The sequence below is a fragment of the Salminus brasiliensis genome, chromosome 17, assembly GCF_030463535.1.
Source record: "Salminus brasiliensis chromosome 17, fSalBra1.hap2, whole genome shotgun sequence".
Classification (NCBI taxonomy): domain Eukaryota; kingdom Metazoa; phylum Chordata; class Actinopteri; order Characiformes; family Bryconidae; genus Salminus; species Salminus brasiliensis.
The window spans coordinates 28,688,624-29,265,339 of NC_132894.1; the positions used below are offsets into that span (position 1 = coordinate 28,688,624).

Here is a 576,716-nt window from a genome sequence, read left to right on the forward strand (position 1 = left end):
GCTACATGATCCAGGCCTTGTAACACCAGCTTTTCCTGTGCCTGTGTCCACAGAAGGACTCGACAAAGAAGCGAAAGCCAGAGAAGCAAGAAGGTATTTGTGCTAGACTCAAAGCTAGGAATATATGTCAAACAATATCTTCAACATTACGAAGTAAGGAAACGGCTAGCTATGTAAGCATAGGCACATAAGTTAACCTTACGTCTGATGAAGTAGCCACTGCACACAAGCTTTATTCAACTCTCTCCTGCAGATGAAGACTTGCAAGGCAACGTTTGCTTCTTAATAAAAGCTCCTCGTGGTCAAACCATTTGTGACAGAGCTTCCTAGGAAGAAAATCACTTCCTGCCCTCCATCTGCAGTTCACATCATACGCACATAGGCTATAACTAGGTCTTTATGACACAAAAAATAAACAGTTCATTCAAAATTACCTGTAGTGCTTAGTTTACATATATGAAGTGTGTGGCCTGTGTTACATACAACATCAAAGACCTAATTTTTTCCAAGGTATGGGCCCTTTAAAGGCTGGAGGAAGGGCTTGCAAGTTTCAGCATGTATGTTTTTAACACATAGTTCAACAGCCCCACACTCAGTTGCAGGAAGCATCTCCTCCAGCGACACTCTGGTTCCTGGGCTTTATCGGTGCTGTGGGGGACGTGAACCCAGCCTGTGACACAAATCTGTGACAGCCTCTTATGCCAGACTCTGTGGCAGGGGTCAAAACGCAGTATGGCTCCTCTGGACAATGGAAAGAATGTTCATTCTGTGCACCGACTCTCAACATAGCACAAGGCATCAGTGCTACATATAGCGTAAATAGCTTTCCATTCCTACATCGTCTTACAATACAGTGAATAACAAACATTACATTTACCAAAACGACAGAGGAACTTCTAAGCAATATAAATTCTTGTGACATTTATTAGATGCATGGCTTAGATACAGGAAATACAGTTGATTTTCTTTCATACAGTTTTACAACATGTCTGGGAGAAATGTGCTAAACTAAAAGTCTCCTTAAGTAACACTGAACCCTGTTTTAAAAGAGGCAATCGAGAGCTCTGGATGGGTTTCGGTAACGTAAGCAGCTCTGAAACAGAGAAGAATAAATAATAGGTACAGAGAAGACGGTCGGTGAGGAAACTCCCACAGGAGAAAAGAGTTAAAGACGTTTTACAGGAACATTCCTGTTAGTCATGACATCTACTGCCATGCATATGTGAGAATCGAAAGCAGAGAGGGAGTGTCTTCCAGGCATTCCTTTCCCTCAGCACTGTAACACGTCAAATGGAGCTTCATACACAATCCTGTCCGCTGCTGTACAAACAGTGATACACTGTGAAAACAGCAGCGCAGCTAAAGTCCAAGGGAATGCAGTGTCCTCTGTTCGTGTTTAATTTTGTTGAGTGACAATAAGTGAACAATGCGGGTTAAAACGTGGAGAATTGCGCTGATGTGCGCTTACTTTCACTCAGAAAATTAACAAAAACATGCCATGTAAACAGGGGTGCCCAAATTGACCTACATCAGTATGATAAACTTTTGTGTAGTCTGAATGCTATATTAACATTCTGAACTAAATTAATTCTTCTGTTAATAATACTAATGCAAAAACAACAGCATATATTGTAAGGACATACTAAGTCCCACAAGGTTCTATTTTAAGGCCTATGTAACTTTTTGGTTTGTGCTCTTTTCTGTTTCAATGGGATCGGCAAGGTCAGCCAAGCTGGCTGTCTTATATAATTACTGTCTAACAAATAGCTACAGTGTGGCATGGCCAAATGACCTTTTGCAAGCTTCAACAATGATTATAACTGTTAAATTTACATTGGAAGTGAAGACATTCTGAAGTATTTGTAGGCATTCACCAAATATTCATAAGATCACAGTTGTCAGGTTCCCTGGAGCTTTAGATCAACCCTTTCAGGCTTAAAACCCCTTTTGTTAAAAGTGATTCCGTTTAGCAAAAGGAGTTCAAGTATGACGTACATCCAAAAGTATCCAGACACCCCTTCTATTTAGGGATGCTTCCACTGCTGAAGGTGTTCAAAGACATTGCTAATAGAATGGGACTTGAGCCTATGTTCAGCATGCCTAAAGCTTAGCATTACTAGAGGGGTATAAACCCAACAGCACTGGGCTGTAGAGCAGTGGAACTGTCATTGGGATGAGTTGGAGTTGAGTTTGTGACCAAGCTGTAACTGCAACAAAAGGGGGACAAATTCCCTTACTGGTACCCTCCGATTCGGGAGAAGTGTTGAGGAGCAGGTGTCTACAGACTTTTGGACATATAGTGCAGCTCTGTTCAGTTTGCCATGCAGGTAAAATCTGCTACACTGTGGACAGAGTAGTGAAATTGTATGAAAGGATGCCGGTGCTGAGCAATGTATCATGCGACCATGCAGGTGATCACCTTGAGTCTGTCGTGACTCAGAGCATATCAGGAGAGGACACAGCAGACAGGTCGTGAAAGACTATAAGCGAATAACAGAAAAGAGAAGAACAGTGAATGTGAGCGTGTACACAGTATATTGATATATATGTGAGTGTGAGCCATAAATTACGCAGCAAATGGTCCAGCAACAAGAGCTCCATAGTGTACATGCATTTTGTGCATCTCACGTCATTGTCTGTATTTTTCTGGTATAGTTTAACATGAAAAACTGTTAATTTGATCAAATTATACAAAGTTACACAACTGAACATTTGTGAGGAAGAGAACAGTACAAAATAAACCTTCCAGTGTATAATTTTTTTTTCTTTTAATAAAACCAACCATGCAACTGCCTCACTGATCTCCTTGAGGAATTTGAAAAATGGAGGAATTGAAAAAATGTTCAGTGCTTGTAGACTGTACACTGTTGTTGCACTTTAAGGCAGAACTGTAACACTGTGATTTAATGTAGGTAGATTTGTTTCTGAAATCTATTCCTTTATCAGGCACAGATGAAGTTCCAGTGACTTGAAGGCATGTATTCCACTCTGCACTGATTGTATTGCTTTCATTATAGTGTTCCTAATAAGAGTACAAGGTATTTATCATGATAAACCATTTTCCTGGCTTGACCATGTAATTGCACATGCCCACTTTTGAGACAATGAGACAAATAAATCACTAGTTCTGCACAATGTGATACTTTCATTTCATTTCTACACACTCTCTGAACCTCAAGTCTGTAAATTATAAAGTATTGTAAACAGACGGCATAACAGTTCTGTGAATTGCAATGTGCATGACACTGAGTAGAAGGGCTTGACAACACACTGGTTGGCCAATAATATCAGCCGATATTGACCTGTTTTTTTATCAGTATCAGCCAAACCTTCGCTGATAATACTGCAATAATTACTCAGTTTATTTGTTGTGGTGTCACAATCATCCAAGACTATCACAAAATCTTTAAGAATCCACTGGTAAAGCCAATATGAGGCTCCCCTGAGTCACTATTTGACAGTAATACAGGCTGAATTGGTGACTTTGAACACCATAACGTTAAGTGATAAACATGCTAAAGCGCTAAAGAGTGCAGATGAAGACTTGCAAGACTACGTTTGCTTAACTAACAAAAGAAAAAGAAGTAATAAATTATGGGTAAATTCACCCTCAGTGCTACAATATGTATATTATCTAAGAGTTTAAAAACTGTGGCAACTGAGAACTGATAAGCATGTCAGTCGGTGAATGAGTGAGTAATGAAAAAAGCTATTGAAGCCTAAAATTCAAATAAAAAATACAAATATGGAAGGATCTTGACTGATATTATTGGTTGTCGTAATTTGTAGCCCCTCTAAAATCATATAAATCCTTTTTTATCCTTGTATTCTACAGAGTAAGTGTGTTTCTTTTAATAAACAACACTGTATTTATTGTTATAATTTATTGTTAGAATTATGTGAAATTCAATGTTGGCCCAATAAAATCTGGCAAATACCTTAAAAAAATTATTGAGACTAACCAAAGAACGAGAGATAACAAGAGCGTAAACCACCTCTACTGCACATCTGATTCTCCAAGAATGTGTAAACTTTTGATTTCAGTGAGCGGAATGTGAGATTGGCTTAGATGACAACATTCTGTTTGGTTTGGCAGTTTCATTGCACGTGACCGTAAGCAGAGCAGACAAAGCTGTTTGTGACTAGCTCAGTCTGGTTTAGTAAACTTGCAGTGTCCACACAAAAAATCATTAATAATTACCAACAAAACATGCTAACTGCCCGCATCTCGTACTGGCAAAAGTCCAGACAGCTCACTCACTAAAGTGCTTTAGGTTTGGTTCTCTGAAATTTTCCTCTCCCTTTTTTGATATTTAGAAACTTAAACTACTTTAACTACTGAAGAGAAGTGATGAAAAATGGCTGGAATGGTTCCAAGACCAATTGTTCAGCTTTCAGACTCCCGGGCAATGAAAACAAGTGAGGAGATGGAGTCACCTCAAGTTCACGCAGCACATCACATGATCACTTTTCATTGTGAAAAAAAGAGTTCATATTCTGGTCAAGAATACAGCTGTTCTCTGCTGACCCTTGTCAGCTATCTGTGATTTGTGGACTTTTTTGTACTGTTGGAAGCCAAAAGAGAATGATAAAATTGATAAGGCAGAACATAAGCCGTTTGCATGGGCAGAGCCTGAAGAGATCTAAAGGAACCTTCTGAGGGCCTACGTGAACAGCCAGGGGCCCAGGTGCTGCTCCAGCCACTCCTGCAAGGCCTGCAGTTGGAGAGGTCCAGCCTCAGCCTCAGGCTCAGCCTGCAGCTGCAGCAGGAGCTCGTGCAGGGCCGCCAGCAGAGGCAGGCCCACGCTCAGCAGCTCGTACAGGAAGACATAGTTCTCCGCATTGTCCCTGATGTGTAGGCCCACGTCCCGCGTTTTCCCACCCAGCCAGCTAGCCACGCGCCGGGGCACGGCACACACAGACCGGCTTACGTGCAGGGGCCAGTGCAGACTTCTCTTCAACAGAGAGGACAGGGTACCTGGAGACTGGCTTGGAGAGCTCTCAACTCTAACAGGACTGGGCATGGTGCTGGGGTGGATGGTGTCGTCAGGTGGCTAAGGAGGGGAAAAAAGTAATAAAAAGGCTGTCAGGCTAACAGTTTTTTTTTGTGTGTATTTTAATGAAAAGTACACATGAACTAGGAGCAGAGTGACCAATAAGGTGAATGCTTACCATATGTGGATCAAATATCTCTCCACGCTTTCCCAAATTACGTTGAGAGAAATGGAGTTTGCAGTAGAGCTTCCCTATGACAGTGAAAACAGACCCATTATAGAGGACAGAAGAGTGTCTGATGTAATAGGAGTATAACAAGTATATAATAGGAGTATAACAAGAGTATATAAGTCAATAGGCACAAGCATTAAGCAAAAAAACTGAAGCAAAAAAATACTTGTTTTAATAGCTATTATACTAAAAATACAAAACATGATTATATACTAATTATACTAAAATATAATTGAAAATAAAACAAGCCTATAGTTCATCACACCTGAAAATGTTGAACTTCCACTTGATAATAGGGCTAAAACATAGTAAGCCACAAGATATATTATCATATCATCCCCCAAAGCTAATTTAGACTGTTGATCAGAGACAGAGTTCATAAGTAAGAGATAGCTTACCCTGTTCTGAGTCGAAGGCATGCCCACCCTGGCTTAGGGGAGCACTACAGGTATCACAGCGGAAACACTCTCTGTGGAAAAAGAGCCCCTCGGCACGAAGACGCTCTGCCACGTACACACGCTTTTTACACGCATGACACACATCACCCAGGCTCTGGTGGAACTCCCTCCGAAAGGAACCCTGAAAAGCAGATTACAAAACCTCAGTTAGAATGATAAGATCCAGACCACAGACGAGTGGGAGCGCGCAGGGGTATTTGTACAGAGCCAGGGAATGGTATCCATGCTCTAAACTACTATTAAACAGACGAGGTTGAAGAGGCTATGTTAACACAGATTTAACACAGTGGCTCAGCGGTCTTATGCACTACTGCTATGACCTGTAGAGAAGTTTGAATCCCAGGCAAAGCCACTTTGCCATCAGCTGCCTTGTAATGCCACATCGGCGGCAGTTTGTAATGTAATGTTTGCATGTATCGAAAAAAACAAGTTCTTACCCTCCAAACTAGTGCTAGGTGGAACTATGAACGGGTGGGTTAATTGGCAGTACCAAATTGTCCGAAAAAGGGAGGAAAATTCAGCAAATTAGAAGTCGGCAAACTGAAGAATTGAAATACCCACATATGTTAAAATCATGAGCCAATTTGAAATGAGAAGGCGACTCACTGACAGAAACACAAAAATCCACAAGTTCCAGAGCACAGAAAACCTCATATTTAGCCTATTTCATACTTAATCTCAGAACCTTAAACCTTAAACAATTCCTCACAGTGTGATTAACAAGTGATTCTGGTAGCAAGTCAGAAACTCTTTTCTATATTGGGGTGGAAAAAAACTTTAAAACTTAGACTGTTTGATAGGAAATGACCTAAAACATATATTTAACACAGACAACTGGTCATTTACTTGCAACTACTGCTGTTAAATGTTAACGACTGATAAATTATTAATGCTCTTAACGTATTTTCCTAGCTTGACCTTTCAAACTATTCATTGGTTAAGGTTGAAGCCAATGATTGTGTGCTGTGTGCTGCTGTAACAGAATCCATTAGTGACCTTTTTCATGAAATAACAATTTCTATAGCACAACAGTTTATGTCTAATAAAAAGCCATTTATATTCAGCCATATGTTCCAAGAATTTTTATCATGACCTTTTTCATGTCATGAAAATCTTTAGGGGGTGAAGAAAAATTATGATTGTTATTGGTTTCATATTTCAGGATATCATTAAAACCAATGTTCTGAAATAATTTCAGAGTGCCTTTTAACATTTTCAGCATGACTCATTAAAGATAGAGTGGGTACAAGTTTTTTATGATATACTGCAATATAAAACCAATGATTTTCTTTGATGATGATATTGCGCTATATCATTAACACTGGTAACCGTTCCATCTTTAATGAGTCATACTTAATAAAAGTCAGACAAGCACATAGGAGCACATAGGAGCAGGTAGCCCACATCTGCTTACTGTGGCTTACCGGCGAGTCTGAGTAGGCGGCCTTAGGCCTGTGATCGTTCTCATAGAGGGTGAGCAGTGTCTCAGCCCGTGCTCCTACCACCAGAGACACCTTCCCCACAGTGCGCTATAGACCACAGCCCACAGGAAAGGGCAAGAGGAGGAAAAAGAGTGGAAAGAGAGGAGCAGAGAGATTTATGACAGCATGAAAAACTGGAGAATGTGAGAGAAGACAGGACAGAGCCAAATAAGATACCTCATTTGCTCTGCCTTTTCACCATGCAGTGGAGTTGAAATGATTCTTATTTGTCTGGTACATGCTTTGAAAAAACATGCTGTGTGTTTCTCACATCTAAAAAACACAACAGTGTGTTCTTCAGAAGTGTTGTGGTACTTTCTCAGGGTAGACAGGGCAGACTAGACTGTTTTCTTTATTGAGGGACAGTTATGCAATGATCAAGTCATTCTGTAAAGCACATGAAGCTCACAGCAGGGCTGAAAAATAAAACGGGTTCCTTCAGCAAAAGGAAAAGTGTTTCAGGTCAGACATCTGGCAGGGGAGGAGAGGACCGTGAGGAATGCATGATCGGTGCGGTCAGTGGAGACGGCTGAATGTTTCAGGGCCTACAGTGTGCTCCTTTGGCTTTGTTCGATTATGAATCAACCGCTAAAGGCGTAGCGGTCTGACCCGCAAGAGAGCACCACTAGGGCCAGCCCACTGGAAGTCATCTCAGAAACATGGGAGCATGCCAGCAATCCAAACCAAGGATATAGCACAGCCAAATGCACCAGTGACTAACACACACATGGAACTGTGAGTAATGGATCAAGTACGTTTCAGCAGGCATCTTCAGATACCTCCTTGGGGCCATTCGAGCCTTTCTTAGATTGAAGGACTTCTGTTAGTTTTCTTAAAGTGAAAGAGGTAGTGCTGCTGCTGATGCTACACTGAAAGTATAAATTAAATTGTTTTAGTGTCTCAAAAAAGCCTTTATTTATTTATTTAAAATATTTATGTAGGGGTAAGATACAAATACAAAGATACTAACATACTGAAATCCCACAATACAACTTTCAACCTAATGGCCAAAATCCTTTCAAGGGAAACTCACCACATGTGAGTTTTTCTGCATTTCTCCTTGAGTTTCCGTTTTAGAAAGCAGCATTCCTAGCTGCTTGGGCTGGCTATTTTTAGACAGAAGAACATTAGGACAAGCAGGAATGCATAAAATGTATGGTTAATAAAAGCATACTATTTAACTGTTAATGACAGGCATGAAAAATGACACAAGAGGAAACAGAGACATTAAAGGATAAAGGTTAATACCTGGATGGGAATGAAGATGGCGAGGTAGCAGTAAATTGGGGAGGGTGTAGCAGGGGTAGGGCAGAGCTAAAATGAGGAAAGCTTGCAGCAGAAGGGCAAGTCTGTTCCGAGCAGACAGACAGGTTAGAAGAGCAAGCAGAGACTTCAGCTTAGAGATGGGTATTTAACCCCTTTGATTCAAATTCTGAGATGCTGTTTAGTACATTGTTTAATACAATCTTGCTAAGAAGCCATTAGGGCTGAACAATACTGGAAAAAGTCATACTGCAATAAAATACTAAATTTAGAATTATAACCACTGAAAGACAAATAAAGGAGTCCAGGGGGATTCAGAGCTATTCCATTCCAAATTCCATAATTTGGATCTAAATATTAGATTAGGGTCTGTCTTGGAGGTTAAGGTTGACCCAAATCATTGATGTTTGTTGGAAATGTGCATGTAGATGACGTTTCTGATCTAGTCAGGAAACACACATCACACAATAAAACGCTCGAGCTATTGGTTAGAGCAGGGGTGTCAAGCATCTTATGGGCCTGAAATTACCCTACAAAGGTTCTAATTCAGACCACCACAGTCCATGTGTGTGAGGGGATCTAGTCCATGTTCGCATTCCTGTTGGCTCGATGGGTAGAGCATTTCACCCACCATCAAGCACTGACATTGGTAAAGTTCAAACACATTTTGGTTCAGGATGTTTATTTACCAAAATAATCAAATAAATGAATTCTGCTGTGTCTGAATGCACACACTGGCATACAGGCACACACAGAAAGTCAGTCGAACTCAGGAGCTGAACCAACCTGAAGGGTTGGTTTATTACTTCAAAACGTTTGAGACCCCTGGAAAGAGGCACACTTCTGTGATAGCACTATTAAAAAGACTAATATATTGGATATTATGTTATAATATATTGTGCAGCCTTAAAAGCCATTTCATGAGGAGCTTAGTCGTTAGCAAATCCCACATGAAGCTCACACAGGAAGAACAGGATTACCTTCTTGGGCTTCTGACTGTTTTTATCACTGCTGCATTGCGTCAACTCCTGTTCCTTTTGATGATTAAAACTGGATGTGCTTCTGGTACTATTTAGCTGAAACCACAAATTAAAAGGCTGTTCAGTGTGTAAACAACTACCTATCCTAAAAATCGCATCTGCAACCTAGCTTGAATGTAATTATAATGTGTCTCGCCAAAGCAATTGATGTAAGGATGGATACATCATATGGAAAATGAGTGAATGCTCCTCTATGGATAAATAATAGTTGTTTGTATCCGTTGCACACTGTAATTGTGTTGCCAAGTATATCTGTGCTTCACTTATGGGACACTCACCACATGTGACCCATTCACTGTGTCTTTTAGCATCTCCTTTTCACAACGGGGAACATCAGGGTGCAGAAATGCATTAGTCTTGTTTAAGACAAGAGGACAAAAACGGTCAAGACAGGACAGTCAGAAAGATAAAAGATACTGGATTTCCAGAAGGTATATATATATATATATATATATATATATATATATATATATATATACATACATATAGTGTCTATATAGTGTCTATATGACCCCATTGGATGTTTTTCACTTGCTTTTATAAATGGAATCATGGTCATGGGGGTGGTGATGTGCAGTGTTTGGTGTTAGCCAAACAAAGCATCTAGTCTCATCAGACCAAAGTACTTTTTTCCAGTTGACCTTGGAGTCTTAGTGTGTCTTTGACACTCTCCCATTATGCTTTGACTGGTGAAGCACCTGGACAACAGTTGCCCATCCCAGTTGCTAAAGCTTTTAACTTTTAGTTAACTCTTAGTCACTAGTCTCTTTTTTTGCAAGGTCACTCAGTTTGCAAGGACAGCCAGTTCTTGAGACACTGCACTCAGAATCTGAATATTTATGCAATCATTTATTTTACATTATATATTTTCTATTTCATTGACATTATTTTGTAGTAAAAATCATTACTAGACATTAAATAGATGTTTTGTAAATTCTTGCAAAAAAAACGTTTAAAAAGCAATTATAAGAAAATAGTAGGCTTAAAAGCTGTTGCATGTAGCTTGTTTTCATTTATGGTCTCTCAGATATAAGTGGAAACAGTGAACTGTAACCACTTCCTTACTTAATAAGAATGCCCAGAATATTAATGTGTGGCTCATCTTGCATGCACTAAAATGAGGAGTTGAATATAGGTTGGAAACAGTGCTTGGAATCTGACAAGGGATGATACCTGCTTTAGAGAGGATGAGGAGTGGAGAGAGGGCTTAGAAGCAGGAGTGGTAGTGCATTCTTGGTGAGAGTGTGGAGGGCTTAAGATTGATCTGGAATGAGGGGGATGTACAATCTGTCCAGAGCAGAGTTGTGGAAGGACAGAAAGATCAGGAAAAATGCAGTAAGGATATACAATTCACAGAAAAGGCTTTTTTCTAGGCTTTACACGAACAGGTCAAACAAGGACCCTGATAATACCAGACACATTACAGGCTTGTCAGTGCTGTAGCTTTTATACTAATAGTAGGTTGGACTTTACAGATAGGAATAAGCAGGCAAATGGGGTGGCAGCTGATAATCAGAAAAGAATGATAACATTGATTAAATATCTGTACTTTATCCTCATTAGATTAAGGTACAATAGGCATGACACTATTATTCTACATATATTAACCAAGTGTTTAAATACACATTAACCAACTATTGATCAAGCATTATTAGAATGGAAGTTTGGAATACCTGACTGAATAATTTGGTGGGGAACTTCACAATTTTGTACCCCTTTTGCACAGGCACCTTAAAATCACTTTGAAGAGAAAAACTGGGCCTCTTGCCCTCGCTAATCTGAAACCAGTGGTGGGTAACCAATCATTCTCACTACATCTGGCTGTAGCGATTCTTCAGTCACATATTAAAATTTGCATTTAGAAATGTCCTTATGATTCTCCTTTACAAATGTTTATATTTAATGACCATTTGTGGGGGGTGGATACATGCAGACTTTACCTGTTGCACCAGCAGAGAGGATGATGATGATAAGGGATGAGATGAAGGAGAAGTAAAGGCAGTTTGTGGTGAGGTTAATTTAGGACTGGAATGAAGGGTGAGGTTTAGAGCACAGGGATCAGTCTGTTTGCAGGAGAATCACACAAAAGTATAGCAGGGCAGGAGCGAGACACCACAGCTTATCAGAGAATTCCATTTCTGCAAGTTGTTAATGAACTGTACATGAAGGTCAACTGGGTAAATTTGTGTCTTTTTTCTAATTCTTTTAATCTTCTAATTTATTGCTTCTTCTAGGTCTTTCCTGGATTTGTGTGGAACCTTCTAAGCTTTCTGGCTCTTACTTCGAACCTTTTAGCTTAATCCTGTTTCATTCTGAGAGCTTTTGGTCTTTTCTGAGACCTCTTATCACCTACACTATATGGACAAAAGTACTGGGGCACCTATACATTACACCTACAGAAGATTTTATGGCATCCCATTCTAAATCCATAAGCATTAATATGGGGTTGGTCCCCCCTTTGCAGCTATAACAGCAGGTTTGGATCTCTGTAGTTAATGAGTCAAAAGAGTGTTGGAGACTTTTATGCACTACGCTCCTCAGTACTCCCTCTGCAAGTATTGCTGTGCTTCCACTTTTCAATAATACCATTTACAGTTGATGGTTGACTATCTAGGAGGGAGGAAATTTCAATTGACTTGTTGCAACAGTGGCATCCTGTTACAAGACCATATTCCACACCATATTCACCATTCGCCAACCCATCCATGCAGTGAACACACACATACACACCAGTGAGCAAACACACAGAGTGACAGTGAGCACACATGTCCGGAACGGTGGGAAGCCATTACTGCGGCGCCCAGGGAGCAGAGAGGGTGAAGAGCTTTACTCAAGGACCCAACCGTGGCGAGCTTGCAGAGCCCAGGTATGACAGAACCACACTGAAATTTATTGAGCTCTTTAGAACCACCTATTCTTTCTCTAATGTGTGTAAAGGCAGACTGCATGGCTATGGGCTTGATATTATTCACCTGTGGCAATGGGACTGAATGAATCACAAATTTAATGATTACGAGGTGTGTCTCAGTGCTTTTGTCCATATAATGCATTTCACCTGTGTCTGGTTGTCAACCCCTTCCTCTGTACACACAGGTCTTGCTGTGCTTGTGTCTTTGCAATAGTTTGCATGTTTAGGCCATGTTTCATGTTTCCTTGTTCCAATTCCCTAAAGCAGTTTCTTCATTCCTGGTCTTACCCCAAATTCAACATAAATGACACTGCCTCTGTCTTCAGCAGAATGTACAAGGGGAAGCACATTAATACTGGAAAGGTATGGAAGGTTTTGGCTGAAATTGAGTCCATTACCTGCTGCAGAAGCAGAGATTGTGAGGATGAAAGAGGAGGGGAGGGAGAAGAAGTGGCAGTGCTTTGTAGAGGAGGATGTGGTGGAGATAATGTTGAAGTGGAATGAGAAGAGGAACTGCTAGACTGTGCAGGGCAGAGAGAACCACAGATAGGGAAGGATATTAGTCCTAAGTAAAGAAGCAGAACATTAGGCAGCAATACTGTAGAAAGCAGCTGATGTTCCTTATAAACTGTTTGAATCATATATATAAAAATAGACTATAGGCAACATTTATGGGCCAGAACACATCAATGCCAATCAACTCTAGTGCAGTCAAATGTCTCTAAAATTTACAAGCAAGCAAAATAGTACAATTATGGTCAAATACAGCAAAGAAACATTTTATGAAACTGTAAATCATGGCAAATATAGAAGCAAGAATAATTTTACAAGAATCAGAATAAATAAAATGCATGAAAAACTACGGTGGATCTCTACAGTCAACTGAAGCAAGTAAAAGGTAGAGAAACTATACGAGATACATACGCTTGACCTAATTTAAAAAAATTATCTACATGTGTCGAACAGTAATTTATAGAGCCATAAAGGACTGCTTAAAATAGCTTGATAGCTGGGACATACTCTAGTGTAGTATTATAGTGTATGTTATTGTCCACTGTTTTGTTTGTTTTTAGTTTCATTTTGTTATTTTAAGTGCTTTGTTTGGTCTTGCACAGTATGTCTATCGGACCCCAGGAAAAACAGTGGCTATTAAGATAACAGCTAATGGGGATACTACTAATAAAACAATAATACAAAACAATGCATGCAAAGGAACCATGTTTATGGAGTTTTTTCAGCTAGATCAAGTACAAGGCTCGGTTTCCCGAAAGAATCTTAGTGTTATGATCCTCATAACTGTTAAAGAGAGTGATCAGTGATGCTTTCTGGACTTTAACCATCATCTTTGTGCTAAGATGTTTTCAGGAAACTCAAGCCTTATCATTAGCAGTTTCCATATGCACTGGTTTAAATAATAGTGTTGCCTGACTGAAACCACAGAGCAGAAAGTAAACAACCAGAGGTTTCACGGTCTTCAAACAAGATCAGGAACATTTAGGCCACATGATCATTTCCGTATAACTGTATTCATAATAACTTTCCTTTTTAACCTGAAGTAAATGAACACACATACACTACTCCTAGGTATATTATATCAACACACTCATTGCCAAAACTAAGTAAACTGAAAGACAAGACTGTGTTGATGAAATATATTTTATGCTTGCAGTCGTAATGTACACATTTAAAAACTGTACAAGAAAAAGCAGTTAGGTCTGATGTTGACTTTTGAAGTTGAACTTTTTGCAGTAATGACATGTTTTAACACAGAGGTTCCCAGAGAGAATGTACAGTGTCACTGTTTCCCATTGCTCAACACTGCAGTTTCTGATAAGAGTTGTTTATAGGAGTCCAAAGGCTGCATAAAGGTTGTGTCTGTTTGCAAATAAGAAGGAACAGATAAAAAATAGTAGCCTATGTACTCAAAAACAGGTGAATGTAAGACTATTTAAATATTACAACCTATAGTGTAAATACATTTGGGCACCCTATTAAATATGTATTTCTTTATTATGATGATAACTTATTTATTTCTTTATCATCCTTCAAACAATATATATAGATAAAGGTGATGTAACTGCATGATCGTTGCAAAAATAATAAAAAATACTTTATCATTTATTTTACAAAATAATGTATAATTAAAAATAAATGCAAAAATATGCCAATTCTAACATTCGGAAACTATATGGACTAATAAATGATATTTCCCCCTTTGGCTAAAATAACCTCACTTTCCAAAAACCATCTACCAGTCTTTGTTTCCCACTTCTCCATGCAGAGGGGTTTCTTGCAGGCACAGCCCGTTTCAAATCACACCACATCATCTCAATAGGATTAAGGTCCAGGCTTTGACTTGGTCATTCCACAACTCATCATTTTCTTTTTTTTGAGCCATTCCTCGGTTGATCACTTGAATATTTTAGTCATTGTCACTTTGCATGCTCCCACTAAATGTCTGATGTTTAAATAAGTATGGCTTCTTCAAAATCCTCTCTACTGATCTTCTAGTCATCTGCAGGTAATGTGGTGCGCTTGAATTTTTAGACATTTTATTTAGTAATAAACCTAACTTTTTCCTCACAAGAAAATTGCATTTCTAATTACATTTTACTCATGGTTTTTAGACATTTCCCACCCTTTAGGTAAACATTTAGACATGAGACATTTCTTCAGTTTTATTATTTAGAACGTCTAGTTAGATATTACCATCTCTTAATAAAATTTAAATTAGCATCAAATATCCATGTTTACCTATAGACAAGGGTACAATTTTTAACATGACTATATTGACTATAATGACTATCTTCCTGTAAGATCCTCTTTCTAATCCAGCAATGGACACACCTGGCCTGATGGGTTTTCCTGGTGTGTGTAATAAAATAGTAAGTCCAATAGCAGAGGCAATGGAACCTGTATTTTTTTTTTATCCTCAGAGCAGAACCCTCCCTTAGCTGAAAGGGCATCTGAGAGTTCAGACTGGAGCACTTTATGGCACCCAGATTGCTGAGAGAACTTCAGCCACTTTCTCCTGACGTCTCTCTCTGGGCCAAATAAACCACGTAATGGAACAAGCAGAACGCATTTACTTTAATGGCTTCTTTTAAAAAGAACTAAGGCCTAATGTATTTTTACTGCACGCAATGCTGTCACAACGATGAGCTGAGACATATATGAACATTTTATTTATTTATTCAATCTATCTAAAATGCATTTGCTGATTATTACTAAGTATTAAACATTACATCTATAGATGGCCAACATACAAAGTTAGACTATGAACAGGATGGAGGGAGTGAGAAGAAAGAATGACTCAGTGTTTGAGTTACAACACTGTGAAGGCTGTAGGTACACGTGGTAATGGTCAATGACCTGAGAGGGGACTTGAAAAAATAGGAGTGTACTCCAACATCACAGCTAATTAGAAAGAGTGAAAAAGGTGAGAAGTTCAGAAATCATTCCCCTGCTGTGATGTCCAGAGGATTTTATGGGCTTTGAGACTAAAACTGACTAAAATGCATGGGTAACTGCTGTGAAATTATTAAGTATATTGAGATAACCACAATGCAAATACTAGTCATGTCCACGAATTGAACTGTTTTTGTATGTTGACTTCCATATCTGTTGCAGATATCTGTTTTTGAGACTCCACATATATAATAAACATAGGCAATTCTAGAAGTGTCTATCATTTGGGTTGGACAGGCTCCATAATGGTGTAAACCCCAATGACCTCCACAGAAATCAGGGTTCTACATCAATTTTAGGTAAAAATTAAATGGATGCATTTAAAATGGCGACTCTCATAGAAATGCAAGAAGTTTACATGTACACTCCCCAAGCAATTTATAAGGAACAGATGCACAGTCATTCCTTTGATTATCTAATCAGCCAATTGTGTTGCAGCAGTGCAGTGCATAACATCATGCAAATAAAAACCAGCAGCTTCAGGGATATTATTATATCGCATCACCCCTCAGAAGGGGTAAATATGTGCTCTTCAGTGATTTTGAGAGTGATGAGGCACATGGGCAGAATTTGATGCTAAAAGCACAAATCCAGTGAACCCAACCTGCCATGTGTCAACAGTACAGGCTGACAGGGGTGGTATAATGGCCAATTCCAGCAAGATAGTGTACCCAGTAAAACCACACACTTAAAGAAATGTTTCCAACATGTTGCGGAATCCAAGTGAGTGTTTGGTGAGCGGATGTAATTATCTCAACCAAACAATAATACTAATAAAAAAACAATGGCATGACAGTGCATGCAGTGATTCAGTGAGCATGCCATGCCAAACCATATCAAATAGTCACCTGAGGCAGAGAGATGCCATCACCAGAGAACAGCGAGCTCAAGTGGACCGCTTTCTCCTTTATGCTTTTTTTATGGAATTCTCTAGCGTTTTGAGTCTGGGTTTTCCTCTATAGCAGGCAAGAGGACAGAAAAACAGAGCAAGTGTGAAAAAGAAAACAAGGACTGAATTCATGATGAATGTGATCGAACCCTTAACCTTAACCCTGTGGAGTCTGCAAACGGGCCAGTGTGTCAATTGTTTCTTTTAATATATTTTTCTATTAATATATTTGCAATAATACAGTGCAGAAATATGAAGACAAGTCTCCATACTCTTCTCTGCCTTTTGCCCTGTCTAACTGGCACCAAAACAATTTGTCCAGATTAGTAAAGGTGTGTTTTTACAGGGCAATTTCTAAGACCAGACATCAATTTTAGAACAAATGCAAAAATTGAGAAAATACCATTAGATTCCAGAGGATTAAATACCAACATTTGTTTTCATCTTTAAATGTTGCTGCAAGATCTGCAGCTGTGCTTCCTCTAGAAAATGTTTGTTTGTGGGTGGCATTTGTTGTTGGGGAAGGCAGGGGAGTTCTACAAGCTAACTTTATGTGGCTATCAGTAACCTACCCTTTATGACCCTGCTACTACAGTAGGACTAAAGGTTGAAATACAGAATACAAAAGTTTAAATGGTCTCTGCAGTGTCAACTGTGACTCACCATTAGATACTGTTAATTCTAGGCTTAGCCTACATTTGAGAAACTGGCTCCAAATGTGCTCTGGATATTCATTGACATGTCTTTGTGTTTTGTCTATTTAAACAAAGAACTGAATGTACTGAAAGCTAGAGCATCAAACTGGTGGTCATGTTTCAGCAGTGCATCACCCACTAATTTCAACAATAGGGGAAATACTGTGTTGAGTCAATATAAATGGACTGACAGAGAAAGTACAGAGATAGAGCAAAATAACAGGATGGGAAAGGCCACAGGAATAGAGGGAGGAAAGGGAAGGGAGAAAGTGGATAGATGAAAGTGGAGGTGATCACCTGACTGATCTTTTCCTCCACCTTCTGCAGGCGCTGGAGCATTGCTGTCATGGCCAGAACAGCAGAGTGACAGGCTCCACTAGAGTTGGCCTCTGTGCCTGGACTCTCTAAAGCAGGCTGTGTGTTTGGCCGTGTGTGTGTACCGGCAGACTGCTTTTGTGATGAAGGAGCTAGAATCCTAGAGGCCTCTATGTGTGACCGTGTATGTATGTCAGGGGGTTCTGTGCGTGACCGGGTGCGTGGGTGAGTGGGCCGGATGGGCTTGAGGGAAACACACAGAGGGTTGGAAAAGGGCACGGTGAGCAGAGCAGCTGGGCACTCCTCTGTAAGTCTGATGCTGGGGGCGGCCTGGAACTGCAAACACATTGCACGTGAGCAGGGCTGGGGCTCAGACTTTGAGCTGCTCAGCTGAGTGGTTTACATTGCAGTCTGCTATATTGCATTACACAAACTTCCAGAGCTTTAAGGACTGACTGTAGTTACACTTTGGAGTTACACTATGTGCACTACAGAAATGTGTGCACACATTCCTCATGAATATAATACATTACATCAACCACATCACTTTTGGCACTGCTTGTGTTGGTGTAATATCTATTTTCATTTGAATGAATGTGCAAATAAAGCACACATTTCAGTACATTCATCGCCAATTGTTTCAGTATGCCTTTCAAGTATGTACCTGCTTTTTAGAGGGTGGAGGTGGTGGGGTTTTCTTCTTGGCTTTGTTGAAGGGTGGAGTGTCTGTCATATCGAGTGATGGAGGCCTTGGAGACCTCTCAACACTCGAGTCAGACTGAGATGATTAAGCCAGCAGCAGTTAAAGAGAGAAAAGGCCAATAGGGTTAGCAGAACAGCAGGAAAAAGGAGAATTACTGGAAAGAAGTCACTAGAGAAGGAAGCAAGGTATCACAGTTCAGCAGAGCTATAACAAAGACAAAATGATTTTCCAGGGCCAGTGCTGGAAACAGTTACTTAGAAGTTATAGTTAGGATTTCATAAAGGATTTTAAGGCTAGTGGATTTTTACCTGCCTACGGAGAGTGCAGCTTGGGGTGCTCTCCTCAAACTTTGCCAGTAGTTGAGAGGCCATGAACTTGACCTTGTTCTCCTTCAGCTCTCGGCCTTCGGATGTTAACGATGAACTTTGACTGCTGAAGTTTGTTGCCTGGCAAATATAATTAAACAACAATGAACTCTGGTTATAAATAAGAAGCTTAGGTTAGTCACATCACTATGAAACACAAGGGTGCATGGATAATCGTTGTCCATTATATAAAGTCACTTTAATGGTATTGCTCTTACCTCTTCCAAATAACTGCATACCTTCCGTCTTCTTTTGTAAAAAGAATCATTGTCATCCACCTTTTTATCATCCTAAAAGGTAAAAAAGGGGGGGGGGGACAAATAATGCTTTAATAACTTCAAAGCATTAGTGTACATAATAGAGATAGAAAATGTGGTGAAATTCTATACCAAAGTAAACACATCTTCAAACAGAATGTGGTTGAAAAAAGATATAGCTGATCTACGGACACCACTCCATACCTTTGGGATCCGTTTTCGAGGTTGTGTTAAGCTCAGCGATCTATAAACAGGTCGGGATGATCTTGAGGCAGATTCATCATTATTTTCATCAGTCTTTCTTCTTAAATCTGCAACAAAAACAAATAACTGAAACATGTGGCAAATCAAAGGCAATGTTCATTGTATTGCTATAATCAAATGCAAGTAAACCATATGCTACAACATGGAAAGAATATGAAGGACCATCTGTGTTTTTTAAGAACTGTCCAAGTGAAGTTTTTTCATGGCAACTTTTACTGAAAGCACTTAAGGACACCACGGATGTATACAATTAGCATTACATGCCATACCACTTATATTTAGGTGGCCAGTGTTACTGTGAATGTAGCTATATGCATACCCTCTCTATAGGTACTATATCCACTCTATACTAGTATTCAGTGGTGTAGGGAGAGCTGGGGAATATGTGCATTCCTCTCATTCCAGAGTACATGACTGATGGAACTGCTTAACAAAGTTTTGTTCCAGTACAGCAAGGCCAAATTATGTGTTACTGCATCTCCATTTACAAATGCTTCATCTTCGCAACCTCCATAGGGAAGACATTCCTCAGGCCAACATTAAATGGGTCAACAGAAGATTCAATAGAAATATTGTACAGCGGTTTGTGATGGTGTCGGACAAGTGCGACAACTTCATGACAAAGGTAAGACATATTAATGTATTCCGCCCATTGTAGGATGAAGATCACAGCTTTATCTGGTACCTGCACTTCCGTCTTTGTACATAAAAAAGAGAAAGACTTTGACAGACCACTCTATACTGGAAAAATTGTAAAAATTAAACACTGAAAATAAATATAAAAATATAATGTAATATTGTATAATAATATAAATAATATATAATAATGGCTTTATGGGCTAAGAACCAACTGAGATCAGCTATTTTATACTATGCAGCTGATAAAAAAAACATTGGTTATTGTTTAATGTTTCTATATTAATAACCTAAATACACAAAGTTGTTTAGTGTTATACTCTATACTGCTTTGTGACGTTATCTGTCATGATGACAATGTCATTACATTGTCCCCATAAGAATTCAGTGACAGCATGTCGCTTACCTGATGGTGGCAGAGGAGTTCCCCTGAAGAGCTCGTAGAATTTGGAGAGGTATGTTACCATGCTGTTCTTGTCTGGGTCCTGGCCTGATGCTATCTCTTTGCCTGTGGTAAACGGCTTTATGCCAAACTCCTTCTCAGCCACATCAAACGCAAGCTGAGCATTCTTAGCAGCATCCTCCTCATTCAGTGCATCATAATCTCTATAGGACAAGAAGAGTATAGTCAAATGAAAAACAGAAGATGTATAGAACATGTGACAGCCCTCAAACTAAACAGTTATCAAACTGGTTTGTGTTATGTGTAGCACCTCTTGACAACATGGTCCATGAAAAGGGGTGTGAACTCTAGCACATAGTAACATTGTTACTAGTAACAAACTGTTCTTAGTTCACCATATCATGGTCAGGATGAGAGGTGGAGTGTAAAAAAGCTGTCTTTGCAGAGGCCAAACCACTTTTCACATCTTCTGCTCGTGTTTGGATTTGCACAATTGCAAACTGTGCTGGAACAAGTGCTCAAAAAGAGAAATCAGAGACACCCAGAACAGCTGCCAGGATCCAACAACGCACAGCAAGATTTATGACCATGTGTTTAGACAGGCCACTCTAGGTTAATATTTGTAAGCTGTTTACAGCTATATGCCACTGAAACTTTGATAACCCTGCTGATCCACTGTGACATACAACTACTGTTTCACATAAAAACAATAGATTTTCTATTGTAATTAAATAATGTAATCTACAAGGTCACATATAATTATTTTTTAAATGTGACTTAAGACCAGTTGTATATGAGATTCTTATCTAAAATTATGCCTCAGTTATACTCTCAAAGAGTAATGTATATGGCATGTGAGAGAGCAAAATCAGGGTCTTTATGGCAGAGACCATTGTTGGTTTGTCATTTAGTTACTTATCTTAAAGACTTATTTAGTAATTATTACTAAATAGTCTGTGACTACTATGAAACTAATGTAGGTTATGTAGTTATTGAAGTGAGGGGCTGAATTATGAATCAGGGATTAAACTGTTTGTGGTCTTACATGAGATGTGCTCTGAAGCGGTGGATGAGGGCACAGAAGGCTAGGCCACTGCTCCATGATGAGACCAGATCAGTCACACTCACGCCTTTATAGCCCTCTGTCTGCTTCTGACACCAAGTCAGCAACCTGCTGGGTCTGACCTCAGACTCTATAACAAAAATCCAGACACATCCACACAAACACAAAGAGTTGTGAAGCCATTTGCCATTAGGTGATGAAAGACCAGGCTTACTTTTTAGTCAAATTATAGCAATATCCTATGCAGCAATTTCAATAACATAACAAAGCTCATGTCAGCCAATTGTGCAATCGATCCACAGTTCGAATTGAATTCTTTTGTGTGAAGGTGATAATGAGCCCCTCCACCAAACAAGCCCAGAATCAGCCTTGGGTACCGACTCATGTGTTCGGTTCTAAAAAATGCCCTTAATATCTGTATTGGTGGACTTTTTCACACATAAGTGTTGGTTCTTAAAGATTAATAAACTAACCACCTACACCACCTGGTTCACCACAGATCACCACAATAATCTGGTTGTTCCAGTTCCACATGAACAAACATTTTGGGTAGCTTTATTTGTGTACATTGAGGCCACTGACTATGAGGGGAATCTTCTGAAAAGGCAATCCTCTCAATGTGACTCCTCTTGTGAAAACAATCTTTATACTCCCACACACCTGAAATCCACACCCATAATGCTATTTTGGGACTATTTTAGAGTTGGAATGAGCTGGGAAAAGGAATGCCCCAAACATCTAACGAAGCTTGGAGATTCCTCCTGTCTCTACAATCTTTGTGAAATATTTCCTAGTTTGCATGGGATACATGCATGGAGCGAGTTCACAATGTAAATAATGATTAAGCTGACCTCGACGTGCCAGGTTCACTGGGCGCCGTATAGTAGCAGCTCGCTCCAAAGAGCAGGACTTCATTTCTCCACTTATGTAGTAGTTACGGACCTGTGCAGAACAGATATAAATGGTGAAATAATAAAATTGTACATGGTTTCGCCAAGACCCAAAGGTAATAATTATTAAAATGAAAGGTAATTTCACCTGGTGTGGTCGGACACAGTTGGAGTTGAGGTTTGGATAACGTGTTCCAGGGTCGATGGTGTACTGATCAAAGTTCTTGGCAATGTTTTCAGGTGTTGTCTGAGGTAACAATCGGTAAAGACTCTCCCTGACGCAGAAAATCATGGCATCATAAACAGAACTTTTCGGGCACTGACAATGTCAATGTCATAGGCAATAATGCAACTATATGGTGTAGCTGATAAAATGAATGTGGGTACAAGGTAACTGTCAAAGGTAAACTAGAAAATTGTGTGTGTATTTATATTCTTTAAACTATACCAACCTCTCTGCCAACACATCCAGTGGTATTCTATGCTGTGACCAGCTCTTGATCATCCAAGCTGTGTCAAAGGCCGCCAAGAAGCCACGGGCACACCCTGTGCCCATCGGCCAAAAAGGCTACAGACAAGGTTTCCAAAGTTAGCATTATATTTAATGCTCAAAACCAATAACCAAGCAAAATGATTTAAAAGAAAGTCCTCAAGTTGAATATTCACTGATTTACCTCAAGCAGACTGTCTCCCACCAATGCCACCAGCAGGTGATGGCCAAACCTCTCTCTGACCAGAGCAGCGTTCTCTGAGGCGTACATGCAAGTGAAGTCGAACATGGCTACATCTGGCTGGTCGAGGTGGTTCATGGCGTAGTCCAGTGTGGGCAGCTGGTAATGAGTGGCGTAGTCGGCAGCCTCCCGAGCATAGCTTAGAAGAGCCTCCTGGTTTACATTCTCACTGCTTAGCAGAGCATCTGTGTCTATATAGTCCTGTAACAGACACAACACACCATAACATCATGCTGCTGTTTTCACTTTAGGGGAATGTTGCTTTTTTAGGAGCTTCCCATGAGAACATTTCGAGTGAAGCCAAACAAGCCGTCAGTGATCTTTCAAAAAAGGAACTCCTCCTTGCGTCACTCTTTCTAAGAGACTATGACTACCAGATTTTTGGCTTTGCTCAAAGACGTTCCTGCATGTGCAGACACAGATTTGGTTGAATGACTTTTCTAAACTGACCACCCTTGCTGAGGGCTTTATGACATTTGCTCTTCTCTAGGTTCTTTTATGAATCAGCACAGTCTGTCAAATCTGTGAGTCAAGACTGTCAGTTCCAGTATAAACTCTGCATCAGTGGTGAGACCTAAATACCACTAAGTATGAGTGCTTATGTTTGTGTGTGTGTCTGAATAAAAAAAAAACACACACAGAGAATGAGAGATCATAAGATGGTGAAATATGTTCTCCTTATAAATGTTTATGCCCTCTTTGCTGTGTTTATGCGTGTGTGTGTTCACAGCCTATTACACTGGCAGGCTACAATAACAAAAGAGTCATCGTACCCTATGCCACACCTTCCGTAAACCACTTCCTCTTGGACGTTTGGCAAGCTAGAGCCACTACTCACATGAATGATGACTCCTTTATCCAGAAGGCTCTGCTTCTTAGCCGTCATCACAAAGTAGTGTGTGTTGTCTTTATAATACACTATGTTCTCCAAATCGATGCCTGCATCAGAGACACAACCACCAGAAGATGAGTCATTCAGAAGAAACCGGACATCACAAACGTCTGTAATGCAACACTTTTACTGTGGAAATCAGGAGTTTAATGAATGATTTAGTAAGGAATTCTTCTGTAATGGAGGCTAGCCATAACAGGTACACAAACTTAACATGTACCTGCACAAAATGCTGGCAAAAGATAAAAAAAAACAGAGAGAAGGAGAAAGAGAAAGAGAAAAGAGAACTGAAACCTAGCTCAGCTTAGAACAAGATAATTACACCATCCTATGCTGATAGTTTTTTTTTCACACTTCAAATCTGATTTGACTTTTTGAATTTTGGACTAGTTTTTGAGTGTTCAGAAGTTACAAATGACAAAGTTGCATTTGCTTGCATATCTATATTAGTTGCCATAGTGACTAAGAAGAGAGGTACAACCTTAGTTGTTCATGTGTACCTTTACATAAAGACAATAACTACTGAATAGAACAATCACACTATAGTCCACAACAGTGCTGCACATTTTATCAAGTAGAACAGAACAGGACATCAGTGTAAGCTGACATGGTCAGGAGATAAGATTAGCTAACAAATAGATTCTACTGGTAATATTCAGAGAGACATCAGCAGTCATGATAAAGCTACAACATACAAATAACAAATATTTATATATGTTATAGAAAAGGTTAAACTTTCCAGATTTAAACTCTATATAAACATCTATATAAACAACATATTTAAAATATATAAACATCCAATGTTATTGTAGCACACTCTGCTGTCAAGGACCACCGTAGCATACACGTATCAAACATAAAAGATTTACTTTTCTCAGATATTGGCTTTTAAGAGTTCTTAAGGAACTGGGAGCTGAATGGTCAGGTAGGTCAGTCAGACCGAACTGTAAGATATTAAACACTTTTAAAACAGTCATTTAAAATGTTGCTTCTAGGCAAAGTTAATGAGTTTAGAATGTCTGATTATAGACTAAAGTAATTTTACTGGTGTTTACTATTGTGTATTAGCACAACTTACATAAGATCTGGGGTTAGATTATTTTTAAAAACAAAAAGAGTTGGTCAGATCAGCATTGGATGATAGTCAGCATTAGGAGACTCGGATCGCACTTTAGCCATCTTGTTTTTACATGTGTTTTTGTTCTCTCACCTGTCTCCTGCTTGAGGTCCTGAAAGAACTTCTGGTTGAAGATAAAGGCCACCCCACTGATCTCTTCCACTTTGGCCTCCGCTGTCGTATTTCTGTTAATGAAGTTAGCCGTGATGGCGATGGCCAGTTTCCCACGGAACTCTTTCCGCCGAAACCCTAAGAGACAGGATTGAGACAAAAGGGGTTAACGCAGGAGGACATGGCTGATTCATGATGGAGGACCCCAAAGTCAAATGCAGCCTTTGGGGAAGTTCCAGACAGAGTGAGACTTAAAGAGAGAGAAAAGAGAAAGTAAGAGTAACTTTGAGACTGCAGGTATGCAAGACACTTTAGAGCCGGAAAGAGAAAGAGAGGGGTAGACAGAGAAATGGACAGAGAAGAGAGAGACAGAATGAAAGTGTGTGATGTGGCATTTTTCTCTTCCTGCCAGGCAGAGGCATGCTAATCCTGGGGAAATCTGCTGCTGCCTAAATCACAGGCTGGTTATTTTAGGCTCAGACGAGCTTGGCTTCACCACAAAGGTATGAGTAGTTTAAAGCCACGGGTCCTGGAGCTCCATGCTGCCTGCAGCTATCTAATTAGTTCTATCAGAACTTTGGGGGTGGAAAAAACACATATTTACTGCTTAACTGAAAAAACAGGTACAGAACTGTCTGTTCAATTGCGCAGCGTTTCAGGCTTCAGGACAGGATTTAACAGCGCTAAGATGAAAGTGTGTGTCGTTACCCTGCAGGTGTGGGCCTGTGGTGCAGAACAGTGAGGAGGACAAACCGTCTCTGGTCTCCTGTCCTGCAGAATAATGTATGAGGTTCTGCAAAGTGCCTCTCAGGCCAGGCTTGCAGCTGATTACTGGCCAGAGCTGTTCCATTACTGTCACGTTAATTCATCGAGACGTCACCCCGCCCGCGCACTCACCCACATCCCGGCGCTCCCCTCACACGACCGCGCACCCTGAGAGGGGGATATATTTAACTTCCACCAGACGGCCCCAAACAGGCCAGTTACTGCACAGGACGAACTGCTAAAGCATTCCCCCTTCAAAGTTACTCATAATTGTGCAATGAGCTAAACGACTCATCATTTGGAGCGGCCCGATAATTCCCTTATTTGGAATAAGCATCTGTTTGGGGATAGGTACAAAGATGACGGGTATAGGGGGAAGGAGTCCAACAGGCAAGCATCAACAGCTGAGCAGCAGCCAGCAAGACTCAGCCCATGGCGCTATTTAGGAACGCACACTGATCCTCTGATTTCATATGTAACCTCGCACTTGGCGAGGGCCTGATGACATCATGGGCTATCGTTTTACAGAGCAGGGCTTGATTTTATGGCTTTCCAGCTTTCTTGGATGAAACAATCCAGTCGAAATGGTATGGAAGTGCAGCCAAGAGCAACAGCCAAGTTTCTCTCAGTCATAGTCATTTAAGCTCCACTACTGATAAGGAGTATAGGGTAGACGTCTGTCCTGGATTTTGTCTGAAGACTTTATTTTGTAATGGTTGGTCTTACAAAACGTTCTGGAGTTACTTTATATGGAGTGCCATGGCTTGTTACGAATACAGAGTCAACAAAAACATACTCTAGTGAAAGAGCATGTGACGGGCTATTTGTGTTACCAAGCTACCATATCATATTCTGAGCTGTTTTAGTTACCCTGGAACGTTTCATCTGTATTTATAGAGCAACAATAATTATAGCGACTTTGTTACTGTGTAAAAACATAGGATCCCATAAGTGTATTTAGTGTATTATGAGTAATTTTTTTTTGGTGAATTTTTGGACTTTTGGTGACTTACTATGTAAATTTAGAACTGCATCACAGGCATTGGTGTACAAACCTTCAAGGGTGTTCCGTCTTCCATCAGCCCCCACCACTACATCAAAATCAAAGTCAGCCACAGGGTGATCTGCTGGACGAATCTCTGCTCTCCAACCAGGCCCTATTGCACACGCACACACACAAACATACATGTGCATGCTTATCTGTGCCTATAATTCATCAAGCTGATGTTATATGGACAGACAGTTGAAATGATCGTTGCAACATATTTATAGCTGTATTTACATCTTTAATAGCATGTTTAATTACACAGTACTCTTAAACATAAAGGTGCTACAAATGGTTCCTTGAGTGAGGCCACAGAGGAACCATAAGAAACAATGTCTGTAATAGTGATGTGTAAGTGTGATGAACCTTTCCATCAAGTGATAGTTCTTTAAAGGTTCTTCACACTTCTCTATTACAAACATGGTGTCAGAAGTGTTTCTTCCATTTGTAGCACCTTTATTTTTATGAGTGTACCTTTACGAGTGTACTTAAACTTTAAAATAAGAGGAGGTTGTGGCACATTACGCAAGTCAGCTTAGCACCTTACATAGTTTTCAAATTCCGTAAGTGATACATGAGAATCATTAAGGCAAAACAGAGCCTCATTATATGATGACGTGATAGCACTGGACTGCACCATTGGAAACATGCATCTCTTCTCAAGGCCAAGGTCACAGTGGCAAAAGGTTCTTAATTTAGAAAGCCCTCTTGTTTTTTATCAGCTCACTGACATCTTTGCTGGGGAGAGAGAGGAAGAGATATCTAATGTCCTTAGTGTGGGAGTCCAATCATCTGAAGTCCCTGGGAAACAGTCTTGTGTTGTGAAGCCGCTCCTTAAAAGAGCCGTTTGCACATGAAAGCATAACCACATCTGGTGGCAAATTACAAGTGGACCTAGGAGACATGTTTCTAATTATACTGATCAGCTTATAACCATCAGTTCTTCATTTAGCTGATGTAATGATCTCTCCTTCTCCTAAAAGGGGGAAAAAAACCTTGCCATGTGTACTGAGACTGTGCATGCTCTGCAGCCATAAAATAACAACAGAACTGGGAGGAGACCCCTGGCTAAAAACAGAGAATTTTTCCATGGGCATTAAAAAAATGTTTTACCAGCAGGGCTGCTGTTGGTTGGTTGTCATAATAAAAGTTTTAGCAGTACGTAAGGGAGGAAGTCCTCTGTACGGAGCTACCATTGTCTTACAGATAGCGTGAGGCAGAGGTGAAGGAGATTTAGGCGCTAATGGGAATCTGATCACTTTGTTGACTCTCAAATGCAGCACACAAAAAAGCCCAATCCTTTTACGCTAAATCACCATCCTGCTGACAAACGATTTTTAGTAATGCATCATGGCTAAACTGGAAATGACAGCCACTGAGGTTAATAATAGTAGATGAACAGACAAACAAGGCTGGTAGGTTAACATATGATGAACTAATCAGACCTGATCGTCAGCTAGTCAGGTTTTATTGTGGTTTGGCACATGCACAGACAGACTCACCCTCATTCTCCTGGTCCTCTGGAGGCTCCAGGAGCTTTACAAACTCCACGTTGATATGGAACTCGACCCCTAAAAGCAGAGCGATCTTGAGGAGCATGAGCTGGAGCTGCCGAATACCTGACAAACACAGCCGGGACAAGAACCATTACACCCTCTAAAGCATTGTTAACAGTACATAGTAACACATAGCCTAGAATAACAAAACACTTGATGGATCCATTCCTATTTCCAAGAAACTAGGTGCTGTCTTGGTTCTGACACATGACTTACCTTAAATCTAAAACTAATAATTTGCAGTATGTGTGAATGGACAAGAAGACTTTTAATATAAACCTCAGACAGAGGAACGATTAACAATACAATCAAATACAGAAGTGAGGAAAAACACTTCCCGATTAACTTTTGTTGTGTTACGAAATATCATTTACTGAACACACTTAATTGCAGGACAACAGCTAAAGTCCTGTGTGTTTAGAGTACTCACTGATGTGGTCTATGGCCCCTGCACAGAACTTCCCATAAAACTTCTTTGCCCCCAGGCCTCTGAGATCATGGATGGTGAAGGGCCAGAGGTGCAGAACATTGTTCCTGGAAAACGTGTCTCTCTTCTCAATCACTACTGCTTTGGCCCCGAGGAAAGCCAGTTCTATAGCAGTCCGCAATCCACAGGGGCCTCCGCCAATTATTAGACACTGGACACATAAACAGTAAATACTGAAGTTAGGGTATCAGTGTGCAAGAAAAAAAACTGTGTCCTAATAAGGCAAAAATGTATGCATGAGCCACAGTAAACAGTTTAAAGATGAAGAGTTCAAGAACATTCCCGGGACATGCTGCCTGCCATTAGCAGCCAGAGCCCAGGAGAGCACAGTTGACCTTGTTCTCTCTGGGTTGGTAGATGGCTCTTTCTCTTTCCACATCACTTCAGTGTGCGATGCTGGCTGGCATCTGCTAGCCAATGCGTCAGAGTTTGGTACCCGACGTGTCCTCCAAACACGTTGGTTGCCTACTGACGTTGCATCAACAGCACTATGGTTACGCATGTCAGTCCTCACCCTCCCAGTGTCAGTAGCATTACAAGTGATAGAGGAAAAGCACTAAGAAGTGGGTTGGGTAATTGGCTATTTAAAAATTAGGAGGAAAATTGGGGGGAAAGGTGTTTGGATATGGCAGTAGGTCTACAAGGCGGCAATATTTTTTACTGCACTTAAACAGTGTTTGCATTTTTACTGCGTGGCTGTGAAAAGCCACACAGTAAAACCAAGAAAAAAACTGTCAACTATTTGATTTGATGGCATGTGGAAAGTCCTAATCCAATTTTGTACAAGCCTAAGCTGCAATGTGAAAAGACCAGCTCTAAAGAAACTTATAGTGAGACTTATAGTGATTGTTTACCACACCGTGAAGCTACACTGCCCAAAACGCCAGAGGCGCACGTATGATCACTTGCACATTAAATCCTAATTACAGTCCTGTCATATCAAAGTCATGCTTGGTGCATCATGACCAGAAGAATGTATGAAGTCAGGTTTTCAGGTTACAGAACATGTCTGAGAATGCCTGTTGCGGGGATGACTTCATTCCCTCTGGTGCAGGGATGAAAGACCAGAGGGGGGTTATTGCACATCTTGCCCTCTGTTCACTAATCTAGTCTTGAGTCAATTAGACGATTCTGCTGATGAAGCCTTTTTCCTGTCATCCAAACCCGGGTGCTCTGTTACCTCAGCTTCTGACTCAAAAGTTCTAACGGCCTGGCTTGACGTTTCATTTCCTTCCTTCCCATGATATTATGCCCATGGTATGTAAGGTACGGTTAACTGAACTCAACCAAAGCAATCCTGCTGTAGACAGGGATGCCAGTATATTTGAACAGTGTTGCACACTTCCTGTTGCAATGTATGCATGCCTCCAGGACAGTAGGGACTCCCAGACACAATCACTGGGATCAATATTGTGCTTCAGTCCCTGTGGACCACAGGCTTTTATCATGTTTGCGTAGGTCAGTGTGGAGCCTGTTCACTCGGGCTGTCCCTCAAGTCTCTCTCCAGTGGCTAAGGATGTTCAAGCTGCCAAGACCATCCTAAAAAGGCCTGCTGACTGCCTTCAGAAAGAGACAGGGCAAAGAGGGAAGAGTGTAAGCAACTGAGGAGAGAGAGAAAAGAAGAGAGAGAGAGGAATAGTAACAGAAAAAGGGACACAGGTAGCTAAGTGGCTTTGCCTGCACATGCCTGTTTAAGGGCTACAAGGCTGAAAACTAAAGGACCTGTTACCACCAACAGACTAGCACTTAGAGCAGCCCAAATGTGCTTTTTCTCACATTTTTCTCACTGTACATAACATTATCTATAAAAATACAAGGACAATGTCACTCTTTACCATCTACAGTATCAGAACTATAGCCTGTATGAAATGTCTAATGAAAAGTTCTACCAGTCAGTGCAGATACTATCATTGTGAGAGCTCTTTTGTTTTGGCTAATCCCCTCTCTGGCTCTGAATTCAGTTCACAGTGTCAGGGAGCAGAGGTGTGGCATTTCCTTCTTTAATCAGTGCTGATCTGTTTCCTGCCTGATCTAGTATGTCGATCAGTTTAGGGGTTCCTAATGCATTGAGGTTAAGATGCAAGATGGGTTGTGGAGGTGTGGAGATCAGTGCAAATGAACAGGCACAGTAATTCATGTCAGTCCTTTTTGTTTGTCACCTGGGAGCCATAAAGATAAGGACAGGACACTGGCCTCATCATTAGAGAGCTTTATGAAGGGTGCAGCTGGCGCTCCATATGGCTTAGGTCAGCGGCAGTCAGACAGCATCCCACCTCAGGGCAGACTGATGACTCTTATCACTTGAAAAAGTCTGCAGAACAGGAATTGGCATGCTGACCTGCCTGACGACACTTCCTGATGAAAGCTGTGGCGCCTACTGGACCCACAGTGACTTACACTGGTAAGCTTCCAATGACAGGAACCCATTTGACTTTTAGTTAATACAGCGGTAAAAGACAAACATTTAGCCATGTCCAATTCCCAACCAATAGCTAGGTGTGAGTGAGGAGAGGGAAAGCTAGTACATCTTTCTCCAAGACAAAAAAATAAAAAGGTCCACCATATCTTTTTAAACTGCCACTGATGCAATGTAATTGGACAGATCAACATGCTTGGAGAAATACTTAACTGTCAGCAAACCTAAATACTTGACTTAGCTACTGAACTAAAAGCAATAGAGACAGTACATTTTATACTGTTAAAATATTTGTGATATCAGACATACTGACATATCTCTGCACAGTTTCCACCATTCTACTCCAAATCTCCATTATTTTCTAACTCCTAAACACACATACATACACAGACACACTTAACCTGGCTTTATGCTTCCAAACAAATGGACCTGCCTGTAGACATGATGTGATCCCAGCTTTCTTGACTGATTGCAGCAGGCAGATTGCTTTGGATCACACTGTTATAAAAAGATACTCAATCAAGTGCGACAGACCACCGGGAGAGCAACAACAGCATGAGCTGGCGGTCCAGACGGACATGCATTCAGCTCTGAGTAGAATTAACAAGGCAGAGAGGCAAGAAAAATGCAGGCAACCTGTCTGAGACTATAAAGGGTCTGACTGTGGAATGAAAGTAAACTGTGCAGACACATCCATTATGAAAAAATGAAGTCACGAAGTCACAGCTGTCAGCGTATTCAGAGCACATACTGTACGCATGTGAAAATTAAGAAACTACTTTCCTCATATGGAAAATAATGCTGTTTCACATGTGCTGACAAAGCTGTCTTGGTAAAATGCTTGGTAACTCCAAACTGGCACTTTTACCAACAAATTCTGGCACTAGCAGTTGGTCTTCAGAAAGTTCACTTGGTCTTAAGACGTCCTTCACTCTTACGGAAGTGATTTTTTGTCTGGCATACTCGAAGTAAGATTCTAATAAAAAAGCCAATGGAGGTAAAATTCCCTAAGCACAAAAACTATTTTACCATACTTGGTATTTGTAGCGGCTGCTATGTAATAAAGCCTGATTGGGAGTCATAGCAACAGTAACACTAACAAGGGCAGCAAAAAAGCATCACTAAAGCATTCAGTCCTGCTGGGAAGATTGAAAGTGTGAGTGAGTATGACCTCATATCCTGAGCAGATTGGGATTGAGCACACATTTGGAGGCAGAGTGAGGAATGATATCATGTCAGTCTTTGCAAGCCCCCCTTTACATTTCACGGCAAACCATCACTTACGTCATGCCCTCCTTCTGAAAGAACAAGTCACGACAGTATAAGAGAGGCAGGCAGATGGCTCACTATTCATCAAGACTGACATGTTTCATCAGGTGCCTTTGTGGACTCTTGGTCCAACATTCATCATTGCTTTCTCAATGGGCATTGCATGCAAAGACCTCATAAATCATACATGTAAATCATATACTGTGCATATTGATCACATTCTGCTTTCGAACTATCGTTGTTCCTAATAAAACCTCTCCATATCACCAAGTAAATAAAAAAAAAGTAAAGTTCTGGTCTGTTTGTGTCAAAGTGTCATTAAAGTATGCTGTGCTGCATGTCATTAAAGTGAAAAAGGCTTGAAAAAAGGGCTACCGTGTAATTACCATCTTTATAGCATTGTGAGGTAAATTACAACCTCAAAAGCGCTGCATAATTGCTCTTTTTCACATCAAGAAAGTCAGTGAGGCATTTATGGCTGGTATTAAATGAGACTTGTTAAATTCTAGGCATTCTGAAACGCTTCAGACTCACTTTAATAATACTCCGGGCACTGGTCCATGCCGGCTTTTAGTGTGGAGGGAGCCTCATAAAGAGCCAGCTTGCAGTGGGACCACCTCAAATAATCATATCTGCTGAGTGAAGCTGTCTTTGTGGCAGTATGAAGCCATTATTGCGACTGTCTATAAGAGCTGAGAGGCCTTGAATATCAATAAACTTACTCTGAGATAAGCAAACGAATCTGTGAGAAACTAATAGGACTAGGAGTCCAAGCATGTGCAGGTGCATGTGTGTGTGAGTATGTGTGTGCGTTCACCCTAATAGATGTGGAAGACTGAATGCTGCCCATCTGTTGCACTGTGTTTATATGCTGCACTGTGCTCATATTACATTATTATATACAACTAAAATACATTTTTGTGTTGTCTCTTCCTTATATTCCTTGCATTAGTAATTCAGAAAATTTTAACAGAAAACAGTAACTCCTGCGTCAGTTGGAATTTGCGATGGAGTCATATTGGTATCAGCAGAAAATTGTTTTAAAAAAATATCAACACCAGATTGTTGACATTTGATGATGCATTTATTATTTTTTTTTTCTTTCTGTGTAATGTCAGTACATTTAGGTAAATGCCAATTTATACATTTTATATAATCAATGTCATGCAAAAATCTTTTATCAAAATCTTTGCACATTTTGACATTGTTTTACACTTTTTAAAAATGTTCCCTTAAAACAGCTTTAGAATAATTTTAATGGTAAACTGAGTGTAGTAGAGAAAATGTCATTGTTATTTCCAGAATGCTACTACACTATGGAGCTGGTGCTGGAGATGAAGCTACACTAGACCTCTTGCAAGAATTGTGTAATACTGAGTCCTTTTTGTTGATAATCCTGTAATTTAACTCTGACTACTGTGTCAGTCCACATCTTTCCTTCACTTTAGATGTCAGACTGCCTGGCAGTCTGTATCTCTCAGCTTGTCAAGAAATGCATGTGTAAAGTATGTGCTCCAGGAAGGTCTTGAAGTGTGATTTGCTGCTCTACTGTAGTGGAGTAAAAGTGTATTACACTTCGCGACTGTATAATGCATGATGCTGCTTTAAATCTATCACAGGATGGCACCACACGCATATCTAGACAAGCGTCCAGGTTCTTTTCTGTCCTGGCACCAAAGTGGTGGAACGAGCTGCCCCTGGGTGTCCGAACGGCCGAGTCACTCGCTGTCTTCAAACGCAAACTGAAGACCCACCTCTTCAGAGAGTATTTGGACGAATAGTTCTATGGTCGCCTTATTGTATTATGTTTAGCAAAGCTTAGAGGTATCTTTTGAATTATTAGTCTATTCTAACTAGCTAAGGCTTTTCTTGGGTAAATAGCAAAGCACTTTGTAAGTCGCTCTGGATAAGAGCGTCTGCTAAATGCCATAAATGTAAATGTAATGTAAATCTAGATTAGCTACAGGGAGAATGCGCTTTGTTGCGTTGGGCTAACGCGTTATCAAGCAGTTGTGTTTTCTGTCACTACATGACAGACGCAGCAGGATGACTCATATGTTGACTGAACACAGTTTTCATCCGAAAGAGAGTGTGACTTCATTCAGAGCACTGTTTGGAATGTATTATTGTTTTTTAAATCAGAGTAATGATTAAGTGCGACTGACGCTTGAAGCCTACTGCTGTCCATACATTGCATTTTCATAAATTCTTGGCAAATTTTTCAGCATTCTTAGATCAAGTTTAGAGCAAAGGCACTGTGAAATCAGGTTATTAAAGGGAATTAAAGGTTGATTATATTCGGAAATAGCTGCAATCTTTACATATTGCGTTTTCAAGTGGTTATGAAGTGACAGTGACAATATGCAGATCTGTCCACAAAAATGTGGATGTATTTCTCAATTTACAGTAAAACTACGAAGCCTATGCTAAAGAGTCATAACTAAGATAGACCAAAACAGAACTTCTGTTGTAATGGCATTCCCTCAGGATGAGGAAAAGTGGGTGCATAAAAGTGATGACAGGCCTGAAATGTACCAAGCGTTGGTGTAACAAACTACATCTGCTGTGAATGTCATTCAAATAATTATGTCATTCTATACGACACTCTGAACATCAAAATGAAAACAGAATGCTTTGGAGCCTGAGTGAGAAGTACTGTGTTCTTTTAATGGCTAATACGTGACAACTAACCTCTCCAATTATGAAAGTGTCTAACTATTCCATAAGTTTCATCATCTCATGACGCCCATCCTGTGTTTAAAGTCACAGACTCTAAAAAGCAGAAGCAATGACAACTCTTTGCAGTCTTACCTTCGTGTCTGTGCAGGCTTTGCCTTTCTTGTACTCCTTGTGGCTGGCTCTCTTGTCCAACTTGATCCATAGGGCTTTGGCTTTCCAGCAGGTGAGCTTGCTCTTCAGGCTGCTGTAGAAGGTGCTGTGCTCTAGAGGATCCAGCTCCAGGTAGCTGCACAGAATGTTAAAAGCCTGCAGGGTGCTCTTACAAGTAGATGCCTGGACAAAGTTCTCAAAAAGCTTCCCTGCTTGGCTCTTCTCATCCTCTGTCTCCCCCATCTTTCTTTATGTGGGAGTGAGAACGTCAGGCTGGTGATAGCTCTCCCTTTTTCTTCTCCTGTTCTCTGGTAGAATGTGGTGGAGGAGCTTAGCCCACGCCCTGGACCCTTAGTCCTGCCCTATCTGAAGAGAGGAGAGAGCACGGTCAGTCTGATCTCACAGTATAGGAATTTAAGGCAATTTTAACAGATAAAATGGCACTAAAGTAACAGAATTAGCACCATTTTTGGCAAGGAAGAACCACTATTTTAGAAGAGGGCAAAATGATAGAACCCAAAATGATAGAACCCAATCACATTGAGTCAAATTCCAGGTATTTATTATTTTAGATTTATATACCAAAACAGACATATGGTGTAATTTGTAAGGGAACTTAAATACAGCAACAGAAACTCAGTAAGTAGAAAAACAGCTGAACGACAAATGGGAAAGTCCCTTAAACATCTAAAATCTCAAGACAAACAGAGGGAAAGAGACCAGACTTCTTTGTGGCCTGTGCCAGAAAGCTCCACGTTTTCAATCCCACTAAACAGTATAATAACAGCAGATTTGCTTAGTCCATCCCCCTTTGACTGGTTCCCACTTCACTAGAAAGCACCTGATTTACCAAGAGAGCCAGCCCTGCACGTTCTGCAGACTATGCAGAAAAAAACTGTTTGTCTTGCGGCTTTTCCCCACTGCATGAGAACAGAACAGGGGTGCATTTTTTGGGCAGACAAGGACAGCTTGCTGCTCTGGTAACACACCCTGCCGCAGTGTATTTTTAGTTCAATCCCTTCTACGATTTCAAAGTCTCACCGCTTCCTAAAGATAATACACACGTTCAAAAGGGAGACACGACATAGTTGAAATACTGAAGCAAGGACAGCTTGATAAATGGAGTGTTTGTAGAGACTTAGGTTGTTAACCGCACATTGGAGGATATGGAAGCCCTGCAGAGTGTGAATGACACTGCCAGTGTGATTATGCAAATCAGCACCAGATTCCAACTGCTTCATTACTTGCAGAATCATGCAGGAGTTCAACTCTGACTAAATCATATTGGCAAACAACAAAATCACCTAACTCTCATTTGAATATCAAAAAAAAGGAGTGTCCAAATAATGGGAGCACATCAAAGCAGATGTGGAAAGTCTGTGGAAATGCTGACCTTACTTTTGCAGGAGAATACATTTTCTCCAAGCTCTAAAAACCAGATCTCTTTGCTTCTGTGGTGAGGAGCATCCAAAAAGCTTGGATATGAACAGTGTAAACTTTTGGTCATTAGGGTCGTTTCATGTCTCTGACATATGTTAATATTGCTCATTCCTCATGGAATCATGGAAAAGCTGAGCCAAGAATCCTGGGGCCAGGGAAACCGTGACAGTATTTCATCATCCTCAGTGTATAGTAACTGCACTGACGCAATTTTGATGAGTTGCAGAATGACAAAGATTCTCCCACATCAATGATTTTTTGTTGTCACTACAAACTAAAATGGGTGAGCGCATGGCAGTGAGCAGCAGTCTAACATCTAACCTAGCTTGCTTTTAATTGCATTGTTACATGATTATTGTTTAGCAAAACTACAAGCATCCACATGTGGGGAGTCAGCTTCTCAGAAAAGGTCTTCTATTCAGGTCCCTCACAAGGATGTGTTTGTGTTATTCTTATAAAAACTTATAAAACTTATAAAACACGCTGCTTTGTTAAGAATAACTGAGTAGCAAAATAACTGTCAGATGTTTGCAAATATTCCCACCAAACTAATTAAACCTTGTTTTCCAAGTAGTGCCTTGTTTTCCAAGCAACGGTTAAGAAGTTATAGATAGAAGTAATGATAGCATATGCAGTTAATTCAACAACTAGTTGCAACTAGTTGTTATGCTCTAGCAGATGCTATGATGTTATATGATGACAGGGTTCAATACCCAGGCAGTCAAGCTGCCACTGTTGGGCCCTTGAGCAAGGCCCTAACCCTCTTTTTTTAGACGCTGCAGCGATGGCACCCCAATGCTCCGGGTACTGTGTATGTATGTGTGTGCTCAGTAGTGTGTATGTGTATGTTCACTGCAATGATGGGTTTAAGGCAGAGGCCAAATTCCATCTGTGTTCCACAACAATGCTGAATATGGTTGTCTTGTCTTGTCTTGTCTTGCTGGGCTGTTCCAAGTGGTTGCTACACTGCTGCTAAGCGATAACTATGGTGTCCTAAATCAGGGGTGCGGAACTGGGGGCTGGAGACCAGAAGTTTGCTGATTTCCCTGCTCTAACAGACCTAAACATGGCAGTTAACAGATAAGTAAAATCAGATGAGGGTTTGGGCAGAAAAAACACAAAACTGTGAAGGAATCCAGCGCGCCTAGACTGGAGTTCCCCACCACTGTCCTAGATGGTTACTTTGCTGTTCCAAGTGCTTGCTATGCTGTTACAAGCAGTTACAATAGTGTTCCAGGCAGTTGCTATGTGGTTGCTGTGGTGTCCCACATTACCCGGATGTTACTATATGTTTATTTTATTATGGTTGAAAGGGTGTTGCTAGTGTACTAAAATCATGAAAGCACAACAGGGGCGCACAAAATTTAGCCAATCAAAAATCTTTATACAAGTACACTATTCCTGATCACACCAAACTTTCTGGATATGTAATGGTGTCAATATCTAACTACGGGATGAGTGGCAAAAATTAAGCAGTGAATTGAAACAGAAACACTAATTACTATTTCAGATAAACTTAGTTAAAAGTATCCCAAACTGTACTTTCCATAGTTGGCCGCATGAATATGTTACAAATAAAACATTGTGTGCTGTTCTATCATATTTATTTTTATTTATTTTCATCATCACTGGATGAGGTAGATTTGCAGCCACCGCAGCAGCAGCAGAGAGTTCATGCTGGAGCTGGTTTCCGCTCATCTTTTCAGCGCACTGTTTTGCAGCCCGTGGCCTCTGAGCGGGGACGTGTCAGCTCATGTGGCATGGGTGTTAGATGAACTCCCCAGAGAGACAGACAAGCTAACACTCACCCAGACTGCATTCCAGCGCACAGATGCCTGACATAGCTTAGCAGCAGACACACCCTCCCTCGGCTCTCACTGGCTGCGACTCAAAGACACAGGTGTCAATCATGAGATGCACCTACCCCTGAAGGGTCTCATTCCTACGTTAAGGGAGCGTGTTATTATGACAAAGCGAGGATGTGCTTCCACGGTGACTGATAGAAGGTTTAACAGAACAGGGTCACAGTTACTTAAATTAGCCTGTTATGCAATGTGTGAAAACATTAACACCTGAACAGGGCTGACTACTTTGCATTACACAAACAGCAGTATTTGTGCAGTCCATTTGAATATCTCTAAAAGAATTGGGGTTAAAAATAAACTGATTGACAAACAGCCACCAAAAACATGCAATTGGTTTACCACAAACATGACCAATGGTTTAAAACTAAAACTCTAGGAACCAGTTTGAATGTGCAGCTATGTCATATCATTTACCACAACCCCAGGGTTTTCATTTCTGGCTTCATAGATGGTACCAAATAGCTATTAGATCCATCTGAGGGGCAGCCCTCATGGATTAATGAAAAGGTAGCACACGCTGTCCTCATAGTTTGCTCTTAGGGCTGAGGCTGCATTGTGCTGGCTTAAATGCCATGACTTCACCATCTGACAGAATGGAAAGCGCCTTTGTGGGCAGGCGGCAGTAGCCCACAGGACACCAGTAAAACACACGTTTGCACATACGCACACACACACACAAGCTCAGATACTCACACACAGAGGAATGAACATCAAAGTAAATGTTGGCTACACAGTGGAAAGTGGCTGTGATAACCTTAGACTTATAAATGGAAAGAATGGTGGTGGGATCACTTTAAGAGCTCTGATTAAATACTGATTATGCCTGCTCATATCATCGGTGGTTAAAACAAGCCTCTCAATCTTTCTAGCATACAGCATATAACAATATAGATTTTAGAATAACTTGCAATAAATACTAGACTACTGAGAAAAGATACTTTAGAAAGGATAAAGATATTTACCAAAGTAGGCCTACTTACTTTTCAACATTATCTGTCAAGTTCAGTGGTTCTATGGAATGGTAACAACAGACCATCCTGGGCAGTATACCATATCTATCAAAGAACACACTATCAGTTTTCTTCAGAGTGTAAGAATTCCAAGCATTTGAAATATGTACATGTAAAATATGCACAGCAACAAAGCTTTGTTTAGTCATCTTGATGGCGTCTTGATGATCCCATTCGTCTTACGTGACTCAAAAAGGAAAAAAACAGATGGCAAAGATTGTGGTGCAGGGTTCTGTATGACCCAAAAGTAAAACAAATTACAGATACACTTTACATTAACTATCTTTAAAAGATTTGCAGCATGATGTGGAAAACCAAGTCCTGTGTTGCAGCAAGAACACTTACAGCAAAACCATGACGAAACCACCTCGGAGTCGCGTGTTCCAATCCTTTGCCATCAGAGGGCAGAGTCTGTGTGAGCACAATTGGCTATGCGCTTTCTGGGTGGGTAGGCAGCGCACTCTCCTTTCATCACTCTTAAAGTGATGTTGGGTGGCACAGGCATCTATTATCTGGTGGGGATGAGCATGGAAGCCCACGCTTTCTTCCAAGCATTGCTAGGGGACTAATTTGCAGTACAAAATTGAGAGAAAAAGTGGATAAATTTGACAAATTATTACAAAAAAAAGAAACAAGGCGAAACTTTAGCATGGTGTGAAACTGCTAAAACTGCTAGTAGCCTTCTTTTATACTCTGTTTTAGTTTAGATAGCCAGCTGTTTTCTGTTACTCCCAACACCAGGTATGAGTTTTTATTGTACTTAGCCAAGCTAACTATGCAAAGACTAGCTAGAGGGGCTGAGCTCGAAGACTGTCAGGCGTATCGTAGAGACACTGATAGCGTTGAATTGTGTCATGACCAATTAGAAGAGCCTGCTCTGCTGGGTACCTTTCCCACTAATCATTTCAGTTTTGTTTTTGGTCATTCTTTCATACTAGGTAATACAAAAGGCCAATAAATCTATATATTTTTGTAACACAAAAAATATAATTACTGGCATAAAACAAAAAAATTCAAGAGCATTCAAAGAGCGCTGAAACTAATTACGCTCACACAAACAATTTACATAGGAAGTCTTTTGTGAAAAATGAAAGCATATGGCTCTGCTTAAAAGCAATTTAGCTCTGCTTTCACTTTTGGCAAGTAAAGGACGCACCTCAGTTTTTGGCATGAATGAAGTAATGGCAAGGAATTAACAAGGCCACACTCCACTCAAACTGACACTCCACACGCCATAGGAGCACAACAAGCCTTGCACTGTTTTTACAGTGGCACGAAACCCACCATCAGCAGGCCAACAGCTGGGAGAAAACAGCTTGTGGATACACAGTCCTTCTGCTGTTGCTGGAGAGCGCTTCCGACTATCAGCCCAAACAAAAGGAAGCTGATGTCAGTGGGGAAGCAGAGAGAGCTGGGAGTTACACGTAATGTGCTTAATTGCTGAGAGCGATGAAGAAAACCAGGAAGGAACCCCTCGGCCCCCACCCCCTCCCGATATGCAAGGTTCGCACATGTGAGCGGCACGACAAGGCACTGAAAACATTGTTTCCCAGCGTCCTTCTGGACACAGCCCTGTCCTGCAAACTCTCTCCTGTGTCTTAGTGTAAACTGGCCACTTCTTCTCAGCCTGGTGCCAAAACAAAGGGAAGTCATCTTGGACAAGAGAGCAAACATTGTGTTATCTGGCCCAGCCAATATCATCGCTCTAGCAGGGAGAAAATCGTTAATTCACACAGAAGCGAGAGCTCAAGATGAGAAGCAGCTGTGTGCTGTCTGAGAGGCTGTCTGACCTTCTCAGTCGGTGAAGCACACACTCTCCTCTTAGAGTCCTCTTAGAACCCAGATTTGGACAGAGCCACTTAGGAAGGAATACAACTGTCCAATTCTTTAAAGGTTAAGTTTAAGGACTCTTGGGAGGTCTAAACTATCTATTTGCAGAAAACAAATGTGCAAATGGTCCATAAAAGTAATGAACCTCATTCACTGCAGTGTTCTATGAAATGTCACACAGGTGGTTGTCCTAAGACTAATGAGGCCTACATGCTCTCACATGACATCTTTATAAGCCTAATGTGTGACCTAAAATCCAAGCACTGCCTTCTGACAAAACGTCCTGAGAGATACAATAAACCATACAAAAGGGGTACCAACTGTATTGTCGCTTAGTGTAGTGCAGAAGATGAAATGAAATCCTGTTCTAGTTACACACCTTCTGCTAAGGGCGCTATGGATCAGCTTGCATTACTGCTGCTGGGCAGAACTAGAGGGCCAGCAGAATGGGTAAAGGAGATGACATGCTCAGAATAGACAGGTTTCATGTTCTGGGAAGAAAAACATATGATCCCAAAGATCTCTTTAAAACCTTGTTAAGCGAAATGTTCATCACAACATTTTAGGCTCCAGGGAAGATTTTGGTGAATTCTTACAACATAAGTGATTTGGACATAAATCTCTTCAACACCTGAAAGAATACTGCAACACCCATGTGCTATGTACATGACAATACAACCAAAACTAACCAAAACCTAAACTGGCACACTGTGTTCAGTGGCCATGCCTCAAGCCAAGTGTGGTGGATGTGCAGGTCTTCTTTGCCAAATATGTTTTTAGGAAATAATCGCAGTTTAAATCAGAAAGATCATTCAGTCCTAGTTTGGCCCAATCCTATACTGCCTAGGCTGGTAACCCAGTCTGCCAAGCAGAACCCCTGACCTTCGTCTTCCTCTTCCGGACCCTTTGCCAAGCTGACAGACAGGAAATATAGACTCACTTCCAGAAACAAAGTCTGAGGAAATGCCCCAGCTGAGGAAAATCAAAGTGCGTGAGTCCCATCTAAAACACTCAAACACTCCTACACAGAATTGTGCTGTGTTTAATTGTTTTAATCCCAAATTTAATCCCCAAGTACATGGTTTAAGACTCAGACAGGAATAGTTTTACATAAGAGGGTGGGGCAATGTAATTACTTATGGTATATCCCAATTGGAATTGTAGCTATAGCAGTCATTTACGGACTGTCCACTTCAGGCATCAGTAAAGATTTTGACACCCTTAATGACCCGTAACAATAATTCCAGGTTTTATTAAACCTGTGTGCATTGACAACTGGTAAATGTTTCTTTGCATCCTGTGGAAAACAAATACATGTGGAGGAGTGAAAGCAGGCGCAATGACACAATTCAAGCTGATCATACAAGTTTGTGGTAATTGTGAAAAAAACCTCAAGCATTGAACAAAGCAACATTTAAATCCTGAAGATTTTTAAGGATTTCTTGGAGGAGCATTGCTTTTAACAGCTTTGGTGATTTTTTTCCCCCTACATTGAGCCTATCCCTCCCATCTGTCATTCTTATTCTGTGTGAATCAGTAATTAGCATAACAGGCGTTCTGTGGAATTAAACTTCCTACGTAAAACTAATCCAGTTCAAATAGAGATTTACAGACTCATAAATACTTTGCTGACTACTGTATATTACTATGTTGGGTAATTGTGTGCTCATGGTGAGAAATATGGTGCTTCAATTCAAGGATAATGGTTTTTATGTGTGCCAAGTGTCTGAGCTTGATAAAGCTGGCTGCAGAATACTATGAGTCTGTTTTCTCCACAAACCATGTGTTTAAATCAAAGTATGGTTAAACCACTAATTACAGGCTGGGACGCTGGTACTCAATGCTGTTTTTTCACTCAAAAGTTGACTGAGACAAAAAAAGGCAATCAAAGTTGCATCAGAAAAAATTACTGAATTCATAAGGAAAAGTGAAAAAACATAGAATCATTACTTCAGTCTGACTAGAATCACATCTTTCCGCACATCTAACAAATACAAACCAACTTTACCAAGTATGTATTTTGACTGGGTTTTTGTGAGGAACCCAAATGAGGAGAGAACACATTCATAGTCATTATTCACAAGCAGAGTCTTTGAATCAGGCAGATAGACTTTCAAAGGGTCCGGCCATGAAAGTAAACCTCTACAATGACAAATAACTGCTGCCTGCCTTATTGACATATAGCCTATGTATGTACGAAAAGTTTCATCTCTTGCCAAAAGTCATTCCCAATGATAATACAACCGTGCTTGTATCAACATGGCAGTGCTCCTGAACAGAAATTCCTCTGTCAATAGAAACACATGGACTAACGTCTGAAGAATGAAGACACTGGAGCATAAACTGTAAAGAACTATGAAGCAGACTGTAAACAGAGGTGCCTGGTCTAAAATACGCCTTAAGACTGATGCTACTCTACAGCAAAGAGGCTAAATGCACTGAGAATTCCTGATGAAATTTCAAATGGAAAAAATAATTTAACGTGATTTTTAGGAGAACAGAATTTGAGCGTGTAAACCAGAGTGAACTTTTGAGGAAAGAATCTAAATGCAGCCTCTGAACTGATGAACTGGGTATGTCTGAGGTGGTAAGTTAGTAATATGTGCTTTCAGCCCACTCTCTGCAATAAAGCAAAGCTTTGAACCATCTGGGGAAAAATGGAAAGAGGTGGTGGTGGAAAGAGAGAGAGAGAGAGAGCAAGAGAGAGAGAGAGCAAGAGAGAGAAGAGAGATGCCATGTCGCAGAATGCACTAGTCATTCCTTATTCAGAAGTGGGTGGAAAACGGCACAGTTTCTGAGACTGACTCTGATTCCCAGACCTTTCCAAACTGCAAGTTTCCAATAAGACAGCCATTCAATTTCCAATTAATGGGTCTAGAGATGGCATAACTCTATGCCAGACATAGAGTAACATAACATATAACGTAACCACTTTTGATACAGAATTCTTCTATATAAAGGTAAAGGTGCACGTATTTGTCACTGTACAGTGTGGACTGTACAGCGAAATGTGTCCTCCGCATTTAACCCATCTGGTAGTGAACACACACTCACACACACACGTGTTAGGGGCAGTGAGTACACACACACACCCAGAGCGGTGGGCAGCCAACTCCAGCGCCCGGGGAGCAGAGAGGGTAAAGGGCCTTGCTCAAGGACCCAACAGTGGCAGCTTGCCGAGCCCAGGAATCGAACCCACAACCCTGTTATCGACAGCCCGTAGCTCTAACCGCTGAGCCACCACTGCCATATTAACCAACATAGATACTTACATAGAACTTTGAAGTGGGAAGTCTCTGCTAGTTTGTCTACTTCCCTCTAAAAAAAAAAACAGGTGATTCTACAGGCTTTTCTGCTCGATTCTGCACCACATTCACCAAGTGTCCCACCCACCAAAGACTACTGAATGTTAATACGGAACCAAATTTCACAAACACAAGTTCCACCCAGAAACCTTAAGCTGTAAGCCCTTAGCAAGTGGATTTGCATGGTACTATTGTAACCGTAGTTTTGTAGTCACTCCCCTGGCCCTCGTCCTCCCTATTTTCCCCTCTCTCTCTTCACTGCAAGTAGAGAGAATGGCATTTTACAGACATTCTGGCCTTTTTCCATCTTGCTCCAAAACATGAAGTTATGGTGGATTGGATGGGGATGGTGTGGGACTATATCATTCTATGTGAATCACACTGTAAGCTGCATGACTGTCTGTTTAAATACAATTTTGTTGCTTTAATCCAGTTGTTCTAAACTATGAGCTCCAAACCACCATGTGATCCATGACTTTTGTATACCATTACACCCTTACTCAGTAATTAAGTTGGTCATTTAGCTAAGTTAACAGGCTCCAGCAATATCAAGAGACAGGCCCAAGTGAAGAATATTTAAATGTCTGGAGAGCTGCTATGAAATGACAAATCTCCCACCATTAGCTTGATGTTAATGTTACAGGCAAATCCCTGTTTCTCTGTTGAAGGCCAGTATTATCCTAGTGGGTCTAACACACTCAGAAGCTACTCTTGAAGTGAATTACATGGTTTCTGTGTTAAACACTGCCATGCAGTGACATGCTTGCCTGGCTCATGCCCACAATTCAGTCACTGTATGTGGTCTGTCTATACTAGCTCTAAGATTTTTAGTGGCATGAGAGTGAGGTGACAGGCCTCAAATATTTTGGAGTGATGTCTCTGTTCAAACTAAATTAGAAGGCATACATCAACTGCTCTGTATTTGAAGAAATTTCGAAAAAAAATAGCCACAGGAGGGCGCTACTGTAGTGTCAAAAGAAAGTTACGTTTAACCCCTTAACGCAGTAAGGCTTATTACACACTAATAAGCATAATTTTCATAATTTTCGGGCCGCCAGAAGGCTATAGGCTGTTTAAGGGGTTAAAGCAAATCAGAAGCAAATCAAGGAAGTGGTCGTGGCCAACATAACTGTGCCCTTTTTACAGCAAGTTTGAATGTGTTTTTACTGCTAAGCCCAGCTGTCAGCCACTGGAACTCCCTGATTGCTCCTGCAATGCTGGCGAAGATGAAACCAGAAAGTTCATGTGAATTGCTTTTTTGCACATCAGTTTAGGAGCATGAACTGTTAGATGAATGTCGTATATAGGTCACATTTAAAATACAGTGTTAACAGCCTAAAATTGGATTCGGTGAGAAAATTGGATTTGGGCCAGTTGCCTTAGATTTACTTTTTCTTTGATGAGATCCAATGCCATATCTGATCCAATATTTGCTGATGGAACATCTATTCTCTATTATCTTTTTATCTCTGTTGATATCGGCACTGAATGCCTGTGCTGACATCTTTAAAGACTTGAGAATGTAAGGCTTCAACAAGTACATTTCACAAAAAGTGCAGTGTCCCTTTAAAAGTCCAGAGAGTAACCCATGGTGTTATCCATTTTCTCCTCTCTTCACTGGTTAACATCTGATTCGGTTTCCCAGCAGAAACAAAGTTTCCTGCCGAGCAATCCTTATGAAGACCATTTCTCTTCAGTAGGACTCTGAGGACTGGACTGGGCTGGACTCAGAGACCGCACTCTAGTACTTCCTATTTCCAGCTTCAGTCCATCATTCATTCCCCTACTCCGGTATTTCACAACACCTAAATACACCTGTGGCACAGTTACGACCCATGACTGCAGTGCTGAAGGCATTTAGGTTGTGCAACTCTGTCCTTAATAACAGTCAGTGAGGGAGAGGCAAAAAACCCTGCCTTTGGCTTTTATGATTATGATCACCACAACACAAACAGACTTTGACATGTAAAACAGGAAGAAAAATCAAGACTATAACAACATTATTGCTGTGAAACTTAAAGCAGTATGTTTTTAATGTCTCAAACCTTAATAGAAAAGCCTGTCTACAACCATGTAGTCTATTAGGTTGGTAGTAGAAGCAAAGTATACCAATCTAAGTGTCAATAAACATAGAGACGCTCCGATACCACTTTTTCCATTCCGATACCGATACTGATACCAACTCAAACTTAGATACTCAATAGGTGGCTGTAATCCCTGATATTTATAGTGTTGCACTTTTTTATATTTTGTCCCAAATAATAAATAAGCTTGAAAGAACAGCATTTACTGGTTGAGTATCTGCACATTTGAAAAGTTTCTCTAGTTATGTAAAAAGATACTAAACTTCAGTGTCTGGCCTTTAAACAAGTTGCTGAAACTCAGACTTTGGTTTCAGGACCAAAGAAATAGCTACAAGTGCTAATGTAGAAGTTTAATTAAAGGTCTGTTTAATTTTACTGGTTGTTTAAACGTTTGGTTTTACAAACACAAACAAAAATGTTCTATGTAAAAAATGTAGCAGATAGGCCTTCAGTAAGCTTCATGGAATCGGTGCTCTCTATTGCAGATACCCATACTGTGTGTAAGTGGCAGTATCAGCAGCTATATAGCGCTACATAGACTTGAGCTACACTACTCTACATTATGGGCTGTTCTCTGTTACCATATAACCTCGTATCTCCAAAAGAGCGACTCGAGGAGGAGGAAAAAGATTGATTCCAAGTCATATTGGAGCATTTCTATTGGTCCATTTATCGCTACCTACGTCGAAATGTAAAATTAAAGCGGATTAAAATGGAAATATATGTTACGTTTTTTTTTTAAATAAATCGATATAGCTATAAGTTACACAAAGTTTTCAGACAAATTAGTCACGGGTAAAGTTAACGCTACTGAACCTGCTGAGACAAGAACACTACGGCTAAGTGAGATGGGGTAAAGACAGAGAGTGATGGGTATAGCTATTTTAGCTAGCTAGCTTGGTAATATTCTGTAAAGGTTAGCTAGCTAATTAGGACCGGCGTTAAAGTAAAGTCAAGGCAAAGCAACCTGCCGTGCTGACCGGCATCAGTGAGTCCACACTCTCGGTACGGAATTCGTAGCTAACTATCTTGTCTTAAACAAAATAATGAATAAACCGTTTCTGAATCCGCTTTACTCACCGTATAAACAGCCGTTAACGTCCGTTGGTTCACCGAATTCAAACCGTCGGGTGTTTCACAGCGCGAGCCTCGAGCCACCGGCTCGCGCGCGGAGGCTACTGGGTTTCTGAACGAGCCTCAGCGCGCGCGTGGAGAAGCTCTTGCTGCCAGGAGTCATGAGGTGTTCGATTCAGTTTGACAGAGCCGATTGCTTCGAACTGCAAGCTTCGTTGAACTGAAATTCTGATTCAGTGATTCACTGATTCATGAGTCAAGTCAAGTTTATTCTCATCTGCTCTGCTGTACAGGCTGCAGTGAGTTTGTCAAAGAGATTAAGCGTAGAGGTTGTTGTTGTTGAGAGGTTAGGCTTTGTCACTAAGTTGTTTTCTAAATACGTATAAACAGCAAGAAAGAGAAAGAATTTTTAGAAGTCTTCAGCTTATAACGCGGTCGTAAACATTGCACATTGTACAGTTTGATTCACTGTATTGATCCAGTTCTAAAGAACGACTCGTTCACCAGCCAGACAGATAAATCTTCTAGATATGATGTTCAACCTAAGAAGGTATGATTATATTCAGGAGAACGGTTTATCTAATATCTGAAAAATAGACTTCTACATCAGTTCCACAGATTTACAGGTATGTTTATCTGCCATCGGAATTTCTCTTGAGTCAAAAAGTAAAAGTACAAATCCTTTGGAATTGCCCTTAAGTAGTCTCTAACTGCGAAAATAGTTACAACCCTTCTGTCCTTCTGTGGTAGTCACACAAAAACCGTCCCTGCCCTCTCCCAGTCATAAAATACACAGCAGCCAACGGTCGTTGAGGATTTATTACCAGACTTGCCCACAACCCCATCTCAAAAAACAGAGGCGTGCAGCTTAAATCCTACCGCACTTATAAATCATTATTTTCCACAAACGAATGTTTTTCCATTTCCAAGTGCTCAGTAATCTGTCCTGGCTCATTTGGACATTTTTTATGTGGAAATGGCGCCACCTGGTGTTTCACAGGCAAAAAGCGGCACACCGCCGTGTAAAGCCACTGTTTATGAACTGGGTCTGGGAACACTTCAGCTATTTCAGAATGTGAACCATCTAAACCGAAGTCTAAAAACGACTGCATGTTCTGTACCCTGTTACAGACTTATGCCACACATACAGAATGATATTTGTAATGATTAATAAAAAAATACCCATGCTAATATAAACTCCATCCATCTCTGGAGCGGAATTATAAAACTGAGGGAGCGTCTTAAATATAGGGAAAAAGACCAGAGAACATACAGATCATCTTTTTTCTTTTTTCCCCTAAATATGTCAGGATCTTTTCACCACTGATCCTGGAGGACCACTGCATAACACATTTAGTGTTTTTCTGCTTAGAAAGTGGGACAGAAGGAAACAGAGGAACAGAATGAGACAAAAAGTGATATAAGAGGAAGTGGAACAGGATAGAAGGTGGGATGGATTGGAACAGGAGGTTGGATGGAGTGGAAAAAAAAACTTGAGCCAGGACAGTGGTCGGAAAGAGAAAAGAGGAGGTGGGATGGAGAGGGGAAATGGTGTGGCAGATTAGAACAGGAGGTGCAATGGGGTGGGACAGGAGGTGGGATGTAAAGTAACAGGAGTTGGCCCATGAACTTGGACAGAGAGTAACAAGGAGGTAGAATGGAGTGGGGGAATAGATGGGACGGATTGGGGGGGCAGAAGACGGAATTGGGTGGGACAGGAGGTGGGATGAAGAGCGAAGTTGAACAGAGTGAAAAAAGCAGATGGAATGGAGAGGGAAAAGAGGTAGGGCGGATTAAGGCATGAGGCGGAATGGGGTGGGACAGGAGGTGGGATGAAGAGCGACAGGAGTTGGGACAAAGTAGAACATGAAATTAGACAGAGTGAAAAAGAAGGAGGAATGGTGTGGGACAGGAGGAAGGATAGAGAGGAAAAGGAGGCGGGATGGAGAGTGATAGGAGTTGGGACGAAGTTGAACATAAAGACAATTAGACAGAGTATAAAAAAGGGACAGATTGGGGTATGAGGCAGAATGGGGTGGGACAGAAGGTGGGTTGAAGAGTGTTAGAAGTTAGGACAGAGTAGAATAGGAGTTGGGCCGAGAAGTTGAACAGAGTGAAACAAGCAGGTGGAACGGAGAGGGAAAAGAGGTAGGGCGGATTATGGCATGAGGCAGAATTTGGTGGGACAGAGTAGAACAGGAGTTGGGCCAAAAGTTGGACAGAGTCAGTTGGACAGGTGCATTGGAGAGGGAAAAGAGATGGATTGAGGCAAGAGGCGGAACAGGAGGGTGGTGGGACAGGAGGTGGGATTAGGAGTGACAGGAGTTGGGACAGAGTAGAACAGGAGTTGGTCTGAAAGTTGGACAGAGTCAGTTGGACAGGTGGATCGAAGTGAGGAAAGAGGCGGATTGAGGCAAGAGGCGGAGTGGGGTGGGACAGGAGGTGGGATTAGGAGTGACAGGAGTTGGGACAGAGTAGAACAGGAGTTGGTCTGAAAGTTGGACAGAGTCAGTTGGACAGGTGGATCGAAGTGAGGAAAGAGGCGGATTGAGGCAAGAGGCGGAATGGGGTGGAAAAAGGTTGGAACGGAGAAGGACAGAAGACTGGACAGAGTGGGAGAAGATGTTGGATGGATGGGACGGGACACGGAACATGATGAGACAGAGTGAAGGGCTCTGCATGACTGTCTGATAATATTCTAATCTGTATGATAATACTCAATGGTCCTGCCCCAGTTTATTTCTATCAGGTAAGCCGGTAATGGACTGATGAATTATTGAGTAATAATAATAATAATAATAATAATAATAATAATATCAAGAAGAAGAAGAAAACATCACAAATGAAACATCTGGTCTATATAGGCGGACCAGCCTTTGCGTGAGAGCGAACGTGCGTCTATGTGTGTGTGCGTGTGCGCGCGCGCAGACACTCCTCCGCGTCGCGCCCATATTCGTCCGGTGCCCTCGTGGCTCAGAGCCCCGAGGGCGCAGCTCTATTCATCACATCGTCACCGAGTCGCGCACGCAGGAAGATGCATGTGCTCGAGCTGAGCGTGTTCGTGGCGATTGCCGGAGCCATTGCACCTCCGCAGACGGTGCACGAGGAGCTCAACGCCACTGTGGAAGCGGATGGAGCGCAAGGACAAACGGCGCTGGGCGACATGTTCAGGGAGGTGGAGGAGCTGATGGAGGACACGCAGCTCAGGCTGGAGGACGCAGCACACCAGGTGCAGTATGCATTGCACTCGTTACTTTCCATGGTTGCACAGGATGCTTCTCGTGAATTGCATTGGGGGATTTACCTGTGTTACTTTGACTGCTTTTTAAGCGTTGCACACGCTGGAACCCACAGGTCAGTTTTTTTGTGGCTTCGGACTAATGGAGAAATAATGCTTTAAATGTATGTAGGCAAATTTAATTAGATGTACATCACACCTAAAGGAGAAATCAGATGTGTGTCCTGTATAGATAACATTGATATTTGTGCTATTGTAATAAATTGTAATAAATCCAGTGCATTGGTACTGTCAGCACTGTGCCCATAAGTTTAATGAGATGCAAATTAGGCTATGTAAATTACATTAAAGGAATATTTCACTAGACATTTCAATGTACACAGTTTACCAATGCCCCAAAATATAGGCAGGTAGCTTAGACACTTTTATTGCCTGAAGTTTGCTTCTTTAGTTTTGCACTGAAGCAGTGAGGCTAACACGGCGTAAAAGTAATGAAAGTCTTTGTCACTGAAAAATCCTAAATTGTATAAATTGCTCTGTGAATCAAACGTCTCTTAAAAAGCCGCCTTGACTAAACACTTCATTTTAGGAGTCTATTCAAGATTCCAGGTGGTAAGGTCATCCTGCCTCGCTCATCAGTAAGAGATGGAGCATGAGCATTGACTTCCTGAGAGCTGATATGCCACACAACACTTTTCAGCATGAGGGTTTTTTGGTGTTGGTTTCTGTGATCTATGAGCAGTGGGTGATCATGGGGGCGGAGCTTCTTCTGCTGAGCTTCTTTTTTTCCCCCCAGATGGACAATGAGAGTGCAAAATCCAGCCAGCATGCCCTGAACCTCACCTCGAATTACAGCAACGAGAGCGGTTCAGACATTGTGCTGGGAAATCAATCCGCTCCTGCTGAGGAGAAGATCGATAAGGTAGGTTGGCAAGGAGGTCACCTGGAAGATTCTTGACATGATTGCTTCTAGTCCTGCAGCTTACAGCTGCTTTCAGCACAGTACAGGAACACTAAACAGCTGCGCAACCACAACCACCAACGACTTTTACTGTATTAAAAATATTAGCCACCCATTCAAGATGATGTACACACAAAATGGGGTCAGAAGACCACTAGCTCTCATTTTGTATTGGTTCAGAACATATTTCCATGTGTACTTGCAGATAACAGAGAATAGAACCGAAGAGATCCGCATCACCAGAACCATAGCCCAATCGAACGGCAAGGAAAATGAAACTGATCATGTGAGTAACATGAGCTATTGTAATTTATATTTTTTTAGAAGCATGTTATTAAAAAAACAAACAGCATTGTCAATGCTGAAACATATTTCCAATGGGAAACCAAATCTATTTTTATTTGTACCAATGACACCTTCAGATCTTTGGCTGTCACTCAGGGTTGTTTCTTTACCTCATTGATGAGTCTCCGTTGTGCTCTTGGGGTCATTTTGACTGGGTGCCCAAATTGTCTCAATTTGTATCACTTTGTAACCCTTTCCAGCTTTATGAAAATTTTTGATCGTAGCTTCTCTGAAAACTCTTTTTAGCAAGGCATGGCTCACATACGCCTATCCTTCTGATTCGGAGCAAACTTAAAAAACTTGAGTGGGTTTTATCAGTCAGAAGCTCTAGTCCAGACCTCCCAACTCATTTCTTAAGAAGACTCCAGGTATACTAACACCTGACTCCAGTTAGCTTTTTTGAGATCATTAACTTAAGGGTTCACATACATATATCCACTAGCACTAGGCTTTTTTGGTTGTTCTCAATGAAGACATGACATTAATATTTTCTCTCTTATTATTTTAGGCACATTATATTTGTCAACACACTTGACTTAGATGAGGATCAAATCACATTTTATGACAAATGCAGAAAAATTAAAACATAAAATTCCAAGGGGTTTATATTAATTTTTCTTTCCACTGTATTAGGTTGGTGGTCATCATATTCTGATATGACTGTGGATTTCAAAATAAGACATTGCAAAGTAGTGGGTGAGGTGGCACATTTTCACATTGCACAAAATTCACAATATGCCACAATATTTATTTCTTCTCTTATTTTATTGAAATAGATAAAAATAACTAGGACCTAAATACCTTTAGCCCACATCTGTCAGGATCAGGAGTATATCCATTTATTCACATAGTGACATCCAACCAGAGGACGAATGACAAAAATGAGCATTAGCATCTTTGTGACCGTGAAAGATTATTTACCACTTAAAGATATCACTCTATTTACCTGGTTCTAATATTTTATGCATTTCTATATTTTACATATTAATGATGAATGATTTTACAGATTAATACCAAGACAAATAACAACTGTGTATTTTCTTTCAGTTAAAATATGTAACTACCTATCCTTTTCTTATAGACATATCAGCTGTTAGCCAAGATTTTAAAAGTGTTTAATTCATTTGCACTTTTGTCATGTCTGTATCTTAGTGTGTTCAGTTTCAAATTACCCAATTAAACAGTAAACCACTTCTTTCTATCCTGCAGAAGAGAAATTGAGCCAAGTCTCTTGTATCAGTGAAATCTTGATGTGGTAAAAGCTCAAAAGGAGAAAAATGCAATGTTTACCTTAGCATTTAGGGATGAAAAGCTTTTTGTCCTTTGCTTCAGTGTCTGGGTCACCTCCTCTCGTAAAGATAAATATTGCACAGATCGTGTGTCAATCTCACATCCTTCAGGATTCTCTTTGAACTTTCCACAAACTCGCCTGTACCAACCCTCTGCTGTTCATTATAATGTGCTTAAATACATGTTTCTCAGATTTCTGTTTTATAAAACATAAACATTTTGACTACACTCCTACATGCATTTATGACAAAAGCACTATGATAGCATTATGGTTACAATATAAAGGCTTATTATGGAATCAATCCTTTAGCATTAGTCAATCGTGTCACATATGTAACATTTTCTCAAGCTTTTAGCTCAAATATTACTCCAATTTCTAACCAATGACCAAAATCCATGATCTAGTAAACTGCCCCTATCGCTGGCAACACTAGAATACTAGCACATCTCCTCTGACACATGTGAAGTCAGCCACCGCCTCTTTTCGAACTGCTGGCGATGCAGCATCACATCACCAGATAGCCTAGCGCACTCAGAGGAGACATCAGAGCTAACAGACGTCTCTGCTGACCAATATCACACTAGGAGTGACGTGGGGAGCAAGTGCCATCAAACCGCTCCTGAGGGAGCAAGGGTTGTGCTCTCTCTGATTCTGGCTGCTAATGGCAAGCAGTGTGACCCAGGATTCGAATCAGCATTACTTGAATCATAGTGGCCTCGGATGACACTGGACTACTCAGCGACAGTGTAATCAGTTGGCCCACCTAGCCAATATTTTTTAATGACCCAAATTTGTTTCATCCTGAATCCAAGTATGGAGGTGGAGCTCAGTAAATAGGGCTTATTCCTCATTTTAAAGCACTTATAAATAGGGCTTATTCCTCTCCCGCACTCTCTCTTTCAGGAGTGCATCATTGATGAGGACTGTGAGAGGGGCAGATACTGTCTCTATGAAGCGCAGCACTCTAAATGTCTGGCCTGCAAAGAAGTGGATGCGGTAAGAACTTTTAAGAACATCTGACCTTTACAGTGCAGCCCACAGCTTCCCTCACTTACACACAAGGTCTGGTATTTCACATTGTTTCCCCACCCAGACCTAGATATCCTGAAAGTGCTGAAGAAAACCTGTACACTAGAAAGCCCTCAGCTTCCTGCTCTCCAGCAGCATGATGCAAGCGAGCCTGCATTATAACTGCATTGCAGTACCGCCACAAGTGCATCTGGAACGTGATATGAGGGAGTTTTTCCTCTCCTTTGGGCTTCACTTCAAAGTGCACTGCTGGCTAAATAAAAGCCACCTCCTCTGCTCATCTCCCCTTACGCAGGACACAGAGAGGCGAACAGAGAGCAGTGCGGTGAAGGACAGTTGAGATCACCAGCTAGAATACTGATGCGCACTTGGCAGCAAAGCTGAATTCCGTTCAGTTGCATACGCTGGCCTGTGGCCAGCCTTTACCGTGCATTCAGCCCGCAGTTGATTTATTTATCATTTGTGGGCTAAAAGAGGAAGAACAGACATGAACTAAGTTGAATTTTTTAATGAATTCAGGAGGCTACAGCTTCCCAATTTGGTGCATATCACCATTACATGTATGATATCTTGAAATCTGTTGGTTGTCAAAATACTTTGGACTACCCCAGAATTGGTTCACAAATTCTTCCTCATACATGCTGTGTATCATTATTATTAGAAGGGTTGTTAGAAGGGCTGTAGTCAAGACCACCTTTGTTAAGTCCAGGACCAAGTCTAGGCTGAAACCTTTTTTAAGGCCAAGCCTTAACTATTGCTAGTCTTTTGCTAGTTCCAACCTTGATGATTTGGGAGAAAACTACTCTACTTTGTGGTAGGAAGCCAGTCACCCCTCTGATAAGTGAACCCAGAAATGATAGATGACTGGGCTAAAAGGGAGGAAATGGGGTGGTAAAAGTGAGAAGACTTATGTCGTAAACACATGAACAAGGTGCAGATGGAATTTATAGGGTGTTAGACTTTGGAGGAGGGGCTTCATGCACGTTCCTCATCCCAAAATGTAGTTATTGCATAACACCACTTAACGTCTTCCAGTCCAAAGTTCTTGGTATTATATATCGTCTAAGGCAGTGTTTTTTTATGTGTTTTTCTATACCCAGGGTTCCCGAGCATCCTTGAAAATCTGAAACAGCTCAAAATATATAGAAAGTCTTTTCAGTCATGGAAACTCCTTGAAAATGAGACATTTGCCAGAATCACCCTGGAAATATTAGTGAGATACTGGAGAAGTTGAGCTATTGAGCCACTGAGGTTGCAAATTTTAGCTACTGCTGCGCTATTTACTGAAGTAGTTTGTGATGCTGCACTGACATGTCAATAGATACGACACATGTGCAAGCTTTCGCTGTGTTCATGACTTCTAATCTAACTTGCAACTTGACTTACTTTTTACACAGTCATATCAGAATATTACGACCACCTACCTAATAGTGGGAATAATCACTCTTGGCCCTGAAGACTCCAGCGAGACGTTGTGGCATGGACTGTATTAGGTGATGGAAGGTGTTCCTTTTAGAGGTTAACTGGTCCACAGTGGTGCACGATTGCTCTTTATTACTTGCAGGAGTTGTCATCTCCCTTTGGCATCAATGGCTCCTGGGTCACCACAGTTGGGAGTGCCCGTGGGAGGCACTAAATGTACTAGATGTAATTGATAGCTATACATAACATACTTGTCTGATAAAAAAAACAAACAAACATTATGTCTGATTCAATGAATATATGATGCATCGGATCAGAAGATTCTCACTTTTTGCATTTGGATCGTAGATCTGCGCTAAAGATGAGGAGTGCTGTGAGGGACAGCTGTGTGTGTGGGGTCAGTGCACCAAGAACATCACCAAAGGCGAGGCGGGCACCATCTGTGAATACCAAAGTGACTGCAGCAGCAATCTGTGCTGTGCTTTCCACAAAGGTACTACTAGACTTGTAAGGGAAATAAAACTCTGAATCTTATTTCCCTCAAGTAAATGTGTTTGGAATAAGAATGATTCCTGGAGGAAATTACAGTAATTTAGGCCTAGGAGATTTCAGTCATAGCAGAGCTCTACCTCCATCATTTTATTACCACAATGGCCTCTCTCAGCGATATTGCCTCCTGTAATAGACCAGACATAAAAGCTATGAGAGCTGCAATGCAGTTTGAAAGCACTGAGAGTGAGATTTAAGAAATCATCCTGAATATGTTCTCCCCGTTACAGCTTTTTACCTCTCACTTACCCACACGCCTCTCTCAGCTCTGCTCTTTCCAGTGTGCATCTCTAAGCCAGCAGAGCGCGAGCGCTGCATGATCTCGGCCAATCATCTAATGGAGCTGCTATCATGGGATTTGGAGGGCGAGGGGCCAAGAGAGCACTGCCCTTGTGCCGGGGAACTACAGTGCCAACATTTGGGGTAAGACACTGCGAACAAGTTCAGGATTATGTTCACTTTCCAGGATGGCGGTTAACTCTCTGTAAGATAAACAAGAAGACAGCCACCACCAAATAAAGTTAAAGCATGTTTCTACTCTTACTTTAATAAACAAGTGCCTGGATAGAAAGCCTGTCCTGCTCTGAGCACTCGGTGCTTGTTTTTAGAACAAACTGAACTTGCAGATACTACAGTCAGTATCTGTGAAGCTACAGTGATTTACAGTTTGTTAGGTTGCACAAACCTGAGAAATTGCCTAAAGAGTGCTACACAACCCACTAGTTAAGCCTCTCCCAGTCACATAGTGCTACCAGTAAAGTTATATCAATAGGACTCTCTGGAGCAGATAAACCTACTGGCATCATGCCTAATACCAGAGGTAAGCTAAAGGGGTGTAATGCCCCCCAGCATTAAGCTGTAGAGCAGTAGATCAGTGTTCTCTGCGATGATGGTGGTGATCAATCCATACTTTTGGGATAAGTTGGGGATGAAGTGTGGTGGCAATTATCCAACAATCAAATCCTCACAGCCCTGCTCCAAAATTCAGTAGAAAGGCTTTATTGTAAAGATGCAGGATAAACTCTTTTTAATACCTCTAATTTCAGAAGGAACCATGAAAAAAGCAAGTGTCCCAATACTTTGGTCCATATATCGTATTTAATAAAAGGTCAAGTCCTTTCTAGTCATCTGTCTCAAGTCTAAGTCTCAAGTCATGAAAACCAAGTCAAAATCAAGTTGAGTCTTAACTCAAGTCATGGGACTCAGGTCCGCCACCTCTGGCTACCAGAACTGGGAAGGTGAAGCTAGCATGTGCTACCTCTGAGAAGCACATTAAGCCAGCCAGTCATCTTCTCAGACTGTAACGAATACAACACAGCACTGTCCAGTTATGCCTGTGGCATTCCCGAGGCTCAAGCTGCCAGTGATGGGGCCAACACTTAGACAGCTGCCAGCAGCCAATGGACAATTTCAAAAACAAACCTTAGCTAGAATTATTTTGCTATGGTGTAGCAAAACAGACCTCACTTATATTGAGTTGGTAACTCACAGAGACACCTCAAACAGACAAAACCTTCAAAAGGTAAACATCGATAAATGTCCTACTAAAACAAATTCAAATAGGATAATGGTGAAGGTATAACTGTGAGGCTCCCTTTACATCCAAAACAACAAATATATAGTGGTATTAACCTGACATGACACAAGTATTACAAAGTGTTATAAAGGTTATGGCTAACTAGTTCAGCAATGAGCTCTAAACTGAAAGAAGACTTGCCATATCCAACATGCCCTATAAAAAGGGCAGAATGCTTCATGACTGTGATCTTAGAAGATCTTAGAAATAAAACTGGAAAAACTGAGAAATGTCACACTTTAATATTTACAATATTAAATATTACACGTTTATACAAAAAGGCTACATTGACACTGTATCTCCAGTGCAAAACATCTTCTTCAGTGTCTTGAGCATGTGTGCTGAAATTCATCTTGTCTCTCTCTCTCTCTTCATTAGCCGTGGCTCCTTGTGCTTGAAAGGCCAGAGCTCTAGCGAAGAAGACCTGACAGACGCTCTGTACTCCGAGATCGACTACATCGTCTAGGCTGGAAGCAGAATCTTCAAGGTTGAAGAATCGATGACCCCATCTGCGGGTTAATAGTGATCCTCTAGTTACCTTTAAAGTCTGCACTGAACTTGAATACTTCATTGCTCTTAGTCTTAGCGGTGAGCTGTGCACTCTCTAGAAAACCACTACTCAAACCCAGTTCAGCCACCATAAATGTACAAGCTACAGTCTGATCTCCATGTCGCGCTTCAATGCTGCAGTGTTCAACTTATGCGCAAGACCATGGCTAAAGCAGTAGATCTTAGCATGGCTTGTGCCCATGTGTTGAAACCCACGTAGGGCAGAGGGAGAGCAGTGTAAGCGGTTGTGTAAAGATGTATATATGAATAAGGCTATAAGGCTGAATGGGTACCATACTTAATCTTCCTATTTATGACCGCAGACTAGCCTGAATCCAGCTCTGCAAAGCAGAACACTCAAACAGATATGCGGTCTTATAGCTGTGAACTTGGGAACTTTCGAAAGTGAATAAAACATTGGGAAGTGTTTCAAGACTTGTGGCTCATTTTCAGGGGCAAAATTTCCTTAGTGAGGTAACAAAGGCTGGCGCTAAACAGGTGGGTATATGTACTGTGAACGTGTTGTTTTCTGCGGATATCGACTCAATACCCACTAATCCAGATATGCCACCTCTAGCTATAACAGAATGGGAATGCAGAAGTTCATATCCACTTCCAGTGCTGTTAGAAAATAATAACAAACATTAAGGAACAACCCTCCACCACCCATCATCTACCTTTAACTCTGTTAAATCTCTCTTTCCTAGCTCCACTTATCATAGATGCACCGGGCTCCCTACCTACCAAGCAGAAGCTACCTGAACTCCAGCCCAAACTTCTCTGGAGGTTCTCTCCTCTCTCTTCAGTCTCCTCCCAAATCAGCGTATGCCGCTGCCATGGTCCGAACCTTAAAACTGTGATCCAAGTAGACATTTCTGCACAATTAAAATCCAACTGCGTAATATAATTGCTGACAGCTTCATCATATTACTTGGAATAGGCTCTCATTTTACATTGACGTCTATTCAAAGTTGCCCATTTTGGAGACTTTCATTGACAGCAAATATAAATATATATGTGTGTGTGTGTACTGTATATATATACACTTAAGTTAAAAATAGCCGCATTGCTATTGATCAGTATTAGGTGGTGTCAAGCCATCTCATCCATTGTAGTCATCAGTACAAATACGTATTTTGTGACAAAAAATGTTAGTTGATTTAAGATCATATATATATATATAATTTCATATACAGTAGTTAGGGCAATATTAGAAACAAAATTCCAGACACAATCAAAAAGACACCATGATATCTGTAGCGACCTACCCATTTAACTTTCTGTGCAAACAACAGGTGGTAAAACACCATTAGCTTGTGTCCAGCTTTAAGCACTACAGATTGTTTGTCATACTGGCATAATCCCCTAAAATGTTTGACACATTTTCAGCTCTAATTTGTGTCATAACTTTTGAACCGTTGGTTTTCTCTGACTTGCACATAAAATTACTGATTACATTCAATTCTTATTTTAATAATGTTTCCCCATCAGAAATCACATGATCTTTTCTTTCCATTCTTAAAGGCTGCAGCCTTCTCAGGACACCTTTCTGTTAGATCTGAAATGTTAGCAAAGACAATACTGTACCTGAGATGGGTTAGCTTTTTTCTTCAAATGATTAAATATTTGTTTTCTTAGATTCAGGAAGGTTAGGGAAAAAAAAACATCAACAACAGCCATTGTAGGTTTCTGCAGATGTTTAGGCACAGAAAGGCATCTGCTAGAGCTCACCAGGGAAGAGAGGTCATTCATAAAATAAGACAATATCTAATTCTATAACCTAAACCCAACACTTTTTGACCCAAAATAAGTATTTGTACTGATGACTACAATGGATGAGAAATGGCTTGACAACACTTAATACTCTTAATACATAAATATATTGAGCATTCATAATGTCCGATGTTTGCTAATCAAGCTTTAGCAGATATTCAAATATTGAGCATCAGCTGATCAATAGCAATGTGGCTATTTTTAACTTAAGAAGTATCCAAAAGTACAGCTCAATCCTGCTCAGACTACTCAAACACTTTACGACTCCAAAGGAAGGAACACACAGCTAATGCCACACAATTGTGCAAGTGTGTGCTACTGCAGGCTAGATTCACTAAGATTAATTCTGATTTCACCGCAATGTGGAGATCTATAATTTTAAGACACAAACCAATACATACAAAATTTAACCCCTATTGCAAATTTGTTTTATCAGTGAAATCTACAAACTTTCATCTGTTTGCACTAAACCAATCAAACCAACTGAAATATCAACACAATTAATAGAACAAGTGTTTCCCCAAATTCAACACAAAACGCAGTTTTTAATGATGACTGCAGTCTCAGTCTTTAGTACTTAGTAGAGACCACTTATGCGGTTATGACCTGCTGTGAATGGGACGCATCGCCAGACAACAGCTTTTGGCTGCATTCCAGAATATGAGCGAATTGGAGCCCACTGTCCATGAGTACTGAAGAAGCTCGTCATTAAGGGGCTGAATGAGCCTGAGACTGCAGTCGTCATTAAAAGTGGCGATTTGTGTTGAACCACTTGTACTTAGTTTGAGTGATCTATTATTAACAGCTGAAAGTTTGTACTTTAGCCTAATAAATTTAACTTGCACTGAGGGTTGAAATATTTCAACTGTATACCCCCTCAGCTGTATACCACCCCCTAGCCACAACAGAATGGGAAAGTCTACTCTCTGCTTCAGAAGCATGATAGAATTCAAACCAGGAAGTCCCTCAACCTGAACCAAAGGTGCTTTTTAAAATACCACAGTAGCTTCATATCCATACAAAAGCCAGCTGAAAAACACACTGTGACAACTTCACAGTAAAAAACAGACAAACAAAAACTGATTATTTTTTTATTTCCATATTGGCATGTCTACTGTGAACAGCTTGTGGCAGCTTTAGGGAGCCATGGGGACCCACGGCATTTCGGCCTGGCTCGGCGGTGCTGCGGCCCAGATTGCTGCGCCTCCAGTGTGGCTCTAGAGCCTCCGCCCTCAGGCTATGCAAAACAGCAGCATCTCTCCCCACACACACATACACACTCATTCACACACAGACAGAGACCAGGCCCAAACCCACACAGGCTCCGTTCACATTGTGCAGAAATAAAAACCAACAAAACAAAAACAAACAAAAAAAAGGCTGAATATAGCCCCCCCCCCCCCCCCCCCCCCAAAAAAAAAAAAAATTATTAAAAAATGTGTGCCAGAGGTCACTCGCAAGACCTAATATAATCCTTAAGTCTGGGGTGAAAATAATTTACAAGGGAAAAACAAACAAACAAAAAAAGTAAACAGATAAATGAAGCGCTCTACTTGATTTGTATCGCTCTAGTCTTATAGGCTTGCAGACTAAAATGTACCAGTGTCAATAGCCCCACTAAAAAGAGGAGGAGTTGTGAGTGGAGCTTCATCAGTCAGTGGGGTGGCACAGAGTGACTGCCACTGTCACACCCACACATGCAGGGAAGCACTCTGGGGGGAAAAAGCCAGGGCGGAGCCTCATCAGCCAGAATAGAAAGCGTTTAATTCACACCCAGTACGCTTCCATTAAATGAACAGGAGAGAGCCCAGTATTTTTTAAATGAGAACAATTAGACCACACCCGGATTTAGTGGAGGACCTCAAAAAACGTGGAAGATGATTGGACTGAGGCTGGCTTCGCCCTTACAGTTGCGTGGACTGAGGAGAACTTGGATCATGTGCACATAACTTGGTGAGCTCAACCTTACTCATGATCAAAGAGCAAGTGATGAAGACTGACAGTAAACGAGAGGGGGACAACTGAGAACAATGGAGAGAATTGAGGATAGAGACAGCCCAGAGAAAGATACAAATCACTCCCAAATAGTCTTCGCCACTCTATTCCACAAGTGCATCCATCTGCAGGATCATGTTAGATTGATTTGTCTGAATGGTATCGATTTTGTGTTGTTTTTCTCATTTGAAATAGCTTTTGCACTTCCCTTTAAACTTTACAGTACAATAAACTATAGTGCACAATAGTAATCTGAGCCTCGCAATGCCCCCCCACGGAGCTCAGAGAAGAAGGGCGTCAGCCGCACAGCACTGGTGACGTTGGATTCGACGTGGGCCCCGACGTCAGACGAGGGTCCCTGGCGAGGCAGCGCTACACTGCAGCGGGCAGGCCAGCTATTAAAAATTTCTTTGTCAGGGTGGTTTTGGGCCACCTTCAGTCCTGTCCCGAGTCTTTGGTAGGCCCTCCGTCTAGATAGATCTTAAGAGCTTTCTCTTTACGGGGAGAATAGCTGACCCGGTGGCCTGTCTTCAGCAGGCGGCTGCTCTCTTTCTTCATCAGTTCACTGCGCTCCTCTTCTGAGAGCTCCATGGGCTCTTCAGTGCTGTCCCTACAGGGAAAGATGCAGTTTGCGTAAGGACAGCATATTCCTAAATATATGTATTATTTCACCCCCCCCCTTTCTGCAGTCAGTGACTGCCTGAAGTCTGGAACCCATGGCCATCACTAAATACTGGATTTCCAGTATCTGACTCAAGGTCAGCATAGACATAAAGCTCTATACACTTCAGAATGAACCCCACTACTTCTATCAGCATCAATACACAAAAACATCTATTGGCACCCATACATGCCCAAGCCATAACAGTGGCTTCACCATGTTTGACAGAAGGTATAAAAAAAAAAAAAAAAAAAAAAAAAAAAAAAAAAAAAATCAGCAGAAACGACCTGAAATGTTCACACTGGTTCTTAAGTGGAAGTGTAAAAGGTGCATTACCTGTAGAAGACCACTGCGCCATCATCACAGATGTAGAGGGGCCAGACATTGAGCGTGGAAACTTTGGGATTCCAGTCCAAATCCTGATGAATCTCCAACACAGATATGTCACAAGGAAATGTTCCTCGCCCCTATTGGAACAGGATGGAGACAATTAAAGAACTTTCTAGTGCAGTAGCATTTGAAACAGATTAGCAACCTTTGCTTCTGGAGTGCTGCAGCTACTACTATAACTACTCCACAAATAATCAAGACCATAATAAACTGGTCAGTTAGGGTGTATGCAGGATGAAAGATTGCTGTGGAACTACAGGACTAGAGTTTGGGAAATAAGCAAGCTGCCATACCTTGGCAAACTCCAAGTTCTCAAGAGGAATTCCACTCATTTCACTGAGCTGCAAGGGAAGAAACAATACTTCAGCATTAGGAATAATCACCATAACTGACCATCCCGGAAAACTAAAACAGTATTAGCAAGGCTCCAAATAGCCTTAAGGCTTCCCCCAATCACCTTTTCCTTAAGCTCATCCACACTGCTGCTTTCCAGTACCACTTCCCGAAAAGGCTCTAGCTTCATCTGGGCTGGACACCAGCGCCGTGTCAGCACAGCCAGCTGGGACATGGACTTCATCCGCTCCGGTTCTGCACAAGATTTACAACGGTGCCAAAGACGGCACAAAAAGGGACACATTTTCAGACATGCACAATTTCTTAATCTGACAAGTCACAGCCACATAGCCAACTAGCCAAATGTCCCATTTATAGTACACAAAGTAAAGGTCCTGCTAATTATTTAGGTGTATCTAACAAGGTTAGAATAAATCAGAACCCCCCCTCCAGTTAACCCTCTAGTTAACCCTCCAGTTCGTAACTCCCCCTAGCATTACCAATGCTGCCAACAATAGGAGGATAAGGACACTGCCGTCCAGCAGCGATTAGGGGAGAGCGCTCGCCATCTACCCCACTGCGCTCTCTGGGTGCTGATGGCAAGCACATATTCAACATAGAGAAGGAAGCTGATCTTTACCTTCAAGAACTTCAAGAAACACCTCCCAGTTACTGGAGATATTAATGTCCTCTTCGTAGACGTGATAGTCAAGAAACACAGTGCCTGGGTTTTTCCAGGTCTTCTTCCTGAGTCGAAACCTGGAAAAGCACATACACAAGCATGCGATTTGCATTCTGTGTGGGTTCAGCTGCATTGCTAAAGTCCAGCAGTGAGTCAGGCTATTGAAAATGTCAGATGCTGCAGTGACTCACTCCTTGCGCAGTCACAGGTACAGGTTCAGCCCATGGCATATTCCACCACAAAACTGTAAACTTTTTAACCTACACCCTTGCCATTTTAGTTAGTTATTCATCCATTTTTGAATTTAAGAAGTTGTGTGTCATGTTTGTGCTCACCTGTCTATGCTGAGGTCCAGCTTGCACTGGTCTTTGAGCTGGGGCAGTAACTCCTCCTTAGACTGCCTCACTGTCATGCCCTTAGCGAATACAGTATCCAACAGGAACTTACAGGGCTGGGGGGGGGGGTGGGGGTGGAAGAGAAACCATAAATCAGCCATGAATCTTCTCCAGTTACGCACAACTCTTAAGCTACTACAGCAGAAATATTAGCTACCTTCCAACCTGGCCTGCCTACCTCAGGATCATTGACTAGCAGCTGGTACACCTTCACCCTGTATTCCCCTTTCTTTAGTGCTCTTCCTAACCGGATGGTGATCTGTTGAAGTAAGAAGATGATCACAAGATGTCATAAAACATGCTGAATACCTGCTAAAAAAACTCCTAGGGACAGAGCCATTACATCCTACAGGTCAAGAAAAACTACAGACCTTGTTGTCATCTGAAAAAGAGGAGAGCGTCTCGTTGAGTCGCACGCTCTCAAACTCCTGGTTGTTGGCGTAAACCCGGAAGACCTTGAACTGGGTGGAAGTGACTCCAACAAACGGCTCCAGGTTCTGTTTGAATGCCGCAAGTGTGATCCTCTTATCGACATGGACAAGTAAATCTGAAAAGAGGGAGGTGGGTGAATGCAATTAGAATTCACAACTTTTCTTTAGGAGCAGTCACAAAAACTACTTTATTTAAATTTGCTTCATTTGGTAGTTTTACCAATATTATAAATCAATAACCGATTTGAAATCTGTATTTAGTGCTATTCCAGGTGAATGGGAGCTCAATTTCTACATTTTATAATTGTGTGAATGTCTGCAGATGGCAATACACACAAAAAGATAGCAGATAAGCCAACAATTCCCATAGCAGCACACCCATGGTAATTTCAATAGGCAGTGTTCAGGAGAGACTGGACTGGTTTCAATCTGGCAGTCAACTTTGAGTTCAGATGCATTTAATCCATATTCAGTTGAATATTAGTTAAATGTCAGGTGAGCATCTATAAGGCACCTATCCAAATAAAGCAATTCACAATCACACTTACATTTCTGGTTATCCCCAGCAGTATCCTCTTGCGAGTATGGCTCCGCTCTGAAGTACAAATACTGTGCCTCTCCTTTACTCTTGCCATGCTCATCATACTCGCTGTCTGTGCCCGAATCCTCCTCAGCCGTGTCCCACGTCTCCTTTTTGCCCTCATGTGCTTTAGACCGACGGCTGCTGGTGATGCTATGCGAGTCGAGGCCGTTGGCCAGTGGCAGTGGGCCACTGTCAGCGTTGCAGAGAGTGTCGCTACTGTGGCTGGAGCTCAGGATGTCAGAGTCTACAGAGCTGGTGCTGCGATCGTTGTTCACGTCCGAGTCAGAGCGCTCCTCAGAGGGAAACTGGTTTTCTGGGTCAGAGACAGTTCCTCCGGTGCTGGCCCCACTAGTCACCTGTGGAGCAGGCTGGGCTGCATTGTCCGACTCGGCTGCCGGGGATTCAATGTGTTCAAAGTCGCTGTGGTCTGAACTTTTCTGGCTGTCGCTGGTGCTGGAGGTCTGCTGCTGCTGCTGCTGTTGTTGTTGAAGCGACAGATTTTTGAGCTTCTCTGTGCTCTCCTCCAGAATGGCCTCAACAGACTGGCCGCTGCCCTTAGCTCCATCAAACGAGTCCTCAGAGTCACCGCTCACTTTGGGGCAACTAGTTCTATGGGCCAGAGAGCCTGGCGACTGCTCTGGAAGCGACACAAACAGTCTGATTGTGTTCCCGTGGCGATCCAGGAGCTTCCACAAGAGGGAGTCTGTGAAAGTGACCTGGTGGTCTGGCGAATCGGAGCTCTCTACAAAAACCTGAGGAAAAACAGGAGAGCATCAGGATTTAACAGCAGGAATCAAAACGACATTTACCTGCTACTAAAGCTCAACAGCTTAAATAAGTACAAATAAATGCAATTAGGTTAAAAGGTGAACCTTGTTACTCCTGAAGAAACCCTCTGCTTTCAGTGTCTTGTTGGGCACGTAGAGAAGCCGAAGGTCATTATAGCAGCGCTCCAGGACAACACGCATGGTTTCTGCAGATAGTCCAGTGGCCTGAGGAAAGCAATCATATGAGGGACATGCCTGGCAGTTTGGTAGCATTTTACTTGTTGTCTTTTTCGCAGATAACCAGAACATAATGTAGTAGAAGAAGAAGAGCTGATCTCTGACCTACAATATCAGATGGTCAGATGGAACTAATCCTATATCAGCACGATTTTGGGAAAAACAGACACTGCAGTACAATTTTCTTTTTGTGGTATACATATGCAGAGATGTTTAAAAATACAGCACATTTCACCAAATGTCAACAATCCAACATGTCACAATGATATACTCTGTGTATCATTGCGATTACCATGAAGAAACATTATATTGTGCATTCCTACTCGGCTGATGAAAGCAACCTGATGTTCCGATGCATGTGATCAGTCAGTGAGAAATGCAAAGAGAACTCACCTGTGCAATGAGTTGCTTAAACTCTGTAATGGTCTGGTTCAGATATGCCCGGACACTGACAGGAGGAGCGATGGTCTCGCTTTTCAAATCCACTGCATGGACCTTCACCATCACCTCTGCAGGTACACATACACAGTGGATATTCATATATACATTTATAGGAATGCATAATTCCAGAAGACATGGAAGAGCAAAAGCAGTCTCAAATGCAACACAAAAACGGATCTAATGCCAGTAAACAACACTGCCATCAAGTGGACATATGGAGCTATTTTATAGTAATCCAGATTTCATTTTGGTGGCTTTATAAAAGGTTTCTGGTCATCAAGATCATATTTCTTCACCTGCTCTAGAAGGACTAATCAAAACAAACCCCAAAAAGACAAGATGTAGTACAGCCTCCATCAAACCAATGCAGTAGTGCAAGAGTTTTAGTGGGTAGTGGTTTTGGTGCAGGTACCTCCTGGTTTGTAGGGCTGGAACACTTGGTCAGGTCTGCGGGTCTCCAGCAACAAGTCAAACATATAGGAGGATTTGACCCCACCAAGGAGCAGTCCCATGGGCATGTCCTCTTCTCCCTCATATGAACGCTCCAAGTACTCATGGAACTCGTCATACTTCACCAGCCGACAGCAGCTCAGAGGAACCGTGCCCTCAAGATCCATCAGCTAGGGACCCAAACAAAGGCATAAAACACATTCAGAAGAGGCTTTGATGTTTATGGTTTTATTGTATTTGCTACTGATCTAGACACTGATCAAAAAGTGTCTCGTTGTGCTAACCCAACATTACAACAGACTATTTAATATTTTTAGAGACATTTAGAGCAGAGCTTTCCAACGCTACAAAAAGATCAGATTTATTTGGAGAACCATAACCAAAAAAAGAGGACCTGCAACCATGGCTAAAGGCGCTAAATGTACAACATCCACATGTCTGCTCTTACCAGTTTATGGAGGGCACCAGAACACCCTTCCCCAGACAAATGGCTTGGTTATATAGCTCCAGTGAAGCTTATTGGTCATGTGCTTGTGAGGCTATCAGGTAAGACCTTTAGCCTGACGTATCTGCTTCACAAGCGCTTCATAACCAAGCTATGTGTCCAGCTAAGGATGTTCTGGTGTTCTAATTGTGACACCCTTTAACTGATGCAGCATAACATGCTCAACAATTCACTGCTAGCAGAGCCCTTATTATAGATTGTAAAACCACTGTGATGATAAACATGCACAGTACGCATTCTTCACAAAATGATATATAATTATATATATATAAAATTATAATAAAAAAAAAAAAAAAAAAAAAAAAATTATATATATATATATATATATATATATATATATATATATATATATATATATATATATATATATATATATATATATATATATATATATATGATGAGGATCCAAGTCTAGAAGACCAAAATGAAAACTATCAGGCTGTCCTCCTAATTTTGTCTCCATGTGCTGAATCAAAAAAGAAAGAGAAAAATCGAACACCACTTATATACTATCCACTATTTTCACAGAAAAAGCGCAGGTCAGGTTTACCTTGTATGCTATTTCTGTAGCCTCTCTGAGGGTTTTGTCCTTGTGAACCTCCAGCTTGTTCTCCATCATAATCATCTTGAACGGATGCATGCAGAAAAGCTTGATCTAGTTGAACAGAAAGAGAAATTTAGTACATGGTAATCCCATAGAGTGACATCACAGTACAGGTTTAAGGGGGTACCTTGCATGTGTTGCGCTCAATCTCTCTCTGCCTCTTCTCTTGCTCCTCAGATTCCTTCTCTCTCTGGACGAGGCGCTTTATGTGCTCTGGGAAGTCCTCTACATCAAGGTACTCTGCATAAACAAGTCTGATTAATTTTGTGTTAAAAAAAAAACAAAAAAAATTAAAATAATCAACCATTTAATTCTCATTTATTTAAAAACTACAAAAGCAGGCTCATAACTGTTCTCTTACTTGCATTCCTTGAGGGATCTTTCAGCCTGTATATAAGCATGTACGCATTTGTGGAGCTGTTGAAACATAAAAGACCATTAGTCTCAGATAAACATAGAGGGTATTCCAATCCAAATGTTATTAGTGATGTAAAAATGTTCTTTTCTGGACCACTCTGGCATATAAAAAGCCGCAAGTGCAGGAAGAGAAGGGTAGCCATAAATGGGGCTTTGTTCATAGTCAAATAAAGGGCCTGTTGTCTTCGTCTTAGAGAGACGTCATTTAGTTGTTGGATGAATAAAGTTCATGGTGATTATGTCGCCAATTTAATACCAGGCCCTGTGCGCACGCTCTTCTCTTTGAAGGCAAAAGCCAGAGGGGGGATGTGTGAAGAAGCAAGGCGATGAAAGGGTCTACTAACCTGGCAAAGGCACTGGAGTAATAGCCTCTGCTCCCTGAGGACCCGCCATACGTCTTTCTGATGTCATCCTGTGTGATCTATAGCACATAACACCATCAAACCCTTCAGAATGATGCACTGTGCTAAATTTATGCCAGCATTCTCAGTCCGCAAGATACGATACCACATCTAACTGGATTAAACCGTTCACTTTCATCATTAAACACATTTGTTCAGATCATTCAAAACAAGAAACCAGACAGCTCAGATCTGACAGACCTTGCTGACATGCTGGTCGTTGAAGCTGTACCACTGGCCGTCGCTGAAAGACTTGATGCAGGCGTAGTAGTGCCCACCTGCGGCGCTCCCAGAATGAACCATTACCGAGAAAAGTTCAAAGGTTAGCGAGCTCTGCAGAAGAAAAAGAAAGACAGAGACTCAGGTTAAGCATTAGTTATCCATTATGCGGAATAGGACCACTGAAGAGAGCCTGATATTGTAACATTCAGCATATAGCCTCATCATTCTGCCCTGGGAGTGTTTGAGTGTGTCTGTCCTACTCTACAGGACCATGTTTTGAAATTAAATCTGGTTGGCTTGGAGGAATTCATTAGGAACAAGTCAGTTAGTCATGACTAAGGTAAACGCTAAACAAGGAGCAAAAACCTTGTCTCCAAAACAGCACCTTCACATATAAAATTTCATTATTTTTTAAGTTTTCTGCCAAACAATGACGCAAAGCAAAGGACCACACAACAATTTAAGAAGAGCCCAACTGTTCCTTTTTGTCACAATATATAAAGCTGGGAAAGTTTCACTTTACTCCCTCATGGAGGTTAAACGCCAGGACTGTCATCCCATGGACTGATTAGTGGTGATTTTCTTCACTTAGAGTGACCAAAAAGGACTGGATTCTCTGTAAAATTACTTTCATACTCTTTTTCTATATATTTTTTGTCAGATTCATCTCTGGACTACATATTTAAAAACGCCAGAAAAACACCAAAAACAAACAAACATCTAGCTAAACCAAATGTAACCACCATAAACAGAATAAAACATTCCCAAAAACATCTTCCAAAGAACTTACCAACAACGGTATTGTGGACCTCAGAATCAATTCCACAAGTCACTCCAATGTGCCAAATTAAACATGGTTTACGGTAGCAGACACACCCAACAAATCTAAAACTATCTAAATACAAGCCACATTCCATTAAATATAGGAGAGGTGAGAATTGGACACAAAATTAGAACCTAAATAAAACAATGATTGATAAACAATGCCTGAACCCGACCTGCCGTGAGCAGTCAGGCCCCATCGGGTTGCTGTAGGGTGCTGGAGGGAGCGGCGGAGGTACCTTTGGCTTCAGGACTCTCTCAGTGGCACTCGTGCTATCCAGGCAAATACCCTCATCCACACCATCGTCAGTGGAGAAGTCGTTGCTCATCTGGTCGCTGTGGCAACTGCCCTCATTCTCTGCCCCGCTGTCAGTACAGCTCTCTGTCTGAGGAGACTTCTGTGGTGTGCAGAATGTGGTAAATCACAAGGCAGTTAAAAAGAGATGCTCATCAACCTCAACCATGCATTATTGATGCCCTTATTCCAGAGCGAACAGAGAGGAGTGATCGAGAGTGCTGTTTAAGTAGAAGCATTAAACATCTCTGTCTACAGCAATCATGGATACATTAAGACTTGTTTCTACCTCATCCTCGAGGTCAATGAAGGGGCTCATATCGAGCTCCTCAGGGAAGGTCATGCGGTCGTTGAGCTTGATGCGGTGCATAGTGGTGTAGTCAAAGTCGAAGCGTTTCAGCTGCAGGGTCAGAAGATAAGGAAAGTGCAGGAATCTCAGGCCCTGTAGAGCAAAACAAGGCAAAGGCAAAAATTAGAACATGGGGTGGTAAGAGACGTAGACAGAACAGCCTGCAGACGACTGCAGCAGCTCACCTTGCGGGCATCACATTTCTTCTTGCAGCGCTCACAGAAGTACTGGTTGGGTCCATCCAGCGTCTCAGGTTGGATGAAGGCCTGCAATGCCTCCTCCTGTTGGAAAAAAATAAGACACCTCTAAACAGTCACAGCAGCAGTGTTTGCATAGTGAATGTGCAAATAAAAAAAATAAAATCTCCAAAAAGAATCTAGGCTCTAAGGCTACTTTTCAGACCTACAAATCCAAAAACAAGAAACTTGGTGTAGATGCTTTAGAATGTATCAATTTTGATACATCAGCATCAAGATAATCAAATGAAATCATAAAATAAGACACCATGATGCATTTAATCATCTCCTAAAGACTAAAGGTTTTAAGGTTGAATATGAAGGAGACGCACCACACTCCCAAAAGCCTGGCTGGCTCCAAAGGGCCTGATAACCAGAGGAATGTCCAGGTATGTATCGATCCTCCAGCTCTCATAGCCGCACTCCAGGCAGCGCACATAGTCCTTCAGTTTACCCTGGTACAGCTGGTTTATAAGGTCAGCCTGACGAGCCACAAGAAAAAATACATTCAGGACCAAAAATATGCAGCAGATGGGTACAGGATTAAGACAAAGAAATCCTACACTTACAGCCAGACAACCTGAATGAAATTTATTCTATTTTTATTGAAATTCATTCTTACTTTTTAAACACAAAGCACCAAAGTTAGATTGTAGAGAAATCCCGACTCATAAATAAAAGCCACACTGATCACTTGACATCAAGCAATAAAGCACTTGTTTACTGTAACACAGAAGTGGGACGCCGCACAGCAACAACGGTAAACCACTCAACTGCTTGTTTAGCACGCTCTACCTTGTACCACCTTTCAGCAACTAAAGTTAATGAAAACTAAAGTGTGAAATGTCCAAAATATCAGATCAGACTCCGCATCAGCAATAATAAAAAAAAGTTCTGTATCTTGGATTAAAGCAGTATATTGTATATAAGCAATTGTATGTTTCTGCTTGTGGGCTCCCAATCCAGTTGGAGAGTGTAATTTAGATTTACTCCACTGCGGTAAACCAAATAACGTTATTAGCTCTCCTCATGAACAGCTGTACACATGCATTTGTGGACAAGCTGAGAAATTAAGAAGCATGTGAACTGAAGCGGCAGACTAACATTACAAAATTTTACTTGAATATGACGAATATTACACAGCGGTACGATGTCTTGTGCTGCTCCAACAAAGTTACATAGTGTAGTTAAAGCAGTGTTCTGGCCTGGACTGGCAATGACAGACGCCACCCCGCACCCCATTACAAGTCAGTGGAGCATCAGTTTTGAACCTATTATTTTAAGGGGAAATTGCTTTAGAAGTAGGATATAGGATGTAATGATGGATATAGTAATCTGTAATAATCTGTAAGATATGCAATGTAATATGTAATGTCTACATGTAAGGACTTCCAGGACATGCTGGGGAGGTAAAAACTGAGTCACTGAAGGTCCTGGGACTGTTAAGACACCTCTGAACCAGCAAGCCCCATGTAAAGCCAGACCCTGCCCGTGTTTACACACATACACAGCACTTTCAGAAGCTGCTAACCCTGGGACTTTTCCCACCCACACTAGACCCTTTGTTCCCACTAGCTTTGGATTAGTGTCATGTCTGAAGTCCGGGTGGGCTGTACCTGTTCAGTCTGCTTCCACTTCTGCTCCAAGGCGTCGAACATGACCCGGCATAGTTCCTGGACGTCATGTTGCTGCCACGCTGTAGAATGAACACACACACAAACACAGTCGAATGATTTCTAGCAAGGAAACAAAGACCCACATTCTGAGACAGTCTAGTGATGTCAGCGGTAACGTGGCTTGGATTTCGCTCGGGGACCTGAGCCCAGAACATTAGAGCAGGAAGGAGCTCACCTTCACTGCTATCCCAGCCGAAGCTGCGCGTCACGTCTGTGGTTTCTATGGCACGCTTCTTGCTGGTCTGCAGGAGCACAAACAGCCTCTGCAGCTGGTAAGGGATACTGGTGACTGGGTCTTCCTCTGACTCCTCAAACTCCCACCTAAAAAGGGGAGCACAAAGCCAACCAGAATGCTTACACTCACCATTTGTACACAAACATTGGAATTAGACTGTCAAACTCAAGTACAAAAAAAAGGAACCATGAATTATAAAGCATATATTTTTAAAATAAAAAAATAAAAATTGGGGACCGCCGAGGCCAGCATCAGAAACTGTAAACCTTGGGGTTTGATCAAGTCAGGGGTGGCCAATCTCATCCGCAAACCTGCAGCCACACCTGATTTTACTTGTTCAAATCAACTCATCAAACAACTGATCACGTGTTTCTACTCGGCTGGAATGAAAACCACACAGGCCCTTTGCGGATATGATTGGACAGCCCTGGGTTAATTGACACATCAGGTTAATTGGATTTGTTAACTTAATGCCAAACTATTCCATTTGTTCATTTTAAGAGAAAAATGCAACACACTTCATAGCTTAAATTCAGCAGATCATTTTGATCATTCAGAAGTTTCTAATATCCCATAGTCATAGATCATTGTGAGGGGATTTGTCTAGTACCATGCCAAGTATGGCATTACGAATGAGTGGTACAGATGACCAATCTAGAATCTTTTTCTTATTTGTTGCAGCTCAACACCTTCACTTTGTACTTCTCCAGCACCACAGTCTTGGGGTAGGATGAAGGTCAGATGGAGCTACCGTGACCTGGCACCCATCAGGAGGAGCTACCAACGAAGGGCATGGCTGAAGGCACAATAGCAGCATTTTCATTTTGATCACATGTGTTTCTACTCGGCTGGAATGAAAACCACACAGGCCCTTTGCGGATATGATTGGACAGCCCTGGGTTAATTGAAACATCAGGTTAATTGGATTTGTTAACTTAATGCCAAACTATTCCATTAAAAGCTGGCGACGAACACATAGAGGTCACTTACTTGTACAGTGCGTTTCTGAACTCTGGAGTCATGAACAGGGTCTGCAGTAAACTGTTCAGGTAACAGGTCATGGCCTGATTCACCAAACCCACGTATCCTGGATGCACACAAGGTTCATACAGAGGGAGGAAAAGTAAAAGTAAAAGTCAGATATGTTCTGAAAGGAAGATTCTGCAATGGACATGGAATGCAACTTACCATAACCCTGGCATTAAATCTATCCTTACCATTAAATCCTTACTATGTTGAGTTTACGGTTTAAAACTCCACACAATTGAGCAGTGCCATTTTATCCTGGCTAATCGTAACTACATGGGTGGAAAGAATCTGCTATTACATACCACAAAACCTACACCTGATCTATCCTGAGAGTTTGACCTTTCCACAACTTCAGTTGTGTGCAATGTTTTGTTAGGCTGAATGTTCTGCAAGCCCTGCTAACGCACACAACAGCAGTAACGCAAATAAATAATAAAGCAAACACACTCAGCCCACGGAGCAGTGTATGTACAGGTCAATTAAAAGGCCTGAGGGAGGCTACCTGTCTCTGACTTGTTGAGTATGGAAGAGTAGGAGTAGCTGGGGCTGCTGTAATCACTGCTGCAGCCCACAGTGCCATCCCGTGGCAAGGGCCCGATGAAGCGGTCTTGAGAGCTGTCATCCAGTCCACTGCTGTCTGCCGTGCCTGACTCATCCTGTACACAGATAAACAAAGCAATTATAAACATTGAAAATCTGAAAGGTGACGAGCTGTAGTGCCTACTACTTTTAAAGTCCACACACACACACACACACACACACACACACACACACACACACACACACACACACACACACACACACACTTTGTGAGCTTGAGCACACAAACCAAACACTTTGTTTTCTATCCCTCATTTAAAAAGTCCATTCCCTGTGGCTATTGTCACTTAGGAAACAGCTGTTGGGACAGATAACCTTACTGACTGAGACATCAGAGACCCATGCTCGTCACGAGCACACACAGCGATATCTGCAATTCTCCAGCATTAAGCAACCCTTTCTCAGCTGATCTGACCACTCACAGAAGCTATCTGGGGCTGCTCTCCATCCTTGTCTGTGAGTTGCAGGAAGTTCCTCTTCCCTGGCTCAAACCCAGACTCCACCAAAGACATCTCACTGGCCTGGTCCAGAGGAGCCTGTGGAAAAGGAAGAAGAAAGCGAGTGAGAAGAGAATGATATGGGCCAGACATGCTTTATTTCAACAGAAAATTTGCTCATGATGGCTTGCCTAGCTTCTCTATTTAGCCAAACAGAGTAAGTAAGTAAATAAATAAACAAACAAAAACATACATACATACATTTGGGGGTGATTTGTTCATTTTAAGAGAAAAATGCAACACACTTCATAGCTTACATTCAGCAGATCATTTTGATCATTCAGAAGTCTCTAATATCCCATAGTCATAGATCATTGAGAGGGGATTTGTTTAGTACCATGCCAAGTGAAGTATGGCATTATGAATGAGTGGTACAGATGACCAATCTAGAATCTTTTTCTTATTTGTTGCAGCTCCCAACACCTTCACTTTGTACTTCTCCAGCACCACAGTCTTGGGGTAGGATGAAGGTCAGATGGAGCTACCGTGACCTGGCACCCATCAGGAGGAGCTACCAACGAAGGGCATGGCTGAAGGCACAATAGCAGCATTTTCATTTTAGAAGGGCCAAGAAGGCACATGCATTCATGTGCAACAACTTATTAGCTATTTAAGATGGTCATTGGTGCAATGGCATGGCCTGGATCAAACCCACGGGCTTAATCCAGTGACCTACTCAGAGAGCTAACTCCAGCTCCAGCACCTGTGCTCTGGGTCAGCTGCAGGATTAGCACCCCAGCCAGGTTCACAGAACACACACACACACACACACACACACACACACACACACACACACACACAATTCTCATGGCCCAAAACAAACCTCTACATTCATCCTAACAATTTCTATAAACGGACTAGAGCGCAGATATAGTAAGCTTCAGTGTCGAGCTGAGAAAGTCCAAAATGCTAACTTAACAGAACAGTTGACTTTGAACATCTGCTACAATTCTATTCCAAAACAGAAGAGAAGAGTAGATGCTCACCGTGTCCACCACATTGCCCCATGCCAGTTCAAAGGTGCCATTCACATAGCCAGCCTTGTGAGCGACGTCTTCATAGAGCTTGACGATGGACGTGGAAGCCGGGAGGTTGAGGGTCAGTCTCTCATTGACGGTCTTGGCGTTGGTGGTGTCCTGGACTATGCACAGCACTCTGGGCTCCTCGGCAGCACTCTCTATCTGTAGCACAGAGAACAACACTTTCACTTCAGTTGTCAACACACCACAGCTAAGGATAAAGTCGAGTCACTCCGCATGCTGCTAAACAGGCAGTCAACATAAGTCATTTTAAGTTAGGCTGCTGGAAGGGGGGGGGGCTGGCTCAGGCAACAGCCAGCCTTCGAGAAATTTCCTGGGTCCAAGCCATGACATGACAAGGAGGCGCATACGGCAGGGTGAAAGTGGAGCAGTGGTCGGTTACGCAACAGAGTATTGATATGACCTACTGTAGCCCTGGTTACATTAAGCGCTTTGAAGACACAGCTTACAAGGTAAGCCTGGGAGCACGACTAGCACACCAAGAAATATGGACCGAAGCTCAAATTCTTAATCTAGCAAACATTGGGAAGCCTCCCATGAAGTTGTAAAGAGCTGGACTGATCTCAAGGATAGACAAAACAAATACAAGGGGCTGGGCTAAAACATGCACAAGAGAGCAGGCCTTTCAGTGATCCAGTCAAACGTCTCATCAAGCCACAACTACTAGTTATGTAAGAGGGAAAACACTGCCTAATCACGGAAAATAAATTGAACACTGAAAACGCAACAGCAAGCATAATGTCTGCTCGGTGACGACATTGTGGAAATCATAGACTCTGTTTACAAAGCCAGAGCCATTTTCTTCTCACACAGCGTCTCTGTTCCCTCAGACTGCTCTCCACTGCCAATCTGTTCATGTTACCACAAATGCCAGGGCCTCCAAGTATGACGCAAATAAAATATTTCTCTGCCATTTTTCAGCACAGGGGGGTCAGCACAATGTTTACAGGCGAGTATGGAGAAACAACTCACTCGCAGCAGAAATAGGTCCACTGGCATTTTACAATGATCACTGTAATAAAGCCTCAGTGCTGTCATTCAGAAGCAAATGGCACAGGTTCTTTTCCTTACCCTGACATTTTAGACTTACTCGTTAGCTCACAGTTAGTAACTACTTGCTTAATTAATGTGTCCATGCAAATGTAGACACCATGCTGTTAACACACGCAAACCAAACACAAGCAAAATGCTCATGCCAACGCTACCTGAGAGAACCTCTTCTTCATCTCCTCAAAAATACTTTGCCTGCAACTCCAAAATACACCCTGATGACAAAGCACAGAAGACAAAACACTGAATAACATCTGGTCCAGAAGGACACGGCTGCCTGAAGAACAAAGCAGATGACTAAAAGCTAAAGCGCTAACTGGAGTCAGACTGCCCACACTGACCGTATTGGTTTTTATTTTTTATAGTATTATACATATAAGCCAGGTCACCCTGGAGAAACTACTAGGGATCTTGCTTTGCTGAGAGAGAAAAATGAAAGAATGCTACTCTAAAAGTCCCACTGATGTCAACACATCCAGGGGTATTATCAGATTAAGGGGTATTTTTATCGCGGATAATATCGCTAGGTGCTGACATGAAGCAGGCTAGGCTGGGCTCTGCCACCACAGAACCTAGCAGACGGGAAGCCTCCTGAGAAAGAGAGAGCCCCATTAGTAATCGGTCCTGCAATTACAATGACCTATTTCCTTCCATCAATGTTAAACAACATATGAATTGCAAAGATCAAAATCAGCAGTCACTCGTGTCACGGTTTGCTTGTGTCAAGTCTTGTGGGGGAGACCAAACCCAAAAGGTGGGACACTTTTGGGTTTGGTAAGGAAGTACTGAACCAAGATTCACACTTGGCGTGGAGCCGGAGGATCCTCATATCCTGCTTAGCATTTTTCAAAGCCTTTGAACATAATGAGAGCAACAGAATCAAAAGCCTCTCTGAACCAACAACTGCATGGACGTAGCATGTGGTGTGGCACGCAGATGTAACAGGAGACCACGCCAAAGACCACATTGCTAACTCATTCACATGAGTTATGCACATAATTTGTTCTCTGGTGTTTAGAGTGAAAGAGGATGAAAGATAACCACAATAGTTTTAGTCACACAGTACAACCACAACCAGTATATTTAGGCACGCAGCTCGCATAAAATGAGTGGGTACAAGCTTTCATTATCTGTTAGCTACATTATCCAAGGCGAAATGAAAGACCTAGTCTTCAGACACCAAGACCTTGCTTTGATTTCATTTCACGGCACTATCCACTTTGGCCTGGCCTTATTTTAAGGATAAAGGTAAATAATAAAGCAATTTGTTAAATCAACATTATGCAGCATTTTAGGCTCATAGGTTCATGCTTATCAGCTTCGGAGAGTCCTATTCTATTGGCAGTACATCTCTATAGGGACTAGACAGGCTGTGTCAGCAATGGGTGCAACTTACAGTAGCTGAATGCAGTCATTAGAAGTGTCCACAAACATTTGGACATATAGTGTATATTAACCTTCTGGTCATGTCCTGCAGCTTCCTCAATTATACTGTACTGTACTGTACTGACGCAGCATTCCCAGATCTATCGTACCCTGTTCTCAGCTCTTTCTCTCTCACTGCACAGACCAGCTGTCTCACTCACTCCTGGAATTTACAGTACCTCCAACTGTCAACTACAACTGCAAACACCATTTCAGCAGCGTTACTATTTTGAGTAGCGCACTCCTCATAGATCTAACCTGACAAGTAGGGATGCACCCATCCAATACTAGGATATCGGTCCCGATACTGACAAAATTAGCTGGATCGGGTATTGGATAATCAGGCCGATTGAGTCAGTCAGTGAACACGATTAGATATACACATTCTACAAGTATCAATATGCGTTTCAAACCGATACAATAAAAAGACGTAGTACAACACTGGCTCTAACAGGCTTCTTCAGCCGTGCAAGACCTTACAACTTTATGAAAGACAGTCTACGCTAACACGCAATATCATGGTTGTTTTTATATAACCATTTCGTCATTTGCCTTACATTTTCTTCTAACAACTTAAATATTAAGATGATCAGGTTTCGTGCTAAAGAGTACTCAGGATCTCAATCAAGAATCAGTAATAAGGAACGACAACCGCGCCAAAGTCAGAGAAAGACTCTGCATTTTGAGACTGGACAGGGTCTGTTTACGTTTCTGAACGTTGAAAATCCCACATCTGATAAATTGTGGTGTAAGGGCCAAGCAAAAGCACTGCAATTTGGATAGTTTATATCAAGGGAGCTCAAAGCTTAGCTTTTAATGGAAAGAGGCACATTGGAGAACAGGACAGATGGTGTATGAGAATTTCGGCCTCTAGTAGCAGCGACTGCATCCAAGGTGTCAGCTGGGTTGCACAGCACTCCACGCTTTCAAACACTCAGCCTTCTTACTTTTGAGTTCTAGTCTGAAGAGGTAAAAAGGTTTCTGCTTTCAGCAGGACGCTGCTTAATAGTGATCCGGTGAATATGAAATAGACGCTGAGCGGTTTGTCACATTCTCATTCAGTCTATTGAAATATTAATAATCAATTTGCAGGGTAAGTACTGGCGTTCCTAAAAATGCAAGCTAAACAATACGTCCTACAACCTGTCTGGCTTTCTCGCTCTCTCCGTCTCACACACATGTGTGTGCAACAATTAAGTTCCTGGGAAGCTTGTGACCACTTCCACTAATCTGAAAAATAAAGTGCTCCCACCCTGCTGACTCACCCTTCAACACAAGCCCTCTGTCAAACTGCTTAAACGCTGGTAGCAGGTGGCCCTTTCAGTCAAGCTGCAGAACCCTCTCACTCTCTCTCTCCCTCCCTCTCCCCATCTCATGCGCACACACACACTAACACAGGGATCTCACAACCTGTCTCTGGTCTAAAACACCCTCAATTTCAATCAGTTTCAGGCTGGGAGTTTAGATCACAGTCGTCTTCAACACGAATACAGAGAGGTGTGCTGGGCGAACGTCCGCATTCCTCTGTGGGACTTGAAGAGGAACAGGCACGAAGCTGCAGGACAGGCCGGGCTTTGTCAGAGTCAAACGTGACAGAAGGGTAGAGGATAGACGAGGAGCCACGTGCAGCTGCTGAGCAGAAACAGGAACTATGTTTATATGTACACTGGCGGTTCAATATTAGCACGACCGAAACTTCTACAGTATAACTATGCGACACTCATGTAAACAGCACAGCCCAAACGTCATAGTCTAAGATCTTAGTCCGGTTAGGCTAAACCTGAATTTAACATGCAGTCCAGCAGAATATTTACAGGAATGTGTGAGGCAGATTTAAACATTTGAACTCACCAGGGTTTAGGTCTTCTGTGGCACTGTGGATCAGTTTTGTTTGGTTTCACACTACAACAATGGATCTGCATCACTGCAATACACTAATTCACTCTTAAATATAAAGGTGCTTCTAACCACTACTTCTGGCTCCATCAAAAACCATGTTTATAATATAGATATGACTGAAAAATCTTTAAATTGCTAAAAAGCCTGGTATCAAGTGCAGATTTTCTCTCTCTCTATTACATTTTCATTAGATTTGGTTTTTACAAAATCATTTGAAAAAAGTCCCACTAGCAGCAAACTGAACCACAGTTCCCCCGAAAGCAGTCAGAAACTCACGATTTCCGGTCGACCACAGTCCTCTCGTTTGGTGCACACCCAATACAACATTTACCCAGTTCCAACTCAAACCAGGTAGTACCAGGTAGTCTCAGGACTATAAACTGACTTGTTTTTTGTTATACAGCTCTTGCAAACAATGTGGTTCACCTCAATTTTTAGATGAACTAGATGGAGTTATTCCTAAGTGTGCAGCTGGGCATGCCAACTTCCAGAATTATTTCAATATTTAACCTTTAAAAGTGCACCATAGCTGTACTTTAATAACTACTCAGGTATTAGCTCTACCACAGGAAAACCAGGCCAGCAGGTCAGTGAAGTCACGATTTTAAAATGTGAACTCATCCGAAGAGGCAGCCTCCACTAGCTTTCACTAAATGCTTTCATTATCATTCTGGCATTAGGCTGCTTTTACACTGCTTACACAGGGTATCGGTTCCACCCAGGGAAGGCGGTGGGGCAAAAAAGTTGAGTCAAGAAGAACTTAATACAAAAGAATCTGGCCAACGTGACGCATCCATCCAATCAGAATCAGAATCAGAAGACAGCTGTAGTGTGATAGGTGTCCACAATACAACGGATAAAACGTTTGGAGAAAAAGCTCATTACTGCAGTTCCAGGGCTATATGTTTTTTGATCCATCCTGACCTAATAACAGGGACTGGGATCATTGCCAGACCGGCCAAAATTCAAAAACCAAGCGGGGAAAAAAATCTGGCTGCACGTAGCTAAATATCCTATAAAATATCTGATGTTAGATGCAATCGCTAATCATCCTGTCCTGTGCTGTCCTGTCCAATCATACTGCCCACAGTTTAAATACATATAAAATTAGGTTTCGGATAATTAGAATATAAACACATTTATTGTTTTAAAATGTACTTAGCAGGACAGGATTTTAGACGCCGCAGGGAACACCATTGTTAACACCCATATGGAGCAAGCTGTATCAGTGTAACAGCAGCATTCTTCCTGTGATGGGTCGTAACTATTTCCCTTTGGTCACTTTTGAATTATAAAACAACGCATTTCCCGCAGTCCCGCAATTCCAGTACTGGAGGGCCAGATTCCTGCACAAGCACATCTGATTTAACTCACTTGTTAATTGCCAGGTTTAGTATATCTGTTCAAGCAGGGAAATGTGCAAACTGTGCTGGACTGTTGCCCACCCCTGCTCTATGTGCTACTAAATTGCAGTGCCAGTGCAATGACCTAAACATAAGCCCACAGGCCCACATTAACTTTGCCTGTAATCCTTCTTCTACAGTTTACCCCCAACCCCCCCTACATTAGCCTCAAAACTCAACACAAAACTGAGTAAGCAATCTTCAGACACTAAAATGGTTTTAAGCACTTGTGTAGCAGCTCAAATAATCAGTGCTCAGTGATGTTTACTGCTAGCTACTACGGCCTTGGCTGATCAACTGCACTGAGGCAAAAAGGAAAACTGCATTTGATGTTTTTTGGTAAAACAAGGATCCGAGCTGAAAGCTAATCAGATCCCACTGTCACTGAACAGACCTGATTACGGAGTCTATCCAGGGCAGATTAAAACTTAAGTCGGAGTAATGTAGAGAGAAATTGTTACCGGGATAAGCAGAAGGCTGCCTCTGTCCGTGGAGTGCAACAAACAACCACAGCAGGACGAAACGCAAGTGCATTACAAATGTTTCAGGTTCTTCCATTTCCACTGAAAAGGACCGGGAGTCTGAAAGCAGTGCAGCTCATGTTCAGTTCAGTTAAACAGAAACAACCTTTACAGTTTACTTTTTCAGACTGACGTTTACTTTCCACAGGCCGGCTAGTCCTGCCCTTTCATCTGGGCAAACAATCTTGAGAAAAGGCTACCCAGTATAAAAGGGTGCTGACACTAGCAAAGGTTATTCAAGCCACCAAAGAGCACAATAGCTCAATTCTTATGCTAATTAGGGGAACAACTGTTTACTGAATGTGTGTTGGAAAACACGGCCTCATATCAGACTACACATTCCTAAAAATATAACAAGTGATTCTTCGGGCCATGTCCGAGGAACCTTGTTTGTAAGAGATGCACAAAAGCGAACTACATAATATAAGGTCTAAAGAACCTCTATTGCAAAAGTGGTGGTTCTTTAGCATCTCCCAAGTGACCGTTTGTTGCACCTTTATTTTGAGGTGTGCAGGATCGCAAATATGACCACGATTATGTGAGACTGTGGCTAAAGGGGATGTTACACTGTTTGCCCAAAGGTTCGGACAACAAAAACCATGAGGGGCCAAACGGGAGGCCAAAAGACTGCACATCTGACTTCACTTCAGCCACCATGGTTCATTTTCCATGCAAAAGCTAACACCCAGAAAGTATAAAATGCTATATGGAGTAATGTAATTTAAGCTGACATTCTCACACACATTTTTTCCAAATCTCCTCAGACTTGTCATCTACCTGAAAAGGTTATCTGACCCAGTCTTCACAGTCACACAACCAGGAAAAGATCCGGCTTAGGCATCTCTGCTTCAGGGCATGTAGCTACACCATGTTTATTCATAGCATGTAGCTACATTATTCAATCTAATGGTGTAAATTACTGAAACACACACAGCCTTAACAGGCAATTTAACAAAGGGACTTCAGCAACACAGGACACACGGTGGCATTTCATTTACATTAGGTGCACGTATTTGTCACTGTACAGCGAAATGTGTCCTCCGCATTTAACCCATCTGGTAGTGAACACACACACACACACACACACACACACACACACACACACACACACACACACACACACACACCCAGAGTGGTGGGCAGACAACTCCAGCGCCCGGGGAGCAGAGAGGGTAAAGGGCCTTGCTCAAGGGCCCAACAGTGGCAGCTTGCCGAGCCCGGGAATCGAACCCACAACCCTGTTATCGCTGAGCCACCACTGCCCCTATTCTGGTAACAGGTTCCCAGAGCAGGCTTACTTAGATCCCAGTTTGTTTGTTTTTTAACATCCTAAAGGAAACACGGTACGATCCCATTCAGTGGGAATACTGTGCAAACTGCCATGGGGCACATGGGGAGATTCCTGCGAATTATTTAGGGATGCGAGTACAGTGTATTTGGAGAGTTAGCTAGATGCTTTAAAATGGGACTTCATCGTTAAATTAATTAACTTGATGAATATAAATATCTGGCAAAGCAAACAGAATAACAAAAACATGTAAGTTGGCTGGCTAGCAGCTGCGTACCAAACAAATAAACGCCATAACCAGCCAGCTAATCCTTTCTAAGCACTCTTACACTCTCCGCTTCTCAAAGTTTATCAGCTAGTAGCTACTTCCAGTCACTTCCCGTAGATAAATGCGTTTACGTTCCTTAACTCACAAACATCTAGCTAACGTTCAAGTTTAACCGGGCTTGCCTGCTAGCTAACTACATTTACTCCAGTTTTGACGTTTAAGTTTCACCTAAAATGACACCGACAGGCTGATCTGCTGATCGGATATGAGCACTTGCGCTCGGAGGCTCCTCTAGCTATCCTAGCTGGCCATAGTAGCTAGGTTAGCTAGCTAGCGCTAGCTATGCAGCTAGCTAGCTAACTAGCGCAGAGTAACGTTTACGCAGTGAACAAGTTCACTAGCAAAACATCGTTTGCATTTTAATATAAACAGAACATACAGAAATACACTGAATCCGCACATGCTAGACGTGTTTACACGAAATGTCGTCCTCAAAACTAAAGGTAAACTAGCCAGCTAGCGTCAGTTTCCTCGACGCGAAGCCCAGGCTGAGTTCGCTAGCTAGCTTAGAGTAAACAGAAAACGCACAACAGACAATTAGCTAGCTAGCCAACTCCCGTTCAAGTCGAAACGGTTAATCAAATACTCAAATACATCCTTTAAGTTGCTATTAATAAAAGTATTCCACAATTAAATATCTAGCTGATTCACAAAAGATGCCTTCATCCTAGCTAGCGTTAGCCAGCCAGTTAGCTACAGCTAGTGCTAGCGACATATGACGTTAACGAGGAAGTCCGTTAGCACACCTGCTAACAAACACCAAGGCTGTGTCCCAAACCACACACCTCTACGCTTGACGCGCTGCACTAATGAAAGCACGTGTAATCGCTGTGCACTATTTTTAAACACACTATCTAGTGTGGTAGTGTGCAGTTTGAGGCACAGTCTGAGGCTAACTTAGCCGCTAACGTTAGCCGGCTGACGAGTCCTTGTCAGCAGGAAACGACCCATCGTTTTCGTGTGTTTTACGCCGTTTAGCTCACAGACAGCCACACAGACTGAGGTTCAGCCGTACAGCGGGCTTTAAAGAGGGGTGCCGGTCCTGCCATTGCGGAAACCCAGTCTCTCTCCCCCGACTCTCTCTCTCTCTCTCCATCTGTCTCCCTGTAAGTGTTTCTCTCACCTCTTTGGGTACAAGCTGGTTCTCTTCGCTGGGCACCATTTCCATTTGGGCGACAGTTAAGCGGACATCTACCCGGGCTCTGATGTCAACAGCAGCTCTCTACGGCGGTGTGGATGAACATTATCTGCGCTTCAGCCAAACTCCAGACAGCTGCGGAAGCCAAACCGCGCCGCTAAAACTTGTTATCAAAGTAATCGCAGATACTTTCTTTCTGTGCTGCGACCACAAACAGCAATCAATGGGGCTAAAAATGGCCGTCTCCCAGTTTCGCGAGATTTCAGCTGAGTCTCTGCGTCACTTCCCAAAACACTCACACTAATTATTTTGATAAGATGATGATGATGACGACGACGATCGTGATCATGATGTGGGGAGGTTAGTCTGAGTTCTCATAAATGCACCTTTCTTCTCGTTTATTGCACCAAACAGTGGCAGTATCCACCTTCATACACATTCCTCAGCTCCGCTGTATTAGACCTGTGCTGATACTCAACAGGCAGCCGGGCTGTATTGCGATATTCAGCAGTACGGTTCTGTTACCGTGTTACTTCTTAAAGATTGTCACTATATTTGATGCTGCCTTCAAGTCCTGTCAGAAATATTGTATTCGCACATGAGCACCAACATAAAGTTGTTTTTAGTGGGGAAACTATTTTTCGATGAGCCCCAACTTTCAAACTTCTGCAACGCTGGTTATTGTATTGAATAAGCCCCTAACAGCCCCTCTGTTTAATAAATCCTCCCCTTAGTTTAACTAAAGCGTCCCAGAAGGACAGGTTATTCATCAGAGAGCAGATTTATCAATCAAGGGAACAATTTATTAAGTTAAGGTAATGAATGTTAAGTTGAGGGAATGATTTATTCAACTGAGAAAACAGAGATTTATGCCTCTAAATATAATTTTTCTACCATGATACTATATGATCATTTTTTCCATTAGTTGTATTTTATTTGTTCAGCAGCAACACCTGAATACTTAATTTTTGAAGTTAAGTGCATGCTTCTAATGCTTCTTACTGATACCATATGATCATTTTTCCATTAGTTGTATTTTATTTGTTCAGCAGCAACACCTGAATACTTAATTTTTGAAGTTAAGTGCATGCTTCTAATGCTTCTTACTGGAGAAAAATACTGCTGTGGTTAACGAGTTAAAAACCCGGTTGGTTCGTTGGGGGTCAATACAGAATTTTGTAACTATACATTGGTTAACTGTAACTTAGCTTAACTGTGTTAAGGTTAGTTATTTAGCAGCAAGATATAAACACTGAATTTTGTAAAGGTCTGATCAACACATGGTACTGATACGTTTCACTGGCTAAAAATATAGCTCACTCAATGCTCATACTTTGCTCGCTGTTTGTTTGTTTTTTGTTTGCAATAATTGTAGCTAAACATCCTTGATCACTGTTAGCAACAGAAAACTAAGCATTAAAAAAGCATTTTCCCAGGGTGTTAGTGTTGTTTCCAACCAAAACCATTTGAACAGAACCAAATCGTACTTACAAGCTCCCATATCATAAGAAAAATCATATATATACCAACCTCCATGGTGGACTTGAAGGCAGCATTGGTTTTGTTTCAGTAATGTCAGATATACAAATAATACAAAAGTAAACAATTTTTTTTAAATAAGCATTTTCCCCCAGAGCGTTTCTGTTGTTTTTGAACAAAACCACTTGAACAGAAATCACAACACAATAAAAACGGAACGGAAACATGCTTCAGAGAAAAAAGTAGGTAATTTTGTTTTTACAAATATCCAGATACATGTGAACGGGGCCTTAGAAAATAGAGTAAAATCTCACAATTTTTTTTTTGAGCTGCTCTGGTTTCACAAGGTCCCAAGACACTGCTACATACAGTGTGATGATTTTAGTACAGCAGTTTTAGTGAGTTACTTGGACTTTCATTCTAAGTGTGGTGCTGTGATCTACAGTAGCAAGAGTCTACCACCTGGCCCAAAAAGAAATCTAGAAGAAACCAAATGCATGATGCCCATTATCACAGTCAAAAAAACACAGGATTCCAAAGCTAATGAAGACGACTGTGCGCCAGCCATGGATGACTGTAGCATCACTGGGGATCAATCGATTTTATTCATATTTAAAAAAATCTATGGTTGGCACAGAGGTACATGCAGGGCATTGGGAAAATAATGTGTCACTATTTTACCATCATCCACATTACATATAAAACTCAGAAGACCTGTATAGGTTAGATTAGACACCATTAACAGCCAGTGTCAGCATTCAGCCATGGAGTACGTACTGTACATAATGCATATTAAGGAATGAGGTATTCACAGATGTACTTGTTTTGCGTGCGGCAGACCTCATCGTGCCATTTGCCCTGTGCAGAGAGGGAGAGCACTACGCAGCTCTCTCGCTTGCCTCCTGTCGGTTCCTTCTTGGCACGATCCCAGTTTAAGTAGGTGACAGGCGTGCTATTGACATCGACGTATTGGCCTTCTTTCACTATGTCAGTCACACCTATCCAAAATTCTTTGGATTCAGGGAAGCCGTATTTGACATAGTCTCTTATGTCGTTGTTCTCCTTCAGGTTTCGTGGCGTGGCCAACGTCCCACCCTGGGCAATGCAGTCCTCGTTGGCCTCATGGTAGTGCTTGGGCTCCTCCACGGCCAGGTAACACTTCTTATGGACTTTGATGCCACGGAGACAAACTGAAAGCACACAGTTTGAGTTCAGTTACTTCCTGAAGGGACTTTACATAATTACAGTGTAAATAATTAAGTGTGTGAAATGCTATGAACTAGTAAAACCAGACGTCTAAAGAGTTTAATAATTCTAAAAGGTGCATCACAGAAAGATTATACACCAAATGGTCATGAACATACTGCCAGATAAACATTTGGCCTAAAAGATACTTTCAATAAGACACTGCAACTTCAGGCTCCTACAGATGGTGCTGCACTGTGATGCTCAGGTTATGAACACCTGCAGGGTGTGCAATGAGCCTCATAGATTGAGAAGCGGTGGGACAGTGCAGTGAATGCCTTGTTCGATGTGTGGAAAATGGGCCCCAAGCAGATGTTAATGATTGGCAAATAGGAGTGATTGCATTTGGGGCGTGCCGAAGGACATAGTGTGAAAGAAGTAGCTGAATTTGCAGGTGCAGCGAAGTGTGTAGTCATACAGGTCTACCAGCAATGGCAGAAATCCCAGTCTACAGGAAATTCTTTTTAGAGTTGTGGCTGAAAGATAAAGCTGACGGCCAGGGACAGCCGCTGGGTTTCACAGCTTGTGAATGAAAATGCAGTTTTCTGCGGAGTGTTCTTTCAGAAATCAGTGGTGAAGGTCCTGCGTGGACTTCTAGAAGCAAATCTCACCTGGAAGCGAAGTGATTTACATTCACAAGCCATGAAACGTCAGCCCTTTACACTACAGTGTTTGACATGCCCAAATGCAATCACTTCTTTTTCACTAATCATTAACATCTGCTTTGTGACCTATTTTCCACACATCGAATGAGACTGCACTGTACCACCTCTTCTTAGACAATGAATCCTGTCACACACCCCACAGGTTTTTATAGCCTAATCATCTTAATGCAATGCCATCTGCAAGAAGGTACTACCATGTTACACATGCAAGGTGATTAATTTATATATATATATATATATATATATATATATGTGTGTGTGTGTGTATATATATATATATATATATATATATATATATATATTATAATTAATATATATATATATATATATATATATATATATTTTATTTTTATTTTTTTATTTCCAGATTTAACACTATTTTACACAACACAACCATATTCACCATTAGTGTTGGACACAGATGGAATTTGGCCCCCGCCTTTAACCCATCCGGGCAGTGAACACACTTGCCGAGCCTTGTTATCAATAGCCCAGTGCTCTAGACACTGAGCCACCACTGACCATTATCATTACATTGCAAGTCAGTCTTGGGAACCCAATGCTACCAACCTTTTTTGGTCTTCCCTATTCTAACACACCTGACCCACCTCTAATAATTAGGGAATTAGTTGAATTAGCAGTGCTAGATAAGAATAAACACAACAACGTGCACAGTGTGAGTTCCCTAGAACTAAGATTTGTACTTAAGATTTGATTGAGAGCATGAACAACTGCATGAAGGATGTGGGTGTACAGATGATCTTGCCATGCCAGGACAATCCCAGAGCACTACTGGGTATGTCTGCCATGTTTCTAGCATGCAATTCGTAAAGTGAGATCCCAGAGGGTATTGAATTTTGAGGGCACTGCAATCTCCCGCAGTCCACTGGTAACTTCTAGGAAACATTGTGGGTCAACTGAATCTGAACCAAAGTGCATTGTGAGTTCCTAGTTCTTAGTTCTGCAATTTAGAGTAATTTGGTGTAAAATGGATCATTTTAGAGAAACGGATTTGTGAAGGTAAAGGCGATAGGAACCAGGGGTCACAATGTTTACAAGACAAATACTGCCTTTCTATTTACTGTCCAAAACCACCAGTAAACCGAGACAAGGCAGTGTTATGCTATTATTGTATCATACATTTTAGGCCAAAATCTCAACTCTCAATCTCTACCAGAACTACCAGAACTACCATGAAACACTGTCTCAAACATCAGGCAGCGTATTCGTAAATATTTTAGAGGCTTTAATCTCCTCAGACGTCCAGTTCCTATTACCACCATTGTAAACAGTTCTGACTCTGCAGGTTTCTCTACAATGGCACATTTCATATCAAACTACTCTGAATGACTTTGTGCACATCTTAACCAGTTAGTTATGCAGATAATGTGGATGATTGGAGGAATTGCCCTTTAATTAATTAAAAATGGGTAAAATGCACATCTCAGGTCTTCCACAGCAGCACACTGTGTGAATGTGTAAAAATCCTCAATGGGGTCTCTATATAACACTGCTCCTAATTCTAAAGGAGTTCTCCTTACTCATATATTCCTGAGACTGAATTTGTTCTCCTGGAGGCCTGTTGGCCTTTGCTGCCCTCTGTTGAAGGACAGAAACACTGCATCGTAGGAACACTTGCAGGCTTGAGGCAATAAAGGTGTCCTGTTTTCCAGCATCAATCTTAATCCTAATAATATAATACAACACTATCAATATGCTACAATCATGCATACACACATGCAAGGCCCCAAACCAATTGCTTCAGTCTGCTACCTGTTTGCAATGCTTGCATCTCTTTCAAGGAGTTCACCTCCTGCCATAGCTTCTCGATTTGCGCCTTCATGTCGTCATCTTCTGCTACTGCGTCTCGGTTGAAGAATGGGTTCATAGGGAGAAGAGAGTCAAAATGATAAATGATTCTCCACCAAATCAAAGGTTCTTCCAAATGACTTGAATATGTGTTATTAATGGTATAGTCCATTGTTTCCCAACTTAATCTCTATCTGCTGCATCTGTTCACCTGAATCTCACTTATAACAGGAGCCAGTGTGCTAAAAGCATCTCTGTTGGCTACTATTTAAGTGTGTTTTGAGTCCCTGGGTTTTCTGTTCTTGTAATAAGCACAGGGAGATGAATCTATCTGGTAATCAACCATATGCCACAGACACAGCAGAGAGAGATGACCGATAATAACACACACATTTTTAACCCATTTTCTTCTCATTCAGGTTCTAAGAAATGTTACCTCTCTGTCGAGATGGAACTGCTTTTCTGGAGCGGGATGGAAGACCAAAACCAAGGTGGAGCAGGATGCAGCCAAGCAGCAAGAGAAGAAGGTGACGTGGAAAAGCCATGGAGCTGGAGTGGAGAGAGCCCAGCACACACAGGGGCAACTTTTGTACGAGTGGCAGAAGCCTCTTTACCAAATCCAGCCCAACGCTTTGCCTGCACGCTCTTAGCTCATTGGCTAAAAATGCAGAGACTGTGCAGTCCAAGGTTATGGGCTGGGATACTGAGGGTACGTTCAACAACAACCAGTCCCCTGTTCCCACCCATTCATAAATATTTACCTGGCCCAGCATGCAGCTCTTTTAGTAGATTTATTAGTCAACCAGACAGAAATTCATTGACTGGTACATTGACACATTGGTACATTCTGTAGCAAGTAGTTTTTTGTTATTTATTGATTTTTTGGACCATTTTGTCCAAGCCTAAGTGAACAATCTGGATTGAGGAGCATTTCAGTTGGATCATTTTGCAACACTTTTTATGCAGAATCAAAACCAGAAATCCAACCTAGAAGGCAAGGTGTGCATCTAGACCGTAGCTTGGTTGAGGTCAAGGACAAGTTTGTGCATAACTGGTCAGAATTTCTGTTACTATGAGTAGCTCGGTAAAAGCTGATTTCCAAAAGGGAAACATTTCTTTAAAATTTAAAGCAAGACTAAATTTCATTTCCCTTTTTTACATCAGGGGCCAGAGTCCAGCACATATCACTAATTTCCTCTGCTCCAACACATCCGCTAAACCTGCCAATTAACAGGTGAGTTGAATCAGGTGTTGAATCAGTTCCCCACCACTGTTTCATACAGTTTCAAAATAACAAAAAATGTAAAGGCCCTAATGCAAAGGTTTGGTCACCCTGAATGGTCAGTACTTAATAACTCCCATTTTGGCCAGCATCACAGCTTATAAGCACTTTGTGTAGCCAGCTAAGAGTTTTCCAGTTCTTGTTTAGGGCATTTCTGCCCATTATGCCTTGCAAAAGCCTTTTAGATTATTGGGCCATCTTGAAAGCACTGCTCTTTAGAAGTCTATTCACAGATTGTTTTGTGAAGTTTTAGGTTAGATACCTGTCAGGGTCTTGGGAAACCCTCAGCTGTAGATTTTGAGGTGTGTTTAGGATCATTATCCATCATCTTCCACTTTTTCACAGACAGTATTTAATAAAATCCATTCCCATGTTCCCACATACCATTGGCTACAACACAAGCCCAAAGAAATATCAACCCACCCCTGATCTTAACAGTTGGCAAGGTGATCTTCTCATGATATTCTGAACCTCTTTTCTCCAAACATATCTTTCCTCAAAAGCTTCTTGGCTTGTCTAGATGCTCCTTCTAAAAATCTGATGTTTTGTGGAAGAGTTACCTGTTCAAAAGGTCAGTTTTTAAAGCCGCTTCAAATGTGGCACTGCTGCCACATGGGCACATTGTCTGCATTCTTAATGGTGCCATATTTTTGCCATATTGTCCACCCATAAGCTTGTATAATTCTTTGACTCAAACTAATTCATTTCAAAACCACTTATAAAACAGTAAAATTACTGAGTGCACTCAGATTTTAGACACAAACCCATGCAGTACCCTATGTAGGCCCTGTTGTTTGTGCTTAGGGAATGTGTTAATATGCAGCCTTGCTGCAGGCAGCTCAGAAGCAAACAGTGCACATTTGTGTTTGTTTGGGTATAGGGGAGTCAGAGAGGCTGGCGGTGGCGAGCTGAGGAAGTCCAGTTCAGTGCTGTGTGTTCAGACAGGTCTAATTTTAGCCTGCGATGCTGTGAGATGGACAGAGGGGAGGGAAAAGTGCAGTTGAGAGAGTTCTCATGGGCAGTCTCTCGGTGCCCCATTTCCCTGTGAAAGCACCGGCTGTAAATCCTACACGTCCTCAAAAGGACTCTTTTTAAAATTTTGATTGCTTTACATTTGCAAGTAATTTACACAAAACATCAACGTTGTGCCTTGAGCACCATCTATGAAACATTCTGCCATTTCTAAACAATTCAGCCGAAAGCTCTGTGAGTGACAGTGCTCCAGTTTACCCATAAGCGGGTTAACTGTAACAGGGGGGCAAAAAGTCTTATAGAATGCAGAAGTAATAAATTCAATCCAGTTCTACGTTGTTTGAATGAAACAAGCTTTACAACCTTCCATCCATCCACCCACCTTCCTATCTGCTGATCCTGGTCATGGTTGTTGTAGGTCCAGAGCCTACCCGGAATTTTTGGGAGCAAGAGAGGGGCGCCAGTCCATTGGAGGCTCTACAACTTAAATACATAAAAAATATCTGCATTCTAACAAATATTAGTGAAAAATGGGGAAGATTTTATTTTTTATCAATTTTAGAACGATAATTTTGTGATGAACATAAAAATACCATATCACTAACTGTTTAAGTTTATTTAGGGGGATATGGAGTCCTCTCATGGCTTACCTTAGAAAAGCTGTCTGTTTACTCTGCCGCCATCACACAACACCGGCGGCCTTTATTTCCAGTCATACGAGGCCAGGCTTCTATGTCTATGACCAAAACACTCAAAACTCAGATTACCGTTTTAAAAACATATTTTAAATCACTGATATAATCTGATGAGTAGTTTATAGCATTTGGCTCAATGATGCCCAGACAAAAAAAGCATGATTTCTTGGCTTGTTCTAGCTGGATCTTTCTGTGAGAAAAAGAATGTGAGGTTTGGAAATGAACATTACTGCACCATGTGGTAAAGAAAAGTGCTCCAAATCTGATGTTCTACTTTTTTTCTTTTAATGCGACTGATTAATTTATTACGAGGTTATCAAGGGAGTTGAAAGATGAATTTTGCTACATGCTAGCTAACTGAGCTGACATCGTAAGACAAGCCCTAAACCCTGTAAAATACCCCAAACAAATACATAAGCAGTGTCAAATGAGGTTAGTTAGGTGGGCCTGTAATAAGAGTACAGTTTTGAGTAGCTGCTGTTGTTTGAGCACTGTTTTATATATTTAGCAGTTGTTAGTGATACTCTGCTTGGCTGCTAGCATTATCTATATTTACACTCACACTTACAAACTTGTAATTTCAAAGATCCTGTGTCTTCTGTAAGGAACATTTAAACAGGACAAAACATCTTAGATTTGGAACATTTTTGTTTTTATATATTAATATAAAAAAAAATTTCTTGCTCGGCTCCAGATGTCTATGAGATTTTAAGAAGATGATTCTATACTTGAATTAACTACAAAAAAAGTGTTACATTTCACCCCATATTAGGATGTGCCCCAAAACACATTTACTATGGAAGCCAATAGATAGATGCTGGTAATGGCAGTTTATTATCAGGTTAATGCTTTTTCTCTTCTGTCTTATTTTAAATGTATGCTAAAGAAGCCACAAATAGAGAACAGATTCATTCCTTCTTTCATTTTGTTATCTGCTTCTTCTTGGTGAGGGTCACGGTGTGTCCGAAGCTTACCTGGAATCATTGGGCATGAGGCAGGAATCTAAATCCTATTGACATCCTGTTGACAAACGTCACCATAAGAACATCAACAGTGAGGCCAAAGAAGAGACAGCCCAGTTTCAGCATGTACTAGTGAAAGTAGTAAGCAGTAATAGAGCTCAGTACTTCTGGAGCTCCGATCCTGTGCTCAGACTCATTTACAAATGAATTACTCCTGAAAGATATTGGGCAAGCTGAATTTGTAACATAAAATGGTAACGGGAATATTCATATTCACCAGGCTTCAAAAGGCTGAAAGGCTGTTTGACTTGTCCAGAGATAGTGTTGCATGCCGAAGGAAAAGGTCAGGCATGTCCCTTACCTTCACTTTGAGTTGCTTATCTTCATATAGATGCTGCAAAAAAGCCACTGGCTAATGGGTCTCTTGTTTTTTTTTTTATATAACAGATGGTGCTGTCATCTCTCAGCACAGCCATTGGACGCATTGAAGAGGGGAAGAAAAATCAATTCCAGTTTTACAACTTCTCAATCATGGCTTCAATCAAATGTCATTTTTTCTCAGCATTGAGAACGATCAGATAAGAGGTCCATAAAATGATATTTTGGCCTGTGGATACACATCACATTAATCCGACCCGATAACAAAAACAGCACACGCCACAACGATGCTCTGCAGATCTATTTATTCATGTAATTGAACTGAATTTCTACACACAACATAGCAAAAGCGCTAATCACCGGCTACTACACCTAAACAATACGCACTTCTCTGCCCATGATGTTTGACACACTGATGTTGGACTGAGCATGTGGTGTTTTTCTTTTTAAGGCAAGTTGATGACCTTCCGCACACATTAGGATCATCGGCACACCAGATCATAGGAATTAAAAAAAGAAGATCCTTTTAGATGCAGATTGTGTGAATTTATATATTCCAGATATTCCACTTCCAAAATGTCACACGGAAAGAGGAAAGTGCACATTACTGTTTGGCATGTCAGTGAACTCTGTGAGCAAACTTTCTCTCCCATGTTAGTTTTAAATGTCCTACTGACACATCAAAGTCACCATAAGAACATCAACAGCGAGGCCAAAGAAGAGACAGCCCAGTATCAGCATGTACTAGTGAAAGTAGTAAGCAGTAATAGAGCTCAGTACTCATGTCTATCCTTCAACCACATAAGACATAACCTTGTATTATCAGACAAGGAACAGCATAGTAAAAGAGGCTGCAGTACGGGCACAGGAGAATGCGAGAAAAGGGCCTGTTTGTGCAATGTGGAGCAGTCGTGTTTGCATTGAAAGGGGAAATTCCTCAATTCTCCTTAATTAAACAGTTTAAATGAAGGCAAAGTCATTCAGAGTGTACTGCTGTGAAATGCATTGTTCTAGAAACCAACAGAGCCAGAATTCTTCATACAGGTGGTGATGGGAACCAGGTGTTTACTACCTGATGCCTGAGACCTTGTTCTGCAGTAGTTTCATTAAAAGATCTAGCATCTACTGTTGATAATGCAATGCAATTCAAGCTCTACCCATGTTTTTGATTGGTGTTTGGTGAAATCCCAACATTAGTTTGATCATTATTAAAATTCTGACCCAGGTTCTATTGATTACGGGTAAGTGTAGATAGGATGAACACCCAAAGACTAGTTTACTCACTGTTCGTTTTAACCTTAGAAATGCACTTTGCAGGTACACAGCTACCATCTGTAGGCACAGTTACAATCTGTGCTGCACAGCCTTTCAACCACCCTCTACCACATCCATTAATGGACAAGGACCACCATTAGACCCTGCATGGCACTGGTGTGTTAGTGTGTATGGTGCTGGTATGAGTCTATCAGAGACATCAGCATTGCTAAGCTTATTCAGCAATGTCTGCTCTTCCTGTATCGGCTCACAAAACATCATAGTATCATTTTTAGAAAACTAGAACTGCTATAGTATTCAAACTGCTATGGTACTAAAACAGTACCATAAGGTAAGGCAAGGTAAGCAGCATTAGCTTTGTGCTAACATAACACAAAAATCTCACTGAAGCACTAATGCAAATTAGCATTAGCGAACCAATGAATGTGCATGTTTGCGATTATATAACAAAAAAACGGTTTAAACGGGTAGAGTATGGACACTCCCAAGTGGCACAACTGTCTAAATGTTGGCCTTATCAACAGCAGACAATGAGTTCAGTCCGAGTTCATTTGTGGCCGGGAGAGAATAATTAGACTCACTCTCGCTGGATTGGGTAGGATGGCCCTATTTCTAGCAAATGTGGATATCTGAAAAGTGACAGAACTGGCAGTTAGTGTTCCGGCCTGTTGACCTGTTCAATGATGTTGAATTAAGTGGCTGGATATTTTTAGTAGCCGGACACCTCAACAGCTGTCCAGTAGTGACTCTGGGTGTGTAAAAAAAAAAAAAAGCTCAGCCACACTGAAATATTTGCACCAGTACCACGGAGATATCACTGCTGTGTCAGCAATGGTCCACAAACCAATTCATATCTGGTCAAAGGTGGTCCTATAGTGGTCCCTTTCTACTGATGGACATGGAAGAACACCAGATGGAATATAATCAGTGATTATAGACCTACGAAATGTACGTACATAATGTACATGACATACTGGCAGTAACTCAACACAGGTCCTGCAAGAAAAACGTAATACTCCCATCACACGTTCAGAATCACAGAAAGCAAAAAATCGTCAGCTTGACTCTGAAAGTCGGTTCTGTTGCGCTTCCCCAGGTTTTGAATCTGTTCGGAATCGGCTTTAATAATGCCGGCTCAACAATGTTTACCGCAATACCTTGCATCAATTATTAAATACATACAAAATGGAAAGATAAGGGCCTTTTCTGTGCTCCTGGTACTACTTGCTGCATGCCAAAGACAAAGACAAAAATCTCTCTTTGAAGGAACACAGAAGAAGACAGAGCTGTTAATTAACTACGGCAGACCAAAGAGCTCAAGAGCCAGAGACTGGCTATTCTGAAACTGAATAATGTGTGGCCACTGGAATAGCGTGCCCAGTACCAGCTAATAACCCTGTCTGAAGGTCTAACCCTGTCTATTTCCTGAACATCTACGTATACACACTACTGTATGCAGTTTCTGCCTTTCTTTCCTTGCTAACACAACAACGTAACAACTAACGAACATACTGTTGCCCTGTCCATCTCAGAAGATTCCCATCATAGAACATCCAAGACCATAAACCCTCAAATGATACTTCTGAAAGAAAAAAAAAACATGAACAAAACACTAACATTTTAATACTGCGCTAGGTATGGCACTTGAGTCAGACAACTGGCAAGAAGTGTTTTTTTTTTTTCGACTTTCAAACACAGCACAGGTCAGACGGACGACGGACACACATTCACACACTTCACAACAGCATGGGGTCACGTGGACAGCCCTGGTCCAGTGACAGTCTCTTGTTCCACGGTGAGCGTCCATGCCTGGACTGAGGCAGGAAGGCCTACTGGATGAAGGGCATTCGCTCCTTGTTGTCGTTGTCCCCCTCGTGCTCCTCCTCTTCCTCACCTGCCTCACTGGTCTCCGTGCTGTCACTGGCCATCTGGGGCACACAGCAGGCGTACTCGTTATTGCGTTTACTTTACACAAATTGAGAACAAGCTTCGCATCCCTTTGAGAAGGTACAGCTGGACACATAATGACCTCTTAATGAAAGGTCTATTTTTTGTATTTTCTACTCTACTAAAGGATTCTTTTTAACATTGCACTCAAAAGGTGTTCTTTAAAGGTTTGGTAAAGGCAGTGGTTCTATAAAGAACTCACAATGACAACTCACAAAATGAAAACTGCCATAGATTAGAAGAACCAGTTTTGGACTCTCAGCATGTTTTCAAGTTGGTTAAAGGTTTTTACTCAGCTCCCCCATGAGGCTCGTTTTACAAATTCTACCACAGCTTTGGGTCAGATTTGAATACGGTAACAAACTGACTGACATCCTGCTTTCTATGGGAACATAAGCCAACAGCTGACGCAACACACACACACGTCGACACACGCATTGAATCAATGAGGTCAAATTCTTCCAGAGGCTGTTTTGGAGGGGAGCAAGGGGTCAATTAGAAATGTGTGAGAAATGACAAGTGTGGCATGAGTGTGAGATAAGCGCTAATTGCGTTGAGTCTCACAGACAATGCATGAGTTGGCAGCCCAGTGTACACTATATTAAAAAGGGCTGTTTTACCACCAGCAGTTATTTAAATATGAATATTTCGTTAAATGAATATGAATATGTAATATAGTAAAGCATATCTTTCTTTTGCTAAAAATGCCATTTGAGCTGCGAACGATGGCTTAATAAAGACATTTTTATCCATTCTTTACTAATAACTGACATCAATTTTGCACATTTTGACTCAGCTAACTGTGATGTATACTCATTGTTCTACATGGCTTAATCCCATGAATGGCAGCTGTATTTTAGAGGTCCATACATGCTAATTTCTTCCCTTTCAGGTAACTTCAGTGCTAATAGCTATTTAATGAACCCTTCCCTACCAAATAGCACTGTGCAGACTGCAAGATTACACCGGTCAGCCATAACGGTAGCACCACTGACATGGGATGTGAAAAACATTGATTATCTTCATCTGCAGTAGCATCTATCAGAGGGTGACTATACAGTATTAGGCAGCAAGTGAATAGTCAGTTCTTGTGAATGTGAAATTTCATGGGTTGGAAACAGAAAAATAGGCAAATGTAAGGATCTGAGCCACTTTTTCACAGGTTTTCCAAACTCTCCAAAACATCAGGCAGGTCTTATGGGGTGTTCTGGAGGCACAGTGGATTGGTGGTTAGCACATTTTCCTCTTAACAGTGGGGCCTTGGGTTTCCTGGTTTCCTCTCACAGTCTAAAAGCATGGAGATCAGGTCTGTATGCACAGATATGGACTAGCACTCCTAGTGGTCATCTAGGTGGACGGGTGTTTCCGGTTGAGGGTATGCTGTGTACTTAGGTATTAAGTATGTGTGGACAACCAGTGAACCGACAGGGGCATCTAAGGCTCATCAATGCAATCCATGGAGGTCCCACCACTTACAGGATAACATCTTGGGATAGGATGCTAACATTTTGATGCCAGATACCACAGGACACCCTCAGAGGTCTTGGACTTGTGGAGTCCATGCCTTGACAGGTCAGACCTGCTGTGCTGTGGCACATTATGAGTACTAATGTTATGGCTGATCTGTGTGATCACAAACTTGCCTCAAACCATGTTGAGTTATAAAGAGTAACTCTGGAGCTGTGAAGGCTAAGCTGAGTGGCCTTGGTTTGCTCTGTGATGTTCCTTTTTTTTGGAACTTACAATTCTCTTCACATAATAAGAACAGGCCACCGAGTTCAGCCTCAACTCTGAATTGCATCTGAGACTATGGTAACCTGTCTCTTAAGGCAACAGTTCAGAAAAAAATCTAATTTTTTCAACTTTTCTGTTACCCCAAATGTCATTAATCAGTTAACAAATCTTTTACGTATCTTTTTTCTAAAGGTTTGGTTTGTAGCTATCCAGCTAATGTTACCAACTAGTAATGGAAACTTCCACACTATTAACGAGCAAAGCCTTTTTTATTTTTTATTTAGTTTTTATTTGGACTATGTGAGACTAACAACTTACTTACTAACAAACCTAGGTTTGGGATGTGTGATAACTTGGGCATGCAGTTTGCACAATGCTAATCTGTGGGCTAGGAGCTTTAGTTTACAGGCTAGCTAGATGTCAATTGTGGCTTCTGGCTGACTGGCTACATTTAAGGTAAGGGGAAATGCCAGCTTCCTTGTATATCTCCATGCTACTGTGTTGTCCTGTCTCCCTCTGTCTTTCCAGGAAGGATATATGAGTTGTGATTATGAAAGCTGCTGGAACAGCACACCATACAACAAAGCACACGACCTACGAGGGTGGCAATGCTATCTTCTGTCAGTCTAATGACATGTCATTCCAATGACATTGGAAGTCTAATGACTGTCATTCCAAAAGTCTGCTTTATCCACCCTTTATGTGCATTTGGGGTCACTGTCCTGTTGCAAAACCCAACTGTGTCCAACAGTTGTGTGTTTCAACCGTCTAGCTGATGACTATAATGCATTCTGAAGCACTTCTCCTTCTTTATTATTTCGTCCACTTTGTGCATTGTACTAGTTCTACTAGAAGAAAAAGAACCCCAGAGCATGATGCTACCACCATCATGCTTAACAGTTGGTACAGTGTTCTTAGGGTCGAATGCTTTACCTTTACTCCTCCAAACATACCTCTGATACCTCAGTAAATATACAATCATCCTTCTCAGGTCTGCACTGAGCTCCTTGGACTTTCCCATTAGTCAATCCAACGAATTCCAAGTGCAGCTGTTGTTTTTATGACTGCTGAGCTACTGACACAAGCGTTAACCTTGTGTCTGAGCGGGAAGTCGAGCAACTAGTGTTAGGAGGAACAGAAAGGCGGAAATAGAGGCCAGTTCTGCTGTGCTTGGACACATCCGATCTAGGCTTAGATAAGTTAGCAAGCAGGCTTAACATCAACAGAACAGACCATGTTCCAGCTACCTGAAGCACAAATCACACACGTTTAGAGGAAAAGGCCTAATGTCTGAGAGCACAAGTCAAGTGAATGGTCTTAGGAGTGTTTTGGACTGTCTGCTGTGTTTGGACACATCTTTTCTAGGTTTAAAGAAGTTAGCAAGCAGGCTCAACATCAACAGAACAGATCATGTTTCAGCTTAAGCCTCATGTCTGAGAGCAGAGTCGACCAGAGCAGAGTCGAACTCAGCATGGCTAAACTTGCAACCATAGTGGGCTTAGATTTTTTCCACCTGTTTTCAGAGTGTGGCATTACCAATTAGTGAGCACCCACATAGCCCTCACCCTGTGGCTCTCTTAAATTGCACATGGGGCAATAAGCCTATTTAGCCATGTACTAGATAGACACAGAAATTTGACACATCAGTCACGTCACAATTTTGAAATACTGTCTTCATTTTGAGATTCTGTCAACATTTGTAAATACTGCGGTATCCATATGCTATTACTGTTATACTAGCCAAGCCTAATACACACTAGGTAAGTGTAAAATATATATTTTTTGTGTTAGTGTAGGAGGTTCATTTGTTTTCCTTGATAACCATAGCTTGAAAATCCATGGCACAGCATAGCTTGCTTTTGTTTTAGTATTTATTTTCCATTTGCACTGTCCAATGAGTTCTTCTCCCTCAGGAACTTGCTCTGCCGTATTTAGTAACATAAATATTGACTGTATCATAGCAAACATTAAATCATCAGCTACCTAACCTTCAATTCATGGGTGTTTGTGTCTTCTCCACTTGTTTATCCAGCTCACAAGCTTTCTCTCCACATATTTTTACTCCCATGTTACCTTCCAACAGCCCTACTGTAAAAAATCCAGAGGAGTGAAAAATATCCTTAATGTAATTTCTCCTCGACAACAAAGAGATCAAATGGAGAGAGAGACTTTAGTATAAGTCTCCTGCTGCTCATGTGTGTTCCCTAATATAAGGATCTCATGTCTCCTCATGGGTTTTAGTACAGATCTCAATAGTCTCAGAATATGCTCAGATCTGCCAAAATAATAACACTATGCACTAAAAAGAGGGGTCCCAAAATATGAGCTCAACTCTTTCTCATTTAGGACAAAGAGCCTTCTCAGCTCTGATGCTGTGAATTACAATACAATACAAAAATATTGTTTCTTCTGAAATCAAGGGTATTAAAAGGGTATTTTGTTGGAGTAACTGTCCAGTGTAGTGTCTCTACAGTCAGTAGGTGGTGCTCTCTTGCCCCGTCACTCTGAAAGCGATGTTGGCTGGCACAGGCGTCTTGTAGCTAGTGTGTAGTGGAGCTGGGGACCCGGCGCTTTTCTCTAAGCGCGTCCACTGCCATGTGATGCCGCATCGGTGGCAGTTCAAAAGAGGATGGTGACTGGCTTTGCATGTATGGGAGGAGACATGTGTTAAGTACTTACCCTCCTAGTGTTGGGAGCACTGCTAGTGCTAAGGGGAGAGTACTAATGAGTGGCTTGGGAAATTGGCTATCTACAAAACGGAGGCGGAAAATTGGGTAAAAAATGAGATTAAATTAAAGAAAAGAGATTAAATCAAGACTCAAGTCTCATGTTTCATTTTGTCTAATGCTGTTTCTCCTAAGCAATTTTAGGAGAAACATCTGTGACAAAACTGAGCTCCAAATGTAATGTCAAAGATCAACATTTCAGCAATTACATTTTCATCTGGGAAGAGAAAACCTAAAAGTTACTTTGAGCAACTTAAGCCTTGAAACATCGCTTCATTCAAAGTAATTATTTCACTTGAATAAATCTAGTTCAATTGCTTACTAATGCATGAATATTTTGTTTTTGAGGTGGAACTAATGAACCATTTTTACACTGCTATTTCATTTTGGTTTGGCTGTTCCTCTAGTACACAATCTTAATTAGTATTGGGGCAGAGAACTGTAGTAGATGTCCTGGAAGGATGCTTCCATAAAACCACTATTTCTGCAAATTCCCTCAGCATCATACTGTCAGGTCACCATGGAAACGCTATCCTGTGATTCTCCGATCACTGTCACAAAGCTTTTTCTTTTTTTGGTGCTCTGTAAACAGGTGTGCTAAGTGCTCCCTTATGGTTTGCTCTTAGCCAGTTGTTGTTTTTTTTACTCTTCTGGTACAGTATTTTCTGGTTCCATGGTTCGGCGGTTAAAAATAGACATGCAAAAGTGTTAAAAGCAGCAGCTCCAGAGATGACAAATACATTTTGATGTAATTTTGAATATTTTGGACGTCAACAGTTGATGCTCAAAGCTCAAATACAGGACCAGTGACTTACTCACCAAAGGAGTGGGAGACTTTTCCACATCCAGAATCAACTTTCCTATGTTGCCTCGGTCATGGATTCTCTGCATGGCCTCCTTCACCTAAAATAAAAAAGCAGATGCACATATCTCTGCATCTAATCTATCCCTGTGTCTTAAAATATGCTTATATTTTTGTCATGCAGTAAACATCTTCATTGTTTTCTGTGCTCCCATAATCAAGACATGACTGGACTTTTGCATTCTGCAGTTCTACAAAGTCCACAGAAGGTGGCAGTAAAGTTCAGCATAAAGGAAATGCACATGTTTTTTTTTAATTATTGCAGATTTTTTTTTTTATTTAAACTGGCCTGTCAGTCAAGATGTCTCTCAAAAACAACATAATTGCCAAATCAAGCTGAACATTTTTAGTCACAGCTGCATGAAAAGTGTGATCAAGGTGAACATGCTTTTGTGGCTGAGGAAAGACAACAAATACTGCTGAAGAACACGAAGAACCATCACGCCACGTTTGATGGAAAATAATGAGTGCACTGACAGAGACGTGCTAAATCACTCTCCGAAGCACTGCCTTTCACACACAGCGCACTTTTCACAGCCACAGACAATACAAATTTGGCCTGACTGCTGCTCTTAGCCCAGACTGGAGGTATGAGGTCAGAATGACTCCAGCCTCAGACACTTGTGCGAGACCGTATCTGACAGCAAGCTGCGGCAGGAGCAGAACACGCTCGACTGCTTTATGTTCGTGGAGACGCAGGCACAGTTTTCATGTGTAAAATTCCCAAAGTCTTACAATGGATTCTCTGAGTGATGCCATAGCAGGACCATTTCTGTAAAAGAGATGCGAGTGCGAAGAACCTTCACACTCAACCTACATCGACTTATTTAAAGCTTTAAAAGGTTCTTCACACACACACACACCATCTCTGTAAGACATGGTTCTTTATGGACCAAAAAGTGGTTCCTCTATGGTATCTCTCAAAGAACCATTTGTAGCACCTCTAATTCACATGTATCGGAGGAGACTTCTAGCATTGCTAGTGCCGGGGGGGGCTACGGACAGGTTAATTGAGTAGTACCAAATTGGGAGAAACAGGTTGAAAAAGACATGGTCATGTGGTTTCTGACACTGTATGACAGATCTACAGTTATCTACTGTGGAAAAAAATGCCATAAAACAATGACATAATTAAGGCTTCAAGTTCAAGACTGCTGCTGTTTTAATCTTCATAATAGCAAAAAACATATAAACGAGTCTTTTTGAGATTGTTTAACAACTTAATACAAATTAGTTAAAGTGTGTGATGTGTCAAAGTGTGTGATGATTTAGACAACCTCAAGCTCATCTGTGCAAAGTAGCTGAGAGACATATTTGGGCATATATTGACAGATATGAGATTGGTGACTGAGTCTGAGTCCAGTGTTTGTTAGCAACCTTAGCCTCACATCTCATGTCTTGTTCCAAACTAAAGAAGCAAAACTTACATACAAGCCGTGTTTTAGCTGAATGACTGCATGTTCATCTGCATATTCATTTGACTATTGGCTGATCTATTCCTTTAAGACAGAACCAGCAGTGTGATTGCTTCTTCATAATTTCACTCATTCAGATTTTTCAGGAATCAATTTCCAGCCATTAATCAAACATGGCAAGGTAGCTCATCTCGTTATCTTGAAGATGACCTTCTGAAACACAAAAGGTTAGTCAGGTAAACTCTTGTCTTGTCTTGATCACCATATGCGACTTTAAACATCTGACTGGATGCGAGGGCTTTAAAGATCAGTGTGCAGTGAGCTGGTGGGGCTTCTTCCTTTTATTGAAAGTAATAAAACCTGATATAAGACCTGGGAGAGGCCACAGTCGTTTCTGCCGATTCCACTGGTGGAAGTGAAAACGTCTCGCACCGTTAAGGCGTCCTTGAGAGGCCGGGTCAGTAAAGGGCTGTCATAACAAGGTCCTTTGACCAAGGAAATGCATTCTATACTGGGGTTGGCATCTTTAGCTGAGACTGATTCTGAGGCATATAGTGATCAGGACATCTGATTTCTCGATGTGTAAGTCAACAAACCACTGCTAATACCTGCTGCAATATCAGTAATATCAGCACAATGCAATGCAGTTCCCCAGAAAATGTGTGAACAAAATAGCTACTTCTGCTGCGTTCCATTTACCTTGGAAGTTGGATGTCGGAGCTGGGAATAACGGTACACCCGAGTTGACCCCACGGTCCAGTTAAATGTTCCGATAACTGTACACTATTTTAACATTTTAAAATAACAGTTAGCTAAAGACTTCAGAGACAAACCAGTGTTGTGTGGCGAATCTAACCAACATGTCCCACTTTTTATGTCCCAGGTTAGAATTGTTAGCATTGACCCAGGTTAGCGCAGTTGGTGATACCAATTAATAACATTTTGTGCATCCAAACACCATGGAAGCACGTCCACAGATAGAAGTTGAACAGCCTTATGACTGTACGACTGATGTATTGAGACACAGACAGATAGCAGAGCTAATAATCTGTATAATACTGTTGCTTTTACTAGTGCTGCTGTACAGTGTGAACATCCTGGATTTTGAACTTGGGGTTGTTGACCCTCTCCTGACTTTCCGAGTAAGAAACTTGAGGGGGCGTTCCAGGTGAAATTTCCTACTCGGAACTCGGACATTCTGACTGTCAGATGATTCATGTAACGCGCACATGCAAGTGAGATTTGCCTCCTCACTACTTCTGCATGCAGAATTCTTGAAAATGTATTTTAATGGGCTCATAACAAGCATAACCAATTGCTCTTCCCCTTTTGTTAATTTTATGAAAAATAATCTCCAAAATGGTGACTTTACAGGAGAAGGCAAACATTTTAACTGTACATGGAAGTTAATGTAAAATAAGATGTTTAATTCAAGTAATTTAGAGCATTTCTATTGGTCTATATGGTCTAGAATTATTGACACATGGTACAGAGCAGCTACAGCGTTCAACTGTTGGAGAAAACTAACAACGGACAAAAACTGATACATGTTTTTTATTAAACAGCAGCAGTATATTGAAATAAACTGCAAAAACCTCTCCGTTTCAATTTACCTTGCATCCTTTTAGGGTACATCTTTAGTACATTTAATCAGGAAATATAATTGTATCATTATTCATTTGCATTTTTTTCAGTTTGCCTTTAACGTAATTTTCTACTTAGGTTATAAAATGTACAAATTTGCACTGTTCTCATGGGAAGCTAAATGCCTTAAGGTAAAAATGTACTCTATTGGTCCAGGTCAGGACCACACTGTACCTTTGAGGGTACATTGGTACATTGTTCTTATCTTCAGGGGCAAAAATGTACCTGTGCAGTACCAGGATTTTCCATTCAAGTACTGAATACATTTTCATAAAATCTTCTGTACAGTACAGTATTTGTTTTTTATCCAATGTTTTCTTACAGTGTGCAGCAACTGGGTCTTATGCTTCTCACCACCAGAAAAACATCAACATGAGCTCCATCAGAGTCTATCCACTGCTGATCAGCATGCCTTTAGAGTAACATTTGCCTCATAAACCACCAACAGCCATTTCTCCAGCTCCCCCGGCTCAACTTCAGCCTCATCTCAGAGGTACTACAAATATGTGGAGGGGGTTTGATTGCCTCTGAATGAGTCTGCTGCAGCAGCCCCAGAAGAATGAAGAGCAATAAAACGCATAAGAGAGAAAGCTCTTCGTGACAACACTGCTCCAGTACTCCTTATCCACAGAGACACAGCGCTGACCCTTCAACAGGTTTCAATGTCATTTCTCATTTTTAAGGCTCAGGTAATTACTCTACAGCAGGGGCGCACTAAATATACAAAAACAGGAGGGTCCTGAGAGTGGCAAAAACACATTATATGGACTAAAGTATTGGGACAGCTGCTCAGTCATTTTTCTTCCGAAATCAAGAAGTCTATCCTGCTTTTGTTGAAGTAACGGTCTCTTCTGTCCAGGGAAGAAGGCTTCCCACTAGATTTAAATTTGATTGCATTCAGCAACAATAACATTAGTGAATTTACCTCATTCCCAACTCATTTCAACAGTAATGGACGGAGCACCAACCACCATTCCAGAGAACACAGTTCTGCTGTTCCACAGCTCAGTGCTGGGGGGCTTTATAGCCCTTTAGCCCATGGTATTAGGTCTTAAGTATGGTGTTAATAGGTTCATGTCTATCTGCTCCAGAGAGTCCTATTCTATTGGCAATATTTCTCTACAGGGACTACACAAGCAGCATGTGTGTCAGCAATGGGTGCAACTAAAAGTAAGGTTGTCCGTAAATATTTGGGCATTAAGTGTAGCAGCAGAAAGCGTCAATGAGAGCTGCTCATAAAGTAACGTGTGGAGGGGTGTGTAGCAGCATGGCACTCATGTACAGTGTTTAGGTGTTTTTTTTTTTGTTTGTTACTGTACAATAAAATGTATTTAGTGACCGTATGACACTGTTCATAGTAGTGACATGATGTATAATGCTGGACTATTCAATATTACTATATGCAATTACATATTTAAACGTGTATTGGGTTTTCACAATCAATGGCCTTTACATTCTATTTGAATGCTGAATGAAAAGAATCTTCCAATTTAGTTGAAATGTGAAAAACATAATACATGTTTTTATTTATTAAAAAATAAAATTTTTAATTAAACCCAAATCCTAATTAAATATTAAATATTTGGCATCAACTGAAAGTGGAAAACCATTATTAACCGCAACTTCTAAGGGTTAAGAAAGAAAGAAAAAAACACTGAGTCATATTTGCTCTAGGCGTCTGAGAGGCTGATTTTCAGATTTGTGACTCATCGTATGAATCTGAATCATTCTTCGTGACCAAAGTTTAATATGATGCGTTTTTGCACTCATGTACATACTGTAAATCAGGACACAAGGTGCTTCTCATATATAAGCGCACTTGCTGGAGATATTCTGGACATACTGGATAAGCTGGAAATGAAGAATTTGCAATACTGCCCATAGAACAGCCTCACCTCACCTCATTTGCAATGGAAAACCTGCCTTTTTTTTGTGTCAGCTCTCTTTCTCATAGAGCTTTTCTCAAAGCTCTTTGAAAATGAGTAATGGAATCAGATTGAACGCTTTTGTAGTGGCACTGAAAGGGGCTGTGGATCACTCAGTAGCTCTTATGGCTTGGATGAATCATCTGTGTTTATGTGTTCATATCTTTCAAATATTCATTTTTAAACGAAACACGCTTATGCATAATAGTTTTTCATTAGGAATATGGCATTTGACTTCGTAATCAGCCATGAAAAATGCACTCAAAACATTTATTCGAAACGCCAATGCAGTGGCTGCTGCAACATGAGCTCACTGCAAAAATGTATGAAATATAAACTTAATGTTAGCGAGTGTGTTCATGTATGTAATACAGATGATGGAAGCGGCTAATGGAGAAATGCTGTGGTAGACATCAATAGCCCATATCATAAGAAACATGTCTTGCTTTGTAAAAATGTAGATGGATGGATGGATGCACAGATTATTACTTTCACAAAAGAAATGAACAGGCTTGATTTAGGGTGCAAACTTTGCTGAAGTTCTCAAATGTACCATTCTCTCCATCTGAGTGCTGGAGCATCTGGTCAGGGTCAGGGACGTAAACAGGGCCAGGCACAAAAATCACACACACTCACCCATCGCTAATGCAATGTTAAGGCCACTTTGGCCCAGTATTGCTATCGTGGTGCTAGCATCACTATTGTGGCTTAAGCATCGGTACTGCAATGACTGCCAGCTCGCCAGCATCATTACTGGAGCATTAGCATTGCTATTGCAGAATTAGCATCGCTATGGCAGCATTCGCATCGTTATCACAGCATTAGCATCGCTACTGTGCCAGTCCCTGGCCTTGCCCAGCATCACTAAAACATTGCTATCGCCGTGGTAGCATTGAAACCGCATCGCCTGCCAGCCTCGCCCTGCATCACTGCTGCGCTGTTAGTCACAAGCCATGTTCATGTCCTGAGCCCTTCACATCTAAAAACTAGTAAATATGAGATTCTGAAGGCTCTGAGGGCAAGGCTAGAGTCATTTTATGCCACACAACCTTTTTCTAAAGAGAGATTTGGGCCTCTAACTCCCCATTGTAAAAACCACATAGACGATTTCATGCAGCAAATAGCAGTCCGGCCAAACCAGGCTTACCTTGTTTTTCTCGTTTCTAAGTGATAAAGAGAGCTTGATTACAATAGTGTGCTGCGTAAACCCACACAAACATGAGTAAACCCTAAAGAAAAACATGTAAAATACCCGAGGAATGTTAAAAAGAAGTCACCAGTCTGGCAGTATTCTGAAGCACAACCTCTTCAGCACGGATCTCTTCAGTTGCTAATCTCTCATTAAAGTAGATTTGGGCTTCGAGTCTTTTCAAAAGCCACCGAGAGCAGCACAGACAGCTCATGCATTAGGCAAGTTTATTATCCAGATCAAGTCCAACCACTACTTATACATGAACCAAACTTTGACCACTCTGTAACCACTATGGACAGACAGGACCCTCTTATTGCCAAGATCGTGAAGAACAGCGAGTGGTTGTGGCTGCGTATCACTACCTAATTAACTCTAAACAAAACTGAATGTACACCATTGTGTGCCTTCTATTCAAATGCACTGTTTCAGACTTGAGGCAATCAGTGTGTCAAAGTAGGGCGAATCCCACTAAATATGCAGTAATGGGAAAGATGGCATGAGACCTCTACTGTGTTAGTAGCTGAGAATGTGCAGCCATGCACATTCCTGTCTGTTTTATATATGAAAAGCGACAAACCTTTTTTCTTTTTTTTTCACATATAAAATGAATAAAATATAGAAATACAGAAGATCAAGCAAAGCTGCACAGTAGAACTTCATGCAGGTCCTTTCCTGCCATATGGGAATTTGCTTTGACTTAGGAGCAGGTCTATATATAAAGGTCCTCTAGGTCTTGCACTGACTTCCACAATTCCCCTTAACTGTCCTTTCTTAAAGACAGTGGACATTGAGAACTGGACGTGATCTTTTTATAGCCTTTCCCTGCTTTTGTAGCCATTAGTTGGCTTTATTTTCATCTCTTCAGCCAGCTGAATAAAGTTTTAAAGACTTAAAAAATGAGGGCCCTGACTGGTCCAGCGAAATATGGCAAAGTCACTGTGACGAGAGCATTGTTCAAATCCCAGGTATGCTGCTAGCCATCTGCAGCTGGGGCCCAGAAAGAGCACAATTGGCCTTGCTCTATTCAGGCTCTGTAAATTGCACTGCCATTTGCCATGTCTGAGGAGGCGTGTGACGATCTTCACCCTACCAGTGTCGGAAGAATTGCATGTGATAGGGATAGAATATGTATGGTTTGGGTAATTGGTGTTCCAAATTGGGGAGAAAATGGATAATAAATCAAGTTTTTGAGCTGCCTAATTCGGTTGCAAGGAGTAAATTAAGGACTAATGGGAGAGTGAAAGAGTGTGAGAGTGTCCAACCCTTTACACATGCCACCATTACTATTATTTTTGTTCAGTTATAAAGTACTTTGTAAAGTGCCACAGACACAGACCATCAGCTGCACTCACACCTTGTTAAATCTCCATAGATAATCACTGCCAACAGAATGGCATGCTCTGAATCAGAGGCACATGAGCCTAAGGTCACCGTACCCAATGCCAAGCAATGACTAAAGGGGTCTAAAGCCTTCCAGCACTAAGTTTTTCGAGCAGTGGAACTTTGCGCTCTCTTTGTGATCCAGAACTAATCATCCAACATCAGTAGCTGACCTCACCAATGCTCTTCGGGATGAATGCACCCAAATCCTCATAGCAATGTTCCAAAATCTGGTGTAAAGCCCTTCTAAAAGTGTAGAGGCAGTTACTGCAGCAAATGAAAAACAACCTCCTGGTTAATACCCTTGATTACGGAAGGGGACGTTGGTGGATCAGAAGCCACAGCTGTCCGTCCAACTGGCCTGTGAGCCCTCTAAGCATGATAAACAGAAAGACACTGGTTTTTCACACCGGGTTAAGATCAACAACAGCAACTGTTCTGTACATATCAATTACAGCTACTATGTGAAACTACATTTCTAATCATAATCAGTAAAGAAAAAGCAATACTGTGCAGTGATGAGACCAGTTTTGCTCATGGTTGAGTGAAGGGTCAGTGCTGTCTCACCCTACATACTCTGAAATAGTCTTCCCACACACTCGCACCAATGAGGACCAGGCCCCAGGCATGCAACTCAGCCTCCAAAGAAATCTCCACACAGTCTGGCCTACAGAATACTGCACCAGGCCAAAGACAAACCATGATAACTAGATATTGAGCAAAGCTTTCATAGAGATAATTTGCTTTACTTTGCAGAGCAGTGCAACAGAGACTAGTACACTAGAAAAGTGGGCACACAGAGAGCCACTTCCTCTGCCCCTACGTCCTGCTGGTCCAGGGGGTCGATATTTTCCAATGACTGCCACACAACCCCAAAGCAGCAACAGGTCCACCTCCATGTGATGAGGTCGCAGGTAAAAAGGCTGATGCCCTTTTTAAGCAGATCATTATACCAACAGTAGTACCGTGTAACTTGCTGTCATATGAGGGTTTGCTCAGTTTTTCTGGTCGGCATAGAAGCAGGCCTATCCGACAGCTTTCATGGTCCTCTAGATCTTGCTTCTCTGTTGCTGTTCCCTTTCTCCCCATGCCCTGACTTTTCGCTGGTCCTGGGGACCAAACCGTCAACTTTCCTGTCCTTTATCAGCTGTATTTATTATTATTGTCAATAAATTTGTATTTAAAATAAATTTATATTCCCATGACTGAAGGATTTGTGAAAAACACACAGCCTGCATAAACAGGGAAATGCACTGAAATGACTGTGTCTGTGGTATTCAGCCATATGTGTCAGACAGAGATTAGGATGACATACACAGCAGTATTCCTTTAAATCCGCAGCATAAAAAGGTGAAGTATGTAATATTTCATTTTTAAAAGAAAAGGTATATCCCCTCCATGAAACACATTATACAGCCAGCATGACTTCTGCAAAAGCACATTAAGAAAAATGAACACGTCGTTAGAGCTAAATGGCTGGCCTTTGGACGCACGTTTGGTAACCAAAGAAACTGCTTCCAAATATTCTATTTCCGACACCAAACTGGGAGACCCTGCATTAACGTGCTCCCTGGTGCGATGTAACGGCTTGCGCCAGGCTTTTCCGACAGCTTGTGAGGATCATTAGCTTCTTGTGAGACACATCACAGGGCCTGATACATCCTCCGACATTTCTTGGCAACGTGCACTGATGTGAGTTTTCAATGAGCTGCTCGGTCTTTGGGATAACAGCGAAGAGCAAATAGCTTCATTTCCTTTGCATGATTTCATTACGGACAGTAAATTCTGTAATATGCAAAGCTCTGAGGGAGCTAATATTTAATGACTGGGTGAGTTACGTTCAAAGCCTGTATCAGAGCACAGCGATCACAGAAATAACAGCAGAATCAGATCGCCATTTTCAGATATAGCAAGCTTCCATTCTGTACAATATGCTGCTGTTTTGAAGCTTGTCAATCACACAATGCAGATGCACAATACCTTTACAACTAGAAATTTGTAAAGATACGTATACGCATTGAGACGATATCAGCAGAAAATGATATTAATGAGAATGAACATTGGAAAAAAATAATCCGATCTAATCAAAAAATGCACAACCAGATTTACCATGACCAAAGAAAAAAGCATCATGTCTGCCCAGTAAACTTTTCATTTGTATGCACCCATTAACAATAAACCACACTGTCATGCAAATACATACATTTATTCATCTATAAGTTTGGTCTCACAGGCTAATCTTTTTTTATGAATGAATTTCTAATTTTACCTCATTCACCACCCAATTTGGAAGATGTGGGGAGGAAGTGCAATAAAACCCATCCCTGAGAGAGCAATGCCAATTGTGCTCTCTCAGGCTCTGGCTTCTAATGAAATCCACCTAAACAAGTCTGTCTTCAATGAGGTGTGAGCCAGGTGTGTGATGTCTACGGCATGCAGTTAGCGTATTATGCTACAGTCCTGACAAAAAAGACGTTATACTGTCAGAACATCATGAACATAGCCCAGTACAGCTATTAATCATCAACTTTTAAACCCTTTTAGGTGTTTACCTTAGCTAACCGTGCTGAGAAAACCAGGCTCAGCCTGGTTTGTAAGCGCTTCATGCCGAACTGTGTCCGTTAGGAACATCCACATTAATGGTTGACATCCCTACTTATATTTGTTCGGCCCTGCGGTGGAAAAGCGGCCAATGAAATGATTAAATAGTGGAAATCAGTAAGTTTTTTATGGCTGGTTCTGTCTTGAAGCAGCATCATGCTAGAATTAGTATTCCATGCTCTAGGGCTCCCCCTACAGTCTGGAAATGTCATTTGCGCTTACAGCCACCACTACAAAAGGGCATGCTTTTTACAAGCATTTCTGGACAAGCTGAGAGACACAGAACTGATATCTGAAGTGAAGGAAGCAAGTGGACTGTCAGGGTAGAGTGAAAATACAAGATTTCACATTTTACAAATATGACTAAAAGAGTTTCACAGTTTTCTTGAGTGTTGACCAGCCTGTTTCCTCAAAGTTACACGATGAAACTGGAGTAGCATCTGCAGAGGCACTTTTCTTATTATTATTATCAGGGGAGCATCAGAATGATTTTATTTATCTGTTATTGTAAGGTAAACATGCTGCATAATGTACACAATGTAGCCTCTATAGGCTTGGGTGATAATATGAATTTAGATAAACGTGTGCAAGCTGCAGAATTATCACAATAAACAATATTGTCCTGATAATACCCCTTGTGAACGCCAGGCTGGCGGTAGTGCACTTTCTCAGCGCCAGACAAAAAGAGCTGAGGTTGAACTCAATGACCTGTCCTTATTGTGTGAGATCACCACAGAAGTGCATGAGTAAAACAATGCCTCAGAGAGAAAGCTGAAAAACACTGAAGTGTGCAGAGGTCCCCAAGACTCAGAACTACAACATACCTTTAATCTATTTATGGTGAAAACACTGGATGTGCTCCTTCGAGGCCACTGTCCCAAAGCAACAAAAGGAGGTTTTCACTGAGCTTGGCATGCTTTTACCCAGCTTTTAGTCAGGGGACAAAGCCAGTGTCCCTGAAAAATGGACTGTTGACTGTTGAGAGCTTACAGCACACTGTAATTAGAGACTGCTAAGAAAATTGACTGAAGCAGTGGCTGTGACTTGAATGCTGGAGTGTTTGGGTTTATGTACAATATTGTATGCTATAAATGAACGTACAATTACAGGAGAGCTCTAATTGCCTGACACAGGCGCACCCAATCAGGAACCCTACCAAACCTCCTTCACAACGAGAGCACAATTAATTGCCTGCTTGCAGACTCCCAGCCATGAACAGCAAATGACCTATCTGTGAGGTGGAGTTCAGCCCTGAACCTTTGTAATGGATGTGTTTCTCACTATTAATTAGACTGCAGTAACGGAGAAATGTAAATGAAACATATTAGGCATTTTTCTTTTCTTTTTTTTTACATTTATTTACTTAAGTTATGTCCCACAAACAGGCAAATTCATTTACCATACCCACTCCCAGCTCTTCTACATCCCCTAAAATCTTATCTTATTTTACAATAATGCATTTGGTGGCTGTTACATGTGAACCTTTCCAGATAACATGATAACCAGAAAGTTTTGTCCATGGGTTCCACGTTGGTCACATATATGGGTGCCCACCAGGGTCAGTGATGAGACCAAGATGGATTAAACATGGACCCCATCTAGGTTGTACACTGCATAACTACGTACACTGTAAACTGCGGGGCCAATTTAGAAAGTCCAACTAGATCCCAGTAACAACAAATGTACAAACCCACTCAGAGCCCATGCTCACCTGGAACCCACCTAGCCCACATGTCATCCATGTGAGCGCCACATGAGCGTGATGGCTGGGGTTATATTATATTAAGTTAACTTAATGGGAGAAGGAAAAATAAATTCTTAAATGGAAATCAATGTAAAAAGATTTTATTCAAAGTTAGTTTGGAGCATTACTATTGGTCCATTTGTCTTACCGCTTTTTTGTTGCAATTTAAAGAACATACAAGGTTTTAGCATGATAAGTGATGCGCTTCCCGACAGCCAGGAGCAGCACAATGCTTAACGCTTCCCTCATCATCTTCCACTCCAATAACTCTCCAACAGACAGTAGAATCAACATGGATGGGTGAACGTAGCCATTGCAGGCTGAATGGGTGGCGATATATAATTGTGGTCACAGTTGCGGCATCCCTCTCCATTTCCCATATAAAAGGTCAGAACTAGGCACAGGGTTTCACAGCTAAAGAAGGAGGGAAATGCTTGGGTCTCTTGCATGGTAACCATGGTGACTGCTAAAATAGGAATTGCAAAAAAAACCATTGGAATGATAATACATCTAAAGTCTAAAGCAGAGGGCCAGCAACTCAAGAATGAGGCACTTTGTCATTTTCCCTTTAGCAAAAAATGCAATTTCATAGACGGACAGCTGTGTGATCGTTGCATCACGCCCACAAAGGTGAACATTTTTCAACTCGGAAGCATGCAGGCAGGAGGGCACAATGGTTTCTCTGGCTTTTTTTTAACCACCTGCTGTTACGCCTGTGCCGTTTTCCCTGTGCGTCCACCTCGTATTAAAAATTAACAGGGGAATCGTCCTTCTGTCATGTGGAAATCTCTTTACACAGTATAATTACAAAAATGCGAGCAGCATTCAAAATAAGAATAATTAGAAGTAAAGGAAATTCTGCTTTGCAAGAATAAATCCCTGTAAAGGTGCTGTAAAAGGCGCTAAGTTTGAGGTCTACATATTAATTATGTGACTGGAGTGAAAAATGCTCAGCTGTGGTTTTACAAGCCTGCAATGGCTACTACTGAATAGTGCGACTGTCCTCTGTGAGTCCTCTTACTGTCTCACTGGGACGGTGTACAGTTAGCTGGCCCAAGAGAGTAGTAGTGGGGTTTGTTAGTGTCAGTGCTTCACACAGTTGGTTAATGCAAGCTTCCAGCCTCTTTAGCCTTCCTCCCATGTTCTCCCAAAGTAGCCGTTGCACTTAGAGAAATGTCAGTAGTGGGTTCGATGTATGGAATTTCAGGGCGGGGTAGGGGTCTAAATACAACGGAAAAGGCTGTTGCATAACAGATTGGGGGTTTGGGAATTGGCTTTTTTTTATATATCTTGAAAGAGGACACAACAGTATTTGGTTCACTGCATGTTAGTTCCATGTAGCGATTTCTCATCATTCAACTATGCCAAGGTACACTATATGGACAAAAGTATTGGGACACTTGCTCATTCATTGCTTCTCCTTAAATCAAGGGTATTTAAAAAAAGAGTTTATCCTGCTTTTGTTGGAGTAACTGTCTCTGCCGTCCAGGGAAGGCTTTCTTATAAATTTAGGAACATTGCTGTAAGGATTGTTGGATGATCATCACCCCAGCCCCCCACCCTACTTTATTCACAACGCTGCAACTTATCCCAAAAGTACTAGATGGAGCACTAACCATCATTCCAGAGAACACAGTTGCACTGCTCCACAGCTCTCAGTGCTGGGGGCTTTATACTCCTCTAGCCCACGCCTGACATATAGTCTACTTGCAGTTTTCCATTTTAGGGCACCTTTAACACGAAGACAAGAATGTTGCTATACAGACGGATAAAGGATAAACAACAAAAGGATAATCAACAAATGCCTAAACATATAATCCCACACATCATCTATCCAAGAAATTTGCTTTGAGACTTTATAAAGTGATACATAATCTTCTTAAATTCCACACTTCACGCCCCCCCCCCCCTCTCTCTTTCTCCTCTCGCATAAAAACCTACCGTTTTACAGACACAAAAAAACAGCATAGCAACATCACCATGGTTACACACTGTATTTATTAGAAAGATCTCAGTGGTTACTTGCCCGTTTGACCTGTAACAGCTTTGTTTCCAGAATCTGGAATAGTGGAATGAGATTAAAGGGAAACGCAATTCTGACATAACTCAATTTTATGAATTGTAGATAATGGCGGCGATGTCATATCTAATAGAGCTGTGGAGTGAGAAGACGTCAGTGAAAAACAAATCGAAATGAAGATGTCCGCAGCATCAACTGTCATCACGACTGCCATGATGATGCCTCAGGGGCTACTGCTTATTGAAGGAAAAAAGAAAGACCCACAACAAAACCAAATTACTCCTGCAGCGCTGACAGCTTCAACCAGACTGCGTGGAAGGGAGTCCTTGAAATACAAAAGCCACAATTCAGCCAATGCTCAGCCATACAACAACAATGTCACTAATGCACCTCGTGGCAAAACACTAGACGGTACCATATTTGCTAATGCTTCACACCATGGGGTTATGTTGATGTCGTGCCTTTGCCAGGTTTACCAGGTGGGGAGGAATTAAATGGGCAAGCGAAGCTGTGGCCAAGTTGGGCAGCGTTCATTTAGAGGTGCAAAGTTGACTACACACCAGCAAAAAGGAAGGGAAACGGGGAAGAAGATTATGTACACAAAACACACATCACATGGCAGCTACAGTATTATTTAAAAAGGACATAATTGGCCCCGGGTGGTCCAGCGGACTAAGGCGCTGTCACTGTGATCGGAGGACGCCATTGGCAGCTGAGGGTATGTGGCGCTTCCCTCCAGGTGCATGGGTTGATCTTGCATCAGCGGCAGTTCGAAAAATGAGCAACTGCGCACAGAGGGGGACATGTGCTAGTCCGCCCTCACTGGTGTTGAGGGTGTTGAGGGCATTGTGTGCGATGTGGGGGGAGATTACGTGCAGGTTAAGTAATAGGCAGTGCAAATTGGGGACGAAATGTGTGAAAATCGAATAAAAATGTAAAAAATAAATAAAAAAGGACATCATTACATCTGAAAGAAACGAGGAGTTTAAACTTTGTGAACATCTAAATTTGCTCTGCATTATATGATATATATTTTATAAGGAAACATATATATAACAATGAACAATGAATAAGCAGGTGTCTGAATACTTTTGTCCATACATTCAGCATATATATATATATATATATATATATATATATATATATATATATATATATATATATATGAGAGAATTGCAAAGCAAGAGTGTAAGTGTAGTCAGGATGTTGGATGATCATCACCCCCCCACCCAGTTCTATTGCTCCAGCTCAATGCTGAGGGGGAGAGGCTCTCTTTACAAGGACTACACAAGCTGCCTGTGTGAATTTGCAGATCTGTGTCAGCAATGCTTGCAAATTAAGTGCATTAATGCATTCAATAGAAGGGGTGTCCGAATATAACGTATATACTTATACACATGTGAATTATATATATGTGTGTATATATAATTTTATATCATTTGTATGCCCTGTGCCTGTGTCAGGTTAATTATCCATTCTGCCCAGGTGCAAACCAATTAGCTTAAGAACAAACTGGTGCTTTTCTCCCGTTCACAGATTTGCAGAAGCTTCTCGCTCTCACAGTCTCTGAATCAGAACTGATCTAATCTCTGGATGTCTGACTAAGAGTGACTGTCCTACCAGGTCACCAGACACAGCGTCAGAGCTGCTCTTGGGTTAGCATGGCAACTGCTGGGGCTGCTGCACACACAGCCACGTAGCAGTCACTGACGTGGAATTACACATCAGGGGCCTGACAGGATCAACTACAGACTAATGAGAAACAGGACCCTCCGTGTGCCACAGGAATCAGTGCAAACATATACTACAGAAATTTTTCTATGTAATGCTGCTGTCACATCACAACTGTATAACCCTGTAATGTATTTTTATTTCTTTAAACCATCTGAAAATGCTAAAAAGCTGCCAACTGCATTATGTGAATGTTCTATGATAAATAAACCAATATGAATTTTGAATAGTAAACCTTTTTAAGTGTCTTTTTATTAAATGTTTATATCCTTTTTCTTCAATAATTTGATTATTTAAACTTCTCTAGCACCATCATGCCAGAACTGGTATTTTTTGCTCCTGGGCTACGCCTACAGTTGCAGAGTATCGTTTACTTTTACATCTTTGCTATACATACGAAGCGCGCTATGAGCTCAGCCTCGTAGACAGCTGTATACATGCATTGGCCGACAAGCTTAAGGAAACCGAACCGTAAAAGAAGCATGTGGACTGACATGGAGTAATATTACACAAATATGGCTCAGGCTGTGCAGTACTTAGATAAATTAATTTAATAACTGGATGCATTTATAAACATAAGGCCAGTTAAATAAAATATGTCAAATATGACACTGTAGTTAAAGCAACATTATGTAGAATTTTTACAGCTTCAAAATCATTGTGATGATCCACTCTCTTGTAATAGTGCTAAGCGCTAACTGCACTATGTAACCCTGAAGAAGCGGGCAGCGTAACGTTTGTGAGAACACTGCGTAACGCTGCGTAACCCGAGTAATATTTGTGCCAAATCTTGCTATGTTACTCTATTGCATTAGTCAACATGCTTCTTTCACTTTCAGTACCAGTTCTGTATCTTTCAGCTCGTCCGGAGGTGGACTGTAAAGCTAGTTGTTTAGAGGTCCCAGTTGTTTTAGAAGTCCAGGAACAAGAAGCACCAATTCTCTACCAATCCTGCTTTAAATCCTATTCATAGAGTTACAGGGGTCTTGCTTGACTTTGGTAACAGACAATCAAAACCAACATGAATTCATTCATTTTGTGTTACCTCAACACTGTCTGAACAACAGGTGCATTTGATGAAGGTTTTCTTACGAACAACCTGCGACGGCCTGCAAGACGTGGAAATGCAGGCAAGCCCAAAACCTCAGAGAAAGTCTGCAAATGTGTAATTCCAAGAGATAAATCACTGTGGAGTTCCCTTCAAGGAGTACTTCAGCATTTTGACACCTAATCTTCTGTATATGTATTCAGCATATGGTCAATTACTACGGACAGTAATTTCAGCATGTTTCCTTTACAAAAACTCTGTTAACTGCTCAACATAAACCCTTTGCTTCAGCATCCACCCATTGGCATCTGCCCTAAGCATGTTTTGAGTCCATTTTTTCATTCTTTTACCAAGTACAGGAAAGTGCGCTAAAATATGTGACTGTAGTAACGAACTGTACGATAAAAAAGGTTAAATCTGTAAACGCTGGGTATTCCGTCAAAAGCTCTGTCAGGAACCATTGCTTAACACTGTCGCAAAACACTGAACTACTACTGAATGTTGAGATAAAGGTTTAGGGCCAGGCTAATGTTCCATTTAGCATCCAGATAGACATCTTCATCTAATGCCACAAGGAGAAGAGCGAGCGAGAGCAGCTGGACTGCACACAGGTAATGAAATTGCAGCCTCAACCGCTGAGGACATTGCTGTCTGCAGTCTTGCTGGCACCTCAGGCCACTTATTTATTTCCCTTTCCTTTTCTTCCTTCTTCACTCTCATTCTTACAAGTAAGACTTCTTCCTCCCTCTGCTTTCTGGTAACAGTGAGACTGGGGAAAGTGTTGTAACGGTAAGGTTATTATATAGCCCACACATGCTGTGTCTTCTAAGCATGCTCAGCAGATCTTTCTAACAAGCTGAAAACGTCTGAACAGATTACTAAGGATGTGATCTGATCGTTATCTAAGACATACTTATATACAAACACAATCTAACTAATCTAAAGCAAGCAGACAGTGGTACTGTTCATGTTTTTTCTTGACAATGAGCAAATATCCACGGTGCAGGTTAAAAAAAGTAAGTGAAAGTGTAAGTGAGATGTTTTGACTGTTCTTACAATTCTTAAATTATACAGGAATAATGAAAGACCACCCAACGGACCTATCAAACATGACTTCAGGTTTCAGCCATGCAGTTTTTGGGCCTGAGTTTTTATAGTGCTTTTAATTTTTTACAAAATAAATCAAAATGTATGAATTTCATGCTAATCATGCTTTAATACAGACAAGTCATTCTACCAAAAAGTAGTTCCACAAGTTTTTTTGCTGTGCAATGGTAACAAGTTCTGCCAGAGACGTTACAAATGACACCATTTACTGGTTGAAATACATATGGGAAGGCTCAACATGGCACCTAAATCCAGCCCCTTAACAAAAAAAGCCAATCAGCTTGCTGGTTACACCGCTAGTGAAGGAGGGTCGACTTGCTAGTGTGGAAAGCCCCCCTTGATGTGGAGATCAGTAGCCAGAACAAGTCGGAAAAAAATCATTTTTTTGTGCATTATTGAGCCAAACGCTAATAACTATTCTTGAGGGTTCTGTCAGATTTTATCAGTGATTTAAAGTCTGATTTTGATATATATGTTAATCTGACCTTCAGTTTCCAGTATTTTGATCTCTCCTCATTCATAGTGATGGGAGTCTGGTCTTGTGAGACAGGAATGTACTGCACGGCGGTGTTGCAAAGATGGACAGCGACTTGGAAAACAGACTTGCCTGTGAATTGTTGTCAACGTGTCAGCAGAGTAATGCAATTTCAGTGTGGAAAAGCTGTGCTTTCATCACAAATATCAACACAGTTACAACACAGGATGTATGGACGAGTCTTGGCTCGGTAGCATGTTCAAACGCTTAAATCTCAGGGGGACATTTTGCTTCCTATGGTTAAATTCAAACACATCATCCAACAGTTTCTTATCGATGGGCAAACACTCCTTCTCATCTAAGCATAAAAGATGCCCAGTGAGTGTTTCAGGCACTATTGGGCATTTGCTGACTCACAGAACTGTGTCAACACTGTAAAAGCCTTTATGTCAATAAAGCCAATAACAGAGCTGTGCTTGTGACAGATTTTGCTCAGCTGAACCATATTGGACTGTGATGTAGATTTAATTGTTGTTACTACAGAACAGCAGACCACTAATCTCTCAAGGCTTTTTCCAACATCTACCATAATACAACATATCTGACCCCTTTAACTACATGCAACACACTACTAACACACCACCACCGGGTCAATGTCACTGCAGTGCTGGGATTGACCCACCATACACATAATAGCTGCTCTGTGGTGGTCCTGTGAGCTCACTGAAGAACAGGTGGTGGGCATCTCTGCGGCGCCCTGGGTGCAGAGAGGGTAAGGGGCCTTGTTCAAGGGCCTAACGATGGCAGTATCGAACCCACAACACTGTCATCAATAGCCCGGTGCTCCTCCTTGTTTCTACTCTTGTTTCTCATTGTCTATCTCTCTCTCTCTCTCTCTATATATATATATATATATATATACAGTGGGGAAAAAAGTATTTAGTCAGTCACCAATTGTGCAAGTTCTCCCACTTACAAAAATGAGAGAGGCCTGTAATTGACATCATAGGTAGACCTCATGAGAGACAAAATGAGAAAATAAATTCTGAAAATCACATTGTCTGATTTTTAAAGAATTTATTTGCAAATAATGGTGGAAAATAAGTATTTGGTCACCTACAAACAAGCAAGATTTCTGGCTGTCACAGACCTGTAACGTCTTCTTTAAGAGGCTTCTCTAAAAGACACCCTAAGGTGTCAACTGAACCCTATTCAATTGTTATGCCAAAACCTAAAACACACAGTTTATGCACAGTTGAAGCAGTTCAGCATGAAGCAGTGGGCCAAAATTCCACCAGTGTTGTGAGACAACTACAGAAAGCGTTTGGTTGCAGTCATTCTTCTTGTTAAGGGGGGTGTAACCAGCTATTAAAAGGAAGGGACAATCACTTTTTACACAGGGAGTGTTATATAAATATATTCTTATAAAAAAATAAATAAAATGTCTATCACATTTATGTTGTGTGTTTGCTGTTAGGACTGTTATCACTGTTAAAAGTGTAAGATCCTTGAAGAACATTTGGAGGTTCTTCAGTTTGCAACTGTGGAGTAGCCTCTTAAGGTGCTTTGAGGAACCATCAAGTAAACTTTTTCTTCTACAAACCTTTTCTTCAAGGTTTCTCAAAGCACCTAAAGTGGTTTCTCCACAGTTTCAAACTAAAAAAACCTCCAAAAGTCTTGCATACACTGGCATACAGACTTATACAGTAAACAAGATTGTTAGTAATATCTAAGTACGAGGTCAGAGGCAGCAATGCAGGGTCTGCAGTCAGGTCGTTTGGATCAATGTTGTTAACAGATGATAATTTATCCAAATAACAGTACCAGAGTTTGCCTCTATATGGTATCCTCTCATGTTGCTTCTGCTTCTCCAGTTTTATTGCTTTTAATGCTACCAAAGAATGTAAGGTCATTGCTTTTACTGAACCATTCACAATAACAATACCTCCAAAATGGCGCTTTGGTAATGGCAAAAAGAAAAAACGCACATGAATGACGAAGACAGAAGGTGAATATATGTAAATATGCTGGTTTTCCTGACATCTCCAAAACAATGAATTCAGAACAGGCTTGTTTGGCAGCCTAGTTTCTATACGGACTGTCTTGAAACTGTGTAGAGAAACCACATAATAGCTGCTTGTCCATATAGCCCAGACAGACTACACACTGTTCTTCAGGACAGACTGGGGGTCTTTGAAAAAAAAAAAGAATAATCATGTAAAAAAAAAACAATTTAGCATGAAACAGAAACAGATACTGGAAATGGAACTATGTCACAACCCTTACATATACAGGTGCAACTGTGTTATTCAGTCATCCCTTGCTGCACCAGGTCTGACGGCTCCTTCTCCCGAACACACGGAAATGAAACAAAAATAAGAAACGTGAGGCTTGTGTTGGCAGCAGCTGTCTGTTGAAATGCAGCATAAACACAGACACCGACTTCAACTGAGTGCTTCCAGTTCACAGCTGATATCGCGACACTCACATCCTCACCACTTTCACACATATTCACAGTTGATGCAATAAAGCAGTGGGAGATCGGCGAGCAGAGAGCTGCGAGGGCATGCGTGAATGCAAGACAAAAATGACCTAATGCACAGGATTAAGCATAAAATAACAGCTCAACAGGTCACACACAAAAAGGACAGAACTGTATCTGCCATCATATTATTTAGCGTTATCAGTCAACACCTGGCTTGGCGTCCTGGAGAACTCTGGAACCAAGCTTTACACTTCAGCCTAGCTCATGAGATCTCAACTACTGTTCACTTGCATCTGTTCTAATATGGTCTTGTGCTTTTAGAAGTAAAAGCAGCTTTATTGTCACAATAAATGCCTTTAATAAACATGATTAGGTGCCTCTGCAACCTCTGCAAAGTCCTGTATAGTCACAAACATCCAGCAGAAGGGATCTTGCAGAGTTTTTTTCGTCAGTATAACTACAGAGATGATTTATTTAACACTTCTCATTTTATTTGTGTCCTCTATTCAGGAGTATGATTAACAAACAATATAGGCCTAAGAAGCAACGCTTCTGACAAAAGTAAACCTCAACAATCAATCTGTGCAGACATCAAGGCTACATTACCCATTTACAGCTGACAAACGCCAGAATGCAAGAAACAACAAATGACACATAGCCAGTTCTTTAAAACATAATTAGTCCTGGACTACCGCTCCACAGCCAGTGTGGCTCTGTTATCCCTAATAGAGAGTGATGGAGGGCTGGCTGGCTAGAGGGTGCGTAGGAGGTAAATAACATAAACAGCATTTATCAAAGAGGCTGAGGGAACAGGGCTGGACAGCCCACCTGTCACTGGATGAGGAGGGCTTCTGGTGACAGCTCCTTAATGCACTGAGCAACAGCTGAGTTTAAACGCTTCCTCCTAAAATACCTCCACTGCTCACCTTTCAGCTGATAACAGGTGGGCTCCAGGGCCACAGTTGTCTGAGTTCCTTGCTTGGACTGACAGTGGGTCTCTGAATGACAAAGTCGTCAGCTCGCAAGGAAAACCACCATGTCGCAAGTATCAATTGTGTGCGGTGGATTGGCCAGGGCCACTTTGCCACTTTTCAGGTGTGCAGGTGCAACTTCCGAGCAGAAACATGTGGCAATTCTAGGCTGATACCAGTGTCCGTTTACTATGCCCATCTAAAAACATGTGAGGACATCCCATTTACTGTCTAACTGCTTCAAACAAAGCTCACATGAATAATACTAGAAAGTTAAAGATACCATCATAATAGCCATGGCACTCAAGTTTGCATGTTTATATATAGAATTACACAGAACAAAAATAAACAATACAATACGTAACAGGAATTGTCAGGAACACAGATGTAAGAATGTTATTGTTTTATTTTGATTTATTCATGTATTTATTTATTTATAACTAACTAATAAAATGATGCACACTGTAAACCTGGAGCTGGATAAATTGGGCCTAAATCTATTTGAATTAGCATTACAGTGAAATATAATTTTTTTTCTGTGTTAGAGGGTGATTATAGACCAAAGTCTAGGATTCGATCAGTTTCATGAATAGACTGACGATTTAATGTTCTTGTGTAATTTTGAACAAAACACAAATTATGAATGTGTCTATATATTTTTGTATATGATGCCTTGTTACACCTTACAGTTGTCAGTTTGAAATATTGTTTGTAAAAGTGTGTATAGGCAGAGTGCATGGTTAGGTGCTTGTTTTTATGCACCTGTGGGACTGAAAAAAAAATCACTTATTAAGAGGGGGTTCTTACCTCCTCCAGGGCCCACAGAGAATCCACCAGAGGTCTGATCTTCTTTTCACTGTAGAGGGAAAGTAGTTTCTGTACGGCACTCTTCACTTGGCTGCAGCCCCCCTGTTTGAAGAGCAGGTTAAGCAGCGAGAATCCAGCCATGACTTTGTTTTCTTCATAGAGTTTGATGGGATTAACCTTCTCCACCTGCCACCACTGGAGATGAAGAGACAAACTGTCTACAAAGCACTTTAAAGCAGCAGCAGACACTAAATAAGCATAGTTTAATTTAGAAAAATGCCCTAGAGAACTGACCAATAGCCTTAACCCTTTCGCAAGTGAGTTCTGGTTATCTGGAATGAGCCACCCAGAGTGAGTTCTTTAAGCATATATATATATATATATATATATATATATATATATATATATATAGGCTGATACCAGTCACATTCTAGACCTGCAAATATGCACATGCTTAAAGAACTCACTCTGGGGGGCAACTATATGATAACTATAGGTGTCACCATGTTTTGGCTGTATTTTAGGGATGCGCTATGTGTTGTGGGAAGACAAATCAGCAGATGGATGTAATTAATAAGTAGAACAAAAGCTGATTTTATATCATATTCTATACTGGATGTTTAAATCCCATTTCTGGGACTGTACTTGCAAATGGGTGCAGGTAGTTGGTCAGCACAAGTAATTGAAGACAGACTGTATTGCTTACAGATTTGGCAAAGCTGAAGAAACTTTTTGTCTCGCCAGTCACCATGTTCGACGAACCTGTAAGCATGTAAGTTCAATAACAAAGTCTTAGCTTCATTTACAACTTTTCTTTAAAGATTAGGTACTGACCAATACATACACTAGCCTATAATATCGGCTGATATTGAGGACCTGTCCATTAAGGTAAATGAGGTACTCTGTATAGGCTCAACTGGTGAGTTTGAACCCAAAACACCATCATTTAACTAAAACTACTTGAGTACAAAAATAAACATACAATAAAATATAAACAAATTTATCATATTTATTCATCAGCTCATGTGAAATTGTTTTAGAATTTACTTTTTCACCCAATCTCACATCTGATCTTAAAAATTTTAAGACCTCTGTTTTTCTTCACCAGTAGCTGTTTTGCTAAATAAATTACTAATGAAAAAACTGGTGGATTAACCTCTATATGTACACTAGGTTAAATGGTCATCATCAGTTTTATCCAAACATAACTTTCAGAACCATTAAGTGCTAAATAAACATAAACCTATAAGTTTGTTGGGCCCTTGAGCAAGACCCTTTACCCTCTCTGCTCCCGGGTGCTGGAGTTGGCTGCCCACCGCTCTGGGAGTGTGTGTACTTATTGCCCCTAGTTCACTAGTGTGTGTGTGTGTTCACTACCACAGATGGGTTAAATGCGGAGGACACATTTCGCTGTACAGTGTACAGTGACAAATACGTGCACCTTTACCTTTTTTTTACCTTTGTTTCTCAGTAACATTATTAACCATTTCACAAGTACAGTCCCGTAAGTGTACTAATTAGTCTTCCCACAAAATACAGCGCATCCATAAAATGCAGGAATTTTCTGTTCCACCTTAAATGGTGGTGAAGTTACAGTGGACCATTGCAGTTAGCCAGAACTTACTTGTGAAAGGGTTAAATTATTTAATAGCCAAGTTATTGTTTGTGGTTTATCTGAGTTTGTAAGCTTGTTACAGTACCTCCAGCACTCTTTCTGGAGTTCTGTCAGTTTTCTTTTTGTTGATTTAGCTTTTCTACCTGATGTAACAAGGCTCAAATCAATTTGATATAACCTTGCCAGTGCCATTAAACTTGCCCATGAAATCACTGAATTAAGAATTACAGCATGTTTCCAAGGAAGAAATGACTTTTATGAACACTAGTGTTAACAAAGTCATTACGTAGAACAATTGTCTCAATGCCAGCTGAGGCATGTGTGTAATATGAGTACAATGTGTGTAATATGAGTAATATGTTTTTGACAATGTGTTCTATGAAGAGAGTGGGAATGTCGTTGTATTTGGAGTTTGGAAGTTTAACATCTGTCATTCTAAGGTGCCTAAAAATGCATAAGGTGAATTTCCTCTTCAAGGATCTGATGAAAAAAATTGCACACTGACCTTTTGTACGCAACCTGAAACTACAAAAATGTGTGAATCAATTTATGTGCGGAAATATGTGTTCAAACTGATTAATTTTGTAGCCATATGTGGTTAAACTTAATTATTATTATACTTTTTATTAATTATACCTTATCTCAGCCCTGAGAGATTCCTCCCCAATTAAAAATACTGCCTAGAAACTAAGGAATTACAAGCTATTAAAGCATGAACACATTTAATATGAATTAACCTCTATTTTGTCCCTACGTGCTGAATGTGGCTGATTTCAAATGAGGGCCAAGAGGTCATACATTCAAATTCGCCCTCAGTAACATTAGCCAAGTATGCAAGAGTACCCGTTAGCATCTTTCTTTATTCATGAACTCTATGTTTCTGTAGGTTTCTGTCACAGTCCGCCCTGCCTAATGGACCCTTTCATTTGCCTGGAAGTAAAAACCGTCAATGTGCTTTCTATCATCTTTTAATGCTGGATGTAATTCTTCACTTCTACCTAGAGTTGTAAAACCATTAGCACTTCTGTCATGCACACTATCACATTTGCAAAGAGCTGTCTTCAGGCACAGGAGGAAAACGACCAACCATAGAGGATGTAGGCGCCCAGGGGCTTCAATAGACCCAAGCCTTTCCCCGTGTTCTCACCACAAAGACAGTCCAGAACAATGTCAACTCCATCTGGAGAGATCCTACAACAGATGAGAAATGCTGTCAGCCATTGTCCTCTGTAGTCTCTAAAAGTTCCTGATTGACTGAAATTTAGAGACTGATACTAATTTCAAGGAGGTAAACGTTCTGATAAAAGATAATATTAGAAAATACAACTTGATTATAATGTGACAGAAAATGAATCATACTATGTTTTCATTTAACAGTCATGTTATGGCTAAACTGATTGTCAGCTTTCAACCATGGCCAGTAATAAACATAGCTGTCATATACAGTAGTAGTAACAGATGTGAGCAACCGCTAATGATCAGCTTCATAGTTTCTACAAAACTTAATGTGAAACTATTCAATCCTTCAAATAAATCATATCAGAAGTGTGTGTTTGTTACAATATAAAACAAGCCACTAAATATCACTCAAATTTACTTTCAGCAGAGGTATTTTCATTGGGATCTCAATAAAGCACTGGTCACTGAAACTGAGTGGATTTTGTTGGAGTTCGAATAAAATAGCTGTTGATTATGTTTACTAAAATATCACAGAAAAAAAGAGAAGACATCGGAGGAGAAGCAAACCGAGGCAGAAGGAGGCTATGTGTAAGCCACAGCCTAGATGCCGCGCAGAAACATACACTGGTCTTAAAGTGGTGCAACAGTCTAACAGCCTGTTTGTGAAGAGACAGGAGATCACAAGTTCAAATCCTGTCAACACCACAACCCTCCATGTCAGAAGTCTGAGAATAGGAAGGCCTCCAGCCATGTAATGAGGGTAAAATCAGCAGTCCTAATCAGCAGATGGGAATAAACAGTATACAAACAGTGGAGGAGGAATACAGACTGACTGAGATGCAGAGTAGAACTTACAACTTTTGTTTTGTCAAATCTACAAAAAAATATATAAAACACTAGAAAACACTACAATAAATGCAAATGAATCTACATACAGTAAGAAAAATAATAAGATGCAAGAACAACAATTAAAGTTTGTTTGATTTTTTTTCTTTTTGATACCAGCACAGCTGGTTCGACCTGAGGAGCACCGACTACCCAAACCAGTCATTCGATGACAACTACAATTAATACTGGTCATCCTTGAGGAGATGTTTGGAACATCTGGTACAACAAACACATTTACACATGTAAAAACACTGCTTACCGTATTCATATTATCTGTATATGAAGGGCTCATACTGCGGAATACAGCTTTGAATACATTGTGGTTATTGCTCATGATCCTTACTTACTGGTCAAGCGACAACACATAAGGCTCAGAAACGGTGCTTGATTAATGCTAAGTGTGTTTTCAATGGTGTGCTGCGCAAACAAGAAGAACCGAAAAGGAATGAGAACCATGTCATTAAGATCAAGTGGTCCTAATGCCTTCTGTTCTGTTTGCTGCTCAGACCGCCTGCGCAGCGGTCTTGTGATGCCCAGAGCTGCTATTGTAAAAGGACCAACTCGAGAGCAATTTAATTTTGCTTTTCTCCTGATCCTGAGAGGAATGTGGGGCCATGGAGATGAAAGCAGTATTAATCTCCCCTCTGCTACTCATTTTACTTCGATTTATTAGCACACTAATATGCACCGGGGCTGCATTTGGGCTGTATCAATCAGCACTATGGAGCTACCCAAGCTTAGCTTGTATCTCTGAGGTTTTTAATATTAATTGTAAGAAGCACCGTCACTGAGTGGAATCTTACTGGAGCTGCTGGAGAACCGCTCAGGTAGTCGGACTGTAAAATAAGCTGAAAGCCACTGACAACGCAGTGCATTCTGTTAATAAGAACTATAAGACTATTTAGCAGAAGATCCATCGATACGGTAATGATTTTTTCCTCCAGTGTGAAATCACATTAAGTAATGTCCTAGGGGAAGTCCACTGCAAGCCAGCCACTCCACATCTCCATCCCTCTAGCCTCCGTGTGTGTGTGTGTGTGTGTTTGCTTGAGAGAGCCTTCTGGTTTCCCTCCTTACATTAAGCCGCTAGTTTTGCAGCCAAGCGGAGTGTTGCCATGGGGACCATAGCCGCACCACTCCAGAGAAGGTAACTGGTGACGTGTCTGCCTCCTCAGACCAGCACCGGCCTCCGAGCATGACTCACATTATCATATCCTCATCATCCACTCGTTCCATAGCCGCGTGAGCTGGCCATCTCTCAGATCATCTCTTACAGTACCAGCCCAGAGCAAAACCTACACAGCCCCATCTGAACTCTGAAAAAACACTAAAGGAATGGAAATGGTCTACTTTTGTTTCCGATGTTCCTGTACATACAGTAACCACAGCAACACGACTCAAACCATATATATATACACACACACACACACACACACACACATATATATATATATATACGGTACTTTGACTAATCTATAAAGTGCTAATAATATTTGTGGCTTGTTTTATACTGTAACAAACAGACAAGGTGTGAAGAAATCCATAAAAGTTCAAGGATTTAAAGCAACATTATGCATTAGCAATTGTCCCTCTCATTGCCACTGCCACTCTGGGCTGGAACGCTGCTACTGCACTATGTGTGTTTAGTGGAACAGCACGAGAACTCTTACAAGAACTGCTCCTTTCATGGTTTCTCTATCCTTAAGCTTGTCAACAAATGCACATGTACAGCTGTCTATAACAGGGGGCTTCAAGGTGCGACCTGTGTTCACAACAATGCTGTAAAGGTTAACTGCACTCCACGGCTGCAGGGGGTGCACAGGAGCAAATAAATGCCAATTCTTGCATCTATTTGCATAGCATGGTAGCATGGTGGCTCAGGTGGGAAAACAAACCCCAATCTGCCTTATTAAGGGCAGCTGTGTTAACCATTTTGCTAAACCAGCTAGACACGGTTGAGCTGATGGTTACCATCTGCTCACTTCTATTACACCAACAGAAGCTGAACTGGTCAAACATAAAGCACCACCATGGCACCAAGAAGTCTTTCAAAAGGAAAAGCCTTCTATCTATCATAATCTATCTATGTGTTCATCTATATATCTATCTATCTGTTTATTTGTCCATCTATCTATATGTTTATTTGTCTATCTATCTATCTGTTTATTTGTCCATCTATCTATATGTTTATTTGTCTATCTATCTATCTGTTTATTTGTCTATCTATCTATTTATCTATCTATCTGTTTATTTGTCTATCTATTTATTCTATCTATTCTATAATATTAGCAATTGAGGCAAAGTTACAGACGCAGCAAAAGTGATTTTTCAACCTTTCGGGGGTGCACTAGCCAGGTTTGGAACAGCAAAAGTATAATTAATTGCCATAACATGGCCATTGTTGGACAAGTCACTTGTTTTAACAAAATGCTATAAGGTGCAGGTCTGTAAAAATGTTTGTAGATAAAAGAAAAGTAGTAGAGTTAATTTGCACTTTCAGATATTAGACAACTGACAATCATCTGATCTGTTATAATTTACGTTTGGCAACTGACAATAAGAACACTCATGTATAGCACTGATTAACTAAATCTGTTAGTATCGGGTATCAGCCTAAATGATCTTGAGTGTTTAGCTCCTTAAAACTGGTATCATCATCAGCCATAAATAATTCATATCGTCACTGACAGAGCAACACGAATCCACTATTGGAAGGCAACACAAAGACTATTCATATTGAAACTAGACCAGTTGAGTCCTTACTTTCTAACTTCTGCTACATAGTCCACATTTCTGTCAAACAGATGAGTGACGGAGTGTCGGATGGCTTCGTGTTTGAAGGTAGAGGCCGTGCCGAAAACGGTGACATTGGGAATGGTGGAACACAGCTGAGCAACAGCTTGACCCTGGAGGACAAAAAGAACAGACAAGAGCTTGGATGTAAAAAAAATAGACAACAGCAGTGCTGAGGAATGAAGTGCGTCAGTGAAGCAGCTTGAAACATTACCGCAATGTCTGTTTTTCAGAATGGAAATCTTGGTGGTAAAACAAGTGATAATACAAAGGCCACAGGTTTATGTGAGTAATACACCAGAACCATGACAGCAATCTCAGTTTCTTCAAAGATAGGCTGACTCAGCATTTAATTAGCATAAACTACCATTTACTGAACAAGAAGAGTGCCAGCAAATATCAATAATACCCACACACACACACACACACGAGACCACATTTACAGTCACGACCAAAACAGCTGCATGTAATACACCTGAACTTAACATTAAATGAACTGAACATAAGATTGAACTTAATTAACTGCCTCCTAACTTTGCTATGACAAGGGATGTGGGAAAATATAGATATTTGCAAATATTGGTGGCAGTTAGTGGGTCATTTTGTGTTGTGTTTAAACCCCAACCACTAAATAGCAGTGTTGAACTCTGTGTTCAACTAGGCGTTATGGCGGTTCATTGTGTACACTGTTTAAAATTCGTTCTACAATCAAAATACGAAGTACGAAGGAAATTTAGCAGCGTGATTTATACGCATCACAAACAGCTCAAACTCTTAGCATTGTGTTGCTATTGACAGTAGGCTAGTACACAAATGCTCCTGAGCGACCCATTCACATCTACCTCATTTCAAGTAAGCCCTGCTTGGAGGTCTTACAGGATATTTAGGAGAGGTCGTCAGTCAGCGGAGTCTTTGAGACAAGCAGCTACAATTGCAGTAAATTACATAACTCTCTCTCTCTCTCTCACTCTCTATCTCTCTCTCTCTCTCTCTCTTTCTCTTTACACACACTTACTTGCGGGGTGCCAAGCATTTTCTGAACACACTACGATAATTTGAGAAACGAAAGGCTTTCTAGGGTAAAACTGAACTTTAAGCATGGTTTATTTATATATTTTGTAAATATTTAAATCTTTATTATTTAGCTTTATCATTTTATTATATAATTATATATGTATAAATCATTTATAATTTAGCTTTATTATTTAGTACAAATATCTGATATACACTTTTGTTGTTAAATACGTGTATATAAGTAGTGAAGTAAGCCACTGTTACCCTATAAATACAGGCCTACTGTTTCTCATTTTTATTGACAAAAAATAATTAATATATGAATTAATTAAAGTACAGTGATATACCGTAAAAACAGTGATATGCCACTAAATACAACCAAAAATGTACCGCTCAGTCCTAGTATTGCAATTTGTAGTGCTTTATTGAATCGTAACCCCTGTGTCATGACATGTACAGATTGTATTGCCTTGTTCCTGCCAATACACCAATGCTGCCAGGCCTAGCTGTACAGGACTTAAAAGGTACAGATGAGCCGTATGAGAAAATTCCATACATTGTACCACGGAATTTGCTCTGCTCTACAGAACTATGGAATTTCTTTAGATCGCTCATAAAAGAGCAACCACTCTAGGTTGCCCAACTCGCAACTCAGGATCACATGCCTTTATAACAGCTGTATACCAGCTAAAGGCAGGTCTTAGTGCATTATCAATGGTTAGGGCAGAGTCCTGTTTCAGCTAGGAATCAGTGTGAACTGGGACCACACATCACTCTTACATAACTCCTCTTTGTGCCTTTCACACTAAACCTAGTTCAGTCAAACACTCCAGCAGATTCCATCTTCTCTCAGTAGGCACTTTTCTCTGGTCCAAGACCTGCAGACCATAGCAGACTATGGTTAAGGTTTGAGTACAACATAGACTGAATTAGACTGGAGCTAGATTGGTCCATACCAAACAAAGTAGGTATGAAAGCACCCTAGACTGAGACTGCTTTATGAGACTGAGTATGTATCCTTGCTAAGGACAGGCCTCTGGGCCTCATCAATGGTTAGGACAGAGGGCTTTTTCAGCTAGTAATCAGTGTGAACTGGGACCACACACTAGTCTTACATAACTCCTCTTCGTGCCCTAGCTCAGCCAAACACTGCAGCTGACACCATCCTCTCTCTCAGGAAGTATTTTTCTTCATGTCTTTATGAGGATGCTCCGCTGTAGCAAAGTTCTGGACCTGTAAGTGAATTGATTTCTGAGCTAAGGTTGCTGATGTGTCCAGCTCTCCTGGTATTATTTGATGACTCTGCTATTGGGCTATGGCTGGTTCAATGGCCACTACGAAAACAATTGTGAAACCAAACTGAGGGTCTAATATTCCACTGAAGAATACCTGTTAGACAAAGTAGTAATTCTTGCCTAGACAACTTGAGCCAATCGATTCTTCCCCAATATTTTAAACGTCTGGTTGTCATGCTTTCATATGCAATCACACACGTTTTAATCATATCTTAAACTGGATTAACTGGAGAAAGCCTTTAACCACCCTCATGAAAGGTGGACCTTCATCCACCTTTGTCAGGAACCCTGTCTAAAGCCCTACTCGGACAGGATTAGTTGTACATAGGGAGGTGGGGTGACGTAATTATTACCAGAGTTTCTCAGTGATTTTAGAGCTGTTCGGCTTCGCCATGTCAGCCATTTAACGGACGGCACATCTTCTGCCTTATATAAAACAAGTTGTGAAGCTAACCTTAGGTTATAATAGGTCAGTCCCATGCAAATTAACATGTGGGTAAATTTCCCGTCATACCCTGTGGAAAGGAGTTTTTCATGCTTTCCCTTCAGTATGGTGGTGCCTGAGGATTGAGCTTTTATCTTGCCTGGTACAAATACCTCAGGTTATGAACATGTAGCTGCTGATTTTCAAACAAAAATGTCATTATTACTATAAGCGAGTTATACGATTGGTTTTTGTGACGGCACTGCGCCAGTCGAGTAGCCACTCCCATCTTGGTCATTTACACCGAGATTTCTTATCACGTGCTTCCTGCAGTAAAATTACATTACTCCACCTCCCCATGTACAACTAATCCCATCCAAATAGAGCTTAAGGCTCTTGTCACACTAGTTCATTTACTAAAATCTGACATGCCCTGTTTCGGCTGTCTGCTTCAGTGCTGCCCTAACCCTGTAATCCAGTTCCATGCTGTCCTGCTTCATATATTGGCTTTGTATTTGTTCACAGCAAGATGACGCTGCATACCTGTGCACGTGACTGTTTCACTGAGCATGTGTTCTGGATTTACTCCCATTCTCATACTCCCATGATTTTGAACATTTTGAACAAGTTTTTGCTTAAACCATTTCCCACTACTTGACTTCCTAGTCCTTGTATTTCTTGTTGGTTGACCAAGGGAGTCTTGGTTCCTCTCAAGGTTTTTCCTCTCACTCTGAGAGAATTTATCCTTGCCACTGTCGCCACTGTCTGCTGTAAAGCTGCTTTGTGACAGTGTTTGTTGTACAAATACATTCTGAATTACACCGAATTGAATTGTCTTGCATTGCTGACATGCTATCTTTTTCATTTGGTGAAGTTAGCTTCACATTCCATTCATTATGTCCTTTGTTTGGCCAGATATCTGTCAGAAATACCAGCGCCCTGTTACATATACCTTCTGTATTTTAGCTTTCCCAAGAATCTCACAGTATAAAATCCAGACATCTCCTTCACATACAGAACATTTTTGATGAAACATACTATCTGCCCCTGATGTTGCATAAAAATAGGGACTTGTTAGGGTGAATTTAACCAATCTAACTAAAACATTCTGTAGTCCATGTGACAAAATCTGCTGCAAGAACAATATGAGAGCCTGTTAAAGGTCTGATTTTAACAGGCAGACGTGGACAGCACAGCACTGATGTGCACTGGGAAAAGCTTGTTCGGCATGGACTGTTGTAAAAATGTGTTCCCACCAGCTGTAAACTTCACCACAGCTTACTTGGATCTGGTCCAAGATCTGCTGACCACAGCAGACAATGGTCCAGATGTTTGTTGAACACTCAAGCACAACGTTTGATTGGTCCGTGCCAAACAAGGTAAGTGTGAAAGCACCCTGGTAACAATACCCTGGCTACATAACACAACTACAAGTATTTGTGAGTACTTGTTTGTGAAAAATCTCATCTGAAAGTTTCCTAACCCCTCTCTTTTGCCCCTCTCCAACCTAAGAGGTGTATTTTTTATGGTAGATTCTGTTACCCTGAAGTGTTTATTTTTCTATTTCAAAAACCAATCCAACCAAATCCACTTATCTCCCTTCAAAAGCACATGCGTAAGGTAGAAAAATGCATTCACCATCATAAACTATGCATTTAGGCTGCCACGCAAGCAGAATGCTCAGTACATCTGATCCTCATAGTCTGCTTTTCTAACACAAGTCAAATAACATTTGGGGCCACAAGGACTTAGCAGGCTACTCTACTGAAGCTTTACATTAACTTACTGTTATTTACACTGGCTTAGCTGAACCTCAAGGTTTCCATTATTAAAGAAATGTCTAAAACAATCCTAAAATACTTGAGTGGAGGAATCCTAATATCAGATTTTTTGCTTTTGCCAGGTGCTCCTTCGGTGTCCCCAAAGCCACCCTGAGGCAAACAGGCTTACCACTCCACCTCCAGCTGAGTGAACCAATACAGACATCCCCTCCCGGAGATTGGCCACTTCAAACAGCATCATGTAGGCAGCCACAAAGTTCATGCAGAAGGCTGCCGCCTCGGGGAAAGTCATCTCATCAGGGATCTTATAAACCCAGTCCAGCGGTGTACACACCACCTCAGCCCAGGCGTTATAGTTCACGAAGGCCATCACGCGGTCACCAATCTAAAAGCAGGCAAAGACACAGATCAGATACTGTGAGAGGGGTAAAGAGAAGCTAGTGGGGTTAGGGTAGTGTTTTCTCATTTGCAGAACATCCATATTAGCATATTCAGTTTCCATGTTATATTAGCATATGTAAGTGAAGTATGTCTGTTCCCTTTCACTGTTCAAAAATGTGCACAAAATCATAAAGACATTACCCGTAAAACATCTGTGCTCTGAGAATATACTGTAACCATGTATTAACCATTTATTTAGATAGTCCACACATTTTCACAGGCTTAAAAAGTAATTGGACACTCTAACTCTAAACATAAGGATTATTTTTAATACTACAATGCACATCCTTTGCAGACAATGTCAGCCTGAAGCCTAAAAACCCATGGACATCTTTAAATGCTGAGTTTCCTCCCTTGAGATGCTTTGCTAGGTTTTTTCTACTTCAGCTGTCTTCAGCTGCTGCCTGTTAATGGGTTTTTCTTCCTTTAGTTTTGACTTTAGTAAGTGAAAAACAGTTGGGTTGAGGTTAGGAGGCTGACTCGTCATTTAAGGACTCTGGCATTTTATTTCTTTGCCTTAAGAAGCTTTTAATAGTCATATCATCAGTAATCACCACTGACCTGGTCCACTGCCAGCCATACAGTGCCTCCACCATGTTTAACAGACAATGTGATATGCTTCGCGTCATGTACTTTATGTATACATCATGTATTATAGTTTTACATTTAACTCACTGAGAAACATTATCATAACAAATATAACAAAATAATATATATAATCATATTTATTTAACAGGGTAATTGAAGTGTTTGAGAAAAAAAGGTTGGCTGTGTCTGAAAGGTAATAAATGCTGCCTACTCAGGCAGTATTCAAAGGCAGGAAGGTATCAAGTCATCAAGTCCAAATCAAATGTTTGTATAAATTCCTGCCGCTAAGATACCTTCAGCTTGCCTATTTGTGAGAGAAACATTAAAGTATCCTTTGCAGCCCTGTCCCAGGATCCTCTGATCCTAGCGCCAGTTTGTCTTGAGAGAAAAAGCAACATGGTGTACAAGCAGAAATCTGTACAAATGTAAGTCATAAATGTTAATATAAAAAAATATTCTTTTATGACGAGAAATTGAAAAGTGTAATCCGGATTTTGGCTTTTTATGTTTCAAGAACATAAACTTGGGTCTTCATCCACACCGGTTTATGAAAAGCGTTGAACTAAGCTTAACTATAAATAGGCCATGAAGCTACAAAGCTAGCACTACAAATAAATAGTAAAAGAAGGAGAAACCCAACATTTGGAAATGACCTCTACAGAAATACTGTAGAGGGTCCTGACGCAGCAATAGGCCAAATACCCTTCAATCTGTTTGCAAAACTGATCATCAGTTAGTGGACAAGTCTGTTATTTCTGCCCAAGGGTGTCACCAATTACTGGAGGTTTTTTCTGACAGATATTTAATGCATTATTTTCCTCAATAAATAAATGTACTCCAATGTTTTTTTTATTTATTTATGTGGGTTCTCTATATTAACCGTTAAATGAAAATCTGATCATATCAGATCATATGTATGCAGACATACAGAAAACTGTGAATGGCTCAGAATCATCCTAACAGCACTGTATCCTATTCAGTCAGCAGCTGTTTAACTGCACTTAAGAAAGAGTGCTTCAGCTCAGACAGCTTTCTGAATGAGGCACAATACATCAGAACAAGCAGCTAACCAACACTTTCATTTACATATACAGGTCATTTACATATATCAGTCATATACTTTTATTGGTTAGCAACCGTGTGCATTAAAAATGTAATTTCTAGGGCTGACCAATATAAAGATTTTGTTATTAGTACCATTATCAGAAAATGCTGATAACTAAAAATCAACAGAAATTTATATGTGTGTTTTCATTTTGGTTAAACAATCTTTAAGGGACCATATCTTCCAACAATCTTTAAACAAACTACATACATAAAGTATCAAACATCTAAAAATATAAGCAAATGCTTGACTTCTGAATCAAAAATGATGCTGTGTGTATTGTTACACCCATATTAATCAACAGAGTGTAATATTTGTATTTTAGCATTTTATAATTTTGGTTAAACAGTCTTTAGGGGACCATATCTTCAACAATATTTAAAATTGTTTTTAAAAATCACTTACAACATTTTTGTGACTTTATTCTCAACGTTATTCTCAACTTCTTTTCATCATATACAATCAAAAAAATCTGTTTTTGGTACTGTGAGTGTATGAGTGTGCTACAATGTCTACGTACCTCAAAGCCTGTAGTGTTTTCTCCCATAGCCTCCACTATTCCAGAACATTCAAATCCAGGCACAAGAGGTGTTTTAGGAGGATTATCGATATTCCCTTGACGTACCATAAGGTCGAGGAAATTCAACCCGCTGAAAAAATGAAATGTCAGGGTCACAATCCCACAATCACAGTCCTCTGCATTAGTACCATTTCACCTGTTCATGATTTTCACATTCTGATTTTTTTTTGGCAAACAAAGATGTACTTTTCATGACATTATTCATTTTAATCCAATATATATTATTTTAATTTCTGAAATGATATCCTTGTATGTTATACATTATATAACACTACTTGTATAAACAGAACTGAATACACCTTTAAATATCCAGCATGAATCTACAGAAGAATTCTATAGAAACCTAATGACTAGGATCTGTGTTACTGTGTTGGTGATAAGAACCAGGGTTCACAACGCCTTCACCTAAGGTTTCATCAGACCAGAATCTGCATGTTATATGACTTGCTAATAATGGTAGAACTGAGTTATGTCTAAAATAATTATAATAATTCAGAAACCATCTTCTGGGAGGAAGCTGGTTCCTATCACCACCTACCTTTTTTCTAGAACAGAGCCTTTTCCATTAAACCACTTACTCACAATAACTTTGTTGACATTTTAAATGTTTAATAGAAAAAGTAAAAAAGTAAACTTGTACTATGACTATAAACGTTCAAAATCTCAAAATCTCTAAAATTAGGACACTTTGAACACAAAATCTAAACATTTAACACTTGCTTGATTTTAGAATTGAAAATGCCATGCAATGTTACACCCATATGAACTTGCAAGGTATTGGGCTCTGGTTCGCCACACCATTGAGAACATGGGTCGAGCCGCGTTCAAGAGCTCAACATAAACTGCAGGAGAATAATAAATATATATAATATATAATATAATAAATGAATATTAAATGAGCTAAAAGAGCAAATCCAACACGCTGCACTGTCCTATTCAGATCTTGTGAAAACGTAATTAAAAAAAAAAAAAGCAATGTTATTTAAACAGGGTTTTTTTGTTTTTAACTTTATGTGATTTCTGCTCAATTTAAAATATATAATAATAAAAAAATACACTAAATCACATTTACTGATTATTGAACACCTGATGGTTATGGCCGCTTTTGCCAATCACGCCGCTGCAACGTGTTGCTACTCCTGAGACACACACAGCACCTACTGCACCCGCCTCCAGACAAAACACATCAAATGAAATGCACGCGGAAAACAAAAGCCTGCAATATTTAGCTAGTTAACTACCATGCTTTCACTCGGATTTTCACTTCTCCCTCTTGGGGCTCAGGCATGGGCTTCTTGGTTACTTTGAGTTTGTTTAGACCCCCGAATCCTGTCAGCAGCACAGCCCGCATTTCTTTTGAATCCGCTGCACAGACGACGCTCTCCGGCTCCTTCGCCCCATTTTTCTCTATCATGTGTTCAGTCTCTTCTGTCGTCTCCGGTCCTTCCTTTGCCATCGCTGCTGGGATCGTATGCTGGCCAGAGGAGAGCCGCAGTCTAACGGTCTTCCCGATGCTTCTCCAGCAAGTCAGGCGTTACTTGCCTAGTGATGGGCGATTCGCGACGAATCGTTCTTTTTGAACGACTCTTTTACACGAATCGAATGAAACGATTCGTGGTGTTGCCGACACACGCGTGCAACCTTACGCCATCAAAATGTACTGCTATAACTCGGGAAACTGACCGTATGAATGCACAAGGTAGGTCACCGTAAGGTGTATACAAAAACAATGTCCACGCGTGTGGTGTGTGGTTAATCAAACCTGGCACTGTTCGATTCACTTAAACGGCTAGTTCGAAAGAATCGACTCAGTAAATTGCGTCGTAATGCTCATCAGTGCTGCTCTTGGCTGAAGTGTCTGCCCGCAGAATGAAACGTGGGAAGATTCGCTTCTACAGGACTTACGGTAAACTGACCGAACAGCGAAACCTGAGTCAAAGCGCAGCGATTTTCATGCAAGGTCCGACCGTTTTCTTTCAACGGCCTTTAAAATCGTTTCGTAGACAAAAAAGTCCCCAAAACGACAACTTTAGCTTAAATGATCCTTCCATAGCACCATCTATACCAGTTGAATACTGTACATACTGTGTATTTGCCCCTCTTCAGTTCTACTCTTATTTTTGTGTATTTGCTGTCTAGTTGTTTTTTTAGATAACATACTATTTGAGACAAAATTCAACAATCAAATTTTATTTCTTTATATATTTATTTTATTGACATTTAATTGTTGCTTTTATGTAAACACCTTGTATCTCCAAAATGTCAGGCCTGCAGAGGGTGAATATGTCCATAATTTTTAAAGTATTTATTTATTTATTTATTTTTAATGAACTAATTAATTTGTCGTGTTATATCTGAGCTGTATTGTGCTGTGTTGTAGATGAAAAATGGAATAAAATATTTTTTTAAATATTCAAAGTAAATATATATATATATAATATATTTCTTTTGATCTATTCATCAGTTGTACACAATGTGAAAAATACATTAAGCCAAAAATGAAAAACAGCAAAAGTTTTTTTGCATGATAGCAATAACAAATCCACATAGCTCTTTTCACTTTCACTATATGTGCTATTTATTATTTACTTTATCTTCTCTTAGTTAACATCTTCTTCTATTGGAAATCTGTCAACAACTGTGTACTTGTCTAGTCCTTTAGTTTTATAGGTCATACATGTGCACACTCGTCAGGACAAATCTCTAATGTGTGTAACAGACATGTTGAATTAAAGTGATACTTATTCTGAACTGTCCTTTTAAGACTTAGGTTAAGCTTTTATGGTCATTCTGATCAACACCAACTACATTAGCATGAATGTCAGAACGTCACATGACACTTCTCATGCTGAATAGGTACAGAGGTGTAATTTAAATTCAGTGGTTTGCAATGTATTTGCAAATCACCTAGTGTCTGAATAAGGGCCTTCACTTCTGTCCATCGCTCGTAACCATGTAACGTACCTATTATTTTCATTGTAGTTACCGAATAATAGGGCTGTCTCTTGCCAGAACTGCATAACACTCAACAAGCAACCCAATCATATGTGTGAAACCCTCTAATATTACTCTACAGTCTATATGCTTCTTTCACTTCAGAGGCCGGTTCTGTATCTCTCAGCTTGTCATCAAATGCATGTGTACAGCTGTCCTTACAGCAGTGGTCCAAAGTGAACTACCAATGCCAATTCTTGCACAGTTCTTTTTTGAGCTTAAACTTAAGTTAATTTTTCTGCCAAGAGCTGAAGCATGACACTATGACTTTGACATATTTTTCTCATTCCTTTATGTTAAACACTAGCAAATTTTTGGGTCCAAGTTCCTGTGTGCCCCTTTTTTCTTGTATCAGATTAGTACCCTCTATGCCTCAATGTGGACTTTACAGCTGCCTCTTAACTAAATTTCTTTATGATGTCCATTATAAATTCACAGTGAAAGAGTTTGTTTATTGTTGTCTGGCCAATGTGATGGAGAAGAGGATATTCGGGTTGGATATTTACTTTATTTATGTCTTTAAACTGCTAGATTGAACGCCTGTAGGGCCGTCCTAAATGCAAGCATTTAAACCTCAAAGTTTGTGCTCTACATGAACTGATGACACCTGATCTTAGTCACCCATCTTCTTGTGGGCCACTGCAGACACCTTTTACCTTTGCTTTTTCAAAGTTAAATACTATAGACTATGAAAACAAGGAAAACCTGCCACCTGGTGGTTAAAAACATAATTCAAGCAGGTCTGTTTGTAGCAACATTGACAGATATTTTATTTTATTTTATCTCCTGAGACCTTATAGAAGAAGAATGACTGCTAGCAACTCGTTGTGTGGTTTACCGGCTTTTATTTCCTAATTACAAATCACAACACAGATGAAATACACATCTCAGCAATAAAAATAATAGTAGTTGTAGGTCTCTTTTAAAGTAGAAACAAAACTATTACATCTGTTGAATACCTCTGGCATTACAGACAACATGTAAAGCCTCCATATTCAGCTTCTTGCTAGGTCCTCTTTCTTAGGCTACAACAATGAGCCTTAGTGACCAGTGCTACACTGCATCATTCTTGTGCGTAGTACAGCATTGAAAAAACATATGTTGTGCGTACTGAAGCAGACTTAAGCCACTTACCAGAATGCAGACTGTTAAAAAGGGAATTCCACATATTTAGCAAATTACAGCTCACAGTGTCGGTGATAAGCCGCTAACAGAAGACATCTCATGCTTCTTACTTTTATAAGTAAGACAGTTACAGATACACTGTGTGATGCCAGAGATGTTTTTACAATACTTTGAAATGATTTTGGCTTAAAAACTGTATTTATTTATTTAAATCAATTCTTGTCAGAAAGGTAAATACAGGACATTGCATGGTGAAATTGTTTCCAAAGAAAAGACATTTTTCCAGTCTAACCACTATTTTACCTTCATCAAGACCCCTGGTTTCTATCGCCACCACTGTAAAAAAATCTGAGATGGCAACGTTCTTTACAATTAACCAATTCACATCATACCTGAATGACCTTGTTTACATCTCAAGCACTAAATTGCGCAGAAATTTGGTGGAATTCCCCTTTAAATCTAACAGGAATATTGTACATGTTCCTGACTACTTTAAATAGCATGTAATAATTTACTTGAAACATTTAAAGGAAGCAACGAGATGATGTAATATAATCTGGCGCAACAGTTTTTATAGCATAAAACAGATCTTTATATAGTGAAAAGGTGTAGTTTCTACTTTCTTGGGACCTCAGTGAATATTCGCAGCCCATGCATTGCTTGAATCTCCTCCTTGAGTGCCTGTAAAAGCACAATTCAGATTAATTTACAACAGCGGAAAAAGCTTTACCAGCATGTCCTGGGACCAAAACTCTTAAAACAACAGCAGGCCCTACATGCAAAAAACAATCATAATAGTCAAGCAATAATAAGTGTTAATAGAAAGTAACCATTCTAACTAAAAAGCAAATATTAGGTAAATTTCTCTATATTCTTCTACAATATGCCTTTTGAATGACTAGGGCTCTCACTAGGACTAGGCTCTCACATTATCTTATAATATCCGACCTCATGTCCCTGTTTAATATCATATATGTGTGTAAAGAGAAAACCAAGTGCATCGGATGTGTCTTTAAAGAGCTCTTCCAATGCGGTCTGAATCAAAGTTTCATTTCAATAATAAAGCCTGATTTAATACTGATTTAATATAAAACGCTTCAATCACAAAACTCAGCATTTAAATACTGTATGTCTGGATTACGGCCGATAGCAGTTTGTTCCAAAGCCTAGGCTGCAGCTGAGGTGGAGCGGGTAGGATGCGATAGGACTGTCCATTAAGACTCCTTCTTAGTAGCCTTAGTAGTCTAACCAGGCTTTTGAGGTGATGTCAATTGCTTTGCGAAACGCACATTTTTTTACAGTTGGAGTTATAATTTTTTACAGTTATAAAAACTAAGCTTTTAAAAGGATCTCTGCTACAGAGGCTTTGTTTTTCACCATTTCCATTGTGCTGTTTGTTTTTCTCTTCGTGTTATATGTGCACAGAGAACTGTGGGTACCCGAGGGCTGGGTGGGATACATTAGTTGTGTCCTTGAAATCGCTCTGAATGTGGCTGCATTTCTAGTGGTCCTTCAAAGGGTCCTTTACTTCGGAATAGTCTTCTGTGACGCAGCGACTGAGGAATGCAGCCTAGGCTTTGGAAACGCAGCTAGTGTGTTTCAATCTGGGATACTTTTTAAATGAGATACAGTACAGGGCAGCCAATCAGAACAGAGGTCATTTACATACATCCACCTGTTGATGTATACTATAGTAAAATCCACCTAGAGTGACCTGATCACGGGTCAGAGTTATGAGTCAAGAGTTCTAAATCTTCTTGGCTCATAAAACTTTACACATTTCATAAGTAGCCCTCAGGGGAATATAAAACACAGGTTATGGGACTTTTTTGTGTTATTCTGTTAAAATGTCTCGCGAATCTGAAAATGTCCTCTGACGTACCTGATTCACTAACTGGTGTTGCTGCACTGTTCTTTTCCCTCTGAATTCATCTGACTCGATGTGTATTTCATACATGGCACCACAGCCTCCTGAAACCAACAGATACAGCTGAGGACAGACAGAAGCCAAGAAGTACCACAGTAAGCAGGGGGGCAGGGGGGCAGGGGACCAGTCTGGGCATTAAGCAAGCAAAAGCTCACCTGATATGTCCACAACTTTTAGCGAGGAAGCGAGTGGAAACTTCTCCTTGAGTATTTTTGTGATCCGGACCTCTCCGTCCGTTTTAGTCGAAAAGCTCCTCAGCACGGGTCGACACGGTACCAGCAGAGTCTGGACAGTACAAGAGGAGCAGCAGCAGAAAAGTCGTAAACACAGCAGCCCCCACATCTAAATATCTACACATTAGGCTACCTTTACAGAAAGCCTCCGTGTTCCCAATGCCACTGTCCTTCGCTGGAAACACACCATATACATAACAGACAGTATACAGGCAAAGTGAACTAGAGACAGACAGGCTCCTTGTTATCTAATAGTGGCTGGCTAACCCTGCTAGCTAGCTAGCATAGCACTAACAACACTAAACTTAAAGGTCGTGTAAATAAACAGGTTGTAAGGGAGTTACTTTGCATCTTAGTAGACTTGGGAAAGACATCGTGGGAATGAATCGCTTTTGCCAATTGTAAATATTTTACAAGCCGGTGGGAAAAGTCATGTCCCTGCACTTGGTGTCGCAGTAATACTACGCAATCGACAGCGTCCCTGCCGGCCAGCCCCTCAGCTGGTTTATGCTGCCCCCTGCAGCACATTAAGATTATTACATCTTTATTAAACGTCATAAATTGTGTTCAAAACATTTTTGATTTTTTTCCCGGCCTGTGTTTAACAACACTGGGAAATATGTCTGTAGAAATAAGTAAATTAATTTAATTCTTATATGTAGGAGCCGAACATTTTAATAATAGAATAAAAAGAAAATAAACTCGCATTGGACTGGTATGACATTGCAATATTTTCCATATTTCAAAATGTTATTATGTGTGAAAACTCATACCAGTAAAAACTATTCCTCCTATTAAAATAAATTGGGGAAGTCATCCATTCTTACAGAGCCCCTAAGGTGACATGGTGGTTGTTCTTAATAAGGCGTGACCACAGTGGAACTGATCATTTTGTGTATTACTGACCTCAAAATGTGTCCTCCGCATTTAACCCATCTGTGGTAGTGAACACACACACACACACTAGTGAACTAGGGGCAGTGAGTACACACACACCCAGAGCGGTGGGCAGCCAACTCCAGCGCCCAGGGAGCAGAAAGGGTAAAGGGCCCAACAGTGGCACCTTGCCAAGCCCGGGGCAACCCTGTTATTGATAGCCTAATGCTCTAACCGCTGAGCCACCACTGCCCACAAGTAGGTAATAAGGTGCAGGGGCACTACCAGGGATTTTGAGCCCCCTGAAAAGATATTACACTGGGCCCAACAACTCTAATAATTCTGACAGAATACTTTTTAGGGCCCCTGTCAGTCACAGGCCCAACCCATGCACCCCCAACCCATACATCCCCCTGAGAAGAGAGTGCCCCTTGTATTACACCAAATAAACATATCCATTGTCCAGACATGTCACTAAGTATACAGGTGCCCCTTTTGAGAAGTGAGAAAGAGGGGTTTGTCCCTTTTCCTAGTCAAGCAAAACACCAGGGTAGCCATTAGACTGTTTTACTGATGATTTTTAGTTTATTCATTTCCTTTCTTTTACAGCATAATTTAATTTCCTTTGCACTGTAATTTTTTCCTGCCATATCTCTTATCTCTTAAGCTTGTTTTAATGTTGTATTACAGAGCTTACAGAGCTCTTGGCCAAGACCTGCCGTGTTATTGGCCTGGTCTTGTCACTCCTGGTTATCTCTGTCTGTGTTGTATTCTCGGCCTTATCAGTCACTGTGGGTTGAATTATACATCCTAAAACTCCACTATGGTTTATACACCTCAAAACTCAATTTTTTAGGCTGCTCATGTAAATGAAATGTGGTAGCGTAATAGTGGTAATAGACAAGGCGTCACACAAACATGAATTCAAGATTTATTAATTTTTTCTTACACACAATTTTAGATTTGGATTTTAACATAATGCTTCCACTGTCTGATGACAAATCTACAGTGCAAATCTCCCCTTTCTCTTTCTTGCACACACACTCACATGCTGAAGAGTTGCATTTATCTATTTGTTATACACATGTACAGTACATGAAAATCAATTAAGTTTAGTAATCATAATAGGAGGTGTATAATTTTAGAGAGCGTGTTTTTGATACATGTGAAAGATGTAATATCACAATACCTGAAGACATTTTCATGACACATGATATGCATCACAGTATTTCGTTTTTAAATATATCATTTGTTTTTAAATACTTGGTTATGTGTGTCTTTGCCTTAATGGCAAAGTCAAACCTGTCAGCTAAGATTGATTTCAGCTACAGTTCATGTTTGCCTATTTCAGCATTTCACCTGCTGTTCCATACTGAGAACTGGAGCTGAGGTCTTGTCGTTTTGCTGTTTGGTCATATTTGTTGAACTGGTAACACTCAGATTTTGACCTATGCACCCTACAGTTGTCATCCAGTAATGTGGATAATGTGGAAAGTGATAACGCTGCATTCTGCTTGAACATGAAGCACAGAGTTCATTGAAGAGTGAGGTAAAATGGATAAGAACGGTCTCTAAGGCCAGTTTCACATCTATAGTTAATTTGCTCTGATCCGAATCAGCTTAAGAGTTTGTAAACCTGTAGCGTTTCCCTTTGGTTTGATTTTTTTTTCACACAGGAAAAAATCCAAGCGCACCAACATGCGTCACAACAAACCACACGATAACGCTCTCTCTGCTCATTGGTCAGACCTGTCTGGGACGGGATCAAGTAAATCAATACAGGATGATGGTCCTGTGTTCTGGACTAGTGCATATTTCTGTGCAGTTTAACAGGGAGCAACAGCAGAATATTATCTGGGAAACATACCATGTTAGCACCTGGCCATTTAATTCAAACTTGTAGAGTATACCTGATAAGTGGGTCAAGACAAGACTGAGACCACTTCATCTAATTTTTTTGTCTGCATCCATATGCAATTACGGTATGCACACCTGCCCAAGAGAATCGCACCAAGAGTGAAAACAAACTCGATTTAGATTTAAATGGACTCAAAAATACAGGTGTGACAGTTGTAGAGAATCGCAACCAAGTATTAAATAAGGTTTGCATAAATATGTTTCTGCTCAGGGACAAAACCTGGTCTTGGTCAGTCGGCCTAACCACAGCTAACAAATTAGCCTTCAGTTAAACAAGCAGAAATGAACCATTCCTATATGAAAATAAAGAAGTAGCATGACCCCCAAAAAAACAATAACTACTTGTAGGATATAATCTTGCAAATCATCCATTAATAACTTCAGAAGTACTTTATAGTATCTGATTTCCCAACAATGCCAAGTGATCTAATGATGAATCAAATGAGTGAAATTCAGATGATTCCACAGAAGGCCACATGAAAAAGTACAAAGTAGGGAAGAGACCACATATATAAAGCAGTTAGTATATATAGTGTAAACTAAAAATGTCACTGTCCACATTGTTCAATACAAAATATGCTGCAAAACAAAATAACTATCCAAACATAATGTGGAAATACACTGATATGGCAAAATAGGATATTACTGACTTATTGAGAACTGGTCTGTAGTGCTGTAGGGCATGCATCCCCTGCTCTGCACGTCTGCCTTTGCTTAGAGATAAGCCCTTCGATAAGGCCCCAGTGATTTCAGGGTTGCAAACTGTAAACAGTGTGTGTAAGTTTGTGAGTTCACAGTGACCACCTTGATCCATTTCCATCTAGACCAGATCACATCTTCCACAGCTAGGAGCTCATTCTTTAGGCCCAAGGCTTAATCGCTTTGTGGCATGAAGTAGCCATGCATGTCTATGTGCAGCTCTGCGTTCACGTATACTCGCGCTACTTCTTTGAAGGATTTCCCTTCAAGCACCAGAAGAAAGTCAGACTCCCCAGGGTTGCTGTTGATGACCGACGTTAGGATTATACCTGAGCACAAAGAGCAGACAAATTCAGGTTATTCAAATCTGACCAGGTTAGATTTGACTGGAAACCTGAAGACTAAACATGGACAACAAACTTTCCGCATTCTGAATAGCTCACCATCATCCTCTTCACTTGCACCCGGCCTGGGGATGAACACAGGCTCGGAGGGAAAGCAGTTCTCTGCCGTCCACTCAAGCCGCTGCTTCGTCTCAACGTCAAGCTTTGTGATCTGCTCGAAGATTAGAGCATTCAACACTGTAAAAAGTGCAATTTTGGACTAAAATAACAAAAGCAGCCTTATAGTGCCTCAATCAAAGGCTTCATCCACAATATTAAGTTATACAACATGATTTGATGTGATTTAACACAAATATATGAGCTGTATACACACTAAAGAATTCATTGTTTCTTGTTAAACGAGTTTATAACTGTCTCTACTGTCCAGGGAAGAAGGCTTTCTACTAGATTTTGCAGCATTGCTGGAGCATTGAGCTGTGAGTGATAATAAGGTCTGGATGTTGGGTGATCACCACCCCCAACTCATCTCAAAAGTATCGTTTGGGGCATCATCATTCCAGGGAGCACAGTTCCACTGCGTTCCACAAATATATATATATATATATATATATATATATATATATATATATATATATATATATTGGCCCCTGGTCAAAATTTACTGTGACTAGCTAAAGAAGCATAAGATGACCTGATTTCTAAAAGGCATGAATTAGAAATCCCCCAAACAAGAACAGAAAGACTGTCAGCTGCTACAAAAAGCATTAACCGGCTGTGGGACTAGCCAAAGGGGGTGTTACTAAGTAAAATGAAACAAATATGTTATCTTTAACTTTATGCCTTTTGGAAATAAGGTCATGTTTCACTTGCTTAACCCCACCGTTCATATGCAAATACCTAATGAAAAAATAATTCAATAAATACTTGTGGAAAAAAACCTTAACCAATAACCATAGCTGGATGGGCTTGGTTTTTTAATAACTATGTCTAATAACAGTATTACTATAATAGTGGACACTGTTTTCCAATGCACAAAAGTGTAAGTCCCTGCAGGAACACTCCTAACCCTAGACCTACAGTTGGAAAAGGCTTTTTGGACACAGAGGACACTTTATATTCTTGAAAGTTTAACTTTCAAATTTGGAACGTTACTTAATGCAGTTTCAAAATTATTTTAGTAAAGACTATTTAGGAAAGCATGTTGCTTAACGTAAAGGCTATTTTTCTCACTGATGTAGAGTCGGTCATCTCCGCAACAGTCAGGTAAACATATTTGTACTTCTGTCCATTGTAGTTGTAATTGATTCTGGGAAGTTCCACACCTGGCAATTTCAGAACAGAATCAGACAAGATTACATTGAGACTACTTTATTTGAAGATTTCATAAAATAAGTAGAAAAATGCATTTCCTGAAGGAAAAACAGAATGGTTGCGCAACTAAACGGACACTCTAGGCAGTAGCTAGGCTGTTGCTAAGTGGTTGCTATGATTTTCCAGCAGGCTCCATGGTGTAGATAGCTGGTTGCTATGGTGTTTCTGTGGTATCCTAGGTGGTTGCGATTGTGTTGTAGATGCTGGCTCTGCTGTTGTTAAGTGGTTGCTATAGTATTGCTAGGTGGTTGCCAAGATGTCCCAGCTGGTTGCTATGATGTTGCTAAGTGTTTGCAATGATGTTGCTAGGTGGTCACTATGCTATCCCAAATGGTTGCTACGGTATTGCTAAGTGAACGCTAGATGGGTGTATGGTGTGGCAATGTGATTGCTTTGGGTATTTTATTGGGGGTATATATGCCATAATGTTGCTTAGTGGTTACTAGGTGGTTGCTATGCAGTTGCTGCTAGCTTAATGCTTGTTGTTGTATGTTGATGGTTGGGTGTTTTTGAGGTGTATAGTGGAGTGTGTGATTATTTGGATATCTTTAATAAACAAGTTACCTTCAGTGAGCACCTCCGGCTGGCAGAGTAGCCTCCCCTCCTTTTCTTTCACAGCACTTGCATTTGTGTATTTCAGCTTAACCAGGTCTTCTCCAGTCTCACCCTACAGATAAAACCCAAACATGTTACAGTTTGCGAAATTTAACTCTAGGTTTCTCGTTACGGTAGTAGGAATATGACGAGGCAGAAACGAATTACCTTGTCAGAAAGTGGCAGAACAAATCGTTTGCACTTAGGTTTGCTAAAGGCTTTGCTTGCACTTTGCTTTGCTTCTTCATCTTTTAGCTTGTCCAGGTAAAACATGTCATACAGGCTGTTGTCATCATAGGCAATGACATCAAACACCACATGATCATCCTCCTCAAAAGCATTGATGTGATGGTAAACCACCATTGCACCTGTGAGGTACTTCATGGCGACTTCTTTCTTTGTCTTTCGATCAATGAGGTGAATCAGGGTCTAATATAGGGATAAAAAGGATTGAACACAAAGGTAGAAGACAGTGACTTACAACTTGCTTATACTATAAAACAACAAAAAAAACAAGGTGCCATAAAGAGCTCTTTGGAATGCCCTAGAAGAACCACTCATGGTTCCTTAAAGAGCCTTTTAATTGAGTGATTTTAAGCCAGTTCTTTAGAGGAGCTATACGCTATATATTTATTATGTTGTAATTTCCCCCAGGGGGCTACTTTTGATGTTTGTGTGGGTTTATCTACCAAAAACACTTTTAAAGTTATTCATTTTAACCTTTTCCAACCTCTCTTTATACCTTAGAAACAAACAGGCAAGTTTTCTCACTGTTCCTTTAAGACTGATGTAAATGACCTCTGATCTGATTGTATCTTGCGCCATTCAAAAAGTAGGCCACACTGAAAAACTCCATATACACTCCAGTGGACTAACATTTATGTCGGCAGACATACCGTATGTACAAGGTCTGTTTTTGCTGGTTACTTTCCATATAAGCCTTAAGGAATAAGGATAATTTATGTGATATTGGCCCCTTTAAAGAACCACAAAATTAAAAGGTCCATTGGGCAACCAAACGTGTTTCTATGCCCTCCTCCAAAATACAATTTGTGGCACCTTTATTTTTAACAGTCAGACATAAAGCTTACATCATCCTCATGGTGATATTTCAGGCAGCTGGCCCAGTTGACCCCTCTCAGGTAAGCTGTGGCCATTTTGAGAATGTCCAGCTTTAAGGGCTGCTCAATAAAAATGAAGTAGTTCTCAGTCATGCCGAAGCTGTGGTAATAACTCGGGGTCAGGAGTGAGCGGCAAGGCACTGTGCAGATGGTCTCAACGTTCTTCAAGGCTTGAGACCCTTCAGAGCCACCTAAAGGGTCAGAGTACAGGGAATACTCCAGCAATTGCCTACAGGCTGCAAACAACAGATGAAGGAGTAACTGATTCTGACAATTTCAGTGGAATATCCACTATTTGCTTACCTTTCCCCACTGCAGGAACCTTGAATATCATGTATTTTGTCTTGCCCTTGTCTGCAATTGAGGTTCCCATGTTGTAGCTGCTTCCTTCTTTATCATAATGTGGGTGGGACGTGACAAGGTTCACCGCAAGGAATTTCTGGTAGTCCACCTGAAGATAAAGAACAAATATTCTTAAAGGAATAGTCTAATGTTACCCCTCAAAATATATGCTGCAACTAATACTATTACTACTAATAATAATAATAATAATAAGCTTTATTTGTAGAGTACTTGTCATACATTTAGCAGCTCAAAGACCTTAACGTAGTAAAGTAATATATTTTGGTAAGAATACAAATATATATAAAATAGACTGATGAACAGTTGACAATGAACTTTAATGGGGACATTTTATGACATCTCGATATCAGGAGTGCCTACCAATCCACAAAATGTGAAATAAGACAACCCTGCCTGCTTTTTGTGGGCTGCCTAAGTCAACATGGCATTCAACATGTCATTCAGATTTGACTTAGCTTCTTATGTCACAAGCCATCTCATTAGAGTTAGAGATTGGAGTTATCCCCCAATCTGAATTTGCTTAACCCACTACCTTTGCGAAGGCGCAGTTTTAATGGACAGCCGACAGGCAAAATTGTCAGGTTGTGTTAAAGGGTGCAAGAAAGCAGAGATGTGAACTCAAGGTAAAGTAAATGTTAGCTAGCTAGTGCAACAAGGAATAAGGAAAATAAATGTAGAAGTAAAGTCTAAGAATTTGTGTAGCTGGAAAGAGAAACAGTAAAAAATAGTGAGCGAGAGGTAATCCACAAACCAACCCATAGACCTTTTGCTTTTCCCAGAAACCTGCTGCAATTCGAAGTACTGTGAAAGTTTTGGTTGGTATTATTGCACATAATAATAATAATACTACAGAATCTGTTTTAGAACGATGGGGGCAAAAGCTGGTGTTTTACATGATTGCATATTGTAGGAAAAAAATTCTACCAAGAGGAACTGGTTTACCTTGTCCTGTGTCTCCAGGGTTACAGGGTCAATTTTGCGAATATAGTTGGTTTCAGATGTGGCATAATAATCGTTTCCATATTTTATGATGTTGCCAGCACAGTTGTCTGTAAAGTCTGGAACGGTGTGGTTGAGAAAGGTGATCACCCTGCAATCGAAAAGGCCATGGCTGTGTTAGCATTCTGTGAGAAGTGCCTGACCATTTTGAACATCAGCCATGCCACTTACTTGGAAAATATGTTTTTAGATGGATCTGGATAGGCCATTGTCCCCATCTCTGACACTACTATCCTGTTGGCTTGCATGTTGCTGTTGTAAGTATCACCTCGGAGATATCTGCTTCTATAGGTGACTTCTCCTGGAAATGAAAAAAATCTCATTTGAAAACAAATGATGTGCTTAACAGCAAGCTAACGCAGAACAAAGAATATATGGCATCTTCCTGTCAGCGTAGCCCATTGAAAACTAGACTTATTACGCAGTTATTAGTCTAGTAACTTATTATTTAGTAACTACTATAAAACTGATGTGTAATTAAGGATGTTATGAGCATTAGGAACTGAAGTGTGTAGAGCCCACATATAGGCTCCTACTGTTTAAGCAGTTACATTTACATTAGTGGTACTTGGCTAATGACCTTTTTCAGAGCATGGTGTCCTTGCCTGGCAAAGGAATATAACCGTAGTCTGCCGAAGGCTTAACTCCCAAGTGGGATTAAAGACTAGTTAGGAACTACATTTATCTTTCAGTCTCTGTTCCAGATGCTATGTGTCGTCCAGGACTAGGCTTAATCATAATGGGGTTACTAAGACCTGTAGTGAGCTTTTAGATGACAATAATAAAAGCTAAACCCTTAGTCTGTCATGGAAAGTAAGTGGAAAGATACTTACCGTGCTTGATTGTGAAGCTATGCATGAGAGCCATTCCGTCAAACCAGTGGTTGTAAGAAGTTTCTCCAACTGAGAAGAGGCCTGGGCCATTTCGGATAAGAGTCCCCTGCAGCCAGTCGGGAATGGAGCCTGGAGACAAATCAGAGGCTTAATTCAAATTACTTAGTTACTGCACTTTTAAAAGTATATGTACTTTATTTATTTATTTTTGTCAATTCATATTTTTTAACTTTAGGTAGGATGTCCTTTACTGAAATATATATATATATATATATATATATATATATATATATATATATATATAAAATAATAAAAAACAAATTATATATATATATATATATATATATATATATATATATATATATATATATATATATATATATATATATAGGAATAATAAAAATATGACACAAAAAAATTCAGCAAAACTGTGTTTATTGGGATATGTTGGCTGGCAAAGGATCCACCCATCAGATTCTTCGTTACCATGAAAAAGAAGGACACATTTTCTCAGCCGCAAACGAGGAGCCTTTAAAATGGGACAGCCTAGTCGCGCTGCTGTGACACAATCCTCCAAAGGATGCAGCCCCTTAACTGGGATACACTAACTAACAGTGAGCACACGCGCCCGGAGTGGTGGGCAGTTCATTACTACAAAAGTAGCTAAAAAAGGTTAGATTAGCATTTTATTTGCTTTTTGTTCTTTTCGTGCTGTTTTATTTATGCATTGTTTTAAATATATCATTTTTATCATTATATCGTTTTTATTTTTTATTTCAATTTAATTTTAGTGCCCTTTTATTTTGAAGCTACGTTTGCAGTGTACTGCATTGCCTACCCTGTTTTACAGTTTTATTTAATTATGTTGTATTGATGTTTTCTTTCATTTTTACCTGTATTTTAATGTATGAAAGGAGCTGTAGTATAAAAATCCTTATTTTTCAGTCCGCTCTGAGGAAAGCTTGCCAGTGCAGAAGTCAACCGTGTAGCTTTACAGTACAGTGTAGAGAGTTATGGGTGTCTTCCTCTTACCTGTCACCTCTGTGTTTATAGGCTCTGGGTGTTCACTCCTGTTTTTTCCATAATCGTAGCCCATTTCTATTCGTGTTTACTAGACGTCCGGTCTCCCTCTCAGTGAAAAACGCGTCCGGTGGGCAGTGGACGTTGATTTCTGGTTATATGGGTTCAGCGTTTGCTCCGCCTCTAGACTGCAACTGTCTTTTTCCCACCCGTATTCCGGCGTCTCCCCGCTGTTGCGCAACAATGCCCTGGCAGATTTGATTTGCTAGCAGCAAACATCTCGCTTCCTATTGGTGGACTGCTGTTGAGTGTGAACTTTCGGCCAATCGTAGCGCAGGAGGCAGGGCGTCGCGGAAAGCGGGTGGGAAAACAACACGAGTGGTTTAGCATAGCTCGCTGTGTTTATCTCCATAATGTTGCCTTATCTCAGGCCCAGCTTAACGTGGCTGTTGTAGTCAGAGCTGACTCACAGATTTTCTTGCATTTTAACGTATGTCAGTGTTAAGATACTGTATTGCCATGGTTTATTTCATTAATCTAGGTCAATTGCCTAGAAGACAACTTCTCGTTATGTACGTCTGATCTCAGTGCAGAGCACACATCAGACAAGAGACTGGAAGCAATACAAGTAGAACTGTTGAGTAGAGGCTGGACAGGTCTTCATATTTCTGTTATCAGCCTTCCATCATCAGTCATTTATGTCTGCTCTTCTGGTTCTCTGGGTCATATTGCCCTTCTTTACATATTGTAATTTGATTAAATGATGATACACCTCCACCTTCCCTGCCTGGGCTGCAGATAAGGGCTCTGAATAGATAGCTGGCAAATGCTCCTAATGTTGAGTCATGCTGCGTCTTTGTGCTGAGATGTATTTACACCCCTTTTGTAATCTTTATGGAGTCACTCTGTATGTTGGTGGACAGGTAGTTGGATAATTTACACAATAGTAAGATAAAAGCTTTAAAGTGAAATGACACACATTTGCAAATAATAGTAGGGAGGTCAATTACATTATAAGCCCGAAGATTGTGGACTTGTTCATCCAATGCTTCTTCCCTAATTAAGAAGAGTGATAAAAGGAGTTTATAGATATTTTATATACATTCATACATTCAATACATGATTTTTTGTTCGATAGGGCATTTTATCACACCAGCTTGGTTTGCGTTTTATGTTGTTTACTTGCTTACATTACTCAATTTCATGGAATGAATTCATCTGCCAGTTACTTTGACCCTGTCGGATAGAAGATCGTTCCACCATCTCTGCCATTGTCACATATAACCAAGCATAAAGTTCTTCATGACCCTTATCATCAGAAGTACAGTGCCAGAAACATCTGGGAATTTCAGAAAACATCATTATTTCAATTGGCAGAGCCTGTCCTGAGGCATTTGCTGTTTTTAAGGGTTCTTGGAATAGCTTGTACACCAGGGATATTCCGCTGGGACTTTCAGCAACAATTAGTCATAGATAGCATGAATAATGTAGCCCCCATTTCTTCAACAAAAGCAGGGATACAGTTCACACAAAGGTTTCTATGAGCTTACTCTGGAAAACCCATGTTTTGTGTTGCTCTTTCAGCCTTTAAATGTGTTGTGAGGATACAACTGAAGTGACTATAGCAGCTGTCCATTGATTACCATCCTACACGTAGCATGAATATGGGCAGCAAAGTCGAGTAGAACTGCATGCAGTAGAACAAAATGCCTAGTTCTTTGTCCAGTATGGTATCACAAGAAAAGATCTTAATAAGAGATTAGATCAATGACGGATGATTTGTGTTTTATAGGTTTTTATTGCCATTCGTTTATTACAGGAATTTTAGGTCACAATGCCACCATATAATGTCGGCAAAAACAACGTACCTTTCTTCTTAACCCCTTAACACTCCAAGGTTTATTACACACTAATGCATATTACTCAGTAACTACAGATACTTCTGCACAAGCTGGTGGGGCTGTTCTTTGGTAATAGAAGTTGGTAATAACCCTTTGGCCCACTGACAGGCCATTGGCTGGAGAAGACAGATAGAGGTGCTGGTTAACCAACCAGCACCTCTATCTGTCTTCTCCAAACTTAACATCAATTTCAAACTGTTACTTTTCAGATTGCTATTTGTACAGAGTGCACATGACCAAGAAAATAAAGCATAGTGCCACAGAAGAGACTTGTCAGCCCGACATGTCAAGGTCTGTTGCCCACGTATCATCGCAGTGGTGATTTAGGGATTATAGGACAGGGTTGTCCTAGAAACTGCCACGGTTGGGCCCTAGTGCAAGGTCCTTAACCCTCTCTGCTTCCTGGGCACCACAGCAATGTCTGCCTGGCGCTCCAGGCACGTGTGCTCACTGTCACTGTGTGTTTGTGCTTATTACTGTGTATGTGTATGCTCACTGCATGGATGTGTTAAAGGCATTTGTGTCTAACACAAATGGTAAATAAGGCTGTCTCAGATTGGGCCTCCGATCAGGAACTGTCTAACACAGAATCAGACCCAACAACTGACATGTGCACAGATCGTAATCATAACTTTTTATTCTGTAGTATGTCTTATGTCTTATTAAAGGCCTTTGTTGTTGCAGTATTAAATACATGCCTTACAAATACATTTACAAATACCCTAACAAAACATAATGCTATCCTTACAAAACACTTTCCTTCAATGCAAACAATAAATATAAAATTAAAATCCACCTGTATGATAATGCAAATTTCTGATGGCTCCACATAAACTATTATAATAGTATGTAAGCAGCAAGTCATCAGGGATGCAGTTTTAGGTTAAAGATGAATCTTTGATGTCTCTTTGAATCTTGTGAATGACATCCTATGTTTGATTTGAAGCATACATGTTACCCTGTGTGCAGTTTTACAGTGAGCCTTTCAACAATGCTGCAGCCTCAGCTTTCTGTTCTAGACTGATGTGGTCTTTCACTGTTGTAGCCAATCCACCTCAAGGTTCAACATGTTGAGCATTTCATTCAAAGTTGTGAGCAATTACAATTTTAGGTAACCTTCTCTAGTGCCTTATATGGCCTGCTAAAACATGAGTTTGAGGTCATGAGTGGGCAACCATATCCAATCTATAGGACTGAGTATGTGTGTGTCCACACAATGGTAAACCTCCTTCTTTGTATTCCTCTTCGGCATCACCCATAGGGAATTTTACCTTGGAAACCTACATTTTTATGGTAACAAGAGTGATTGATAGCCCAGCATGATTTGGAAAGGGGTCATAACTGAGGAGGACTGGCATATAGAGTTCTGGACATACTCAGCCTATGGCAGGAATGGGCCCATTCCTGAAGGTGGGCATGACAGTAGGTTTGTAAGAATCCTCCCAGCTCCTGATTCAGCTACTCCACTTGTCTGTTAGACTGGGGATAAAAGTTCCCAGGTTAGGCTTACAGTAATACCTAGACACTTAATAAACGGTTTCCACAACACTGACAGAAACTGAGAGCCATGATTAGACTCAATGTTCTAGGGAATTCTCAAAAAGAAGTGGAATACTCAGATAAAAAGGGCGCCTGAAATGAACTAGGAAGTTTAGGGAAGGGAACAAGTTTAGAGGCTTTGGCCATGAGGATGGTGGTGGAACCTCTGGGAGGGTCAGGGGTCTTTATAGGACAGTAACTGCCATTATCTTGCCAGCAGTTGCTGTTTTGTGATTTTTCCTGGTGGGACTTGAGGGTGGTGGAAGCATGTCCAGATGCTTAGGGTTGCCTTTCATGGTTGCATGAACATGAGTGGGTAAGGCAGTAGTGTTAAACTTGCATATAAACCTCTAATAAAAGTTGGTGAACCCTTGTAAGTGCTTCCTTCACAGTTCATGGCAAATTCCCTCTGCACTGAATAAGATGGTTCTATGATGAGGCGTCTTTGCTATCATTAATGAATGACAGAGATAGACAGACCAAATAGCATACCTAAATACTCAAAGTGCCCCCTGGTGGTAGAAAATGATGTTTTCCATTTGTCCTCTCTAATACAGACCAAGTTGTATGCACTACGGAGATTGTGTCTATTAAAATTCTGAGCCCCTCAGTGTTTTGCTGCAAAGGGCAAAAGAGGAAGGGATGGTGGTATTTAATAGTTATTTCATTTAGGTCTTTAATCATCATTGTTGTTAAGAAGGACCCAGCTGAAGGTGTCTTTGACATACTCCTCTGTAGCTTGTGTTTTACCAGCAGAAAGGACATAAAGGTTGGCTTTTGGGGCATGGCACCATAGATTAGCTGAATAGCACAATCAGCAGAATAATGTGCTACGAATTGTGTAGCCCTGTCTTTGATAAATACCCTTTTGAGGTTTTTGAGGAGTGGGGGCTTTCCACTAGAACTAGTCGAAGCAGTGTAGAACTTTAACAGATGCCTCTGCAGACAGAGGACCAAGCTATAATTTCATTGTCATTTCAGGAGATTGGGGAATTGCCCAATTTTAACAATAGGAATCTTTAAATGTTTTTGTAAATGCTTGTGTGAGTTTTTAGCAGGTACATGCCTTCTTGGTAAATAGGTCCTACAGTCAGTAATAAGGGCTGCATATCATAAGTGACTCTTCTGCTTACATCTGGTTGGTTGTAAATGGCTCTTGGGTTGATGGGATGTGGACAGTTACTTGGTAAGTTTGCTAGGGCAGCTATCAATGAGACCTTTCCTGCAGTCTATGCTGTGACATAGAGCAGGTAAGTGAGTGATTCCCATCAGTTTGGGCTCAGGAGCTGAATGTTCTTAGCAGGAACACTGGAAAGCTTAGGATGACTGTGCGCTTGAATATTATCTAACCTAATAGCCACATTCATAAGCTTGTCCAAAAAGACTATTATCTCTGCAGGCTAGCTTGGTTTGGATTTCCCCTCATAAGCCTTTATGGAATAATGGAATCAGGGCTGAGTCATTCAACACACTAGCTACTGCAATGTTACATTTAAAGTTCTGTGGCTAAGTCAAAAGTCTTTTACCCCCTTCATGCCCTCTACAGGGTGGTCAAATACTGCTTTAAATAGAAATAAATCAATCATTTGTCACAATCTACTTCCCTTCCTTCTACCACACAGCAGTAGCCCATTCTAGAGCCTCGCAAATGAGAAGCGACATGGTCGGAAATGAAATGGTGAGCAAAACAGAGAAACAGCAGAAACCATTTGCACTTGGTAGCAGTCCCATCTAATGTCTCAGGTATAGCCTAAGTCAGGAAGTGAACGGCATGCTGCTCATCCAGAAACTGCCCCTGTTTGGCAACTGCTGTAGCCACTTCTCTTGGTTGGCCAGAATCTGAAGTTCCTGGGTGATTTCCTCTGCTGTATCCGTAAGTGGCAAAGTTTCTGGAACGACTAAAAGACTGAAAGCACCTTCAAGACAGTTTATTAAACAGAAGACAGTCTAAGTAAAAAAAATGGCAAACAGTGCAATACTCTGCAGAGCTCTTAGTCCAATCAACAGGAAAACAGGTCAAAATACAGACAAATACCAAACAGAGAAAATAAAAAAACAGCTTGGATTCTAGTAGATAATCAGAGACTGTGTGAAGACAGACTGAAAGTAAGAGACTTAAGTAGTAAATAGATAAAAAATCGGATGAGAAGGGTGAGAAAAGCATAATTCATCATAGAATTTCATTCATTTGACAACTTGTTAACTTAAAAAAACATTTTTTCACCCTAAATCTCACTTTTTAGAATCATATCATTTATTGTTATTGTTATTATTATTGTTGTTGAGTTGTTAAGTATTTGTTTGTCAAGGCTAGATTTACAACACACAGTTATTCAGAGGAGCAACCCTTTTATAGCCCATTTATGAACCTTGTGACCTTATTTTTATGACATTGTTTTCAGACATACATGTCAGTTATTGTTTACTGTATTCAATTCGAAATAAACTCTTGCAAATGTTCAGACCATAAATAAAAGGAGCTATGTTCTGTGAGTCCTATAAAAGCTTTCTTGTCCACTTAAAAATGATCTGTGTTTAAATTAATGCATGAAGGGCTGTACAATTACATGGCTCTTATCCAATTTTAGATGCCCAGAGAAGGCATAAGCAGGGTTATAAATAGTAAACCTTGCTCTTAGACTTTGCTCAGCATACTGCTTTACACTACAGCCTTAATTCATTGATAGTAAACAGGGAAATGATTGGCCGATTGGCCTCCTTTGAGTGGACTGTGATGATAATTTGATTGATTAATTTTAACCTGGACCAAAAACATGATAGTGCCTTATATGATGTCAGTAACCATGATAGTAGAAGCTTCGATTCCAGAACAATGACCCTTGAAATGCTGCACTATCAAACAGTGGACATAAATACAGCTCAGAGATCAGTAACACTCAGCATCCCCCTCTCAGTTGCAGGAGATGGGGATCTGAGATGGGGATCATTGTGCTCCTCCGTTCATACAGGTGAGTACGGACTGCTGCAGTTGAAGACGATGATCCAGGTAGTTCAGTTTAGATTCAGGTGCAATATTTGAAGTCAACCGGACAAACTGCTATATTTCTATGTGCATCTCTTTGGCTATATTAAGCTCAGTTCTTCGCAGCAGATCTTCCAACAACATGCAATGACTGTCAATTACAGTCATTAAAGGCTTGAAAGCTTCAAAAGGACTGAAGGTTCAAATTGGATTTCTTGATGTGGGATTTATTTTGACCAGCCCGATTTATCATTCAGGACTTATCATTCAAGAAATGCTGGTTCTTGACTTCAGATTGTGTTTACAGACAAACAAAAGCACTACTTTAGCATATTTTTACTTATTTAATACCCAGGTGCATGGCCTTGTAATGGGACGCTTTGATCCGCTGCACTGCCTAAGATCACCAAGCGTCATGCAAGCATTCGTAAGTAAGGTTCCCTGGAATCGGGAAATCTGCTTCCTCTTCACACACATACACTTGCATCATGTAATTTATTCTGTTTTGAGCTAGAAGGGATTCTTATGTGGGGTATTCTCTTATTCTTGCAATTCTCGCACATTCTGTTGTATACAACAGTACAAGTACTGTACAAGTCAGTAATGTTAATGCATCTTGCGCAATTGTTGTTGTGATTCAATATATTCAACAATAAGAGAATCATACAAGATGGCAAATTTATTTATATCAACATTAAAACGTGTTTACAAAGTCAGTACGGACACAAATCCACAATCAACACTGAAAAAAACATGAACAAGACTGTACACAATCTCATCTGATATCAAGAATTGCAAAATACTCCCACTGACATAACCGACAGATGTCATTCATATGCTGACAGACAGATTATATCTGTTAATACGACGATGTTACATTTCCATTATCGTTAATTGGCGTGAATAAAGCTCAAATTAAAAAAAAAAAAAAAGCTATTTTAAAACCATTCAGCATTGTAGCACAGTTATCAGAACAGCTGCCGGCAGTGATAACCTGACTCTTATATATTGCTAGATAGAATTTGTCAATGGTATGTAGCAGGGTTTAAGTACAGTATTACCCAAAATACATACAGTATTTAAGAGTCTGAGAACTCTTTTGTATTTAATTATCATAAAGTATTTGCATTCGTTGTTTTTTCCCATAAAATCTTCTTTTTTTATTATTTATTACATTTTTGTATTAAAAATAGATAGTTTGACATTTTGTCACCAAATAACAGCTTGTTATTACTTATACTTTTAACATTAATAAACTACAGAGATTGAATTTTGTAGTTTTTTGTAGTTATCAAGCACTATAAATAATATTCTTCACATAGTAGCTTATTGTCGAAGCACAGTCTCAAAGTCCTCCACCTGCACCCAATAACAAGAACCTTCTTCTCCAGCCTGTTCACATTTACCACCCCAAAAATGGTTCATTAGGTCTACTGTACTACCAAGCTGTTACCTTTAACCCCACTTGCATTATGTTACGCTGCCATTAAAGATTCTAAATAATCTGCTCTGTTTTTATTTTTATTAGGTTTTTTAGTATGTCATTTTCTTTGGCAATGTTTTAATATTTTTAAGCACATTACTAGTGTTTTGCACTGTAGAGAAGCTTTTGCAGTTTCCTCACCAACAAGCAAAGTGTAAACATAGTGTTTTTGAGTTGTTTGGTTAGAGGGCGCCTTCTTGTGGCTGTTTGAGTTAAGACTTGTCATGGATGAAAAGCCCATGCAGGTCCAGGTGAACAGAGGCATTAATGGAAGCACGAGCAATCTCTTTAAAAGTCTTTGCATCAAGAACCAACATAAAGGGAGGCTTCTTGGGGTTGAGCGAGACAACAGACGACAGAATCACACCTGGAGAAGAAAATGACAACAGCATAAAATGACATGTAGCTTTTGGAACGCTTCTGTTGGCTCACTCATCATGAAATGTTTATGAATGAATTATGGATAATATGGATTATGGATTTACAAGGTTTTGATATGGTATAGACACCGTGCTACTATGATGTGTATAATGTGTATTAGCACTGAATTGAAGGTGTTTACCATCGTCCTCATCCACAGCACCAGGCGACGCCACAAACACCGGTTCAGATGGGTAACACTCCTCTTCGGTCCATTCCAAGTATGTCCTGGTGACAGTGTCCACTTTGGTAACCTGCAGAGGTTATAGCACCAAGATGTATTCACATATTAAGGGGTGATATGAGCTATAAAGGAATCAAGAGAGATTTGTAAGGTTAAGGGCTATTCACACTGGGTCGGACTTGTATGGCTGAGTAAAACACATGTCGAGTTTTGCAAACAAACACACGTATATTAACATACTGACAGATTAGACAGACTGCAAGGCTGCATAGGTTTTTCAGTCAGAGTCTGCTCTGTCTTTTCTGTGTCTTACAGACGCGTTAAAATCAGGTTGACCAATCGAAGCTCCATTGTCATGGATGCAGACCAGACAAATGAGCATCAAGATGGCAGAAGAACAGCTACACGTTGATTATAAAAATGTGGAGGTTAAAGAAAAGATATGGCATAGCGGAGCTAAAAACTAGGAAATTAGGTACTGAGAACTTTACAGCCACTTTATGTAGCCGTTTAGGTGCAGCCTAGTCTGTTCATGTCCACAAAGAACTGTGAATTTTAGGTTCCCTCGCTAATAAACACTCGTGTGGAGGAGGGAAATTAAAGAGAGCAAAAGCAGAAAAAGAGTGGACATTTTTCAGAGCTATGGAGTTTCTAACCCCATTTACAGAGCACTGAAGGCAAAAACACATCAGACTTGGTGTGAAAGCTCCACTATGTTAAAAACCATGTTGTTGTTGTTTTTTAGGTCCTAAACATTGTACTTGGTATGAACAGCTATCCGTTATTCAACATAACTTTAAAAAATAAAGTCATATAAGGCATTTAAAAATTAAGCCATTTTAATCACAGCTTTAATATGTATAATATTTTAATATATATATATATATAATATTTTAAATGTAAATTTGATTGAAATGTATGAATACTGTGGAAAACTGCATGTATGTATGTATATTGTTGTTTATTTATATGTATTATTATTTTTGTGCAGAAAGAAAGTACTGCTCAAAGAAATACAGTACAATATCTAATGTGTACCAGGTGAAATAAATAAAAACAATGTCCAAGGCTGCCTAAGACTTTTAAGACTCTTAAGACATTGTTGTACTTCACACATTCCTTCACATACCATCCACTGCTGCTGTGAGGATTCAAAATGAAGACGAATTTGCTGTATTAAAGCCAGAGATTAGGGGGGTTATGTAGGGTGCACTGTACTTTTGTTTTTTTTGGGTTCCACTCCACCCTTGAGCCATAGAAGTATCTGTATTTCTTTGTGTTGAATTTGTAGTTCACTCCAGGTAACTCCACACCTGCAAATAAGTCAGATTCAATACACTGTACTGTTGTCCTTATTTCTGTATAAACAAAAGTCCACTGCAAGCATTCCTGACAGAGCTGCTGTGACAGTCTGAGTGTGTACTGATGAGGATATTGAAGAAGTTGAGTGTCCGATTCTAACCCTCAAACAATTTGTCGGGGGTGAGGTACAAGGAGCCGTCCTGCTGCAGCACAGCTGTAGCTGATGTGTCCTCCAGCTTCACAAGGTTGGTGCCTTTTGGAGCTGCCTGAACACATAAGACAGTAAACAGCCAAAAACAGATGAGTTAAAAGCATTTCTCAAACACAGTTCAGTTAAGAAAATGAAAAGACTTGTTATCTCACACAAGCAGTGTGATTAGATTTGCTGTACACTGTGGACAAGAATTATGGACAAAAATACTTAAAGAGCCTATATCCTAAATGTATTTTACTTGACTCTTAAGGTCCATTCCTGACATTTACGTGGGTTTATTTGCTAAAAACAGTCCTAATTTATTTTACATGCCTTTCTATTCTCCAACCTGTCCATAGCTCATCAAAATAAAACAGTTTTTTATTGGTGCTGTGGCTTAAAGACTGATTTATGTAAATTATATAAATCTGTTTTGGTTGGCTGGTATATGTTTTAACTCCACTGAAAAGCAGCCCAGGAAATCTTAGGCAAGGACACCCTTTTAATGGGAAATAAGCGGGACCAAAACAACCACAATTGTCAAAACAAAATATGCATAAGGGTAGCTCCTGTTCTGGTGTCCAAATAAGGACCCTATATAAGCCACAGGCAGAATTTGACATATTCAGACTGCTTTGGGGAATATTGGCTGTCTCAGGCTAACGCATTTTACAGTACTGCTTTAGTCTACCTAGTTTTGTATCTTGCACCATTTCTTTAAGAGTTTATTGATTGTTTGGATAATATAGACTATATAGAAGTTCTGACAAAGGTGTTTCCTTTTACTTTGTAGAGGCTGTAAACATAAAACCCTCAGAAGACAGGTTTAGGTTCTCTGGTGGTTCTGAGTCAGCAATAAAATGACTCCTTCGACTCATTTGAATAATGGTGGGTTCATTTAAGTACTATAAAAAATATCTGCAATATATGCCAATATGTAGTTATAGGAGTCAGAAACTGAAGTGTAGGCCTACAACAAACATAAAAATCATACAAATCTCAAAAATTACTGAATTACTGAATTACTGAATGCAGCAGAGGCACATTTGTTTCCTCACCACTAACCTTGAGGTCAGCATTCACAGGGATGACAAATCGCTGGGAGATTGGAGAGGGAATGTTCTTACTGGCGTCTTCCTCAAAGTCCTGCTTAAGGTTTGCCATGTAGAATGTGTCATACAGGCCGCTGTCTTCGTACGTGATCAGGTCAAACACTACATGGCCGTTCTCCTCGTAGGCGTTGATGTGATGGAACACCACAAAAGCGTCGCCATAGAACTTAGTGTTCACAGCCCTCCCTGTCTTTCTGTTGATCAGGTGGAACAGCGTCTATGAGGCAGTAGATAAAAAGGGATCATTTGCTAACGTTGAGCGGCTGAAAGCGGACCGAACACATAGGCAGGCCAAAGAGGCTAAGCAAACTTTGCTTACGACATCGTCTTTGTCATATATGAGGCACTTGCCCCAGGTTTCTCCTCTGTAGTAAGCTGTGGCCAGCCGGATCATGTCCAGCTTGAAGGCCTGTTCAACAAAGATGATGTAGTTTTCGGTCATCCCGAAGCTGTGGAAGTAGCTGGGGTATAGTGTAGAGCGGACAGGAATGGAGCAAACCTGCTCCAGCTTCTGCAGCACAGGCCTCTTCTTCCCTTTTTGATCTGCAAAGAGTGCAAATTTAGCCAATATTTCACAGGCTGTCATAATAGACCTCCTTTACTCCCTTAAAGTAAAAAGTAAAGTAAAAATGCAGTTTTCATTTTTGCTTTAATTTATGCAATAATGCAACTGAATGTATGCATGAAATGCATGTAAATAAACTCACCTTGCTTTGCATTTTAAGTGTAAGCCTATTTTTGCTTTGCACTAGAGCTACACAGCTTATAATCAGCAGTTAAGCTGATGCCTAAATCATACCACCATAATGAACTCAAATCATGTCATGTTGTTAATGAGACAAAGTAAAAAATTGGTCAAGCCAGTTGTCAAACATATAAATTAACATAGACATGTTGAAATTATTGAATACTTATAATAATTGTAATAATTATAATAATGATTATTAATACTAATTAATACAATACTATTATAACATAATAATAACATATAATAAGTTCTAATAAATGTATTATTACTGAAAAAAATAAGGTGATCATTTCTTCTGTCCTTTATACCTGTTGCACTGGCTGGAACCTTGAAGATTACATATTTTGGTCCGGTCAATGTCATGATAGATGTGCCCATGTTATACGTGTTCCCCTCATCATCATAGTGGGGGTGTGCTGTTGCCAAGTTCACTGCGATGTGGTTTCTCAAATTGACCTGAAACAGGAATTCCAAACATACCAAGCCAGAATGGTCATCAACATACATGATCAAATACTGCTTTTAAAAACATCCACAACAGTTTGAATGGTCTGAACTCACTCTTCCTACAGTATCGAGAGTTGAAGGGCTGATTTGGTTGATGAAGTTAATTTCTGAGGCCGCATAATAATCTTCTCCATATCGTATGATGTTCACAAGATTGTTGTCAGTGAATTGTGGGACGGTATTGAGCAGGTAGGTGAATGCCCTGAAAGTGTGTTAGGCACTTTTACTTAAATAAAAATTCACACACACAAAAAAAAACAGAAGACGCATCTGCAAAGAAGCTGTCATTACTTTGAGAAAATGTTCTTGCAGGGATCGGGATAGGCCAAGGTCCCAAATTCTGTGACCACAATCCGGTTGGCAGCAATGTTCTTTTTGTACGTTTCACTCTTCAGGAATTTGCTTCTGTAGTACACTTCACCTGGAACAAATGAAAGGGCTGTCACTCTTTTGCAAAGGTGTTGAATGGCTTGTTAGTGTATATCAGCTAGCATCTAAACCAGTACAACAGAACAAAATTAACCTCATAACAAGAGAATTAGGAAGTACACACATCCTGACAAATATTGGTGTTTTACACTGACAGTCACTTTTGTTTTTCCACATTTGTAAAAAATTTGAAATCTGAAAAAATAAGTATTTCACAGTGTGTAATTCACTTAATGAATAAACTCAATTACATATAATTAAAATATTGAACTTAATTGAACTTTCTTTAAAATAAATAATCTGATTTTTGAGTCTTTACAGTGGATTTAATTTAAAGTTTTTAAGGTAAAGTTTTTACAGTTATTACAGGCAATCTGAATGGAATTGACTATAACTGAATTTGTATTTAATGTAAATTTAATATTAATTAAATTGGTATTTCCAGGGATTTTTATCTGAATTAAATTTGTATTTACAATGAACTTTAGTGTATTGATTTTTTAGTTTTTACAGTGAATTTAACTATAACTGAATTTATATTTACAGTATAAGAGTCTTTACAGTAAATTTAATCTGTACAGTGAATTTGTCCCAAAAAAAACCCTACTGTCAGTATAAACAGCAAACAGCGTGGCCTGTTCTATAGTTTGACATATAATCTTTAATGTGATTGAATACTAAAATATTTAAATGTCTGAAAATACAGCTGAATATGGTGAACATGAAAATAGGTTATCTACTATACACTTAAATTTAAGGACCAGAAAATGTAAACATGTTTAATGTAATACTTTTATAATATTATATGGTATTGTATTCTGTACCATTAAACCCATACTTAAGTTCATGTCATTCGCTAACTTAATATACATTTCTGCTCTTTTGGCCTAGAACAGCACCTCCAGCATGAAACCAACAGGTGGAGCTAAATTGCTTAGCAGAAAACTAATGATGCCATTCGGAGAGCTACACAGGGCTCATCATTCCTCTCATGGGACAACTTGCTAACTAGCTGACACAAGTGTGTTACAGCAATAAAAAATGAAACTTATATTTAGTTACATAGAGTACATACAGAGAGTACTGCATGCTTTTCATACCGTACCTACCGTCCTTGAAGGTAAAACTGTGAATGAGGGACAGTCCATCAAACCAGTGGTTGTAGGACGTGTCTCCTATTGAGAAAAGACCAGGTCCATTGCGCAGAAGTGTGCCCTGAAGCCACAGGGGGATGGTGCCTAGAAAGAGGCAGGTTTAGTGTCACTGAATAGAGTAATAAGAAAAAACACATATGCACAGGGATGGTACATGGATACACGTCCACACAAGGAACAGCAAATGTGTCAAAAGGGTGTAGAACATACACAGAAAGTGTACTTAAGTGAAATTATGGATATAACATTGATAATTTGCTCAAGTAAAATAAATATGGAGACAGTGATGAAAATAGTATCTATTACAGGTGGGCAATATGACAATATTTTATCGTATCGTGATGAATTCTGTTATCGTGATACACAATATGCTTTTCTACACATATTGACAATATTGAAAAGTGATCAGATGCACATTTTATTACAAACAGTGTAATTAGACTGGTTTAATTAGATAAGGAGATGTTGAGTAAAAAACACTGTATTCAGTACAGGAGAGTATCTGAATAGTAGTTTTTAAGAATCTGTCGCTACTGATGTTTCGCTACTGATATTGTGTATCGCAAAAAAAGTCTTTAAATATTGTGATATAGCATTTTTACCATATTGCCCAGCCCTAGTATCTATATTTAAAAAATTTCAAGCATACATTCATTCAAAGCGGTACTAATGCAGTACTGCTCATTGGTACTGCATTATTTCAAGCATATAAAGCAGTACTAATGCAATACCAATGAGCAGTATTGGACCAAACACGAGGATAAGTTAATGTTATTGGGGATAGTTTCATTTTACACTCGATATGAATTTGGTTAGTTAACAGATAGTATCCAGTCTCAGTCACACTCAAGGAAATACAGAACTATCAAAGACCATCCTTCTAAAAACTCTACACAGAACTAGCACTACAATGCAACATAACAGATAGGACCAGGAGGGGGAGCCACTGTCACAAAAAGCTAGATATACTTGCAGAAAAAAGAGAGGGCTGGGGGCAGCCATAACAAGTGGGCCCTGCCAGGGATTTTGGGCCCCATGAAAATATGATAACATTGGGCCCCACAACTCTTCTACAACTATTCTGCCAATTTTTTACTCTACTTCTTATAGGGCATTTTCTTTCTAGTCACAAGCCCTTAGAATTGCCCTAACCCCCCACACCCCAGGGGGCATTATGATGCCCACGAGTATGTTACATGTTGTACCACATTAATAGTACTGCATACATTTAAAACATAAATGATTGATTGAGGACACTAATATTTCTAGTAAGCGGTAGTTCTTTGAGGAGGGATTTTTGGCACACATATGACTAACAGGATCATTGCTTAAACAAGAAAAGCTAATTAATGAATGAATTAATATTCATAATATTATAATTATTATTATCATTATTATTAAAAGTTATCTTCATAAGAAACTGTGTGATGTGATTTACACGTTATGTCTTCATTTATTCAAGTGTCTCTTTTTAATGTCACGAAATATTACGGCTCATAATCGCAAAACGCCAGAACGCATTCAATCATTTATTTTTTTTTATTTCTTTTGTAATTAAATGAATATAAAATATTAATGAAAATGAATTGTTTATATATGTATTTAACATAATATAAAATAATATAAATAAATGTAATTAATTAATATTGCACCGTGTGACTCCTCATATACATGCATGCGAGTATAGCGTGAACGCGCATTAGAGAAACCGAAAGTTATGCGTGTCTTTGAGAGGAGAACTCAGGTGCGCTCCAGAAAAGTCCATTTTTGGTGCACATGATAACATCTGTAAAGCAACAAGCTCAGTCAGACTGCACCTCTACATCTCCCCTACCTTTCACATCAGCTCTGACCGGCTCCGGGCTCTCCTGGCTGTTCCGCCAGAAGGCAGATTCGATGTTTTCCGCTGTCTCTGCCATGCCTGCCTGTAAACAGATGAGAGCTCCGTCTCAATGCATCTCCTCCACACGTTTAGGCGTCAGCTACCTCAGTGACCCTGCGGCTGTGCGCAGTCGCACGCATGCGTTACGTAACTGCACCCCAGCACAATGCCATGTATCAGAGAGCCAGAATGAGGGGAAGGGGTCTCATTAATAAAAATAGTGCAGGTGTAAGTCAACCAGACACCTGTTGATTGGGAGGCCAAAACAACAGAAACCCCAATTACAAAAGAGGAGTCCTTTAAAATAAAGAAAGAACTCACTCACCTGCACAGGTAGGTCAAATCAGATCAAGGGTATTGGAAAAAGGGTAGGGACGGTACACGGGACATGTCCCCACCACTACTGATTTGTCCCTAGTAATAATTTGGCTCATAGATTAAAACACAATGGACCCTCAGTGTCCAGTTAGTGTATTTGGCAACAGATCTCGGTCTCTACTACGAGCCCCACCCCCCTGACCCACATCGCTTACAGGATTGGCTCTGCCGTTTCGTGCTAACATGTGAGAGACTGTGGCTGTAAGAGGCCATAGCCAAAGCTCTGTCAACAAGACATGCTCGTAGGCCCGAATGAGGGACGCGAGCCAGCAGCTGTGTGCACAAACACCACGTCAAAAAACATGTCATTATTGTAATAATAATAATAATAATAACAATAATAATAATAACATTTCTAGGGGGGCTGTGAAGAGCACTCCTGAACAGGTGCATTATGGTGCACCTGGTTTGAGAATTGCAGTGCCTTTACGGGTGCAAATAGCGAGGACAGCTAAAAGGATCATTGGGGTGTCTCTCCCCTCTGTCACAGACATTCACACCACACGCTGTACCAGTGAGGCTATCAGGACCCCACTCATCCCTGCTGCCGTCTGGCAGAAGGTACAGGAGCACTGCAGGGTTCTGCAATAGCTTTGTCCCACAAGCAGTCAGACTTTTAAACTCACAGGGACTGAACTAAACCCCCCACCCCCACGACCCACATGTAACAGCATGTTAATCTGCCTGCAGCTTATTACATATATTCTATACTTTTCTACCTCAGTACCTGCTGGGTATATATATATATATATATATATATATATATATATATATATATATATATATATATATATACATATATATACATATATATATATATGTGTGTGTGTGTGTGTGTGTGTGTGTGTTTTAAGCTGTCTGAATATAATGTCATGGCATGTTAAATATCTATGCACTTCATACTCCCTACCTCAACTCAGAAATGAGTATTTATTTATTGTATTATTGTATTGTTTTTTCTAGTTTAATGTTACACCCACATCTGCATGTTGCACTTTCTGCAGTCTGATCATACTCAAGAAACCCATAAATGCTTTTGTTGCATTTAACTTGTAACATTACTAACTCCATTCATTGACATATTCTTGAATTCAGACTAAAATTCTAAATATCAGTTATTTAATACTGTTGTCTTTTCAGTTATATGTATTTACATGTTTAGATGTTCTGTCCTGTCTGCTACCTGAGATGCTGTTGGTTCACATGATTAACACAATTATTGGGACAGGAACATCCTGCCAGAAAAAAGAGTCCCTTTATGAGTGTGCTGGCTACCATACCTATAAATAAAGGCTCTAGATGACATGAAATTGCAGTCAGAAATCTATCATAAATGCAAAAGCCTCAGCTTCCAGAGTGTTCCTTGTGGACCACTCTCATGTCCCCACCAATGTCAAAATCAGACCTACGCCCTTGTATTAGATACAACATTTCTCAGAAGCTGAATGTGGAATCGAATCAACAATAGTCCAAAACTAGGTTTGCAATCTACTTTGCATGCTGGGTTGTGTCCCCTGGTCCAAGTATTATTGTCCTGCCCCCAAGTCTGGTGGTTGGTGTGGTGCAACAGATAACACCCCTACCTGCCACTGAACTACCACACCATGTGGGAGACTGGGGTTCGATTCCTGGTCTGGGTGACTATGCTGCGCTACACCAATAAGAGTCCTTGGGCAAGACTCCTAACACTACACTGACCCTCCTCTGTAATACGAGTTACCTTGTAAGTCGCTCTGGATAAGAGCGTCTGCTAAATGCCATAAATGTAAATGTAAATGTAAGTCTGCTACTGGTTGTTCTTTGCTCCTCGTTATTTCCCCTTATTTCTGACTATTTATATATCCATCCCTCTGTAGGTATTTTCAGTGTCTTGCCTTGTTTCTAATATTTGCTTAGGAGATCAAATACATCATACCATTTTTAAACAAAATTTGTTGCAGGCTGCATTTTTTAGGTTTCTCATAGTAGAGACAGTAAAAATTACAATATTTTCTGACTGAATACCTGGCAGATAAATATTTATAAAGGCATTGATTCGGATTACCTACTTACAATTGGGTTATTGGATAAGAAATACTACAGTAAATTGACATTATTCCATGTTTTGTAATGGGGAAATTCCTGTATTTGGATATTACTATATAATTACAATTCCTGTATAATTAAAAAAAGAAAAGAATATAATATAATGATAGATCCCATTGCCCTTATAAATAAAACAATATGCAAACAGTAAACGATTGGTGAATGAGGCCCAATATTTGAAAATGTTACAAATAAAAATGCAAATACATGAGAAAGATAGCAACTGAAGAAACAGAATTACATAAATACTCACCACATGTATTAACAACAATCCAAATAATCCACCACAGGACAATAATCCAAAGTTCATTGCTAGAGCAACACAGGATTGACTCTGGGAGGAAAAATATGCACCTTCTAAACCATTCATTGGCCTTAAAATGCTTTCAATGTTGCAATATTTTGCTGATTGCCAAGAATGCAGGCCTACGTTAATACAAGAGATGAAAACATTCCCACACAAGGTCAGTTTATATTTGCATTTTCTGTACAGAAATGTCATAATTACACAAATATTGATTCACGTTTGTCAGGAAAAAATGTTCAGAAAGCATTCTTAGCAAGTATGCACTTTGAAACTAATGCATTTACTCACCATTCATGTAAGACTGACCTCGTACTTACCCTGAATGACCACTTCATAAGGTCTACTTACTTTAAAGGTCCATTATATAGGTGTACTGTTGCAGACAGTGGCCCAACTGTTTGTCAGACACCCTCTGTGCCATTCATCATTGGTCAGTTTCTCTGCACAAACGATGATTGGTACTGGGTAATGGGCTGTGGTCTTCAACTGCACATCAGCAAGAGTGACCTACAAACTAGAGGATTTAATAATCTAATAAGGTGGCCAGTGCAGAAGGTACATGCCAGAAGGTTTGCAATCATGTTCATTTATGATACAATTGAGCAAATTAGGCAAAATTAGAAAGACACAGTCAGCTCATCTGTTACATTTAGGAAACTACAAGGTTAATGACTGATGTTCGAATAGATAAAGACTGTAAGGGTAAAAGGTTGAAGGGGAAGATAAAAAAACAAGTAAACATTATTCTATGCAGTTTTATCTTCTATACTGTTTTTTTTTTCATTCAAACACTGCTTATGTCCATTAACACCACCTACCTTGTGCTGTTTGTAGGCAATTGCAATACCCAGTGACTGATAGGCAGAAATTGCAAGAAAATGCATGGCCACAACATCATCTTTTCATTAGGGCAAATTTTAGGGGGTTGCTTTTTCCATCACGTAATATAACATCGTCCACAGGATAAATGTGGAAGAAGGTTATCTCTTCGTTAATGCTATGCAAACAATTCGCATAATTGTCTTAACAAGGATATCAGGTGTTGAGATAAGAAGAGTTTATGAAACTCCAAACACCACCAAACACATTTTGTTGTATGCAGAGAGATTATGAAACGATTGTCCCTTACAAAACACATCATATCTCATATTCTTTCTCAGGTATTATCTGAATCAGACACCTGACCCACTATCACATATAATGGTAAAGGTTGAATAAGAGATCAGATACAATATACAGGCGGAATCATGTTCTTATAATACATAATCTAATTCAGTATCCTCCATATAGAAAGCATTCATGTATATATTTGAATTCATACTTATATAATTCTGCTTTGCGGCTCATTCTGCTTGAGTAAGCCTTTACACTAGACTTCGAACCGGATTTTGAACATGCTATCTATCTGCCATATGTTTTATCTAAAGGTGATTAAGATGTAGTTCGTTAGTCAGTCATTAACACTGACAATTATGTAAATTTATTTCATGCTGCTATTACACCGCTTCTACAGCTTCTGGGTGGAGATTTTGCCAGTGACCAGGCCCTGGACCTTTTTATTTCCTTCACCTTCCTTATGGTTATTTGGTTATTTGATTGTTTTCTTTTTTTAATTTAAGGGTAAATGTTTGACCTACAAACTTCTTCAGTACTACACTCAGACGAAATGGTATCTTGGCAAGTGAAATCACCTTACCTATAATCAGGATATCAAATTTTTCACATTGTGAGATTTCTTTCATTCAAATTTGGTGATTTACAGACAAAGGCAAAACTTTTAGTTAAACATTGAAGGGGTTGAACATGACCTTCTGTGGGCAACCAGGGACATACAGCAACAAAAAAGAAAAGGTTAATAAAAAATATAGTGATGGAATCTATTTAATGAGTAAATATGTAGTAACTATGAGTAATTTTCTGGTATATAACTTTGTTAATAGCAATTAGCAGGCAAACTCAGCAGTACTTGCTATAATGCTATAATTACTCCTATAACTGAATAGGTGATCATGTAGCCCTTACAAGTATTATATTTTGTGAAACACTTTGCAAGCTCACTGTGTAAATACAGAGCGACTAATGTGAGAAACACCAGGAATGTTTTAATATTTAATTGTAAGAAGTAAGGAGTTGTATAATGGTGATAAGTAATAGCAAAACAACTTTAGTAAATCCATGCACATGCACACCCTACAAGTAGGGCACTTACCACTAAATACTCATTAAGTAGCCTACATTGTTTTCCAGTGTAGTAATTAACTCAATATTGACAGGAACAGTTGTGGTCGGACGTTTACATGAACATGACATGAATGCCGTGGCTGAACGAGTTAACCAGTTAAGTTAACCAGACACTTTTTGTATTCATCAAAATGTTCCATAAAATGCCAGTTTCCTGGCACAGACTTGTATTTTCAACATATTTTCTATAGTGTGCTTTATGCAACGTACCAGTTCCACTGGCAGCAAAACAGCCCCGAGCATGATGCCAACTTCACCATGCTTAACAACTGGTACAGTGTTCTTGGGCTTGAATACCTCACCCTACTCCTTTTAACATACCTTAGTTCATTGTGGCCAAAGAACTCAACTTTGTCTCATCTGAGCAGAAAACTTTAATCTAGAGGACATTTTTGTGTCAATGTGTTCAACTCCGAACTTTAGTTGAGCTTGAAGGTGTAAATTTTTAAACAGGGGCTTCTTTCTTGGACAGCAGATGTTCTACATCCATGGCGATGTAAAACTCACTTGACTGTAGACAGTGACATTGGTGTCCCAGCAGCTTCCAGTTCATGGCAGGCCTGTGCCTTAGTGGCACTTGGATTGTTCCTGATCCTCTCATCAGCTGAGGGTGACAGTTCTTTCAGATTGTGGCAAAGTGGCCACACCTCCCAATAGCTTTAACCTACTTACAGTTGTTTAAACCTTTAAACAACCTATGGCCTACAAACCTCTATTACCAAGGAACACCCCTCCCCCCAGTTTGTACAGAATCATGTAGTTATTGAATAATACATCTTATTAAGGTGTTATAGGGGTTTATACTGGTGATCTTGGAATCTGCAGTTGTTTAGAAATGGCTTTAAGAGACAGTCTTGACATGGGAAATTCTATGATCACCCTTCTTAGATCTGCACAGAGAAGCTCCCAGCTGTAGTCAATCATGATCACTAACAGGAGGCCTTGGCAATAAAAATGACATAGTTTGAAACTTTTAGCACCTATGCATTAATAAGCAAGTAATATCAATTATCAGTTAATAAAGTGAGTGTATGTATTTTTGACCCAGGCTGAATATGTTGATTTGTGTTGATTTTAGAGGCCCTCCCCTCAAAAATTAAAACTTGTCCACCAGTTTTTTGTTTTTTCTATTATGCTATCAGTGTGTTATAACTCATTATACCCCAGAAAAAAGTTATTAAAATCCCAATAGTCCCATAACATCCATGCCTATGATAAGTGTATTGCAAATTTCCGACCAAAACACATGTCTGTACAACATTACTTACAAGTATGGGTTTTAATATCCATGGTAAATTAATAAATTATCTTATGTCAAGACTATAACGCTTTCAACAAGCATTGTCTGTCAATATAATATTTAGCATTATATATATAATATGTTTGCATAATATATTGCAATTTGCATTATTTTACAAGCATGTTGTCTCTACATCTTATTGTTTTATTCCTGACATGATAGGAATTAATAAAACACAGAAGGCTCAACCTTACTTTGTGATTGATCATCAGATGTCACAGAGCTGTCCTTCATGCATGGTCACCAGCTTATCTCTGCTTTTGCAGGCTGTGTATTGAGACATTAACAGCTGCCTTGCACAGGGAGAAGAATGGCCCTGAGTTATTTACACATGGGGCCCTTATTACACTGCATAGCCTGATGCTCGGGGATAATACCCCTAATGGAACAGCACAAAGCCCAACTAGCCAGCAGTTGAGGCTTTGTTGTGGAGCAAACAACCAATTGGTGTGACCAGAGACTGACGTCAGTGCCCTTTAAGTATGGACGGACAGACGGAAGGACTCCCCAGAACAGCAAGCAGGTAAGCAGAAGAAGATGGCCACACATGTTCTGTCCGCTCTGCTACTTATGGTGGTCTTCTCTGTCACTGCAGTCGATGGTGAAGTGGACGCCGAAGCTCTGACCTGTCCGGAGCAGCAGCAGGCCTTTGAAGGCTCATGCTTTGAGTTTGTGACCCTGCAGCGCAGCTTCCTCAGTGCTCAGGGCTGGTGTGAGCGTGGCGGTGGACACCTGGCCTTCATTCAGAATGATGAAACTCAGCAGTTTCTTCAGAAACATCTGCAGCCACAGCTGGACTGGTGGTTGGGGCTGGCACCAGCCTCTTTCAACCTCAGCTTGGACTCTGCTGTCACTGAAGGTAAGTGGTTTGGACTTCAGGATGGACTGTGTTAGACAATGCTCTGCTTTGTCTCTATCTGTTACATCTGTAGCATATCATCAGTTAACAGAGACAATCATGTTGTGCTATTTCGTGTCCATAAATGTGTGGACATCACTTCTAATTGGTAAGAAGCTATTCAGGCCAAGTTAAAATGATAAAGTAACTGATTACAGGGTATTTCTATGAGTTAGCTCAATTTAGTTCTCCTAACTCACATTTTGTAGTTCTGCAGCTCAGTTTGGTCAACAATACAGATTAAGTTGAGCCTCAAAAAAATATTAGGAAAGGAGCTGCAGCTGAAATAGCTTAAATATTTTGTAAGAAATTTACTCTGTGTTCCTCCTCCCCTTATGACATGACATGCCAAGACTGGGGGCTTCTGTCAGAGTGCTGTAGCCCTATATAGCTATATAGCCACTATATATCTACGAAACTATACTACATAACCTATGTACATTCTTTCACAGCTCAAGAGTGGCGCAATTGTGACGCGCAGGAGATCATACGTTTGAATCCCAGCAAGACCTCAGTGCTCTATGGTCAAGAGTTGTCCTGCCTTTAAAGTTTTCATAGTGTTGAATGGGAAGCTCTGGAGCAGCTACACATGAGCTTAAGGTTATCAGTGCCCATTGCCAACTTTAAAGCCCCAGGCATTGAGCTGTGAAGCAGTGGAACTGCTTTCTCTCCATACATTTAGGATGAGCTGGAGTGTGGAAAAGAACGTACAAGTCCAGTAAAAAAAAGCATGCATTGTGTATGCATGACTTTCACATTAATAATATAGATTTTATTTTTGCAATGAAATTAAATTAAATAATGTTTAATGCATTTTTATGTAAACACCATCTGCACAGCTGACCTTTTTTGGCCTTATCAGTCCAGATTTGTCCTGGAATAACATCAACAAGGCACAAAGTCAGTGAACTTGTACATTCCGTCCCATCAGCTTGTTTGTTCGTTGATAACCTAATTCATTATTGGCGTAAAGTTACTGTCAGTAGATATCTCTAGTGGGCAGCGACCTGTTGAGGGGTCTGAGGTTTCTTTTATTTACACAGGCCATAAAATGGTTGCCATGCCAATTTCTCTCTGTTTTACTGAGTACCTTTTGTGGACATGCACAAATGAGCTGGCTTTATCATTTGGACACCAGCACAGCTCCTATTGTGTTGGGTCCTTTCACCTGCTACTGCTTTCCATTCTATAGGATCATATTCTATAGAATGAAAAGCAGTGGGGGTTAAAGGAAACATTCTATACTTTACATTTAATTATATAATTTTCTTCAGGGATAGATTCTAGGTTCTGTTTTCCCCTTCATTTTGACACTCAAAATTGTTTTTTATGGTGCTAAAATGAGTTATTTTGGAGCAGTGCTATAGAGGAATCACCTATGCGTCCTATCAGGTGATGGTTCTTTTATGGGCCCTTTTTTATAAATGAGATGAGCATGTGTGAAGAACCTTCATAAAGTTGATGTAAACCACAGCCTGTCACACCTGTTATAAATGTTTTTTGAGTTATAATGGTTCTTGAAGAATTTCTTTTTCAAGATGTTTCTGGCTATAGATCTGCAGATTTCCATTCAATGCATTATCTAAGAGATCCCATAGGTATGAACATGGTTACCAAATGAGCTGTTGAAACCCTGGTGATTAAGGTTAGGATTTGGAACATGGCTGGGTTTAGAAGTGGTGAGTTATGGGAAGGCTTAGGATGAGATTTAGACTTAAGGGAAATTAAAGTGAATTTCAGTGTTCAGTTGAATGTAAGTTATAGGTACATTAGGTACTACAGAGCATCTGAAGTGCACTATCCACATTTTACTGGCTCTTCATAACAATGGCAACCTAATTGGTCTTGGGACTTCCTCCTCTGATGCATGTTCAACCAGCCACCGCCTTCAATGCAATGTCACTGGGAAAGAGCCCGCATCACACTGAAGTAATGTGGGGAGAAAGAAAGCACCACCTACCCACCTGGAAAGAGCAAGGCCAGTTGTGGTATATTGGGCTCAAGCTGCTGCTGTTGTTATTCCAACAATACTGGCAGCATTTTAGTCAGCTGGACCACTCAGAGGCTGGTCTCGGGAGTTCTAATAAGACTTCTAACAACTTTGAATTTATCACACAATCTGAATTCAGCTTCCGAAATGTACAGTAGAACCAGAAGGCCAAGAGGTCTTGGTTGACCTAAGCTTACCTGCACTTAAGCCCTCTGATTGTTTGGAACATGTCTGCAACCATAATGATGTATGTTCTGCATGCACAGGTCCCCTGTCCTGGCTGGATGGCTCTGATGTAAGTTACTCTAACTGGTTTGGTGAGCCCATGCCGGAAGCAGGCTGTGGCTACATAGCAAAAGATTCCGGGTTCCAGTGGGGAACAACAGCTAACTGCAGCCAGGAACTCTACTTCATCTGCGAGTTTGGTTAGTTCTGCTTTCTAAATTGAGTATTGCTAGACTTCACAGGTCATAGTATTCACTTGAATGAACATGAAGGTACTGGAAGTTGTTGGAATGTCAATAGAGTACACCAGTTCTAGTCTCCACGTTCATGGTTGTGCAGTTACTACATATACAGCTCATGCTCTTGTTTCAGAGTCAAGACGCTCTCTGGCCTGTGCGGACCACAACGCTACACTGCAGTGTGGCTCTGGTCAGGTGATAGAGATTGATGACAGCTTCTACGGCAGGAGGACGCTGCACTACTGCAGGACCAGTCGATCTCCCTCTCAAACGTCTCTACAGAAGGAGTGCAGCTGGATGGACGTGATGGACATGGTTTCAGGTGTGCTTTGTCTTTTCAATGACAACCAGCAAGTCTTGTGATAACAAGCCATTAACTATTTCACTTGCGAGTAGAACTTCACAGCTATCTGAAGATTTCAGTTGCAGCGAAAAGTCTCTGTCCAATGCTTAATGTGCAGTCAAAAGTCCAAAAGTGACCCCACAAACTAAAAGCCAGCTTGAAAATTCAGAGAAGTAAACTTCAAGACCCCTGCCTGTCTCCGCTGCGCTCCAGCCCTTACCCTAAATTCCCTTCCCACTAACATACACATTGTGAAAGTGGCCACAGCCACATTAGCATTGAAAAATGTCAGCATTGCTGGCCAACAAACAAGCAGAAATAAATATTTTTATAAAATCATTAAAAATTAATCTAAAGCAATAACTCTTAAGTCACACATATTAGTGTTTAGATGTTTGATAATTAACAGAAACTGCTGTTATTGTGCTAAATAAGCAGTAAACCACTTATGAGAATATTTATCTGTGAGAGCAAAGGCACTCATAAATATCAGGACAAACCAAATTGATGCCACTGTCTGGATACCATACAAAGATATTGTCAGCAACCTTCAAAAAATACAACGCTAACCAATAGCGTTGAGAAAATGAGAAATGTGCTCGGAGTGTGTAAACTTTACCATCTTAGCATCAGAAGAATGTGCTTTTTTTTAGCTTGTCTGTCAGCTATCTAAGATGTTGTTTTTTTCTTGCAGCGATGTGGTGTAGAGGATAAGAAAATGCTCAGTTGACTCTAAAAAGTTTATTACAAAAAAGTACAGACTCTCTCGAGAGAGAGCATGAGCCAATTCGCATCTCTTCTATCTCTCCCGAACATCTCTAGGTCCGCTGTTTAAATAGAAAGATCGCAACATATAGATTACACACATATGTTTTTTATAATAAAGGTAAAGGTGCACGTATTGTACACTGTACATATACATATTGTACACTGTACAGCGAAATGAGTCCTCTGCATTTAACCCATCTGGTAGTGAACACACACTCACACACACACACACATGTGTTAGGGGCAGTGAGTACACACACACACACCCAGAGCGGTGGGCAGCCAACTCCAGCGCCCGGGGAGCAGAGAGGGTAAAGGGCCTTGCTCAAGGGCCCAACAGTGGCAGCTTGCCGAGCCCGGGAATCGAACCCACAACCCTGTTATCGATATCCCGGAGCTCTAACCGCTGAGTCACCACTGCCCCTTTACATTATCATCATTCTGGTAATGTAAAGAAAGGATGTCAGGAGAAGAGACTTAACCGGTCTTAACTTTTGCTGTTGTTTGTCCGCCATTGGGTATGCTATGCGTCCGAAGCTGCTCACTGATTGTGCTTGAGGGAGTGAGAGTATGCACTAGCAGTCATTGACACTCCATTAGACACTCCTCCTGGCTCTGACTGGTTGTTTTGCTTTGGGTGCTGTACTACAAAATGTACTGTCTGTATCCCAAAGTCATATATAAGATTACATCCCACTGGGTTGCTTTGGTCACCAGACTAGATTATTGTATAACATGTAAACCTGAAGAAAATCAATGTTCTAGGGAGACAAATGAAGGTTATTACATGAGTTTGTGATTCTTGATACTTTTGCAACTCAAAACTAAGCAGTGTACTACACTGCACACAGCTGACATAACACCGGTTGAATTCCAGAAACAAATGTGTGAGAGGTTGTCATTGCACTAAGTGTCTTGACTTTGAACCCTGACTCAGGACACTAAAAATACACTCATTTTCATTCTCCGCAAAATAGCCAAACTAGGCTCTTTCTAAAAGGCTGAAAATGAATCAGTCACTTTTCAGCGCATTTCTGCAGGCTGTACTCTCTGCTTTCACAAATAAGTAAACAAAGATTCAGTAAACAAAGATTCCACAGCGATTTCTCTCCTGCACTGATGTGAATCCAGATGAACGGCCTCTGTTCCACTTGCAAATGTTTTTCCCCAATTTTTTGTCATTTGGAAAATCTATATGTGTTGAGATTCCCTCCCACATCTGTTGGACCTTGTTATGCATGCATGTCTAAATGTTTTCCTACCGCTCTCTTATTTCTCAATGTCTCCCACATCTTCCATCTATCTTTTTTCTATTACTTCCCCTTCACTTGCTTTCTGTTGTGGTATGTGGAAATCTGTGGATGAAATGCACAGATAATAACACTGATTTGTACTTTGATTTTAAAACAGATTGAACACAAATCAAATGTTTACAGGGGAATACAAAGACTGATTTGAGCTAAGATGAAAATACTATGTGGTTAAAGGTCTAAAAGGGGAACATTTAAAATATTTTAAATTCTAAATCAAGAAACTAAAATACAACATAGAATTCTATACAAATGTAGAATGTGGTTCATTCAGCAGATTTTTTTTTGCCAAATTTTTTGCCAATATACAATACTGGGTTGGTTAAAGGGAAATTCCACCTGTTTTTTAAATCTCTGCATTATTCAGTTGTTTAGATCAGGGGTGTAATTTTCACCCTATGATAATCATTTCAGAAAAATCACAGTTTTACGATATAACAGTATTCTGTCTTTATCTTGTTTTTGTTGTTGTTGTTGTTGTTGTTGTTCTTCTTCTTCTTCTTCTTATTATTATTATTATTATTATTATTATTCACTGACCTGTAAAGCAATTTTTGGGTTAAATGAAATATTTGCTGTAGTTATTTATTAATTATATGTCAAATATGTCAAATGAAAAGAAATAAATATAAAAGCTGCAAATGAGGTGGAACTCTTTGGAACTATTTCCTGCTAATGATTATTTTCATTATGGATTAATCTCCTAATTATTTTCTCGATCAGATCAGATCGACTGTTTGGTTTTTAAAACTCTACACAGTATAATAACCATTGAAATTGAGATTTGATTCAAATGTTGTGAAACTGTGTATTGTAATTTGTGTAAGCATTTCTCAAAATATCTCAGTCCACACAAAATGGCCCCACAACGCTCACATGAGCATGCCAGCCCAGCAGGGGGCATTAACACCAATTTAATGTGAAATTCATCAAAAAGCAGCAAAACGAAGCAAATCAGACCTAAGCAATTATTAATTAAGCTGAACCAACAACAACAAAGAATTTGCCAGTGTGTTTAAATAGCAGATCTCCAAAACTCAATGTCACACACACACAGGCTCAAAACCCTAAAGTCAAAAAAGCTCAAAATTGGGAAAACAAACCCACTGTCTACCATAGTATTTAAACACTTCTGTGGCTCTGTCTCTGAATCTCTCTGAATCACCCATACACTAATAATTAGCCAAATAAGGACAGCTGTTGTAGCTTTTTCTAAATCAGTGCAGTGTGCTTTGTTACGGTGTAATAAAAATGGAAACCCAGACATTAGTTAGACCGTGCGCAAGTTAACATCATGATGTCACCCTGGTTAAAACACTCAAGAGGCAGAGAAAAGGCTGGATACTGGTGGAAGGGGTCTTAGACGGGTCAGGCACCTATCACCAGCACTATGGACAATTCAGACACCTCCGATTTCCCATAGTGGCTCACATAGGATCACATGTGGCTACTGGCACATTCGTCCCTCAAGAGCACTACAAATACAACAACAGCAATGCACAAATGTTTTCTGTTTGATGAGACACTAAAAATTGACAGAACTGTGTTGATTAGACAGTTGTTGTTTGGGTATTAATATGTACATTAACATAACATTTACATCTCACTATCACTGTCACCTTCCTCTCTCAAGAGCACTGCCATGGCCTGCAGGTTTGCCAGGCCACAGCAGACGTAGCCTCCTTTGGTGAGCCATGCCCAGGACTGGGAAGTTACCTGTCGGTGGAGTATCACTGCAAAGACGGTCAGAACTCTTTCTTTTTATACACTGTAATTGCTCTACATCACATCATCAATCAAATTTATTACAGTGTAAATACATCACAGCATTCAGATTAAATTAGGGTCAAATACAAGTAAAGTATCATGAATGGAGTACAGTACTGACCAATCCGTTCACTCTTAATCTTCTCATGGTACAAGGCGAGTCATAGCCATTAACCACCGCAGTTATGACTATGTTACGTGCTGTACAGCACCTCTTTAGTGTGGTCTTATCTGTTGCGTAATCCAATGTTTTAGTCTAGCTGGCACAAGACTATAGGGCCACGACTTGGCAGAGCCAAGACTATAGGTCATCAGGTCATGCTTATGTCATAATGATTGATGTAAAAGCTTATCAATACAAGTGCCATAGCAAAATATTTTACAGTAAGAAACAGAGTCTGGTTGCCATGACAGCCTGTCATGACTGTCATGGCAACATGTTTCATAATGTAAAGCCATAATGTAATATGGCAGTTGTAAAGTTTTATGACATACCTGGTCGTTTTGTGAACAGGTCTTCATCTACTGATGGACAAACTGGCTGCTGTTTTTGAAAACGTCACCTTGACAGTCAAGTGGCTTCTACATCCTTTTCAAGGCAATCTCACCTGCACTTTGAGTACCGGTGATGGGCACACTATCGACCCCTATAGGCCTGACGGGTAAAATACTCATCTGTCATTCATTTCTTGATTCAGCGATTCTGTGCGGTGGCTGTGCGATCGAATACAAGCAGAGGTCTTAATTACTCAAGTGAGAGTCAATTAATACAATACTTTAGAAACTACTTTGAGTTACCGTGAGTTATAAGTTAGATTTATCTGAACACTGATTTTTATGATGAGTTCAGAAATAATTGTATGAGCTCTGCTACGATTGGCTGATTTACATCATTGCATAAATATAGCACATTATTTTAACATAGCACAGCTTTGTTTTTAGAACTGTAACAAAATCATTGCAATTATTTTTTTTATTATTCCTGAGTCCTGCCCAATAGTGTTGCTTTTGGTGTGCTTTTAGCTAAGGTCACCATTTGTCATTTTTTTCTTAAACATGTCCTTATTTGGGGATGTAAAAAGATGTGTCTGGATGGGTTTTCCAAACCTACTGTCCAAAGTCATGCAAAGAGCTTCAAGGCAATAATCAAATAAATATCACACACAGTTGAGCCTGTCAGACAAGATTTGTTTATGGCAACTTTCTTTTATTATTATTATTATTATTGGCAGAAAATGTGAATATATGTATTTATACATATTTTTTTATTTTACTTGTAAAAGTTGTAAAGTGTCAAGTAGTAAATGTTTATTAACTGATCTTAGAGATACTTAACTCCCTCCCACCCTCAAACATACACAATGCCATGGTCCCCCAACCACAATAACCTAACCTTGACGAACACTTGTGTTTCTACAGTGTCATCCCTAGTGAAAACCAAAATCACTCTGTGCTAGCTTTAGAAATAGTAGTTAGTCAGCTAGGGTTAGCTTTCAGCCTACCACGGATACCCACAGCGGCCCACAATGCTTCGCTTGGTTGCATAGGGTTCGTTTTTAGCTGCAGATGTCACAGCTGCCCTTATGAGAGTGGTGCTTTCCCCTCTTTCGGCTAGGGTAAGACTGAATCCTGAAGTGACTGCTGTATGTTGCCATGTTGCAGCTTTGAACAGGCCTCGAAAAACGTTTTCAAGTGGTTTTCCATGTTAGTTTTGGGGGTGTAAAAAAAGTGACCCAAGAATGTTCCATAAAAATTCACAGCCCTGCTTTGTTAATACAGGACTTTCTTCATCAAAATAAAATAATACAATTAGGAGAAAATATAAAGTTGTTTGTTTAATTATTTAAACTAAAAACTAGTTAATAAATGTAGGTAAATAAAATTATTATGGTTTAATTATACACAAAAAATCTATTGCAAAGTGGGAGTAGTTATAAATTGTTTGATCTGTGGTTCTACGTTATGCCTTTAGCATGATTTATGTTGATACTGAAGTTGACGTGAAAATATCTTATATAAGTGTACATTTTCAGGGTACAGGGTATCGTGGTGCATAGGTACCAGCATGCTGGAGTCTACACTGTTATAGTGGAGTGTAGCACCAGTGAGTGGCATGTGACAGCTCAGAAAACCATCACCATTCAGGAGCCACTTGGTGAATTTGAGACAGTAAGATGTCACAGCTCAAATCAAACCACCAACAGTGAAAACTGCAAAGGCCTCTACCAACATGCACTGAGAATCCAAGTGGAGCTGAAATCAGGTAATATACCACATTGGCAATCATGTTTTCTTTAATTAACCCAAATTTACTTACAATTAGTGCCAAAAATAATTACTGTGTTGTAACTTAATTACAGTATGTTTGGATAATTATAGTATATTATTTTTTAACTAATACTTTTTTGTTGTTCCGAAAAATCTTGAAATATTGAATAAAACATCTTGGTGTCTTATTTATGATACTATGATTTTAAACATGACAAACTGCTGATAATATAGATTAAAATGGAAAGACCTCCCGTTTTCCATCAGGAACCAATGTCACCTACAAACTACAATATGAAGGGACAGAAATCGCCCGCTCGTCTGCAGATAGAGGAATTATTCCCCACAACATCACCTTACCCCCAGAAGCCCTGCAGCTCCTGGGCCCAGGATGCCATCAAGTGACTCTTTTGGCTTCCAACAGGGTGGCAACTGTAGATGTATCGGCTGCTCTGGAGCTGTGTGTGGTGGAACCAGTGGAGGGCCTGTCGGCCTCTATAGCACCAGTTCAAGATTTTTGCTCAGGATCATATCTGTACGTTAATGTTTCTGTGGGTAATGGCGCTCCACTGGAGCTGCTCTTTATGGTCACAGGAGCCAATGACAGCTTCTCTGAGACCCATCAGATGCTGAATGGCAGCCTGCAGGTCTTCCATATCTCCAGCACATTAAAAGGTAGTAGACATGCTTGAAAAGAGTAAAGCTTCACATTTTTGTGTTAAATTTTTAGATGATTGTGCCAAAAAAAACAGGTTTACACAGTTACTCACTTAGCCAAGGATTGCTTGTTGTTTTGCTTGACGTTTGCTTAGTTCTGCATTGGAGCTACAAGGGTAGTTTAGCCAACAAGCAATGGAAACTAATTGAATTAAAAATGAGGGATTAATTGTTGTGTATGCAGTTTATTAATACAAAACTGTCACAGTTATGCTTTCACTTCTTATTAGCAACATTGAGCTAGTTTCAAAGCTCCTGTACAAGAAGCAAACACCAGCCAACAAACATGTCTGACTCACTACATTTGGCATTAAAAAAAAATTGTATATATTTGGCTGAACCTCTACTTTCACCCTTTTCTTTCTTTTAGGCACCCTGCGTGTGCTGGTCAGGGCATGGAACTTGTTTTCAGTGATGGAGGTGGATGCCGGAAATGTAACAGCAGATTGCCAGGATGACCCAGTGAACAGACAGGGTGGAATCTCAGTATGTAAAACCTAGGTTTCTTCATTAGGAGTTCAATATCAGTTTATGTTCTTTAAATATATGAAATGCCATTTTTCACTAATTAATTGCTCATATGGCTCTGAGTGGTCCAGCAGACTCTACCGCTATGACCCAGGGACCACTGGTTCAAATCCTGGCTCCTGCTGCTTGCCATCAGCAGCCGCAGCCCGAGAGAGCACAATTGGCCGTGCTCGCTCCAGCTCTGTAGATGGCTCTCTCTTTTTCCCCCATATCACTTCAGTGTGATGCTGGCCAGGCGTCTGCTAGCCGATGCATCAGAGCTGGGTGATTTGGTAGCAGTTTGAAAAGAGGCGATGGCTGGTTGCCATCTCGGAGGAGGAGGCATGTGTCAGTCTTCACTTCACCTTCCCAGTGTTGGGAGCATTATGTGTGATAGGGGGAGAGTACGTGGGTTTAGGGAGAAAAATTGGTAAATAGGTTTCTTTTTTGCAGACAGAAGAATTTGTTAGACTCCCGAGAGACAGCAATCTGGAGATCACTGCAAACCCAGATAACCCAGTCATCGGCACAACCAGTGTCATGCTGGATGTGAATGGCCTGCAAGATTATTCTAGATTTTATACATTTGCCTGGAGCTGCAGTAAGTTCTTTTTTTTGTTGTTTGTTTGTTTGTAAGGATTGTGGGAAGGGTTTGCATGCGTTTCCTCCTTTTGGTCATTAAAGCTGCAGAATGGTCTTTGGTTCATTTCCCATTTTACTTTTTGTTGCAGGTGGAATTTGTCCATGTGAAGTTAATACTGAGACTCAAAAGCATGAGATAAGTGCGGCTTGTCTCCCTCCGCCCTACAGTTTTTCAGTCTACTCTGTGACTGCTACAAAAAGAACATGGGATACAACGTCACACACAGCAAGCAAATGCATCTCTGTCAGCCCAGGGACTGATTTCAAACCAGTCATCACGTAAGTGCATTGTGTATTCTGTCATTGCAAGGCCACAGTCAAATTAAGTAATGCTAATACTAGAACTAATACTAGCCAACTTGATGAGATTGATTTGTGTAAAATCCTGTAATACTATTCTACCGCCTCAGTCCACATGCTTATTTCACTCCCAGTGATGGTTCTTTATCTCTCAGCTCTCCAGAAATGCATGTGTAAAGCAAGTCCTTCAGGGGGTCGCAAATTGCAAATCACACTCGCCCTTGACTGTAGGGCGAGCCCACGAGCAAGTAAAGCCTATTCTTGCATAATGCTGCTTAAAGTTAGTAAAAGAACACGTCTCATGCCCCTCCTCCTTCCAATCTAAGGTCCTATAAATTCCATCTCTGGCAAAGTTTCCACACCCCCCACCACCCCGTGCTCACTAGCTCAGTCACATCTCTCAGTCCTTGCTCCACTTTTTATAGGGGGGTCTGGTCTTCTAGCTCCAAGCAGATGCCGTCCTATGCCGTTTTCTATGTCCTATCCCTTTTACAGTCTCCTCCCACATTATCATAAGACAGTGACAAGGTTCAAACCTGCAAAATAATATGACATGATGAATCATGCTAAATATGGGCCAGGGATATAAGTTAACAAGGACATAACAATATAACTTAATAAAGACCCAGGTGTCAACCACAGAGTTCCTGTGAAGCCTTAAGGGCTTTTCTGCCTTCAGTCACCAAAGTGTTAATTTTCATTATTTCTAATATGGGTGACTTCTATCACCCTGACAACCTCGTTTCCACTTTCTTTCAGATGTTCCAACTGCAGTCCACTGAATGTCAGAGTCGGTGTAAATTTGCAGTTGCAGTGTGAAGGTTGTCAGCAAATGGTTTGGTACTTTGAGGACACAAACCCTGTATCTGTAAGTCTACCTTCTGTAACAGATCCAACATTGATTCACTTTTATTCTCCATGTTTGTATAAACTGCATCTAATCTCCGATACTTTGCGTTTAGGGTATTTTAAGTGCCTGCTATTCTAACAGTAGGCAGAAACCCCTGATAAAGAAGATGGAAGGTGTCCGCTCTCTCACAGTTGACAGTCTAACTCTGATTAATGCACAGCAGAATATCAATGTTGTGGCTTATGGTAGGTATAGTTTGCTTTTGGTTTGTTCTTCTCTGGTTTGGGGAAACAATCAAGAAGAATCTAAGTCTGATGGGAAGAAGCTGTGGTCAGAGCGAACGTTATCACTGGTGATAACAAAAGAATCTATGTTTCTAATTTGATATCAGTTATTGTACGCTCACTGAGGAAAAGCATTTCTGTCAGAAACTTGGATATAAAATTTAGAGCCCTTAATGATGCTTAAACTGCCTTTCTGCCTGTTTTTGTTATTGGTTGACATCTGAAACCTGTCAACACAGAATGGAAACTGAATGGACGCAATCCAGATGCAATCCAGTTTATACATGTTTAAATGTGTAATGTACTAATTATGCAATTATTCATATAATTTAAACATTTTCAGAAAGACACACTAGGTGAATAGCTATATAGATCTCAATAAATCTTTGCTATTGGATTACTGGTATTTTCACCAGAATAATACATATTGGATGTTTACCCTGCTACTTGAACTTTCAATACAGAACTTGAATTTTGAGTCCTCTTCTGATTATAAGGAGATTCAGTGTATTGCTAATGTTAGTGGGATAACTAACATTTTTAAGTCAACAAATATTTTTACATTGCAGAAACAAAAGCCAAAAAAGGTTTCTGGAAAACCTGTGGGATTTAAACTGCGGCTGTTTAGACAGATGTTTAGACAGCTGTTTTTTGCGATCAGGCTTCAGAAGTTTATTACCTAGTGAGATCACTGAAACATACAGAATGAGGACTGTCAAATGGAGAGAATTTAAGGCCTTTTTCAACTTAGCTAACTGTTGGAAAATAAAAAAGAAGAAATGTTGTAGATGTAATTTACCCATATATTTTTTATAATTTTAATTAACTATATATATATATATATATATATATATATATATATATATATATATATATATATATATATATATTATTATTATTATTAAATAGCAACTCTGCAGAAAACACAGGTGCTCCACTGACTGAAAACAACCTAGGCAGCCGTCAACAGTCAAACTTTCATTGCTATCTTGGCAGTGACTTGTCAACATAGGTGCGTTCCCAATGCGTGTACACCTCCACTTTGACCTAGCAATCCGCCGAAGTCAGACTGCACCTGGCTCTTAAAAGGAATGGCAAGTGAAACACTGATTGGTTTATTGCACATCACGCCCAAACACACCCATGCTTAATTAAGAAACTATGTGCTATTTGCGTGTTTCAAGCTGCACAAGGCATACTTTTCCCGTCATTAAGATAGCAAAGACAATACGCCAAAAGATCGCTGAAATAGAGCCAAGAGTTCTTTCAATAGTGAGCCTTTTTAGTTTAATTAATGAAAAGGCCATTGTTGCTAATAAAACTATATTTCTGCCCTTAGGTATAAAGGATAGAAAGTCTGGATCTGCTAAGTTCACCATTCCAATCTTCTCCATTTCCTCGACATCACAACCTGCTACTGATGCTCCAACAAGGCAGCAAGCTTCAGAGCCCAGTGTGCCCACTACATCAAGACCCCATATCCAGGCCTCAACGATGTCCACCATGGCCACATCCAGCACTCCTTTTACTTCTACTACCTCAAATACTGCATCGACATCTGTTACCTCTACAGGCCTTCCCAGCCCACCCTCCTGTCGCATTAACCCCACTGTTGGAGACATTCTCTCTCCTTTCAATATTACTTGCACAGTGGAGCCCTCGTTCTGCAAAGGCACTCCCTGCACATACTGTTTCAGAACCTCCACTGGTGAGCATTTTTCCCTTGTGTACATGCTTCTCTTACCATTTTCTTCATAAGGGAATGTTCCACCATTTGTGTGCCATTTCATTGCAGGTGACTACCTTCACTGTGGCAATGAGGAGGTGGTACAGTCACTCTTCCTCCCTCTAGGAGCTGGTAGGAACAATAGTGTGGTTGTGGTCATCATGGTTGAGAATGGAGCTGAACAGAAGATTAACACGACTTTGACGGTCCAGGTTTGTCTTCGGGTCCTCACAACTGTGTAATGAAAATTAAGTTTGAAAATGTTAAGAGTAGTATATCCCTGCTTTTTTCAGGTAAATGACGTTAGCACTGGGTCTACAGTGCCGGATCTGGAGGCCCTTGTGTCCAAACAAGTGGATCAACTACAGCAGCAGGGCAATCTTAAAGGGACAGCGCTGGCACATATGTACCAGTCTGTGTGCAAGAGGCTGAATAGGAGCTCAGTTGATGGTCAAGAGCAGACTGCCAGGAAGAAGGTAGAAAAATATAGAAACATAAGAAGATACAATTTAGCCATATGTATTTCATATAGATCTTATTCGACAGTCTAGCAGAATCAATGTGTTCAAATAAAAATGTGTTGCAGATACATGTTTAAAAAGATAACACGATAAACATAATGATTGTCTGGAAGTTTATTAAGTCTGAAATGATGAGCCAAGCTGTGGATTATTTAAATAGTAATTAAGAACTTGAGAAATAAGAATGTAGTAATGTTTGATCAGAAAAAAATGAGATATAAAGCTTATCTATCTTGGCAGTAAACATTTAGATATATAAAAAAAACAGTAATATTACAATAAATGCTAAATACATATACAACAATTTAGTTCCTAATCATACATAAATCATAAGTATCAAAAGTATTTAGTTGTATGTATTTTACATGTATTTATTTGTTATCAATGTATTTATTTATTTATAGTAGTAGTAGTAAGACTTGTCACCTTCCTACCTTGAACAATAAATAATTATTGTTAATAAGACATGCTGTTGTTATTATTAACTGACAAACAGATTAAACAAACTATTAATTATTGTTTACATTTATTAAATTAAATTAATTTAATAAAAAAATATATTATATATATAATTTAATATCATTATTATTCCATATTTATTTGTCATTATTCATTATTTTGTCCAGAATTATATGATTTTGTACAATACAAATAATATGTTGATTGGAATCTGCAAACGGGTTAAGAATGAATATTCAAGTGGTGATCAAACCTCAAGGCAGATAACTTGACAAGTAAAGTACAGTATATTATTTGTAATTTAATAACCTTCTTATATCTTAGTCTTCTATCAACAAATTATTAATAAAATATAAAATATTCTCAGGAAGAGTACAGGACACTATTAGCAATACCGGTTATTATAAATACTAATGATGTATGAGTGTATTATGGTAGTGTACATACTTTGTATTCTGATAAAAGTGCCAACAATACAAAAAACTCATCAGGGGGTATAAAACTAAGTCTTATTAATTTAACATAAATTATTTGTTCATTTATTTATTTATCTATCCGCAATAAAGCTACGTGAGCAGATGCTGTTACACCTGGACACAGCTGTGAATGCTGCCCCCCTCAGGAACCCTTCGGAAGTACAGATGGTTGCTGGAGCAATGGTGAGCCTCACCGCACAGGGTGACGAGCTGACCTCTACAGCCCAGGTACCTGTCCCAGTGCAATTTGAGGTAGAGCGTCCATCATCTAGTTTTTCAGTCTAATGCGACTTTCTCTCCTGCAGTTACATGCCAGCTCTCTTCTGTCAAACCTCAGTAAGTCCCTGGTGTCTCTGGCCTACTCAAACGAAACTGTCAAAGATGTAATGATGCAGGCCGCCACACCCCTCCTTCAGACGGCTAGTAACATCCTCAAAGTTTCTGTCAGCGCAGAGAACCAGGTACTGCTCTCCAGCTAAACCTTGGTTTGATCTTTTCAGCCAACATGTTGTTGTCTGTTTCACTGGATAGTCTTTATATTGCTTCAGGAGAAGACCACCAAGCTTTTACTGAATGCAGCTGACAGCATACAAAGTGCCATGCTGGCTGGGAAAAAGGCAAACCAAGACCCAGTCATCATTAGCACTGCCCAGATCAGTATGTATGTTAACAGGTAAGCTAAGCTAAAGCTAATGTCACTCGTGAACAATGACTGTTAAACCCAGACCTTCGGTGCAGGACGGAAAAATCAAAGTTGACTGTAAGATATGGGTTGAGGCAGGCTGCATGTGCAGAAACAGGCAGGCAGGAATAACACAGGCAAATGCATAATTCAGGTCACAGTACAAAGCTAAAGGTCAAAACCAGAAGGTTGCATGCTGCAGAGTAACACCTCCTTATTACAGACTGTCTTCATTATTGTCTTAATCACAATTGTTTTAATTACGTCTTTTTCAGAAGAACTATACTGAGGGCCTCACAGACATGACATTTATTTGACCATGTGTGTTGCAATTTCACAGTGACCTTGATTAGGTTAGGACATATGGAGGACTATATAGGACATATTTTCTCACAAAACTGGCCCCACGCACAAAATTGGCCTTACATCAAAATGTCAGTAAATTGGATGTGTAACCCAGCTCCTAAAGTTCTAACCAAAGCAAGAGCATTTGGGACACACTGGATTCTCTAAATCCATTTACTACAGTACCTCTTTCCATCAGAATGTCTCCGGACAAACTTCAGAAACAGTCCTTCAGCATTGAGAACAGCACCTCAGCCAGCTTCATGCTCCCATCTTTGGGTTCTGATGTGCTTCCTTCAGAGGAACCGGTGGATGTGAGGGTGAGAACTTCAAATTATCAGTTCCTGATTATTATTTATCAGTGGTGCAGATTTGAGAAACACAAAAACAGGCCATATTATTATCAGGAATAGTCAATTCATTTATTTTCTGCATTTAGTTTTTTTAGAGATTTAGTTTTATGGCATTTTCCCATCAGCTGACAATAGAATTCTTAGTGACAGATATGAATATTGTAGCCAAATACTTCAGTAATGAAAATGAGATCATAAAAAGCCATCCCTCACCCCCTCAAAATGATCTAGCATAAAAATGTCAATCAAAAAGTAAGGTGGACAAAAAAAGGGCTTATTACACACTTGGTATGTGTATTATTCAGGAACTACAGGGACTTCTGTACAAACTGGTGGGGCTATTCTTTGGTAATAGAAGTGTGTAAAAACACTTTCGGCCCACTGGTGGTCCATAGGATGTGTAAGGGGTTAAATCTATGCACGAAAAATGCATTTGGTCTCTATAGCTTAATATAATATACTTTATGTGAAGACTGCGTTATATTGTATTACTTCAGTCTTACTATGCCTGTTTTATATATTAACATTAGAAACTCAAGAGCCTTTCAGAGCTTAAACTGTTAAACTTTATTGGTTGTTTTACTTAATTTTTATCTATATAAATATAATGTTATCATAACACCCCAAGGCTTGTTACACGCTAAGGTGTATTACTCAGTAACTACACTTTCGGTCCACTGGCGGTCCATAGGCTTTTAGAGGGTTAAATGTTATATTTAACTGTTATTTAATGCCTTTGTTAAATTATGTTCATTATTTATACTATGTATATTACATAAAGACATAGATAGGTAAACATACAGTTTACATACAGTATGCAAAAAATAATTTTGTTAATTTTGTCAAAGGGAAAAGAAGTTCATATAAAATGTGGCACATTGTTTATTATTTTTTATGCAAATTTTAGCATATAGATACATTTGTAGTTGGAGTTGGAGTTGGAGTTATTCCCAAATAGAAAATACACACAATTATCCATACGTTATTGATCCACATATAATGACTCTTGTAAATCACATTGTCATTAAATGTATAACAGGTATCTAAATAATATGATTATTTATCATTTACTAAATGCAGATACTGAGTTTTAGGATGAACCCTTTCACCTGGAGTAAAGCTGATGCCATAAGTGGAACAGTGGGGGGTCTGACCCTCACCAGAGAGAATGGCTCTGTCATCCCTGTCACAAACCTTGATGAGGAGATTGAGGTAAGAAGTATGTGTATGTATAATATTACAGTGACATATATGTTAATATGCAGTCAACATATAGATACCATCTGCATATGTCTGATTTCCAGATTCTCTTACCAAGAGCAGAGGGGGCAGAGGTAAACAGCACATTTCTAGACTTGGGAAACTACAGTACTCTAGTCATCAATGTGACCACGCCCGACATATCCCTGGTCTTGAAATTGGACCCCATAGAGGAGACACCTTTACAGTTACTCTTGGGCTTTCAGCAATACCCAAATAACACCAACTACACAGCTAAAATCCAGCTCCCACGACCAGGAGTTTCAACAGGTAATTGAGGAACGTTAGGGCTGTCATTGTTACACTGGATTATATTACTAGTCTAATAATCAGCTGATTGTTTTGATTATTAATCAATATTTATTATTATTTATGTTTACTACTGTTTATGTTTTTGATTGAGTAATCGTGGCAGGTATTAGCTATAGTAGAACAAATGACCATTCAAATTTAAATGAAATGTATTTGCTGTATTTGTGTGGTACAGAGGAGAGGTACACCTGGGTGCTGGGCCCAAGGGATATGGCAGTTAAAGCGGGAGTTTACTATCTCCTAGTGAGGCCCATTGTAGAAGCAGGTGTGAACTCCTCAAATGCATCAGTGTTCATTACGTCCATTGCTGCTCAGTGCAAGTACTGGGATGAGACTAAAACCAACTGGAGCGACTATGGCTGTAGGGTGAGTGAACAGTTCTCAAATGCAGTGATGCCATTCCTAATCTAATGCAGAGCCGCCTACTCATTCCCTTCTTACTCACGCTGCTGTCTTCACAGGTTGGCCCCCGAACAACGAATCTGGTCACTCAGTGCCTGTGCACTCACCTGACATTTTTTGGGAGCTCCTTTTTTGTCATGCCCAACCTAGTGGACGTGTCTCGCACTGCTGAGCTTTTTTCCACGTTTGTCAACAACCCTGTTGTGGTGTGTTTTGTGGGCGCCATCTTCCTGGCATACCTTTTGGTAGTGATATGGGCACGAAGAAAGGACATCCAGGACACAGCAAAGGTCTGGATGGTTATTATAGTAGACACCCTCCCTCTCCTACTTAGCGTGATGTGGGCCAGCACAGCATGTTAGCCCCACATCAGCATGTTAGCCCCACATTAGCATGTTGGCTTGGAGACAGGCTCCTCCAAAATCCTGTCCAATGATGTTCTAATCTTCTAATCTGATGTGATTCTAAGTTTAGGCTTTTTAAGCAGAAATAAATGAAGGGGGGGTTACTTTTGCATTTGTCCTAATTACAAATACATATAAAGTATATTATAAAAAGACATTTCTTCAGTTGTATGTGTTTAATTATATTACCTTCATCTCTCACAAGGGTTTTCATGGGGTTTCCTAATGCTTTTACATGACTGTGTATGAATTAAGACTAAAAACTTGCTTTATCTTTGCATTAATGGAATCCAAAAGGTGAAAGTAACAGTGCTGGAAGACAATGATCCATTGGCCGAATATCGCTACTTAGTAACCGTCACCACTGGCCATCGCCGGGGAGCCTCCACCTCCTCTCAGGTCAGTATGTATAGGTCAGTCAGCAGTAGTTTCAACGTGCTTTTTTTTTTATTAACCACTGCAATCACTGCTACTGCTACCACAGGTTACAGTGACTGTATTGGGCTCTGAGGGGGAGAGTGAGCCCCATCATCTGACTGACCCAGACAAGCCGGTCTTTGAGAGGGGAGGGGTGGACATGTTCCTGCTGACCACTCCATTCTCTTTAGGAGAGCTGCAGAGTATCAGGCTGTGGCACGATAACTCTGGGAAACATCCTGCTTGGTAAGGCAAATAATTTTTTTGCAGTTCCACAGCATGTAGCTTAAACTGTCCTGTGTTCATCATGAAGCACATTTTAAGTTTTTTTTTTAACGATATGGATGATCAGTGTATAATGTTCCTATCACTACTATAAAGAAGTCTCAAAGTTTCTCTACAATACACCCTTTCACATCAAACTATCACCATGACTTACATGCTTACATGCTAACCATTGAATGCACTGAATGAAATGTGGACCCCACAGGTACATTAACAAGGTGATGGTTCAAGACTTAGAGACAGGCCAGAAGTGGCATTTCCTGTGCGGCTCATGGCTGGCCATTGATATGGGAGAGTGCACCTTGGATAAAGTTTTCCCTGTAGCCACAGAGATGGACTTAAAAAGGTTTAGGTGGGTGACTGGCATTTTAAAGATCTGCAGTTAATGCTAGCTTGACTATTCTGTTATAGTTTCAGTCATAGTTTTCCTCTAACTCTAATCCAAGTCATGATGAAATATCTACCTTCTTAGTACAGTGAAATATTCCCATGAAGCTGCATTAGATAACCTCACCGATAATTAATGTGAATAAATTGCCATTTTGTTGGCAATGTGTCTGGCTAGGTCTTACCGCCCTGCCTTTCTGTTTTCTACAGCAATCTGTTCTTCACGAAGACTGCAAAAGATTTTAGAGATGGTCATATATGGTTCTCTGTGATCAGCCGGCCGCCCAGTAGTAACTTCACTCGCGTGCAGCGTGTCTCCTGCTGTTTCTCCCTGCTGCTGTGTACAATGCTGACCAGCATCATGTTCTGGGGAATTCCCACTGACCCCTCTGAGCAGACCATGGACCTGGGTAAAGCAGATGTTCCTTTGCACATGCACTTTTATTTTCACTACTTAACTACTACCTTGACCTCCACAAGACCTTTGAAGGTATCTTGGGTATCTTGTGGTATCTGGCACCAAGACGTTAGCAGCAGGCCCTTTATGTCCTGTGGGCATATTATTGAGCTTACTTGGAGCACGTTTAGTAGGTACTGACCACTGCATTCCGGGACCTAATATATTCCACACCCTGACAAGTGCCACTGTAACATGATAATCAATGTTATTTATGTCACCTCTCAGTAGTATTAACGTTATGGCTTGAGTAGTCACCACACTATCACTTTAAACCAGCTTATTCTTCTTCATTAATTCCGATTATTAACCTCTGGCTAAAGGTAAGATCGAGTTTACGTGGCAGCAAGTGATGATTGGCATCCAGAGCTCCATCATCATGTTCCCCATCAATCTCCTCATTGTGAGCATCTTCAGAAACACCCGCCCAAGAGAGCGAAAGCCGGAAGGAGCTCCCAAACAGCAGTCCAAGATGGATTCTACTAAGCAAGGAAAAACAGGACGGGTGTCACCAACTGAGCCTCCCTCTCCACAGAGTGAAAAAGAGATCACACCAGATGCTGTGGTCAAGGTATAAGAGACTGGGTGGAGCATTATTTCCTGGCACAAGTTTTTTTCTGATGTTCTAGAATGAGATATTTATAATATTTGTGATATTTTAGGACATCAAAAGGATAGCTCAGTCACTCTCCAAAGTTTTGAGGAGCCCCATGCCAAGGATAGACTTTGGTAACATGGATATCAATGCTCTGCTGGCGCTGGTTGAAGATATTATTCGGCAGCAGAACCGTGCCGGTGGCGAGTTTTACTCTAAAGACTGCAAGAAAGAGCTTTCTCTCTCTCTGAGAGCTGTGAACCTGCAAGGTTTGTACTCAACATTTAAACACACACATACAGGCTGTTCTGAAGTTCTTTCATGCTTCTGTCAGCCAGGATGGATTAACAAATCCTGAGCCTTGGGCACAAACTTCTGAAAGGCCTGCTTTTTCTCCCAGTACACTTCATTTTTAGGGCAGAATTATATTAATTTTACATCCTTTGTAACCCCACAGCTGTATATATCGGCATTAGCAGATATATACAGCTGTGGGCACCCCAAAAATAAGAGGTACATTACTTGCAATTGTGTTAATGCCCAATCACTGTTTACTTTCCAAGTCATTATTTTAATAATTTTATTTTTCGAGATATTAGGTAATTTTGAGACACCATTTCATTACTCTGAGATGCATAATGAAGTCATTATTTTGACATACTATGTCAATATTTTGAGATACTTTCTGATTATTTTAAGATACTAAGTCATTATTATGTAGATGTACTAAGTCAATATTTTGAGATACTGTCTCATTATTTTGAGATACTGTCATTATTTTGAGATACTGTCATTATTATGATCCTTTCACTAGATGTCCTTTCACTAGATTTCACTAGAAACCCTTTTCATTATTTTGAGGTATTTTATTTTGTTTAGAGTGTTAAGTTTAGAGTGAGATGCTTTCACTATTTTATTTTGAGAGTCTAAGTCATTAATTTGAGATCCTTTCACATTATTTTAAGATACTAAGTCATTTTTAAGATATTTTTAAAAACATTTTCATTATTTTGAGAATTTATTTCAGAATTAAAAAGTATAGTTTTTATTGTAAATGGCAGAAATGAGCTTCCATATCTTGCTAATGTGTTGGTATGTTGTGTTTAAAAGATAAATTGATTCAAGCTGTTATAAATCTTTGCTAGCTGAATGCAACTAGTGGCATGGGCCACTAGGCGGATGTGCCCAAGCCTGGTTGGTAATCTATTCCTCACCTTGTTTGCAATGCTATTTTGTTGTTTTATCCATTTGACCACTTTGACAGAGGGAAGTCCTGAACGCATGCCAAACGAGAAACGCCATGTCTACAGACAGTATCTCTATAAGCAAATCCAGAATGTGGAGAAAGAGCTGAGACTACTCGGTCCTTCACGGTTCTCCAAGCCAGACAGCTACAGTCAGGCTGTTCTGCAGGTGCAGAGCATGAAGGGAATGCTAGAACCCCATCTTTTCTCCAGCTCCATCGGGGATCGATTTGCCTGCAGCTCTAGCCCTGTAGAAGGCAGCAGTGGAGGCAGCAAGAAGGCCTGTCAGAAAGGCCTGCCATGGTGGTTCGTGTTTGTGGGCTGGTTTCTTGTGGCGGCCACAAGTGGAGTGTCAGCGTACTTCACCATGATGTATGGACTGACCTATGGAAAAGAGCGCTCCATTAGTTGGCTCATTTCAATGGTTGTGTCTTTTTTTGAGAGTCTCTTCATTACCCAGCCAATAAAGGTAAGAGACACTTTTTCATTCAAGGCTTTATCTTCAGCTGAGGCTTTGGACAACACTCTGTTCTCACTTGTTCCTCAATCGTTGTTCCTGTACAGGTCCTTGGATTTGCTGTCTTCTTTGCCCTGGTGCTAAAGAGAGTTGATCAGGAGGAATATGGGGATGTTCCGATTGATGGGACTCTTCCAAATTCAGGTAAACTGAGGTTTTAGAGGTTGTTGTCTCTGTTGGCACATCAAGTCGTTTTTTGAGATTCTTCTCCAGAAAAGAAGGGGTAAAACCTTTTTGTTGAACTTTGTTGAACACTGATCAGTCGTAACATGAAAACCACCTGCCTTATATTGTGTAGGGAACACCTCACAAGACCTGGCCAGGTTTTGGAGAGGATCCCTGGCTGTTCTCTCTAGTGAACATTTTCCTTTATAACGAAGAACCTGTTTACCTGACACAGTACTATTTAAACCTTCAAGGACTGTTTGACTAATCATGTTTCTACCTAGAATTCTCCATTACTAAAGAACCCTTTAAGATAATGTATCGATTTGTCCAGTAATTTGGGCAGTTACTTTTGACGGCCAGTGTAGTATATTAACCCCTCATGCCCTGTGACTTTTATTACACCCTATGGATTACTAATCGATAATTACATGCAAAGCAATGTTAATTGGCTGAGTTGCTTCTGAGATACAACGAGGGGAGAAGTTACAGGTGGTTCCGAGGAGTTTAAGAGGTTAAGGCACAAGAATCATTGAGCCTACATAATGTCTTTGCAAACATGAACTCACTGTATTTAATGCTGCTGTCTGCAGATGATCCTGATGCTGTACACCTTGCCAGAAGGGACAGCACATGCAGCTTCTATCAGCCCCCTCCTCCCTCTGATATTGAGAAGATGAGGAACAACATGATCAAAGAACAGAAAGTCTTTGCACTTATCAGAGAGATTCTCAGTAAGTAGGATTTACCCATCTTCACAAATCCTCCCCGACACTGAGAAGCTTTGTGGCATGTGGGAAATACAGACGCTTGTTTCTTTTGCAGTCTATGTGGGTTTCCTCTGGATGCTGCTCTTGGTAGCTTATGGTCAGCGTGATCCAAACGCTTACTTCCTCACTCAGCACATTCAGCAGAGCTTCAGCAATGGGATCGCCGACAGTATGAACCACAAAGATGTGTTTCAATGGGCAAACACCACTCTCTTATCCAACCTCTTTGGACGACAACCAGGTATTTTTTACACTCGAAGTGGTAGACATTCAGCCAGGGTGTCTGAAGTTTTCTAGACTACTGGGAAAAGGGGAAAATTGTATGAAGTAGAGCTTTTCACTGAACTATTCCTTTAATATTAATGTCTGATGTGCAATGGCTGCTCTTTTAGGGTTCATCACAGATGGAAACTCGAAGCTCGTAGGTAACGCTCGTCTTCGTCAGGTACGAGTGCAGGAGGGCTCCTGCAGGACGGACAGTTCCATGCGCCCTTCTGTTCCTGACTGCCACGCTCTGTACTCTTGGGAAGTGGAGGACTTGGGCTCCTATGGTCCAGGCTGGAACCGCTCTGTTGATTTCAACACGTCTAAGACCCTGCTCACACCCTGGCAGTACCAGACTCAATCTAGCCTCAGGGCGCACCCAGTCTGGGGTGGTGTGGCTCTGTATAGAGGTGGAGGCTTTGTAGTGGATCTGGGCCCCAACCAGCAAAATGCCAGCAGGTAACAGTCTACTTAACATTTTGTGGAGAGTATCATGTACATATACTGATGATTTTTTGACACAATTGAGCTTGGTAGTATCATTAGGGTTTTGTCAGTTGGTGAGCAAACCCTGTATAGTCAGCATCCATTAGATAAGAAGTGCTGTAATTAGCTATCCCTATCTACTGTATACTCCTTTTGGTGTGTTGTGATACATTGACGCAGAATTTCCACTCAATGGTGGTGATAGGAAGTAGTAGTCCAGATTCTCAATAACGGCATAACCCACTAGGATCAGATCTTCTAAACCTTGGTCATAGCTGTCAGATTCCCAAACATTTCTGGTGCCATATTGTCACTTCGTAGGTCATATCTGAGAACCCTCCAACTTAACACAAACGAGTAACCAACCAAAAGGACCCCTTAGATGTCTATGTGTATGTTTCATACGTTCCTAACCATTGCTTTACCCTTCCACAGTTTGCTTCAGCACCTTTTTGACAACACCTGGTTGGATGTGTACACCAGGGCTATCTTCGTCGAGTTCACAGTGTACAATGCGAATGTCAACCTCTTCTGCATTGTCACCTTGATGTTTGAGACCACAGCAGTGGGTGAGGCCTGTTCTCCGGACATCTCCTAGTTTAATCAAATGAAGGTCCAGCACATTCTTAAGCATCTTTGTTTCTACAGGAGCATTCCAGTATCGCAGTGAGCTGCAGAGCGTCCGTCTTTACCAGTCCACTGGTGGTCTTCATATTTTTGTCATGGCCTCTGAGGTCATCTACTTTATTTTCATTTTTTATTACATGTTCCAGCAGGTCAGTGCATTCACAATAGAGCTTTCACTCATTTTAGGGTGGCTTTAGCATGGAACAACAAAAATGTGGACAAATAGATGCATATGCTGGTTTTCACAGGGCAAGCTCATGAAACAGCAGAAATGGGAGTACTTCAAGAGCAAGTGGAATCTTTTAGAGCTAGCCATCATTATTTTAAGCTGGAGTGCGTTATCAGTTTTTGTCAAGAGGACACTGTTGGGTAACCAGAGCATTGCGTACTACCAAAACCACAAAGATGAGTAAGTTAACATTCAGACTAATCTTTTCCACCATTAAGTACAACATGTAAACAAATCAGTTGTCAGGTGACAGGGGTGTAACTAGACATTGGATAGGGGGACTAATACTTTACTAATAAGTATTAGGAGCATGCTCCTCCAGGATAAAGGCCTCAAAAACCATGTTTTAAAATAGCATAAGAGTTCAGTTGGGACACTGTATGTCCATCTCATCAAAGTTAGCATTATGCATTGATCTCATTTGGCACTGTGCAGAGGTTAAGGTACCATAGGCCCAATTTTTAAAACCACTTATCTCAGCAACAAGAGAGTTTTTACTGGATTTCCAGATCACATTAGAACAGATTTATGTAAAAATAATACAGTAAAAAGAAGAATTTTGTTAAGAATAGTTGAGATCTTGTGAACTAGTCTGAAGAACAAAGTTTGCTTACTAATTTCTTCCGGATGCCTCCAGCCAACGTGCTTCAGGTCAACAGGAAAGCCAAAAGTGTGAAAGTCAAGCAATGTTTTCTCCTCTTACTTTGATACAGTACAGGTCCGGCAAAGCTATTCAAATATACTCTGGTATATGACTGGTACCTGACAGCCCTGACAGTCTCTTTTAGCTTCTTCTAACCTCACTGGCTACATTTTTAACTTAACATAAATGTAGCATAAAACTAAAAAGCAGGTAATAACAGGGTAAATACTCCATTAGAAGCTACATCGGCCATAATTTGCCACAAATTCATATTTTAGATTGGTACATGTCCTATTAGCTACATGTCCTAATGTTTTTGACACCCCTTCTAATGAATGTTTTCAGCTACTTTAGGTTGCACCCACTGCTGACACAGGTGTGCAAATGCACACAGCTTGTTGTTAAGTCCCTGAAGAGAGGTATTGGAGCAGATAAACATGAACCTATTGGCACCATGTCTAGGCATGGTCCAGACCCCCCAGCATTAAGCTGTAAAGCAGTGGGACTGTGTTTTCTGGAATGATGGTTAGTACTAGTTGAGGAGTTGGAGATGAGGTGGGGTGATGATTATCCAACATTCTGACTTTACTAACGCTCTTGTCACTGAATGCAATCAAATCCTCACAGCCATGCTCCAAAATCTAGTAGAAAGCTTTTCCTGGACAGAAGAGACAGTTACTCCAACAAAAGCAGGATAAACTCTTTTTAATGCCCCTGATTTAATAGGAAACAATTAATGAGCTGGTGTCCCAAAACTTCTGTATGCACACTAAACTTTAAGCCAACATCCTGTTACTGTCTGTTTCTCCAATCTCTCTCAGCTGCCGAGACAGCTTTTAAGCAGTGGGTCCCTCAGGTCCCAGGGCCCAGCTGTCTCTGCATATTGTGAATTTGGAGAAGGAATGGCGCAGCTAAGTAAAGAGAAAATGTGCTGATGCCCTCCCTTTCAAAAACTGTCCAAACGACACCCCTCTCAGTTGATAATTGACTGCCATAGCTACATAAGTATGTAAGTACTAAGTATGTGCTTCTTTGTCAGGTATGCTGGTTTCAATGAAACTGCCACAGCTGACGCGGTTCTCGGATACATTATCGCATTCCTGGTTCTGCTGGCTACAGTAAAGCTGTGGCACCTGTTGCGCCTCAACCCTAAGCTTCACATGATCACCTCCACACTGCAGCGGGCATGGAACGACATCTCTGGCTTCATTGTGGTCATGACAATCATGTTCTTGGCCTACTCCATTGCTGTGAGAAATTAATAATGAAATACAGCCGGAATTAAACACTGATCCCTCAAATTTGACAGTGGTTCTTAATTCTAGTCCTGAGGACACCTCCCACTACACCAGTGGTCTTCAACACCCTTCTTGGAGAATCAATAAAAGACTTCTGGAGCAGTAATTTTGGGGTAGATTAGGGTTGGATCCAAAGTCTGCAAGAAGGTAGCTCTCTAGGAGCAGGGTTGGAGACCACTGCACTATACATTACCAGTCAAAAGTTTGCATACATTTGATTGAATGTGTGCTGATCATATTGTTACAAACATTTGATCCAATTGCTGGGGGGTTGAAGTAGGCCAAAGTTGTAAGACTCAATGTGTGTGTGTGTGTGTGTGTGTGTGAGGGTGGAAATACCTCTATCACGCAGCTGCCGTGTAAATACACCCAATAGCCTTTCACTTCAACGTACAACCCCCCCAAGCAATGACATCCAACAACGGTGGAAATCCATCTTTCCCCCTAGCATTTGGATCGTATGTTTTTAAGATGATGATCAGCACAGATCAGTTCAGATTTTTGGACCCCACTGAACAGACAGTAACTATTGATGCTGATACTCAAACACAGAAATATATATATATATATATATATATATATAATGTAGAAATAGGAACTACACCCATCTCAATTAGCATTTCAGAGAATTATAACATTCATTTCTGTAGTTTTACGAATGCAGTAAAATGGGCAAAATACAGGTATCATCTTATCTAGTAGACCAACATTCTGATCTTCTGGAGTTCAGTAAACACATCATCAGTTTGAGATATTAGTCTAGTTTTTAAGCATTTATCTGCCAGGACCAATATGATTCCTATGTCAATGTTCACTTCATTTGTCTTCCTTCAGTGTAATTTGATGTATGGTTGGAAGCTTTACTCATACCGGACCCTCCTTCATGCTGCCCAGACAATAGTCAGCTTACAACTGGGAATCTTCAACTATGAAGAAGTACGTAAGATGTAATGTTAAAATCACGTACAGCCACGTTTCTTCCATTATGACAAGCAATGCAACCTCTAGAACAACTTCTGTCTTTTCTTAAAATCCAGGTTTTGGATTATAACCCTGTCCTCGGTGCGTTCGTCATTGGGTCCTGCATCATCTTCATGACGTTCGTGGTGCTGAACCTGTTTATATCCGTCATCCTGGTGGCATTCAGTGAAGAGCAGTTACACCATAAGGTACAGATGCTTCCCTGAACGTCTAGCATTTGAGCAATGTTAAACCCACCTTTCGACTTTCACTGACACCTTATTATTAAACTAATCCACCTCTCTTGTTCCTCAGCCATCTGAAGAGGAAGAAATTGTGGACCTGATGCTGATGAAGATCTGTAGCCTTTTTGGAATCAAGGTGAAGAACCAGCAGCTGAAGGATGCCACCATCTCCAATTCAGCACCCTCTGCCATATCATAGGCGTACCATTTGTTATCTGCTTTATGTGATATGGAAAATGAAAACGTTGGTTTATTTCATGCTGTATCTTTGTAAATAGCGCTGTGTCTACATTGTCTTGTGGAGCTTCATAGTGTGTCTGTAACTGCTTGATGTCTTAGACATGTCCTTGAATACAGTAGTGAGTAAATCTGCAACTCTGTGTCTGATGGATCAGTTTAATCTCGAACATTCCTTTGCATAATGAAAAGTAAAGGGGGTGCCATCAGGGCAGGGCGTGATCTTGCTTTTCAGCTTTACATTTTTGCAATTTATTTGATATGTAATAAGCTTTTTATCTATGAAGTATTCCCCACGAAATGGTGATGTCCGTTGTGCATTAATAGAGTGAGCATCACATTGAACATGCTCTTTTTGATAGTTTGATAGTCAAACACCACATTTTAATGTGATCTCAGAGTTGACCTTGCATAGTGAAAAGTGATGGGTGTGTCACTAAGACTGGGCAAAATCAGAGGCGGTATAAATGAAAGTCCTCAGTTGTGTCCTATTCACCATACAGTTTCACCGCTTTCTAGTGGTGTCTAAAAAAAACGTAGTGCCGTATGATCAGTATACGGTCACAGTCCCACAATGCACCACAATACGTAGTGAATAAACAATGAACGTGAAACGGGTAAGGAATACCCATAATCCATCATGTTGTTTGGTTCAAAGATTCACACACTGAGGACGTTCCTATAATATAGCTCTATACAGAGATCTGGATTTTCGCATGTAGGCATAATGCAAAATTTTGGACACAGCTCTTATAGCCAAGTCTCTTCTTCCCTCTGCGTCCATCTTTGCAGCGCCGCAACGCAGTTATTTCCAGTCACATGAAAGTCAAATATAGACCGAAACACTGGAAACTGTCGGTCAGATTTACATATCAAAAACATAAAAAGAAAATCACTGATAAAATCCGATTAAGGTTTATAGCATTTGGCTAAATAATGCAGAAAAAACATGAGCTTTCTTGGCTTATTCTGACTACTGCTGACTACTACTGACCAGTGGCCAGCCTTTTAACCCTTTGGTCTGTACCTGTGTACCATGATACAGCTTTTCATTCCAGTGCAAAATTATTATACTACTGTTCTTAGGCTTTTAGAAAACTGGGTCCAGTTTGTTTTAGCCTTTTTATATTCCGTTTAGTGCACTTTGCTCGTGACACTGGGAAATGCATGTTATTTAGTGGGTGATCCAGCTTGTTTTGACAGGATAGTTAAAACCATCTAAATGTAATAAAAATAAAAGTGCTTTCTCTCCAGTACCCTTTAGCATTATTTAAAGAGAATATTTAAAAGAAAAATAAATTAACAGTCAAAAGAAGCTGTGTCCGGTTTCTACAGCATTCAATTAACATCACTTGGGAAGCATGAGTTTGCCAACTGAACTTGCTAATGTGGTTATCACCTAAATCTGATCGGACACAATTATTAATGTCAGCTGCCCTGTTTACTCATTAACACACAAATCTCTTTTCACTTCCAGTAATCAGAACACATGTTTATCCACTGGGGCAACAAGTTCTTGACAAATTAGACCATCCACACAACTGCCAAACACTAGCCAAATAATTCAAGAGCAGTGCTTTATGCTTGCCAAGTTCTAACCGTTTCCATTTGAACCATCAGTTAGTCTCGCTGGTAACATCACTGAAAGCCAGCATTCATGAGTAGCTACGAAGAAGCGACACAGGAAGCTTTTAATGCAAACTGACCAATCTACATAATCTATAAAGGCTGCTTCTAAATAGGACTGTAACAGTACGTGTTTTCATATCAAACCAGAGTAACTGGAGAAATCATGGCACTCAATATTAAGGAAAATAGGATAATTTTACAAGCACTTGTGCGACCCGAAAATCTTAAGTCGTAAGTCGCTGGATTTGCTAGGTATTGAGAACTTAGTATTGCTATAACTGTAGTCTTGTTTGCCTCCCCCAGCCACTCCACCTCCTCTCACCGACACATGTAGATGCACTCAAACCCGGATTTTAAAATGACTGAAAAACAAGTTTTTCACCAAAACTCTGGCTACTCACATCTTCTCAACTCATGGTGGATTGGACGAGGACACAGTGTGTGAGCGCGTATGTGTGGAAACACCCCAAGTATGCTAAAATGAACACCCTAGCCAACCGCTTACTTTTCACACTGCATTATGTATTGACTACTTCTGTGGGATAAACTGACTTGCAAGACTGTCCATTGAAGTTAATACGCAAAGAAACCTGGGTTAGTTTTGTGCTTTCCACTTTTGCTATGACTTGTGTATTGTTTCACCCCCAATTCTAATGAGTACCAGTTGCCAAAAAAAATAAATAAAAAATTATTTTTGAAGCTTGTTCACGTGTTGCAACAACTGATGCTTGTTGGAATTGGCATTTATAAGTTATAAAAGTGAACATACGTATATAATTTGTCACTTATGCCCTATGAACACTGCCCTTCTGTACTGCAACCATGGTCATTTATTCATTAGTAAAGCTTAAAGCATAAAGCTAAAAATGTGTCTGGAGTCCCTGCAGAAGGGTTTCAGAACCACAGATTTAGCCAGCGAGTCAGCTCCCCTGATCCCAGTACGGCAGTGATGCGGTCACAAAAAAATGCCAATGAACTAATTTTTCCTTTTTATTGTCATATATAGATGGTTCATCCGTACATCAACCAAATGCTTGAGACCTTCACAAATCCAGCCCAATTGTACATGCTCCAATGAATTATTCGAACAGCTTTCAGGGCTTGCAACAAATGTTCCGTGTCCAGACTGAACACAGAGAGCATCTTTTTGGAACCTTAAACATTCCCATTTCAAGTGGCAATGGGATTGCCACTTACTTTACCGTAAGCAAATTTATCTGACAACTAGACAGTATGGGACAAGTCGCCTGCCAAGTAACAAAGTTACAGTTACTCTGTTTTTAAATAGCTTCAATTGAGTTTTAAAAAAATTTGCAGTCTGATACAGAAGGCTAAGAGACCTGAACAATATGAAAGTGCTAGTCATTAATTTACAGATTTCAGGCATCACATAGTGCTATGACAAGTATCCAATATGCTACATTTGAATACACGTTTGACACCTTACAAATGCCTCTGGATGCTCGGCCAGGCTGCTTAAAAATCAAGAGCCTCAGCTTGTATATACATTATCATGAGATCTTTTTTTTGTTTATGCAGAAAAAAGGTTGAGACACTACTGCCAGAGGTATAATCTTATAGAGGCCCTTTGGCCAGAACAGTGAAAGTGATTTGAGATTCAGTCCCATTATCAATTTCGATTATTTATAGCCCCCGATGAATGCGAGTGGGAGGGGAAAAAAGAGCTGCCATCATGGTATCCCTCGTTTTTTTTTTTGTTGGTGTTGTATGTGTGTTTGTTTTTTTTTTTGGATTCCATAAGACAACATTGTCCAGAGCTTCTTTTTTTCCACTTGCAAGTCCTTGGTTTGTTTTCCCAGCCATTGGTTGCATTTGGTCGCCTTCCCACGTTTACTGGTGCTGTCCAGTTTGATAGTCAGATTGAAGAGTGAGTGAGAAGAACCAGTTCTGGAACCACTACTTGAGGGAACAACACAAGCTTTTTTTCACTTCACTACAATCAGTCACAGAGTAAGAAAGGGGGAAGAAAGGACTCAATTCATTCCAGGGGCGCTGCCTCCAAAGTTGAAATTGCTTGGCACCACTGGAGCAGTGAACTTGTATCCCCCGTGTTTCTCAATCATCTTTGATTCTGGAGTAAGAGGCAAGAGAGCAAACAAATCAGAGAGGAAAATCAATGACTTAGCCTATTAATATTCATCTCTCAAAAAAGAGTAACAAAAGGGGCCATCATAAGGAAACCCAGGCTATTTGTGCATACCATGTGCTGCTCGTCTCTGATCTGCGAGTGTGCCAATGTCCTGAAGCTGTTTTCCCTGCTCTTCATCCAGAGCCTGGGTGAGTGCCTGGTACCATGTGGGATCACGGGTCTGGATATCTATACAGAAAAAAAGCTTGTCATGTCAACATGGTGTCCTCAATAAAAACCAAAGAAGCAATTCCTTGTCCTTCTAAAAGGCTCTTACTCTGTAATATGGCTTTGAAGATCTGGTACTCATCCACTGGGTTTTCCTCATCATCAACTGAGGTGGTGTAGCCCTCCAGCGCAGTCTCTTCAGCATCATCTTCTTCCCAGTCCTCGTCGTCACCATCCTCTCCTGCCTGCTTAGCTAGCATCTCAAGGTATTCCTGGCCTTCCTCATCAATGTCATCCTCATCACTACCAAGCTCAGCTAGAAACAAACAGAAAAGACAAAACCTCCTCAGGCATGGACTTTTACTTTGTTCCACCAGGTTCACCATGTCAACCTTTCATAACACTCCTTAATGAATGCCCATATTACATACCATTGTCATCCTCTTCTTCTCCATCTTCGTCATCATCATCTTCATCATTCTCATGCTCAGCCCTGCAGGCATAGGCCCTTTTCAGACCGCTGAAGAGAAGAATGGCAGCTGGGAGGAGCTGACCAGCAACTTGATTGACCGCCTGTGGCCTTTGGTCAAGATCCATAAGAGCACAAAGTCCTAACACGCACATCTTTCTGTCGTGGAGCCTACCAAAGACAACAGTATTGCTGTTATAGAAAATTGCAGGGGGCAAATAAAATCCATTATATGTACAATGTACCATAGGGAGCAGGGGCAAATTTCAAACACAGAAACGGGGAGAACATACCCAAGGAAGCAGTCGATGTCTTTGAGCCACTGGGAAATGAAGTGGTTGGTGATTGGCTCTGTGTTGTTGGGGAAGCGCAGGTTCTCCAGAGTGTTGAGCAACAGAGGAGGGCTGTAGTAAAGGGCAGCAATTGCTACCTGTAGACACATGGTCCTCAGTTCACTGGTCTTCACTTCCCGTGTCAGACGCTCTAGTGCTGTGGTTACGAACAAGGGCACCACCTGCAGGGACAGCAAGCAACATTTACGGCATTTAGCAGACCCTCTTATCCAGAGCGACTTACAAAAGTGCTTCACTATTTACTCAAGAATAACATTAAGCTTGAAGGTGAATTTTTAGTCTATTCAAACTAACTAGACAACTAAATACAAGTCAATAAGAAAACCATAACACTACTCTTCGTAAGCCTTTGGTAATGTTCACAGTAACCAGCAGAATTTCTTCATAAGAAATGTCAACAAAGAATGGCCAGACTGTTTGGAGTGGAACAGAAATGTTACAATAACTCAACCACTCTGTACAATTGTGATGCGCAGAAAACCTCCCAGAATGCACATTATGTTGAACCTAGTGGTGGATGGGCTACAAAGGCAGAAGGTCGTGGTTTCACTTTGACAGCTAGCTTGGAACAGAAAGCTGAGGCTGCAACAGGCACAGACTCACAAAAACCAGACAACTGAAGACTAGAAAAATGTAGCCTGGTCTAATAAATTTTTGCTGAGGCACATTAGAATTTGCCACCAACAGCATGAATCCAGGATGCAACCTGCCTTGCTGCATTTCTCTGAGACGCTCAGAGAAATGTTTTTGGGTTTTTTTTAACATCTTGTGAAAAACCATCCTGTTTTGAGAGCACAGCGGAAGGCCCTACCAAGAACCGAAATAGTGTTCCTAATAAAGTGCTCCCTGAACCCAAACCCCCCCCCACATTTTTTTATATGAGAGAGTTACCATCACAGAAACAAAAGTAAAAGACAGAGGTACCTGGTCAATACCACGCCCTTTGCACTGGAGAATGATAACTTCCAACAACTTGGCAGCATGGCACTCGGGATCCTCTCCTGGATCACCTGTTAAAATCTGAAAGGAGAATACACTAGCTTAGAAAAACACAAACTCTCAAACCTACAAAGCATCTAATGAGCACCCTTACCTTTTTGCACATGCTGTAGATTATTTCAAGGTACTTCGTGTCAGACAGAAGAGTGTCTGTGTCAACTGTAACATAGTTGTGGAGGAGTGGCATCATATCTGCAATAAATAAAAAAAAACCCAGCAAAACTCAACAATTTGGGCAGGACTTGAGGATTTCAATTAAAGATTCCCTTACAAAAGCTGCTTAATTTCTGGTAAACTCTACATTTTGCCCAGTTCTTACTAGCTTCTGTGCTAACAGGGGAATCAGGACTACAGTGTCTGTTGCAATCAACTTCACAGAATGGTTGTAAATGATGCAGCATCACCACAAATAACCAAAAGTACCTGTGAAGTAGTCGAAACCATCCTGCTGGAAGACCTCAAACACCAGAGGGAGGAGCTGCCACATCTGTGGAGACACCTGCTGACACGTCAGACTGTGGGCCAGGGACAGGATCTCTTCGTAGAACTCTGTGGAACACAGACACAGTAAGGCACCTGACCTGGATAAATATAGGAGCATTTCAAAATGTCAGCCACGGTTGGAATGTTGAACTGAACTGAAAGGCCAATGCTCACCTAGGACATGCTGCTGCAGCACCGTTCCGATCACCTGCAGACAAATCCCCTCCAACTGTTGCGTGATCTAAAACGAGACAGGAAACACTCCAGTATTCAGTCAATTGAGCGCTGGCTAGTTGTCTCCCAACAAAGCAGTCACTTAGTCTGGCAAGGGATTCCCAGAAGCAAACAAATGTGTCCAGAAGGTGCAAAATTAGATCTTTTAATAAATCTCAGACAGCCTCAAGCATAATCCCAAGTTAGAAACAAATCAGATGGCTGTGTGGTTGCTTGCTAGCTATACTGTACTGGCCAAAAAGCTACATTTCTGGAGCCTGCCTATGAGGCGCATTAAAAGAGACCTGAAGAACAGTATGCGTTCCCTAGAGCTTGTGGGTGGCTGGGAAGTACGTCAGCACGGATTCGAAAAGAATGGATAGTGGGTGTAGTCAACACTGCCATGTACAGGGCTGTACATCACCAACTATTAAGACAAATATTTAACATTACACTATATAAAATCAATAAAACTATCCCGTAACCCAGTGAGTTGCATTGCAAAATATTGCATAACCTACATAAACAGTAGTTTTAGATTCAAAACATCCCTTATGTCTGGATAATTCAAGGAAATCACAAGAATAAAACAGTAATTAAGGTGGTTACATCGAAGACTGCAACTAATACGATACATAAAGCATATCGAAATCTCAACATCATAATTGCAATACGGAATTTTATTATGCAAAGGAGCGTGGGCTGCACCGACCTCTTTGTGGTCCTCCACCACGCTGAGGAGTGTGTCGATGGTGTTAAGTATGCCCATGGCCGTTACTGCCTTGTCATCGCCCCCTTCCTCATCAGGGCCAGTCTGGATCACTTGGTTGAAGGTCATAGCCTGGGAGAATGCCATACATGAGAGGTGCATGGGCAGACACAGCTCTGAATACTGGACTCATTCTTCTGAATGAATCATTAAAAACTACCTTCATGGGCAGTGACTAAACCACCAGATTGAGGGCCTTACCAGATGCTGGGTCATCTCCACAGCAATGGGGGTCACCTCCTCGCTGTACTCGCAAATCATCTTTTGGATTACATTGGTGAGATCATCATTCTCAGTCTCACGCACAATGTGAAGAAGAGCCTGCATCACTGGCCGAATGAAGGGGGTGATGTATTCTTTGGCTAGAGGGAAAGAAAGGTAGGATGTCTTAACCTCTTTCTGCACAGAAAGCAGTAGTTAAAAGAATGCACTGAGAAGGCAAGAGAGGAGAATGCTTTATACCTTTCTCTTGATTGCTGATTAGGACCTGTAGAGCGATGGCTGCCTCCACTTTGACTGGCATTTCATTGTCATTGATGAGACAGAGGCGAGTCAGCTCTAGGGCTGTCTGCAGGTTCTGGTCACTCTTAAACTTCACCTCACAGAAGTAATGCAGGACCCAACAGGCCTAGAGTCAGGAGGATAAAGGAACAGAAATTTAGTATCGCCAGCCATACTCATCTATGTATTTCATAACTTCCAAACACTCAAGAAATTTTAATCTTAATATTTCAACTTCAACCCGGCTTATGGGATAAGATCCTTTTTTAGAGACGGTTTAATTAATAATGTTGCTTCCTACCCTTGCTCTCATGTAGCCAAGCTCACTGCGGAATAGGGGGAAGACATGGTTCTGCAGCATAAACTCCATCTGGTCTTTGTAGATCTTTTTCTGTAAGGCAGAGAGGGGGGAAATAATAATAAAAATAAATCAGTACATAATTGGGGTGAACAAAGTATCTCCAGAAATTGAGCAAGGGAGCGTAACTCACTACTCTTTAGGAAAAACACAAACCTTAAGCAGAATCTCAGCCAGAGATCCAATCATGTGAAGAGCACCATCCTTCTTGCGAGGGTCAGAGGTGGGTTCAGTTAGGATCTGATAACAGAAGCCCATGGTCTTCTGCAAAACCTGTAAGGTACACAACTCTTAAGAACTGAAAAAAATAAAAATCATGCCTTCACACTTCTTTCTTGGGGTTTTGTTGGAGAGATTGGAGGCTGGCCAGTGATAGACAGTCACTAGACCAGTACTATGATCTCCAGAGGCTCTGTGGCTGCAGGTGTGGTGTGAGCACAGCCACACAGCCTGTAAAACACAGACCGGAGGTAGCGCTAAATGCAGACAGACACCACACACACCGTTCACCAACAGCCAGGGTTTTAAGCTTACTGTTATTACATAAATAACAAACCTTTTTAATGGTCTATAAAAGTTTTTTTCAAACCTTTCTAGACAATAGGATCCAGTTAAAGGAGCTATAATAGATGGCATCAGCTGATATTCATGCCACTTGCAAAATCCAATCGTTATGGTTCAACAATGCTTTTATTTTCAACCGTATTATGTTATTTGTAAGCATTTTAAGTCTGCTACTTGCACTATAATTGTGCTCCGTGTTTGAACTTGAAAAACCTGTGATTGCCCTAAACACCATTTGTCATCAGTGCATTATTGACAGTATTTTTGCAGATACCATCTGCAGGTCCTTAATATTTTCCAATACTCAATTAACATTAGTTTGGCTGCAAAATGCTTTATTAAAAAAAAAATATATAGAATGAGAATAAACAACTCATTCACTCTCCCCTTCAAGGCAGCCTCGGAAGATGCCCAATAATGACGCTACATGAGCAGCGGGGTGCTGATGGGATACATCAGCATGTTGGCAATAAGACCTATACACTTGGAAGTGTGGCCAGGCAGTAGCATTCCAGGCCTCTTTATGCCAGATGGTGCCTTGCAAGCACTCACTTCTTTCCTTTTGTTACAGGCGGTGTAGAGCAGGGTCTGAGCGGCTGTGGTTGGCGAAATGAAGTCCTCAAACACATCTAACAGAGTGACAAGGAGCGAGATTAGTAATTAGTAACTTGGTGTAACAGTCGAGTGTCGCATAAAACGAGACTGCTTGCTGCTGTAGAGTGAGGAATAACCAGTGCTCTTACCAAACTTCATGCGGATGTACTCATAGGGATCCTCCTGCCACAGCTCCTCATCACTGTCGGTGTAGCACATGAGTGGAAAGACCACGTCCTGAATGATGCCCTGCAATCAGACAAGATAAAGACACACCATATAAACTCTGGAAATAGAGACGACTGAAAACATCAGACTTCAGACTGAAATGCACTTGCCAGCGCCAAATAGGATTAACATACAGCCAGATTTACATGAGGTAACTTTCACCAAGCTTTAGCTGGTCACAACAAAATGACACTTTCCTGCATAAAGCCTGCTTACCTGGATGTGTGGTTTTAGATTTTTCCAGGTGACTGCATGGGCAATACCCTGGTTAATGTAGTTCAGGGTCTGTTGTAGGACTCTGGGTGCTACGTACTGCGTCTCTTTGTACTGATACAAGACCTTCAGCAGCACCTGTGAAGACACGAAGGTAGAACATTTTAGTATAAACATATCAAGGACTCACAATGAGAATGCTTTCATTCAGGTCCTACTCACCTGCTGAGCAGCCACGGCATAACCCTTGAGGAAAAGTTCAGCAAACTCTGTGTACTCTTTGGTTGTGTTGCCAGGGCTGCCATATCTAAGAGACAAACAGTAATGGTTGGGCATTATGTCACATTACACTTTCAAATACACAAAAGACAACTAAAAATAACCCAGTCCAGTATTTCCAACTGTTCGGCGTGGGCTGGTAATTCAGCAGTGAGTCATCAGCGAGAGCTCAACCTCCGGTTTCCCAGAGTGGAACTGAATCGCTGGGCTCCGAGAGCGAGGGTGTGCTGTACCTCTCAAAAAGCCGGGCCAGGATGTGGAGGGCCCACTTCTTACACTTCCACCAAGGAAGTTCAGGTCGCTCATCCTCATCTACCTGCAGGGTCTCCTGGGGAGCAGCACAAGTGGGTATGGTCAGTCAATGCTCAACACTTCAAGAACTGACTATGTAACAGAACACATTTATTCATGTTTATGCCCCTTTTGGGGCTCTTCCAGTTTTGCTATGCACATAAAATGTCACAGGCAAGTTATCCAGCTTCAGATTTATTGCCTCCGAGGACGTTGTAGGAGAGATTGGAGGCTGGCAAGTGGTATAGAGTCACAGAGACATCACTAAGCCAGTACTATGATCTCCGATGGCTCTGTGGCTGCAGGTGTGGTATGAGCACAGCCACACAGCCTGTAAAACACAGACTGGAGACTGTACTGAACGCAGACAAACACCACGCACACCGCCCACCTGCAGCCAGCAATATACTTAAATAAACCTAAACTCCAATATCCCCACCTAAACTTGAACAGAATCACATAGCTAGCTGATGGGCCCTTACCGGAGGTACATCTCTGTCCACTACTGTCTTCAGAATCTCCATCCACTCTGTCAGGTTCTGCCTGTTAATCAGCTCCAGTGGGAGGTTATACTGGAACAGCATTAAAATCAACCATTACAAGAACGCTTCAAACAAATACTTTCAAGTAAAATATTAGTTAAGTTCCGAGTAAAACATAATGGGAATGGGAGTACCTGAAATAGGGCATAGAGGATTTTGAAGATTTGTTTCTGCACCAGCACTGAGTCACTGGAAGGGTCTGGGAGCAGCTGAATGAATCGGTCTTTCAGCATCGGCATAAAGATTTGCATGGCAGCAATCAAGGGCTGACGCTCATCAGGCTTCTTGTACCTGCAACCAACCAACCAGCATGAATTGTGATGAACTGCAAGGGAATGCGTGACAGTTACTTAAGTTTCTCTTTTCAGCATCTATGGCTACTGAATTCAAATTTTGAATTGATACTATTCAAAGCAGGTACAGAAATTTCTGCATGCACTGGTAGCCAAAATCTCTCTTACTCATAGTTCTTCACCAGCTGGTAGAGGCACAGCAGGATGCCCAGCCAGCAGGCACTGTTGTCAGACTGCAGGTAGAAACCAATCTTGTCCACGATGGCTGTCCACTTGCTGGGGTAATCATGCTTAATCATGTGGTGAATGCAGGTGGTGAGTTGCACTCTGGGAGCAGAGAGTAAAGAGGAAAGTAGGTAAGTGACAAACAGGAACAATCTGTTCCCTGCTACAGTGTGTTCATCGGCGTGTGAAGGCTCACTTATCAGCGAAGACAGCGTTACCTGATGCGCTCTGGGGAGTGGATGATGGCCTCCACTATGTTGTCTCGGATGAACTGGCGGTCCTCATCAGGGATGTTGCTGGCAGGCGCTTCATTGTTTGTGTTGTCGCCTTCACTCCAGAACTGCGTGACCATGTTCTTCAAATAGATCACTCCTGCATGAGCAAAGCAAATACCACTGTTGTAAGAAAACCTCATATTTGAAGCACTAACTGGTTAGGCAAATGTCAATCGTAAGAACCAACACTACATGACTTGTGCAAGGCACCTGTGCATTAGATAGAAGATCGATACATTCACGTCATAATGGAAGTACTAAAAAACATGGATACAAAGCCAGTGCCATGGTGTGTTCTCCTAAGCTATAGGAACATTCGGCAAGCACTGTGCCGAGCTTGTGCTCAATAAGACCAGCAGGTGTGCTTTTTAACCACATTCAGGGTGCCTCTATTCATCTCCACACATACAGTCAGAGTCCATCACAACCCCCACCCACTCATGTATTCATCTCCTGTCATTTGACAACAGCCTGTGGTACAGTCTCTATTTAATATGGAAAACAGTCACATGGCAAAGATCCAGATGACGTTCATGTAGAACGATCAGGGCATGGTGTCAGAGGGCTTGCCCTCGGTATGTGTAAAATGTGGAAAGGCCATGCGAGATGCAAGTTCTGGGTGCTACTAAACAGCCCCAGCCCTCACTCCACACTCTAGTCCTTGAGTTAAAAGGTACAGGATTGTTTCAATGGAACTGAACTGGATAACAGACTGCTGACACGGATGTGCCTGTGCAGCCGGATGAGGTTAATCCTTTCAGCTGCTGAATCAGCAGCTCCCTTAGTGCCCTTTTTCAGGCAGTCCCAAAATGAGACGGGCGCACCACAGCACTGCGTCTGATGAAGTACACCAATAAATGCCACCTGAGGGGAGCTTAACCTGCTCCCTGGTCTGAAAGTACTCAGCCACTGTGTTTAATTTCAATGGGACGAATCTACCAATTAACATCAGTTGACTCAATTACAGTTGATTAAAAAGTACTCAACTAAGGGAGATCATTAATATTGGCCCAGATCAACTCCACCCCTGCAACACTTCAACACCATCTCTAATAAACCTCACTTGATGATGCATCTAATTACCGCCTTCAGAATTCAGAAGTGTTGGAGTTGAATCCAGTAAAAAGGCAGCTCTCCAGGAGGGTAGGGATGATCAGGAATGATGTTTTTTATTTTCATGAAACTTCTGCAGTTCTGAAAATAACCATGCCAAAAAGGATACTCAATTCCCATCTAGCGATGTGAGCATGAATAACCTCTAAACTTGAAAGAACCATAAAGGTCTTTCACAGAACCATACATTCCAGCCAATTTAGAGACCTTTTTCTGACACTTCTGAATCATCCCAAAATGTGAGCTTATGATGCTCCAGGTTTTTAAATACATCACAACTCCATGTCCCAAGCTGATGAAAACGAAAGCAGTGATACCAGGAAGAGCTCAGATAGCTCAGAAGTGCTCATGCCGTGACCACGGCCAGCTCCTCCTCCAGTGGCTCATCTTACCGTGACGGCAACTCATTAAGGGACTACACAGGAGGCATGCTACATTACAAAAAAAAAAAAAAAAAAGGGGGGGGGGTGTCAGCCAGCTTATAGAGCTCTAGCCACTGAGCACACTGCGCTGATACTGCTTGCCACCACCACTACAGCAATGACAAGTCAAATTGAATCTGGTCAAATTGAAGTCAGATGCAGTGGCTCAGTGGCTAACTGGCTGCCTGATCATGAGACTGGTGTGGGCCATTTTTATTCAGAGGCTATAAAATTAACATTGGCTTAAAAACAAAAAAAGGCTTTAAATAAATCATTTTCTGCCCCCCATGAGCAGTAAAACATTACACAGTGAGTTGTAAGACAGCAGATGTAACAATTACTCATGGGTGATAACGTGGTGATAAATGGAGAAAGCTGTGAGAAAAATATGAAATATATATTTATTATATATTTATTCAGGTTAAATATGTCAAGTGCTTCAAAACAGTAGACAGATTCAGCGTCCTCTAGAGAAACACAAACCGACAAGGTCTTTTTAAGGCACTCAAGACAAACCATCTGAGGAATGTAGTCTGCGAATCTCCTCCTAACCTTGCAATGAAGCTTCAGACAATGGCACTGGTGAAGAATACACTCATTGGAAAGTAATGCTACGTTTATTAAAGTAATAAACTAACAACTAATTATTTAACATTACATTTTAAACACTGCACTGTATAAAGCGCAGTTAAAAGGGACATTATCCACTCACTCACCTTTTTTGTTGTTTTTAACATACTATTAACATCCTGTTATCGCAATAGCACATTCCATTATAATAACACCATTATATTATTATATTATCATTCCATTATAAACACACCAACAGTCATATGTTCATATCATCATGTCTGGGGCTCTCTCTAGGACAGTGTAAATAAAGCATCAAAAATGTCAAAAATATTCATACCTGCTTGCCGGACAGGCAAATCCAACTGTTCAGACATGGTCACCTGCAGCAGCGTGGATGTGAAGTTTACCTGGGTATGGCCCTGTGAGAAAAATAATAATAATTAAAAAAAACACATCTGTCATGCCTGGCCTTCAAGAAAGATGATGTAGCACTCCATTAATATACATTTTAAAGCACCTGCCACTCAGACAGGAAAGCCACAACCTTGAATAAACAAACAACCTTCGTGGAATTGACTATGAACCTGAATTCCAACAACACAGGGTAAACATTGGGTCAGCAGAAGAATGACGTTCAGGGCTGGAACCACAGGACAAACCCAAATGAGGATTTAGTGCTGATCAGTTGGAGTTTTTCAACGCAAAAATATAGGAATATAACTAAATTTGCTTCCTTGTTTCATTGATAAAGTCCTTTGTGCGCCCCCAAACTACTACTACAACGTAAGGGGGACACAAAACTGCTACAGACGCTGGGGGCTGAAGCCTGGAGAACTTCATTCAGAAGAACGAGAAACAAGAAACATCTGTTGTCCTTGAATAGGCCCCACCATCTGTTGGCTACTCCAATTTTTGATCCAGAGGACCCTCTTAGGAAAGCTCTAGACAATGCTGTTGAAAAGTGACTGATCCACAACAGCAACAAAAAATAAACAAAGTGAAAAGGAATTGAACTGAATTGCCATGTCACTGGTGCTGCATGTTCTCACCCTCCCTTGCTTGCTCGCTCCCTCTACTGAATGTGTCAGCACCCAGGAATCTAAGCCTGTCGGCCACATGGGCTGCCTGGAGCCTGGCCAGCATGGTGGCTCTGTCACTGGAGACTGCAGCAGGCATCAATCCATTCTCCTTATTCAAAGTGAGCCCGTGTTCATTCGCTAAGTATCTCCCTTTTAACAACCAAAAACTGCCCATTAGGCGGCCACAACCAAGATGAGGAACAGTACCAGTACCAACTGCGGCTGCTGTTTGACTACTAGCGCTGAACCACTACATTCACTGCACGGAGAAGACTAAAGCTAAATGGGCCTCCCTCCCTCCCTCACTGCCTGCAGTGACAAATGCACTTTCTAACCTCTCCCTGGATATCACACAACATGACTCACCTAATGCCTAAGACTTCCACCATTTATCCTTCAGTACTGACTAAACCTTATAGGGAACTGCTCATTTGAGCAGAGAGGAAAACCACCACATTAGTGGGCTTTGGGTTTTCATTCCACACCAAAAAAAATGAAACCACGAAGGAGCAGAAGTTCAACTCCAAAGGAGTTTACGTTTCACTTCGGCAGCTATCTGGTCCTAATTTTAGGTAGTTAGAACTGAATTATACAGATTCTTAGCTAAATGTTGCCACCTTATACGTTACACATCCAAGATTTAACAACATGTCACTGAAAAGGTGGAAACTTTCTGGACCACTATTTCGCAGTACAGCTATAGGAGCTAGCTAGCTAAATGCTAGCGCTAAAAAGTAGCTAGCACTAGCTAGCTAATCACACGACGTTGCCACGCACCGCAAACCAGCGAACATAACATTAGCTAGCTAGCTTAGCCACATTTTTGCTAAACGGGTTTTACTCAAAATGATGGGATTAAATAGACACTAGCCCGGTTTTATCTGGATTAATGGTAATAGTTCATATCCAAACTGACGCAGCTAAGTGAGTAATCGTTGGCCAGTCCCGTAGTGGGGAATTCAGTCAGCTAGCTAGTGCTAGCTAGTTAAACTCCGCTAAATATCGGCCCAAACATTCGGAGTCAGCTAACGTTAAAGCATTTAGCTAGATAAACAAACTGCGGTTTTATTTTTCACACGCTGACCAAGACCTAGTTGGCCTTGTTTTAGTTTGTCTTTAAGTTCGTAAACTCCTCGTCGGCCACGACGAACGGCAACAGCGACTGCTGCCACCATGACACGTGAGTGTGCTAGCTATAGCCAAGTTAGCCCGCAAGCTAGCTAGCTAGTTAGCGGTACATCGTCAATGCAAGTCAATATTAGCATCATACGTAGCTGCGTGTTAATGAAGCACATCAGCTTAAAAAGGCCCCATCAAGTCGATTACGATCACGATCACGTAATTATTCAGTCCACCGTCAAACTCAACCCCATCTCTGAATGACAGTTTAGAGGATCATTGAGAAATTAGCACGCTAGCTAGCCTCACTAGGCTAGCTCACGTTCCGCTCCATCCGCCTCAAAAACCCGGCCACCGAGAAGCGGGACGGGGAGCGGCAGCGGCGGCGGCGGCGGCGGCGGCCTGCCTCCTAAAACTCCCCTCCTGTCAGCTAAACACGCTGCTGCTCAGCGCGAGAAGACACAAAGGACAGTTCTGCAATACGCCAGGAAACACCGCGGCACCGCTGCTGGCCACACGTAGATGAAGACTCCATGCTGTCCTGCTGAGTAAAGGCCCAAAGCGCTGCCGCTGCCGCCGCCGCCACCATCATTATCATCATCATCATCATCATCATCATCACTACCACCAACACCATCTCAGCAGCGCTCTTTACCTCATTCAGCTGTCTCTCTGCGGCCTCGCGCAAATTCGGGTCCATGGTGCCCCGAAGGGCCTCGATCAGAGAGTTAGGATCCATATCGAGGTTCTAGGTCTGGCTCGGATTTGGAAGGGTTCAACGATCTATCAAGTCCGAGGCGATGCGCACATGGACGCGCGGCTCTCCGGCTACCGGCGCGAAAGGAAGAGGAGTCTGGACGGGCCGGATAGATCAGCGCCAAAATTTCCACAGCGAACTTCCGCCTGTCGCAAGGTGCATTGTTGGGGATGTAGTTCTTTTTTTTTTTTTTTTTTTTTTGACAATCGAAAATCATAAAGGAAATGTAATTTAATAATTAATCTTTTTACATTTTTAAATTAATATTTATTTATTTTTTTAGTAATATGATATTTTTGACCGTGCCAGTCGACGAATAAGGCACGGCTATAATACGTTTAAAAACATATAGATTTATAGCTATCCTAATAAACATGAAAAATACAAAAATAGTAATACTACAAGAAGTTCTGATTTCTACACGATCTCTGTCGAAATGTGTTTTGGTAATTTTTGCAGTTATCAAAATGCTAAATTAACAATTAACATAGTTTACTGTAGTATCACTACTACTAAGAAAAATCAATAGGAAATGTTTATAAACACGAGTACTGCAGAAATCCAAAATATTGATATATAAGTATCACTGTGTATTTTTTATAAGCGGAGATAGATTTTAAATAAATTTAGCAGTTATTAAATTGTAAAATAGACAGTTAGACCACAGTTTAGCATAATATCACTACTATTAAGATTTTCTAGATTAGCTTTTATAGACATAGTGTACTATATATACATCCTATAGATTAATATAGCGTTACTATTAATTTTGGTAAGAGTTGAGAGATAAACAGACAGACAGACAGACAGACAGACAGACAGACAGACAGCTATACTCGGGCGCACAGCGGTCCAGTAGGGGCGCTCTTCGTCATTTCTCGTCTTCTGCGCGGCGCCGGAATTAGCATAAGGTAAAAGGTCACTACCGCTGTGTTGTATTAACCGGGTGATTTTCCAGCTCACCTCTCGATGAGCCGCAGCTGAGGAGACGTCGGGCCGTTTTTAAAGTCACTGTAAGAATTTTAAATAAGTCAAAATGGCCAAGAAGAGAAGCGGAGTCCGCGAAGCAGAAGCCGCCCCCCTGCTGGAGGAAGCGGAGTCCATCAAAGGTAGCCAGCAGAGCTGCTGGGGAATACGGCCAGACCGCGATTACTCAGCGAAGATAATGGAGCTAGATAGCAGCTCAGTGTCAGAAAAAAGCTCAGTTTGACCGCTTTTGTCACCAAGTGTTAAAACCAGCTCAGTGAGCTTTCGAAAACTAAAGCTGACATTAACGTTAAGCACTGGCGGCTAGCTGAGAGGGGTTTATGTGGATCCCCCCGGTTTGATGGACACTGTGAACCTGTTCAGCACTTTCTCTCTCTCTCTCTCTCTGTGTGTATATATATATAAATACACAACAACGACTCAAGTGTCGGAGTTAAATAAGGGACTTTTACAAGGCAGACTTTCTCAGAAAATTTCTAGTTAAGTGTATTCTGTGTATTTCTCTGGCTGAGGTGTTTAAAATGTCTATTACAGTCAGGCGGTTTGGGGAAATCGCGACATATTGGGTTTCAGTGGCTGTCCGGGGACTGTGTGTGTGTGTGTGTGTGTGTGTGTGTGTGTGTGTGTGTGTGTGAGAGTCTCTGGGGGTTTTGAAACAGCTGACGCAAAGTTGAGCAACCCATTGCTCTTGAACCCAGGCGGAGTCTGCTCCTGACACACTAGCTGCTGCTCTGGGGTGTTCACTTGTGAGCAGAAGGGCTGAAGATGGTCTGTTTTCCCTTCACAGGAGACCAGCAGTACTCTGGCGGAGGCTCTGCCCGCATGTCCCTCCTGATCCTCATCTCCATCTTCGCATGTTCTGCCTCAGTTATGTATCTGGTTTATAGAAATTTCCCTGAACTGAGCGAGTGAGTAACCTGTTCCTTCCCTCAGCTCCATGTTTATCCCTCAGCCTTTTTTTTCTTTTTCTTTTCTTATAATCATTATAATCCAAATAGGATATTAATGATCATAACAATGACTGGTTGTTTTAAGTACCGTTTAAATGGTGGCTGTAATAATCTACTTTGGCACCCCATGTTAGAGCTGGGCGATATGAGTATTTTATCATATTATATTTGATAGTGCTTAATAAACACTCATCAACTGCACACAACCAACAAAACAAACAGTGTAATTAGTCTGGATTCATTAGACAACGTGCAGCAGCTGTTGAGTAGAAATCACTGTTCTCAGTACAGGAGAGTATCTGAATAGTAGTTTTTAAGAAGCTGTCACTACTGATGTATTTAGTCTGTGATTTACATGTATTGTTTTATTCAGATCAAATTGATCTGATTTTATGTTGTTTTGATTTTGTAGGTGACACTAAGTTCACACACTATGAAGAACTTCTTTGTTTAAAAATATATAAACGTTAGCTAAGGTGCATAAATATTGCGACAATTTTTGAATGTTAAAGTTTGTTTCCGATAGAGAATTTAGTCACGTATGTTCACTTTTAAAATCAAGAAAATAATGTTTTTGACAAGGTTTGTCCAAATTGTGGCATAAGGATGTCTTTTATCTGCTTTGAGATTTAAATTCTGTTTCTGAATTCTTATGACGTCTCAATATGACATTGTTATAACTTAATTCTCAATGCTATATGCTTTCTTAGTCACTTTAGATTCATGTACAGCTCTGTGCATCATTACACTGGACACGCCTAACATTTTTCTTTTTATTTAGCTTCCTAGTGCCCTACTAATCGCTTGAAATGGGAACGTGCACAGAACTCGTATATTATCGTGTTTTACTTTTATCTGCAACTAAATTGGTCTAATAACGTTGAAAATGTTTTTTCAATTGAACAGGTCTAACTTTTGTACACTGTTGTAAGTCTAATTTTTACACTTTACACATGTTTGAATCATCATATAATATCATGCCACTAATATTTCTTTGTTTTCTTTCAGAGATGAGAGGGACAAGATAAAAATCCCTAAAGACATGGAGGATGCTAAGGCACTGGGTACAGTGCTCTCCAAATATAAGGACACCTACTATACCCAAGTGCTCTTAGCCTATTTTGCTACATATATCTTGTATCCTTTTGTACCATTGGTTCAAGTGTGTTTGCACTTGTTTGTTTGTTTTTTGCTAAAACAATGGTGGTGGCGTAGGGCGTGAGTAAACATTGAGTTGTTGAAATGGGTTGAAATGTACATTTGTTTCTTAGTAGCCAGTCCTGTAGTAAAACTTTTGAGTTCGCTTTCTCCTCATTAGCTTTTCTTCGGTAGCTTTCTAACGATTCATAGAAAAAGGTTAATTTGAGTAAATGGCCGTTGTATGCAACCATGACCCCCATTTGGTTTTTTTTTTTTTTGTATGAAATTGATGTAGAACATGTTGAGTTCGAGAGGCAAACATTGGAGTCCAAGCACTATGCATTGTAATAGAGCCAGTACAGCAGAAGTGATGGGTGACATTCTTAAATGGCCCCCAATTAGAAATTAAATAAGCACAGAATCTCATATTTCACTGCTCATGAGTTTTCCACTGCCAATATATATTTTAAAAAAATGTACGTTATTGCAGTTATATGCTCCCAATTCTATCTGAGTATCCAAAAGAAAGCATGCTTTAATCAAGTGTCATTTGATTTGAATAATTCAATGATATAAAGCGAAAGTTTGAAATTTGAGGAACATGGTTCCTCCCGTGTGCTTCACAGGATATGGACTGGCATGCATGAGGGTTGAACTGAGCCAGATGGAGATTTGCCAAGTGAACCTTATTTAATGTCATAGCCCAGGAAAGACCCTTGAGACTCAGAGAGGCAGTTGGCACATGACTCATAGACAGATCACATTATGAGCTCTAGTGTTGCCCAACTCATGCTACTGAATTTTCTTCTCTGAAATCTGAGACTTTTAATTCTTTTGATGTATTGCATCATGAATTATGTGAATTTATATTTTTAAAACTGTTCTCTTCTTTTTGGTTGATTAGAAATTTACTTGAATATAATTTGTCTAGACTAAATCTGTTAAGAGCCTTGACTATGATGCCTCAGCCTCCAGACGTTTGCCATTCCAGGTTCCATTTTCCTCAGTATACTGTCTGGATATCTGTATCCATTCCCCTTAGCATTGTTCCTGGTCTGTCTGGTAGGTGTGAAATGGTCTTTTTCTTTGTGAAAATTCATTTGTACATATTGATAATGTGTGTAATTGCCACTTAGTACATTCAGGTGGGAGGTTGTACATGTGCAGGGTAATGTTCACGAACATCCGATTTGTTTCCTTCTCAGTGTTCAGGCCTCGGAGCCTCCTTCTGCTATATGTTGTCTTATTTAGTTGGCAGACCTGTGGTTTACAAATACCTCACAGAGCGAGCCCAGAAATGGTCTCAGCAGGTAAAAGACTCTAGTTTGGCCATTGCAGTATTGCAGTTGTAATACATACATGTAAAGTCATTCCACTGTGGACTGACTGGTTGCTCTCAATGTATCTGCAGGTAGATAAGCACAGAGAACACCTCATCAATTACATAATTTTTCTGAGAATCACCCCCTTCCTCCCCAACTGGTTTATCAACATTACTTCCCCAGTCATCAATGTGCCTCTGGGAGTCTTCTTCCTTGGTACATTTCTTGGTAAGTCACAGTTAGATTTGTTGTATTGTTTTCTGTATAGATTTATATGCCATTTTTATCCAGTACTTTACAGCAGTTTAAGCGATGCCTCACCGCTTTTTGATTGAGTTCAGGCCACTTATTATGGCTAAAATTTAGACACAAGTGGACAGAGAATCAAATTATTCCAGTGAAAATGTCAGTTTCATTTGGGTTGGGTGGGACACAGAATGTTTAGTTCAGTGAGGAGACACTAAACCCAAGCAGGGCACTAATTTGTTAAATGCAATACATAAGTAATATTTCTCAGTTTCAATTAAAGCAACAGTATGGGAGAATTAATTTTCATCTCTGAACACCACTAAAGGACAAACTTTACACAAATTTTGCTTCTTGACAAGCTGAGAGATACTGAACTGTCACTGAAGGTGAAAGAAGCATGTGGACTGATGCCTACAGGATTTGCAGAAATATGGCTTGCGTTTTGCAGTTCTCACAAGTGTTGTCCTGCAGTAATGTGCAAAGTGTAGAGTAGTAATGATTGACACCAATGTTCTCCCAATAAGAAGTCAATTGTGCAAGATTTTGAAGCTGTCATATATATTTTAGTGTTTCCCACAGTGTCAAAACAAACTAATAGCTTAAATAGCAAAGTTAAATAGCTAAAGTAGAACATCCTTAAAAATTAAAAAAAAAAAAGTGTTAAGACTTGCCATCTCTGCAGAATATAATTCAGTCTGAATGATTACCAACTGGGCAAGCTTCTAAAACTTAATTAGTTATACAGTTATATGCTAACTATTCAATACCATCAGGGAAAATAAAAGGTATAAGGTACAATGCAACGTTGACGTGGTACTTTTTGTTACTACATTTGCTTACACCTCTGCTCATGGCAGTAATTGTGCTTGTTAGTTGTTTTCTAAATTTACATTGTCATGCAGCTTATTACCTGTATGGAATGTAATGCTGAAACTACATTTGTGTGTACTATAGAGAGTGAGCCAGTATTTGTATGATGACTCGCTGCTGTTTTATTTGTTCCTTTATTTATTTTTGTGTATTTGTGTATTTTAAACTGTAGATTAAAGCCGGACACATGACATTTCATTAGTCATTATATCAACTAAACATGCTCTCTCATCTCTCTGACAGGGGTAGCTCCTCCATCTTTCGTAGCAATTAATGCTGGAACAACGCTATACAAACTGACCACAGCAGGGGAAGCGGTGTCCTGGAACTCTCTGGCTATTTTGGGCATACTGGCAGGGCTGTCCATTCTTCCAGTGTGCTTTCAGAAGAAGCTGCAGCAGAAGATGGAGTAATGACACACCCCCCCCCCCCCCCCCTTTTTTTTTTTTTTTTTTTTGGTCTGTCTAACCCTGGCTTTTAGTTGGGGAGCGATTTGTAGGCCTCATTCACTTCAGCCGCCTTCTCCTCGTCCTTATACACTGCAAGCCCAAAACGGGTGAAATGGGCCCAAAACTGTCTCTGACTGGCCCCTTTTCTTCCCTTGCATTTGCTTTTCTCCCTGCCACAGATTGAAGATTTGTTACCTTGTTGAAGATTTATTTGACTTTGCAAAGATATTTTTAATGACCCTCAGTACTAATGAATGGTTCTTTATTAACTTTAGTAGTTTTTAATCTTTCATCATTTCCCAGATTCTTCTCATAACTGTAAAGCAATACTTTGGATTTGTTTTTAGGGTGTGTAACCTTAACACAAAAAAGTACACTTTATTTTCTTTATTCTGTGTAAGTACAACAGAAACTATAAATACAGTCTGGTAAGACAGTAGAATCTGTTCTGAACCCATGTGCCGTCAGCATGCTCTTCCACGCTGCAGTCTGGTTGGTAGAAATGTAGATTCATTCTGGAGCCTTATTGTGATATAATGGGCATTATGGGACTCCTGAAGCCTTCAGGGCGATGTTGGGTTTTGGGACAAGATTATGATGAAGCTTCAAACACATTGATGCTATGCCAGCTTAGTGCCCTATGTACTGCTGCCAACTACATGTAGGAGGTGCTAGTGCTCCTGGCTCTCGTATCCTAGGTTTTTCGTCGCTGCCGTTGCATGTGGTCAGAAGGGATCTGACTTCAGACAAAGATGAGTTGTATTTCTGATGATGCCTCGTATGTATTGTAAGAGTTGATTCCAGAGTTGATGGTTATGGTTTTTCTTTTTTTTAAAGGAGTGGTTCAGCAAAGCATCTAATTCACATAATTACCCTTTACTCCAGATGCAGTAATTCTGACAACACTTAAGTTGTCCAAATTTGACTTTGTTAGTTTAGCACTGCAGCTATGCCTCTGCAGTGCTAGTCAATGTCAGTAGTCAAATTAGTTGTTTCTGTAAATGCAGGCGCACTCAAAACATGTCTGGGTTGTCTTTAAGGGGCTGAAGACTTGTCTCTGTGCTTTAGGAATAAACCTTAATAGCTTTTAAATTTTCATTCATAAATAACTATTGGCTTCTAGTGTTGGCTACTTTAGCCTCATTGCTCCAGGGCACAACTAAAGAAGCAAAATATGGACACCAAACCTGTCTTAGCTGATTGACATAATCTGAGGTATGATGGTAAACTATGTACATTTGATTCTTTACTGAACCATTCCTTTAAACAGCCCTAACCTAAAAAGAAGGATGAGAAGAGATGATGGATCCTCTAGTCTTAACTAATTCAGTACTAAAGACTGAAAACTAGCTCTGTTTGTTTGTAAACCAATGTAACCCATTAGCTTTGTGTGTGAGAAACTTAGTTTGTCCCAAGTCAAATTGTCCATGGTTTCAAAGACATTAAGGGGAAAAAAAAAATCAGTAGTGTCAATCTAATAAGCAGTCTTATTTGCACTGATGTTCTGCCTGTAAAGGGTGTGCTATAAAGGAGGATTGCTATGCCAGATAGGTGGAAGGTAGATACCTCATTTGGTGTGGTTTCTTACCACATAGTTGTGTCTTACTTTTTTTTTGGGTTTGTTCTTGCATCAGGGTTTTTAGTCGTCCTGGGCCCAGTTTCTTAAAAGCATCATGCCCATACTGTTGAAGTAGGTGTTCCCTGTAATGCTCATTCAGCCATTTAGGAACAGTCTTTTGGAAAACTCAACACATCCACCGCTTGGAGGCTTAATGTGTCACCCGTGCCGTGTGATCCTGAATGCTGTAAAGGCTGAAAAACCTGGATTGAGCGCTAATAAAATGATAAACGGTGATTATACAGGTTCACTATAACAGTTCATCTGACTGGTGTAAGTTGGCATATCAGTTGCGACATGGCTATGGTACATGTTCTTATGTTCCTGATTTCATTTTCTCTAAAAATCATGATTTGGGTTCTCTCCACAATCACAGTATTACATTGAATTGGTGTATTGCAGTATGTTGCTCATATGGAAATGCTATGAATTGACAACTTTTTCTTTTGAATGTCTTGACAAAATGTTTAATGAAGATATTTATTATGAAATGATTAAAAACAAATGTTTCCTTCATGTTTAATGATTCCATGATGATGGGGTGTGAGTGGTGTTTTTGGCTCTATATTCCAGCCTGCTGGACTTGAAAATAAACTTCTGTATGTGAAAACTATTATCACAACATGATTGCAGACAAAATGCATCAGTACTGACAGATTCTTAAAAACTACTATTCAAATATTGTCCCGTAATTAATACAGTTAATGTAATCTAAAACATGCTGCTCTATCCAATTAAACCAGACTTCTTACACTGTACTGAAACATGCAGTTGATCAGTGTCTGTAAAGCCCCGTCAATATCCTCGATAGGCTTAGAAAAGCATACTGTGTATCACAATAACAAAACTGATCACAATACAATAAAAAAAAAATTGTCAAATTGCCCAGCTCTACTTCGTGACAAGAATGTTCTGTTTAACTCTAGGATATGTCTATACTGCATCAGCAAACTTCCTTCCTGCAATTTCCTTTGAGATCAATAAAGTACTTTTACTCTGAACACACACCTTTCATTAGTCGTGCAGGATCTTTGATCAGCCAAATCATTGTTCTCATTTTAGCCAGTGTGTTTTGTTATTTTGGTGAGGTAAATAATGTGAAGCAGGAAGTGGGGTCACTATCCTGAAAGTAAATGCTTATATCAGTATCCAAAGGTAGGGGTACCCCGGTTTCCTGGAAAACCATGACTTCCTAGTTATGGAAACTCCTGGAAAATTAGACTTAGTGGTATTAGTGGTAATGAAATGACACAAGGGCCTCACACGTATTAGCAAACTTTCCTTATAGCAACTAGCTAATCAGTTATATTGAGCTATACAGTGGCAGATAGAAAGCACAGGAGGCATGCTAGTGTAGAATGAGAGTGAGGTTCATGAAGCTGAATGCAGATGCTTTTCTTTTTTCAAGGCACAAGAGGGCAGTATGTCAACACATCTCACTAAGCTAGGGCTGTGTTTTTGAAAGTGGAGGTAGGTTGCTGACCTGATGCCTTGCTGTCCACACTGTCTCAATAGGCAGTGTAGTGATGAAGGTCTCTTTAACTGAACCACAAAGGTCAGAATAACGTCCTGACGGCTCACTGCTAGATATGAGTGTTTAGCTGTGTTGTCATTAGCATTAGTCTTTTGTCCAGTAAACCAGAGTGACCAGAATACATGAATAAGGTTCCAGTGGTAATGAAAACACGTGTAAACAAAAAATGACCGGTATTGGTGTTGGTAGTGTTCAGCTCACACATGGCCCAGGGATAGAAGCTGTTCTTAACTCCTTAACTCCCTGTACATAGACCCACACTTCACCCTCATAACTGCAGCACTCTCAAAATTAACATCAGTTTCATAGACCCTATAACAGAACCCTGTGGGACTCCACTCAATATGCCTAACTGTTACCAAATAAATCATAGTAGATTAATAGCATAGTAATAAACATAGGGTTCAAAAGGTTAGGTGATGTCCAGGACAAGATGAGTCTTTGAGTCACACTGCGGCTGATGCAATGTCACCAACTGCAGTGTGTACCAGGCTCCGATGCATCGGCCAGCAGTCTGGAGTGATGTAAGGAGAAAGTGCCACCTACCCATCCTGGAAGGAGCAATGACAACTGTGCTCTTCTGGGGCCCCGGCTGCCAATGCATGCCTAGCAGCATGACTGGGATTCAGACTAGCGATCCTCTGGTCATAGTCAAGTCAAGTCAAGTCAGATTTATTTGTATAGCGCTTTTTACAACTGTTGTCGTCACAAAGCAGCTTTACATAATTAGTACTTAATAAAGGACAGAGACAGAGAAGAAAGAAGAAATAACATGAAGGATCAAAGACCCCAGTGAGCAAGCCAACGGCGACAGTGGCAAGGAAAAACTCCCTCAGAGCTGGAGGAAGAAACCTTGGGAGGAACCAAGACTCACAAGGGGGACCCATCGTCCTCTGGCCAGACTATTTAAACATTAATGATAAAAATTACCAAAGCAGGTACAACAGAAAGTTAATAGTGGTGATATTAATAGTGTCAGACAGACACGAGTCCATCTAGGTTTCAGCACGGCCACCAAACAGGCAGCAGCGGAAGGCGGCAGGCAGTGACTGCTCCTTATTCTGATGAACCACTCTGGGCCCAGCAGGGACCCTTTCTACCCGTTGATATACAGTGGATCAGGGTCTACATGGTTCCTGGTTTTGTTTTAGAACAGTTCAGGATGCGATTGTTCTTTAAGCACCAACCAGTCTGCCTGGTCTTACTGTGTTAAAGGCAGAGCTGAAGTCTATAAAGGGCATCCTCACATAGCTCCCCTGGTGTTCAGGGTGGGAGAAAGCAGTATGAAGAACAGTGGCAATGGCATCATTTGTAGACCTATTTGCTCTGAAGGCAAACCTGGGTGTGGGTCGAAGGTGGGTGGGAGGCTGGTTTTGATGTTCTGCAGCACCAGCCTCTAAAAGCTTTTATGGTGACTGGAGTGAGTGCTACCGTACGGTAATCATCAAGGCTGCTAATGGCATTCTTTTTTTGGCAGTGGTCATTTTTGGCAGTAAAATATTGAGTAAATTGATCAGAGGGTTGTCGGTCTGATACCCATGTCCAGTACTTAGCACTGAACCCTGTCTGCTCCAGAGGTCCTGCAGCATGGCTAACCCTGTGCTGTGACCCCATGCATGAGCAGACGAGGAAACTTAAGGACACAAAACTGGGTAAATGGAACTAGCTTCTACTCTGTCCTGGTCCTGAAGTGGACTTTTCCACTGCCCTGTTCCCAACACACAAATTCTCAAGCCTTTAAACAGGATGTGCTGGGGCAGGGAAGACACATCAGGCTAGTGGTCCTCAAGGACCAGAACTGAGAGCCATTCTACTGGACAATAAACACATTGCACATTTTAATAACACAGTCTATAGGTGTATTCTGGGCTCCGGGTGTCTCTCTTGTTCTCCCTCAGAACATTAAACGCTGATTTAAGGCTTCAGTGAAGCTCTGCACCCCTCTGCACACGCAGACCTCCGCAAGCTACGACACATCAGCCAATCACTGAGAGGCTAATCGCATAACGTCATCGTCGACCAGAGCCACGCACGCGCACGCGCACCCGCGGCTCGAGCTCGAGGCGGCTTCTCGAACGGAGATGATTCACTTTTGTCGAACCGAATCGTTCGAGTCAGTAAACCAAAGAACCTTTTAGGAAACGGTTCTATGTAGTGCCAAGACAGGGTTCTCGATTAAGAGTCAAAGAACCCTGTTTTTCTTCAAGTGTGCACTGTATTTGGTTTTTTTTAACCATTAATAATATGAACCTTTTCATTATATATAAAACAGATTTAATTCCCATGTCCTCCGTTGTTATTTGAGTACACAAGAATTTATTGTTAAATATAACCTACTTTAAAAAAAGAAAAAAAGCAACTTGATCACAAAAGTGATTTGATCAAATTTTAATAAACTGAATCAAACGTTTCTATGCTGTAAATTTTATGATAATGTTCAACTAATGGAGGTACTAATGGAGGTAGAAGAAGGAACACAAGTCATGTGTTTGAGATTGAGCTGCAAAATTAAGTTGTAGAACCTGGCTAACATAAACATGTGTTTCTAATAAAGTGGCCAGTTAGTAAAAGCACAAGGCAGGTGTTTCTAATAAGTGGCCAGTAAGTGGAGGCACAAAAAATGACCCTCTGTTCATGCTTTTTGTAATTGCTTACACTTAAGTCTGGTTAGGGTTAGGGTTAGGGTTAGGGTTAGTGGAGGTGTGTGTGTGTGTGTGTGTGTGGGGGGGGGGGGGGGGGTTAGGGTGATTCTAAGGGTCCGTGACTGACAGGTGCCCTAAAGGATGTATTAATTAAGTATTTGTAATGGCAGAATTGTTAGAGTTGTGGAACCTACGTATCCCCAATATCCCTGGTTGTGCCCCTGGGCCTATATTATGCCCCCCATCATTAATACTGGTGTTAATCAGAATCAGAATCAGAATCAGAATCTCTTTATTTCACCAAGTATGTTACCCATACAAGGAATTTGTCTTGGTGAGAGCAACACGTATGACAAGTAACAAAGAAACACAGAACACAGTCTTAAACTAAAGGAAAATGACACTAAACAATAAATAGGGTAGGGGATAAATAAAAAAAAAAGTAGAAAGTACTAAAGGTAATAAAGGTAATAAAGAGCTGAAAGATGTATTTACAGAAAAGAAAAGAACATCTGTACAGGTGTGCAAATAGTCATAGTGCAAAATAGGCAGAGTGCAAATAACTGTTCAGTCCGGTTTGGTACAGTTCAGTTGTAAGTTTAGAGGTTTACAGTGGGAGGTGACCACTGTGATTGAGGAGCGCTACAGCTCTGGGGAAGAAGCTGTTAGCATGACGTGTTGTGCTGGTTTTGATGGACCGCAGTCTTCTACCCGAGGGGAGTGTCTGGAAGAGGAGGTGTCCAGGATGTGAGGGGTCAGATGTAATCTTGCCAGCCCGCTTCCTCATCCTGCTGGAGTAGATCTGCTGAAGTGATGGCAGGTTACATCCTATGATCCTCTCTGCTGTCCTGATGATGCGCTGGAGTTTGGTTCTTTCTTGTGAGGTGGAGGAACCAAACCAGATAGTTATGGAGGCTGTGATAATGGACTCGATGATCGCTGTGTAGAACTGGATCATCAGGGTCTGTGGCAGGTTGAATTTCTTGAGCTGTCTCAAGAAGTACATTCTTTGTTGAGCTTTCTTGATGATGGAGATGGTGTTTTTCTCCCATTTCAAGTCTCTGGAAATGGTGGTGCCCAGGAACTTGAGTGACTCCACCATTGATACTGCAGTGTTGTTGATGTGGAGGGGGGGAAGGGTGGGTGGATTGCGTCGGAAGTCCACCACCATCTCTACAGTCTTTTCTGTGTTTAGCAGCAGGTGGTTGTTGCTGCACCAGGACACCAGCTGCTCAATTTCCTTTCTGTAAGCAGACTCATCACCGTTGGCTATGAGGCCCACCACAGTGGAGTCATCTGCAAATTTCAGGATCTTTACAGCTGGATCTTTGAATCATAAACAGTAGCTGCAGCAATACAGTAAGTCTTTGGTTGCATTATAAGGACAATTGTGTTCATTACAACACACTGTGGTTTATCATCGAAACACCACAAATGACTATTGGTCAATTTAATATAAAGCACAAAGCAATGGGATACACCTCAAATAACTATGATAGAGCCTATTATGTGTATGATAATACACTATAAGGACAAAAGTATTGGGACATCTGCTTGTTCATTATTTCTCCTGAAATCAAGAATATATAAAAAAAGAGTTTATCCTGCTTTTGTTGGAGTGACCCTGTCCACTGTCCTGGAAAGGCTCTGTTCTAGATTTTGGAGCGTCTCCATGAGGATCCCATTGCATTCAGCGACATGAGCGTTGGTGAGGTCAGGATATACACAGTACTACTGCTCCAAAGCTCAATGCTGGGGGGCTTTGTACCCCTCTAGCCCACACCCGCCATTAGGAGGCATGGTGCCATTAGGTGCATGCTTATCTGCTCCAGAAAGTCCTATTCTATTCTTGGCAGTCCTTCGCTACAGGGACAGACAGACAGTGTTGTGTGTGCATTTGCATGGGTATGGGTGCAGCTTAAAGTCTCTGAATGCATTCATTAAAAGGGATGTCCATAAACATTTGGACAGATAATGGAGCAATGTTGCTGCTCCGACTGAGTTGAATCGGTTTTCTTAAAGAATCGATTCACGAGTCGGTAACGTAACGTCGCCAATAGAAAAAAATCCACAGCTGTGCGAGAGCCCATAATGCACCGCGACGCGTTCACGGAGTCGGTGCTGTGATTATGAAGCGCTCCGCAATGGCTGCGCGAAACGACCCTCAGCTCCGGTACTATGCCCCTCAGTAGGACGGCGGAGAGAGGAGCACAACCGGACCAGTCTCAAAATGAGCACCGGATTCAGCTCGAGCTCCTGTCGGTTCGCGGATTACTTCGTCATCTGCGGGCTGGACACGGACAGCGGGCTGGAGCCAGACGAGCTCTCCGGTAAGGCGTGAGATGATTTGGGGGGCTGTTTTTTTTAATTTTTTTAAGGCTTGAGCAGTTTTAACAGTTTGTCCCGTTCTGTGTTTATAACGGGAACCACGGTTCTGGCATGTCAGCAGCGTGCGCGTGGTGATTTATTATGCTGTGTTTATGGAGAAAATGCACGGCTGCTGTTCTGCTCGTTGCGATGTCGCGCGCCCTTTTAGAACCGTTAGAACGAATTCGGTTTTTAAAAATTCGATATGACCGTTTCACACGCGTGACGTATTAGGGTTCGGTGGCGATAGCGCGTGAAGGTTCCGGGGCTCGTGCTTCAGAAAAAGTCCAGGCTGGATAGCGGGGGCTAGTGGGGTTGTCGTTTTCTCGCGGAGGGATGTAAAGACCCTCTCTACCGTGAATACGTGCTTGCTTAAGTAGCTACCACTGACACTGCATGAAACTGAGTCCTTTTTTAGCTGCATGTCTAAACTGTGCTAACGGAGGTCTCTAAAAGGGGCTACAGCTTTACCCCTCGATTCCAGCCATCCTTTTCAGTCCCTCCCTGTTGAAGGTATTTGGAACCGATTCTGCTTCTGTTTACTTGACATAACTTGACATAAAGGAAAAAAGGTCAGATACATAAATAATGGGTCATTATTAAAAGGCAAAAAGCACCAAATATCTGAGAAATTCAGTTGTACAAAATCTTTGCCCTCTCGTCTGCTTGTACCAGATGTAGCACTAGCTAAAAAAAGCAGAGAGAGAGAGAGCGAGAGCCCATATTTCCTGTGGTTAAGCACTTCCTCTTTTTACAGTGAAACTAGCTAAGTACTCCTTTTGTGAGGTTCCTCAACCCCCCACTTTCTCTGAGGTACCTCATATCTGTGGCAAAAGGGGGTTGTTTTGCAGTGGTTTGCCCATTGCCTCTGATTGAATCAGTTGCCCCAGTGAGTCGGTTCGTCAATTAGTGACTCCTGTTAATTTGGGAGTAGCATTGCTCTGCTCTGTGAAAACAACTACTCTTAAAGTCCTATTCGCAGTGTTCGTTTGTTATGATACTGTAACTACACTGTCTTAACAAGATATGCAAGAATTCCTCCTGCTTTTGCTTATTTCGGTCACATTTAGGTTCAGTCACATGTTCTAGGTTCTGTATGCAGGCCACCACAGAGAAGGACATATATGGTATGACATTATGACATTGATCAGCTTATAGGAGTTATAGGTTTCTCTACTAGGCTTTATGTTTTTGACTTGGTACCCAACCTTTCAAGCAGTGGTTCCCAACCCTGGTCCTGAAGGACCCCCTTGCCCTGCACATTTCAGTGGTGCATTTCAGTTAATTGTCTGCTCTACCTACCAACCCACATTCATCTCAGGAAAGGCTTGTTAATTATCTAATTAGCTGGATGCAGTGTGTTGGGAGCAGGGTAACGTCTAAGACTGGGGGTCCAGGGCTCCAGGACCAGGGGTTGGAAGCATAACCCCAAAAAATCCTTTTTGTTTTGATGATGTTTGTTTGGATTTATGTATTAAAATAGGTGACATTCGCTTTCACCTCACTGTTTTCCACTAAACGAAATGCATTGGTTTTTATGACATCACAAAACCCAGTCATGTTTCCATTCGGTTTTCAGTTTTCCATGAAATTGGCCCTTTAAATAACATTACAGATACTGTCATTACAGTGACCGGCAAATTACAGCAAACGACTATGAAGGGAGAGCATTTATGCCAAATTATACATGACAGTTCTTGGCTTGTAGGTGGAGTGGGGTTGATGGCTATAATAATATCATCCGGCAAGTCCTTTTTAGAGAGTGTCTAAGGTCTCCACACCTTTGCAGCAGAAGCTTCCAAAAAGGCAGACCATTTCTTTGGGTTGGTCGGTAGATGTACGAGTCAACATTTTTATCTCCTGACTCCTTGCCTCAGAGAACACACAGACTAGCATGTGACCACAGTTTACAGCATACTATTCCGAGAAAAACATTCTCCCAACATCACGCCTTTGCTTTGTCAAAGTAAGGGAGGATTGTTCAGTTCTGTTGCAGTTAGGCCTAAAGGAAAGGCTGCAGGGAGAGCCTCTTGAGAGATCATTAGCCGCTCTGTTGCTCCACAGGGTATTTTCAGGAGACGAGTTCTTCTTGGTAGTCGTTGCCTGTCTCTTACACATCGCATTGTTAAAGCTAGAAAATGTGGTTCAGGAATATATATATATATATATATATATATATATATATATATATATATATATATATATACATATATACATATATATGTTTATTTTTAATGACACCCCATGTATGAGCTGTGCTGTTCATTAATATAAATTAACCACAGAATGCTCTGTTCTATAGCTTCATGATTATGTAAAGAAGTTAGTTAGCTTAGCCAAGTTTTGTACTGAGAAAATGTTAGTTTACTAAAGGTCTTCTGTAAGTGTGTGTAAGTTTCCTGTTAGTACAGTGTTTACATTCTGAAGGATAGTGCATCTGGTTTTCACTGATTTTCTGTAGTGCCAAACCTGACACCAGAAGATATATATGCAAACAGATCAGGTCTCATGAAAATAAGCCGGCCACTTCCTCTTCATGAGGCTGCTGTTGTTCTGGGGTTTCATGGTAAAATTGGTAAAGCAGATCATGTGGTGTTGCATGCTCCTCTGTGGTGGTGATGATAACGACACACATTTCCCTTAGCTTTGCAAGTTCTTTTTGCATGTCGCACGTTATCTCTCAGAGTGGATCCTATGGTCTTTGGCTGCCCAGCCATTCAAAACACCTGATTTATTCTGCAAATGACTTTGCGTGACTGGCCATGTTAACCTTTTGACCCATGGCATTTTATTAAGTTACGGATCTTAAGACTTACTATTCTACAACTACTGTGTCAATGCTATAAAATATCTGTAGTTATGAAATTGACTATTACTGCAACATTATAAAGTTAAGTACAAGTTACAAGTTGCTGTTGCTCATTGTTTAGTACGCTTGGTAAAAAAGGTACCAAGCCACTGAGGTTGTGCCTTGCCTGTCCCTGTTGGGGACCGTCAGTATCTTTTTTGGGGAGCATAATCAACACAATTTATCACCTAGCTGAGATGTAGTTGATCAGATCTCCTTATCCTTACCTTATCTCTGTAAATATATGCCAAAACTTTTATTATTTGTAATAAAAAAAACTATCTGTCAAGCAAAAAGATGCTATGCAGTCCAGTTAGAAAAACAAATGGTTCCAGGAACTTCAAATCACTGTCACCATTCAGCTATATGAGCAATTTTTTAAAGATTGAAGTAAGTCAGACCATGTTCTGAACCACTTTAGTTGGTTTGTTCAAAACAAATAAAGTTCTGGTTGCATTTTGAGCAGATTGAGAGATATTTTTGGGTGTGTGGTTACAGGGATGGGATTGGTGACAGTCCAGTGTTTGTGAGCAATATTAGCCTAGCTTCTCCAATTCTAAGCTAAAAAAGCAAACATCAGATGCCAAACCTGTGTAGGCTGATTGACTGCACCTGGGGTCCAGATTGTTATTTTTTTAAACGCTGTGTTGCACCGCTGAGGGTACGTTCACTTTGTTTGTATCTTGGGGAACAAATATGTACCTTCACAGTTCTTTTTTTAATGATAAACATATCACTATGAAAATAATGGGCTATAGTATATAAAATATAGTTCTGTAGGAAGTTCTGTTATGAGAAAGTAAGTAAGAGAGTGAGGAACATAAGAATGGGTCTGTATGGACCCTTGCGGCAAATTTGCCAGTGTTAACTGGTTTCTGTGTCATTTTCAATACGCTGACTGTATTTTCCTGTCAATACATTGTGGTAACGCAAAGCATGCAGTCTGAATCTGGGTCACTTGTGCTGTAAGATGAAAAAAGGAATCAGTAAACATTGCTATGTTTTGGAAAGGTGGCATGTGCTTACTTTTCACTAATAGTGGCCAGATTCATCCAGCATATCCCGTGACTGACTTGGAGCTTGTAGAGTATAGCAGTTTATAAAAGTCATATTGAGTGTGAGATAAGGCAGAGGTAAACCTCTTTCACTGTATACTCAAAATATTTTACAATTACTTTATCATGACCGTCCAGATAGTTTACTAATTTAACCTACTGTTGTATATGTAAGAATACAAATATATGTAAAATAGATGGAAAAATACCAAAAGCCTGTTTGTAATGTTTTTAGGGTTACCTTTAGGGCTTCAACAACTAATCTAAGTATACTACTTATAATAATAATAACCAAACAAGAAATCATGTTACCATTTGCGTCACATGATCAAAAGATGGTAAACTTTGTATACAGAAAGGCGTGAGAGGGTAGCTTTCCTCCTGAGTGGCACAGCTGTCAAAGTGTTGGCCTCCATCAGGAGACGTCTGTTCAATATACAATATCCGGGAGTCCCAGAAAGCATGATTGGCCTTGTGGTCTCTTGATGGGAAGGAATGGTCTTTTTTTAGCCCCATCACTCAGTTGGATGCTAGTCAGTGTAGAAGTCTGATGTAGCACTACCTGTAGTTAGTGTTCTTCTATAAGCAAGGCCTATATGGACCCTGACAGCAACTACCGGTTCTGCTATATTAGATTTATTAAGTTTTTTCATTAGCGGCAATAGAAGAAAATGCAGTGGTGCGAATGCAGCACATGGTAGCCTGCATTCTCCCAGCACTGTTAGTATTGGTTGATGGGGGGAGTCCTAGCTACTTGGTGAGAATTGGATATGACTAAACTGGGGAGAATATTGGGGAGGGTGTGAGATAAACACATAGAACACAGCAGATGCTCAGCAGAGTAGGATTGTATGTTTCCAGAGCTAAAACCCTTTGGTGTGAAGAAAACACTAATGTTTAAACACGCTTCAAAAAACTGACATCATGCACCTGGTTACTGGTGTCACATATGGTGAGCCACTTTACACGGCTGATGACTGGAATGCTTCATTGTGGGTTGGTAACATCTTGTGGAAGCAGCCAACCTCCAGAACATAACAATGCTTGGTCTGTAATAAGCATTGCTTGTTTGGTTCCTTTATTGTTTCTGCTATTTTCACGCTGAGTAAAACAAGGTTCTTTTCAGAGGGACAGTGTTGCTCATTAAAAAGTATAGATGAATTTCCAGGCTTCTTTATTAAATCCTGATGTCAGAGGATTCTGGAGTCCCAGAACTGCATTTTCTCCACACCCTCCCAGACTTACCGACATATGCACAGACTAATATACTCATGCATACCCAAATGGCCGAGCTGTTTAGAGTAGCAAGAGTCGATAAACAGACTTAATGTGTCTGAGCTTTCAAGTTCAAGCCCATATGCATCTCAGGAGTTGGTGGAAGCCTCATGTCAAGCATCAAGCCCGGCTTATTTCAGGTCCCTTTTGCATCTACAAAATGATGTTAGTAGTCTGTAAAGCTGGCTCGCTTACAGTGCCTAAAGATGAGATGCTGCGCACGGCTGTTCTGACCTTAGCTGCAGTGCTAAAACTGCTAAATGACAAAACTGACCAGAAACATGACACCCAGTAGGAGAGATGAACTATAAATATTGGCCTTGGTTTAGCCTCCTCTTTTTAATTCACTGTATTGCGCAACTCCACTTCCTGTCTCCTCCACCTTGTTCATTGTGTTCAGTGTGTGCTGCCTCAGTGAGGCCTGTGACGTTGGAAAGCTCTTTGAGAGCCACTCTCCCTCTCTTTTTTTTTACACAGTGTACGGGCAAGAAAGTACAGTCTCCTACTGTTAGCCAGCTCTGTGGGTGCAGGTCTGTCTCTATGGTATAGCTGTTGGGTTTGAGCGCGGCATGCCTGTAATGATCACTGGCAAGTTACACACACAGAGTGGTCTGATGTGAAATGATGCATTATGCACAGCTTACCAACTGGAATTTCTTTTGAATGGTTGAAACAGGACCCGCTGAAAAAACATTCAAATGTCAACTAACAGCGTTATTAGCATTATTATGGATTATGGATCCTGTAGCAGTATGTTCAATAAAATTACATCTAATATATTACCTAATTTGTTAGAGTCGTGCTAAACGTCCCAATTAAATTTTTTTTGGAATATTTACATTTCCTTCCTCAGGCACTTGGTATTGCTCTTTCTTAAGCCTTGAATACACGACAGGACTTTCTAAGTCCTAGCAGATTCTAAAAAGACAGGGTATCTTACACTTCCTCATTGAGTTTAAATAAAAAAAAAACATCCATCGCACACTAAACGACTAGGGATAATAAAATACATGCTTCCAACCTGTTGCTGAACCAAACCAAACACGCATGCTTCATATTACCTAGGAGACGCAGATTCGTAAGAAAGGTGAAAACACCCTTGGGTGAGGTTGTGGGTGGGAAGACAGGTAGCATGGGCTTTACAGTACAGCACATATTGAAGACTATGCTACATGCATGAATTGATGCTGCTGTATCTGACATGTACTACCCCCAAATTGTAGCTGCTTTATCATTTAAGGTGGAACAGAAAACTAAAACAACTGCCTAAAACGTTTTGTGCTCAGTTTTCATTGGCTGTTGATGGGACCATTTCAGATTGAGCCGCTGACCAGTATACACTACTAGGTTATGCTCAGAGCGTGAGATATCCTTCAACAGGCCTGAAACCCAATTGGAAGGCCAAAACTCTGAGTGGGAGCCCCTCACACACTACTTGATTCTCTCTCCAACTGTCGAGTCCAGCTGGACTCAGCTAGACTGAAGACAGGGCTAAAATCGGGGGTAGTTGCCAGTTCTGCATTGTAGTAACCCAGGTGGGCAAAGCAATCCAACAGTGTTTAGCACACATGAACAGGTTCTTGTACTCTGTAGCTGGGATATTGAAATTAGAAATAAACCCTATGCAGCTCTTCTGTTCTCTGAGGATGGCCAACAACAGAGAAGTACCCATGCTTCGCTCTTAGGGTTAATAATGTTAGCTTGTGAGAATAACATGCCGTACCTTTGCTAAGGTACTTCTCAAGTTTTGATATGGGTTTCGGGTTTATTGAAGACCCTGTTTTTCCACAGTTTGTGGGTTAGTAGGCACTCCAGATACCCTTCAGTATGTACACACGCACAAACACTGGAAAAAGAGTGTTTTTCATCATAAGTCCACTTTACAATACGTTTTAGGCCAGGGCTAAAAAAGGCGCAACCATCAGGCATCATATTTTTTGCCATTTCATGTAATAGCTTACTGTGATGTAGGGATGTTTACAGGTTAACACATCTGGTTCTTATAATGATTGTAGTGAACTCAGTAAGTTGATCTAGAATTGAGTATGTCACGTCAAACCACGTTGAATAACAGCTCATATTTTAACCACTTAATTTAGCAGAAATTCTGAAAAAATCCCCTTTAATGTGTGGAACTGCATTTCAGTTTCTTACTCATAGTGGTTACTGAACTATTTACAGCCATTACTGAATTCAAGTCCTAATACTGTAGTATAATCTTATTAAAGAAATAATAAGCCTATACTTTTACAGTGTAATTCTGAAGTGGACATATGGATTCATTTCACAGAGCCATGACATTGTTAAGTTTTTGTGTGTGAATAAAATACCTGCAGCTGAAATGTCTTGTACTCCTAGTTTGAGCGGTTATCTTATGAGATCTCTGCTTCCTGCTGCTTTTTTGTTCAGGAAAACCTCTTCTCAGTCTCTCATCTGCTGGGAGCAGGGCAGCAGGGATGGTCACGTTTCCATTTCTGTCTGCCTCAGTAGTCGAGAGAACTTGCAGCGAGTGAGCAGACCTCCTAATGGAAGCTGACTCTCTCCACAAATTGGAGGAGAACGCTAGGGACACGTGCTGAATGAGTCCATGCAGCCTCGAGCTAGAGCCACATCTGTGTATACTGTCTGAATGGGAGTATGTGTTTGTACAGCCTGGTATAAAGAGGTGTTTTTGGCTTTCTCTGCCTCATTATTTTATTTGTTTGGGGAATACTGGTGTTGTGCATTGGGTAGACTCTGGTGGAGGTTGTGCAGAACCATTGTAGCATCAGCTTTTGAGGGTACTGAGGGTTGGTTGGACTGGGTTATGTCAGCACTGTACAACATGACCATGAACCCCAATCAATGGCAATAATCTACATCTACTGTGGAATATGTTCAAAATTATTAGGTTATGTCGGGTGTCGAATCGAATATTTAAAAAATGATTTAAAGTTTAAATGGTTGAACCAGCATCAAATCCAGACTGAAGCTCTTTCTGTAGACTGTGTAGTAGGTTGTTTTTTAATCACAGGGAAGTTCACAGGGAACCCAACATCACATCTGGTCCCTGTTGGATATGTTTTGGATGTTTTCTAGATGTATCAAGCAGTTTTTATCTCAATACATGCAGTTTCAATATTTCTGGGGATTTTCACCAGTAATTCCTTGGCAAAATCATTTTTAGACTTTCTTATTGTAATAATAATAATAAAACATAATTTTGTAAAACACAAAACACAAACACATAGACCTACTTTTCTTTCCAAATGTCTATTTATTAAGCTAATGAGACTGGTCCTATCCCTGCATGGTACTTATGTATCATTGACATAGCTGTGATCACTGATTCCATGCTTAGTGTTTATTGTAACCTAATAAAAACCCAGGGATCTGATTTCAAACCTCTCTGGAATTAAGAAATACGGTCTCTTGTTCATTTGAGGTTTGAAATCTAAATCTAAAATGACATAAAACTGGTGAATATTGATAGGGTTTCGTCAATAGAGACCTAAATATGGCGACTGTAAGAGCATCCAATAATATGCCTGTTTCTGTTGAACAGTTTATAATGTCTAAAACACTAAAAACTTGGAAATGTTCACCAGAGCATATTGTGACATAATGCAGTGCTATTATGATAAATATTGTCATATTTCATATTTCATTGTCATATTTCCCTGGTTTAAAGACGTTTAGCTAATGAATGTGGGTTGGTGGACCATGCATACCAAGCCAATGCATTGTTTTTGAGAGGCTAGGAAAACGTCTAAGTTTTTTTTTTTTTTTTTTTGCTTTTATTATTAAAATGGATTTTGCTTTCAAACCCCTTGCATTACGCAGCACCTTCTCACATGAAAAAAATAGCCACACCATACTTTCCCTTTTAACTTGTGGCTTTCATAACGACTCGAGGGGCAGTTGCTGATTTTAATGTCACTAAGATGTGGGTTCTGCTTTTTAGTTTACAGCCTTTTGGATCAGAGGCGTTTTTATTTTCTGATTCATCTTGGAGTTTCCTCAGAAGGCCTGCTGATGTTAATAGGAGACTGCCTGTTGATGAGTTCTTTGGCAGGAACATAAATGTCATTTCTGATTCATAGTTTTGGTGATGGGTCGGGTTTTTTGGGCTGCAGTAAAAAGTCGGGCTCCCCGCGGTTGAGTAGTTAACATGCACAGGCTTTGATTATTAGCGTATTATGGAGATTAGGAGTTTGGATGGAGTTCTAGTCTTCATCTCCCCTCCCTTTCTGGCTGTTTCCTCTGGTCTTTGTTCTGTAGTGCAGTGCGTTTCCTTTTGTCCGCAACACAAAGCTGACAGATTATCATTCCTCAGCTGTCATATTTCCTTGGGTTTTTAATTAATTTTCTTGTCAAAGCTGTCTGAGTTGTGCTCTTTCAATGTGTTCGTCCTCAGCCCTGTAATAGTCATCTGAACGCAACAAGAACGTGAAGTCCTTCCCCCAGGCTCGGACAGCAGGTCTCAAACTGTGGCTGTGTGGGTAATGCAAACGTTCATATGGGCACGGGTTTTAGGCCGTGCCTTGGGCTACCTTTCATGTAAATTTAGGTAGGCTAAACCCTGGACTTACACAACTGAGCTTCCTTTTTAATGATGTGTAATTTATTGTCCATTAAATGGCAGCTGGAGCCCGAATGTTTCAAACTTAGTGACAAAACCTCCTTTTATCCCCAATGACAGGGCACAGGGTGAGGGCTTAATTAGCATATGTATGAGGGGATGGGCCTCCTGCCAGGAGGCTGTGATTGGCTGGCTCATGGCCTGTTTGCACCACCAGGCCCTTAGTACACTGGGGACAGGCAGCTGGGATCTAGACCTGCACGCACACACACATTTAAATGCTAACCCCCCTGGAGTTTCCCATGCACCCCCGCACTCCTAATCTTTTTCTCAATGACATCACTTTTGAAAGAGCTCTCGTTTGAGTGCATCTCCTCACTCTGCATGCTGGTCAATTATTCATGCACACGCTGAAGAACCTCCAGCCTTCCGGAAGTTCTTAACGCAGCTATATGCTCTTTTTGGTTTACAATGGTTTATCAAAGAGATTAAGCTTCTTTTCTTTTTAACAAAGTCATTGTGGTGCACCCCCTCGCCCTTCCACAATAAAACTTATTTCATGTCATTTGTAGACAAAAATCTTAATTGATCCGTTTGGAGTGTGTACCACTATACACACACATTACACAGTGTTTTAAAGGAGCTGGGAGCTGAATGGTCAGGGAGGTGAGTCAGACTGGATTATAAGATATTAAACAGATATTAAAACATATTAAACACTATAAAACAGATGTTTAAAACTAAATAGATCAGTTATAGAAATAAGTAAAAAGTGATTACACTTGAGTATTAATTAGCACCACATTGTAACTAAACTATGTGACTGTATTTATTATACAAACACAAAGATTGGATCGGTATCGGCCTATGCTCTGTATTAAGGTACTTGGATTCAGATCAGGGAGCCAAAGAAGTAGACTGGGACATCCCTAATTCTTATGTTGGTTGTTGAGGACTGGCTAGTTTTTCAGCTGTGTGTATTCATTATTTTATGTGTGCTTTGTAATCGACTTGCTTTAGCTCCAAGCAGAGTAACGTTAGCTTCTAATGGTACTTTCTGCCAATTCAACTGTCACTCTGATGTTGCACGTGATGTAATTTGACCTATTTTGTCATCACAGGCCTAATCGATCTTTGCACTGACAATAGAAATATCATTTATAGTGAAGCTGTACACTGAATTAGCTTTAGTTTGATATGAATTTTCTCAACTTCTACTTTGCTCGCCTCATCCCTTCGCTTTGTGATTCTATCCCTACGCACTATACATGCACTATACTATGCAGCTTCCATTTACAGCAAACAAACAGGTTTCAGGCACGCCAAATGGAGCTGTGGCAAGAACCTGGCAATGCGATATGTATCCCGATACAGAAGTTGGGTTTTAAAACCTAACCACAACCATTAGGTTCATGACTGAGGGAATTGCATTGTGGCGACTCAACACAGCACCCTGGGATCTTACCCTGCCGTCAGGAGAAAGCAGGAACAGCAGGTATTTAGGTTGGAGACGAAGACTGCAGCATTTTTATGAAGCTGCAAACTGATGCCTCATTACTTTACAGCTTATCCGCTCCAGCACTTCCCTCCCTTTCCCTCACCCTGCACGGGCCTAAGCTATGGAGACAAGCAAAGTAAGCAAAACCACATAGAGCCGTTACTTCAGTACAATAAAGCAAGCTGCATTCACTCTTGCAGGAATTCCACATATGACGTTAATCCTCTCCGGATTTGATGTTGTTGCTTGCAGCAGCTCAGCTCGGAAGCAACTTGTGGCGCACAGCTGAATGATAATAGTTGCCTGGTTCTAGGAGGGCTGTCATGTTTGCTTCATTACACTCAATGAATTACTCAATAATTACAGTAGAGTGATGAACTGGCAGTCTATATGTTTACACACAAAATATCGACAAAAGTATTTGGACACACCTCCTAATTATTGAATTTAGAGGTTTCATTTAGTCCCAATCCAATGCCACAGGTGTATAATGTCAAGCACCTAGCCATCCTTTAACCTAATCAACCTTAAGCATAATCAATCTGTTCCTATGCTTAATAGTTTGAGAGATGCTTTTTCATACAACAAAAACTTTAGCCGGACAAATAAACAGATCACTAGAATAATCAACAGCAATCGCCTCACACTCTTGCAAAAAAAGGCAGTCGTCACCCCGTTCTGCTCTTTGCTCTAATCAGTTGTGAATAATGAGCTGACTGAAAGTTGATTGCGTTTCCCTGAGAGAAATGAGCCTCTTGAGCTTCTCTTAGCTCTAAGCCTTCTCTCTCTCTGTGCCATGAGATCAGGGACACAAAAAAGCTCTTCTTCTTCAAATGGGTGCCTCTTTCGAGCTCATTCCATCCCTGTCACCTCCGCTTATGCTGTGAGTACATCTCCCAGGAGCTCACTGTGTACCGGCACCTCCGCAAAAAAGAGGCCTCTCTCACTCTTGGTTTTTTAAATCACTTCCACTGTCAAAATCGGAGTGTACGATTGGACTTAGCCTTTACACATTCAGCACTATTTTTAATGTCACAGACCGAGTAAATTGTACGTTTTCAGTCCGTACTATTTATAAATAGTGCTTTTGGACTTAATAATAGTCAGGTGCCAGTTTGAACAATGTATTTCAGTTGTGTGTTGTTCATTTTTGTAATTCCACCATGTTATTTATGTAACAAAAATGCCAAAATAAAAATTACATGTGTGAAAAACAAAAGAACCATGAATCAGTAACTTGTAAAACCATCTTTAGCAGCAATAACTTGAAGTAGTAATTTTTTTTTGTATGACTTCATCAGTATCTCACATTGTTCTGGAGGAATCTTGCCCTACTAATTTTTACAATGTTGCTTCAGTTCACTGTGCGCATTTGTTTATGCACATACATCTTAAAGTCCCGCCACAGCATTTCACTTGGGTTTGAGATCTGGACTTTGACAGGACCATTGCAACACTTTGATTCTTTTCTTTCAGCCATTTTGTTGTAGATTTGCTGGCATACTTGGGATCATTGTCCTGTTGCATGACCCAATTTCGGGCCAAGCTTTAGCCGTTGGATAGATGGTCTCACATTTGAGTCTGGAAAATGTTGGTATACAGAGTAGTTCATTGGTCCTGTGGCTGCAGAAAAAAAAAATATTTACAAGATTCTTCCTTTACCATAATCTTTAAGATAATCTTTAGATTTTTTTTAACTTTTGCTAAGTCTATTAGAGTAATGTACCTGAACAATAAATGTTGTAGTGATATTGGTTCTATTTTAATTAATTTACCTTTACATTTATGACATTTAGCATTTTTATCTAAAGCAACTTAAATAACTGCTTAGCTATCCACTCTCAAGAATATATCCCTAGCTTATTTGAACAGACAAAAGTCCAAATGCAAATATAGTATAGATACCTATACATAGATATATAATAATTAACCACCAGATACAAACACTAAACTGTGCTTGCCAGTCAAATGAAATAACTAAACCTAGGAAGATTGAAGACACTTCACTATGTTCTGGATCAGTTAAAGGATCTGATATATTGCATAGGAAGACAGGCCAGCAGGGAGTTGCAGTAGTCATGCCCTGAGGTGATGAGGGACTGAATGAGCACATGGATGACATCCCTAGACAAAAGGGGTTGAATTCTCCAGATGTTGCAGAGCAGAAATCTGCATGGCCGAGTCAGTTTTGAAACATGAGTCGAGGACGATAACTGGTCATCCACAACCATGCAAAGGCTTCTTGCTCTGCAGCTGGAGTGAACAGGGAATTCTTAAGGGAAATGACTACCAGTGCTAAACTAAAGAAGCCAAGATGCCAAACATGACTTGGGCGATTGACTATGTTTGGTTGTAAGGGGGGTTGGGGGGTATGTAAATCAGATTTTTCATAAGCATTCCTTTGAGGCAGACATACTTTGAGTACTTTGTGTGTGTTCACTGTATAGAGTGAACCAACCGAAACCTGTTGATTCAGAAGTATGTGTTGGAGAGGGTTGGGTTTTTCACAAGGGGACATTTCACAGCTGTTTGCATATGTTTGGCAACGTAACCCATTTTCACAGGAAACCATTAGGAATGTGCTTTGTGCTTTCTCACTGTCTCTCTCAGTCTTTCTCTTTATGAAACTCCATAGTCATCTGGATCTGTTGTGCCATTACATCAGCTCTAATCCCATCTTTGGCAGGATCATATTGCAAAAGTGATTTCATACATAATTTGTCTGTCCTCATTTGCTCTTTATACAATGGTAGTATGAAACATTGGTTCAGCACATTCCCCTCAGCTATCTAAATGACTTATCTGCATGTTTTCACTGTTGCTTCACTCTGTACTTTAGCAAAGCAGAGTTTTTGGAGATGCAGCTAAAATATTATTGGGGAAGTTCAGTAGCAGGATTGGAAAGGCTAAAAGTCTGGCTCTGAGCATGAGTCTCTGTTTGACAAGTCTGCATCATCTGCCCTTTCACGCATTCCAGTCAGGCTTGTGGTCTCCATGCAGTCTCTATATCAAACAGCAGCATAGTTTTCATTTGTCACCTGGAGCTGCTCATTCTCGATAAGACCAGAAATATAGAGTCTATCTTCTGTACAATAGAACTGCAGTGGGAGTGCTTTTTTTTGGTTCTCAGATTGCAAATGAATGGCCTTCCATATAGGCATGATGAATTTTACTGCATTCTCTTTTTAACAAGCGTTGATTTAAGAAAGGAATGCAGTGTTTTGTTGGCAGATCATTTTATACCTAGTTTGAACAGGATTTTGCTTTAAATGGATTTTAAAAAATGTAAAACAACCTTTCTGCATTCTGGACCAAAATATTGTATACAGCTTTTATGTAATTACTGGTTCTGTTCATTTCAGAGATAAGCACCCTCAGTACTTAAGGACCTGCTAGACAAATACTCTTTTTTAAAGTTTTATAAATTTCTGTAAAATGTTTTTACAGAAATTATCAATTTTGTATAATTCTGTAACTGCACTGCAAATAATAATCATTACACATTTAGAGTAGTGTACATAAACCCCACTAAACTTCTGAAATAGATATGTGATATTTACTGTCTTTAATTTAAACTTGTACTACTACTTCTTCTACTTAATATGTATAAGATTTACATATGCCCCGCCCACTGCTTCAGTTCGATGAGGTGTTAAAGGTCACCATCAATGTAGCAGTCCTACACAACAACCCTAACATCTCTGAGACCCTTTCACCATCAGGAAAATTTGCTCTTTTAGTATTTGTCTAGCAGGCTTTCAAAAAAGGAAAAGCCACATATCTGGTTCAAATATTAAAACATTTATAGGGTATGTTAGTGAAAATGACAGTTAGTTTATTAGCAGTTTTATTGAGTAGTTGTGTGTCTAATTTGTTTTTGTGGTCCATGTTTACAATTTATATACACTTGTGCCCCACCCACAACTTCATTTAGGTGAGGTGGTCACCATCAATGTAACAGCCCTGCACAACAACCCCAACTACACTGAGACCCTTTTACTGTCAGGAAAAATTTGCTCTTTTAGTATTTGTCTAGCAGGCTTTCAAAAAACATGAAAGCCCACTTGTTTGGTTCAAAAAATAAAACATTCTTAGGGTATGTTGGTGAAAAAATGCAATTAGTTCGTTAGCAGTTTTATTGAGTAGTTTTGTGTCTAATTTGTTTTTATAGTGCATGTTTACAATTATGTACACTTGTGACTATTCTAGGTTATATGGAAGATAATTACAAGTAGTTTATTAGCATAATTATTGAATACTAATGTGTGTAATTTGTTCAAATTGTAAACGTTCAGTCAATGAGAATTTGTAGTATTTCTGTTTTACAAAATGAACATTTTTGTATCATTCTGTAACAGTACAGCAAATAATAGTCACAATAGACACACTATTATTCAGTAAATATGTCTTCTACTTAATGTTTGCAGCAATTTTGTCAATAGAACTGTATATAATTTGCATATGCCCCACCCACAACTTCATTTTGGTGAGGTGGTCACCATCAACGTAACAGCCCTGCGCAACAACCCCAACTACACTGAGACCCTTTCACCAATAGGAAAATTTGCTCTTTTAGTATTTGTGTAGCAGGCTTTCAAGAAATGAAAGCCCACATATCTGGTTCAAAAAATAAAATAATCTTATTAAGAAAGAGGGGCGTGTGGTTAGTTTAGGTTGTATGTGAGTATTTGAGTATAAGTTAGTGAAAATGACAATTAGTTTATTCGCAATTGTGTTGAATACTAGTGTGTGTAATTTTTTTAGTGCATATTGTAGGTTATATTAAAAATAATGACAATTAATTTATTAGCGGTTTTATTGAATGCTAGTGTGTGTCATATGTTGTTGTAGTGCAAGTTCAGTCAATGAGAATTTGTAGGATTTTTTTTTTTTACAAAATTACATTTTTGTATCATTCTGTAACAGTACAGCAAATAATAGTCACAATAGACACACTAGTATTCAATAAATATGTCTTCTACTTAATGTTTGTAGCAATTTTGTCAATAGAACTGTATATAATTTGCATATGCCCCACCCATAACTTCATTTAGGTGAGGTGGTCACCATCAACGTAACAGCCCTGCACAACAACCCCAACTACACTGAGACCTTTTCACCAATAGGAAAATTTGCTCTTTTAGTATTTGTCTAGCAGGCTTTCAAAAAAGCGTGAAAGCCCACATATCAGGTTAAAAAAAAAACGTTCTTGCGATATGTTGGTGAAAAAATACAATTAGTTGGTTAGCAGATTTATTGAGTAGTTGTGTGTTTAATTTGTTTTTATAGTGCATGTTTACAATTATGTACACTTGTGACTATTCTAGGTTATATGGAAGATAATTGCAAGTAGTTTATTAGCATAATTATTGAATACTAATGTGTGTAATTTGTTCAATTTGTAAACGTTCAGTCAATGAGAATTTGTAGTATTTCTGTTTTACAAAATGAACATTTTTGTATAATTCTGTAACAGTACAGCAAATAATAGTCACAATAGACACACTAGTATTCAGTAAATATGTCTTCTACTTAATGTTTGCAGCAATTTTGTCAATAGAACTGTATATAATTTGCATATGCCCCACCCACAACTTCATTTTGGTGAGGTGGTCACCATCAACGTAACAGCCCTGCGCAACAACCCCAACTACACTGAGACCCTTTCACCAATAGGAAAATTTGCTCTTTTAGTATTTGTCTAGCAGGCTTTCAAAAAAACATGAAAGCCCACTTGTTTGGTTCAAAAACTAAAACATTCTTAGGGTATGTTGGTGAAAAAATGCAATTAGTTTGTTAGCAGTTTTATTGAGTAGTTGTGTGTTTAATTTGTTTTTATAGTGCATGTTTACAATTATGTACACTTGTGACTATTCTAGGTTATATGGAAGATAATTAAAAGTAGTTTATTAGCATAATTATTGAATACTAATGTGTGTAATTTGTTCAAATTGTAAACGTTCAGTCAATGAGAATTTGTAGTATTTCTGTTTTACAAAATGAACATTTTTGTATCATTCTGTAACAGTACAGCAAATAATAGTCACAATAGACACACTATTATTCAGTAAATATGTCTTCTACTTAATGTTTGCAGCAATTTTGTCAATAGAACTGTATATAATTTGCATATGCCCCACCCACAACTTCATTTTGGTTAGGTGGTCACCATCAACGTAACAGCCCTGCGCAACAACCCCAACTACACTGAGACCCTTTCACCAATAGGAAAATTTGCTCTTTTAGTATTTGTCTAGCAGGCTTTCAAGAAATGAAAGCCCACATATCTGGTTCAAAAAATAAAATAATCTTATTAAGAAAGAGGGGCGTGTGGTTAGTTTAGGTTGTATGTGAGTATTTGAGTATAAGTTAGTGAAAATGACAATTAGTTTATTAGCAATTGTGTTGAATACTAGTGTGTGTAATTTTTTTAGTGCATATTGTAGGTTATATTAAAAATAATGACAATTAATTTATTAGCAGTTTCATTGAATGCTAGTGTGTGTCATATGTTGTTGTAGTGCAAGTTCAGTCAATGAGAATTTGTAGGATTTTTTTTTTTACAAAATTACATTTTTGTATCATTCTGTAACAGTACAGCAAATAATAGTCACAATAGACACACTAGTATTTAGTGAATGTCTTCTACTTAATGTTTGCAGCAATTTTGTCAATAGAACTGTATGTAATTTGCATATGCCCCACCCGCAACTTCATTTTGGTGAGGTGGTCGCCATCAACGTAACAGCCCTGCACAACAACCCCAACTACACTGAGACCCTTTCACTAACAGGAAAATTTGCTCTTTTAGTATTTGTCTAGCAGGCTTTCAAGAAATGAAAGCCCACATATCTGGTTCAAAAAATAAAACATTCTTAGGGTATGTTGGTGAAAAAACGCAATTAGTTCATTAGCAGTTTATTGAGTAGTTGTGTGTTTGATTTGTTTTTATAGTGCATGTTTACAATTATGTGCACTTGTGACTATTCTAGGTTATATGGAAGATAATTACAAGTAGTTTATTAGCATAATTATTGAATACTAATGTGTGTAATTTGTTCAAATTGTAAACGTTCAGTCAATGAGAATTTGTAGTATTTCTGTTTTACAAAATGAACATTTTTGTATCATTCTGTAACGGTACAGCAAATAATAGTCACAATAGACACACTATTATTCAATAAATATGTCTTCTACTTAATGTTTGTAGCAATTTTGTCAATAGAACTGTATATAATTTGCATATGCCCCACCCATAACTTCATTTTGGTGAGGTGGTCACCATCAACGTAACAGCCCTGCACAACAACCCCAACTACACTGAGACCTTTTCACCAATAGGAAAATTTGCTCTTTTAGTGTTTGTCTAGCAGGCTTTCAAAAACGCATGAAAGCCCACTTGTTTGGTTCAAAAAAGAAAACATTCTTAGGGTATGTTGGTGAAAAAATGCAATTAGTTTGTTAGCAGTTTTATTGAGTAGTTGTGTGTTTAATTTGTTTTTATAGTGCATGTTTACAATTATGTACACTTGTGACTATTCTAGGTTATATGGAAGATAATTACAAGTAGTTTATTAGCATAATTATTGAATACTAATGTGTGTAATTTGTTCAAATTGTAAACGTTCAGTCAATGAGAATTTGTAGTATTTCTGTTTTACAAAATGAACATTTTTGTATCATTCTGTAACAGTACAGCAAATAATAGTCACAATAGACACACTATTATTCAGTAAATATGTCTTCTACTTAATGTTTGCAGCAATTTTGTCAATAGAACTGTATATAATTTGCATATGCCCCACCCACAACTTCATTTTGGTGAGGTGGTCACCATCAACGTAACAGCCCTGCGCAACAACCCCAACTACACTGAGACCCTTTCACCAATAGGAAAATTTGCTCTTTTAGTATTTGTCTAGCAGGCTTTCAAGAAATGAAAGCCCACATATCTGGTTCAAAAAATAAAATAATCTTATTAAGAAAGAAGGGTGTGTGGTTAGTTTAGGTTGTATGTGAGTATTTGAGTGTAAGTTAGTGAAAATGACAATTAGTTTATTCGCAATTGTGTTGAATACTAGTGTGTGTAATTTTTTTAGTGCATATTGTAGGTTATATTAAAAATAATGACAATTAATTTATTAGCGGTTTTATTGAATGCTAGTGTGTGTCATATGTTGTTGTAGTGCAAGTTCAGTCAATGAGAATTTGTAGGATTTTTTTTTTTTACAAAATTACATTTTTGTATCATTCTGTAACAGTACAGCAAATAATAGTCACAATAGACACACTAGTATTCAATAAATATGTCTTCTACTTAATGTTTGTAGCAATTTTGTCAATAGAACTGTATATAATTTGCATATGCCCCACCCATAACTTCATTTTGGTGAGGTGGTCACCATCAACGTAACAGCCCTGCACAACAACCCCAACTACACTGAGACCTTTTCACCAATAGGAAAATTTGCTCTTTTAGTGTTTGTCTAGCAGGCTTTCAAAAAAACATGAAAGCCCACATATCAGGTTCAAAAAATTAAATATTCTTATTAAGAAGAATAGGCATGTGGTTAGTTTAGGTTGTATGTGAGTATTTGAGTATAAGTTAGTGAAAATGTTAGTAAGTTAGAAAATAGATAAGTTAGTGATGACTATTTTTTGGGTAGCAATTCTGTCAAATAATTGTGTGTATTTTGTTTTTGTTGTGCAAATGAATGCATTTATATGCTTAAAATACAAAATGGTTTAACTAATTAAAAGAAAAGTCCAGTGTGTTCAGTTTTTTTTAACAATTAAAAGAAACTTTTAGTACAGAAAGACCTACCGGAAAATTACTAAAAAAGCATATAGAGTTTTTGTGAATAGAGAAAACTTGTATTGGGAATTGTGGTGCACATGAATTAGGCTGTGGATGTGTCATATGTAAATTACTCTGCTTCTATTGGATTACTATGTGTCATTCTTTTTAAATATAGTACCAATGTTTTGAGTATGTACTTAATGTACCCCTCAGTGCCTAAACTGTGAGTGTATCATATGCAAATATTTCTTGATGTTCCACAGAACCTCATATGTTTACCACATTTCCCTACACCGAACTGTAGTGTAGTTCCAGTGTGCAGTGTAGCCATGTCCGTCTGACGTAGTTGATACTTAAAAGTTAATTGTTGACCCTGTCATTAGAACATCACAAATTTGATCCCCGGCTAAGATCCCTAGAAAGGTCAGAGCTCTGAGATCAGAGGAAAACGCTAGATAAATTTAACAGACTTGATTGTAGGCACTCCCTGGAAAGAGCAATTGAATATAAGAAGTAATGATGACTGTGTCAAAACGTAAGATTTAATACTTATTCAGTTGATGTGACGCACAACCTTTGAACATGCTGCTTTGGAGACTATATCAAAACAAAAACAACACTACTAACCGTCCCTAGAAACATTATACTGTTTAAGAATGCTTTAGGAAGTGTCATTATACATGGATAGAAAAATGACATGTGGCACATCTAGTATCAGACTGTGGTGATCCCAATTACAAAAGTATGAAACGTCTGGAAAACCCTTTCTGTGCTTTCTGAACAATCAATCAATTAAAGGATCTCACTGTACACCTTTGGGCGTGTCTTATGCAGATAAGGCATGATTTTTGTGTAGAATTGCCACATGTCACATTAAGTAAACTAATATTTAGAAAAAAAATGAAAACCCTGATACAGTATTTAATTATAACTCAATTAAATAAAATGTGTGACACTTGTTTCTTAAAACTTTGTTTCAGATCAGAACAACTGTATAACATTGCTGGTAGGAAGCATAAACGGAAATCTCTTTTTCTTCCATGTTTATATGTTCTCATGTCACCTTGGACTGTGGTAACCATTGCCAGTTTCTATTCCTGTGTTCTATTTTAAGCGACCATTTTTCTATGTATCCTATGTTCAACTTCTAGGTCATGTGCTAAAAGATTAGCAGCATTGACTGTGCTTTACAGTTTATCTGTCTCTCCACTAATCAGAACTAATCTGTATCTGGAGACCATAATTCAGTGACTAAATGTAAGAGCAGTAGCACATGGGAGCCAGGAGGCTAAGTTGGAGGCACATCCTGGCACACATGAGGGGAAAGTGGGAAGTGTAGAAAGAGACAATGTGACACTCCCTCTCCCACATTCCATATGCGCTCAGACATCACTGAGGGCATCATTGTATTGTCAGTCTACCAGTCTGGTAGCCGGTGTGTGCTGTCATATGCTGGAGATGGTATCCATATTCATTTTTATGTTAGTTTTTTTATATTGGAAATGACATGAATGTTAATACAAATCTAACTATACTTTAATTATAATTAATAAAAACAATAATACAGTCAAGCACATACGATTAAATGTGTGTGGGGGGGTCCTATATACTTCAGGACCGTTCTAGACAAATACTAAAAGAGCATAGTTTTTCATAATTTTTCAGAATTTCCTGCTGGTGAAGGGATCTCATTAAAGTAGGGGTTGTTCTGCAGGGCTGCTACATTGATGGTGACTTTGAACATGCTGTTGCTAATTGAATTGTTGCCTTAAAAAAAAGGTATGCTTTGTTGAACAAATTAAACAGTTTAAAATACAGATACCAAGAAACTTACACATTTCAGAAAAAATCAAATACATTAGGTTACAGTGTACATACATAAGCATGTAGCCTTGGGGGAACGACTGATACTCAATATGCAAATAGTGATGCCAGTAGCCAATGGAAAAACCCACTCAGTATTACTGAAATAGCACAGCTGCACACAGCACAGTTACAGTTGAGAAACATCAATATGAGATAACTGAGTAAATCTACTATTAGTGCAGTTTCTGGTTTTGTGTGTGTGCTGTTTTTAAGCTTGAATGGGCCAATCACTGTCCATTTACTATTGGCAACAGACTGAACTCATCTTATAAGTTGATTTAAAGTTAATCAAAAATAATAATATGTGAGATCCAGTTTTAAATATGCCAGACTTTATTTGTGTGGGTGAAAACAATGTGTGGGATTACAGTGTAGAATTGCTATGACATGAAGAATCTCAGACCCCATTTACACCTGGCCACTTCATGTCATGTATCTGGATTGTATCCTGATAAAATTTTAGCCACATGCATTTACACTGAATAGTCAAATGCGTCAGAGCTAAATCTGTATGTGTGGGATGAAATATGCAAATTTGCCTGTCATGCGGCACTAATTACTAGTGTTTTTGTTGTACTGGGAGGAGTTTTGGGTGTCATATGTGTCTTGGAGAGATGGACGTGTTTAAAGTGCTACAGCGTGAATCAAATGCGTCTCAGACCACCTCCTGAAGTGGTTTAAGTGATTGGATTTGTGCTTCAAATGTGGATCTTGCGTTCACACTTGCATTTGTATGTGGCTCAGCCTGATCCAGATATAATCCTGATACTCAAGACGCATGAAGTGACCAGGTGTGAACAGGGTCTCAGAAACACAGCAGTACTGCGGTGGTGTGTATATATATATATATATATATATATATATATATATATATATATATATATATATATGTAAACATACTTATTGAAGGATATGCATTAACATTCACTGAATTTGAATATTATTCCTTCTTCTATTAAGTTAAACATTCTGGTTATATGCTTTGCTATTGATCTGATTAAAAACCTATTATAAAAAATGTTTATTAAAACACTTTTAAATACATTTTCCTTCACTTTATGGCACTGGCACTGAATCCTAGTTGTATTTCACTGTGTGCTGTTTTAGGCTGTGGTGTAGATGGATGCTCTTTCCTTTCTGTAGCCTTTTCAAAACCATCTTGCAAAGGGTTTTTGTTTGCCGTTCCAGTACGTATGCCTCCGGCCTCATTGAGCCATTTGCAAGTCATGATATCTAGAAGTTGATTGCTACTGAGAAAATGAGAGAGGATTTTTTTTCCCCAGCCACAGACTGACTCATCCCCCCACATGATCCGAGGAAGAATTAGAAGACAGTCTCAGCCTTGCGAGGCTCATGACTGGGACTAATCGGGTGTGTGGTATTGGCACAGAATTAGCGAAGCAGATGAACTGTGACGAGACCTTTTCAACACCACACAAACACTCGTCAGAGCTGGGTGTTAATTGATCTCTGTGCTCCAGACCTCGCCTGCTTCTGTCAGAGGCTCTGCCCGCTGAATGCAGGGGTAATTAGAGCAAAGAGGAAAACTCCCCTTACACAGAGAGCAGCGGACAACAACGCTGTCCCATTGTATGATGACTGTTGAGTGATTATGAAGATACATGTTGACTGACAGACAGCCATTGTTGCCATTCTTTTTATGAGAGTCCCACGTCTCTCCGGCATATGCAGTCACTTCCATTTATTCCAAACCATAAAATCTATTCAGGCAGAGGCGAGTAATTGTTTGACTTCAACCCATTTTATGCGTAGGCATAGATAACTAGTGAAGGAATAGTGATGGCTGTATTTTTAGACTTTAGTTTTTTTGCTTTTGTATATAATATTAAGGTATGTATTATTGTTATTCACTAAGTAGATCTTTAGATTGTTAACAATGTTATTATAGTGTTGTACCAAGTGCTTTATTAGTTCTTGTTTTTTTGCTAAATATATCTACAATAGTAGCTGCACTGAATAAAATGAGGAAAATGCAAAACTTCATATCACGTTAGAGCGCCGGGATATCGATAACAGGGTTGTGGGTTCGATTCCCGGGCTCGGCAAGCTGCCACTGTTGGGTCCTTGAGCAAAGCCCTTTACCCTCTCTGCTCCCCGGGCACTGGAGTTGGCTGCCCATCGCTCTGGGTGTGTGTGTGTACTCACTGCCCCTAACACGTGTGTGTGTGTGTGTGTGTGTGTGAGAGTGTGTGTTCACTACCAGATGGGTTAAATGCGGAGGACACATTTCGCTGTACAGTGCACACTGTACAGTGACAAATACGTGCACCTTTACCTTTACCTTTACCTTTATCTGATTCTTATTCTGTAAATATTCAAATAAAACCTTGTAAATGCTTTAGTAAATCTATTTTTGTAGGTGAACAGTGGCTTGTTGTTTTGGAATGTCTGTTCAGTCATTATTACATTATTATGTAGACAAATATTTAAAACAGTACTCTACAATATGTCAATAACCAAGATTTTTATGTATAAACACGTATAAACTTCTCAGGACGCAGCAAAAATAGGGCTAAATGTTTTTTCACGTACTAATTTATCCACTCAATCATTCATGTTCTCAGTACCAGCAGTTGTTTATTGTGAGGTCCAGCCCCTGAAACCATTTGGCAAGCAGGCTGGTGTCCAAACTAGGCTGAAGGCTAACCTTAAGAGACTGGACGTTCCTTATGAGCTGGACAAACATTACCTCAGACTGCACAGCAGGAGAGGAGAAACTGCTACGTTTACAATTTTTCTGCATCCTTGACTCAGCCGTTCAGTTACATAGAGTAACAGTGTGGTTATTTATGGCATACTGGTATAACAGTTATGCCGAAATTAAAACATCATTGTATTGTCGGTCTACTGTCAGTCTCTGTTGGAGCCGGTAGCTGTCATGTGCTGTTATATGTAGGTCAAAGTAGATCAACCTTTAGGTAAATGCTTATTTTAAAACAAGTTGAGTGACTGATACAAATATGAATGAAAAAAAACATTTTTTGTTATGTGGAAGTTTTGATACAACAGTGTTTTTTTTTTATAATTTGTCAAATTTCCCTTTTTTTCTCCCAATTTTGTACTGCTAATTAACCCACCCGTTCATAGCTCCCCCAGCACTAGCAATTCTCCCATTAGACACTAGTAGGGTAAGGACTTAACACTGCTGGGCAGCCGATATGCTCTGAGGAATGCACCAGCTAACAGCCGCCCGTGCCGGACAACATTGCTTTATAAGTAATGAGGAGAGAGAGCGCCTTCTACCCACCCGGAGAGAGCATGACCTTTTGTGCTCTCTCTGAGTCTGGCCACTGATGGCAAATTGGCCACACTATCTTTGTGCTTTCATTACTCTTAAGCAATGTTGGTTAGCACAGGTGTCTGTTAGCTGGCACAGTGGGGCAAGGGGGCCCAGCTCTTTCCTCCGTGTCGGCTGCCCAGCAACTATTTTAAGGGGACAGTTCGAATATTGATATGTTTTTAATTTTGAGAACATATGGGGTCCTCCATACTTCAGAACCCTACTAGACAAATACTAAAATAGCAAGGTGATATAGGGGTCTTATTGTGGTAGGGGTTGTTATGTAAGGCTGCAACATTGACAGCATGTCTTAAATGTGGGCGTGCCATATGCAAATTTGTGTAATTCTTCTACAAAATTACTACAGATCCCACTAAATAGTACTTGAGACCTTGAAGTGATGATCAGAACGATCAGTGAACTGAATGAACTGGTGCATTACATCTTCACTACATTTTGCCACCACTTTAAAATGACGGTAAATTTGTAGCTGTCCAGTTTCCCCTTCCACAGTGTATGAAGAAACCATCATGTCATGACAGATCTGGTGACTGCAGTGCCTTATCTGTGCAAAGACATGGAGCCAACGGTATTTTTCCATGTCACATATCTTTGGTCTTAGTCATGATGTTGCATAGTTGACCCTGTAGTTGTCGTGTTGTCTAAAGGGGACCATTGGCTTTGTCTATGTTTAGACTTGTCCACAACCTCTCCTTTGGGCTGTCCAATTCCACACATTCCTGACCTAGATTCTGAACTCAGCTTAAAAAAAACAGATTGGGCATTTGAGAATAACATACAGCCTACTTAGAATCCATGACTTCCAACAAGTTCACCTTTCCCACATATGTCCCAAAACACACCAGCTTTCAGTGTGACCTAACACCTGAGCAGCCCTACGGATCAGCCCCGTGTGGATGGCCTTGTCAGCAGATTTGGAAAGAAATGCCACATAAGCAAGTCAGTGTTTTGTTGACTTGCTTGGTTCATACACTTCACTTTAATTGTGGGCTGCCATGGTAGATTGGCACTGTAGTCGTTATCTTACCTTATGCTGAGTTTGTCAGGACTCGCCTCAAATTGATGGCCTACAGTTTTATCAGCATCAGCAGTGGAAATAGCACTGATAACATGTCGATAATTAGCAGCACTGGGATTTGAACTCACACTCTCTTAATGATAAGGCAAAATTAGATACAGTCGTGCCACTGGGGAACACAAAATGAGTTTGTTTTGTTTATCTGTATCGTAGTAATCCAGGCTAAACTGGGGATGTAGGGCACAAAACCAAAAATGTAGCCAAACCTAACTATCATAAAACAAAAAATTACGACAATGGAGAATTCATAATCGAATCTGTCAGGAAAGCAGGGTTTTACTAAAACTATTGATGTAGAAAATGAAGAGACATCTAAATCTAAGATAATCATCTGATATTATCAGTTATTTGTATCAGCATTTGTAGCCCATTAAAATTAGTATTGGTTTCAGCCACAGACATTTCATAGCATTTGGGTCATACTTCCTAGATGTACTGTATTATATACATTCCTAACTGGTTGTTAGCCATGGCCAGATCGGTGGTATAGAACCTTTACAATATTCTTCCCACTCGTTCATTAAAGAACCTTTTGCTGAAAGGTTCTGCAGATTACCAAAATTGGTTCTTTGGCAAAGCTCCACCGAAACCCTTTCTGGAGTGTAGAGCTTCTTCTGTGCACCTTGTCTAAAGTGTGTGGCAGACATGCATCGCCTCATTAGTTGAATCAGAATTACTCAGGATGATTCAGAATCCCTGTGGACTAGAAACAAAGACATCCCCCCAGCCTGGAACAGGTGTGCTAGAAGGTCCTCGGGGACTCAGACAGACGGGACTTAAGAGGGAACAGATCCAACCATCTTGAAGATAATCAACTCATTAAATATCCATCACAGCGTGTTGGTTGATGTCATGCTTGTGTTTGTTTTCGATGGTCATTGGGGCAGCTTTGCTGTTTGTAAAGGACCAAAGCTTTTCTGACCGCTGCAATGAGTGCTGGGTGTTTGGTCACATGCCTTTCTTGCTAATGGTGCCTGTTCATCAATGTAAGGCCCAGCGGAAATGCAACCAACCTTATTTGTGCTCTCTGTTTTCCTGTGTGTCTTAGGTGTTACTTACAAGGCGAATGAACTAGCCTCCTCATTTTCAGACCACCTTAAACCAACCACCTCTGCGCAGGTGGTCGAACATGCCAAATGTCTGCCTATCATAAAACACAAACTGGACTCGATATCTTTTTTAAGGGTAATGCACATGTTGTTTTATGAGCCTGCCATTCATATCTTTAGATGTTAGCCCTTTGACTTATATATAATAATGCAATTTTTGTGTTTCCAAAATAGGTACATTTTGGATATTAAAGCAACAGTATGTAGTATTTTTACTTAATAATAATAACAGCTACAAAATCATGTTGCTGCTCCACTCACTGTAACAAGTAGAACAGCGTCTGTCATTGACAATTTGTTTGGCACTCATGCTACGTCACTATGTAACTTTGGTGGAGGTGTATGAGACCTCACGCAAGAGTCCTTCTCCTGTAATATTACTGTACAACCTCAGTCCACATGTGTTTCACTTCAAATGACGGTTCTATATTTTACAGCTTAACAAGAAAGGTGCTCCAAAAGGTGGGGCTCAAAAAGTGATTTCTTTTCGCTGCAGTGAATTACATTCCCCGCCTGTAGGGGGAGCCCAAGAACAAAAGACACCAATTTTCTCATAATACTGCTTTAAACATCAGGTGTTTACATCTGTTTATTGTGTGTAATAGAGACAACATTGATTTAAAAGCCTTGAAATGTTCAACATTTCACTTTTTTATTAAGGGTGGATGAATGGACTTTTTAAGTGTGAATGGGTAGGACTTAATTAACTGCCATGGGCTGAATAGGTAGATGTTAAGGTGTTGTTTTTTTTGTGACACAAACACAATGAATTTTAAAAGGGACTGAAACATACAGTGGTTTTAAAAATCTTATCAGTGTTACTAATGTAATGTATTACTTCATAAACTCTTTTATTAAAAAAATGTGTATATATATATATATATATATGGACAATTTGTTTTTCTCTTATATAGGCCCTTTAACTGCAGTACTGCAGTTTTCTTGGCACATCTATTACATCTTATCATAACCTGCAAAAAAAGACACAAAAATATTGTGATGTGTATTGTGTATTATAAACATTGTGATGTTTTTTTTTTTATAACCCCACCAAGTGACCTGTCTTTTATTTCTCCTTTTGTGGTTAAATGTGAAGCTAAATGTGATTTTAGGAGGAGCCCATCATCCATCTCTGTAGCATTATGGCAGTGTGTCTGTAGTTCTGTCCTCCCTGTAGCCTGTGATTAATTGTACTGTTTTGTATCTGTTGTGTAGCTTTATGCCAATATATACAGGCTACTAAATTCAGAGATGGTGCCGGAGGAAAGTTGGCGAGTGCACGTGAAGGTAACCCCCTCCCTCCCTCTCCTGTTTTGACCCCCTCCACCTCGGACGATGCTCCTGTCCCTTTTTCACAAATGACTCCGGCTATGCTTGTGCCCTCTAACCGTTAATCTTTGACCTTAGAAGCACTTCTTTCACAGCAATCCATTTCTTCGCTCAGCTGCGTTGCGGGTGAAGGGAATTCTGAAACGTTCACTTTTCTCCTTGCCCCTGTCCTTGTCCCTGTCCACTCCGCTCTGCCCTCCTACATCCCCCACCCCCCACACCTCTTGTGCCTACAGCAGCTACTGATCGACAGGCTGATCTGTTTGACTCTCACTGCCTCCTCCTGTCATACTGACTTTGGGCCTATGCCACGGGCCCTGATGTCTGCTTGGTCATTGTGTGAGCTGTTTTGTACTGTCCTGTACTCTTTCACTCGGAATGGGTTTGCCAGCCACGTCTACTTGCTGTGTCACGTCACTTCTGCTTCACTTTACTTTTGATATGGTTTGATTTCTGTCGATTGTTTTCTTTGTCCAATCATTACGCGGGATTGCTATGCCTGTTCTGCTGTCCCTTTTCAAAGTTCTTGGCAAGCAGGAATGCTAAAAAAGTAAATAAGCCAAAAAAAGTCAAATTCTCTAGATCATAGATCTATGAAAAGATTAATTCTGAGATCAAGATTTAATTATTTATTTATTTTTTTAAATTAATCCTTGTTATTTTTTATTCTGAAATTGCCAAGAGCACAGTGAAGTGACAGCTTCCTATGATGCAATACTGTTTTTTCCACTAGACTTTATAACAAGCTGTCATGTGTTTTCCATTCTTCTGCTTTCCCCCTTTCCTGATCCTGTCTTTCTCCATTCTCTGTGTGTTTTCTTGCTTTCAGGTGAGAATTTTGAGCAGAGTCCACTGCGGAGAACTTTTAAATCCAAAGTTCTAGCGCACTACCCTGAAAATGTGGAGTGGAATCCGTTTGACCAGGATGCAGTGGGCATGGTAAGAGATGCGAGGTTGGCCGGATATTTCGGATCCAATGCATCGTTTTCACTCAAAATTACTGTTTGAATTTTTAAATGAAATTATGAACAAAAATATGAAATCATTGTTTTTTAGTAAAAGATTTAGTAATAGTTTACCCCAGTACTGTTAACCATTGCAGTTCAGGACTTTTTAGCTGTGACTGCGCGTGAAGAACTGTGCTCTTATATACTATATAAATAAATGGTTGACATGTTAGCTAAATTTAGCGTTCTAAAAGCACCTAAATGGAGGACTTTTTGAAAACCTGGCTTCCGCCCAGCCCCAGTCAGTGCAAGGCAACAGGAACTGCAAATGCCTTAATGGTTCATGTTTTAGGTGCATTAGGTGAACATATTACCTGTTAACCCATAGAACAATAATGCACCCTCCAGTGAGCACTTTTAAAGACAATATGGATGCCAGTTAGTCTGTGCTGCCTTTTTAAAAAAAGGTCTTTGCACAAAGATCATTCCTAAAGCAACAGCATGTAGCATTTATACCTTAAAATAACCTCTTCAAAATCATGGTTATCCTCCGCTGACTTTTAACAGGGAAAATAGCATTGCTTTTGTAGCTATGCCGCTTTCGCTTCTTTATTTTGCTTTCTGTAACGATTCTGTATTACTCAGGTAGTCCAGAAAACCGTGTAGCTCAAAGCGCAAATTACAGTTCACTTCTGTAGGGGGAGCTCAGGAGCCAGAAATACCAATTCTCCATAGTGCTGCTTTAAATAGTTGAGCAAAACACCCTTGTATGTAGTATCATTATGATGACAAGACATTATGAAGACCGCGGAAGACAAGCGTCCAGGCTCTTTTCTGTCCTGGCACCAAAGTGGTGGAACGAGCTTCCCTTGGGTGTCCGAATGGCCGAGTCACTCGCTGTCTTTAAACGCAGACTGAAGACCCTCCTCTTCAGAGAGTACTTGGACGAATATGGTCACCTTACTGACTTGTGTTTAGTAGTGTCTAAACTTAGAGGTATCTTAACTATTAGTCTATTCTAACTAGCTAAGGTTTTTCTTGGGTAAATAGCAAAGCACTTTTGTAAGTCGCTCTGTATAAGAGCGTCTGCTAAATGCTTTAAATGTAAATGTAAATTATGATGTCTTTAATTTAACTTCATTAAATTTATGCTCAATCCAAACTGTTTTTTAAAAGTAACACAATAATACTTTTTTTTTTTTATATTTTATATTTTTTATTTCAAACATAGTTGCCTCATTTGAATACCTGATTAGGCAACTAAATACTAAGACAAATTTGGATATCCATATATTTTGACAACCACATCCATCCCTGAACCCATGGAATGAAAACCCTGTGGCATGTGATAAGTGTCTAATAGTGTCTTGTGTCCGCCTTATCCCGCAGCTCTGCATGCCCAAGGGCCTGTCCTTCCGCACTCAGGCGGACTCGCGTGAGCCCCAGTTCCACTCCTTCATCATCACGCGTGAGGACGGCTCGCGCACCTACGGCTTCGCCCTCACCTTCTTTGAGGAGGTGACCAGCAAGCAGATCTGCAGCGCCATGCAGACACTTTACCACATGCACAATGCCGAGCAGTACGACATCCTGCACACGCCGGGGACCGAGGAGGCCCGGCCGTCTCACGGTGCCCAGCTGCATGCTGCTCCCGCCATCTCACGCCTGCAGCGCTTCAACTCCTATGACATCAGCCGTGACACGCTCTACGTGTCCAAGTGCATCTGCCTGATCACACCCATGGCCTTCGCCCAGGCCTGCCGGAAGGTCCTGGAGCAGCTGCACCGGGCCGTCACCTCGCCACAGCCGCCACCACTGCCGCTGGAGAGCTACGTCTACAACTTCCTGTACGAGGTGCCACTGCCGCCCGCTGGCCGCTCGCTCAAATTCTCAGGCGTGTATGGGGCCGTGGTGTGTCAGAGGCCCAGCACCTCCGAGCTGCCGCTCTTTGACTTCCCCATGCGTGAGATGTTCGAGCTACTGGGCGTGGAGAACGTGCTGCAGCTGTTCACCTGCGCCCTGCTGGAGATCCAGATCCTGCTCTACTCCCAACGTGAGTCCAGTGATATGCCGCTGCACCTGGCTGTTTTTTCACTGTCTTACCTGCTACTCCTATATACTTCCGTAGCTGTGGGATTAGAGTCATTGATTAGTATAGTAGTTCCGGTCATGGAGATCCTAAAGTGCCGTGTTTACCTTTTAATGGGACCAAAAGTTCCTCTTCTTCGATGACCTCGCCCAGAGAACCTTTTGTGGCATATTTGTTTTTAAGAATGTAGTGCTCTCCTCCAAGTGTGTTCAACAGCATTTGTAACCCTCTACATGTAAATGTTGTAATTATCTGTAATGCAAATCCAGAGAGATTAAGTTCTACACTCCCATGTTCTACCCTCTATTAGATTTTTGTCCTACATTCCACAGAAATCGACATTCGCCCACAACTCCCATGTTGCCGCATCCCTAGTTTTAACCCCCTGAGACATGTTTTAACCCTCTTACGTCCTGAGCTATAGCTCACTGCTTATATATGGCAGACAAGCGAATGGTATTTATAGCAGGTAAATCCAGGTTAACACTGAATTACGAGTGACTAGGCTGCAGAACACTCAGTGATAGTTCAAGATACGAATGATTACATAAGCCGCGGTGATGTCAGCCTCTATAATGTCAGAGCATGTTATAATTGATTCTTCTAGACAGCATCTGCAGAGTGATGTCAGAGTCTTCAGTCAGAAAGCCATTTTCATTTTTCATCTTCTCACACTGAGCCGTAGTAGCTTCTAATAGTCCATCTGTAGATTTAGGGGAAATGAGTGTGAAGAGCAGAGTAACTCAGCAAGCAGCTGAATTCTTTCCTTCCCTGAGGGATTATATAACGTATTGACTTGTTGCATGAAAGCATGCTGTGCAAATGTTAGTTTCTGCTAATGGCCCAGGTTCTAGCCCAGCCTGTGGGGGCTGATGTAAGCTAAAGGGGTAAACAGACTGATTTAGCAGTGTACTGTGAAGAGTTCTCTCTCTCTCTCTGTCTCCCTGTGTATGTGTGTGCCTTGTTCTCTTCCAGTCTTGGAAGCCCTCACTTCATGTTCAGCCACTTAAAATACATTAAATGACACAGTCTCTTTATTAGATCTCTACACTAATCCCTGCATTAATCTATTTAATGTGCAACTCATGTATAACTTCTACTTGTGAGGAATGAAATGAGCCTAAATCCTGCTGTGATGTTCCTTTAGGTCATAATAATTATTAGAAACAACACAGATTTGAAATTTGTTATCTTTGTAGGACACATGGTTTATACTATCCATATTTAGACATTCTAGTCAATTTAGTTGTGGGTAATATGACAATATTTATTTTTTTTGTGAGAATTTACTTTACACAATATCTTTTTGTAATAACAAACATGTCATTTCATCTGTAAAAACTGTCTACATTTTAGAATTTCAATATTTTGCTATTTATTTTGAATATTTCACACACCACACAAAATAGAACCCCCCCCCTCCCAAAACCATCCCTACAACCTACAGTCTGTCACCAGGGCTTAGCCTGAGCATTTGGTGTGTTTAAAAGGTAAAAAAAGGTGCACATATTTGTCACTGTACAGTGTGCACTGTACAGCGAAATGTGTCCTCTGCATTTAACCCATCTGTGGTAGTGAACATACACATACACACACACTAGTGAACTAGGGGCAGTGAGTACACACACCCAGGGTGGGCGGCCAACTCCAGCGCCCAGGGAGCAAAGAGGGTAAAGGGCCTTGCTCAGGGGCCCAACAGTGGCAGCTTGCAGAGCCCGGGAATTGAACCCACAACCCTGTTATCGATAGTCTGGTGCTCTAACCGCTGAGCCACCTCAGAAAGCATTTTCTCCGCTTATTCTCAGGTCAGACCTGTCAGGAGAAGGTCCTGTGTTCTGAACTAGTGCAGATTTCTGTGCAGTTTAACTTGGAGTAACGGCAGATATGGCATTTGTTCATAGTTGTAATAATTATTTGGGAAACATACCAGGTTGATCTTCACCCTCAGAGCTGTTTAGCACCAACTTGCGGAGTACACCCAATAGCTGGGTCGGATTGAGGTCAGATCATGTTCTGACCACAAACCGCATCTGAATGCAACAGCTGTATTCACACTTGGCCAAACAAATCACACCAGGGTCTGATTAAACCAGACTATAAAGTGCAGGTGTAAAAACTTAAACAACTTAAACTTAAACAAAATCATTTAAATAAATAGCACTATTAAAAAAAAAATGTAAGCCACTTTAATAAATCAACAAAAATAAATACCATAAAACATATTGTGTTAAAAATGTTACGACTAAAAAAGTGTTCATATCACAGTTTTTATCACAGTTAGGACTGTAAAAGTGTTTTCACGGTTTTTCACGGTGTGTGATCAGACAGTTACCTCACCGTCAACTTTTCCTAAATACAGATTCAAATCCGTTTCCTTTCTGTCCTAAGTTAAAGTCCCTTAAACGGTTACCCAGTTTAAGCAAGGTGAAACAAACTAGAGCAACCAGCCTTGCATTTCGTCCAGCACACCTAGATGTGGGCTTCGCCGTGCTGGTACACCAATGTGCAGTACAAGTCTGTTGTAAGTACATTCTACATTGCTAGTTAGCAATATTACACACGATAACTACCAAACATGAAAATCAGGATAATGCCGGCCACAAACAAACCACATCAGTTTCACAAACATCTGACAGATTTTGGTCAGTTGCTTTGTTCTGAATGAAGTTATGTATATACGTTCTGTCACCAATGTTAGCAGCTAATCATCAGACAGTGTGTGATGAACGGAGCTGTGAACTGTATGCCTCAGAGCTGCACTGGCTGGTGTTTGTTTATTTATTTTTTTAACTCTGTAAGCACCTTCACAAACACAGTTCACTCACTGACAATGACAACGGGATATCATTGGGAGGTGAGATTTAGTAAGAGGTGAGATTGGGAGGTGAGATTTAATTTAAAAAATAATTTGACCTACTGTTTATTCAAACAATTTAATTGTATCCAATGAAATTTCTTGTTTTGGTATTTCAGTACTTCACACTCACCAAAAACGTGCAAATGTTGGTGTTTATATTTCATATTAATGTGTAGACACCTATTTGTGTGTTTGTAGAGCGTTTCTGATTCACCCTGAATCGCTATATAATATTTTTGCCACATTGTCCATGCCAGTTGTGGGCTTGACATGTCTTATAAACACATTATGTTGAAGTACAGTATGACCTGATACCAAAAGTTTTCAGAAGACTCTTTGAGATCATTAAAGCTCCTATGACAGGAAAACTTTAAAAAACATGAAAAAATTTAAAAATTAAAAAACATGAAGATTGTTGGGGTTAAGAATGCTAGAACAGAAATGCAGTTTCTTGAACACAGTAGTATTTTGTTAAATTAGTAACTTGATTTAATTCACTGTTTTCTTAACTGTTATTTGAGTACTGTTACCTTTAATTTAGTAACATTTTTACAGTGTAGGGGTGGACACCACCCCTTCTCCAGTATGGGACCCTAGGGTCAGCAAATGTCTCCTGCACATTCTAACGTCTGTGACCATAAGAACACATCCTAGTGTTGTTTGTAAGGCGCTGCATTTCAGGAAATCATCCATCTGTCTGGATGTTGTGCACTAATGGAGCATTGTTTTATGGCCAGATCAGTAAAGAGACATTTCGTTTTTTTCTTCTCAAATCTGCTGTTAGCTTATTCTCTTAAAATATAATGGGTTTTTCAAATGGTTATTTGAGCCATGCCAAAGAAGACCCATTTTTGGTTCAATAAGGAACCAGTGTGAAGAAAAACCTTAATATTGCTAATATAAACCCCTTTACATCCAGTGAAGGTTCGTTAGACCTTTAAAAGGTTCTTTTATTACAAACATGCTTCTTAATGCAACCAAAATAGCTTCTTTGATGGCTCATTCGCTCAAAGAATCGTTTGAAGCACCTTTATTTGAAGTGTACTGCATTTGAACACCTTTCTTTCAGATGTTCCCTGAGACTCGGTACAGTCTATTATAAATAGGTGTAGTTTGTTATATTCGTCTTGCATAATACCTCATGAAATAGGCTGGCACTTGTTTGGTTCAGCTGTCAGCTTTCTGACTATTCACGTTTGATGGAGGACAAAAAAGTCCTCCGATGATGGTTGTAGGCGCAATAGGAAAGTGCACCGGATGCCAGTTGACGAATTCATCAGCAGATGTGGTGGTCATATCTATTACAGCAACAAGGAAGGGCAAGAGCTCGACAAAACGTCAGGAGGCTGCTTGGGTGCTTCGGTGGGGTGTTGCCTAGCAACCTACCCCTAATCGAGGAGGACGGTGGTGATGCAGCAGAAATATGATTGGCTAGAAATGACATCATCTTTTTTTTTTTTCAGAAGGCTTATCGGCACAGCAGAATGTGCGAGGAGTGTGAGATTCCAAGCGAAAAGCGTGTCATTAGATGGAGATTCACGCACACACATACACAAACACACGACCAGGCTAAGGGATGGTCTCTACAAAAAAGGAGATGGCTCTTAGGGTTGGTCTATAAATAGTAAGCTAATTCATAGCTTAGATTCAGAAGGCCCTGGCAAATGTCTCTCCCACATACACCCGTCCTTTAGACAAGCATCTCTCAGCGTTGCTCTTGCCCTGCAGTTAAAACAAATGGAAATATGGCATCTATCAGTTTGCATCTGCCTCTTGTCAGTGTTCTGTACTGTAGCTGACCTTCCTATTCAAAGCACTGAGAAGGATTATCTTTATATCTTGGATGAAGTTCGCTATACAAGATGTGGAAAATAGCGGAGGCCTCAAATTAATTTACTTCAGTTATTGGATGATGAAGAGACAAGTGATCTGATTAAGGTGTGTTATTTCCATAAATTGCCACAGATAAGAAGTGTATATGACAGGAAGAGTATGTGTGTGTATGTGTGTGTGTGAATAGGTCTATTGTTGGACCTCAGGGTCAGAGCCCAGTGGATAGATTAGTATTCCTGACACTGGCCTTTTTTGTCCTGGGAAAAATCCCCTAAGGGGAGTACAGCGTAAAGAGCAGCAACAACTGAAATAGATGTTTCCAAAAAATGTACGAGAAAGGGTTCTCTAGTAAAAGCAGGGCTTATATATAGAACCATCACAACTCAAGAGACTGTTTAAAGCCTAAATGATTCTTTGTAGTGCAGAAAAAACTTATTTTAGGTGCTACAGTTGATGCCACACTTTATGATGGTTAGTTATAGTTATTTAGTTATAGTCCTCATTCTGTAGTCAGTTGCATGTAGAAGTGGGCGATATGGCAGAAAAAATATTGTATCATTGTACAAGTGGAGCTATGAAATAACAAAAAGGCTTGAAGATCTTCCTCCCTAATCTAATGTCCTATAAATACCATCTATACCCTGTTCATGTGTTTACGATAGGTCAGCGCAACCCTCCACCACCCCATCTCCTCTCTTTTAACCCAGTCATCTGTTCTTCCTGGCTCTACTTATTAGAGGGGTCTGGCTTTCTACCACAAAGCAGAACCAAAGCCACCCGGAGTGCAGCTTAAAGTCCTCCGAGTTCTCTCCCGTCTCTTACAGTCTTCTCCCAAATCATCATAAGCTGAGAACAGTGTGTATAGTGATTTTTGATGCAGGATAATGCATTAGATTCATTAGAAGCAAGATTTTAAAGACTTAAGCTTTGAAGCTATTGCTTATTACAATAACAAAGTTTATTACTACAATAGTATTTTTGCCAAACTCTTGCCCACCTCAAGTGTCATGCCCATATTACAAGGTTTAGTTTTTTTTCTCTATGGGGAAAATGAATGCTGTTTTTGAAAATCACTGCCTTCATGCCCTGTGGTAAACAAAAAAAATCTATATTAATCATTTTGCCACATCAATTTCATCACTTTTCCTTCCAACGTAACTGGATCCTCTGACTCTCAAGGTTGTTAAGTAAGCTAACACTGCTGCACATTGAACTGACTTCATAAGACATGAGGCAACTTCATCAGAATACCCCAAACAAACCAGCAATCTTTACTGAATGTGATAGTTAAGCTGCTTTGGGAGTAGTAGAGTACAGTTTGTGTAGTTGATGTTAGTTGTGAATTTTAATAGTAGACTTACTTTCTTACGACGTTGTTTCAGTGTGCAGGAGTGTTGGCTCGCTTTTAGCATACTTGTAGCAGTATTTCAGTTTTGACTGATAACATAAAGGCACTGTAAAAGAGAAGACCAGCCAACAGTTGAAATATGAATGGCAGTTCTCGTAACACATCTGTTTACACATCAAGTTATTCATGAGATTTTTGTCAGATTTTGTATGTGGTTTAAATATTTGTTAAAATGGTAATCTGACCTCCTATTGCAGTTATTATTATTACTACATTTACATTTATGGCATTTAGCAGACACTCTTATCCAGAGCGACTTACAAGGTCACTCGTATTACAGAGGAGGGCCAACGTAGTGTTAGGAGTCTTGCCCAAGGACTCTTATTGGTGTAGCGCAGCATAGTCACCCAGACCGGGAATCGAACCCTGGTCTCCCACATGGTGTTGTTGTAACTCAATGGCAGGTGGTGGTGTTATCTGTTGCGCCACACCAACCACTATTACTATTATTATTATTATTACTATTATTATTAGTGTAGTACTAATAGTAGTAAGCCAATTACCATTGTATATAGTTCGACAGTGGTAGGTTATCGCTCACAGTGTTGTGGGTTCAATACCCAGGTCTACTACATTGCCACTGTTGGGCCGTTAAGCAAGGCACCCAACCCCTCTCTGCTCCAGGGGTGGTGTAGCATGGTTGACCCTGGCTTTCTAAGTTGGGATATGTGAAGAAATTAATTTTGTTCTGCACAAATGTATAAGTAAAGTAAAATAACAATAAAAGCACCCTCTTCTTTCAGAACCTTCTTAAAGTCTCTGTACAGCACCTAAAAGGTATCCACTACTGTTACAAGTCATAGAACATTTTACTGGTACTGGGGCATTTTTTGTTAAGTGCATCTTGAATTCATAATTCCTATTGTTTTGGGAACATTTATTAGAGTACACAGCTTGGAAATAAATGTACACTGCCGTTAGTCCACTTGTTCCACTGTCTATAAAAATAGAACACCCACTTGAAGTGTAGTATTTTACACCTTCCCTCATGTATTCACATGGGCACTATCAGTGCATTTTTACCAAGCGTGGTTATTAAGCATGGTGTATGCTTTCAGTATGTGGAAATCTAGAAGGCCAGTCTCATTCAAACTACATAGCTGTGCAGAAGCTTGTTAAAAAGCCTTGATTCTCAGAAAGAAAAGTAGGGATTATGGAATGTTTTTCAGCATAAATAAAATAACACTCAAAATCTATTGCTGAGATTCTTGTTTTTTTTTGTTTTTAAAAAACAGATTTCAACAAAGAAGTGGAAACAGGAAACAACCAAATGCTATGCTTAGTACTTAATGGTATTTTTATTTTGGGTTAGTCTTGAAATGTACTAAATGTCAAATTTACTTTCTTCCTTACTCAAGAGCTACATTACTAGTGTATGTATTGCTATTGTTGCTTATACCCACCAATAGGTGTGTAAGAAATATTGATGTATCAGAGTGTCATGATTTCTTTTTTTAATTTTTTAATCTTCATGCAGAGGTTCGTGGCAGACAGTTATGCATTTTGGTTTATGTTGAAACCTCAACCACTAGATAGCAAAGACTACATAAAAAGGAAACATAAAAAGTTTTATATGGCCAGGTTGCAAAGATCACAATATATAGCTTTGCTTATACACTGAGAAAAATGTCACTGTACCGTTAAACTTTCAGACATTCAAATATATCACAATATATTTAATTGTAACCCGTCTCGTTACATATAGTCTACATATAGTCTACAGTTAGCATCAGTTATAGTATGTGCCTAAATATTCAAACACCTGCTGCAAAAGATTTGAGTTATTAAGCAATCCCAAATAGACTTGCTTAAGTGGGTTCTAATAAAAATGGTGACACTTTGCTTAAGTAATATTTTTCTGGAAGTGGTCTTACTCTGGTGGCTTTCTGTGTGTGTTGTGCAGATTACCAGCGGCTGATGACTGTGGCCGAGAGCATCACGGCCTTAATGTTCCCGTTCCAGTGGCAGCATGTCTATGTGCCCATCCTGCCTGCCTCACTGCTGCACTTTCTGGACGCGCCTGTGCCCTACCTCATGGGCCTTCACTCCAACGGTCAGGACGACCGCACCAAACTGGAGCTGCCTCAGGAGGTCAGTGGAGTGCACACACAAACACAGGGAATAATTAAGGTGAAGAGTGTTATAAAAGGTCAATAATTCCAGCACAGGGAGGATAGCACAGAGCTGGAATGGTCACTCTTATTTGTCCTAGTAAGAATCCAAAAGGAATTATGAAATCATAGTCCAGTGTTTTGATCTACAGGGCCAGGGAAGTTACAAAGAGTTGCAAGGTCGGCAGACTACTGGCGTACTTACTAAAGGAGATGTGGTCACATATGTCATCTAGGTATGGTGTCAGTTAGACTTACAAGACGTTATCCACAATACATATTCCCTGTATAGGGGCAGTTTTGTGTACATATGGGCTGCACCAGGCCTGTACTGTTCTGTTTGGAATGATTTATGCTTGGATCTGAGTTCTGGCCACAGAGCACACTGCATATGATAAAAAGATCCAATTTCCAATTGAGGCTATTTTGCATATTACAGCCTTTTGCATTGCAGGGATAGCAATATTGCCGACAACAGATAACCCATATATTGTGTAGCCTAGGTTTAGCCGCTGCTAAGAGTAAAACCATGCTCCACCTGCATGCTGAAACGTTCTCTCATCTGCTGTCTTCTGTAAGGCAGTTGAATTTTGTTCAAATCATTAGTCTTGGTTTTAAAAAAGTGCCTGTCAGAAGCAATATCCTGCCCCTCTAATTCAGAGGCATGTGCTTTCTCTCTGTGAACTGGACTTGCAAGATATTCCCCCTAGAAGCACATCTTATCGGTCTCTCATCTCCCGCCTTATATTTGGACCACAGTAATGGGCTAAAGTGGTCTAATCTGAGAAGAAAATCACTGAGGCTTAACTAACAGATTAGATATCATCTTTTGTCTAGACTCATTTTGTCCTTGAGCTCCATAATTGCTGCTCTGAAAATCCCTGGAAAAGCAGCTATATATGACTTTTGTGATTCTAAGTAGACCTGACCTGAATAAGTGGAGCATTGTATTTATTTTACCTTTTAGGTTTTTTCAAAGTTTAATCAAACCAGAATTAATAGGAGATTTTAAAGACTCACCCTCAAGATACATCTCATACTGTACAGGGTGATGGGTGATGTAGGTAATTTCCTGGGTTTATATGTGTGGAAGCAAAGAGAGAATCAAATTCTGTCATATCCAAAAGCTCTTTTTCATATAGAGTGTGTGCTTGTACTTGTGCCAGTTTTGCTCTTACACACTCGGAGCATATCCAGCAAGAGATGCCATTATATGTGACGGTGGTGAATTTGTGAATGATGATTTTATTAAATCATCTTATAGCTTCATTCATCAGTGAGTGCTTTTCTTCACCTACTCAGACCACATTCTCATTATGAAATTATTGCTGTGATGCGAAAAGCTATTTGCCCGACAGTTTTATGTAACAGGACTATGAACACAAAGTACAGTCATAAGTGCCGTTCAGTTAAAGGGTTTTTAGATGAACATCTTTTTCTGAATACGAGTCTCAGTTGCAGTAATGTGCCATTGCTGTTGACATTCATCTCCTTTATCTATAATTATGCACTTTCAAAGTTCAGGTCAGCACTGGAATGTTGTTTGTATATCATGTATGGCCACCTAGTGGACAGGCCCAGCATCCCATGTTTAATGTCATGAAGAAGACCAGCAGCATGTTGCTTGATTCTTTCAGTTTTACCTGCTTCAACATTCATTAAATGTTTTTTCTATCTCAGGCCAATCTGTGCTTTGTCGACATTGACAACCATTTCATCGAGCTTCCTGAGGACTTGCCCCAGTTCCCCAACAAGCTGGAATTCATCCAGGAGATATCTGAGGTTCTAATGTTGTTTGGGGTGTCCCCAGAAGGCAATGTGCACTGTACTGAGGGTCCCGCCAAACTGAAGGGATTCCGCTCGGCTGACATGGCGTCCGACAAGCGCAACGGCAACCTGGCCAGCTCCCCGCTAAACTCCTACCTGCTTAAAGAGAACCAGACCATCGCCCGTCTGCAGGCGCTGGTGAAGAGGACCGGAGTTAGCCTGGAGAAGGTAAGCCTTCAGAACGGCTGTCCTGGAATAGTCTGGGGAAATGATTTCCTAAAAAAAAAGTGTGAACCCTAAAAATCATGCAAAAACCTTGCATCTCCAAAATTGTACCTTTACAGGATAAGAATAAAACCTTCCTAACATTCAGTGGAAGTCAATGTAAAAATATTTGAAGCCACCATTTTTATTGGTCCATTCATTAGGAAAATGGGACGCATTGTAAAGTACAACTGTCTGCAGTCCTTTATTCCCTACCAGTGAGCACTAATGATAACAAACTGATGATAACTGGTGTCGCTTAACAAGCAACACATGAGTCACCACAAAGCCTAATTGTTTTTCTGATGTAAATCCAGATGTGGAGATGTGATCTTATTATATGGCAGTCCTAGTTTTTAGATACTGTAGTTAACACATGAACCAGACAGATTCTTAGGAAGTAGTGGTCCTAACTCTCTGCAGGGTAAGCTGCTTAAAACCACGCTGTTTCTGAAGGGAAAGGATTGACCTGATAGTCTGAAAATAGTCTGGTCAGACAGTTAGTAAGAGTTTCTCAGTTGAACTTGCTTTCACAGACTGTGCCGTTCTTCAGCTTGCTAGTGCAGACCATGCCTTCAGCATGATGATTTGGAGGCAACAGTAAAAGAGGGGAGAGAACTCTGTTGGTAGTGGCTTCTGCTTGGTGATTTCCAGAACTGTAAACCCTATCTATACTACAGTTTTTGTGCTAATGTAACTAGTTAGAGTTTAGGAAGACCCACAACCAGTAGCACAATATGCATGGAGTGAGGTTTACAGTGCTAATGATCCTTTGGATTCTCCCTAGGAGAACCCTAACCCTAAAGAATGGGGGTTTATTTAAAAGCTAATTTTGTTATGTTGAGTTACAGAGCCTTTTAAAAGTTTAAAGACCCTAAATAGTGCAAAGACTGTACCAAAGTTGAGGGTTATTTTTAGAAGCATTGAAGAACAGTTTTCTTTAAGGGTGTATTTGTGTTTCTGTCTTTCTGCCTCTCCCCAGTGGGATGAGAAGGCTTGTGAGGAGACTTGTGTATGTTTTTACTGCTTTCTCCTCCAGTGTGCCCCTCCCATAGCCGGAGCACAGAGTCTCTAGGGAACCCACCCCGTTGGCCACAGAGATCAAAACAAATTCACACACTTCCTTTCCCAGGCTCCTATCGCCCCAGGCAGCGTGTTACCAAGGAGATAAGATAACTGGCTCGCTGACTTTGAATCAGCCTTGTCTTTCACACCCTTTCTGTCCTTCTTTCCTGTCATCTCACTCTACCTGGGTGTACCTGGGTTCTGAAAGACAGTGTGTTAGAGAACTTGACAGTGATAGCAGTGCTTTGTTATCTTCACTCTTCTTCTCAGCAACTTGAAGTCAGGAATAGATGTGGTTATTTAAAAATATGAATATCTAATCCTATTAGTTAGTTTGCTTAAAAAATGAGATAGGAAAGGAAGATAAGAAAGGGATAGCAAGACACAGATGCAAAAACGTAGATAAATTAACCACTATATACACAATATAAATAATAGAAGTAAAAAAGCAATAACAGTATTATTTACAGATGTAACAATAATTATCTTGCAACTTTGAATGAATGTGGATGTGTTTGTGAACATGCTGTATCTAATGCTCTTTGTCTCTCTCTCTTTCTCTCTCTCTCTCTGTGAATATATCAGCTGGATGTGAAGGAGAACGCTAGCAGTAATAAGGATCTAAAGGTACAGTGTGATGAGGAGGAGCTGAAGATGCACCAGCTGAACATTCAGGTGCGGGAGGTCTTCGCTAACCGCTTCACGCAGATGTTCGCTGACTACGAGGTCTTCGTCATCCAGCCCAGCCAGGACAAAGAGTCCTGGTTCAGCAACCGTGACCAGATGCAGAACTTTGACAAGGTGAACATCTGCTTTAATTCTACAAACTGTTTTCTGCCTCAGACAGTGACAGTGATGCATAGGCAGTGCTACCTAATTTTGTTGTCCACTGCTAACTAACTGTGAACAATGAAAAGAGTGATGCTATAGAAGAATCTTTTTTAGTTCCATAAGATACAATACTTGTACAAAAAAGTTCCATTTTTGTACAAGTATGTCTGAAGAACCGTGTGTGAAGAAAAGTGTGAAACCGAGAGTGGTTCTTCTGTGGCACTGCTTAAAATCCCTTTGGCAAACCTAGTTCTGGAAGATGACTTCAAATAAATTTTTTTGTCCATTACAGGCCTCCTTCCTGTCTGACCAGCCGGAGCCCTACCTGCCCTTCCTCTCCCGTTTCCTGGAGACGCAGATGTTCGCCTCCTTCATCGACAGCAAGATCCTGTATCACGACGACGAGGACAAAGAGCACACGCTGCGAGTATTTGATGTCCGCGTGGACAAGATCCGGCTGCTGAACGTCAGAACGCCAACGCTGCGCACCTCCATGTACCAGAAGTGCACCAACATCGATGAAGCAGGTGAGAGGAGGCACATTTCAGACCAGTTTGGTTTGCTGTATACATGTTGTCACTGTTAAGATGTTAACTATATTATTTTTTCAGCTTTTGAAAGGGTGAGCTACCTTTACATTCTGTGAACATTTTAATGGTATTTGGCCTGATATTAGTGGTTTTACTCTACACTATTTACACAACATCAGCTTAATTAAGGGCCTATATCCCGGAAAGTCTCATCTTCCTAAGTAAGTAAATTTGCTTTATGTGGTATGCACACATTGTTAAAGTTTCAGCATGTACTGTTCACTCTGTACAGTCCATATCTTGAAACTAAACCACACAAAAAGTTTTCATTCAGTGTTTTTGTGATGTCATGAAATATACATTTGTACATGTATATAGTTACAGTACTGTGCACAAATTGTATGTACCTGTAAAAAATCAGATTACAAAGCTTCTTATCTGTGCGGTAAGTGATAATTTTCTCTGTGTATTTATTAGAATAAATACAAATAACATTCTTACAAACATTCATGCAAAAAACACAGTTTTTACATCACTGTGTTCATTATATCTTTGACACATTCATGAACCATGAATTCGCATCTGGAACCAAGCTCTATTTTTCAAACTAATTCACAAGAATTACAAAGTCACAAAAATTCTTGTTACTCCTTTTACTGTATTTATGTTTACCTGCATCAGTTCTAATGGGATCTGAAGTGTATACAGTAAGAACAAAAGAAAAAACTTACTGCTGAGAGAAATGGTTCGGAATAATGTGCCTATAATCTCTGCACAGTACTGTATGTATATAAACATAGATTTTGTATCGTTATATGTGTATATAGCCTGGGCTGACACACTCCATATGAAAATGTGTCACCCCAGGAAAAAGAAAGAAACTCCTGTTTTGTGCACGTATCATATAAGGAAGTGTGAGATACTGAGAGAATTTGCCTGATGCTTATGACTTATCTCATTTTCAGAGACATTCCTTAAAAAGCTCTATCAGAAAGTTGATCTGGTGGCCCCTCCGCCCCGTCCTATTTATCAGGAGAACAAGACACACCTTAGTGATTCAGGTCTCTCCTTCCATTTAGCCTGTATTCCTGGGTGGTGGCTGAATAGACTGAAACCCGCAATGCATTATGGAAATTATTTTGATTATGTAGTGTCATTAACCTTGCTGTGTCCTCCATTAGCCTTGTTTAGGCAAGGGCGGCGAAACACGGTAGTGTTCTGTCTCAAATGTAGTCCTAAAGGTTAAGTACATCATTATGGAAGGAAAGCAGCATTCTAGCCCTGAGCTCTAATTTGCCGTGGTGTCTCACTAAATATTCTTACAGGTATCGCTGTGTCTCTGTCAGTACATGGCACCTGATTTGCCAGATTTAAACGGATATGAATAATGCATTGTGGGAGTTTCATGTACTAACCATTGATGAAAACCCACAACATTAACAAGCTACAACTACACAGTCGTGATGTCTGTAAAGAGCCTTTGATCAGTGGTGAGAGGAGGCAGAGGGTTGTGTAATGTGCTTACTCACAGCATGCTGTGTGGGTGAGAATCAGTGGCTAAATGCCCTTTTTTCACTTTCTCACTCTCCCTGACTCGCACACTGCACAGTAGGCCCACAGGTGACGTAACACTCTAATGTTGACCACGAGCACTTCTCATTTCTTCATGTTATTAAAGGTCCTCTTGCTCTCTGTCCCCTCAGAGAAAGCCATAGAGATGCGGATGTGTAAGATCGACCACACGGCCCTCCATCCGCACCTGCTGGACATGAAGATCGGCCAGGGCCGCTATGAACAGGGCTTTTTCCCCCGACTGCAGTCTGATGTGCTGTCCACTGGACCCACCAGTAACAAGTGAGACTAGTCAGCCAGAACCATTTAGACAGGAGGGATTCTTTCAGCTAGCTAGTTTTATTTCGTTCCATAGGGTGGGAGTTATCGGTATACACTATTTGGACAATAGTATTGGGACACAAACACTTTAACTGACAGAAGCTTCCATAGGCATTAATATAAAGTTGTTCGCGTTTGGAACTCCAAAATGACTTGGATTAAAATCATTTTACATTTTCTTGTATGCATGAGCTAGTTTCTTATCTATTGATCTATTGGTCTTGTCTTAGATGGGCTAAGCGAAGTGCTCCTGCACAGTGGAGAAGGAGAGACAGACAGAAACAGCATGCTGAGCATCTCTACCTGGACAACGATCAGAGAGAGGCAAGCTGATAACCTTCTAGCCTTAAGCATGTGCTCTATTGGTTATACTTCACTTTAGCTTGTTTCTGCATGTTTCTGTCTCACTCTTTGTGTCCTTCTCTATGATTTCTGTCCTTTCTACCATTTGCTTTAGTTTACTGTTAGTTTTCACCTTTTCCGGGTAGCAAGACTGTATTAATTGTTTTGTTTTGTTTCTTCACTTTTATTGCCCGAACCTCTTTTCCTCCTCCCTTCTTTTTCTTTCTTTTATGACCCTGATGTTCTGCTCTGTCCTTTCTTACTCTCACCCATGCACACACACACATATACACTGTTAGCATCTGGAGTGTCTGTTTCCTGAGCTCCAGCTGCTTGTGGCTCTGGACTACTACTGGTTCTCACAGTCCTTCAGACCATGTATAAAGTCTGTCAAGGTGGACGCGGTATGTGCTGGTCAGCCTGTTAGATGTTGTAAATACCATTTCACCCTGATCCTGAAATGGCATTAGCAGGGGTATTCAACTCCAATGTGGTCCAGTCTTCAGCACAGTTTTGTTGTTTTTCTGCTCAAACATACCTGCTAAACCTGTCCACTAAATTTGAGCAGGTAAATCACCAAACTGTGTTGGGCTCCAGCCCTCCAGGACTGAAGAACTGAATATCCTTGCAATAGGGCTTTCCCTGCTTTAGCCCCTACACTGTTACTGGCGAGCAGTTTCACATTTGTAAACAAGCATCTGTTTAAGCTTAACAGTTTGCCCTATTCACTTCACACCTTAGTCACCTTTGACAATGAACAACCTGGAGACAATGAACATAGAGTAGACATGCTGTTTGCATTAATTGGATTTGATCACTTTCAGATTTCTTTTTGACCAGGTGTAACACACGCAAGATGCATAGTGATCGAAATAGCAAAAGATGTCTAATGGTGATTCGAGACCACATTTAACACAAGCATATACAGAATGTCAATCAGGCAAGCAGAAATACATCTATCAAAGAAGTTAATGATTACTGTTATGGATGCTGGTTATGGGAATATATGGGAATGGGCCATAACCATCTGCCAATTTCCATCTCCCCGTTAATGTGAAAATTAGATAAAGAGACAGTGACAGTTTGCATGCCTTGTTTACATCTGTGAAATCAGAAGCTAGTTGTAGTGGATATGCACATTGTGGTGAAGTCGCTTCATTCCCCATACATTGAATTCACCTGACTGCAGTTTGAGCTGCTTTGCAGTTTTAAACGCCCTGTGTGTGTGTTTACTTAAAAGACTGTAAAAGGAATAATTTGAATTGATTTATTATTTTTTTTAAATAAGAAATATCCTAGCCACCCAGTATGGTGGTCTTTTGTGCTCTTGTAGATCCTTATCCTTGTGGATGTGATTGCCTCTCCTACACTATTTATAGGCAGCATCTTGTGCCTTCTAACATATCATTCTGTGATTTGCAGAAGTACATCCAGGAGGCCAGAAACCTGGGCACCACCATCCGCCAGCCCAAGCTTTCCAATTTGTCTCCATCAGTTATCGCACAAACCAACTGGAAGTTCGTGGAGGGCTTGCTGAAGGAGTGCAGGAATAAGGTATAATTACAGATTTTCCACTGTAAAGTGTATATAGTGCCTTGGTTTTATCATAGACATAAAATCTAAAAGCAACATTTACTTTTTATGCAATCAGAACAGTAGGGTCTGATGTCAGAGTATATCATTGCTATCTAGGGGTTTGAACACAACACAAATAAACCACTGTCTGCCACCAATCTTTATATCTAACAATTGATTAAAATCAATACTGAGTTTTTGAGAATCAATACAGTATTACAAAACATAACATCACAATACTTTGATATATCAATATGTTCTAAAGTCCCTAATATCAATATAATTCCAATGTCATTGTGCTTCCCTAGTATTAATTATGCTATTCAGTATACTTTAAATGCATGCAGTCTGACTATGTAGTCTGTATCCCACTCAGACCAAGCGTATGCTGGTGGAGAAGATGGGCAGGGAGGCGGTGGAACTGGGCCATGGGGAGGTTAGTATCACCGGCGTGGAGGAGAACACACTCATCGCCAGCCTTTGTGACCTACTGGAGAGGATCTGGAGCCACGGCCTGCAGGTCAAACAGGTATACCAGCAACACGTTTCAACTTGTTTGTAGTCCTGGATGGACTGACAGTATCATCGCTGTGGTGTCAACAGATAAAAATATTATTTTTATTATTTGAGACCAGCTTTAATGCTTGGTGTAAGCTTGTGTCATCTCCTTTTTTCCTCAGGGAAAATCAGCTTTGTGGTCGCACCTGTTACATTATCAGGAGAGCAAAGAGAAGAGGGACGCAACACCGGCTAGTTTAGGCCCTCCTGGTAAGATTTTGATCTTCTTGCTTTAGCAGAGCTTAATGTTTTCCTTAATGGTGACTGGAAATGATTGCATTGGGTATTCTGATATATGTTGGAGTCTATCACCACATTCCTCTGTCTGTCTGTTTCTTAGGTATCATCCACGACACAGAGAGGCGGAAGTCAGATGCTGGCTGCGCTATGCCCCCTCTCAAAATATCCCTCATTCAGGACATGAGGTCAGTCTCAGAAAGCTTATGGTTGTCTTAATTACTGCAGTATACAAATGCTGAATCTAGGATCTTGGTAGCAGCATGTTGTTTTGTGGCAGTGGAGATTCTGGAACTTGTAAGATTACTGCCATCTAGTGGCCAGTAGTTGAACAACAAGCAAAGTTTTTAAATCGTTTTCACTTGGTTAAAGGTGGACGTAATAATGCAGTTTATGTGTAGACTTTCTTAATTAGAACCAACCGCTTTTTGTTACTATATTGGTTACTATATTCAAGTGCTTAAATTTTATGTGCATTACAAAAACACTAGAAAAATTGTACTGTTACCAAATCTGATTATTGAGCTGTCAATGAACCTTTAAGTACAAAAGCATCTCTGCATGTATAACAATACTCTTCTTTTTGATGTGTTGGTGTATAAAATTATATTGTATGCAGACTTTTGCTAGATTAGGAGTATATACTGGGGCAGTCTGAGGAAAAGTCGTCTTCGTGCATTGCGTGAAGACGACGGAAAGAAAGGAGAGTGGTGTGTATGTGTGTATGTGCGTGTCGGCACATTACTTCCAGTCTAATTAGCAGAAGCCCCCCTGCAGAGCCCTCTGGTGAGACTGCAGAGAGCAGGAAGCCCTTAGCGTGCAGCTGTGCCCTGAGTTTACCCCGTCCGCAGTCACACTAAGTATACACACAAAACACCTTAACCTTGGGCTGGCTCAGCAGCTCACTCTGAACATCCAAGTACTAGAAATTGCTTCTTATTTACCTGGGTGAGTTACTGATAGATGTCTATCAGTATCTATCAGATAGAGGGTGTATGAAAAGCATATAGTACTCATTCAGGATGTGCGATATAGCAGGAATATGCATCATGATATTTGTTGATCTGTTTAGTTGTTCTCTGTACTTGCTGTTTAGCTGTCTGTTTTGATATCATTGCGGTAACAAGGTTGCATGCACTCATTATGGACGTGAATGTCATGGTTATACATGGACAAAGAAAAAGCCTGGAAACCTTCTGGAAGTAGGTTTAATGGTCTGGTGAAACAAAAATGTTTGGAAGAGTAAAAGTGAGACATTCAACCCCAAGAACACTGTACCAGCTGTGGCGGTGGTAGCAGCATCATGCTCTCAGGCTGTTGGCTGCCAGTGGAACTTGTACATTGCACAAGGTGAATGGAATAATAAAGAAGTAGGACTATCTGAAACCATCAGCTAGACAGTTGAAACATGGACACAATTGCATGTATTAACGGAAGAATGACTCCAAACACACATCAAAGTGGTTTGTACAAATGGCCATGGACATGGAATGTGCTTAAATATCAGGTCCTTGCCAAGAAACCAAACAATTTAAATGCTCTGTACATGATTTCACTCACAGTTCGTTAGCTCTCTAGTTTGGTGTTTGTACTCAGTCCTGGCTCTGTAAATGGGACACAGAGTGGCATTCATGCACTGGATGGGTGAGCAGGGGACACTGTCAAGAAGAGAGGGTCAGAACTTGGCTTGTTCATGGCTACCAGTATTGTCTGGTGATGGTGCAATTTGCTAAGGGACATTTAACCATCTATTAACTTGATAACACTGTCATCAAACTGCCCACCCCATTAGGTCAACTGCTGGTCAAACACCACCCAGTTCTGCCTGATGAACAAGCTTATGTAGTGTGTGAGGAGAGGATCTATACATGTTAAAACCTTGAAGGATGTTTTGGTTCTGCATGCACCATGCACTCCCTCATCACCCCTTCATGGTGGTTATTTCTGTGTTGTAGCTGTGAGGGTAGAAAAGGTGGTGGTGTGTGGGGGGGATGGCAGGGTTGTCTGTGGAGAAATGGGGTTATTTTGTGAGAGCCTCGGGGGGAGGGGCAGCACTTACGAACGGGAGCAGACAGCTCTCAGTGGCAGAGCTGGAGTGGAAGGGAATGTGTCTGGACAGGGCTGCCATGATAGTGGCTCCGAGCGATGACAGCAGGCTGGCTGATGATGCAGGGAGTCTGGGCCCAGAGCTGCTCCTCCTGCTGCCCTCCTTTTCTCTCCTGGAGCTTCTCTTCCAACGGTCAGCCCACTAGAGGAATGCATGACGAGACTCAAGAGATGCTTCTAGCATGTGTTTACGTAGCCCCGCTTATTTAGACAGCGTTGTTATCTGCTGAGTGTTTGTATCTGTACTGGTTATTAGGACTGACATCTATTATCTATTAAAATTGACATTTTGGAACAGGCAATGATTCATATCTGTAACCATGCAGAGAATATACCATGAAGCAAACTTAATGATATATTCTCTGTATGGTTACAGATGGTGTGTCAATGAGACGGACAGGGTCAGATTTAAGCATTAGCTCCACAGTGTTTCCACTGAAAGCTACAGTATGAAATATCGCCTTCGTCCCACATCCAGCTTTTTGATCAGGCAAACAATACCACAGCAACCACTTGGCAGCATGCAGGCCACCATAGAAACCACCTGAGATACCGTAGCAACCACCTAGAAACACCATAACAATCACTTAGCAATCACCTAACAACCCCACAGCAACTACCTGGGAAACAATAACAGCTGCCTACCATGAACCTAACAATCACAAAACAACTCCTAGAAACCACCTAGCAACACTTTAGCAACCACCTAGCAGTGCCAGAACAGTCACTTAGCAACCATCTAGCAGCCACCTAATAACACCCACACAACCACAAAACAACCCCCTAGAAACCACTTAAGCAACACTACTTAGCAGCTGTCTAGCAACCACTTAGAAACACCATAGCAATCCCCTGGTATACAACAGCAACTTTCAGCAAAAAATACTCTCGTCCTAGTGATCAGCCTAGCAACCACCTGGAAGTGGGATCCACTTATGCTGTGCAACAAATGCATTTTTTTTACAGTTGTGAACGGCTACGTTTTCCAAGATCATCCCAGTGCCCTCCTTCCAGGGACAAAGCCCCACTGAACACAACACACACATCGCCTTTCTCTAATAATGACGGACAATCATCACCTACCACTGTTGATTGCGTCTATAAAGATCAGTTGAATGCTGGATATGAAATCAGACATTTGGCAACACAGTTGACCTCCCTTGTTCTTCTTTCAGGCACATTCAAAACATCAGTGAGATTAAGACGGACGTGGGGAAGGCCAGAGCCTGGGTGCGACTCTCCATGGAGAAGAAACTGCTGTCCAGACACCTGAAGCAGCTTCTGTCTGACCATGAGCTCACCAAGTAAGACGCAATTTCACAGATTTCATTTTTTTCTGATCTGGCACAAGCTTGTTTCTTTTGTGATCGTAGCAAAGTCTGGCGGTGACCTCCTTCCATTCCTTTGACATGATGTTTTAATACAAATCCCATTTTCATTTAAATAAGGCGACCGAGACGCATATCTATAATAAATGAACATATTGGAGGTATTATCTCGGAATGCAGCAATCTACCATTAAAAATGAAAAGTGCTTTATTATTGATGAGCGCTGCAGACTGAACTAGGTCACATGCGTAGTAGCATTCTTTTGAGGGGTTCTTTCACAACTTGAAAGATTGTCTGCAGCTCTACTGTTTTCAGGATGAACTCAAAACGTACTTTGCACTTCCAATGTTGTTGGGGTGCGTTTAAGATATCATCTTCCGTTTTGTTTCCTGCAGGAAACTTTATAAGCGCTACGCTTTTCTGCGCTGTGACGATGAGAAGGAGCAGTTTCTCTATCATCTCCTGTCTTTCAATGCTGTCGACTACTTCTGTTTTACCAACGTCTTCACCACAATCAGTGAGTGACAACACAAAGCAGCTCACAAACATCAGATACAGGTCTTCTGAGGAAGCATATAAAGGAGCACATTCCAGCTTACGTCTCGTTACACCTCTCTCTTTTGATTATTGCAGTGATTCCATACCACGTTGTCATCATTCCCAGTAAGAAGTTGGGGGGCTCCATGTTCACAGCCAACCCGTGGGTCTGCGTCTCTGGAGAGCTGGCCGAGACCGGAGTTCTCCAAGTGCCTAAAAACACTTTGGAGATTACCTTTGAAGTAAGCAACAGTTCTGTTATATTCACAAAATTTTTACTGTGTTTATGTGTTTATTTTCATCTGCTGGGCTTATTATTGTATTATTAATTGAAATTTTCCCTAAAAGCATAATATATTCGTTGTCAGTCTAAAGCAATGTGAATTGCTTTTATTTAGAATGATAAACTATGAGCTTAAGGCTACTAGTATTAGCTTCAGCCTGAAAACTATCAAGGGTAATATAATAGGGTCCTATTACTTCGTCATTTAGGTTCCATAATTTATTAACTAAACATTTGTTAATTTTTATGAACATGCAATTTAGTAATTTTGCACAGAACAAGCATAGCATGGTTGTCAAGCAAAAAAACTTATAAATAGAGTTTTTTTCATAATTGCAGCTTCAGAAGAAATACATTCAATGGAATTCATTTCTATTTGTCCATTCATCATGACTTTATAACTTTTTTTACACAATGTAAAGAACAACTCACTGATTCAAATCATGTAAAAAAAAAAGCCAAAAATGGAGATAAAAGGTTTTTGCATGACAGCAAAGATATGTTGGAGTGACCAAAATGTCCTTGTTATTACAGACCCCTGATTTTGAACAGAGGTCTGATAACTGGACTGAGGATTTATTGATTGGTGCAGGTTCAATTTGAGCCTAATAGTTGTTTATTGTGCCCTCTCCCCAGTGCCAGAACCTGGGCAAACTGACCACAGTCCAGATGGGCCACGATAACTCAGGACTGTATGCCAAGTGGCTGGTTGAGTGTGTCATAGTCCGGAATGGAATCACAGGGCACACTTACAAGTAAGTATGGTGAAACAAGTTTGCCAGTCGTCCCAACAATCTATCCATGCTCTGCCACTTTCTTTTGTGAATGAATTGAGGTTGTTCAGTTTCGTTTACAGCCCCTCTATGCTGACGTTAGCTTGATTACACACCGGTAACATTCTGTAAAGCTTCAATCCTATTAACGGTGGCTACGCATAAAGGCATTCAAATGCGGCACATGGGTTAGACCATTGTTATTGGACACTGGATATGGAAAACTACATACCGTGTGCACTTGTTTAGGTTTCCATGCGGCCGCTGGCTGGGAAAAGGGGTAGATGACGGAAGCTTAGAGAGGATTTTGGTGGGAGAGCTGGTGACTGCCAGCACGGAGAACGAGGACAGAATGTGCCGCACTCCCCCCATGCAGCAGTCCCCCGGGATGATGCGGCGATTCGTCACCATTTCACCAAACAGCAAACCAAGTAAGTTATCTGAGCAATGGACCAAACTGGTAAGACAGCTGCATCATAGTGGAAGCACAATGAATTATAAGTTGTACCATTTGATATGACACACATGCCACACAAAGAATGTCTATTAAAGACATGTTTGGTATTTTGTCTTTAACAGAGCTGAACACAGGTCAGATCCAGGAGGGAGTTGGGGAGGCAATCAACGGCATTGTGAAACATTTTCATAAGCCTGAGAAAGAGGTAAGGGCCCAGAAATTCCAGGAGAGCCAGTGTCCAGCACACTTGATCTACCTGGACATTAGTTGTGTTTGAGCAGGCAAATAATCAGACAGAATGGTTCACAGGCACTGCAATAGACATGGTCTGTCTTGTTTCAGAGGGGTAGTCTAACGCTGCTGCTCTGTGGAGAGTACGGTCTGGTCTGGGCTTTGGAGCAGGTGTTCCAGCATGGCTTCAAATCACCACGCCTCTTCAAGAATGTCTTCATCTGGGATTTTCTAGGTAATAAACATTTCGCTGAATTTGACCCGACTTTGTGACAGTATTTTTCAAGAGTGGTACATGATATGTTTCCATGCTTGTCTTCGCAGAGAAAGCGCAGGTCTACTTTGAGAGTGCCGAGCAGAGTCAGGTGACCCAGGACGAGAACTATCAGACGAGGGTGCGCCACTTTTGCCGCTTCATGCGTGCCATCAGCAGCACACCCCGAAACATTGGCAAAGATGGAAAGTTCCAGATGCTTGTGTGCCTCGGAGCCAGGTAGGCCTGTGATTCACAAAGAGTGCTTCAGATCTCAATCTAATGTCTACTTTCCACATCTGAAGGATACTGTCAGTGATTATATACAGTAATCGGAACACATATTCTTAACCTAGAAGGACAGGAACCTAGCCAACATGCTCATGTAGAGCTCAGTTGGGCTTCCCAAATGGGCCCCATCGATGTGCAGTGCACAACCCAGATGGAGCCCATGTTTAACCCCTCTTGGTCCCATCACTGACTCTGGTGGGACCCTGGTGGGCATCCATATGTGGGGCCAACATGGAACCCATGGACAAAACTAGTTGGGCTAACCATACAGGTCTCACATGGGCATGTTATCTGGCAAACTAGCTGACGTGAATTTAGAGATGATTTTTTTTCTTTTCCAATTCCAATAGCAATATGAACATTTTATATAAAATAAATAGAATCCAATCATGCCCAGAGTACTTACTCTACTACCTTATAGATTATTTTTCTTTTGTCCGATATTAGATCTAGCCTTTTCAGAGCTATGCCACCTCTACTTGAAAAACACTTGAATGAGAACCCAGTCCCCACAAATGAGTGCCAACATTTTCTCTTGTCGAGCCAATTGACTGTTTGCTAGACAGAAAGCATATATATATATATATATATATATATATATATATATATATATATATATATATATATAAAGAGAGAGAGAGAAGAATTGTTTATAAATCATTGTATTGTGTTAACTTATTTTAATGTACCAATGACTACAAAAAAATGCTTTTATTTTTCATTGCTTTTATACGGTCAATGGAACATGCATAATAAGCCACTCAGTTTCTGTTCTTGCTAGAAATGTTAATATTTGATTAAGGTGAAGAATATGTTTAGTGTTCAATTTACTTATTTAACTGCTTTGTAACCTTAAAAATACACTTTTCATTACTCTTTAATGATAACTCAGGTGCAACTCATTTTGGTGCAGTGTCTACATTGTACATATCAGCATTAGCAGATATGTAGATAAAAATCATAGATATCAGCCAAGAATACCCCATACCGGCGCATCCCTATGTTAGAGTGTATTTAGAGTTTCAGATCCCACAAACCATTCCGATACCTGTGTTTTGATTAGAAAGCAGAGCATGTTGTTTCCATCCATTAGACACAGTGTAAGCCCCTATGTTTCTCTACACCTCCTGCAGAGATCACCTGCTCCATCACTGGATAGCCCTGCTGGCTGACTGTCCAATCACTGCACAGATGTATGAGGACACGGCACTACTAAAAGACCATTCTTTGGTGAACTCTTTGATCAGAGTGTTACAGACTTTGCAAGAATTTAACATCACTCTGGAGGCCTCTCTAGTCAAAGGGATCGGAATCTAAAACCTCCCCCACCGAAGAAGGACGAAGGCCCTAACCCAGGCAGAGCAGCGGGGACCATGGACTTTTATTGCTTTTTTACGTGGAGAGACTTGAACAAAAGGACTAAACCTGGCTTACATTAAAGCTACTGTCATGTTTGCCATATATTAAGTGCAATGAGCCTTTTCAAAACGTGTCATTATTTTTATCCTTGACGATGTTGCTGTTAGACATTTAAGATATGTTTTGTATTATGATCCATACTTTTCACAAGAGGTTAAAAAAAAAGAAAATCAAAAACAAAAAAACACCCACCTGTGCTATACCGTTTTATTGAAAGCTCAATATTTTCATTGTTATTGTGAACTGCTGACAATGGCTATATTTAAAAGGAGAACAAAGAAGGAAAACTGGTAATATATTTTCAAAGAAGAACAGTATTATTTTGATATGTTTGTCAAGTTGCTTGCTCTGTGGTCTATCTAATCCATACTGTCACAGTGCAGAGTTTAAAGCAAATGATGTAGAAGTATGCTTTATAAGTATAACTCATGGGAACTTCATGTTTTAATTAAAAAAACAAACAAAAAAACAAGAAATAAGCTCTTGTTTTTAAAATGTTGGCAGGGGACCTTTCCCCAAGAGTAGTATGCAAATCTCCATTAGCACATACTGAGGTTGGAATACGATCCACTAGAATGGGTGATGATAGGTCTTGATATAATGATGCACAAATGTATTTTATGATAAAGGAATCACATAATTCACATTGCTCTCTAGAACTATTTTAAATAACTTTGCATTATTGCCCACACACTTTAATGGCCAGATTTTTTTTTCTTTAAACCCCTTTAAATACCTCTAAACAATTTATTCCTCCTAGCTCTAAAGCAACGCTACATTCCTCATCTGTTTTTATCCCTCAGGTCTGCACACTGGCCTTTGCTAATAGCCCAGGAACATTACAAAGCAGCGCTGAGTGTTTGTTGGCCTTCATGAAGCCCCCAGATCAACCCATCTGTTTCTGCTATGCAATATGTACATGTCTAAAACCCCACCACTTATTTAGATGATTTAGAATATGCTGATGAAAGCAGAGATTTCCTCCAACTGTTCTAAAGTGTAGCATATATTGTAGTTTGGATGACAAAAGCTCATTGGAGGTTGTCATTCATGTGCCAATACCATTCAGATTTGTGGAAGCCTACGCAACCACTCTAGACACAGTTGGCATGAGCATTGTTTGTTTCTTGATACATTTATAGACAGAACCGTGTAATGTAGTGCTAAATAAGTGAGCAACAGTGTACAGTGTATAAAATGTATTAAAAGTGATAATTCCATGCCGGTGTCACGCGTCGTCTTTAATGTACAGGGCACTGATAGAGCTGTCTAAAGGAATGAGAAATGTGAAATTCAGGGCTCAGTTAGGCATTTCATTAAAGGACTTACTGCAGCCTTTATTGATCACTGATGGCTGCACTAATTTATTCATGCTTATTGGTTCATTCTTAACCATGTGCACCTCATATTTATGCCAGAATATGTCTAGAAAAACTGTTTCAGTACACTGTGATTCTGTTTAAAAAGCAATGCAAAACAACTGACTTGGTACATCCAGCAAGGCCATGTGTTAATTCTATTTTGTTGATGGTACGTTATTTTTTGTGTGATCCCAGAATTTGAAGTGGATTTATCAGGATAACAAATTTGTTTTCTCCAGAAAAAAAAATTGTGATCTTAAGAAAACATGATTTATCTTGAAATCACAAGTAAATATAAATATGGTTATTAATTATTTCACAGCCTTTCTGGACTTTCTTTGTGTCAATGCATTAATGATAATGATAAGATTTTTTTGTCATTCATTTTAAGCGTCACTCTGCCACACAACCTTCCCCTCAATTGTTTTACAGAGCCATTAAAGGTAGAAAAATCATATTTAGAAACATTTACTAAATGTAATAAATCATTCCCTCAGTTTAATACATTTACCAATTCGTTCCCTCAATTTAATAAACAGTTCTAGCGTGAGGGATTGTTTATTCAGTTTTGGGAACAGTTTATGTCTCTAAATATTATTTTTCTACCTTGATGACTGGAGGGCTCTCTAGTTTTTACAGTAAACAGCTGTGTTAACCCTCATTTCTGTACAAAGGCTCTCAGCAACCGACTGGCTGCAGTCTGCTCCTCGGTTCGCGCTCTTTGCAGTGCACTACAAAACAAACAGCGACTCCCCGCACTGCACTCTGGGAAAACGAGTCCTGCCTCTTCTACTCCGGCTGTAACAACTCTGTTTTGTTCAGGTCGGATCCGTGTTTTAGGCGCTTTTTACCAAAGCAAATACAAGACGGCACTAATATACCAGCAGCTGTGTTCATACTAAAAGAGTCAGACAACAAATAACATACACAGTCAGAATCGTTTTGATTCGCATGTTCCTACAAATCCCAAGATGCGACTTTCTTAAAAGGAAAAAAGAGGCTTTGCTGATTGGTTGAAGTTCTGTTCAAACCGCGGCGCTCCGCTCCTTATATGGAGTTCCTGCGGAGCGACGCTCCTTATATGGAGTTCCTGCGGAGCGACGCTCCATTTTGCTCCGGTATTTGTGCGCTAATGCTGCTCCACCATTCATCTGCGTGTGGCTCGAGTAAGACATGCGCAGTGCGGAGGAATAAAGCGAACGGAATTCAAAGTTTCCGACGGTAAGAGCTTTGTTATTGTTGCTCCTAACTCCGATTTAAACTACGCGACATTTTGTGCAACACGCTCGGGCTGCTCGTCTGCAGTTTAGTGGAGGTTTGTGTGAGAAACGTGCGTTTGCCCTGCCCGCGCGCTGGGGTTATTTACATCCAACAATGGAGCGTGGATGTGGAGCGTGGCATGGCAGCATGCTAGCTAGCATGCTGGCTAGCAGGCTATTCCCTAACAATAGCCAACTCCGTCCGAGAAGGCGATTTGGCGCTCTCCACGGGCGAAAGTTTGAATAAATGGAAACGGACTTCGCCCGTCTGAACGTTTTAATCAAACGCGTTGAATTCGAGGTGTCGGGAAAGTACGGCGGAATCCCGCCGGACGACGGATTTCGTTTAAACGTTAGTTTAGGAAACACGACCTCCCACCCCTTTTTGTCTGGGGTTCATCAGCGCACAAAACACGCTAGCGATAAAGTCGCTCTTTCGCTTTTGTTTTCCGTCGCTGTTGCTGTAAACGAAGTTGCGTGTAGTTTGGCTGTGTTTCTGGATGTAACCTGAGGTCTTTCGGCCGTAGTTAACGTTGACTTCGTCCGTAGTAACGGAGACGGAGCGACGGCTCCATAGTAACGAACACGTTTGCACGGAAGATGCGCGCGCTTTAACCCGACCTTCCCTCAGAAAGTTAAAGACCGTGATCGGACGCCACGTTTGGGTCGGTTCGCATTTTTAAGGCTCAAACTTCGCTATTATGGCTGTAAAAGTCACTTGCCTTCGATTTTACACAACTTCGGCTGCAGTAAACACCTTTTATTTGCCCGTATAAACCCGTGTTTGCGGGTCGTCGTGGCTCCTCGGCTGAACTAGCTAACGTTAATGAGCTCAGTTTGTCTGAGTATCCCTTCAACACACGACCAAGACGAGTCAACAAGCCGCTCTGGTTTTAAAGTTAATATTGATTTATTATTATTATTATTATTATTATTATTATTATCTAGGCAGCTGTTGTGAAATATAGAAAGTAGGTCAGTGCAGCTGACTCGTGCCGTTTTGCCAGAAAAGCAAGTCTGAACATTAATTTTTCTGGAATAAAGTCTGTCCAAATACAGCCGTGTTTGTTTTGGGCTCATAATTCGCATAAAATACCGAAATCTGGCTGAATGTTTGACAAGTGTCCTCGCAGAGCGCCGTGACCGCCCCCTCCATCACCCGCCTAAATTGTAGCCTGATGCTAGCAGAAGGGTTCGGCTGCTCTAACGCTGGTTTACGTTCACTTACAGAAGCAACCAGAGATGTTCGGGTTTCACAAATCCAAGATTTACCGCAGTCATGACGGCTGCTGTATCTGCAAGACCAAGTCGTCCAGCTCCAGGTTTACAGACAGCAGCAGATACGAGGAAAACTTCCGACTCTGCTTTGGGTGAGAACCGCTTTAACTCTTTGTTAGCCATTTCTTCAAGGAGCACATGCTAATGGTGCTGTTAAAGCCATTCTCCCAGATAAATAACCCCCCCCCCCCACACACACACACACACTTTACTATATATGCATTTATTCAGTGTTGGACTGGATCTAATTTTTTTGTAATTGTAATTTTTTCTTTTTTGTCAGGTTATCTGAGGACAGAGTTGGAGATATCTGCAATGCCTGTGTTCTGCTGGTGAAAAGATGGAAAAAATTACCGCTCGGATCCAAGAAGAACTGGAACCATGTAGGTTGACCTTAACCGTAACAAAATGAGCAGATGAGATGAGCATAGCTGCCCTTCCTCCTTTCATTAGATATTTATTTTGCTGTCTTTCAGGTTGTGGACGCGAGAGCTGGACCGGGCTTCAAGCTGACCAAACCCAAAAAAGTGAAAAATATTGATGGAAAGAAGAAAAGCAAGCTGAAGAAGCTGCATAAATTTAAACGACAGAGTAGGTCACCCAACTTATTATTATTATTATTATTTTTGTTTTTAGATGTTATTTTTTTCAGTAGTAAAAACGGTAGTCGGTAGTCCCCTCACAACCTTCCCCAAGATCAGCCACTTCTGAGTAGTACATATTTTTGCTCTCTTTGCCAGTTGCTTGTGTGAATAAAAACAAAGCTATAGTCTTTGAGGCATTTAAACTTTTCTTGCAAAAAAAAAAATCATGTCTAACAAAGTTGTAATCTTGTGCATCTAGAGTGAAAATGCGCACTGCACAAAAGTGGTCGATGTTTGGGGAGAAGTTTGGACAACTTTTATTTCAGCAGCAAAATTAAATGGTGCTTAAGTTTGTTTAGTGACTATTTACTGTTCTCCCCCACACTTTAAAAAAAAAAAAAAAAAAAAAAATGTGGCAGACAGTATTTATTAACCTTGTGTCTAAATGAAGGTTGTATTCAGATGTATGTCTTGTATCGTCAGATTCTGATGCCCACAGCACTACATCCAGCCTGTCCCCCTCTCAGTCTCCCAGCCACAGTCAGTCTGATGATGGCTCAGACATTGAGACCAAGCAAAGGCGTCCGACGCCTGCTGGCTTCTCATTCCTTGATCTGTCCTACTGGAAAAGGTAATGCACTGTGAGTGTTGAAGTAATGCTGTTTGTGATGTAAATTACATTTACATTCATAATTTTGGCTTTTTGTGTTTGCAGGCAGAAAGTGTGCTGTGGGATCGTCTATAAAGGGCGTTTTGGCGAAGTCATTATCGATCCACGCCTTTTCAAGCCCTGCTGCAGCACCAAGGACCGAGCAGCGTTGGCGCCCACTTCAGACTCTCAGAACTCTGAAACACTGCCCTCTCCTCTCCCAGAGGACTTGAAGGAGACTTGGTGATTTACAGCACCTCCTCCAGTGTCTCATTGAGGCTCCCTAGCTTTGTCTCCAGTGGCAGACTCAAATATCATTCCCATGTTAGCTCACTGTGTATGAATGCTGTTGACTTTTTTTTTTTCTCCCCCCCTGCTTTTTTATGTTTAACGTTTTGAGATTTTTGTATAATTTGTTTTTCTTTAAGAAAATGAGTGGGAGTAAAGACAAAAAAAAATGAATGGGCATTATTAGTACATATTCATAGGATCAAAATCGGGTTGAAACGGCTTAAGACGTGTAATACAGGTATTTTTTATTTTATTTTTTATACTTTTTTTTTTTTTTTTTGGCACTGTAAAGTATGTTTGACATTGACTTCTGTAGTGTTTTTGTAAATATCTTTATTTTCAATACCAGTGCATCAAAAGCCTCCTCTGGCTCCTAGTTTCCTATGTGTAAATTTGAGTTATTATAAATGTTCTTGAAATGCCATATTCGTCTGTGTCAAACAGGACTGTGTTAATGAAATGGTTCGAATCTTAAGCAATTTAGTTAAACCGTGCCTACCAGTTTCTCCTTGATCTGCATGTGTTAGCAGTGCAGTGAACAGGTTCATGGATATTCATAATGTGAATACAGCTCTATTTTTGTTCGTTACATGCACGTGCGTCAGTTCGACTCCCAAGTTGCTGGTTCCATGAGCGACGTTAGGTACCTTAAAGCGTTCTTTGAGTTCTTGCTTGGATACAAGCTACAGTTCTAAAATTCTTTTAAAATAAACTAAACTGCTCGCCATTGTTTTGCGAGTCTATCAAGGAATAAAAATACATACTTTAATATTGCTGTTTAAAATTCTATTTATGAAAGTATTCTGAATAAGCATGTGTTTCAGTGTGTAATCGCTGGTTAGAATTGCTCATCATTTACAAATGCTGGTGTGCCTATTACTACTGTAGGTTTTTATTATTGTTTTTGTGATTATGCTTATTTAGTTGGGTTTAATTATGGCCACCAGCAGTTATTTCACTACACAGACTTTAGCAACGCTTGATGTCACGATGCAGTTGCTAAACGTTCATGTATTTTGGCATCTGCTTATGATCTGTTTCTCACTTGGCGCAAATGTGTATTTATGTACAAAAAGTCCTCAAAACTTCAGCTGTATAACCTGTCTTGGCATCATGATACAGACTAGCTTTCTCTTTGTAACACAAATGGGGAAGAGCCGTTCGTCACATTTGTTGCTATGCTGTTCAGGTAACTTGTCATTCAGAGTGATGGTACAATGAGTGGTTAAAGAGCCATTGTAGGGCTGAGTAGTCTTTCATTGTATTATTGGAATGAATGTTTGATCTCACCAGCAATACTGAGTCAATAGTGATGCTAACCAAACTAAACTCTGGTTTTCAGAATCTGAGAAAGCTAATATTACATGATGTCAGTATAAGGTTCAGGGAAACTATTTACATGGTACATTTTCAGTCAATGTTAATGTGCCTTATGAGAGATTTAACTGATATCAGAACATGAATTTGTCTTTTCTAATTTATACTATTTATTCAAATCTGTCTGTACAATTGATGCTGTAAAGAGGTTTTTGTGCACTTTTTATACTTTTATAATTTTTGTATCTTAATTTTGATCACATTTGTATTTTAATAAAACTTTGTATGTAAATTGGTTTCAAGTAGTGGTTTCTTGTTGCCAAAACTGACACTCATAAAAATCTAGTCAAGCAAATAAACAAGAACTCTATAAGGATATTTGCTAAATGCTGGAAATGGTCAGCTCACATGGTCTATTTAGTTGACGTACCAAAGAAATCTTTGCTTGTAGAAGATTTTACAGTCTTAGAAACACCAGAGGGAGCCAAAGACAACTGCAAGAATGTCCTCCACTACTGTTTCTGGCAGTGACCCTGTAATACCTCAAGGACCAGATTCCTCAATGTGGATTAAGCCTTATCTTGGGCTGAACTGCAGTGCAGGTGGTCAATCAGCATTAAAACTAACCCTATGAGTTTACACTTTGATTAAGAAATGAAAAAATATTTCAAAAGGAAATTGAAAATAATAATATAAATTTTATATATATATATATATATATATATATATATATAATATTAAAAATAATAAGGCTTTTCTCTTAATCTGGCTTTCCTAAAAATAATACATGATGAAGGCTCCTAGGACAAACCCTCAGAAGTTCATAGGAATGTTCTTTAAAAATCTGAAGAGGTTCTAAAATATTCTCTTATGAAAGTCTTCATTATTTTCCTAAGATTTTTTTTAACACACTCATGATTGGTTGCTTTTTTTAGGACAAATGGAGGAAAAACTAAGCCTTCAAAACCTTTCAGTAAACAAGAGCTAGATGTGTTTTCCTATTGTAAACAATTATCAGTACTTTAAAACAACCTGCACTTTCAATCCAGTTCATTAGACACTTTTTCGAGTAATTCAACAATTTTAATGGATTATTTTAAAGGCAGACTTTCTTAACTCATAGGGTTGGTTTCCCAGACAGGGATTAAGCCTGGTGGTGGATTTTATGTTCCTTTTAATGGAAAAACTCCATTCAAATGCTGTGTAGTTCAGGATTAGGATTAACCCATGTCTGTGAAACTGGCCCATAGAGTTTAAGACTAGTGTGCTGCTATCGTAAGGTCAAGAAAATAGTTAAGAACTTATATTTAAGATTGCTAAGATACAAAAACATCTAAGAAGAATTTCTTTCTTAGGACACTTTTGTGAATCCGGCCCCAGGACTGGAAACTGGATTCAAAGTCCAGATTTGAAAACTTGGGAGCTAGACGGTTCTCAACCCTATTAAAAATATGTGAACTGTGCTTAAAAGTCGGGTCAACACATTTAATTTAACTCTACCAACCAATTCTGCCAAGAGATATGCAGAATATGATATGCAGAATGCAGATATCAGATATGCAGAATTCTGACAGAAGCTTGATAGTCATTTTGCTAACCATGAGGATATCCGTTGGCTTCTGAGGCTGAGAATGAGATGGTGTAAATTCAGACATACAATGAAAGGGCTGAAGCTTGCAGTTAGAAGAGATGACAACGATATGGCATTAGTGATATACTGATGTACAGACACTGTTAAGTCCTGACTTTATGGATCCGCCCCAAACCACACACTCCTGTACTTTACATGTGACGCTAAGGATTACACAAATGGTGCGTTTTTATTTTTTTTGTAGTTTGAGGTGTTCACAGTTTCCTGTTGCATGCTGCCTGTGAGCAGCAGTGGAGAGGCTTCAGCACACAGATGTTTAGAAACAGAAGAAAAAAAAGAGGAAATGCGTAACCAGATGAATGGTAGATGTCATTCTTATCTCAATATGTACAGTTTGTGCCCCTGGTCAAATGACGTGCAAAGAAGTTGTACTCTACTCTACAGAGACAGACTTTGTACAGAGAGCACATTCTGAAGTATAGGTACGTTTGGTAGATTCATTTAACATTGGGCAAAAGACAGGAAAACACTAAATGTGAATGGGAAATTAATAGAAAGTGTAATAGAGACTATTTACAGAACAAAAGCCACGTAAAATTGTATTTCCTGTAGAGGATTACTTAGAAAACCAACAAAACCACCAGCACCCAAATATTAACATACTAACCCATTTTCTACTAACAGATGAAGAATTCGATGAAGCATTGCTATGCCAACCTATGTCCCTGCAAGTTCTCCAGCTCTTGGAGAACTGCTGTTTTTTTCACCATTTTTTATAATAACTTGTCCAGAGTCAAGTGAGTTGCTCCAGAGAACTTGTAGAATAACTGGTTAAAACCGTTAAATCCAGCTCTGGTAGCTCATTCCTTTTTTGTGGGTTAACTGTCTATTGTAACCAAACTTAAAAACCAAACAGTCTGTGTCCTTTTCCTGTGGCCTCGTTTCCGGTGGTACTGCGTTCTATTTTGTATATGTCACAAGTGAATTTCTTATGAAGCAAGCAGGGTCTCTATAGCAACATCCATTGTGATAGAAAGCTAGCGTCACATTCGGCGGGAATTCTCAATACAAAGTACGGCAAGTGCGGACTGGTGTATTTGGTAGAACTGAATTGGCCTGCGAGTGCAAACTCCTGAGGACGGGAGGACGCTGTACAGTAATTTTGCAATTGGAAAAGCAGCATAGTTCGTAAAGCATTCTGGGATATTTGTCATGTCCAGATGCATTCTCGAAAACACAGGCGGAACAAGAACACATCCAGCCATGGCTAAATGGAGCAGTACTTTGGCTGTAACTCATGATGTTTCACAAGTCCACAGGAACACAAGGACATCTTGGGTTCCTGTGTGTACATCGATCTTTGACAGAGGATGGAAAACTGACTACTGACTCTACTTTAGACTATACCACCATCGTTGTAATTTTAATATCTTGCTCTTAATGGGAGGATAAGTAAAGGCTGCTAGGCTACGCACAAGTTTCTTTAACCTCGCCCAACATACTTTGCTGTTAAGACTGTGAAATGTAAACAACTCCTGCATGCAGACTTTATAGCCTAGTTTGGGAAATGTTTACAGATATAGACATACAGTATATGCTGTAAAAATATATTGCACATGACGCTCTAATACATGCAAAGCCAGTCACCAAATATATGACCGCTAGATAACCCACGCGATTGTAGCCTTCCCCTAACACTAGCAATGCTCATGGCGCTCTAATACATGCAAAGCCAGCCACCGCCTCTTTTCGACCTGACATGCTCAGAGAAAAAGCGACAGGTCCTTCTCAGCTCCCCAGCACCAAACTACAAACTCCTGTGCTGGCCAACATCGCTGAAGAGAGGAGAGAGGAGAAAGCGTTATCTAAACACCCAGAGAGGGCAAAGCCATTTGTGCTCTCTCAGACTCATGGCAAAGCGGCATGGCTCGGGATTTGAACTCACGACCCCCAGGTGTGTGTGGAAGTTTGAACGCAAACATATTACTTTGTGTCTACAAGAAATAATGATGTATCACAACCAGTCTGTTTATTTAATGGAACAAAATATTAATTCCTTAGTCTGATTCTGCCATTATTGTAGGTCATTATGGGAATACTGATTGGGATGCAGACCTCAAGATGATCAAGCTGTGGTATAAACCATAGAAACAGTGTCCTCTATTTAACATTTTGTGTACACTTATAGTCCAGTGGCTATATGGATGTGATGTAATGACAATGAGCACTTCAGTAAGCATCACAGAAGATCTAAGGTCCAAAGTCCCTGAGACTGGAGTCCACAGGTTTGGTATCCAGGGATTCAGATACAGGGCAATACAGCAAGCATCCAGGGATCAAAGCAAATTAAGTTGTATAGTACTGATCTGTTATGTCTCGTCTAGTATGCAGCCCTCTCAGTCCAAAACGATGTGCATTGTAGTTCAGTTCTAATATCATGAGCCGAGGTTGCTCATGGAGAGGTCCTTTGTTGATTGCTGGTCCTCACGATTGGATTTCAAGGTTATGGTTAAAAACCACAGGAACATCAAGACACCTGGAGTATGCAACACATAGGACAATTTATTTTAAATTTCTTCCCATGTATGCTTTTAACTACAGCCAACATTAAAACTAACGGTGCTACATGGTTCTTTGAGCAATGACGTGGACTTGATTCCATAGAGAGCTATGTTTGTAAGAGAGATTCATTTGGTAAAGAACTTTTACATCAGCAAAGACCTTTAATCTTTAGACCTTTAAGAGATTCTTCACTCTCTCATTCTCATGCTCTGTGGAACCAAAAGTAATTCTTCCATGGCCAAAGTTATTCAAATCTGAATCTGGACCTTGAATCAAGTTTCCAGTCCTGGATTTCATTCTCGCTGAAAGTTAAGTGAACAGTTAATGTAACTGATTGGCCACATAGTGTCACACCTGCTATGGATTACAAAGTGCAGGATCTGAACCCAGATTTGAAGACCGCTGTTCTATGGCATTGCTCAAAGAAACATTTTTAGCACCTTAATTAAATTATTAATTAATTCATTTAGATTTTTATGAATATTGTTTGTCAAATATTTCCTTTTTTCCCCCTATTTGGTGCTGCCAATTAACCCACCCGTTTGTAGCCCCCCCTAGCACTGGGAGGGATCCCAACACTAAGAGGGTAAGGGCTTAACACAGGTCTCCCCCGATACATTTGACGCCAGCCACTGCCTCTTTTTAAGAGGTTTTCTTTTTTCTTTTTTGACCGCAGAGTCATTCACCAAGAAACCTTAGTGGGAAGCATATTCGAGATCATCCAACAACCAATGTGTCTATGGCCAAGGTGTGATGATAAGTTTTCATCTCTTGTTGTTATATTGATATACGTTAGCATTCCGGACCCAGAGCTAAACTACAGAAATACATTCCAGAAGCCCAACATGTCTTAGCGGAAGGTGAACATTGTGTGAATGAGATCTTCCACCAACCTTTTGCTGTAAAATTAAGCTTAGGCTATTGCCTCTATGAACCAACACTTACCTTGAAAGCCATTGAGTATGGTGAAGAGGTAAATTCCTGGTAGACTGATAGACTGTGGTCCATGTGTGCTGAATGCGAGCCCCCAAGGAAGCCCTAAAACGCAGCTAAGTCCCAGGACAGTGACCCAGTCCTTCCATATCCTCCTCACTCTATCTCCAGCCTGGACGCTCCGTACTCTCAGCTGCCGCATCTTCACCAGCATCACTGCCAGGATAGCTATGTTGAAGAGCAGCACCAACCCCAGATAACCATTCACTGTTATGTATCTCACGGTTTTAGTAGTGACCCAGCAGCTGCAGGTTGGAGAAGAAAAGCAGATGTGGTCATTGTGGACATAACACAAACAGAGATGAGAGCAGTTCCAATGTGTGTCCAATCTTATCCAACCAAGCAGGGGCACATCTGATTTGGCTTGTTTAACTCGTTGTTCTAAAAGCCTATAAGCAGTTGAGAAGGTAGGCTTCTGCTTGTTTGGAGTGAAAACCCTGAAGCAACACTAGCTTTTAGTGGATAAGATTGGATAACTTTGGATCAGGGACAAAGGCATGTTTTGGAACTGTTGGATGGGGCTTACAGGTCCATGGCTACTGTGGTATTGCTGGCACCTTCCATTAGGGTGAACCTTCCATGTGCACCAGCTATTCCGCAGATTGTTACTATAAGTGTAGGAACACCTGCAGCAAAGCAAAAACGAATGAAATTTCGTGACCCTATTCTTCATGAAACAAAATAAAGGAAAATTATGGTTAATATGGTCCATCAAAGTCGTATACTAAGATAGGCTGGTTTTTACCATGAAAGCAGGAACACAAACCTGTATATGCTTGACAGAGAGGTTTGGACTTTTATTAACCCAAATAAAATACCTATTTGTGATAATATGTAATATAATGTAATTCCTTTGCGTTTAAACTTTCGCACCCTATGTATATTCTTGCATGGTTACTCCTGCAACAGATTTCATTGTCCACTGATGGTTTGGGATTTGAGAGAGAATTTGCAGGCTTGGTGATGAATTTTCGTGCCTTATGTATCTTTTTTGTCATCTTTCTCAGTCTAAATCATTTTAGTTAATATTTACCATATGAGTGTCTCTGGCATTAGCCATTCTAGCAGCTAGCAACACACAAAATATAAGATATTACCCTTTGTCAACTCACCCCAGCCCACCAAGCTCAGTTTGAGTAGGTATCTCCTGATGTAGATGTTAAAGACCCGCACTAGCAGCAGGTACAAGTGGAAGCCTTCAATAGCTGTCCAGGTGAAAGTGACCTGCAGGGCCCAGTGCAGCATAATTCCCAGGGACTTGCAGACTGCATCATTTTCTGGAGACCAAAAGGTACTAGTCAGGAAGAAGAGGTGCAGTAGAAACAGCGAGCCTGTAAGCTGTAAATGGATGACGACAGAGTGTTCTGTCTTTAAAGTCCTGGAGAGAGAGAGAGAGAGAGAGAGAGAGAGAGAGAGACGTGTGATATTGTTGGTTTCTTCTTGAGTTTAGTTTGTTGGAGTTTCCCCTTGTTTTTAGTTTCTTTCACTTTCCTCTTTGTCTGCCGCTGGTCTTTTCTCACACCTAGTCTTATCTCTGAAACAGCTTCTTGTAGTCTACCATTTCTGTCATGAGTGCCAGCACTATCCTTGCCAGGGCCCTAAGCAAAACCTGACTTTGGCCCTCTTACCTAAAGGCACATTAACAGTGCCTATAAACAATATACACTCTCTTGGATGTTCTCCTTTGTCCTTCTTTTATTGCTTTTCTAAACGGAGCCATGGTCAATATGACAAAAGAAATCTTCAAAGTAATGCCCATGCAATAAAAATAAATAATGCTAAATAAGTGACTGCATAAATATTCACCCCCTCTACAGTGACTAACCTAATTTAACAACAGAGGTCCAGGCAATTGGCGCTAGTAAAGGTAAAGGTAAAGGTGCATGTATTTGTCACTTTACTATGTACAGCAAAATGTGTCCTCCGCATTTGTTCCATCTGTAGTAGTGAACACGAACACACACACACACACACACACACACACACACTAGCGAACTAGTAACTAATCGGTACCTACATGCAAAGCAGTGTAAACTGGCTGAGTTGTTCTTAAGTCATAACAGTGGGGAAAGAATGGTGGTTCCAAAGAGTTTAGGAGGTTCATCTATTAGCTCGCTTTATTACTTTTAAGTGTGATTAGGATGTTGGATTACTTTGCTCCTCAAACAAATCTAATATTAATGGAAATTGATTTTTTTGTGTTACATTCCGACCTGAAGACATTCTCTGATAAATATGCTATACCAGAGACAAGCAGAAAGGGGCAAACCCTTTATCACAGCCCTGAAGGATATTCGTATCTAATAAATATCTCTCAAACACAGTTCAGATGTGTGGAACCACTACCCATGATTAAGTTCGTCTAAAGGGTTTATTTTTGGGGTGTGGTTGAGTTGCTGTTGGATGTAGTGTTGGAATGGAAAAAATGAGCATCCTCAGTGTTTTCCCAGGCTCCTCATGGAAAACGGAAAGTACTTTTTTAATTGTGATTATACTTGTACAGAACTATGAAACTGTTCTTCACATGTTCCAGCTTGGAAACAACTGGAGCAGCCCAGCTAAATGTTGGTTAGTAGAATGTAAGGTAAGGTAAGGTGCATGTATTTGTCACTGTACAGCGAAATGTGTCCTTCGCATTTAACCCATCTGTGGTAGTGAACACACACACACACACACACACTAGTGAACTAGTGGCAGTGAGTACACACACACCCAGAGCGGTGGGCAGCCAACTCCAGCGCCTGGGGAGCAGAGAGGGTAAAGGGCCTTGCTCAAGGGCCCAACAGTGGCAGCTTGCCAAGCCCGGGACAACCCTGTTATCGATAGCCCGGCACTCTAACCGCTGAACCACCACCGCCCCAGTTGTAAACATTGCAACTTTTAGTTCTTAGAAGGTTTAATCTGTCAGGTTTTCTAGACATTGCTAGAAAATGTAACCTTTTTATGATAACGTTTATTTATTGTTTTTATGTTTAAAGTTTTTTTTTCTGATTTTACCTATTTTTGTCTGGATTTTACCCAATTTGGATCGCCCAACCCATACATCTTCTCCCCCATCACATGCTTCTTACACATGTGCATGCCAGCCACCACCTCTTTTTCCAAACTGCTGTCAATGCAGAAGTAAACCCTTTGACCCTGTATGATGGGCATATCTAATAAATTACTATAAAACATAGGTTGTAATTTGTGCTATGGGGAGGCCTATGGAGATTGCATATATCTAGGAAGGAACTGCACTGTCTACCTCCGCTGACAGGATAAATGTTGAGATTGATCTTGATTTGGCTGATAAACATCTAACACAACCCACAAACCCCAAATATAACATATCATTTTCTTTTCTTAATTTGACATATCCTTGGTTTGGTGGAGGTATATTGGAACCACTGCAGTGGATTCATTTTAAACTAGTGAAACATTGAGATCACCACCGGGTTTCCTCATGTTCTATATTCAAAAGCCAGTTTAGAAAAGACAACCAATACACTGAGCTTGTGAAGATCTCCTGCCACATACATACATACAGCTAAATTAGAAGGTCAGCTGGTTACGCATGGGTTTTATCTCACTATCAAGAATGTACTGAAGCAGCCCTCTTACCTCTTGCACAGAAACAGGATGATGATGACAGCTGTGCAAACGACGGAAAAAGATGATCCAAAGTATGAGATGTACACAAGACGCTGAACCTCAACAGGGTCTGGCACATCAGGGCTCTGTGAGGGATCGACACGGTGAATGAGAGTCATATCAGAACTCAGAATAACATAGAGAGGATTCAGCTTAGGGCAAGACACTACAGGAGATGATGGTCATGTTTAAAAAAGTTAAGAAATAAAATATTAATATTTTATATAAAAAACTAAAAAGAACTATTTGAAGCACCTTCATTTTTTAAAACAGTGTATTCTGTCACTGACTGTAGTCTGGTATTGTTCGCACTACACTGTGTCTGCTAATTTTTATAAATTAATATACTGCAATAAAAACAAAAGTATTACGGCATGTGCAAAAGTAATGGCACATTAAATATGTATTAAATATCTTTTTTCCAATATGAATAATTAACAAAATTAACACAATTTTACTCGACATCCAGATTTTATATATTAAGAAATTCCTTCCCTTACGTTTGGAATAGGATGACAAGAACTTTCCTTCAAAATTTTTGGTTGTGAATGTAGGTAATAGCAGATTTTTGAGAAAGAAATGGGCGAGACTGTCATCCCCTCGGTATCGCGCCCTCCCCTGGGATGATTCCGAGCCGCCGCCCACAGACCCAAATATGGACTTCTGCCTCGTTCGGTTCATGTGTTTGGTTCTTTTCATGTTTCGGTTCATGATTCAGGTTCATTTGTGTTCATGTTTGATTTAGAGTGTCTCATTTCATGTTGATCCTGTTCATGTGTTTCACCTGGGATCTAGAGGTACTTAAGGAGCCTCGACGCTTAGTTTGAGGCCGAGAATTGCATGTTTGGAGTCTTGAGGTTCCTGTTATCGCTCACGGTGTGATAAGGCCATCCTTACTCAACACTTTTTCTGCTGTGTTTTGACTTTTGGTTGAACTTTATGAGAAGATTATAACCTTGCTATGTTGCCTCTTGCTGATTTGCCATCATGGTTCTAGATCCTCATCCAAAAAGTAACAGGAAACATGGAAAACATGACATGGCAAATGTGATCCAGTCCTTCATATTTCTCTTGGTTGCCAGTGGTTTTGGCCTTGCAGCCTTCCTATAGCTACCATCTCTTTCTAAAGGTGGAATTATTCACGCTGACCTTATCTGGTGCTGAAGAGGCCTGCAGTCCCTTAAATTCTTGTCTGGGTTTGTTTATTAATTATTTTCATTAATGGAACCAAACTCAACATTTTGTCTGTAGTGTCTTGCCATAACAAGTGTTCTTTGGGAAAACCAGATCAAACAGTCCACTTACTATTAGCACTGCAAAAAAACTGAGGTGATTGCATTTACAGGTTATGTTCGTATAGTTTTGGCTGGTTTCACAGCCCTCTGTGCTCCAGTTTCCTAAAAAGCAAGAAAACACACACAAAATGAAACAAGCCCACCAGCCCACTTATCCTGCAGTCTTTTGCACATCAACAGTAAACATCATTCAGTCTCATAGGACTGTCACTTTTTACAGTAGGCCTACATTCTTATTTTCAGGGGAACTGAAGATTATTTTATTAGTGTTTGCTTCCGGACCTTTGTCACTATTGTTTGGCAGCTTCCAGTAGACACATTTTCTATTGCCAGTCTGAAACATAGGCATGATATAGGAAATAAATGCAAATGAGAAATTAAGTCTGCAATACATTTTATTACATTGTATTATTATTATTACAGTATATTTTTTCTTACCTGATTCACATTCATGAACTCCACCCTAACAGGATCAGAAAGGTTGTGGACATCTTGTTCCCCAAGCCATACTCCTATAACCTGCTTATGTGTAGATTCTTGAGCTGAAGGTACCTGGGCCACAACACATGTACAGAACATCTGTATAACTCACTGCTGCTGTAGATGTACTGCATAAGATACACTACAATATCCGAGGTTAAGCAATGTATAATATACTGTATAATAAAGATCTCATTTTTGCATAGATGCAAAGGTCCCATTGAACACATGACAATAATGAACGGCTGAATTTGTTCTTTTAAGGTGAACTAGTTCTGAGCATGAAGGTAAAATCCTGGGACAATTAAGAATTACGGCTGTAGATCAGTCCAAAACCTAGAATCTGGGGATAGATTTGCAAAAACGTTCCTATAAACAAACCTGAAAATAGAAATTAAGGCCTCATTCACCAAACGTTTTTGAGAAGAAATTTCTTCTTAACCCCCCCTCATGCAGTTTTTATTTGGGATTTGTTAACAAAGCAAATGAGATCCATTAAACACCTTGAATCTGATGTAGACTTTTTAGGACTTTTCTCAAGAACAAATTGAAGAAATCTCTTAAGAAGATAGTGGTAAATGAGGCCCAGTGATCCTAAATGCAAGTCTACTTAAGAAAATTGTAATTATTAATTTATTTTCTTAATTCTTAAGAGTTTTTTTAGACTGGGATAGCATGCAGCCATTTGTAACTTATTCTTATTTTATTATTATGCCTTCTATTCTGCATTTTACAGCTTATAAATAACACATTGTCTTATATTTCTTTATTTAGTTTCATTAATGAGGGGGGGGGGGGAAATAGAGGGGAAACAGAATCAAACAGAACTTCTAAAAATAAAGAAGTTCTGTTTGGAAGGAAGGACTTTTATGTTAAAGGAAGGACTTTTATGTTGAAAGGTACTTTTGGGTTGATGCCCCTTATCACCATTTTGACTAATCTTTGGTTAATGTGTATCACCTGTGGGCTGGTGTATTTAAGTGGGGCTAGTGCCAGCTGCTGTTAGCTAAGGTCTTCCTTATGACAGTGTGGTGACAGACAGCCTGTAATTCTAACGTGACCTTCACCCTCCAACTTTAATTTAATTTGGCATTCATTCTAGAAAAAAAAAAATCTAATAAAATCAATTGTTAAGATGACCCATGGTTCTTAATAAAAAAAAATAAAGAAAAAAAATTTAACAGCATTTTTTTTATTTATCCCCAGACTTCAGGTTGGCATGGGCAGCAAGGTAGAATGCAATGTTTCCACATCTAGTGAAATGTATGAAGGCCATAGTAAGTGAGTATTAGTTTTGCAGACATGATAAGTATTAAATTGAATATCCTTTTATGTATTTAGATTCATTTATATATAATTATTTATATATTTATATATTTATATATATGTAATGATTGGTTGGTGCTCTGGCAAACTCATTGTAACCAACATTTATAAGCAATTTGTCCTTTAAATCTGACTGCATTCTCTAGCGTAAGATCAACCCGTCAAGAAACTGCTGCGGCCCTCCGGCATTACAGTCCAACATCACCTGACAAATAAAATCAGACACTGACCGTGAAAAGACTGTGGTTGAGTACAGATACAGTTAAGGGTGCTTCATCCTTCTCCAGCTGTCCCCCCATGCTTCTCTGGACAGCTTCTGGTGGAATATAGATTACATGTCCATGTTCTGTTTCCAATCTGCCCTGGAAAAACAACGCAGTAGATGTTCAGTGTACATGTGCATCTTGATGCTCTTTGCAATTCTGCTTTTCACTATTGTGTGCCCACTTGGGGTCTTTAAATCATAGAGAATTAAAAATCTACCATTTGTAAGCCTTTACCATTGATGTGCCATTTAGCAAGAGGTTATTTATTGCAAATATCGCACATAGCGAGCTGTGAAAGCAACTGAATGTCTCTTTGCTGTAAAACTAATTGTGGCTGTAAATTAATTGCTGCCTTAGATGGTCAGATGTACATACACTCTTTTACACAAATTGGGGTTTCCATGATTTTCTGAACTGTTCTGGTTTTGTGAGTTATTGTTTATATGTTTTTTTTTTTTGGGGGGGTCAAAGGTATACATATATGATCAAAAATATACTTAGACCCACTTAGCTTATTAATTAAGTGGTGTTGAAAGTTCCAAAATGTCTTAACTTGCAAAGCTCAAACTTCCTGCTAATGATCATGACGGACATACAGTTGGTAGCTTTTCTGTCACCATAGAAAGCATTTGTTTGACAGCACTCGTTGGATTGACCGACACTGTCGGTCAGTACAATAGGGGAAGCAGTGCAGAAGTCAGGAATGTCTCCATTTCTATGTTTAGCCATTTCTAAGCAACAGCAGATGCCAAGATCATCAGTTTAAACAACTGTACATAAGAACAAGTTATTCAGAGGTGTAGCCACTTCCCTAAGGTCTGGAAGATGATCCAAACTGTCACCCTCAGCTGAGAGGAAATGGTTCAAAAAGTCATGAACAACCCAGGAACCACCAAGGCACAGACCTTCCATGATTCCACACTGATGTGCACTAATAGACATTGAATGGTAGGATATGTATGTGGAGATATTAATTTCAGTACCAAACAAATCAAAATCACATAATGACAGTACATCCAAAATAGGTGTTTCATTACCAAACCCATGATTATAAGAAGTGTGTATTCAGCATATCAGAAACTGTTAGATCATTCCACAATGTACAAATATTGTTATTGAGGCAAAGGGGACCTACGAATATTGCAATAAAGGCATGCTTAACTATGAATTAAAAAACCTTTAGCTAGATAATATGTACTAATGTCTTGTAAATGTATTTGTGCAGCAGCAGTTAAGTGTTGTGATTTGCAGCGGGAGTAGCTCTGTGAATGTCATAACAGTGGTCTTACCTCCCTCTTGGATGTCACAGTCGCAAAGTACAAGTCTGGGGTTTTGAACCGGACCCTTGATGGTGGTCTTGTACAGTTTCTCATCATTTTTTCAACACACCTGTACAAAGAATTAAGCCAGTCATGTGTGTGTATGTGTATACACACACACACACACACACACACACACATATATATATATATATATATATATATATATATATATATATATATATATATATATACACACGTATATGTTCTTATGCAACATCAACCTCAAACTGCCTTGCAAGAAACAGGAGCCTCTTGTGGGATATGAACTGTGTTAAAAATTCCATTGACTACACTCAGATTACCCCTAAACCGCACAGCGTAGAAGTCTTCCTCATCGTCTGTCTGCTGGTGTGGGCTTCTGTCATGTATAATTCTCAGGCAGCGTGCACCCAGCGCTCCAGAATTTACATCTGTGGCTTGTTTCACCGCTCAATATCAGACTGCATATAAGCCACACTCCCACAGACTTTCACACATGTGTCTGACTTACTGCCTCTCTCTTGCCTCATAGCTGTAGTGATTGTATATCTTGTCTCAGCACTGCTCAGTACCAGCATTAGTTGTTTCTTATTAGCCTTTAGAATAACTTAGTCTAGCCTAACCTAGCCTTTCTTATCATTGTTAAAGACTTTACTTCTTTGTTTTCTTGCTTTCTCTGCCTTTTTTTTTTTTGTTTTTTGTTTTTTTGAGGTATTCAGTTTATTTGTTATTGTGCTGGTAATAAACCTGTCCTCTGTACTAATAAACTCCCCCAGTCTGGTGATTCATCTTCTGGTGTTCAGACCTGGGGCTGTATTCACAAAAGCTTTGCTACAAAACCGTCTCGAGATGTTTTGAAAATTCTTCTTTTTTTTCTTTTTTTTTTCTTCTACAGGAATCTGGGGGTTAGAATCACTGATGAACTACAAATAACTGATTCTGTTCAGAATTATTGATTCAATTTCATCAAAGACATATGCTGATACAAATGGACATTTACACATATTTAATACACATATGTTTAATGCACATTTCATTGGTGTGTAAGACTAAATATTAAAATCTTTAAACCCCAAAACTCACCTAGGGACTTTCAGGGGATGGTTTTTCTGACAGTCATAGAGAACTCCTGAACAAAAACTGGAAACATTGTGGAACGTCGCGGAATCACCTGTATATGTAAATGTGACATCAGGGAAGACCAGTTTCTCCTTAATTTTACAAATATGTTCTAACAGCATGTATAAGAATGCATAATGGTAGGGACAAAGACCGTTCCGAGTTTCATTTGCTTCAATAATCCAACTCGTCAATGGCCTAGTGAACATTTATTATGTTAATATCCTGAAACTTAACACAGCTTTTAAATGTGTAACATGATGGGAAAATGACTGGTGACTCTTTCATTTTAATTAAAGTTACACATTTACTTCACTAATACACTATTATTTACAGAATTTAATCACCCCTAAATATCCCATTACCTATTTAATAACTTCGTATGACAACATAGTGCTCCACAAAACACTTCATGAACCTTAAATCTTTAGTTTTTAGCTTAAACAACTGTTTAAATCTGAAGAATCATATCAGATCTTTTTATGAAGCCAAAACCTACTTTCAGTAAAGCTGAAATAACAGATATTTTGTGTCCTACCTTCCTCGGCTGTTGCCTTGGAGGAAAAAGAAAATACAAAAACGATAAGATAACATGCTGCCCTCATTTCTCGAAAATTACAGTTCCTCGCTGTCTGTCTGCTGCCACCTTCAACTCTTGGTTCCTCATAGTGAGCTCTGACTCTTGTCGCATTTGTGGTTATCTGCTGAATCAGAAAGCAAGTGGTTGTCACACAGCAACATCAGGTTACACATATGATCAATCGCAAGATGTGACCAACACACCAAAACGTTCACAGTGTACCATTTTATTAACAAAATGGGACAGATTCAAATATTCAGTTGTACAGAAGATCTTGACACTCTTGAGAACTATACTTGAGGTAATTACAGAAAGGAAGAAGCAGTGAGGGTGAAAGAAATCTTCTTGGTTGTAAACTTAAAAAAATGGACTTTACTCATAATACAGAAAGTTATAGTCATAAAATATTAAATCACAGTTGAGTGGTTTAGGCTGCATAAATTAAACAATCCGCTGTTCATAGGGATCAGCAGCTGGGCATATGCATGAGTCCAAACAGCAGGTCAGTGAGGTTTAATGTACATTCAAATAAAAATCAAAAACAACAAACTAATTCTTAAGCAGCCGAAAACATAGTGGCACATTATACATACATCTTAAACAACATGGGATTTCTCAACAGTGTGAATTAACCCCCAAAAAAGTGAGTTATCACCTGTGATAACAGACGCATTGTGTAATTTGTTAAGAATCATTTCTCATCCATGGCTCGTTGTCACAAGTGCAGAAATCAACATCGCATATGCATTCATGAGCAGAAAAAGAGACATTTACTATTTACTATATGAGGATTAGAACTGAATGATAACTTATTTATTTAAGTTTTGCCATGTTCTGGTCATTGCTGGACATCAAAACAGATAGCCAAAAACTGGAAGTGCTGTGTCAAATCTGTCTAGACAGAATCACATAAATATACTAAACACTACAGCAAACTAAAACCATACAACCTGAAAACTCCAAACTCTGTAAAGGTTAAACATGTTGTAAGGTCAGCAATGAGGAACTAAATGGAGAAATGCAGACTGTACAGCTGATTATGAAAGTGGTGATGGCTCGTTTGAGTTGTGAGAACTCTCTGTCTTGTTATCCACTGCTTTGTGAAGTAAAGTTGGAAAGGCTTCTCTTTGGCAACTGCTGCCTGTAACGTCTGTTATGAAGGATTGGAAATGTCAGAGAGGGTGGTTTCCCTTGTTTTGGCTGCGGTTCCACTGTGGGAACTGTGATCAGATGGAGTGAAGTTCTGCGTTGCCAGCCGCCTGTTCTTCCTCACTGTCCCGTAAACCCACAGGAACATAAATAATCCTAGTCGTGAACAGAATAAAGTGTGATGTTATTCACCCACACAGTGCTCAGTTCCCCATTCACAGCGAAACAAAGAAGTCTCAAGACAGCTTCTGTGCTTCACACCATTCTACGTAACTGCTGTTTGTAAAACATTACTTCTCGTTATTGTCCAACAGACTGGTTCCTTACATTGCTCTTTTTTCAAAGACTAGGCACACATATGTACAACTAGTACAAAACAATAGATGTCTTAAAAAACACTGTCTAATGTGGTTTAGTGAGTCAAACAGGAAACAATACTGAGGTGTGAGAACTCAACAGTGTTCAGCAAAGAGGTTTCTGTCCACCATGTTCTGAAAAAACACACCAGTCATCACTATATGTTTCCATCCACACCACTGCTGACGTCCATCACAGACACTTCTTAGCTTTATAGCCTAAGTTATTTTATGAGGTTCTCTTTCTGCTGGTCTCTGCTTCATTATAATCACGCTCACTGTGTCCTGTCCACAATTTTACATGGATGTGAATCAAGCCAATTTACAGTCAAAGTGTGCACAATTATTAGGCAAGTAAGTATTTTGACACATTATCATTCTCAGGCATATTTTCTAAATCCAAGCTGAATACACTTGAATGCTTAATGGTTTTAAAAACAGCAGGTGATGTGTGTCTGTGTAATGAGGGAGGGTGAGACCTAAGGAGGTCAACACCTTTATCAAGGTGTGCACAATTATTAGGTAGCTTTTATCCTTTATGGGCCAAAAAAAGAGACTTAAATGACTCTGAAAAGTCGTGTTGAGAAAAAAAGACGCAACTTAACTGCCAAGGATTTGAGAAGAATCAAGCGTGAAACGTCCAGGAACCCATTATCGTCCAGTTCTGTCATATTCCAGAACTGCAACCTACCTGGAGTACCAAGAAGTACAAGATGTTCAGTGCTCAGAGACATGGCCAAGGTAAGAAAGGCTGAAACCTGACCACCACTGAACAAGACACATAAGCCGAAGCATCTAGACTGGTTCTATGGACTGATGAAATGAGAGTGACTCTTGACGGACCAGATGGATGGTCTTGTGGCTGGTTTGGAAAGGGCAACGAGCTCCATTTCAAGTCAGGCACCAGCAAGGTGCAGGTGGGGTACTGGTATGGGCTGGTATTATTAAAGATGAGCTGGCTGGACCTTTTCGGGTCGAAGAAGGGCTCAAAATCAACTCCCAAGTCTACTGCCAGTTTTTAGAATACACTTTCTTTAAGGCAATGCTCCATCACATGCATCCAAGTACTCTTCTGCATGGCTAGCCAGTAAAGGCATTAAAGATGGAAAAACATGACCCCCTTCCTCACCTGACCTGAACCCAATTGAGAACTTCTTAATTCTTAAACGGAACATTTACAGTGAAGAAAAAAACCTCTCTGAAGGGAGGCTGGGAGGCTGTGGCACAAAACGTTGATTGTCAACAGATCAAGAAACTGACAGACTTCATGTATGCTTATCCTTGTTATTGAAAGAAAGGGGGGCTATATCGCTGATTTTATTTATATGTCAGAGATGTTTATTGGAAAGTTTCGAGTTGTTTGTTTATGATTCTCACTTGAACAGATAAAATAAAGAAGTAAGATGGGAAAATGTTTTTCATTTAGCTGTGTAATAATTCTGCACAACATAGATATTCTCATAAGAAAGCCAAAACCTCACTTTTACTTTTCTAAACATTCATGTCATCAACATTTTCGATTAACTGAGAGCACTGTAGTTGGTGATTAATAAACAATAACCCTCAAAAATAAGACTTGACTAATAATTGTGCACACAGTGTATTTATAAATGTTTTTATGCAGCTTCAGATTCAGTCTCTTGTTTTGCAACTACATCAGGCCTGCAACCTTCAGAAAAACACAAGAAAGATGTTCTAGGCCCCCTGGTGGCTTAATGAGCATCTGTTTGCACTAGTAAGAAGTACCAGTAAGTACTAGTAAGAAACAACCCAAATCAGAGTACCTTGTAGGGTGTTGCAGATGCAGAAGAGGTAGAGTATGATGTAATTTGTGAATCCAGAGGTGAGGAAGGCCAAGCCCCATGTAATTCCCAGGAGGCAAGACAGGCCCAGCACAGTGCCTATATCTTTGCAAGAAGGCAGTATACTCGTTTTGGGGCCCAAGTGCCGTAGTTTACAGATCTGACAGGTCACTGTCGAAAGAATGGCTATGTTTACCAGGAACGTGAAGGTGAAGTAGGTGAGGTTCACTCCATAGAAAAAGTTGTCATCAATGATCCAGCAGCTGCATAATATAAAAGTAGATATTTAATCAGTTGGACAATGTGTAATATGCATAACACCACTATTACCACTACCACCAAAAAATAAACTCATGAAACTGGCCTGGACAAAAATGGTACCCATAACTTAATATTTTGTTGCACAACCTTTTGAGGCAATCACGGCAACGATTCCTGTAACTGTCAATGAGACTTTCGCACCGCTCAGCAGGAATTTTGGCCCACTCCTCATGAGCAAACTGCTCCAGTTGTCTCAGGTTTGTAGGGTGCCTTTTCCAGACGGCATGTTTCAGCTCCTTCCAAAGATGCTCAATAGGATTTAGGTCAGGGCTCATAGAAGGCCACTTCAGAATAGTCCAATGTTTTTCTCTTACCCATTCTTGGGTGTTTTTAGCTGTGTGTTTTGGGTCAGTATCCTATTGCAAGTCCCATGACCTGCGACTGAGAACAAGCTTTCTGACACTGGGCAGCACATTTCTCTCTAGAATCCCTTGATAGTCTTGAGATTTCATTGTACCCTGCACAGATTCAAGACACCCTGTGCCAGATGCAGCAAAGCAGCCCCAGAACATAACAGAGCCTCCTTCATGTTTCACAGTAGGGACAGTGTTCTTTTCTTGATATGCTTAATTTTTCTGTCTGTGAACATAGAGCTGATGTGCCTTGGCAAAAAGTTCTATTTTTGTCTCATCTGTCCGTAGGGCATTCTCCCAGAAGCTTTGGGGCTTGTCAACATGTAGTTTGGCAAATTTTAGTCTGGCTTTTTTATGATTTGTTTTCAACAATGTGTTGTCTTGGTCGTCTCCCATGAAGTCCACTTTGGCTCAAACAATGACGAATGGTGCAATCTGACACTGATGTTCCTTGAGCTTGAAGTTCACCTTTAATCTCTTTAGTTAAGTTTTTCTAGGCTCTTTTGTTGCCATTCGCATTATCCGTCTCTTTGATTTGTCATCAATTTTCCTCCTGCGGCCACGTCCAAGGAGGTTGGCTACAGTCCCATGGATCTTAAATTTCTGAATAACATGTGCAACTGTAGTCACAGGAACATCAAGTTGCTTGGAAATGGTCTTATAACCTTTACCTTTAACATGCTTGCTTAATTTGCTTCCTCTGGTCCATGTTGAGTATGGTACACACTATGTCACCAAACAGCACAGTGACTACCTGTAGCCCTATATATAGGCCCACTCACTGATTACAAGATTTTTTGTCCATGCCTGTTTAATGAGTTTACTTTTTTTAATAATTCTTTTGAAGCATGGTTCAAAATCAATGTCGGATTAATTATTTTTATTTATTATTACTTTTGTCAGATTCAAATTATTTTTGTGACCATTGTGGGTTTTTCTTTCATTAACCGAGGGTAACCAACAATTTTGTCCACGTGTGTATACATAAACATCTTGGAATTTTGGTTTTTATATTTGGTATTTTTTATAATAAAATATTTAATAATAACTGCACACCACACAGTTATGACGTGATGTATTCTGTCAGACAATCACAAACAGTCATTTGCAGCATAAAAACTAAAAGCCTCATTTTAGGGTATTCACTCACATGCCTGCCACTTCATTGGTGTCTGTCATATTCTTGGTTTTGATGCCATAGAAAGGTTTAATGTTATACACGCTTAGAGATAATCCAACGATAACAGCAGGAACTCCTGAAGGAAAGATGTCAGAATAAACAACAAAAAGTTACTTTTTTGGGTACCCATCATGCAACTGCTTTACTGTAATACCACCCAAATATCCCTATTCCTCACCCCAGCTGAACAGGGACAGCTTGATCATGTAGTGTCGGATGTAGGTGTTAAACACCCTCACTAGAAGAAGGTACAAGTGCAGTGCTTCAATGACCATCCAGGAGAAGCAGCATAGCAGGCTGTAATGTATTGTTGCTGCCACAAACACACAGGCGCCGATAGGCCAGGTGACAGCCAACTCATTAAACAGAAAGCTGACGTTGAGAAGGAATAGGGCGGCACTCAGAGACACATGGATACTGTTGGAGAGGTCTGTACTTAGGGTCCTTTTTGAAAACAAACACAAAAAGAATATAAGCCCCTATTCTTTGCAGTGGTGGTGATGGAAACCAGCAGTTGTGACGTCTTCAATGCAAATTTAGTGATTTTACTGGCTATCTTCCTGTCCTGCATGTATCTCTTTATTCCAAAATTATTTTACAAACTACAGTTTAGATCAAAGACCAAATAAAATTCCCTTTTCTCCCCCCAATTAAGTACTGCCAATTAACCCACACGTTCATAGCTCCCCCTAGCACTAGCAATGCTTCTGACACTAGGAGGGTAAGGACTTAACACATCTTTTCCGATACATGTAGCGCCTCTTATCCAACTTAATGCAACATTGTCGGGCAGCTGACACACTCAAAGAGTAATGCGGGGAGAGAGTGCCATCTACCCACCTGGAGAGAGCACAGCCAATTGTGCTCTCTCTGACTAGCTGCTGATGGCAAAGCGGTAAGGCTCAGGATTCAAACTTGCAATCCCCAGGTCGTAGTGGCAGGGAATGAGACCACTGAGCAACTCAGAGCACTTAGGCCACATATTTGTAAACATTTTGTTTAATAACTTTCTGTGAAGGAGCTTTTAGAGGTATCAAATGCTTCAGACGTCTGGTTTCCATCATCACTGCTGTAAACTGTTATCTCTAGAATTTCACATTCCTCCCCAAACCACTCTGAATGAATTTGTTTACATATTAACTGTTTAATTATGCAGATTTACCAAAACTAATGATAAATAATTATGCATATTCTAATCATTTAAAGGATTACACCTTAACCAGGTTTTCTTTCATATATTCCAATTAATATGAAAAAAAAGTGTTTAGTAACACAGTGGTTCTTACAGACAGCCATGGAAAAAATGTTCTGCATATATTTGTGTTTTCCCTACTCTAACACACCTGACCCAGTGCATGTTATTAGTTTGTAGTTATTAAGAAAAACACACAAAAACATACTATTGGGTTCCTAAGACTAAAATGATAGAAACATTAAGTACAAATCAAATAATAGAGTAAAGAGGTTATTGTACTTGATTTAGTAGATACTGGCAGTACCACTGAACAAGAACTGTGTACTCACTTCTTGAACACGTAGATGGCAATGGAGGCTGCAGAGAATAGCGCTGAAAGACTGCACCCAACGTAAGTCAAATATGACAATATCTTCCAGTGCTGAGCATCGATTTCCAAGTCAACCTAATATGACAGAGAGAGAGAGAGAAAGAGAGAGAGAGAAGCAAAAAGAACCTTTAAATGACAACTTTATGGCAGATGACAATGAAATAATAATGAAATTATGACAAATACAGGGCCTACCAGTAGAATAGCAAAGGGAGTCATGTGATTATAAGAGCATTTCAAATAACTGCTTTGATTATATTTGAAGCGTGGTTTTTGTTCTTTCCACATGTATTCTGTTTGAGACATAACATTTAAGAAAGAGCTGTTATTAGATCTACCAGGTACAGGTATGTGTATATTCTCAACACACTATTAAAAATAAAGGTGCTTAAGGTTCCTTAAAGATTCTGTCATAGGTTCCATAAAGAACCATAGGTCTCATTCATCAATATATTGTTTTAAGCTGCAGAATTGTTTGTTTTTTACAAAACATTCTCAAAATGACTGAATCTTAAGTAACTTAAGTAACTTAAGTCACTTAAGATCCCAAAACTAAAAATACAGTACAATAAAACATTAACACTAAAAATCATGCACTGAAAAATCTGGATCATGTAAACAGCATACGCCAGTTTCTTAAGATGGGACTAAGGTCTAGAAATCTGATTAAGGAATCAGATAAAGAGAGCTGGATTTTAGCTCAGTGATCCGATTTCTTATTCTTATTTCTTATTCATCCTGAGAAAAGAAAAAATACAGTAATATCCTGTATATCTGAACTATAGTGATGTATATAATGAATTTCAGTGTCTGTATGGGAAAGGTACAGCACTAATCTGGAGATCAGTAATTAGAAATTTCTGTGCTGATGCTCACATCAGTTTGTTACAACCTTACACCAGTAATTTGTTGTTTATTCATGCTGTAGTAGTAATTTACAAAAATTAGATTTTCAACGATGCCCTAAAAAAATTAAAATGAAGTTCTTTAAAAGGTTCTTCCCCCTCACACATCTCTTTTATTAAACTGTGTTTCCAATGCCTTAGCATGGTGGGGGTCTCATGACTAGTCCTATAATAAAACAGCCTTTACTACAACTTTTACTTGAGAAAGTCGTACATACCTTTGTCGTCATAGTGCTGACAAGACAGACCAAAGTTTCCCTAGGAAAATCAACATAAGGACTGAAAGAGCATTCAGAGAGTAAGCAACTCTTGCATCTTGGACAGGAATGTAAGAGACATGCCATTCTGGATAACTTACATATACTGGTACTCTGTCACTGAGAGTGAAGTTGATACTAAGCAGTTTGGTCAAGTCCTTAATGTCACGTCCAACAACTTCAATGCGAATGACTGGAGACAAAATGGTTACATTCTGGTCGATCTGTAAATATTTTCAGAGGAAATAAAAGTAAATCCGCAGTCAGTTTTGTTCTTGATCAAACTGTGATAACAGTGTACTTCTCTACATTCTGCAAGTTTTAAGCCTGGTTTCATTTTTTTAACAAACTGAAAAGTAAATATACATTGAAATGAGATTTAAGATTACTTTAAGAAGTTCATAGACTTAACTTCAAAATCAGTTCATTATTTTCCCAAAAACAATAATATCAAAAAAATGCAATTGGTTTATTAGCCTTTCTTTAATGTAACAGAAACAGACATGGCATAAAAGGGGCTATGAGGTCTTTACTTACCATAAACTGCCAGTCAGAGAGGTAGGATACAATACCCACTTTGCTCTGCACCTCTGAAACATTTAGAAAAGGGTCCACAGGGATCCATGTATCCACAGACAGCTCAAGACCTATGATCTTTTAGAAATAGAGGAGGTAGATATTTATTTGTCTTCCCTTTTTTGCATCACAGTGCAGCAGAACAGAGACAGAACAGATGAGCTTTTGTTAAGGTACTATTGTACTAGTATTCTGTCACTGTCACACAAAAAATGTAGAAAATCCAGAATCTAAAAACCTAATATAAAAAAGAAAAGGAAAACATTTTGATGGAAGTCTATGTTATTTTAATGCATTATTATTCTTATTATTAATATGATCAAATAATAAAAAAAAACCCAAATGTAATGAAAAAAACAGCTGCCAGATTCCCATTTGTTCAGAAAGTTAAAAACGTAAAAAATGGATTTACAGGGTTTTTGTGTGACAGCGATGCCTTGTTTTCACTCCCAAGCTTTATATGTGAGCTGAGCATTACCTGTGGAGCTGCAACATGTACCAGACCACTATAATTAAAGATGTTGTCCATCCTGACCACAGTCATGGTGATGCTCCCAAGGTCATAGTCTTTGCTTGTCCCTTTAAAAGGTATGCTGATGATTTCATGTATGAGCTGCCTCTCTTCACTGTGTTGCATGACAACAAAGACAACTGTCAGAAAGCTACTGACCGCAGTTGACCTGAATATGTGGTTCAAAGTTTTTGGTTTGCTTACCTAATAAATATTTCTGTTACTTTAAACATACTAAACAAAGTCCCACACATGTCTTTAACATACAGCAGTTTTTTCAACTTCTTTGGAGCAGGACTGTCATATTTTGCCTTCATTAGCTGCAGTATGAGATGTTTTGTGCAGTATGTGACATTGCATGTGACAGGCTGGATTTGTTGTGAAGTATCTTGTCAAAAAAAACAACAAAAGAATTGATGATGATTAATGATTAATACAGCAAATATTGAATCATTTCACTTTTTAATTTCCATTAAGACATTAGAAATGTATGTATGAGGGTGAACTGCGGTTGCTTACTTAACATAAAGGCAAGCTGGGTGCTGGTGTTGTTTAGTATGCATATGCTCTTGTTTGCTAGGCTGCTTAAGCTTGTGCTGTTACTAAGACTGTCGCATTGTATGTGGCATGGCCATGTGTCCCAGCTACACTCCAATGCAGTTACATTTTCAGAAATGGTAATGTTCACTGAGGAGGAGACCGGGATGTTCATGTAGATGCTCAAATTGGTGTTCTGGATTACTGCAAAAACAGAAGAAATAAGGAAACAAACAAAATCTTACCAGACACTCCTGTAGATACCAAAACAAAAGTCTGTCACTTCACTACACTACACTGCAAATTTATTAAAGGTGGTAATTGCTACATATCCATAAAACACAGTAGTGATACTCTACATCTTTTATTTGCACTGGGTTCATTTCAGTAGTTTCAGTACATTTCAAATGTAGTACAATTGCTTACATTTTAAAAACAAAACGAAAAACCTCCAACTGAGAACCTGCTTGTCTAACTTCTAAACATCTCTTTGATTGATGTAAAACAGACATTTTTAAAGTCAACATTCAAAAAACATTGTCCTTCAATATTTTATTCACAACAATCTACACTGGCGTTAGGAGTTCGATTTGTACATTATAGTGGTAACTTTTGATTAGAAATCTTTGCACTTTCCAACAGTTCCTACCTATGAAAACCAAATATAGAAACCTTGGTCTCACCTAAAGTGAGAGAAATTAAATAGCACTACCTTGTGGGTTAAGACAGAAGGGCATTAAGGTAATCTCTAAGTCAAACAAGGGATTTAACACATGCTAATGATTCACTACAAAAAAAAAAAAAAATCAGACCAACAGAATTTGTAACTTTTTAAGTCAGAGCAACTTAAAATGTAAATTAACTAATTAGAGTTTTTTGGTTTAACATAAAAACTTATGTAATTGTTATGACCCTGTGTGTGTCCTCAGCTGGCTGCTAGTGAAATAGGTATGGCAAGCAGGTGGGAGGTACATTGATTAGGGGATGCTTTTGGGGTAAATGTGGACATGCCAATTTTGGTAATTGAGACAGGTAGGGGTGGGATTGCTCAGATCCAGAGTAGACTCCCAAGGGAGATGATAGATCCTGGATCCCAGGATGGAACTTGGATTGTTGTAATCTTGACCATCAGACCACCTTTATTGTACTTTTTCCTCTCTTCTCTATTGTGTCTACTGTAGATTCTGGAGAGTCTGGATGACCTCGGATCAGGAGTGGTGATCCTTATTCGCCCTAGACATAGCTTATTGTATCTATATCTACTCATTTCTGGTTTTCCCTTTTATATGTTGTGATCTTCTACTAACTGAGCTGCAGCTGAAAAAATAATTATGTTTTTTACAAAGTGCCTGCTCATCAAGAGACAGGAAATCCCCACCCAATAGGAAGGCCTCCCCCCATGTGATAGAGGGAGTTCTAGCCTGGAGATACAGTAGCCACATTGAGCGGGACAAACACAGATGAACCATTTTACATTTTTTAAGAATTTCAATTGCAGCTCATTTACTAATGTTTACTAATGTACTGATGTCTCAATAAAATGCATTGTTGACCAAACTGAGATAAGAAGTAGACAATTGAGTTAGAGATTTCTGAGAACTCTGATTCAGTTCTGTAATCAATTAATTTATCATTTGAAGTTTAACTCTTTTTACAGTGATATTAATGAAATAATAAAGTATTTATATATTTCTAACTGAGGCTCTACCACATGTTTTCACACTGCCACTAACGCAACACAATTGGACGAGAAGGTTAATAGATAACTCGGTTACTTAGCTACCTAATCATGAGAGATTGAGGGCAAAATTTCACTCTCTTGGTATCCCAGTGTTGGGATGTACTGTACTGTTTCTCCCAAGCCTACAATTCATAATGGAAATATTATAAAAAGCATCACTTGGTCTTCATTGCCAAAACAACAGATTAATAAGTTAAGTTACCGCTCATTTAGTGTAGGCTGTTTAAAATGAATTGAAATTATTTGATTGTACCTTGTATCCATGATGAACTGTTATCACAACCAGCACTGATATCTGTGACCAACAGAATTGTGAGGACAAAAAAGAGGAGACTCATTTCAGCAACTGCCTGTTTACCTTCGTTCCTTTAAGAGCTGTGAAAACTGTGGTGAAAAAAAGAATGCCTGGGTTAATCTCTACCTGTCATGGCCTATATTTAACACTATTTAACTAATTATATATGTATTGGATTTGAAACACTTCTCTGGAGAACAACCTAGAGAACATTCGACTGTATCATCAAATAAACATAGTTTTTAAACAAGACAGCTCTCATTGATATGTTTTAGGGACTGAACTTTTCTGATGTTAGAGCCAATGCTCCCCAATGCTTTACTAACCTAAAAAGTGTCACAGGCACGTGTTTAAACCACAAACATTTTTTTAACAGTGATATAAATGTGCTTTGTGTCCTTTATGGTCGCTCTCTCCGAATGTACTTTTTGTCTCCAAATGCGAACAATCAGCCTAAAAAGCTCAGCCTCATATCACGTTATTTTCCAAGAACCTAGAGTAGCACTTTCCTCCCAAACACAAAATGAGTATTCTGACCCAAAGAAAGGCCCAGACTTACCAAAAACTTCAGGTTGAAGACACATCTGAGCTCTCACGCTGTCTAGTACTGCGAAACTTCCAAGCAGGTCTACTGGAAAGGAATCATTGATGTCACCCATTCTTCTTTACTGTATGTTGTTCCTGCCATTCATTTGACTAGGCAAATTACACCACATCATGAGTTCAATTTAATCACTTCAGATGCGTAATGGACAAGACAGCTCTTATTTAACTGTTTACTTTATTTAAATCGACTATTGCAGTTTTTTGGAAACTCCATGGGCATTTTGGGCTCCATGAAACAATATTGCACTGCGCCACATTTACTCTAACAATTCTGCCAAAATACTCAATTAACACTTCTGTCAGTCCCAGGCCCTTAGAACTGCCCTAACTTTCCTCCTCTACAGCACCCCTGAATTTAGGTATTACGAGGACAATTTGAAATGCCACAATAACATGGCTCCTGAAAATAGCCTTCTTCTTTTATACATGCAAATAACACAAATGCAGATGAAAAGCATGCCAATGACTCCCATGGGATCCCCTAATCACACAACAATCCAGGAAGAAAATCTGCTTAAGGAAACATGCTAATGCCCATTTTTTGATTCAGTTGACGGGACAAAGGACGCTTTGTGTTGGTAAAGCATAGACCTAAACCAGAGGAACAGAGACCACTTTCTATACAATACAAACTGATCTAATATGCTTATCAGTAAATTGTCTCTTAGCGTTCTGAATTCACCTAATAATAACATGAGCTTTTTACTGTCAATAACTCCTGAAGTGCCTGTTTTACTTATTTAATTTACACACACACACACACACACACACACACATCACTGCATATGTATTGCATTTTACTATTAATATAGTAACTTCTGGACCTTAATAACCAAGTCTTCTTGCACACATTTGTATGTGTATATTTGTTGTATTTATGGTCTTTGTACTTGTTACTTTTGTTAGTTAATTAATTGTTCTTGCACTATTGACTTATGTCCTACCTATTCTGCACTGGACATTTAGCCTAACAGTGGTTGGTTGTACTGCACAAGCCTGCATTTGTATAAGGACATTAAAGTTAAAGTTGAAAGTTAAGTTGTAAAAGGGAGGGGACTATGGGTTGGAGTTAAGGTGGCTTCTGCTTTGAGCAAGACGGCCAGATGCCTCCTTTTTATTGTTGAGTTAAAGTGAGGTGATGGGAGGTGGTAGGAGCATAATCTTTGTCATGGAACAAAGAAGAAAAAGTTTGAAATTAATAGACTGTTTGACTGGGAGAGATTTGTTTTGTTGTTTTCTCTTTCATGTCCAAAAATCAGTGGCACTGATGATTGCAAAAAATGGTCACAGCAACTGTCATCATTAAAAAAAAAAACAACAAAAAACATTGCATATACTGTATGTCTTTTAATTTACCAGCATATTTAATACATCAGAAATGTATTTATTCAGTTTGTTTTGGGTAGCTATTGAGTAGAACTCAAGTAGAGTAGAGTTTTTTATTTAAATAATTTCAAATTTATCTGAATGTATTTTGTATGTATTTTTCTGATGCATGCAGTACTCAGATACTCCACGAGGGGAGCAGAAAACATGTACCTAAATGTATTTTCTTTTTATATGCCATATATATAATGATGCATTTGGCTATGAAGGACATAGTTTAGTTTAGCTTTTGGTAATTAATGTTTCTTAGATAAGGGCTGCAGGTCCAGGGGTTCGCGGACCCAGGGAATTGTAGTACACTGAGATGCTGGAGCTGTCGTCTCGCTGCTTACACGCGATCACTCAGGTTTGTTGACGGTGGAGCAGATAGATGCTGGTGTTCTCAGGGTACGCCCGTGTCCGTGTTACCTTCTGGCTCTCTCCTTTTAATTATGCTGTGATAATCACACCTGCCGGAGTCGTCAGACATACCCAGATGCTGATTCTCAACATTCTCTGCACTCCATAAAAATTCTCTTAGAACTAACTTTTCTCTCTTTACCTTCTTCGAGTAAATGGCTACCCAGCCCGACCTGCAGGAAGATTGCCCGCTGAGGTCCCCTCTACCTGCATCTAACCAGCTGCCACCTACCAGTCCGGCCAGCGGGTCCCCCCCAACCCGCCACCACCCATGGCTCACCCGCCTGCCGCTGCTGCCTGTTTGGTGGCCGTGCTGAAACCTAGATGGACTCGTGCCTGTCTGACACTATTAATATCACCACTATCAAATTTCTGTTGTATCTGCTTTGGTAATTTTTATCATTAATGTTTAAATAGTCTGGCCAGAGGACGATGGGTCCCCCTTGTGAGTCTTGGTTCCTCCCAAGGTTTCTTCCTCCAGCTCTGAGGGAGTTTTTCCTTGCCACTGTCGCCGTTGGCTTGCTCACTGGGGTCTTTGACCCTTCATGTTATTCCTCTGTCCTTTATTAAGTACTAATTATGTAAAGCTGCTTTGTGACGACAACAGTTGTAAAAAGCGCTATACAAATAAATTTGACTTGACTTGACTTGACATTACATTTCCTGGGCTTCTCAGCATGTTGATTAGACATTAACTAACACAGTGTCAGCTACATGTACCGAGATTTGTATATATTGTTAAAGGCCTTTGCATATTGCAAGCACCCATTCAGCTGTCAACTGTCAACAGGCCAGCCATCTATCTGATAAAGAAGGCATTAGCCTCTGGAGCTGGGGCTATGGGTTTGAGTCCTACCTGGAAGAGCATTAGGGCATGGCTACTGCTCATTATTGCATGTTTCTTAGAAAGAATCACTGATAATTGAGCATCACAGTTTTAAATTAATTCATTAAACCATCTCATTTGGCACTAACAGGGTAAAGCTTTCATACAGGCTGCACCAGTAGTGCCTCCCAGAAGCAACACTAAAGCTATACCTCATTTCTATCATATAATATAGTTCAACACAGCAGACAACAGTGTCATTATACACACAGTACAGTGACCAAAACCAAAAAATGCAAATATCCCTGGTACTAAACCTACGATGGATCTCTGTTAGATGATTTGGCTGTGAGACAAAGGGAAGCACACAAGCATGTTTTGCTCAAACCTGTTTAACTGCATTAAAAACGTGGTATTTCACCCAGCCATACACTTCTGCAAGAGGCTACAACAAAAATGTGTGTCAGACCTCTGAACTAAATTCCAATCAAAAAGAAATACCCTGAACTTCCACATTAGAGTGAACACTTTATTTTACAGCACAGATCAAAACTCTGAAACTGTACAAATCTTACAGTAAATAACAGTGTAGTAAGTACTATCAGACCCACTGCACCAGTGTTGCTTACAGCCATGGAATCATTCACAGCCAGAGCGCCCTCTATTGGTTAAGGGAAAAGCTGGACAGTGAACGAAAATAATCAAATGTAGTAATTGTATTTTAGAAGTTTTTGTATTTAAATGCACTTTTATCATCAGTCATTTCTAAAAATGTATTTTCTCATTGATATTTGGTTTATATGTGGAGCTAGAAATGTATAAACCAGGTCGGATAGACGCTTCTTTTCCATCATAAATAAAGCTATAAATAACGAAATTCCGTTATTCACATTGAATAATCTAGGGTGCTCTAATGGATAAGGTACAATTTGTACTTAAACGTACTGAAACACACAGCACAGCTGACAGAGAGAGAAACACACGAGTGCTGTATCAGAAAACTAAGGGTCTGAGGGTCCTAAGCATGTTCTTCAGTTCTTATTCCACTGCTTTCAGTACTGACTCCAGCGCCTCCACCATGAAGCTAAAGGGTGGTAAAGGGTGATGGTTTTAGAGTGTTAGTTTATCAGTGAAAGGAAGCGTTCACTGTAGTCTAAAAGTTTAAGGTATTTTATAATATAATTTTATTCGAATTGCAATTACAATCATAATTCAGTTGTTAGATCTTACACACCCCTGTTTCGTGGAGGTGTGGGAGTGCAGACCACACTGTATCAAACTGTAAAATACAACATTTTAACATAGTTTAACAGGCTTAGTACCAGTGATATTTGCATTACTCTTTGGGTTCGTGTACTGTGTCTAAGAAAGAAAGGCCTGCATGAACACCCTCAGCTCCCGTCACACGAACAACACGTCAGTGAGGCTCCTCAGGTGGGGCTCCAAGACACAGTACCCAGCTTTAGAGGCTGATGCAGATCAAATTAGACCACTGAGCCACACAAACCAGCATCTTCCAAGTCTACAGATTTACTGCTGACACAGTTATTCTGTTGCCTTATTTATTAGAACACTGGACAACACAGCACACACAGAAATTATTCTCAAACCTTTGGTCATATTGCTACTTACAGCAGAAATGTAAAATCTTCAATATCCGGGTGTAATCCATGTTACTGGGAGGCTGAGGCTGGTGGAGTGCGTGAGCTCAGGGTTTCTGGGCTGTGGTGGTCTGTGCTGATCGGGTGTCCGATCGGGTGTCCGAAGTCCAGTATCGATATGGTGGTCCTGAGGGAGCTCTGGACTAGCAGGTCGTCTAAGGAGGGGTGCACCGGCCCAGGCCGGAAACGGAGCAGGTCAAAACCCCCGTGCTGATCAGTAGTGGGGTCGCACCTGTGAGCGGACTCTGCAGGGCAGCCTGAGCAATACAGTGGGACCCAGTCTTTTACTCTGTAGCTACACGGGAGAGCTGCATCTGATCATCTTGTCATTTGTCATTTGTGTGCGCTTAACTCAACTGATCTGAGGAAAAAAGGGGAAAAGAGTAAATATTAAATAAAAGTCAAACACAACTTGAACCAGAATGGAGCACAAAGTAAGATGAGCTAAAATGATGTATTTAGAGAGAATTGCTGGAGCTTTAAAATGAGCTAGAGTACATTAAACAAGACTTTAATCTTAATCTGGATCTGGAAATATCAGTAACATCATCTTTTATTGTCTTAAAAACAGAAAAGTTTATTCTTCATGAACTTTGGTGAAAGATTAATGTGAATCTGTGTGCACTTCTACAAACACAACTTTAACAATGGATCAACAACTGTTGATAATCAGTGAATTTCCTGATAAAACATCTGCAGTCTGTGTCCCACTGTCTCCCTCAGGCTGCACTACAGCGTCCTTTCTGAGGTGCGATCCCACTAATGACCAGCATGGGGGGCCCTGACCTGCTCCGTTTCTGGCCTGGGTGGGTTCACCCCTACTTAGACAACCGGATAGTCCGGAGCACCCTCAGAACCACCATGTTCATACTGAACTGATCTGTATGAGGAGCTATACACGTATGAACTAGGCCATAAAGACACTACTTTTCAATTACGAATAACAGAAACACACGAAAGAACTAGTCAGACTGAATAATCTGGTCAACAGCACCTTCACAGACTTAGAAGACAGGGCTTCATGTGGTCCAGTGGCCTAATGGATAAGACCTCAGCCTCCAGAGCTTGGGCTTGTGGGTTCGAGTCCCACCTGGGTCGCTCTGAAAAGCACACTGGTTAAGAGAAGCTGCGAGTTGTTGTCACGTTCTAGATAAAATTCCCTTTACATTTCAGTCATTTAATGTAAATCATTATAGATTGAAGTCTTTCTGCACTTCGTAAACTACTGTCCAAAACATACTGTTATAATAATAATATAGCTCATAATGTAACTGTTTATGATTAGACTGGAAGTGGAATTAAAAAAAGCTTACCTGTAGTTGAGCTCACCTGCTTCTTTACACATTCCACTGCTTCCGAGACTCCAGTTATGAGAAATGACAATATGATTATGATATAACCCAGAAATATAGAATATAAGACATATTCTGATTCATTTTCATATGTAATTTAACACCCCTAAACAGCGCAACACTCATTTTCAACACCACGAGCTGAAGCACTCATTTACAAGCTACTGCAGCACTAGGATATGCTAGTATCATTTAAACCCCCCAAAAAGACCTCAAGGGGGCTCAAACCACCAACAAATACTGAGAGATAATCAGAAGTGGCGAGTATGGAAGTATAAATACTTCATTACAGTACTTAAGTAGATTTTTGACGTATCTGTACTTGAGTATTTCTGTCACTTAATACTTAATACTTTTTACTTCTACTCCCTACATTTCACAAAAATTAATGGCCCACGCTGCTGTTAGTGAATCTGAATCTGTGAAAGCTTCGGTTCGTGTGAAAAATGAAAGAGCTGAGCTTCGGTTCTGTAATAATGTGATGAACCGCACCGACAGATAACCTCCAACTGACACACTGGTGTAGCCTAGACCCTCTGCCCCCATCACACCCGATTTATTGGTTTTGCCCTCCTACGTGCTGAAGCAGATATCTGAATAAAGAGCTATAAAAGTAAGAACCAGGTCGTGAAGACGCTTCTTTTCAATCATAAATAACAGAAACCACTATTCACACTGAATAATCTAGTGAACAGCACACCCACAGACTTAGCAGAGAGGGCTTAGTGTGGCCCAGTGGCCTAATGGGTAAGGCATCAGCCTCTTGAGATGGGAATTTTAGGTTCAAGTCCCACCTGGGCCAAAAAAGGGTGAGCTTTCCTTTCTTAAACTTGTTAATTATGGTGGCATAGTAGCCAATCCCATCAAATCACTGACATTTCTCAGGACTGATCACCTGTAAATGAAGCAATTACAGCTCCGTATCTCATCTTATTTTGGACCTCATGTTAACAGGGTACAGTGTTCACACATGCTGCACTAACCGAGCCTCCCAGAAGCTACAGAGTAAAAGACTGGGTCCCACTGTATCGCTCAGGCTGCCCTGCAGAGCCCGCTCACAGGTGCGACCCCACTACTGATCAGCACGGGGGTTTTGACCTGCTCCGTTTCCGGCCTGGGCCGGTGCACCCCTCCTTAGACGACCTGCTAGTCCAGAGCTCCCTCAGGACCACCATATCGATACTGAACTTAGTCAGGACACCCGATCAGCACAGATCACCACAGCCCAGAAACCCTGAGCTCACGCGCTCCACCAGCCTCAGCCTCCCAGACACGTGGATTATGGTTGTCGTACCATGCACATTTATTTCTGATTATTTTAAAATCAATTAAAATCATGAGTTAAAATCAATGATTAATGGAAATAAAATCAGCAGATTAATCAATAATGAAAATAATCATTATCTGGAAACAAAATATTTAAAAAGTATTTTAAAATATTTATTATTTAAAAGTGAGACGTTTCACATACACTTTCATTAATCAATATTTTTTTATTTTATTTTTAATTTAAGTTTTATAATTTGTTTTAATATTTTTTTGTTCAGCAAAAAAATCTTTTAATTTCTTTAAGGGTCGACGTATAATCATAAATATAATAATTAAAACATCAACAACAAGAGGAAGAATTGTGAAATACTGTATACTGTGATACCGTAAAATCGTGATATTTTGTGAGGAGATTAGCATACCTTAAAAATCTCACAGCTAAATCCAATAAGTAACTAAAGCTGTATCTGAAAATAAAAATAAAATAAATAAAAAATAAATTCAGTCATTAAAAAAAACCCTCGTCTTAAATTCTTTAAGGATTTAGATAAATACAGGAATAACGGGTTTAAACGTCCTAATGTAGCTGTTCAATAAAGCTGTGGTAATATGAAAGACGCAGTGACTACACATTACCACTAGAGGGAAGCACGACCTTACAAACTGCAGCTTACTGATGGGGTGATTATCCTGATGTGGGATATTTCTCGCACTGGGGTGCGTCCCCTTTGAAGATTACTCCACCCTAATCTAAAAATTGACTTTTTAGAGACGTCATGTGATTTTGATGACACGTCTTGACAGCTCGCCTTTTATTTTATTCAGGAAGACCCACATCAAATTAAATGTAGGTGTCGCACAATTGGCAGTGAGAGTGTTTAGATATCTCTCAACACAAATAACATGTACATCTAGTGAACAGCACCTTCACAGACTTAAAACAGATAGGTCTGTGTGGCCCAGTGGCCTGATGGATAAGATATCAGCCACCAGAGCTGGGAATTACACACAGTAAAATACGCACAGTATAAACTGCGCATGTGATGTCTGAAGGTCAACTGACATCAGTTGCAGTGCTGGTTGCTTGTCTGTCCATTCTTGATTGGTTCTCGCTGCATTTACATTTGGATATGCTAAACCAAATAAAGATGAAAAAAGAAGAGGAAATATCTATAAAAAATAACATTAATATCCTGCAAGTTCCCTTCAAAGAGGTTTAGTAACAGAGTACTTCTCCCTTAGAAAGGTTTTATGGCATTTTCTTTCAATGCTGATAAGATATCTTTGATGCTTTATGACGACTTAACTATCCCCCTGCATTCACCACAAGGTATTACAGAGGGTGGTACACTGTACACCATACTAAAGCTGGGAATTGTGGGTTTAAATCCAACTTGGGTTGCTGTGGCAGGTCCACTGGGATTAAGACAGTGGCTGCAGGTTGTTGTACTTCATAAACCATTGGTGCCCAAAACTGTTTGTGCAGTTCATGAATATTCATGTGGCTCTCTCCTCCAGCACATAGGATGGACTAGCAGGTAGTCTGTGGAGGGGTGATTTGTAGATATCCATTTACATTATTACATTACATTATTATTACAGACTAATAGAGCCACGCCATCCACTTCCTGCCATTTTTCTACTGATATTTTGTCACTTCCTGGCTCAGAAGGAAGTTAAGAAACCTTTTAAACTTTCAATGCCACAAGGTGGCGCTAAACATTAATCACCAAGTCAAATCTAGCCCAAAACAGGTTGCTGTTAGAGTTTATCAGAGCCCGAGCACAACCTGATGCCAAACCCAAACACGGGCCGGGTCGGGCTGAGGTTTCCTACTACTTTCCTCGGGCCCTGACGGGTCAAGCTCAATAAAATGGTCTGTGACGTAGGCCTATGTTTTTGCATACTATTTTTGAATTTGATATAAAGCTATGGCGTGATAATCACAATATAGCAAAGCAAACGTTGCCATGGTCGTAATTTATTTTTTAGACCTTAATGTCTAATAGCTTTTTAAAATTTGTTTTAATTAGTCTACAGTTTGTTAGATAGGCTATTAAAGACCTTTATTATCTTAACAATATCCAATGTTATCTAGGTTTCTTTTGCATGTAAATTATGATATCATTGTTGGCCTATTGCATTTTTGCATTTTGCACCTAGGCTTAATAAAAAAAAAAAAAAATATATATATATATATATATATATATATTCAGACATCATTCTTGTAGCCTATTCTGCCAATATTTAGGCCTGTTGATCATTGTTCGTATTGTTGGTGGTTTAATCATTTGGAGTTCCATTCTTAATAAACAGTTTTCTTAAATAATAGGCATTGCACTGTCCATTAACGTCATTCTAGACAGATTTCGGTCATTCAAACAACTAAAAAGGTCTGTTTAACAGTCTACTTACTAAAAAAACATCGGGTTTGAATCCACTTTGGCTCATAACGACAGTTTATGGGGCGGGCTAAACTCGGACAGAACGTGCACAGACAGCGTTGGGCCTGATTTTTTGGGCCCAATCTAAGCTCTAGTTGTTACACACAGGTTTTGGGCCACTGTTTGCAAACATCGAAAAGGCACCACTATACCACACCACCAGTGACCAGTGACCCATATTATTTGGGTCGTGAGTCATGTTCAGCACAGCAGTGATAGTGATGTAGGTATCAGGTATGGTTACACTGCTGGTGTTTCTGAACACTCTGTACAGTTTTGTTTAAGTAGTTGATACGTTCTGTAGCAACAGATGCCCTAGAGTATAATACCTGTATACCTAAAGTGCACCTGTATGGTAGGTGTTCCAGATTAAATGGTCAAATATGGTAGGTTAACAGAGTAAGGATTTCAGGTGAAGACTGGGCAAAGAAGCACAAAAGATCTAGTGCTTAGTAACAAGATATAGGCAACCGCAAACAAGGTACAACCAAGTGCTAGATGCTAGAAAGAGCAAAAAAACACACAGTATAAACTGCGCATGTGATGTCTGAAGGTCAACTGACATCAGCTGACCGCAGTTGCAGTGCTGGTTGCATGTCTATCCGTACTTGATAGGCTCTGGCGGCGTTTACATTTGGATATGCAAAACCACAGGAAGATGAAAAACCCTGCGGGGAAAAAAAGAAGAGGAAATATCTGTAAATAAATAACATTAATATCCTGCCAAAAGGTTTAGTAACAGAGTACTTCTCCCTTAGAAAGGTTTTATGGCATTTTCTTTCAATGCTGATAAGATATCTTTGATGCTTTATGACGACTTAACTATCCCCCTGCATTCACCACAAGGTATTACAGAGGGTGGTACACTGTACACCATACTTAAAAAGTGCAATATAATGCATGTATCCAGTACAATGACAGCTGCCTTAAAGTCCTTTTATGTCTCTACCAGCTTTGTGCATCTAGAGACTAAGATTTTTGCCCAATCTTCTTTACAAACTAACTCAAGCTCAGCCAGGTTGGATGAAGAGCGTCTGTGAACAGCAATTCTCTTTGATCTATGTCATTCCACTGTGGCTCTGGCTGTATGTTTAGGGTCATTATAATGCTAGGGGTGAATCTCTTTCCCAATTTCAAGTCTTTTGGAACCTCCAACAGATTTTCTTCCAGGATTGCCCTGTATATAGCTCTATCCATCTTCCCATCAACTCTGTCCAGCTTCCCTGTCCCTGCTGAAGAAAAGCATCCCTACAGCATGATGCTGCCACCATGCTGTTTCACAGTGAGGATGGTGTGTTTAGGGTGATGAACAGAGTTACTGTTTACCACCATACATAATGCTTTGCATTAAGGCCAAAAAGTTCAACTCTGGTCTCATCTGACCACAGAACCTTCTTCCACATGTTTACTGTGTCTCCTATATGGCTTGTGGCAAACTGCAAACTGCACTTCTTATGTCTTTCTTTCAACAATGGTTTTCTTTTCTTATGTCACATATTTCAGATTTGATTACAATTGTGAGAACTATGTATCATTTTCATTCCACTTCATAATTATGTGCTACTTTTGTTGGTCTATCACTTAAAATCTCAATAAAATACATTTAAGTTTGAGGTTGTAAGCTGAGAAAATGTGAAAATGTTCAATAATATAATGAATAATTTGCAGAACCTAGCATAGCTTAAAACATTGTAATTACAGTTGCAGTCAAAATTATTCAATCCCCACTGCAAGTCAGGTTTATTAGCAAAATAAACAAACTATATATATATGTATATATCATTTTAAGAAAGTACTAGTTTTAGTACAAAAAAGAACAGCATTACTCAAAATATTCAAAAAAGACAAGTAAACAAATGTTATTTTGGACTGTAAAACTTGCTCTAGCGTTCCTCTGGGAAGTGACTTGAATTTTACATTGTTGAATTTATTTTGTAAGATTGTTAAATGTGTTGCACTTTATTTCTTTTACGTAAATTATTTCATTTCTTGTGGTGGAAATGTTATGTTTGACTGTTAAGCTGTTAGCACTAAAGAATTTTCTGTTACAGAATAGTGCCCTTACTGCATTCTATGTGTTTAAGAAAAGATGATTAAAGAAAATACTGCAATATAAAATAATTCTTTTTTTCATTATTTTGGAGAAATTCTTTTCATTTCTAATACACTCACATTAGAGTAATCTAAAAATTAGTTGTTAGATGAATCGACTAATCGAAAAAGAATTATTAGATTAATCACAAAAAAAAAGAATCATTAGGTGCAGCCCTACAATTCAAGTCACTAATTTTACTAATTACTGATTATGTAAAGCTGCTATACAAATAAATTTGACTTGACTTGACTTGACTACTTTTTGGTTTGCTGCTGCAACCACCTCCTTCAAATCCCTCCAAAGATTTTTAATGGTGTTCAGTCAGGTGACATTGACAAACACTCCAGAATCTTCCTGGAGTTCTTCTGAAACCAAGCCTCGGTGGACTTTGAGTCTGGTGGACTGAGACACAGTCCTGTTGGAAGGTCCAATGACACCCAAGCTTCAGCTTCCTCACAGAAGGCATGAAAGACTGGCATTAGCCAGTCCACATTTTTGATGTTTTATCTGAAGCACACCTGACACAAATAATGAAGCCATTGATGTGAGCTCTAAAAAGGGATTCTATTCAGGGGGCTGAATTATCCTGATTCTGCATTCTGTGTTGGATTTGGAAAGAGGAATTGCTCTTGTTTGATTGGTTTATTGCATACTGCTGGAAGTTTGTACTTGTATTTTGCTAATACACCTAATTTGTAATGGGTGTTGAATAATTCTGATTGCAACTGTATTATCTAACCAGATAGTGTTGCTGGATAGTCCTATCACCCACCTCCTTTTTCTGGCTAACCCAACGTCAGGAGTAAATGGAAGTGATTCTAAAAACACTACAAGCTAACGCTAGACTGAGAGGGTAATCTCCACCTGATTGTCCAGGCTTCCAGGCTTAAAAAGCTAGTGGGCTGGGTGTAAAATTGCCAAATATGGGGGCATTAATAAAATCATATGTAGAATTTTTTGTTAAATGAAGAAACAACATTGTTTGAGGTTTACGGTTTGTTTATGGTATTAAACTCCTTTATACAACTATGCCAAGAAAACCCCTTTAGTCTTACGTAGGGCACCCTAAATCTGCACCACTGCCTTTGTATGATCACACTTTAGCCTATCGTCCTGTTTTGCATGTGATTTTGTATGTTGTCTTGAATACAGCCACGTCATCATTCCAGTTGAATAAGATGGCTCAGAAAAGTGATGTAATATTCTTAAAATAAAGCACTGTATCACCAAACAAACAATGTGCTTTTGCTCACCCTGCAGTGGGTTTAATATGCAGAAGAGGTAGAGGAAGACTGTGATAACTGTGTTATAAGCGAAGAACCCCACACTCCAGCAGATGCCTAGTAGACAGGTGATGCCTAGAACTGTGCACATGCTCTTGGCCCAAGGTTTCATTTGTTGGCCTGGGGGCACAGAGTGCCGGCAGAAGATAGTCCGTGCAAGAACCACCAACAAGCTCAAGTTAAAGGCAAAAACCACACAGAAGAAGCCAAGAACTGTGATGTTTCGTACAACGTCATTGGAGATGTGGCATCTTTATGTGGTATAAAAGAGAGAGAGAGAGAGAGAGAGAGAGAGAGAGAGAGAGAGTGATGTCAATAAAAGCAGTGACAGTTTCTCCCCCAATGTTCTCCTCAATTTATTCATATATATTTAATTATGATTATGACATGGTTTTACTATGTTTAAAGGAGAGTTGCTGTAGGCTTACCCTTGATAGGATGTGCTGTTCATTAAAGATGAGCCCACATTCAGATAAATGTTTCGGTCAATGATGAAGATCAAAGTCACAACAACAGCAGGGACACCTAAATAAAATATGATAGTATTAATACGAACAATTTAATAGCTATGACGAAATAAATAGCGCCTGGATTCATCTAACTTGTTTTAAAGTCACAATATAAATGCAAAAGTTTGGGCACCCTTGGTCACAATTTCCATCACTTTGAACTGTTAAGTGAGTGGCTGATGAACTGATCTCCAAAAGGCGTGAAGTTAAAGAGGAAACATTCTCTTCAACATTTTAAGAAGATCAGTGTTTTATTTGTCCAGTTTTAGAGTAAAATGCACGTTTTGTCCGAGCCCACCCCGCCCCGCCCCATAAACAAGATAACATTGGATATTCTTTAAATAATGAAGGCCTACAACTGTAGTCTAATCAAAATGAATTAAATAGGCTATAATCTGGTGCAAATGCTTAGGTTGCTGCAAACGAATAACACTATTGCACACATTCATCTTGCCTTAAGGTTACAGCATAAGATAAAAAATAAACTACAAATAAAGCAACATTTAGCAGGCTACACACAGCACTTCACATCAAGAGTAACGCTGACAAGTGGAGGAGCTCATGTGTGCACAATGTGTAGGCCAGTGGTGCGTGAGTATAACAGTCTTGTGCAACCTGTGCAATCTTTAAGATCACAGTGTAATTAGTTACTTTGCTATATAGTCATTATCACCCCATATATGTTTTTATATGTTAAAAATAGCATTAAAAAACAATAGTCCCATGTCACACACCATTTGCTTGAGGCTGACCCGACAGGGCCCGAGGAAAAGGAAAAGCAAGGTGATACAAATTTCAATCCTTTTTTAATGAGTGATACTAACGAAGCAGGAGAAAAGTATTTTCAGGTAGCCATTTGGGCTGTAATTAAGAAAAGTCAGTTAACAAGATGGACAAGGTAGAAGTCAAGTTGAGGTCTGGAAGACCAAGAAGGTTTTCAAGAGAGCTGCTTGTAGGATTGCTGAAAAGACAAAGGCCTTCAGGAATATTTAGCAAACTCTGGAGTGATGCTGCCCTGACACCAGCATAAATATGACCTTCATGAAAGAAGATTCATCAGGAGAAAAACATTTCTGTGTCCTCCCCACAGCATTTAACATCAGGTTTTTTAAAAGGAACATCTAAACAAGCCTGATGCATTTTGGAAACAAGTTGTGTGGTCTGATGATGTTAAAATAGGACCTGATGTTAAGCAGTGAGGATGTTAAATGCTGTGGGGAGGAGAAGCAGAAATGGTTTTCTCCTGATGAATCTTCTTTCATGAAGGTCATATTTATGCTGGTGTCAGGGCAGCATCACTAACAGGGAACATTTTCCTTCTTCTTCAGCAGGATATTAATCCTAAACATACCTTAAAAACACAATGGGAAATCTCATTGGGGAGCTAGCTAATAAAACTTTCCATGATCCTCACAGCCCCCAACCTAGACATCATGAGAAATCTGCAGATACACCTCATAAAAGTAAAAGATTGAAAAATCCCCAAAGTAGAATTAAATCAGTGTTTAGAATCTAGGATACCTACAAAAGGGGGAGTGTTACCTAAGAACTAACTGGAATTAGGTCATATTCATTTCATGAGATGATGTTAAACTCACCCCAGCCCACCAGGCTCAGTTTGAGTACATATCTCCTGATGTGGATGTTGAAGACCCGCACCAACAGCAAGTAGAGGTGGAAGCCTTCAATAGCCATCCAGGTGAAAGTAGCCAGCAGAAAATAATGAAGTAGGACTGCCACGTAGATGCAAAAGACTTTATTTTTAATGTAATTTTGAACTATAAAATGTAAATTTAAAAATATAAGAGCCACAGCCAGACAAATATGGATCCGCTGAGACTGATCTGCTCCTGCACGCCTTTGAGAAAAAAAAGAGATGGTCAGGGCATGGTGGTTTTAATGTAATGCTAACTTTGTCTGCCTTTAAAGTTTACCTTTTCAAATGACTGTCAGATGCACAGAAGCGTGGAAGTTGCTGCTCTATGCAAGAAGTAGCTCTATAGAGAACATGAGTAGAAGCCGCTTACCATTTTATGAAGTAGAGGAGAACGGTGATCACCAGAAACAGCAAAGACAGACTGCATCCAGTTAGAGAGATGTAGGTCAAATTTAGTTGATCTTCCTTGGAAACATTATTGCCTGGTACCTGAAAATAATATTGGGGAATGTTTAACATGTGTATCACCGTTGCAAGTACTGCAATTTCTGTGTGTGAATACATGTGTGTGTTTGCAAGTGTATGTGCATGAAATGAATGAGATTGTACCATCAATATTGCAAAATAGGTTAGGTGATTACATAAGCAGTGAACCCAGTCTTCTTCTATACTCCTGATTGTGGAACAACCAGTGTCTTCAAATTCTGTTAGACAGAAAATAAACTTAAAATGGAATTTTTTAAATAACAAAATCGAATAATATTTTTATAGCAAGATGCCACGGTGCAAGCCGTTTCTCTCCCATGCTTTTAAGAGATAATCTTGCCACAAATGGGAGATACTAGATGTGCGGCTGCAGGGGAGCTACCAGGGATTTTGGGCCCCATGAAAAGATATCACACTGGGCCCCACAATTCTAACAATTCTGCCAAAATACTCAATTAATCCATTTTTAGGGCCCCTTTCAGTCACTGGCTCTTCATCCTAACCCCCATACCATGGCCATGTGTGGTTGATTGGATATTTCGCTTGATTTAGTAAAGAAGTGTTTTAAATAAGCCCTAGTTTGTCAGACTGTATGTAGATAAATAATGAGGAAACATCCTCGAACATTGTTGGTGGACCTGCCATTACCAAACCAAGACTGGAACACAGGCCAATTCCAAAAGCCTAACACATACCCAACCCACTAGCAACAGCCCTTGTCATAAATGGTGAAACGGGGATGGTAACTTCAGGAGAACATGATGCTGTTGTGATACATTGGGAAAATAAGTGTAATGTAGAGTATCAACTTACCACTGGATGTGTAGTTGTAAAATACACACTGTAGAGTTTTGTTTTCCTACAATAGAAATAATTGGAACTGCAATAAAAAAGTAGACGAGTGAGGGATTAAAGTTTGTGTTGTACGATCGGAAAGAGCATACTTACGACATTTACAGTCGGCCCCACACGGACTGAGATTCTCACACGAGACGTCAGCCCTGAGACCTTCTTCCCACTGACACTCACGCCAATAATTCTGTTATTGATGATGTTCTGTGAATGCAGGAACATAAAATGAAATGTAAGACGTGTCCAAAATGATGACCAGAGCATGTTTTTTTCCGCACTCGAACAGAGGTTAAAAACCTCAAATCAATTAACTTAACGAGGATATGAATAAATGGACACATAATCAAATTGATATATACAATATTATATAGCATTTCGTAACTTCATGTCCCTAAAACCTCTAATCAATATTCAATACAATAATAATAATATTCAACCACAAACCTTAAAATACATTCTGATGTCTGTTTTACAGTATTTCAGGCTACAGTGATGAATTTCAACTTTATTTGATATGGTAGTGCAATTGCTTAGAGGCTGCATTGTATAAATGGATTTTTATTATTGATAGCTACATTCAAGTACACACTACTACTACCGCAAATATTACTCCTCATAAGAAATAAATAAATACATAAATAAATAAATAATACTATACATATTAAAACATCTAACATATTTTTAAATAACAATATTTAAATTATACCATATTATTATTACTCTTTAGCTCTTTCCATAAACTTGTATGTAAACTTGGATGTAAATACATTATTCACATTAATTACATTATCCTCTTGAGACCCTGAGTCCTCATATTGGGACATTGCATTTCTTTGACCCTTTGGCCTCACATGAGGACATTGTTTTTTGCAAAAATGACTTCCGGTACAAAGACTAAGTTTATTTTTTAAAACTGGTTAGGTCCTACTAATCCCGAATAGGAGAAATTAAATAAGACAAATTAAAAATTCACACCAAACATCCTAAAATATTAAAATATAAAATATGAAACATTTACTGTTTGCTGTAAAGCCTGTTGGGTTTATAACAACTTATTTGACAGTACCTTAAATTGTTCAGGTGAGGTTATCAGACAGAAGACTATTCTATTCTCAGGTTTCGCAACAATCTCCTCTGGTAAGAAGATCTCCACTGTTCTGTTCGGAACATCTGAGGAAACTGGGGCTGCCTGTCACACATAAACAGCATGACTTTACACATCAACTTTACAGACCATTGATAAGATGGATAAGGTGTTTCTAATGTAAAACTCATTTCTGGAAAAGCAGAAAGATATTTCTGTAAAATGTAAATTAAATAAATAAATAAAAATCTGTAACATTAATTTCCCTCTACCTATATTTCACTTATTTACTTAGTTTTACTGTTTTGGCTAACCAACATACTTGTATTTTTTTGTCAATAAAAACAAGATAGAGCAGCCATAGGAAACAAATAAAATATGAGTGAAATATACTGAAGTCAAGTCATTCTGGATCAGTTGCAAGAAAGACCAGCTAGGAGGGAGTGGCAGTAGGTCTTGAGGAACTGATGAGGAACTGAGCAAGTATCTCGGTGACCTCCCAAGAGACAGAGGGTCAAATTTTCCAGATATTGTTGAGGTGAAATCTGCTTGACCGAGACTGAGTTTAGAATGATAACTGGACATCCACAACTACGCCAAGGCTTTGTGCTTCTGTAGATGGAGTTTCCAGGGAGTTCTCAAAGGGCATGGCAAGATCGTGGTATCAGCATTTCATTGGTAGGAGAACCCATGAGGGTAAAAAAGCACAGGACCAAGCATCTAGCCTTGTGGCACAGTCGTGGAGTCTGTAGGATATGTGCTTGCTTGTTTATTTGTATATTCATTATTCATTATCATATATTGTGATAACTAGTAAATAGTACATTAAATAATAATATTCATGTATTTTTAATGGCTGTCATTGAATTAATATTAATTCCAATATTTATTAAACATAGTTTTTCAGTGTACATTAGCAAAGCAATTAGACAATGATTGGAAGTTGTCTTTCACTCAAGTGCAGTTCAGTAACCTGAGAAATATAAATGCAGATCATGTTAACAAAAAATTATCATCACAAATGAATAAATGCATAATAGTGGAATAGTTTAATTATGCAAACAGTGTCTTACCATGGTGTCATTGGCATGAACAGTAATATTTCCAGACTGTTCAGCTGTTTTGTGTAGGTATACAGTGAGGTTTCTTGAATTCAGGGATTGTGACAGTGACTCTTGAGTGTTTTCGAGATTCTTTTCTAAATCCATGATAGACCTGCATGGAGAAGCATAAAAAGTAGAAACATGTTCTACATATTTTAACTGTTTAGTGTCCTCTGTGAAGTGACTGTTGATGTTGCAATCCTAACCTCATAATTTCTTTCAGGTCAAAACCTTCCAAATGTTTATCCATTTGTAGCATTGAGTTGAGAATGTTGATACTACTGTAAGCATCTGTCAATTTGCCACACTCTGTAAAAGATCACAAATAAGAAAATTCACAGCATACAAACACATAGCACACATTATAAAAATGTGAGTCAGCTAGCACAATCACACATTAGCTGAGCAAAACTCTGGTTTTCGTCATCAAACACATAATTAAGGCTCTATAAGGTTACGTGAATATTTTACTAAATCAGCTAATCAATGTTACTCATCACGCTGAGAATACAGTGGATGGCATTTACAGTTTACTAGCTACTTATATTAGACCATTCTCAGACAAATGTGACAGACGTTCTAATACCCTGCTGAATAATCCAGCTCAGGACCATATTTTGCTAGTAGGTGGTGTCAGCTGATCTAAGCTGGTCCAAGATGGTCTTTGATCTTTCCCCTGTGGAGAATCAAGCCTGTGTTTCAAAACTTAACATTACTGTAATGTTAAATACTTTACTGTCCAATGTAAACTAGGCCTACACTCTCATTTAAAGGTAATATAGTTAGTATTGAATCCATGCAGCTGACTGCTGTATGACTAGCTGGCGGCTAGATGCCGTGGTGTCCACAATTCCCTTTCTTTTTGTTGCTAAATGAGTGCCCAGGTGTGTTTTTCTGTGTGATATTTAAGTCCTAAAAGTGCTATTTATTACAGTAACATTTGCGCTAAATCATACATATCGTCACTAATGAGACCACTGCCCTGCCTTACACATTTATAGCTGGTCACCAGCAAAAGCTTTGCATGAACTAAATTGCATTTGTATTAATTACATTTTACAAATTATTTTTAGAAGATATTTGTTTAGTTGTATGTGTTTAGTTATATTACGTCTGTCTCTTAAAGTTGCATAAATGATGATGATGATGATGATGTGTGTGTGTGTGTGTGTGTGTGTGTGTGTGTGTGTGTGTGTGTGTGTGTGTGTGTGTGTGTATCCCTGGGTGTTACTGAGGTAAGTTTCAAAAATAGGTCACATTTTCTGCAAGTTTTTAAGGACATATCAAATGCATTCACAATTTTCCAAAGTACACTAAATAACCTTGCTTCTAAATTTATCCAGGGTGCAGTAACAGCATAACTGATGACATTCCTTGGACTGAATCAGAAACTGAAGCAAAAAAACTGTTAAAATATCTAAAAATATATATTTAAAAAAAATATATATTTTTTATTAAAACAGTTTACTCAGTCAAAAATCTGGATCTATAGTTTTTAAGATACACAGATAAAGAAGAAAGTCATAAGGGATTGCCAAATTGTTAAAGTAACGTCTGGTTTTGTCTGGTTTAGCACTATCAAACAAACCTCAAGTGTGCATCAACTCCAGTAGTTAAGACCTGAAGTACTGTTATTCCTGGTAATCTCAATGTAAATTATATACAGGACGTCAAAATTGTTTCTCTGTGATCTCCAATTCAAATCAGTTCATCCGTGGTTGTGTTGTTTTAAAATAGGTCACAAACACGTCTTTTCAAGGTAACGACAGGGTGAAGAACAGGGCTATTGTAGGACTGGCCCTTTTTTTGGAATATGTATTGGGAATACAGCAATTCAGTCAGGTTTTTCAGAAGACACGGTTACTTTTAAAAGCACATTTAAAAATGTTTACCACTAAATTATACAAAATCTTTTAAAAATCTTTAAAAAACTCTTGGTTTGATTACCTTCACTGAAAACCAGTAGAAAAAGAATCACTCGAGAAACGTCCTCCTTTCTCATTCTGGATTCAAACTGAAACAAGCTAAATAAAAAATAAGTCAATATATCATGAGATTTCACCGTTTAATGATCTTTAGATTGACCTTTTATATAATTACTTCATGTATACATACATCTTTCTTTTCTTTTCCGTTCTTCTAAGTCAAAAGTGTTGTTGTTTGGGTAATCACTTAATTAACTTGCTTAATTAACACATGATCTTTGAGTATTATGACAGAATCATTATTCATTCAAGGTAAAAATAGTAAGTACAAAAAATGCTCATGATCAGACATCAGTCCTATTCTATTTACTTTACTTGTGTCAAGGCATAATGAAGATGCCACGCAAAAACGTTGTATTCACATTTTTGCTACGCTTTGAGGATTTGAATTTTTCTTTATTGTTTTAAAAGAATTTCTAATGAATGGACCAATAGAAACACTCCAAAAAGACTTGGAATAAAATCTTTTTACATCGACTTCCACTGAAAGTAAGAAAGGTTTTTCCTGCTCCCGTAAAGTTACTTTTTTGGATGCGTGACTGCAACTATAAACAAAATTATATGGCACCTGAAATAGACAGCTATCAGATGACCCTGTTGTTAATGTAGAGAAAGTGATGTTTTGGTATTTAAAGGTTGCTTAGCTAGACATTTCAAATATAAACAACATCCTATGGTGCCCACAGTTAAAAAATCTGAATCTACTGGTTTAAATAGAAATGGCACCTGGGCAAACTCTCAGACTAGATATAGTAAAACTATAATTGGATTCAGTAGAGGTTTTACATGCTTCTAAGCAAAATACTGCTATAAAGTCTCTTATTCAATAATGCAAGTAGCAATGCAAATGTTCAGTTAAAATGTAGCTACACTCAACAACCCTGAACTAGACAGTGTACCTGTACACATACTCTGATGTCCTTGTTAGCTATCTTGATCCAACAAGAAAATGAATGCAGAAACATAATAATTAAACTCAATAATCAACTTACCTTCGTGAGTTTCAGAAGTTGTACATCTATGAGGGCATATTTTCAGGACGTGTAAGTAGAGACGTGTGACAAGTCTAGAAAACACACTGCAATATTACTAGTATTTCTCCTTTCATTTTCTGCTCTGCAATTCAAATGATGCATTATTCAAATTCTGCATATCAGATGATTCCAAAAATATATATATATATATGCAAAATAAGAAAACCATGAAAAGAGAATTAAATATAGAAGGACAGGTTATAATGCACTGAGATCAGTATTTAATACAAAGTATCGCTGAAGACGTAAAAACAACAAAGAATCAGCTATATTTCACAGTTGCCTCAAGCATATCTGACTACCTTTATAGAGAGTTTAACTAGAGAGCTTCAACACAACCATGAGGGGGGCTCTGTCACCAGCACTGGTAGGTTAAAAAAACAATCAATGGGTTTCAGTAGAGGGCACTCACACACAACTGCAGATTATGAATGGTCCTATGGATTAGAAACATGTGTATCTACATAGATAGTCTCATTTGCAAAACACATACGTATGTCAATATTTGTCCTGACACTGTCCTGACACTGACATTCTAAAATATATTAATCTATACTGTAAACATGTTGTCTTTGTATCTGAATGGCACATTTGATATAAATAAATATTATAAGTCATTTTAGTCCTTTCTTAGCCAGATGCAGTTGATGCCACAAGTTATTATGTGAACTTCTGTGATTTACTAAACGACTGGAGTTTAAGATGAGACACCTTGGCAGTAGTTTGGCATGGTCAGTACTTGTACTGACACAGCTTGTACACACTTTCTGTTCCCAGCTAAGAGTCACTTTAGGTCTTGTTTGAGGCGTTTTCATCGATTCATCGAAATGCTGATGTTGATGCCACCGTCCTTCCATCTTCAGCTTTTCTACAGATGGTGTGATGGTGTGGTACATCCAGAATTTGCTGGTATTTAATTAAATAAATTCTGGAATGTTCTGGTGTCACTGGCTGCAACACAAGCCAATGATCAATCCACCCCTAGTGCTTAGAGAGAGACAGTTGGAGAGAAGTTCATGAAATGTCATGAAATTCTGTATCTTTTTCTCCATACCTAACATACCTTTACCTATCATAGCTCACTATGGCCAAAAATATTGTATATTAACTATTTTAAACATCTAAAGCATTTCTTTTCAGACTACACCAGGCAGTTAGATGTTCCTTTGAAAATGCCTGATGCTAAATTCTGTGGTTAGGAAGAAGGAAAGGTTTTCTTCTGATAACTGTCCCATGATGGTTGCACGGTGCACCACCACTCCAGAGCCTGATTAATCTCCGGTTTCTGTTAGGTGCAATTTTGAATTACATTATGAACTGATAAAACAACTACATTAATATGCGTTCCTGCTTTCTTATAGCCTTCTTCTGCTTTGTGGACATAGATTATTTTAATATGGCCAGCTGCTTAGAGGAGCCCATGGCCGCTGTTGGGACAAGGTTTGAGGAGTCAGGTGGCCCTATCTTACACCCTGTGCAAGGCAGGTTGCGTTGCTTATTGCTATCTTACACCCAGTCAACAGTCGATTTTCATGCCTTCTGCCTGTGTTGTTTAAATAGCAACAGTGCTTGCGAATATACGTGCGCAGATGGGCGTGGTGGTCTTGAAATGAGGTGAGTTCACGTCATTTTCTGGCGCATTGCTATCTTGGCAATGGAAAACACAAGTGCGCCACTGACTGAAAACAACCTAGGCAGATGTCAATTGTCATTGCAGAAGTTCATTGCTGTGAATTGGCAGTGAATTGTCAACACAGGCATGTGCCCAATGCACCTACACCCCCACTTTGCACCATTGCAATAGCAATCCGCCAAAATCAGACCGCACCTGACTCTTAAAGGGAATTGCGAGTGACATGCTGATTGGTTTATTGCACGTTACACCCAAAACCCAGCCATGAAAAATTAAAAGACTTGCCTTTTGCATGTTTCGAGCTGTGCAAGGCGTACTTTTCCCATCGTTACGATAGCAAAGACACACTGACATGCCCTAAATCAAGCTGTGCGATTGACGGGTTGCCAAAAGATCGCCTAAATAGGGCCCAGAGTGTTTATCATGCTTTATAAGCATGATAAAGCTTTGGCCAAGCTAATTTGGCCAAGCTAATTTGCATGGAGCTCCTATACTTTTTGTTCCCACATGTATCCTTAATGTGATGCCTTCTAGAGATCAGTTCATCTTCTACTCAGTTACCTACACACAGTAACAGACTGGGGTGCCTAAGGATATGGGCCTATATACTGAGTACATATGCACATATGTGTAGTAATGAGTATTATGTCAATATGTCAAAATATACAAAGCTAACTCAATTTCAAAATTATATTTATATTAATTTATGGTTTAAATTTGTGTTCCTTTCTTCTTTCTAGTTCTGACCAGAGGAGGATGGGTCCCCCTTGTGAGTCTTGGTTCCTCCCAAGGTTTCTTCCTCCAGCTCTGAGGGAGTTTTTCCTTGCCACTGTCGCCATTGGCTTGCTCACTGGGGGTCTTTGATCCTTCATGTCTTACGCTATTTCTTCTTTTTGTCTCTGTATTTTATTAACTACTAATTATGTAAAGCTGCTTTGTGATGACAACAGTGTAAAAAGCGCTATACAAAGAAATCTGACTTTACTTGACTTGACTTATATGCATACAGGTCCCTGTTTTGTGGGGCACTAACTGATAATATATATATATTAGAGTGCTTCACAAAACAGGGACCTGTATGATCAGGAAGAGTCAGCATATATACATTTCTGTGAGTGTGTGTGTGTGTGCCTGCCTGCTTGGGTCAATATTTAAGAAAGGACTTAACACATTCAGGCTGACATCCATTAGGCTTCTCCTAATCTTTCAACACACTCTTCTCCTGTTTTCACAAAAAAACTGTCAACAGCCTGAGTGCCTGACCCCCCACCCCTCACCTGGCCAGTTAAAACCAAGGTAAACTATTCTCAAATAACTCTTTAGGCCTTCCTCTCTGATAAATAGCATCTTTTTATTGAATCTCTAACTTGACCCCAAAGCATCATTTAAGTTTTACTATACCTTTCTTTTTACAGCTGATCTGAACATGAAACGGTTGGTTGGTGTAGCATCATGGCTAACACCACCACCCTCCCTGCGGCACACAAGGGTTTGATTTCCCAGTCAGGCAAGCCCACCACACTACACCACTAAGAGCTCATGGTCAAGACTCCTTACACTATAATCACCTACTTTAAATTGATGGATTTACGCTGGATAAGAGCGTCAGCCAAATACCATAAATGTAAATGTAATGAAAGATATGTCCTTTCCAGGTTGCTTGATTTTGGCTATCAATAAATTAATCTTCATCAGTGGTCCATTGGGTGGTCTAAACACAAACTCAACACAAGTAAAAAATAATGTTACTATATAAAATAATGATACACGAAACCAGCTTGTGTAAAAGTACAGTATTGGCTGCTTGAAAGACTATAGGGACTGAACCTACAGAACTGCAGGAGAGCATCTTAGTAGGCCTACATCCACCATCTACCAGTGAAATAAAGCTGTAGGGCCTTTTTCTTTATGGGATCATTTTGGTCTAAGATGAAATAATACACCTCATACAAAATTGTACGTAACTACACTACCAGTTAAATATTTTCTCCAGTTTATATTGACATTTAAGCAGCTCAAGTCCAGGTAATGGCCTAGAATGGTACATGATCCATTGATGTCAAACGGTTCAAAGGTAAATTACCAAAGTAAATTGCCAGGAATTTTGAAGAAAACAATTAAGCTGAAAAGTGATGTAAATTGTTTAAAAAATAGCCTTTTTAAATTAAGCTTTAAAAATGAATGCAAACAATTTACAAACCTGACTGTATGAAATCAGTGTTGAAACAGACTGTTACTCACATTGGGATTGCACTCATTATGCATAGAAAAAGGCCAATAGCATGGAAACACGGATGGAGCATTCTAACTCTTAAAAGTGTAGATCTTTCTTTTGGAGATATTACAAATAAAGTTTCCCCACACCAACAGAAGTTTCTTGGTGTGACAGACTCAAATCCAGAACAGTATCAGAGGTTTCTGAGATTCAACAGCTTTTGTGATAGACGTTGTCTTTTGTGATAGATAATGTTTTGTAGCAAAGCTTTACGCTGGTTCAAGTTTCTGTTTCAACTGTGAGGAGAAGACTTGGAGAATTAAGGCTTTGGAGAAAGTCTGTAACTGAGTAACTGTAACAGAACAACCAACTGAATAACTACAAATGAATAACTGTAACAAAGTCACTGTTATGGACTAACTGTAAGTAAGTAACTGTAACAGAATACCTGTAAATGACTGGAACAGAGTAACTGTAGTTGGGTAACTGTAACTGAACAATTAAGGGAATAAATCTAAATGAATAACTGTAACCGACTGTAAGCGAGTAACTATTAGTAACTGAGTAACTGCAACTGAATAACTGTAACTGACTGTAAGCGAGTAACTATTAGTAACTGTAACTGAGTACCTGTAACTGAATATCTGTAACTGACTGTTACTGAGTAACTGTAACTAATTGAATAACTGAGTAAATATGAGTAACTGTTGCTCAGTAACTGAGTAACTAACTAAATGATTAACTAACTGAATGAGCAACTGTAACTAAGTAACTGTAACAGAATACCTGTAACTGAGTAACTATAACTAAGTAACTAACTGAATAACTAAGTAAATGTGAGTAACTAACAGAATACGTGTAACTGTTACTGAGTAACTGTAACTAACTGAATAACTGAGTAAATATGAGTAACTGTAACTGAGTAACTAACTAAATTACTAACTGTAGTAACTAACTGAATGAGCAACTGTAACTGAGTAACTGTAACAAAATACCTGTAACTGAGTAACTGTAACATAATAGCTGTAACTGTTACTGAGTAATGGTAATGGTCACTAAGTAACTAACTAAATAACTAAGTAAATGTGAGTAACTAACAGAATACCTGTAACTGGGTAACTGTAACTAAGTAACTAACTGAATAACTAAGTAAATGTGAGTAACTAACATAATACATGTAACTGTTACTGAGTAACTGTATCTAACTGAATAACCGAGTAAAAATGAGCAACTGTAACTGAGTAACTGTAACAGAATACCTGTAACTAACTGTTACTGAGTAACTAAGTGACTAACTGAATAAATGAGTAAATGTGAGTAACTGTAACTGAGTAACTAACTAAATATCTAACTGTAGTAACTAACTGAATGAGCAACTGTAACTGAGTAACTGTACCAGAATACCTGTAACTAAGTAACTATAACTAAGTAACTAACTGAATAACTAAGCAAATGTGAGTAACTAACAGAATACATGTAACTGTTACTGAGTAACTGTATCTAACTGAATAACCGAGTAAAAATTAGCAACTGTAACTGAGTAACTGTAACAGAATACCTGTAACTAACTGTTACTGAGTAACTGAGTAAATATGAGTAACTGTAACTGAATAACTAAATAACTAACTGTAGTAACTGCAAGTAAGTGTAACAGAATACCTGTAACTAACTGTTACTGAGTAACTAGATGACTAATTGAATAAATGAGTAAATATGAGTAACTGTAACTTAATAACTAACTAAATATCTAACTGTAGTAACTGTAGTAACTGTAACTGAGTAACTGTTAAATGTAACTTTAGTCACCAGCTGCTTATAAGTTGAAAAAGACAAGCCCTGGTTCCTCTGTCAGCCCTTGGTTTGTTCATTAGATATATATCGACTACGCTTTCTGAGAAGCTCTAAAGCTGTATGAGCAGGGTCCGCGCGTGGTCTGAGCACAGTGGTGGGGGTTGGTGGGGTTATTTTCCTGACCCACATCCGCGCTGCCCCTCCTCCACACGTCTTTGCGACAGGGGCGCTGGGAGCGGAGCGCAGCGCTACTTTTTACGCACAAGCTCGTGAGAAGGAGAGGAAAGCGCCGGCTGTTCCTCGTCCTGCCATGCGCTGCATATGACACCGGGCACGAGCTGTGGGCTAGGAGGAAAGCAGGAAGGAGAGCGTGACTTCTAAACGGCCGAGAAAAAGGGTCAGGGGAAACCCAAGACGCGCGAGCAGCTGAGATCTGTCGATCCGGTCCGGTGGGCAGTGGGAGGGGTGGCGACTGATGTCAGCAGGAAGCACGAGCACGCTCTGAAAGCGCTTTAAGTGCACTGTGCTGCGCGAGCGCGTAGTACCAGTAAGGTAACCCCTCGCGTCGTTGTTTGCAGTTTCTTATAGGTTCCTCGTGGCCGTGGCGTAACTTCCTGCGCAATTTCCAAATCGCACGGTACGTTTGGACGGTCCCGTGGAGTAGGTTGTCGCTCGTTGGCCCTCCGCGCGCCTTTCGTGAAGGTGGGAGGGGAGGGGAGTCATAAACACAGCGTAGACACACCCGTGGGCTATGATACCCAACAGCAAGCAAACTTGGACCTCGTTGAGTTTTGGTACAACCCCCCAGAACTTTGGCTCCAACCCATTACACGCGGCCACTGAAGCATTGTGAGTGACAGCTCGCATGGAAGAAGGACCTTGGAGAGCAGGTCGCTTAAAAGGACTTGAGGCAATGAGACGGTTCTACTTTTGAAGATACTGAAGATCCTGCTGGCTGCTGGTGCTCTGGTGCGCTGAGATTTGGTTGCAGCTGTGCTCGAAGCCACCTGCAAGGAGTTCCAAAGGAGCTTCCTCGGGAGTTGAACACAGGGGGTTTCTTGCGTCCTCCAAGGTGGAAGATGGCATCGTCCTGGGATGACTGGCTCACCGGGCTGTGGAGATGGACTCTCCTCCCCTCGCTTCTGGTGCTCTTTCTTGGTGGGACGAAGACTCTGGGAGATGGAGACAGCTTCAACGCAGAGGTAACTTGCCTCTCTCGAGTTTCAGACACAGGACCACCACACATAATGCAGCTTTATCTTTTCCTTTCCTATTTTCAGCATATTTGAAGACTTTTCTTTGATGGTTTGATGCTTTTATTATGAATGATCTACACCCCCAGCTTGGGTTTGAGCTCAGAGTGTGCTAACACAGCTCAACAAATGGTAATAGGGATTGGCTACCTGGAATCAAATGGTACAACAATTGTGGGTTGTGTGTTTGTGTGTGTGTGAGATAGAGAGAGATAGGTAATGGACTTTGTCCCCAGCTGCACCCACTTGAGTCTATGCTGTTGACCATAGTGTATTTTACCTGTGAAGTTTGGGTGTAAATCAGAGGTCAGCTATATTCACTGTTTGTGCCTCGTGATCAGTTTAATCAGGTGCTTCTCAATTTTGTGTTCACTCCTTTTAAAACCAGAGGGACCCCCCTTTACCACACACTCCATGCTTTATCTCTGTTACCATACACTCTTAAAAACAAGAGCTTCAAATGGTTCTTCAAGCACTGCCACTTTCATCCTTAAAGAACCATGTGTGTAATAGAGGTGTGTGAGTGCAAAGAGAAATCCCTTCTCTTGGGATTTTAGTTCTTTATAGAACCAAATGTGGTTCTTCTATGACATTGCTCAAAGAATCACTGGAAGCACTTGTATTTTATAAGAGTGTAGAAAAGCCATGCCTGGGATTCTGGAGGATTATGACATTACAGAGTGGACTTAGATTACAGAGTAGTACAATACTGTAATCAAATGCTTACAGTTTTAATAGCTCCACAAACAGAATTATAACATACTCAGACTGTTTATTGTCCTCCTACAGTCGAAAAATGCTGTCTCAGTGACCCTTTAGTAAAGAAAGTGGGTACATATAGATCCATGATCAAAAACAGTTGGGATATTTGAAAGTTTTTTTTATTTTTATGCATGCCATTCTAATTTTGCTGGCACCAAAAAGTTATGATAGGGTGATATAAGCATGTATTATAAATGTTATTATGTAGACAAGTCCATATACAATATAAAAAAATAATATCACTTTCACTCCCATACCCTGTTGTGTGGTTTAAGGTACCATCATGATAATGCATTTTAGTTTTTTGTCATTGTTAATATCAGTAAAGTGTTGGTGGTTGACCTTTTTGGGGATTTCTATCTACCCTTAAAGCCCAAAGTTTCTGAAATCCTGTATTATGCCAGGGCCAATATTGTATATATTTATCTCATTTTGTCCATGACCATTTTGCATGACCTACTCTTAATCAGTTTAACCTTTAACTGACTGAAACATGGGAAGGATCTCTGGTCTGATTAGCTGTACTGTATTGGGCACCCGTCAGAAAGCTCTGCAGGTAGAACAACCCCTTGTAACATCAAGGAACAGTTTGTGTTTTTCATTTTGTGCTCTGTTTAATGGACATTTTGACCTTGTTTTTTTCTGTAGATTCGACTACAGACCTGATGGTAGAGCATTTAGTACTCTAGCTAGTGTGAAATGATAACCCTGTGGCCTGTACTGTGAGCTGCGAAGTTGCTTAGACCAGTAACACACTAAAACTGCTGTACGAACATCAAATAAAGCATAGGATTGCAGTACAACAGCGTAACAAGAGCTTGTGAAACCAGAGCTACTTGTCTTCTCGAAAACATCTCAGTTATTATACATTATATGTTCATAATACATACTTGACAACTCCATAACAGCATGTGTCTAGTATAGTATCTATTGTATGTAGTTTTTAAAACCTGTTTAGAAGCGTAGTGTGAACAGGATTCAAATCAGGATCCAAATTCAGAAAAACCCTCTGAATTTCTGATTCACTCAAGAGGTTACTTTTCCACTGTAGCACATCTTCAAAGGATGCGTATTTCTCCCTTTTTGAAGCTCTCATAGTGACCGCATGCTGACCACAGGAAGGTTAGGAGGCTGTAGGTGTGCGTTCCTCATGGTGTGGGTGTGTGAAGCATGGGTTTGTTCATGGTATACCACCCTGGGCATAAGAGGCCTACTGTGGTTGGCTCCCTGTCATTAGTGGCCTGACGCAACCGACAAGAATACACAACCCAGTCTCTCCAAACTCCCACGAGTGTGTAGACTTCACAGGCGAAAAGGGTTCAGTCAGGAATTGCAGAAAAACTCTCCAACTCTCAAAAAGGTCGCAAGGTCTTTTTTGCATGATGTCAAAAGTACTGTTTTGGTTCATCCTAAATATTTTTTTCTGAGGGACAGGTTCCCCTTAAGCTGAGGAAGATGATGAAACATGACCCAAATAGTAGTTTCCATTATCTTGCGCTGGACATTTGTAATTTCCCCCTACTCAGGACATGCCTTATATGGGCATACTTCCTGCAGCCTAGAGGCTAAATAATGTATGTAGTGTGGTTGGGGGTTTTTTGTTGTCTTTGGAGGAAGTGATAGATTTGCTCTCAGCCATGTGGGTGCATCTCTTTGTGTGGAGATTTGTATAAAACTTCAAGATGTCTGGGCTGCTTCCACGCTTGACTTGACCACTGCATCCGCTAGCCTGCCTACTACCCATTGTAGGTGATGCTTGAGTCATACTAGACTTGCACTTATATGCCATCTTTGGTGTTCATTTAGATGGCTACAATTACATGTTAAGTATTGCACTGAGAATGCATTTTGGGCGCCCTCTATTTTCAGCACCTGTGTCTCTGCTGTTGACTGTGGAAGCCTTTGACGGTGCTATGAAGAAACAATATATATATATATATATATATATATATATATATATATATATATATATATATATATATATATATATTCCACAATATGCTGTACATGTTGCAGTTTGCCCTAGCAATGCTAAAGGTCAGCAGTGTTAAATGAGACAAGCCCATGCACGCCTCTGTGTTTAATTGCATTGTGAAGTGTGTTGTTGTGGAGAAGCATACCCATCTGTAGCATTGTGTTTCAGGGAGTGGAGGATTAGCTCTTGTCACTGGGGGTCCATACAGGAGTGCCTGTTTACTAAAGCAGTCTATTAACAGCCATTTGGCTCTGCTTACTAAACAAACACCCTGCTGAGCCTGACTGGTTCTCCTGACAATGCCGGACAGGTTAGGCTTTCAGACTTTGCTGAAATCCCCAACAGGTTAAGCTCTTCCACCTTGTCACCTTGGCTCCGACAAGGCTTTGGATTAGACGAATAAATAGGTGTGGTTGGACTGCTCTTTTGTAAGGCTGTGAATCAGTTCAGTTCAGTTTTGATTCCTTAATAAATGATTCAGTGCATTCACGATTGATATATATATATATATATATATATATATATATATATATATATATATATATATATAAACTGCTCAGATGTCATTTTACATGCTTAATTACGACCTTGTCCCACTGTTTTTTCTTTTAAGGTGGAAAAAATTATGAGCTCTGCTCTGATTGGCTGGTTTACGTCACTGCGGCGGTTCACAGGAGCTGCATAGCACAGTGTAGCATTGCCCTGTAACAAGTACATTGTAATGACCTTTTGTGATTATTGCTGAGTCTTACCAGACTCCGTCCTCTCTGTGTCCTCTTAGTGTCTCATTGGCTCTGTGGTTAGCTAGCTGAAAAGAGTGTAGCCAGTTGACTGGGTTAGCTTGTAACCTTGCACCCGCTTGCTTCACTGGCTTCCCCTCGTGCCTCGCCTGTCCCCCGCCTGTCTTACCGGGTTATGTAATGTTTTGGAATTGACCTGTTTTTCAGCTCCATTTTACTTTCTTGGGTTTTCCTTTCGAAGGTGGACACAATAGTGTTTGAGTTTTCCATTTTAGGGCAGTTTTAAACAAACACTGAATATACAGAACCTGGAACTACTTACATGGAGAAGTTGAGATTTTCACATTAGAGAATATTGCTATAAAGTAAGGTATTAAACTGAAATAGAAATCTGAAAGGAGGAAACATGCTTTAGGTCAGGTTGCAAAGCATCTCCTCTGTCCAATTGAATGTCCTATTAATATCGATCTCTAACTTTTGTGTCCCGTGACAAAATGTTAGGGGGGTTGGGGATCAGGCCTTCTAGCTCAAAGCATGAAACTCCTCAGTTCTCAGAGTTCTTTGTACTACTTTCCCTCATACAGTCATGCAGTCTCTTCCCACACTTCAACTGCATGTTGATGACTTGGTCTGAATTTGCACATTGATTATAATCACTTGCAATATTTGAACATCACTGCAGTTGAAGCACTGCATCACTTTATTTTACTCTAAAAATTATGCAAGAAGAATGCATGAAGTGTGCATTTCAACACGTTTCTTTGCCGTTCTCACACCAGCTCCTCTTAAGCTCAGCTTCTGGCTTTTGGCCTAACTCTTACCATTCGTTGCTTTCTGGAGAACCATTCCTTTTCTTGGCGTGCTGTGGTGTGAGGTAGGGTGAGTGAGGGTGACGGAGACAGAAGTAGAGATGGCAAGCTACAGGACTGCTCGTTTGTGCTGCATGTGATTAGTGAATGCAACAGCTGTTTTCCAAATGGGCCACAAACAGGGTGAGGGAGAGAGAGAGAGAGAGAGAGAGAGAGAGTGTTTGGGCTGCAGGGCTCCAAGGCAGCTGAGGAGCAACAATGACAGGTTTTGTCTTCGGTCCACTGTATCTAAGAGAGGGAGCAGAAAGTGGTGTAGGTGGGGGGGAGGGTTTATGAGCTCGGCTGGACACAGGGAGCTGACTGTATCACTTCCTGAAGGCCAGTCTCTGTCCAGCCTTTAACCCCTGCAGTGCCATTCTCAACCATCCGTCAGGCCCCGCTGCACACTTAAAAATGAAGATTGATAATTTATTCTTGACTTGGACAGGAAACGATACTTCGTATGAGACCTTTACATTATGTCGAGGCTTAGTATTTGGACCATCCCAACCTGGATTGTGCTGCGATTCCTTTGTGCTGGCTTTTACAAGGCTGTTTATGATTCTGTGGGAGATAAGGAGTTGATGGAAGAGGGAAATGCCATTGACCTCTAACTGGTTCTGTGTGACCAGTGGGTGTTTCTTATATCCCAGTTCCACATGTTTTATGTAACTTCTGCATACAAAACTTCTTGTAATCTGGCCAGAAATACAGAAAAATGAAAAGAAAAAAAAATCAAAAATGAGGTGGTAAAGTAGGTTTATCATAGATTTGAAATGTGAAAAACACTGATGGCGACGTGGGAACGAAACTCTAGTGATTGACACCATGTCCTTTCAGAACTGTCTGCTGCAGGGCTGTTCACAGAAGTTCAGTGGGTAATGGTGAAGTGATCCACTGCCCACTCTGCAAGGCATTGCTAAAGGCTTAGGGCTAAAGCTATGTACAGCTGAAAGAACAGCTTTACTGAGGGCTAACAAAATGTCAAATTCCTCCGTTGTATACGTTGTATCATACATCGAAAGGGTCTCTTATCTTGTGCAGTAAAGCACAAGAATGTGATGTCATCTTTAGGAATTTGTGTGGAACAGTAGTTGATGAAAAAAAAACGATATTTAACATTTTCCTTTTCTGACTTTTTGGAAATCTGCTGGTTGTATGGAAACCAATGTAGATGTTTGTCATTGACAAACATCTACATTGTCTAACGTGGGTCCATGCCTCAAAGCGAATTAAACGACCAGAGAAGAATAACTGATGCCTGTGGTTCGAGAGTTTCAGTTGACCATTTTTTATTGACATTGCCAATGTCAGCAAATCTTCAAATGAGAAACCAAATTTCAATATTAATTTAATCCCAAACCCTTTTAGCAAAGATTTTTCACTACTGGAAAAAAATTAATTGCTGAACTGCTGATTGGCCTACTTAGGCCTTTGACCTCATGGCAGCGTCTCCTTTTCAATTAAACAAACATCTGCCTTCCATCTCCCTATAGAAATTCTTAAGAAACTGTTTGACAGTCCCAGCACAGTGCATTGAAGCAGGCCACACTCTTTCTGGCTCTGTTGGCTGGAGATGAGGTTTAGTAGAACTGAGAGCAGGCATCAGAACAAGCCAAGGCCCACACTGATTGCAATGTCAAAACCAAGTATGCTTTTGACTCCTCTTCCTCTTTCGGTCTCTCTCAATCTGTCTTTCGCCATGTTTTCCCATCTTCCACTTGCTTTTTCGCTTGATCTTGATTGCCCCCCCTCCACTTGCTTAATGACCAGAAAGATGGCATGCGCCCAAGCTCCAGGAATAAAAGCGCTCTCCAGTCGTTAGAGTCTTGGCTGACATTGCGCTGGACACACACACACGCTTTCGCACACACTGATTCAGAGTCGTTTTACAGCTCCCTGCGAATTGTTGGCTCGTAGAGAATCTGGTGATGGCATTGACTCTCAAGGTCCTTTTGAAGGACCGTCTGGCTTTTGGGTCTTCTCCACCCAGACTTTGCTTTTGTATGCATGGCTGAGGATGCTGTAATGGCGCAATGCACATTGAAATGCTTTCTGTTTTTAAAAGGGAACCTTCATATGTCTAATGCCTAGAGCTGGAGCTCTGCCCTTGTTTCAACTCCCTTCAGTAAATACTTCACCAGAAATGATTCCAGGTGCCCTTGAGAGAGCCAGAAAAAAGAGATGTTTGCTGAACAAGATCAGGAAGGTTGCAGTCTTTTATGAGCCTCAGTTACTATCACTGGTTTCACAGTGAGCATTGGAGGACCCCCTCCTCCAGCTCCACCAAAAGCCCTAGGGCCTCTGTGGGACTGACAGGAACACAGGAACGCCTTATCTGTGGAGTAAGGTGTGCCCCACACAGCTCGACCATTCATCACTTCCCCCACTCCATTTCCACTATCACATACTCCATAATAGAAGCAAGGATGGCAGCTTTAAAGGGAGTAAAGCTCCCAAGACATAGATGAAGCTAAGCTATGGAGGGAATGATGGGAATTTGGAAATCTTGGAAAAGCTTGGAGATGTATGGTATTTCATCTGGATTTAAGCATTTTATATATATATATATAAAAAAGCTAAACCAGACCAGAAGGGTTTAATCTATAGTTCTGCAATAAAAATCATGTGTCAGACAATAAGGAAATCCATATAAGGAAGTCAGTGCGAAATTCATTTGCAGGGGTAGTTATTCTTTTTTTATCCAATTTAGCTTAGCCAGTTAACCCACCCAATTACTAGGACTTCCCCAATTAATTTCAATGCTTCTGACTCAAGGAGGGTGAGGACAAGCACATGCCTCCTTCGATATATGGGAAGTCAGCTGCCGCCTCTTTTTGTATTGCTGCCATTAAAGCATCACTTGGCAAAGTGCCGGATCCTGAGCTCTGATACATCAGCCAACAGACGCCTGTGCCGGCTAGCATCATCAATACCATTAGCACAGAGGAATGCATTTGATAACATTTTAGTGATCAAAAATAGCCATTGAAAATTGTAGCTGAATAAGTAATGGGGGTTGCCCTTTGAGATGAGCTAAGGGGTACAGCTTTGGATTCTGATGAGGACTCTTCACGTCGACATGAGCTCTATTGTCCTCGGTGGATGATTAAGCATGTATTTCCTTTACTTGTTGGCTACATTGGCCTTACTGCTTTTGTGCAAAAACAAAGAAGCAAACTTTGGCCTCCAAACACCTTGGCCGATAGGCTGCATGTAGAGTAACGGGGAAAGTGTGTAAATTAGATTTTTGATGCACTGTGGCTTTCAGGTTACAAGGGAGCTAACCAAATAAGATATCTAGCTTTAAAGGTTGAAGAGCAACAAGGCAGACAGAAGCAATTCCACCATACTGTGTCCAGGCCAGTGTTGTTTCAGTCAGAGGTGCTCTGTGCTTTAGATGGTGACTATGGGGGGTTTCCCTACTGGCCATGCCCAGAAACAGGGCCATCTATTCAGTGGCCTTCACAGCACACATAGGGGGGCACAAAGGCCTGCCTCTTCTGCAGGCTGAAGGGAGAGGGGGGTGTCCAGGCTAGACAACAGTGCAGCAGCCCTGCTCCCAGTGCAGGAAAATAGGGAGCATTATAGAGTCACTGACCCCGAAACCTCACGAGTCCAGTGGGACATCTCCATTAACCCTCCGATAATTAAGGCCAGCTCAGTTAGAGGTGGGGTGCAACCCTGTAAAATCACAAACTCATTTTGAAGCAATGCACCTTTGTTGCCAGGTCACTTGCTGTTCTGGTTGGGTCGAATAGAGGAAAGGTTGTGTTTTAGAGGCCACTTTACTACACAGACATCAGGAATAAATCCATTAACTTTACAAAAAAGGCAATACTTGTTTGTAGAAAGCTACCAATACAGTCAAATAAATAGTATTTCACTGCAGTAACCCAGCTTTACCTAAACGCTCTGCATGTAGAGTTAATGTAACATGTAGGTTAATGCATATTTTCCCTCCTAGTAACCATACATTTATTATACTATGACTTTAATTCATCAGTAGTTCACATGTCCTGATTCAGTGTCTGATGCATATTTAACACTAACAACAAGATAGTTGCTTAACTCTGAGTAATGAAATCCAGAGATGGGTAAAGTAAACTCTGCAGTTTATTAGTAGAGTTGCCGGGTTCTTCCTGGCCTCTGTGATGTGCCAGACATGGTGTGGAGGCGGAGTCAGAGGTCCTGATTACAGTGACCACAGGGCAGGCATAATAATGGGGTAGTTTAATTATGTAATTTGCACTAATTCACCTAATTAAGAATGTTGAGGAGTGGGCATAGCCACCTACGCTCAACTACAGAGCCAAATGAAACCCCAATTCCTCCCTCATTTCCCCCTTACACTGATCACAAGACCCTCTGGCCTTAGGGAGTTCCCCTCCCACACAACTGACTGGCTGCACCACTTGGCTGCTACCACGCCATGCTAATGCTTGTTTTTGCCATGGGGATTGAAGCCCCTAATGACCACAACATAATGTTCGTTTTCGGGCAATATTACAATGACAGTTTGGCCCAACATGTACAGTGTGTTAGTATATTAGGCTTGCACTGAGCTATGAGGCTAATGTAGCAAGAATTCTATGCTTATGTGGTTATTGACACTGAATAGTACTATGTACACTAATGGACAAATGCATGGGCAATGTGGTGTATTTTATATGTTTAGGCATGCTGTTACCACAGTGCTAATTGGCGAGGTACAGGCATCCATTATTAGTGTTACTTGTTAGCGTTAGCCTTAAATTTCCTGAATTAAGTGAACAATACATATGCAGTTTATGGGTCAAATGAACCCTTTGTGCAATTCATTTTCATTCCAAACTGAGACAATGTTCAGATATGAAGAAGATCAATAACCATATGTCCAGATTCTACAGAGAAATCTTAGTCATGTGTTATGGGACACTGCAGGCTTTCCCTCACTCAGGGCCAGTAATTTGACCTATCCAGTTGGTGGTGCCTTCCCTTAATCTGTAGCTACATATGCCAGGACTTCAGTCCAATATGGGGCTGTATTAAGTATCTCACTAGCCATGACAGGTGTGGCACACTTCTGACTCCATGTCCTCGCATGCAGTCCAGCAGTACTGCAGCTCACCAGGCTAATAACAGGCCATGACCGGCAATCTCAATAATCTATGTGATATTATATTTCTCTCCCTGTCTCAGTCCTGGCTCCGGATGTATGGCTACCTCCCTCAGGCCAGTAGGCAGATGTCCACCATGCGCTCGGCTCAAATCCTGTCCAACGCCGTAAGTGACATGCAGAGATTCTACGGCCTGGAGATCTCGGGAAAGATGGATTTATCTACTATAGAGTAAGATCCTTGCTGTATTTTGTCACTATCACACAAAATCAAGTCTTCTTTTTTATAGGTTCATAAAAGTATTCATTATAAACTAATTCCAGTTACTGTTTGCCATGTTTTAAAGCTTCATGATTAATGGACCAACACAAATGGTCCAAAATTCTTGAAAATTCCTTTCACATGGTTCACGAGGTTTTTGCTTCGTAACTATTTTGGAGATACAAGTTTTGATTCCACAGCAGTGCATTGTGGTTGGGCAATACTGGGCACAGTTCTTGTTGCTAATAGCCACAGATTCTCCTTTTTTTCTGCGTCCTGTCATTTAATAAAAGTGATTTTTGTAATTATTTTATAGTTTATTGCTAAATTAGTAATTTATTCAATTATATAATATATAATATAATATATAATAATCATAATAATTAATAATAATAATTAAATTAATATTATTACTTATTATTATTGTACCTTAATGTGGCTATATTGTGAATAGCATGTCAGCTTGTTGTTAGAGCATTAGACTGGAGTAAATTTGTAAATAAGTTTTTTTTAATACTGTAAATTTTTTATGCAGAATGTATTAATAATACATAATATATTACGTATTAATACGTGGTGTATTTTCCACCACTTTGCTGTATTAAACAACATACTGAAGTGAGACACTTCTACATTGTATCAAGTCGATTTCAAAATTTTATGAGTCACCATACTAGTGACCAGTTTCTCCCAACCTTCTCAATTATTAATAAACACATCACATCAAAATATTTGATTATTATTATTATTATTATAATATGCTATCAGTGCAATGATTGAATAAAAAAGCCTTTAGGGGTGAAAACAAAAACCTGATTGGTTCGTTGTAGTTGCTCACCTTTTTGCAGGTGGCTTTTTCATTACATTACAACACTGAGTAGCACTAAGGTCACCTTTTGAGGGCTATTATATTATTAGGCTTGAAACGCTACAGGGTGCACACTGATGGCTGTGAGAAAAGGGAGTTCATCTAGTTCAGGATACTTCATGGTTCTCATGGTTCTTCATTCTATGCATGCTTGTTAAGCTCTTGTAAATGCAAACTTCTCTCATGTTCCTCTTCTTTTAGAGCCATGAAGAGGCCCCGCTGTGGGGTTCCGGATAAGTTTGGGGGTCAAATCAAGACTAATGTTCGCAGGAAACGTTATGCTCTCACTGGCCACAAGTGGGACAAAACCCACTTGACCTTCAGGTAGATATGAAGAAGATCACTCTACATGACTAGACTCGGAAACCTTAGTGTTAGTGATTAAATTCTGGCACATTCTCATCCATTCATATATTTATTTGATATAGACAATCTACATCAACAGTAATACATGGAAAAGTAACAGATACAATATGATGAAAGTGAGTTAAGCTGCAGCCTCTGTTTATGTTGTTCTACTGTTGAATTAAAACGCTGAATTTCTTCCTTTCACAGCATACAGAACTATACTCCAAAGATTGGGGAGTACAATTCATACGAGGCCATCCGTAAGGCCTTCAAAGTGTGGGAGAAGGTCACACCGCTGACCTTCGAAGAAATTCCTTACATGGAGGTCAAATACGGCCGTCGGAAGGAACCTGACATCATGATCTTTTTCGCCTCTGGCTTCCATGGCGACAGCTCCCCATTTGATGGAGAAGGTGGCTTTCTGGCTCATGCCTACTTCCCTGGCCCGGGGATGGGAGGAGACACGCACTTTGACTCAGATGAGCCGTGGACAATTGGCAACCAGAATTTGCAAGGTGAGTCAGCACAGTTTAAATGTGAAAATGGGTCAGCATAGACGGCTTTAAGAGGCTGTCACAGAGATATAGGGGTTTACAGTGACCTTTGTAGGCCCGTGACCTTTCAAAATCCCCTCATTTCCCCCCTTTATAGTGACGCAATCCACAGTTTAACAATGTGCTGAATTGGCATGCCCAGTTTACAGCTCACAAAGCTTTAGTTTGGCTCTTCACTATAATCATGGCTATAAATGTACAAAAAGAACTGAATGACATCATAGCTCTTCCCACTACCGACTTCCATATGCTGTGAGTGGGAGAACAGTTGTGTTTAATGAGCGCTCTCTCTGTTTACTCTTGAGGTCTAATGATTTGTTGTCTTCTCATTAGGCAGTACTATTCTTTGTGCTGCTCCAAGCACTGGAGATGACCAGAGGTTTCCATAGACTGGTGTTGGCAGGCGCTGCAGGATTACAGGGCGTATTGTATTTGCTGAAGATATAGGCTTGGGCATAGCAATAATAATAATAATAACAACAACAACAACTTGGTGATATGTTATACTGGTATCAATGAATAGGCTTTCAGCATCTCTACAAAAAAACCCTCAATGTAATAAATACTCATAACAGTAAACCACTTAAACAACTTGTATAAAGCAATTGCTTCTACTGCTTGTAGTTTAAGCTTCTACAGGAGATGCACAATATCTTTGTGGACACCCCTTCTAATGAATGCATTCAGCTACTGTAAGTTGCACCCATTGCTGACACAGATGTGCAAATCCACACACAATCAACTTGTCTAGTCCCTGTAAAGACATATTGCCAATAGAATAGAAATTTCTTGAGCAGATAAACATGAACCTATTGGCACCATGCCTAATGATTAGAAGGGTATAAAGCCCCACAGAGTTGTGGAGCAGTGGAAATGTGTTCTCTGGAATGAAGGTGCTCATTGGGGAGCTGGGGACAAGGGAGGCAAGGTGGTGATCATCCAACATGCTGACTTCACTAGCGCTCTTATCACTGAATGCTATCAAATCCTCACAACAATGCTACAAAATCTAGTAGAAAATCTTCTTCCTTGGACATTAGAGACAGTTAGTCCAACACAAGCAGGACAAACTTTTTTTAATAGCCTTAATTCCCGAAGAAACATTAAATGATCATGTGTCTCAATACTTTTGTACAATAAGTGTATGTTTTTTTCCAATTTTCCAGCATTCGTCTGGAAGAAAATGTTGTTTCTCTGATGTCAAATGTGTTTTTAAAAGTCATGTTTGAATGTCTGCTATATGAGCGAATATGTTCTCAAAATGAAATCATAGCAGGGTGGGAAGATTTCTAAAGCCAGATTTCAGATTTCAGCCTGGACTGCTGGATGGTATATTTGATCATCTGATTGACTGCCAAAAATACTGCAAACAAAACATAGAAAAAAAGATGGTTATCGATCTGTATACACTGTGATCCAATGGGTGGGCAGTGCAGATGACTCTGCATGTGCAGTGTGGATCAGGCCCGGGATTTCTCAGGGAAATGCAAGACGCACTACCACATATGGCATATTGTTGGAAAGATCAGCTTCTCTTAAGTGGAATTTGAAGTTGTTATGAAGTTGATATGAAGTTGTTGATATCTCAGACGGCTGTAGGGGTATTTATGTTTGAACATGTTGCGTCCTTATTGTTTCTTTCATTGTTTATTGCTCTTTTCGTTTAGATTCGTTTTATCACTTAAAGAACTGTAAATAATGAAGAAACGCAGTGTCAAATGTCTGTGTTTTTTTCTGATTCTTTTTAAAAGGACTCCAAGGATACCAGTACTTCTAAATTTGGCAGGGAGAAAATTCAAGGGCTCGGGCCTCAGTGACTAAAAACTTCACTTGCACTTGGACCAGGAAAGCTCTATTTGATGATTATATTTACACTGCATTACAGTAGACGAGGAAACGATCCTAAAAGAGAAAGATCATTTATTTGAACTGGATAGGGGCTAAGAGAAGATTGTTTACAGCGAAGGTAAAAGTAGCAGTGATTCTGTGAAACTGTCTGATGAAGCTTTGTTTTTTTTTGCTGTTGCTAGGAACTGCAAAGTCTCATTAGAAATGCTGCCAGGTCCGCCATTGAGGCTGATTTGAAAGGAGAGCTGTTCAGCACTGGATCTGTTTAAGCCTGCCTGTTTTATGTGTTACCATGAAGCACTGCTCAATGTCTGTGGCTTTCGAAATAGAGAAAGTTGATGACTGCCATGTTTATGAGACGTTTTTTTAGTTGACTATGCTGACATAAACCTAGTTCCAATATCATGTTGCTTACACGCTTAAAAATAAAGATGCCCTAAGAGTTTTTTTAAAGTAGTTGCATTTTAGCAAATCAGATGTGTGAGTGTGAAGAACCCTTTTTAACCCCCAGTGGTGCAAAATGTTTCTGACTAAATATGACTAAATCTCCCATCAGTTCACACTGTGAACTGTATCACACCGTCACCTGCGGTGAAAAGTTTTATTATTATTATTATTATTTTATAGCACTATTACCCTTTTCTCTATTATAAAGGGTAAAGGGGCATGTATTTGTCACTGCACAGTGTACAGCGAAATGTGTCCTCTGCATTTAACCCATCTGTGGCAGTGAGTACACACACCCAGAGCGGTGGGCAGCCAACTCTAGCGCCCGGGGAGCAAAGAGGGTAAAGGGCCTTGCTCAAGGGCCCAACAGTGGCAGCTTGCCGAGCCCGGGAATCAAACCCACAACCCTGTTATCGGCAGCCCGGAGCTCTAATCACTGAGCCACCACTGCTCCGTATTATAATCTATGGACACAACTCTAGACCCCCTACTGCACACATATTCATAACTATTTTCACCTCATCATCAACACATCATTTTGCCCTTTGTGCAGGCTTCTGTATTCATTAAATGGCATATAAATTTATACTCAATTTTTTAAATATGTTACAGTTTTGCTGTTCAGATAAAAAAATGGAATTTGTATATAGTATTTGGGTTATAAACCCATTAATATTAGACCAAATGTGACTTTTGCAAAAATCTCAAGGAGCAAATTTTGTAACCTTACAAATGCTGGATTGTAATATTAAAAACAAACAAACATTAGACAAAAGAAAAGTCAGCTCGGGTTTTTAAAGGGCTATAGTTTAAAGAATCCCCACAAAATGGAGATATACCATTATATTGGTGTAGACGCCCAGGCCAAGAACCATTTAGCGACCTTTATTTTTAAGAGAGTACTTGAGGTTTAGTATCCCTCCAGTAGTATTTGGTATGAAATGGCGGTTGGGGTTATGTCACAGAGCCGCTCTGTCTTTCTTTATCACCCCCCTTCTTTATTTGGAGTCACATGAAGAAGATAAAGGCCAGCTTCAGCTGTGCCTGCTCACAAACGACTTTCGAAACATGCTGGCTTTGAGTGCAGTCAATGGACTGCATCACTGTCATGATGTCACTACATTCCTGCTCAGCACCCAGCAGGTTGGAAGTGCAGAATAGAGTTAATAGATGATAACGAGAGGCGCCGTGGTGCTGCCGGATTTTCGAATTAGCCAGATAGATCTTTCCGGGGTGAATCTGAATTGACACAGCATAATGCACCATTCACAGGGAAGCACTGTGTCACGATATTACTTGAACAGAGCTTCAAAAGGAATGTGCTTTATGGGATATGCTGATTAATGCAAGGTCAGCTTCCATTGGCGTTAGATGTCTGAAGTGCCTACAGGGTTTCCTTTGTGGCCTGTGGTTGAAGTCTTGGTCACTGTGTCGCAGCTGCATGCCGACATGCATCCATATTGAGCCATAATCGTACGTTGCTGTCATTCATGCCACTTCGGACAAGGGGTAGCTTTCAGTGGCAAGTCGTGCACATACATCTGTGCCCATCTGAGCCTCGGCTTGTGAAAGGCATCATTGATTTAGCTGCCCGAGGCCATTAGAACAACCGTTTAGCGCTCCTCCTATCTGCCGAGAGCAATTAACTCTAATATGGTGGTGTCTCTGGAAAAACCCTGAACAAGCAACATTAATCTCCAGTGACCTCATAAGTCGTGCAGAGATGGTTAACATTGTCCACAGCGATGAGCAGAAGATACCATCAGTGGAGGATGCAGTCAATCATTTTTCTTTTTTGCTCAGAGCCATTTGCACTGCATTAGGGCCACAAATCAACCTGACAGCTGGAAAGAAAAGTGTGTGAAAGAGTGTGTCGCAAAGCAGTGTGACTCAGCTGACCACTGACGAAGAACTAGAGGATGACATTATGCCTTAAACACTTCGAGGCTTAGTCAGGGCTGGACTGTGAACTGAATGTTTGGCCCTGGACTTTTGTCTGGACTAGCTGATCCATAGTTACAACACTTGGCACTGGTTATTTAATTGGACATAAGAAGAGTGAACAAGTTAAACGGTACTGTAGTTTGGTTGAGAATTGGGAGACTGCTAATTAGCTAGCTACCAAGTTTATTTAAGCTGGATTTATGCTGCTTTCAAGTCATGTTGGAAATATTGGATTTCAGAGATAAGTGGACATGAACGCCACTACAAACTCGTATTTACAAGTGGGAAGCAAAGGATTTTCCAGGCGAGCCCTGACACTCCGAGCCGAAAACGCTGATGACTGTATTTTAAATTGGTTACTTGTTGGTTATTTAGCAACATAAATACTACAGTCTGTTTTTTTAATGGTTTACTGTCATCCACATGTGAAAAATAGCAGATAAGTACATGCTGGATAAAAAGACAGTACATTTAGCTGGTCGTTTAGCTAGACTGTATAAACTGGCTAACACACTAGCTTGCCTGTTAACTAAGCAAAGGTCTCCCAGGCTCTGACCTTAACCCTTCTGAACTTTAGCTCTGCTGTTACTTGATATCCAAACAAACTTCAAACAGTATGACACATTTTGTTCAAGTATTTTCCTGATTTTTTGATTTTTTTTCTTTTCTCTCTTATAGCTTTAACAACGTATTAGCTTTTCTGGTTTTCTTCATTAAGCATTGTCATTCAAGTGGCAGCATTTGTGTGATTGCCCACTTTCTGTGCACTAAGGATACAGTGGTCGTATGTCAGTAACATGCATATGTCGTTGGTCTTGGGTGGTCTCTGTTCATTTTACATGAGATTAATAGGCAGTCTCTCTTTCTCACTCTCTCAGAAGCCCACACACATAGGGGCCCACTGGGAAGTGTCCCCATCCCTCTCGATGACCAGTCCGTCCCCGGCAATAGCCTTTAACTGTACACCTTCAAGGTGCACCAACAAAATGGGGGTTTCCAACTTAAAACACTCAGTGCTGTGGTCAGCATGGTCCCATGATGGTCACTTTTAGTGGCTGGAGGGGGTGGAGGGAGCAATAAAGTGTACATAGCAACAGCTGGGCTACAGTCAACAATATCTCCAAAGTGCACATTCAAATGTAGCCATGTGGTAAGCATACAAGCTACCGGTAGGCTTGTTCAAACCTCTGAAGATCTAAAGAAACCAGGAGACTCTCTCCTGTCCGTTACCTCTTCCTCTCCACCTCGCCCCAGCATCGTGCCTGCTGACCTGAGGTGACTAAGATGACTGAGGTTTCAAACAAAGCGCAGATTGAGTGCCCGCTTTCTTCCAACACCAATCCGGAACTAACAGGCGAACACTGGCCCCAGCACACCCACAAATCTCCTGTTTCTAACCTCTTGGGCTAGGCCTATTTATCCAGCCCCCCTATTTATAGACCCCTACCATATTTCTAAGCTAAGACAAGGCCCGTGGAGGGGTTGGATTTACCATACTTCTCTTTCCTGTGACCAGTGTTACATATACTGACAATGCAGCAGTGGTGTAAGTGAAAGATGTATGTGTCTTTAGGTTGATTGCAGAGGATATTATGTGTATAATGCTTAACTTGTTTCCAGGTTACAATAAATCAGCCTTTTCCTCATTCCTCATTTCTGTCTATTAGCTTCTGCTGAGCCTCGATTGAATTTGCTTTGTCATTAAATTTCTCTGGCTCTCTGTCTTTCTCTTTCTGTCTCGCTCACTCCACCTCTCAATCTCTAGGCAATGATCTGTTTCTGGTAGCAGTGCATGAGCTGGGTCATGCTTTGGGTCTAGAACACTCCAATAACCCCATGGCTATCATGGCACCCTTCTACCAGTGGATGGACACGGATGACTTCCAGCTTCCAGAGGATGATCTCAGGGGGATCCAGCAGATCTATGGTAATCTACACTCTTTAGAGGTTCTTTAAAGAACAACTAACATGTTTTACGTGTTCTATGGATTGTACTAGAGATGCATAGCAGGATTGATATTGGCAGAGGACAACACTTCTGCAGGCAAAACTACTGAACCAAAATGTCTGCATTCAATTATTTTATTGGAGTTTGAACCTGATATGTACATCAGAAATAATGGATATTGGCATCTGCCTGCAATTCCCATATCAATTCCCAAAACACATTTTAAAGTTGGTTCCTGTGTATCTGTGCATAATAGGGCTTCTATAGGCCCTCTCATCTCAGTCTAAGCTAGTACTACCACCACAAAAAGTATTGCTAATTATTTTCAACTACTAGATTGTTGCTAGGTTTAACATTTATTGAGTGAACAACTAAATTATGGGTAAACTATAGTTTGCCTATAGATATAAATTTTAAAAATCTTATAATCTGACATAGCTGTTCCAGTAGGACACTATAGCTATTACAATAAAACAGCCCATTGGTTACAAAGCATTCCCTGTAGGTCATGTTATACTAGGCCTTAGGCATTTGGAATGCTGACTCAGCATCATTCCAAGCTAAGCTCTAAGCTCTTCATGCTGTTTTAGGAATGTTCATTTTTGTCGGGCTTGCTTTACCATTGGTTTGTCTTGGTGGTATTTGTGCTGTGTGTAAAACTGATCATGTTTAGCTTTCGTGGTAATTTGGTCTGCCTTACAGTCCGGATGGTTTTGCATTTGGGTCACTGTGGTCTAGTTGGCCGCTTGCACTGTTTACTTTAGTGTTATTTCTGAGTAAGTAGAAGAGGACTTTCCACTGCGGGTGAGCAGGCTTTATGCCCAGTGTGTTGCCAAAGAACTCTAGGCCTGCCACCCCATAGCATGCATTAGATACAAGACGCAGCTCCCTGATATTAATAGCCACCACTGTTCAGCACTGGCTACCAGGACACAGTTAGGCTTATACAGGATTGCACATGAATCTCAAACCTTTTAAATTAGTATGCAGGTTGTGCTGTATCGAGAAAGAGGAAGAGAAGTGTAGGTTCACATACAAACCCTTAGGGTTTAGGGGTTATTAATATTACCCTTACTCTATGTTCTCTTATCGCTGTCTTTTAGGGCCTCCTGTCAGTAGTCCTACTCAGGCTCTTCCAACTGTGACCCCTCGTCGTCCCAGCCACCCTAAAGACCCTCCAAGAGCCCCTCCCCGCCGCCCAGACAGGCCGCGCACCACTGACCGCCCAGATCAGTATGGACCCAACATCTGCGAGGGCAACTTCGACACAGTCACCATGCTCAGGGGAGAGATGTTTGTTTTCAAGGTGAGCTGTAGTTTTTCCTTTTATGCTTTAGATTATGCATATGCTGCTTCTTAAATGTTTGAGTACACCCCAAACTTTTGAACAGCAGTGTAGAAGTGCCAGTGGTATATCCAGTTGTGTTGCTGGTCTAGTAATGTGGGATAATCAGGCAGATGGTACTGTTAGCTGGTTAAGCAGGCCTGGAATTGAGTGGAAGTGAGTGAATGATGGTCGCAGTGCACTGCGGTCAGGTGCGGCTTGGCCAATAAAAGAGCAGAAGCAGTTCTGAGTTCCAGCTGCAGCACCTGAGGGCCAGGCAGAGGCTTCAGGCCCTGCTGCTGCAGACCTGCTCTCAATCAGCCTCCATGGGCCTGAGGCCTGTAAAACTCAGCACTGGGCTCTTTTATGGGTTAGCGCTCTGTAAGGGGCAGCACCCAGTCCTTGGTCTTGAGTTCATTGAGAGATCAATAGGAGATTGGGGTTAGACTAGAGGATAGAAGTAAAGGCCTCTGGGTTTGATACTTCTGAATGTTACATACTGGAATAAACACTAAAAACATACACTATATGTCCAAATGTTTGTGGACACTCCTTCAAATTACTGCATTCAGCTTCTTTCAGTTGCACCCTTTGTTAACACAGATGTGCAAATGCACATCACAGCTTGTCTAGCCCCCTTAGTGAAGTATTGGCAGATAAACATGAATTTATTGTAACCCTGCCTAATGTCAGGTGTGGACTAAAGGGGTATAAAGCCCCCCAGCATTTAGCTGTGGAGCAGTGGAACTGTGTTCTCAGGAATGGTGGTGCTCCAACCAGCACTTTTGAGATAAGTTGGGGAGTTGGGAATGACATGAGGTGGGGATCATCATGACCTCACTAACACTCTTGTCACTGAATGCAATCAGATCCTCACAGCAATGTTCCAAAATCTAGTAGAAAGCCTTCTTCCCTGGACAGTAGAGACTGTCCAACAAAACGCAGGATAAACTCTTTTTTAATACCCTTGATTTTGGAGGAAACAATGGATAAACAGGTGGAACTGGTGGAATAATAGCAAAAAAGGGTCTAAAATTTCTTTGAAAGTCAATGGAAAGTTTTTTTGTTCATAAATTTTTACCAAATTTTAGGTTTTTGGGATCAAATTTATAAACTTTCTATTGACTTTCAAAGAAATTTTAGACCCTTTTTTGCTGTTTACCAGACACAAGGTTTCTGTGTGACAGCGACAGTTTTCCACCAGTTATTGTTAAATACATGTTTGCACATATATGATGCGTATATACTGGAAATATATTTGAAAATGACCAGTATGGCAAATATGTCAAATATATTTCAGTATGTGACAAATATATATTGGATATAAGAGAATATATAAGTCATATATTTGAAATATTATTGGGACAAAATTAAATATATAAAAATATATTCATACTAAATATATACTACAAAAAATAGATATATTCCTTTTAGAAATTAAACTATAAATATTCAAATATACAGAAATATATAAAGACAAGTACAAGGTATGACAACAGTGTTGTTATCTCTAATTAAGTGACCGGTAACTGCACATAAAACTGAATGTGCTAATGTTTCCGTAGTCAAGTGACAGAAATATGGTATTTATATTACAGTAGAAAAATATACAAGTATTAGACACACCATTGTAGAAGCAGCAGCATCAATTAAAGTGTAGGAAGTACATTAAGTTATATGTATTACCATTTTGCGATGTTGATGTTCAACGGTTCAGAAAAATGTTTGTGTGTCTGTGTATGTGTGTGTTGTGAAGCTGACAATTAAAGGGAATTATTGGAGACCTGTTGAGCAATGGCCCTTGGGGAAAGCAGCAGTTTCTCTCTTCTTCTGGCTTTGCACTTAAACTGAGACTTTACCCATTGTCAGATGGAGCTGCCTTAACCCTAAGGGCCTGGATTAGGGCCCACATTCTAATTTCTCACTACATACATAGTTGTACAGTAGCTGCTGAATAATTTGTAGTAGTTGCTTAATAATAAATCTTACGATTAATAGTGGAATAGTGAGCCAGCAGTGTAAAGGGTTACATGTCCTTGAGTCATGTCATGTCATCATGTGATTTCTCCTCTACATGAAAGAAGCCACTTCTTTGTGCCGGTGTCTCCCTCATTCCCTTCCCTTTTTATCAGAATGACACGGACCGGATCATATGATCCTCTCTTTTCATTCGATGAAAGGAGTTCTCTCTCTGCCTTTTTTGTCCTCCTTGCTGTCTTGCTGTGGAAGAGGTGAGGAAGAGTGCATAAAGCAGCACGATAGGATTTCTTTTGCAGCCTTGTTTTATGTAACACCAGCATTTTCAAGACCTCACACAATTATCTTTTTGAATAACTGCTACATAATTACAGTTACTCCTGAAGAGGCACATTAGACTTTGTATGACTCTGCAGGAGTGAATTGAGTACTTACAGCAATTTCCAGGGCAATTACTCAGTCTGTTAGTCTGTAATGGTTAACCCTTAGATGTCGCAGGTACAGTGGACTTAATATTAGCACTAACATCATCTAATATGACTGAGGGAACTAAATACACACAGATTTTTTTTAGTTTTTTTAGTACTTAATTAAGTCAAAAGTTCTCCTTACCTCCTTACCGACTGAAATTGCTTACCTCTTATTGTTGGGTTTTTACTCAGTGTTGTCATTTCCTTAATCTATGCTTTACAAGGACTTCTCTATCACATGATGCTTCCAGGCTTGGGGGGAGATTGCATCCTACACTCTCAGACTCCTGACTATGGAAGGTTGCAGCACTGCTAGGATTTGAACTCATGATCTCCAGATGATTGCACGGTTAGACAGTTGCACCACTCCCGAGCTGTGAACAAATTCCCATTTGCTGGTTAGGATTTCCCCATGACCTCACTCATGACCATGAAGCACTGTGGTTTTGCTGGGATTCGAACTCATGATCTTCTGTTTCCTGACAACCAGTCAGTTCAACAGTTGCACCACCCTCACCCTCACCTTGTGAGATTTCTTGGACAGAAAAATATACATGAGTTTACAGTTTTAGAGTGGCACAACTGTCTAACCGCATCATCAGGAGATCATTCTCAAATCCAGGAGATCAGGAGATTCAAATCCTGGTCATGCTGCAACCCTCTATGGACAGAATAGGAGCCATCCAAATCCTGGACACCTGGAAGTAGTTGATGTGGTGCAACAGATAACACCACTACTGGGGTTCAATTCCCAGTCTGGGTGACTATGCTGCGCTACACCAATAAGCCAATAAGAGTCCTTGGGCGAGACTCCTAACACTACCTTGGCCCACCTCTGTAATATGAGTAACCTTGTAAGTCGCTCTGGATAAGAGCATCAGCTAAATATCGTAAGTGTAAATGTAAATGAAATCATGTGACAGGGGAACCTGAATCTGCAGACTGAAATAATTAATTTACTGAGGGAGGAGAGGACACTGAGTAGAGATCCAACAAAAAATGCAAAATGTTCAGCTGCAGAACAATTACTGTTGTTGTTGTTCCACCAAGGTTATATAGTGCAGTAGCTGGCATTCCAGCCCAAAGTGGGAATGACAGAGACCCCATTCTCCCTGTTACAAGTCAGCAGAGCATCACAATAATTAATCCATACTGATGTGTATTTTATCATTTTAAATTGCTTCTATGTTATTGTTGTGCGCTACAGCACCACATCCGCCCGTGGCTGTTCCCTAAAAAGCGTTTTTTAAAGAACTGAAATTAAGACATTCTTTAGGGAACCGAAAGCATTTGTGCCAAAAATAATCAATGATCAACAGCTTAGGAACTGATTAATATGTTGAGGGGGTCATTCGAGGGTTAACACATGACATAATTTTTTTCTGGTTAAGGAACTCAAAGAGCTCAAACTGCTCAAACTGATTAGGCTGGTCAACTTCTTAAGTTGGTCAACCAGTTTAGCTCTCAACTAAATGTTGCTGTTGACCAAGCTTGCTAGTCTACCAGCTAGCCAACCTGACCAAGCTTGTCAACCTGCATAACCTAGCTGGCGGACCAGCATGACCAAGCTGACCAAATTGGTTCCACCAGTATGACTTGCTTTACCAAGCTAGTCAATCAGTGCGACCAGCTTGATGGCCAGCTTGGTCAAAATTATGATGCTGATAGATCAGGTAGTCCATTGATCTCTAAGAAGGACCTACGCTATGCTGGTCAAGAGCTAAACTGCTTACCAGCTTGCTGACCAGCATAGGGTAAGTTTGTTCACCTGGATGAATAAAATCTTAGACCTCCAGAGCAGCTTAGACCTTCTGAAACCAGCTACCAGCAAAAGCTTGAGCTTGAGCGTGAGTTTTCATCAGGGAAGTAACAGTGTTTACTGCCTTGTGGTCTTGCTGTATGTTTCAAGTGGAGCTTTTTCTCTCTTTTTCATGTCACGTGAAGGTTTACGTGATTTCCTGTGGCCCAGTCGCTAACATGTTTGTCACGTTACATGTATAATCCGCATTTTATTAAAGCCAATAACACAAAAGGAAAAAGTTGGCCTGCAACATGTGGTGAGCCAAACCCAGATCTAATTAGACACGCAATATGCCTGTAAGATTCACGGGCAGATATTAATAGCAGTGTTGTGCAAGTGTTGTTATTTTATTGCACTTTTTTTGTGACCACCCATTAGCTGGCTGTGTCTGCGCCATTCGAAAGGGTCCTCGAGGGTTGGCAAAATAATTTGTGCAGGTGGGTCATTGGCCATATTAAGCTTAATAGAACGTGGACCCCTGCTTTCCACAAGCATGGAACAGTGACTGAATTTTATGTGTCTTGTCGGTGAATTGCAGTGAATTGGACGTGCATAGGTCTTGTGGAGAGACACTGCTGGAGCGGATGGGTTAAATTTAGAGCCTGCTGGCTGCAGGCTTGGCACTGGCTTTAATTTGGGTCAGGTTTGAAGTAATCTAAAGGTCTTGGCACAGTGCCCAAGAAACTAAGGAGAAATGTGAAGGACTTGCTTGTGGGCCCTGCACGCAGTGGGTAAGAACATGCGGCCTGTGTTCATTTAGGAGTGTGTTTTACACAGCATGCTCTGTGCAAAATTTAACATAGCCTAAAAATAAAGGTGCTAGAAAGAGGGAATTTGGAGCAATGCCACTGAAAAAGCGATAGTTTTGTACAATGCCATGAAAAAAACGTATTTATCTCTCTCCTGATTTCTACTATTTCTAACGTCAACCTCCACTCTTAAAGGTTCTATATCAGTGTCTGCATTTACACCTAGTCACTTCATGTGATAAGATTTTAGCCACATGCATTTAGACTTGATTAGTCAGGCTGAAATTCGATTGCTGTGTGGGACAGAATATGCAAACTTGTTCGTTGCGCGACAGTTATTACTGGTGTTTCGGTTGTACTGGGAGGAGTTTGATTGTTAAATTGTGTCCCACTTTACTGGGTTCTGGGCCTATGAAACTGATGGTAATTATGAAAGTAATGTAATTATGAAAGGAAAGAAGTGTGGGCTACAGGGTCTAAGGGGTTAATATGGGCAAGCTATGTATGATTTTGTTCCACACCATTTGCATAACAACGTTGTACCATGGAACAATAATCTGTAGTTTGCAGGTTTCAATTATTGGTCAACCAGAACTTTTCAAACAGATGTTCTACTATAGTTTCTTGGTCAGATTTGTGGCTGCTTAGTTTAAATTCATTTGAACATAGAAACATGCTGTATTCCCTGAGTGTCCCTAAGAGCACAGTCCATAAAGAACACTGTGGCTTGGCAGAGACGATTTACAGACCGGCCTGGTTTCGACCTCGGTCTGGAGGAGAACCAGCAGCTCTGAGCCTTCAAAACTCTGAGCCTCGCTGACAGCAGCTAGAGACCTGAAATGTGTGCTGTGGCCAAAAAGACCACTAATAGTCATGGCCATCCTTATTAGAGAACAACCTCAAAAGGGTTTCGTCACTTTCTAACACTCTTGCTTTGCCTCCGCAGGGTCGCTGGTTCTGGAGGGTCAGGAGAAACCGAGTGTTGGACAACTACCCCATGCCCATTGGCCACTTTTGGAGGGGCTTACCAGGAGACATCGATGCAGCGTACGAGAGACATGATGGCAGATTTGTGTTTTTCAAAGGTGACTATCTACCTCCTTATCCACAGAAGTGTCCGAAAAAGTTGAATACACTGATGATGGTTTAAAGACAAATCAAAAATTGGTGACAGGGCACACCCAAGGCACATTGACGTGGGGCAACAAAGGCGGTTCTATGTGGGTGGAACCAACAGACGACACTGTAGTACACGTCTCAAAAATGTTTAATGAAGGTTATAAGAGGAATACATCACAATATACAGTGCATCACACCCAGCAAACCAGTCAGAGTGCCCATTCTAACGCCTGTCCACCATCAAAAGTGCCTAAAATGAGCACACAAGTGTCTGGAATGGACCTTGGAGCAATTGAAGACGGTCGCTTGGTCTGATGTGTCCTGCTTTCTCAAGTCAAGTCAAGTCAAGTCAAGTGGGTTTATTGTCATTTCAACTACATACAGAGTACACAGTGAAACGAAACAACGTTCCTCCAGGACCATGGTGCAACATAGACAGTGCATACAAAACACAAGTGCAACACAAACAAACAAGTGCGGACAGACAACACAGTACAGACAGAGGATTCTCTTACATTCTCTTACATCATTGGATGGCCACATACATGTATACCATTAACCTGTGGGATACGATGCTTCTGCATGAGATCCGTAGCAGATCCACCTTGCAACTGACATGAGTTAAAGGATTCCATGTACTTCAGAGCAACTTCCTCGTTCCTATTTTGGTGGCATGCGGATATCCATCGGCATATTAGGGATAAGTCTTAATGTTTTGGCTCATCTGTGCATATCCAGTACATAGGTTTGTAAAAAGCCCTCCAAGCTGTGGAAACGATTACATATGCCAGTTCCACTTTACGTCAGTTTGCCATGCCCAGTGCATGACTAATTCCTGTCTTTAGCATTGGGACCAATTGATTTTGATTTCTGTCATTGAGCATAGGAAGTATCTTGGGTCTTGGATTTCCCATATGTAACTATTAGCTTAAGGCTGATGCATTTTACAGGTAGACTTAGTAAAAGGATGTGAGGTTCTTTCAATTGCGGAGCTTTAGTTGCACACAGTAGGGATTTTATGGCAGAGCAACTTATAGGTTGGTACTAAAACCCTTATGAGGCTGCTTTAGCTATTGCTCCATACCTTTTAGGTACGCCCCTCAGTTGCCTGGGCAGCAAAGCACAGGTACATAAAAATAGTGAAGGGCTCAACTTACATTAGCATTGTGTTCTTTATTACTTCATTAAGCTGAAATCGAAAACCTTCCAGGCGGCAGTGAGCGTTTCCCTAACTGATTGTTCCCGTAGTCATCTCCCACTGAAATCTTAATAACTTCCTGCATAATCATATCTGTGGGGCTTTTTCTTATTCCTCCATTACGAAACACTGTTGCAGTAAAAGGTGGGGGTGGGTGGGTGGGTCAGAAGGTATTGTTCTGAGAATAAATGAGTGAGAAAGAGCAGTGGAGAGAGAAGGGGGAAGGGGGTTGGAACGTGTTTTTTTATGCTGAAAATTTTGAAAAAACGTCTGTAGGGCTAGTGATGTCATTGGCGAGGTCTTCTTAAACTTGGACGCCCGCCATCAGAAAGAAACCAGGGGACCGAAAAGTCTTGGACGGCAACATCTGTTATATTTGAGGCGAGGCCTTAGTGTTGCATCAGCCATTGGTTCCCCCAGATGCTGAGTGCAGAGGTTGCATTTTTTCTCAGGATGAGAATATAGGCCAGTAGAGTCAAACTGGAACCATGCTGATGGTGCCACCATGTCTACCATGCTGTAAAATCATAACAATGATTTAAAAAGCCCTATCGTAACCCCTACGCATGTGTTATGGTGTTGTGTACTGCTCTGTTACTGGTAACCACAAGGAATGTTGGACTGGAACCAAACCCAAACTGTTACTGCATCTTTTGCAACGCTGTCATCCACAGCAGTTATTTATGTTTACAAGTGAGCAGCAAAACATGTCTTTAAAGAGGTAGGGCAGTTTCTACTAATTTCTATGACTACCTTTGGGAAAGTCCCCATTATGCACCATAAAAGCCTATTAAGCGTGCAGCCTTACTGCCCTTCCTGACTCCCTCCCTTTTTTTTCTCTATTAGCTCATCGTTTTCAACACTGACTGTAAATTCTACTAACTAGTGTTCTGCATTGCACCTAACATCTCCCTCTCCGATCCTGTCCTGTGCAGGGAATCAGTTCTGGCTGTTCCGGGAGGCCAACTTGGAATCAGGCTACCCTCAAGAGCTGATGGATTACGGCAGAGATATCCCCTACGACAAGATAGACACCGCTATCTGGTGGGAGCCATCTGGCTACACTTACTTCTTTAAGGGAGACAGGTGAGCAGATGGCCCGGCCTGTTGCATTACCCAAATTTCCAAGCTTGGCATCTTACATTGCTAACTTATGTAATCTGTGTAGTCTCTTTATGAACTAACCAGTGTTCGGTTTCTTCACACAGTTTCTTTTTAGCCCAAATCCAAATACAGCACAACTTTACTGCCCAAATGTTAGCTCTTTAGTCTTGAACTGGAGCTATGATGCTAATGTAGTTAACATGTAATGGGTGTTTACACCCCACCATTCAACGCTGTGCCAACAGCTAAATTATCATCACATGTGATTCAAACTGTGTGATGTTGTTTAGTATTTTCAAAAAGATTTGAAGTGTTGTAAGCTAGATAAGAGCATCTGCTAAATGCCTTCAATGAAAATGTATGTATGAAACCGTCAGTGAGTCAGTGTATGGGGAAATATGCATATAATCTCAGTGTACTACACATTTCTAGTGCACATCTAAACAGCTTTTTTTCCTCTTCTGTCTGCAGATACTGGCGCTTTAACGAACAGTCGCGCGCAGTGGATCGAGACTACCCTAAGCCCATCAGCGTGTGGGGTTCATCTGTGCCTGTGTCTCCCAAGGGGGCCTTCCTCAGCGATGATGGAGGTGAGTGGGGGGCAGGGCCAGCCAGGAAACTGTCTGAAAACTCAATCCATTGAAGAGAAAGGGAGGGTCAATCAGCAAGAGAGGGATAGAGAAAGAGAGAGAGAAAGTGAGTGAGAGCAGTGGGGCAGAAATGGGATCAGGGAATTGAAGTTGAGGGTAGAGGAAAGAATGACATCACTGAGAGTAACAGGGTTTTTCTCCCTTTGTCCTGTGCTGGTCTCCTCAGCGTTATGAGAAATGCTTGCCCCCGAGAAAAGCTTCCACTCTTAACCTCAGTACTATTGATTAGGGCCAAAGTGTCATTCTCATCGGGCACTCTGGTATAATTGTCTCAAAGTATGATTGAGTTTCTGCTGCATTTGTCTGTCCTCTTCCATTTGCCATTTGCATAAGTACGGGACATTATGCAAGTGAAGTGCATTTCCATTGCTGTCGCACACACACACACACACACACACACACAAACACACACAAATATACCTGCTTGGTTCAACATCCTGTCTTTTTCCCCTGCAGCCTACACATACTTCTACAAAGGCTCTAAATACTGGAAGTTTGACAACCATCGCATGAAGAGTGAGCCTGGCTATCCTAAGTCCATTCTGAGGGACTTCATGGGCTGCAGCGTGGACCTGGACCCGGACAGAGACACAGATGTAGACCCAGGCCGCAAGTGGCCCGACCGCCCACCCTTCAACCCAGACGCTGGCCGGGACAAGGATAAGGATAAGGAGAAGGAGAAGGAGCGAGACCGCACCAACGACGTGGACTACAAGGAGGACAAAGAGGAAGAGACGAATGAAGTGGACGTGGTGCTCAAGATTGACGAGACGGAGCGTACCATGAACATCATCATGGTGGCTGTGCCCCTGGTCCTGGTGCTGTGCATCCTGGGCTTGATCTACGCCATCATCAACACGCTGCAGAGAAAAGGGGCTCCCAAATACTTGGTCCACTGCAAGCGCTCCTTACAGGAGTGGGTTTAACTTTAACTCTTCAACTCCTCTGACCTCTGATCTCCACTACCCTCAGCCCATGCCCTTTTTCATCCTCCCCCCAGTATATGTACATGACAAATGTGTGCACACTTACACATACACTCACACAAACACACACTCACACTCTCACACACACAAACAACACACAATAATTATACTCTTTTATCCCATGGTGCTCTTCTAAAGAGTTGACTGTAGTCTATTTATTTCAGGACATTTGCACATTGTTTTTGTTGTTATCCTTTCTTTCATCGTGGGCTTTCTCCCACGTCCCCCTTTTTGGTTTGTTGTATTGTGTGCACATTTTTTTTCGTTTCTAAACGAGGAAGTTTCTCTGTTCTGTCGCAGAGAACGATAACAAACTGCCATCTGGCTCAGGCAGTCGTACTCCGGACAAGGAGAAATGCAAGAGTGCAAGACAACAGAAAATTGCTAAGCGTGTGCAGTACGTTAAAAAAAAAAAAAAAAAAGGGAAGGAAAGATGTAAATCTCTCTCCATCTCTGAGATTGCTCTCTAATTGCTCCCTTTACTCAGGACTTAGCTGTCACCTGCCCGCTGACCGGGCAGGTCAGAGTTCAACAGGAAAAAAAGGCCTGGTGTAGAATGGTGAGGGCTATAACCCTCGCCTCCCTTTCAGTGCGACTGTGCATTCTGGATCTCTGCCTTTACCCGTGCTTGCCTATGACGAGGAACAAAAATCACACTTGTTTTATTGCCTTAGTCGAACCACTCACGCTATTGTTTTAACAATGGTGCCTTGGTCTTGCCAGCCAAAAGCCTTCCTGTGGTTTCGCCCCTATAGGAGGAGCCCTCTGACCTCCCCCATGCTGCCTGGCGTGTTGCTTTCTCTCTGCGGCCCTGTGATACTGTGTTGACTATAATCTTTTATTGTCAGAGGAGCATAGCTCACATGGTGCTTTTTTCATTTAGGACAAAGGCGGCGTACTGTGAAAACACTCTGCAGGGGACGGGAGGGAACATTTGAGGTACTAGAGGACAGAGGGAGGGCTTTTAGCAAATGTTGGTGTAGGAGCTATTAGCCAAGTATAGGCTTGCTTTAAACAATTACAATCAAGCGCACACATGAAAAAAGGCCATAAAACATACCACTTGCACATACCACTAGTTCATACCACTTAAACATACTAATTGAAAAACTCCTAGTCAAACGTTTTGCATCTTGAGGCCCAGTTATTAATAAGAGCCCTGCTGGGCCTCCTTTGTTAGAGACTGTTAGATAATCCTGAGCAGGTGGGTGAAAACATCACTAACCTCCAGCCACCCCGATGTAAACTCCCTCAGCACCAAAGAAATCCTTCTCTCATTTGCCAAAAGGTGAGAGGGAAAGAGCGAGGGGCATGAGCAAGCAAGGGAGGAGAGCTTTAGTGTGTGTGTGTATGTGTGTGAGAGAGAGAGAGAGACATCTGTGTAAGTTCAAAGGGAGGAGGAGTCCAGCTGTAGAAACCTTATCTGGTAAGTCCTCTGGAAGAGGCTTACAGTCTGTTATTCCAAAGCCAAGACAGGGTTATTTTACACAGATGAGGCTGATTGAAGGGTGGGGGAGGTACAGAGGGGGCCTGGTTCTAACCTAAGTAAAATGTTCCATCAGTTGGTCCCTGATTACAAGTAAAAACCTCCGAAACAGCATTGTCTGTCTCGTCACTGATCCTTTCTTCATGAGCTACCAGAATTATCGTAAATACATTTACAAGTAGCCAGTCTGTAAGCAATACATGCATAAGCTTTCCTTCAAGTTGCAATTCAAGTGAAAGATAGGGACATCTGAGGAGCCCAGCAAGGAGGCAGCAAGGAAAGCACAGGACAGGAGAGGATTTTAGATGTGGGCTGAAGCTCAGTCCCCATATGGGAGCATGCTGGCATGCGGTCACGGTGGCCACTCTGCCATGGGTTATTTTAGAAACACATTCTTTGAATGGGAGCGGAAACAGGATCTGTGGCTGGCATCCGTTCTCCTTCCATTCAGGAGCTCCATGCTGGATTTCGTACGTTTGCCCGCATTCATCAGGCTTCCACAGAGCAGACTAGGCCAGTAACTCGGCTTTGCAAGACGGAGCTGCCGTTCTTGTTTGGAATATAATTGCTCTCTGAGGCGCTTTGCTTAGTCTACAGCAACCCTGGTCCTGGAGTACCTCTGCCTTGCATAGTTTAGTCTTTCTTTAGCCTCAAACACACCCGCTTCGACTCAGGAAACTTCTCCTCTGTTGATTTGTTGTTATGATCCCGTATGTTAGACTAGGGGAGACCCACTGGGTGTCCTCTGCCCTATGCAGTTCCAAGCATACCCTGCTTCCAAACGCAATTATAGACCTAACGAGGGAGGTGATAATTCGCTGATGGGCTGGTCAACTATGTTGGAGAAGGGAATTTAGGGGGTACGCAGGGCTAGATTCCAAGAAGGCAAGGCAGTTGGTCCTCATGACTATTTGAGTCAGGCAATGCAGTCTGTCCCCATGACTGGAGTTTGGTCAGGCTATACATTGGGTATCCAGGACTGAAGTAGAGGCAGGCAAGGTAGTGGGTCCTCATGACTATTTGAGTCAGGCAATGCAGTCTGTCCCCATGACTGGAGTTTGGTCAGGCTAGACATTGGGTATCCAGGACTGAAGTATAGGCAGGCAAGGTAGTGGGTCCTCATGACTATTTGAGGCTGGCAAGGCAGTCTCTCTCCAGGACTGGAGTTGAGGCAGGCATGGCAGTGGGTCTGCAGGATTGGATCTGGGGCGGACACTGCATTCTGTCCTCAGAATTGAAGTAAAGGCAGGCAAGGCAGTGGGTACTCAGTGCTGGATTTGAGGCAGGCAAGGCAGTCTATGTCCAAGACTTGATTTGAGGCAGGCAAGACAGTAGACAGGTATGGCAGTCTATTCCCAGAACTGGAGTTGAGGCAGGTTAGGCATTGGACCTCCAGGAGTTAGGCAATGCAATGAGTCCCGAGGACTGGAATTGAGAACCTCTGTTAGAGCAGGTAACGCACCACAATATGCAAAGGATCCTTCAGGATCAGAGGATGGAAACCTTGCGTCTACAGTGTTAACCTCATGACACTATGCAGAATTCAGGAAAGTGCCAAGAAATGGTCTCCACCTCACTGGAGATGTGTCTCGATAGATACCACTTATTCACCCTCCACCAGCAGAGAAAAGTTGCTCTCTTTGGAAAGGCAGAGAGGACAGTGTAGAGGAGAGACTGAACCAGAGCGGTATTATAAATATTGCCTTGCTGGGCGAGGTTGAGTTGAAAGTGCTTTCATAAATATTATTGAGAAGGTAGAGGAGACGGAGGACGGTCATGATTGGCATGCTACCGCTGATGGAGGCTGTTCAGAGCGGTTGCCAGGCAGCGCTTCCCCCCTCCCTTGTCTCACTGGGCTCGCCATCATCCTGGGAGATGTGGAGGAGAGTTAATCAGAGATAAAAGCTCTTCCGCCTCTCCCGCCCCTCCTGCCCAGATCAATGAGGAATACACAAACAGGCCTGAAGGGTACCTGGAAGGGAAAGGAGACTCATTCACTCATCAAGACAGCCTTGAATCCCATGCTATAGCTCATATATAGCATGTGCCCATGTGAGCAGCCTTTTACCTTGATCCACACCTTTATGGCCTTGCTTTTAGAGATCTTGTGGTGTTCTCTCTATGTTTGCTCATGCAATCGAAACCAAATGCCATGTCAAGGCCTGCTAGTGAGCTGCGAGTGTTCTTGGGAACAGTTCACAGAAGAAAGCCTTGCTCATCCAAGACTGTTTTGTGTCATGTCTGTCGCTATTTCTTGGTGATATTTTTCATCACAGAGGTGAAACATGAGAAAATTTAAGATCAGAACTGAGAATGGCTGTTCGGTACTGAAAGCTGCAAGCTGAAAGTGTAGCAGATATAGGATCCAGCTTTTTTGTTTGCCAAGCTTCAGTCTAGGCCCTAAAGCCACTCCTTGACTTTGCATCTGGACTAGCTCTCATAACAATGGCCCCACTCACTCTGGGCATTATGGTCCTGCATATTTTGTCTTCTGGCCAACAGGAAGAAAGGCTGGGCTTTTGGCCAAAGCCAGGAAGTGTCCTCCCACAATCGCTTACACTCCAGCATAGCGATCTTAAAGGCATTGTGTGTGGGTGACCTTGGCGGGAGTTTAGTAACATACTTCCTCGAGATGCAGCTCAATGACCAGTGCGTTGTTTTTAGCAGCACTGTCATTACGCAGGCCCAAACCTCACGAAAAGACACATTCGGATGTGAGACCTGCTATTGTTGACCTTTTCAGAGACCTTTTCATGACGTTTCTCATTTAGACATGTTTTGTAATTATGTTTGAAGTAAGAAGTGGTGGCTTTCCATTTCCTAAGCAGATGTCTCTCACCCATATGTCCTACGTAATATGCACTTGTCCATGAACATAGATCTCATGATGACTTGAAAAATGTGTCATGTTTCAGTGTTATGTCTAACCATGTGGAATCAGATGGGTAGGTAGAGTCAGGAGGATGTCTGGCAGCATTGTGCGTGAGTGGGTGAGTGAGTGCCGTGTCAGTACGATCTCACTCAATGTTAAGCAGACTGGAAGTACGTCTGGGCCTACATCCCTGTCTCAGAAGCCACTGTCACCTTAAACCTAGAGCCAACCACAGCACCACCACGCTTTTAATACTAGATGTGGCAATCCATTCAGAGTACCATGTCAGGTGAGGAAGTAAAGGATCACTAATATTAAGTCGATGGCAACTTGTGTTGCGCTGCAATTAATTTTTTAAAAACCTCATCTTTATTAATAATGATTACATGTATAATTATATTTTGGTTGTTTTGATTCATTTGTTTTTCTGATCTTATCTGATCTTAATTGTTTTTTTGTTTAAATTGTAAATATTGTAGGACTTTTTACAGTTTTTTTTGTTTAGATTTTTACTTTGTTAATAACATTCCGGTCTCGTGTTTTGATTTTGTTTTCTGATGTAGAAGCTGAAGATTTTATACATTTGTGTTGTTTGTTGATCACATCTGTTGAGTGTCTTTAACGATCCATGCTGGACATGTAAACAATAATAAATAAATGCTCTGAAGATGAAATATTGGCAGTGTATTGGCAGTGCTGGGCGATATGACCTCAAATCAATATCATGATTAATTGAACATTTTACATTGATTACAATTAATGAATGATTATATAAGCTGCTGTATGTTTTTAAGGGGGCGGTACATGAACATACGCAGTGGGAAAAGTATTAACAGATTAAACAGATTTAAAAAAAACATTTATTAATAGAATTCAAAAATATTGAAATAATCGACGGCATTACATTGATTCTGAATTGGTTCTAAGTCTTGGTTTCAATTATTTTTTAAATACAAAATCATTAACTCATAATTGTTAAAGAAGAAAAACAATATATGCATATATGTATACATATTTTTCCCCCTTTGTTCATATGTAACAATTATGATTTAAGCTGATAGTAGGGTAGTAGTAGCTGATATATATATATATATATATATATATATATATATGACCTGGATGAAGCAGAAAGGAAGATTGATGGCCGGATATAAAAATCATTAAAGTCCAGAAAAGGATGTAATGAAACTGACCAAGTAGAGAGTCCTGCATGACACCACATTGAAAATCTTATATAATATATACTCATATAATATATACTAATATATAATAAATACTCACTCATAAACATAATAAGTAGTCACATCAACATAGAATTCAATGACTTAGAATTAGTTTTTTACTAATTAATATTAATTCTCAGTGTTTCTCAGAATTTGTGTACAATATCTGCAGTTAACTTTAAACATCCATTTGCCCTCAGTATCATTCAGTAAGCATAGTTCTCACATAATGCCATGGTTCCGTACAGTACTGAAATGAGCGTCACTGTAAACAAAACTCATCGTCCATGATTCTCAACCCCCCACTGAAGCCATCTTCTCCCTAAGGAAAGAGCAGGGCCATGTGAGCCATGGGAGAGTGGGTGGGATATTTATAGAGGCCTGCTGAAGGACAAAGGACGGGAGAGGGGGGGAAGCCTGACATGCAGCCCCAAAAAGAGCAGGTGCCATAGCCTCCATGGATACTAACATGACCACATTCTAAGACATCTTGTTGTTTGCAACATTCATATTGCAATAACTTGTCATTTGTGACTTTAGTTTAACTCCTTCAACAGCCTATGTCCCGCTAGTGGGCCATAAGTGTTATTACAAACCTCTATTACCAAAAGAATAGCCCCACCAGTTTGTACAGAGGTCCCTGTAGTTATTAAGTAATACACCTTAGTGTGTAATAAGCCTAGCTGCATTAAGGGGCTAAGATCCTTTTGTGTAGTTTTCTTCAAAATACATCTAATAGCATCTTGAGATGCTATTAGATTAGGCATAAGCTGTTCATAAATTCGGTAAGTATATAAGTATGCCTTTAAATATATATATATATATATATATATATATATATATATATACATATATATATATATATAGTATATGTTATCCAATGCTTAAAAATGTTGCTCAAAAAATGTTGCTCAAAAAAGTCAAAAAAAAAAAACAACCCCCTATATTAAGCAATATTTTACTTTTTACAATATTAACTTAGTATTTTTTTTATTTTACTATATCAATATATTTGAATGAAGCCTATGTCTCTGTTTACATAGGCCTTTCAGTGTATAGGTTAACCCACACTGACCCTTTATACATCAAAACCTCTATGTTTTTCTCCTAAGAAATACACCGGTTACATCAGGCCCTTCACATTACACGTACTGTCACTTCACATCGCCATCTACGGCTCATATCCCGTCTACGCTGCATAAACACTTTTCTTGGCAGATAATGCCAGTGGGACATCTGGGGCCCTGGCAATGGTCTTGATCTAAAAACACCTTTCAGTGCTGTTTTTGTGGGGGTCTGCGGCTGTGTTTTAATTGCTCTCTGAACTCCACCTGGATTCTGTTAAACAAACCCACTTAGCACCTGCCCATCCCCGGGGAGCCGGCTAACTGCTAAGGGCTAACCGCAGCAAGCGAAACACCTGTGCACCCTGGCATTTTCGCTGGCATTCCCCGGTTGGTCTTGTCACACGATGCTTCATTTAGTTGATTTTTCTCCTTCTCCTTTTCCTCTGGAGAATGAGGTCACTGTGTAAAACATGTGGTTTCAGAGTGTTTGTTTGAGTATTAGAGGAGGATAGTTAGGGGGAGGGCGGGCAGTGACTCTGTACATGTCGCGACCCACCCATTGCTAACACACTATTACCCTTCTCCATAAAACGGATAATGTTCTAACAAAACAGAGTGAGCACATTCTTTGTTAGGATTTGTATGCTTTCCCTGACCAACCTGTTTTTAACGCTAACAGCTCATAACGTAACGCTTCTAAATTAGAGCACACCGACCTGATGCTGAGACTGGGCCCTATTTGGACGCAATCTGCAGAACTGAAAGGCACTGGATGCGATTCTGGCAAAACAACAGGGCTCAACAGCAAAACAAATACACCTCTACTTTCAGGGCTCCTTCCGAAGCTCCGCTCCATAAATTTATGCATGCATGCACAAGTAACAACACTGGGATTGTAGACCAAAACACTGCAAACACAAACACGGCATCCACTACACACTGGCTAGCAGCCTCATCACTATTGCACTGTTAGCACACTGACTAACAACCTTGTCCAAGATCACTCCCACAGTGTTAGCATGCTGGCTGTCGGCCTTGTCCTACTAATGTTACCTAGCATAGCATTTCGAATTTTGCATGAATCCAAATAATCACAATGTGCTAGCATACCTTTTTTTTTTTAGATCTTCATGGCCATAACACCCTTTACAAATGTTGTACGATTAAATATATGTTCATGGTTTAATGGTAGAGAGAATAGCGTTGGCAAACTATATCTATAAGCAAACCAGTTGTGATCTATCACAAACATTTGCAAACGGGACAATACAATACTGAGCTATTTCTGTTTAGGTATAGGTATAACTCTACCTGTCATGCCTGCCCCTGTTGTCATGTCTGCCTTTGTGTGGTTTTGCCATGTACTCCCAAACACATGGCTCTGTTTGTGTCGTGTCTGTTCTAGCCACGCCTGTCCATTAGTGTTTCCACCAGTGTCTCCTTTGTAGCCACGCCCCCTTGTTAGTCCCAGGTGTTCCTCGTGAGTCTTTTGTTAGTGTCTGTATAAGTACCCCTTTGTTTCAGTCGCCCCTGGTCTGGTCTTGTGCATGTTGTGCATGTGTGTGGTTCCTGCTTTATGTTCATGCCAGTTCACAGTTTGTTGATTTGGCCTGTTTATGTGAGTCTTGTGTTCTTTATTTTGCTAAACTTTGTGCTTGTTTGGTTTCTGTTTTCTCATCTTATATTAAAAACATTATCCCGCGAGTACGTCCGCCGCTGTCTTCTGACAAACCGTGACACTACCCATCAATCCTCTGAGGTCTCTCCACAGTTCAAGTGCCTCACCACTGTCTTCAAACGTCTTTACCCTCACCTAATCTAATAACTTTTTGATCAGGTTCTGTTTATCCTGGGCCGGGGCTGAGTATGAACACTCAAACAGATAGGAAAGCTAGTGAACCATTAGGAAGCACTCATTGAATTTTACAATGTTTTCTTCTTATTAGGGCAAAATATGGATAAAACGGCACATTGAAATTATGCAACTGCAGTAAGCCTTCCAAGCCCACCAGGATTTAACTTTTCGGCCTTGCAGGCCCACCAGGATTTCACTACTTTTTGTGACTGTTATTGCTACTACAATGCCTGATTTGACTCCTGACTAACCTTGTCTCAACAATCAGCAGTCAATGGCTCCTCTCAGAAACTGCCTAGCCAATTGCAAAATTAAAATATTTGATGCCCACAAAGCAGGAGATGTTTGTAAGAAGATATCAGAGTTTCAGGTAGCTGTTTCCTCAGTTTGTGCTTACACTGAGCATCAAATCGAGGTCTGGAAGACCATGAATCGCTTTTAGGATTGCTAGACAAATCAAAACCCCTGTTTGACAGCAAAAGTGACATTAGAGTAGATGTAGTATACTCTGGAGTGGAGGTACAAATATGACCTTCATGGAAGTGCCATCAGAAAAGTGAAGGAACAATAAGGAACAATATGGAATACAAGATAAAAAGAAGGCTAGAAGGTAGACACACTCGCTTTGCCCATAACATGGCATATACACCTGCAAATCTATACACTGAGGCTCATAGGTGTTACCTTTAAAACAGTCCCTCTGAGACCATGCCTGTGTTTTCCTTTTGCCTGACCTGGCGACAGCAGCTAAACTAACGTGTGTATCCTGGCAGAGTTCCTATATGACCACACACACATATGTAACGACACACACAGAGATCAACATGGATGCCTAGTCAGCATTTTTCGGCTAAGGCGAACTGAAGGACATCATTGGCATTTCAAAAGATAATAAAGATACTGAAGATACAACGCTGCTGTCTCTAATTCCATCCAGACTGGCAACTCAATGAAAACCCCTCATATTCCTTCAAACAGTTACCAGCTGACACACAAAGCAAAACACAAACAGATGAGAAGAGCCACAGGAAGAGGAAGGATGAGGTTAAAGAAGAATTCAGGCCAGTTTCACAAGTAATGTTTTTTTTATCAAACCTGAGTGGACCTTGCATAAATAAGAAGCAGGAGAGAGTTCTTCCTATGAAATAGTCCATCTGGGAAACCTGCGTCACGATGTGATGAAAACACAGACTCACTGGTAGTAATGAGAGAGCGAAATGCGACAACTTTATTAGTCTTGGTTAATATTGTGATTATCTGCACATCTGACGCAGGATACAAAGAACAGCAGCAGTAGTAGTTTGTTTGTATGCTTGTTCGTGTGTTTGTGTGTGCGTGCCAAGAGGCTACTCTGGAAATGACTGATCGCTTTCCTGGTAATCAGCTGATTCTGATGTCTTATGAGGTAATCCATGTGGCCTGTGAGTCATCATCACTATTGCGACAATTTCTATCTATCTATCTATCTATCTATCTATCTATCTATCTATCTATCTATCTATCTATCTATCTGTCTGTCTGTCTGTCTGTCTATCTGTCTGTCTGCCTGTCTGTCTGTCTATCTATCTATCTATCTATCTATCTATCTGTCTGCCTGTCTTTCTATCTATCTATCTATCTATCTATCTATCTATCTATCTATCTATCTGTCTGTCTGCCTGTCTGTCTGTCTGTCTGCCTGCATGCCTGTCTGTCTGTCTGTCTATCTATCTATCTATCATGTAGATATATACACATATATAAGTGTATATGACTGTTCATATATATATATACAGGATGCTGCTTACAGGACACTGCTGACTGGATTTCTGTTTGGTCTCTTTTTTTCAGTTCAGCAGTGATGCTGAGGTGCACTCCAGCAGCAAAAGTATCAGGACACACCTCTTAATCACTGATTTCAGGTGCTTTATTCAGTCCACTGCCACAGGTGTATAAAATCAAGCCCCTAGCCATGCAGTCTGCCTTTACACACATTAGTAAAATAATGGGTGGTTCTAAAGAGCTCACTGGTTCTAAAGAGCTCACTCTAGCGTGGGTCAGTAAAAGGAGCAACAGTCAGTTGGGGAACTTTCTTCCCTCCTAGATATTCCACCATTAACCACAGCAACTCAGCAAAGCCTAGAAGTGTCAGACCACGTAAAACTACAGAGCATGGTCATCAAGCACTACTGAGCATAGTGCATGAAAGTCAATAACGCTCTGTTGACAAAGTAACTGCAGAGTTCCACACCTGTTAGAGCTGCAATAGGGATCCAACTCCATATCCATTGAATCTGAACTGAATTCTGTGCACTGAACCACAGAAGTCAGACATTGTCACACAGTATCGTTAAATTAGCCACTACAGGAAAGGACTTATCCTTATCACATGACAGCTTCTCTTATTCTGTGAGAATGAAGCTGCATGGGTCCATCACATGGCTCTGGCTATAAAGCTTCTCTTATAGTATCAAAATCTTTATTAGTGAAGAATGATTTCATGTGGTTTTCTGTGGTCTGCTCTGTATTGGAGTAAAGGTCAGAGGAAGTGCTTGTTGGGGTTAAGTGGTGCATCCGGGTCACTCTGATTCCTGAGAGAAAGTCCCGTCCTCTTTTCTTTTTGGCCTGAGCCAACAGAGCTGTCTCTCCAGTTCCCATAACCTCACTGAGTTGGCGAGTGTAGTCCACAGCACTCTGGAGATGCTGCACGGCAGGATGCACGCACAAGCTGCCACACTATGGAAAACCACACACCATGCGGCTGAATAATCAGTGATATGAATCTCTGACCACAGACCTCAACAGTTTCAACCTCAAAAATCTGATGGTTGGAAAGCATGGTGATAGCAGCATACTCATCTTTACCATACCTGTTTCATTCTGCTGACCTTTCCCCAGAATCAGTGGTTGTTTTATTCAAATCTTTCTAGCATTCAAACACATTTTGTTCATTCAGATGTTCATTTAGAAAGTATCTCAAAAATAACTCGTCTGTCAGGCCCTCATTATCGTGCCCTTCCTTGGGGTGATCCCGAGCCGCTGCCCACAGGCTCAAATAAGGACTTCATGTTTATTTATGCTCATGTGTGTCTAATTCAGTGAATCGGTTCATGTTCATTTCCGTTCATGTGTGTTTGGTTCAGTTCATTTGTGTTCATGTGTGGTTTGGTTACGTTGTTCTCGTTCTTTATCTGGATTATGAGTTTCACCTGGGACTGGGGGTACTTAAGGAGCCTCGACAGCGCCATTCGGTGCTGAGAATTTAAGCTATTGGAACCTTCAGGACGCCCTGCGGTTCCTATTTGGTCTCAGGTGTGTCTAGGCCAGCTCAGGCGATTCACCTGCGTTCAGGAGTAGGTTTTCCCGGCTACTCACGCGTCAAGCGAAGCTCGCTTGCTTCCGGTCCGGATACTGAAGTCTCCAAGACCCAGCAAGGCGATCCACGCTCACAAAAGCTGCTTCAGGTTTGGTCGGCCTTGCCGTTTGGTCTAGCGGCTGGTTCCCCAGCTCCCCTCATTTTGTTATTATAGTTATGCTTTCCTTATACCCCTCTCACACCCAGACGCTGCCTGTAGAGTTTTGTTCCAACCCCTTTTTGGTTTCTCTCTGGTTAGTCTCCCTTTTACCCCTGCTCTGCTCACGACTCCTCCCAGTCCCAGGTTTTGTGTTGTTTGCCATTTCATTTGTCACGTTTCGGTTTGTTTGATCACCATTGCTCACTGTTTGCTGATTGATCTGACTCACTTGCCCCTTTCTGTTTGTCCTGGTTTTGTTAATAAATTTGCTTGCTTTGCTACCATCTCTGTGAGTGTTCGTCCCATCTTGGTCTGGCCTAACACGCCATGACATCGGCCTGCACTCGTGCCTGCATGTGCACCAAATTTAGTGGGAAGGCCGGGGAAAGAACCAGTGAGTGAAGCATATGTTTGCCAGTGAAAACAGTGCAAGGTATTGTAATTCTGCTGCTGAAATTTGTCCATAAACTTTTAACCAAAAATTCAAACTTCTTCTGGTCTGCTGCCTTATATTTGTATCCTGCCGTATAAGATTGATGGGGATTACTTTGGGGATTAGTTCTAAATGCACAGAGTGAATTTTCTCCTGGAAATCTAGCAGAGCAGCTCTTTCACACACACAGAAACAGTCTATAGACACAGTGAATCTAAACGATCATATTCACAGCTCGGATTTATTAGTGGACTCTTTATGGCCATGGGGTAGAGCAGCTGAAATGTCAGTGTTATAGAGCCTTTTGACTTTTTCAATATGGGGAATATAAAGAGCAATCGCTTTAGCAGACGCTCCTATCATTCTATAAGCTTACATCAGCAAAACGGCACATTGTCCAAGTTAGGCCGAAGGGGCAGGAGCGTATTAATCCAGCTCCATATGGAAGGATAAAGTTGAGTGAAAAGGGTGTGGGTGTAAGGGTGTTCAGTATAGCAGATCACATTTCCGTCATTAAACACTACACACGCAAACCTGTGAGTGCGATGTCACACATGTAAGTGCCCTTTTCAAGGCCCTGGGCCAACCTGTTGAGAAGCAGGATAGCACTGTCTTTGGTTGGTGTAACATAGAGGGTAACAGCACCGCCATCCCTGTGGCAAGCTAGGGTTCGATTCCTCAGCTGGGTAAGCCTACCATACTGCACCAGTGTGTATTGTATATAGATAGCACTGTTCACTGTTTACTACAAACTCCCTCAGGCAGGAAAAACTTCCTTACACTGAGAAGAAGAAACCTTGACTGGTTGGGAGGACCCAGACTCAAAAGGGGAACCCATCCTCATCTGGTTGACACTGGACAGCACAACAAATAACAGAACAAAAGGAGTAACTGGGCAGACAGAGTGAGCTAATGAAGAGCTATGGCTAATGTGAGAGCAGGTCATGAGTTATGAGAATGTGAGGGAGTGAATGTAGGACACAGGCTCAGTGTTAATGTGAAAGTCTTGGCAAGTTAAACAGTCCTATGCACTGCTGTGTAGTATCTAGAGTGGTGTGAAGGCATCAATGCAAGGATCCAAAGCGGGCAGCAGGGTAGTGGAGAGCTGAATCAGCTGGTACAGGGACAGACCAGTTGGAGAAGGGTATCTCTAAACATGGGAAGGAGAGAGGGAAGGATCGAGACAAATATGACACTCATTCCTCAGGACCGTGCAAACTACATGCATGGATCATTGATCTAATAGCGTAGTTTTGTGCTTTATGCTTTATTAACCCATATGTGGACACAGGAACGGATACTGGACACAGCTCTGTTGGCCAAACATTTCAGGCAAGCATTTGGACAAACATTTTGCCACCCCACATTTTGACCAAAAGTTCATGAATACAGCTCTATTAGTTAATCGTATTGGAGGAGCTTTTGGGCAAACATTTTGGCACCTTACATTTTGGCCAAAAGTTTGTGGCCACACGTCTATTAGCAAATCGCATTTGGATGAGCACTTGAGGAAACATTTGCCACCCCACATTTTGGCCAAAGGTTGACCCAGCTTATAGACACAGCTTTACTAGCCAATCATATTGGAGGAGTTTTTGGACAAACTTTTTAGGCAAAGGTTTTGGCACCCTATCTTTTGGCCAAACATTTGTGGACACAGTTCTGTTATCCAAAGTACTGAATGAGATTCTGGGCACACGTTTGTGGACATAGCTCTGTTAGCCAAACGTACTAAATGAGCTTTTGGACCAACCATCTTTTGGGCAAATGTTCTGGCACCCCACATTTTACTACACACTTGTAGCATAGCAACTCCTTAGCAACCACTTAGCAATGGCTTAGCGACCAACGGCTATACCATAGCAACACCTTAGCAACCACCTAGCAACGGCTTAGTGACCAAAAGATACCATAACAACCAGATAGCTGCACAACCATCCTGCGTTTTCTTCAGGAAATGCACTTTTATAGTTATTATGATTATTATTAGTAGTAGTAGTCGTATTACATTTGCTTTATATATCATTTCTCAAACTCAATGTTGCTTTACACTAGAGAATAGTTCTTTTTCTGAGCCAACGCTTTAAAACATGGCCATGCTTGCGTGTGTGATGGAGAAAGTGGGCTGTTTAGGATTTTTTTGTTCGAGGAAGAATCCACATCTGGTGCTTCACAGGATGTTTTGTTTACGTTGTGGGTTTGGGTCAGCCCCAGGCTGCCCGTAAATGGTACAGGTGTCCATCTCAGGCTGTGCAGCACCAGGCCAAACCCACTGGTGCTAAACTCATTACCATAATAAGAGGAGGTTGTAAAATAGCAGGTCATAATTATATTAGCTAGCTAATTTTACCTACAGTCACGCTGTTTGACACGGTATGGCATGGAAAGCAGATCTGGGCAAAAGTTAACTACATGAGCTAGAGGTGAATGACACATAGGACAATACGGTCATTTTTGCTGTGATTTGTTGGCTAGCTTCCCTCACAATGCTCCAGTTACAGAAAGTCAATGGACAAGTCAGCTGGTCAGTTTGTTGTGGGAGGTTTTGTGTAATCCAGGGGGGTTTATGTTTAATATTTTACAAGAAGAAGCTATGGCAACCAATTCCATGCTCAGAACTGTGAAATGTGACCAAAGCTCCTATGAGTGCATGCGGGAGCACAAGTGCGTGAATGTAGATGCGTCCAGCATTACCGACTCAGCACATCTGCTCACACTCCTGTTAAGGCGATTACTCAGACATTCCCTGCTCATGATGTGTTTTGGTCCTGCAGCTGGAAGCTAGTAGAGACCCTCACCAGGGGGCTAAGCATCTGGCCTTCACAGCTCAGTTCCAGGGTGTGATTGTGGGTCAAACTGGAAAGAGAGAGTCCTGGGAAGGTGTTTTTGTTCTGTACTTTGGAATCCATCAGATTGTCCCATTTGGCTAAAACTGGATGCTGTAGGCATCAAATTTGAAGGATTTGTTGGATGCATGGAGAATCTGCTAAGACACTTACATCCATTAATGTTCCATATGCCATCATGATCACTCCACCCATGGATGATTATAATGATTGTAGGGTGATAATTTGTTCCAACCCTATTCTGATCCTTGTTCTCCTCATCCTCCACCTCTTCCATCATTCCTGCAGCCTATTCATCATGCTGGCTATTGACAATTTGACTGACAAGACTGACAGATTATACTACACCACAAAATTGTTCCTGCACCTCTAGCCACTTCTGCAAATTTATGAATGTAAAGTATAGGCCTACACAAAGGCCTACTGAAGATTTGCCAAAGAAGAGCTTTCAGTCCGTAGTATAGCTTAAGTAGGCTGCCGCCTGTGCTACAGTGTGTGCTAATCCATCATTATTTGGTCCAATTTGGTCTGTCACTTGTACGCTAACTGTATTTTAAAAGTTTTTGCTAAATTTGGCCATACATTATTATAGTCTTGAATGCTTCCAAAAAGCACTGAGCAATCCCAACCTCTGTGGAAAAGTGCATTAAAGTCTATGAAATCTAAACAACACCGTGTGCAGTCCCCCCTTACAGTTATCAGTCTCTGACAGACATTACAGGGTTTAATAAACAAATCTAAAGGATACTCACCTGACTAACCAAGGTTAAACTAGCATCCGCTCCAAGCATACAGCAATGCCATGGACTCTCATTCTGCCAGACAGCTGTGTCATCTTCAGCATTACTGGCTGAATGTCCAGCGCTTATCTCACTGGGTCTGAATAATAAAGGCCTTCATCTGTTGGGTCCTGGTCCAATTCTCACCCTAACAGCACTCCACTGTCTATTCCTATGCAGTCATGAAGACTGAATGGTATCATTGTGCTCCAGTAGATGCTTCTGGTACGTTGAACTACCCTGTTAGCAGGGCTTGTTACCCTCTTATTTTAAGGGTCCTGGAAGTGGGTGAATCATGATCATTTTTACTTACAGCATCCTAGAGTCCAGATTATTTCAAATATGTGAATAAGTTTCATATGTTTTTAACATATAGGAAATATTTTATACATTTTCTGTAACAAGATCAGTTTTATATTGTTGAAAATATTGATTCTAGACTTAACCCTAACAGCTAGGGTATGCTTAATGACTTCAATCATTCAAACAGTCAAGAACAGCCTGGTCTCAAGAGGAATTTGTACATACAACTATAAAACCATTTCAGGATTTGTACACAAATTACTGACGCAACCCAGAAAAGCAGAAATCAAACTATTTGAGCAGAGAATGTTACAAAGCAACCTGTGACATTTAATTACCTCAACCTCAACATCAACCTAAACGTAACCTAACCCTTACCCTAACCCTAAACTTAGCCATAGTATAATGGTAAATTTCTTACCATTTCTGCAATAGTTTCCATTCATTACTACCTTTTTAAGAAGCTCCATAACAGAGAAAAGTAGCACTGACAACTTAAAGTTAGGCCTGATCCTCCATAGGACTGTTGTAAGAAAACTCCATCTTAACAGCCTGTTGATTACACCAATAGTCAGTCTAACCGGACTGCGTGGTGATGTCACCGGAAAGGAAAACTTGTGTGCTTTTTATTTTTTGTTCATGAAAATGTATTATAATTAATTATACACACCATTTTTTATCTTTTTATCCAATCAGAGTAGTGGCATCTGAAGACAGTACAACACAGTACCACTGTCTGTCAACAATCTTTACTAGTAAAATATTAATTAAAATTCAATTCATCCAATGTCAGTATTATAATTATTTTGTAGCATTAAAAACTCTATTAAAATAGCCTTTGCCTACCCATTTATACAGTCCAGGAATAAAAAAGTTCTTAATCTTCACACTGAGTTTGTTTTTTCTTTCTGTGTGCTCAGGAGCAGCAGTGTTCCTTGGCAAAAAAGATGACCATAGAACCCTGGTTTGTGGGAACGGACTGTAGTTTATGTCATTGTCGCCTGTGTAAGGTGCGATTCACAAGGGAACATGCCTGTATGGGAAAGCAGAGTTCTATCCCCGAAAGAGGATTGTAGTCCAGTATCTTCACCACACTACAGCCTTTTCAAGGAGAGGATTGAGATGAAAGGGGCTTTTGTAGGCCAGATATATCTATTGTGCCTTACTCAGCTGATGCTACACAGACGGAGCAGAAGAAAGTGAGAGGAGAGAAGCTGATTAGATAGAATGGGTTGGCACTTTCCTCAGATCAGCCGCCTTAGCTAGTATGAGATTACTAGAAGATTAGGTTGCTCTATGGCAAATCTCAAAGGACCATTTGAAGCACCTTTATTTCGAATGAGTGTACAAGCTTTTTCTCTAGTGGTCACAGATTTTTGGGGCCTACTTTATGGCTTCATGGCTTTTCTTCCTTTACGTTAAGAGTAGATTTTTTTCTGTAGACAAGCACTGACAGAGCAACGTCTCTCAAAAGTGAAGAAATCACAAGTCTAGCACCTCCGCTGGCTGATTGTGGTATGATTTTCCATCTCATTTTCGCCTCTAGGCTCCAGTTTTCCCATTCTCTAATGGGTGTCTAATTCCAACAGTAAGTTTTCCCTATGCTAATAGGTTCTAAAACCTTATTCATCATGAGGTTACACATATGAATGGAGTCATTGACAGGAAGAAATCATCTGCAGGACCTGCATCACACTCTTTCTGTTCATTATACGGAGTAGCTGAGTTGTAGTCGAACTTGCATGATCTGCACTTTTACCGTTAAAACATGCCACATACTGGACAAACACTTACGGGAAAAATCTGCTGTAAGCTCAGTGAAGGCGGTCTGAGACGCACTTTGTGTGAGAGAAAGGGGCGGGTCCACCAAATGAGTAGGCAAGCCTTGCTCCACCTCTGCATAGCAAAGAAATATTGTATAGCTGTTTAGCTTACTAGATTTTGTAGAGTTCGCATAGGGTTCTATTTTAGGGCCTACAACACTCACAACAAGTGTGGGCTTACACTACAGAGTTAAAGGGTTATATGGGGTTTAAGGGGTTAAACATCTGGAATGCTTCAGAGCTTCTGAGTGCATCCGCCCGCTGAGATGGCTATGTCTTACTGAACAAATTATGTGTAATATGGAGGCCATGTTTTCCTGCCTTGTGCACATTCTGGACCCACTACAACCCTCACCTGGGAGAAGCAGGTAAGAAGATAAATGCGTGAATGAATAAACTGAGGTTTTAATGAGGCACAAAATTCTAGGGTTCCTTATATATAAATATCATGTTTACTGTGATGTCTACTTGGTGGTTTTACTCTATGGTAAAGTGTCTCTAAACCTTTGGCACACAATGTACATAATGACCCTGGTGCATCATCCCTATCATAGACGTGTACGTCATGACAACTGAAATAGCCACTGCAAATACAGCAGTGTTTGCTTACTGTTCTCTTAAGTCAACTCCTCTTCCTCACTCTACTTTTATCTCTTGTTGCCTACCAGCATTTATGGCACATATTCTTCTGTCTGTACCCTCCCAATGCTTGGCTCTGTGGCTCCCAATCTGAGAGATATGACATTCCTGTGGGTCAGCATGGTGTCATCTTTAGCTCGCTCTTCACTGCCCTTTAGTGCCCTCCCTATGCCCGCTGGCATGGAGGACATTGTTTGTGCAGCTCAGGAATGCAGATAAATACATGCAAAACACCTCTTCCTACAACAAATATACACAGACAGACACATGCCGCTGAGAGCCGAGACGCCTATTCCCCAGCAAACATCCCTCCGCCCCCCTCTGCTTTAAGTCTCCGGTCCATTTTATAGGCCTGTTTATTTTCATCCAGCCTGCTAATGCACTCTTGTCATGCACAGTGTAGGTGAGGCCAAACCTTCTGTCCAAGCATTACGCAACCTGGGCACTGCAATGCCAGAAAAAAACAAAAGCCCTAGAACGCCCAGGTTCTTTGATATTTCAAGGCTGTTCCGTGTTAAAGCTTCAAACCTGCCTCAAGGGAAGCCATCATCAAGCAGACATCACATTAAACATGCTATTCATGTTTGATATAGTGCTGTCCAAGCCGACTGCTACAGAAATTCTGGGACACAATGTTCGTAGTGCTGCGTCCATACGCCAACTTAATATATTTAAAATGCGCAACCAATACATCATTAAAGTGTAGATTTACACCTTAAATGTAAGGGTTTCAACAAAAATACACAGGCCCAAAATAAATTAAACATAATAATAAATATAAGGACTATTTCCTATGTCTGTGTTACCTTCTGTTTCTCTCCTTTTAGCTAGACTGTTATAGTCAGATCTGCTGGAAGTTTGACCGTTACCCACCATAGACCAGCTGCACACCATCTAACTACTGCTACCTGTCCGGGACTAGTTGTCCACCTTCTATTAGCGACCACATTGGACTCCAGTTTATTCTCTATTCTAAACCACTACTGTGACTATGAAAGTACACCTGAGTATAACAACAGTCTTATGTGGTGGTACGGTGACTTTTTAGCAATGATTTATGAATGTCATCTTTGGCTTGCTCACTGCGGGGTTTTATATTTTATGTGTTGTTGATCTTTCATCCTATCATCAGATTCCTGTAAAGCTGCTTTGTGACATCAGTTGTAAAAAGCGCTACACAAATACATTTCATTTGATTTCATATTTTAAGTACTTTAGGTACTTTAAGTCAATGACTATGTGAAATCAGCATCACCAAATGCTTGAAAATGATTATCCTTCCTTGAGATGCCTTGCTTGCTGCTTTTTTGTGGGTCTTCCTGCTTCAATTTTGTTGCTCAATTGGGTCGAGATCTATTTATTGTATTTATTTACATTAAGAAGCTCTTGGGTCACTTTGGCTGTATGTTTTGGATCATTGTCCATCTGTACTCTGAAGCTCCCTCCTCTCAGTTTTGTGGTTTACAGTTTTGAAAGAATGGCTCTATACACTTTATGGTTCTATACACCATCAACAGTCACATCATCCATAAATTACCGCTGATCCAGTTCCAACAGCAGTCATACATGCCCATGCCATAACAGTGCCTCCGCCATGTTTGACAGATAATGTGCTATGCTGCGGATTATAAACCCTACTTTTCCTTCTCCATTCCCCAATGAATCCTGATTTCATCTGTCCAAAGAATCTTGAAATATTCAATGCTCTATCAGTCTAATCTGGCCTTTCTGTTCTCGAGCATTATCAGCAAATTATATCTTGAAGCAAGCCCTCTGTATTTAAATTCATGAAGGCGTTTTTGTGCTGTTTCTGGCAGAAGAAATATATATAAATAAACAATTGTGTTTGCTGCAACCAGAAGAATCCAGGCATCCATAAGAAATGGCTCTTTAAGTGCTCCCACTATGGTCAAGAAGACCATTAACATTCAGGCGATCTGTTTCTATTAAAGATAGATGGTGAACAGCCTCTATCAGAGTGATGTTCTTCTGTAGAGCTCTGCACCATGTCACGGACAAGTCAGTGCTGACCCCAGATAGCCCAGAGGTGGCCATGGGTTTAACGCTGTTTGTGTTCACTGGGGCCACACAGCCTCTGCTTTCAGCTCACCCAGCTAGGTCAGCTATGTACCTCTGCTTGAGTTTCAAGCGCTATGAAATGACAGCACTTTCAGGATGCATCTCTCTGTCTATCTCTGTCTATCTCTGCTTAGTGTCAGGGTGAACTTATGAACCTCCAGCACTGGAGCTAGTACACACATTTGCACGCACATGGCCAACTTTTTAACACCCCCCCAACCGACTGTATTCATATCTTTACTGTGTGTTTATGTGTTTATCTGAACATGTAATATCCCGTTGGGCTTACCTTGCCTTTCTGACTTCACTGAAGTGCTGCTTGGTTTTCAGGTGAAATATTATAACACTAATTATGCCTATTTATACGCATGTCCTTTCCTCGACCCTTCTCTGCAACAACAGTGTGATCTGTGGGTAGTTTCTGTAGCCCTCCATTTGTTGCTCAAGCTCTTGAGAACAGCAAACAAGACGTGCATGACGAAGCATGCTCGCTATTAATACACACCATTCATACACTCCTTTTCTGTTCTCCCCTAGCTGACTGTGCACCTCTGTTTTGGACCACAATTTGACAACGTGTGCTGTTTTGCTCTTTTCATCTTTCAAAGGCCTGTTAATTTTTTTCTTTTTCCTGGAGGAATCATCAGCAGGTGCCGACATCAAAAGGTCCACCCTTAATGGCAGGAATCCATCACGGTTGCAGTAAAATGGGAACTCAGTTCTGTTGCGTGCCCTGAGGAGCATGTTTGTACTGTTTATCTGTAGCGTTATCTGACACACAGAGCCCGGGGGGTGGGGGCTGAGAAGGACTCATCTGTCTGCGATTGTGATGACCTGGCTGACCTTAAATCATTTGGCTGCTACTGAACTGAATCACTTATTGTATTAATGGATGGTGTCATTTTATTCAATATGACCATGGAACTATAAAGTGTAGACTGAAAAATAGACCAAAATATGGGATTTGATTTGATCACTATTTTAGCTACTAGACATAGATAGATAGATAGATAGATAGATAGATAGACAAACATGGAGATAGATAGATACATGTAGATAGATGATAGATGGGTAGATGGCTATGTAGATAGATGGGTAGGTAGGTAGGCAGACTGACAGAAAGGTAGGTAATAGCTAATCTGACTAAAAATTAGGTAAATGTAGGGTTGTCTCTGACTTTTGCACAGAACTGTAGATATTTTAAAACGTTGTTAAAACTGAAGAGATTGCAGATGGGAAATGGTTATGGAATTATAACGGGATCTCTCATACACTTCCTCATTTTTAACAGCTTTCTACAGTTGATTTGAAATCAATGAAGCTGTAGAGCACTCACATCACATCACATTACAGTCACTTTCTCTGCAACAAAATGGGGTTTAATTGTGCAGAATGGTGATTTTTGAATGGTAGTGTATCCTGTGCTAGTGTATAGGCCATTCCTCTTTGTCTTCTTTACCAGAAGTTGTGGACAGCTCATGGGACTTTACCATCAAGCCAAAAGTTCAAAACTGAAGGCTCTCCACCATCGTGGTTTGTTTGTATAATTGAGTTGCTGGGAGAGTGCCGGTAAAGGGAGCATTGTGAAAGCTGCTGATGAACCATTCACATTTACTCGCAAAAGACAGGAATGAATCTTGGGAGTCACTAAGGACATGAGACAATGGGGTATGTGTGTATGTGTGTTTAATCATCAGACACTTGAAGAGGAGAGGAGGAGAGACCAGTAACTCCTCTATTAGAGGTATGCATTATATTGCTTGGTAAAAACGTGGGGGTGGCAGTAAAAAGGTGAGGAGAGGTCAAACGTTGTCCATCATATGGCGGTAAGAAAAAAAATGATCTGAACTTGATGGCAAAATCCCAAGTCTCTGCGTAAAAGCAGAGAAAGAAGCATGCGAGACACTCTCTGCTATCAGCAGGCAGACTGAATATTGAACCTTCAAAGAGTCTACAGTTCGTACCTCTAAAAGTTAACCTGCTGCCACACTTGTAAATGAAACTGTAAATTAAATTCCAGTCCATTTGTCTGAGAAGTTTCCTGTTTGTCAATTTCTAGTCCCTTTCCTAGTCCTATTCTACAATTAAGGCCTTCATTCGAAATCCATTTGTCTCCTGATTAAAGTATGGAAGCAGAAACCAGTCCGCAAGCCAGACTTCTGCGTATTGTCATGGAGTATCATGATTTACATTGCTTAACATGGCCAAGAACTGCCCTCTTTGACACGAAGAGGCTTCGTTTGACATGCGAAACAACCAATCATAGCCCAAAAACCACCAAAAAGCCCACTAAGCGTAACAAGAAATGAGGAATCAAGTTATTTTGATAGCCAATTTACCTGGTAACTATGAACACTGACTTTATTATGCTCCACCCACAACTGTATTCTTTCATAGATAATGGAAGAACAAACAATAACAATCGTATTGAGTATGGAGTTCGTTACTCAATTTTAAGAGGAGGAACAAATCTGAAACCCCTCGTCCTCCCAATGCAACATCCTATAAATTTGCTATACCTTGTGCACATGTTCACAACAAAGTTTTCGCAACACACCAACTACCACCCAGTAACCCTCTTTAAAGCAGTCATATCTCCCAGTCCTAGCTGCACTTATTAGAGGGGGGGCTGCTGACGTTCCAGCAGAAAGCGAAACTGCAGCTTGCTTTATCACAAAAGTTTGAGAGCTACAGTGCAACTGTCTACAAAGCTGCAAGGTACAATTTGCATGCTAGCTGCTGGTTAGCTTGCTAATGTTAATGCTAAATCCAGGGATCCACTGCATTGTTTTTTACCCCATTCTTAACTACAATATACCCCTTGGTATTTCACATCAGCAGCTCAATCAGAAGCGGCCGGCAGTCGTGATGATAGCAGTATTAGAGGGAAGGTCCCCAGTATGACCCAACCTGGTCAACCTGCTCCACCAATTGTCCAACCAGTATGCCTAGCTTGACAACCAGCAGGGACAAGTTGGCCCATCAAACTCAAATGATACATACGCTGAACCAGCTGACTCACCAGCATTGGGTATGGCTTCGCCTGGATGACCAGCTTTTCAATCACCTTGACCATTAAAGACCAGCTAAGATCACCTGAAACCAGCTTCCAGCAAATGTTGGTCTTGAAATGGATTCATCAGCAGGTGAGTCCAGTCCAGTTTCAACTTTGGTAACGTAATATAGGGTTATATAGGTATAAATAGGCACTGAAACTCGTTATACACAATATGCCCAATTGTTTGTGGACATCCCTTCTAACGAATGCATTCAGCTACTTTAAGTTTACCCATTGCTGACACAGATGTGCAAATGCACACACACACAAACAGCCTGCCTATTCCATGTAGAAAAGTATTGCCAATAGAATAGGACTCTCTTGAGCAGATAAACATGAACCTATTGGCACCATGCCTAAGGCCAGGCATGGGCTAGAGGGGTATTAACCCCCCAGCATTGAGCTGTGGAGCAGTGGGACTGTGTTCTCTGGAATGATTGTTGGTGCTCCATCCAATACATTTCGGATAAGGGAGTTGGGGATGTTATGGGGTGGTGATTGATCATCCAACATCCTGACCTCACTAATGCTCTTGTCGCTGAATGCAATCATATTCTCACAGCAATGCTCCAAAATCTAGTAGAAAGCCTTCTTCCTTGGGCAGTAGAGACAGTTGCTCCAACAAAAGCAGGATAAACTCTTTTTTTAAACTCTGGCCTTGATTTCAGAAGAAACAATAAATCACCAGGTGTCCCAATACTTTTGTCCATGTAGTGAATGTGTGATTCCCTACCTAACAGAGCATTGCTTTGAGTCTGCACAGAACTGCGGACTGCACAGCTGTGTAAAGAAGCGAGGTTATGATTTATGTATATTACATGAAACTTGCAGACACACTTCTACATCAATTATGCCTGGTAATGATGATGAGGTTGATGATGATGATGATGATGCTTAGCAAATCCACACCAGGACCCGAATCACAGCGCACATGCGTGCACACACACATAGACCCACTGGAAAAAAATATATTTCATAAGTCTGTTTGTACACCAATCGCACATAGGCTTATGCATGCAGTCTAAACAGACATGCCGTCGGGGTGTAATGTATTGTGAAGGGGAAAAACCCAGTGGAGGTTAGATCATTCAGCTGTTCGTTCTCTCCATGTAGTCTGCGAGCTCTGTGTAGTCTCTGCTGCAGGTCTTGCTGTGGTTAGCATGTGGGTGGAGGGCGCGCAAAGATGATATCATCAAACCACATGGCAGCCGAGCGCCTTCTGACAATATTTAGCAAGGTTGTAAAGCTAAGAGACCTGGCACCAGAGAATGACCTCAGGGGAGGGCAACAGGCAGGCAAATGACATCACCATAATACAGTGCTGTACAAGGTCTAGAGTAGTATTAGCAAAGATCTGTACCAGTCGACCTATCCATGCTCTGGCCACACTAGCATTAATTTTTTTTAGCAATCATTGTTAGTAAGTAACCACTGTTAGCTCTTTCATGAAATTAGCTATTGAAATTAGGTGATTACATACGGGTTGGGTAATTGGTGGTCTAATGAATGGGTGAAAAAAAAATTGCATTAGCATTAGCATGTGTGCTCGAATGTCACTGTGTGTGTTTGGTGTGGTGCAACAGATAACACCACTACCTGCCACTGAGCTACCACAACATGTGGGAGGCTGGGGTTCAATTCTCGGTCTGGGTGACTATGCTGCGCTACATCAATAAGAGTCCTTGGGCAAGACTCCTAACACTACACTGACCCTCCTCTGTAATACGAGTAACCTTGTAAGTCGCTCTGGATAAGAGCGTCAGCTAAATGCCATAAATGTAAATGATCACTAGTGTGTATGTGTGTGTTCACTGCACGGATGGATTGAAGGCAGAGGCCAAATTCCATCTGTGTCCGACACAACTTGCGAATATGGTCTTGTCTTGTCTTATTTAAAACCAGCACCCACACAGACTGGATTGCCACCAGTCCGCTTGTTGTTGACATCATCAAAGTGCTGACCTGAAAGAGGCCTGCAGGTCTTTGGGCACCAAATAGGCCCCAACTGGCCATCTCTGAGGAGTGTTTCCAAGTCAGCAGTAAAATCACCAGAGATTAGAGTTGTGTGTGTGGAGACAGGCCTCGTTAAGAACAACCCCAGGGGTACAAATTGAGCTACTTCAGTTCTGGCGAAAAAGGGGCTTGCGTCAGTATTGACATCGCAACTGGATACCATGACCCAGAGTGTTAATACTGGTAATGGTTGCTGAATCAGTACAATAAAACACACGTCCATTCAGTCATACACACAAACGCATACTGTAGGTGGTAAAAGACAGAGAACATGAAATTACACGGTCCTGACCTCGGCCCTGTAATGGCCTATTATCGTCATCACTGCCATCATCATCATTACTGAGTATGATGACTGGTATTAGTTTTCCAGAATTTCGGAAGTGCAAGCCAGTCTCCCTCTATTCAGAACATGTGGTTCTTGAGCAAGCGCACAAACCGCAGCAGGACCAGCTGGGCTCACGGCCCGCTAATAGGAACAAACCGGCAGGGCCGCAGAGCCCAAAGCATTATTAAAATGAATGAAAGAAGGAACCGGCCCCAGTTGAATCACATCTTTGCCAGTAATGCTCTGTAAACATCTACATACGGTACCAGCCGATTGCTTGGATGCATATTCGGACAGGACTAAATTAGCTAACAGAAGAAACTATACCTGGTCAGCCCTTCTTCCTTCTCTGGTCAGCCTAGTGTTAGCTTTTATCTTTTATCCGCTCTGTCTGGAAGGCAACGCAGTTCCTCTGACCTTGACACAGTCCCTCATCCTCCCTGCACGTATACTCGCTCGGACACCCTACCCCCTTCTCTGGTCAGCTTATCATTACCTTTTAGCATTGCTTCCATATTGTCCTGAAGTAGGCACTTGTTGTACCCTCGAAAGGCTTTGCTAGGGGGCTGGGTGGATGTACATTTTGGGGAGTAAATAACATGAGAAAAGTTACAAATTGGATGTGAAATGTTGTAAGATTTTGAAGAAGGAGACAATAGTGTTTGGGATTCATGATTTGTCACTTCTATGTACCGAACACTATGCCAAGACAAATACAGCTTAATAGGCATTTATAGAGACTTCTGTGAATTAGAAGGTAATTCGGCCGGTAATTTTCTCAGAGGAGGAGAGAGAGAAACACAGATATGGCTGATCTGGACGAAAATAAAAATGCGGAGGAGCCCCTGTGAAAGAGAATTACCCCAGGACACCATGGTAAATATACATATATCCACATTTTATAATAACAGCAAAAACATTAAAATTAAATGAAACTAGTGAATCCAAGTGGCTCAGCTGTCTATTGTGTTGCCTCTATGACCAGGGGGTTACAATGTTCCTTTGCCATTAGCGGCCGTAGTCTGAGAAAGCACAATTAGCCAAATGCCAAGCCATGTCACTTTGCCATCAGCGACCAGAGTCAGAGAGAGCACAATTAGTGTGCTTTTAAAAAGAAAAAACCTACGAAATAACGCACATGAACGCATCAAATTCAGACATATTAGTCTACTGCTGGCATCGTAGTAGGGAAAAAATTACGACAGCTGCAGTGTTTATGTATCTAATTTTTTTTACCATTTTGTTTGTTGGTGGATTGATTGGAGCCCATTTTGACGAGGGCTTCTCTTTCAGAATTACAAACTGGTGTTTTCATACATTTGAAGGGTAATTCGTGCTTCTATGCAACCTTACAGCAACACATATAGACACTCACATACACACTAACTCTCTCTCCCTGTCCTCGCTCACCTCTCTAGCATCCGCACTGTGGGGTGGGCTTCCTGCAATTATCCTTGATAATATCTGAAGACTCTTCTGAAACAAGACACAAGCATAACCTCTCACCCGAATTCCACCAATCATGGAAATGACTAACATTGCAAATGAGAGGGAATGCCCAGCGAGCGCAGGCTCTCCTCAAGCAGTTTCTGATTGTAGCCATGGCAAACAAAAGTGCAATTTCGCTGTCATGTTTGGCCACATATAGATGAGGTCAGCCATTAGCGCTGAGAGTGGGTTTTGATGCTGGCCTGCGGAGGAGTGCAGCTTCTGCAGATAATGGATGTCAGTGTGGCAGAGGTTTCGGTTCATAAAGAGGTCACCATATACCCTGTGTTCATCTCACACTCGTTCATATAGATTCCGTGGTTTCTGTCCTAGCTTCATTTATGCCTCAGCCAGAAAGAAAGGCTGCGTGAAGCTGTCAAACACTGTTCTCCTCAGCGTCTTCCAAGGAAATTTAATTAACTCTTAAAGCTGATGGCACACAATTGGTCCTGTCTCTGCATGTGACCTCATGCTTAACTTTAAAGAAAGGCATTTCCGAATCAAGGTCAAAGATGCCAAGCTACACAGAGACATGCTGGGCAATGTGTCAGACGTAGCTCTGGCTTTTGTTTCGGAGTCACACTGACACTGTCCTGGTGTTTTCTACGAAAGCAGAGTGTGATCCATCTCTGAAATAATGGAAGTGTCATTTTGTGGCTGTGTAATTCAGCATAGTAGTGGGTAGGCATTTTAAGTGCAGTTTATCAGGGCTATTTCCTGATCTGGCCGACTAATCGGTCATAGCATTCTATAGAATAACTGCGGTCCCAAGAACTGGGCATATGGTTCTAAATATATATATACACATTCATTTCTATGTATCTTCACATTTCCAGATTTCACATTTTGACATAACCTGAATCTGACAGTTGTTTGTTACATTGCTTCAACATTCCATGACGAATGGACCAATAGAAATGCTCCAGAATGACTTGGAATAAAATCTATTTACACAGACTTCCATTGGAAGTTGAGAAGGATTTTTCCTTCTCCTGTAAAGTTACCATTTTGGAGATGCAAAGTTTGAGGGTATGACAACATGCACAGTCATGAAGCATCCCATGTTTTGAGGCATTGGTGGCTCAGTGGTTAGAGCTTTAGGTTATTGATCACAGTGTTGTGGGTTTGATACCTGTGTTTGCTGAGCTGCTACTGTTGGGCCCTTAAGGAAGGCCCTTAACCCCCTCTGTTCCAAGGGAACTGCAGTATGGCAGACCCTGCACTCTGAACCTGGTTTTCCATGTTGGAATATGCCAGGTACTATACTGTACAAGATGACAATAAAAAGCACATATGTGACAATATGTCAAATATATTGATCATTCATATATATATATATATATATATATATATATATATATATATATATATATATATATATATACAGTGAGTCCAAGAAGTATTTGATCCCTTGCTGATTTTCTTTGTTTACCCACTAATAAAGACACTATCCTTCTGCACTTTTAATGGTAGATATATTCTAACATGGAGAGACAGAATATCAAGACAAAAATCCAGAATATAATTTTAAAGAATATATTTTAATTAATTTGTATTTCAATGAGGAAAATAAGTATTTGATCCCTCTTGCCAAACACACTCAATACTTAGTGGCAAAGCCTTTGTTTGCAAGCACAGCGGTGAGACGTTTGTTGTAGTTAACCACAAGTTTAGCACACACACCAGGGGGAATTTTGGCCCACTCTTCTTTGCAGATCCTCTCTAAATCATGAAGGTTGGTGGGCTGTCGCTTGGCAACTCTGACCTTCAGCTCCCTCCATAGATTTTCGATCGGATTGAGGTCTGGCGACTGGCTGGGCCACTCCATGACCTTAATGTGATTTTTCTTGAGCCAATCCTTTGTTGCCTTTGCTGTATGTTTAGGGTCGTTATCATGTTGGAAGACCCAACCACGGCCCATTTTCAGATCCCTGGCAGAGGGGAGGAGGTTGTCCCTCAGGATTGTGCGGTACATGGCTCCATCCATCTTCCCAGTGATGCGGTGAAGTAGCCCTGTACCCTTGGCAGAGAAACACCCCCAAAACATTATGCTTCCACCTCCATGCTTGACGGTGGGCACAGTGTTCTTGGGGTCATAGGCAGCATTTTTCTTCCTCCACACATGGCGGGTGGAGTTGAGGCCAAAAAGTTCAATTTTGGTCTCGTCTGACCACAAAACCTTCTCCCAATAACTTGGTTCATCTTTCAAATGATCATTGGCATACTTGAGGCGCGCCTCCACATGTGCTCTCTTCAGCAGGGGTACCTTTCGGGCACTGCAGGATGTGAATCCATTGTTGCGCAAAGTGTTGCCAATTGTTTCCTTGCAAACTGTGGTCCCAGCTGCCTTCAGGTCATTTGCTAACTCCTGCCGAGTGGTTGCAGGACGATTTCTGACTGTTCTCAGCATCATTGCCACCCCACGAGGCGAAATCTTCTTTGGAGCACCGGGCCGAGGTCTGTTGATTGTCATGTTATACTCTTTAAACTTTCTGATAATTGCACCAATAGTTGTTACTTTCACATCCAACACCTTACTAATCTTTTTGTAGCCCATTCCAGCTTTGTGAAGGTCAACAATTCTGACTCTGAGGTCCTGTGACAGCTCTTTGGTTTTACCCATGTTGGAGACTTGAAATCTGTGTGATCTGTCTGATTCTGTGGACAGGTGTTTTTCACACAAGTGATTAGTGAGAACAGGTGGCTTCAGGTCAGGTAACAAGTTGATTGGGAGTGTCTAACTGGTCTGTAAAAGCCAGAACTGCTAATGAATACTAAGGGATCAAATACTTATTTCACTCCATGAAATACAAATCAATTAATATATATTCCTTAGATTTATTTTCTGGATTTTCTTTTTAATATTCTGTCTCTCCATGTAAGAATACATCTACCATTAAAAGTATAGAATGATCATGTCTTTATTAGTGGGCCAACGAAGAAAATCAGCAAGGGATCAAATACTTCTTGGACTCACTGTATGTACATATACTGTATTTTTAACACATGCCAAATTCTTCATGTGTATGTGCATGTATGTATATATCAGATTTATGTATAGGACATGTACAGCACTGTGCAAAAGCTCATAACAGCATTGTCTCATGAGGCCTGATTCGCATATCTACAAACGACTACAAAGCCCATTTGAGTGAGTAACCTGAGGTTTCCTATAATTCACCATGTTTTTCTACACATCGGTCAGTCAGGCTGACTTCACTGCTGGAGTTGGCGTATTATGTAGAGGTATTATGGTTTGGGTTATGGCCTCAACCACCACACAGGCTGCAACTCTAATGAATTCCATTAATTCTACCAACTCCTACACCCACTCTCAGTCTCCATACACATACATGCTGCGTGGTGAGGGGGAAATATACGGTGTTAATATATTCTCAACTGCTGCCCAATATATTTTTATGTGCTGCAATATATTTCACCAATTAGGCTGTTGCCTGACTGGGACACACAAATAGTCCAGGTCACACAGAGCACATACAAGCCTGGGCATAAACCTTGAGCTGTCCCTGAATTCTTAGTTAAGGGGGATCAACATTACACAGCTATGGACTGTAATGTGGCAAGACAGCATGCAAGAGAGGAAGGCAGCGAGAGACAGAGAGAGAGCTCCAACTGAGCCCAAGCGAGGTCTTTCGTCAGATCCCATTACGTTCTTGTATATACACAGATCAGCCATAAAATTAGTACCACCTACATAATATTGAGTAGGTCCACCTTGTGCCACCACAACGGATCTGACCATTTGAGGCATGGACTTAACAAGACCTCTGAAAGCATCCTGAGGTATCTGGCGCCAAGATGTTAGTAGCAGATCCTTTCAGTTTTGGAAGTTCTGAAGGGGGCCTTAATGAGCCTTAAGTGCCCATGACGCTGTCACTGGTTCACCAGTTGTCCTTTCTTGGACCACCTTTGTTAGGTACTGACCACTGCATACTAGGAACACTCCACAAGACCTGCCTGATGTTTTAGAGATGTCTGACCCTCCAGTCATCTAACCATCACTTTTTGGCTTAGGTTCTTATGCATGCCTATTTCCCTGCTTTTAACACATCACCTTGCTGCTTAGTATATCCATCCCTTCACAGATGCCACTGTAGAAGATAACCAATGTTTTTCACTTTACCTGCGAGTGGTGCTTATATTGTGGCTGATCGGTGTATGTAATTTTTGTTTTCATAAGGTAACCATAAGTCATTTCTATTGGTCCATTAATCATGACATTTTAACACAATGTAAAGAACAGCTGCCAGATTCACATGACTTACACATTTATATGCACAATTCCGTGGACCAGTGACAATATGTGTCATACATACATTATATATATGTACCATAATCAATATTTACTACATAAATGCACATCGATGTCGAAATCAGAAGCATATATATATATACAGTGAGTCCAAGAAGTATTTGATCCCTTGCTGATTTTCTTCGTTGGCCCACTAATAAAGACATGATCATTCTATACTTTTAATGGTAGATGTATTCTTACATGGAGAGACAGAATATTAAAAAGAAAATCCAGAAAATAAATCTAAGGAATATATATTAATTGATTTGTATTTCATGGAGTGAAATAAGTATTTGATCCCTTAGTATTCATTAGCAGTTCTGGCTTTTACAGACCAGTTAGACACTCCCAATCAACTTGTTACCTGACCTGAAGCCACCTGTTCTCACTAATCACTTGTGTGAAAAACACCTGTCCACAGAATCAGACAGATCACACAGATTTCAAGTCTCCAACATGGGTAAAACCAAAGAGCTGTCACAGGACCTCAGAGTCAGAATTGTTGACCTTCACAAAGCTGGAATGGGCTACAAAAAGATTAGTAAGGTGTTGGATGTGAAAGTAACAACTATTGGTGCAATTATCAGAAAGTTTAAAGAGTATAACATGACAATCAACAGACCTCGGCCCGGTGCTCCAAAGAAGATTTCGCCTCGTGGGGTGGCAATGATGCTGAGAACAGTCAGAAATCGTCCTGCAACCACTCGGCAGGAGTTAGCAAATGACCTGAAGGCAGCTGGGACCACAGTTTGCAAGGAAACAATTGGCAACACTTTGCGCAACAATGGATTCACATCCTGCAGTGCCCGAAAGGTACCCCTGCTGAAGAGAGCACATGTGGAGGCGCGCCTCAAGTATGCCAATGATCATTTGAAAGATGAACCAAGTTATTGGGAGAAGGTTTTGTGGTCAGACGAGACCAAAATTGAACTTTTTGGCCTCAACTCCACCCGCCATGTGTGGAGGAAGAAAAATGCTGCCTATGACCCCAAGAACACTGTGCCCACCGTCAAGCATGGAGGTGGAAGCATAATGTTTTGGGGGTGTTTCTCTGCCAAGGGTACAGGGCTACTTCACCGCATCACTGGGAAGATGGATGGAGCCATGTACCGCACAATCCTGAGGGACAACCTCCTCCCCTCTGCCAGGGATCTGAAAATGGGCCGTGGTTGGGTCTTCCAACATGATAACGACCCTAAACATACAGCAAAGGCAACAAAGGATTGGCTCAAGAAAAATCACATTAAGGTCATGGAGTGGCCCAGCCAGTCGCCAGACCTCAATCCGATCGAAAATCTATGGAGGGAGCTGAAGGTCAGAGTTGCCAAGCGACAGCCCACCAACCTTCATGATTTAGAGAGGATCTGCAAAGAAGAGTGGGCCAAAATTCCCCCTGGTGTGTGTGCTAAACTTGTGGTTAACTACAACAAACGTCTCACCGCTGTGCTTGCAAACAAAGGCTTTGCCACTAAGTATTGAGTGTGTTTGGCAAGAGGGATCAAATACTTATTTTCCTCATTGAAATACAAATTAATTAAAATATATTCTTTAAAATTATATTCTGGATTTTTGTCTTGATATTCTGTCTCTCCATGTTAGAATATATCTACCATTAAAAGTGCAGAAGGATAGTGTCTTTATTAGTGGGCAAACAAAGAAAATCAGCAAGGGATCAAATACTTCTTGGACTCACTGTATATATTGCAAACATATGTGCAAGTATCATCTATTGGATATCACGCAGAATTGCAACTTTACAGTAGAAGTCAATGTAAAAAGATTTTATACCTTTATTTTATTTATATTTATATATTTATTTTATTATTACGTCATTTTGGAGCATTTCTATTGGTCCATTCATCATGCCATTATGAAACAATATTAACAACATCTGCCAGATTTACATTATGTCAAAAAGTTTAAATATTTTTGCTTGTTGCACTACGTGACCCCCCCCCTCTTCTAATGAATGCATTCAGCTATTTTAAGTTGCACCCATTGCTGACACAGATGTGCAAATGCACACACACAGCTTGCCTATTCCCTGTAGAGAAGCACTGCCAGCAGAACAGGACTCTCTAGAGCAGATAAAAGTGAACCTATTGCCATCAAGCCTAATGCCATGCATGGGCAAGAGAGGTATAAGGCTCACTAGCATGGCGTTGTGGAGCAGTGGAACTGTGCTCACTGGAATGATGGTACTCCATCCTATACATTTTGGGGTGAGTTGCGAATCCTCAGGGCAGTGCTTCTAAATCTAGTAGAGATAAACTCTTCTCAACACCCTTGATTTCGGAAGAAACAATGAATGAGCAGGTGTCCAAATACTTTTGTCCATATAGTGTATGTACGTGCATGTATGTGCACACATGCAATGGTTGTATGATGCATAGCATATACTGTAAAATATTACGCATATATTTACCAAATGAGCTATATATGTTTGAATATATTGATATATGGTCCCATATTTAAAAATGGCCTGTTGTAAATAAGTTGGCATATGTGTCACCTATATTTTAATATGTGACAAATATATTCAAAATACAGGAATTTCATGTGAAATATTACAGAAGCATGACAGAATCATGTACCTAAAAACCTGGTTACAGATTTGGCCCAGCCCACCCCTTTCCATCATATGTTCTAATATGTACAATATGTCATATATATAAAATTCATATACTGCCATATATCACATTTGCATATATATACAGTATATATATATATATATATAGAGAGAGAGAGAGAGAGATTTTACAGTTCTGCAAATTGACCCAAAAAACTAGGAGAAAAGCTGAACCTTAATTGCACAAAACCTTTAACACACCAAATACATAGAACCTTTTCATTTGTCATGAGGCCACGTGGAGCCATGTTTCTCAGTAACATCCAGTCTAGTCCAGCCCGCAGGGCAATGAGGCCTATCCAACCTCTGTTGTAACAGACATGACCAGCCTGAGCTTTTCTGTCCTTGTGCTGATTTCCTCCGCATTGTGCTCTAGATGAGCTAAATTACTTTGAATGAGTGATGCCAGTTTTCCTTCTCTAGTGTATTAAACCGTTATTCCATACAGTCACTTGTTAGAGCGCCGCTCACTTTCCTCTTACTTCTATTACGACGTGCTTGAGTTTATCACAGCATTTCCTCTGTGGTCGTGTTCCTGTTGGTGGGCCATTTTAGCTTAACTGCTGAGGGATTTTCCCTCCTGGCAGGCGTACGTAAACACAGGCACTATTTGATGAATAGTGGTGAGAAGGACAAAGGTCATATCACTATTCTCGTGACTGTGGTCATGCATGACCACTTCTGTACTGTACTACACTGTAACACAGGCACACAAAGACTGACACGCCACACAGCAAGGATGGCCTGGCTGCCTGCTTTAGTAGCTAGTCATAAGAAATATCTTACCTGCTTGGCAAGAAAAAGAACTTAGCATCAACTCTGAACCGCGGCTGCCGATGGCTTGCAGCATGACCGGGATTCGAGCCAGTGATCCTCTAGTGCATTAGTGCGCTAGACTACCCGGGGCCCTGTAACTACTGTTTGTTGCACTGTCCCAGCAGTGGGGTGTAGGGGTTGCAGCATCACATTGTTAGGGATGCAGTTTAGACGTTAAGAGCTTATTGGTTTGTAAGTCCTGCTGGACTAATCTGTATAAATATAAATAAACTGTTACAAATCTGATGACGTTCAATGGAGATGAGGCATGACTTCTGCAGGGCACTGTATATCCATCACAGCAAGAAGAAAGCCTGTTTTATTCTCAGAAATAAAGAGAGGCAGTTTTCATACTGAAAGAGCTCTACAAACTGCTGACTATAGCTCAGACGTAGTGACTTAGATGAAGTATACTGAAGATCTAAAGGCAGAATGATTAACTAGTCTGATTCCTATCATAGCTAATGCCAACACGCTTACATCAACACTCCGGTTACCAGGATGGTGCGACCGGGGCGTGTGAAGTGGGAGCAACACCAAAAGCCCCCAGAACAATAGGCTTCCTGTTCCTGTCCCAGCAGCATCTCCTCTCATGCCCTGAAGGAAGGCAGTAAAGCGAGCGAGGGAGGAAAGGGGGTCACACTCGACAGATCAGACTATCCGGTCTTGGGTGACATCACTTCTGGTTTTTCGGGATGGGTGCAGGTGGCAATGGGCCAGAAAGAGGGAGGGGTCCTGAATGAGAAGGTGTGCGGTAAACTGCATTACGTCAAAAAAACACCAAATCTCGCCAGTTCACACACTTGAGAATAGACTTGTGTCCAGTAATGGTGATGTGTGAGTTGACTCACGACTATTGCTTTCCTGTCAGGCAGAGTTGGGCTGACCGGGTCAAAGAGGCACAGGAAGATTTCTAAAGTTGCTGATTGTAACAGGTGGAGGTCTCTTTTTCAGGGCTTATCAAGAAGCTGACCAGGGGAGACCTATTCAGAAAAATCGTCTCGCAAGATTGCCCCAATTCAAATCAGGTTTTTTAACCCTTTCGAAAATGAGAAAATGTATTATTTAGAAAACAATAAAACTCTTAGAATCACTGATGTCCCCCCCTGCCTATACTCCTACCACCAGTCAGTTTCTACATAGGGCTCCAGTTCCAGAAGAAACTACCACAGGTCATGTCAGCAATCACTTAAAGGTACCATAGAATGCATTTATTGTGTATTTTAAGGTGTTCTTATGTGTGTCTTTTTTGTGGTGAATTTCTATGGAAATTTATCATGAATTTACAAGCCTTTTATTATTACAACCCTGTTATTTTGCCTCAGAAGGAAACATAGGGTGCGTCCCAATTGTGTACTAATTAGTCATACTAACTAGCTTTCGAATAAGTAGTTTGTAATATAGATAAAAGTATCAAAGTTGAGTATATTCAAATATCAATAATACATACTTTGAACTGGTGTTTGTTTAGTGTGGTTTTGATGGACACTATTATCCCACAATGCAATGCAAAGCAAAAAGGGAGTCTGTCGAAACAACAGGCATCCAAAAAATGAGAAAAAATGGGGAATGTCTTGCAGCAACACTTCATCACTTCATGTTAGTGCCACAGATTAGTAAATTAACATTTTGTGTACTGACCTGCCAAACCCACACTATTAAGATTAGCATTTGTTCTATACCTCAAAGGATCACAGGAGCCACGTAGTATAGCATAGCCTTGCCTAGCATAGCCTAGCATAGCTAAGATCAAAGGAATTTTCAGTCTACAGTCTCAATTGTTTTTTTGTCCACTCAGTGTCCTCTCAGTGCTGTGATTGTAGCTGGTTTGGCACAGTTTGGCACAGCTTTTAGCCTAGCACCCGTTCGCTTTACTGACTCCATACAGGATGTTGTGGTCATCTGCCTTCCTCTGGACAATCTTTCTTACTTCTGCCTAGCGTTTTTACCATTTTACCCTTTTTGCGTTACTGTTTTGGGATTTTGTTATTGCCCCATTTTACAGCCCTGTTTTGGTAATCCCGGATTTTCTTTTGACTAAAAAGACAACAGTGTTTGAGGTTCACAGAGGTTCTCTAAGTTCTGAACTCAACTCTGGAAGGTAAATACAGTTCCATGCTAGTTCCACCTTTAAATGATAGTACTAGTCTATTCGTTTTCCCATCACCTCTATCTCACCCCCCAAAAAGACATGCAAATGCATACACTTAAGAGAAGTGGTAAGCAATAAAGACAGAGGTGGGGAGAATGCGGTGCTTTTGATGCTTCTTTGCGTGCATTTGACCTTTGCCCCGTTCTCAATAACAGCCTGCACGTGAGTCTTGGCTCTGTGTAATGGAGCGATAACACACTTGCCATGCTTTGCCTGTGAGGTCACGGCCAATGTAATGGATCTTAATGCCTCCACTAAGGCCTATGGAGCCTGTCTCTCTCTGATCCTGCTTTCAAAGGCTCCAGTCCCTTCAACCTCCCCACCCCCTTTGCAGTGAGCTGAAGTTCACTGACCCTCTGTAAAGAAAAAAAAAAGGAATACAGAGAGAAGCCGTGTCCAATTGCAAAGTTCACTCGATTACTAACCCTGCAGTCCCTTCCCACGTTGGCATATTTACCATGGCATATGGCTGAATGTCTCTGGTACTGTGTATGCTCTGCTGCACTTTGGACCATCCCTAGTTGACCACAAAAAAGGGTAGGCTCTGCTATTGTGTAGTGGTCATAATAAAGATCAGAGAAAAAGATCAGAAAGAAGCAGGAAAGAGCTCCTAAAAGCTCAGTCCACATAAATTATGCTAATATTTAATAACACTTCACATGAGTTAGCTGTGGAGCCTACGATGTAGAAACAAATGACGTCAGCTTGTCTGCAGAGATCATTTCATTGACCACTTCGCTTTGTTGACCTCTAGATCGTCCTGAGATTTAATAGCTGGAAGGGATGGGACGTAACCTGCAGACAGACAGTAAGTGAGCAATCAGAATGGATGTGTCAGCGTGCTAATGCTCACTTACAGAGAAGATAGCCACGAGAATATTAAATAATATCAGGTTGGACTTTGACTGATTGCATTCCATTCCACCAGAGTTGCTTTTAAATCTGGTTAATAGTACACAAGATAGCAAACAGCGCACACGATAGAGGTACGCGATGATGGAGCATATCATCAACAGGCGTTAGCTTGTCGAGTCTCGCCTGTTTGGTGTATAATTCTTCGTGAACTGAGAGAACTAGTGTGTGCCTAGCATTTCACTGTCTGTGTCGGTCACCCCTTTTAGGAGGAATGCTGGCCTCAAACAAGCCCCCCAGAGCAAGCCACAGACGCCAGCATTAGACTGTTTGCTAGCAAGGCTGTCATTATTACCCTCTTTGCAACCCTGTCTAGTGTTGCTCTGTTGTTTGTCCTTGTTTTAATTGAGCAAGGCAGTGTCGCTCGCTGAGTCTCAAAGATGCTGCCTTCCATTCTGGAAATTACACATACGCAGACATTGTCTGTACTGATAATGATACATTCCAGTGTTATTGTGTTCCGTGACTTGTCTGCTTGCCTCTCTCTCTCTCTCTCTCTCTCTCTCTGCGCTCCTCACTCTAATCCAACTACCCAGGTTCTTTTATTGTGATCTAAGGATAATCATTTCCTTTGCTGCATTATCTCCTCTCAGTCTCTGGACAACTCATTATCCGTCAGATGTCCCTGTTCTGCTCCCTCAGGTTTCATTAGATCCAGTCTCTCAGCTGGCTGTCTCTTCCAGCCCTAAGCCGGTAAATGAGCTCGAGCGTGCTGCCTCCTTGGCTACCCATTACAGTGAAAATCAGTGGAGTACCTTTTTATCCCACCATAAATGTTTGCATGCACAGAACATTAAGATGCTGTTTATTGTCCATGCACAACGACATTTAATTCAGCAGCTTATCAATTACAATATTTTTTGCAGCAGTTAGCCAAATGGAACATGAAGCAAGATGCTAGCTAAGATTAAAAAAAACCCACAACCTCTAATAACCCAGGAACAAATTTTGCAAAAGCACCAATATTGATTGAATAAAAATATAAACGATAATAAATAAATAAATAAATAGGCTTTAAAGAGGCCATCAGACTACATAGGGCCCTAACTTACACCCTGCACAAGGCGCGGCGCGATGCTCATTGCTATATTACACCGCGCCAACAGTCTATTTTACACCTTCTGCCTGCATCGTTTAAATAGCAACGCTTTTAGGGAATCTATGCGTGATGGTCTTGAAATGAGGTGTGTTCAGGTAAATTTCTGGTGTATTGCTGTCTTGGCAACGAAAAAACAAACAAACAGGTGCACCACTGACTGAAAGCAACCTAGGCAGACGTCAACAATCAGACGTTCATTGCTATCTTCTCAGTTAATTGTCAACACAGGTGCGGGCCCGGCACATCTACACCCCGCTTTGCACAATTGACATAGCAATCTGCCAAAGTCAGACCGCACCTGGCTTTTAAGGGAAATGGCAAGTGATACGTTGATTTTTGCATTTATTGCATGTTACGCCCAAAACACAGCCATGAATTAATTATGAGACTTACTACATGCCTTTTGCGTGTTTCGAGCCTCGCAAGGACACACTGATGCTCTAAATTAAACTGCGCTGTGCGATAGCTCGCCAAAAGAGTGCTAAAATAGGGCCCTTGATCATAAATAACACTTAATTGTAATCATATTTTATTCAATAATGGGGTAAAAAATGTATGTTCAGAGCTCCGCAGCAAGCTTTTATTTTCTGGCAGAAGTTAGCCTTTAAATCTATGTTACATATTGGACTACACAGCTAATGTAATGTCCAATCAGGAGTGACTATTTCTAGTGGTGAGCCTTGGTGGCTAACTCAAGTACAAATGAGGTCAACCATAGGGCGACCAGACGTCCTCTTTTTCCTGGACATAACATCTTTTCAGGATTTAAAAAATGCGCCTGGAATTCTAAATTGTATAAAATGTCTGGGAGTTGATTTTATGCCAGCATTCACATCTACGGTCGCCAAATGTTCAGTTTACAGATTTTTACATCATTAAACACTTTATCTTTAACTTGTACCACCTTCCCTCCACCATAACAGCGCTATATGTACCTGCATCAACACAACCCTTGGTCAAACTGCTTGTGTGAGAGAGAGGAAGAGCAGGAGATGACGACTGTTGAGTGGAAGTCAATGTTAAAAGATTTTATGTCAAGCCATTGTGGAGAATTTCTATTGGTCCATTCATCAGGAACGTCTACCACAATGTAAAGAACTACTCAAATAATTCAAATAATGTCAAAAAGTTAAATAAAAAAGACAAGGTTTTATGACAGCAACAAAATATACAAATTAGCCATAAAATCAAGTGGACCAAATATCCTGAAATGTCCAAATCAATAATCAGATCAATGTCACAGACAGTTATGGTGTTCAGTGCTTTTTCTTTTAAGGTTCGCTGACTTTTACAGAGTCCTGCTGGTGACGTCTTACATAAATAAAACCATGGCCATGACTAAGTTTGCATAAGAACGAGATAATTATATTGTGAGCACTACTTAGTAGGACGCATATTTGTTTTTTTTTAGATTGTTATGAAAATAATATGGCCATGTAGGCTCCTTGAAGCACCACTGGCCACAACATCCTAATCATGTTGGACACCCGTGTGTCCCCATTGTCCTCTTTTTAAAAAACGAAAATATGGTCACCCTAGTCAAACATGCAAACACTGTTTGCATTGGCTACCATACAGTATAGCATTATGGTAAGTTGGCTATGATATATGACAAATCATTCAAGTAACATTAGTGTGTGTTGATTAGGTTATGAATGACCAACAGTAGACTTTATTTCACAGTTGATAGTGTGTCCATGATGAAACCTTCGGCAAAAAAAACCAAAACAAATCAAAGATTAGTTCATATTATCATGGCTAATGTCATTAGCATGCTAATTCATTCATCCATTCTCATGCTCACTTGCTGTCTACAGTTTACATTCCACCTGTCACCTGATCAATCTCATCCCTTTGTAAGATTGTCTATAGATCCACAAGGAATGTGGTCAATGAAATGATCTGAGAAAAGGAGGTGAGGTCATCTGTGAGGTCATCTGCTAACTCATGTGTGGTCTGTATATAAATAAGCTTATATATGGTTTTTATGGCTGATTCTTCAATGTTTACCATCTCAAGGTACTCTCAACAATAATTATCAACATTTTATTTTAATTATGACAGAACGATGTGTACATTCTTTTAAAGACTTAATATAGGCCAAGACTGAGCGAATCTAGAAATAAAATATTTTATATTAGGGCCCGAGTGGTCCTGCGAAATAAGACACTGTCACTATGACCAGAGGATCACTGGTTCGCCTCCCGGTCATGCTGCTAGCCATCGGCAGCCAGCGCCCAGAGAGAGCACAATTGGCCTTGCTCTCTCCAGGGTGGGTAGATCACACTTTCTCCCCACATCACTTTAGTGCGGTGCTGGCCGCCACTGGCGTCTGCTGGTCAATGCTTTGGAGCTGTGTATACAGCGCTTACCTCCAGGTGCGGTGGTTGCCCAGTGAAATTGCATCGGCAGCAGTTCGAAAAAGAGGCGTTGGGTGGCTGCACACTTGCCAGAGGGGGCATGTGTTGGTCTTCACCGTCACTAGTTTTACTAGTGTCGGGAGCATTGCATGCCATAGGGGTACGGGCTGGGTAATTGGTGATCCAAATTGGGGAGAAAATGGGTAAACAAAATCTGAAATACATGCATTTATAAGTGGCACAGTGCAGAAATACGGGGTTCACTTACTTATTTGCCCTTTACTTATATATATATATATATATATATTCTCTAGAGCTCTACTGATATCTTGCAGCCATACTGTCTGAAAAGCAGCAAAGTACTGCCTTTAACTTCAAACAGTTAAAAGAAATCATATAGTTTTTTTAACAGTATGAATGGTAATGACTCTGAATAAATCTACCCCACGATCAGGAGGAATACATGAATAAATTACTCACTTTTCCAGAAATCAAAACTCCAATCTTCACTCAGGGCACTCATGTGCTCCCCTGTCAGTCTTGTTTAGTTTCCATGGTTACGACTTAAAGAAGTCTATACTTTAAAACAAGCCTCACAGAAATCTGTAATGTATAGGAAGCTACTGCGGTAATATGTGGCAGATATAGCATATAGATATACGCATAAATAAAGCACTATTAAGTTATTATAGAAACACACATTGTGACTTTTGGAGTCTGAATTGGGGACAAGACTGTACTGATGAAACAAACTATAAAAATAAGGAAATCATGATTTTAGTTGGCCATTTTTGTGGTGGTGTAATATTAATTGATTCATATTAATTAATATTATTTTCAACATGAATTTATTACCTGGGGACATAAATATATATTACTCCATATATAGAAAAAGATGATTTATTGGTGAAGTGTCCCTCCACCTATGCAGCCAGATTAACACACACACGCCGACAACAACACGGGGTTCGAAACACACGCAACCAATTTAGAAATTTCTTTTGGCAGCGAGCAAGCGGTAGCATGCTGTCACTCCACCTCATGGCGACAAATTGCCACTCTTGCCACCCGCCGCCCCCACCTCTTTGTTCTCATCTCCACTATGTGCCCCTATTTATGAGCCTGTGTCTTTTCCTGACGATAAAGGATAATGACCCTCCCTCCGGCTTGCCTTTACAAATGAGATAAGGACAAATGTAATTGAGTCTCTCTCCCCAGATCCCCCCCCCTCCTCCTCCTCGCGTCTCTCTCTCCATTTCTTTCATTCTTCCTCACCCTGGTGAAGGAGGAGTCATCCATAGAATGCCTGGGCTTATTTAATAAAAACTCCATCAGCCTAATGGAGCCAGGGCATGTAGACTGACCAGACCCGTCCCTTCCCTTCCCTTCCCCCTCCCTCTGCTCCAATCCACTCTACTGGAGCACCATGGGAACCTATTGACATTCATCAGCATGTGCTCCCCACTCGCTTACTCAATGCCAGTGCCAAACGGAGAGAAAGAGGAGGAGAAAGAAGGATGGAGAAGATGAAAAGTAGAAGAAAGTCAGAGGGGAAAGCATGATGTGACAAAAAAAAAAGCCATGGCATGTGATCTGAACAGTATAAAAATGGCTTTTTGGAGAAACCCTTTCAGTGGATGGTTGTTTACAGAACCATTGTAAATGAGATAGATGAGAAAAAACAGAACAGCCTTAGTTTTCTCACTGGAGGAAAAGGTGATGAAGTGTGAGGTGTTTCGCCTTACACAGAAGCCTCAAAAACTAAATAAAGCATTATTTCTTCAGTATGTACTGCGTCCACCCTTTACCTTTCCTACAGCTGCCATTTATTCCCAGAAGACTTGTTTTAGCTTTTGCTTTTAGTGCAAAAATCTACATAATCCACAGCAGCAATGTTCAGACTTAGCAGAATAGGAGATTTTTCTTTGCTTTCATCAGCCAAGTTATCCAGACACTTTCGATGATGCTGAGGTCTGGACTCTGGGTGGTCATTCCATTGTTTTAAGAACATCAGCAGTTGAAAGCAGTAAGAGCTTATTGATCATCCTCTCATCCTTTCAGACCTTTCAGTGTGGAGTCGTCTTCTCACCAGATGCGACTAAAAGAAAATATTTGGATTTTTACAATGTGCACTAAATATAGATTGACTCTCTTACATATGGATGAAGTACCGCAACGCCACCCATGAAAACAATGTTAGCTACAAAGCAAACAGTGAAAACATATTACCTGGACCTACACCTCAACATAAATTTAAACTTAACCTAAACCTCAGTCTAACCTTAACCTGACCTAACCCTTACTCTAACCTTAGCCTTAACCTAACCCTTGTAATTTTATTACCTGAACCTACACCTCAACCTAAACTTAACCTATAACACCTAATCCTAAGTCTAACCTTAACCTTAACCCAACTTAACACTTACCCTAACCCTAACCTTTACCATAGCCTAAACCTAACCAAACATTTTATTGCCTTAACTTATAACTCAACCTAAACTTAACCTAAAACAACCGAAACCTATGTCTAACCTAAACCTAAACTTCAGCTAATTTTATGACCTGAACCTACACCTTAACCTAAACTTACTTAACAAAGCTTTACTCTTACCCTAACCCTAACCAAATCTACACCTCAACCTTAAACCTAACCTAACCTAACCTGAACTTAACCTAATCCTAACCATAAAGCTATAAAGCCATATTAGAATGTGAAATTCGTACTGTTTCTGCAGGTGTTTATCTCTTTGAATTCCTTTTTAGGAGCTCCATAATGACGAAAAGTGGTATGACTGAAGCTGTAGCTGTAACTGAAGCTGTTTTCTCAATTCCTCTGCAGGTACATGTTATTGTAATTGGCAAAACAGCGCCACCAGTGGACGGGAGCTGAAGTGTGAGTCATTAAATATACAGGAAATATCTTACCTTTATCTATCTGTGCAAATGTTCCATCTTACTGTGGACGTCTGGATACAAACCAGACTTGTGGAAACCTTTATACACTGTTTATCTGATGGGGGCAGGTTTGGTGGTCCACCAGGTCTTGCACAGTTGTTAGGAGTCCCATTTTCTCTGTATCTTTGAATCATTTTTGAACTCCAGTTTTGGACACGCCTGTTTTCCTTTTGACTTTCCTGTTCCTAGTGCAGTTCTATTACATATAGTACCCTTTAGAAACACACTTTATGGACAAAAGTATTGGGACACCTATTTATTCATTGTTTCTTCCAAAATCAAGGGTATTAAAAAAGAGCTTTTATCCTGCTGTAGTCTGAGTCTCTATTGTCCAGGGAAGGTTTTCTACTTTCTACTAGATTCTGGAGCATTGCTGTGAGGATTTGATTGCATTCAGCAACAAGAGTGTTAGTGATGTCAGGATGTTGGATGACTCACCCTAATGCCTTCCTGTAGGTCTGTCTTGCATCATGTGATAAACTGTCAGTTAATAAACGTGCATGCACACACACACACACACACACACACACACACACATACTCCTTACTGTTGATGATGACTTGCATCTAGGCCCACATTAAAACCTGAATGTTGAATGGTTCCTTAATAACACTTTTCCTCCTTCTTCCGTCTTTCTGCACCTTTCTTGTTTTGCTGAGAATAATTTGTCATTTACACAAATTTATGCACGCCGTCGTTCTTACATAAGCTCTTATCCTGAAGAGAATGGGCTGTATGAGGAAAGCTCTCAGCAAGTAATGTAAAGTGATTTACTCACTATTAGTCTGTAATTGTGGTGTGAATAATGTAGGTTTTTCATGCCCAGCGTTTGAGCCACTGAGAACAGGAATGAATTGTCGCATAGGCCCTTTTTTGTTGGGCTCTATTGTCTTTATCTCAATAACCAATATTATCATGATCCAAATTCAGTTCCGAAGTACCACAAGTAACATAGTAATATAAGTAAGTATTATAACTGTTAGTTAATATCAGAAATCAAAGCAGGATTATGCGAGAATTGCTATTTTCCGTTCCTGGGCTCCCCCTACAGCAGGTTTTTGCACTGTCACTTTTCACAAAGGACACACTTTACACAGTGTGGCGCAACCCTGGGAAAAGCGGCATGGCTACCATGACCTGGTAGGGAGGAAAGCTCAGAGACAACACAAACAAGTTTTATTTTTGCTCTCCCTTCACTTCACCCAAACGAAAACTCGTGTAAGGCTGTGCAGGCCCTTTTATACAGGCACCTGGGCTCATTAGACTGAAAAGCCACAGGTGCAAGGCATCAGGGCGGTGTAGGGTGGTGCCATGGGCGGTCCAATGGCTATCCCGCTTCCCTGTAGGCCGAGGCGGTAGAGTAATATTACAAGATTTTACACAGTTTTCGCAAACGTTTTCCTGCCCACTTTCCTGAGTTACCAGCCAGGTCCCATATGTGATCGAAAGATCATTTCAGTTATAGGATTAACTTAACTAAACCTTTACCCTATCCCCAACCCTAACCCTAAACTTAAGCATTCTGTGGCACCGCTGTTTTCTGTATTCGTCTTCGAGTACATGACAGGCTGGGTTGTGTGGACCAAATACACCAAATGTCTTTGTCAGGGGCGCTGTATGTTGGTTTGGACTATTCTAAGGGCCTGCGACTGTCAGGGGCTCCAAAAAATGTATTCACTGAGCATTTTGGCAGAGTTGTTAGAGTTGTGGGGCCCAGTGGAATATCTTAACATGGGGCCCAAAATCCCTGGCAGCATCTATGGTCTTTGTGCAAATGTTATGAATTTCTTGGGGCACTTTAGTGGTCTATGTATACACTTTATGAGATCTTAAGTGAGCGCAGTTAGCATAGTGCAGTTAACAGTGTGCCGAACCCAAAGTTGCAGCAGCAGAGCCACAATTCTCTCTATTATAAGTCACTGGATCATCAACAGGACTGAAGTTGTTATTTTAAAGTACAGATGCTACATAATGTGGCTTGATGATTATATTATGACATTAATATAAATGACTGTAATATCCGATAATATTCATTACCATCTCAACTCAACTGTACATTCTCACACCAAGGTCTGGAAGAGTACTTAGTATTAAACTAATTTCAGAAGCTTGTTAAGGATTAGGAAACAAGCTTTGCTACAAAGAAGATTTGAGAAAAAAAAACAGAAAACACAGAAGAACATTCCACTGAAAATGAAAGGAAACACATGGAGAGGTAGACGGAGCTAAAAACCCTTAATAATGTTGGAACCCTAAATAATGTTATTGAGCTCTTTTCCAATATGTCTCAATGATTTTTCTCAATTTCACAGCATCTGTGATGACTCTCAATAGGGTTTTTTCCAGAGGAAATGATTAGAAATCTGTATTAGGCACTGCTGGAAACCCCAGCAATAAGCAATCCACAGCAATAAGCTGCCCCATCAGTCTCGATTTGTTCAGGAGATGCAATTTATTTTCTGTGAAACCGGAGATACTGAATTGTCCATATCCAGTGTGTAAAGTAGGGAGAACTGATAGCTGGTTCTTCTGCATTTAGGAGGTTGTTTCCTCAGTTGTTCAAGGGGATCATTTCACATGGATGGTACTCCATCCAATACATTTGGGATGTGTGTGTGCAATGCAAAAAAAAGCCATTTTACCCCTACTTTTTACCCCTACTTCGCTTTAAAGCTTCAAGTTCACTTAAAACGTGATGGACCATCAACACTCAAGAGGCACAGCATTTCTGCATGTTAATCTCCCTGGACAAGCTCTGGTGAGTTTCAGCATGCTAGAGAGCTCATTTCCCCCTAGCAATTCCCGATGCACTGTGGGAGGACCGAGGTCAGTGCTGGTGACCTCTGTCTGGTTGAGGGACGAGGACACACATGGAGACCACAGGCTCCTGGAGACGGAGGTGACAGACAGAAAGCCTGCATCACTGGAGTCAGGGAGCTGGCCTGCTTCAACTTGCCAGGGGCAAACCCCGTTGCCTTCGCGTTGCTCTTCTGCAGAGTCAGCTGGGGAATGTCATGCAGTGGCTTGGAAAAGCTCCGGAAAAGCTCTCTGCCGCATAACTCCGGCACTAATCTGTTTGTTAGGTCGTGGGTGACCCTGGTAACGAAATGCTGCTCTGTTCCTCTTCATGAGGCAGTCCTTCCAATCAGCATGCAGCCAAGTTTAGAGCATCAGAGCGGTACGCCAAGAGACCCATATATACTCACAGGCACACATGCGAGAAATCTCCCTCTGTTATTTGCCACTAGGTTACAGTTGTTAATGACGGCAATGGTGACCTCGACAAACAAACACAGTGGTATTTCTATTGACAACTGATAGAGTCACTGGAGACCGAGATTATATTTGGGGGCAATAAAATGGCTCTGTTGGAATCCAACGGACGGAGCATAAAGCACATGAAAGCTCCCTCCCCCCTGACACCAGAGCTGGCAGCCACGCAAAGCTCGCTGATGAAGAGACAGAGGGATTGATGGGGGAATTATTTGATGAGGGAACGAGTATGGAAAGAGAAGAGAGGGAGAGAGTGACTCAGGGAGGGGGGGAGAGTGTCACTTTGCTGTGGTGAGTGATATATTACGCAGTGACACTAAATACCACCACTAGACCCTTTTTGTGCTCTTACCCTGAAGTGGCACTCCATCCTGTACAAATGGCACTTGATCTGAATTTCATGCAAGAATACAGGCAATCCTTCAAAATGCAGGGTTGAAGTGATGCAAATTCAATTTGCTGAAATCTGAAACATGTCTAGGTGACAGGGTGATGCAGCAGGTAGTGTGAGTGCCACACAGTTCAGGGGCTTGGAGTTGTGGGTGGTAGTATCACAGCATTATACTGCCACCACCATACTTCACAGTTAGGATACTGTTCGTTGTGGAAAGTCCAGTGTCAGGTTTGTGCCACATATAGCATTTTGAATATTGGCCAAAGAGCTACATTTCATCTTACCTGACCATAAAAATGGGCTCCAAACATGGTTTGATGTGTTTTTACCAGACCACTTAGCGGGCCGGCCTAGTAGAGGCAAATGCCTGAAAGACATTTTCTGGTCTGATGGTCTGAGGACTACATTTCGCCAAAAAGCTAACACGTATTTGTTCAGTCGAGAGAAGATGTAACCATAGGTAAGCTGAGGTTGTGTCTCCTTGCTTGAAATATTATTGTAAGAGAAAGTTTTGCAAAGACATACTGTGGCATTAATGTGTTTGTCAAAGTCTTTAGCAATTAGCATCATTAGCAGCACTAGCATCGCTACTGTGGCATTACAATCACTACCACAGCGACCGCAGGCCTTGCCCAACATCGTTATCGCATTATTAGCAATGCTGCCGTGGTGTAAGCATTGATATTGTACTGTTAGCCTATTTACCGTGCTAGGTGCTGGCCTCATCCAGCATTGCTATCACAGTGTTATCATCGCTAGTGTGGCAACCGCCTCTTCTGCCGGTCTCGCCCAGCATCACTACTGCTGCATTAGTCACAACCCATGCTTAGGAGTTTCTGGACCCTTCACAATTATCTGAAAACTAGTAAATATGTGGTTATTTTATGCCACAGAACCTTTTTTAAAATAAAGAGCAGCGATTTTTGTCCCAAACTCCCCATTGTTGAAATGCACATTGTTGATTCTATGCAGCCAATGGCGGTCTGGCAAAACGAGGCTTGCCTGTTTTTATTCTTGTTTTTCTACAGTAGTGGCTTCTTTTAGCCATCTTCCCATACAGGCCTATTAGAGACAGAGCTCATAGTATCACTCACTGCTGCACCACTGAACTCCTGTAGCTCCTTCAAAGTGATTGTTGGACTCTCTGGCTTCCCTTATGGTCAGAATTTTGGGCCACGTATCCAGTGTCACTGTCCATTGTAACAGTGGTTAACTTGACTCTAAATTCTTTCAGGTATTTTCACACAGATATGGATCTGGTGGTCTTTAAAGTCCTAGAAGACCTAATTCATCAATATATTTCTGAAACACACATTCTCTGTGGCACACAAGGTAGAATAATCTTTCCATGTCATACTGAGGAGTCATCCAGGAGCCTGTTTGTTGGTCATCCTTAGTCAGAGACAGCAGCATACAATTGGATACCAAAGGTGCATGGAGGCAGTCAGTCCATTCCTCTACCATGTCAGCACCTTTATTCTCCATAAGAACACACACACAGACACACACACACAGATGTTTTTCTTCTTTTAGCATCTGCTAATTCAGTGACTGATAATTGTATTAACGGCTATAAATCAGGACTGCAAAGAGGTGACACACTGAGTGTGAAGCTGAAGATTTCTGCACCTGGGCCTGTAATTAAAGTTGCTGTTCCACTTTGCAGGAGCATTAGAGACCACACCACCTACTTGAACGGTTCACTAAAAGACTGCTTAGTCATTTTAAAAGGCCAAAATACAGGAATGTGAGCTTTTATGAGGTATACTGCTTTAAAATAATAGCACTTCCAGGTTTTGCCATACTGAGTGAGTGTGAGCGAGGGTGTAGTTCTGTTCTCAGAAGTTGGAGAATGCTGTGCAAAGACTGAGCTCCATCCCCTTTACCTCGATTCTACAGAGAAAAGGAAAAGGGAACATTTTCGGATTCTGACAGTAAACTTAACCTACTACACCTAAACCTGATTCTAAACTAAATGTAGGCTAAAACTAACCAACCCCAAAACCTACCCCTAATCTAAAGTTAACTATTAACTAAACTTAACCTACTCCTTAACCTCCCCCTACTCTAAACTTAACTATCAACTAAACTTAACCTACTCCTTAACCTCCCCTACTCTAAACTTAACTATAACCTAAACTTAACCTACTCCTTGACCTACCCCTACTCTAAACTTAACTATTAACTAAACTTAACCTACTCCTTAACCTCCCCCTACTCTAAACTTAACTATCAACTAAACTTAACCTACTCCTTAACCTCCCCTACTCTAAACTTAACTATAACCTAAACTTAACCTACTCCTTGACCTACCCTTCTTTAAACTTAACTATAACCTAAACTTAACCTACTCCTTAACCTCCCTCTACTCTAAACTTAACTATTAACTAAACTTAACCTACTCCTTAAACTCCCCCTACTCTAAACTTAACTATCAACTAAACTTAACCTACTCCTTAACCTCCCCTACTCTAAACTTAACTATAACCTAAACTTAACCTACTCCTTGACCTACCCCTTCTTTAAACTTAACTATAACCTAAACTTAACCTACTCCTTAACCTCCCTCTACTCTAAACTTAACTATTAACTAAACTTAACCTACTCCTTAAACTCCCCCTACTCTAAACTTAACTATCAACTAAACTTAACCTACTCCTTAACCTCCCCTACTCTAAACTTAACTATAACCTAAACTTAACCTACTCCTTGACCTACCCCTTCTTTAAACTTAACTATAACCTAAACTTAACCTACTCCTTAACCTCCCTCTACTCTAAACTTAACTATAACCTAAACATTACCTACTCCTTAAACTCCCCCTACTTTAAACTTAACTATAACCTAAACTTAACCTACCCCTTTACCTACCCCTACTTTAAACTTAACTATAACCTAAACTTAACCTAACCCAGACACTATGCCTAAACCTAAGCACAGAACATGAAATTCTTACTATTTCTGCAGGACTTTTCTATTATGGAGCAGAAGCTCCTTGTGACTCGTACAATACGCATATGCAAATGTTACGGATTTCTCAGGGTGCACCTGAGTGTGTAAATTTAATACGATCTTGTTGGTCAATTTAGCTAGCGTTAGCACCACATATTCAATCAGCAGTCAATATGCTAAGATTCTTCAACATCCATACCATAGTAAATCATGTGCTTAATTAATGCTGTTTTTTTGGTTTGACAGATAATAGGGTCTTAATTAGGGGGTGGGAATTGAAAATGACTAAATTAGCGAGAAAGTAAGTAGGATCGAAGGCAAGGCAGGGGGTGGGGGGTGGAGGTGGCTTTAGTGATGGTGTTCAAGCCCAGGATGTTTTTTCCAAAAGCCCTGAAATTCTTTCAGATTAAAGTTTTTAAAAAATAATTGTGTCACTGCCCCAAAGGTTCTGGGGAAATATCGCCTTCTATGGATCTGTCCTGTCATGAGAGTGTTATAAATGAGGACGCAGGACTAAGTGTAGTATTGCAACTTGGCACAACCCTGCTGGTAGACTGGAAATGACTTTTTTTGATGTGTGTGAATGTGAAGATGTCATTAGCTTTATATATCGTAATTAAAAGCAGAATTGTGAAGCCAAACCATCCCGATGCAAGCATGGTCCTGGACATAAGCTGGACAATGAAAATTCCAAAAACGTAAACTTGAAAGGAGCTCAGAGCGAGATTTACTCACCAAGCATTTTGTTCCCCTGCCAAGCTCCTCATTTACCTCTCCTTCACAGCTCACTTTTGTCCAAAACAGTTCTGTTTATGGAAACATGCTGCTCTGCATGGAGCCTCGGCCAGGCACCACTGACACCAGGACAAATCTGCTGTCTGAACTAACAGCAACATCACACTTCATCAATGGGGATTAGCCCTGTCATCAGAAAAGAGGCTTTGGAGGTGTATGTGGGGGAATTCAAAGGCCAACACAAATTTACTTGCATTCCTGTTCTTATTGGGTGAGATATTATAGGGGTATAATCGACTTCTGTCTAAATACTACTTTATTAAATTTCTTTTCCCTGGAATTTTATTTATTAATTTGCAAATGTTTTTAAGGGCCTATATCAGGGAAATAGCTTATTAATTTCTCTAAATACAAAACTGTGTAGAATTTCACATTGTATGGATGTTAACATTCTAAAGTTAAACAGACGTTGGGTTTTGGTCGCCATATTTTACAACTAAATGTTGGTACTGTACATGAATATATCAAATACATTGGCATCTGACTTTTGGAAGCTGTTGGATTTTTGTTACATCACAACTTAAAACCAGCAAAATGTCAGATGTTGCCAATATTCTATGTCAAATTGGCATTGGCATTAGATGCTGACCTGGCCTTGAGTTTTGGTCTTGGAGGAATGTAATTTTGCTCCACTGTGTACTTGTAATCAACACAGTAAAATTAAAAAGCTTCTTCACTTGACCTGACTTGGCTTGACTTTCCTAACGATGAATGAGCCATAGCCATAACAAGCTGGTGCATGGTATCTTGGTGTCCAAAAACTTTTGTTCAATTTTGTTTGATTCATAGATTGAGAAAAGGTGGTACCAAACTTGAGTTTTGGTCACCTGACATTATAACCTACTTTCAACCAGATAACAACATCTATTGGCGTTGGTTTCTAGCTGGGTTAGTCCTAACAACTAAAGACAAAAAACTGCCTGTTTAATTCAGAGAGAAAAAATAGAAAAACACATAGACACCTAATAGCTTATTTTTACAGTTGAAAATCACCCAGTTGTCTGAATGAATCAATGAATGAACAAAAAAGCAAACAAACAAATGTAAAGAATACAGATCCAAGCAATATTGTGCAGTCAGACACGTGCCGATGATGAAACAGGATGCAGTGATGAAACTGTCTGAAAAGGATGCAGTGGCAGTGTTAGTGTGTCACATTCGGAGGATGTGTAATGGAACGGCAGGAAACATGGTTTAAAACAATGTGACTGATGGGTTTAGTGTGAATGGGAGTGGGCAGAGGAAGGCCTGAGCCTGAGCGTGTGAGCGTCTGGGGGCCTGCAGGGGCCTGAGGCCATTGCAGAACTGGTCTGCATCTGACTCAGCAAGGCCAAACAGGGCCTCACTTGAAAATGGGAACACCACAATGAGACCTCAGCTTTCAGAGTAACCGTTTCGTATACTACAACATTTCTGTAGTACTTTATTTCTATAAGGTAAAGAGAAGAGGTGCAGTGCAGTGAATGTCTTCTTCAATGTCTGGAAAATGGGTCACAAAGCAGATGTTAATAATTGGCAGAAAGGAGTGATTGCATTTGGGTGTGCCAAAGAAGCATACGGTCATACAGGTCTACCACCAGTGGCAAAAACCCAAGTCTACATGCCGTTCTCGTAATTTTCAAAAAGAAGTGAGCAGGACTCTTGTGCACAACTCTGTTCTGTATGTTTATTATATGCAGTCCCCTCCAGACTGTTCTTTTAGAAAATTGTTGGTGAAGGACCTGCATTGACTTCTAGAAGCAATTCTTGCCTGCAAGCGAAGCAATTTTCATTCAAAAGCTGTGAAAAGCGTTGGCGGTCATGCAAGGTGACTATTTCTTGGTGGGGGAACTTATAAATATATATATATATATATATATATATATATATATATATATATATGGTTTCTCAATTTTTACTTACAGCGTAGCTGTTCTCCAACCTCGCTGACACTACAGCAAGCTTTCATTATTACTTTGAGTTTCAAAGGTTAAGAGTTGGCCTGTGGCCATGATTCAGAGTTGCAGCTGGCACTGGAAGACCATGGCCAGAAGTAGCTGGGCAGCAGGCGGAAAGCACGGTGCCCCGCCTGGCTGAGACTGTTTAAGAATGGACCTCACGCATGCCTCTGTGGAGCTCGCAGACCATGGTCCTGACTGATCGATAGGCTGCCCGCTCATCAGTAGACACAGGGATTTTTTATTTCTACCCCATGTTGAATAAATCGTCCGGCTCCGCTCGTCCTTCAAAGGGCCAACAGCACGGAGCGGGCCTGGCCGCTCGTAAAGCAAGCGAAACAGCTCTGCTTGCAGCTCTTTGCTGATCTCTGCTGACAGCGATGAATTCCTCAGCGCTGAGGTTTAATCACGGTGTCTAATGTTACTTTGGGTACCTCACGTCCACTCTGCATTTAACCCCTTATACTGCAGGCTCGTTAGCCAGGTATTAAACATAAGACTAAATGTTTAGGAAGGCCAGAACAATCCAGTAGAGCATTTCAGCACCCTCCAGGTTACAAATAAAGGTTCCTGAACAGGTTCCTTGGACTGATTACAAAGAATCACATTTGGAGAATCACATTCCCTAAAAGAACCTTCCGATGGATATTGTTTATGTGAATGAGATATGTTAGTGTCATAGGCACCTGAGACAGTGAAGCATGTGCACCCTGCTTGTTGTTCAGTGCCAGTCCAGTATGTTTTAGCTGCACACTTCCACTTTTCCTTTGGATAAAAGGAAAGACCCTCACAGTTTCCTCTGGTAAACACTGAAATCGATTCAACCAACACTGGCAGGCACCTGAAGGCTTTCATGTTTTTTTATTAGCAGTGCCCTACTGTACCTGAGTAAATCAGCATGTCTGGGGCTAGGGTTCATTAGTCTTGCAAGACTTTCAGTGGGATTCATTGTTGCTTTGATAGGAAGGGGGCATCTGACTGCCATGCAAAACAACCATTCACAACTGTTGCTTTTAATATTATTACTATCCACTATTGCACATTCACAACCTACTATCCACTGATTACTGCACCGAATGGTGTACAGAGCAGAATACTGCCTACTACTTTACTTGAGTAAAATATTTCCTTGGGTAATTGCCCCTTAAAATACTCAAACAACTAATCAGCCAAGTTTAAAGCAGCATTCTGCAAGAATTGGTATTTATTGCTCATCGGCTCCCCCTACATTCGGGCAGTACATTTTGAGCTTTGAACTATCCTTCAGGAAGGACGTGCTGACATGAATTTCTGGACTTCTGCGAGATATGGAACTGTCACTGAAAGTAAAAGAAGCATGTGGACTAACATGGTAGCTCTCGCCCATGCCTATGCCTGCCAAAGTCAATGACTCGGATTACACAGTGTCATGCAGTTCAGGCGAGTATTATCCTACCCGCTTTACCCGCTTTTAAGTTACATAGTGCAGTTAGTAGCGTGCCAAGCCTAGCGTAGCAACGAGCTAGACGCTGATCTCCCTGTTAAAGCATCACAATGATTTGGAAGCTGTTATTTTAAAGGTAAAAATGCTTCAGATTAATCTGACTGGAGCAGTAAAACTGACTCATATTAAGCTTTTTTACACTCTAGCTTAGCTTCTAACACTTTAATCAGAAAAAAAATCCATTGTTTTAATGAAGACATTAAAACCAAATTCAGAAAAATATAAAAGGGAACTGGCTACAATTATGTTGATTCATCTTTGTGTAAAGACTGGTGCCGCTGATTAGCCATATTAGCCGCTGCACTAATATTAGAGCATATACCACAAACACCACACACAAAGAAAGCTCTCAATGAATTTGTCAAAACCTTTACTTTCTAATATTATATTCTTGAACATGTTTAAAGCAGCATTATGTAGCATTTGTACCTAAAAATAATACTAGCAAAATTATTGTGATGCTCCGCCAACCTGAAAATGACAAGGAGAACAGTGTTTCTATCATTCCCACTCCAGGCTTGGCTGCTAACTGTATGTAACTTTTCACCAGAACTGCATAACCTGAGTTCTCCATAACGCTTTAAATATAGGCCTTTTGACATTTAGGTATGGCTCAGTTTCTTCATACTTTTTACAAAGTGAATAAAGTTTGTAGGCTACACCTTGCAGTGTGGATAGCCAATCAGAGTGACGCAATGCCAGTAAAGCTTTTATGTTTTGAACCCTATCTGGTGTTTTCAGTTTTCTGACTGATTTCTCCTTGTGTGGTTCTATCTACTTGTGTATTGGCCTCTGCCTGTGTCAATGAGTGCTGGAAGCCCCTAGTTGTTATGTCTGATGTCTATGTATAAGATCCCAGGGCATGTAGGCTATTTCCAATGTGTGCTTTCTTACTTTTATACCTCTGCCTGTTCCCCTATTCCTTTTACAGTTCCACAGTCTGTTTCAGGTCATTTACCTTTTCCTCCTAGTATTTTCTTTTTAAATGCAAACTCAGCTTCCCCCGAATGACCTGACCTCCAATCTCTCACTCTCTCTCTCGCACTCTTGCTCTCTCACACACTCTCTTGTGCAGTGTTTTTAGCTCTCTTCAGATCTGCACATAAGAAATGAGCCAAATCAACAATGTGAATCAGTGCTGAAAAGTCCTAAAGACACACTTTTTTTTCCTGTAGGGAGAATGAATGCACAGAGGGCACATAGAAAAACAGCCCTGTAAAGAAAGGTGCCAAGGGAGTGAGGATGAGGATGGTGTCAGGGATGAGGAAGGGCCATGTAAAAGCCATGGAGGCTGAGTCAGGGGAAATGTAGAGGGGTTGCCAGGGTTTCAAGAAGTTATAGATCTATAATAGGCCCCAAGCATGAGTTGTAATGGCTTGGCTCGGGCCACAGAGGTGTGGAGCGCGTGGGACGTCATTGTTTTAACGAGAATTCTGGAGGGAGGAAATATCATGGGGTTTGTGAAAGTTGTGCTGATGGTGCACAGAACGTTTCTGCTGTGTATTTAACGGGTGTTACATTTCTTTTTATGTGTGGGGGAGTGAGAGAAATAGAGAGAAGGAGGCGAAAAGAGACAAAGAAAACTGCTGACTAAGCAGACGACCATCACAGCCTAGGAGAGGAATTGCGACATTTCTCCACCAGCCTAGACTGTTGGCACAAGGCAGGTAGAGTCAATGGATTCAAGCTGTTAGTGTCAAATTCTGAATCTACTATCTGTGTGCCTTCGTTTCTCCAGTCTTTAACTGTCCAGTTTTGGTGAGCATGTGCAACCTCAGCTTTCTGTTCTTGGCGGCCAGAGGAGGAACCTGACGTGGTCTTCTGCTGTGTAAGCCTGCCTGCCTCAAGGCGTGTTGTTGTGCATTCTGAGATGCTTTTCTGCTCACCACAATTGTACAGAGTGGTTATCTGAGTTACTGTAGCTGCTCTGTCAGCACCAACCAGCCTGGCCATTCTCCATTAACCTCTTTCATCAAATTTCATGAGTGTCATCAGCAGATCCGCCGTCACTGGATGTGTTTTTATTTAGTACACCATTTTTAGGAGACTCCAGAGACTGTTGTGCTGGAAGCCCCAGGAGATCAGCAGTTCTAGAAATACTCCAACCAGCTTTTCTCACACCAACAATCATGCCACACTCAAAATCACTGAGATGACATCCAGCAAATATGGCCATGTGGGGCCTGTATGGGTAGCCCAACAGGGAAGCAGAAAATTCTGTCCTTGGGTTTTATGTTGGCTCCACATATGGATGTCCACCAGATTCCTGAATCAGAGATGGGACCAGGAGGAGTTAAACATGGGCCCCATCCGGGTTGTAGATTGCACACAGGGCCTAGATAGGACCCATGTGAGAGTAAGGTGGGTTGTAATGATGTAAAAACACACTCAGTACATGTACAAAGCCTTAGCACACGTTCCACCCATGTGAGCCCCACATGAGCATATTGGCTGGTCATGTTGTTCTCTATTCTGATGGTTAATGTGAACATTACATGAGGCTGCTGGCCCATATCTGCATGATTTTAAATTAGGCACTGCTACCACATGACTGATTGACAATTACACAAATAAGTAGGTGTACGAGTTCCTAATAATTAGCTGGATGGGCTTGCTTTATATAGTCTATACTACATACATCATATTGGATTTACACTCCACTCATTAGAAAGGGGTGTCTGAATATTTTTGGACACAGTATATATATACAAAATAATTAAACAACATATAAGTGGGATCTAGCGGAGGTCAGTGCTGCTGTGTGCAAGTGTGCTTTCTTGGCGAGAAGGGCTGCTGCTATTCTCGGCTGAGAGCTGGGCTGGCCTGCACCACGCTAACCTTTACGTCTGCTTCCTCTGCCAAGTTTGACAGGCGGTCCGGGTGGGTTTTGGGCTTGGTTTTCTTTCACCAGTCCCGCGGACAGCTGGACATCACCCCCTTCGCACCCTACCTCGCACCACCCCACCCTACACCCATTCTAGGACAAACCTGTCCATCAGTCGCTACGGCAACTGGCACACATGTGTCAGTCTTCCCTCAGGAACCTCTCCACCTGTTGCCTACTGAGAGAGATAGAGATGGAGAAAGAGATACACAGACAGAGCAGGGAGGGAGATTGTGAGAGGGAGAGAGAGAACGAGAGAGAAAGAAAAAGAGGTAGAGAGAGAGAGTGAGTGAAAGAGAGAGAGAGAGAGAGGGAGAGGGGAAGACAGAGGGAGAGGTAGATAAATAGACAGAGAGTGATGAAGAGAGGGAGGGATGGAAAAAGGCAGAAATAATTAGACCCTGCGTGTGTGAACACACCCTAAATGTGACCCTTTGCAACAATGTGATTTCTCTGTCCCCCCACCCACACACACACACACATATGCATCCACACACACGTACATCAGAATGAAGCACGCTTTTTGAGACAGCTGATACTTGGCTGGGAAAGGTTACAGTCAGGGCATTAAGTGTGAACATGTGTAAAGGAATGTGAGGGGAGAGGGGCTGAGTGTATAAATGTGTGTGTGTGTGTGTGTGTGTGTGTAGGCATGTGTGGGCGTGTGTGTGAGTGAACATATGTCAAAGCTCTGGGGAAAACCCAAATAAATCAGCCATGGGCGTGTGTGTACACATTTGTGTATGATCTGGCTGTCATCCCTTATATCATCTAATCCACATCCGCATCTTTATTCCTATATGGACAGTGTATTATACTAATATGCAAATACCAATATAGATACACAGTATATACATCGAACAGCCATAACTTTAGTACCACTTACAGGTGAACATTGATTATCTTCAAGTATCCAGTCAGTCAAGAGGACTGTCCATTCTTGAAGGTGTTAAAAGCCCTAAATGTGTAAGAATCAGAGCCACTTTGATAAGGGCCAAATTGTGATGGCTAGAGTATCTACAAAACATAGGCAGGGTCTTATGGGGGGGGGGGGTTCTGGTATGCAGTGGTCAGTACCTACAAAAGTGCTCCAATAAAGGACAACCGGTGAACCAGAGGCTGAGTCATGGGCACCTAAGGCTCATCGATGCTCATGGAGGCCCCACCTCACAACTTACAGTGCTTACAGGGTCTGCCAGATATCATAGGACTCCTTCTGAGGGCTTGTGGAGTCCGTGCCTTCAATGCTTATATCTTTCCATTTTGCACACCACTCAGTTACAGCACTGCGTTTTTGGCATTTCTTACAATTACTGCAACAACAAATTCTAAATCGCATCAAAATAATCAAATCAAATCCCTGCTGGGATTTCATGCTGCATTGGACAATTTCCACATCATTACCAGGTCAGAGATTTACACCAGCAGTAGGATATTGGGTAAGTCAGAATACCAAATGCTCTAAACCAACAATCCAAAAGGGCGGAAAAAAAACTAGACTTGCTGTACTCTCCCCTTCCTGCCCACCAGTCTCTACCTGGTACCACTTATTACTGTCTGACCTCAGCTCTGGTCAGGCTGACTGATTGACTAGGATTCCGTTCTATCAGCCCCCCGGCCTAGTGACTGACCAGCAGTTTACCCAGTCTGTCCAAACTCATTAGTGGCTAATCATTTTTCAACACCAGCATCAGTCTTCTGATGTCCTTGGAGTGTCTCTGTGTGGGAGTGTGTGTGTGTGTGTGTGTGTGTGGTATTGTTTTATGAAGGGTGGGGGTCAGCTTGGAATGGTCCAGTGACCTCTGGGGTCAAACTGTCAGGTGTGTTTAGTCTGTCTGCTCTGATCACCCCTCCATACTTCCTCTCAGTCAGAGAGGAGAAAAGAGAGTGGGAAGACACAGGGGTCAGGAGATAGGGAAGGTGGGGGGACAAAGACAGAGATAGAGACAGGCACACTAACGGTCTGGTGTCACTAATGGGCCACTGTTGGGCCCTTGAGCAAGTCACACTATATGGAGTATGGGGTCCCAGTAAAAGTATTGGGACACCTGCTCACCTTCTAAGAGTATTAAAAAAGTAGTGGCGTCTCTACTGTCCAGGGAAGGCTTTCTACTAGATTTTGGAGCACTGCTCTGAGGATTTGATTGCATTTAGCGACAGTAGCATTAGAGAGGCCAATCGTGTGTTGATTTCCAATGGATGGGAGCCAGTTAGAGAGAAAAAACATCACTCTTGTCCTTCCGGAAGTCCTAGATATGCCACTGACTAGAATAGCGGGTACTTATACAGTGGCTTTTAGTCAGTTGTTAGAAATGGAAAACAGCAGTGGGATCTCTGTGCCAGGAATATTTACAGAAAGAGTCATTGTACAACTGTCTTAAATGCTTGAAAGAACATAAGGAGCCTTTTACAAGCTTCAGATAGACAACGTGTTATCTACACTTTGAAAAATAAAGGTGTTACAAAGGGTTCTTCGAGCGATGCCATAGAAGAACCATTCACACTCACATCTCATGTACAAGAATGTTCTTTATGGACCCAAAAATGGTTCTTGCTCAAAGACATCGTAGTAGCCAAAAGATGTTCATGTGCACCTCTCTTATTTCAGCACTAATGTCCAACTTGAAATCTCATAGCTGGCTTGCATGAGAGAGAGAGAGAGGGAGAGAGAGAGAGAGAGGTTACCATCTACCCACCTGGAGAGAGTAAGGCCAGTTGTGCTCTCTCGGGCTGTGGCTGCTGATGGCAGGCAGAATGATCTGGGATTTGAACTAGCAGATTAATTCTGAGGGTTTTTTACTGCATTGTGACATATGTGTGTGTCATGGCTAGAACCGGAAAAGGTCTAATACTCATGGTTCTGCTCTGCTTTTACTTGATTTATTACATTTATTATCCTTCTTTGAGGTGAAAGAGCAACTGTGTTGTTTCTAGCGGATCGGTCAGTTATTTTCCTATTCTCACACAGGGAAACAGTGTGTGTGTGTATGTGTGTGCGCATGCCTGTGTGAGTGTTGACACTCCAAGGCCACTCGCCACCCCCAGCGGAGTAGAGTAAAGCCCCCTCTCTGCCCTCATGCACACTAGCCTCATGGGAACACAAACAGGGAGCCGGCAGAAAGCTGGAGCTCCGTCCAAAACTTTTACTGAATTCTTAATTTCTGTGATGAAATCTGGCCAAACAGTGAGGGCTTTTCAATGTTCTTTTGCACACTCGTAAACATAAAGGTGCCAGAACGGGTTTACTTGGAGTGCCGCCTATAAAAGAGCTACGTTAATGAACCTATATATGAATATATATAGACAACAGTTTGGCTCTCTTCTCCTCTCTCACTCTCTCTCTCACACATTATCTCTCATTTTCCTTATCCTTTGCTAAACAAACATGTGTCCAGTGCTGTGTTTGGCTAAGCTGAAGTGAAAGGCAGATAAAATATAAAGGAGGAAGTGACTGGAGGAAAAATAACAGTGTCCTTTGCCTTCCTTTGTCTGTGTTGTGGTGTGTAATGTCAGTTAATGAATTACTTACATCGAAACCACTGCCATACAGAAACCTTCTAAACTTAAAAGTTAAAGGGGCTCCAGAAAGGACAACTGTATTTACCTTGGCATAGTTGAATGTGAACCTCAAACACTGGAGTGTCCTTCTTTTAAAAGAAAAACTAGGAGGGCTTTGAGTGGTTCTGCTGTCTAATGCGCTATTATGCCCGGAGGTTGCGAGTTCGAATCCCAAGCCATGCTGGTTTTCCATCAGCGGCAGGAGTCAGAGAAAGCACAATTGGACGTGATCTCTCCGGGTGAGTGCATGGCGCTCTCACTGCGGACCTGGCGCTTTCCTCAAAGGAAAATTCCAAAACCCCCAAACTTTCTTTACTGTTATATTTACACCCCAAAAAGTTTTAACCTAGTCTAACCTGGAGCTAAAGACTCATTTATACTCACATTACGTCCAAAAAGTAATACGTCCATATCAACTGTTGCAGCCTCCACTGCTCTCATACTTCTATGCATTCCATTATGTTGCCATGGATGGTAGGACATTTCATAGTCAAACGTTTCTGACCACAACAAACCACAAAGCGACATTGCAGGAGGTCATGATGAATGTACTTTACCTAGTGTCAGTTTCTTCTTCGCTGTGTCCATATGGCAGTGGTTTTATTTTGTATTAAAAACATATTTGCTACACTACCCCCACGATTTCTAGTGGTACATGCTTTTCTGTATCAGCATTTAACGTTGAGCATGAATAAGCCTTAAAACGCAACAGCGACTTCAGGAGAATGTGCCGTTGTTGATAATAAAGAGCAGCAAATTACCTCCCAACTACCTGCCAGTTATAGGAATACAGGTTGCTGAGCCAGTGTCTGCAGAAGGGAATCTCAAACTTGGCACACCACAGAGAAAGCCAGTGGGAGTCAACCAGGCTAAAAGCTAATGCTAGCAGACACTGGCTTTTCCACCTTTTCTCTCCATCATCTGCTCCCTCAAAAACTAACTGGACCACCTCAGCTGACTACCAAACAAACCCTACATAAAAGGAAGGAGTGTGTTTCCTTCAGAGGTAAGATAACAGGGTGGTAAATAAGCTTGTTATATCATATCTAGGCATTTTTTCTTTGCCCCAATCAAAGTCATTGATACTTATTATACTTATTTTTTCTTGCTTTTCTACATCAAAGACCAACTTAAATACTTATTAAATACATTCTGCTAATCATTTACATCCCATGTTATGACCTTCTCCATGTCTCCATATTATTCCTATTTGATCATACACTGGCATTCATTCTTTAATGAGCCCTGATACACCCCAAAAAATATATATATAATGGAAAAACAGACAACGAAGATTGCTAGTCTTATTCTGTAGGCCCTGATGACTCCTCGTCACTGCTTTTCAGAACATTTTCCTAAAATAATCTAAACAAACTGCTTCCCATGCATTCTGCACTGCTGTCCACGCACCTCCTACATCTCCACACATCACCCAACACAGTCCCACAAGTTCTCAGTGGTGTTTATATCTGGTGATTTTGTTCTCCATGACATCACCTGAACCGTCTCACTCCTCAACCCACTCAATCACTTGATGAGCGGTGTGGCAAACTGCATTGGCGTGCATATTAAGCAATTTTTGTGGTTCTCCACCATGAAACAAGAGGTAGTTCCCTTCAAACACATCCAAAACAGCTGCTGCAGTTCATTACAACTGCCATTGTGTCAAAATCTCTTTCGTCAAAAGCACCAGCTGCTGTTTTCAATGTAATAAAAATTTCATGATGACTTAAAGGGCCCAGATTTACTTGAAATTAAACCATGTCACATTAAATGACCCATAACCTACATTTTTCTTGTGTTTTATTTTTTTCCTAAGGTCGGCTGACAACGTGGGCTGGTTTTATGAGTTTAGAAGTGACCATTTTCCACCTTTTCTTTATCTCTTAATATTTAACAGCTATATAGTTTTTTTTTTTAGTATTGTGCCTTTAAACATTACATGTGTAGATTACAACTGTTGTGTGAATGGGTGGGGCTAAAGTGCAGTAGGCTGAATAGATGGATGTATGTAAATATGTAAATGTACTCTGTATTTCCATTCCCTTCTGTTCTGTCAAAATGAAGCCAAAACTGTCCACCATGTTGTCAAATTTGCTGATTTCTGATTGGTAGTCGCCACAGTGCGTCACTGCTCATTTGCATAACCTAGCTCATGGTTTTGTCACTGAACGCTGCTGAGTGTCCAGTGAGTGACTTCCAGATGCTGACTTCCTTTCGTCACTTCAAGTGTGCATGTACGGTTAGACTGCCTTCATTGAACTCACAGCGCTGATTTTTCCAGCTGATTTTTCCTCTGGATTCTCAGTTTGTCCAGTAAGTGGAATGTTTCAACAGTAAAAGTGCCACTAAAACTCAGTTACTCCATGTAATAAACATAAAGGATGCGATGCAGGTCCTGGCTGTCAATCACTTTATTCTTAAGTGTAACCCCACTGTGGTTGCGTCACTTTTGAGAGATCTGGTGCTGTCCATGTCTTCTGCAGTCATTGGGTTTTTCATTTTGTCATAAAAACTGTAAAATTTTACATTCAGATTTTTTTTACCAACAATGTTTACATACTGGTACTGCATTACAAGCCCTGTATGTATACATTTGGAGATAGAAGGATGACCACCAAGCTGCATCAAATGAAGATACACTTAATCAAGCCATTGCCATCCCTCTTTCTCCCATCTTATTCACATTCATCAAAAGCCAGACAGCCATTTGGTGTAATACAATGTAGTGAAATGGATGTGCTACACTTTAGCATTAGCTTTGTAGAAAAAAAGCAGGCAAATCAATACATATTGTATTAGTAGAACCCACTTGTGTCCATTAAAGTCAGTGTGAAGCATCTTATTGATGGCTCAGCGTGGTCAGAAGCTGAGCATTTTCAGTTAGTAATGGAGAGTTAAGTCACATTCTTTGGATAAGTGAGCTGAGTTTTGGGGGTTTTGGTGTACATTTTGTGCAGTATGGCTGCACAGCATGGGCCAAATGTAGTAATTAGTGATTGCATTGCCACATGTTACATTACATTTGTGACACAACTACAAATACACTGGTGAATCAGTGGTGAATGGTGAAAGAATGGTGAAAGGTTGCTTCATAAAAAAGTATGTACATAAATTTCTACATTTTCTCACTAAATGCTCTTAATGGAATCAAAATATTAATGTTGCACATACAGCACTGGCAATATCACCAGAAATACCCCACACAAAATTGTCCAATGTGGTAGATAAGCTGTTGTTGGCACTAGTAGAACTACAGAACAAGTAACACATGAATAGTAAACTCATTTTTATGCAACATTCAATGTGTAGCAGTGTTAGCTTGCTTGCTAGTAGCATCCATGAAGAATTCTTTAGAAGGTGACTTTTAAACAACCTTATATTTCAGAGGATCCAGTGATATTCATGTCAAAAATGGGAAGAAAAAAAAAGAGTCAGGTTTAGGCTCCTAAGGAAGGCTACCGTATCAGATTTGATGGCATGACTTTCGAACCATTGTAGACAAATTATAATTATATATATATAATTATTATATATATATTATATATATATATAATTATATATAATTAGCCATTATAATTAGCCATTATGTTCAAGAGAGCATAAAATAAATAAATAAATACATTTTCTCCCCATCACATGCAATGCTCCCAACACATGCACAGGCAGCCAGTTCCTCTTTTCAGAACTGCCGCTGATGCAACGCTACTAGACAACCAACATGCTTAGGAAAGTAGAAAAAGTGCCATGTACCTGTCTCTGACGCACTGGCCAGCAAACGCCAGTGCCGGCCAGCCTGCCTTGGGATGATGTGGGAGAAAGCGCCTTCTACCCACCGTGGAGAGAGCAAGGCCAATTGTGCTCTATGTAGGCCTTGACTAGCGATGGCTAACAGCATGACTGGGATTAGAACAAGCACCTTATTCCGCTGGTCAGCAACTTATTCCACTGGACCACTCGAGGTCAATTTGTGCTCGTTTTAACAAGCCAATCAACAAAAACCTCTTTTGAATCCACTAATGTGTACAGATGAGGATTCATATGCTCAGATATTATCAACACATAACTTTTTTGCAATGCAATAAAACAAATTGTGTACACATCCAATATACATGATATTATCTAGTATGATTCATATGGAATATGATAAATCATGAACAATTATATGATATTTAGAGGTACTATAAAGCTGGTGGTAGAACATTTGACCCCACAGCATCTCCACAAACAAGTCTAGCCAGCCTTGTCACGTGACTTCCAGAAAAATAATCTTGACTGGAGTGGACGGATAGACTGTAGCTCAGGGTTCAGTGATTTTGGCGCCCTGGTCACAGAATTCATTCGGTGTACATGCAGTTCTTCTCCAAGCACATTTAACTAACTACATTCTGAGCAGTTTTAAGGGCTTTGCAATGAATGTGTACAAAACACACACTCAGAAGCACCTCTTGTTGTGTGTCTAGTTAGCGCTGTCCATCATTCGAGCTTGGTAGTGCATCAGGGGGCCTACAGTAAGTGCTTCCACATTGTCCTAGAAAAAGGCAGCACGAAACTGCAGCCAGTTGATTTATGATCTGATCGGTCATGCTTTGTAGCGAGCACACACGTGTTTATTTATGAGAAGTGGGGAGGGGCGGCCTGAGTATTTATGTGTGAAGAGGGAGTCGTGGATCATGAACACTTTGTGTGAGTGCCTAAGTGGTGCATTGTGTGAGCGCATTTTCTGGTTTGGAGTGTGTGGTGGATATCTGTTAGTAGACACTGCATTTAAATAATATATAAAGTCATCTGTGTGTTTGAGGTTCTATTTGATATTAAACTTTTTTAGATTTGTAGCAGAGGTCATAGATCAGAACCCATATTAACCATCTGAAATCACTTCTTCAAACCTGAATGCGGTTAAGCAAAGGAGACTTTCATGCAAAGTATACCTCTCCAACTGTTAAGCATGGGAGAAGATTTATTAGGTTTGTGTTGCAGCCAGTGGCACGGTGAACATTTTGCTGGTAGTGGAAAGATTGGATTCAATTAAATACCAACAAAAAATCTGAAGTTAAACAGAGGATGGCTCCTACAGCAGATAAAGATTCCCAACAGACCTCAAAATCCACATGCCCATGACCATGCAGGGTGTGCAACTTGTAGCTTTGGGTCGTTTTCGTTTTACAGTAACAGATATTTTGACCAGGGGTGGCCAAGTTTTTGCCTGCCACTGTAGTGCCATAGAACCACATGAGCAAGCCTATTTGAGATTACATTACAGCTTTGCACAATTCAAATGAGACTGTTAACTTACTAGTTTGCTATGTGCCTCATAGCTCCAGTTTAGCTCCTTTGGAGAACATTCTCAGAGGGGTTGAGCTCAACTGGTTCAACAGAAGACCTGATTTAACTTTTCTGAGTATGACCATAATCACAATTGCTATCTTGTATTTGAGTTGAAGTCACTTTTTCGCTTTAGCCCATGGGCTGTTATATTAATTACGTTGTGATGTAAAGTGAATGAACACAGGTGGGAAAGCTCTGCAGATGATCTACGAGGGGTGCTTCTCTCTCTTTATGGCCAGACTGAGACCATCACTGGAGTTCCTCAGGTTTTAAATGCAGGTTCCTTCTGCCACCTGCTGGTAATGCCTTCCAATCGCTTGCATTCAACCAACACAGATGCCAGAAGGAGTGACAGGTATTTCCTCAAAAAGAAAGAGTACAACTCTTCACCTTTTAATAAGATTTATTTAAAGGCTCTGGAACCAGCTTCTGCATTTATTGGTCACACAGATAGGCATAGGCATGTACAAAAACATTCACAGCTCTAAACCTTCCATATCCTTTATCCACTTTACAGCCAGTCTTCATACCTTAGAATTAAATAGGCAGTTGCTGATATATGTAAACGGGCCCTGTTCTCGTTAGCTCCCCTTATAGAGGGTATGCACGTGACGTCACAGGTGGCAGGAGTCACTGCGCGCATGCCCACTAAGTGGCAAAAAAAAGCATTAGCATTCATTGTGAAAAAGCTGTTGGCTGCAATTTGCAGAAACAACTAGAATCCAGGCACCAAAAACTGTGGGAGCTTACTGAGCACTGAAGTCAGGCTCTGAAAACAGGTGGTGGAAAAACTAAGCCCACTGGAGTTGTGAATTTAGCGACATGTCAAGTTCAAGCAAGATGGAAAGCAAGCAAACCTCTACTCAGACACACTACTGTGTGTCTACAAACAGTGGAAAACACTCCTAAGATCATTCTTGCTCTCAGATATGAGGCTTTATCCTCTAAACGGGTGTGACTGAAGCCTCAGTTAGCTGGACATTCCTGGCTACACATCGCTGTCCATGGTTCTTTAGTAACCTGGATGGATCGCTGTCGAGTCTAACTTAAGTAGATAATTGCTTGTTCCATTCCCGGTTGGGCCGTTTCGGTCTGACTGAAGTTGAAGTGGGTGTGGTCCAGCGGGAATATGACGTCAATGCATGTGCTCTATAGTGTCCCATTTAAGAGCACTTGGAAGACCTGAAACACTCAAGTATTTAGCAAGAGTGGGCGGAGCTCAAGGGCTGGATTTATATTAAATATGCTGGTTTCTGTGACGTTAAGGAAATCCGTCTGTTTGCACTGCTCAGTTTGCATATGTGGACTGGAAGTGAACGGTACATAGGGGCACTTTTAACAGGGTTGAAAGTGATACCTGATACCTTTAATATTCCTGGAGAAACTCTTTTCAGGTGTTTAGAAAATAGCAACTACTCAATATACAAAAATATACATAGAAAGTCTGCACTGTATCTCCTCATCCAGACAGAATGCTGGGGTCCCTTTTGACCATGAAAATGAACAGTACATCAGAAAGGGTAGAAAAGATCTAGGGTAGAAAATATCCATTCTCACAGGTGCATTTCTCACTGCTTGTATAAAATGGTGCTGTGCCCTTCAGGGCCTATTATCCTGTTGATAACCATATAATGAAACACACATATGCACACACACACATGACACAGTGGTCATAAAATAAGGTAATTCACATATGAATCCTACATATCATCAGTGTTGTTTTCTGTGAAAGCTTGAACAAGCCAATTCATTGAGGTAGACAGCTTTAAATTAAACTGCACTGAAGTCAAAGTTAAAGGCTAACGCTAAAGGCTAAAGCACAACAAGAAAAAGCAGCAGCAGTCATCCCCAAGGCAAACAAAAGGCGAATGGTCATTGAACCCTTTTCTACAGCAGTGTCCAATTTCGGTCCCGGGGGTGGGGTGGGGTTTAGTGTCCAGTGATTTCTCTGCTCAGTCACACAGGGTAAACCCTTTTTTATTTTAAGCTTTTCTGCATAATTAAATGGGTCAAACTTAAACTAAGACATTCACAGGGGGCTGGTATGAAATTCTCTGTTGTGGAAAAACTACAGAGTCAGACTTGTTCACAGTGGTGGTGAATGGACTGTTGAATTCAAAAGTTGAATGCATTGCATTTGCATTGAACACACAGTGCCCCTGGTTTCCTTTTACCACCACTGTAAGAAAACCTAAGTTGATGCATCAGATGAAGGCTAAACAAGTAGGTTTGTTTGCACAGGGAATTTACCAAAACTGTACAAAGCCACGCTTCCTTTAGGAACAGGCGATACCACTGACTTTCTCTACAATATGATATATGAGTATTACAGGGCTGGATTTCCAAAATATACTTCAATATATTCCAGTGAACATGAAATGAGAATCTTCCTGATTTCTACAGACAGAAATGATAAATACAGTGATCAGTGAAAGTATGTGTTAAAGATTTTTGCACTACTCTTAATTGTGCTCATCCAAAAATATGGATCAATGAATATAATAACCTAATATTAGGCTTATCACTGTATCTGGGTAATATTTGCGTGTATGTTGGTATCCTATGCATTAATTTCTACTACAATCATTTATTCTAATTTGGCATCAATACATGCTCATCCAATTTCGATAGAATCTGCTGCAGTGTCTGTAGTGTACTGTCGATTACCAAGGAGAGATGCTAACTGACTGTATACACATACACCGACCAGCCATAGCATTAGCACCATCTGCCTGATACCTGTGCTGCCACAACAGATCTGACCATTCTAGGCATGAACTCTACAAGGCCTCTGAAGTCGTCCTGTGGTATCTGGCACCAAGATAAAGTAGGGCCTCCATGTCTCACACAAATTCCTTATAGGCAACTCTCAAAACTGAAGGTAGCATCATTCGGCTCAATGATGCATTAAAAAAACTGATTTTTCAGCTTGTTCTGGATCTCCACATCAAGGGTGGGGGGGGCGGGGGGGCTTTCTCTTCTAGCACAGGTCAAGCCTCTTTCGCTTGCAGTCTAACCTTTTTGCTGTGGAGCCTTCCAAGATCTCCCATTTATTTTTGAATCAGTGACCAGCCTCCTCAGTTCTGCATCAGTGAGCCTTGGGTGCCCATGACCCTGTCGCTGGTTCACCGGTTGTCCTTTCTTGGACCAGGTTTGGTAGGTCCTGACCACTGCATGCCAGAAAAACTCCACAAGACCTGCCTGATGTTTTGGAGATGTTGTGAGCCAGTCGGCTCGCCATCACAATTTGGCCCTGGTCAAAGTAGCCCAGATCCATGTTCTTTTACCTGCTTTTAAGACATCACCTTCAAGAACTGAAGGTTCTCTTGCTGCCTGATATATCCCACCTCCTGACAGATGCCACTGTAGATGAGGAAAATGTATGTTTTCTCATGTCACCTACCAGTGGTGCTAATATTATGGCTGATCGGTGTAAATGTCTATATATTATTATTATGAGAATTATTTGTTAACTTATTACCTATTTATCAATTTATCAGACCTCTAATTTTCCGAATCTACCTACCCTTCATCCTTACGTTACATCCGTACAAGGATCAAATGATCTGAACTATAAATAACTTACTATTGGAACTATTGGAAAGGAAATTTCTGCAGAAGGTCAGCACACTCACACATCTTTCCAGACCCCCACCCCTCTTTGCCATTTTCCTTGTTTCTAGAAGATGCCTGGCAGAAGGCGCTGGGGCACAGCCTCTGTGTAGCGTTTCCAGTCCTTGCCGTACTTACTGCTGCAGCGGTGTTCGTCACGGATGCAGCGGTGCACCAGCAGGATAGTCATGTAGATGATGTAGAAGTAGGGCAGCAGGTGGTGCCCACCACAAGCCAGACAGTAGGCCAGAGAGCCCATGAGGTCACCTGTGTAGTTCATGTGACGAGTAACCCCCCAGAAGCCTGAGGTCAACAGCTTACTCTTGTGGATGCCGCCGTCTGTCGAGCGGTAGGAGCACTCAATATAGGCAGGCTTCCGCCCCCAGATTTTACACTTGCCCTCTGTGCGGCGGAACAGGTCCTTCTGATGGTTGGCGGAGCGGAAGATGTAGTAGCCCAGTAGGCCGAGGATGAGGACCCCTGCAACGTGAGGGGTGGACAGCTGGATGGGGTTGTAGACCAAGTATAAGCCCTAAAAGAAAGGAAGCAAAGAAGAGAGAAATACAGATCAGCCATAACATTAACACCACCTTCACAGGACGCTGTTGGCTGGATTTTTCTGGTTGGTGGACTTTTTCTTCAACAACTCCAGCAGCACTGCTGTGTCTGATCCACTCAAACCAGCGCAACACACACACTAACACACCACTACCTTTGCTGAGTATGACCCACCACCCAAATAATACCTTAAAGTGTCTAGTCCCTGTAGAGTAGTACTGTCAGTAGAATAGGACTCTCTGGAGCAGATAAACAGGAATTTATTGGCACCATGCACCACACCAACATGTCAGGTGTGGGCTAGAGAGGTATTAAGTCCCCCCCAGCATTGAGCTGTGGAGCAGTGAAATAACTGTGTTCTCTGTAATGATGGTTGGTGCTCCAGCCAATACTTTTGGGACGAGTTGGGGATAAGGCGGGGTGGTGATCATCCAACATCCTGACCTCACTAATGCTCTTATTGCCGAATGCAATCAAGTCCTCAAAGCAATGCACCTCTAGCAGAAAGCCTTTCTTCCCTGGACAGTAGAGACAGTCACTCCAACAAAAACAGGATCATTTTTTCTAAAGGTGTCCCAATACTTTTGTCCGAACAGTGTATGTATGTGAATTGTACACTAACGTTTACAACTTTTGCACACCACAAATGCCTTGATATATCTGAGGTGAATTACATTAGATATAGCTTGCTGTTCCTCGCTTAGTGGTAAGAACAAGCATTTGATGCTCCAACAAAAATAGCAACATACTACTGAAAGTAGAGACTTTAGTAGTGTTGCTTTATTTACATATTTGAATAGTATTTGATATCTCATATTAAGGCTTCCATGTCTTCACACTCTGGGTTCTCTTTAAGGCTTTACAATATCATGATTAGCAGAGCAATACCTGTAGCGTGTAAAGGAAAGGCAGCCAGACGCAGTCGCCCCAGCCTAGATACCAGCCAAAGTGGTCGTGACAAATATCAATAGTCTTCAAGTACCAGGCTTCGTTCCAGAAGAAGTCCAGCACATAGATGGCCTGCAAGCAGAAGAGAGATTAATTAAAGCAAGGTAAAGGAAAAGGCCCATAAGCGTGCACCGAGCCTTATAGCTATTCCACAGTGCCATCTTGTGGCTGAAAGGCTTACCTGCAGTACATTGACCAGGATCATGGAGTTGGTCACATGGCCATAGAGCTCCTGTTGCTTGGCAGCGTAAGACAGGTTAATTAAAGTCCAGGCTACGATACCAGGCCTTCCATTAAAGAAGAGCTTGAAGTCGAACCATTTTCTGATACGTGGATTGAACTCAATGCCCATCATGTAGTTGTAGAAGATGTTTCCTGTGAATTTGCTGTGAAAGGCCACAAAGAAGCAGATCAGTGTGTTGTTTTTCTTTTAATATGGAAGAAGGATGGGGCAAGCTATGATTTACAGAGTCCTGAATTCTCACCAGTCCTCTGGATTGGTGGGGAACAGGTAGGCCTTGAAAAAAGCAAAAGTGGACACAGCATAGCCGAGGATGTTGGTGCACCACAGCAGCGGGATCCAGTTGTCAAAGATGATAGTTGGAGAAAACCAGTGGAAGTAGTAAGCATTGGCCACCCATAAAGCATGGGTTATAATCCAGCACTGCAGACCGTTGATCTCATACTTATTAATCAGGCCTGGAAACAAAGCAGAGTGCTGTAAGTTCTCAGAAGTAAAGTGACCTTTATAACACTATAGTATGATTTGTCAGATACCATTCAATAAAGTACATTACAGTACATTAGCCCTTTAGCTCCAGTGCAAAACTGAACAGCAAGCATAACTTGGCTGATAGTAAGTACAATATGCCTTTGAACAGTGTGATCCATTTTAGATTCATAGGAGATTCTGAATCATTAGTTCTTGAATAATTAGTAGGTACTGAATAAATAATACTTTAGTTAGTATTTACTAAATAGTTAGTATTCATTAAATTTTTTTTTTTTAATCAATTTTATTAATTATTACTGAATAACTAGTCATTACCGAACAGTTAGTAGTTACTAAATAATTAATACTTATTTAATTGTAATTACTGAATAATTAGTAGACACTAAATAATTAATAAATACTAAATTAATAGGTACTGAATAATTACTGCTTGTTGAATAATTAGAAGATACTGAATACTTAGTATGTCATGAACATGAAGGTGTTGTAATAAGGCATATAAGAAAGCAGCCATTTTGTAACTTAACTTATTGAATAGATAGTAGTTGCTAAGTAATTAGTACTGAATAATTAGTAGATATTAAATAATAATAGCATATTGAATTATTATAATTAGTACTTACTGAACTGTTAGTAGGTACTAAATAATGAGTAAATTTATCAGTAAATAAATTACTGAATTGTATGTAGTTACTAATAATAAGTACTTATTAAATCGTTAGTAGTTACGAAATAATGTGTACTTATTGAATAGTTATTGAATAATGGTAGCCATTATGAACAGTAGGTGTAAGGCTGCCTTTTTTTTACTTAACTTATATATGATAATTAGTACTTACCAAGTAATTAGTACATATTGAATATTTAGTAGTTACTAAATAATTAGTACTTATTTAATAGTAGTTACTGAATAATTAGTACTTACTGAACTTATAAATAATTAGTAGATTTTTAACTTTATCATATCATATTAAACTCAAAAATAACCAAGAACTATATATATATATATATATATATATATATATATATATATATATATATATATATATATATAAAAAAGTTAAAAAATCTATTCCACTTTTTCCATTCCACTATTCCTACATTTGGGTTTTGCTTTAAGGTCCTCTAGGTCCAGCTTAGGTGTTACTTTATGGCTTGTTTGACTGAAGAACCTACCAAAGAATATCAGAGATTCTTTACCACGCTGTTCCTGAGCTGAAACTGAGACTGGTGAAGGCTTTACCTGCTGGTGTACGTGCTCCATCCTGAACTCCACCTACATAGCCTGGCAAGAACTTGTGGGTAACATCTGGAATGCACATATACAGCACCACCTAGAGGAGAAGTTTGAATTCTAAAGTCTCATCTCACAGCTCAAGTGACATTTTCCATCAGCACCATCACAGTGGTAATCCTCCTAATTCTGCTATACCTGGAAGGTAACCCAGGAGGCGTAGATTTTAGCAGCAGTCCAGTTGAAGGCAGGGGCTCGTTTCAAGATGCTTAGTGGGCTGGCGTCTCCGTTGTACACGTCTAGCAGAACGTGGCTGACTGAGCACTGGTACTGATCACAGGTCATGATGAAGAAGAAAACGATGAAGGGGGCCAAGCACAGCAAGAGAATCACTCCAGTCAGCGAGAACCAGTCCACTTCCCTGCCACATGGACAGATAATGGATATGTCTTAAAGATCTTGCAAATGAGTGTCTTATGCAATAGAGGAATATTGATCACATTAACAAGAATAACTTTATAAGGACTATTCAGGTGCAATTTGTCCACTTCATACAAGATAAACATATATACTACATGTTCAAATGTTTGTGTACACCTCTACACTCAATGGCATGCGTGCATACCGTCTATTACACTCCCTAATTGTAGGGGGAGCCCAGGAGCAAAAATACCTATTTTCGCATAATGCTGCTTTAAAGCACAGTGGGTATAATTGGATATTTAGAGCTGGGAATATTACAGATTAAGCAGTTGGGTATGTGAATACATCTAAAGCAAGCTGAATGAACTGTAGTCTTGTGTTTACAGATCATTAAACTAATTCTAAATGTGTTTAAAGTTGGTTTTGAGAGACAACCGGCCATGTTCCTAAATCTGCATCATGCAGAGATCAGGTGGAGAACACTGGAGTATTCCTTTAAAACATTGTCAGTAATCACTTTAGTACTTCTCTAAGTGGCTTTGATCTATTAGTGTAAACACAACTAGATCTAATCTCCAGTTTACACCAGTCTTCACCCTCCAGGTCTTTGTTTTTGGTCAACTTTTACCAAATACTTCAGCAGTGACTCACCATGCTCTTCCCCACTTGCCCAGCTCCTCCTTCTGTGCTTTCGGGCCAGTTTCAGCGCCAGCGGCCTTCGCTTTATGACGCTTCCGAACGGACTCTGCTGAACTCATGGCTGTCTATCAGAGAAAGAAAGGAGAGAAGCTTAGAGACATTTCGGTTATCTAACTAGGAGGAACTGTCATAACAGTAACTGTAATAAAAGGCCCTGTTTGGACTTGAGTATTAAAGATAACATATAGATAATAGCACCCTGATATGGGGCTAAAGGCAGATGTCTAACAGACAGACAAAATTAGAACTGCTTCATTTTGCAATCTTCAATCCTTGACCTTTGACATAGTTTGTGCTTGCCCCTGAAACAGCATATATATCTGATGAATGTGATCTCAAACGCTAAGCTGATTTGTACGTTTTGTACGTTAACATCCATGTCTCTACTAAATGTATTAGGAAACAGCCCATTTAAACAATTTAAAGGAACAGATCACAGCAAAATTAAGTCTTTCCATTGCTGCACAATGCTGTCCATCAGCCAAGGCGTATTTGGTATCCGAGATTTACGCTCCACTACAAACTTGATGTATTTAATGATGGAAATCTGATTTTTATGTGGTGTGCTTTCCCTGCAGCAGTATTCTGCTCGGCACACGATGGACAGAGTGTAGCCAGTATCAGGAGTGCATTCAGTGTAGCATCAATCCACAGAATCTTTGTGGACTCACATAGGCTAGTGGTGGCTTTTAAAGGTGGTTTTCATCATTTTTTCCAAATGTATGAATTATTCAATATTTGAACAGTGAGCTCCCACACATTTCAGTGCCTGGATTCCAGAATTACAGCAAACCATTAGCTTCAGTTTTCTTGAGCTTCTTAAGCCTCTAATGCATTTCCCAACTGTAGGGGGAGCCCAGGAGCAAAATAAACAATTGTTGCATAATGCTGCTTTAAGGCACAATGGATCCAAATGGATATTTAGAGCTGGACTATTTGAGATGTAGGCTTATGTAAATTTCATCAGTTTCACAAATGTATGAATTATTCAATATTTAAAATATAAATATAATATAGCATATAGTATAAAATACAGTTACCGAGTGTTTTAATTACACTCTGATGCCTCATTATGTGTTTACAATAATGGTGATGGTGATGGCTGGAACAAGGATTCACAATTTCTACACGGCAGATATTTCTGTCATAATAGATTTATTTTTTTTATTTTTTTAACTTTATTGCTACCTCAAAAAAAAAAAAGGGAAAACAACATATTTGTGTACATTATAATCCATTCTTGTGAGTTGCATTTTCACCACCACTGTAAACGATTCGGAGTCGGTACGTTTTTCTAGAACGGTGCAATTCACATCAAACCGATTCATTCTGAATGAATGAATTTCCACTCGTAATATTAATGGATCCTTTTACACGATCGAAGTGAAGCTTCTAAGCTGAGTGTGAACTTCCACCACCACCTAATGCACCCATAAATGTCAAACCTGAATAGACCGGACATTCACTTTCTGTTTAGGAGACTGCAGATCAAACGTCCAGTCGAGCGCTCGGGAAGCGTGGATGTGATGCTACTCAGCCCGTCCATAACATTAATGCTCCCCTTTGCTCTTAATAAAGTGGCGTAAAATGTTCATTAAAATAAAACTCAAAATATTAATAAACATAAAAGAATCATACTTACCTCTCTGCAGTAATAGTGGGCTGCAGGCCTGTCAATCTTAGCGCTTTCCAGATGTTGGCGATGAAGCGCAGAAAAATGGGATTGGACCTGAATTCCAGCTCCGCACATGCACTGAGGAGGGACCCTTCTCCTCCAATCAGGGAAGAGCGCAGCTGACACCTTCATCTGTGATTGGACGGCGGAGGTCTGAAGCCATAAGCACCTGATCAGGCCTTAGCCCTGTTTCACCAGGAGCGTCATTCCGCGCTGAGATTACGCAGTGTGTATTAATGATGGCATATTAAGTTTTTATTTTATTTTTATTTTTATCAAGGTAATATTAATTAATTTGTATGTATATGTATATGTATATATATATATATATATATATATATATATATGTATGTATGTATGTATGTATGTAGTAAAACAGTGCAAACAGAACAACAATAAATAAACAAAATAAAGTAAGTAAAATAAAATGAAAAATGTTATATATATAGCTGTATAGTGTTGCTTATTTTTATTTTGAGAGTAACACTGTAAAACATCCTGTATAGAAATGTCCTCGTAAAGCCTGTGTATACCATGTATACTATTGTTCTCTCTATATTGTGTATTGTCTGTAAATTATTTGTAGCTGTATATTGTTAACACTAGAGAGTCACTAACAGCACCTGATTCTGATCCTGACATATATATATATATATATATATATATATATATATATATATATATATATATATATATATACAGTGAGTCCAAGAAGTATTTGATCCCTTGCTGATTTTCTTTGTTTGCCCACTAATAAAGACACTATCCTTCTGCACTTTTAATGGTAGATATATTCTAACATGGAGAGACAGAATATCAAGACAAAAATCCAGAATATAATTTTAAAGAATATATTTTAATTAATTTGTATTTCAATGAGGAAAATAAGTATTTGATCCCTCTTGCCAAACACACTCAATACTTAGTGGCAAAGCCTTTGTTTGCAAGCACAGCGGTGAGACGTTTGTTGTAGTTAACCACAAGTTTAGCACACACACCAGGGGGAATTTTGGCCCACTCTTCTTTGCAGATCCTCTCTAAATCATGAAGGTTGGTGGGCTGTCGCTTGGCAACTCTGACCTTCAGCTCCCTCCATAGATTTTCGATCGGATTGAGGTCTGGCGACTGGCTGGGCCACTCCATGACCTTAATGTGATTTTTCTTGAGCCAATCCTTTGTTGCCTTTGCTGTATGTTTAGGGTCGTTATCATGTTGGAAGACCCAACCACGGCCCATTTTCAGATCCCTGGCAGAGGGGAGGAGGTTGTCCCTCAGGATTGTGCGGTACATGGCTCCATCCATCTTCCCAGTGATGCGGTGAAGTAGCCCTGTACCCTTGGCAGAGAAACACCCCCAAAACATTATGCTTCCACCTCCATGCTTGACGGTGGGCACAGTGTTCTTGGGGTCATAGGCAGCATTTTTCTTCCTCCACACATGGCGGGTGGAGTTGAGGCCAAAAAGTTCAATTTTGGTCTCGTCTGACCACAAAACCTTCTCCCAATAACTTGGTTCATCTTTCAAATGATCATTGGCATACTTGAGGCGCGCCTCCACATGTGCTCTCTTCAGCAGGGGTACCTTTCGGGCACTGCAGGATGTGAATCCATTGTTGCGCAAAGTGTTGCCAATTGTTTCCTTGCAAACTGTGGTCCCAGCTGCCTTCAGGTCATTTGCTAACTCCTGCCGAGTGGTTGCAGGACGATTTCTGACTGTTCTCAGCATCATTGCCACCCCACGAGGCGAAATCTTCTTTGGAGCACCGGGCCGAGGTCTGTTGATTGTCATGTTATACTCTTTAAACTTTCTGATAATTGCACCAATAGTTGTTACTTTCACATCCAACACCTTACTAATCTTTTTGTAGCCCATTCCAGCTTTGTGAAGGTCAACAATTCTGACTCTGAGGTCCTGTGACAGCTCTTTGGTTTTACCCATGTTGGAGACTTGAAATCTGTGTGATCTGTCTGATTCTGTGGACAGGTGTTTTTCACACAAGTGATTAGTGAGAACAGGTGGCTTCAGGTCAGGTAACAAGTTGATTGGGAGTGTCTAACTGGTCTGTAAAAGCCAGAACTGCTAATGAATACTAAGGGATCAAATACTTATTTCACTCCATGAAATACAAATCAATTAATATATATTCCTTAGATTTATTTTCTGGATTTTCTTTTTAATATTCTGTCTCTCCATGTAAGAATACATCTACCATTAAAAGTATAGAATGATCATGTCTTTATTAGTGGGCCAACGAAGAAAATCAGCAAGGGATCAAATACTTCTTGGACTCACTGTATATATATACTAAAAAACTGAAATATAATACCATAAAGGAATATACACAAAAAAAAAAAAACAGGAGGGACATATGTAGAAACTCTCTTGCTGGGTTATGCTAATTATTTGTTTAGTTATTTTCCTCTTAATAACAAATACACTCCTAACTTTACACACCTGCTATTTACATAACCAGGCATTGAATGATAACTATATCTAAATAATACTAGACTCCCATTAGGAGATCTTTGAGGATGTTTTAATGAACACAGTGATGTAAAATCACTACTTTTTGTGTGAATGGTTTTAGTATTTATTCTAATATTAGCTTTTTAATTAAATTAAGGAGCTTTTTAAGAAGGAAAAACCTTCTTTACTCTCAATGAAAGTCAATGTAACTCTATTGGTCTATTCATCAACAAATGCCATATTAAGTCAAATGATAAAAAAAAAGTGGCAAAAATGGAGAAAAAATGAAATTTGTACCATTTTACAGTTTTTCTCGATTGTTTACACACAAATACTGGTACTTGAAACACAATGAGCACAACATGTAACTCATGCACCAACCCCCTGAACCAATTCTGCTAAACTATAAGCACAATTCCTGCTTTACACTCAAATTGCAGTTCTAAAACACACTTTTTTCAAAACACTACACATCATTGTCATGAAGAAAATCTCTCTCGTGTTTTCACAAGGAACACACTGTTACTCAAAACTCTAAAGTTAATTGCCCTACTATGCACGCTGACTCCTCACATGGGCAAACACTTAACACACATATTTACACTTAGCAATCAGAGCTTTAGCATAAAAGGGCAACAGGTGAGCTCTTCTGTTTTGGAGCAATGGATGCCAACGTTGGAAACAAAGGCAGTGCCAGAGCCAGAGGAATGAGAGTAAGAGGAGGACGATGGGGAGGACGAGGACTAGGAAGGCCAAGGACCAGAATTTCTGATGAGATCCGAGCCACTTTGGTTGACCATGTGGTCAACCATGGTCTAACAATGAGGGAGGCTGGGCAAAGAGTACAGCCAAATTTGAGCAGGTACACTGTAGCATCCATCATCCGGACGCTCCGCAATGAGAATAGGTAAGAAATCTACTTTCACTAGAAAACTGCAGTACTGCATATCAATACAGTACTCAATGAGTACAGTAGTACAGTATTGCCTGTGGACTGTTCTGTAGGACATTGTGTTTCAAGTATTTGGGAAATGTATTCCAACTTTGTATTCCTACACCGTATTTACAGTATTGTACTCTTTGTATTGCAGAACTGAAAGATTACCAACACAAGGTGGACGGGGACGTCTTCTGTCTCCTGAACAGGAAACACAGATCATGAACATGGCTCTAGAAAATAACGCCATTACCTTACAGCAAATACAAAGAAAAATAATAGAAAACAATGAGATATTTCAAAATGTTGATAGGGTAAGCTTATCAACGCTGGACCGTGTCTTGCGGAGAAATAATTTGAGGATGAAGCAGGTCTACAGGGTGCCATTTGACCGCAATTCTGAAAGAGACAAAGGATTGCAATATAACTATGTGCAAGTATGTCCTATACATTCCCACATTGATGCATACCTTCAACATTGTATAAATGATACATATTTCTTTCTATTATATTGTAATCATAATGATTGTGCTTCACAATAGTGACCACTCCATGTCTACTTCTGATACTGTCATGTGTGTTTCAGAGAGTCCTTGAGTTGGAGGTGGCTGCAGTGGAGCACCAGTTCATCTTCATTGATGAGGTTGGATTCAACCTTACAAAAAGACGAAGGAGGGGAAGGAATATCGTTGGCCAGCGTGCCATTGTTGAAGTCCCTGGCCAGCGCGGAGGGAGCATCACAATGTGTGCAGCGATGACCCACCATGGTACCATGCTACCCTTGGCCCCTACAACACTGCCCATCTGAACACGCTGCTTGGCCAGGAAAAACATTGCTTGTGATGTAGCTAGATGAGGTGCTGTGGCCAGACTGAAACAGAAGAGAGGATGCAGCAGTTTTTTTTTTGTGTAGTTTTTTTTTTTTTTACTGTAACTTGTATACAGTAATGTGCAACTTTGTGTTAGTTGGGATGTACACTGTGTACATTGTTTTTGTGGGAAAAATAAAATATGTTTGTTAACGTGTATTTGTGTGTTCTGAGTATAGAAACAATATTCTAAAATATTTACAACACACTTGTGTTTGTACTGTCTGTAGTAAGTGTAACACTGAACAAAAAAAGGCCTAAGTCATTATGATGGATGGAGATGAAGTGTTTTCCATTCATCATAGTGTTTTACATTGAGCACATCAGTGTTTAACTGGTTCTTATAAATGTCTGTTCATATAATGGTTTGTGTGTGTCATCTGAAAACCAAATACCATTTTGAGAAGAGATAACATTGTTTTGAATGTAAAGTTTTATTTTGCAGGAGAATTGAGGGGTTTTGCCCAGTGTGTGTGTGTGTTTTTCGATTGGTGTGTAGAGTTCTGAGAGTATGAGGCATGCTTTCAGAAAAAGTGTGTAACAATCAAGAAAAACTGTAATATGCATATAATAATGACTTCTGAAATCAGTCTAAAAACATGTTTGTTAGCATTTATTTTAGCAGAAGTCTTGAATGATATAATTATGGTTGAATCTGAAATATCATACATAAATCATTTCATATAAATAAATCACAGCAGGACTTTTACTTTGGCATGTGAGCAGTATGAACGGAAGTACAGTAGACTGTAGGAGCAGTGGTTGCTGATAAAGGCAGGAGGTCTGAGCTGCTGGGTTTGTGTCTGTTTAAAGGTGCTCCTGACTTCAACAGCATGGGTCGCAAGGTTACGTTAGCTACGTGCTCGCTGAATCAGTGGGCTTTGGATTTTGACGGCAATGTGCTCAGAATACTTCAGAGTAAGTTCTGCTCGTAATCGTTGTGCCAGTGAATGAGTGTCCGTGCTGCTGCAGAACTGCATGTTAGTCAGGCTGAGGTGTGGGGTAGTGTGGTGTAGTGTTGTGTGGGGTGGTGTGGGGTGGGGTAGTGTGGTGTAGTGTTGTGTGGGGTGGTGTGGGGTAGTGTAGTGTGGTGTGGTGTGGTGTGTAGTGTGGTGTGGTGTAGTGTGGGGTGGTGTAGTGTGGGGTAGTGCGGTGTAGTGTAGTGTGGGGTAGTGTAGTGTAGTGTGATGTAGTGTAGTGTAGTGTGATGTGGTATGGTGTGTAGTGTGGTATAGTGTAGTGTAGTGTGGGGTAGTGTAGTGTAGTGTGATGTGGGGTAGTGTGGTGTAGTGTGGGGTAGTGTAGTGTGATGTGGTATGGTGTGTAGTGTAGTGTGGGGTAGTGTAGTGTGATGTGGTATGGTGTGTAGTGTGGTGTAGTGTAGTGTGGGGTAGTGTAGTGTAGTGTGATGTAGTGTAGTGTGATGTGGTATGGTGTGTAGTGTAGTGTGGGGTAGTGTAGTGTGATGTGGTATGGTGTGTAGTGTGGTGTGGTGTGGGGTAGTGTGGTGTGGTGTGGGGTAGTGTGGTGTAGTGTAGGGTAGTGTGGTGTGAGGTAGTGTAGTGTGGTGTAGTGTAGTGTAGTGTGATGTGGTATGGTGTGTAGTGTGATGTGGTGTGGTGTAGTGTAGGGTAGTGGGGTGTAGTGTAGTGTTGTGTGTTATGGTGTGGGGTAGTGTGGCGTGGGGTAGTGTAGTGCGATGTGGTATGTGGGGTAGTGTGGTGTAGTGTGGTGTGGGGTAGTGTGGTGTGGGGTAGTGTGGTGTGGGGTGGGGTAGTGTGGGGTAGTGTGGGGTAGTGCACTGACCTGCTCAACTTTGATTTTGCTTTGCTCCCCACTACCAGGCATTGAGACAGCCAAAGCCAAAGGGGCCAAGTACAGACTGGGACCAGAACTGGAAATTTGGTAATTACCTGATCTATCTGATAGCAGATATCATGTGATTACACCTAACATCAGCACTTCTGATTTATGCATCTATTAAACATCTAACTTCTTCCTTTCAAAAGCCTAAATGATCTTAGTCATATCAGTGGGAACTTCTACAAAATTAGGGATTAGTGTAAAGGGTCAGTTAGTTACTGAATAGGCAACATGGACTACATGCATTTTTCATACTTTTATGAATAATCAAATTTGGATGTTCTACTGTTAAGAGCAAAATCCAGCCTTGCTGAGGTTCGATTATGGATATTTATTAGGGAGGCACAACGATATTGGAATCATGTCAAATGTTCAATTTCTCTGTAATGCTAATCCAAGCACATTAAATGACAGTTTCAATATAATCCTATTCTGCTCCATCAATTTGATATATGTTTATGTATCAGTATTGGTAAAAAATTTTAATCAGTTTCCATATTTACAAGACAAGACAGCCATATTGACCTTTTGTGTCGGACACAGATGAAATTTGGCTTCCGCTTTTATCCCATCCGTGCACTGAACACACATACACACCAGTGAAACACACACAGTGGACAGTGAGCCCAGAGCTCTAACCACTGAGCCACCACTGCCCCATTTTGGTGCATTTCTAATATTTATGCTGTTTGTGATCATATATTTTTAAAGTGTACATGATCTCATTCCTGTTTTGTACTTTTGGTTTCCTCTGGTTCTGACTTCTCGATCGCTAGTGGGTATGGATGTGCTGACCACTTCTATGAATCGGACACCCTTCTTCATTGCTTCCAAGTCCTTAAACAGCTGCTTGAGTCCCCATTGACTCAGGATATCATCTGTGATGTCGGCATGTGAGTGTCAATGCATCCTGTTAATAGGACTGTCGTTTTTGATTTGATCAACAATCACGCAATATCTTTTTCTTTTTTTTTTAACTGATTATTACACTTAATGACTAATAACAGACCAGGAATTACTGTAGAAATTAAATATAAAATTGCATATAAATGAGGGTGTCCACTAGACTTAATACATTTCAATGAAAGTCTGTTGATTTGGTTTTTAAAAAGTTTTAATAATGATGATCAATAAAAGTAAAGTAAAGTCATGCTTATGTCTTCTCTTCACAGGCCTGTTATGCATCACAACATTCGCTATAACTGCAGAGTCCTGTTTCTGAACAAGTTAGTCTTTGGGATCAACCATTAAATAAGTATAAATCCTCTTTATTGGTTTACGGCATGTCCAGAAGTTTATAGACTCCTCTCATTCAAAGCTTCTTCTGAAATCAAGGCTAATAATGGTTAATTTTTTGATGTTTCTAAAATATAATTGAGTTGTACAAGCTGTGTGTGCACAGCTGGAAGGCTCTGTCAGTAATAGTATGTAGAATAGTAATAGTAAAACTGTATGTATCTTGGCGTTGTTGAATAATGAGAGTTATTAATGATACATAGAACTGACATACAGTGAACCTCACAGACTGTCGTTTCCTCCTTCAAAAAAAAACATTGGGCATAGCCGAAATAGAGCTGGACAATGGGTCAGTTCCAAAACTCCAAAACTGCTTTGTAACGGTATTGACTTGTCATATTTATGCTCCCAAAATGTACATAATCCACACCCACTAATGATAAAACTATGTCATAATAAATGGCTCAGTGTCGTTAACCAGCCAATAAAAGCAGATCTTATATTGTGCTTCTTATAAAGCCCACTATAAAAGGAAAACCAGAGTGTTCTATTCTGAGGCAAAATAACAGGGTTGTAAAACTGCATCTGAGCGTTTTTCTTACTACTTATACATTGAAGAACAATGTAAATAATCAATGAATTAATTCAACGACACCTTTTAAAGTAGCTAACTTTGCTAATTCTGGATACTTTTGGACATGTCTTGTATTTTGTCTTTATCAGATCTTCTTGATGACGGAACGTTTTGACTCTCCTATAAGCAACGAGTTAGTGAAGCTTTTGCTTTTGCTGTTCTGACAGGAAGATATTGCTGATCCGGCCAAAAATGCTTCTGGCAAATCATGGTAATAACCGTGAATTTCGGTGGTTTTCACCTTGGAGTCAGCCCAGGTACATAAACAATCTTCCGCACTGCCTGTGTATACAACATTTCAGTCCGGGCAGCAATGCTACCTTCCCCAGAGAACACAGGACTGAACTGATAGAGTTCTACAGCGTGAGAAATCTGCCTGTCCTTTATTTCCACAGACATGTTGAAGAGTATTTCTTGCCAAGAATGATCCAGGATGTGACAGGACAGGTAAAGTATGCCATGCCACCCTAGGCTATGTGGTAACAATAATGTTTTGGCTAAGCACATTGTGCAATGCATAATATGGGGGGATTGTCTTTTATCCACGCCTAAATGACTTGCATAAGAAGTAATTATAGATGTCTAGCTGTAGTTGATCAGCAAACCTCAGGCATGTCTCAGCTGCCTGAGGTTTTGCACTGGTGCCACAGGTGTATACTGTACACTTGCATAAAAAATAGAGAGAATAGCTGGGTTTTCTGCATCGATTACTAATAAATTAAAATATCAAAGTCTAATAACACACAAACTGGTCAACACTGTACTGTTCAACATCTCTTCAGCTTGAGGGCATGTGCCGCTGGCCTCACGTTCTCCTGTAAAATTATTTGATTCACTTTAGAGTGTATTGTTCCCACAGTGATCGCAGGGCAAAGCAAAATGGCCCAAACCATGATGTTCCTTTTACCGTGCTGCACAGTTAAGATGAGGTTTCTCTTTTAGGTGACCGTGCCGTTTGGAGATGCGGTTCTCTCCACTAAGGACACCTGCATAGGGAGTGAGATCTGTGCTGAGCTGTGGAACCCCAGGAGGTACTGTGCCGTTCATGAAATCTAATGAAAGACCTTGTTTACATTTGGTCACTTTATGTGACTATTATCTGAGATGTATGCTGATAAGATTAAAAGTAGGGTTGTCCCGATCCGACCCAGTAACTCCGGATCAGGGTCTGATCCAGGCGATGTTAACCAGTGTTATTACTCAGGAACAACTCAGCCAGTTTACATTGCTTTGCATGTAGTTACTGATTAGTAATCCTTACACTGTTAGAAGTATACAAAGTTTTGGAGGTTCTTTATTTTGAAACTGTGGAGTAACCTCTTAAGGTGCTTTGAGGAACCTTCAAGAAAACGTATTTTGAAGAAAAAGGTTCCTTGAAGGTTCCTTAAAGCACCTTAAGAGGTTCCTCTGCAGTTTCAAACAGTATCCTCAAGGATCTTCTAGTTTAACAGTGCAGGGTGTAATACGTCACAGAGCAAAAGGGCTTAATGTGTGTGGGGAGTTGGCTTAACCATTCCCTTCTCTTCTTAAGGAAGTGCAGTATTTACAGTTGTCACTTTATGTGACTATTATCTGAGATGTATGCTGATAAGATTAAAAGTAGGGTTGTCCCGATCCGACCCAGTAACTCCGGATCAGGGTCTGATCCAGGCGTTGTTAATCAGCTTTTGAGGTTTGGATCCACTTCCCAGCTTTAGGTTAGAGTGGCATCCACTATGCGCCATTAATAGACGTGATCCTCGGCAGCTTCTGCAGACAAACTTCTAATTTTTTATTAGAAAATTACCCTACTACCCTTGTGACATTATTTTCGGTGAGCTAAACAAAACAGAGCATCCCAACTTAAATAATGCCGCCGGACGATTCTCTGTCTGCGTGTTCCTGTTGACTTATGAAGCATCATCAGCCACAGCCCAAGTTGGGCTCCATTTGAAAGTTCACATTTAGCCCAGTACAGTCCGAATGCCCTGATGTGTTCTTGTCCCGTCTGTGTTATTAAGGATGCATCGGGACGTGACTTGTGTGGACTTGGAACAGCCAAATATCCCAGAATGCATTACGCATCACGCTGCTGTTCCAATTACGGAATTGCCGTACAGCATCCTGGGAGTACCAAGTCCGCACTTGCTGTACTTTGTATTGAGAATCCCCCATTGTGCACATTCAACAGCAGAACGGAGCTGCTGCATTGCTTAAGGTGGCCTCACTGTAAACGTGATGTGGCAACAACAAACGGTTCATAGAGTAGAAGTTGAAGAGTGTGATAGTTAACATGTCAGAAGAGGGGAATTCAAACTCTTCACTCTTCTGGTCTCTTTTTTGACGTTTTTTTCGACACTGCCAAAACTACCCAGCACGGTCGTAGTTGTGCAACGACGAAAATATTTTTATTTCGTTATCTAACGTCTGTCTAATGTTCCTCCCATCCCACCTTTACTCTCAAATTGTGCCTGGTTTAAATATGAACTATTGTGGTAATGCTTATCCACCTGTTGGATGTACAGTGCTGTGCAAAGGTCTATGGCATCTGAGATAATGATTTGTAAAGCTGTTTATCTGCATAAACATAAGGCATTTAAATACATGCAATTAATTAAATACACAAAAAAAATAACCTTATAAGCTTTGTGGAACCACCAGTGTTATTATTCAGGAACAGCTCAGCCAGTTTACATTGCTTTGCATGTAGTTACTGATTAGCAATCCTTACACTGTTAGAAGTATACAAAGTTTTAGAGTTTCTTTATTTTGAAACTGTGGAGGAACCTCTTAAGGTGCTTTGAGGAACCTTCAAGAAAACGTATTTTGAAGAAAAAGGTTCCTCGAAGGTTCCTTAAAGCACCTCAAGAGGTTCCTCTGCAGTTTCAAACAGTATCCTCAAGGATCTTCTAGTTTAACAGTGCAGGGTGTAATACGTCACAGAGCAAAAGGGCTTAATGTGTGTGGGGAGTTGGCTTAACCATTCCCTTCTCTTCTTAAGCAAGTGTAGTATTTACAGTTGCCTCACCATAAAAAGTGACATCTCTGGTCCGATAGGGGGCGCATAGTCAGCGTTAAGAGACTCAGATCTGATTGAGGGGACATCCCTAATTGTAACCACATGCATTTACACTTAGTAGTCAAATGTGACCCCGGTTAGTCGGACTGAAATCTGATTGCTGTGTGGAACAAATACGTACTGCGTATATCATGTCCTGCAGTACGGATTTGTATGTATGTGTTTTACAGCCCTCATGTCGACATGGGCTTGGATGGTGTTGAGATCTTTACAAACTCCTCTGCCAGCTACCACGAGCTCCGCAAGGCTGACCATAGGGTCAACTTGGTGAAATCAGCCACTACAAAGGTCAGGTTCACATGCATGTGTTTGTTCCAGTATAGAGAAGAGTGTTTTTACTCCCAGTCACCACTAGCTGGCTCTAACGCAACACCTACAGCTGGATTTTCCAGATTGTGAGAATAGTTTATGATTGAATTTGTTTGTTACAGAGTGGAGGGATCTATCTGTTTGCTAATCAGAAAGGGTGTGATGGAGATCGCCTGTACTATGATGGGTGCTCTATGATTGCCATAAATGGAGACATTGTGGCTCAGGGTGCGCAGTTCTCTCTTGAAGATGTGGTAAGAGCTTTTTTTGTGCCTTGAGCGTGTGGTTGTATTTGTGGAACTGCTGCCTTATTTATTTTGTAGTGTGTATCTTAGAATACAGTCCGGTACATTATTTATGTATTTTATATATTATTTATTTATTATTTTTGAGCATTTATTTCATTTCTGCAAATAAATGCTCTGAATAGCAATATTTTAATTTGGAATTTAGGGGAAAGGTTGTCCATGGTTAATTTTTGTATGTATGTGTATGTGTGTGTGTATACTAATGTTTGTACTGAATGATGTCAGCAAGTGTATTTATTTGTTTGGGGCCTTTTAGGAGGTTGTCACAGCCACTCTCGACCTGGAGGATGTGCGCAGCTATCGAGGAGAGAGATGTCACCCGCACATGGTGAGGCCCTGTGAGGAGCATCACAGAGGTGTTCACACGTCAATATGAAATGCCCATGTTACAGTATTTTCTCTTTTGCTCTCTCTCTCTCTCCCCCTCTCTCTCCCTGCAGGAATATGAACACAAACCATATCATAGGGTTAAGGTTGATTTCTCCTTGTCTGACTGCAAAGACATCTTCTTGCCCACCCACCAGCCTGTGGACTGGGTCTTTCACTCCCCTGAGGAAGAGATCAGGTGCTCCAGCCCTCACTCCTAAAAGGCATAATAGAGATTAGAGTAACTACTATGTACCTCCTTAAATCTAGTTTAAAGCAACAGTATGTAGCAATTTTACCATAAAACAGCAACCTCAAAATCTTAATGCAACTTCAAAATGTAAATGCACCACTCACCGTTATGGGGAGGATGGCGTCTCTGTCATTGCCACGCTGGGCTGGAACTCTTCTACTGCACTATGGAACGTCTCTTTGTATTAAAGGCTGCAAATTGGCAGAAACTATAACACGATGTGGGCAAAAGTACTGGGACACACCTATTGATAATTGAATTCAGGTGTTTCATTCAGTCCCACTGCCACAAGTGTATAAAATCAAGCTCCTAGCCGTGCAATGCTGTCATTACACACATTAATGAAAGAATGGGTGATTAGACAGAGCTCACTGAACTCCAGTGTGGTTCTGTGTGTAATAGGAGACACTGCTGCAACAACACATATCTTCTCTCATAGACTTTCCACCATAAACTGTGAGTGGTATTTTTGAAAAGTGGAAGTGTTTAGTAACAGACCAATACAGAGCAGCGTCGCCGAATGCTTAGCTCAGCGCATAGTGCAAAAGTCGTCAGCACTCTGCTGACTCAATAACTATTAGAGCTGCAAAGGGTGGCCCAACCAATGTACACATACACACATTATAGCTGCTACTGTTTTTAAGCCACTTTATGTGGTTTGGGGTAAATGTGACAAGACAAGACAACCATATTCACCATTTGTGTCGGACACTAATGGAATTTGGCTTCCGGCTTTATTGGGTGAACACATCCATACAAACTTTTGATCGAACACATACAGTAAGGGTAGGGGGCCAATGGTGGGAGCTTGCTGAGCCCTGGTATCAAACCCACAACCCTGTCATCAATAGCCCGGTGCTCTAACCACTGACCCATCACTGCCCCCTTGATAAATTAGCTAAACAGTTTGATACATGATGCTAATTGCTTCCATCGCATCCATCACATCCTAGCTACGTTAGCTTAGTAGCTACAGTGCAAAACTGAAAAAACAAAGCTAACATCCAACACCAGGCTTGTCTTGGCTGGAATTTGGAGAACGGGGGAAACTGTGAAAATGTGACTTTCTGCTGAACTTTCCCAGTGGACTTTTTTACTTGGACTATTTTAGTCAAGGGCCTTTATAGATTCAAGGCATGCTGTCGTGTGATCCTTATTTCCCTCTGACTGCCTCCTTTGTCAGTTTTCTGGACTGAAGTCTAAGGTTTCAGTCAGAGAAGTAAAGAAACGAGAAGAAACATGAGCGAGGGGAAGGGGTATATTATGTCTAACTCAAACAGCTTCATACAATGTGCTGAACTATACTGTGTCAGAAGAAATGATATACTGTGTATACTGTTCTGTTTGCGTGCCTGTACTTATTGTTGTGTTATTTTTGCCAGTCTTGGTCCTGCATGCTGGTTATGGGACTACTTAAGGCGAAGTGGTCAGGTGAGTGCCTGTTTTTGATAGAAAAGAACTCCGTAATGACATTTACACATAGGCATGGAGATACTCTGATTGGTCCTTTAAGACACATCACTGTACTCTGCCCGTTAGACAAGTCAATCATTTTTTAGCTAGAATTATACTTCAGAATACCAGTTTTTAATGGTACATGGATGTTCAACTTATTCCCTGTTGACTCCCGCTTCACTCTTTTAGCCCACTGAGTGGTATAAGGCCTGCTGACGGTAGGTATCAGTGCATTTATATTTATTGTGCTTTTAGGCTGGCTTCCTTCTTCCTCTCAGTGGCGGAGTAGACAGCTCCTCCTCGGCCTGCATCGTCTACTCCATGTGTGTGCAGGTCTGTCAGGCAGTCAGAGATGGCAGTAAGTAGCAGTAGGCAAAATGGCAAACATGTCACATCACTACACTTGAAGACAAATCTACGATACATGCAAAAGCAAACCAGTAAAAATAAAGGATATAATAATAATAATAATAATAATAATAATAAAAAAATAAAAATAATAATAGAAATACATATATGAATACAACTATATTTATTCAGCGTTTCTCATTCTCTGCCAAGCTAAATCAAATGATGTATCAAGTAATTTTTTAGGCAACAGTTTGACCAGTGTAACTTAACTTTGTTAGGGTATACAATCATCGAAGTAACTTAATATAATACTGTCATTTGTAATTAGTTATTATTAAAAAATATTAAACATAGTATAACATAATCATAACAAAGCTGAAACAGAACTAACATAACTCAAATCTTAGCTAAATATATTATTAGATAATTCAAATGTTGATGTCGGCCTTTGTAGTACTGATATCACAGAAGGCTGCAATATGCAAATGATGTTCTAACCTAATGTAACCACTTTTTCCCCTTCCACTGGCAGATGCGCAGGTGTTGGAAGATGTTCAGCGGCTGGTTAGCGATGCGTCATACAGGCCAGAAGACCCGCGGGAGCTGTGCGGCCGGCTCTTCACCACCTGCTACATGGCCAGTGAGAACTCCTCTGAGGACACACGCAACCGAGCCAAAGAGCTGGCTGCTCAGATTGGCAGGTCAGAGAGTGAAGTAGAGCCGTTTGGGTGGATCATGCTGTAGGATTAAGGCTCTGGAGTTTTGTGTTCGTGTTGATGCTTGTTAATAATGGGTTTGAAGGACAAAATTGCCCTGTTCTCATTCTCAGTTTAGCTGCAACTTGTGCTGTGTTTTCTTTGTTCAAACATACCTCACTCAGACTACTAAAAACAGCCCCACCAAATGTGTTATTGGAGGGGTGTGGTCGGAGGGGTTTTGTGGGCGGGTGCAGTCAGACAGGAATTGACAACCATTGACCTCAGGTTCTAGTAATCTTTTGAGTTTTTAATTTGGCCACTGTTTAAAATGCTTCAAAGGGGCTCTTTGTCCACGGTGTAAAGGGGCTCTCCGGCCACGGTGTAACGGGGCTCTCCGGCCACGGTGTAACGGGGCTCTCCGGCCACGGTGTAACGGGGCTCTCCGGCCACGGTGTAAAGGGGCTCCCTAGCCACAGTGTAAAGGGGCTCTTTGGCCACAGTGTAAAGGGAACAACTATCCATAATGTAAAGGGGCTCCCCGGACACAGCATGAAGGAGCTCCGCAGCCACAATGTAAAGGGGATCACTGTCCATAATATAAAGGGGATCACTGTCCATAATATAAAGGGGCTCCCTGGCCACAGTGTAAAGGGGCTCCCCGGCCACAGTGTAAAAGGGCTCCCTAGCCACAATGTAAAGGGGCTCTTTGGCCACAGTGTAAAGGGAATCACTATCCATAATGTAAAGGGGCTCCCCGGACACAGCATGAAGGGGCTCCCCAGCCACAGTGTAAAGGGGATCACTGTCCATAATATAAAGGGGCCCCCCGGCCACAGTGTAAAGGGGCTCCCCGGCCACAGTGTTAAAAGGGCTCCCTAGCCACAATGTAAAGGGGCTCCCCGGCCACAGTGTAAAGGGAATCACTATCCATAATGTAAAGGGGCTCCCCGGACACAGCATGAAGGGGCTCCCCAGCCACAGTGTAAAGGGGATCACTGTCCATAATGTAAAGGGGCTCCCCGGACACAGCATGAAGGGGCTCCCCAGCCACAGTGTAAAGGGGATCACTGTCCATAATATAAAGGGGCTCCCCGGCCACAGTGTAAAGGCCACAATGACTACTAATTACTAAACAGATGTAAACCTGCATACCCATCTCCTACAGTGGTACTGCGTTAGCTTCTACAGTGATATTTTCTGGTTTAAAGACTGGAAAACCTTGTCTGATGATGTATCTTAAAGGTGGGAGTAGCTTATAATAGGACTTATAATGGGGTTAATACTTGAATGTGGGCTATTTTTTCCCACAAGTTGGAGATTCAGAAGGAAATCAGATGGCCGGCCTATGTTACTCATAAGTAAGGTATATTACGTCTGTATTTATTAGCTTCTACATCAGTGGTGGTATATCATTGTAGGAATTTCCGGACATTGTAGGACATATTTCAGTAATGAATTCTGAATGTTTTTGAGTGAAAACCTTAATGGGTTAAAGCAAAAGCAGGCCTGTTTTAGGCCACAATGCCATTTTAACCTCTGAGGCTCCATGGATTAACCAGTGCGTCCAGACCTGCATTCCTGATTCCTGAATGCAATGAAAGTGTATGAGTTAGATAACATGCATCCCCATCAAAATGTAAGACTTTCCTATTCCAAGAAACTAAGCCATTTCTGGGATATTGTGTGGTGTTACAGCGATGAGGGAACGCTGAACAGGTAATCATTTAGTTTTTCTCTTTCTCCTTGTAGCAATCACCTTAACATCAACATTGACATGGCAGTGAAAGGCATGCTGGGAATCTTCTCCATAGTAATGGGAAAGTTGCCTAAGTTCCGTGTAAACGGAGGGAGCAAGAGGGAGAACCTGGCTCTGCAGAATGTGCAGGTGAGGTGGAGCTTTATTTTATATCTGCTTAAATAAACACGATTTTACATGTTGGGGAATTTGGAGGCCAATTTTTCCAGCTCATGAATTTTTGAAGAGAGGATTAATTATAACCAGCATTGCGGAAAAATCTAGGCAGGTAGGGCCTCGTATTTTCGGCATTGCCATATATAGAAAGAGACCACACATATTTGATTTTCATGGAAGGTGTGCAAGGAGGAAACCTTTAATGTTAGATAAAAACATATAAGCACCTCTTGGATATGGCTAAAGTCAAGATTAAGTCTAAGAAATAACCACAGGGCCAAAGAGCCACACTTGCTTATTCATAACAGTATCAAATATTGTCACTGAATATTATTACAATGGGACAGAAAATGCTTAGGTGGAGAAGTAGGAAGTATATCAGGAGTATGGGTGAGGGTGGCAAGTATCACCTGTGCATTGGAAACACTGGAGTAAGGACACTGATAAAACATCACTAGTTTCACTTACATCTATGAAAGATTGAAGACATAGAAATAATTTTCTTAGATACAATATATGGACATATATGGACATATATGGACAAAAGTATTGGGACACCTTAACTTTCACCGTTTCTTCCAAAATCCAAAACATTAACAAATAGTTTATCCTGCTTTTGTTGTTGAAGTAACAGCCCAATGAAGATTTCCTACTATATTTTGGAGCATTGCTGTGTTTATTTGACTGCATTCAGTGAGGTCAGGATGTTGAATGACACCAACTATTTCAGACTACAATATATCTGTTTTTTCAACAGAGTATAGGAGAAAAATCCTTTAAGCCAGTGTTTAAGTTCACATGGGCTACCAGGCCTGCTCATTGCAGTGTGTATCTGAGTCGCATATTGCTTATCCTCCTTCTTATGTTTTGTTTTTTTGTTTGTTTGTTTTTTTGCAACGTAACCCATTAAAAAAACCCGGGCAAATTATGCTGAGTGGTCATTTCCTTTTGGGGATTTGCTTGCTGGGTAACACAGACTGACCACAGTGTTCACACGAACACTGGTCCGTTTGACGCTCTGGGCCTTTAGATATTTGGGTATCCAAGCAGAGTTTCTTCTCTTGCACAAGCACAGCATAATGTGCAGTGCTACCAATGGCTAGAGCCACACCACATGGCGGGTCTACTTTGCCTGTCAGCATTATTTGAATGTGGCAAATTTGGAAACGGAGATGAACAAGAATCTTTTTGCCGTGTGTTTCAGTTATCATTGTTGGTCAATCGCTTAAGTTAAAGACTTGTCTGTCCTTTTCATCACATAATTCAATCCATCAACATTTCTGTTGCTTTTAATTGGGGGTAAGAGTTATGCTCACTATATGACTATATTTAACGTAGGGCTAGACGATATAATAAAAAAAAATATACCACGATAATTCTAATTAAACCAGTCTGATTACACTGTTTGTAATGAACTTTGCAGTCAATAATTTTTCTTTAAGCACTAACAATATCCTCAATATGCTTAGAAAAACATATGTGTATCACAATGACAAAATTGATCACAATCATATTTGTCATAATTGTTGCCCAGCTCTACTTTCAACAGTTAAGTAAGTAGAAGATAAACTGATCTATCTGTCTATCTATCTATTTGTCTGTGGTATCTGTATGTCTAACTGTATTTATGTCTATCTACAGTATCTATTTATTTGTGTACCTGTCTGTTTGTATCTGTCTGTCTACATTATCTATCTATCTGTCTGTCTGTCTGTGGTATCTCCGTATCTGTCTGTCTTTAATTATCAAACTATGTGTGTCTCTCTACAGTATCTGTCTATCTGTGTCTATCTATGTGTATGTCTGTTTATCTGTCTACAGTATCTGTCTGTCTGTCTCTGTATGTCTAACTATTTTTATGTATAATTGTTGTACAATATCTGTCTGTCTGTTTATCCAACAATCTATCTATTTATCTGGATGCAGTGTCTGTCTATCTATCTGTCTGTCTGTCTGTCTACAGTATCTGTCTTTCTGTGTTTCTGTCTATCCATCTTTGTGAGACTGAACATCACTGGGCTATATACAGCACAACAGGGCTGGCATATAAATCGATGTATAAGGCTTATTTAGTGCAATAGCTCACATGTAAAGTGATTGCATGTTGGCTTGTCTTAAACTCTTAGGCTCGTGTTAGGATGATTCTGGCCTACCTTTTTGCTCAGCTCTGCCTTTGGGCTCAAGGGAAGCCTGGAGGTCTACTGGTCCTTGGCTCGGCCAATGTGGATGAAAGGTTCGTCATACAAAGACAATATGACTTACTTAAGGTTTGGATGCCTGGTGCTTTATTGTGGTAATTTCTCTGTGCTTTGTGAGGTGTTTTTGTCAGTGACTCTCTGGTTCCTCGGTTTCTCAGTTTGACTGGTTACTTCACGAAGTATGACTGCTCCAGCGCTGACATAAACCCCATTGGAGGTGTTAGTAAGATGGACCTGAAGCGCTTCCTGCAGTACTGCACAGAGCACTTTCAGCTCACTGCTCTGAAGAGGTATGTGCACATCTGCCGCACAGAAGGGTATAACTATACGTTACAGACATCAGTACATCACCAGCAGAGCTGTACTTCATAAACAGAGCTTTTGTTAGCATTTATGAACTGTGATCAGTGTCACGGTTTGGCTGTAAAATGATATAGTTGTGGTTCTCAGTCCCAGTCCAGAGAACAATGCTGCACATTTTGCTTCTCTCCCTCTAATACACCTCACTGAGCTCCTGAAGGTAACATGAGGTGAATCAGGTGTGTTGTAGAAAATGAAGCACTGAAATATTGTAACTTACATAAAAACGTATTATTATTATTAGGAAATATATATATATGTATATATATATATGTTTGTGTGTGTTTCTGTCTGTCTATCTATGCAGTGCATGGAACTGAAACTGTGCATTATGCAAACCTATTAATGTATACTAATATTTTTGTATGTTTTGTTAACTGCTTGTCTGTCTGTCTGTTTATCCATCAATCTATCTGCCTATTAATCTGTATGTATGTCTACAGTATCTGTTTTTACTTTATATTACACTATATTATCTATAATAATATAGTATATTATATATCTATCAATCTGTCTCTCCATCTTTTCTGTATGTCTGTCTCCAGTATCTGTCTGTCTGTCTATCTATCTGTTTGGCTGTCTTGCTGTGTATAGTATCTGTTTATCCAACAATCACTCTATCTATCTGTCTACGGTATCTGTCTGTCTATAGTATCTGTTTATCCATATTGTCTGTCTATCTATCTGTATTTCTTTCTACAGTCTGTCTATATATCCACCTGTCTATCAATCTTTTCCATCTGTTTGTCTGTCTGTCTGCCTTTTGTAAATCTGCCATTTGTAAATCTGCCTGTTTGTAAATCTATCTGTCTACAGTATCCATCTATCTATCTGTCTGTCTGTCTGTCTACAGTCTGTCTATCTATCCATCTATCTATCCATCTTTTCTGTCTGTCAGTCTGTCTGCCTGTTTGTACATCTGTCTGTATCTGTCTGTCTACAGTATCTATCTATCCATCTATCTATCCATCTTTTCTGTCTGTCTGTCAGTATCTATCTGTCTGTCTGTCTACAGTATATGTATATCTATGTCTATCAAACTGTATGTCTGTTTATAAAATCTGTGTCTGTCTTTCTATGTGTCTGTCTGTTTATCTGTCTGTATGTTGATCTACAGTATCTGTCTGTGGTATCTGTATGGCTGTCAAACCATAGGTATGTCTGTCTACAATATCTGTATCTGTGTATGAGTGTCTACTGTATGTGTCTGGCTAGCTGTCTGGTTGTCTGTCTGTGTGTATGTCTGTCTATCTATCTGTGGTTTGTGTATGTCTGTCTAACTATATTACCATACATAAATGTATGTATATTTGTTGTACAGTATCTATCCTCTGCCTGTCCATCTATGTTCAGTATTTATACTGTCTGTGGGACTGAGTATCACTGATCTGATCTAGCCTGCCTTCTGTCCTCTGTCTTCTCCAGCATTCTGGCTGCCCCTCCAACAGCAGAGCTGGAACCCCTGACTGAGGGCCAAGTGTCTCAGACTGACGAGGTAATGAAGGGTCACAGAGAAAGCAAGTGCAGGAGAAAAACACTACTTACTACTATTACTATGTATATATATATATGTAGAATTTCAGAATAATGTTTTTTTTAATGGAAAAAAATTTGAAAAACATTGTTAAATAAGTAAAAAAAGCTGAACTTGCATGATGCTCATGCTTTCTATAGGCCCTGTAAACATCTCAGTTGTGCCTTTAGTTCAGTTTCATAGCATAAACAGTTCTCTCATATCATCTCTCATATTTTCCCCACACTGTAGATTTGACTTCCTTCTTGTTTAATACGGGGCTGTTTGTACATGTGTGTGTTGTAACATTACAATGAAATAATACCTAATTCTTCCTCATTCACTCTTTCCTTAATATCTCCCCCTCTCCCCCTCTCCCCCTCTCTCTCTCAGGCCGATATGGGGATGACCTATTCAGAGCTGTCTGTTATTGGCAGGCTCAGAAAGATTTCCAAGTGCGGCCCGTACAGCATGTTCTGCAAGCTCATTCACTCGTGGAGAGAGACCTGTACCCCTTCACAGGTCAGATGTTCTTCACACTAGAGCTTGAAATATGTGAATGTGACTAGACCATGTCATCATTTGGTCAGGTTCAGATTTGGTAAGGTTACTGATATTTGTCGGGATCGGGTTCAGCTTTCACTTCCGGGTTTCTTCCACCTTTTCTGCGTCTTCGTTTATCTCCATACTTCATGAACAAGGCATCTAGCATGCTGGAGTTGCTAATATTATTTAACCTCCGCTGAGGTCCACAAGGTCAGCTTAAGAACAAAACATTCCATTACTGTAAAGCAAGACTGTGTAGCATTTCTACCATAAAATAATTTCCATCATGTTGATGTCCACTGACTGTAATAGGGACAACAGCACTGCTATTCGGGTAGGGCGGTATAACGGTAACACTGTATACTGCGGAATTTAAGAATGTTAACGGTATCTCAAAAATGATGACATGTCTGAGAGAGCGAAGTCGAGCGACTGCTTTTGGGAGTAACAGAAAGGCGAAATGAGGCCGGTTCCAATTTATTTAGCCTCAGTACTTGGAATCAGTACCCGCTCCTCTTAAGTTTTGTCTCTGTCTATTTAGGTGGCTGCCAAAGTGAAACACTTCTTTAGGATGTACTCAGTAAACAGGCACAAGATGACCACGGTGACGCCATCCTACCATGCTGAAAGCTATGGCCCTGATGACAACCGATTTGATCTCCGTCCCTTTCTCTACAACACTCGCTGGTCCTGGCAGTTCCACTGCATCGACCATGAGGTTGGACAATGATACTGTTGATGCTTTGCCTACTTTTGTTATTTAGGCTAGACACAGTTACAGGATTATTATTGTAAAACAGATTTACTCTAATAGATTGACAGATTCTAAAATCTGATTGGCTGAGCCATTTTGAAATGTTGATGTAAATTCAATATAAATTCTGTCATAATGCGGCAGGTTAGTAAAAGCCACTGTGCTGTTTGTTAAATAATTGTTGACCATTGTGTTTTGCCAACAAGAACCTCTTGTTAATGAACTATATTTTTTGGCTATTATGAAGATTTTATTTTAATTATTATTTTTATTAGTAATCGTATGTTAACAGTAAATGAGGCTGTGAGAACAGGAATTTTACCTCAGTTAAAAATGTTATGCACATTAGGAAAAAGAACATATTTGAACTTGAACTCTGTGTCTCTTGCAGGTTTCCATGATGGAGTGTGGATATGCAGAATACATCTAATCGCCTTGTTTAGTGTTCTGCCTGGTGACCATCCTGTCAAAGGTCATCATACCAAACAAATGTCCTGTTGGCTGTTATATGGAATCTTCACACACAAACACAAACAGTTTTACAAATGTTTTGTACTTTTACTTTTTCTTCTTCAAAGTTAGTACAAAATAAACAATTCTGTAGTTTTCAGTACTTTTCAGTCTGTTTCTCCTTTTTTAATAGGTTTGTCTTTTTAATGAAAAGCTGACTTTTTCATAGATACTATTCCTTCAATAGTATTAGCTCTGGCTAAAAGTGTTTTTGGATATTGTAAAATCAAGTTTGGTTACTGGTACTGTTTAAAACATACAGTTTTTATCCCATTTATAAAGACGCATTATCTGAACAGAGTCTGAACAGTAATTATAGACTGATGTCCAAACTTTGCTCAACTTTTACAGTTCCTAAGCACAGTTCCTGAAAATGGATGGTTAATTATTTTTTCCAAAATAATCAAGATAAGCCTGAAGTTAGTTTAGTTTGGGCCCTGCAAACTGACCAGCATTTTACCCCAAAATCCACAATTGACTACCTCATGAGGGGCAAGCTCAAGGCCCACACAGCCCCTTAACCTAAACATCAAGATTTCTGTGGGCAGACCTCTAACAAGAAGTGCATGCTGAACAGCCTAAGAATCTTATCCAACCAGAAGCCAAGGTACATGGGTAGAAATCTCCTACACAAAAATTAAAAGACTTCTAGCTGGCTACCAAAAGCATTTGCAAGCTGTGGTGCTTGCCAAATGGGGTTTTAGTGAGCACTGAACATGCAGGGCACCCAAACCTTTACTTTGCTAAATTAAATAAACTTGTAATGCTCTTAAAACAATCTTATAATCCAAATTTAAAGACATATTGGCTGGCTTTAAAAGAATTTCACTTGCCAAGATACAATGTCTGCAGTGTATACAACGAAGGTGCAGGTTAACTGACAAGTGAGTTGCATTAAAATCACATGGGAAAGCTTTTCTCTTATTATTACTGTTGAATTTCCAGGGATAACAATGGTCTGTTGTCCTCCTTCCACAGGAAGCAAGGTCACTGAAGAACCTGCTCAATGAACAATGACACCAAAATCACATTTGTTGGACCTTAACCTTCATGTGCTCTTGTAGTTTCACTATGTCTAGTGCCCATACACTCATTTCTTTTCTTTGTAGGGTGTCATAGCTACAAAGGCTGTGAGGTATGTGTGCACTCAGGATGTGGGTGATTCTGCGGTTTAAAAGAGATGACTTCCTTCACCAAGAAGTGTGAAACGGTCAGGAGCCCTGACATTCAGCCTATGAACCGCATGCTGTGCTTATCCATTGCCTACATAGTTTACATACCATGCTTGCATTATTAGCTTCATTGTTTTAGTCTGTTTCACTCAATCATGTAATTTATTTGTTTATTGATTGAGACAAACCAGACAAGCCCTCCCCCATTCTACATTACCTGTTACCTCTAGATCGTAAGCACCACTACACCTCATCACAAAGGTGTTTAGTAGACAATTCTCCAGGTCCTCGTCCCAATGCCGGGGGGGTTCATACCCCTCTAGCCGATGATTGGCATTGAGCACAGTGCTTAGGCTTATGTGTAGCAGCTCCAGAGTATTCCCTTTTGGCTCTTGGCTCAATGCTCTTCTGTGGAGGCTAAGCAAGCTGTGGGGACAGCAATGGGTGTGCTTTTAAATGAAGAGATGTATAAAAGGTAACCAAACAAATGTCAAAACTTTTTTTTGCTTAATTAAGTGACAGCTGAAGTGCCATCCTATCATTTTTTTGCAGTTTCTGAGTGAATCCATCTTGCTACTTCAGTCAGCAGTCATATCCTCACTAAACAGTGATGACACAGTTTCATTGGCGGCCATACATGCCCATGCTGAAGCATTACGAGTTCCTTTCACTGAAACTAAGGGGCCGAACCCAACTCCTGAAAAACAACCCCACACCATAATCCCCCCTCCACCAAACGTTACACTTGGCACAATACAGCCAGACAAGTACCGGTCACTCCAGAGAACACATCTCCACTGCTCTAGAGTCCAGTGGCGGTGTGCTTTACACTACTGTATCCAACACTTTGCATTGCGCTTGGTGATGTAAGGCTCGGATGCAGCTGCTAGGCCATGGAAACTCTATGCACTGCTCTTGAGCTAATCTGAAGGCCACATGAAGTTGAGAGGTCTATAGCGATTGACCCTGCTGAAAATTTTAAATATTGAAAATTTGTTTTTTTTAAATAAAATATTCTGAAGACAAAATTAAAAATGAATAAAATATTCCAAACACGTATTAGCATAAGTGTAACTACTGGGGTGGGCGATATGGTTACAAAAAAAAAAACATTTGTGACATTTAATAGCACCAGTTTTTCAACCTGCTATCCAAATAATCTCTCAAACTTACATTTGCACATCCAATTAATTTGTTCATGTTATTATTTATTGATGTATTTATTTATGGGTGTGTGTGAATTGTAATATTAATAATAAAAAATATTGTGTAGTTTACTCATATTATTATTATTATTATTATTATATCCTAAATGTACAAAATGTATCATATATTAGTATTCAATAAAATATTGTCATATTGTCCCCTACAGTACAAATCAGAAACCAATGAATGGGGTCAGAAAGGTGTTCCCATAAAACACATGAACTACTTATTAACTTATTCCACCTTAAAGAGAACATTAATCCACATTTGTGAGGCAAATTTGGACCAGAAAAACTAACTGCATGGAGTGGACATGAACACAGGGAGTGGACATCAGCACAGGGAGAGGACATCAACACAGGGAGTGGACATCAGCACAGGGAGTGGACATCAACACAGGGAGTGGACATCAGCACAGGGAGAGGACATCAACACAGGGAGTGGACATCAGCACAGGGAGAGGACATCAACACAGGGAGTGGACATCAGCACAGGGAGTGGACATCAGCACAGGGAGTATACATCAGCACAGGGAGAGGACATCAACACAGGGAGTGGACATCAGCACAGGGAGTATACATCAACACAGGGAGAGGACATCAGCACAGGGAGTGGACATCAGCACAGGGAGTATACATCAGCACAGGGAGAGGACAGCAAAGGGAGAGGACATCAGCACAGGGAGTGGACATCAGCACAGGGAGTATACATCAGCACAGGGAGTATACATCAGCACAGGGAGAGGACATCAGCACAGGGAGTATACATCAGCACAGGGAGTATACATCAGCACAGGGAGTATACATCAGCACAGGGAGAGGACATCAGCACAGGGAGTATACATCAGCACAGGGAGAGGACATCAGCACAGGGAGTGGACATCAGCACAGGGAGAGGACATCAGCACAGGGAGTGGACATCAGCACAGGGAGAGGACATCAACACAGGGAGTGGACATCAGCACAGGGAGAGGACATCAGCACAGGGAGTATACATCAGCACAGGGAGTGGACATCAGCACAGGGAGAGGACATCAGCACAGGGAGTGGACATCAGCACAGGGAGAGGACATCAGCACAGGGAGAGGACATCAGCACAGGGAGTATACATCAGCACAGGGAGAGGACATCAGCACAGGGAGAGGACATCAGCGCTGTCTGATGTTGACACCGTATGACGCGCTTAATGACATCCAGTCACGAGGCGTTTATAAGAACTTCAGATGGGGGCCAGATTTCCTAACGCTCTCAGCACCGAGGAGCACAAGAGCACACAGCCATAAGCAGGCGAAAACGTGACACGTGAGACGGGAACATGGGCGGAGTAGCCTAAAAACTGCCCTCTTGTTTTTGCCCTGAGCAGAAAGTTGGATTTGGGAGTCCTCTCTCTCAGCCAGGTAGCTAGCTAGTGGTAAAACGCCTCGAGTCCTGTGGTGAGGAGCCTCTCAGTTTTTCCGAGAACTCGTATCTAGCTAACTGACAGTTACGGTTACGGTAACGTATAGTTACGTTACGGTACATGACCGGGAGTAACCGCTGTTAGCTCGCCGAAGTCTCAAGCAAAGTCTGCATGGAGTCCGAACCACTGCTGACTGGAAGTTTAAACCGGGGGTCCGTAGACTATGGGTCCCGACACAGCAGTCATTCAGACGCGGAGTCTGCAGGGACACGACCACCCTCGTATTCCGGCACTGAGCGAGAGAGTAAGTTCACTAATTAGCCAAGTTATTAACGCAGCACTAACTAACTAACTAACTAAGGGCTGCGGGGTAGTATTCAGTACACACGGTGGTGTTGTTTATGTGGAGGACGGCCTTCAGCTGGAATTTCTCACGGTGTGTTTCAGAAAACTGTGGTTGAACTTTTTACCAAGCCGAATTTTCCGGTCCACCTTAAATGGCAAGGCGCCCTAATGTACCTACTGCACCATTTAAGGTGGACCGGAAAGTTCGAATAAGAAGTGAGCAGAAACCTGTCCAGACTTTGCCAAACTGTGCAAACGTTGACACATTTTGTCGTTTTTTTATGATTAAAACTTCCAGTTGTACAAAATCTGACCAAAGTTCGCCTCTAAGAGAAATCTTACCTTTTTAGTTTTTAGAGAAAGGCGTCCTCGTAGCTAGCTAATACCTACAACCTGCAAGAACCAGGTATTCCCATTACCTTGTGTTGAACATAGCTATATAAAAATATTCCTCTATTAAATTTTGGAAATGTTAATTTTAATGTTAAAATTTTAATAAATAATGTTCATTATTATAAATGGAAATGAAGCTTAAAAACAGTCAAATTGAGCTTTGATAAAAAAAAAAGTAAATATACTGGTTATATGCATGCTGCCATCTACGTATTGCTTCATGCTATGACTGCTTAGACTAATGTGACCTTGGTCACCTTTGCCTGAAGAGCCCTTGTTGGATTTGGAATCCTTAAATGATGGTCCACAGCAGCACTATGTTTAGTTGGGAACAGAAAGTAACGCTACAAGCACAGACGTGCTTGGAAAGACGCCTATTCCTATGTGGAAGTGTCTTGTTTGGTCAGCACTAATGCGTTCTGTATGCATCTCAAACTGTGCGTCATACAGTGAGATGGGAGGGCAAAGTCTGGGCCCAAGTTTATTCAAAGTGGTCAGAACTTTTGAGATGTCTCTGGTAAGGTGAGGTGAACTGAACAGAACCTGAGTGCATTATTTGCCTCCTCTATCCTCTACCCTCGAGTTTCAGGTGATCTGTGGTAATGGAGAAACAGCCGCTATGATTCTCGTGTCGGCAGCAGTGAGACTTCTGTGCTGCATCTTGCGAATTTTGACTCTGTCCCGGCAGACAGATGAGCCTTTGTGTTCTTCTAGGCGGAGATATGCTTGCTCCACAGGTAATTCACTATGAGTTTGAAGTCAGAATGCAGTTCGGCAGCAATGTTGGCCGAAAGAGTGACTGTTTACCGTAAGCTCGGGTCTGATCAGGCCTCAAGTCTTGTTAAATGCAGAGTTCGGATCTTTTGATCTTCTTTTGTGTGGGACAGGATGATGCTGATTTGGTTTCAGTTGCGCTTTCACAGGCGAAACCGTAAAAAGTGGTTCCAAAGCATGATCAGATTCAGAGTTACTCAAAAGAAGCAACGTTTAGGGTGACAAAAGTCAATGTTCAAACCTAAACTCATCAGAGATGCCTTGATGGAACCCAAAACAGCTATGAAATACACAGAGGCTCATTGATTTTTCCATTACAGTGGAAAGACTGCGCTCATTGTCTCTGCAGTGATGTGAAGTATGAACTGATAAGCTGTAGACTGAAATAAGATGAGCTCGTCAGCACAGTTAAATCAGGATTCCCACAGGTTCTGGAAAAAACCTGAAAATATAGAGACTAGTTTTCCAGTCATGAAGAAAATTACTCAGATTTCCTGGAAATATTCATGATGTCTTAGAATGGTGAGGCCTATAGTTAAGCTACAGCTGATGCTGCAGTGTAATATGTGGATGAAGCTGGATAAATATCAGTCCACATGAACTTGCCTCAGTGTCATCATGTCTTGCGGGATGTAAAATTAGAAATGGAGATGTGACACTACTCTTAAAGGCACTGTAGAACGTCTGTATAGCAGCTGACTGTTCATTTACAACCCTATGTTTTGGCCCTGGAGTTAAAGGAGCATTTTTTCCTTCTCATAAATAATAATTTGCTGAGCTCTGCTCTGATTGGCTGGTGTACATCGTGGCACTGCGATGGCTTACACAATATCACCTAGTCACAGGTCTAACCACGGTGTTGACATTGTCTTAACTTAGTTTTTTAGCATTTTAACCTGAACATAATGTGATTATTTTTGTTTTTTGTTCTTACTGAATAGTGCTGCTATCCTGCGGGCACGGTGTGCAGTTAGCCGCCTAGTTGAATGACCTCCTATTAGAGTTAGCCTTTCCCTGGCTATTGGCATCAGGCATATCTTGGGCCTAGTTCACGCAGCTACCCGAAGCCGTTTTTTGTTGTTGTTGATTTTTTGTTTTTGTTTTTACATCTAGTCTGGTGGTTATTTGAACCGCTGGTACATTAGCAGTCGTGGGCGCAATCGTCTTCGTAAAGTTAGTCGAACAAGAACAGATAGATTGTGTTCTTAGTAAGTGGCTGCTGCGTGTTACCACACTGCCGTCTTGGAATAGGTCTAGGACGGTGGTGTTTGTAACGAGTCGAGACAGTTATGGGATTTTGGAATTGGCCTGTTTTACGGCTTGTTTTACAGCCCTTTTTTCCTTTGCCTGAGTCCTCATTTGAATGAAGGGAGGACACTGAGGTTCATGGGTGTCACTTCCATGTGCTGAACTCTCATTTATTCAACCATGCCACAATAAGTTAAAGGGGGAAAAAAAAGAATGAAATTGAGGGTTCAGTCTGCAGAGTCAGTCTACATAAAGCATTACAATGCCTTGCTTTTAGCTGATCCAGGCTGCTCTGCTGTTAAAAAGGAGGGTTTGAATAATTTACCCTTAATCAACTTAGTCACTGGTTTGTCTCTATGGGTGTGTATGTGTGTATACACAGTTGATTTCAGTAAAGCCTGTGATAATTGGTCGGGGGTGGTTTGCAGAGTTTGTGGGAATCGATAAGTGTTAATTGAGAACTGTATTGTTGATTTTAGTGGAACGGATGCTTGCGGATGCAAAGCATTCGGATATGAGAAAATGGTGTTATGCAAAATGTTCTGAAAAAAATGTCTGTAAAACGTATTCCTTAAGAGTGGTATTTAATAAGTTAGTGTGGTAATTATTAGAGTGGTATTGTTCTCGGGTCTGTCATGATAATTACAAAGTTATCGACTTATCGTACAATATGTAAACATAACCTCAATATTTTTTTTTTGCTGACCTCAATGTTGCCCTTTGTGAAAACTAAGCAAGGAGAGTGCTTTTGCCAATGTGAATGAGAATTTGGTTAAAAGCAGTGGTTTTGCTTTATTTATGTCTTATGTAGGTCAATATTAGTATTTATATATTTTGATATTTTTCAGTTCCAATATCTGAAGATTCTCAATTAAAAGCTCATTGCTCTTTAAAAGGGTGCAATTGCATTTTTGTTTTTATGCTATAATTATATCAGCATGATAAAATGGTCTTTAAATCAAAATATTTGTCGTTAAAAGAATATAGAGTTTAAAGAAAATAGTTTTGACCAGCCTAATTGTTCTAATATTTAACCAAAAATACAGCATTCCTAGAAATCGTTCATGATTAAACAAAGCAAACCTGACCTTCACATGTTCAATAGGAGCTGGTCTGTCTGTTTGTCTGTCTGTCCGTTTTTTTTTTTTTAAAAGAAGATGCTGATTCTAACGTCCCACTTTTTATGAACGTAAATGACCAAACCATGGACCTGATGTAAATGTTTTTGAGTTGATATGGATATTTTTATGTAGGTGAGGAAATGTAACGCCAACAATTATCAGAAGTCGGTTTTCTTAGACAACTGTGTGGCTTTATAATATGCTTCTTATCCTGACCAGGAAGTGAACTGTCTACAACTGTCCTAGTGATTCACATCTTCAACCAAAACAACCGGACATTAGGTTTTAATGGTGCATGTTCTGACCCGTGAGTGTAGTAGTTCTCAGTACAATATAGTTTAACACAATGTTATTACCTTTACCACCTCCTGCATGAACCCTGTGACTCTGTGTGGTATGATAAGGTTATACAATAAAGCACTAAAATAGGTGTCTTTCCATGTGCTCTGTGAAATTCAACACAAACACCAGATCTCTATGGTGTCCTTGTGTTGAAATGCTGTAGGCTGTTATAAAAGTTTTATTTTTCTAATTAAGTTTGTTTTATTTTTCTTTTTTTTTTTTTAGAAATCTGTACCTATATATGCATATTGCTGCATAGTCTAATACCTAAAAATTAAATGCTTAAAAGAAACCTCAACATAATGACCTTATCAAAGAAAGAAAAGAAAAGCACATGTTGAACAATTACAGAATGTAACTCTTCTGTTTATTCATATGTGTTTTTTTTTTTTTATTTATTTTTATTTTTTTTTATTTTATTTATTTATTTTTTTTTATCTCGTCTGATCAGGTGATGGAGACCTCTATATCCAGCAAGCGGTTGTATTCATTGAGGACGCCATTCAGGTAAATTAATTATTTTAAATTTTTTATTGACATGGTTTGCTTTTGCTCTTTAGTTTTTGTGTGATTTGTTGAATGCTTGTTTTTCTTTACAGTATCGTTCCATCAATCACAAGGTTGATTCTGGATCCCTACAGTTGTACAGATGGTACTACTCCAGGATATGTCAGTGGTAAGCAGGAAGGAAAGATGAGAAATGCAGGGTGTTCTCCTGCAGTGTGTTAACTTCAGATGTCTCCATTTGCTCTTCTGGAGATCCCATCTTTTAAAATTCTGTCAACTTCTGATGCCAGTTAGGGCTGTTTAGGCAAAACCTGGAGATGTGATAAGTACTGAAATACAGCTGTTACGATTCAATGTATTGTAATATATTGTGTTACTGTTCACAAGGCGATATATTGCTGCATCGTATTATTTATTATTTTAACATTATTATAATTATTATAATTATAAATAATTATATTATTATAAAAACATAAATGCATTCAAATGAAATATGAATGATTGAATAAGAGGAATAAGATCTGAGTAAAAGGAACATTTTTCTACAATCAGAATGGTGGGATCTGTAGACTGAGTACAACACTGCCATCTAGTGGTTGGGGTTTAAACAGTGCACTAAATGAACCACTGTCTGCCACCAATCTTTACATATAAACTATTAATTCAAAAACAATTGTGTTTTTGAGAATTGATACAGTTAAAAAAAAACAAAAAAACATAATATTGCAAAACTTCAATATATCTATTTTCTTCACCCCTAATGCCTAGGAGGCGTTTTAGTGGTCACTGTGAATTTATAATGAAATGTTTTGTGTGTTATCTGCATTTGTGATGCAGGGGTCTCGGTTTTACCATTACGGTCATCCTGGCTCTGGCCTTTGTGGAGAAACCCTCCTCAGTCACTTACACATCAGACCCTCGCTTCAGGCCTGCATCGTGGGAACCCCCGTGTGGGCTAACAGAGACCATAGAGATGGTCTGCCTCTTCATCTTCATCACAGATGTTGCTGTCAAGGTACGCTTGTGAAATGATTGAATGTGCTTGTAAATAATCTGTGCATAGTTGTGTGCTTTGTGTGTAATATGTCGTATGTTTTGGATGACCCCCACAAAAACCCACAGAGTTATCTGATTGGATGGGAGGAATTCCGTGCAAATAAGTGGCTGATTGGCTATGTGATTGTGATAGCAGCATCAGTCATTGATTGGGCGATCTCTGTTTCTATGCTGTGCGATGAGGTGAGTTTCAAACCTCTTCCATTTGATCTTCCACAAAATGTAGGTCATGTTTTACACCGTGTGTATAGTTTGAGCTGAATTATCTTGAATTTTGTTGTTTTTTTCTGCACTTTTATTGTTTTACATGCATACAAGTTTCAGAAATGACAAATTTTGTCTTCATGGAAAACTGCACTATAATAGTTGTTTGAGATTCAGAACATCCTGCCTATCTTGTTCTGCTGGTTAATGTGCCTTTTCTTGTATTCCCTTATAGACCATACGAGTAAGAAGGTTGATACGGCCCTTTTTCCTCTTGCAAAATTCCTCTTTAATGAAGAAAACTCTAAAATGCATCAAGAGGACTCTTCCAGAGATAGCAAGGTGATTGCATTGCCTCACAGGAAGCGCTAACTCCTAGTTCTTACAGATGAAAAATGAAGCATTCCATGTAAACCTGGATTTCTGAAGTGTACACTTGAACACAGATAACATCTTTGTTGCTTTTCCTTTCTCTTCACAGTGTGATCCTGCTCCTGGCGCTACACCTGTGCTTATTCACCATGATTGGAATGCTGATCTTCCCCAGATCAGAGGTAGAGAGCGATCACAACTTACTTAGCCATGCCTTCTGCTTTCTCACACAGACATAAAGGTGCCCTAGAATGCATTCACTGAGTATTTAAATTATTTGATGTATAAGTAGTATGTATGGCTATGTTCATATTACAAGCCTCATTAATCAATTCAGATTTTTTTGCTGAGATGTTGACTGTTTACGTTCAGAAAAGTGACCAGTACCGGACCAGTACCTGTAATGTGAAAGAATCTGTCCCTCAAATGGGACGCGTTCACATATCGATACGCCTATGCACGGTGCCTCCTTTTACAAACAGCATTAAGCACATGGCACGCGTACAGGCCAAAAGACGCATGAAATCCGACCGTTCTGACAGTTCATTTATGTTTTGCTGTATATGTGTCTGATCTAGTACCACAAATGAAAGTGACTCAAATCTGATTTGAAAAGATTGGATCTGACATGTCCACACGTGCCATGTTTAAGGCAAAACATCTGAGTCTTTTCAGCCTGGTAACGAGAAAAAAAGCCTACATGCAATTTTACTGTTTTTATTGTCCTTGTCTACGTCGCTGAGACTGCACGCAAGAGCAGCATAGCATAGCTCAGAACTGTAACAAGAACACCTACAAACCTGTTGCTGTCCGGTGAATCAGTCCTCTTGTCGTCCAGGCTGTGTTACCGTTTAGCCTCTTAGCTGCTCCAAGCATATGTACAGATGCAGCCTTTGGTCTGCTATTTTCCCTTTCTCTGGCTGACCTAGCATTAGCTTTTAGCCCACCGGTCAGACATTCTCCCTTTCCCCAGTCAGTCTAGTGTTAGCTTTTAGCTTCAGGTCAGCCGTTCATTCTTTATCTGGCCAGCCTTGCGGCCGCTTGTGCCGTTTTCACATACGATTTGTTCTTTAAAGAAGGGACAGCAGTGTTTGAGGTTCATGGTGTCACTTCCATGTACTGAACTTTAATTATTCAACGATGCCAACAGTCTTTCCTTCTAGGGCAGACACACTTGGGATGGATCGTCTGTGTAATGATTAAAATGTTGCTACAGTTGTGAATGCCAAGGCCAGATTATCTTGCATTACAAATTGATAAGAATGAACAACAGTCTCATTGTCTTTTGCCTTTTGACACTCAAAGTATTCTGTTTTGATTGAATCCAGAATCCAGAGAAGAATGGAGAATGGCAGACTTACTTCAGAAATCTGCCCCAAGCCTTATCCTCTCTGCTTGTGCTGCTCACAACAGCTAATAATCCAGATGGTAAGGTTTGAAAGACATTTTGTTTAGTTTAGGTTAATATATATATTAAATATGTATAAATATATATTTCATGTATAAAATGGAGCATATGTAGTGCCACAGAAAATATCATCATTGTCATGTCTGACTAGTCAGAGCTGTGGCAAGTGTGGCTCAGTGTTTTAATCATAACTATAAAAAAGTGGGAAGTCATCTGTGGGAAGTTTTGTGTAGTCATCTTTCCTGCTCAGCTCAGCTATGTGTTGGGAATGGAATGAACAGAAGTGCCTCTGGGACATGTTGGCACATTTGGTGCATGTGTCCTTGTATTCTAAACAGTATCGTAACACTGCAATGAGCAGTAGGCCATTTACTGGTTCAGGCCGCTGGTTGAACAGTGGGCAATGCTGCAAAAATAATATAACCTCTTGATTCATGTGTGGTAGGTTTTGGTTTTGAGGTTTGTGAGTTTGAGTAAGTTGGAACAGCCAAAATGCACCACCGATTTACTTCCTTTTTTAGTTTATACCTTTTCACTATTAATGTTCTGTTTAGTTTCCATAAGCAAAACCATAGCATGTGCTACTATGGTAGTAATTTATAAGCTTTTTTTTTATTGTTTATGCTAACCAAATCATTCTGCATATTACTGTAACATGTATCCTGTAACCAGGCTCAAATTGTACAGTCTAACTACGCTTTCTGGCAGCGCTAGCCAGCAGTATTTTTTTCTCATTTGCTGTCCAGTGCCGGACATGATACTTAAATATAATTGTTAGTAAAGTGAGTAATGTTAGAAAAGGTCATTTGCATGTAATGAATATTATAATTGACTATTTTTTTTATTTATTTATTTATTTATTTTTGCATTTTTGATCATTCAAATATTCTGATTCCCTACTGATGTTTTTTCCTCTTTCAACAGTGATGGTCCCAGCGTACTCTTTGAACCGGGGCTATGCTATATTTTTTATACTCTTCAGCGTGTGTGGTAAGTTTTGTAGACTTTATTATTAATAGCATGTCCTCATTTCAGTTCTTATTGCTCATGTTGAATGTTCTGAAGAAAACCAAGTACTAATGTCTCTTGTTTATTTGTTTTTGCCAGGAACCTACATCTTGATGAATTTACTCACAGCTATTATATACAACCAGTTTAGGGGATATCTACTGGTGAGAGACTGGCTGTGTTCAAGTGGTTTTCACTTAGTGTCGTTCTTGGGTTACCCACTGCTTTGTCTCTTTTTCTTTAGATGTCGGTGAAGACATCTGTAATAAGGAGGCGTTTGGGTATTAGAGCTGCATTTGAGGTGCTGTGCTGCCAGCTGCAAGGCCACAGCGGTAACACTGAAGGCCATGTGTAAGTCCTGTGTGTGTCCTCTACATTTGAACATTCAACATGCTCACCAGCTCAAGCTCAACTACTTCACCATGGTTCATAATAAGGCTGTTAAATATTTCATGCACAGCTAATCTCAGGGCGAAAAAGAATACAATTTGCTTCAACATCTGGAAACACCCTAAATGGACAAAAGTATTGGGACACCTGCTTATCCATCTGTTCATAAGTATCAAATAGTATAAAAATATCCTAAAGTAATATCCCAGGGAAGGCTTTCTACTTGCATTTTGGAGCTTTGCTGTGAGGATTTGATGGTGATGCTGAAACTATATTGTGTGGCCCTACAGGCATAGCTTGAAACATACCTTGATGTGATGTTGAAGCAAAGCGTTTGATTGAATATAATGAATGATGGAAGTACTATTACTGTAACTAATGATGCAAACTACTACCTAACAATTCTGGGATTTTTAAAAGTGCAGTCTGTGAAGAAGAGGTGGCAGATTTATTTATTTCTTTTTTCTTTTTTTTCTTTTTTTATTTTATTTTACTTTGATTGTAAGTAAATGCAAAATATGAATTTCTTTAGATGAACAGCATGCGACACCTGCTCATTAGTGCACTCATTCACCAAAATAATGTGTACATCTTGTTCTTTGGTCTCTGCTTAGAGGGAAAGTGCGGGTGGACACTGTGCTGGAAGTCATGAACAGAGTTCAGATGAAGTCTTACTATAGACAAGCTGTCATTAAGGTGGGCCCACAGATCCAGCTTTCATAATCAAAAAGTTTACCTGTACCTGGGCTCAACAGAGGTGAGCTGGAATGATCATCGGTGCATCTTGTTGGCTTGTCCCCTCAGGCTGTTCAGCAGTTCTCTGTTGGTTTTGTCGACGGTGAAGCTTTCCAGAGGCTGTTTGATGAACTTGACAAGGATCGTATTAAAGAGGTGAGGATTTCCCCTTTGAACATTGTTCTGCTTCTATGAACATATTTAGAGCCCACTATGGAAATTTAGGATGTTGCATTATTCCCAAGTCCACTGCTTTTAGTGTGCTGAACCTGCAGTCTGAGTGTAATTAGGAAACTATAAATCTAGGAAAGGGCTGAACAATATAGCATTTCTTAACTGTTAACATGAAATTGATCCTTGACCTTAATAATACAGCAATAAGCACACAAACCCATTAGTTAGTGACTATATACAGCGTACAGATAAGCGCTTCGGTGGGTGGTGTAGTGAGTCGAGGCATATCAATGTTGATAAGTGTTGTGTCCGGCTGATATCAGCAGAAAATATTGGTTTGTATATATGAGGGGGCGAGAAGGGATTAAATACCATAAAATCTTGTAACAAATGAAAGCTGAAGTGGCACACATTCACACTGTAATAAATTGTGCAATGCAAAGCTGAAATAACAGATTTAAATTAGGATCTGTACCTGCTTGCCATTTTTAGTCCTATTTAAAAATGTTCTGCCCTCTTTTTGCCCATTAGCACCCGCCAAATCCAGAGTACAGTTCACCGCTTCTCCAGTGGATCCAAAACGCCTGCAGCCATTACTACCTCACTGTGGTGGGAAATGTGGTAGCCCTGGCCAATGTTATCTGCATCTGTGTGAGTAGAATTATTTTTTTTATATATATCATATATATGTGTGTCCGTCCGTCCATCCGTTTTCAGAAAAGAGGACACTGGGGACACATGGGTCTCTATTGTAGTTAAGATGGTGTGTGGCTGGGTAGGCCTAACTTAAATGTTAACACACAACATCCTATCTATCCATGTGTCCCAAGTGTCCTCTTGTTGTTGGCCACCCTAGCATTTGGATAATTGTTTTTAAGATGATCAGTACACAACACACCAGGTGCGTTCAAACTTTTCTCTCTATAGAGATGCTGTCTTAATGCTGAAAAAAAGCCAGACCCAATGAGTAAATGCAGATAATCAGGTCTAGTTAGTTATAGTGGCACCTAGTGGTAAATTAGTAAATTACATAATTTGAATAGAAGCTTCCACAGATTTAGAATGTCCTCAGAATCAAACTTATTCTAAATAAAACTAGTGCACAAAGCATTTCTCTTGTTGAAGGTTTCAAACTTTGCAAGAGAAAAATGAAACAATATTGTACATAAAAACAGAAAGTAATAGTAATAGTAAACTAAACTGGTGACTAAAATAGTGCAATTTACAATGATTTACAATGAGGTACAAACTCTTATACAGTATAAATAAATGTAAATGTTAACATTCCTGGGTTATGTCTTGCAGACTGTCTTGGTTTTGGATTCAGAGAAGACTGTGTCTCAGAGGGATGACTACTACATGGAGGTAACTGGCTGTATAAATGATTTCATGCAAATGAGGGGGTTGTGTTGCTCAGCTGGGTGTATGCAAAATGTTTGGATGTAAAAGTTTATCTTTTTGTTTAGGTCATCAATTGTGCTTTCATCTTCTACTACCTAATAGAGATGGTACTCAAGCTGATCGCCTTTGGTTGGAGAGGTTACCTCTCTTACAAAAACAACATCTTTGATGGAGTCTTTACGGCCCTCCTGCTGGTAGGACTGACTTTCTTTTCAGAATGATTTTTTGTCATTAAGGATTAATAAGAAGACTTCTGCAGCAGTAAGTCCTGCTGAAACAGGATTCCCATAAACCTTATTTTCCTGTTAAAACTAACTAGGTTCTCCAGATCGCAATTATCGCCACATACAAAATTCCCTATCAAACACCGTGAGTAAAAATTATCTTCTTTTAATTTGCAGTGTGTGTGTGTAAACTGTATGCTGTAGCTATGGCATTACTGTGCTAGTGTTGTTAATTAAATTATTACCTATTGCAAAATAGGTAGTGATATCATTTTTTGTGACTGCATTCTTGCAAAGGCCAATATCACTGGTAGAATTAGCAAAGGATTTGTGGTGCAGGTGGATAAAATCTGTTCAACCTAAAACTAGCTACTGTTGTTCTCAGGACCCCAACTCAGCGGGGCGTGATGTCCCTATGGGAGATGGTGCGATTGGCCAACATGCTGATTGTCTTTCGTTTCCTTAGGATCATTCCAGAAATTAAGGTCAGCGACTCAGCCCTTAAATGAATTCCTTGAGCTGTGTCAGAAACTGTACCCTATGCACCCTATCCTCTACATGTGACAATCCAGATCACTGCATAGAGCTCTGTTATAGGGAACAGAATTGTATTTTCATGGTAATAAGAGATTCAGTGTGCAAATCTTCAAACCAAACCAAGTGCAGTGAATTATGGGTATTGCATTGTTTGTACAGTAGACAAAGATGCCCATATTCACCATTTGTGTCTGATACGGGTAGGATTTCTCCTCCGCCTTTTACCTGTCTGTGCAGTGAACACACCCATACACACTAGTTAGGGGCCTTGATGGGCCTGGTTAGCAAACACACAACCTGGATTGTGGCAGTGCACTGAAAATTCGGCACCATTTTTTTGGGACACTATTAGTAAATGACGGAACCCCAGTGTACTTCACTATGTAGTGAACAGGGCACCGTTTCAGACACAGCTTTGATTTTTAGGTTTGTATTGGAAAGGGTGAGGAGCTTTTAGGATGTGCAGGGGTTTTGTCACCATCTTGTGGTTAAAATTGCAACCTGCATGTACAGAGTGCAGCTGACTATTCTCTATCTATCTATTTCAAATAATTCACTATATATGATTTTGTAATATTTTGAAGCGTGAAAAGCTAAGGTTTACAGTCGGACATATTACAGTATATTGTGATTGATTTGAGTGCAAAGTTTGAAGTATTTTCTTTTATCCAAAAGTTTCTTTTATCTCTTTATTGAAGTACAACAGAATTCTGAAGTTGTCATTATATATGTCAATATTTAATTTAATATTTACTTTGCCAGGGAGACAAACAGCATTCAGACCAGGCCTGTCATGGTCAACAAATTCTTTAGTCTAAAACAGTTTAAAATGGCATGAATGTAATAGTAGTCTTGTCTGGTGACTCTTATTGGAATATTACAGTGGAATTTTTTTTTTTGTGTTCCATTCCCACATTTGGAATGAGTGTGTAATACACTGCGTTATTTCGCTGTTTCCAATTCCTGGGGCTCGCTGCAATGAGTTGGCGCCATCATGTGGATTAAGACTGAAGTGGGGTTTGGCAGTTCTATAAGAATATTAATCTACTCAAATCAACATTTTCTTTAATAAATAATAAGTCAATACCTGGGTCTTGTGCTTATAAAAATGTATATATATATATTTATTACATTTAGACTATCATTTTTATGATGTACTGTATGCATGCCTACGTATTTTATAGATTCTTTTTTTCTTCCAGTCAATAATACATCAAATAAAATGGTAAGATGCATAACCCATAATACTTTTACTACTAATAATAATCATAATACTTTTAAATTCTTTATTTACCCTGATTGTAGTTGATGGCTCTGGTGGCCAGCACTCTTGTGGACCTTGTGAAAAACCTACGGGCCTTTGCTGGCATTCTGGTGGTGAGTGTTCTCTCAGAAGTTTCAACAGGGACCGGACTAAATCTTCACTCATTTGACTCCCCTTTTGTTCTTTAACACAGGTGGTGTACTATGTGTATGCGGTCATTGGTATCTGGCTATTCCATGGAGCTATTCGTCCTCCAAGAAGCCTAAGGTGCAGTGTAGTTCTACATAATAAGAGTCATATTAGATAAGATGTTTTTGCTATAACCCATCCAATCCTTTAGATGCTGCTAAAAGTATGTAGACACCTTCATATCCAGTGTTTAAGGTTGATAGTTTGCCTGGTTTTGTGCAAGAACAACCTCCTCTTTTCTGGTAGGCTGTATTCTAGGTGCCGCTTGATTGCCTTCAACCACAAGAGCATTAGTAAAGTCAGGTTTTTATGTTGGAGGATTTGTTCTGGATCACAGATCCCACTCTACCTTGTCCCAGAGGTCGTTATTGGAGCCCCATCACAGCTTTATGTTGCTCTGGGGCAAATCGTCATTCATGTTTCTTCTGAAATCTGATTATTAAAGACTATTAAAAAGTCTGTTAAAGAGTCTATTAAAGAGTCTGTCAGCAAACATTTGGACATGTATTGTAATGTTGTATTTCCAGTTCTTTTCTGAGTTCTGGACGTTTATATGTTTTATAATCCTGTATATTCCGTTGTAGCATGGCTGCCAATTCAAGTACTGAGAACAGCACATCCAACTTCACCATGGAGTGTGGCTCCTATGAACAGCTGGAGTACTGGCCAAACAACTTTGATGACTTTGCTGTAATTATTGCATTATTACTCTCTGTGAGAATCCAAGCGAATGAATTGATGTAGTGAGGAAACGCAGAGTAAGAATACGCAGCATTTTTAATGTCCCTGTTTTTCTTGTTTTCTGCAGTCCTCTCTAGTCCTGCTTTATGACGTCATGGTGGTGAATAACTGGCAGGTCTTCATGGATGCTTACACTAGATACACCACTGAGTAAGGCAGCAGCTCCGGCATTTGCAGTCCTTTCTGCCTCATATTTTGTCTTTGCATACCTGTAAAGTAGAGTCCAACTCTGTTTGTTTTAGATGGTCAAAAGTGTATTTCGTCTCATGGTGGCTCACTTCTTCAGTCATGTGGGTTAACCTGTTTGTGGCGCTCATTTTGGAGGTAAGATGATCATTCACTTGTAACAAAAATATTCTATTAACACTTTTCTGTTTCTGAGGTACACCAAAGCAACACTGTTGCATTTATTTATTTATTTATTATTAATAATAATAATAAAAAAAAAAAAACGTGTCAGTTGTTTCCAGACTATTAAAGCCGGAGTAGGTGATTCTGTTGGGGAAAGTTTTGAAAAAAAATCCACCCTCTACATCCAGCCCTCTACAAAGCCACTCCCAAAACACACAAACATGCACGGCTTTACGATTCACAGAGAAAACGTTGGAGATAAATGGAGAGGTGAAGGCTCCATGAAGTTAGACCATACAACAATACTCCTATATTTTAAAACAACAGATTTTCCTCTCCGTCTGCAGCAGCGTTTCAGAAAATCTCTCCGTTCAGACGAGACTCAAACATGACTCTAAATTAGCACAACCGACTATAAAATGCCAGCCTAGCAGGGGAAGCGAACACCTCCCGAAGTTTAATGTCAAGTGTAAAAAAAAATAAAAAATAAAAAATATGGACCTCATCATTAATTCAATTTCTTTTGGGCCGAAGCCCAATTGGTAGCTCCGAACAGTGTTCGTAAGGTCTGTGTAGCGGACTCTGTACAGGCGCTTATGAGTACATAGAGCAGGTGCATACAGGCAGGGTTGTAAGGCAGGTGTGCTGTCCAATCGTTTCATTCGGAACAAAGAAATTGTGTTTTTTGTTTGTTTGTTTGTTTGTTTTTGTTTGTTTTTTGTTTTTTTGCAGTCCTGTGGCCACAGTTGGAAAACTACGGTCTTTATGTCCTCAGAGCTTTTGATTTACTTAATGCTATTAGGATATAAAGAGTATTTCAAGGCCAGAAATATGACACATTGCCTGCTCTGCCTTTAAGCTTATTTATGAGTTATGGTAATAATAATAATAATAATAATAATTAATAATAATAAACATGTCCCTATTGATCAGTTGTTGTACAGTTTTTCTGATGCATATTGTTAATTCTCCTTTTTACAGTAATTGCCATAAAAAACAAGGACTAATTGACACTTTATATACATTTTTGGTCACAGCATTTTTATATATTTTAATACAATATACTTCTATAATTATTTCTGGTTTATTTATTGTTAATAAAGTGTGATATTGTATTGATATTGGTCTGACTGGCAATGCCATGTTTCTTGTTCAGTTAGTCCATTTTCTTAGAGATTAGAGACTTAATCCTGAGAACAGTACTAAAATAAAGGGCTTGGTTGTTTGTTTCAGAACTTCACCTACAAATGGGACAAGAGTCACGCACTAAGTGTGTCAGATGTGGAGAGGATGCGCTATGAGACCACAGTGCAGCGGATGTTCAGGTAGGTTCCTACGGGTTTGAACTCTGCTTTGCCGATAGCAGTTTGCTTGCGTTGTGATTGTGTCTGTTGCAGTTTTGCGACTCGGGGACAAGGATTTCCTTCTTTAAGGATTTGCGAATGTGCTGCTTTGGGGTATATTTGCAAGTGTGCTTTCACATGATGACTAATATCAACTAAAGGCATTTCAAAAACCTGCTATGCATGATGCTGCTTTGGTTCTTGGTCCCTGATCTGTGAATGGCTAGGCCAGAATTCTCGCGCTCAGTTAAATAGCTTGAGGTACAATGTGATTTTAAAGATGTGAATTTTGAAAGGTATTATGGTGAAATAATGAGATTCAGGCCTTTGGTCATCTCTTGAGATTAAAGAGTCTGGGAAAATAACAGTGAGGTAAAATGACAGTATTAGTGTGGAAATACTTAGCTTACATGGTGGTGGTGGTTAGGTCAGCTAAATGTTTAGGTATAGGTTTATATGTGCTTCGCATCCAGACCAATTTATCCAAAAATACATGCCCAAATGCCATCTTTCAAATCATTTTGTACCTTCATAACTCAAGGCATCAGTGAGTTGAAGTTTTCTTGCATGTACTCTCACCGGCATTCTGGTCATTACTGCTCTTGCTTGCTTTCACAAATGAAAGTCATTGATTTTGTCATTTTCTGGCTGCGTTCTGTATAGCTTCACCCTCCAACTCCTGTATTATTGGACTGCTTTTCAGTACTAACCCCTAATTTCTCATCATTTACTGCAATTCTATTAAAGTCAATCAGTAAATATATGCTTAAAATACTGTATTCCCCATTCCAGCACACCTGGAATTCCACAAGACCCTGTAATGTCTTGCAGTTTTAGCTATCCCAACCCTAGTCCATCCACTGCTTTATCAAACTTTTATATTCTTCCACCTCCCACTATCTCCTCAGAGAGCACATCCAAGAGCCAACTCAGGAGGAGTTACTGGTTCAACTTCAGCATCACCCCCATCTCCACCTCACCCGGTGACCCTGAGCCCACCCCACATGCCACAACCTCGTGTGCCAAATACACACCTGCTCTCCACCACGTCTTGCTCATGGATGCACGTTTACATTTCTGCTAGCCTTCATGGTCCTCCGTGGTGTGCTGGGAAGTATGGCATTTGGACCCATGATGGGTCAGAGACTACTGTTGAGTGTTTCTTTCTGAGAGGCTTTTTTTTTTCTTGATGCTTTTAAATGGTGTGGATCTGAAAGATGGTGCCATATGCTGCTGGATTTTTAAGAAAGTCATTTTATGCTGAACACAGTGGACTGAAATCAGGAGAGATGCTAATACCATGCCAGCGGTTTTTTTTTTGTTTGTTTGTTTTTTTTCAGCCCAAAACCCTGTTTTTTTTGTTGTTGTTGTTGTTGTTTTTTTTTTTTTTTTTTTTTTTTTAAATTTAATTTAATTTTTTTATTTTAATGCTTTTAGAATAGAATTTATTTGACCACTTCAATTTGGCTTGGTATCTGGGACCATAGTTTAAAGTGTAATGAGCAGAGTAGGCCCTGCATTGTAACGTTTTGCAGAAAGGTTAAGTTTTTACATTCTGACCGTACATTCAGTAAGGCCCCCACAAGTTATCCCAGAAACTTGTTTAGGTCATGAACATCATGTCTGTTGTGCAATGTGTCATTTGTAGGATCCAATCCAGTGACTCAGGATTTTTTTATCATTATTATTTTTTTAATGGATCAAGGATCTGCTTTAAGCCAGGTACACTGTCGATCCTTGGTTTTGTGGCATCCTGTAAATGCCATAAACTGTCATGATTTCAGCTGCCGCCTGCCACAGTGAGGAACTCTAACTACCCTAACCGGAAATCATTTATTTCTGTGAAAAAAACAAAGAGCTTCATTTGATCTGATAAGTGTGGCGACGCTGCCAAAGTTGGCAGCCGAAGCAACGCTAAATATCCACCTTAAATGATGCAGCAGTTACATTCTGCTGTGGAAATGTACACAATGTTGCTGCTGCACTATTTACTGTTTAAGGTGGAATGGAGAGTTAGGATTAGTAGTAATTTCAACCTGGTTTTATTGGCTATTATCAGATGATGGAATAAAGCTCCTCATTTTGTTCAGAAATAGTCACAAATGAATGTTTAGGGTAGTTTTCGAAAAGGAAGTTCCTTACTGCGGCAGACACCAAGGTGAAAAAAAGGAAATTAGGACAACTTTAGCTTAGCTGAGAGCCAAAATCAGATCATCATTGTTGAACAGCTGGCCCCTGGTTTTAAAAATCCCATTCCATTTTATATAGTTTTGGCTCATTCACTAAATTTAAAAGGGACAAGGAGTGTTATTGCATTTTTACAGAGGTGCCCTTAGCGTGTGTTTGGTCACTCTGACTGAATGTATTGAATGTGAATAATTTTTTTTTTTGGTAAGAAGTGTATTGATGGGAATATTCTCTGCTGTTATAAAAGGCATCACTGGAAACTGTAATGGTTACATCTGTGTTGATCTCAAACGAAGATACAGATTGTTCCACAGCTCAACTAAAATTTCATTACTGTAACAGTGGGTCAATGTGTGTGTTTCGTTTTTATCCCAGAGATTTTAAAATGCTAAATTCTCTGTACTTGACTTCGGTACTGACTGCTGGAATGCAGCTTTATTGGTAATCGTAATGGTACGCTCATTGTACATTCGGGCCAAGGCTAGTTCCATTTGATCTTTTTCACCATTTCACCACATTCGAAGGCCATGCTTATGCTAGACATTTACAATTTGCATAACCTCATGAAATCGGCGTGACTGGGGCTGGACTGGAAGCCTGGTCACCTGGTCAACTATAAACAGTAACAACACACTGACTGCAGTGCTGCACGCCAGCCACAGCTAAAACGATGTACAACTGCCATGGTTGGATCGCTGTGTGATGGCAATGGTCAAAAGATGATCTGTACCAAGAGTCCTTCCAGCTTCAAGTACGGCTCAGCTCGACCCTCCATCCTTTAAGATCCATGGAAAACCTGGCACCGACGTGGTGGAATGAACTTTCCCTGGGTGTCCGAACGGCAAAGTCGCTAGCGGTCTTTAAACCCAAACTGAAGACCCACCTCTTCCGAGAGATCTTGTAGTGTGGAGTATTATGGTCTCCATACTGACTTCTGTATTTAGTAGTATCTTGGAGCTTGGACGTATATTTTGGATTCTAGCCAAAACAAACTAGCTAAGGGTATTTTCTGAGTAATCAGTGAAACACTTATGTAAGTCGCTCTGGATAACCTCGGCTTGGCTTCTTGGTCAGTAGCATGCTGGCTAACTCTGTTACTGCAAAAATAAAATAGAAAAGTCAACTTGATGATGGCAGACAATTACCCACTAGCTGTAGTAGAGTGTAGCTCCTTGTGGGGGACGGTAGTTCTGTAAAGTGTTTTACCAAGAATATATATATATATATATATATATATATATATATATATATATATATATATATATATATATATGTATATGTATATGTATGTATGTATATATATATATATATATATGCACGCAAACAAAATTCAAAAAGGGAAAAGCATGTTGTGAATGCAAAATATATAACAAATACATTTATTAATCTTTGCTATTATTTTACACTCCATCTTAAACATTTTGGCCTTTAGGCATGGCAAGGTTTCCGACCAGCACATAACATTTTTCTTACCTAACATTTCAAAATGTTAAATGTCCAAATATTTCATGACGATGGTTTTCATTATAATATACACATGACTGTATATTATAATTCAAATTATTAGTAATATTCATTACGGTTACTACTACTACTATTAGTACTACTTAAATAAAGTATTAAAAAGAATTGTTTAATATTGATGTGATGACTATCATGCAAACAGTCTCTCGCTCTTTGTGATTATAGTTGAGCTAAACACACAAACACACCCTCTCGCATGGGCCACGTTGACCCAACAATCTGTGGTTTGACAGCCCGAGGTTGTGAGGTGCTCAAATCAACGCGACGCCACCCCATGCCATACTGTCTTCATACTCTGTTGTCGGCGTGATATTTACATGTGAAACATGCATTGATACAGAAAACAGTCAGTGTCTAAACAGTCTCTCTCTCTCTCACTCTTTCATTACAGTTGGCTTGGAGAGCTAAACAAACAAACACACCCTCTCACATGGGCAATGTTTACCCAAAACAGTCTGTGGCTGACAGACTGACGTCCTGAGGGGCACATATCAAAGTCCCCCCCCAACAACAAACTCAATGCGCATGTAAAGTAATTCCCACTTTCCCCCTTTGTACACAAACAACAACCAACCCCCATCCCCTCCCCCCCAACAACACACACACACACACACACACACACACACACACACACACACACGCGCACACTGGGCTGTTTGCTTTCCCTCCTGATTTGACATGCATTGGCTTTCAACCACAAACAGATCACTGTGGCTTGGTCTTCCATCACTGTGATGAATACGTATGTCTCTTATGACCTCTCAGTTAAAGTAGTCAAAGAAGTTGTAGTGGTGAAGCTGTGTTTGCACCTATAAAGCCAATCCAGTTGTTCTTTAAACTATATATAAAAAATAATTAATCTTTTAATGGCTAATTAATTAATCAAAACTTACTATGTATTTAGAACCTCCAATGTAACCCTTTTTAAAATTATTATTATTACTAATTCTTAATGATCTATGTATTATGTTAAGTTTCCCTTCCTGTGTGTGATCTTGTACTGTTTGAGAAAAAAAGAAAAAAAAAGTGTAGTCACATGACACATGATGCCCCATCCAGTCTGGAGGCGAACACAGATACTCCAGAATCAAGCAGCTTATATAATATTTATTAAACCGGTTTATGTTCAATTAATCCTGGTTTTAATTTGTGGTCATATTGCCAAGCGCTACTTTAGAACCGTAATGGCAATTTGGAAGCTAAAGCCTTGCTAAAAGGTTCTAGATTCTAGATAGCACCAAAAAGGTTCTACTACTGTTAAAGAACCATTTTTTCAGTATTATTATAGAAACATTTTCACTTTTGTTTGTGTTTGGAGTTAAAACACTTCCCTTATACCCAGTGAAGCTCTGTCTACCAGCTTCAAGCAACAAAGCAGAAATATTTAGTGCAGATACCTTTACCAGGTGTCCATGAAAGGTGTCGGAGTTGGTCAGAACCTGGCGATGCGATATGTATCATGATACAGCGCTTACGGTTCAATATGTTGCAATTTACGCACCCATCGGCCAATGACCTTAACACAACCTGCCTAATGTTGAGTAGGCTTTCTGTATGCTGCCACAACAGGTCTGACCATTGGAGACATTGATTCCACAAGACCTCTGAAGGCGTCCTGTGATACCTGGCACCAAGACGTTAGCAGCAGATCCTGTAAGTGCTGTTAGTTGTGAGGTGGGTCCTCCATGGATGATCAGCGAGCCTTAGGTGACTGTGACCCTGTAGCCGGTTCAATGTTTTACCGTCAAAAAGTGACCGTTCACTTGCTGGCTAATATATCAACTGTGGATGAAGATAATCAAGGTTTTTCACTTCACTGGTCAGTGGTGCTAATGTTATGGCTGATCAGTGTATTGCGATGCTGTCGGACGATATTGCAAAACCTGATATCGGGATGCTTTGATGTATTGCTTATTATCTTACACCCCTAGAGAGAACCATAGCAGTGTGACTTGCTTTGCCAAAAATAGAAACAGGCTATCCATCAAATTCACCCCTAAAAATAAAGGCGCTACAAAGGGTTCTTTGACAAAGACAGACGGCCACATTCACCATTTGTGTTCTACACAGATGGAATTTGGTCTCCGCCTTTAACCCATCCATGCACTGAACACACACACGCACACAGTGATGTAGTGAGCACATGTACCTGGAGCGGCACCCTGGGGAGCAGAGGGTTAAGGGCCTTTCTCAGGGAACCTTGCTCAAGGACCCAACAGTGGCAGCTTGCCGAACCACAAGCTCTCATCAATAGCCTAGTGCTCTAACTGCTGATTCACCACTGCCCAAGTGGTGGGCGACACCATAGAAGAACCACTTTTGCTTCCAGAACCATGTTTGTAATGGTGGTCTGTGAGTGTGAAGAACCTTTCACTTGATGGAAAGGCTCTTCACCAATTCCTTCACACTTACACATCTCTAATACCAAAGTGCTTTTTGTATGGCATCACTCGACAAACCCTTTGTAGCACTGTTTGAGACTATTTATCTATTTATTGATTAAAATTTATTTATTTTTTTATTTAATTTTTTTATTTATTTACATTTATTTATTTATTTATTTTATTTTTTATTTTTTTCAGGTCAACCAATCAGATCAGTCCACATCAGCATGGCGTATTCTTCAGTCAGAGGCTATGTTCGGTAACGAACTTAACAAACTTGCATAAACCCATCATGATCTGTCAGCCAGATGCAGGTCTCCCACCTTTGTACCACTGTCACAGGCTGGAATGTAGGCTATGCCTGTGCTGACAGATGTATAGTTGATGTCAGACCATGTGCTATGTGAGCTATTTGGATGGTAGCTGGTTCTCCCATGCTTATCTTGCCTCTGTACAGTGCTTGTTTGATGATTGAGATGTTTCCCATCGCTACCTCCGCAGAGGTGTTCACCCATGGAATTCTGAGCCTGTGAGGCCTTGCCTCCCACTGCATTCTTTGCTGGTAGAGAGAGATTTCACTGTTGAGAACAGTTCTTTTTAAATGGCTCTCATGATTTCTGGAAGTTATTTCCGTCATGCTATAACTACAGTGTGTACAGTAAGTGTCTTTCCAAAGAACACTAATATGAATAAGCAGTATAAGGAGTCTTTTGGAGTGTTTAGGTTATTTGATTATGATGATATCTGGAATGCGGAAGTTTAGAACCTCTAATTTGCGAACACGATGTTACAGAACGATAAAATTATATTGTAATGAGATAATGATATTAATAATTTATCTTTGACCATTAACCGCTATACTAGGCTAACGCTGTATAGGATAGTATTGTATATGGATTCCATAAGATCTCTCTAGAGATTCTGGTCCATGTTGATGTGACTGCACCCTATAACTTTGTATACATTTTTAAAATTCCACTTATAACGAATGGAAGTATGGTGTTAGGTGGGTTCTCTCGTGGAGAGGGGAATACTTGGTTCCATGAAGAGACACGCAGGGAACACGTCATGCAGGGGTTTCAGAGTCAGTTTTAATAAGCAATGAGAGCACCTAGACTTCGCTCATCACAACTTCCCAGACAACACCAGCTGGAGAACCCTCTACACTCTCCATTATTCGCTCTGGCTCTCACCGTGCACATGTGTACTGTACCCAATCTTAAAGTGACCGTTAGCACCTCGGCATGCAGACTGCTTCTACAAACATTTGTGAAAGAATGGATCGCTCTCAGGAGCTCTGAATTTTAGCCAGGTTCTGTGATGGGATGCCACCTGTGCAACAAGTCCAGTAGTGAAATTCTCACTTCTAAATATTCCAGTCAGCTGTCAGTGGCATTATAACAAAGTGAAAGCAAATGGAAATGAACTCAGTGGTAGGCCACGTAAAATGACAACAGCGTCAGCCGATGCAGAGAGTCGCATTGGGCGCAGACGTTGCCAACTTTCTGCAGAGTCTGTCACTACAGACCTCCAAACTTCACGTGGCTTTCAGATTAGCTCAAAACGGTGCATAGAGAGCTTCCATGGCTTAGCAGCTGCATCTAAGCCTTACATCACAAAGTGCAATGTAAAGCGTTGGATGAGTCTGGGTTTGGCGGGTGCCAGGAGAACAGTACTTGTCTGACTGCATTGTGCAAAGTGTAACGTTTGGTAGAGGGGGGATTATGGTGTGGGGTTGTTTTTCAGGAGTTGGGAATGTCCCCTTCCTGTTCCAACATGACTGTGCACCAGTGCACAAAGCAAGGTCCATAAAGACATGGATGAGCGAGTTTGGTGTTAAAGAACTTGACCGGCCTGCACAGAGTCCTGACCTCAACCCAATAAAATGGCTTGGAGTGAATTAGAGCTGAGACTGCGAGCCAGGCCTTCTCGTCCAACATCAGTGTCTGACCTCTCAAATGCGCTTCTGGAGGAATGGTCCAAAATTTCCATAAACACTCCTAGACCTTGTGGAAAGCCTTTCCAGAAGAGTTGAAGCTATTTTAGATATTAGGCATGGTGCCAATAGGTTCATGTTTATCTGCTCAAGAGGGTCCTATTCTAATTCTGTACAGGGACTGGACAAGCTATGTGTGTTCGCATTTGCGCATCTGTGTCTGTCTGTGTCAATGGCTGCAACGTAATGTAGGTGAATGCATTCATTAGAAAAGGTCTCCAGGATTTCAGTGGATTTATATTAAACATTGTCATTTTATCTAAGATTATGCTATTTTGTAAAATGATTCTTGTAGAGGTGTGTGTGTGTGTGTGTGTGTGTGTGTGTGTGTGTGTGTGTGGTCTGTTTGCTGTTGATTTATCGGGGCTACAGTTATGAAATCATTTTCGACAGGTGGCAGGGCTGACATTCCTGAGCCTCACCTGCTGTTTGTGGCTGCTTGACAAACTGAGTTACATGTCCTTATTAGGCCTTCCTTCCCTTTGCAGAAACTGCTCACCTGCCTGTAAATGTCTTTGTCCTCGACTTTATCTGTCTCTCACTTCTCTTATTGTCTCAGAGTTGCCCTTTTGTTGCACCAGTGAACTTTTCCCTTTGAGCAGATTGAAGTGGTGTCTATTGGCACTGAAGCCATGCAGTTTCATGCAGTTAGATGTTGTCTTGATAGTGGTCATTACAATGCTGATAATGCAGAAGACCGCAATACACACATGATACAATACAATACACCTAAAAAACGCATGCTTTTTTGTTTGCTGTAAACATTCCCACGCAACCACGTTTCTTATATAATAAGAGTGTAATGTTACACAAAAGTCACTGTTCAGTACATGCCACAGTTTGGACGTGGGGTTGGGTACAACTGGGGGGGGGAAAACACCCCAATCAGCTTGAGCTATGATGATCATGGCATGTTGCTAATTTGCTAATGGCATACTTCATTCCTTGACCCATCTGGGTTAGTAATAATTATAAAACAAATCACCCTTATTTGTTTTGTATTTAGGTGTGATCAATTCAGTCGTCAGGATGAACACATAAACAAAATAGCTGTATTCCGAAGCCCAGGCTGTAACCAAGGTAGGATACATACATATGTCATAGAAGGCTGTTCCAAAGTCAAGGCCAGCCCAGAAATGCAGCCTACATTCAGAGAGGATGCAGTTTGGAGGATGCAACTGATCGATCCTGGCTGGTCTTCGGTAATGTCCAGTTCTCTGCGTACATATAACGTGCTGAAAAAAATACAACACGACAAAATGGCAGAAAATGAAGCCTCCAGGACAGAGTTAGTCTAAAAATGCATTTCTGTGAAGAAATGAAAGCACAAGTTTTGCACCACAATTGCACCTTTCCAGTGACTTCACCACACAGTCGGATTCGACTGTTCAATTGGTGAGACCAGTATGCTACTAAGGGGTTTTTATAGGACAGTCCTACCTCGGATCAGCCCTAGCTCGGCTGCAGCTCAGCAATTGGAACACAGCTAATGTCTAAATATCACAGAACTGTATGAAAGCTTGTTCTGGCCTGTATTGTCAGTTTTAGGGCTGGGTTTCCCTCCTAGCACATTTTTCTGGATTGGTGAAGGGCGGTGAGGGCGTCACATGAAACAAGTTCTCTCTCCTTTAGGGTGATACTTATTCCTACAAAGCTTTTGAGAAACTGAGCTGGGGTCAGTTGGCTGCTCTGTATCTGATCACCTTTACTATTAGTTGGTTTCATTCGATATAGTCGATGTACCGTGCAGACTGCTGACACGAGCACTTTAGAAGCATTGCGAAATTTGGATGTTTGTTCATCACTCTTCGCACATACCTATAGGCTAAAGGACCATGGCTGTGCGCATGGTCGTTCACTTGTTGCAGGAACATGGAATTTGTGTAATATAGACCTGAAGGTCATCCATGCTAAACAGTTGCTCATGCTGCCTTTTCTATTAAACGCACAGTTTATTAACCGAGAAGGCTAGACTCCCGGGTTCAATCAAGCAATAGCACTTTTTTGACCTTCTGACACCTATAAGCTACTGATCCCCAAGCCCTCAGTTCTGCAAATGGAAACCGATCCTGAACCAGCTGTTGCTGGGCATTTCACTGCTCTTATGTGGTCTGAACGGTAGGTGTCGGCTAACTGCCTCTTTAGACACTAATGATACCTCCTGCTCTCACCTCCCTCTCTGTCTGCTTGTCCTGCTCTCTCCTCCTTGGCCCTTTGAAGCCCACGCACCTGGCCCCGATCCCCAAGTCCTGTTTGTGCATGGAGTGGGCTTGCGCCATTTATTTTGTTTCCGGGCTATAATTAAAGAAAGTGAGAGCCAGACTCCGCATTGAAAGGGACGGCCATCCTCACCCTCTGGCAGGGGTACGGACGAAGAAAAAAGGGGTCTGTTGCCACACCCACACAAATGTAGTCAGGTTGGGGGGTGGGGGATGAAGTTTGGGGAGTCCCCAGATTAATGTGTGGAAACTGGGCTGTCTACACCTCTCTTCAACAACCCCCGTAACCCTCCCCATTCTCAAAGCCTTCTCAACATGCCTCTCTGACTGTAATTATGTGGCCTGCCCTGCCATCCTTTCGGACGTGTTCGTACTCCTGCTCCTGTTCCAGCAGTTCATGCACCTGTCTGCATAGGCTCTGCCCCCAGCCCCCCCACCTCCGATCGACTCAGGTGAGCGGGGCCGTTAATCCACCGAACCCCGGCAGCCTCTCCCAAACACCTGTCAGCCAGGTGCCACTCTATCACCTTGCCGCGCCTTGCTCTCGCTTGGCCGGCCTGGTTTTTGTTCCGGGGATAAGGAGGGTGGTTAAATAATGAGACACTGAGGGAAAGTTCAGCTCTCTCCAGCCCCAGTTCTGCCCATACCTTTTTTCTTTTGGCCTGGCCCTTTGTGTACAGCAGCTGCCGCGGGGCAAGCGTGTGTGTGCGTGCGTGTGCATGTGTCTTTGTCTGTGTGTGTGTGTGTGTGTGTGTGTGTGTGTGTGTGTGTTGAACAGCAGTATCAGCATACTGCATTTGCAGACTTTTACAGAACTCAGATTGTAACTCCTTTGTTCTGGACCTTTGTTCAGACCGATGGGATGCACCTTGTATTTGTGGTGCCCCCTTTTTAAGTCGGAACTAGTTTTTAATACATCACAAACTCAAAATTTAACCTTGGAAGTTCTCCTACATATACCAAAGCTAGTAGCTCTTTTTTGTCTTCTGGTCTTACTTTCCTACTCTCCCTCACTTAATCTCTTCTCCCTCTCTGTGCTATTGCCCCCTTCATTTCTTCCCTCAGGTTGCCTGCATTCTCCATGAATGACCACTCTTTGCAGGGGGAAAAATAGCCGGGTTTCAAAGCGCCGTACTCTGGCCGAGTGAATGTGCTGAAAAGGATCTTTAACAAACATCCCCTGTGCGCCTGGCCCTCCAAACCCTCCAGTAATAAATTAACTTGTGGCCAAAGTGCGGCGAACATTCTGCTGTGGCGGAAGCAATCTGCTGCTATCTCACTGTACCTTTCCCAGATTAATGAAACAGAATGCTGGCCCATTTGCATACAGGTGAGAAGAAGAAAAACCCCAAAGAAACAGGCCTTTAGAGAGGAAAGGGACTGGGGTGATGAGCTTTCAATGGCAAAAGAGGGATACTTTCAGGCTGAAGGGAAAAAGAGTTAGAGAGGTAAAGTGATTTTTTTTCCTGTCCTCCCCCCACATCTTTTCTCCCCCTTGAATGCCCAAAGGCTGGGGTCAGTGTTGGCATTTGATTGGGCTGCCCAGCAGCTGTCCACATTGCTCCATCATTAGCTGCAAAAGGAGCCATTAGTCCTTGTCATCACTGCTCTCGCTTGGTCTCCTAGAGGCACAGTCGGGACGTGACCCGGACCGCCGCTAGATGTCAGTATGGGCCATTCCAGAAGCAACGTATGCAGAACGCTCTGCAGCAGTCTTTCCATGCTTTTTGTTGCAGAGAAACAGAAGTCCTTAGTGTCGAGACACTTGATTAATTGAGCAAGGTTTACATGTCCAAAGACCATGAAACACTCCTTGACTTCTCTTTTCCTGAAAGCAGTTTTCAAACTCTCTCTCTTTATTTTGCAAGTGTGTGCCCTATGATGCAAGAACCCATCGGTGTAAACCACGTGTTCCGTGTCTGGCTCTTATGCTGGCTTCCAGTGAACCAGCAGTTGTTTAGTCATGCCGTTCTGGAATTACAAGTTGGTATGGTTGCTAAAGTGGCAAGACTTGGTTTTATCTTCTTCCACGCAGCTGTGATAATGCTGACCTTTGTTTGCAAGACCTCATCTATCTCCTGATCAGAGCAAGCTTATCTTCTTCCCCTGTGGAGAGTGTATGTAGACCATGCTGAGGGAATGGATTAAATCTTCACACCTTGCACACCCTCTGCAGTGGGTCAAGTGGCCATATGAGTGGGCCCGGTACCCATCATTTTTGCGTAGGTTTACTGTCAGAAGTGGGGGCAGGGAGTCGCATGCCTGAGCGTTGGGGAGATATAAGGGGCAGATGCATGTTCTCGACGACAAATGTGAGAAGGGTCATTGATACAGAATCTTAAGTTTCCTGGTAATCACCCTTGAAGGAAGTATTGCTAGTTTCCCACAGAGACGGGACAATGAGCCTAGTCTTGAGCAGTGAAACACATCTACCTGCTCTCACTCTCTTATTCTATCCCAGCAATCCCAGCTCTGTGTGGAATGCATATATCTGCTCAGATTCGACAGGCACTCAACTGCCCTCCCTGTCACATGAGGTGCATGAAACCTTTGAGCCAAATTTTCAATGGTGGGTGTAAATCTGTGCCAGCCAATGAAAGCGTGAGGGATAGATTCTTTGCTATAAAATTTTAATGCTGGTCTTTGGTTTCTCTGGACAGAACTACTGTGCAAAACATTCAGCTTGGTAACAGGTTGGTTATGTGGTATTGCATTGCAAGGTCAATGTAGCATACAGCTTCTTGAGTACATTTCTATTGGGTGGCTCTACTGAATGGTCATTTCTGTCCATCTGTGGTATGATTTCTGACTCGCACCCAGTGTTCTCATGACTGTGAGGAACAACTTCTAGAACAAGTACCATCCAGGTTTCCCTGCTCCATCTTTTTCCCCCATTTGTAAAGCTCAGGTGTGGTATGTATTTCCTGGCTTGATGGTGTTTGGTGCAGATGTGTTGAAGTACATCCTTCTGCGCAAAAGGATTATTCAGTGGTAAGCCCATGTCAGTGCAGTTTAAGGCTGTTAGTGGTTTAGATGCGCTCTAGTAAACTCTCTCTCAGTAGCCACCAGGTCTGTGTAAGCTCATTACTGTGGTTCAGGGCGCACTGCAGTGACTAGTGGTCAAGCCTAATGACCCCGAAGGGTCAGTGGTTCATCCGGATTGGGTCAGAGGAAGGCCCTGCGGCCGTGATGAACGTGAGACATAAGAGGATGACTGTGGGCCTGGTCATTTTGGAAGGCAGGGTTCCACTGTAGAACATAGTTTTCAACCTTACAGTGTCCATCACCAGTATCAAAGAAAGATCCTTAGATTATACACAGAAAAGCAGAACATGCGGTGCAGTTGCAGCACTGATGGTGATAGGGTTGCCTGTAGGGGTGGATGATTGATTTGAACTGAAATTAATATCATCCAGAAAATATTGTATGATTTGATTATAGTAATGTGTCCTAAAATAGGTATTTTTAAGTTATAAATCCTAAAGCAAATGCTGTTGAATAGCTGCTTAGTTTACCAGATTCTGTGGGGTGCCACAGGATTTAATTATAGGGCCTGTGAAAAGCATAAAAGCCTATGCAAATGTTATTACAAACTTCTATTACCAAAGAATAGCCCCATCAGTTTGTACAGAAGTTGTTGCGGTTACCAAATAATGCAACTTGGTGTGTAATAAACATTGCAGTGTTGAGAGGTTAATAATGAAGTGTTTAAGGGGGTAAATATTTCGAATTAGTTCTGGTTGTTTATCAAGGTTCCAAAGTACCACTTGTTCCATGTGGTGTCAAACCATCTCTAATTCAGATTCATTGAATTTAGTATTTGGGAATGTTTCCTGAAGCTAGGATGAATTCACCAAAAAAGGAACTTCAGGTTTATAAATAGAACATATACGCTTGTTTATTAAGCTTAATTGGCCTTTGCATGCCAGGAGCCAGTCAAATGTAATTATTCAGAGTATTTGCGTGGCATCATTGATGTGGCTGTGGTCATATTTCTATTATTATTTTTTTTATATTTAAGTTATGATCCCATCCCCCTCTTTCTTAATTTGCCTAAACACATTGCAGAAACATGGCACCGTGTTGGTCATGCTTCTGGTATTTTAACCAAGCGGTCACGTGACAACTACATAGTGCTGGGCGATATGGTAAAAATACTATATCACAAAATTTTACCACTAAATGACTTATCTGAAAAGTTTCCTCTGAGGGTTGCCTCAAACTTGTTCAGCAGGGGGTCTCCAGAGTAGCGCAGCCAGTGCTTGAAGTGAGCCGGTACTCACTGTTAGACAGTACCGGCACATCTACATTTTTCTAGTCTAGAGCAAGACGAGTAAGGCTAAAGCTGATCAAGTCAAGTCACGTTAAAACTGCAAAGTAAACCGCAACGCTCCAGAAAGAGCAGAGACTGAGGCTGTTCACACATACACACGCGTAATGCTATATATCACAGAGATGTTGCGTTAATAAATTATATATTTTTTTAGATTCTGTTGTGAACATCAATTTCTTCTAGGTTTTTATTTAAAAAAGAAAGTAGAAGCAAAAGTAGCAAAGTGGAGTGAAGACTTTTTTGGCACATACAGAATCGACCAGAATTAAAAGGTAACAGTCAAGGATCCATTGCTATAGTATTAATGTATTGTGTAATTTTCAAATAGTTTTCAAATACTGTAATCCAGAATAGCAGCTAACCAAGTATTTCAGCACCCATGCACTATAGTGTAGTTCTGTGACTTACTTAGTAGATAATCCCAACTAAAACTATATTAAATACATTCACAGTAAGTCAAGCTGTCACATTTGTCTGAACGGATAACCCTTATGAACTGAAGAGCTATTGATGAGTGGCGAGTGAGGCACTGGCAAGCAACTACATGTAAGGCCCCTTCCTTGACTCAGTCTGCTCTTCGTGTTCTTCAATTTTCCTTTTATTTATTTTAATTATTTTCCTCGCTATACTGACTGAATCTTCTTCTATTCTAAACATTATGGGAGTGTATTTTGAGCTGGGCACCGGTGCGTGGCTGGTATGACCATCAAACTTGCAGCAATTTGTACAGATTCCAGCTGTCAGTGTTTTAGGGACCCACTGTGTGCTGAAGGGAAGCAGATGAATTGGATGAACTAGTTGACTCCAAACTGATTGCTGAGTCAGTTTAGAAGCCTGATGTTGAATCCCACAGGTGGGACCATACTGAGGGGGGCTGTTCTAGCATAGTGCTAAGACCCTGATTATTTCTTAATTTTTAGTACTCTCTCCCATAACATGTAATTCCCGGGGCAACCGACTGGCTAGCATCAGCTCGCCAACGCCTGTGCTGGCCAGCATCACACTAAAGTGATGTGAAGAGAGAGCGAGCCATCTACCCACCCGGAGAGAGCAAGGCAAATTGTGTCCTCCCGGATTCCAGTTGCTGATTGCGGGCAGCATGACCTGGGATTTGAACCACTGCTGTGATCCTTGGGTCATTGTGGAGCCCCTGATTTCAACTGAAATTTATATCATGATATTTTGTAGATGATATGAAACAAAATGTATCCTAGAATGTATATTCATAATTTTTTTTTACAACTTTGCTATTGCACTTCCAGACCCCCTATGTGGTTAGTAGTATGACTACCAAAATTATCTTGTGGGGCCTTTTGTGATCGGTCATTGTTCTCGTATTGTGTTGACCACTGCTTGGGAAATAAGTAAAAACTTGTTGGTCAGCATATTTTTTGCTTGTTCCCTTTCATTCATCCCTGCAGTGATTTACTGATCGTTTATCAGAGCTCTCAGCTATTCAGGCCCATCTTCATCATCCTGTCATTCGTTTGTGCTTTATATCATTAATCGGGCACAGTAGGCCCGGCTGCGCGCGATGCCAGTCTGTCTTGCCTGAACTTTGACCCAGTTTGGCCTCCTGAAAACTTCTCCTGTTGCAAAGGCCACGGCGGCTCTGTATTGTACGCGGGGATGCAGGCCGAGATCGCCATGAGGATATGCAGATGAGGATAAAGCCGTGTAATAAAAGATGTGAGAAAGGAGAGAAAGTAATGCTAGTGAAACAAATGGGCAAAGCAAATAAGAGAGAAGAAAGAGGAATAATCTCATAGAAAGTGGGAGCCCCTCACTGCGCTTGCAGGGGGACCGAGATGGAAAGGGCTTCTGCGTGGTGTGGTTTTTTTTTTTTTTTTTTTTTTTTTTTTTTTTTCCCTCCCCCTCCCCTCTCCCCCCTTCCCTCCTGCTCACTTGCTCCATTAGCATGACGCCCACCCCCTCCTCTCCACCACCTCCCCTTTACATGCATACCTCACACAGTTGCCATCGTTAGCAGCGACTGCGGCCTGTCAGCCGCTGTAGCTCTGGGCCGGGCCGTGCCGGGCCAGGCTGGCCCCCTTTGTGCCGAGGCCTGAGAGGAGGAGGAGGAGGTGGTGCTGGGCGGGAGAGTTGTGTGCGTGGGGGGGTGGGGGGTTTTGGTTGATGGGGTGGCGAGAGCCGGCAGGGCCTTGCAGCTGTCGCGAGGGTCGGGCCACGGACGCCTGTGATCAGCCAGCCGTGAAATCTGCCCTGAACAGCTCGGTATTCAGAGCCTGACCCTCTCACACACACTCCCCAACACACACACACTCGCTCCGACACTGCACTCTCTTTGGCGCTAAATCTTCCCCGGGCTTGCGGAGCTCGTCTGGCGCCAGCTATTCGTTGCGCCCTGCCTGTCGATAACCCTCGCTTCCCTAGAGCACCCCCCCCCCCCCCCACCCCAACCACCCACCCACCTACATCCATTTCTGTCTTCCGTTCCACTATACATGCACAAAGTCCTGACGATATACAGCAGATTTTTGAGAACATTCAACTTTTTATTTTAAGGTCAGTCCCTTTGAAAATTAAAGGTGGCCTAAGGACTTGGAGGAACCAGTTTTATAATATTATTTATTTTCTATTATTTATTTTTTAGTTTAGAAATTTACTGTAAACTTGAAAAATGAAAGATTTGCATGAAGCAACGGCTTCCTGGCAGCTGATGATTGATGATAAGCTGGCATTCCTTTTCCATGTAGAACAGGGGGATCCCAGCTCCTTATTAGTTCCACTTCATAGGGAAGTGGTGCTGGAATCAAATATAATACATTTTCCTTCCTTTTCTGTGTGTTCTGATGTTGGATGTATAACGGATTTATATTATGTACATTATAATTAAGGTTCTTCTGAGCGAAAGTGTGAACATTTTTATACTGTTTTATATTTATATAAATAAATATCTCCATTTGTCTAGACCACATCTCTATTGCAAACATAGAGCCTCGTTCACAAATTTCTTTAAGTTTCTTAAGAAAAAAAAAAGTCCATCAACAGCAAGAGTCTGAGAGAGCACAACTGGTAGGTAGACTAGGTAGAGGTTGCTTGCTCCCCTCATTACTATTGTTGTGAAGTGATCTGGCTGACACATTTCCGGGGTGTCTATTTGCTGGTGTGGCGGAGCTGGGGACCCAGCGCTTTCCTCTGAGTCTGTTTGAAAAGAGGCGATGGCTGAATTTCCATGTATCGGAGGAAATGCGTGTTAAATCCTTACCCTCCTACTGTCCGAAGCATTGCTAGTGCTAGGGGGAGTGATGGGTGGGTTTATTGTCGGCGGGGAGGCTACTTTATTGTTTCTTAAAGCGCCGAGTTGTTAACAGCTCTGCTCATATAATTGATCCCATTATATAAGTAAATTAAACAAATCTCAAATTTCTAATTGCCAGTCTTCGTAAAAACTGCCCATGATTCTTTTGGCCTGTGAGTGGACAAAACTGAAGAATGTGTGAATAAATGTCGCTGGTCACTTCCTGGTCAACTGCGCTGAACAGGAGTGCTCTACCAGCCTTGTAATCTGGCCCATTTTTCCCCCTCTCTGTTTTTAAACCTTTATTCAGCTGACATCAAATGTGAGACTGGCATTTGGCTGCTTAATTGACTGTCCATGAGAAAGTGGCAGGATTGGAATTCCACAGAGGCAGTAATGGGTGACCCATTTCTGTGTTTTTTTTTTTTTTTTTTTTTTTTTTTTTTTTTTTTTTTTAGGTTTTTTTGTTTTGTTCTTTTGCTTTAACCTGCTCATTCTGTATTGATTTAAGGAGACTTTAGTTAAGCGGCGGGCTGTACGGTCCGTTCTTGTGTGTAATACCTTGGAAACCTTGGCGTATGACTTCAGTACGAAGCCGCGCGGATTAGCTGTCCGCTTTTACGGCCCTTCGGATGCACTTAACCAATTTGCTCGTATGTGGTAAAAGTAATAAGGCATGAACCTTGGCATGAAGGGATGGAAACAATTCATTTGAAGACCAGTTAACTACGGACGGCTCACAATGTAGGTTAAATGGGGATAGAAGAGGCACATCCCTTCATGCCCATTTTATCAACGGGGGCCCAGGCTCACTGAGAGAGGGTGGGGTCAGCCCACCCACACTGTGGAGTCTGCCCACACATCCTGGGTCCTGTGTCCTCATCACTTGGCACTCGACATGGCTTGGACAAGGACCAAAATGGCTGTTGCCTCCAACGCAGTGCCCCCTTACCCTGTCAAGTTCTGCCAGTTGAACTGGGGGGGGTGGAGGGCGGGTTTGTGTGCTACTTCCTCCTCTGTTTGGCCCTCTGAGCAAGTTCCGTCTCAGCGTTCCTCCAATACTGTTCCCTTGTGCTCTCTTTGCAAGGCCATTTGAATATGATTTGACAGAAATGCCACTTCAGTGAGTCAGGTTTTGGAATTCCGTTTAGCTTCGTTTTAATGCAGGCAGCGAGTGAGTAGTGAGTAAACATTGACTTGCCGGTTACGTTCAAGTTTCATGGTAGATGGATTGAGGAACTCCTGAAACGGGAGCGGGGGTGTGTGAAGATCATTGAGCTAAAAGTGAACAAGCCACTGCAGGCGAATTCACCCAGCCCAGTGTTTTACCTTAAAACAGAATGCACTGCTGGAATGTAATTCCTTCAGGCATTCAGGAATCTAAACACATAATTGTCATTTTTTCATTATTATTATTACTGCATTTATGGAAACTACATACAAGATTAAACAAGCAAAAATAGCTTCTGCTTGTAGAGACTCTAACAAGACAAACTCTGACTTCTGAGAGTTCTGCTCAATTCTACATTCAACTCAATTCACATAGGAAAGATGTTCAACTTACTGAATCATTGTGGACAAATCCCACATAAGGTTTAATAATGGGTAGCATGGTGGTGCAGTGTAGTGTGTGTGTGTGTGTGTGTGTGTGTGTGTGTGTGTGTGTGTGTGTGTGTGTGTGTGTGTGTGTGTGTGTGTGTGTGTGTGTGTGTGTGCAGCACTGCTCAAGTGGCCTAGGGTAGTAAGGTTGATTTTGCTCCAGTCACTGGTGTGTTCTTATGTCTGTGTGGGTTTCCTGCAGGTACTCTGGTTTCCTACCACCTCCCAAAAACACATGGTAGATGAATTGGCAATGCTAAATTATAGCACACTCTTAAAGGTAAAGGTGCTTCAAAACCCTTGAACCTCCACTTTCTTCTCCTAATTTGCTACTGTCAACTAACCCACACCTTCTTAACTCCCCCTAGCAACACATGTCTCCACTAATACATGCAATGTTTATGTCCACCTCTCTTTTGAAACCGCTGTTAATGCAGCATCGCCGGACAGCCGACACACTGAGCAAAGCATCGGATCCCCAGCTCCATCACACCAGATGCCTGTGCCAGCCAAAGTCGCTTAAAGAGTGATAAGGGGAGAGAGAGACATCTACCCACCTGGAGAGAGCCCTGCCAATTGTGCTTGCGACACCTGTGCCATAGTGGCAGCGCATTAGGAGTCCCTACAAGAGTTCTTTGAGCAGTACCGAAGAAGAGTCATATTTATTGAGGTTCTTTGAAGACTTTAAGGGTGTTTTCTCAACGATTTTCTCAACAATGGTTTGGGGTGCTCTGATGCGGGCTGCTGTATATGTGGAAGCTATCTGCTCCCAGTGCCATGTGTGGGGTTGCATGATTGGTTGATTTTGTCAAATGACTGCTTCAACTTATCGCCTGCACGGCTAAAAAAAAAACCTTCTCCTATGAGTAAAAAAAAAAGAAAAAAAAAAAAAAAATTTGTTGAGTGTTTGTAACCAAGGAAAATTAGGAAAAGCAAGAAACTGAGGAACCAGCAACAAGCCCACAAGACTTGTGTATTGTTTGTGACTAAAAGTGGATCATCTCTGGCCTTGCTCCAAAGCGCCTTGTAGCACACTTGTTTGTAGGTGTTGAGGGTGTGAGTGAATGGGGGGGGGGTGTGTGGTACCCTACAGTGGCCTGGCACCCTTTCCAGAGGCTACTCCTGCTTAATTCCCAGTGATTCCAGGTAAGCGAGACCCTGACTTTTAATGTTTCCGAGTCAAAATCAGTTCACATCAAGAACATTTTCCGAATGCCAGTGTTTCTGCAGCCCTGCCCTCCAAGTCTCTCCTAATCAATCAGCCTCCTGTCTGCTGTTACCACCTTCAACATTCTGTGCCTTCCTTGGACACAGCCCCATGCGCCAGGGAAGTTCCCCGCTGAACGAAAGGCTGGACTGAGTTTTTAACACTGTTTATTTACCATCACTGCCTTTCTGCTTGGACTGAACAGACCACTTCCTGCCCTCTGGCTATGTGGAGTCCTGTTTCTGACATGGAGTGCCCTAACCTGTTCGTCAGCTCAGCGCTCCGTAGCCCCAGTCCCTCTGGTAGCCATTACCAAGGGCTTGCTGAGAAACTCCACAGACGTTTGCCCTACCTCACATTTCGCGGAGAGGTCAAATGGGGTCAAACGGCATGTCAGGACTCTGAGGTATTGGGCAGATCTGGACGATGATAGCATGGAAGCTAATTGGAGTCCGTTGTGAGTGTTTGTTGTTGTGTTCTTCCAGGTGACGGCACACCGACATTATGTTTGACACATTGGTTCGTGTAATGCATGAATAGCTGGTTGTGAATGTTGGTTTTTTGCTGTGACCCCCCCCCCCTTTGTGGCACCATGTTGTGTGCCGAGGGTATGGTGTAGATCAAGGCCCCCCTCCACACACACACACACACACACACACACACAAGATAACCCTTAGGGCTTCCACCAAAGCATGCAGTAGGGTGCCAGAAAGCTCCACTGCATATGAAAACAGTGTGTTGGTCTTACAAGTTCACCTTGAGAACTTCACAGTCCATTGACGCCAGCCGTGTGTTGAATATGGTCTGAAGGACACCAGAGCCTTAAAGCGTCCCTTTATCTGACCAATTCTGAGCGCTGTTTTATCTGTATCGGTAACGTTACTCTGAGATCTGAACTTCAAACGTGTGCACTTTACCTGCCATTGTGATAAGGGTGCAGCTCGTGACTTTGCCGTAGAGCGACAGGTAAGGGCTGTACCCACAGTCTTCGATTTAACTCCAGGCAAGTGAGCACGAGGTAAGCTTCTTCACACATGCAGTGTCATTAATTACATTAATTGACAAATTATTGCTATCCGAACTTTCCATATTTCACTGTCTGATATTTTTCTGCTGTGTTTCCTGCCTGTTGTTCAAAGGCACATCTCCAAACTGCTGGGATTTTTTTCCTTTTTTCTTTTTGTCCTCGACCCAGACACCGAAGGCTCTTCAAACAGGATACAGAGGTAGATGGCAAAGGAGATTTGAAGTGATAGCCCATTTTAGCGGAGAGAAAGGCCCTAATTGTCTCTGCTCCCCACAGCTCCCCTCCCCGTGACAGCCTTGCATGCCACTGGAGAAAGAAAGGAAAGAAAGCGGCCGGGAGAAAAGGGAGCGAGCGAGCGAGGGAGGGAGAGAGTTAGAGGACAGTTTCGCTGTGCAGCTGCTCCTGTGGATGTTTTTGGATTACATCAGTGCTTGCGCAAAGAAAAGAGCGAAGGACGGATAGAAAAGGGATCAGAGGGAGAAGGGAGCGGGGCACACTCCACAAATCAGGGGCTCTTAGCCGGGGAGGGGGGCTGGGGCTCGGCCCTGGAGTTCTCTGGACAGAGCTGTCATTGTTAGCAGGTTGAAGTGGGTAAAGCCATAGCTGAATAGTGCTGCGGGACTCAACACCCCCCCCGCCCCCCCCACACACACACTACCCTCCGCCCCTTACCACCACCATCACATCCTGAGACCACAGCAACAGAAACCCAACCTTGTGCCGTCAGCTGCCCTGTGCCTAAGGATGGCATGCAATTGAGATCACGTTGCTCTAAGAAGTCACTTCTGCTCCTCCTTTCAGAATCATTACTTGTACATCTCTGTTTGGCTGGCAGGCACTAGCATTGTGCTTCGTACATTCAAAATGTTCTCAGGCGTTCTTATGGTGATATTGGTCATATTACTGCTGTTCCGCAGGGTCTTATGGCAGGTCATCTGTCTTTTCATTGGTGAGAAGCTGCTGAGAATAAATTCCAGAAGAAGGAGACAGAATGAGCTGCCAGAATAGAATTTGGGCCAGAAGTTCTTGAAGTTCTTAAAGGTTGTCATGTCACAATGACCTAATGCTTGGGTTAGACAAAAAATGGCATCAATATAAAACCTTGATACTTAATGAAATGTCGCAAAGTTTGTGGACACCCCCTTCTTATTAGTGAATTACACTGCTAACAGGTGTTCAGCTGTGCACACACAACTTGTATAATCTCCGAAGAAAAACATTGGGAACGCTTTGGCCCAAGGTCACCATCCTCAGTGCCAAGCATTGGCTAGAGAAAAGGGGTTTGGTTATTTTACTTTTTGGGGGATGAGCTGGAGTGCTGTATGTGGTCCAGAACTAATCATCTTACCTCAGCACATGACTTTACTCATGCTTTTATGGCTGAATGCAATCACTCCCAAAAATTCAGAAGAAATGCTGAATAGGCAGCGGTCCACAAACTTTTGGAGTCGTGTAGAACCGTTCACACACTGTGCTGCACTTAATCAAGTAAACCAGTACTAATTAATTCTGCTCTGTTTGTAATGAAACATGCTGTGCAGACAGAATCAACAGTTTGCTTAGAAAGCATATTGTGACATTCTGATGGATGAAATTGTTGGAGTGTCTGGCTCTGCCCATCTTACCTATGTGATCCATGTAATGTGCTTTACGATCTGTATAATGACGTCCCTTCTTGGTTTTCCATGTGCTGTGTATACTCTGTTGTGTACTGTTTCTTGAATTCAGAAGGTTTTGTTGGTGCCAAATAAATGTCACTTCATGTATCATGCTGGTGTGTGGTGGTATTTTGCTTTTGGAGATGCAGTGAACCCATCTACATAAATAAATAAATAAAAGTAATTGTACTGCTTACATGTTATTGCTGTTAAAAAGAAACCCCTAGGTTTGTAGATGTGGATATTACATGTGACAACATGCATTGCAGTCATGCAAAAACATCATGTTTTCCACTTTTTGACATGATGTGAATCTTGCAGGTGTTCTTTAAGGTGTGTCGAATTTTATAATGACTGGACTAATAGAAATGCCTCAATTCCATTACTTGTAATAAAATCTTTTTACATTAAAAATCAGGATGTTTTTTCCCTACTTTACTAGTTCTACCATTTTGGAGATTGGAGGTTTTGTGATCATGTGTACACCTTCACACATGTATGGCTGACTCAAGAGCTCTACTAGAACCCTACTATCCTACTTTTGGAACCATATTTCCTGAAATTACACCAGAAATTACACATCTGGATATATTTACTTCATGTATAAGAAGTTTATACCCATTTCCTTTAATGTGGTCACTAAACTAGAATCACTGAACATTTGGAAGTCTTCACATTAGGGGTGTAAGGAAAAATTGATATGTTAAAGTATTGTGATATTGGTATAGCCATTTACTTGTTTTCATGTTTTGCAAGAAATAAATCAATCAGCTCTTCTCCTTTATTTCTCATATAATTGATTTCAGAAGCTATTCTAACCTTAATTTTTTTTTTAACGCAAATTAAGCATCTTATCAAGTTTGGCCCCCAAGTCCTTTCGTAGGTCACTCTGTCTTTACAGATCCTAGTGGCGTATTAGTGGTTTTAATTAGCTACGTAAACAAAGCGTTGGTACTGTTGAGCTTAGAGGATAAATTATATTTTATGCTAAAATATTTATTAAATATTAACTCTCTCTCTCTCCCTCACTCTCACATACACACAGCTTCTTGTCTCATAGCTCACTTAATCCAGCCCAATGACTAGACACCCGGATATTATAAGAAAAAATGGGTTCCTCTAGCCAGTTTATTTGTCAAATTTTCTAATCATTTTTGCTTTCCTGCCCAAATGTTTAAGGACGTGCTAGCTGGCATTTTAGCTTGTGATTAATCAACGGCATTAAACTTTTTCATTGACGCCGCTAATATGTAATATATATTTCCAAAAGTGAGACAATAGAAATTTTTATTGAAATTACAAATCTAGCTGTATTTACATATTTACTTTGTACCCATTACATTTACGCTTGTTCAACTGCTACATCAGTAAACTTTTAGCAGTTTAATGATGCAGCACTAATTCGAAATGTTGAAGTATTAGAATATTTTGTTTTGCAGTACTGTATTGATTCACGCTGTGTACTTTTTTTAAGTAATAATTTTGTCAATTTTCTTAATTTTATTCTCAAAACAATGTGCAATATGATGCAAGATATTTAATTGTGTCCCCTGTGTTGATGGGCATCATATTGTCAGGTCTTTGTCAATACACAGCCCTAAAATACATGGGGTACTTTTATTTGATTTTTTAATAACATGTCGTCGCAGCTAGATTTATTAACTTTTACTTATTTAAGAAAGACCTACACCAAATAAAGCTTAGGTGTCTCACATTTGCCAGTGTCCCATAGTAGGCCAATACACCCTCATTCACCAAAAAAACATCAGAATGATGCATTATTTTATTTTTTTACTTTTAAACTTTTGTAATAAATAAATATCATCAAAAATAAAATTTGTCTGCAGAGAAAATTTCTTCTCCCTTATTAATTATATCATATTTTCTATATTTTTAAAGATATACTAACCTGAAATTCCTGTATTTTTATTGACCATTTCGCAAGTGTGGTCCAATCTGGGATTTGAACATTTCAGCTTTTGTATGTGATTCAACGATCTGCATCCATTGATTAGTCTTCCCACAACATACAGCTCATCCCTAAAACACAGGACAAATACTTTCTATTCCACCTTAAATGATTAAAAAGTTGCAGAATATTAGAGAACTGCAGCAGCTTTCACTTGCGAGAGGGTTGAATTTACCTCTCACTTTATTTGAATGACATGAACAGAACAGCAAAACCCGTTCAAGCTTGTGATTGATGTTTACCTTAAAGACATTGAGTTAGTTAAGCTCAGTGGACAGTTTTCCCCAGTGGAAACTGGAAAAAAGGCATTTGAGTGGCACTGCTTCTGTAATGTAGCATACATATTTCCACAGGACTGATACAGTTGTTTCCATTAAGTTCTACTGGATTGTTGCTTCTGTCATGGGAGAGAGCTCTGGAATTCTCCATTTGCTTTGCTTCTGACCAGTCTTACTGATTGATTGGTGTTGTATCCATGGTCCAGTGGGCCCTGAAAGGTGAGAAAGAAGTCAGGCACTGCAGTACTGGACTACTAATCTACAAGAATGGAAAAGGAAAAGTCCCATGTAATCCTTCATGTGCTTTTTTTCATGTATTTATGAGCTAATGAGCTCATTTCACGATGATGGATCTCTCCAATTGTTCAAAGCCCGTGAAGCAAGAGCCGGACTTGACTGACCAAGAGCGAGGCGCTATAATTCACACAAAAAGAACCAACACATTTACGACGGAATGTCAGGGCAAGAATGCACCTATTTTTTACAGAGAAGTTCCTCTCTGTCAAATGGCTTTTTTGGGAGCATTTAGATCTCATTTGAGCTCAGAATAGGACCATTGTGAGGTTTTGCTTGTTTTTTACGACCACTTTTTTTTGTTATTTTATTGTTTTCTTATTTTATATGGTGACTCTGCTCTTCGGTCGCCCAACAATGCACCTCCAAGTGATCAACACAGGGGCGTCCAGCACTCTGACATGCATGGTGTGACTCTGACCCTCCCACCGATTCTTGTTGGTTGGATTTAGTATCCTTTTATTGTTTTATTGGCCCCCCCAAAGTCAAGGACCTGTTCTGTGAAAAGCCCTTATGTCGGCCTCCCTACAACCCACCCAAAGTGTTATTTATGTATATATATATATATATATATATATATATATATATATATATATATATATATATATATATATATATACTTTAGTGCAAAGACTAGGGAGTTCCACATATACTTAGACTAGGGCTGTGTTTGTTTATGATATTGGCCTTAACCAAAGTTATAAAAGAATAAGTGTTAAATAAGTGACCATTTCTCTCTCTTCTTGTTTTGCTCCCCAATCAAATCGAGTCTCTTCATGCTGAGTATCAGCTAAGCTCATCTGATTAATACTGCAGTAAAATCCCTGTATTTTTGGAGCAGTTTCTATAATGACAGTCTGGACTGATTGATTTAGTTCATTAGAGACTTTTCTTAAAATGACTTTGTGTGTTTAGTATCTTAAAATCCAGTCTGACTCTCCTCCCTGACCAATCAGCTCTCAGCTCCTTTAAAACACTGCAGACAGGTCACTTCTTCCTGTATGTGTAGTAGGTTTCTATAGCGCAAGTGTGTGTTTGTGTTAGCATTAGTGTTAGCCTCCACTCTGTTCTGAATAGTAGAATCACTTTTGGTCCCTTGAATTTTTGATGCGAGATGTAAAGAATCTGTAAATTCATAAGGAGCGAAGCATCAGCATCTCTACAAACTGCAAATATGTTGATGTCTGGCATCACTCCAAGAACCTGAGCAATGACTAATCTCTTCTCAAAGTCGCAGTGTGTCTGAGCCATTAAATGCAATATGCTATATGCACAAAAAGTAAAGGTTCTACTTCAGGTTATTTGAGCGATGAAGAACCATGTTTAATTCCATTAAGAACCATGATGTAAAAGAGATCAGTGGGTGGTTCGTCTATGGCATTAGTTAAAAAGCCTTTTGTAGCCCCTTCGTTTTTAAAAGTGTATAAAACGCTATATTGCATTTTGTGGCTCAGAGACACCAAGGTAGAAGATTTTGAGAAGGGATTGTGGTCACTGCTCGTTGCTCAGAAATGATCGTTTCAGTTGTGACCTCTGCTACCCTTATGACTTTTATTAACATTTATTGCAGAATGAGCATATTATAGACTTTTATTGTCCAAATAAGCCTCTAGATCATAAACATATCTAACTGACGGAACGCAAGGGTGAAGACTGGACTTGACCATCAGCAATCTGATAACCCTTGGTAATCCTTTTACCTTCTGCCATCTGCTTACTCTCACTTCCGCAAATGCTTGCTTGATGTCTTAGTTACCTCGTCCAGTCATAAACAAGCCTAAAAGCGACTCCTTGGATACCAAACCTGAGCCGTGTCAAAGCAGATGCTCCCCAGCGCTTTGATGACGCAGGGGCGTGTCCTTTTCCCAACGGAATGCGTCTCCAGCCATGTTTATAGGAGGCTGTGATGATGGTGGTGTCTAGCCCAGAGTTAAGCTTCGGGTCAGCCTGGATGCCAAGGCCTTAAAAAATGTCAGTAAAACTAATGGCCCCTAATGGGACCACCAGAGATGGCTGTTGCCTCTGGCAAACCTGCCCTCCCTTTTCTCACCAGGAAAACCTGACCCATCTTAACAAAGCTAATATGAATGGAATTAGTTTATGCATGGGGGGCAGTCATTTTCTAAGGAAGCAAGGGTTCACACCTCTCCCAGAGGCCTCCTGCCTTTTAAAATATCTTTATGTTCCTGCACTTACCGTTTGAAAAACATATCCGGTAGTTTCCCCAAATTCATGGCCTCCCATGCTCTACCAATTTCATGGAGTTGCTTTTTTTTTTTGTTTTTTTTTTTTTAGCCAGTGTTGCTTTAAAAGCTTGAGGATTTTGCTTAGTGAGGCCAGCCTGGAATCCCTGCTCTCTCCTGAACATCAACTGTGCAACAGTAGAGAGAGTCAAGAGACAAGGTTCCTTGGTGTGCAACTTGCAGACGATCTGACCTGGACATCCAACACCAGTGCCCTATCCAAGAGAAACTCAGCCTTCCGCCACTCACTCTTTGCATCCTCTGCAAGGACAGCCCTGTGAACATGCTGACCAGCTTTGTAACCATCTGGTTGGTGAACTGCCACACTACCGACTGCAAGACTCCACACAGGATCGTACGGTCAGCAGAGCCCATTATTGGCACCTTCATTCAGGACATTTTCCAGACCCACTGCATCTGCACGGCCTCCAGCATTGTGACTGACCCCTCCCACCCTTCTTACAAACTGTTTTCTCCACTAAGAGTTTCTGCAATATCTGCAGCAGATCCTCCAGACTGTGTAGCAGCAGCTTATTCCTACAAGCTGTTAGACCAGCCTGGTGTCAAGCAGAATTTGTACATATGTGACTAAAAGACCATTTCTGGATTCGTGCTGTAATCTAACTAAATATTGGTGAGCCGTCGGGGATATGCATGAGTTACTGGTGCAACCCAGAATGTTGCAAAGCAACCAGTGTAATTTTATTACCTGAACCTTCACCTCAACCTAAACGCAGTTTTAACCTAAACATAGACTTATCTTAACCTAACCCTGAGCTTAACTGTTATTACTAGCTAATAAGACAGAGCCTTCCAAGAGAAATACACTGGAAGCTAGCATGCTGTCTCCAACTAGCTAGTGCACGTTTGCAGACCCTCCCTCGGTACTGAGAGCGCCTCCCAGTTTTGCGTCCAACCGACAAACACAGCTCATATGGCAAGTGGTGTGGATAGTAGCTTACACGAACATCGTTTCTGTTGGAGTTTTCTTAAGTTATAAAGCTGTGATTGTGTGTATTTTGCAAAACAGCACCACCAGTGGATGGGAGCTTACTGTGAAAAATGTTACGATTTTTTGGGGGGGCACTTGAGTAGTATATTTTAAGAGAATTCTAATAGATCTTGTTGGCTAGTCTCCTGAACTATGTGCTTCTCCCAACCACCAAGAGAAACTCAGCAGATTTTCTATAGCGACACAAAGTTTACATTTACGGCATTTAGCAGACGCTCTTATCCAGAGCGACTTACAAAAGTGCTTTGCTATTTACCCAAGAAAAACCTCAGCTAGTTAGAATAGACTTATAGTTCAAAGATACCTCTAAGCCTTAGACATTACTAAGCACAGGTCAATAAGGTGACCATAGTACTCTGCTGATCCAAAGTTGATGCAAATATGGAGCCAGTCAGCAGATCCCTACGCCATTTAAGCCCCCCAACCAAACTATTTTGTGGCCTTGCTAAAAAAGCCGTACCCAGCCTGGTTTGTAAGCGTTCCATGGCAAACTGTGTTTGTGTGGAAAAGTCAACAGAACGGTTGCCCTCAATGTTCGGAACCGTCCGGCCCTGCGGTGCAAAAGTGGCCAATTATTTCTTAATCATGTCCCACAAGGCCTAGTCTTTTGTATCCAGAACATGTAAAGCCACACTTCTTTATCCTATAGTCAGACAAGCAGTTCAGATTTATTGATTTATAGAAATGAATGGCAGAGCTGTCGAGCGGCTCAACTCAAAGCTCTGAGTAGTTCAGAGAACTTGATTCAGCTGCAGGACTTTTTTTTGCTCTAAAGGTAACAAAACAAAAAAAAAACGAGAACCATTGTTCTTTCTTCAGGCCTGCTGTTTTGAAACCACTACCCAAGAAGTTTTGAAATTTCTTAATCATGCTGAGCTTGGCATTTGTGTAACAGAACTGTTGAAGTGAAATCTTTGTATGATGTGTTTGCAAAGGTTTGCAGGAGGGAAGCTGGTTTTAGCTATGATTTAACAGTAATTTGTGGTAAGTTGTTGGGGCACTGTTACGTCGTCTTGTTTTTTTTTGTTAATGTATTTATGACGCACTGTTTAATGATGTATGCTTTGGTCTTCCACTGACCTATTGCCTCATCAGTCTCACAAACATGGGGGAATCAGCCTCTGTTTTAAAACACTTCATCTTTTTGTGAATGGGAATTCCTTCCAGAAGGGGCGAAAAAAAAACTCTTCCGGCCCATTTAAGCTGCATCTGGGAGGCCTCTGCCTGAGCGCTGCAAGGGAGAGAAATGTTTATTTAACTTTCACCACTTCCTGCTGCAGCTTCAAGTTTGCTTAAGCGCAGTTTCAGGATTGGGCTTTTGTTCCAACTTCAATTTGCTGTGTTCTTATGTGTATCAAGCTAATTTAGATGACTGTTATTCACCAACTTCTGCAAAACCCTTTCAGAAGTGCCACAAGGCGTCATGTGTTCCTCTTTGGTTTTATCTGGAAATTACGGCACAGTTGTTGTTGTTTTTTTTGTTTGTTTGTTTGTTTTGTTCAAAAGAAAAAAATGTGTGCATTTTATTATTTCTTAAAGGGAACACCCCAACCTTACCACCCTACCCTGAACCACTTCATGCAAGGGTGCTAAATGCACATTTTCACCATTCCCTTCCCCTCCACCGAACCCTCTGTCTTTGAGTGAGAGGCCTTTAACGCTTTAAAACTAGCCCTAACCCAAAGAGATCCATTTATTTTCATGTGGGAGGCTCCCCCACCCAGCCTGGTCGGGCCTGAGCCCTGTGGGTTCCAGCAGTGGGGCTCTCTGTGTGACGCTATTTAAAGCCACATCTGCCGGCAGTCTCCATTTGCATCTCTGAACCTATGCGCCACAAGGGCTACACCCTCACAGCTTAGCATAGCAGAGCACCCATCTGTTAAGAAAATATAGACCCTCTGCAGCTCTCAATCTCGGGCCCCGAGAAGAGGCTGGAAGAAAGAGCGGAATGAGCTCGAACCCTCCTCTGTGTTGTCTGTACATTGTTCTGTAGTCTTTAGTGATGTGAAGAGTCTTTTATTCCACAAGCTAGACTGGAGGAAAGCATCTGGAATCTGAAATTCAAGAATAGCCCAGTACCATTTTATGCCACTACCTTTTTTTTGTGTGTGTCTTTATGTACTCAACACAGGTTTTAATAGTGGTATGGTGTACATTTCAGTGTGTCTGTCTGTTCTTAAAGAGATGTAATCTATAGCATTGCTGTTGGGCAATCTCCATTTTTGCTTTTTTCAGACAATTTAATTCATGGTCATGATAAATGGGCCAATAGGAATGTTCCAAAATTATATATATATAATGTTGCCCATGCCAATTATTTAAGTGTTTAATAATTCTGGTAGTACTTTCCACACTGTGTATTCATATGATGTGAAGCAACTTGGAGGAGAACTTTACCATTAATCATAATCGAGGGAAAATGTTCAATTGATTGTGATATTAATTTGAGGTCATATCACCCGATACTAGTACGCACACACCCGACACTAGTAGTGTTTTATCTCTTGTAAACTTTACTGGAAATGTCAAACGTCTCAACTTTCAATGGAAGTCAATGGAAAAAGATGCTTTGGAGCGTTTTGGAGCATTTGTATTGATCCCTTCGCCCTGACATTTGAACACTGTGTAAAGAACACAGTCAGAGCTGCCAGATTCCCATTATGTTAAAATGTGAAAAAGTGGCAAAATTGGAGATTCAAAGTATTTGCATGAGCGCCATGAAATAAGTGTGTAGCTGCCATTTAAACCTCTTAAAGTTTATTTTCCTGCTTTTAATTGTGCACTCACAAGACCAGCTTTAAATGTTAAAGCTTATCCGTTCACTTCCTCTGCCGCCTTTCCTTCTTCAGTTAGTGAAAGCAAGGCACTTCTCCTTTTAAAAGCACAACAATGTCCAACCAGCCGCATTACACAGCCTATGGTAAACTTCTGAGCCTCTTTTAATTCGTGTTGCTGACCTTTTGGTGTAGGAGACTCCAAATCAGTTTATTTATTTGAACCCTGTATCATGCCCAACTCTGGGCTATTCACTCGGGACAACTGGGCTCAGTATAGTTGCACGGCTCTGAGGGTAGATCATTTACTTTCACATCGGTTGCGGCCTATTTTCTTTTTTTCTCTTTTTTTCTCCCCCTCCCAAGCCTATAGTTCTCTTACACCTACATTTTAAATGCTTGCATTTTGTGAATACATAATTACAGTGCATTGTGCCCGCTGACTATAGTGTAGAGATTGCCTGTCCACTTGCATTAGAGTAATTCGTTTGTGCGAGCATCTCAAGACGGCACTCTTTTCGGATCAATCCGAAGCCCATCGCGAGATCTTGTGTTTTTCACAAGCCGGTGGGGGTGCCGAGGTTGTCGGCGCTTGTTGTTGTTACATGATCGACCCCTGAATTCAGGCTCTATCAAAGAGAGCGTGGAGGATTTGCACGCTCAGAAAACTCCCTCTCATGAAAGCGCGTTTGTCTTGAGTGCTGTTCCTTCCATTCAGTTTCTGACGAGACCTCCATTTCTTTAAACATGTCTCAAAGTGAGGGCTGCTTTGTCTGAAGATGCTGCGAATCATGCTGCATAAAGCCTGGTACTGATACCCCCTCTTAATTTGTAGGCTATGTCCTTTTGAGGTGAGAGCACGGGCCGGTGCCACAGTCTACCAATGGGTGGCGCTCAATCACAGTGGAACTCCTTACTCAGTGGTTGGGTTGAGGAAGCCCTCGACGTAGTCAGTGGGTTTGCTTTGTGTTTTAAGTTTTCAGTATCTCATGTTTGCCATGTTTCCCATGTTCTAGACTAAACCTGAAATATTGAGTTACTATGGAATTGTCTCACTCAAATACACTGCAAAAAAATAAAGGTGCTTCACATGGTCCCTTGAGGGATGCCATTGAAGAAGAACCCATTTCGGTTCCATAAAGAAGCATATTTAAAATAGAGATATGATATAAGTGTGAAGAACCAAAGATGCCACACAAGAAGTTCCTCACACTCCCACATCTCTATTGCAGGCACGGTGCTTTACTGAACCAAATATGGGATCTGCTACTATTTAGGTGTCAACATTAAGAACACGGAGAATTACACCCGAAGAACACCTATGAAGTTGCGCTCAAACCTCATCTGATCTTCTGCATTTCTCCAGATAAACAGGTTAGCCAATTACACAGTAAATCTACAAGGTATCCATCAAGTTAGGGCTTCAGGACATGGTAGACCTGCCCCTCTTCCCCCAAACAACACAGTTTTGATCAAAGTTACCGCATGGTAATTGGTCTCTATTTACTCTCCAAAACAAACAAGCATTCTGCTGAGGTGGCTCCACACTGACTGCACCCTCTAACCTGTGATCGCGGCGTGGGCGGCAGAATCCAGGAATCCAGCGCGGCACATGTACCTGAGCAGGCTGTGGTGCAGGTTGACCTCTCTCGCTCTGTTCCCATGAGCCTGGCTTATCAGCTGGCAGGCTGTGTGACTCAACTGCATTGCAGGAAGGCTTGCAGCCTGGCTGAGCATTTCACTCTGACATTTTGTTTGAACTGCTGGCGTTGGATTTAGGCTGTATATATATCGCCCTTGGCTCGGCTTTGAGCTCGCCCGCACCAACAACATGGTATTCTGCCTAAAAAGAAACATTCTTTTTGATGGGGATGGGATTTGGGGGGGGGGGGCATTTAGCTCCAGGCAGAAGAAGAGTCCTTCAGAGTAGGATGGTCAAAGAATACTTGAATGAGGGTGGCAATGCCTCCTCTTGATGTCGGGAGATGCCTAGATTTTATTTTATTTTTTTTGCATTTCTCTTTATGGCTGCTAATCACCTCCACGAGTAAATCTCAATCAGATTAGTGTGGAATGCTCAGACCCTCCTACGGAGGATGAAAGAGGCATTCAGGCAATGCAAGGTATGGCAACAGCTTATTAAGCGCCATTTGAAAATGGGCATTTTTGATTTTTCACAAGCGAAAGAGAAAAGTTCTAGTTATCCGTTCACCGTGCCTACAGATGTGCTGCCTAATTTATGTGTTCGCTCCCATGGAGAACATCCGGAGGACTTGGCCTCACTTTTTTACAATGGCCAATTTAAACGGTCCGCTCGCTTTTGAAACGTAGCGAGCGACATGCCTTAAATCCAACCCTCGTATTCCTGGAAGGTATAAACGAGTTTGCACAGAAACAGACTTTTTACAATTCAAATGATTAACATGCCACTCAAGAGAGTGGAGGAGTGTGTGGTGCATGAGCAATTAGAGAGAGCAAGAGAGAAAGCCTTTAAAAGTGAAGCATTTCAGGAGTATAGAGTTATATAGCTGGAGACAGATGTGCAACAAGTGTCTGACACAGCTTCCTTTAGGCAGCCTCATGGCAAATCCAGCAACACATGTCCCTCTGCCCATGCTGTCATTCTTGGCAGCGACCCTAGAAAATGACACCTGCACATGACCGGCCTGTGCCTGTACACAATGCCCAGCCATCCACGGACAGATTGGGCTCTTGTACAGTAGCTCTGTGCCCTCATAATGCGACCATTTATTGCTTGTTATAGAAGGATGGGTGCATGTGTTTTGCACAACCCCTCTGGATCAGTGGCCCAGGGGGGCTCGTTTTCTTGGCGCGCAAAGAGTAAAGCCGACGTGCCGTATACTGTGCTGTCCAGCCAAGTTGACCCTGGGGTGTGTCATACTGTACCCAATCCCCCAGGGGCTTCTCTGGAAATCTAGGCTCTGGAGCTAGGCTATTGGATTAACAATGAGGGCCTTGTGTCCGGCACATGGCAGGTCAGTGGTGGGGGCAGCGCTGTCCTTACTGATGGGTCATCAGGGAACTAATCTGGCAGGTGCTTCTTTTGTCTTGGAGACAGTGATTGCAGACAATGGGCCAGACCCTGTTGGTCGACTTGCTAACATTATAGTTATCGGCGCTCTGACACTTGGCAAGAGAAGTTAAGACAACTGGTCACATGTCATTTGAACTGACAGGATGAGACGTACTGATAATTCATCAGTGGTGGGCTGAACACTTCCTATGATATTGTTCCTTGTAAGTGTCAAATGGCTCAGGTGTTCCTGAGATTGCAAGATACTATGTCATCAGGACTGTCCAATGAACTGACTGAAATTTGCAACCCATAGCACATAGATGGTCATTATCGTCCTCGGTTTTTCAACCCTGGTTTTTCAAACAAGAAAAGAACAAGAGAAGGAACGTAGAGCAACCCCCCCCCCCCCCCCCCCCCAGACATCTACCCACCCAGCTGCCTTCTCCTCCACTTTCATAACCAGTCCCACACTCTCAGCCCCAATATGCTGTTTGATGAGTTTCCCCTCCAGCAGATATGACAGAGCTCAATAGGGGGGTCATGGAGCATGCTTGGCTCAAGACGGTGGCTTGCCAGTGCTCCCTAATAGGGGGTCACCTTCCCCCAGCATGCTGACCTCATTCCCCTTCGTTCCCCCTTATCATTCCAAACTCTCATTAGTACTCTCCCCGAGATCCTAGGTCCCCCACCCCAATCTTGAGCCCACAGCTGTACAAGAACAAAAGTATGGCTTTAGGGGAAAGGAGGGAGCAAGAAAACTAAAGAAACCGGGAGCTGGGGTGGGGGGGAAAGGGGCAGGATTCAGAGAGTTGTACTGTACTTTGCAGTAGCTGCTTTTGTTTAGGTCTTCACAAGCTGGACCTTCGTATCTCATCAGAGACGCGAGAATTTGAATTTGGGTTGACCACCCGTAGTCATTTTCTATGTATCCTCTGGTCAGACTTTTCAGTTAGAGGCATGGGGTCAGGGTACTGTAAACATAAGCACTGTTGCATCACAATGAACTTGTAGTCTTGTAGTCCGACGTCTTGAAGACATCCTTTGTCTGCATGGCTTGCCTGGAGGGGTCAATGCAACATGCATGTTATTAACAAGCATTTAGAGAAAGCCTGGCCTATGCTGCAGAATTGCCAGACACAATATATAGGTATGTGGTGTGTTCAGCTCGCCTACATGCCTTTTAGCAGTGTGTTCTATTTGCTAATGAAGTTTGTGCCTTGTCATTGTTTGCTTGGCCATGTGGAAAACAAATAGGCAGCCCCGAGATGTCCCCGTGCCACCTTTTGTGTCCTAATGGCCATTACAGTCAGCAATAAATGGATGAAATGCGAGTTATCTAGTCATCTTGTCTGACAGCCTTGTTTACTGTGGTGGCAGCAGCCTTTGAACCGTCCCTGAATAGCATAATTGCTGAAGTGCATCTTTGGTGAAGAGGCCATCGCCAGAACAATGCAGCGACATTGTGTGCTAGTGTGCTAGCGTCAGGAGCCGGAGTGGGGAGGGGAGGATGCACACTACACTGAAGTGCGGGTAAACAGACCTAAAACAATCGCCAGTCCAGCATCTCTCTTCCTCTGCTGCACCCTGGCCCCACCCTTGAGTAAAGATACAAGGACCTCTTTTATTCCCGAACAAATGTGGACTCCTCAGTACAGTTAACAGCAACAAAAGGAATCAAAGCTGGTGTGTATGAATGGCCGTGAGGTTCTGGCACGGTTGGCAGGCTGCTGGAGCGTGCGGCTGCAGCCAGAAACAGATGGGAGATGAGGAGATGGTGCCACAGACACCAGACCGGCCAAGCACCTCTCGTCAGCGGAGGGTGCAGAGGCTAAGGCCAGGTTGGGCCGAAGGAGGGGTGCCGGAGCAGGGCGAACGCTAGCCAAACAGTTTTGGGAATGTGTGTCATGATGATTGGATGGGAAGAGGCTGAAAAGGGCTGCGGCTTGGCTAGTGGCAGTTGAGCAGATGCTTGGTTGGGTCTGCAGAGTTAATGAGAGGCACACGCTGGTCTCACGTCATGTCGGGGAACTTTCAAACAAAACCATCAGAGAACTTTGAAGGTGTTCAATTAGTTGGAAGTAAGGACCTTCTGTCCACTGTATGGAACTCCAGGTTTAGCCCTAATTGAACCTGATATTGTTGTACATTATGGACATCATGATGATGGATATATTGGATGGGAGATTAAATTTTCCTCTGAACCATTTAACTGACTGATTAGCAAGGCCAAACTTTTCTCCTCTGGGTTGATATCCGTTTGCACTGCTACAAAGTAGAATTTCGGTGCTTGCGGTGCTGTGCTGAGAAGTCGAAGATGTTGGGAACAATAGAAAACCGAGATGGTAAACATTTATCCATGGCTAGCATTTTCAAAGCTGGCCTCCGTGTACGCTTCCCAGTTCCTTTCCCCATGACTGCTCTCTAGAAGCAGAGATGTTTGGACAATAGAGGGATCTGTGTTGCGAATCAGGAGAGAATTCAATCCAGCAGCTTCAGTTGACTGCCTCCTGAGGTTCAGAGGCTATGGACGCATCCGGTCGTGGAGGGACGCATTCCTCGGGGATCAGGTTCCCAGGTGAGGAATGATTCTCACCCCAACTCCACTGCCTGCCACAGAAAACAGTTGCAGGAATCCATAGCCTTATCATATCCTCCCGATGCATCTCATAGTGTAGAACTTCTAGTAAGCGAAATCTATCCTTCGATGATATGTTGATGTTGACGAACAAGAGAAGAATGATCCGAAATCTATAACTAAAAGGGAGGTGCCCATCCAGCAAAAAGTCAGAGGGTGGTATCGCTCCTGATTTTCTTCTGGTTTTGCATATTTGTCACACTAAACACTTTCAGATCCTCATAATGTAATATAAGACATGAGGAAGCACAACACACACTGTTCAGAAGATGATCATTTCATTCACTGAAGGAGACCCATATGGTTGTGGACCTTTAGCCCCTAACAGTAGCCACCTGAACCTTCATATAACTTGACATGCGTCTTTCACATTGTTGTGGAGGAATTTTGGCCGACTCTTGAAAGAATTGCCTCAATTTAGCAACTGTCCAGCATGCTTCTTTCCCAGCATATTAATGCCGTTAGCTAGACTCCAAAACATTTGCTAAGGCTTGATCTTATACTTATATCCTTCTCTTGCGCTTAACCTTCATATCACAGATTGAGAACTGATGACATTCTTCTGCAGGATTTCCTCCTGAAGCAGCAAAGCATCCCCACACCATGATACTACCACCACCACCATGTTTAACTGTTGATATGATGTTATTATTGTGGAATGCTGTGTTAGCTTTGACATGTAATGGAACAGAACTTCTAAAAAGTTCCACGCAAAGTCAAAAACATGAAGGCAACAGGCAACAGTATCCTACACAGCGGTCTGTTCTATGTTAGCTCTGAAAGCTAATGCAGATGCCAGTGCCGTAAGTCTCAAGGAAATAAGCCAGCTGCAGCCGGTCCCTTTGGTGAACAGATTTGAACTGCTGCCTTGTTAGTCGGGAATCCTGTTTTTAACTGAAGTGAAGCAACATACTTTGTTCACTATAGTAGCGACACACACATACACACACTAGAGCATACATGCTGACACACTGCAAATGTGTCCGTTTGCCAAATTACAGCTATGAAAGCAGTTCCTCCAAGCACAACATGCTAATGCTGCTAACCCCTGATAAACCTCTTGTGAATCTCTATACAATCAGCAGCAATGAACGCTCCTGAGACACCTACAGCCATTTCTCATCATACTGTGATAACGTTATTGTGGATCATGGCGCAGAAAGTAACGCCAGTAACTCTCCAGGAAATTAGCTACACCTGCTACCTCTGCTGTTGGCGTTAGCAAGTGCTAAAGGGCCAAAGAAACGTGTAGCATAACTTTTTTTTTTTCTGCTGTCTTGTTTTAACTGTATCTGGTCAGTTGAGTGTGGGGGGCAATGTTCAGCCAACAGCAGAGCAGTTGACAGGGTTGTCTTATTTCACAGCTCGTAATGTGGGTTGGCAGACAATCTAGACACCAAAATATGTGTATAAACACTGAAGAAGTGAGTTTTATATGACCAGTGTAGCTTGACTACCATGTGGTTGGTGTAGCGCAACAGATAACACCACTACCTGTCAGTGAGCTACCACACCATGTGGGAGACTGGGGTTCGATTCCCAGTCTGGGTGACTATGCTGCGCTATACCAATAAGAGTCCTTGGGCAAGACTCCCAACACTGCATTGGCCCACCTCTGTAATACGAGTAACCTTGTAAGTCGCTCTGGATAAGAGCGTCAGCTTAATGCCATAAATCTAAATGTAAATATCTCCGAAATTGTGACTTTACAGGAGAAGGCAAAAACGTTCTGAACTTTGAATGGAAGTCAATGTAAAAATAATAGTTTAGAGCACTTCTATTGATCTGTTCATCCAGAATTATTTACATAGTGCACAACCATGGAGAAACCTGAAACGGACAATGCATGGTTTTCACTGGATAGCAGCGATATGCAAGACCACGATATTCATTTGATGTGAGGTTAACGTAAGAGTAGAGGGGTCTATGCCGTTCATTTCTCTTGATAAAGAGAAAAATGTTGGATGTGGCCTACTTATATCTCCCCTGTTATGTCGTATTTGGGGGCATTGTTTCGGGTAGGAAAGTATACAAACACAGCATACAGTTTCATTTGCTTGTTTTGACTTCAACCCATCCTGTAGACTGTTCATTTTGGGTCACACTCAAGAACATGGGGGGGTGTGTGGGGGGTTTCTATGCGTCTAGACATAAATTCCCCAAGCATAGGGTGGGTTCTTTACAATTTTCAAGCCTCACCCTACACAGGATGGTAGCATGGCTAAGGGAAAGCCTGCTAGTAAGTATGGTTCTCTGGAGCGAAGAGCTACATGCGTACAGTCCTGTGAGTGACCTGTGAGTTCATTGGAGAGGTCTATCCTGAGTGTGATTTGTCCTTTTTTTATTTTTTGTCCTCAGGTTATAAATTCATGTTAGAAATGCTTTATTACAAAATAAATAGACCGAGTATTAAATATATTATTTATTGCAACACCAAAATAAATGCAAAATGTATCAATTCTTTTAATGTTTTAAACATCAGCACTATGCACTATGCAACTATGGCATTGTTCACAACACAGAATTTAAATGATAATGATTAGATGATTTAATGATTAGTGGCCAAATCATTAAAAACTATTTTTTTTAAAGCTATTCTTATTTTTAGATACAATATCTATGTTTTATATAACAAAGTTTAACGATATAATACTGCCTGAACATTACTGTCATTAACATATCTGCTTGTAATTTCTTGAAGGAAGAGTGACATTTTGATATCTAGTGAATTATTTAATCATGTATTCCTCCTGATCAGTAGATTTGTTTTGCATCATTTCCATTTATACTGTTTTGGCAAAAAAAAAAATCAATTGCATCTTATAGTAGCCCCCCCCCTGAAATGTAATGAATTGTCTTTACTGCAACACTTGTTATGGTAATGCCACCCAGTGATGGTAATGACAGGTTTTCAGTTTTACCATCAGTATCTTTTTAATTGTTTAGAACTAATTTTTAAGTTAAATTTAACTTCAATTTTACTTAATTTGTTTTACTTTTGCTTATTTGAATTAATTTCATTAAAGTGAAAGTGCACTTCTTAAAATAAGTGTTTACTGGTTTTCTGTCAATATGGCTGTAGGGAGCTCTAGAGAATAAAGAAAAAAATATATAGGCTCGGTCTTGGTCATCATCAGGTCTGTAATTTAAATGTAAACATTGTGTTAACATAATTAACACAAAATTATTGCTCATTCTATTATTTAATTATTGAAGAATCACTCATCCATAGCATTGTTTCTGTGCATTTTTTGACGACCTGGCATTTTGGGCCGACCACCGGTTAGGATTTCTAGGAGTATTTAGCGGACATGGACTGTGCCTCGATATGATGCACCTGCATCATGAAGCAGCTTCTGATTGGTGAATAAGTGACTTGCTCCATGGGCCTCATTTCATTTTTAGAAATGAGGGCAGCGTTTTCATTCTTTTCAACCTTGTCCCTTCACCGAAACAAAGACTTGTCTGACCATGGGGCCAGTTTGAATCATCTTAACAGCCCCTTATTATCGGTGCGTTGTCTCTGGGCGACTAGACAGATGACCATTGTTCGCCAATATCTGCCCTGGCCTGTGCATTGTCCCTTGACATATGAGTGGCATGCGGCTCTCAATTGCCGATTCTAGCCACACATACAAACACACACTCGCAAACACAGCATGAGGACAGCTGCCCAGAAAGGGCGCGCTCGGCAGGAGATGGGAGGGAAGGCACGTCCTCCCTATGATTAAAAAAACAAATCTCTGACATCACATATGTGCGTGCGCGTGTGTGTTTGTGTGTGCGCGTGTGTGTGAGTGAATGCGACTGTCCTTTCGGGGACAAGCTGCCCATGAGCCACCAGGACCTGTTGATTGTGGCCACTGGGCTAGAAGTAATGTGCAGAAGTGCGGCTCTGGAAATTGAAATGACAGTTTGGATTGTGCGGGAGAAAGCGGGGAAACTTTGCCTGAATTGTCCTCTTCTGTGTCTCGCAGTGGGTGGCTGGGAGGACTGGACATATTGAAGCTGCGATTGCGCGACTGTATAGGCGACTGTAGGTTATATAACAGGATTAAAACTCATCGGTATACAAGATCATGCAAGCTGTTGCGGTGGGACAGGCAAAATTTCTGATGTTGGTCCCAGTCTGGCAGGCCATTGTGTGTACAGTGCACCGACTGTGTGGTCCTGTTTAATTGCGTTTTAATGCCCTCAGGTTAAGTTTGCGCAGATGCTGGCCAACCTAAAAGAAGGACCACTTACTGTTTGTGTTGGTCAGTTTTTTTTGGGGGGGGATCAGGGCTTTGGTTCGTTTCAAATGATTGGCATCCATATTTAGTAGGTGTAAATTTGTCAAGGCCATTTATAGCAGACGTGATGTTTACAGCATGTACACTAATGTAGTGTATGATTGATGTTGGCCATGATTTTTGGTCAGAATTTCATGATGAACGGATAAATAGAAATGACTTGAGATAAAATCTTTCACATTTACTTCAATTAAAAGGTAAGAAGTTATGCTTTTAATATGAACTCTTTCTATAAAAAAAAAAATCTATTGTTTTTAAGAAAAGATGTTTGTCAAGGATGTTACCAATAGGGGTGTAGCTGGACATAGAAGTCACAGTTCGGTTCACACCACTGTCTGGACTTCATGGATTGGTCCACTGGTAAAAGTATAAGCTCCTTGAGGAGCTTTTGGAGCTTGAAGCATCTTTAGAGGTTGAAACTACGCTTATCGTAGAGATACTCTTAAATCCACTACAATTCCCACAATACTATGCAAATCCAAACTTTACTTTCTAACAGTTTCCAGGTGGAAGTCCTGCTTGGTTGATCATGATTGATGAACATAATGCATAACCAATCTACATCCATCGCATGGGCCGTATCCAGGCAACTGAGCGATAAGCGGCCAATCGAGCTGAGATATTTCAACATTCTATATGATTGGCGCAGTAACGATTTTGACTATTACATTTTCTTATTCAAAGCTCAGCCTTGTACACGACCACGCGCGACATCCCGAGTGGCCACAAACACCCACAAAAGACAACCTCAGGGCCACGCAAGCGACTTGTCGCCTGCCAGTGTGGTTACAGGGTTATAGTACACATGCTGATCTGGAATCAAATAGCACTGCATAGAACTATAGGCACTAATGGAAACTGATCTTGGATCAGTGTTCTCAGTCTAAAACTCTTCATGAATATGGCCTGTTTATGATCAAGACATTTTATACATTTATTGATTATAGGGTGTTTTTATAACTGTCCATTTATAGGCGCTCAAAAGACAGTGGTTAAAAATAATTAAGTAAAATAATGAAATGCATTTTAAAAAATGGAACTGCAGTTAAATAGTTTTTCTTTCCTGAGCTGAAAATAAACGAAGAAGTTGCACTGACTTTGCAGTGAAGCTTGCGCACATATTGACATTATGTAACATCCTCTCAGAGTGGTGAACTTCCTCATAGCCCTGCATGCACAAAGACTAATCCACAGCTCGTGAATGGAGCTGCAGGTGTGCGCTCAGGTAAATTCCCCTCCATAAAGGAAGAAGAGTTTACAATATGAATGTCAATATGCTTCTTCCTATCTACTATCGAGCTCCCCTCAAACGCTCACCACCTGTCCCTTTTGGTGCGTTCGGTGCAGGGGAAGTTTTTTAGAATGTGTTAAGCAAATAAGGGCCTCCAAGGGGATACACCTCTGAAACAGACAAAAGGACTGGCGGCTACATGAAGTGGCGCGGTGTGAATGCTCTCTGACACGGCTTTGATCGGGAGGTTGGTAAAGGCTCCCGGTCACAGTTTGCTTGTTTGTAACTTGAAAAGAAACTGTACTCATGTTGAGTGTATTATACAACAGGCCTCATTTACCTTGGAAGTCGGGTGTTTAAGCTGGGAAGAATGTCGGTCCAGAGTTGACCAGTTATTACATGAAGTTGGCTAGACTAACATTAACAGATTAACATTGTTAGCAATGCTGGTTGTACTGTGTGTATGAGACTGATTTAATGAAACACAGATAGATAAAAGTTCTAATAAACAACATTAAACTACTGCTTTTATGACTGTTAATGGGCGGTGCAGCCATCTTGGATTTTGAACTCTGGGATGTTAAGGCTCTCTAAGGCCGAAATCGGACTTGCGGGGGGCATACCAGTTGAAATTAATCACGGTTCAAATAAAATGCAACATAGATACGCAGTTACATATAATAAAAAAGAAACTGTTTTGGAATGAGGAGAGCATTATGCTTGATGTCCTGCTGTGCGACCATGCAGATGACTGGCCAGCTATTACATTGCATGACCCTAGATGGACATTAGAAGTGACTTGAGTGACCAGCAGCATTCTGCCTATCAAGCTACCTATGACACATTACTGGGCTGTAAGCTTTAGCAGTCAAGAGTTACTTCTGTAATTTTGTATTACAGTCGTTGGGGTGTTGCTAGGCTAGTTCATGCTGTTGCTAAGCTATTTATATGGTACCCTGCGTGGTTGCTACAGAGTTGCTAGACAGTTGCTGTGGTTTTTCACTTTTTGACATAACCTGAATCTGGCAGTTATTGTTGTTTGCATTGTGTCAAAATATTAGGATGAACGGACCAATAGAAATACTCTAAAATTATTTGGGATTCAATCTTTTTACATTGACTTGCATTGGATATTCCTGAAAAGTTGCTGTTTAGGAGATACGAGATTTGACGTTAAATAGCATTACTACAGAGGTGGTCGCTAGGCAGTTCCTATGCAGTTCCTATGCAGTTCCAAGAAGTTTATCTAGTTGCTACATAGTTGGTTGCTATGATGTTGCTTAGCAGTTGCTGTGGTGTCTCAGGTGATTATATGACATGGCAGTTTCTGTACTTTCCCTGGTAATTGCCATGCAGTTGCTGTGGTATCCCAGGTGGTTGCAAGGGTGTGGCTAAAATGTACTGAAATCATAAAAAAGGGGTTCAAAAGTTCCCAGGTTCTGCCATTCATTCCTGTGGGAAATGAGAAAGCGTAGTACGAGTGAAAAAGCTGTATACAAGCACACCCTTCCCAATCAGGCCAAACGTGTTGGAGTTGGAAGAAATCTTGCAAACTGTGGGAAGAGAAAACGGGCAAAAATCTGGCAAAAAAACGGATAACAGTCACAGAACAAAATGGGATAACAGTAATCACTAATTGTTGCGCTAATTACTGATTACGCACCTAACCAGTGATAATGACAACTTGTAGGGATTAGTATCGGGTGTAGAATAACCTGTTAACTGTGCCCTCAGGGGGTGGTTGGCAGGATTGTTGCGGGACAGCACTCTTAAAATGTTCACCTGATGGGAATTCACAGTGGAATTTAAAGCAGGCAAGTGCAGTCCACTGTAATCATAACCCTAATTAGCACACAGAAATGTGTTATGGAGCTTGGAAATGGATACTCCACTCACTTAATCTGCAAAGAACTAGGGGGCCTCACAAGCCTTTTTACCTTCTTCACTGATCCAATTCTACAACCTCTCAAATGTTTGCATAGAACCCAGTACCGATGCCATGCCATTGGCTAATATGAAAGCCAGTTCAGAGAGGGCTCCTGGAGTTCCCTATGTCAAGATCATAAATGACTAATGGCCCACTAAGGCTGGCAGCTGCAAGCTCCACTCAGACCTGATGTTTTCTTCTTCATCTTATCTCAGACACTTCTCCTGAAGAAGTGTTGAACACCTGCTCAGAGTTGAACTTCAGCAGAGACCCAGACCGATGATCTCTCTGCAGGCCGCAGATGAGATCGTCCATGGAGGTGGCCAGATCAAGACGGGTCAAAAACGACTGCGAACACAGCAGCAGCCGTAACAGCCGCCGCCATTTCTCACGTGACACTTTGGCCTCCATGGCCTTTTGTTTGCTTGCTGTTGTGAATAATCTGTGGCTGCATAGGCTGATGTGCTTGTGCTGATAAGGTTATTATCACGCAGGCACATTGTGAGGTGTGAGGGCCCCCAGCTCCACCCGTGGTCTCAGCCCAGGGGGTTTGTCTCTGATAACTCTCGCTCCCAGCCCAGACAGAGGCCAGGGAGGAGGAGGCTCTTGATTATCAGGTTCTAGCCATGAACAGCTGGCCATCTGGATCTTTTTCCACAGAACATGAGAGGGGTGGGATATTACCACCCTCTCAATTACCCTCCTTTTAATTCACTTTGCCTTTATCGTTGGTCAGTGGGAAGGACATAACGTAGAAATGGGTAGGTATTACATAATACAATAGAAATCGGGAACTGCAAAAATGAGGCAGTTGCTTTTAAGTTGTTCCACAGATGTGATGTTTACCATGTCATGTCATGCTTTCATTATCTTTTCTACTCATTCTGTTTTTTTTTTTTTTACTACTCCTACCTACTCCTGCTACCTGGATCCAGGTCAGTTAGTTTTCACTGCTGCCCAAGCCTGTGAAAGCAGGTATGCTGAGGCATTCACCAAGTTGCTTTTTTCCTCCCTTTCCAAGAAGCCTTGAGTAAACAGCAGCTGACTGAGAGGCTTTCTCTCCAAAACAAAGCTTGACTTTGCCCATCCGACAGTCAGGTGCTTGCCCAGCCACCCAGAGGTTAATTTTCAAGCTCGGAAAATCAGGTTACTACTGTATCTATAAAATCTGATTAAAGCGGCTTGTGTACATTAACCATCGGAGTGAGGGAACAGAGTGCGAACGAGGGGCGCTGAATGTCACAGGCTCGGCTAAGGGCACTCTGGAGCCACGGCGACTATCTGAGGCCATGTGAAGGCCCGTGAAAGCTCTGTGGCCCTCTCCCCCTTTCAATCATTCACCACAGGAATGTCTTTCTCCCCTTCCCCCTGTGCCCCTCTGAGCTTCACAGTGTTGGGCATTTCTCACCTGGCCAGCGAATTCTTGGTTGAACAAACAAGGATGGACCTATTCATTTGCTGTGGGCTGCAGGAGCCCTTTATTCCTTTAAGCTCCTGTCCTGTCGCTCACTTGTGTAAACTCTCTCACTCAAAGAAAATCTACTTGTGCAGGCTGGTAATATCATCTTTAAGGGACTTTGAAACTACCAAATCTACCAAAACATGCGTTATGTTCTACAGTGTCGGTCTTAACACTGCATGCAGTCTCAGTGAGTTACTTGGTATTCTACACAGCTAGCTAGCATTCGCTATTTAGTCATGGGTATTCTGAAATGAATGGAACTGAGAGTCTGCTGAGCTCCAATCAGACTTAAAACATAGTAAGGGATTAAGGGATTACCGTACTTCAGTCATTGAGTTGAGGAAACGCCTACCTGAAAACGCTTTGCTGTCTCCTTAAGAGCCTTCTCCAGCTTTGTGGGTATTGGCTGTTTTACATTTCTGACTGCTAGGCAGCTGCGTAGAGGAGCCCATGGCTGCTGATTCTTCATACAAGGTTTGAGAAGCCTTAGAGTATTTACAAAGCTTTGAAATTTGCACCACCTGGCCTTTCCTAGCGATAACTGTGATCAAGACCTCGCTCTAAAACGCTAATCAAGGTTTTGTTGGAAGTTATCCGAGAGCTCAGTCTCTTCGGGTGCCCAAACTTTTGCATGCCACTGCATGACCAAGGGAACTTGGAATATTGATATCAACTCGGTCTAAAACCTCTCTCTCTCTCTCTCTCTCTCTCTCTCTCTCTCTCTCTCTCACTCTCTCTGTCTCTGACAGTGACGAATCAAGTGGTCGCCTGCCAAACTTGCTGACTCAGGTTTCCTCTTCTAAATGCATTTAGTCAGAACTGCTTTAGCTTCTCACGGCCTACCGGTCATTCCCCTTTGATCGACCAGTTCTGACCAGCGAGCCTTGGAAAGCCCTTAGCACTCAGCAGAAGAGTCTCTGTAGCCGTTCCAGGTGGGATGCAGATATCTACAAGTACACAGTAGAGGGAGTAGTGGAGAGCCCTTCATACTTGCAGTTCTCCGGATCTCCTGAGTGACCCTCGACCATCAAAAATAGCGACCTGAGTCATTAGCATGAAAAGAGCCGGTGAAAGGGACTTTCTTGTGACCAAAACAAATAAAGGCTTTCTATATAATATTTTGAGCTAACTTTTGGGGCATATTGTTTTAGGGAGCCAATCTGCTCCATTGTTCAAAGTCCCGCATGACTCATAAAGGAAAGTGTGAACAAGTCATTCCTTCTATTAAGGAATGAAGCATGAGTCATGCTTTTGATTCTTCTCAGGAGACCCTCAAGGTTAGTGAGTAATGTTTTGTAATGGTGAATTATCCGCAGAGGTCACATATAGGTGTAGTAAGTTAAGCTATGACTCAGGAGTTGTTCTATTTGCAGGATTTGGGTACAGCCTTATTTATATCACTTTTGTCTCTGAATATGAGGCTTGTGTATGTGTGTGTGTGTGTAGAGTACAGTAGAGGAATTGCAACAAGGCAGTCAAAGGTCTTTTGGCTGCAGTGTAAATTATATATCTCTATTGTAACGTCGGTAATCATTTTTTTATAACGTAGGAGTGGCGGTGAAGACGGAGTTATGCAATTGTTTAGAGTAGCGGCTTAGCATTATACTTTTAGTTTCAGTATTTCATGTCACACTTTGCACCCAAGGTGCACTTAAGCTGCAAAAGCTAGATCCAAGCCCCTTTCCCAGGTCTCTTGACACTTATCATTAACTAACCTCTATGAAAGCCTTTGAATATTTTTGTAGTATGCGGAAGCCGAGGTCACTCCAGTGTAAGTGACAAACTACATATGTACCTTAGTGTGAAGAAAGTCATTGATTGACGAGTCATGAGTTTGGAGCTTGTGGCGAGGCTTCATTTGCTCTCGCTTCAGCAGTTTCACGTCGTACTGTATATACAGCCAGTGTCTTTAGGGTTTAGTCTTTAGAGTGATGGGAAGCCATCAAATCAACCTAGTCATGACGTTCTTCAGGGTTTGGCGCTTTAAAGGTTTCACCAGGGTCACTGGATCACTTGCTGTGTCTAGACTTTTGTGTTAGGCCTAGATCTTTACATTCCGCCTAGATCTTTATATTTCACCAAAATACTGTCATGAAGTTCCTTTACTCATATGGCCTTCTCATAGTGCAGATAATCAGTCTGATTTATTTATATATATATATATATATATATATATATATATATATATATATATATATATATATATATATATATACACATAAATATCACCTGCCAACAGATTGCTGGAATTATTTGTTGGAAAGTATTTGCAAAGGAACTGCAAAGATGCAGCTGCATCTCTATACTTGCGTAAGAGAAGCTATGCTGTAAACTGTGGTCTTAGAGAGTAATCTTTTTGAAGGGAAAGACTAAACATGTTGATTGGGTTGGAGAACCATTCTGTCTTCTAGATGATCCTCAACATCTTGTGTTGATGCTATTCGCTTTCGTAGCTTCTCAACAGAAGAGAGGCTCACTTTTACACTTGCACAGATACCTGCGCAGGCCTTGCCTGAAAAAAAAAAAACCTTGCCTTTCGATCCTTTTGATACCATTAATCTTTAGCCTGACATCATTGATTAAGTGTGTGACTAATGATCGTTTAGTACCCCTAATTTATCAATGCAGCATTGTTTACCTCAGATACCAGCCACACAGTATGGGTGAGGGAAACTTGATTAGCGCTAGGCCTGAATGTAAGCCAGGCTGGTTGTTAGCAGGCCTGTCACTTTGAGTAAAACCTTACATTCTGTGGTGGCAAACCATTCTTTTTCTTCCCTTCTCTGTGGGTCTGTGCCCTCTGATTGCTGGACCGACTCCAGGCCTTGCGCCGGAGTGTTGTGTTGCTCCTCTCGCGCTGTGGTCCCTGCTCTGGCTGTGTTGTTTTTCAGTTGAGTGCAGCTGCCCTTAGCTCCGGCCCTGATAGCGACTGGCCTTTCATCCTCCTACCCAGCGATACGGCGGTGCTGCCCTTTGTTCTCTGAGGTCGTTCCCAGTCCGAGGCGTGAGTGACTCGACAGAAAAAAAAAAGAATGGGGGAAAGGAAAAAAAAAAAAAGAAAACCTCCACCCCCGGATCCTTCACCCCCAACGAGAAGATAGAGAGGACAAAGGAAAAGAGAATTTGACTCAGTTACCCTCGTCTGATGAAAACGGACACAAAGACAGGGCCCATCAGCTGACTGTGGCTTGAATACAGCAGTCATTATACCCAGCTGTTTTAACTATGAATGGGTGGCCAACCTGGGTGAGACAGCCTGCAAATGTGGTTTGCCTGTGTACTGGGCAGTGGTCAACATCTGCTGTTCAGCAAATAAAAATATATATTTTTGTATTAATTAAGGCAGCCCATTACAGTAGTACACACAAAAAAGGCAAGGGCATGTTTGTTAATATTAGGCTATGGTAGTCAATGGCTTGTTACCTGGCTCCGCCAATCTTTTTTTTTTTTTTTTATCAACGTTGAGTATCATTCCACCAACTGTACCAAGAGCCAAAGGCCCATTAAAAGCTCCCACAGGTACTGGAAGTGGCACTGGAAGTGAACAGTAGTATGTGTATGAGGCTGTGTGCTGAAGGCCTAAACAACTGCAGGTGTTTAGTGGTAATTGGATGAGCCGATGGTGGGGGTGGTGGAGGGGTGCTTAGGGCTGACAGGACTGGAGGTGTTGTGTCTGAGAGTGAGCAGTAGCCCTTGTGAGCACAAAACGAGGGGAGGAGGTGGGCTCACGGGGCCCGGTAGGGGGGATAGGAGAGGAGATCAAGGGTAACCCGGGACATATTGGAGGTCAGCGCTCTAACACCCAAGCCTGCCTGGCAACCACTCCTGGAATGTTCTCACGGGCTGCGCAGGGGAAGTCGGGAGCCCCCAGACAATTGGCCGAGAGTTAATATTGGCCTTCCGGGCCAAAGGTTAAATTTGGGGAGGTCAGGCAGGAGTGCTGGAATGAGCTGGTTTGCGGAGACGGTGCCTCAGTTTTTATAAACTGTCCCTTAGTACCGCTCGCAGAAGGGGCCAGCGGAGAAGAGTAATGTTCCCCCTGCTTTGGAACACCCATTGGGCAACAGCTGGCTTTGGAATTGGGTTACCTCCTTCACACTGTACAATGGGACAAGGCAGCGCTGTCAACCATATGCAGACAGATGTTCTTGTCATAAACGGACTTATTCTTCAGTTTTGGACTTGAACATAAAATGTTTATTTATGACAACAGTGAGTGAGGTCAGCGTTCTGAGGGCAGCCGTCCAAACTGTAATGCAATCTGATATCTAGTAACAAAGTAACATGCCAGGGTACTCTGTTCCCTGGCAGTTCTTTTATTCATTTTGTAGAATCATCCAATTCTTTGTTTGGTCCTCAACATATTTCTTGATCCCTTGCTTCATTCATTCATTCATTCATTCATTCATTCATTCATCAGGCCTCACATTGCCCACATGATCATCACATTGCCAGGAAGAATTGACAGGATCATTCCTCAGTGACTGTGCGGCAGGATCTTCAAGAGCCCTCCCCCTTGAGCCTCAGCTCAAGTTACCCTCAGGGGCTGGAATGCATGAATGGCGTCCTCTTCATATCAGCAGCTAACTCTCCTTCATTCACAATTCCTTTATACCATTAGTCATCTGACCTGCACTGTTCAAACAGGGGTGGGTGCCAAAATGGCAGAACATAACCTTTTCCTCTTATCCATGTTTACCAGCGGTTCATTTCCTCACTGAAGGTGTCTCGAGTAAGGATGTGGAATGTATGTAAACGGCTTGGCGTCTCCTCTGACAACTAGCCTCAGGGAAACCTGGGAGGAAACTCTAGCAAAAGTCCACTGATACTGGGATGTAGGGCAACACAACACTGCTGGTTGACCGACTTGCACTGCACTGTGTTTGTTTTTCCAAGTCATCCTTTTTCAACACTGGAAAGCTGAAGGCTACTTAGCCTACCCTGGAGGGCTGAAGGCCTTGCCTTCTTGATCTTCACTGACAGGCTAGTTGTTGATATTACTTATCATTTAATTGCACCATATGATGGTCATAACACATGCTTGAGGAGCAAAATATCAAAGAGCGCCATCATGTTTTTATGGAGTTGAGCATGCACGGTTATCAGGAACAAAGCTCTATTCTCTGTCTATTGAAGAATGTTTTACTTTGGGGTGTGTCCACACAGAGCCCTTTAATGATGCATGTGAGCCAGAAAAGAGTTGGTCTTGAGAGAAAAGAAAATCCCTGTCATATTTACGCAACTCTGTAATGATGGAGTTGTCTCTCGTCGCCTCGGTTTCAGTTTTTTCGCCTTTCATTCTCTCACAGGTTGAACGATTGTCTGGATGGTTGACCCAGCTACAAGTAAACGGAAGGATAGGCCAGCCTAAACAGTGCTGGCAGCTTTGTAGGCCTCGGAGATGGCTTCTTGACAAATGAGGATGGCTCTTGGTAAAGCAAACAGGGGCCTGATCCCAGGTCAGCCTTGCGGCCTCCTGCCTGACTGATAGCACCTGGTTTGTTGGTAGTTCATTCTTCAAGCTTTGCTGTGTATTCCCCTGCTGTCTGTTCAGAGGCCCTTGGGGCCCCCGGCCCCGGGGTGAGCCAAATCAAGCATGGTGGCCATACGCCCCCTTCCCTTCCCTTTCCTTCCCTTCCCTGTTCTATACCTCTCCTCAAGGTCAGAGAAATGTTTCAAGTCACTTACCTATAACAGCTGACCTGAAAATGATTGGCTTTGAGACCTCATGATCTAAAGGATTATAGAGAACAACCCAAAAAGATGAGCATTCATAAAGTGACCGTGATTATCGCAATGCTAGTGCTGCTAGTGCTTAGTAAAAGCTTGGAGAGGGCAGCGTTTTAGAGTTGGCAAGAAGAAAGGGCTGCTAAGTTACTGCAGCAAGTAAACAGACATTCCTGTAGATGCAACAGGTCCTCCAGAGGCCTCCAGAAGAATCTTTTTGACGTTCTGATAGATGTTTGGAATCAGGCTGAATTGGTGCTCACAATCTTTTCTACTGCTCAGCCACTGAAAGACAATGGCCTGGAAGTCTTGAGCCTGGGACGTGTCACTTTTCATCATCTCTGAGGAAAATTTGATTTGACATGTTCAGAACTATTCTAATGAAGAAAGCCTTGGCGCAGCTATCAGTACAGCACTTCTCAGAGCACCGGGTCCTCGGTCGACACACAATGGAAGATGTAATGTTGGGTCATCATTAGTGCAATGTCATTGTTGGACCATGAACACACCCTGTGGAAGAAAAAAATGAGAAAAAAAAAAAAAAAACGGGGTGTTGAATATGCTTTTCTTATCAGGCACTGGCAGAGGTGAGCCTCATGTCACGGCTCACGAGAACGAATCCAGAAACATCTGTGAGCATAGAAGGAACGTCTTCGGTTAGAAAGAGAGGCTACGGCTTAAGCTTTCTCATAGCTTTCACATTCGAGTGAAGGGTTTGGCTTGAGTGCATTTATCCATTACAGTTTCAATCATGTTTAAGATCGTTATGCAGCTGGATTGACACTCTATCTTTTCTTTTCACACTTTTACTTTTCATTCTTACTTTTATGGGCCAAGAATTAGCAGCTGTATTAGAACTAGATATGGCGTTCTTGGCCCCATATAACCTACAGCAGATAACACCCGAAACGCTCCCCATGCTTCAGTATGTCTTGTTCAAGGTTATTCATTAATTAGGCTTTTTTTTTATTATAAGTGAATAGTTCTGTATGTGGTTATTTCTGGATACATGCTTGTTGTTGGGACAAACTGTTAAATGGTCCTTGCCCTTGGAGCTTGGGAAACTCTAGAAATTCTAAGTATAGCTGTAGTATTTTGGTTAAATTGTGCCATTGACTAGACCTGCTAAACATTGTTTGAATGAAAACGTAACTGTTTGCAGTCGCATTTGCTGTGGAAACTGATAAGGGAGTCGCCATGCCCTTGGAGATGGGAAAACTTTACTATTTCAAGTGTAGTTTTAGTATCTTGGTTGAATTTTGTCTTCTGCCTAAATATCCTGAATTATGCTTGTGAAGAACTTAAATGGACCATTTTTACCACAAGGATAATACAGTAATAATAATAATAATAATAATAATAATAATAATAATAATAACCCAGTCTTAATAATACACACATACACAGTTCTTATGGATTTACCATGGCTAGTAAGAGTACCGAGTCGTCATTGTTGTGAACCAGATTCTCAAGAATGAACTGCAGTTTTGAGCAACCTCCTCAAGGTGGTGCTTGTATTCCAGCTGCACTGAGAAAGCACAGGCAGCGTGGGAGGGCTGATAAATATAGAGGATAAATGGGAAATGAGATTCATACTCTTCTCATACTATGAATGGTGGATTTCTCAGCTCTATAAGTGGTAGCTTCCCACAGCTGGAGCTGAGCATGTTCATTTATGAAGCTACCTGGGCTTCAGAACAATGAACAGCAGAAAACATACATACAATTTAACATGACTGCTATTTGTTCTTCCCAAATTCCTTAGATGCTGAGGCACAGTTTACAAGTATGATGGTAATTACTGTGCTCTGTATATCCGAGTGGAGGCCTTTATGATGACTCATGAGGTACAACAAGACACTACTTGACCTACAAGTGAGCTAGCTACCAGATTACATGCTGGAGTGTTGAACATATGATAGAAGTGATGTGGGCATTCGGAGAGGTCAAGAGCTTTCCTTTTTTCTTTTCTTCTTCTTCTTCTTCTCAGCAAGAGCAAATGTGTAGTGTCCTGAGAACCTTCCAGAGAAGAGAAGAAGAGAAGCTCTGCACAAAGGCGAAAGTCGTAACCCGAACCAGCCCTGGATGCTTCCGTCATAGTGAGTGAGAAGAACGAGGCTCCTTTCCTGCAGTTTCAATGGAAACATCAGTTGGTGAACCCAGAGAGCTCGAAGCAAGCGGTGGAATTTAGTTTTCATGAAGTTCAAGCTTTAGCCAAAGCCAGCTTTTTGCTCTTCATATAAATAGACTTTTCCCCCCGACTCTACTTTAAGCGGGTCCAAATCCGATGGAATTCCAAGCATTGATCTTTCATCAGGCAAGAATATCTAGCTGGGAACTCTGCAAATTACTTTGCAACCCGGCCTGCCTTACTGTCTTATAGTCTATTTTGTACACATCCTACCAACTGGCCTTTGTTCGGGGCCAGGGGCATCCTCTGATGTTGTTCTCTCATCAGTGTTGTTTACTGTGTGGGCACCCGAGAATTGTGGCTGTGGTGTGGACGTGGGACGCTTGTATGGATGCACATCTTTGGTCGGTGGATGCGTGTGCACATGTGTGCATGTGTGTGTCTGTGTGTGTGTGTGTGTCTGTGTGTGTTGGGGGGCAGCATGCATTCCTTGGTTGATGCATGTCTGTCTCCATACACCCCTCCCTCCTGCAGCCTGCTTCCTCCGCCTGCTTGTTGCTCCGGGTTCTCATGGGACGGTAATCTACAACAAAGACTTCCCAGCCCACACACTAGGCAGGGGTAATGCTCCCACGTAAGCCCTCTCCCCCGAGCCATGTGCTCTTGGCCTAGCATACAGCATGCAGCCTAGCTCACGTTCCTGTGCACCATGCCGTTCTGGCACAGTTGGACGGACACGGAAGGAAAAAGGCTGGAGAGCTTTTGCAGCATAGACTCCTAAACATAAAGTTCCTGAACGGTTCTTGGTTGGAGATCACATTACAAGAGGTTTTCCCTGTATGAGGAGAAACCGGTAACCAGGCAAGGCCTATATGTATGCATATAAAACCACTGCGTTTACTGAAGAGCTGCAAAATGGTCCTTAAAGTTCTTGAACCATCTAAGAAGGTTCTTCACAATGATGGGTCTCATTTGCAAAAACATTTTTTAAGGAATCGTCCATTGAAACTGGGAAGTCTCCATTCTTTAGGGAAATCAAATGCAGTCCTTCTACTGTATTGCTGCAAAGTGAAGCATCTTTTTGACACCATTTACTTTTCTTCTTAATTCCTTTGCTTTAGAAGGATCCTTGTGAGTGCATTCTCAAAGCACTTACTCAGAAATACCATCTCCTTATAATTGACTCTAAGCCTGACTGATTCAGACTTACACAATTTCTGCTAAATTCCAGACCGGTTAGGTAGACTGCATATTTATTAATTTTTTTTGGCTAGGGTGGTTACCTTCGTTTCTGCAACACATAAGTGCAAAGGTGATTAATATTGCCCCCTTTTAAGCTGGGCAGAGCAAACTTTTGCAACCTTTGCTGTCTCTAAATTCTCCAGCTCCCTCCTCCATGTCCTCCTGGAAGTTTACACACTGATTTGGGGAGATATAGTTTTCCACTGCTTTCCACTGCATTGCACAGCAGCAATGCCTTAAAACCCTCGGCTTTCACTCAGTGGAACCATTATCATCAAATCTGTCCGTTTTCAAGTGTGTGCCTGCACGAAGCGTATGCCTTTGTAATCCTTCCCCACCAAGATCGTTCTGGTCTTCTCCAGCCTCCGCCCACATCAGGCCTATAGATTCAGTCCTCTCATGACAGCTGTGCTGGTCATTTGGTGTCCCTACTCATCGTTTTCTTAAGGAGGGGGGGGGGGGGGCTTATTGCATAAGAGGACTAGATAGTGCTGAGGAAGAGGGTTCCCATTTTGGTTTTAAAGCCAAAAGGTGAGATTTGAACCCCCGTGCCTCTGTGAGAAGGCTAGACGCATGCGTTTGCTTGGCGCTCCACTGGCTCACTGAGAATACAAAGCTTTTTCTTTTCTTAAAAAAAAATGTCCCTGGAAACAAGGGAAATTCAGTTGAGTGATGGTCCTGATTAGGCCGCTTCCTGTAAAGTGTAGGCATTTCCATGCTAAATATGTAATGCTTTTGATCTAGTAGGAAATTTGGCAACATTTTTACTAACATGATTTGAATGAGCATTGGGCATTTTTGAAGCTGTGGTGAAGATCACCATTCCTAAGTAGGTTAAGAAGTTTTTTTCTCAGCTAGTTAAATTCTTGAACAATTTTAGCTCTTTCAGTTCCTGATTCCTGATTCCCTTCAAAGCATTGCACAATAGTTTCAATGAAGAACAATTGAGACATGAGAAAAGTTGCCTGGAGCTTTTTTGTGAATGGCTGTGGAGGGTGAGCCTAAGCGGGGATTGGCGAGCAAGAGGAAGTGCTTCAGCGTGACTGGCTGGCCTGTCTGCAACCTCTTCTCTTTGATTGGATCAGTGAGAAAAGGCCCTGCCCCAACAGGATCAGGGGAAGCGGTTGTTGCTGTGCATGCATGCATGTGTGATTGTCTGTGCCGGAGCGTCTGCTAAAGTCTACTTTACTAAATCTGTAACTGGGCCAGTCATTGGCTCAGAAACCACAGAGCAGAAACATTCTCATGTCAGTAAACCAAAGGGACTCTTTGGTTATTTTCCACTTCCACAACTGCAAGTTTCTGACAGCGAGAAGAGAAAAAGGAAGTAAGTTTAGCCGCGCTTCCTTCCTCTGTGCGTGTGCTTTATGAATCAGGCTCTTCTTTTTGGACCAAGCTTGCACCTCAAGCAGAACAGTCTATTCCTCACACCCCACTAATGCATGGTGGCAGCTTTCATGATATTAACTCGGCCAGCGGTCGCCCATGCGGTTTTCCCATAGGCATAGTCTGTTCCTATTGACAGAGTTAAATGTTAAATGTAATGCAGAGTCCAGTCACCGGCTTTCTGCATACCAGCTTTCTTTTTAGCCCTACATTTAACTACGTACTAGAGAATAGAGAGAGAATAGCATGACCTTAAAGCTCCCAGCCGAATGCATTTTTACTGTCTCAGCAGAGATTAGGAAGGCAGTTTTGGGTGTTGCTCTCAAAGGAGATAAGACCTACCCAACAGGTCTACCTTGAAAGAGTTTGTTGTAACTCTAATGTTGTTTCCCATGTTAGTGTGTATATACACACACAACTGCCGGAACAAAGGAGGTGAGTTGGCATTTGCCCCTGCATTTTTAGTTTTTTTCAAGTAGGAGGGGGTATCCCATCAATGTTTGAGTTCGGATCACTAATTTAACTTCATTGTCCCTAACTGCACACACACCACTGATCTGTAGGCACTGTCAAAATCAGCTTGGGTAAACTGTACATATTAGTACATTTTATTTTTCTAAATTTTTTACCTAATTTAGCTGTTGGCAATTCCTTGCCAGCTAGGTCTCCCCTACCATACAGTCCTGCCAACATTGGAAGGGTGAAGGCTTCGAGTCATGTAACGAACAAACAAATGTTATTAATTTGTCAAAAGAATAAGGTCTTAACACGTCATCTTCAGCACATGCAAAGCCAGCCACCACCTCTTTTCGGGCTGCCGGCATGCTTTGAGGAAAGCGCTGGGCCCCCAGCTTCACTGCACCATCTTTTTAGAGCTTTTAGAATGATGAGGGGAGATTGTGCTCTCTCTGACTCTGCTACTGATGGCAAAGCGACGTGGCCCGGGATCCGAACTTGTGACGCCCTCCAGGCCATAGTGGTTTTAGCCCCACTGCGTCTTTCTTAACTAATGCCACATCATTGGACAGCTGAACATGCTCGGAGGAGAAGGCTAGTGGCTAAATCTGTTTCATTAGCCAACAGAGGCCTTCATTGACTAGTGACTCCCCACCACAAATGGCTGTGGCATCACAGAGGATCAGACGCTTGCGTTGCATCGTAGTGCTACCTTAATAAGCTAAGATCAGTTATCACCTAGCAAATTTAGCTATCTGAGCACAGCCAATGATCTCGGGGGGATCTTTTTAATTTTAGTACGTTATGGCTCCTATTCAACTGGTGAAAGTGGTAACAGTGTTGCTCTACCTCACTTAGGGTATGGGAAATAACTCCTAAGCTTCATTGACTACTTGCAGGTGTTTTTTCTGTTTTGTTTTTTTGTTTGCTAGCTTGGATATTCCAAGGATAGATTAACAGTTTAGAGGTTGGTTGCTCTTCCTCACTTAGAGTGCTGGAACTGATTCCTGGAGGTTTGAAGATTTTGCTAGCATGTGTATCCCAAGGGATTTGATTCACAAGGCTGCTCTTACTTTGAAGGATTTGTTTTTAATTATTTGTATTTAATTGTTAATGCTTTTATTTGTCCTTATGTCTTTGTGTTTTGGTGTTTATGTAAAGCCATTTGAATGGCCACTGTATATGAAGGGTGCTATACAAAAAACTTGCCTTAATAAAGCATCCCTCAGCATGTGAGTGAATCAGTCCAGTGACTGGAGGACTGAAAGACTAAAGGACAGCGCTCCTAGAAGAAAGGGTATTGTGTGTTTGTGTATATAGTGAGGTTCTCAATATAGTTTGCCTGAAGTTTCTGTATTTATGTCTTTGGCCTCGCAGGGTAAAAAGGCTTGTGGTGTTTTTGTGGATGGTGGACCTTTTGTTTAGTTTATCAAAGGCAGCTGGGGCTGAGCTTAAAACAAAAAAAAAAAATGAAAATGAAATTGAAGCAATTTTCCAAAATTTGCTTTAAGTTTCAACCATTGCTGACACAGATGTGCGAAAGCACACACGCAGCTTGTCTAATCTCTGTATAGAAGTATTGCCAATAGAGCAGGGCTCTCTGTTGCAGATAACCATGCACCCATTGGCGCTATGCCTAATGCCAGGCGTGAGCTAGAGGGGTTATAAAGCCCCCAAGCATTGAGCTGTGAAGCAGTGGAACTGTTTATTTTTTTTGGAATGATGGATGGTGCTTCATCCAGAACTTTTGGAATGAGTTGGGTATAAGGTGGGGGTGGTGATCATCCAATATCCTGACCTCACTATCGCTCCTGTCTCTGAATGCAGTCAGATCCTCACAGCAATGTTTAGAAATCTTGTAGAAAGCCTTCTCTGAACAGTAGAGACGGTTAATCCAACAAAAATGAGTTTTTAGCAGGTGTCCAAATACTTTTGTCCATAAAGTGCATCATACAGTTTGGAAGCTTATATTAATTGTTGGCCACACTAGTCTCATAGCTTAAGTAGAAGAGTAAAGAAGCAAACGTCAGACACAGAGATGTCTAGTAAAGACACACTCGAGGCCATCATCAAGTCTGAGGTTTGCATATCATTCAGACAACAATAAAAACAGTAAGAAAGTGAAGCCTATGTGATGAATGCTAGTGTTGGGATCACAACATAATGAATTCTCCAGCATTGGAGGACACAGAGGTCACCTTTTGACCGCAAGCCTGCCGCTTCAGAGCAACCTGTCAATAAGCTGCAACTTGTGACTCCAGGCAAGGTAACTCACATGACTGTGGGACTTGTCACCAGAAGCCTAAAAGAAACTCAAGCTCTGAGCACACGTGAACCTCCAAGGCTCGATCTGACGTCATGCATCGTTCAGCGCAGGACCGCTTGAACTTCAGCTTGTCCTCATCCTTAAGGGTGGAGGAGCCCGGGATTACCCTGCAACTCTGGGACATATGGAGGAGAAAGGCAAGGGGCACTGTGGGGATGGGGCGTAGAATTTGCCGACTGACGTCCTGCGTCAGATGACGTTTTGAGGCACTCTCACATAGCTAACACGACGCGTCTGTAGCTGCATCAAAGTCTTCTGCAGACTTGCTCGCTTTTTTTGTCACTACTGTTGCATACGGACATCTGCATCCAGCTTCGCTCTGTCTGTTGGAATCAACTTCAGAATTCACCAGCTGGAACTTCTCACATATTGCCACAGAAACATTTGGTTAACACGTTGTTCCATTCATGGAATATCTAAACTTTGAGGGATGAGAGTTTCTCTGTAAACACCATTAATGAATGCATTGCGTTGAGTTTGAGTCTCTGATACAATGCAAGATCATCCATTGCAAGAAGTGATGCAATGTTTACTTGTGGAGCTTGGTAATGAGCTCAGCCAAGTCCTTCTTCTTCAGTTGATGCCAGGTTGACCTATATAATTAAAAAGACCAGTCCTTTTTCCTTTCTGCCGGAGCTGCAGAGGCGCTGAAAAGAGGCTTATGGAATGTAATCTTTTTGAGAAGATACTTAGGCTATGACACATCGCTCTTCTACAAGCCAAGGACATGCTCCACCGGCTACCCAAGGGTGTAGCTGTTTGTAAAAGACAAACATGACTGGCTGTAAATGCAACAATAGGGAACTGGCCTTTTCTTTTTCTTTTTTTTGAGACGTTGCACTTTATGCCTTCGGCCCACACATTAGCACAGTTGCATGCAGTGACTGTCTGATTGTCGACGTGACAGGGACTTTGAGCATTGAGGAAAAGGAGAGGAGGAATAGAGGCAAAAGAAAGAGAGAGGGAGCAAACAGGCCCTTGTCCAGACGGCAAGCACATGCTCATGTAACAGGAGTCTTGAATTCCACAAGGCTTACTGATCTTTTACTTCCCATTAAGTAGGGGAATAGAGAGCGGGTGAGCCGGGGTGGGGGTTAGAGAGGCTGGCAAATCTGATCAAATATCAAATGAGGGACTTCTATCGGCCCCTCTCAAAGCCTTGGGAACATCTGATTGGATCTGATTTCCAGCAGAGGCCCCTCTGATGCAGCGTGTTTCTGTGAAAGACGATGACCCGGGGAAATGAGACGCTTGAGCCGGCCTCCTGGTCTTACCTCCAGGAATGCGACTCGAGTCTGCATCCACAGTGGGCTCCTTTTTGTTATTGTTTGTTTAGACCAGGGGTGCCCAACTCCTGGTCCCAGAAGGTTAGAGTCCAGCACAGTTTGATATCCCACTTCCAGCACACCTACTAACACCTAAACCTGGTCAATAACTGATGGTTTGCTTGGGCAGGAAAATCCCCAAGCTGTGCTGGACTCTGGCCTTCCAGGACCCGATTTGGGCTCCTCTGATGTAGGCTGTTCTTATCATTTGTGATGTTAATCGTTAATGCTGCTCATCGACTGTTTCTACTGGCTTTTTTTTGTGACACAACAGCTGTTGTCATATATTTCAAGGCAGGAGTCTCAAACTCAAATTAGCTGAGGGCCACTAGCCAGGCAGTGCTTTCACTATGAACTTTCTACTATGCACGATCAATGACTTCACACAACTCCTGGAATATTGGACATAAGGAGATAGCAGTGCTTTGGTCACTTTAAATGGGTCATTTATTCCTCTGACCTATATAGTGATTTAAGCATTATCGTTTATGTCTGGGCTCTCAAGTGCCAGTCAATAGGCACTGAATCCTTCTACTATCCACTTTGAAGCACAGCTAATCATAAATGTCACCAGATGACTGGCTGATATGCGGTCAGTTTCTAAGTACAGTTGTTTTTTTCTGGGCACAGTATATGAGCAGCTTGAAGCTTTTAGAAACTGTCCCTTTTGTAAACTGATTCCCTGCTCGGGAAAATCACGAGAATCACTAGTTATCGAACAATTAACCTAAATATTAGGGATGTCCTGATCAGGTTATTCTGCCCCCCGATCTGATCCAAATCTCTTAATGCTAAGTATCAGCAGATTCCGATCTGATCTTTGCGCTAGTATAAATAATAGTCACCCAGTTTAGATAGTTTAGAGCTGCTGATTAATACTACATACTTTAATTTTTAGTAGCAGTGTCTATACTCAGACATTCTGGACTGATTGATTTAGTTCAGTAGACACTTTTTCTTAAAATTACTGTTTTATAGTGTTTAATATAATCGTTATAATCCAGTCTGACTCTCCTCCCTGACCAATCAGCTCCCAGCTCATTTACAACACTGCCATCAGATCACTTCCTGTGTGTGTGTGTAGTGGACTGAGATCTGTTGTCTGTTGACTGCTGTTGTTCTGTTGTGTGTGTGTGTTTGTGTGTTGACTGCTGGTTTAGAGTGGGTGAATGTGCTGTGTGTGATTTGGGTGTGTATTAGCATTAGCGATGGCTTCTACTTGGTTCTGAATGGGTTATTCAGTTCTGGTTTCAAAACTGAGAAAGGCGAGCGGTTCTCTCGCTGGTAAAACGGAGCGCGTCAATGAGAGTTTTATAAAGGTTTAGATATATAAAGGCTGTTTTCATGTTCCAGTGTTAAATAGCTCTTTTATTTACCTTCTGGAAACGCCGGCACTGCTGCAGCTGGCTGGAAATAATGTCGTTAATGGAGCCTTGATGAACGCTATGGTTAAAACAAAGACTCTGGACTGGACTGGGATTAAAATGGCCAATACCTGATCCTTTAAAATATGCCTGGATCCAGCCCTGATCCCAATTCACTGGATCAAATTGGGACGTCCCTACTAAATATTATTATTTAAGATAAAAGTTAAGGTAAAAGATAAAAATAGATAAACCTATAGGATAAGGCTAAGGATTTAAGCCTAATTTTGCTTTGCTATGTGAGGGGCCATGAATGATGCTACCTCACAGACTGAATGTGGCCTGCAGGCCGGTAGTTTAAGACCCCTGTTCTAAAACACTGAAATGTAAAGCTTCTAATCCTAAGACTGGATCAAGATTTACAGTCTCTTAGTCTGCATTTATAGTCCCTGTTTTTTTTTTTTTGTTATAATTCTTGAAGTACAAAGTACATGACTGAAAGAATCCTTCCATCTGCCCCTCTTCCCTTTGCAGTTTTGAAGCACATTGAGAAGGCGGTCCAGTAAGCCTGTGGAGTGGTCAAGCTGCTGTCTGCACATCACACACCTTGATGGATCTCCCAGATGTTCTCAAACAACTTACTGATGGATTACAATATATCAATATAATAAAGAAAGCTTGATTACAGCCTTTTTTGGGATATTTATTGCATGTAAGTGATGATATAGGTGATGATTTTGGGAATTCTGTTGAGAACCCAGACTGGTGGACTGTTCACAGGTGATCTGTCTGCAACTAAATGTTGTTTTGATGTTCTACACAATATAACCACACCACAGAGTTTCTGTTTATCAATGAAATGGCTTGATCCTGGGTAGAGGCCGACACAGACGCCTGTGTGAAAACGCTCGTTGTTTACAATTATGCTGGCATGGAACTTCCAGAAGCTTTGAAACCACCCAGTCATGACTCAAACAGCAAATATCAGGCTCAGTCATTTGTGCTCTGTGCACGGCACAGCCCTTGTCTCTGGGATTTAATTGTAACTGTGAACAATTTGCATTTGTAAAATACACTCTACCTCAGGTAGGTAGAGTGACAAGTTGAAACACGGTTGTTTTGCTATAGGGCAGGCCACTCCTGGGGAAGCTTTAAAAGTGCCTTGTTTCCAACTCGTTTGGCTTGCTGTGTCAAATGCAGATTTAAAGAAAAAAAGGTGCTATTAGCTTATATGCAATTAAATATGAGGGACACATGGATCATTTTAGGTAATTACTTCCCACGTAGCCACAAGGTTGGGCTGCAGGTTCAAGAGCAAAGCTGGGCACTGCAGCAACGCCGGCCGTGAACTGTGAATTATCTGTATAACCCAGTAACTTTAAAATGCATTAATAGAGTATTTAAGGTAGGGATGTCTTCATCAGGATATTGTGCTTTCCAATGGAATCCGAGTGTCTTAATGCTGAGTAGCAGCTGAAATACCAATCTGATCCGATCTTTGTGTTTGTGTAATCAATCCGGACGCACAGTTTAGATAAGATGCACAGATTAATATTGAAGTAAAATCACTCTTTTTAGTAGCAGTTTCTATAACGAGACACCTGGCACCTCTCCAGAGTTACAGGCTGGGTGTATGTAATTTTTTTTTTTTTTTGGCAGGGATGGCGTAAATCCAGTCCAGACGGTGATGTAACAGTTATGGGGTTTTGAAATTGCCATATTTACAGCTATGGCTGGGTCATACTTGATTTTTAATGAAGGGACAACAGTGTTTGGCGTTAACAGTGTCATTTCCCTGTACTGAACTCTCATTATACTGCATTTGTGAATGCAGTAGAGGTGTGTGTTTTTATATGGAGTACGGTTCCCTACTCTGGGTCACTTAGCATCCATACACATATAACAATGAGTCAGAAGTCATATGGACAGAAATGACGTGCGCTGGGCAGCTGGAATTGCAATAATATCCCAAAACCTTTCTGAACAACATTACTGTAACTGGGCCTGTGGGCTTGTGGGCTTTATGTATGTCTTTTATATGTCTTGTGATGTTCTACAGCAACAAGCCAATGCATTGATATGCTCCCCCTGCTTCTTGTCATGGGAAAGCACAACACATGACCTTGAGTAGGTTACTGCTCTGTGAAACCTTGTGCATTAATATACAGTGTGTATTATAATTGATGCTTGCGGTCATTATGCATGTTTATTGAGTACTTCTAATGGCTTTGAACATGCCCCAGGCTTGTTGGTCAAACGGATGCATGTGCATAACTGTTTTTCAAATGTATATTTTGCACATACTGAGGTAGATCTGCTGAGAGAAGACATTCCGGTTCATATGGTTTTTCTGTGTTTGGTCTATTTACATGTATTTTGGTAAGGTCGCCAGTTTGCTTGGAAACAGGCCGAGAAAGACCTGTTAGGAGGGTCTGTGTCCGCTTATCAGGTGCATCCTAGGCTTTAGAAAGCCACTTGCTTCTTTATTCTAATGAATGAGGTATCGTTCCCCGGTCAGAACCTGCCAACAGCAACATACCCAGAGTATCTACAAGCTATAAAGGATGATAATTCAATTAAATGCTGTACAGTCTCGTCTGCAGCAGTCTTGAATGGCTTTGTCTTATTTCTCCTTTCTGACTGTGGCTTTTTTTCAGTAATGCACATTCATTAACACAAATGCCACAGACATTCCAAGTGTCAGCTGACCGGTTTTACTTCTGCATGCTCAGGCTAAACTGCTGCAGTGAGCTCAGTTCTGCTGTGGAGACAGAGAGCTTGAGGTTAAAATGGACAATAGGCAGGCAGCCATTGACAAAAATAGCTTAATGTCGTTAGGACTTGATAGGAAATCACATGAAGCCCTAAGTGGGAACCAACGACAGACATGCTGACAAAATCAACCAGGAGAGGGGGAGTCCCACTCAGACGGAGAGAAAGCGAGCGAGAGGGAGAGATCAGGAGAAAAAAAAAAAAACCCAAAAAACAGAAAGCTGCCACAACTGGTTTCTACCCTTCCGGTTTTGTGAATGGAAGCCGCCTGTCCTTTGCTCATGAAAGGATTAGGTTCATTTGGGGTCTCTCTGTCTTATCTTAAATCCTGTTTTGGAGTTCAGAGGATGCCTCCCCATATTTACTGCAACCAGAGCGCTTTCTCAAGGAAACACTGTGGCCTTTGTAATTTTATTCTTCCGGTTTTGCATGCATAAATCCTCGATTTACAATGGAACATATTGGGATAGAACAAGTTTAGAGAGCAGTAATAGCTGGTGTTATTTACCTATAATAGGCAGCAGACATAGAGTGCTAATTGTGCGGAGGAATGCAGTCATGGGTAGAACATGGCTAGCATTAGGGGCTAATTGTTTGTGCTAGGGAAACTGAATAGCTTTAGTAAGGCTGGAGACATGAGAGGAGCAACACATTAGGAGGCCTTTTGAGCAGTGGGCTGAATAAAGGGAGCACTGACCGCATCGAGAGAGAGCTTAGCTACGTTGCTTAGCTCACTATCTTAGATGTTTGACCATGACTGCTTGTGGTGTGATTTATCTAAGGCATGGTTCACAGTGGTCATCACTGGAATGGAGGTGAGGAGGACAACAGCCTAGCAGCAGCGACTTTCACTCATTAGCTTTAACAGTAGAGCTCTAGAAAAGCTGATGAAAGGAATGGCGGGGGGGTGTAGGTGACGGGCGGCATCTTCACAGACCGGATATCCCAGGTAAGTTAAAACAAAAGACCTTGGGCAGACATTTCTGACAGTAAATCTCTTCTCCTCTGATGATGACAGCCAGACTCAGGCCTGTGCACAAGCCTGTAATTTTAATAAGCCCGTCACTGAGTGCTGAGGCACTACTCTGGGGTGAATGTGTGAGCTAAGCTGATATCAGTCATATTATCATATTATCACGACATTATGATAAGTGTCATCAATACTTTTATGACATCAGCTGTACGTTTAATTAAAAATACATTCACATCTTGTCCCTTTACTACAGTGTGCCTGGTCACGGAGTAACCTAAAAAAGCCCTGAAAGCCCTTTGATGGTAAATGCAACAGCTACTTTGGGAGAATACAGAAGCGAGACTAAATGCTAAATGCTATTGCAAGCCGTAAAGCAGCTCTTAGAGAAGGGCCGTCCTGTGGGTATTCACACGGGGAAGCCGGTCAAGTGGGAGAGTGGTAGGCTAAAAGCTAACCCAGCTGACCTGCTGCAATCTCTTCACTTGGCTAGCTAACTGCACACCACACTGAAAGCATTTTGAAGTCATAGTCCAGCGAACTGAGGCGCTGTCACTATGTTCAGAGGAGCGCTGGTTCGAATCCCTCCAGGGTATGCACACGTCGGAGGAGGCGTCGCGTGGGGGAGGGATTACGCACGAGTTGGGTAATTGTCAGTCCAAATTGGGGAGAAAATGGGTGAAAAAAATAAACAATTAAAAAAACTAGAAAGCCAATATGTTTTATTTTGAAATAACAGGGTTGTAGGCATTTGAGCGTTTTTAACACCTACCGAAATTGCACACATACTATTTAGACAGCAATTGACGACTGCAAATTTAATATATTCATTCTGCGGCACTTTTATTATCTATGTGCATCACAATTAGAGTAATAAAAAAAAATATCCTTATGTGACATCTAGGTTTTTGGCATCTCACAGCCTTAATAATAAAGGTTCTTTAATGGTTCTTGGGACCTTTGTACTATGCTGCGGTTCCAATCAGGTCACCTAATTTTTGTTCTGTTTGATTCTGTGACTGAATAAAATGCTTTGCTATTATTTTAGTGCACATGCTGTAATTTCTAGCAGAACACGGGCCCCCGTGATTTTTGGCGGACGTGACGCCAGAAGGTTTATGTGAGAGCACACTTAGAATAGGTTTCATGTGGTGTAGCAGGGGTAAGGTTGTCGAGTTCAAATACTGACAGTGCTGAAAGTCAGAGAATGATGGGTGGCTCCACCCCATTCATTCATCTTCTTAACCGCTCGAGGTGCGTCTGGAACTTACCCAGAAAACACTGGGCGCAAGACAGGTATACTGCCTAGACAGGGCATCACAGGGTACCACATACACCCATTCACTCACATCTAGGGAGTAATTTAGCATAGCTAATCCACCAAACCAAGTGTTTTTGCTATTGCTTATAAACATAGTCGTATTTGTCAGTAAAACTCTACAGTATCAGCTATATTATCCAGCCCTCTATGGCTGGGAGTTCAAGAGAGTAATGAATAGCCTTACTCTCGCTGGGTGGGTAGGATGACCTGCCCTCTCCCCATGCGATATTCAACGGCAGCATCTGTTTGCTGACGTATCAGAATTTGGCACCCTCCCCAAACATTCTCCCCCAAGGGTGTTGAACTGTCCAATAATGTTATCTTATCAGCAGTTTAACCAGATGTGGTGGTAGACTTCATGCGACTTGGAGGGAGCTCAAGATAGTCTTCCCCCTACTAGCTCTAGAGAAGTTTTAATTGGCTGTAAGTATCATTACAGCCCTACTTTACTTGAATGCCCACCAGCTTTATGGGTGGTCACCTTTGGCTTTGCACGCAGCAATGCCCAGGACGCATTCCACTGGCACGGTGGATCCCTCTCACTGCGGCTCGGAAGTGACACCACCCTGGTGTCTCCTGAGCGGCAGGAAGGCACCAGGAGTCTAGCACCAGGCCTAATCTCAGTGGGATGTGCCTGTAAGGTGCAAGTGGGATGTGCACTCATTTCCTTCATTTGTGCGGGGAGGCAGCCATCCCTAAAGGCAAATCAAAGCACACCCTGGCCCCTAGGAAATATGTAACCGAGAGTGTAAAGACTGCTGCCTAATATTGGCCACATGAGTGTCCAGACAATCCAGGCTAGCTCTTCTCACCCCTACTCACAGGGCTGTCCCAGGCCTGAACGTGTGAGGACTTTGTGTTCCCATCAACGAAGCAACTCATGTGTGACCCGCTGCTCAGCGATGTGTGGTTTGCCCGCTGCTTAATTTGTGCATGAGCTTGCCTCCCGTCCCGTGGCCACCCGCACTGTGTTACATCCGTGTGAGAGTGCGCTGGAGTGAGCATGTTAAAAAAATTAAATAAAAAATATATAATAATAATAATAATAATAAAAAAAAAAGGTGCTTGCCTGAGTACCTGTTACATAAACGCCTACTCGACTGAGCATTTTGCATTACTTTTGCTCTGGAACACAATGTGAAAACCCACAGCTTTGATACGATACTTTACATTTTTTTGATATTCAATTTCATATATGTGCAGATGTCAGTACCTACAAAACTGCTCCAAGTAAGGACGTCTTGTGAACTGGCGACAGGGTCCTGGGCACCCAAGGCTCACTGATGCCTTCCCACAGAAGAGC

General features: G+C 40.9%; 20 protein-coding genes, 2 long non-coding RNA genes and 13 other non-coding genes across 59 annotated transcripts; 18 read left to right on the top strand and 17 right to left on the bottom strand.

Annotated features, from left to right (window-relative positions):
• Window positions 1-518: 518 nt before the first annotated feature.
• On the bottom strand, window positions 519-48,309 carry mical2a (microtubule associated monooxygenase, calponin and LIM domain containing 2a). Of its 9 annotated transcripts, XM_072661035.1 has the most exons (32): window positions 48,157-48,309; window positions 35,525-35,908; window positions 28,972-29,179; window positions 28,488-28,604; window positions 26,996-27,097; window positions 25,158-25,313; window positions 23,894-23,994; window positions 22,999-23,256; window positions 22,777-22,892; window positions 22,473-22,599; window positions 22,286-22,376; window positions 21,417-21,564; window positions 20,375-20,574; window positions 19,273-19,379; window positions 19,030-19,101; window positions 18,755-18,892; window positions 18,408-18,521; window positions 17,726-18,079; window positions 16,693-16,800; window positions 12,524-12,529; window positions 11,409-11,531; window positions 11,142-11,246; window positions 10,642-10,755; window positions 9,747-9,824; window positions 9,409-9,504; window positions 8,414-8,514; window positions 8,199-8,271; window positions 7,945-8,034; window positions 7,109-7,213; window positions 5,625-5,805; window positions 5,173-5,246; window positions 519-5,054 (listed from the first exon to the last, which is right to left on the bottom strand). In XM_072661035.1, the coding sequence occupies exons 2-32, from the start codon at window positions 35,783-35,785 to the stop codon at window positions 4,665-4,667; spliced, it is 4,314 nt and encodes a 1,437-aa protein (XP_072517136.1). In that variant the 5' UTR covers window positions 35,786-35,908; window positions 48,157-48,309; the 3' UTR covers window positions 519-4,664. The 9 variants fall into 9 exon arrangements, with proteins under 9 accessions (XP_072517136.1, XP_072517128.1, XP_072517129.1 ...); XM_072661027.1 differs by lacking the exons at window positions 11,142-11,246; window positions 11,409-11,531; window positions 12,524-12,529 and having other exon boundaries at window positions 520-5,054; XM_072661028.1 differs by lacking the exons at window positions 9,747-9,824; window positions 10,642-10,755; window positions 11,142-11,246; window positions 11,409-11,531; window positions 12,524-12,529 and having other exon boundaries at window positions 520-5,054.
• Window positions 48,310-51,110: 2,801 nt separating this feature from the next.
• dkk3a (dickkopf WNT signaling pathway inhibitor 3a) lies at window positions 51,111-59,996 on the top strand. Of its 3 annotated transcripts, XM_072660707.1 has the most exons (8): window positions 51,111-51,379; window positions 52,185-52,310; window positions 52,555-52,635; window positions 54,889-54,981; window positions 56,785-56,929; window positions 57,252-57,408; window positions 58,940-59,048; window positions 59,818-59,996. In XM_072660707.1, the coding sequence occupies exons 1-7, from the start codon at window positions 51,185-51,187 to the stop codon at window positions 59,025-59,027; spliced, it is 885 nt and encodes a 294-aa protein (XP_072516808.1). In that variant the 5' UTR covers window positions 51,111-51,184; the 3' UTR covers window positions 59,028-59,048; window positions 59,818-59,996. The 3 variants fall into 3 exon arrangements, with proteins under 3 accessions (XP_072516808.1, XP_072516807.1, XP_072516809.1); XM_072660706.1 differs by lacking the exon at window positions 59,818-59,996 and having other exon boundaries at window positions 58,940-59,545; XM_072660708.1 differs by lacking the exons at window positions 54,889-54,981; window positions 59,818-59,996 and having other exon boundaries at window positions 58,940-59,545.
• A 2,291-nt stretch (window positions 59,997-62,287) lies between these two features.
• usp47 (ubiquitin specific peptidase 47) lies at window positions 62,288-86,504 on the bottom strand. 4 transcript variants are annotated; one of them, XM_072660703.1, is made up of 28 exons: window positions 86,214-86,504; window positions 77,123-77,317; window positions 76,062-76,175; window positions 75,542-75,695; window positions 75,001-75,097; window positions 73,951-74,096; window positions 73,716-73,795; window positions 72,432-72,581; window positions 72,049-72,144; window positions 71,804-71,956; window positions 71,459-71,617; window positions 70,377-70,508; window positions 70,119-70,195; window positions 69,719-69,774; window positions 69,485-69,597; window positions 69,304-69,408; window positions 68,211-68,418; window positions 67,751-67,866; window positions 67,226-67,345; window positions 66,319-67,105; window positions 65,711-65,886; window positions 65,497-65,598; window positions 65,280-65,395; window positions 64,903-65,021; window positions 64,387-64,517; window positions 64,223-64,270; window positions 63,876-64,006; window positions 62,288-63,488 (listed from the first exon to the last, which is right to left on the bottom strand). In XM_072660703.1, the coding sequence occupies exons 1-28, from the start codon at window positions 86,256-86,258 to the stop codon at window positions 63,314-63,316; spliced, it is 4,101 nt and encodes a 1,366-aa protein (XP_072516804.1). In that variant the 5' UTR covers window positions 86,259-86,504; the 3' UTR covers window positions 62,288-63,313. The 4 variants fall into 4 exon arrangements, with proteins under 4 accessions (XP_072516804.1, XP_072516802.1, XP_072516805.1 ...); XM_072660701.1 differs by having other exon boundaries at window positions 71,396-71,617; XM_072660704.1 differs by having other exon boundaries at window positions 65,518-65,598; window positions 86,214-86,503.
• A 1,968-nt stretch (window positions 86,505-88,472) lies between these two features.
• Window positions 88,473-92,173, bottom strand: clec3a (C-type lectin domain family 3, member A). The gene is given in 4 exon segments (XM_072660709.1): window positions 88,473-88,897; window positions 91,391-91,483; window positions 91,863-91,992; window positions 91,994-92,173. Coding segments are annotated over 4 exon segments (801 nt in total). The 3' UTR covers window positions 88,473-88,499.
• Window positions 92,174-96,005: 3,832 nt separating this feature from the next.
• vat1l (vesicle amine transport 1-like) lies at window positions 96,006-142,072 on the bottom strand. Its single transcript, XM_072660705.1, has 9 exons — window positions 141,749-142,072; window positions 140,448-140,577; window positions 137,963-138,178; window positions 133,250-133,392; window positions 129,507-129,610; window positions 127,511-127,566; window positions 126,805-126,999; window positions 104,217-104,300; window positions 96,006-98,918 (listed from the first exon to the last, which is right to left on the bottom strand). The coding sequence occupies exons 1-9, from the start codon at window positions 141,961-141,963 to the stop codon at window positions 98,820-98,822; spliced, it is 1,242 nt and encodes a 413-aa protein (XP_072516806.1). The 5' UTR covers window positions 141,964-142,072; the 3' UTR covers window positions 96,006-98,819.
• Window positions 142,073-144,326: 2,254 nt separating this feature from the next.
• Window positions 144,327-148,051, bottom strand: bola3 (bolA family member 3). 2 transcript variants are annotated; one of them, XM_072660115.1, is made up of 4 exons: window positions 147,131-148,051; window positions 146,709-146,838; window positions 146,509-146,597; window positions 144,327-145,307 (listed from the first exon to the last, which is right to left on the bottom strand). In XM_072660115.1, exons 1-4 carry the CDS (start codon window positions 147,158-147,160, stop codon window positions 145,242-145,244), a joined length of 315 nt encoding a protein of 104 aa, XP_072516216.1. In that variant the 5' UTR covers window positions 147,161-148,051; the 3' UTR covers window positions 144,327-145,241. The 2 variants fall into 2 exon arrangements, with proteins under 2 accessions (XP_072516216.1, XP_072516215.1); XM_072660114.1 differs by lacking the exon at window positions 147,131-148,051 and having other exon boundaries at window positions 146,709-147,124.
• A 530-nt stretch (window positions 148,052-148,581) lies between these two features.
• On the bottom strand, window positions 148,582-157,048 carry bco1 (beta-carotene oxygenase 1). Of its 2 annotated transcripts, none has more exons than XM_072660113.1 (11): window positions 156,936-157,048; window positions 155,904-156,032; window positions 155,242-155,371; window positions 155,014-155,161; window positions 154,012-154,159; window positions 153,679-153,899; window positions 152,756-153,016; window positions 152,558-152,660; window positions 151,853-151,944; window positions 150,722-150,833; window positions 148,582-150,607 (listed from the first exon to the last, which is right to left on the bottom strand). In XM_072660113.1, the coding sequence occupies exons 1-11, from the start codon at window positions 156,997-156,999 to the stop codon at window positions 150,453-150,455; spliced, it is 1,563 nt and encodes a 520-aa protein (XP_072516214.1). In that variant the 5' UTR covers window positions 157,000-157,048; the 3' UTR covers window positions 148,582-150,452. The 2 variants fall into 2 exon arrangements, with proteins under 2 accessions (XP_072516214.1, XP_072516213.1); XM_072660112.1 differs by having other exon boundaries at window positions 155,904-156,050.
• Window positions 157,049-164,862: 7,814 nt separating this feature from the next.
• bco1l (beta-carotene oxygenase 1, like) lies at window positions 164,863-175,533 on the bottom strand. Its single transcript, XM_072660062.1, has 12 exons — window positions 175,477-175,533; window positions 172,713-172,803; window positions 170,834-170,962; window positions 169,587-169,716; window positions 169,350-169,497; window positions 169,097-169,244; window positions 168,360-168,583; window positions 167,994-168,257; window positions 166,896-167,001; window positions 166,652-166,746; window positions 165,392-165,503; window positions 164,863-165,196 (listed from the first exon to the last, which is right to left on the bottom strand). The coding sequence occupies exons 1-12, from the start codon at window positions 175,531-175,533 to the stop codon at window positions 165,042-165,044; spliced, it is 1,659 nt and encodes a 552-aa protein (XP_072516163.1). The 3' UTR covers window positions 164,863-165,041.
• Window positions 175,534-179,608: 4,075 nt separating this feature from the next.
• On the top strand, window positions 179,609-208,907 carry pkd1l2a (polycystic kidney disease 1 like 2a). Its single transcript, XM_072660445.1, has 42 exons — window positions 179,609-179,930; window positions 182,226-182,384; window positions 182,557-182,745; window positions 186,478-186,588; window positions 187,126-187,273; window positions 188,645-188,874; window positions 189,147-189,554; window positions 189,967-190,082; window positions 190,557-190,704; window positions 190,835-191,024; window positions 191,805-191,913; window positions 192,008-192,140; window positions 193,519-193,599; window positions 193,702-193,887; window positions 193,975-194,117; window positions 194,199-194,381; window positions 195,452-195,589; window positions 195,667-195,822; window positions 195,910-196,034; window positions 196,588-196,708; window positions 197,822-197,953; window positions 198,046-198,271; window positions 198,489-198,679; window positions 198,775-199,005; window positions 199,417-199,518; window positions 199,604-199,782; window positions 200,027-200,173; window positions 200,419-200,618; window positions 200,989-201,236; window positions 201,328-201,529; window positions 202,525-202,973; window positions 203,069-203,165; window positions 203,780-203,920; window positions 204,012-204,197; window positions 204,349-204,679; window positions 205,142-205,275; window positions 205,355-205,482; window positions 205,582-205,742; window positions 207,245-207,455; window positions 208,338-208,439; window positions 208,541-208,672; window positions 208,779-208,907. Exons 1-42 carry the CDS (start codon window positions 179,609-179,611, stop codon window positions 208,905-208,907), a joined length of 7,455 nt encoding a protein of 2,484 aa, XP_072516546.1.
• A 3,402-nt stretch (window positions 208,908-212,309) lies between these two features.
• On the bottom strand, window positions 212,310-225,699 carry ipo7 (importin 7). 2 transcript variants are annotated; one of them, XM_072659779.1, is made up of 25 exons: window positions 225,502-225,699; window positions 222,986-223,067; window positions 220,484-220,637; window positions 220,209-220,367; window positions 219,882-220,038; window positions 219,688-219,777; window positions 219,148-219,242; window positions 218,858-218,942; window positions 218,639-218,773; window positions 218,344-218,443; window positions 218,153-218,229; window positions 217,193-217,309; window positions 216,980-217,069; window positions 216,640-216,805; window positions 216,379-216,539; window positions 216,121-216,249; window positions 215,370-215,436; window positions 215,136-215,261; window positions 214,807-214,904; window positions 214,638-214,733; window positions 213,654-213,874; window positions 213,323-213,531; window positions 213,001-213,207; window positions 212,796-212,912; window positions 212,310-212,666 (listed from the first exon to the last, which is right to left on the bottom strand). In XM_072659779.1, exons 1-25 carry the CDS (start codon window positions 225,583-225,585, stop codon window positions 212,569-212,571), a joined length of 3,120 nt encoding a protein of 1,039 aa, XP_072515880.1. In that variant the 5' UTR covers window positions 225,586-225,699; the 3' UTR covers window positions 212,310-212,568. The 2 variants fall into 2 exon arrangements, with proteins under 2 accessions (XP_072515880.1, XP_072515881.1); XM_072659780.1 differs by lacking the exon at window positions 225,502-225,699 and adding an exon at window positions 223,698-224,935.
• Window positions 217,378-217,547, bottom strand: LOC140538626 (small nucleolar RNA SNORA23). Its single transcript, XR_011977789.1, has one exon. It is a non-coding gene; the product is annotated as a small nucleolar RNA SNORA23 (small nucleolar RNA).
• On the bottom strand, window positions 219,417-219,597 carry LOC140538625 (small nucleolar RNA SNORA23). Its single transcript, XR_011977788.1, has one exon. It is a non-coding gene; the product is annotated as a small nucleolar RNA SNORA23 (small nucleolar RNA).
• tmem41b (transmembrane protein 41B) lies at window positions 225,594-231,548 on the top strand. Of its 2 annotated transcripts, none has more exons than XM_072659783.1 (7): window positions 225,594-225,759; window positions 227,378-227,498; window positions 228,549-228,677; window positions 229,649-229,742; window positions 229,886-229,990; window positions 230,092-230,230; window positions 231,365-231,548. In XM_072659783.1, exons 2-7 carry the CDS (start codon window positions 227,413-227,415, stop codon window positions 231,532-231,534), a joined length of 723 nt encoding a protein of 240 aa, XP_072515884.1. In that variant the 5' UTR covers window positions 225,594-225,759; window positions 227,378-227,412; the 3' UTR covers window positions 231,535-231,548. The 2 variants fall into 2 exon arrangements, with proteins under 2 accessions (XP_072515884.1, XP_072515882.1); XM_072659781.1 differs by lacking the exon at window positions 225,594-225,759 and adding an exon at window positions 226,536-226,712.
• Window positions 231,549-239,456: 7,908 nt separating this feature from the next.
• Window positions 239,457-297,678, top strand: dennd5a (DENN/MADD domain containing 5A). 2 transcript variants are annotated; one of them, XM_072659872.1, is made up of 23 exons: window positions 239,457-239,694; window positions 268,359-268,430; window positions 269,302-269,411; window positions 270,809-271,472; window positions 279,510-279,697; window positions 281,398-281,712; window positions 283,399-283,614; window positions 283,937-284,171; window positions 285,878-286,028; window positions 286,298-286,391; window positions 287,832-287,963; window positions 288,361-288,513; window positions 288,665-288,752; window positions 288,883-288,967; window positions 292,061-292,189; window positions 292,610-292,731; window positions 292,848-292,993; window positions 293,671-293,789; window positions 294,057-294,238; window positions 294,387-294,469; window positions 294,607-294,730; window positions 294,820-294,988; window positions 296,173-297,678. In XM_072659872.1, the coding sequence occupies exons 1-23, from the start codon at window positions 239,595-239,597 to the stop codon at window positions 296,354-296,356; spliced, it is 3,861 nt and encodes a 1,286-aa protein (XP_072515973.1). In that variant the 5' UTR covers window positions 239,457-239,594; the 3' UTR covers window positions 296,357-297,678. The 2 variants fall into 2 exon arrangements, with proteins under 2 accessions (XP_072515973.1, XP_072515974.1); XM_072659873.1 differs by lacking the exon at window positions 268,359-268,430.
• On the top strand, window positions 254,691-254,746 carry LOC140538616 (U7 small nuclear RNA). The gene has a single exon (XR_011977782.1). It is a non-coding gene; the product is annotated as a U7 small nuclear RNA (small nuclear RNA).
• Window positions 254,976-255,032, top strand: LOC140538608 (U7 small nuclear RNA). The gene has a single exon (XR_011977774.1). It is a non-coding gene; the product is annotated as a U7 small nuclear RNA (small nuclear RNA).
• LOC140538619 (U7 small nuclear RNA) lies at window positions 255,527-255,581 on the top strand. Its single transcript, XR_011977783.1, has one exon. It is a non-coding gene; the product is annotated as a U7 small nuclear RNA (small nuclear RNA).
• On the top strand, window positions 256,095-256,152 carry LOC140538610 (U7 small nuclear RNA). The gene has a single exon (XR_011977776.1). It is a non-coding gene; the product is annotated as a U7 small nuclear RNA (small nuclear RNA).
• LOC140538609 (U7 small nuclear RNA) lies at window positions 256,645-256,702 on the top strand. The gene has a single exon (XR_011977775.1). It is a non-coding gene; the product is annotated as a U7 small nuclear RNA (small nuclear RNA).
• Window positions 257,197-257,251, top strand: LOC140538611 (U7 small nuclear RNA). The gene has a single exon (XR_011977777.1). It is a non-coding gene; the product is annotated as a U7 small nuclear RNA (small nuclear RNA).
• Window positions 257,762-257,816, top strand: LOC140538612 (U7 small nuclear RNA). The gene has a single exon (XR_011977778.1). It is a non-coding gene; the product is annotated as a U7 small nuclear RNA (small nuclear RNA).
• Window positions 258,310-258,367, top strand: LOC140538615 (U7 small nuclear RNA). The gene has a single exon (XR_011977781.1). It is a non-coding gene; the product is annotated as a U7 small nuclear RNA (small nuclear RNA).
• On the top strand, window positions 258,862-258,916 carry LOC140538613 (U7 small nuclear RNA). Its single transcript, XR_011977779.1, has one exon. It is a non-coding gene; the product is annotated as a U7 small nuclear RNA (small nuclear RNA).
• On the top strand, window positions 259,430-259,487 carry LOC140538614 (U7 small nuclear RNA). Its single transcript, XR_011977780.1, has one exon. It is a non-coding gene; the product is annotated as a U7 small nuclear RNA (small nuclear RNA).
• On the bottom strand, window positions 261,364-261,421 carry LOC140538621 (U7 small nuclear RNA). Its single transcript, XR_011977784.1, has one exon. It is a non-coding gene; the product is annotated as a U7 small nuclear RNA (small nuclear RNA).
• Window positions 297,679-298,969: 1,291 nt separating the features above from the next.
• sinhcafl (SIN3-HDAC complex associated factor, like) lies at window positions 298,970-303,489 on the top strand. Of its 2 annotated transcripts, none has more exons than XM_072660294.1 (6): window positions 298,970-299,040; window positions 300,309-300,448; window positions 300,640-300,739; window positions 300,833-300,947; window positions 301,424-301,571; window positions 301,656-303,489. In XM_072660294.1, the coding sequence occupies exons 2-6, from the start codon at window positions 300,321-300,323 to the stop codon at window positions 301,834-301,836; spliced, it is 672 nt and encodes a 223-aa protein (XP_072516395.1). In that variant the 5' UTR covers window positions 298,970-299,040; window positions 300,309-300,320; the 3' UTR covers window positions 301,837-303,489. The 2 variants fall into 2 exon arrangements, with proteins under 2 accessions (XP_072516395.1, XP_072516394.1); XM_072660293.1 differs by lacking the exon at window positions 298,970-299,040 and adding an exon at window positions 299,567-299,976.
• Window positions 303,490-306,795: 3,306 nt separating this feature from the next.
• On the bottom strand, window positions 306,796-319,285 carry adgrg3 (adhesion G protein-coupled receptor G3). Its single transcript, XM_072659951.1, has 13 exons — window positions 318,999-319,285; window positions 318,302-318,464; window positions 317,728-317,815; window positions 316,633-316,732; window positions 315,308-315,439; window positions 313,710-313,823; window positions 313,554-313,605; window positions 313,282-313,373; window positions 311,947-312,062; window positions 309,456-309,721; window positions 308,870-308,969; window positions 308,296-308,588; window positions 306,796-307,324 (listed from the first exon to the last, which is right to left on the bottom strand). The coding sequence occupies exons 1-13, from the start codon at window positions 319,014-319,016 to the stop codon at window positions 307,224-307,226; spliced, it is 1,635 nt and encodes a 544-aa protein (XP_072516052.1). The 5' UTR covers window positions 319,017-319,285; the 3' UTR covers window positions 306,796-307,223.
• A 107-nt stretch (window positions 319,286-319,392) lies between these two features.
• On the bottom strand, window positions 319,393-325,128 carry LOC140538556 (adhesion G protein-coupled receptor G3). Its single transcript, XM_072661151.1, has 6 exons — window positions 325,107-325,128; window positions 325,029-325,056; window positions 323,683-323,948; window positions 323,475-323,580; window positions 321,633-321,913; window positions 319,393-319,648 (listed from the first exon to the last, which is right to left on the bottom strand). The coding sequence occupies exons 1-6, from the start codon at window positions 325,126-325,128 to the stop codon at window positions 319,497-319,499; spliced, it is 855 nt and encodes a 284-aa protein (XP_072517252.1). The 3' UTR covers window positions 319,393-319,496.
• On the bottom strand, window positions 325,127-326,463 carry LOC140537737 (uncharacterized). Its single transcript, XR_011977681.1, has 4 exons — window positions 326,333-326,463; window positions 326,193-326,232; window positions 325,265-325,362; window positions 325,127-325,144 (listed from the first exon to the last, which is right to left on the bottom strand). It is a non-coding gene; the product is annotated as an uncharacterized lncRNA (long non-coding RNA).
• Window positions 326,464-327,528: 1,065 nt separating this feature from the next.
• LOC140537736 (uncharacterized) lies at window positions 327,529-329,947 on the bottom strand. Its single transcript, XR_011977680.1, has 3 exons — window positions 329,850-329,947; window positions 327,838-328,059; window positions 327,529-327,706 (listed from the first exon to the last, which is right to left on the bottom strand). It is a non-coding gene; the product is annotated as an uncharacterized lncRNA (long non-coding RNA).
• A 5,152-nt stretch (window positions 329,948-335,099) lies between these two features.
• On the bottom strand, window positions 335,100-354,563 carry LOC140537735 (adhesion G-protein coupled receptor G2-like). Of its 4 annotated transcripts, XR_011977679.1 has the most exons (16): window positions 351,881-354,563; window positions 350,851-350,927; window positions 349,110-349,212; window positions 348,874-349,015; window positions 347,783-347,905; window positions 346,813-346,920; window positions 346,678-346,723; window positions 345,988-346,082; window positions 345,749-345,867; window positions 345,320-345,579; window positions 343,641-343,737; window positions 343,183-343,463; window positions 338,415-340,502; window positions 337,813-337,857; window positions 335,764-336,130; window positions 335,100-335,130 (listed from the first exon to the last, which is right to left on the bottom strand). XR_011977679.1 is itself a non-coding variant. In XM_072659955.1 (14 exons), the coding sequence occupies exons 2-13, from the start codon at window positions 350,903-350,905 to the stop codon at window positions 340,399-340,401; spliced, it is 1,533 nt and encodes a 510-aa protein (XP_072516056.1). In that variant the 5' UTR covers window positions 350,906-350,927; window positions 351,881-354,563; the 3' UTR covers window positions 337,826-337,857; window positions 340,359-340,398. The 4 variants fall into 4 exon arrangements, 3 of the variants coding, with proteins under 3 accessions (XP_072516054.1, XP_072516055.1, XP_072516056.1); XM_072659955.1 differs by lacking the exons at window positions 335,100-335,130; window positions 335,764-336,130 and having other exon boundaries at window positions 337,826-337,857; window positions 340,359-340,502; XM_072659953.1 differs by lacking the exons at window positions 335,100-335,130; window positions 335,764-336,130 and having other exon boundaries at window positions 337,802-340,502.
• Window positions 354,564-357,808: 3,245 nt separating this feature from the next.
• On the top strand, window positions 357,809-392,866 carry mmp15b (matrix metallopeptidase 15b). The gene is made up of 10 exons (XM_072661248.1): window positions 357,809-358,763; window positions 368,321-368,469; window positions 369,569-369,691; window positions 369,923-370,230; window positions 376,274-376,435; window positions 377,560-377,762; window positions 383,724-383,862; window positions 386,030-386,180; window positions 386,670-386,788; window positions 387,305-392,866. The coding sequence occupies exons 1-10, from the start codon at window positions 358,641-358,643 to the stop codon at window positions 387,772-387,774; spliced, it is 1,947 nt and encodes a 648-aa protein (XP_072517349.1). The 5' UTR covers window positions 357,809-358,640; the 3' UTR covers window positions 387,775-392,866.
• Window positions 392,867-455,847: 62,981 nt separating this feature from the next.
• On the bottom strand, window positions 455,848-465,387 carry dhcr7 (7-dehydrocholesterol reductase). The gene is made up of 8 exons (XM_072660808.1): window positions 465,312-465,387; window positions 463,622-463,734; window positions 462,746-462,968; window positions 462,557-462,647; window positions 461,066-461,279; window positions 460,762-460,966; window positions 460,521-460,652; window positions 455,848-459,606 (listed from the first exon to the last, which is right to left on the bottom strand). The coding sequence occupies exons 2-8, from the start codon at window positions 463,726-463,728 to the stop codon at window positions 459,142-459,144; spliced, it is 1,437 nt and encodes a 478-aa protein (XP_072516909.1). The 5' UTR covers window positions 463,729-463,734; window positions 465,312-465,387; the 3' UTR covers window positions 455,848-459,141.
• Window positions 465,388-470,372: 4,985 nt separating this feature from the next.
• LOC140538154 (glutamine-dependent NAD(+) synthetase-like) lies at window positions 470,373-488,043 on the top strand. 3 transcript variants are annotated; one of them, XM_072660595.1, is made up of 21 exons: window positions 470,373-470,534; window positions 471,461-471,521; window positions 472,256-472,372; window positions 472,652-472,705; window positions 473,517-473,606; window positions 473,745-473,796; window positions 474,292-474,380; window positions 476,578-476,695; window positions 476,839-476,970; window positions 477,281-477,352; window positions 477,465-477,589; window positions 479,026-479,074; window positions 479,354-479,456; window positions 479,982-480,150; window positions 481,897-482,032; window positions 484,186-484,292; window positions 484,416-484,547; window positions 486,043-486,112; window positions 486,524-486,652; window positions 487,218-487,394; window positions 487,822-488,043. In XM_072660595.1, the coding sequence occupies exons 1-21, from the start codon at window positions 470,450-470,452 to the stop codon at window positions 487,858-487,860; spliced, it is 2,106 nt and encodes a 701-aa protein (XP_072516696.1). In that variant the 5' UTR covers window positions 470,373-470,449; the 3' UTR covers window positions 487,861-488,043. The 3 variants fall into 3 exon arrangements, with proteins under 3 accessions (XP_072516696.1, XP_072516697.1, XP_072516698.1); XM_072660596.1 differs by lacking the exons at window positions 487,218-487,394; window positions 487,822-488,043 and adding an exon at window positions 485,735-485,772 and having other exon boundaries at window positions 486,524-486,610; XM_072660597.1 differs by lacking the exons at window positions 470,373-470,534; window positions 471,461-471,521 and having other exon boundaries at window positions 472,327-472,372; window positions 472,652-472,734.
• A 3,571-nt stretch (window positions 488,044-491,614) lies between these two features.
• On the top strand, window positions 491,615-510,438 carry tpcn2 (two pore segment channel 2). The gene is made up of 25 exons (XM_072660870.1): window positions 491,615-492,020; window positions 496,391-496,446; window positions 496,539-496,615; window positions 497,284-497,461; window positions 497,569-497,685; window positions 497,942-498,048; window positions 498,188-498,260; window positions 499,407-499,506; window positions 500,411-500,476; window positions 500,594-500,658; window positions 500,739-500,845; window positions 501,499-501,580; window positions 501,689-501,775; window positions 502,325-502,444; window positions 503,099-503,158; window positions 503,260-503,388; window positions 503,514-503,563; window positions 503,804-503,903; window positions 505,261-505,332; window positions 505,413-505,486; window positions 505,993-506,098; window positions 506,217-506,299; window positions 506,392-506,473; window positions 507,734-507,825; window positions 508,752-510,438. The coding sequence occupies exons 1-25, from the start codon at window positions 491,888-491,890 to the stop codon at window positions 508,828-508,830; spliced, it is 2,295 nt and encodes a 764-aa protein (XP_072516971.1). The 5' UTR covers window positions 491,615-491,887; the 3' UTR covers window positions 508,831-510,438.
• The last annotated feature ends 66,278 nt before the right edge of the window (window positions 510,439-576,716 follow it).

What these genes read in the sequence shown, in the direction of transcription:
- bola3 (XM_072660114.1), bottom strand. Translation starts at nt 146,895, where the DNA reads ATGTGGGGGCTGCTGTGTTTACGACTTTTCTGCTGCTGCTCCTCTTGT. An exon ending in AAAAGTTGTGGACATATCAG is followed by an intron (nt 146,598 to 146,708) that starts GTGAGCTTTTGC and finishes TGTTGGTTTCAG; the next exon opens with GAGGCTGTGGTGCCATGTAT. An exon ending in AACACCAGTTAGTGAATCAG is followed by an intron (nt 145,308 to 146,508) that starts GTACGTCAGAGG and finishes GTGCTTTTACAG; the next exon opens with GCACTCAAGGAGGAGATTCA.
- dhcr7 (XM_072660808.1), bottom strand. Translation starts at nt 463,728, where the DNA reads ATGAGTTCAGCAGAGTCCGTTCGGAAGCGTCATAAAGCGAAGGCCGCT. An exon ending in TGGAGCACGTACACCAGCAG is followed by an intron (nt 461,280 to 462,556) that starts GTAAAGCCTTCA and finishes CTTTGTTTCCAG; the next exon opens with GCCTGATTAATAAGTATGAG. An exon ending in CTTTCCTTTACACGCTACAG is followed by an intron (nt 459,607 to 460,520) that starts GTATTGCTCTGC and finishes CCTTTCTTTTAG; the next exon opens with GGCTTATACTTGGTCTACAA.
- bco1 (XM_072660112.1), bottom strand. Translation starts at nt 156,999, where the DNA reads ATGGGCTACGATTATGGAAAAAACAGGAGTGAACACCCAGAGCCTATA. An exon ending in TTCTGCCACTTTCTGACAAG is followed by an intron (nt 152,661 to 152,755) that starts GTAATTCGTTTC and finishes TTTTATCTGTAG; the next exon opens with GGTGAGACTGGAGAAGACCT. An exon ending in AGATGACCGACTCTACATCA is followed by an intron (nt 150,834 to 151,852) that starts GTGAGAAAAATA and finishes ATCTTCGAGCAG; the next exon opens with ATCACAAAGCTTGACGTTGA.
- ipo7 (XM_072659779.1), bottom strand. Translation starts at nt 225,585, where the DNA reads ATGGATCCTAACTCTCTGATCGAGGCCCTTCGGGGCACCATGGACCCG. An exon ending in CAGAGAGACAGCTGAATGAG is followed by an intron (nt 223,068 to 225,501) that starts GTAAAGAGCGCT and finishes TTTTTCTCACAG; the next exon opens with GGCCATACCCAGGTAAACTT. An exon ending in TGGTTTCGACTACTTCACAG is followed by an intron (nt 214,905 to 215,135) that starts GTACTTTTGGTT and finishes TATTTATTGCAG; the next exon opens with ATATGATGCCACTCCTCCAC.
- LOC140538556 (XM_072661151.1), bottom strand. Translation starts at nt 325,128, where the DNA reads ATGCTCAGCACTGGAAGATATT. An exon ending in GCTCAGCACTGGAAGATATT is followed by an intron (nt 325,057 to 325,106) that starts GTCATATTTGAC and finishes TATTCTCTGCAG; the next exon opens with CCTCCATTGCCATCTACGTG. An exon ending in GCCATCTACGTGTTCAAGAA is followed by an intron (nt 323,949 to 325,028) that starts GTGAGTACACAG and finishes GTTTTCAAAAAG; the next exon opens with GACCCTAAGTACAGACCTCT.
- tmem41b (XM_072659781.1), top strand. Translation starts at nt 226,640, where the DNA reads ATGGCCAAGAAGAGAAGCGGAGTCCGCGAAGCAGAAGCCGCCCCCCTG. An exon ending in AATTTCCCTGAACTGAGCGA is followed by an intron (nt 227,499 to 228,548) that starts GTGAGTAACCTG and finishes GTTTTCTTTCAG; the next exon opens with AGATGAGAGGGACAAGATAA. An exon ending in TATTTTGCTACATATATCTT is followed by an intron (nt 228,678 to 229,648) that starts GTATCCTTTTGT and finishes ATGATGCCTCAG; the next exon opens with CCTCCAGACGTTTGCCATTC.
- sinhcafl (XM_072660293.1), top strand. Translation starts at nt 299,905, where the DNA reads ATGAGCTCAGTTTGTCTGAGTATCCCTTCAACACACGACCAAGACGAG. An exon ending in AACTTCCGACTCTGCTTTGG is followed by an intron (nt 300,449 to 300,639) that starts GTGAGAACCGCT and finishes CTTTTTTGTCAG; the next exon opens with GTTATCTGAGGACAGAGTTG. An exon ending in GCATAAATTTAAACGACAGA is followed by an intron (nt 300,948 to 301,423) that starts GTAGGTCACCCA and finishes TTGTATCGTCAG; the next exon opens with ATTCTGATGCCCACAGCACT.
- bco1l (XM_072660062.1), bottom strand. Translation starts at nt 175,533, where the DNA reads ATGAACTTTGGATTATTGTCCTGTGGTGGATTATTTGGATTGTTGTTA. An exon ending in CAGTTTTACCTTCAAGGACG is followed by an intron (nt 169,717 to 170,833) that starts GTAGGTACGGTA and finishes CATTTGTTCCAG; the next exon opens with GTGAAGTGTACTACAGAAGC. An exon ending in GGAACCCAAAAAAAACAAAA is followed by an intron (nt 165,504 to 166,651) that starts GTACAGTGCACC and finishes TAACCTCTGCAG; the next exon opens with GTTACCAAAGTGGACACTGT.
- mmp15b (XM_072661248.1), top strand. Translation starts at nt 358,641, where the DNA reads ATGGCATCGTCCTGGGATGACTGGCTCACCGGGCTGTGGAGATGGACT. An exon ending in AAAACCCACTTGACCTTCAG is followed by an intron (nt 369,692 to 369,922) that starts GTAGATATGAAG and finishes TTCCTTTCACAG; the next exon opens with CATACAGAACTATACTCCAA. An exon ending in CTTCCTCAGCGATGATGGAG is followed by an intron (nt 386,789 to 387,304) that starts GTGAGTGGGGGG and finishes TTTCCCCTGCAG; the next exon opens with CCTACACATACTTCTACAAA.
- LOC140537735 (XM_072659953.1), bottom strand. Translation starts at nt 350,905, where the DNA reads ATGAGAAAGGAGGACGTTTCTCGAGTGATTCTTTTTCTACTGGTTTTC. An exon ending in TCTACTGGTTTTCAGTGAAG is followed by an intron (nt 349,213 to 350,850) that starts GTAATCAAACCA and finishes GATCTTTTACAG; the next exon opens with AGTGTGGCAAATTGACAGAT. An exon ending in AACAGCACATCCTATCAAGG is followed by an intron (nt 343,464 to 343,640) that starts GTAAGCCTACAG and finishes TACCACATAAAG; the next exon opens with ATGCCACATCTCCAATGACG.
- pkd1l2a (XM_072660445.1), top strand. Translation starts at nt 179,609, where the DNA reads ATGGCCACACATGTTCTGTCCGCTCTGCTACTTATGGTGGTCTTCTCT. An exon ending in GGAGTATCACTGCAAAGACG is followed by an intron (nt 186,589 to 187,125) that starts GTCAGAACTCTT and finishes TTTTGTGAACAG; the next exon opens with GTCTTCATCTACTGATGGAC. An exon ending in ACATCCAGGACACAGCAAAG is followed by an intron (nt 199,006 to 199,416) that starts GTCTGGATGGTT and finishes GGAATCCAAAAG; the next exon opens with GTGAAAGTAACAGTGCTGGA.
- adgrg3 (XM_072659951.1), bottom strand. An exon ending in CAAGGCAACAGCCGAGGAAG is followed by an intron (nt 317,816 to 318,301) that starts GTAGGACACAAA and finishes TTACATATACAG; the next exon opens with GTGATTCCGCGACGTTCCAC. An exon ending in CTGTGACATCCAAGAGGGAG is followed by an intron (nt 315,440 to 316,632) that starts GTAAGACCACTG and finishes TTGTTTTTCCAG; the next exon opens with GGCAGATTGGAAACAGAACA.
- dennd5a (XM_072659872.1), top strand. Translation starts at nt 239,595, where the DNA reads ATGAGCACCGGATTCAGCTCGAGCTCCTGTCGGTTCGCGGATTACTTC. An exon ending in ACTGGACCCACCAGTAACAA is followed by an intron (nt 286,029 to 286,297) that starts GTGAGACTAGTC and finishes GTCTTGTCTTAG; the next exon opens with ATGGGCTAAGCGAAGTGCTC. An exon ending in ATCACAGGGCACACTTACAA is followed by an intron (nt 293,790 to 294,056) that starts GTAAGTATGGTG and finishes GCACTTGTTTAG; the next exon opens with GTTTCCATGCGGCCGCTGGC.
- dkk3a (XM_072660707.1), top strand. Translation starts at nt 51,185, where the DNA reads ATGCATGTGCTCGAGCTGAGCGTGTTCGTGGCGATTGCCGGAGCCATT. An exon ending in GTGCTGTGCTTTCCACAAAG is followed by an intron (nt 56,930 to 57,251) that starts GTACTACTAGAC and finishes CGCCTCTCTCAG; the next exon opens with CTCTGCTCTTTCCAGTGTGC. An exon ending in CTACAGTGCCAACATTTGGG is followed by an intron (nt 57,409 to 58,939) that starts GTAAGACACTGC and finishes TCTCTTCATTAG; the next exon opens with CCGTGGCTCCTTGTGCTTGA.
- LOC140538154 (XM_072660595.1), top strand. Translation starts at nt 470,450, where the DNA reads ATGGGTCGCAAGGTTACGTTAGCTACGTGCTCGCTGAATCAGTGGGCT. An exon ending in TGAAATCAGCCACTACAAAG is followed by an intron (nt 476,696 to 476,838) that starts GTCAGGTTCACA and finishes TGTTTGTTACAG; the next exon opens with AGTGGAGGGATCTATCTGTT. An exon ending in AGTTCTCTCTTGAAGATGTG is followed by an intron (nt 476,971 to 477,280) that starts GTAAGAGCTTTT and finishes GGGGCCTTTTAG; the next exon opens with GAGGTTGTCACAGCCACTCT.
- mical2a (XM_072661035.1), bottom strand. Translation starts at nt 35,785, where the DNA reads ATGGGGGAGACAGAGGATGAGAAGAGCCAAGCAGGGAAGCTTTTTGAG. An exon ending in CCATCTTCATTCCCATCCAG is followed by an intron (nt 8,272 to 8,413) that starts GTATTAACCTTT and finishes GTCTAAAAATAG; the next exon opens with CCAGCCCAAGCAGCTAGGAA. An exon ending in CCGCCTACTCAGACTCGCCG is followed by an intron (nt 5,806 to 7,108) that starts GTAAGCCACAGT and finishes TCTGCTTTTCAG; the next exon opens with GGTTCCTTTCGGAGGGAGTT.
- tpcn2 (XM_072660870.1), top strand. Translation starts at nt 491,888, where the DNA reads ATGGAGTCCGAACCACTGCTGACTGGAAGTTTAAACCGGGGGTCCGTA. An exon ending in TCACAGATGTTGCTGTCAAG is followed by an intron (nt 497,462 to 497,568) that starts GTACGCTTGTGA and finishes AAAAACCCACAG; the next exon opens with AGTTATCTGATTGGATGGGA. An exon ending in AGTTTAGGGGATATCTACTG is followed by an intron (nt 500,659 to 500,738) that starts GTGAGAGACTGG and finishes CTTTTTCTTTAG; the next exon opens with ATGTCGGTGAAGACATCTGT.
- vat1l (XM_072660705.1), bottom strand. Translation starts at nt 141,963, where the DNA reads ATGGCAAAGGAAGGACCGGAGACGACAGAAGAGACTGAACACATGATA. An exon ending in AAAATCCGAGTGAAAGCATG is followed by an intron (nt 140,578 to 141,748) that starts GTAGTTAACTAG and finishes TCATTTTTTCAG; the next exon opens with CGGGTTGAATTTCCTCGACC. An exon ending in TCTTCAGCTTTGCCAAATCT is followed by an intron (nt 127,000 to 127,510) that starts GTAAGCAATACA and finishes CTTCATCTCCAG; the next exon opens with TGGTGGCAGGTGGAGAAGGT.
- usp47 (XM_072660701.1), bottom strand. Translation starts at nt 86,258, where the DNA reads ATGGAAATGGTGCCCAGCGAAGAGAACCAGCTTGTACCCAAAGAG. An exon ending in TCATTGACCTCGAGGATGAG is followed by an intron (nt 71,618 to 71,803) that starts GTAGAAACAAGT and finishes TGCACACCACAG; the next exon opens with AAGTCTCCTCAGACAGAGAG. An exon ending in CTTTTTCAGATGACAACAAG is followed by an intron (nt 65,599 to 65,710) that starts GTCTGTAGTTTT and finishes TTACTTCAACAG; the next exon opens with ATCACCATCCGGTTAGGAAG.